Genomic DNA, 496,648 nt, shown 5'->3' with positions numbered 1-496,648 from the left:
ACTAATAATACTATCACTACTAAAACTACTATTACAACTAATGCCATGACTACTTAAAAAAAAAAAGTGAAAATAGCTGCTTATACCACTACTTTAAGTACTTGCTACATCAACTACTGTTCGCTGTGACGACTACTTTCATCTAATACATTCTACTATACCCTTGTCAACAGCAACTACTCGTGGCCCAACCACTATATGAGGTATTACTACTTTGAAAATAGCTTTTCTAAAGCAGTCAAACAACCAAAAAGTACTTCTCAATATGTCCAGCAGTAGTTGGTAAAAGCCCGTCATGATGTCGTACTTGTTGTACTTTAGCTGGAACGTTCTCTATTAAATCTGTCGTTATCTATATGTGCCTCTCGTCCAGGCTGTGAGTCGCACACGGTAATAACACGCCACTTACTTCAGCCGCCCACGTCCACTCTGCAGCATTATTGTAGCGCTTTTGAATCAAAAAATCCTTCTGCCAGAGGCTGACAGCAGGAGACACGAAGCGAGGCAGATAAACCTCAGAAGAATGATTTGTATTAACTAAACTTGATTTCTGTATCTGAGAGCTTTAGCTTGGTGGTGCTTTACTGTAAAGTTTAGAGTGTTTTTATGGCTCCTGTCTACAGAAACACTTCACTTACTTTCATGGTTCTATGAAGAAGATTAGACAAAGATTGTTATGATTCTTTTATTTTTTCTTCTTTTCGCTATTGTTTTTTTCTCTTTGTTGAGCATCTTGTTCTTCTTTTCCTTCCTCACCTCTTTCTTTTTCTTTTCTTGTTTTCTTTCTCATGCAAATCTAGTTATTTTAGTTTTAATTCAGTTCTTTTTTTTTACCTTCTTTATCCCCTCGTTCATTTTGTTCCTGTTATTCTTTTTCTTGTTCTTCAAGTTCTTCATGTTCTTCTTATCGTTCTTCTAATTTTAGCTCCTCCAGATCTACTCATTCTTTATCTTCTGATTATTGTTTTTATCTTTGTTGTTCTTTTTGAACACCTTATTATTCTTATTTTTCTTCACCATCTTTGTCTCCTTCTTTTGTTCTTTATGTTCTTCATGTTCTTCATGTTCTTCATGTTCTTCATGTTCTTCTTATCGTTCTTCTAATTTTAGCTCCTCCAGATCTACTCATTCTTTATCTTCTGGTTATTGTTTTTATCTTTGTTGTTCTTTTTTTACGCCTCATTTTTCTTATTTTTCTTCACCATCTTCATCTCTTTCTTTTGTTCTTGTTCTTGATTTTCTCTTTACCTCGGGCATCCTGTGACTCATTTGTAAATACACAACGAGCACCTCGGTTCAAGGACCTGTCTCAACCCACTCAATATCCAGCAGCCATCGGCTCACCTCCTTCAGTGTCTACGTCCCTGCAGCACACACTGCTTTCATTCCTAACATGAGCTTCACGTCAGGGGGGTCAAGGCTCTGTCAGAGCCTCTTGAGCTTCGTGAAATATATATTACTCATTTCAATTTCTTTTTCTAGTTTCCCAATTTGTTCCCACTTTCCGATTACAAGGAGTGAAACACTTGTGACAGGCCCACGGAGGGAGGTGAAGAAGAGAGTGTAGGCAGGGTGAAACTAGAGCAGCCTCAGAAGTGAAAAGTAAGCGTCATAATAAAGAGGGTCGGCGATGTCTGCACACTTCGTTGCCCCGTTTTTACATATTGAAATATTCCAAACTGCATCCATCCATCCTCTCTGCCTCCAACACTTTCACAAAAACACTTCATCTGAATATTTCACAGCAGCATAAACATTTAATGCTAAACTATCATGTGTGGGTGACTGTTTTCTCTCTCTTGCTTTTTGTTTTCCCTTCATTATACAAAACTTCTTCCCTCTTTTATTCCCCATAAATTATCCAGTTTTCGGTAACCAGGCCTCAGTGATTCCGGTTCATCCTTCCATCTGACGGCTGACTCATTACCACACCATCATCTCTCCATCACACATGGTCCTCCTGTCAGTTAAATTCTCCCGCCCAAGGCGTATTTCAATAACGCCCAAGTAACTTGATGTGTAAAAGCAGCGCTCGTAGATCCAACTCATGCGCTGGCTTCACGCTCCATTGTCCCTTTTAATCCAAGTCTTCTCCTGTCTGAGATTGACAGACGGCTCTTACCTTAAAAATCTCCTTATTAAAGTATCATTTGAGAGTCTCTAGATCTGGTGGTCTCTTAAAGCATCAATGTAGTTATTATTTTCACTGTGTTATAGTATAATATTACAATGTTGAACACCTTTGGACAGTAAAAGTAAATACAACAGAACTGACGACTATAAACATATGATAATTTTAAAACAGGCCTGCATCCAGTGTTTGGTTTATTAAAGACTTTCTTCCCTGGATCTGGGGGTTTGTAAACTTTTGAACTAGTCCTAGGCTTGTCAGACTTTATTTATGTTGCTCTGAGCTGACTGGATTTTTCATTCAGTCTTGATTTATTTCTATTTTATTAGTTTTCAAGTTTAAATATTTTCAGATTTATTGTGGACGTTTAAAGGTCAACTAATGTGAAAACTCTCCTGACTCACTCACATGTTTCAAATGTTGAAGTCTTTCTCTCCAAGATGCAGTAAGTCCCTCGTCATGACCATGTTTTGAATTCATTACTTTATGTTACTTAAGTTTTCCCCTGTCTGAAATCTTGGCGAACAAGAGGTTACGAGAGCGGAGTCCATTATGACGTAATAATGGCTTCGCACCTGCTACCTACTTAATTCTGGCGCTCTCTAGCATCATTTCCTGCCCGCATGCCCGCATGTTTTTTTTTTAGAGCAACACAGTAGTTGTATGATATGTTAAGGTTGACAACTATTGCGTTGTTCTGATAAAACCATGTGGGCATGCAGCCAGAGAGCACCGGAAGAAAGTAGGTAATAGGCACGGGGTAGGTGAGAGGGCAGTGACAACGGTGAACAAGATTTAATCTCCAGAAAAACAGTGGGCGGGGCTTAAGATAATTTTCTAATGTCAATATTTTAATGAAAAGAGAGTTTTGTACCGACAGACATTGATGAAACAATAGAGTCCAACATCTATTTAAGACACACTTAAATCAACACATTAGATTACATTAAAACTATTAAACTATTAAAATTTGAAAAAAGCATCTGGTAAGAAAAAGCTTTTTATTGTTCACACTGTTACGGACAAGTAATTTATATCAACAGCAGATAAACTTCAACACATCCAACTAACCTAACGGGAGGCACTGTCATTCCACCAATAGTGCCAAAAAAACTCCCATGATGCTCTACTACTTACTGCACTTACTAGTGATGGCTAATACGATTGATTAGACAGATTGGCTGCCTGGGCGGCAAAGCATCATTGTAGCCGTTTACATCACTGATACTGTTCAGATTACAAGTTTAAATAAATGTTGTTAAACAAATGTGTATCATTTAAACAAGTGAAACAGTTTAATGGACACTATTTCGGAGAAATGCGGATGAATGCGGGTGATGTTTCTTTATAGTTTAAAGACCCTTGAAGACTCAACCCAGCTGAGTTCAATGGACCATTTTAATTTGCACCTTCTACCCTTTTTACCAAAGCCCGCAAATTCTCTGTCGCCTGTTTAAGTCTCAGCCGTCGACGCAGCCAGACGCCTCTGAATAATGGATGGACGGCCCAGTCGTCGCTCACGGGAGAATCTGTGGGAAAACAGAGGCTTGCCGTGGATTTTCTCTGCAGCATCTTCCGTGAGTCGACTGGGGAGTGGACCAGGGTGACTGTGGTGACACAGTGACTTTGAATCTACTTACACATGCACGTTGAATTCCTAAACACACCCTGCATACATATATGCATGCTCGCTCTGCATTCTCATATTGATGGATGTGTCAGGGAAGTTTTCTTCAGGGAGCTGAAGAGGCAAACACACATCAGGAAAATACAACATTTCTATGGTGAATGTTTCATATGTTTATTCTCCAGAGCCTTGTGTGGTCCGATAATCATAGTATACACAAATATGTTTGGAATGATTTAGTTTAAGTGGAATACATGTGTAATTAAAAGAGTCTTAATGTTCCTTTTTTATTTTAGTCTGATGAATCTGGATGCAGAAAATTCAGAAAGAAGAGATGGAGCTATCCATGAAATAATGATAAACATACTTTTCAATTCTTGAACTCATGGATGCTAAAGGTCAAATCTTGTAGCGAACCGGCTGCGAGGATCTGGAACGCATGACTAGTGGATGAGATGAATCACCTTTTAATGTTTTGTTTTAAAGAAAGAATAATCAGAACTATAAAGCAAAACTAGATTTATTAATATAATATTGAGATCATTTAAAGTTCGACTGGATGGATGGATGCGTAGATGGATGGATGCATACTTAGATGGGTGGATGGATGTATACGTGGATGAATGGATGGATAGATAGATAGATAGATGGATGGATACGTGGATGGATGGATGGATACGTAGATGGATGGATGGATGGGATATGTAGATAGATGGATGGATGGATACGTAGATGGATGGATGGATACGTAGATAGATGGATTGATGGATACGTAGATGGATGGATGGATACGTGGATGGATGGATGGGATATGTAGATAGATGGATGGATGATACATAGATGGATGATGGATATGTGGATGGATGGGATAGTAGATGGATGAATGGATGGATGGATGGTACGTAGATAGATGGATGGATGGATATGTAGATGGATGGATGGATACGTGGATGGATCGATGGATGGATGGATGATACATAGATGGATGGATGGATATGTGGATGGATGGATGGATGGGATATGTAGATAGATGGATGGATGATACATAGATGGATGGATGGATATGTGGATGGATGGATGGATGGATGGGATATGTAGATAGATGGATGGATGATACATAGATGGATGGATGGATGGATGGATATGTGGATGGATGGGATATGTAGATAGATGGATGGATGATATGTAGATGGATGGATGGACATGTGGATGGATGGATGGGATATGTAGATAGATGGATGGATGATACGTAGATGGATGGATGGACATGTGGATGGATGGATGGGATATGTAGATAGATGGATGGATGCATACGTAGATGGATGGATGGATACGTATATAGATGGATGGATGCGTAGATAGATGGATGGATTGATACATAGATAGATGGATGGATGCATACATAGATAGGTAGATGGATGGATGGACTCTAATAACAAAAACAATACTTGTACTCGTACGTAGTGTTTAACGTTTTTCATATATTTACATTGGCTTCATTATTATTTAATTTCCACTGCAGTTTTCATCTTTCTCAACAAACTTACAAAAAGAATTGGGCTCTTACAGAATTATATTTCAATTTCTACCCTCCAGTGTCGGTGCAGTCGCTGTTTTGTTTCACACTGACTGATTACATTGTTGTCATTACGTCGTCGTAAACTTTATTAGTTTTCGGTCGAGCCACCGGCTTCCCTTAATTAGATCTGTGCGTTCTTCCAGCGAGTGAAGGCTGCGAAGTCTAAAATATTCCTCTTGTTATTCTGGCAAAAAGTGCTTCTCCATTTAGTTTCCGTCTAAAAATAGAGCAGCAGATGGATGACAAACAAGTTTCAATTCTCGGCACACAACAGACACCATCCATTCTTCTCCTCCTTCCACTCTCATCAGCAGCGTCGTTGTGCAGCCGTTACTGTCAGACGGCGACACAGAAGTCCACGTGCGAGCTTGTTGTGTCTTCATTAGGCTGGACTGGGCTCTGATGCGCCGCAATTTCCTCCCGCGAGTGTCTCATCATCCTCTTTTGTCTGCAGCAACAGGGAGAGCTTTGTTCACCAAATCCTCGCGATCATTAATCGCTCTTTAATAAAAGAGCCATCATTTCAGAGACGATCGCCGGACTCCAGACGAGCGGGTCATTCGGTCGCAACAAGTCATCAAACGAAAGGCATTTCCAAGTCGAATGTGTGCACAGAGAAGGCGACGCAAACATTTTCCCATTCTGTGAGTTGATGGCAGAAAGGATAAAAACCCCTTTTACTTTGTGGCCTCGTCTTTTGCTTATTGTTCTCATTTTGGCTGAGTTTGACAAACACTTTATCTTCTCTCGTATCGCCAGTAGTCGTGAAGGAAAACCTCGATGTATCCAGAGATAACAGCATTTGACACAACATTTCAAGGCAATTTTATTGCAGGCTTTAAAAGCAAATTGACAAGGAAGAACAAGTACATCTATGTTCCATTGAGAGTTGAAACTGTTAAATCAGAGTTATAACTACTACTTTATAGTGTACAGATCTCGACCTGTGAACCTATTATGCGAGTGAATCAACACTTTTGTTAGTCAAAGGGGAAATCAAACTTGTTGAAGGTATAGTTATCATGAAGGTTTTCATCCCATGTCAGTGCCAAACTGGTACTTTTAAAATAGTGCTTGGATACAAAACTTGTCCAAAAACTGAATTATAAGTGATTTAAAAAAATAACAAAATCACTTTGAAAACTTCCAAAGTAAAACACTTAATCTGAGTCTTGTTTTGTCAGTTTCATTATGGGGTTAAATTGTGTTTGTGTGAGGTGTTGGAAAATTAGTGTGCATACTAAGAATTAAGACGCACTTATGCACTAAAAATACTAAGTGTAGGCACGCAAGTATGCGATTTGAGACACATCTCAGGATACACCTGACAAGTGACAACACCTTTGTGTATCTGTATGTCAATCATTCTGACCCCCAGGCCCACCATCTCAAGACCCTCTCTTTGAGAAAAGTCCAAAGTGATTCCCATCTCCTGCGGTTCTGAACCTCATTAATCTACTTTCACTTTCACCAAAAAACGGCTGCAGCTGCTTCCTCAGATCAAAACATCTGCCGCTGTGGTTTTTGGTTCTGATCGCTGTAAAACCTCCCAGACTGCGGACCTGCAGCTTCTGGAAAGAACCCAAACCCTCCTCTCTCTCTGCGTGCGATTCCTCTGAATTATTTAGAGCAGTTTACTTCAATGGAGGAGTGATGCCGATGGACGCTTTGTAAACACAACTCTGTTCAAACGCTGCGCACAGAAGTTGTTATGGATTTTTTTTTGCTCCATAAAGAGTCTATTAATCCATTTAAATAACGGATTACCTTAATTACAGTAGTGTCTGGTGGAATTAGATTTTCAATTTAGTGGAATTACCAGTCTGGGTCCATAACAAACAACTGGACAAATAGAACAAACTCTGATTTCACTTTACTTCTTACTTCAAACTGTAGACAAAGATAAACATGACTGGAGCTTTAAAAACTAGCAAAATTATGGAAGTAAATGTGTGTAATTGGACTTTTAATATAATTTCCGGACTCTGACAACGTTTTTACAGCCTCAAAATATGAAGTCGAACTTGAAAAACACGTAAGTTTTAAACGCTTTCTTCTATTTTTGTTCAATGCATGAAATAATTCTGTGTAAAGAAAATAAAAATCAATGCTAACGAAATGAAACGTAAAAATTAAATGTTAACCCTTATGTTGTCTCTGGATCAAGGCGACTCAATGGCCCGAAAAACAAGTGTGTTTGAGGTCTCCGGGTCACCTTGACCCAATGGTTAACAATTCCAGACGAAGACATTTGACGTGCAATGGGTCAAGTAATATATAACACTTAATGTTGTCATGGTAGCAGTGTCTGGCGTGTTACCCTGGCTCGCTCTTTCTTCCCGTGACCTTTGTGTGATGTTGCAGTGTAATGTCAGGGATCGATTGCTTCTCCCTGGTGGTCAGGCTGTTGAAACTGAATGTTATTTACAGTTTCATACATTGAATGAATTTACATTTATTTTACATTGTATTTTTTATTTGTTGTGTTTTTTACAAATTCAATTGTTCACTGAACATATTCATACATTTACAAGTAAATAGACGACAATTTGATGGATTTTTTAAAGTTTGATACTGTTTAAATGTTACTCCTTCATATTCAAAATCTGATGGCAATCATTTACTTCTGTTCAAAATACCTTAACGATGATTTCAGTTTGATTTCAGATGAAGAAGCTGAGGCTCCGACCACGTCCAAGACATTGGCTGGTGCAGCCTCTGAGGAAACGTATTGATCATCTGATGCAGACGAGAGTTGAGCAAATGTCCCCTGGCAGCCGCTCCGATGACTTTCAGATGCTGCCAAAACCAAATTGGTCTTCGGGTGATCTGAGTCCACCACGTTTCTGTTCCCATCTCCGTTATGACGAACGGCCTGAACCACCATCACAGAGTTTAATCGCTCGGACCATTAAGTAAGTGTGCTGGTCCTGTGGTCGGATCCTGCTCCTGCGAACTCTGATGGAAGTAGATCCTCAAACAAATCAAATACATTGACATCATCTTCAGGGGAAAAACAAATGATTATGCATCAAATTTATTTAATCTGTTACTCAGTTGATCAGTTATATTATTTAAAACCGACAATATGTTTAAAGAAAGATGAAATAATTGATGAAACGTACGAATATCATACCAAATAAAATATAATTTGGTTAAAACATTTATATATATATTTTTTTACATAATCAAATGATCAAAATATTGGGAAAATAAAATCTTGCTTTAACAGGATGTGCAAATGTATACAGCAGAAATACTTTGTAATAGAATTATATTGATATAGAAGGTAGTAAAGTAAATGTTATTAAATAATAATCAAATTAAATAATTGAATATATATATAATGACATCGACTTATAAAATATTAAATATACTAAATTGTAAATTTTTGACAAAATAAAAAATAAATAAACAAAAATAAATCTTATTTTAAAAGGAAATTTCAATTTATATTGCAGAACTACATTTGTATTGTGATATATTGACATGGAAGGTAATAAAATAAAATAAAAATAAAAATGTAATACCAAATACTGTATTACATTTTTTGTAATTACTTTTTATTTTACTATATATTAAGTATTTGAATATGTATACATTTTCAGAATGACATTCTATGACATTCTATGTATATATATATATAGACATTTAAACATTAATCAAGTTGTGACTTGACATTGAGATGAAATATTCTACAAGACAAATGAAGTTCAATGTTTGCGATGTCTCGCCGTCCAACTAGTGGCTAGCCAGGTTCCTTGGCGTCACTAATGCTCCGTGTCGTTTAACGTCATTAGACCTGTAATTAAAAGCAGATTTAACCCACTTAGGCCACGGACTGAATGACAAACACTGGATTAAACCGTTCCAGATGAGATCTCCACCTTGTGGACAAATCTTTGGTGAATGATGATGTTTCGTCTCACGTCTAAATCCAGCTCGCCCTTGAGTCGACGCTTCCGTGGGTGTGCTTTGAGCTCGGACAAATCCCCTTCATCTACGAGCACTTAGACAGATTAGACTCGGCCCCGCTGGATCTTCACTGAAACAAACCACGGAGCCGCCGTTACAACTTCTGACCGTAGGCAGAGCGAAGCCCATTGATTTGCATGAGTGCGACTAAAAGATTCAAGTCGACCTAATATAATAAATAATACATTAGATTGAATTGTTCAAAACCATAGGAATGAGAAAGTGACGAAAAACACGTGTAGGAATACATTATCACTGCTGTAATTGCTGAAGCGTCTCACTTTTGTCGACCTTTAGTTTGTTTAGCTTAACCTTTTATCAGCCGCTCTTTTCTCTGAATCAAAAGACCAATACAAGAATCACCAGCAGCGTTCTTTAATGTCAACACAAGTCCTCTCCACTGGATCCCAACCTGAGAGCATAAGATGATGATGGACTTGGTTTGTGCTTTGTTTGAGCAACTCGGAAGAAAATCCAATCTGTTTTATTGAAACCCAATAAAGCAATAGTCCAAGATTTAACCTTCACTCATTTTCAACTCACCCTCATGTCGATTAAGCGTTTGCATTTTTTTCAGTAATCTGTTCCTTTTTAGAGTTATAGACAAAAATGTTTGCTCATTTTAATGTAGCAACTGGAGCAGTTGTCTTCGTCTTCATCTTCGTCCAAAAAGACAGTTAAGAACATCTAAATAGTAACAAGCGATACAGACAGGAAGTACTCCGTTTGCATATCGCGAGTGCTTCCAGAGCTCATACAATCTACTGCCTATACTGGAAGCGCTCGGGATATGTACATCGACTACTTCCTTTCTGTATCGCTTGTTATTCTTTAAACTTCTGCTACAAATGATCTTAAAATATGGACTTTTTTTTCCTCGTGGAGGCTTCAATACAGGATGGACGTCGCAGTCGAGCAGTTTGGAGGTATTTGGATGTTTATAAGATAGTCTTTTTGGACGAAGATAAAGACAAAGACAACTGAGCTCCAGTCGCTACATTAAAATGAACAAACATTTCTGTCTATAACTCTAAAAAGGACAGATTACACTGAAAATAACCCCAGACCTTACAATGAGGGTGAGTAGAAAATGAGTGAAGGGTGAACTAACCCTTGAGCTGGTCTGCAGTGGTCAGTGTACTTGTGGAGAATAGACTGGACCCATCACTCTCTGTCACTTATGCTAATGAAATACATAAGTTGATTATTCCTGTAGTATTTAATCAAACCCTGATGATTGATGGACGTGAGTCGGCTCAGCCCTCGCGAGAGGCGCGAGGGAAGACGAATGAGGAAACATAAGTAGAAGCATTTGCATCCTCCCTGTGATCTTTGCCTGGAGCTGCCGAAGATTCCATTTTTTATTTAAATGAATGACGTCAGCACGGCTATCTCGCTACTGGGAAGAACACATTTCACACCAGCCCATGAATTATGTAAGGCGAGGCTCACAGATGTTGAGAACGCGTCTTATTTTTGGAAACTAAATAATCGTGCCGGAACACGTCGTAGGTTGATGTTAGTTAATATCCATTTGCAGAGCAGATGCTGGAGAAGCGTGTGACGAGCTTTTATATTATGTTAATGCATTCAGTCTTTATTGTGACGACATGTAGGGTAGAAAAGCCTTTATTTGTCTCCGGTGTGAGATGGATACACATGGAAATTAAATGAATTCTAGATGCATTTGGCGATGAATGGAAACTTTTCATCTCTTAAGCTGTTTTTCTTCAAGACCAAGTCTTTCAACTCCTACATTCCTGGTCCGTCTTTCCTCTCCACGTGTCCAAACCATCGACTGGCTATAGATGTAATATCTGTGACCAGTCTGTTACTGAACCTCTGTTTCGAATCACATCCACGATGTTTGTCAAAATTCTTCCTGTTTTGTCAGACTCTGGTAAAGAGGCAGATATTTCAGCCGGGCTGAATCAGTCCGCCGAGTCAACCACGCCCCTTATTATGTATAATTCAAAAAAAGAGAAATTCACCCCCATTCAATGTGAAAACCAGGCATCAATTATGTTGTTAATGCGGTGTACATGGGTGTGTATGTAACTTCTGTTTTTTTTTACTGTATTCAGTATCAAGTGAACACTTGCTGAACTGCAGTTTTTCACACTTATTCAAAACATCTGTCCTCCCTAAAAAGTCTCCAAACCTCTGCACATGTGACTCATTTAGGATGTTGTCTTTATTAGTCACTCCCAATAACAACTAGAATATCTTCCCCTCTGACTCTTTTATAGATGGATTGATGGATGATGGATGGATGGATGATAGATAGAAGGATGGATGCACGGATGGATGGATGGATGATGGATAGATGGATGGATGCACGGATGGATGGATAGATGATGGATGGATGATAGATAGATGGATGGATGCACGGATGGATGGATAGATGATGGATGGATGATAGATAGATGGATGGATGGATGGATGGATGGATGGATGGATGGATGGATGATGGATGGATGATAGATAGATGGATGGATGCACGGATGGATGGATGGATGGATGATGGATAGATAGATGGATGGATGGATAGATGATAGATGGATGAATGATGGATGGATGGATGCACGGATGGATGGATGGATGATAGATAGATAGATGGATGGATGATGGATGGATGATAGATAGATGGATGGATGCACGGATGGATGATGGATGTATATATGGATAGATGCACGGATGGATGATAGATAGATGGATAGATGCACGGATGGATGGATGGATGGATGGAGGGTGGATACTTATTGATCCCCAAAATATAAATTATTTTGTCCATCAGAAAAAACATCCATCCAAACAAACATCCATAAATATTTTATCTCTGCTTTCCTTGTTCTGACCAAATATGTGTGTGTTGAATCCATTAAGTTAGTTCATGATGAAGTTTAAAAATATATAGTGATAAATCAATTAAATTCAGTACTTTTTCAAAACTGACATAGAATAGACATCTTGCAATGCATCTGTTATAGTGACTAATGCATTGAAAACCTGATCTGAATGCTTGATAAGAAAGTTGACGGAGGATAATTTAGATATTTTCATGATGATTTAATCCATAAAAACATTGTTTCCGGGTAACAGATATGGCTTTCTGCGTGTACTTGTGTTTACTGTAAAAGAAAGACCAGTAAATGTACTTTTTCTCAGGCTCATGACCTGGACTGTCTTTGAATGTTTGCCGTTGCTTGTTTGAGTTCAACAAACACTAAACCACACATGATGTCGGTGACCACCACTGTTGTTGCTACTCTTCACATCACAGGTCATCTGTTGGAATAAACGGTCACGCTCAAGAGCGGGTTTATCGTGAAGTGAAGTCACTGGAGATGTACTTGATGGATTTTTGCGAGCCAAATAAAGCTGTGCTAATTGACTCCGCGCTACTATATTAGCGAGAAGACCACATGCCAACTTCTCAGACTTGAACCCTGAGTGTGTGAATGTTTGCCAGCGGTCATGGCACTGCAAGACCGACATGAAGGAGGATGATGGGAAACTTTTGGCAAAGACGAAGGATAGTTTCTGACCAATGGACCAAGAGATAAATGCTTAAAGATGCATAAACATTTCATATGATTGAAACTGTGGGTTTCTGAAAGCAAAAAGAGTGCAGTCCAGTAATGTACAACATGTATATGATGTTGGGGAAAATATACTTAAAGGGCAACTAATGTGAAAACTCTCCTGACTCACTCACAAGTTTCAAATGTTGAAGTCTTTAAGATGCAGTAAGTCTCTCATCATGACCATGTTTTCAACTTATACTTTATAAAGTTGCTCTGAAATCTGGACAAACGAAAGGTTACGGGAGTCCATTATGAAGTAATAATGGCTTCACTCCTCCGCCAGCCAGCTGTAATCACACCCTGCTTTGTTTATACAACAAGTCACTTGGTGGTGGAGAACTCTAGGGTTGATGACTTGCGTTGACAAACGATGCTTGACCAATCACAAAAGAGTGGGCGTGGTTACGGGAAACAATATTTCATCTCAATTAAAATGATGCGGTGATTTTTTAGTGGGCGGGGCTTAAAATAACTTTCTAATGTAAATTTACAATGAAAAGTACAAAAGACACACACTGATGATGAGTCCAATCTATTTAAGAGACACATTAGTTGATCTTTAACACAAACAGTACTTCACCGAGAGATGGTCGGGTGTGTGTTGGCTTAGAAAGTGATTTTTAAAATAGTTTTATTTTTATTTTTAGTTGTGTAAAGAATGCTAAGGTAAAACGTATTACCCTGTAACACATAGAATCGTTTATACGTAGTATATTTTAAAGGTACTCTTTAAAATCATTGTATATTTTCAATGAAAAAACAACAAATACAACTGATTCACAATAATGCAAACTCGATGTATGCTTGAGGTGGGGATTTATTTTGATTTATTTTGATTTATTTTGATTTATTTTTGATTTATTTTAATTCAAAATATAAATTTCACAACCGTGGTTTCACTCTGCTGTCAATAACGACGCCGTAATTTACTTTTGGAAACATTCCGGGGGAAATTATGAAATCGATCGCGTGAGTTAATTCTTAAAACAACTAGTATCGACCACCTGTCGTGAATCATTGATGCTCATTTCTCTCCCACAGTCCGTGAACGCAGCGCTACTCCCCTTCCTTGTGAATGCAGCAGGAGTGTTGAGGTGATCCATGGCAACAGAGGACCGCTCGCGCACCTCCACTCTCGACTCTCCGCTCCATGCATGCGCCCGGAAAACCCTCTCTCTCAGCGGCGGCCGGTGACTAGACCCGGACTCAAGGTGACCGAGCCAGCGGTGGTTCGCCGCCCGGACGCCTGAGCAGCGGCAGGTGCCCGCGGACAGACGCCGCAACTCGGCAGCGCCACAGACGGCCATGGTCGAAGCTAGCACCGCTGGAGCTCAACACCCAGTTATCACCCGGACCATGAGCGCCGCGACTAGCGTTTGATTCTCGCCGCAGAAGAACCCGAAACACCTCCGTCCTTCTCCCGTCCCGCTCTTTTCTCCGAGCTCCAGCATCACCGTGAAGATGGCGACGGGGTCGGGCTGGCAGCCGTACTACTGCCCCGCCGGTCAGGGGAAATTCACCTCCTCCCCCTCCACCTTCCAGGCGGGCATCGCCATGGAATATACCCAGGACCTGCACCTGAAGATGAGCAAGAAGATCGCCCAGCTGACGAAGGTAAGAAGGCCCGTTTTATTCCAGGGAAGATCTCCAACCTCAGCTTCAACTCCCGCTGTCCGAGAGCAGCTGCCAGACTCTGTTGGGAAACTTGCCCGTTTAGCGTTCAACTCTCACCCCTCACTTCACTCCCGGTCACATTGGAAGGACATTTAAATATGCAGAGAAAACAGCGACGGGTCAGTAATTCGGCCGTCATTTTGAAACGTAAGGTTAAGTTTAAAATGTCATTTTGCTTCTGTTCTGTGGTTTCATCCAGAGACTGCAAACGCACGTCAGAGATGTAACAACAAAACACACAATGCCTTTAAAATTATTATATTATAAATTAATGTTAAAAAGGACATGATGTCATCAAATCCACGCTGTAATACAAGTCTGATATTGACATTAATTCTCATATTATAAACACCCCATTGAAAATTTGACAAATTCAGGTAATCCTGTTTATTTTTACATTGTTAATATACCTAAACCTTTCATTGCACAGTGCTTAAGATAACTATACAAGACATGTTTACCATGTCCAAATAAGACCCTTTCACTAAAGAAAAGTGATTGATAATGAAAGAAATAGAGTCAGAATATAAAGGATTTGAGTGATATTCAGCAATCGTGAAAGCAGTTTTGATGGTTTTGGCCTTTTATTCACCAATGTCGAGTATAAACGGGACTTAACTTTGCTGTCGTTACTTATCAGAATCACATGTAAATTGAAAATACCATTTTGTCATGTCAATTGTTTTTTGATCCTCCTGCATCAAATCCACATTATATTTTGCCTGAAAGAGCCAGAGATGGTAAATGACATCAGCGTCACCGGTGTTTGTACCAGACTCTGGCCCCTGAAGGGCACAGTGGTCTCACTCAGGCAGTGAATCCATCATCTTTCGAGTCATTAAGCACAACTTTTATCATTCCATTCATTAATCATCTCTAGTATCTGTCGCAGTGCTGACGGTGTTGCTTCTCGTGTTCAACCTGATGTGTTTTATTATTGTGCAAACTGTGATCCTTGAGGATTTCAAGAGCTTTTTTTTGCACACCATATTGATTTTATGTTCCGAGCATGTGGAGCCTACAGTCGCTCTGAAATGGTACATTTGCTCATAAATATACATTCATACATTATGTTCATTAATGGGTATTGCATGTATTCACCAGAGTGAGCATGTTGCTTTACTTTCCCTGTGTACTCTTAACGTTCTCAACCTTCGTGGGAATTTTTCAACTCATTCCACCCTGAGGTTTTGTGCTTTCATCTCCAGCCAGCTAAAATGACAATGTTCCAACCCTTTCAGAGCATATTTCTACTTTCACTTTGTCATTTTTCTTAAGCTCTAAGGCAGCGCCGCTTCCTTAGACACACTTCCTAGTGGCTTTTTTGAAGACATGGACTCTTTGCTACAGCGAGTTTATGACACCTGGAGTTGGTTCAAGAATTTGTTATCGTTCATTTAAAATGTGTCGCATTTAACATTTATAATTCAATATTAGGGCGCGCAGTGGTTAGCACCTCATAGGTATGAGAGTGTGTGTGAATGGTTGTCTTGTCTTTGTGTGCCCTGCAACAGACTGGCATCCTGTCCAGGGTGTCCCCTGCCTCCCGCCCCATGATACTGGGATAGGCGGTTGAAAATTAATTCAATATTATTTTTACTTCAAATCCAAAAAGATCCCAAAATTACGGCAAAATTAAACCAACATTGAATTGTAAAGAAGTATGTGTAAAGAAGTATGAATTAATCTGGAAAATGTAGCAATTATTTCCCGAAGAAAACCCACATTTAACTTTCAGATGATTGAATTCAATTATTCAAATTCTGCCTTTAAATAGAGAAATGATTGAATCCAATCTTAAAGTTTCGTCATTAAAAATGTTAAATTCAAGCATTCAAAATCCTGATGGCACTAATTTACCTCCATAGAACTGTTTCTCATGGTTCACAGTGACAGTTGCTCTTTCCGATGGCGTCGCCTTGTCACGACTGGTTGGTTCTTGAAACAGACGATTTGGTGGATCCCTAATAAGCAAAAAAGTGAAAATGTGTGTAGACCCTCTTATAACCCTTTCTATTGGCATCTCATCATTCTGGGAGAGCACACAACCTCACTGCTAAACCTCCTTGTAACACACATACATGTTCCCAACATTGACTCAGATCCAGTAATTGGAGAAAAGGAAGCATCTACACCGGCAGCATCCACTTGCCAGCTTCCATGCGTGTCATACATCTCCTCAGGCGACACGTCCTTGCCCTGTATCGCTCTTTGTCTTGTTGTGTTTAGCCCGAGACGATGCTAACAACGCCAGCAGCCTTTTTCCCTCCCACTGACCGCTGTCGAGTGAGTATGGGAATAAATAGCAACCACAGAACCACTCTCAGCAGTTTCCTGACACTTCTTGTTCCGCATGACTTCCAGCCTTGACCAGCCCGCCGAGGAGACATCAAGAAAGCGTCACCTGATACTAGATTTATACTTTGTTGCTGCTAAGAATCACTGAGGTTTATTTCCTGATGTGTGTAGGTGGCACCTGAGCTCTCGATCCGTGTCCTGGCGCCTGCTTGGATTAATGAGGCTGCTGACTCTGCCACCTTTCTCTCAACTTTATCCAATAGCTTGACTCCGTTCTGGTCGTTGTGTCATTTGTTTTTTATTTCTGTTGGCGTCAACCTTTGATTCAATGTTAAAATTGAACTGATCATCAACTCTTGAATTAATCCGACCGTCACAGAGCTAACGCGAACACGTTGTGCAATCAACATTCTTTTTATTCGGCATCTGGTCGGATCCTGGCGTAGCTGACGGCTCAATATGCATTTGCTAAGTCAGTGAGATGGTCATCGATTGCGATTCCCTCGTGGCTTTAAAAATTCATCATCTGTGATGCGGCACTTGTTTGATGCCGCCGTCGTTTAATTCCTCTGTCGGAAGTTTAAAATCCCGCACAGCTGCTCGGCAGTTGATTGTACACATCAGACCCGGCAAGAGGTTTTTTTTCTGGAGTGCAATTCCTCCGTCAATTATAATGTGAGGTTTTGCTGCTCAAGCACCTTTTTTCTGAGGAATTGGGATGCAGGGAGGTCAGACGTTTCTAGTAGGAACTGAAGTTTCAATACTTTCAAGGCATCGTAGAGAAATAATTATATATATATGTCACAGTGCAGATTGGAATCCAGTAGAATCTGGAATCCTACAAGTACAGATTGGAATTCCGATCTGTACTGGTACAGGTTCTACAACTGAACTGGGATCTGAATATTGGAATTCCAATCTGTCCGAGGACAAATGGGAATTCTAGCAGGACAATCTCCAATTCTAATAGGAGAAATTCGGATTACATCAAAATGTTTTGGACTGAATCTATACACTGTCATGAAACAATATCATTGCGATACATTGGAAACTGATACGTTGCCATACAAGTCACTCCTGTCACGATATGATTTTCTCACTATATGAATTCATTATGATGATTGGGTTTGATGTTTGATCGTTTGATGCAGTTGGTTGGTGTTTGGAGAATGTATTAGTATGAAGCCACAGCTTTCTTGTTGAATCCCCTTTGAGGGATATTTGTTCTGTTCCCCTCAATGGTTGTTTTCACTGGAGCGAAACCATGAAAATGTAAAAATAGTCAGTATTTTCAAACAAAGAGTCCCAATGGAATTATATCCTTGTTTCTTAAATTATGCAACATGTATTCGACTTAAGTTAATAACGGTAATAAAATGTTTAAAAGACCGGCGACACAAACTACTGTCTGCCAGACTGATGTGCCAGACAATACTTCAGTTGGTTGACTGACTGAATAGTGAACACAAATGGCTGATATTCCATCTTACAGAGAGTGAGAATCAAATTATTCCTCACAGACTGAATGTCAAAATAAAACTGTTAGCAAGTAGCAGCTGTTGTTAAAGATTTACCAAGGTAGTCAAATGGGTTTCAAAGTGCATGTCCATAATACTCCTGTGTACTGTGCTACCAACGTACTTGACCTCACCTGTAACTTGTGCATCTTTATAGGCATCCAGTATGTTCCCTCCAGTCTGTGTGCTTGCGCCGAGTGGCCTCGGAAACGCATAATAACATATTAACCATTGTATTTGTCGAGGCAAAAATGCTAAAGACGACGCATCGTGAATTCACAAGCAAATGAAATCGGATTCTGCTGCATCTTACATATTGTATCTCCACATCCCAACAGCAGACAAAATTGGTATCAATGTGGATTTGTACCTCTAAATCTGAGACCATAGTACTCAGTCGATGATGAGAAATTCCTCAAATGAAGGAGTTTGAGTATCTTGGGATGTGGTAAGAGATGGACAGACAGATCGATGTAGAGATTTCTCCTTTCACCTGTGGGAACCAGCTTTGTAGTGAATGAAAGAACACAATAACTTACAGAACAGTGTGGGTCTCTTGGATGCATCAAGATGGAAGCATCAAGGAGAGACTCAAAGGAGAACTTTAGATGTCAAACCTTCAACAGAAAGTCTGTCGAATAGAACATCTGAGATTTTAAGTTTTCATGACTAGATTATTCCCCTTTGTTTTTTCTCCAAATTTTCATTACCCATCAGTTTAAATGGATTTATTTTTGGCATAAATCAGGAAAAGTTGCTCCACCAACCCAAGCTATATTGTGGTAGTTAAAATGAGCTGATTTTCCATTTCAATCCAAATCAAAGGATCACAAAATGCTATTTATAAAAATAGAAATAGAATGGATTACGCCTACACACGGTCATCGCGGTCAATATAAGTCTTTGTTCTGGATTATGCGATACTGCGACCTCATCATACAGTTCATCCTTTCCGTCAGTGGATATTGATGTTTTCCTCCTGCGTTCATCGTTGCTAACATTTCCAATCTTCAATCTGCCGATTTAAAACTGGAAACGACCTGATTTTGATACAAAGCTGAACCAAACAAGCTATTGCTAGCTACGTTTGTGGCGCCACAAAGCACACACACTATCACTAAGAGTGTGTGGACATGTGTTGTCTTATCTCGGGGCTGGAAGTGAAGTGATCTGATCGTCACCAGTGCTAAAGAGCAGATGGTTGGATAATAAGCCTATTTGACAACGATCCGATGTAAAGCGCTCGCTGATCCTTCGTGATTTAATATTAATTAGTGAGTTATGTGTGAGAGAAATCTGATTGAAATATGCTCCACTAGCCTTAACTGGGATTAACTCTGCATAAAATGAATATCTTGCTTCATCTAGAATTCCATTAAAAGTGAACCCGCATTAATATTTAAAAGATTAAGACCTCCATTTATATTCAGTATTCCATCTATAGATTAGTCTTCAACAATCCATTCAGGACCTACCAGAAGTGTTGACCAGTGGCCAACAAGTCAATACTCATTATCCCATATAGATCCTTAACCTGTCCCAGGTCTGCCCTAAAACTTCCTCTACATTATGGAGGGGACCAGATGAGCCAGATCATCTGGCCCTCCCTGGACGAACAGTGGTACTGTTTTGGGTCGACCATCAATGACTGAGCTGATACCTTTAAGTCCAGACACCCTGCAGAGAGAACTCTTGTGTTGTGTTGCTCTTTCACTCTCTGGTCACAACATTTCTCTGAACAAGTGACGTCAAGGTAATGCAATGTTAGTGAACAATCAGAAGCAAATGGATGTACAGCTTTAAAAAGGATGTTGAGTTTGAGTTGGTGGTGAAGGACTTGCACGCCCACCTACGATGGTAAAATGTGCTTATAACACTTTTTTATTGACTATTTCCTGGGGTCAATTTAGAATCTTGTTCAAGGTTTTTGTATCAGGCATGATATTTGATTTGTTTTGGCATAGCTTGAGGTGAAATCAACGTCGTAAATTCAACCATTTTATCCATCCATCTATTTCTTGCTTGAGAAGTGAGTGCGGGTGTACCAGTAGGTTTTTGCCCGGAGCATTTCACTGCCTCCGTCGGCTTTCCCTGAACTGTGCCGCCATATGTTGCCCTGCCGAGCACCAGTCCATCCCGGTTATGTAAGAGATCATGTGACTCTGTAGTCCAGGCCTACTGTACCATCATTCTTCCAGTTTCCAGTTATGACGCTGAAATGTAATTCCTGTTTTAATGTGAGCGGATGACATTGAAACTTTGATTGAGGCATTGGTATTCATCATTGTGTAAATGCATAGAATACATTAAAAAAGAAATACTTAGTCTAAAAGGTGACTCATTTACATAACGTAAATCATGGACTTTTCAAAATTTTTTAAAAGGTAATTCATTTGTATCTATAACGTGAACTGCTGCTCAATAAACCAGTTGGTAACATTTAGAACATGAAAGTATCTGTTCTGACATACTGTGTGGTTTTAAATTTGTGAGTTATAGTCGGTTGTTTTGTTTTTGGTAGAGCTTGTTTGTAAAAGACAAATCATTTTTTTTAAACATGTCCACCTGATGCAGTTTGTATCAACCAAACAAGGCATATTTTAATTGTTCATATCACACAAGCTGTTTTGCAAATTGCAGGCAGAGTTTTGTAAATGTGTCAGAGGGAATTTGTGTTAGAATGGTTGTGAAGAAATAAGTACGCTGACACTATTGTGACCCAAATCAAAGCTTTTTGTAGGTGAATGTTGTTTAACCTCTGACCATGTACGTATCATTTCATAAAGCAATCCTTCAGGTAACTTAAAATGGCCAGGATTAAGTGCAGTGTACTAGTTTATGCTTATTTTCAACCTCTATTTGCATTAAAGTTGCATATGCTTCTGTGGTTTTCTTCATAGTTATGTTTTTTTTATAGGCTTCATTTGCTGATTCATTCAGTTGTATGCACTAGAAAAGCTTAAATAATTAAGATCGTCACAACATTTATTAAGTGGACGTTGCAATTCATGTGTTTTCCCTGTGTTTAATTTATATGAACTTAGTGACACAATTTATTACTAAATAACATATTTTTGTTGATCAGTAAAAAATTAACGTTGATAAGTGTCAACTCTCTTGGATTAGATTTACTCAAAATTATAAAAATAATTCTATTTTGAACACATACCTGCGACATTAAATGTTTATCAGCTAAGTCGACTTTTTTCTAAAGTTGAAATTACAAAAGATTAGTTGACGTATAAATCAGATCGGATCAAAACAAATACAAAAGACAATGTTTTTGGAAAAATGTTTACCTTAATAGTGTATCTGTGAAACGTTTGGTGGTTTGGTGGTTTGGTTGGATTAATAAAAAATGTCTTTGAACCCTAATAATGTACGATGGCGGCTTAAACAATTTTGGTTTGACCTTCTGACCTTTCCAAGCGTTCTAGTGACACTCGACCGCCGTCGTTCACTGAGATGACGAAGCAAACTGTTGCTCATCATCCTTGTGATCTCTAAATAGGAGAACATATCGGAGGCGATTAGCGTGGACTGCCAGGAGCGTTGCTTATTAACCTCTGTAGAACGCTCCCTCAATGATGGTCACAATTCTCTGCCAGGTTTCATTACGATATGCTTACACACCATATGTTCACACACCACGGCTGCGCCAAACACACACTGGAAGAGACGGGATGGAAGATAAGGGCAGGGAATATTGGCCTGAGGCGCTATCCAGGATACAAGCATCTTTGGACGAGGTGTGTATGGAGGTGGACATGATGAGTCACTCTTATTGTTTAATCTTGAACGTTTCCTCAGGACGTCCAGAAGGAGGACATTCAGATATGAGATGTTCGGGCAAACAGTGAGACATTTCCTGACTGGTCAACGACTGGTTTATTGTTGGGGAGTCTCCACTGTTTAAGTTTGTCCATAAACAGGTTGTTTATTTTGTGTCCAGAGAACTCGTTTCACTATGGTGTTTATATTCCGCAGTAGAGCAGAGTCGGAAGAACGGCAGATTTAACTGCACTAAAACTGTTCCTCTAACTCCAGCACTGTTGTTTATGTTAGAGCTGATAGATAAGAAGATGTTGTTAAGACGTGATCGGAACATCAGTTGTACCCTCTGTTCTCACCACATGAGGTACCTGCAGTGATGAATGTGAATCAATCAAAGGTTTGAGATAGTTGAGCTTCATTTGAACCAGATTTGATTTTTCCACCCTCCATGATTGTATTAAAAGTAAAAGTACTACTGCTTTAAATGTGTTCCCATTGGTAGGTTTAGTAGTTCTGTCATACATTGCAGACTTGGAGTAGACCTCCTACTGTTTTGCCCACGAAAGGAGTCAGGAATAAGGGGTTAGATCACAGGCACTTGTGAGGCCTCTCTTTTGATCACCTTCTCTTACGGACTCAACTTTGTGTTCCCCCGGACAGGTATTTGCCTCTGGCAGCAGAATAAATCGTGGGCTAGGCTTGTTGGCTTCCGGTGTTTAATTCAAGATTCAAGAGTCGTTAATGGCACGATTGCTCGGAGCGGTATGGGTAGGTTCGCCTTAAGTAGTTGGTGAAATCACCAACGTAGACCTTATTTTGGTATTGTTAATTATAAGTCATAAAGGGGGTAAATGGGGAACCTTTTTCACACCCACAGGCGTCGATAATAATATGATAGTGACCAAATGAAATCTGGGTGAAGTTGCTACGCTTCTGAAAACATCCACGAAGGATATGCAACCATAGATGAATAACAATGCGTGATTTTTATTTTGCACTCATTAGATCGTAGGCTGTCCAGTAGAGAAGCCTGAGAGTGTGGTGCAGAACAAGAAGGGATTACTAAGATGGGGCATCAAGTACCTTTAAATTAGCAGCACTGCCTAATTGTAGAAAATAAATGATACAGCACAAGGGCGTTATGCCAGCTCCTTACCCTACCCGGTATGAACCTAACAGAACTGCTCAGAGGAAACTTATATGAGCGTCTACAGAAGTGTTGATCAACTATGTGAGACCATCAGTTTCTATGTCTTTCCACAAATATAGATCTGTGTGTTTTTCACCATTCCCTTTATCCAATTTCTCTTGTTGTGAGAAGTCAACAATGTGTGCGATCATATGAATGACAAAAAAATCTGGGCGAGTAACGCCGACGAACTAGCATGGAGGACAGTTAATGACTAAGCATCCGGGTGATGCTAATTGTTTCTCCCCACGCTGCATTACTGTCAAACCTTCTGTTTGGCTAATGAGTTAGCGCCACACTGCTGCACACCCCGCTGGAAGTGTTGTTGTAGTGTGTACAATTTTCACCGGATAAATTGTGACGACTTGTCCACGGCTGTTATCTTTCTACCACCAACAAAAGGGTGTTTTGCAGATGAATAGCATATTAGCATTCAGCGCGATAACAAACCAGGACAGTGTCAATAGAACGTCACCATAAAATAAAAATGCTATTTAATTGTTTCTGAATTTGTGTTTGTGTTTGTCGTGCCACAGAACTCTGCCAGTTATATCAAAAAACAGACTGTTTTTCAAGAACGATTATGCCATTAGCATAAAATGGCTTACACAAATTGTTTCCTGCCAGGCGCGTTCGGCCTTCAAAGACGGGCTTTCGACAGAACACCACTACAAGGTAAAAACCTGCCTGTCTCACACAGCCCACACGCTTGAGAAGAGTGTTTTGGCAGATCCTGTCGGTGCTAGGAATGATTTTAGAGGCGCAAATTTGTTTTCTTGGCAGCAGCATGAAGACATGTGGCCAACGAGGACCCCACTATGCACTCAGTGGGGGGTTAGAGTTGTTTTATTCGAGATTGAAGCGCGTAACTTTTTTTTAAAGCCTAGTCTAATACTCTGGGGCTAACTTGCACATTAAGGGTCCAGCTAATGCATACATAATGCTTTCTCATCTTTGGAGATGACACTTCTATTCCGGGCAGTGTTGTTATTTGGTCTCGGAGATTAAACGGGTAAATTCATTTTGTGGGAAAGCGTATTACAAAAAAAAAAAAAAATCCTTGTGATTGTTGAAATTTTAGTGACTGGAATAAGAGCTGTACCACATTAAGCATGAATCAGGCCTGCACCTCCTGCTACCTAGTGTCTGACCTGAGCCATAAATCATGAGTGAATACACAACAACAGCATCCTTAAGGTTGAATATTAATCGTCCTCCCTTTGCAAACTGTAGTTAAGCCGTCTATAACCTCCAGGTGGTTGTAAACAAAGCTAAATTCCAAAACCTCATGTCTACTAAGAATTGGGATTATTTTCAGAGTAATCTGTTTCTTTTTAGACAAAAATAAATGTTAATTTTAATGTAGCGACTGGAGCTCACTTGTCTTCATCTTCGTCCAAAAAGACACTTAGAAACATCCAAATACCTCCATAGTTGTTTGTTGTTGTGAATGATAACAAGCAATACAACCCAGAAGTGTACGAGTAAATGGCTCATACAGTCTACTGTCTAAAATAGCGTTTAAAAGCGCTCACGATATTTACCCCATACCCATTTACTGTCTGTATCGCTTTTTATTCTTTAAACTCCTGCTACAAACCATCTTATAGTATAGACTTTTTTTTTTTTTTCCCAGAACAGTTCTTCATGTCAAGGCTTCAATACAAGAGGGACGTTACAGACAAACAGTACAGAGGTATTTGGATGTTTTTTAGTTTCTTTTTGGACGAAGATGAAGACAAAGACAACTGAGCTCCAGTCACTACATTTTTGTCTAGATCTCTAAAACAATCCCAAATCTTAGTCGACAGGAGAGCAAGTAAATAAAGTGAATAAGTGCTGTTTGAATTTTGGGTAAACTATCGCTTTAAATATCAAAATTTTATGATAGCTTTTAAGCTATTAAAGTGTTTCAGTTTAATGTTTTTCCAAACCATCTAGATTTTTAGCTGGATGGATGAACGGATAAGTAGATGGATGGATGGATGAAAGAATATATAAGTAGATAGATGGATGGATGGGTGGATGGATGGATAGATGGATGAATGGATAAGTAGATGGATGGAACAGTGGATGGAACTTGATCTCACTCTGAATAAAAGTCTATAGGACTTAAGGGAAAAGAACGTTTTATTTTTCAGCTATCTTAGCCTTTAGCTTAACTCCATTTTAAAGTCCTTTGTAGCACATAAGCAGTTTTTTTTTATAAGATATTTGTTTATTGATTTTTTACATAAAACAACCAGTACAGCTCAACCACATAAGCAGTTCTGATGGTATGTTGTGTCACTCTCCAGCCATTGCCATTATATAGGACAACATCCCATAAGTAAAGATGACCATGTTTAAACATATCCATTGTGTATTTGTAATGATCAGAACGTTATCTTCGATGCTGTGGAGCTACACTTGTATCCTTCAGCGGCTTTGATCTTTTTTTCCATCTCCCAGCTTCTTACAAGCCCGTCACACTTGTATAATAACTGATTTGTTTTTTGTTTACCAAAATTGTACATGTTGAAATTGTCTTGCCAGGCATGCATGACTGGGCCTGAGATGGGCGAGGAATCATTTTGTAGACACCACGTGTGAGAAGAGCTTGTGGCACAGAAGGCTTTGCATGGAAGGTCAAAAATAATGATCTGAAAAAGATCATGATCCGAACCTGGTGGTGGTGAATTCGTTTGTTAAAAACGGATCCTGTATCAGAATAATTGGACTTAGAGCGACCTAAACAAAGGGGACGATAGAGAGGGAAAACATCAGATTTATCATGTTTTACTAATTTATGAGTCCATTCTCTTTGATTTCTCCATCATGTCAGTATTGCCTTCAACCAAATAGTGGACAAGAGATTCTTAAGTGGATGGGGTCTTGTTCACGAGTGACGGACAGATGGAAATAAACAGAGTTATCAGCGTGATTTGTAATAGAGTGTTTAGTGTTGTTCATTCATTCATTCATTATCTACCGCTTTATTCCGGAGTTGGGGTCACAGGGAGACTGTAGCCTATCCCAGTGTCATAGTGCGAGAGGCAGGGGACACCCTGGACAGGACGCCAGTCTGTCGCACAAAGACAGACAACCATTCACACACACTCATACCTATGGACTATTTCCCAAAGTTCTCAATCAACCTCTGTATGTTTTTGGACTGTGGGAGGAAACCGTCGTACCCGGAGTAAATCCACGCAACACATGGCGAACATACAAACTCCACACAGAAAGGTTGTCCCTTGACATGTATTTAAACACTGGATATTTTTGTTTAATAATAAAAATATTAAAAATACATAAACTAGAAATCACTAGCAACTGAGCTGTGTCATACTTAATAATACTTATATATATGTTACCGTGACCCTGACTTCTGTACAGCGACGGCAAAAACACAAATATTCGCCTTTAAATTCTGCCCTCGTCTCCGTCTAAAATTGGACAGCCTGTTTACTTCTCTCCTCTTTCACGTCTCTTCTTGTCTCTGTTTATCAGTCTGTCCTTCCCTGCAGCTAAAGGACATCCAAACAGCAGAAGGATTGGCTCTCACAGCACTCGGTGTGTCTTCCCATTAAAGATAAGATAAAACCCATCCTGACGGGGATATTTGGGACCTTTTCAGAGCCAAAAAGCAGCGGGACCAAAACAGACCAGTCACTTTAAGGATGAAGCGAGAACTGTTTCCAGCCCCTCAGTAAATCGTTTTTTTTGCTCCACACTCCACATGTTGCCTCATGACTTCTGGCTGTACATTCTGGGGGTGATTCCATGGTGATATAGGCAAAGACAAGGCTAGCGACTTGTCGATTTAAAAAATACATTTCACGCTTTTTTTGGGCACTTTTCCCATCTGTAAACACGGCTTTTAGTCTGAAGTGCTGCAGAATTGTTTATGCTAAATCCAGATGCTTGCATGGAGCTAACAAAAAATTCTTCTTCAGACAAAAAAAATCTATTTTGATTATTGAAAATCTTTCATCTCAAGCTCTATATACTGTATGTCACCACTTTCCCAAAGCTCTCACTTTACTAGACAGCTGTCTACTGGATCATTGTCATGAGTCAGCATTTGAAAACTGATTAATCCCATGGTGGTTTATGTTGAATCAATAACGCTCATTCTCTGCAAATGCATAACTATCCTTCTCCTCGCCACGCTACCCTTTATGACGCCGCTAACTCCGTTTTCTCGCTGCCGTGGTGGCCCAGGTAGAAACTGTGACAGATGTTAGGTGGCAAGCTGAACAGCTGGAGGTCATACAGAGGAGACGCTAATAATTGTTTGTTATGTCATTGTTTGTTATATGTGAGTTAATGGCTTACTGTGGCTACAGAGCAAAAGGTTTTCTCTCAAAATGTATGAATGAAACCGTATGATTTGTTCAACATTAGTTACTCGCTGGTTAATATATAGTTACTGTATTTTCCGCACTATAAGTGCGCCAAATAATTCGGAGCGCCTTATATATGGACATTACCTGGTGAGTGACTTGTTTCCAAACACTTTCATGACTCTGCGCCGACTGAGCCGTCACGCCTTGGGTGGGATTACGTCATTGCGTCATCACGGTGTGGGATTAACGACGCACGTCTCATCATTACTGCCACTGGTTTGAGCGAGTGTGTCTTGGTTGTTGTACACTCAAAATCATTCTGCTGTGCGCTCAACCAGTCGTACACGTGCGTTCAACATGTCATAAGAGCGCGCTCTAGTTGTCATACACGCGCTCAACTTCACTGCTGCGCACTTAACATTTGTCTGCTCACAACATCAGTCTCGCGCGCTGCTGCTTGAAGCCTTTTAAACATCAATTGAACATCGTTACCATGAGAGTAAACAGAGTTGTCAGAACGCTGAATAAAGTTTGACTTTATCTGACTGTTTTGTTGACATTCCCTTTAGCACAGCTTTATCTAGTGGATGCATAACGCAACCCCAGTCAAACATTTGACTGTATCTTATATTCTATGCACCTTATAGTCCGGTGCGCCCTATTTAGAAAAACTGGCCATTTATTGAAGGTGTGCCTTACAATCCGGTGTGCCTAATAGTGTAGAAAATATGGTAATTTAATGTATTTAGGTGAACAATGCTGGCAAATTATAAAAATCCATTTGGCCACAAATAAAACGATGTGTGGTTATTGCTATCATAATGTTTGTGGGAATATTCCTGTTGCAAACATCCATAAAGCCACACTTGGGTACTTAGAGAGCTTAAATGAACAGACAGAAATAGACTATCCTGGCCAGGTTGGTCACTGTTTCTGTGTCTCAGTCATAATCATCCATACATCGGCAGCTAGAGGCAGGATTGTCCGATACAGGGTTGGCAGCTCGGACAGGAAGACAGTTGCCAACAATCAATATGTCAGATTTAACCTCAGCGTAAGGAGCTTCAGAGGAAGTGAGGGGGTATGAGGAGGTTGCAGAAGGAGACCAAAGCAATTCCACTAGAATGCTATGAAATTAGGTCAGATTGCTGTGAAAGAGATTAATGCGATCCGTCAGCTGATTCAGCCTCGCTTCAGATCCACCTTCACAGCTGATAAAGATTGCGATGAGGCTTACACGGCATTACAATATTTCATCTTTGAGGAGTATTTGCATAATCGTAAACTGCCGTGAGATCGTCCCGGAGGCGACGGCAGAGGAAAGAAAGCTGTGTTCTTAGGACGCATCTTAGGACGCATCTTAGGACACATCACCCGGAAGTGACGCTTCTTTGGATTTGAAATATGTCTTTGTTGATTGAGCTGCAGGATATAATAAACTTGTTTTAAGTTACAAACTTGATTCTTCTGATTTCTCAAAGTTACTAGCTTTCCTCCTAGCATTATGGCATCATCTGGCGTGGAGTTGTCTAGTTGTACCTGTGCTTGTGTGAGTTTCCTTCAGGCACTCTGGTTTACTTCAAAATCTAAAATCAAAATGAGGTTGATTGGTTACTCTAAATTGTTGGTAAAGTAAGTCAAAGATTGTATCTGTCCTACTGCTACTTCATCAGTATTAGAAGTAGTAAGGCATCTGACTTTTATGGTCCCAATACCGGGGGATTTAGCACAACCAATCTAATACAATTGTCGATATTTTAAATTATTTTGCTACCGATCTCCAGAGGGATTAATAAAGTCATTCTAATCTAATCTGCTGTTGGATAATGGATCATGCTTTGTTTAAAAGGCAACATTTATTACATATGGATCTACAAGGTCAATGTTAATTTAAACGGTGAAGTGCTTAACGGTTTACCAGTATTTTATGAACATTAAGGAAATGGAGTTAAACTTTGGTTTCCCTGTAACCTGCAAAAAACAAATACGGTCTGTACAACACGATACTATAAACAGAGTTGCAATTCTGTGAGGAACATAGTGCAAACAATCCTGAATACATGCGTATGAAAAATAAACATTCACCTATATTGAACAAAAATGTTAATATAATATAGCCCTCGAAATAATTTTGTGTTATACCACCGTTTATCAAGAGTAAGACCTAGGTCAGCACAGTGGGTGACAATCATGCTACCAATCAATATTGAACGTGTATAGAAATGCAGTATTTTGGTGGTATCAGCCTAAGATTAGCTAGTAGCACTAAGTGAAGTTGTCACCTTAAACACGGCACTAGCAGCTTGTACAAGTGGGGTGATTCCTTTTTACTTCACTCCTTCTTTTCCAGTAAACACAACACGTGTCCAATCATCTGTGGAACTGCTGTTAATTACCGCTTGTGCCGAGTGTTTATCCTTGTGCTTGATGTTTGATTTTTGAGTGTTTAATCAGCGGCCTCCTGTTGCTTTCATTTATTTCTTCTGTTATCAAACTCATGCATGTGATATTCCTGCAAACTAATGGCACGTTTTTGTTATGGTTGGTTTGCCGAAGCCATCATGAGAAGCGTGGTCTGAATTTAATCTGAGCTTTCCCTTGTTTTGGCTCAATATATTTTATGTCGTTCCCACCTAGACTGGAGTGCAACAACTTGTGAGATCACAGCGGGACACACATGCCTACACACACACAAAACATAGACTGCAGGCTAGAAGTGCATGAGACACTGATGCCACTGCTAATGGAATTCAGTTTGTGCGAGCGTAACAGAGAGCGAGCGACAAGGAGAGGATGCAACCAAGCTTTGGAGTTCTCAGTGGGACTTGTATTCTTGATACTTATTTCTATAGTGAGCTCATTCACAAGTCAATTGCCAAAGACACATTTTCATAACCACATTTTTTAAGTGAAAAGAACATGCAGGTCTCTTGTTTACATTTCCATTCATTACAAGCAACAAAAAATAATATAAAAAAGTAATTTCTGCTGATAAATGTTGATGCATCTTTCTCCACATCTGCTTGTGTGATTGTCTGTTTACCAGCCTTTTAAAATATTTCTCTTGCCGTCATTAAAGCCGTTCTTTGGATTACGGGAGGTCCGGGGGTTTAGATAAGGAAAACAAGTAGCACTCAGAACTTAGTCTTACTTCCGTGTATGCACTGAGCCGTGCTGTGCACCAGCAAGACGCGTCGCCATAGCAACCGAAACTAGCAAGCTGCTCCGCAAGGCTACAGACAAATGGAGACGTAAACGAAAACAAGACATAGAAGTACAAATTGACAACTTTACAGAACGTGACACTGATTGGTCGAAGTGCGCATTTAAGAAATGCTTGATTAATACCATGAAAAATTATAAATGATCGCACATGTTTTTGATATGCATATCCCACGTGCCAATACAAATGATCAAATATTTTTTGATATGCATACTGCATGTGCCAATATCGCGATATCAATCTTTTTTCGATATATCGGGCAGCCATGCTTGGAAAATGTTTCCATTATAAAACCTTTTTTCTTTGGCAACCTCCAAAAAACGGCTCTGAACTCATGAGTAAACACGAAGCTTTTAAGAAAGCAGAAGGCATTATGGGAAGGAGTGATTTCTTCTTTAGCACACTTCCTGAAGATGTACTTTTATTATGCTCTGGATGTGAAATAGTAGTTGATCGTCAATTTGCGTCTGTGGCGTATTTTGTCAACATAGTTTTAGTTCCAAGTTGCTCCTCTCCTTTGACCATGATGTGGTCATAATGTTAAGCGTGTTGAAAGGAAACGGCACCACGGGTTGGCCAAGGGTGTTGTTGGTTAGAAGTACCATAAAGGTTTGCAGTCATGGTTCTCTTAATGATCGTTTTGTGATGTGTGCTGATCGTTTCCCAGATTCACCCACTGTGCCTTTTTAATATGGGACTGCTCCATTTATTTAAATTCATCCAGATGGAGAATCCTCCCCTAGCAGTTATTTACAGCAGAACTAGACCCACATTAGACCCGAACACATCCTTATGCCTCCCAGATTTACCGTGCCCGGCGAAGGACCGTAAATCTCGCGAGCGTTATCAGGCGCCTTCTGCTGAGTCAGAGTGTTTCCTCCGCCGCTTTGTTTTACAGCGTCGTTCTTGGAACAATGTCGTCCTGCAACAATGGGAGTAAATCTCACCTGTATTCTTCACAGTCACAGGAAACTGGTTGATGAAGTTTTTGTAGCTGTGGACACGCAACAAACACCGCTGAGGTCAGATCAATTTGTCATCAGTATAAATAACGTGTACTTCTGCGTGGTATTTGAAACGTGCAGATGATTAATCCGATGTTTTATAATGCCCTGGTTGGACCAGAGGTTTTCCTGTTGAACTGAAAATGCAGAACCTGTTAAAAACACTCACAACCGTGTGAGCCACCGGTGAGAGGAACATTTTTAAAATTTAATTGAAGTGGCAAATCATAACAGAGTTATCTCGAGACACGTTACAAATTAAACTACACTTTATAAGAGAAGAGAAAAAAAGGGTCCCAGACAATTATAATGAGCAAGCCTGAAGCGACAGAGGAACAACTTCCTTTTAACAGGCAGAAACATTGAGCAGAACCAGGATTGCTATGAACGGCTGGGCAGTGAAGGAGAGAAAAAAAAATCTTGCTGTGTAATAAAGAATGGATTGATCCAGTTCTCAGATTAGTCTTAAACATAGAGAGGGTGTTTTAACTCTGGACCGAGGCCTGTCAATGGTTCCACAGCAGAGTTTAATAACTGAAGGCCCTGGCTCCATATCTTTACTTGAAGGTTTGTGGTATAACTAAAAGGTCTCATACTAAGAACCAGAAAATCCTGGAAGGTCTTTATGGTGAGATAAATTCTTTGAAGGTTAGCCGAGATTTAGAGATTTTAAAATGTACTCAATTAATCTTTATGCAGATGATGCAATAATAATATTACAAGACCAACATTCTTGGTATTAAAGGTGTTCTATTTGTATTACTTCCTCCTTTGTATGCATGTAAATACATCTTAAATATTAAAACAATTACTTTTTCTGTTAAACCGTCTTTATCTGGTAACAAAAGTTTGATGGCACTAAACCAAAAGTCAACAAATTGTGTGTAAAGGACAAATAGAAATATTACAGTATTAGTGGAGAGGAATGGTAACCAAAATGGCAGACCTAGCTCAACTAGCACCAACCCTTTATCTGGACAGATTTTTGCTGGAACAACATCATTCGATTTTTCTACCACTACCCCAGAAAGTCTGCCGATTGTTAACAAAGACCCACAACACCTCGACAACTAGCCATTGAATAGTACTTAGTGATAACGTACCTTACATTAAGGTAATTGGACATCATTACTGCATACATGAGCAGTTTTCAATTTTATTTTGATGTTGCCCTCTCTGGCCCTGTGAATACGAACTATGGTTTGGCGGTTTTCGCCGACTTATGGTTTGACAATAATGGTAGCTAAGTTTTCTGGCTGTACGAGACTGTCTAGCAGCTATACTACGTGGCTACACACCGGCTAAGGAGGCTAACTACAGTTAGTGGTTTGTGTTCAGTGGTGTGAAGCCGATGCTAATCGATTAGCTTCGCCTCAAACCTAGCCATTAGCCTACAATTTTTTACAGCTACTGTTATCACCACAGGAGGCAAAAGAGCAACTTCACGCGACACACGGAGCATGACGTAAGGAGACGAGGGAGAAGAAACCATATTGTAGTGAAGTGACAGAGTACGCTCAACTGAAAACGTTTTTCAAACTGTGTTATCTTCAGAGCCCAAGTTGACTTAAACGGATGATGCCTCCAACGTGGGTATGAACCAATGGAACTGAAACAATTTACTCTTCGGTGAGTGATGAGGCCGACCACGTGACATTTAAAGGACGAAACCACTGCATGGATCATTTGATTTAACTATCTTTATTATCGGAATTGTCAGCAGCAAAGAAGGATTTTTCACTCTTCACGCTAGTTTGTACCTTTTTTCAATTAAATATATGGTGCAGCTCTACGTTGTGAGAGACCGCTACATGCTGAAGGCTGGGAAACAGAGACACTTCTTGGCTGTCGGTGACTCATCTGACCTGATTCTGAACGAAAGCAGCGACAGAAACTCAACAACACACTTGCTGACAATATGTAGCGCTCTGTGACACGTCTGAGGTCGTCGGCACTAATTCACCAGTTTGTTCTTTGAAAGCATCGAAAAAAAAGGATTGCAGCGGTTTTCGTTTTATAGCAGTTCTGAGAAAAGAGAAGCAGCTGTCGCTCTTTGAGAAACGCTGTGACCATCAGACAATCATGGTGTGGATTCTTATCTTAACTTAAGCTTTTCAAATGTTTGTAATGTATAATAACCTTTACAGCTTCTTCATCTCAACATGTTTTACTGTAGTATCGAGGTTCTTTGGTACAACCATGAAGTTCTTACTAAGTTAATGATTCATATGTTTATTGACCGATGTTAGATTTAAGATTTAAGAGGTGATGGCTTTATATAGAGAAAGCTAAAAATAAAAAGGGATGTATTTAAAAAAAACGTCAATTTAACGAGAGAAAAAACCAAATGTTTATATTTGTATAGAAGAAAAATAACAGTTTAAAATATGATACACAAGTAGAGCTTTTCATTTAACTAATTTAACCAGACCAGAAGTACCAACTAAAATGGGGCAAACAGATACCATTAGGTACTAGGGGTGCACGATATTTAAAATATGAGCAATGTTCAAAATTGCGATGTTGATATTAATGCAATATTTTTTCCTTCACCTAAAAATTTTGCCACGCACAGCAGCGAGTACTATAGGGGAGGTCCAGGGGTTTAGAGAAAGAAAACGATACAATATTTCTCTTTAGTTTATTTCTGCGCTTCGGTGCCGACATGATATCAAAAATATCACTTACAACGCTCAGTTTCGTGGGACTTGCATCGGTTTCCCACGAAACTCAGCGACATCAGAGAGGAGCCGCCGGCGCGACAGAAGAGACGTAAACGACAAAGAGACATAGAAGTACAAATCAATAACTTTACAGAACTAACACTGATTGGTCAAAGTGTGCGTTTAAGAAATCCTTGATTTGACTGTATGATTGATCAATTATACATTTTCGCACATGTTTTCGATATGCATATCGCATGTGCCAATATCACGATATCGATATTTTTTCTATATATCCTGCGGCCTTAATAGGTACTCACACAAACTGAAGCATTTCCACATTTTATATGTACATAGTACTTTAGTAGTTACTCTGATATCCCTCATGTAGACACTGTTTTATACGGGTGACACGTAAAGTAAAGGTTATTCACAATCGTTTGATCGTGACCAATGTAGGTGGTTAAGTTATAACTATCATGTTATAAAATGACCATAAAGTTTAATTTCATCGTGACCTTTCTAGCCAGGTCTTAAGGTTGAGTCAAGACCACTGATGTGATGTTCCCGAGCAACTACTTAGTTTTGAATATTGTGTCTTTCCAACATGGTCTCCAGCAGATGTGGATCTATGAAGGGCAGGGATTGTTCTCAGACAGCTGTGAAACAGAGAGTGCAGACTGAGTTGAAAGCCGTCCTGCTCATCAGTGTCGGCTCACATGAAGCCTGAAGCAGGAAGTGAGACGGCGGAGGAGGCGGCGTGAGAGAGTGCAACACAGAAGGTGGCACGAGCGAGAGCAGGATGGACCTGGCAAGCTCCAGCGTCTGCACCCTGGCATGGATTTACTGTAGAACCGCATGAGGAATGAGATGGATATAAAAAGTGCTTGTTGTGCATTTTTCATGGACCCCTGGGTGGCTAGATCCTCTCAAAAGGAGTTTGAGCGAGAAACTGAAAAGAGATACAAATATTAACCTACTGAAAAATGTACATGTTATAACTAATGCAGATATGGTTCACTCTTTTTCATGGAACTATATTCATTATTGAAATTCGCTTTGGTTTATGGTTCTATAATGATAAAAATAGGATATTTACATCATTAAAATAGAAATATTCACGGCGTTTGTTGCGGCAGATAGATGGCAGCAGCTAATGGAACAATGAAATCCTGTGAGAACCCAACGACGACTGAGGACAAGAGGATACTGTGACTCCAGCAGCTTTTAAAAGCTGATGTTTGGACATATTTTTGTTTCAAAACAAATGAAAGCAGCTACGACTTCGTCAATTCGGTACTCGTACTTGGGTGATACTACAAATATATTTTTGTTCCTGAAGTATCTTAACATCATATCGCCAGATTCTTCAGTACACACCCCTAGTAAATAGTGTGTTTGAGGCTCTAATTCCGGAAATATGTAAGGTAAGGCAGTTCAAAATGGAACTGGTTGACAGCCACAGTGAAAGATGTTGTAGTAAGGATGGGTGATACGTTGTTATAAAAATAAAACACTGAACACCATTTTCAGGATCAAGACAATGAACAAGCTTGGCGCTAGGTCTGGGTATGGGACTTTGGTTCTCTTGTGGCGTGAACCTGAAAGTATGAAACGTGTATCAAAAATTGTTTAGTCTTTTATACTATATATATATATATATATATATATATATACTGCATATATACACTGGAAATGATTTGTTGTAGATGTTGATATTGATATAGAGATTTGTTTTGGTATCAGACTATCCTCTTTTATAGCTTGTAGACACGTCATTTAGCTCGAACATGAAATCTATCATATCGAAATAAAAACACTAAAATAATCCGGTTTTAATCAAATCTGATGAGTTTAAGCCTTAAACTAGGTCATATCAAACAGGAAAAGAAACAAAAAGTTTGTATATGGCCAGTAGATGGCAATAGACTATAGTTTTCACTGAAGAAGAAAATATCTTGTGCATTTAGCAATTTCTTTTAATTTCCCTTCAAAGCTCTATCCATACATCCACTTTAACACGTATGCAATGCTGTCATGGATGCATAAACATTCTGTTAAAGCCGAACTCCTGTTGATTATTTACATCTGAAGTATTTTCATTTTTGTCAAGCTGTCATTCCTGTAAAGAAAGGAGACGGATCTGTAAATATAGATGTGCTGTTTATCTCTACTTCTCCGGGACAGCCATTACACCAGGCAGTGCAATTATTAAAAGTGGATATAATTGGTCATAATCGCTCTCGACAGCACCATCATCATCATCATCATCATCATCATCATCATCATCATCATCATCATCTGGCCACGTCTCTTTGTGATGCTCGTCTCGTTCCGTTCGTCACCGCGTCCATCCGTGCGTCACCAGTAAATTACAGGTTTGCGAACGGGAAAAGAGTTGAGCCGCAGTCATTCCTCTGTCGTCTGTACTTTTCTGTCACCTTTTGTCAACTCTCGCTCTGTTCTTTGGTTGGTTACCATAGCAACCCCGACGTTACACCTCGCCAATCGGTTAACGTGAGTGTGTCGTGAAGGTTTCGTCGTGTCTCGTCTCACCTGTTAGGCTCGTAATTACCTTCTACCCACTCTTGTTTCTAAAAATAGTCTGTGGGCACCTATGAACAAATGTTTCTCTCGCGCTCAAACATTTCACCGTCTGTTTGCACCGTCTATGGGATGCACGGTCGGTTTACCCAGCGATGGCATCATCACCAGCCAAGTCGGACAACTTTGGAAAACTGGGTCCTCGGTGTTAACTTTTGACATGAAAGTGTGTTTCATGTCATGCACACACACACCCGACAGCAACAGAGGTTCACTCAGAACTGCCGTGATAAACGTTTGCTGGAGACGTTTAGGACCAGATTTGATCTCTTAAAGACTAAAGACAAGTAAAGTAAAAACAAAAGCAAAAGTAAAGTATATATAATTGACAGATTTATTCTCAAAGGGTTTATCATTTAAAAAATTCCATATTGAATATAAGATGAGATTCGAAAAAATACTTTATGAAGAACAAATCTTGTTTGAATAAAGAAAAAAAATTGAATTGAACAATTTTTTTACATTTGGCCGCGTCATTCTTCCGCACTTACCGAGCATGTCTTTTGTCACTGTCACTTGACTGATGACTCGAGTAACGGGCAGTCCATCACTTTGTGTTTCCACCACCAACACAAACTCTCTGACTCACTAAAGGGGACTCTTAAGGGAACATGATAAAAAGATGGTCTTTTTTTTTGGTTGACTTCGTAGATTACTTTTTCTCCGGCCTTGCCTTGCTGATGATTGACGACTGTATTCATCACCATAATCTTGACATCAAATGTTTAATTTGTCTGGACTGGGAGTGTAGAATGTTACTGTTCAGTAGTGTTCATAGAGGAATAACTAGGGGTGTAAAAAATTATACATTAATATTTATTCTAGGATTCTGTATCGTTATTCAAACGCACTGTATCAATTTTTATAATAATATTTATATAATGACTAACGTGAGAATATGATCTTTTGTTGATTTAGTTTCGAGTTAGTTTGCTTGTATTTATTTTTGTGAAGTATAAATATAGATCCCTCTTTATAGCTGGTGTTAAGCATGTAACAGAATTATGTATTTACTATGTTATGACAGTTTTAATGCAATTTAATTCTCAATAAACTCAACATGTTGTTGTTCCTGCGTTATCGCAACATATAACATCGCTATGTCTCGTATTGCCAGATTCTTGCCGATATTAATAGAATAAACTGTTGGTTGACCGACGTTAGGAACACCTACCCGGACACTCTAGACACTGGATGTCTTTATTCTTGCCAATAAGGGAAACATAAAGGATGGATGGATTACAAGAGCAAATGAAAACGGCTCTGCGTAGTGTTGTATCTGCTTGATATGTCATAGTTGTTTTGATTTTTTTTCTGTTCCCTTTCAACATGGAAAATGGGATTTAGCATTTGTCGCTACCCTCTTCTGTTGAAGAAAGATAAAGCTGTCTTATCGTTTTTATCTTGGCTGAGCCGCGACACTTGTCGTCTGTTTCCAGGAGCCTCTGTGTTTTTATCAGACTTTCTTCATCACAACTATGGAAGATTAGCTCCACCACTGACTGTGCAACTGTCATTACTATTGTCATTGGATTATACTGCGACAATACCAAATATTGTAGTACGGTTCCCATTTACAGAAGCTTCAGTACATTGTGTGGATAAGAATGTGTGCTTTACGTAGAAACATTTGTGTTTCACTCCATCTTAATTCAAACAATTAATTCAAAGCTGCTATGATGGTTTATGGTTTGCTATTTATTATTCAAATCCTTCTCTCTCAAGGGTTCAATACTACGAGGATCACATCTTTTCCTTGATTGCATTTTATTGCGTCATTTAAATGAACGTAAGTAAGTAAGTAAGTAATATTTATTTATATAACGTGTGATTTAAGAGTCTCTTTAGTGTGTTGATCTTGGACCTCTATTGCATTCAGCAGTATATGTGTCTGTCTTTTCATTGAAATATTTACATCAGAAAATGCCTGATGAAAAGACTTTTTCTACCCTAACCTCACGCACCATCAGGGGTTGTCACCACACGTCATCAATCCCGGAAGTCTCCACCTCCAGGTATTCAACATTTGAGTAAGTCAAGAGAGTTGGAGTTTGACATTATTTGACCTTTAAGCAACCGTAATATTTTGCCAACTCAAAGAAGCGAAGTTTACATATGGAATCGTTGGAAATGGAGTGTTGAAAAATGCTGTTGAGAACTGTACTTTATAGCATTTAAAGTTAGGGTTCATGATTATATTGGAGAACATTTTCACTAGATTGCTGAAATCCCCTTTCACAATGGATTAAAGTGTCCAACAGAACACCTGACTAGTTACATTCTTTGATATACATAATGACAAATCTCTAAATTCCTCCTGGATATTTGGAAGGTCTTCTTTTTCTTTATTTACCAGACAAAAGACAATAATGCAGACTTAAAAAGAAATGATTATTCTGTGCTGCTGGTTAAGCTTCAACTTATCAGTGCTCAAAATCATAGTTTAACTGAATAATAACAACATGTTTTTAATTAAAGTATTCTCTTCCAGCAGAAGTCCGATAAATAGGTTTCTCTTAAAATGAATAGATGAATAAATTAGTTTTTCAAAACCAATCATTTGTTCCTTTGTGCATCTAAATCATCCTTCAGCGATAAACAACAGTGTGGGTTCTGGAATCTCACAGTTTGCTTTGCTTCAGAATAGGAAAAGTTGCCTCAGGCTGTTTTCTATTTTCCATTTAAGCAGCTAATAAGGCCTTGAGTTCTAAGCGAGGGACACGTAGAGGTTAAACAAATATTTGGACTGCTGATGAATCCTGCTAATGGAAGGTATTCTATTAATATCTTCAAGGCTGCTTAGTTGTTGAATTGCTTCTGAGCTCGAGGGGCAGAAACATGTTCTAAAGAGAAAGCTGGACGAGTCTAGGCTGTTGTTTGCAGGCAGAGAAGCCAGTGAAACCTTCAGGGAGTCACTTAACCGTTTGGATCTTCGTTGGCAGGTGTGGTTGTTTGAAGATACCATTACATTTTCTGGTGTTATATCTCTCAATTTGGATTCAGGCAGGTTGCAAAGTTTTTATGATCCACTTCTTTAGTTAGAGAGATCTCAAGATGAGATAACAAATAAAGTAGAATAGAATAGCCCTGTAGTTCTCAGTACTATACATTTCGGAAATGTACTACCAAATAACATCTTCTGTTCTATCTTTTTTGCAGCCTTTTTTGGGTTATGACTTGTAAATTTAATAAAGTAAACGTTTCGTCGAATCGTACTGAGAGGAATGTGCCTTTTTTTTGCAGTGTATAATAATGAAAGATTCTTGTGTGGACTCAAACTATGTTAGTATAGCACCAGATGTGGTTATCTGTAGTCAACATCTGCATGTGTCGATGAGCATAAAGCTACTTTCTAAAAGTACTTTCTAGAAGCTTGAACCTTAAAACTGAAAGTACTAAATGGCTGTTTATTTTTTTGGTTGAGAAAATGGTGTTTTGAGTTGTTTTGTAGATTCAGGTCTTCAGGCATGTGTCATTAGGTTTTCTCAAGTGTGTCCTTAAGCATAAAGTCATGTCAGCACTCTCGTGACTCCTGGTGACAAAGTTCTGCATGATAAATACACTATTAAAGTTACATTTTGACCCTCTCGCCAAAGAAAATGGTAAAAGAATTTTATCGACGCCTTTAGTGAAACCTTGTGAAATCACAGTCCGGACTGAAAATTTAAAAATCAACGTTGTCCTTTTAAAAGCAGCGCGAACTGGTTTCTGATAAAGACAACGAACAAGCTGACGGAAACATGGTCTAATCCTCAGCGAGGCAGAAAGCGTCCCTTTGCAGCACGCACCGAAACAGAGGTGGAAACATAAAAGAGTGGCAAGTCGACCAGAGATTAGAGGCTAAATGTGCACGGTGTGTGCGTGGGAAGGCCCGCGGTGCAGAGAATCGGATGGAGAGAAGATGCAGAAACTGAGCTTGATAGCAGCGACTCAGCACAACTCTCCACCGGCTGTCTTTCCTCTCGTTCCTCCTCCAAACCCGGCGATAAACATCCCTGGAGCTTTAGATTTCTGCTCAAAAATGTAAAAAGAAAGTTGTCTTCTGTTCTGGTGTATGCTGAGGCAGGAGGAATGGTGGGAAGAAATTAGAGGAGAGAGATACGAATGGAAGCTGAGGAAAAAAAAAAGAAGTAGATATTGCTGTTTAGCAATTCTCTGTTGGTGTTATCTGAAACACAGGAGGGTAATGAGGCTTTGCTAAGTGTGTGTTGGTTGACAAAAATCCATTTGCAAGCTTTAATTTTTAAAGCCAGAGACTGATGTTGATGGTCGATCACCTGAAATGATCTCTGAGGTGTCTTTTAGACCAAGAACACGGCTGTTAAATACCCTAAATGTGATCCTTCCCTTGAAAGACTTCACTCACCTGATCACCCACAATATAGTTTATAGTCGGTGTCGCTGTCGAGACCAGGTTCAATTATGAAGCGAGAACATTTCCTTTAGCTTTACTGCCAATCTCTGATGCAACGGTTCAAACCACCTCCTCTCTCTGAAGCGGAACTCAAGTAGGAACTTATTTTGTATCACGGCCAAGCCACGGGCCTCTTCTGATGGCTCACTTTCTACTCGGTTCTACTTGGATCCTTACCTGGTTTGATTGAATTTTAGTTGGATTACATCCATGTTGGGTCCAGTCCATCACCCCTGTCAATCCCCATGGTATGCCCCATGTCTGGAATCAAATTCTTCCCCCGAGAGGGATCCTAACGTCGTGGAACGTCTCTGTGTACCTCGACTTGATAACAGATGGTAGCGACAAAAGTGTGTTGGATGAACATTTTCAGGATAGTCAGGCATTGGTAGAAATACTTTTCTTCTAGAACCTTTTCAACCTAATGTTGCTTACATGTACATTATATATAGCTTTGTCACAACCTTTATAATAATCACATTTTTATTAATTGCACCTATTGAGAATCATTGAATCTGGAGCCTGATTTTTTCATTCTGTAAAATTGGAGGTTGTTGTAATTTTTCTTCTGCAATCTTGAAAATTGATCCGCAAATTGCAGAGGGGTATTTCAAACACTGTCATGTTAGGAATTACACTTAAAAGTCACAACAATTGTACCTACAAGGAGAGTATTACAAAAGCGTCTTTCCGATTTCACTGAAGTAAGAACTGTTTGGTTGCATCTTTATACTCCTTCGCATTTTATTGATTGTCCGAGAGACGAGAACAAAGGTCACAAAACGGAAAACATAGAGGAGAATGAATAGATTAGATTAGATAAACTTTATTGATTCATCTGGGGGTCTCCTTCAGGAAATTGTTTACCGCTGGTCTTTAATGAGGCATAGAAAGGTTATTTGTTTTTTTTTCCTGATGGCTAATCTGAAGTAACCTTTTGAGAACATTTCATTCCCAACTCAGACCAAGCATTGCTTTAAAACACAACCAATGATTATTTACCATGCGAATTAAATAACTAGCTCTGTCATTTTTCAATGAAATGCTGTCAGTTAGCATCAATCAATGTGACTTAAAACCATACCATAGAGGATTTTATAATATAAACGTAGTACCTGTCGCAGCCATCTTGGAAATGCCGTCTTCCAGGTTAGCCAGATTCAAACGGAATTGACATTCCTTTTCTAACATACAAAGGTTTTTGTTTGACCAGTGCTTCAAGTGTAATGTGTTATTCACAGGTATTCATTTATTCGATTTATAAACGGATATAACATAAATAGATATTTAACAAAAGCTTCACCCCCTTATATATACTATGTGGTGACGAATACGGCGTAAACTGCACTAGATCGAGTCACTGTAACGTCGTCCACTTAAAGGAATCAATAGACCAGCTACTTGGATGCTCTCTATGCTTTTGAGCACACAACGATGTCCTTTATGGATTCCATGAACACAACATTATACCCATCATAAGGCACTTTAACAGGCTTGAAGACTCTTTTTCTATCCTTCAGTCACAGTGACTCTCTCCATACGAAGCCTGGCATATATGGACGGTGTCTCAGGTTTTCGAATGTTTCTTAACAAAGGTTTTTCACTTCTGTCGAAATCGGCACTGACCGAAGCTAAAGATTTCAATGCCGTTTGAATCTACACTCCCATTATTACACCTGACCTTTAAAGGTTTGTCACGTGTCACCAGTCAGCAGGCCTTATTGTTCCATTTACTGAAGAAGTTACACACAAAATGCTGACCTATGAAGGAAGTCGCAGAGGAATTAAAGTTGTATTTTTATATCCCCGTGAGCGAGCAGCTGCTTTTCCTCTCATGTGACGAAAAAGCCTCGCCGGGAAACGTGCTGAATATTTATGAGCACATTTTAATCGGGATAATAGTGGCAGTGGCCTTTTTTAAATGTGGAAATATTTGTCACTACCTGCTTGCTTAAGGATGCTTTACGAGTAGAGAGAGACGTCTCGGCTCCTGAGGAAGGAGCCGGAACCGTTCCAGGGCCAGATGAGTTGAGGAGCGCTGAGGTGCTTCTTCACCTGAGAGACGTGCCCGGAATATTCCACACCAGATGCATCTTAATCACATCTCTCAACCGCCTTGCTTTCAGCACAGCCTCTCTCGTCTTCCTCGGGCCGCGAACATCGTTCCTCCTGGGGCCACATCAAAGATCAGGACTATTGTGAGGAGTGAGCGAAGAACCAGCCTTGAATTCAAGTATCTGGACCTGCTGAATCATCGTATGTTGAGCTTCATGAACATATACTTGGCTCAGGTTTCATTTTAAAAATCGATATGAAGCAACACTTGATCACCTCAGATGCATGTCAATGTCTTGATCTTCATAGATCATAATTAAGGTTGATCTGAAAACTCAGTATTCTGACAAATAGAAGTGACCAGTATCACATTCTCATGCATGGTAGAGTTGATGTTCGTGACATGGTATATATCACCAGGGCCGAAGACAAAAAACATCGGTGACACTTTAGAACGGAACAGTCGCGATCGCTCGGAACAACTCTGATGTCATCGAACGTCATCGATGTTTGATCGACATTCCTCTCGCTGAAGAGAATGATGACACATCAGCGGTGCCGTCTGTCCAGACCTCAACAAAAGGTGGTAAGATTTTTTCATTTCCTCTCTTTAATTCGGCTTTTACTACCGAGTTGAACTTCAGTGACAGCTGGTACCCACGTGACCGCTGTTCGCTTCAAAAGATCCCGCTCTGCGCGCCTGTCAGTGACGCAGCGTCGTCAGTGACGTCATCGGTGCTGAATGTGGGACTTCTTAATGTTCGCTCCATTACTAATAAATCCTTTATTCTTAATGATCTTTTCACAAGAGTTCATTTGGATTTATTATGTCTTTCTGAGACTTGGCAGAGAGAGGAAGAGTTTATTCATCTGAACGAACTCTGTCCAGTAGGGAGCTCTGTACTGGGGAAGCCTCGCCTCTCTGGTCGTGGGGGAGGTCTTGCTACTGTTTTTAGGGAGAGTTGTTCTTGCAAAGTGATTCAGACACAGGAATTCACTTCTTTTGAATCTCAGATGATCTTGGTTGGTTCTACAAGACCTTTCTATTGTGTGTCAATCTACCGCCCGCCTGGTCCTGCGGCGGTGTTCTTGAAAGACTTTAGTGACTTCTTATCTTCCATTATTCAAATGGAATCTGTTCTTATTCTTGGAGACTTTAATCTTCATGTTGATGACGTCACATCTTGTTCTGCTAAAGAACTTTTAACTTTAACTGAAGCCTTTAATTTTAAGCAACATGTTTCTTAACCCACTCATCAAAAAGGCCACATTTTAGACTTAGTTTTTACTCTTGGCCTGGACATTTCTAATGTATCTGTACATGATGTCCATCTGAGTGATCATTCTCTTGTCTTGTTTAACCTGGACTTCATCCCTGAACCTAAGCCTTTGAAAGTTAGGTCTCAGAGGCGTGTCATCTCAGCCGATACTGCAGACAGTTTTTCTGCTATGTTTGACGCTCTTTCCTTTGATGACTGCACAGACGTGGACAGTTTGATTCACTGTTTCACTGGTCATTGTGTTGAAATACTGGATCAAGTGGCACCTGTTAAATCGAACTTGAAAATTCAGAAAAAACGGTTCCCTTGGACAAATGAAGATCTCCTGAGTCTGAAGAGACTTTGTCGAAAGACTGAGCGTCTCTGGAAGTCCACTAAACTTGAGGTGCACAGACTTCACCTCAGGGATCTGTTGACTTCTTACAATGAGATGGTAGAAACTGCTACATCTGATTACATCAGAAAACTGGTAGCAGCAAATAGGAAAAACCCCAAAGTTTTGTTTGACACGATTAATTCTCTTGCTGACAGCAATGCATTGTTGAGATTTTTCATTGACAAAATTAAATTGATCAAAGAGAAAATCTCTCCCCCTTTGTTTGGAACCCCTACTGTCTCTGAGCCCATCTCCTCCTCTTGGTCCTCCTTCACTGCTGTATCTTTGGGTGATATTTCAGCACTAGTGAACAAGATGAAACCATCCTCTTGCTCAGATGACGTCCTTCCTTGTAGGCTTTTTATCAAAGTATTTGATGTAATTGGCCCCTGGGTTACCAATATGGTGAACCTCTCCCTTTCCACAGGGGTTTTTCCCAATGCATTTAAACATGCCATTGTGGAGCCTCTGCTCAAAAAAACAGGCTTAGACCCAACTGACCTCAGTAATTTCAGGCCTATTTCTAAGCTCCCTTTCTTATCCAAGATCTTGGAGAAGGTGGTGTCTGAGCAGCTGTCTTTGTTCCTGGATCAGAGCGACATCCATGAGAAGTTTCAGTCTGGCTTCCGTAAACATCACTCTACGGAGACAGCTTTATTGAAAGTGTCCAGTGACATCATGATGTCGGCTGACTCGGGTAAATTCACTGTTCTGGTGCTCTTGGATCTGTCCTCAGCCTTTGACACAGTTGATCACCAGATCCTGCTGAGAAGACTAAGGGATGAAGTGGGACTGTCTGGCTCTGTGTTAGAATGGTTCTCATCTTACCTTTCTGGGCGCAGTTTTAGTGTATCTGCCAATCAAATGAGGTCTGAATCGGCAGATCTGTTGTGTGAGTCCCTCAAGGTTCTGTTCTGGGTCCTTTATTGTTTTTGCTGTACTTGATTCCCCTCGGTAAAATCATTCAGAGATTTCCAGATGTTTCTTATCACATTTTTGCTGATGACATCCAGCTCTACTGCTCTTTTGACCCAACTGAGCCCCAAAGGCTGAACAGCTTAGTCAATTGTTTGCTAGAAATCAAACAATGGCTGAGTGAAAACACTTTACAGCTAAATGTGGACAAAACTGAAACTCTGGTGATTGCTCCTGATGATAAGATTCCAGTGTTGAGTCAGTACTTGGGTGACTTAGGTCAGTCTGTCAAACTGAGCCTGAGAAACCTGGGTGTTGTATTTGATAAAGACATGTCTCTTTTTCGACACTGCAGAAAACTGACCAGAAACTGTTTCCTTCAACTGAGAAAAATCTCTAAACTTAGGAAAATGTTGTCGGAACATGATCTGGAGCTTGTAATCCATGCGTTTGTTTCTTCTCGTCTGGACTATTGTAACAGTTTGTTTTCATGTCTTAACAAGAAGGAGCTGTCTCGCCTGCAGTTGATTCAGAACTCTGCAGCGAGAATTCTGACCCGCTCTAGTAGAAGAACTCACATTTCTCCGATCCTTAAAACTCTTCACTGGCTTCCAGTTTCTTTCAGGATCAACTTTAAAATTCTGGTTCTTACTTTCAGATCTATTCATGGTCAGGCTCCTCCTTACATCACTGATATGATCCAGCCTTACACCCCAGCTCGGGCTCTGAGGTCTGTGGATCAGAATCTACTTACGGTTCCACGCACACGGCTCAGGACCAGAGGAGAGAAATCTTTTCAGGCTGTTGCTCCTAAGCTTTGGAACGATCTTCCTCTCTCTTTGCGCTTGATGGAGTCTACTGACTCCTTTAAGAAACACCTTAAGACGTTTCTATTTGTTCAGGCTTTTCCTTGAATTTCTCGAACTCCTGTGTTGTTCTCAGTATTATCTTGATCTTTAAAGTATGTACTTTTTTGAGTATTGTTTTGATTGTCTAAGCGCTTTGTGACCCTGGTCTCGAAAAGCGCTATATAAATAAATATTACTTACTTACTTACTTACTTACTTACAATGAACTATTAATAAACTACTTATTGATGTATGTATTAACAACAAATTCACCCCTTATTAACCATTATAAGGTACTAACTCACACTTAGTTCATTGTGAGGGTATTCTATACTCATTAATAGTGTGATACTTCACCTTAATAACTGTAAATTAACAGGAAATAAAGAACTAATAAAGTTTATCTTTGGTGAAAACTAACTTCTCTCTCACCCAAGTACAATGATTTATTAAGTTATTCACTATTAACAATACTTTCTTGTTCAAACAAAAAAAAATTAAAAATGTACTAGTATTAATAGCATCCTGATCACTCAAAGATAAGTATTTGAACGGTAATTATGACACTGTAAATACTTGTAGATTAGTGTTTGTCCCCCCAGTAAAAAAAACTGTTAAGGGTGAAACATTTTTGACGTTATAACTGTTACATATTTGTTAATAAAAATTATGAATATGCTTCCACTTTAGAATAGGGAACATATTCTCAATTACAAATACTTATTTTTGAGCAATTGGGATCATATTAATACTAGTATATTTCTGCTTGTTTTTCCTTTAAAATAAAAAAAAAGCATTACTATGAAGTTAGTTTTAATCAAAGATCATCTTTAACAACTTCTTTATTTCTTGTTTACTCATTAATAAATCAGTAATTGAGGTGTACATCAGAGTGAACTTATATATATATATATATATATATATATATAATACTAGGGCTGGATATCGTCACAATGAAGGCCTGAGTAAGAAAAATGGTTAATAAGTAGATAATTATCTGTTAATACTAATAGGAATAAGTAGCTTAATAATAGTGTAATATGTGTTTCTCAATCTTAAGTGTAACCAAAAATAATTAGAAGAAGAGTAAAACAATGCTTGTTGTACACACACAACCGTAACTGAGCTGGGATTGAACCCACAACTCCTTAAGCGCGAGCCAGCGACTCTTCCGTCTAAACCAGAAAGACAAGTGACGAGGCATCGAGGAATCGGTCAAGACAACGGGTGCCGTAGAGGCCCGGAATCTTTAGGGTATGCTAGTGGTTACAACAATGTGGGGCCCTTGTACAGAAAGACAAGAGAAAGACATTCAAATATTTCACTTTTCTCAATGTTTTATTTCTTATTTTGAATCTCTGGACACTCTTGGACTAATATTGTTGCTGTTGCATTTTATTTTATTTTTCATCATATTACTTTTGTTTTATAAGATTTTATTTTGAATTTAGTTTTATATTTATATTTATGTTTTTCTTTTCCACAAGTAAAGAGGGTAAAACAGAAAAAATAACATCATTTTCTGAGAAGTTTTGACCACTTCTGTTTTCAAAACATGTGCAGTGATGATTTCAAGAGTTTGTTCTAGAAGATAAAAACAGCAAGCAAACTTAACTTTACAAGAACGATGACTCCGAGCTGTGTTTGGTACCGGAGCCAGATTTATTCATGGCGGAGTGGCTGGAGCTGGCAGGTTACAGTTGGTCTACCGCCACAGCCCGCCGTCTCTAATCCAGCCAAATTCTAATTTAGCTTAACTAGACCGCGGTGACTAAAAGGATATTTGGGAGCTGGCTCCGGGCGGCCGCAGGGATTGAAACATTTCAAATGACCAGTTAACACAGACCTGAGTTGATAAAACCAATGACAACAAGCACACAAGACAGACGCTGAAATGAATTAAGCGAGACTTTGTAAAGCTTGTTGGCCTTTACCACGTAAGCTTTTAATCCTTTAATTTTGTCCTGCCGATGAAAGTATTGAACAGCAAATTAACATTACAGTATTAAGTCAAGGGTGGGAATTCTGCTGAGTCAGTAATTATTTATTCTTTGGCCCATGTTGTCATGTTAAATTTATCACAGTTGGATTTCTGCGTCTCCTAATATTAATGACCCAAACCAAAACTCTTGATTGTGACTCATCATTGTTGGCTTTTGAGATGAGAAACCAAATATGTTAAAGCATTAACGCATTAACATATGCGAGTTTAGATTAGATTCCAGTAGGATTCCAGATCCTACTAGTAGAGATTGTAATTTTGTTACTGAACTGGGATCTTAATATTGATATTTAAATCAGAGAAAAGTGACTCGGTATAAAAGAGCTAGTTTCCGAATTGTCCTATGACAAAGTTTGATTCCAATCTATCATGTGACAATCCGCAATGGTCCAAATGAATAAGGTCTATGACCTGGACCAGACGGCTGTCCGCATGGTCACAATGTGTATTGACCGAAGTATTATGAGATATCTACAATAGGATTTCATTCACCTAGAATAGTAATGGTGAATGTAGGCTTACCTATGCTGAAATTTTAGGTGTGAAATTATTCAGTCTATTTTTCAAAACATTTTAATGTAATCCGAATTTCTCCTATTAGAATTGAAGATTGTCATGGTAGAATTCCAGTTGTGTCCTAGGACAAATTGGAAGTCCAATATTCAGATCCCAATACAGTAGCAGGATTCCAATCTCTCCTAGTAGAGATTGGAATTCACTAGTAGAATCTGGAAGTCTACAGATTGGAATTCCAATCTCTACTAGTAGGATCTGAAATCCAGATTCCAATCTGTACTGTGCCACATACATCTACACTGAATGAAAACAATATCAAAGTCTCCAGAGACTCGTATCATAAGTGTATCATCGGCTCTGTGTGGGATTTGACATTCTCTCCCTCCGCCTGACTTCATCAGCCATTCAAACTCCCCCTCTCGCTTTATTCCTCCGAGCCGGAGGGTGGTAGAGAGTTTGGCGAGAGGGAAGCACTTGAATGGAGGCACGAATGACGGCGTCCTCAGTCAAACCTCCAGTCCCCGAATGTTCGTCATGAAGCCTTTCCAACAACAACCAGAGGTGGAGCGAGATAAGTGGCATTTATCTGGCTCTCATTACATTATTCATACCTGATAAAAGTTGTCAGCCGCCCACTGCGACGCTTCCAACTCCATGTATGTCGCTGTCTGCTCCTGTTTTAAGTAAGTAAGTAAGTAAGTAATATATATTTATAAAGCGCTTTTCGAGACCAGGGTCACAAAGCGCTTTAACAATCAAAACAATACTCAAAACAGTACATACTTCAAAGATCAAGACAACACCGAGAACAACACAGGAGTTAGAGAAATTCAAGGAAAAGCCTGCACAAATAGAAACGTCTTAAGATGTTTCTTAAAGGAGTCAGTAGACTCCATCAAGCGCAAAGAGAGAGGAAGATTGTTCCAAAGCTTAGGAGCAACAGCCTGAAAAGATTTCTCTCCTCTGGTCCTGAGCCGTGTGCGTGGAACCATAAGTAGATTCTGATCCACAGACCTCAGAGCCCGAGCTGGGGTGTAAGGCTGGATCAGATCAGTGATGTAAGGAGGAGCCTGACCATGAATAGCTCTGAAAGTAAGAACCAGAATTTTAAAGTTGATCCTGAAAGAAACTGGAAGCCAGTGAAGAGTTTTAAGGACCGGAGAAATGTGAGTTCTTCTACTAGAGCGGGTCAGAATTCTCGCTGCAGAGTTCTGAATCAACTGCAGACGAGACAGATCCTTCTTGTTAAGACATGAAAACAAACTGTTACAATAGTCCAGACGAGAAGAAACAAACGCATGGATTACAAGCTCCAGATCATGTTGTGACAGCATTTTCCTAAGTTTAGAGATTTTTCTCAGTTGAAGGAAACAGTTTCTGGTCAGTTTTCTACAGTGTTGAACAAGAGACATGTCTTTATCAAATACAACACCCAGGTTTCTCAGGCTCAGTTTGACAGACTGACCTAAGTCACCCAAGTACTGACTCAACCCTGGAATCGTATCATCAGGAGCAATCACCAGAGTTTCAGTTTTGTCCACATTAAGCTGTAAAGTGTTTTCACTCAGCCATTGTTTGATTTCTAGCAAACAATTGACTAAGCTGTTCAGCCTTTGGGGCTCAGTTGGGTCAAAAGAGCAGTAGAGCTGGATGTCATCAGCAAAAATGTGATAAGAAACATCTGGAAATCTCTGAATGATTTTACCAAGGGGAATCAAGTACAGCAAAAACAATAAAGGACCCAGAACAGAACCTTGAGGGACTCCACACAACAGATCTGCCGATTCAGACCTCATTTGATTGGCAGATACACTAAAACTGCGCCCAGAAAGGTAAGATGAGAACCATTTTAACACAGACCCAGACAGTCCCACTTCATCCCTTAGTCTTCTCAGCAGGATCTGGTGATCAACTGTGTCAAAGGCTGACGACAGATCCAAGAGAACCAGAACAGTGAATTTACCAGAGTCAGCCGACATCATGATGTCACTGGACACTTTCAGTAAAGCTGTCTCCGTAGAGTGATGTTTACGGAAGCCAGACTGAAACTTCTTTTTTGGCTCCTTCCTCCTGTGTTACTGTACTTGCTGGCTTTTTAATTCACTCAGATTGATGTTATTCTGCTTCTTCAGCCTGTTGGAATACAGAGAGAGTAGTTGGGATAAGTAGAGATGTAGATGACCGGGACAGTATTTGGAGCCAGTGGTGGCCAATGCCAGGGTTCAGTCAAAAGCTGTCAACTCAAACGGCTTCCATTTTCACAATCATTCTGTCAAACAACTTGTCAATTAAATTGACTTTTCCACTCACTTCCTGCCGAGAACCAGCAGTTGTATGGATGACAGTTCCTCCTGCTTTACACTTTGCTGCCAAACCAGGCGATAAATGTTGATGGTGATTGACATTTCTGTCATCAACACAGTGCATCGAGAGCGAAAGAAAACCAAGAACGAAGCAAGGGGCCGACAAAGGTGGCCCGAGAATGTAGGTTCTTTCCTGTACAAATGTTTTGCATGTTTTGCTTTGGTACACCATATGCATACGTTTTCATTAGCTTTGCTTTGATAGCAAATATCTTTCTTGAAATATAATGTAACTATCATCAATTCTTGCAACATTTGATGTGTACAACTGTTTGATGGTACAATATACCAACATATATTACACTTTAAAGATTAGCCATCACATCTTTCTCTCTACCAGACACTTTATATAGTAATTCATGAATTTGCTCAACAATGTAACGTTTATTTATAAATGTTGAACCTTTGAGCAATGTGCAGCTTTGTTGTATATTATGTAATAATTAATATTTTTGGAGTGAAGGTGACCTTAAGTGAGAGCTAAAAGCCCTGAGACAGCAAGATGGAGAGCTAAAAGGATGAACAGTTCCTTCACCCATAATGAAATCTTGCGAAGGTGCTGTTGTCGTCTCCGACTCAGCTGAGACCTGCCGAAGGATCACAGGGATGGAGGTAATCATTTTAAGGCCTCTGTCTGCACACAGCCAACAACAGCATCCGTCTGCATCCTAATTGAATCATCGAGTTATGAAAGCTCACGAAGAAAACCTCATTCTTGGTCATACCCTCGAAGACCAAGGTGCGGTCTGTCCGAGAAGCGTTCTCGTACAACGACACCGTCTCTTTGTCTACGTTAAAGAACTGAGGCTGGTTGTGCTTCAAGACGTAGAAGAATGCTACAAGCTATTGGATTGAACCGTCAACATTGCTAGATTTCTCAGATATGGATTACAAAAATGTCCTTATAAAAGGGTTAGCTCATAGTCCTATCTGAAGATTATGGGTTGGGAAGAATGACCAGCTAAGAAAAAAACAGATTCAGGAATAAAAGACCAGAATCCAGTTTTTAGGCACTTTCATTTAGGGGTGGAGGAAAATATCGATATAATGAATTTTATTTCCGATACTGTATCGATATCCAATAGGACTGCATTGATATTTAAATAAAATGAAAATATAATAATATTATATATTTTTTTGCCTTTGAAATTAACATTTATTCTGTGCAATCTATTTTGGCAACAGAGAATTTGTTCTCACTGTACCCATGACAATAAATGTTTTTAATTGAACCTTTTTACTCCAGGTTCTTTGAAACTGTTAATGCACTTTATTGTTTATTGTTAATATAAGTTTACATTTTCCGTTAATATTTTGAGAAGCACTTTCCTACAAGCACTTTCACATTTGATTAGAGAAGGTATTTGCTCATTTATTTTTTTAAAGGCCATAAAAAGTGTTGTTTCTTTAAATTAAACAACATATAGTTGTTTCTACATTATCACCATATATCGTATCTTCACACGTATATCGTGATACGTATTGTATCGCCAGAGTTTTGTCAAAACACAGCCCTACTCTCATTGATCTACTGCCTAAGTTTGAACTTTGTTCAATAGAAAAATGGTTTTCCAGATATCTGTCTCGAGCTTCTTGTACTTTATTCCTCTTTTAGTCATGAACTGTGATCTTCCATTCGCTTTCAGTATATTTCCCAGACTTTAATTACCCAAAGCAGCCTCCAACGGAACACTTAACCCGTTGAGTCCGTGCACGGTGAACCGTCTGCGAAGAGCTCAGGCATGTGAAGGCAAATTAGATCATCAAGGGTTAAAATATCGTCTGGTTTCACTGTCTGGCTTTTTGTGAGACCCTAAAGACATGCCCTAGTTTGATATTGTGCGAGCGTACACGCTGATTATGTATTTAATTACAGTCGATCCCTGCGTTTACTCTCGCAGTTTCATATCTTCGGCACCATCGGCCCTCGACAGACCTGCACATCCCATAATTAGCTGGCAGATTTAGGCGCCACTTACTGTTTTACAGAGCACAGTTGTGAATTCTAATGAAGCTCATTAGTCATTCAGTCTCGCACCAACAACCACCTCGGATTCAACTCAGATGAACCCACAGCACCAAGTGTTACGAGACGTTAGATTCCTGTTTAGTGAATCACCCATTCAAACAAATGGTAGTTTAAAAGCTTTATTTTACCTGTTCTGTTGCCTTCCTCTCGACCTAATTAAAAATGAAGGCCTTCTGTCTTCGAGAAATAAGAACTAATAGGAAGTACTTTTGATTTGTTGGTGAGGGAGTACAATGTATCCCCACAGTGTCCCAACAAACCTTTTATCAACTATTATTAAACATTTTTAAAACCCAAATGTATTTTATTTTCCTAATCCTTGTCTTGTATCTGGGTCAAGATGACCCTTTGTGTTGTTACTGGTTCAAGGAGAATGACCTCCCTGGCTTCCAGAAATCCATATGCAGAGGTGATGGTTGTTGTGATTGTTCTATCTCTAGTGTTGCTTTTGGGTCAAGATTAATTAGATTAATCTAATCTAAATTGATCTAATCTAATCTATTTATTCTTGACCCAAAAGCAACACAAGGGATGTGACGAACACATTCGTTTTCAGGTCCTCGGGTCACATTGACCCTGAGATAACACAAGGTTTAATATACATTTTCTTCATTCTTCCTCTTCCAGTGCAAAGTTTTGGTACCCAGAAGAAAAAAATAAAAGTGACAAAGACGATGAACACCACATTGATTTTTCACTTGTTAGCAACTGTTTATTTGCACTGGAAATGTGTTATTTATTTATTTTTACTGTAAGATAAAACAGCTTGGAGTAGACATGTCCCAAAGCTGAACAATCAACCTCCAGATTTGTAATATGTGTGATGGTATTTTTTTGGATTTAACCTTTAAAATTGGCATCAAAAAGTACCATTCAGGAACCGGTATCGAAAATAGTTGGATACCCAGCCCTAAATACAGTACGTGCATACACTATGATCCATATTTCACAAAATGTACGATATGGTGTCGATCAGGCAGCAAGTCAAGAAAACAGGCGAGACAATGATTTTTTTTTCCGCAGCTCCTAACCTTCCTCAAGCTCAAGGAACCAGCAGCAAAAGCGCCAGAACCGTAACTGGAGCTGTGATAGTCATATTGAAATATCTGCCACTACAGCTGGGGTGCACTCCAAATGAGAAATTACGTTTCCAATTATCCAGTGATTAAACGATGATTAGTGTCAGACGGTAACGATGGCAAACAGATCGAGGGCAGCAGCGTCAGCAGCTGATGCCACCAGTTCATAAAGATGTGCATTTTTGTACTGTAAACCAGAGTTTATGTCACTTAACCTACTTTCCAGTTAATGAGATGATGACGCGGGGTGAAAAACTTCAATGTTCGACCGATCACAGCAGAGTGGGCGTGGTTACTGGAAACGAGGCTTGACAAAAAAAACAAGTGTTTTCAGTGGGCGGGGCTTAAGATAATTTTCTAATTTAGATATTTCAGTAAAAAGAGAGTTTTGTACTTACAGACACTCATGATACAATAGAGTCCAACATCTATTTAAAGCCCGATTCGCACGGGATAATTATGTCCTCTGGACCAAAGGGGATTTGTAATAATTGCGGAGAATGTCGGAGATTTAATCCAGTGTGAATGCGGCATGTCTGTGTTTTGTAATGTAATAACTCCGCAAATTACCTACTGTATTTCTCCTAACACAGGCGTCGGGTGATAATAATAGTAGAGTGCGAATATCAGCATCCCGGTATTGTAATTACATGCTCTTCCATCTTGTCGCGTATATGCTACCTTTCTCTTTCAGTTATTGCACTCCTTTGTAGATCTGTTTCTGGAGGTAATGTCAGTAAGTAAGTAAGTAAGTAAATTATATTTATATAGCACTTTTCCAGACCAGGGTCACAATGTGCTTAAACAATCAAAACAATACTCAATAAAAGATATACTTAAAAGGTCAAGACAGCACAGAGACAAACAAAGGGAAACAGACTATTTTACAGACGTTGCTTATCCCGTGCAAATGTACTTAAAATAACACAGAAGTGGTGGTTAATTTCACCAAAGGTCCAAAGTTAATTAATCCTGTGTGAATAGGGCTTAAGACACACTTACACATTTGTTACCCTTAGATAGTGTCTTCTGATTGGGTCCCTTCTACCCCTAGTATGGCCTCAGACAAGTTTTACACCCAACTCAGAGTAAATCAGAGTAGATTGTTTGTGGATTTTCTTAAATCTGTACACACTCTGAAAACTTGTAGAGGAAGACCACCAGGGGCTGCCAAACCCATCTTGCAAATAATACACCTGTGTTTATCTTATCAGAAGTTACCCTCTGTCTGGTATTTAAACATCTTGACTGCCATGTGAAGGTGCTTTTGGCATTAGTCCACATTGTGATTGTTGTGGAATCCAGTAGGATCCGGAATCCTACTAGAAGAGATTGGAATTCCAATCTGTCCTAGGAGGATTCCAGATTCTACTAGTGAATTCCAATCTCTACTAGGAGAGACTGGAATCCTCCTACTGTATTGGGATCTGAATATTGGAATTCCAATCTGTTCTAGGACAAATGGGAATTCTACCAGGACAATTTCCTTTCTGCTGCTGCTCATCCGCTGCCATCTCTTGATCAAACTACTTCATGCTGTCACTTTGACATCCACTTTGGAACTGACTTGGAAGGGGGAAGTTAGCTCTTTTATACCTGTCACTAACTTACAGTTTTTCTCTGATTTAAATATCAATATTAAGATCCCAGTTGGAATTCCAACCTGTACTAATAGGATTCCAGATCTGTACTGTGACAAATATGTTTTAAATCCCTTCCTTATACCTAATGAAACATGTCTTTCATTACACGTGCATAAAATCCACTTCTGAAAACAAGATTTAATCAGACATTAACGGAACCGCGAAGCAAAAACGAAGCCAGAAAACCCATCAACCAAGAATGTCCCGTTTAGCTATAATGATGGAGAAAACGACTTTCATAACCACTTTTCCATTCAAACGACTCCCTAATGCGGCGTCCTCTGTCTAACAGGCTTCTGCCGGTGAAATGACACGTCGATAGTTGTGGAAGCAATTAAATGCTGCGTCTCTCAGTTGCCATCCTTCCACCAAGTTAACGATTTCATCCCCACATGGGCTGAAAAATCCATACGCTGCTCAGAAAATCCAGTCATGGTGCGCGAGAGGCGTCAGACCTGTAATAACTCTCTCCAGGACGACTCTGTGGCATTATTTAAAGTGAACTAAGATTAGTTCTCAAACCTTTAGAAAACGCATGACAGGGTTTGAATTTCACCATGGCAACCACGTTACTTGCTGTGACCGTCCTCCACACTTGCCGTAATACCCTGAAATATATATATATATATATATATATATATATATATATATATATATATATATATATATATATATATATATAGATTCACTAGCATGAGGCTTGAAATGTCACTGACATGACATTTTATGATAATTGTTTCACAAAATGAACATAGTTTATATTCAGTGATTAACCAAGACTCATTTTACTTTTACTTATAATCCAGTCATTTATTATCATGTTCTTGTAATTCTCATGACTTAAACATGTTTGTTTGCCAGGTGCTTATTTATTCAAAGCATTTTATTTAGGTTCGTGAATATTTGTTATAGTACATGTTTGTTATAAATTAATAATTACTAGCAGTAGAAGCACAAGATGTTAATGCATAGCTGATATTCCAAAATGACGTCATGATAAACCCGAGTGCGCTATTTAAAAATGTTATTGCTTTATTTGTTGTAAATCAAATAAATGACAAATAAATATAAAATATATATTGAAGTTGTCATTTTACTTTCTTGTTGTTTTCAATAGGTGTTAAAAAAGAGCAATATATATATATATATATATATATATCTATTAAGAAGAAGTTGTCTCGCCTGCGGTTGATACAAAACTCTTAAGTGAGAATTCTGACCTGCTCTCCAGTGATCTGATCCAGCCTTACACCCCAGCTCGGGCTTTAAGGTCTGTGGATCAGAATCTACTGATGGTTCCTGAAGCTTTAGAATGATCTTCCTCTCCCTCTGTGTTTGATGCTCTCGGTGTTATCTTGACCTTTTAAGTATATCTTTTATTGGGTATTGTTTTGATTGTTTAAGCGCTTTTCCAGACCAGGGTCACAAAGTTCTTAAACAATCAAAACAATACCCAATACTCTACAACTATAAATGACTTACTTACTTATATATACAAACACATTTGCTTTGGTGCCCCTACTTCTAAATGTATGCTCTTCTTTAAGGCAACACTTACCTTGACCTTAAAAAGTTTAAATTCAACTTCTGTGACTTGAGGTTCCAGAACTTTAAAATGTTTTCAGATGAGTGTGTGTTAAAGGTGTCATTGTGATTCACTTCCTGTGGATCTCAACGAATCATCAGGGATGACTAAGACATTTCTTTTAAAACAGCTGAGATATGAATATCAAGTTTTGATACTCGTATTTGAACAAGGAATGTTTTTCACAGCGACAAACGCAATTGGTTTTTTTTTCTGTGTCATCACGTCAGTTCGACTCCGGCTGTGGATGATCAATCGTCTCGTGCCGCCTTTTATGCAAACTCCTTCGAGAACATGAGGTGATCGATCCTGAGATGAAATAGTCGGGATTCTTCATTTTAAGTGAACACTGGGAGGCCATTAAAAAGCTTGGTAGTTGAAAGAAGAGAGAAATGGATATATTGGAGCGCTAGCCAACAAAGGATGTGCAGGTGCTTCCTCAGTGAACTCTTGGAGGGAAACTATGTAGGTTTCCGCCCACAGAACATACGTCAATTGATGATCTACATTTTCTGTAGGTGGGAGTGTTCGTGGTTTCTCCTTTGGTTCGGCCTAAAAGAGTAAGCAGGCCAGACAACACAGAATTTGGTGCCTTTTTTTGTTTCCTGATCCCAGTTTTGGTTTTATGTTCACTGATTAATTTTGTATTTAAAAAAAACAATAGAATTAAACATATATTTAAACATATTATCATGAGTTCACACAGTCTATCGCACACACAATTTAGCACCAAAGGTATTAGGGGTATAAGAAAATATCAATATAACGATATATTGCGATGCATTTATTCACGATACTGTATCGATATTCAATAGCACTGTATCGATGTTTTTCTTTTTGTTTGTTTTTTTTGCGCTGACGTCACGCGCCGAGGCACTAACTTTATTAAACATCTACGTAAAGACGCTTTACGACAAAGAATACAAGCAAGAAACAAGAAGGACGAAACAAAACGAAGCCGTTAACTTTGCTGTTCTGTAGAGACAGAGAAACATTCAGTCGACCCATAAAGGTCAACAATGACAAACGTTCTTGTTGGTGTTAATGTTGACTTTATCATTGGAATCTGTCTCATACAATAAATGGAGAGTTTAATAGTGGTTTAAATAAGGCTGACAGAATTTAACAAGTTTAGTTTAGTCATAACACTGTTAAACCCTTTACTAACTTACTTTTAAATCGTGTCAAATCAGATCAAATGATTATTTATTTATTTTCAAATTTATTTAACAGAAGCTTTTAAAGATGATGTTTGGACTAATTTTGGCTTTAAAACAGAGTTTAAAGTTCAATAAGATACTGGATATTACATGTTGCTTCAGGTTGCTTGAGACTGTTATGCACCTTGTTTATTGTTAATGTAAGTTAACATTCTTTGTTAATATTTTGAGAAGCACTTTCCTTGACAACGCTAATAACACTTTGACATTTGATTAGAGAAATATTTGCAAATGTATTTGTTGTAAAAGCCAGAAAAAGTGTTGTATCTTTAAAAGAAACAATGTGTTGTTACTACACTACACAGCCCTAAAGCCTGTAAAAGTTGTTTTATTAACACTTTTGAACAATAACTTCACGCTTTGGACCCGGTATCGGATAAAAACCTACGGTATACAATATCCACGCTTGGTCCTTTGATGGATTGTTCAGGGTCTCGCTCAATTCTCGCCCCAAAGTCCAGTCCTTTGTTACCATTTAACAAAAATAAAAAAAATCTTTATTAATGAATAAAAGCTCACATACTTCTTTCTTCATGTTTGATTCAGGATTTATTTTTAAATAAAGGTCTTGTTACGAGCTAAATAATGTGGGAGGCCAGATTGTGAGACCAGTTGTAGAAAAAATGGTAAAATGGATGTTTGTGAAAACCTTGTGGGTGTTTTCATGATCACAGTTTGACTCTCTTCTTTAAAATGACATCAGAGAGCAGATGTCATTGTCGGCCTCTGGTTTTTCTCTCTGGACTAAATTCTATCAGCGGACTTTAGTCTGAAACATCTGAGTCCACGGCACCGAATAATTTACCCACTTTTTCCAAGAGAAAACTTGTGGTTTTGTTTTCCCTCGGTGAGCTGGAGATGCATCTTGATGTGCGGTTGTATTTCTGTCCCCTCTTTCTGCGGGTGGCGGATCACTGCACTGTCGGATTAAGGATCAGCATGTATTTTCGAGACAGATTTAAAGGTCAACAATTTGCTTGTTATTTTTATCAGCAGCTGATATTTAATTGAGAACTCCAGGGAGCGCCGCTGATGCCGAGCTCATATCGGGAGAGTCGAGATCCGCCGCTTTTAAACAGAATCTGCACCGACAGCTGCTCACCAGCAGCTCGGCTATATGTTGTTTATCCCCGTTTGTGATGCAAAACTGTATTTTAGGAACGTAGATCGGTGGCACGTTTCTTTGCCAGCTGCCCACAGTTCAACTGAACGCTTTGTGGAATCGTTTACTGTCAAATTAAATTTATTTTTTTGTCTCTTTTATCCTGGTTTGTCCCTATTGTAGGCTTTGAATGGATTACATTTGTCTTCAGTTATCACAGGGTTCTTTGTTAAAACATACCATAGAAAAGTGAAGTCCTGGCTCTGCCCAGAGTACTCTACCTAGTTCAACATCTCATTGTGGTTTCTCTTATCGGATCAATGGTTACACTGTGTGCAGCCAGATTGTAAAACCAGTTGAAACTGTTTCCTTCAATTGATCTTCCTCTGTGTTTGATGATCTACTGACTCCTTCAAGAAACATCTTAAAACACTTTTATTCGTGCAGGCTTTTCCTTGATTTTCTGAGACTCCTGTGTTTGTCTCTGTGTTATCTTGACCTTTTAAGTATATATTTTATTGAGTAATGTTTTGATTGTTTTAGCGCTTTGTGACCCTGGTCCGCTATATAAATACAAATTACTTACTTACTTACTTACTGTTGGTCTTTCTCCTGGTAAAGAGTCCAGTACTGGATTCATGGTCTAAGACTTAAAGAAGCTGATCCTCATCTAATGTAACATATTACTGTTGAGATAGAACTTTTATTTCAACTCTTTAGATCTCCCAGCTTTATTATTCCTCTTTGCTCTCGCTGTGTTCAGCTGCAGTTCCAATGACGGAAACCAAAGAAAAAGTTGAAGAATTTGTGGTTGTGACCGAATGTGTCGTTGCTCTGTTGCAGGTTATCTATGCACTGAACACAAAAAACGACGAGCACGAGGCGGCGATCGCGACGCTGAAGGAGGCCCACGAGGAGGAGGTGCAGCAGATCCTGTCGGAGACCAGAGAGAAGATCATGCAGGTATTGTTGCTGTTCTCTCACTGCCGACATGATTTGACATTCAAACCACTCCGAGCACCTCCTTAAAGGTTTATCCTGTCTACAAATTTCAAGCAGCGTCTGAACAGCAGAGAACTATTGAGTCATATAACTCAATATGGTAACCTTCAGCGCTTCTGCAGTAGAACCAACTGAACAAAGACCACATTTATCTGCACATGTTTCAATGTTTACACAAGAATCTTCCGACTCCTGAACAATCTGAACAAGGATATATTTGTAGTATTGTCTGTGTACTTGACTTTCGACTCCACTTGGCTCTAGATGAAGTCGTAACTGCTTTCTTTTGATTTAAAATCAAAACATATATATAAATATAATAGGTTTGTAAAAAAAAATATCGATATAACGATATTTTTTAACCTAAAATAACATTTTATTTTAATTCAAAGTATTTCTATGGTTAACATTTCAATAGTCTTTGCATAAAAGAAAATCATTCGATATTTTATTTTACAATTAACACTAAAGTATTAAATGTGTTTATTCATTTTTGTGGTGCAGTAACACCTCTAGCCACTAGTTAGCAACAGTCATCATTTCCTCCATGCAATGAATACACCAGATTCCAGCAGCTTTTAAAGATGATGTTTGGACTCATTTTGGCTTTAAAACAAAGTTTAAAGTTAACATATTAAACACTGACAGATACTGGATATTACATGTTGCGCCAGGTTGTTTGTAAGTAAGTAAGTACATTTTTTGTTATTCTACTTCATTGTTAATATAAGTAAGTAAGTAATTTGTCTACATTTTTTGTTCATATTTTGAGAAGTACTTTCCTACAAACATTCCGCCTTTGATGGAAGAAAGTATTTTCTCTTTTTCTTTGTTGTAAAAGCCAGAAAAAAAAACCTTGTTTAGGGAGTATCGCAAAATATTGTAATATATCGTATCGTCAAACATGTATCTGGATACATATTGTACCAGATTCTTACCAATACACACTAAAATATAACATCAGATTAAAAAACTGCAGAAGTCCTCAGTCATCGCTGGGATCTTGATTTTATTGTTCCTTCAGCTGCAAGGCATGAAATGACTGCTGCTGTCTAGAATTTGAAAATCTAATTATTTTTATTTTATTTAAATATTGACCATAATGCAGTGTTGTTGAGTAATGACACAGTGTTTTGAAGTGTATCGATATTTTCTCGCCTCAGTGTTGGCAGCAGGTGCAGCTGATCATTCAACCAACTCATTCATTGAACTCATTGTTCTTTTTTCAAACGTAAAAATCTCTCACTCAGCAAAGTGCAATTGGCTGGAAACCCGTCACATGGGAAAAGGTGCCTCGGGGCTCACAACAAACCTCCTGCAGAATGTTTGTGTAGTTCAATTACCGCCGCAATTTAGCCGAATAATCACATGAGAACTGAGGCAACAATTATTCTATACCAGGTAAACACTGTGGCTTCAGGAACAGTTGGTCTCGCGTCGAAGTAAAATGAGTTTTCCATGCATTCTAGGAACTCGACAAGACTCTCAGCCGTTACCCTGACAACAGCTGATGTCGACGTGTGTTTCTGAGATAGAGCCTCAGCTGGAACATTTTATTTAGGTCAAAGACAATCAACAAGCGGAGCAGAGATAAATTACAAGATGCTCCGAGTTCTCTAGTACTTGACTTTGATGACCCTGAGACCTCGGATGAAAGGATGGATTGAAAAGACAAACGTATCATTAAGCAGTGGGTTCTTGTTCTGTCTTAAGACGTCAAGAAGGAACTGAACTGCTCTTAAAGTTGCCGATCAAAAAATTGAAGGGCATGTGATGAACAAACAACTAGAACTAAATCGAACTAAAGCTACTCTCTCAGACGGCGCGAGTTTCATAAAAGCTTCGCTCTCGTCGTACATTTAACATTTTATAAACCTTCACCAAACTGTCATTATCGTTTTCCACAGTTTATATACATTTTAAACAACCTAAATAATTTTAATAACATGTCATTGTTAATTATAAAGTCAAGTATAATGACAATGGATCATTTTAAAATGTACAAGATTTATTTATCGTTTATTTAACTTGCCAACTCAACGTTACAAATGAGGTTCCATCCCTCTCAACAACCCTCTCAGTAATGGTGACCTGAACCCTCCAATATTGCTTTGCCGCCCATCAAAATAAGCATGAAGTAATGAATGTAGAGTTTCCATCCATCCGTCCGTCCGTCCATCCCTCCATCCCTCCATCCCCCCATCCCTCCCTCCCTCCCTCCATCCATCCAAATACATTGTTATTGCAACCAATTATCCGGCACTAAATAGAGCAGCGTGTAGAAAGGCATCATGGGAGTTCACTTTTACGTTGGTGTCACAAATAAGGTGGTTCGCTAGTTTGTGTCTTCCACTAAGTTTGTTTGTAAAAGTGTGAAAAAAGGATTTGGATCTGCAGTACTGCGGAAGTTGAACCATGACATGGCGAGAGCTTACTTGCTAACTAGCTTTTAGGCGTACTCGGCCCCTCCAGAACTCAAAGTAGTGTTCAAAGTTATGTGGGGTTTGTGTCTTTGATCTGTTCTTTCTGCGACTCTTTCTCTAAATCTAATCGTGTTTGCAGTACAAGAGCAAGATCAGCGACGAAATGGACTTGAAGCGGCGGATCCAGAGCCTGGAGGAGTCCATGGAGCTCCACGACAGGATGAAGCGGCAGGCGCTGGCCGAGTTCGAGAGCTACCGTCAGCGCGTGGAAGACATGCAGCTGTGCACCGAGGCCCAGGTGAGTCTCACAGGTCCAGACATAGCTCGCTCGGCGGGAGGCTTGACAATCACAGCTGCTCGCCGTCTCTCCTGCCGTCGTCTGTTGCGCTCCCGTCGAGGTGATCCTGTCGACGCCGTCTGTTGCACTTGTAGATCCTTCACTATCCACCGCTAACAAGACTTCTTAAATGCATGTTCAATATTTATAGTTGGTTTTAGAGTGAAGATACTACTAGTTCTACCTGAAAGAAGATATTTTTATTAGTAAGGCTTCTTTCTGATTTATCCTTTTTACTTCAGGAGATCGTCTTGTAACCACTGTTTTATTTGATTTCATTGACGGTTTATTTATCATTTTTGCAATTAATAAACCCTCATTTATTAATTAATTGTTCTTTATTCTGACCATTGGTATTTCTTTTAAAACTTTTTCTTTTCTGAATCGTCTCCCATGTAAAGCAAACACACACTGACATCATGTCGTCAGGGTTTTTAAAGAAGATATACATTCATAGCTGTCTTGGCTGCAGTTGATACAAAACTCTGCAGCGAGAATTCTGAGCCGCTCTAGTAGAAGAACTCACATTTCTCCGATCCTTAAATCTCTTCACTGGCTGTCAGTTTCTTTCAGGATCAACTTTAAAATTCTGGTTCTTACTTTCAGATCTATTCATGGTCAGACCTTCCATCAGTGATCTGATCCAAATCAAATTGACATTTGAAGACCATGATGAAATAATGGAGCAGCTTTTGGTAGAGGATGAACATGAGAATTTGACTCAGTTTTAAAGTGGGAGTCTGAGATGAGTCGTGAAAACTTCCGTTCATTTATCCCTGAACAGAGATAAAGAGTTTTTTAATTGAACATTACATTTGTGGAGCTGCGACCCAGCTCGGCGAGGACTCGCTGATGAAAAGAGAAACAGACATAAAAAGAAGAATGAATAATTACTAAAACATTAGCAGAGATCTGAGGGTCGCAGCAAGTTTTATGAAGTGTTCGTCTGTGATGATGCCAGAAGAAACCAGACCTGTTGCAGTTTGTTGTTCCGTGAGTTGAAGTTAAGACTTTAGTCAAAACTGTGCAATCATGCTGCAACAGTCGGGGCGATGACGAGAAATATTCCCGTTATAATCCTAAAACTGCTCTGGAACCTTGAAGACGAACAAAGGGTGTGACAATAAAATCCGTCAGTTAATATAAAATAGATTTTTGCCTTTTTTTATTTAAAAAAAACCCTCAAGATTAGTTAAGTGATTATATTTGTTGACCATTAAATCATAATAATGACTGAATATTATTATTATCATAAATATTATTAATTAAGGTATTAAGTACTTATTTAAAAAAAATAAAAATTCATATTGTCAAATGAGTCAATAGAAAGCATACATTTATTTGAATGTATTTTTTATTCACGTCCCAAATTTTACTTTAAATTACTTTAATATCAGCCAATTGTTACATATTTATCCACAATTTAAAGCATTTAATGTTGGATTTATTTCCGGGAAGTACATCAGATTATCTTTAAGATTAGCTGACATTTTTTAATGTGTGTTTTCTCTGGGTCAAAGTGACCCGACGGCCCGAAAACCAATGTAAAAAACATATGCAGTGGTGGAGGTCGCTCATCCAAGAGACAACCCAAGGGATACCACAAACACATTTGTTTTATGGGCCTCCGGGTCACTTTGACCCAGAGACAACACTAGGTTTAAATGAACTGTCAATGTCAATTGAATCAATCAACCCTCCCTGTCGTTGCAGCACACGCAGCGGGTGGTGTCCATGTCCCGGGAGGTGGAGGAGATGCGACGCTCCTTCGAGGACAAACTGCGCACCTTCGGTCAGGCACAGACGCAGTTCGAGCAGGAGAAGAAGGTGGCGCTGGAGGAGCTGAAGGGGCAGCACCGACAGGAGATCCAGGAGCTCCTGCGCAGCCACCAGAGCCAGAACGCCAACTACAGCAAAGACCAGGAGAAACTGGGGCAGCTGCACAAAGCCGAGGTAAAGTGGAGCAGATTTAGAACTTGATGAGGAGGAAGAAAGTGGGGCAACGTCCACCCCAAACCTTAACGTGGTCCACCCACCCACACCAGTGTTGTATCTGCTGCAGGTGGACTCCCTGGCGGAGCGAGTGGAGGAGCTGAAACAGGACAAGAAGAGGCTGGTGGACGAGTACGAGGCCAAGCTCAGCAAGGTACGACTCATCGTTTCCTATCTCAAGGTCAACGCCCTCCCTGGCTTCTATAGATGCATATACATGTATCTATAGAAGCCAGGGAGGTCGTTGACATTGACCCCTGATAGACAAGGGATACCACAAACACGTTGGTGTTCGACCTTCGGGTCATTTTGACCCAGAGATTACACAAGGGTTAATTCAATAATTTGTATATGAAAGCTCGAATTTCTAGTTTTCTAAATACAATTTTAAAAATGTACACAAAGAGTTTTATATACCAAGTAAAAAAAAATATATATAAATATTTAAATTCAATATATTTTATTTGTAGACTATTATACTCACTGTTTGACTTTAAAAGTCTACGAATTAAAAACATGTTTAATTTAACAAAACTATTTTTAATTATTGGAAACTCTTTGTTTATTTATCAAATACTACTTATTTATTGGAAATATATTCATAGGCTTTTAAATTCAATACAAAACTTTTGGCACTATTATACCAATGTTTTCTAATTGAATGTTAAAAAAAAGTTATTGAATTCAATACAATTGATGAATGTTAAAGAAAACCTCAAAAAAAATTGAATAAAAAATAAATAAATCACAGTTTAAAATTAAATTGTTCAATATTCTAATAGCACTTTTATACTTCAATTAAAGTATTTCATTTAAGAGTACTTTTAAAAATAAACACGAAAATATAAATATGAAAAAAAAAATGTATTGATCCCCCAGAGTAGAAATTATTTTATAAACACATTCATTCAAATCCATACATACATGTGAAAACAATCAAATCAATAAACACATAAATACAAAAAAAAACATACAAAAAAGACTTCAAAAGTTGCCAACAAAAGTATGAGAGAGATCTGTTGTGGCACATTATGTCAGAAGGAACAAAGGATGAGTTAAAGCGTTCCGATCTGCAGTGCGTGGAGAGGAGCCTGTTGCCGCGGTTACTCTTCTGGTAGAAACTGGAAGATCAATGTTTTGAAACTGCTCCGTCTGCAGGCGCAGGCTTTCTACGAGCGCGAGCTGGAGGCCATGAAGAGAACCCAGCAGCTGACCGCCGACAACCTGCTGGCCTGGAAGCGCACGGAGGCCGAGCTGCGGCGCGAGTTCCAGACCCAGGAGGCGGCGCTGCAGAAGACGCTCGGGAAACTGCGGACCGAGCTGGCCCGGGTGTCCGAGGAGGCTCGGGAGAACCGCGACCGGTCGTACAAGCTCCAGTCGGCTCTCAGCAGCTCCGAGAGCAACGTGAAGGTCAGCCCTGGTCTTTACTGAACGTCAGTGTCTTTTGACTCAGCTCTTTCTTCACCACAACAGGCCAACCATTTTTCCGTGGGCGTAAAATCGTTGAAAGCAGCTCTCAAACAAACGACCGCGTCTTGTGGGAAATGTAGGCAAAAGCGTTTCCCTAAACACTTGAGCAGGACGTGATTAATGGCTGCCAGCTCGCGGCGCTCCTTTTAGGACGGTCTGTGCCAACCATCCATTCCCCGAGTGGAAACCTGGGGCTGTAAGATGGCTGCCGTCTCCAGCTTCCCCCTCGCAGGTAGAACGAGACGATAAAACCATAAATCATCCGGAACCTAAACCCGTTCAGCTGAACCCACAGAATTCAATCACACTAATTGTCAGCAAACGTGTCGGATTTTCTTTTTTTGGGGGGTTTTTGTGTGTGCGAAGTGTGTGTGTAGATCGTTGAATCAAGTATCTGTGACGGACCAGAAACAATATAACACACAAGATAATGAAGGAATTAACTTGAAATTAGAAAATGAATCTAGTCGTGATCAGGTGTCTTTCACTTTGTCACCTGGGAAATTAACACACACACACACTCACACACACACACCCCCACACACACACACACACAATATAATAGCTCCGTGGTTATCATCGTCCGTGTGTCTCAGTGGCAGCAGTTATTAAGTTGAAGTCTGTCATGGAGAATTGAAATTCATGACTTGAAAGCGTGTGGACCTCGGTCGTCGAGTCCTCTTCTTAATAACCCGGCTCATTAGAGTCCGACCGTTTCCGTCTTCAGTCACATCTGAGACGACGTCTTCTCTTTTGTCCTGTTGGAGTATTGACTCTGTGTTCGACTCTCCCGCTGGATCCCGACAGGAAAGACCTCATTACCGAGGATCACCAGCGTAATTGGTTCTGAATGGACTTCTAACCTTAAATGCAATTATACTCAGGTCGTCGCCTGGCTTTATTTAGATTTTATGGCTGTGAAATTGTCCTTTTGTGCAGTTTTATTAAAGTTGAAAATTGTTTAGCCTAAAAGTTTAACCTCATAACATGGTAAGAACTTGACAATGAAATTAATCTAATTCTGTCCAGGTTTCTATTTTAAGATGGTGCAGACGTAGATAATGTTGCTAAACATGAGTTGGACTCAAATGGGTCGCAACAGTGTCCAACTGGACCTTTTTAATATTAAATATAATCTTTTTTCAAACACAATAAACACACTTTATTGAAATACAAATATAATAAATATGATATAAAATAATTGAATGAACTTGCTCCCACATCAAACATATAATATTGAACCTTTTCTTATCAAAAATGATCACGATTAATTCAAAATATTGATTTTTTTCTTCACATTTAACCTTTTAAATAAATGTTTATCTTTTGTCTCTGAGGTGTTAAGCTTTTTGTTGTCCATTGAAAAGACATTTTCTTGCTTTTGTGCTACTATATTTGTCATAAACAACTTTTTCTAGTATTTTAATTTGGGCGTTTTATGTCGTGAAGGTGGAAATAAAAACATTGGATAGATTTCTGACCACAGACAGGTTTGCAGGTGAGCAGTTCCTGTGTCGAGCCTCTATCTTTCATCGAGCCGAGTCTCCATCTTGGAATGTTTGAAAGGAGGTCAAAGCTCTCCGTGGATCAGTGACGCGGAGATTGCCGCGTCAATCTTCAGTCCTGCTGATCTTCTCACCTGTTCTTAATTCCAGGATCTCTCCAAGCAGCTGGACGAGGTGACCCAGAACTCTGAGATCGTGGAGATCCGTCAGAAAGAAGCCGAGTGCGAGCTGGAGGCGGCTCGAGATCGGGTCCAGCAGCAGGCCACCGAGATCCTGCTCAAAGCCAGTAAGAACTCACCTTTGCCTGGTCGCGCTTCAGCGAGCGATGACGTCTTCCTCCCGACTCTACCCCCGCAGGTCAGATCAGCAGCCTGCAGGCCACGCAGATGACCCAGGAGGCCGCCATCCGGGACCTGGACAACGAGCGCAGCCGGCTGAAGGACAAGGTGCTGAGGATGGAGGAGGAGAGGGAGGGGCTGCAGATCCAGAGCCAGTCCATGGACGACAGACAGAAGCAACAGATCCAGTCGCTGGAGAAGGTCGGTCGCGTCTTATCGGAGTCGTCAATTAAACTAGTCTCAACCTGTCGGACACTAGGAAATCAACGTTTATCTAATGGTTGTAAAGTTACTCTCACTTGAGCCGTTAATAACATTTCATTTATTAATTTTCTACCACTTTATCCCTTATGGAGGTGGCAGGGAGACTGGAGACTATCCTAGTTTCATTGGGTGAGAGGCAGGGGACACCCTGGACAGGACGCCAGTCTGTCGCAGGGCACACAAAGACACAACAAACAATTCACACACCTATGAGACACATACCTATGGACAATTTCTCAATCAACCTCTGTATGTTTTTGGACTGTGGGAGGAAACCCACGCAACACGGAGAAAACATACAAACTCCACACAGAAACTTATAACATTTGATCACTTGAAATATTTCTGCCATAATTTACCAAAAATTGTCTGACTTATTTGACTTCAAAACTTACTGGTTCTTCTGCATTTATTTGTTCTAATTATTTAATTCTAACATTAGTTTGTTTTGTAGTTTGTTAATGTTGAACCCAGAAACTAAAAGGTAGTCAGTAAGGTCTGAGCTCCTCATCAGACGAGCGACCCAACATGTCAATAACCTTAAAGAGTGTGTGTTTAAAACCTGGGTGCGTGAAGGTCGCTGGGTTTAAAGAAGCGTCTGAGAGCCGCTAAATGTCAAGTGTTTCCTGTGCGCCGAGCTCTGACGTTTGTTTGTCGATGCTGGTGGACGTGCAGCAGCGTTGTCCTGCTGAGAGTCTTTGTCTGGAGATTATTAAAGATCCAGCAACAATGACTGTCCTGACAGCGGCAGACACTGATGCACGGGGGGGATTACACCAGGGCAGCCATGTCCAACACCAGGACACATACCATGAGCCCATTATAAACTGGATTATTCAAGCAGAGAGTTTATCATTTTTTTTAATTAGAAATTCTTATTAGTCATGTTGTGTTGAATGGTGTCAGGATTATATTTTGAATTTCTGACATAACTCTCTGTAAGATGTCAAGGTTCATAATTGTTAGATTTATCTTCATATAATGTTACCCTTTTTGAAAAAAAGTTTATTATATTATTATAATTGCTGTAATATGTCATCTAATGTGAAAATGTGTTTTGAAAATTTCTTCGAAAATCTTTTAAATTGCAATTAAATCACTTTTATGTTAATAAACATTTAATGCAAAAAATAAATTATATGTGGTTTTGAAAGTCATTTAAATTGTATTTTTACGTTGATTTATTTTTTGTTATAAACATTAAAAAATATATGTTTATAAAAAATAAGAAACAATAAGGAAACAAATACAATTTTGACACATTATTTGTTGTCAGTATTTAATTTACCGTCAACTTTATTGTTTGCAAGAGAGAAAAGAAAAATTTATAATTAAAAAAACACATACATTGAGTGGGAACATTTTGTACAGACAATTATTTGATTTTATAGACTCGCAGGAAAACAGTGTTCAATTATGGTTTAACTATTACAAATATACATGATATAATGCTATACTTATAATAAGGAATATAACACTATAAAGACCAAATGAGATATTTTTTTCTTTGAAGATAGAACTTGGAATAAAACCAAAAAAGGAAAAAAAACCTTGAAAGATGGAATCCCTAAAGTGTCAAAATACAAGTCTGACTAGAAACCTACTGCAGAGTTAGTACAAGTCCATTAAAACGTTAAGTGGTACAATCATCATCTGAGCAGAGGAAGGTAGTAAAACCTGGTTACACAGCTCTGGTTTTATTCCTAGCAGTTCCTCGTCTGATCCTCGCTCGTGTCCTTGAGCTCCGCGGGCATCAGACGGTCTGAAGTGCCGTCGAATCGTAAAAGCCCAAATAAGTCCTATAAACACAATAAAGTCCGTTTATGGCTCTTTAAACAGCCGACTGAAGACGAGGACGGAGGTGAGCGGTGCTGACCCGATGCTTGTTTATAACCGTAACATTATGACCATTGTTTCTTATTGCCACGGAGACCAGCCTCATTTGTGCAACCCCTCTCTGCCAACTCAGCAGTTCTTGGGCCGTGCAGACCAAGAGAACCACATCATCTTAGATATGCATGATATGAGATACTGTCCTCTAAGGCAGTGGTCCTTGGTCTGTGAGGCAATTGTTATCGGAACAAATGGACATAGAAAATATAATTTAGATAATTTCTGAAGTTGTGGTTTAAAGTCAAGTTTACTCAAAAATATAAACCTGTGAACTAGTGAAGATGAGTTAATGCTGACATTAATCTGGTCTATGGTGCAAAAAAAGGTTGGGAATCCTTGCTCAAAGGCCTTTAACCCCTCTAAGCAGGACCTGGTACCGGTTTGTGTGGCATCTGTTACCGGGCCATAAAAAAATGTTGAACAATTTATTTAATTTCTAATAAATTAATATTTACTTTTTGAAAGACCATTTATTTTTGTATTTCGAATACACTTGCTTTTTATTTTTTGTTGGACACTCTATTATTTTTTTAAAATCTTAATCTGTTTTTTTTTTGATTTTACACTAAAGAGTTTCTAGTTTAGCTAAACCCAATCTCAACTTGTACATTTTAAAGATGATCATTTTCCGTAATTCTTCACCAAAATACAAAACTTTAGAATCATTAAATTGAGTTTGTTTTTAGGACAATTCGACGTTTTAAAAGAAGTTCATGACTATAATGTCTTGACCCTAGTGTCACTCTGGGTCGAAGGTGACCCGGTGGCACTTGGGTTAAATAAGGAGCGACTTGACTTCTGTGTCACAATGAAGAGCGTCATTAAGGTTCATCTTCGTGGGTATGTGCAGGTGTTTGTTCCTCAGACTCTGCTGCAGGGCTCAAAGGCTCTGTCGCAGTCTGGTCTTCAGAAAAGCTCCCGCGTGGCTCGTTGACGCCAAAGTTGCACTAATTACTCGCTGTTGTCCAAACACTGCGTGGGAGCGACAGCTGCTCTCCTGATGAAGCAGCTATGAATCCCAATGACGGGGCTTGAACCCTTCTCACTCGTCACCTGTGGCTGAAGGTCTTAACTCCTCGCCTGCCTCTCTCTCCGCAGACCCTCCTGGAGGAGAAACTGTCCCACGAGAAGGAGATGAGCAACGTGCGAGCCCGGTGCGAGGAGGAAGGCGGCCAGATGAAGGAGAGCCAGGCGAGGGCTCTGGAGGAAGTGTCCAAGAAACACAGACTGACCCTGGAGAGCGCTCTGAGCAACGCCGAGAAGGACAAGAACCGCCTGCTGGCCGTGAGTCCTGCAACACACACGCATGTGCTGTTGTCACAACACGGACGAGTGTCGTCACACTGACCTTAAACAACACTCTTGTCAGGAAACTGTTTCTGAATCATTCGTATTTAACATCTCGGCTCAACTGAAGTACCACAGAAACCAGTATTTATGGAACAGTTGTAATGTAACGATCAGTCGCCGCGGCGATCACCGAGAGGACTTTTACCAATCGGTGAACACATTCAAAGTGTGAAAGCAACAGATGGAAATAGACACCGTGACCCGTGTAAGCCTTTTTAGTGCGAGGTCGCCGGCTTCATCCCTTCCCCGAGTTGTCGACGTGCCCCTGAGCAAGTCTCCTGATCCCTGGTGATTCCTGGTGCCACAGATGGCACTGCCTAGTAAGCATACGTTTGTGACATTTACCATTTTTTATATGTGGTAAATGATGTGACAGACGGATTTAAAAATGAAATTAAGAATAGGTTAGAAAATACTTTGACCCTTTTTTTAAAAATACAATATACAAATATTGTTTTTTATTAAATTACATGTTGATTGTTTTACAAAGTTAGAAATCCATCCCATTGAAGCTCATTTTCCAATTCCAACCGCTCAAGATGTCGTTGGTATTTCAGTAAACCGTGATGCAGACGAGCGTGAGATGAAAGTGGATTTGTGCTCATTTCTCGAGCAGAAACGGTTGTTTTCATCGCTGCGTCGTGAGTCGAGGAGGTTCACGGCTCCGACTGCTTCGGCGGCATTTACATTTATGATGCAGAAACGAGCGCTGGCGCTCTTGAGCGTTCTGTCACCAAATGTCAAGGAACTGAAGGAAAATGTCAGCAGCAATAATGTTTCTGTGCACGTACGCATGCACGAGTGGCTTATTCATAAATGTACTCGCTCGTCTTTGGGAACAGGACAGGAAGTAGACACCAGGAGCTGTAACATGTACGGTAAATTAACAGATAAAACAATATACATTACTACTCAAAATTGGGGAAACGGGCGGAACAACATACTAGTGGAGGTGAAGGACAACATAAGTTAACATGCACAGGGCAGTCGGGAAGATCGAAAATACAGCATGAACAAAGACGACGGAGAAAAGTCGGAAATCCACTAAACGTAAAGTGAACGTTCCTTCAGGTAAATACCGAGACAAAGGTCTTTAAAAAAAAAAAATAGGATCTGAATTATTTTGTTACAATTGACCATTGACCAAACAATCAAAATGTGCACCTTTTTTACTGATTAACCAATATTCCAAAAATTTCAAATACCCCAAAAAAGAATAAAGCTCGAGAGTGAACCCTCAATTCCTCCTTCAATATTTACCTCAATACCATCTGGATCCACACATATTTTGAAGACATTGTCACTCTCTCTAGTAGAGATTGGCTTATTTCTCCTGCTGGGCGTGTATTAGAAAGAATCTGGCAATATAGTTAAGTATCAAGATACAGGGGCAAAGATGCCATATATAGTGATACTGTAGTAACAAGGATATATTTTTTTAGTAATGTCCGGTACAGAATTTACAGACCATTTAAGGACTCTTGTTGAAGTGGTAACTGCTTTCATTTTTTTAAACCAAATTTACAAACATCAGCTTTAAAATCTGCTGGAGTCGACTGTATCCTCTCGTCCTCAGTCATTGCCAGGGTCTAGCAGGATTTTGTTGTTCCTTTAGCTGTGGAGGATGTATTGACTGCTTAAGTTTAATTGCAACTCAAAAATGAACGGAAAATGTTGAATTCACCTCTGTTTGTAACGCTAACACTTCTTTAAGTCGCTTCTATTCGCATCCGTAAAAGTATGGGATTGCTTGTTACCCTCCACTGTTCACATCATGTCACGAGCAACGAGACATTTCCACTCGCCGGGCGTCAGAGTAGCTCCCTGGATTAGAAATCGGTTGGGGAGCGGTTTAATAAGCCAGAGGTCGTGTCGTCTCGCGCCACGCTCCGCTACTAATTTGACTGCAGGCGAAGAGAGAGGCTCCACCAGCCGGCGTCGCCGTCTAATCTCCAGCGTGGAGAATTTATTTCGGTCACACTCCGCCGTGTGAACATCAAGAATATTCTCTCACATCAAAGTTTCACCACGAGGGCGTTTGAATGATGCCTTTAAGATGACACTTTTCATCAGCTATTAATACACAACGTTGTGTGTTTGTTTCGACACCAGTCAGCGGCGAGACACAAACGAGGATGTTTTCCTTTTAATTCACTAGATGACAATATAATGTGTTTTCATCCTTCCTTCTTGATCAGTGCAGCCTTTCATCTCATCTACCTTTCATCAGGCTCACCTAATCTCCTTTACTTCCATCACTTTAATTCATAATGACACATGTATGTGCGAGGATTTGAATATAAATTCTGTTTCCCCACCGAAGACTCAGATCTAGGCTGTGTTAGATTGTTTTCATCTTATAGTTTAAAGTGATTAACAACATTAACATGAAAATTCAGTTAAATAAGTCTAAAATATGCATTTTACTTAATATATATTTTTCAATTGTATTTGGTGTTTCTTATAATATTATATTATAATAAGAACAATTATGCACTTTATATGTTGCGTTCCCTGCTTTTTATTTTAATGTAATCCATTGTTTAGATGTATTATTAATATATTTAGAGATGTATAATTTTTCGTTTTGCTTTGTTTAATTTTTGTTTTCATTTTTTTTATGTAAAGAAAATAAACCTAGCACATATATTTAATTATTTTGTTTATTATTAATTATATTAAAATATATAATTAGGTGGATGGATGGATCAAAGAAAAAGGATACAAAGATTAACATAGAATAGAATCATCTTTTCACTCCACTCCTGCCTTCAAATTAAAATTAAACAGCCTAATAGCACAAGGAATGAATGAGTCCCTGAGTCTATTAGTCTTGCATCTAACTATTAAATAAAATATTAGCAAATATTAGCATATTTTAAAAATAATATGTGCTCTTGTTTTTATACTGACTTTTATTTCCCCTTATGGCCGACCAAACCTACACAAGAACCTATTCACACTAGAGAACGAGGGGCCCAGAGGAGGAGGTTTCTACAACAGGGTCCATGCAACAGCTGCCAGAACGCCGGTGAATCTCAGGAGAGATATTTGATGAAGCGAGCGAGTGGATCTGATCCCGACACCTCTTCCATAGTCTTGCATCAACATCTAAAGGCTGATGTAATCCGCCGGAGGGAGGGACGGCAGAAGTGGACCAGACCGGGGACAGAGTCATCTCATCACGTGTGACCCCTCGTCTTGGTTCACGAGTTTACGAGCGATTTGTTTGTGCGGCAATACAAGCCGTCTTTTTTCATCCGTGGTCGTTTTCATCACAACTCGACTGACAGTAATCGTCCTTGGTTCCGAAGACAGATTCTCTTCTCCATTCATCAGCGGCCGTAATGAGCTTTCTCGCCCATGCTGGCGTTCTTCTTCGCCTCGCTGTCAAGGGCGTTAGATATCAGGTATATTTCCTAGAGTGTCGGGCAGGAAGAGCTGATGAATGTCAATAAAGGCTTCACAGCTGGATGTTGTAGATGAAGGCACCAACACGACAGGGACTTTGTGAGCTTAAACCCTTAGAGAAAAACTCAACCATACGCAAGTATATATGTGTAGTATTGTCGTGTACTTGACTCTGGTGTTTCAGAATTTACAGACCTCATGACTTGACGAAGTCGTAACTGCATTAATTTGTTTTTAAAACCAAAATGTGTCCAAACATCAGCTTTAAAAGCTGCTGGAGTCACTGTATCCTCTCGTCCTCAGTCATCGCTGGGATTTTGTTGTTCCTTTAGCTGCAGAAGATGTAGTGAATTGTGCCACCTAGCGGCCAGAAGTTTAATTTCAATACAAAAACTATCAAACACTTTGAGTATTTTAAATAAATCAAATGTTAAATACAAATACAAATTATTTTATGTTAGAAACACTAAATTGAAATATAAACCATAAAACAACTATGATATAATACTATTTGAAAGTAAAATGATTATAGTAATAGTGTTGTGAATGACATGAGTCGACTGTATACTCTCGTCCTCAGTCATTGCTGGGATCCCATGAAACGATATCGAACTCAATGCACACGAAATACGGGATCTCGCAGGAATATTGCAGCAGACAGCTGCCATTTAGAGCGTGGAAGTTTAATTGCAACACAAAAATGAACAAATGCCTTTAATATTTGTATGTGTATTGTAAATAAAATATTTAATAAAAATATAATACATAATTATTTTGCACACAATTTAGTGAATATAAACCATAAAACAACTATGATAAAAATGTGATTTGAAAGCTAAAAATAATTATAATAAAATAGTTCACTGTATTGAATGCAGTGTCGTGGAATAATTATTTGCGATATAACGGTGTATTGATATTTTCTCACACATATAGTTTCCTGTTATTAGACAAGGGTTCAAAGATCAGGAGGTTCTGTGAACACCTGCTTTTAAATATGACTAAAAATCATGTCAGACACAAGGAACTGATTATTACAGTTTGGTGGCGTCCTTGATTACCATCTGGATCCACACATATTTTGAAGACACTTTCTGTGGTAAAGAGTTGCTTCTTTGCTCGTGTGAGTTCCATAAACTATAGCACCACATGCTGTTCCATTGATGAACTGTTACACAGATTATATGAATAAAACAAATGTAATGTTACCACTATAGGTCAAAGTGAGCTGCTTGGCAGAGGTCTGGAGTGTTAGTAGTGAACCCTGAGTGACAGTTTGATGTCTGGGCAGGAGCTGGAGCAGCAGTTCGAGAGGGAACGTCAGAGTCTGGAGGAGCAGAAGGTCCTCCTCAGGCAGCAGCTGGATGAGCTGGCAGACGAGCTCACCTGCAGACTGAAGGAAGCCGACGAGGAGGCATGGACTTGAAATCTACGCTTCCTCGTTCAACGTCTCATCCGGTTCTGCTGGTGTTTCCTCAGGTGACCCGTCTTCAGGAGGAGGTCCAGCAGGGCGAGAGCAACATCGGTTCTGCCGAGGGGCAGATCTCCACGCTAAAGGAGGCGCAGGACAAACTGTTGGAGGAGCTGGACGCCACCAGAGCTCGACTGAGAGAGACCAGCAACCTGCTCACGGCACTGCAGGTCATTCTGCACTCAAAGCTAGCTTTACTTCTTCTTCCTGATAACATGTTTCACTAACAAACCTCCTCGTCATGTTCTGTGATCGTTCCTGTTGGACAGTTTCATGTTTAAATGAAATATTATTTCCTTCTGTCAGCCGTGCACCAGAGGGTTCTCAATCCCAGCTCGCAAGGCTCTGAGGCAACATTTAACACCCTGTCACTCCATCTGTCCATCAGGGCGAGCTGGAATTCCAAAAACGACAACATGAAGCCAAAATCATCACGACCAAAGAAGATGAGAAGCATAAGATGGACAAGATGGCGCTGGAGCTGGAGCTCAAGTGGACCGAGACTCTCAGGTGACTTGTTGTTTTAGTGACGGCACTGCTTTGGTTAGAATCAAAGTTGTTGTTGCAACAACACAAACAACACAAACAACACAAACAACACAATCAACACAATCAACACAAGCCTATTTCTTCATGTTTTCTCACCTCTTTTAAAACAATTTTAAAATCCAAAGGTTACAAACACTCATGTCTCTGATCTGTTGTAGTTCTAGGTCTTTACAAATGTATTCAAACTACACAAGTTCAATGAAAAGAACACAATTCTCTGTGTCTGTGAAACTAAAACTGAACAACACCTGTATCGTTGAAATCAACACAAATACGGACACATCAACACAAATACTGACACATTAACACACATACTGACACTTCAACACAAATACTGCAAGATCAATACGAATACTGACATCTCAACACAAATACTGACACACAAATACTAACATCTTAACACAAATACTGACACATCAACACAAATACTGACACATCAACACAAATACTAACATCTTAACACAAATACTGACACTGCAACACAAATACTGACACACAAATACTAACATCTTAACACAAATACTGACACATCAACACAAATACTGACACATCAACACAAATACTAACATCTTAACACAAATACTGACACTGCAACACAAATACTGACACATCAACACAAATACTAACATCTTAACACAAATACTGACACATCAAAACAAATACTAACATCTTAACACAAATACTGACACCTCAACACAAATACTGACACCTCAACACAAATACTGATACATCAACACAAATACTGATACATAAACACAAATACTAACATCTTAACCCAAATACTGACACATCTTAACACAAATACTGACACATCAACACAAATACTGACACATCTTAACACAAATACTGATACATCAACACAAATACTGATACATAAACACAAATACTAACATCTTAACAGAAATACTGACACATCTTAACAGAAATACTGACACATCAACACAAATACTAACATCTTAACACGTCAACACAAATACTAACATCTTAACACAAATACTGATACCTCAAAAAAAATACCCACACCTCAATATAAATACTTACACCTAAATATAAATTCTGACACCTCAATACAAATACTGATACCTCAATTCAAGTATTCACACTTTAACCAAAATTCTAACACATGTATTCATGTACTTACACCTTAATCCAAATACTGACAAGTCACTCTTCAACACTTGTACTGACACGACACCTCAACGCTGACTAAAACACAAATATTGAAACCTCAAGACAAGTACTGGAGTAAAGTGACTGCTTGAAACAGATTGAAATGCTCACTTCAACACAAATGCAAACATTTCAAGACTTTTGGTTCATGACAACAAAAATGCAGATTCCATTACTTTAGTGCAACATCTGCAAATACTGACAGTCTCAGTCAGTGATTTAGTTTTTCTGGTCAGAGGTCAATGGAGGGCTTTTTAGCTCAGCATTTACATCATATGTGTGCATGTTTACTGTGCATCATCACGACACAAGCACACTCTACAGGGAGTGCAGAATTATTAGGCAAATGAGTATTTTGACCACATCATGCTCTTTATGCATGTTGTATTACTCCAAGTTGTATAGGCTCGAAAGCCTACTCCCAATTACGCATATCAGGTGATGTGCATCTCTGTAATGAGAAGGGGTGTGGTCTAATGACATCAACACCCTATATCAGGTGTGCATAATTATTAGGCAACTTCCTTTCCTTTGGCAAAATGGGTCAGAAGAGGGACTTGACAGGCTCTGAAAAGTCAAAAATAGTGAGATATCTTGCAGAGGGATGCAGCACTCTTAAAATTGCCAAGCTTCTGAAGCGTGATCATCGAACAATCAAGCGTTTCATTCAAAATAGTCAACAGGGTCGCAAAAAGCGTGTGGAAAAACCAAGGCGCAAAATAACTGCCCATGAACTGAGAAAAGTCAAGCATGCAGCTGCCAAGATGCCACTTGCCACCAGTTTTGCCATATTTCTGAGCTGCAACATCACTGGAGTGCCAAAAAGCACAAGGTGTGCAATACTCAGAGACATGGCCAAGGTAAGAAAGGCTGAAAAACGACCACCACACAAGCTGAAACGTCTAGACTGGGCCAAGAAATATCTCAAGACTGATTTTTCTAAGGTTTTATGGACTGATGAAATGAGAGTGAGTCTTGATGGGCCCGTGGCTGGATCGGTAAAGGGCAGAGAGCTCCAGTCCGACTCAGACGCCAGCAAGGTGGAGGTGGGGTACTGGTATGGGCTGGTATCATCAAAGATGAGCTTGTGGGGCCTTTTCGGGTTGAGGATGGAGTCAAGCTCAACTCCCAGTCCTACTGCCAGTTTCTGGAAGACACCTTCTTCAAGCAGTGGTACAGGAAGAAGTCGGCATCCTTCAAGAAAAACATGATTTTCATGCAGGACAATGCTCCATCATTGCTGGCAAGAAAGGGTCTAAAAGAAGAAAAACTAATGACATGGCCTCCTTGTTCACCTGATCTGAACCCCATAGAGAACCTGTGGTCCCTCATCAAATGTCAGATTTACAAGGAGGGAAAACAGTACACCTCTCTGAACCTTGTCTGGGAGGCTGTGGTTGCTGCTGCACGCAATGTTGATCGTGAACAGATCAAAACACTGACAGAATCCATGGATGGCAGGCTTTTGAGTGTCCTTGCAAAGAAAGGTGGCTATATTGGTCACTGATTTGTTTTTGTTTTGTTTTTGAATGTCAGAAATGTATATTTGTGATTGTTGAACTGTTATATTGGTTTCCCTGGTGAAAATAAATAATTATAATGGGTATATATTTGTTTTTTGTTAAGTTGCCTAATAATTATGCACAGTAATAGTCACCTGCACACACAGATATCTTCCTAAAATAGCTAAAACTAAAAAAGCCCTGCTCCAACTTCCAAAAATATTCAGCTTTGATATTAATGAGTGTTTTGGGTTAATTAAGAGCATGGTTGTTGTTCAATAATAAAATTAATCCTCAAAAATACATGTAGTTTCAGGAGCAGCGTAGAAAAAGGTTTGTTTTTTTTAATCGGAGAAATCCCAAATGTGATTCATCCATTTCTTTCATTTCCGTTCACGGCAGCAGCTGAAGAATGAATCACCTTTAATAAGTTCAACGTTGGAGAAGCTAAACAACGATAAGAAAACCATAGAGCAGACGTCAGGATCCGCGAGAGATATTGACGCAAACTATGTTAAATCACGCGAACCTCAATCTGTCAGCAGTATTTATAACCCAGAGTTACCCTGATCTGGATAAGTTGCTGAGTTCAGGAAAGAAGATGGCGTTGTTAGTTTATTTTTCAAAACGGCTTTGTTTAAAAGCTCCATCTGCTCGTCTGGAACGCTGGCGATACAGTTGAACCACGAATAGAGGAGTTTGTTAAAACAGATTTTCTTCTCATTCTTTTCTCTGTACTGTCGCCCAGGACTACTTTCAATCGCTAACTTTTCCTTTTCTCTCTGTTAAATAACAGATTGAGAGCTGTGGTTATTATTTTTTTAAATGTTTAAGTGACCATCTGAAAGCAAGAGCAGCTTTGTGTTCCTGTCATTACGGTGACCTGCGCTTCTCCAGAGAGCCTGCTGCCCTGTAGTGGCAGAAGTGTGGATTGATGACAACACCGTTGTTGGCTCAGCAGATATGATGGCGTCTATCTTATTATCTGCTTCACCAGATGACATGTCCCAGTAACAATCAAGTACAAGAAGCAACATAGTGTAAAGGTACAAATATAATGTCACGATGTAAAGACACTAATGTGATTCTTGGTACCAGTGGACACAACAACACACTAGAATAATTGATCTCATCACCATCGATGTTTGTGTCAGAATCCGAGCATTTAGCCTGAGACTGAAAACTCATTCACCCCTTTTTCCTGCTTTTCATCCCACTTTTCTGCCACAAAACAAGTCTTGTTAGGAGGACCAGCACTCCTTGAAGTGCCCAAGTAATTTTGCTGAGTGTGTGTGTGTGTGTAAGTAGTTGTGTAAGTGTGTGTGTGTGTTTGAGTCTGCTGCCTTTCGGTCTGACACATTCCAGCACTCTGAGTGACATAAAAAGCATGTTTTCTTGGCTGCTTCACTTAACAGCTGCCAGCTCAACTCCCACACAGCCATTTCACACAAACACACACACACACACACACACACTCACACACACACACCTTCAGATCTGCTCGAAGCAGTGCTAAAGATTGCTCGGTCCGTGTGGAGGTAAAGAAGAAAAAAAGAAAGCAGATTATTGTTCCCGGGGAGTGAATAATGAAGATAGTGAATCACTCCACTGTTCGATTGTCTCTCTGTTGTTCTTTTAAAGAACCGCATTCATCATTCTTGGACAACCTGCCTAAAAATAAACCAGTGGATCCATTAAACGTAGAGATATCATTCTGAAAAAAAAGATTCTGTCTGAACAACTGATGCTGTTAATTATCTGCTGCTTTTACCTCTTAAACCACTCGCGTAGAAACCAAGGATATCAGTGACATCAGAATTGAATTAATTGAATGGATTAATCTACATTATTTTCTTTATTCAGTCATTGATTTTGTACCGCTTTATCCCTTACTGGGGTCGCGGGGAGACTGGAGCCTATCCCAGTATCATAGGGCGAGAGGCAAGGGACACCCTGGACAGGATGCCAGTCTGTCGCAGGGCACACAAAGACAGACAGACATTCACACACACTCTTATAACTATGGACAATTTCCCAAAGTTCTCAATCAACCTCTGTATGTTTTTGGACTGTGGGAGGAAACTGGAGTGCCCGGAGTAAACCGGCGCGACACGGGGAGAACATACAAACTCCACACAGAAAGGTCACAGGTTGGCTCAGTTCTTGAATAATTGATTTATAGATTTTTTTTCTATTGAATGGTTAAAATTGTTTTTGTTTCTACTAATTTAATTTTAAAAATTGAGAATTTTCGCATTTTCATTTAGTTTTTTTGTCTTAAACCACAATAACCTTTAAAATTCAATATAAAAATGTGTTAATACAGGATGTTGGTGTAAGAGTGAAAACAGACAATATTAAACGAGAACAGAGACACTTCATTGAACTTTCAGCCAATCATGTTTTGCAGTGACTTGCGGTGAAGTTGATGGTTGGTGTCTGTAGTGTCAGACTGTAGTGTCAGATTTACACGTATTTAAAACCAAGAGGGAAACTTATTCAATTAGCTACTGGTTATTTCATATCACAACAGCATTCTTCACACACGCACACGCACACGCACACGCACACGCACACGCACACGCACACGCAAGCATGGTTTTGGGTAAACGTTTGAGGCCCAATTTTTTTTAATTTAAGACCCAACCTCCATGCAAGTTATAGCATAAATCAGTCACATTTGACAACATCATAAGACTAAGATAGTTTACAAATTATTATTGAATTAATTCAAGTCTTTATCGAATTGTTGTGATATTTTGTGGGATGTTAGTCCACGTCCTCTAGATCTATGGCAGTATTCGATCGTCGATGAATATTGATTTATATCTTCATCAGGATTATATGACCGCGATGATAAAAGGATTACAAGGAAGACGCAGCTGATTCAATGCTCTTAATTTGAAATATACAAAAACAAAGTTTGATATTCTAGCTCCAATAATAACCAAATACTTAAATTCAGTGTTTTTTAATTTGTATCCTTCGAAATTCAAATTTAAAAAAATGCTGTTAAAAATTGTTTTTTAATTAAAATATCAAAGTCTGTGTTAAAACAAATCATACATTTGGAAAATATTCCCTTTTTTTATTCAATTAATAAAACAAAAAAAAAATCCCACTTTTCAATTTACAAATTATTAAACAAATGTATTCAATACTCAACCCTTGTGTTACCTCTGGGTCAAGGTGACCCAAAGGCCTGAAAACAAAAAATGTGTTTGTGGTATCCCTTGTGTCACCTCTGGTTCAAGATGACTCGAAGGCCCAAAGACAAATGAGTTTGTGGTATCCCTTCTGTCACCTCTGGGTCAAAATGACCCGTAGGTTTGAAAACAAATGTGTTTGTGGTATCCCTTGTGTCACCTCTGGTTCAAGATGACTCGAAGGCCCAAAGACAAATGAGTTTGTGGTATCCCTTGTGTCACCTCTGGGTAAAGATGACCCAAAGGTTTGAAAACAAATGTGTTTGTGGTATCCCTTGTGTCACCTCTGGGTAAAGATGACCCAAAGGTTTGAAAACAAATGTGTTTGTGGTATCCATTGTGTGGTCTCTGGGTCAAAGTGGACAACCTCCAACACTGCATCTTCACCTCGACCCAGAGGCAACACAAGGGTTAAGAAAACAAAATTACGATCTAAAAAAAAGTTTCAACTTCCGGAATTGTATGTATCTGACCATTCAATATTAAGATGGCACCGAAATACTTGTAACAGAGTCACAAGGGTCTGTCCCAGCTACCTGGGGTCAGTGGCGGGTGGCAGACTGGACAGGTCTTCAGTCCATAGCCATGTGAGATGAAGGTTTCTCTGTGTGTTTCAGACAAGAGTGTAAGAAGCTGCGGGAGGAGCTGAGGGAGGTGCACGAGGAGGACAAAGCTGCAGCTCTGGCTCAGATGTCTCAGAGCAAAGAGCAGGAGCTGTGCAGCGCCCGGGAGAGCTGGCAGAGGAAGGTGGAGGACCTGCTGGAACAGGTGAGACCAGGACCACCCCAGGAACACCAGACCTCCTGTGTCTCCTCACGCCTGGTGAACCGTCGCAGCACGACTCCTGACACACTGATCTCACTCTGTGTGTCAGCGACGACTCGTCTGCCGCTCACATCACAGCGAGCATATTTATTTACTCCGCTGAAGCAGAGCAATCTGGTGATGGATGAGAAGCTGCTGATGAGATGCTGCTGAAGAGGGTTTTTTACGGCGCCGTCGCTCAGCAGATCGTCTCGTCTCATCCTCCTTCGCTGATGAGTCCTGGGTTCTGCTGTCAGACTCCGGGATGAATGCTGAGACCCTGATTAGTAACGTGGTAGTAAAATGGCGTCACCTGCTGCAGGTCAAGACGACGTCACGTCAGCGACTCTTGCATCTGTTCACAGAAGAGCGTTGGTGTGACTCACAACACTGGCCCACATTCCACATGTAGGACACGCTGCTGTGATCCGCCTGTGACTCAACCATGGATGGAGGAACTCCATATTTGAAGTATTAATACCTCCTGGTACCATCCCTGCTGTTACTACTTCAACCTGTACTACTACTGATATCAAACCATCTTCTGCCTCTTTTATCAATATTATGACTCTACTACGAATGTTACCACGACTACTACACCTCTAGTACTAATACTACTTATCCTATCACCAATATTTCCTAGCATTAATACCATAACTATTACTTCTACTTCTGTCACTTTTACCACTACTACCTAAACTTGTACTATAACTATTACTGCTATAACTTCTGATACAACTACTACTATTACCAGTGCTGCTACTACTACCACTTTTATTTTTACTATTTCTATACTATCACTGCTGCTTCTACTAAAACTACGACCCTTTTATCACTTCTACTGTTATAGGGTATGACTAATGCCTCTAATACAGCTATTTTTTCTACTACTACTACTACTACTACTACTACTTTGTCTGCGTTAATAAGTACTGCTACAACTTCCACTAATACCACTTATTCTACTAGTACTACAACCATATATTTAAGTATTACTACTACTACTGCAAATTACTACTATGTAACTAAAAAATAGTACTAGTACTTGTACTACTACTACTTGTACTACTAGTACTACTACTACAACAACATCTACAACCACTTCTAGTATTACTACAACTTATTCTACTATCACTATTACTGCTAATAGCAGTACTTTTACTACTATTACTACTAGTAGAATTACATATACCACAACCACTTCTTCTTCTACTACTAGTACTCGTACTAGTTGTACTTACTGCTGCGACTCACAGCTACCATCTTCTTCTCGTGACTGTAGCTCTTGTCACAACAATGGGTGATTCTCGCCTCCAGATCTCGTTGTTGAAGCAGAGTCTGGAGATGCAGCTGTCACAGTCGCAGTCGTCGCTGCAGCAGCTGCAGCACCAGTTCAGCCAGGAGAGGGAGCACCTGAGGATGCAGCTGGACGAGCTGCAGACGGAGCATCAGAGGAGGCAGCAGCGTCTGCAGGAGGCTCAGTGCTGCGCCCTGCAGGACATGGAGCACGCCAGGCAGAGGGACCTGAAGGTAGAACCTTGAGCACTTGTACTGTTTCCATACATTATAGAAGGTCTTGACGTCATGAGCAGGAAAGCTGCAGTGGAAGGTGAAACTTCAGGTTTTTTGACTCTCAATACTTGAGAACTATTTGAAATTTTATCGAAGTACTATGTATTCAGTGTCAGTACGTATAGAAGCCGACAACGAGTCATCTCCATCAGCACTTTTCTACTCTGACAGACGACAGATTTTAGCAGCACTGACAGCTCCGTTTTACATCCAGTGTACACACACACACACACACACACACACACACACGCTAACACACACACTGGAAGGAGGTGCCAGGAAAATGTTCTTCAAAGCTAATCCCACCGTTTCACAGTCAAGCTGGATTTGGAGCGGCTATACATCACAAACCTCCATCCCTTTTTCCTGAGTGTAATTGCATTAACGCTTCATCGCAGAATGGAGGTCAGGAAGTGACGGCCCTCGTGACGCGGGTTTTGGCAACTGCGGCGTCGGAGCCGAACCAAAACGAACTCTGAGCAATATCTTATTTTATATATATATTTAATGAGAGCGACTGGTGTGACGGAGTGTTGTCTCCGAAGACTTTTTTTATTAATATATTAAAAATTTAAAATAAAAACACAGCTAAAATGGTATTGGCGCGGCGCAGTTTTATTTTTGCCCTGGAATTAGAATTTATGCAAATCCATCAGAAACTTGAATTCATCTTCATAACCTTTATGCACTCGCGTCACTACTTTTCATTCGTTTAATCCACTGATCTTCGCCAAATCAGCGTTTTTAATTGACATTTGGCAGATCCAGAGAAATCCTTCAGCCTTAATGGCTTCATTAATCCTTTCGACTGGGTTTTCTCAGCGTCGCTTCCTTGCCCGTGTAATGTCAATAAAGTTGTAAATATTAAGGTAATAAAGTACTAAACTCAAAGCGCGGCGGACAAAAAAACCTATTCTATTTTACAACAACAATAAGACTTGACTGAGCTGAAGACGTGTGCGGACTCATCGCTCTCTCCGGATAGAAAACATCTTTTGGTGTGAGGTTCAAAACATCATCGTCCCTCTATCCCAGCAACCATTACTCAGCAAAAAAAATCCCAAATTGATAGGAAAGTTCAGCAAAAATCCTTCAACTTCTCTGGCAGTCGCGGAACAGACGACCGGCTCATGGCCTCGTTTCCAGTCCCATCCATCTTTGCTCAACGGCACTTTGTCACGGTCGTGAAAACATCAGCTGATCTGTTATCAGTGGCGGAGCCGCGCCGACGACTTCAGGGTTAATTAGTTTAACCGCTTCAATGAGAGGCTTCTTTAATTAAAAGGCAGGCAGAGGAGTCGCACGCCGGTGATGAGGCGTCGATCGATTCCAACAAAGAGATGGATTACAGCTTTTAAAAAACGCCTCTTCTCTCCAGCAGTTTCCTGGTGTCAGGACGAGGATGAATCTTTGAGGGAAACCGTTTTAACTGGGTCCCAAAAGATCCACGGCACCACTGCCTAGCAACCACCCGGTGGTCAGGTGAATCTCCGTCCTCGAGTCAGATCAGTCCTCGGTGTTGATTCCAAGGTTCAGTCTCACAGATCTTCTCCGAGAATCCTGTGTGAATATTCAGAGCCGCTGATTCGTACTCGTCTGCCCGCGGTCCAGCGCGTCAGGAAATTAAGATGCAACAGATGCGGCCGTCGGACGGCCATGAATATCAAGTGGGGCGACCTCGGGGTGCAGCTGAAATGAGCTTATAATGGAAGTCAGGAAACAGAGAAGTGCTTTTGTTTGTGTAGCATTTATGTTGGAAAGTGAGTCCAACAACCTCTAAACTCATGTCCCTTTTTAATATTTTGTGTGCGTCGAGTTGGATATGTTTAACGGGAGTGTGTACAGATGTTTGTCACTTTTGTGTTTGTTTGTGTGTCTACTTTTCGTGAGTTTTTGTCTATCTACGTATTTGGGTCTGTACGATATATGATTAAATGTGTCAGGATATTTGTGCACAATATTTTTTTGTTGATTTAAAATCATATTTTATTTTATGGTTTGTATTTCAATAAAGTTTGTTTTTTATTTACCAAAAACATGAAATTTGTTGTTGTAGTAGTAGTAGTAGTAGTAATAGTGGTAGAAGTACTGTTTTTAGTAACATAGTAGTAATTGCAGTAGTAGTAGTACGAAAATACATGGTTGTAGTAGTATTAGAATAAGTGGTATTAGTGGAAGTTGTAGCAGTACTTATTCACACAGACATAGTAGTAGTAGTGGTAGAAGTCGTAGTAGTAGTAGAAGTGGCTGTATTAGAGGTATTAAGTCGTTGTACTTATACCAGTAGAAGTGATAAAAGGGGTCGTAGTTTTGGTAGAACAAAAATGTATGTTCCAATTTAACTTCCAGTCGTTACGCAGCTAAATTAACAATAAAATATAAGATCCCAGCAATGACTGAGGACTAGAGGATACAGTCGGCTCATGTCATTCACAACACTACACTTTGTATTGCAATTAGACTTCTGGTCGCGAGGTGTCAGAATTCACTACATCTTCTGCAGCTAAAGGAACAATAAGATTCCTGGCGATAATTGAGGATGAAAGGATACAGTCGACTCCAGCAGCTTTTAAAGCTGATGTTTGGAAATATTTTGGTTTAAAAACAAATTAAGCAGTTACGACTTCGTCAAGAGTCATGTGGTCTGAAAATTCTGCAACACCAGATTCAAGTACTCGACAAAACTACAAATATATCCTTGTTACTACAGTATCACTTTATATTTTATCTTTTCCCCTGTATCGTGATGCATATCGTATTGTCAGATTCCGGCCAATACTCATCTCTATTGATTTGGGTTTGTTTGTTGCACTAGTGTGTCCGTGAATCCATGAGTGATTGTGATAAATTGTGTGTCTTCTTTGTGTTTCTACTTGATCTACAAGAATGTTTGTGTTTACTCATTATGTAGTCTAAGTGTATTGGATTGTGTGTAACTTAAAATACAGTTTCGTGTTTCTATTGTCCACAGAAGATTGTTCATTTAAGATAGTGTGTTTGTGTGTACATATATTTCCTTAAATATAAACGGTATAATAGCATTTCTTAACTAACTTTAGTCCGTGGTGTTGTAGTTCCTAACTCCTCATTCCCCGTCAGGACATGGAGGAGAGGCTGCGCCATCACCACCACGCTGAGCTGCAGTCTTTGAGGGAGGCTCACCGCCATAGCATCGAGACGCTGAAGCAACAGTCGGAACAAGAGCTGCAGACGCTGCGCTTCGAGCTGGAGGATGAAGGAAAAGCCATGTTAGGTGAGACTCATGGATGCGGCTCTGAAGTATCCAGGGTTGTGCTCAGAAACCACACTAGACTTGTTGAAAAAACTGCTGGATTTGTGTTTATTCACATTTATTTTTCAAGATTTGTTTATAGACTTAGTTGCGTCTGGAAATATTAAGGCCCCATTATAGAGCTTCGTCTGCTGCAGTGCATTATGGGACTTGAAGTATGGGTGACGATAAAAACAAGACAGACAGTTGAGTTTGCTCAAATATTTTGTCTACCTGTTAGTTGTTTTGGATCGTAAATAAAACATCGATAAACTTAAATATTTCAATTTCTTTTTTCAATATTCTTTTGGTTTTAAATTCCATTTTATCATAGTTCTTTGAACTTTTATACTTCAATTACCTGTTTCTAAAATCACGTTATTTTTATTTACAATTAACAATCAAATATTCCAAGTGCGTGTTCATTTTTATGTAATTAAACTTCCGGCCACTAGATGGCAGCAGTCGTTACCTCCTCTGATGTTAAAGGAACAAAGAAATCCTGCTGGATCCTGGCTATGACTGAGGATAAGAGGATACAGTCGACTCCAGCCACTTTTAAAGTTTGTTAAGAAACAAATAAAAATCAGTTACGACTTCGTCAAGAGTCATGTGGTCTGTAAATTATGCAGCACCAGAGTCAAGTACTCGACAATACTATAATATATTCTTGTTATTACAGTATCATAAGTATATCATATATTGCAATATATTGTTTTTTGCCAATACACCCCTAGTTGTGTATAGTGAGGGAAACAATTATTTAAATAAATGTAAATAATAAGAAATGAAATACATTGAAATATTTCCTTTATAATAAATTAAAAAGAATGATAATTTTATAATTGATATCATTATTATCAGTGATCAATTAAGTCAAAACGTTGTCATCTGTTAGTTGATAGCACTAAGGTAGTGATGAGATATTCTCTGAGAAACGGGAGGATATGAACACGTGTCTGTCAGCAACACGTGTCTTAAGTGTATGTATGTGTTGCAAAAGAAAAATCCCTGTTCACGATCAAACATTGATCGTCTCTATTCATCTTTCATGTCCGGTATCGAGGCGCTGCTCTGTGAACTCTCCCAGCATTAATGATGTAGACGGAACATACAACGGTGAACAAGGGGTGTTTTATCAGTTAAAAGTTATTTCCGTGTTGCTCCACGACTCAAGACTTCTTGAATATTATATTAATATATTCATATATACGAGGAAGCTTTTCCCAGCTCGACAGGGAAACAGACACGAGATGACTTGTGTACTGTAGGAAACCGCACAGGCGGGATTCAAACCTGCAACCTCTTCATTGATATGATCCCACTCTGGCATGGGAACATGTTGTTTGGAGAATACTTCATCTCTAGCAAGTCAAACGAGCTTGACTATCTTTTGACGTCCGTCACACCTGACTGCGTCTCTCCTCCCTCTGCTCCCTCGTCACCCACTTCCACGTCCTCCTCCTCACATCTTCTCCCTGCACGTGTCGGTGGAACCTCAGTTTCATATCGTCTGCAGCTTTAATGTCTAAATCCCGGAGAAGCAATCAGAGCTGCTCGTCCTGCCGAGGTTTAGATTCCACCTGGGGAAACTGTTTCAGTGTGCCGGCGAAATACTTTGTTCTTCTGTGGAGATTTATTGTCAGTTTCACACGAGCATACATCACCGAGTTTGTCCTGAATATATCTGGCAATAACCTTAACTCTTCAACAGGGACCACAATGTTAAAAAAAAAAGAAAGAAAAAGAAGCCGTAATATGATAAAAAAAAGATGAATAAAAAGATCCAATGAATAATGGCATTAAAAAGTGTGTAAATGTGATTCATAAATTGGTTATTTTATCCCAAATGCCTCATTTTATTTAAAGATAGTCAGTTAAGCTGTGATGATTTTCTATTTAAGTGGTGACTAAATTAGAATTGTGTCCAAACATTTATATCATTTTTTTCTCCGTCTGAACTTATGAGAGCCACATGAAGGTCTCCAGTTCTGGACTTTAATTTATTTTAATTTCAAGGCTGTAGAGTTGTTAAAAATGGGTCATGAGTTATGGCTTTTTTTGTGGCTTTTTTCCACGGTGGGTTACATTCTCAAAGCTCCAGATCTCTGCTTTGACGCAGTGTTTGAAGAGTGGTGAACCTCTGAGGAGTTACGGTCTTTTGAAATGTCAAATCCTGCCAGCGTGGATCAAGGTTGAACCATCTGAAGATGAGGAATGAGACACACTTACAAGCGGAATACACATATTTTTATGAACCACGTCACACATACACTTCAGATTAGAGTGTTGATCCTGTTTGGAAGGCAGGTGAGTTTGTGGTTCGTCTCTCACACTTGTTGTCTCTCCTCCTGCAGCGTCACTGCGGTCGGAGTTGAACCACATTCACGCGTCGGCCATCGAGCACCTGAGACAAACCCACCAACAGGAGTCTGCGACGGCGAGGAAGGAGCTCGAGAAGACCCTGGAGAACAGCCGGCTACAGGTGAGTCAACCCGGTGACCCCTGGAAGTCCAAGAATTACAAAGGCCTGACAGTCGATCTGTGGTACAAATGGATGGCGATTTCCATGCATTTGCCATGGGGATACTCTGCCTTTGTAAAGTTAGTCTTACATTTTAAAATGTACATTTATCAAACTTACTTTAATAGAATGTTTGAATCTGATAGTGACGTTTTTTAAACACTCAATGATCTCCATGTTTATCTTCATCCAAGTCTCGTGTACGTTTTCATATCTTTCATGAGAAAAATCAACTTGTATTTTTGTCCGTGGGCAGAATTTGTTTGCTTTAGTTTGTCAAATGTGCATCAAATCAATGATAACTAGAACATTTGCATTTCCCAAAGGAAAACAGTGTGAATGCTGAATCTGCTGAAGCTGTAAACTGTAATGCTTGAAAGTATTGAATTAGTAGTCAAAGTAGAAATGGATCAGTTGAAATGATGCATAACAGAAAAATACTGATGTAAAGATGTTGAAATAAACTGAAACAAGTTCTGAAGGACAAAAAAAAAAGAATCCAAAGAAGCAAAAGAAAAAAGAGAAGCAGGATAAGTAGTAGAATTTGTAGTAGAAGCAGAATAAGTAGTAGAATTTGTAGTAGAAGCAGAAGAAGTAGTACATTTTGTAGTAGAAGTAGAAGAAGTAGTCAAATTTGTATTAGAAGCAGAAGAAGTAGTACATTTTGAAGTAGAAGTAGAAGGAGTAGTAAAATATATAGTAGAAGTAGAATTGGTATTAGAAGAAGAAGTGGTAGTAGAAAATGTAGTAGAATTAGTAGTAAAAGTAGTACAATTAGTAAAACTAGCAGTAGAATAAGTAGTAGAAATAGAAGAAGTAATAGTAGAAGTAGAAGAAGTAGCCAAAGAATTGGTAATAAAGTAGAAGTAGTAAAGTATAGTAGTAAAAGTGTTTTTAAAGTTGAATGAAGTTTCTTGAAATTACCTGAAGGTCAAAGTGGAAGGAGTTGAAATGGGAGTCGAACATTTTTCCCCATTCAAGTGAATGGGGGAGAAAAAATGGTAGAAAAAGAGGGAAAAAAAGAAAGAGTTGAAGAGAAAAAAGGGCGCTAGAAAAATGGCCCGTATTTCGGGAAAGAGCCGAATTGATAAAAGTTTGAATGGTTCAAATCAGATAAAATTTGTAGGAGGAGATGCGGAACAAAATGTAGGTCAGGAGAGCAAAAGTGGATCTTAATGGTGTTTAGTCAATAGTGTGTAGTCAATAGTGTGTAATCAATAATGCCTTCAGCATTCACACAATAACCTCTTGTTGAAAGACACAGAATCAAAATGGAGATTCGAAATACAAATTTAGATCATAGACATGCTTCAGTCGTATTATTATTCACTCGGCTCATGTCCTCGCCTCTTCAATATTGCAGCAGCTCATTTATTTTTAACTAGGATGACGTCGCTCGTCCCAAAACGAGACTATAATTGGATCATGATATTTCGACGACGAGCCCGGATGTGGGTTAAAATGTTTTGAAGTTTGATTCCACACAAACATTTGTTTGCAGCTCGATAGCAGCGTGATGAAACAGCTGCACTCAGAGTCTACAGTGGTCGACTGAGCTCTCACTGGAACTAAAGACAAAATCTAAATGTTAAAATGACGGTAAAAAAGAGAGCAAGTGCTTTGTTTTGATATCTCTTGAGGGGCAAGAAATGTTCATAAAGAGTTAAATTGATTCAATGAAGTTATAAAATAATTGAATAAAAAATTCCTCTACATTAAATGATAAAGAACCTGACATTGCATGAGTCACTCACTCAGAGTTATTCACTTAAATCAATCCCACAAAACTGTCACGGCACTAAACCTTCTCCAATACAAACACTAAAAACCTGATTACCTGTGTGATCTCCTCCCAGGAGCGGGAGCTGCTGGGCCGGATCAGTGAGCTGCAGGAGGACGTGTCCAGGAGGAAGAACCACATCGCTCAGCTGGACCACCAGATCCACACGCTGAACGAGAACATCAGCACGCTGACCAAGGAGCTGGAGCTCAAGGGCAAGGAGGTCCTGAAGATCCGGAGCGAAGCCAATCAGCAGATCAGGTAGGACATGTAGACATCCCCGAGGTCTTCTGTTGCCGGAGCCTCCAGGTTTCTTCTGTCCTTGAGTCGGATTTAGTGAAGGAAAATGAATGAACCATCTTTCACTTGTGGACTGTGGTCTGAGCTGAAAGTTAGCATCTAGCCTTCCAGCTAAAATAAAATCACTTTCATAACTCGACAAACACCACAACTCGTGCTACTCTCTTTTCTCTCACTCCCTCTCAGTGAACTCGTCCCTGCAGCTGCGTGGATTTTTGTGTTGCTCATGGTATACATATTAAAAAGTTATTGATTTTCCACTGTAAATAAATTTGTTGTTTAGAATCAAGCACCAGAAAAACCCACGTCGCAGTTGAAGCTTGTGCTGGTGAATCCGGTCTGGGTTTGGACGGCTCTAGTGCAGAAGTCCCGGGTGATTATCTAGGTCAGCGACACCTCTGGGCGTTATGATTGTCTTAATGTCTTCATTTGATGAGTCAGCTGTTTTGTAAAGAATCCCTTGTGTCGAAGATCGTAAGAGAGTATCGGAATACTTCCTTCACTGTTCCAAATTGTAGAGGACCCAACACATATCCTTGAGGGACACCAGGGGAAAAACAATGTTTGTGGTTAAGATATTTGAGTGGTTGAGTCCTAGATCGACAGGGACGACCTCAGAGTTAGATCTCCTGATGGTCTGAAGCTCTACACCAGGAAGATAGTTGATTCTTTGGCACATCTCCCTCCAGTCCCCTTTAAAGTTTTCTTACCAGAAGAGAAAACATTGCAAAAAAACTCTGGTTTTCCTCCCATAAAGTGATTTATTTACGAGGATATGTAGCTGATCTAATGGTCGTCAGTAATGGCCCGTGTCCTCTCCTGCAGCATCTCCACAGCAGCGATAATAACTGATAATGGCTATTTAATGCGCCGACTGTCTGTGCGGAATCTTGCCCTCTGAATATATCAGACCACGGTCAGACACTTGTGTCAGACAAGATCTGGTACTGACTCTTCACAAGACTCTTCACAAGACTGACCTTCATTTATCCTGGACAGGCCATGAAGAAGGTGCATGGGAGAAGACGGGATGGAATTGAACCAGCAGCTCCTCAGGGTTCCTTGCATGATGTTCTGAATGAGCCCATTGACGTTTGTTCTTAGTGACGGAGTTCACTTTACGTATTTTGGACCTCAGAGATGCTCAAATAAACCTCGAAGGATTTAAACGGGAAAAGCCTACAGTATCAAAATATATCATGATACTGTTGTAACAAGAATATATTTGTAGTATTGTCGAGAACTTGACTCTTGTCTTGTAGAATTTACAGATCACATGACTCTCAACGAAGTCGTCACTGCTTTTATTTGTTTTCAAACCAAAATATTGTATGTCCAAACATCAGCTTTAACAGCTGCAGAAGTCACTGTATCCTCTCGTCCTCAGTCATCGCCGGGATTACTTAATTGTTCATTTAGCTGCAGAAGATGTAGTGAATGCTGCCACCTAGCGGCTAGAAGTTTCATTGCAACACAAAAACTAACAAACTCTTGGAATATTTGCGTTTTAAATAAATAAAAATTGAAATACAAATACAAATTATTTTAGGTTAGATACACTTAAATGAAATAATAATAATAATAATATTTCGCAAGACACTTTACAGTTGAAGTAAGACTATAGTTGATTAAGGAAAAATAGATTAGACCAGCATTTCAACAAAGAGCAAGAAGCGAAACACTGTACAGTGAGCTATGGCGAAGAAAAACTTCCTTTGAGAAGGCAGAAACCTCGAGCGGAACCAGACTCATTGTTGAAGGCCTCCGGCTTTGACCGGCTGGGAGGAAGGATGGGGGGGTAGACAGATGGATAAGGAGAGGAGTAAGGGAAATTATAGTGAGAAAAAAAGAGGAGAGTGTAGGAGAGTCCATGGAGGTGCTGGAGAGAACTCGGGATCTGATGACGTGGTGAAGATCCTGGATCAGCAGCAGCTCTGGAGGTGGAGCCCTGGGGCTCCGGGAGAGAAATAAAAAGGTGTGGGTTTAAACTGCACAGGTGATGAATGTAATGCAGAAAAAGAAGGATAAACGGAGCTCGGTGTTTAAAACTCATCAGCATTCTCAGCCTATAGCAGCTAAGATAAACAGTTAAGTTAGTTATAGCAGCTAAAGATAAACAGTTAAGTTAGTTATAGGCTTTATCGAAAAGTAAGGTTTTAAGATTGTTTTTAAACATAGAGAGGGTGTCTGCCCTCCGGACTGAAGCCGGTAGTTGGTTCCACAGCAGAGGGGCTTGAAAACTGAAGGCCCTGGCTCCAAATCTACATTTAGAGATTTGTGGTATAACTAGTAGATCAGAGTTTAGGGATCGTAAGGTCCTTGAGGGTTGGTAAGTTTGGATTAAATCTTTAATGTATGTTGGTGCTAGACCATGTAAGGCTTTATAGGTTAGGAGAAGGATTTTAAATTGTATTCTAAATTCTACAGGAAGCCAATGTAGGGAAGACAGTACAGGGGAAATGTGTTCGCGCCTCTTAGTCTTAGTCAGGACACGAGCTGCAGAGTTCTGAATGAGCTGAAGAGTTCTGAAAGACTTTTTAGAACAACATTCATAGAACAATAGAGTTACAATAGTCCAGCCTGGAGGTTACAAAAGCATGGATGAGCTTCTCAGCAGCATCTAAAGGAAGGAAGTGCCTGATTTTTGAAATGTTACGAAAGTGGAAGTGAGCAGTTCGTGAGATTTGTTTTATGTGTGAGTTAAATGACCTCGTCAAAGCGGACACCCAAAATCTTTACAGTGGTGCTAGTAGCAGGAGCAAGTCCATTTTGTAAAACTAGATCATTAGTTAATGATTGTCTGAGATGTTGCGGACCAACTAGTAAAACCTCAGTTATTTTCCGAGTTCAGTAAGAGGAAGTTTTTGGTCATCCAGGACTTGATATCTGTAATACAGGACTGTAGTTGTGTTAGCTGATTTCTTTCATCTGGCTTCATGGACAGGCTTCTGCTGGCAGATGTCGAGACACTCCGGCTGTGGAACATCTCAGTGTCCACATCAGAGCTGAGCTGTGAGGGACGACAAATGAATGCTTGATGAAATCATACAAGGGGTCAAAGGGCAGAGTCGTGGTCAGTGTCAGACCATGTCAGGGGTTCTCCTGCGGTCAGATGGTCCATCTACGCTCGTGTTCCCTCCGGCAGCTCGTGAATGTTTAACCCCACACGGCGACAGCATCTCATCGGAATCAATTACTGGATCCGACGTGTCGTTTCAGCGCCGCTCACGAGCCGGAGCCCTCGCTCGCCCGCCGCACCCTCACACGCTCTCTCTCCGTTACGTAACGCTCATCTGAATCCTGGTCATGGAGATAAAAATAGCATGATAAATAAATAAAGAGGGAGAGAGGAGGATGAGATGTAGCCCCCCCCCCGAGGGAGCATCAGTGAGAGACTCCTCGTGCCCACTCTCCTCTTTCTCCCCCTTTATTCACAAATAACTCTCATTCATCCCATATCTGCATGTGACCCTTTGTCTCCTGCACCACGCAGTATTCACGCTGTAATCTATCTCATCCAGATGCATTTTATGTTCCTTAATCTGTCCTGTGAGGAGCTCCTGCTGCTGCAGGCCCCTCAGCGTCAGATCCTGAATCTGAACAGATTGTTACCGGTTGAAGAAGCGTTCGCTGACGGTGTTTAAACCTGTGTCTCCTCAGGGCCCACGAGCAGGAGCTGACCAAGCGGCAGGAGAGGGAGATCACCGAGCTGAGCATGTCCCACAGCCGGGAGACGCAGAATATGCTGTCCGACTTCAACAAGGCCCAAGAGGTCCTGAAGGACAAGATCTCCGCCCTGCAGATCCTGTACGTACCTCCCACCTGTGCCAGGCATTATCAAACGATCCAATCCCGTCTCACTCCATTCAACTATCAAAGGCGCGTCGTCTCCACCTCGTGGGGTCGCTGTGATTGTCACAGATAACATGAGTGGATTCGACAGAAGGAAGTCAAGCGGGAGTATAAGTTGTCTCCCGGGAGAGTAGAAGGAGAGGATTTAACCTCTCGTGAGATCCCATGTCTTCATCCTCGTGACAGTCGATACTTTCTCCTCACGTAGGCGACGCCGCTCTCTGATGTGAGTGGAGGCGTCGAAGTGAAGCTCAAAGAAACAGCCCGTCATCGTAACAACACCTTCATCCCATCGTTCGTATCTGTACGAGATGTTTGTCACAAAAATAAATATAAGAAGAAACACTAAAACAGCTAAATTAAACTTTCTTAATGTAAGAAACACTAAAACAGCTAAATTAAACGTTCTTAATGTAAGAAACACTAAAACAGCTAAATTAAACTTTCTTAATGTAAGAAACACTAAAACAGCTAAATTAAACTTTGTTAATGCAAGAAACTCTGAAACAGCTAAATTAAACTTAATGAATATAAGAAGAAACACTAAAACAGCTAAATTAAACTTTCTTAATGTAAGAAACACTAAAACAGCTAAATTAAACTTTCTTAATGCAAGAAACTATGAAACAGCTAAATTAAACTTAATGAATATAAGAAGAAACACTAAAACAGCTAAATTAAACTTTCTTAATGTAAGAAACACTAAAACAGCTAAATTAAACTTTCTTAATGCAAGAAACTCTGAAACAGCTAAATTAAACTTAATGAATATAAGAAGAAACACTAAAACAGCTAAATTAAACTTTCTTAATGTAAGAAACTCTGAAACAGCTAAATTAAACTTAATGAATATAAGAAGAAACACTAAAACAGCTAAATTAAACTTTCTTAATGTAAGAAACACTGAAACAGCTAAATTATATTTAATGAATATCAGAAGAAACACTAGGACAGCAAAATTATACTTTCTTAATGTGAGAAACACTAAAACAGCTAAATTAAACTTTATGAATATAAGAAGAAAAACTAAAACGGCTAAATTAAACTTTCTTAATGTAAGAAACACTAAAACAGCTTAATTAAACTTTCTAAATATAAGAAGAAACACTAAAACAGCTTAATTAAACTTTCTAAATGTAAGAAGAAACACTATAACAGCTAAATTAAACTTTCTAAATATAAGAAGAAACGCTACAACAGCTAAATTAAAGTTTCTAAATATAAGAAGAAACACTAAAACAGCTAAATTAAACTTTCTAAATATAAGAAGAAACGCTACAACAGCTAAATTAAACTTTGTAAATGTAAGAAGAAACACTATAACTGCAAACGGAAACTCTTTTTTTTTAAACGGTAAATTAAAAATGTCAAGATAGAGTGAGAAACAACAGAATAAAACTCAGTTGTTGGCGTATAAAATCCATCATTGTTGGTGAAGATGTGAAGTCACAAAGGAATGTGACACATCAGTCAAAGGAGCTCAAACAGCTTCAAGATGTATCTACGATGTGTTGACAAACACTTTGGTCCTTCATCGTCATTTGTGTGAGGCGGTCATAATGTTACGGCACACACCTCTCACACAAACTGCAGCTGCATTCATCACAATCCTCCGGAAATAATTGTCCAGAGCTTGCTGGTCTATTTATACTGCGGCTCATTGTGATGCTGTTGACGCACTCGCTGGCTCCAGTGATTCAAGGAGCCACAATAAAAACACACAAATCTACGTCAGAGATTTTTTTGTCACTGAACCGAGCGTCGTGGTCTCAACCAGCGTGTCTCGGAGAGAAGGCAACAAGTGCTGGATTCGTAACTGTTCTGATGACACTGATGTACTTCCATATGTTGAGTCCGACCTCTTGATCTCAAGCGTCTCTCTGTCGCTGCATCAATGATTCAGCAGCCATAGTGTCGTCGACCGTCGTCCTCCATTATGTTCACGCATCAGACACGAGTCATGGTGTCATCAGGAGATCCCTCTGCTCGTCTGGTGTGTGATGTGATGGTGCAGCAGAGAAACTGACGCCACTTGAACGGTTTGTGCTGCCTCCAGAAAAACTGCTTTTTCATATAAACCGCTATAGAAATCATAAGCACCTCCTTAAATGACCTGGTATTCCTAAAAAGCAGGGCTCCACGATATCTGGAAAAAATATCGATAGCGATATTGGCACGTTATGCTTTATGCATATGGAAAACGTGCGATAATTTATATTTTTTTATTGTATAAATCAAGTATTTCTTAAATGCGCACGTTGACCAACCAGTGTCACGTTCTGTAAAGTTGTCAATTTGTACTTCTATGTCTCGTTGTCGTTTACTATGCTCGGTTGCTATGGCGCTGACATAGCTCAGCTCAGTATATACATGGAAGCAAGACTAACTTATGATCTACTCAAACACTAGTGATCCAGTCACTCATCTCGTTCAACCTCATTTGCTAAAGCAGCATATTGTTAGTACTTTTCATCTCGTCTCAGTTGTTTTCAGCGTTTTTATAACATTGCGGAAAATATCGCATTAATATCGATATCGCACTTCAAGACACCAATATCGAATATCGCACATATTTCCAATATCGTAACATGCTTCGCTCGCCTCGGCAAACTTCGAAAATACAACTTTAGATCCAGAAGTTAATAAAACCACAACGGCTCAAATATCACAATTTAATCCAAAACACAGTGAAATACCAAAAAAGGGGCCACAAGATGGCGACAAGACTGCACGAGTCAGTTTTCTCAGCACGACGCGAGATCCACTTGGGAACAGTAGAAACGAAAGTTGGATCGAAAACTCACCACAGTTGAACAAAAAGCGCTGACGCAAAAGGCAGTCAGGAATAAAGAATAGAGACACGAGTTCAAGGCAGATTTAAGAGGGTATCCAGAACAACCTGTTGAAGACGACTGACGGGAGAGTCCCGTTCCCTTGTCGTCGGCGGCTGTGGTTCTCGCGGAGCATCGCACTCGCTAACTGTCAAGGGAGAGAGAGAGAGAGAGAGAGAGAGCAGGGCAGGAAACGTAAACAGCACTACAAAATAAAAGCCCTCGGAAGGGGGAACGTGACATTTTTGTCCTTTAACGTCACCTTCAGACAACTTGCGCCAGCTCAAAACGTCTTCTTCTAGGGAAGAATCATCCAGAAAAGTAAACGTAAACAATACGTCGAGGGATCTGCAGCAATAAAAACCTACCTTCAGAAACTCAAGAAAATGAGAAACTTTGGATATACTTTGAGCATATATACTCAATGTGGAGGAGGAATCAGAGAAAGTCTCCTTCCTGTCGCCGGAGAAATACACGATCTTTTCACAAGTGACCTCCTTTTACCTTTGCAGGCGGCAACGCCCCCGGCGGACTGTCGACGAACTACACCTAAATAATCCAGATGCTGATGATTGAACATTTAGAATAATCTAGTTTAATGTAGATCTGTGATGACATTTAAATCTTTTCCTCTCTCGTGTCATATTTTCTGGGACGAATCTATTTTCTGTTTTTTTTTTATCTTTTGAGACTTTTCTGAAGCCTTTTTTGCTTCTTCTCCAGGGAGGTGAAGATGTTTCTCCTTAATTAAACTCAGGACTGTGATGACCCTCACACTCTCCTCCCCGACAACCCCCCGTACACATGCCCCACTTCCACTTCAAATCCCTGCGCCAACTCCAGGAATTAAAAACGCAGTGAAAACTTTTTTTGAAAATGGAACATGATTTTTTTTTTCAATTGAGTGTAACCATGGCAACAGTGGTTTTCTGATCCAATCTTCTCTTATGGGTGAAAACAAACAAAAAGAGGAACAAAGATATTTTATGAAAGCCTAATGAAAATAAAAAAAATCAGTCTAAATCCCGATCAAAATCGTGATGCACTGATCTACGCGCCGCCCTTACTTAAGGTGCCCACGAAATGGTAAACTCCCATGATGCCTTTTTTTACTCACTGCTCTATTCAGTGACTACTGATTGGTCGATACAATTCTTAGTTGAAATTCTACGCATATGATGTAATGTGTCTAAAAGGGATCGACAGCTGTGATTGGTCAGCTGGGCGGCAAAGCATCATGACAGTTGAGTTCAAACAAATGTTAAATCAAATCTGCTTGTTGTGAATATCAATAATTGCAAGTTATTAAACATAACATAGGTTGCTAAGAGTATTAACTGTGTGATACTGTGGAAAATGTTAATGACAGTTTGGGAAAAATGTATGAAGAGTTCAAGGAAAAAAATCAAACCACGACTGGGTTTTTAAATCACAACAATAAATGAGGGACGACTTTACTTTCTGATCTGATGTTTTTTTACTCGCAGCCTTGAGGGGACGGAGGACAAGTTCCGGAACAGGGAGAGCCGTCCTGAAGACCTGCAGGTCATCGCCGAGCTGAGGGACATGGTGTCAGAGAGGGAGTCGCTGGTGAAGAAGCTGGTGGTAGGTCAACCTAGAAGGAGGGTTGAGTCTCACAGAGACGTCCCGGGTTCAGCTAATGTTGCGTGTCCCCCCTGCCAGGACGACAAGAAGTTCTACCAGCTGGAGCTGGTCAACAGAGAGACCAACTTCAACAAGGTCTTCAACGCCAGCCCCAACGTAGGAGTCATCAACCCTCTCATCAAGGTAAGGAGCTCCCGCGTCCTCGTCCCGCCACACACACACAAGGGGCTCGTCCCGCGGTCGTTTAGCAACCACCACGTCCACTCCATCCCATCTCACGTTGCGTCCTCGGCGGGGAATCGATTCCTGGGCGACAGAATCGAGCGTCTCGGGAGGAAATGTGAGGTTATTTTCCCCGCGATGAAGGTCCCATGTTCTGCTTTTCTGAGGGTTACGGTGAAGGTTTTACTTCCTGTGATGACATCATCGAGGGAGATGGTTAGATCCTTCTTTATTTTACAAAACATCAACCTTAGAATCATCTCCAATTAACGTCTCTGTGACACGAGACAATTGACATTTTTTAAGATTCTCAAAGTTTCACTTCCTCTGATGACGTCATCGAGGGACAAACTTCCTTATATGGGCACATCCTTCACACCGAATCAAAGACATTCATTTTAAAATCCTTCTGAGCTTCACTTCTCATCTTGTGTTGTTCTTACTTGCTGTCCTTTTGGCTGGTTCGTCCAGTTCTTTTTAATTGACCCAACACTGTGACATGACATTTTTTAATTTGTAGGTGGAATGTAGGACGATTAGTAGAGCCCCTTCTTTTCTACAGCGAAAAGCTTTTAACCCTTTCCTCGCCTCTGTTCCGGCTGGCTCGTCCAGTTCCTCTTCATCTGTGTTTGTCATCAGTAATCATTAGCTCGACACCATGGCATTAGTTTCATTTTCTTCTGGATCTGGTTTGGCTAAAATATTCTGTTGTCACCGCTAGTAACAGGCAGGGGGAGATTTTTGGATGTGTGATGAGGGGTCACCGTCTCAACCTCTGGGCAGATGTAGACGAAACGTTGTCCCCGGCAACAGACCCGAGGTCGAGTTGGACTTCAAATGAAAGCAGAACGTGGGACCTTGAAGAAGTAGAATCATTGATGGTTTACACAATGCTTCCACCTGGCGTCCGTTTGGCGTTACTGCACGATCAAACCCAACAAGCGAATTCAAATTCAAGATGAGAAAACTTTGGTCCAGGGTTTAATCTGGAGACTTGTCTCGTGTCGTCAATGTTGTGTCGTAGGAAGATTCAAACGACGACCTCGAAGATAGAAACATGTCCACTCTCATCCTGACTCACTCACATGTCGTCTGTGTCTCTCCTCACCCTTCCTTCGTCCTCCATCTCTCCACGTCTCCGAGGGTAATGGAAGGTTCTCATCTTTTATTTCCCCCCCCCCACGCACTCTGTTGTTCCTTTGTGTTCTCAAGTCCCTCCTTTTTTGTTTTCTGTGTAGCAAAAGAGAAAGAATGAGAAAACAGCAGCGAGCAGATTCAGCAGCTCTCCTAATGTCAGGGGGCTGGAGGCCTCAGGTCTGGGCGTGGCCGGCTCGGGTCAGCCCCCGCTGCCGCCGCCGCTGCCGCCCCCGGCCCAGCCCGGCCGCCTAGAACCCATCCCCAACTCCCCCCTCCACCACCTTGAGCTCAACTCCAACAAACCTCTTCCCCCGCCGACCCCTCCCACCGAACCCAAGAAGTTCATGAGGTGAGACCTTCTCCGCCCCAAAGGGCAGCCAGCGGTCACGCACGCCGTCATGTGACTCGGGGCCTCGGTCAGCGTAGCGTCGCGTTGGTCGACACGTGTCTTTTCTCTCGCTCCCCGGTTGCTGCTCTCGCTTCGTCCGTCGCTCTCTCAAAACTTCAGTGTGCGGCGAGAAGGTCGCCGGTTCTAATCCAGCGACATCTGTTGAACCTCCTCACGGTGCTCCAGGCGCTCTGGTTTCCTCCCACACATAGATAAACATGTGGTGGTTACTAGAGACCTGTCACTTGTCTGCCACCCTGGGTAGCTGGGATAGACCCTTCTGTTTAAGGTTAAACACTGGAGTTCTGAGAGCGCCTGAATGCATCACAGGTGTGGAAGTGTCGTCAGAAGATTGAATTAAATTTACATTTCAAATGTTTTTTAAGCATCAATTTAAATTATTTTTTCACAAGGTGTCTTTAACACACATTTTTTTTCATTATTGTACAATTGTATAACATTTTTTTAAATGCTAGGAGTTTAAAAAAACAGAATTTGGAAAAAAAAAAAATTATCATTAATAATTATAAAAAGAAATTCGAAATACCACAAAAAAATAAAAAAACCTTTCAATAAACAAACTATTGAATTTAATAATAATAATTAAAACCGTTCAATATCCTGATGACACCGACGTGCTTCCCTGATCTCTGACTGACATGCTTCGACAGGCCGAGAGCAGGAACTGATGATTGACATGAAAGAAACAAGAAACGGATAGAAGTGAGAAGATAAAACGACACAATTGTTTGTTTGACACTGAGGGTGCAAATCTGAAAATTACATTTTAATCTTCAATAAATACATGTACATTAGAATTAATCAATTGTGTTTAGAGTTGAGTATATATTTATTTATTTATTTTTCATGTATTTTGTTGTGTTTTAAGTTTTCTAATTATACTTGTTTCAGGGAAACAAACTTTTTAATATAATTCAATTTGTCAAATTTGACAAAAGGATCATAACCTTAAATCAATTGTTTAAAAAAAAAGGTTCAACCGTCTCTAAAGGAAGTGTCACACCTTCACAATAAAAGCCTGAGACTGGCGAGTCCAGCGGCGTCTTGTTGGACTGAAGCTTCAGCGGAGCATGTGTTCTCCGTCAGGCCGGAGCATGCTGGAGCTGCTTCAGCGATGTGTCTTGTTCATCTCATCCTCACCTCCTCACGGGTCAGTCGTGCATGTTGAGCCGGAGCTTGATCTCTCTCTGTGTGTGTGGCGGGAGTTTACAACATGCTACTCACACGTGACCGCATGTCATCACACGTGTTGGACGCTTCTGTCTCTGCTGAGCTGCTGCATGTTGCTGAAGAACGCCTCGCAGTCGAGCGACTCCTCAGACGTGCTCGGACCACAGTTCTCGTCGTGACCTCGGTGTTACTGATCAGACGTGTCACGTGACGTCTTAAATTCTATGAGCTCTAAACTACATACGTGATCAAAATCATCAAACTAGGTAAATCACCTGATAAAGTTTAACATCATTTATTCCTCTGAGAAAAAAGTAGTAAAAACAGCAAAAACGATTCTGAAGCATTCACTTGTTTTGGAGAATTTTAAGGATGTAGTAGTTTTGTAAAAAAATTAATATTTGTAGTATTGTCGAGTACTTTACTTTGGTGTTATAGAATTTGCAGACCATGTGACTCTTGACGAAGTCGTAACTGATTTCATTTGTTTTTAAACCAAAATATGTCCAACATCAGCTTAAAAAGCTGCTGGAGTCACTGTATTCCACTAAATTGGGATTTCGCGGAACTAAATTGTTCCTTTTAGGTGCGGAGGATATAATGACTGCTGCCATCTAGCAGTCTGAAGTTTAATTGCAACACATAAATGAACAAACACTGTGGATATTTTTAAGTTTATTGTAAAGAAACACAATAAAATATAGTCTATTTTATACACACTTTATTAAAATGTTAACCATAGAAGAACAGTGATTCAGAAGAAAATTTGATTTTAAAGCCAAAAAATAATGATAATTAATTTAAAATAAAATGTAAAAAACATTTATACAGTATCATGAAAGGAAAAAAAGAACTGTAACTAGATTTTTAGACGTATTATTTGAGTTTACTGTCGGTATAAATATGAACAAAAGATTTAAAATGTTAAACTTTGATAAACATTTGTGTTCATTTACTTGAACTTGGAACTTCGTAAATATTTGCTCAACTATACTGTATATACAAAGGTACGATCTGGATGAAAATGTAATCTATTGCTATCTCGTATTCCATGACGTCACATAAGTGTAATCAGCGACCAAATGTGGTCGTGATCTCACGACAGTGTCGCAGTTTCTTTAAAAAAAAAAGTTCTTTGTGTGACGTCATCGCCCAGCAGTCTAATCTGCCAAAGCTATAATCAATGGTAAAAAAAAAAAAGTGACAAATACTAGGATTAATTGTTCTCAAATAATGTCTCAACTATGTGTTATTACGTCACAAATCATTTGAGGTGAAACTTTTTCTATTAAAGTTTAACGTAACGTAACATTAACGTGCGACATTAACAACGAAACTATGGGCCGAGCTGTGTCTCTGCTGCCCTCTGCTGGCACCTGTGACTCAACGTCTTCAATTAACTTCGTTTCACTGATTTGATTTTAAATCAGGTTTAAGATGCGAAACATCACGATTTAGTTAAATCCAAGTAGTAGAAACAACTGCGTTCAACACTGAATTTTATATCTTTTTAATTAAGTTGATATATAAAGACGTTTTAAGATGTACATTCAAAAGAAAGTGTTTTTTAATTTTCTTTCTCAATATTTAAATTCTTATTATATCCTAACATTTCTTAAATACAATATTTATATTTGGTCATTATAACTTAAGGTTCACTCTAGTAACTTACATTATTTTATATTTATATAAAGAATGGATTTCAACAAACTATGAACACATTAAATATTTATTAATGATTCTTAACGAACATAATATTTTCTTAATGAGATGGTTTATTTTCAATTAATGTTTGAATGTTTCTTTCTATTGAGACTTTTAGTCATTTGAGATGGTTTTTATTAAATGATTTACTACAAGAAGATAAAAAGAGATCGATTTAATAAATAAATATTTTAAAATATAATATAAATGATTATTAAACTGAATCTGATTGACATGAATGTGTTTCTATTATTGTTATTACGATGTAAAGATCACTGGTGTGAACTCACCCTCTCTCTCTCTCTCTCACCTTCTCGCTCTTTCTCTCTCTCTCTCTCTCACACCCTTTCTCTCTCTCACCCTTTCTCTCTTCCTCTCTCACCCCCTCTCTCTCCCTCACCCTCTCTCTCTGTCCCGTGCCTTTTCTCTCCTTTCCCCCCCCCTCTTTCTCTCCCTCACCCTCTCTCTCTTTCATTCACGCCTCTCTCTCTCCCTCACCCTCTCTCCCTGACCTTTTCTCTCTCTCTCACCCTCTCTCTCTCCCTGGCCTTCTCTCTCTCCCTCACCCTCTCTCCCTTACCCTCTCTCTCTCCCTGACCTTTTCTCTCTCTCACTCTCTCTCTCTCCCTGGCCTTCTCTCTCTCCCTCACCCTCTCTCCCTTACCCTCTCTCTCTCCCTGACCTTTTCTCTCTCTCACCCTCTCTCTCTCCCTGGCCTTCTCTCTCTCCCTCACCCTCTCTCCCTTACCCTCTCTCTCTCCCTGACCTTTTCTCTCTCTCACTCTCTCTCTCTCCCTGGCCTTCTCTCTCTCCCTCACCCTCTCTCCCTTACCCTCTCTCTCTCTCCCTGACCTTTTCTCTCTCTCACCCTCTCTCTCTCTCCCGTGCCTTTTCTCTCCTTTTCCCCCTCTTTCTCTCCCTCGCCCTCTCTCTCTTTCATTCACGCCTCTCTCTCTCCCCACCCTCTCTCCCTTACCCTCTCTCTCTCCCTGACATTTTCTCTCTTTCTCACCCTCTCTCTCTCTCACCCTCTCTCTCTCCCTGACCTTTTCTCTCTTTCTCACCCGCTCTCTCTCCCTGACCTTTTCTCTCTCTCTCACCCTCTCTCTCTCTCTCTTACGCTCTCTCTCCTTGGCCTTATCTCTCTTTCTCACCCTCACCCTCTCTCTCTCTCACCCCCTCTCTCTCTCTCTTTCTCTCTCTCCAGCCCTCCTGAAACGAAGGACTCCATGGACTCTGCCGAGCGTCAGGAGTGGTTCGCTCAGTACTTTTCCTTTTGATCGACCACAAACCTGCGAACACGACGCATGTCAAGCAGAACTTTCTAAATCTTTAACAAACAAAAAAAAAGAGGGAGAATAATGCAAACTCTTTGTTATTTATCGTCATCCATCAGTTCACTCTTGGTCCGTCGAGACGTTAGTTTCCTGGAGTCAAAGGCACGGAGCTGGATGTCATCTGATCTGGGACCAGTCTGATTGTTTTCTCTGATTGTTTCACCGTGGAAGAGTCTCCTCTGGTCGTGCAGTGACGATGACCGTCAGTATCTTCGATGTTTCCGTTTCCTCAGTTTTCTTCTCCACTTCTGTTGCGGTTTGTCGGACGTAGAAAACCAAGCGAGATGTTCGTGATCATGCTGCTAATACACCATCGTTGGACCACAGTAAGATCATACGTGTAAAGAATAAACGGTAGGTTATTGTTGCTCTCTCTGTACGTGGGCCCATCGAGCGTCATAGTCTAGGGGTCGGACCTCGGACCGGGTTCTGCTTTCAGGAGGTTTGTTCCGGCCGTGTAGACATTTCAGCAGATTTTGCTAGAATATTAAAAAAAAATGAAGAAAAAAAACCTGTTTGTATGGTCGTCTGTCTCAACACAGATATAATGATGTCTCACCAATTTTAAAGACGAAAATAGCATATTTTATATTTATATTATAACGTGTATGCTTAATAAATGATTATTGTGACATCGTCTCGCCTTCTTCTTCATAAATGTTTCGATTGTTTAGTCGAATTCTTTTGACCGTTATCTTGTGTAAAAATAGGGATTTTGCGTTGGATTACATTGTTACAGTGATTATCTTTGGAAAACTAATGGTGTATTTTTAAATTGTTCTTATAGTTTTTAAATAAAAATAAACAATGTTTTATAGAACAATAGGTACATAATTAGTTTTCCTTTTTTAATGAATATTTTTAAATTACAAAAATATATTTTTCTATTGAATTCAATTATATTCACAACAGTTTTCACGGTGGCTGCAATACCGCGGTCACCGCTTGGTGCCGCTGCTGCAGCGGAATATGAACTAGCTCTGATTCACTTCCGGTTAACATCCAGTATGGCCGCTCCTGGAGCTGGAACCTCGACTCGTCTGGTCCAGTATGTCGTTGTCCGCGCGGATCTCGTGCACAAGCTCTCGTGGCCCCTCGGGGCCGTGATAACGCAGGCGTGTCACGCGGCTACGGCCGCCGTCCACCTGCACTACTCGGACCCGGACACGCAGCAGTACCTGCAGGACCTGGACAACATGCACAAAGTGGTGCTCGGGGTGAGAGTCGCACCAACACCCAGGAAAATAACATTAAACTATAACTAAGCCACTGCTTTCATATGTACAATTGTGTCCGGAAATTCAATGTACAGTGTCGAGTTTTTCTATGAGTAATATTCATTCATTCGTTGTTTGGAAAATGTATACAAATAATGTTGTTATATTGTTATTAGACATGAATTGCAAAGATTCCAGTGATTTACGTTGAATTTTCCTGTGATAAATATTATTGGGATATTAATTAAATTATTAAGTCAATATGGTTCAATGTTTTATGTGTAACATTTCCGACTTTTACCATTCCTTAACTTGCTTAGTATTTCGGTATCAGAAAAATTTGAATAGCCAACATATAATTGGGGTGGGGTTTTGTGTGTGTTCACGTTACCGAATAAAATAATGAAACAATAAAACACAAGGCTGGTGTCAAAATATAATTGAATTAATTTTAAAAATGGCTTTCAAATATGTATAGAAACAAATCGATGGCCTCATAAGGTAAGGTAAGGTTGAACAAACATGGCCTGAAATAAGTGGCCGAAGAGTTCAGTAAACGTCTTTATAAAGTATTTGGCAGACTCGCAGATAAATGTATAACTATTTTATTCGAGTGAAAACTTGAATTCAATTTCAATATTTGATAACCAAGGACTTGTGTTCTTGTGTCATCGGTATTGGTGTGAAGTGGTGACAAAAAATAACATAAACAACTCAATGTGAACAATTTAAACATTCTTGAGAAATCTATATTCAAATGTGAAATTGTTTTAAAACCAAATTACTTGTTACTGCCTCTATGTCTTTGAACCTGCTGGAGTTGACTGTATCCTCTCATCCTCAGTCATCGCCTGGATGGCAAAGGATTAACATTTAGCTGCGGAGAACAGAATGACTGCTGCCATTTTAATTGCAACACAAAAATGAACAAACGCTGGGGATGTTTGCAGGTTCATTTAAATGTTAAAAAACATATATTTTTTATTTATAATTTGCTGAAAGTAAAAACTATGATAAAGAATAATGTTAGGATGTGATGTCAAATATTTTGGAACCCTACTTGGTATAGTATGCTTTTGAATATCAGTACGGTATAATGGAATAAATATAGATATTCTAGTATCAATATTTTCTCTTTAACTTTTGCTTAAACTCTGAAATCATACCTGAATCACACTGCCTGGAAGTACTCCAGATGTAAGTAAGTAATTTACTCCAAAAGTACTCTGGTTTATGATTTACATCTATTAAAAAACAACCTGTCAAGCTTTTATTCTGACATGAAGTAAGACCTGTGGTTTCCTGTAGGCTCCTGACGAGGCATCGCTCTCAAGCTTGTCTGAAAGTCTGACCCAGGCCGGAGTCGCTCACAAGCTCTGGATCGAGCAGCCGGAAAACATCCCGACGTGTTTGGCCCTCAAGCCGTGTCGTAAAGAGACCGTCCAGCCGCTGCTGCGCAAGTTCAAGCTCTTCAAATAGACTCGATCACCACAGAGACTTTCACGAGGAAAACCCTCGTCTTCAGAGAGTTGAGCAGATGCCACAACTCATTGAAAATGAAGTGAAAATACAATGTATTAAACAATTTTATCTGTATCTGTTCTTAGTCCTGTCTGTATTTAAATTAGACTGGTGATGTCTTAATATGATATAATAATAACATAACATAATATATATACACTTATAGGTTTATATGTTGCATTCCCGGTGATCATGAGCTAAGAATAGGTCAAGAGTTCAAATGTATCAAGGATTCAATGTGATTAGAAATGTGTGTCTCGCTGCCGCGCTTTGGCGGCTCCTGGTGGTCACATTGAGAAGTGCACGTTGGAGGTTGATAATCAACAGTGACATCCACGTGTCTGCAGCAAACACAAGTGTCCACAGACTTATATGTTACTCGTTCTCTCCAGTGATTATGACCACATGATGTGTTTACCATCTATTTGAATAGCTTTTTCACATGACCCAGAGAAAATGTGGAAGAATTATGGGCTTGTTTTTATAACATGATGAACAAAATGATCCGCGTCTGATCGTTTCAACCGCACTAGAGTCACATTTATTTCACAATAAACATGATCGATCCTGGTCTTGTGAGACGTAAGTGTGTATCCGTTGAATCAAACATTGCAGATCAACAGTGAAGCGCAATTTGCAGCGACATCCGGTTTTCCTCACGTGGTCACACAGGTCTCCTGAAACACTTGAATAAAAACCAAATTCTATCCCGTCAGCATCATCTTCGTGCCAATTTCTGAATCAGAGTTTTTTTTTTACTAGATTAAAAAAAAATCCAGGCAATTATTTATTTGTACATGAGGTTAAAATAAAAGTTCTCTCCTTTGACGAAGAAGGATCTTCCGGGATGAACAATTATTCTTTCAGCTTCTGAGAAAAACTCTTCCGATCAGATAAATTCTCTTTTTTTTTTCCAGCCACTAAAAATAAGAGTTTCTCAGAACTGACGCTGCGTCTCCCTGAGATGATGAACCTCGGTGTCCTAGTGCAGACTCTTCACTGCACATGTGTACGAAGACAAGGTCTGACACACACACAAAAACATATATAAAAACACAGCTCTCTTTACACACGTGAGGTTTGCTACAGTCCTGCTGTGGTTATGGTTTATGTGTGTGTGTGTGCGTGTGCGTGTGCGTGCGTGTGCGTGTGTGTGTGTGTTTGTGGGGGGGGGGGGGGTGCGTGTGTGTGTGTGCTGACGTATTACCACCAGCGGGTGGCGAAATCTCCTCCGTACATCCTGACAGAACAGAACATTTTGGCGATGAGCAGAAATTCTCAGTAAAACGCTTCAATAATACAACTTTATTGATACTTAAAGCTCAACTGATGTGACGAAGACTCTCCTGACTCACATGTTTCAAATGGCTTCCTCTCCGAGATGCAAAAGTCTCTCATCATGACCATGTTTTCTACGTATTACTTTATAAAGTTTGTCTGAAATCTAGGCGAACGAGGGGTTACGAGAGTCCATTATGACGTAATAATGGCTTCACTCCTCCTCCAGCCAGCTGTGATCACGCCCCGCTTTGTTTATGCAACGAGTCCCTTGGAGGTGGAGACTTCCTGGATTGATGACACGCAGTGACAAACCGTGACGCTTGCACAGCAGAGTGGGCGGGGTTAAGGAAATTTATTCTCAATTACACATTTGTAATTGAAGTTACGCTTTTGCAGATAACGGTACAGATACAATCACATATGTGTGAAATCTTTTTACGCATTCGTGAAGGTTTTGCAACTATAAAAGCTTCATGTTGAATGAACTAGGAAACGAGTTGCCAACATCAGAGCAGGCACGTATCTGCCGCCGCGATCTTTAGTGACACCTAGTGGTCAACACTCGATAAAAACCATTGGAACATGATTTGTACAACTTGTTTCGAACAAGAGTGTGTGTGTTGTGGAAACCTTCCCCAGTTATTATTTACATTTGAACGAAAAGTGAAATATACCAAATGAGTCATAATCGTGTCAATAATCAATTAAAAAGGCTTTTATAGCAGCAAAGGTATCATCATATATTAAATTGTATTTTTTATCAATACTTTGCACTGTGAATACTGGAACTCATTCATTTGAATTGTTAGCAGTTAGTTAAGTTGTTATCAAGACTCACAACACGTTTTATTAATTATGAATTAAGAAAATAAGATGTATTAATAACATAAATAATTTAACAAAATATTAAAATACATACGATAATATAGATATATCATATTGATAAATACATTAAAAGTACACATTAGTACACATTAACACACTACATACAGTAAGTAGAATAAGTTGCTCTTAAGTTTTGGAATGATCTTCCTCTTCCTCTGTGTTTGATGATCTACTGACTCCTTCAAGAAACATCTTAAGACACTTTTATTTGTGCTTTTCCCTGATTTTCTGGAACTCCTGTGTTGTTCTCGGTGTTGTCTTGATCTTTAAAGTATATACTTTATTGAATATTTTTTTCTTTATTTGTTTAAGCGCTTTGTGACCCTGGTCTGGAAAAGCGCTCTATAAATATAAATAACTTACTTACGTATTACTTCATCATGACACCACTTCTAAACAGTCGATCCATATGAAGGAGTTCAGGGTTCTACTCTGAGTCTCTCCTGGATGACCGAGCTCCTCCAGAGAGAGTTGTAGCTGTGACCTCTTTCTCTTTCAGTCACTGCGATACTAGTAAACACTGGTAGAGAGCTTTGTCTTCTGGCTCAGCTCATTAATCACCACGACAGATTAAACTTTTTTTTTTTATTTGGGTCAGAGTGTGTATATTGGTGGTGAGATCTTGTGTGTTTGTGTACACGTGTGAGAAGTCATGTGTAGTGTTGTCATGTGTAGTGTTGTGTAATGGGATTATTCACACTTCTGAGTTTGTTACGATTGAATGATTGATTTGTGTATCAGCATGTTCGCGTCTCTTAGTAGCACGTATAGTATTTATTTTGAATAATGTGATTTAACTTCATGTTTTTATCTATTATCTGTTATTATCTATTATCTATGTTTTTATCTTTTTCCTTGCACTTTATTTTTTTAAACTGCGCTGTTGTGAAAGCGTGTTTCCCCTCTGGGGATGAATAAAGCTTTTCTATTCTATTCTATTCTATTATTTATTAGTGGACGTGCGCGCTTCCGCTGCCCCGAGCCGGGGGCGCGCCTGGCTGCATGGCGCGCGCGCGAGCAGCCCTGTTTGTTTGTGTTGAGAGTGGAAATGGCGGAGAGCAGAGAGCGAAGCGACAACTCGGCTCCAACGACGCCAGTGGGCCGACACTGACGCACGGAAACCCCGCAGAAGTCACGCCACGAGTCCCCGCCGACCCGCTGGTTCTGCTGGGATCAAAGCCAGAGTCCAACCGAGCGGGTTTTTCGCAGCCCAGTTCGGGTTTAGCTGGTTAGCTAGCCATGCTAGCCGTGCTCCGCTAGCTTCCCCAGGAGTGAGTTCACCCACGCAGGCTTGTTTGTCAACACACGCTGACGCTGGACCGGCTGAGGGCAGAACTTTTGGACGGGTTCCCCCTTTTTTTTGGCGAGACCTGCTTGGATTTCTTACCTGGTCATCGTGTCACATGTGACGGCCAACATATCACAAGAGTAGCGCTGGATCAACAACGAAAGAAAAAAAGTCGCACATCCTTCGAGCAGAACCACTTGAGCAGCTCGTTCACATGGAATCGAACCAGCAAACTTGTCCCATCCAGCGCTCGTGCGGGTCCTGGTGAGCGGGGGGCGGACAACAACACAGGTAGGCGAGTCATGACAACATGTCAGCGAGGCCTGTGTTTTCATCTTGTTGTTGTTGTTGTTGACGAGGTGGATGTCGAAGCATCTCAGAGATCGACAACAACAACACGTCCGTGGCGTCTGTGGAGTCAGTTCAGCTCGTGCGTGGTTACATAAGAGCTCGCGAGTGGCCTCAAGGTGTCGCTGATCTTTGCTTTTACCTGAAACTACGAGCTCCCGCTACGCACTTTCTGTCCACTCTCTTTTGAACACTTTTGAGTCATCACTGGGACACTTTTCTTCAACGTGTCCGCGCGCTCGAACCTGCTCGTTCGGGTTGAAAAACATGAACCCAAAACACTCGGTTCTGATCCAAAGGATTTGTCAATAATGACAAATAGTTGAAAGGCTTAAAGCTGGTGCTTTGTTGTGGCGCGAGTACAAGAAGTGACTTGTGAGGACGAGTTACTGTGGTGTGACGTTGATGCTTTACTTGTCGTTACAACATAGAAATGCATTCGTTAACAGAAGTAATTCCACGTTTAATTGAATGCAGGGTAAAAAAAACAACAAATAGTGACAGGAAAGACACTTGGACGCTGCATACTTCTGCCAAGGTGTTCCTTTTACGACATGCAAACTTCCAAGATTCTACAATAATGTTGGCTCGTATATAAATGACAACCAAGGAAATAATAATGATCATACTTTTATTTATATAGCACTTTTACAAAGTGCTTTACATAAAAGCAAAGAACACCAGTTAGAAATGACGCATAACATTAAAAGTAAGTAAGTAATATTTATAAGAGCACTTTTATAGACCAGGTTCACAAAGCGCTTAAACAATTAAAACAATACCCGATAAAATATATGCTTAAAAGGTCAAGATAACACCGAGACAAACACAGGAGTCTCAGAGGGTCAAGGAGTAAAACATGATAAAACGACACATGTTCCTTTGAAGGAAAATAGTATTAAATAAAAATGATAAAACACCGCAAATAGAAACGTCTTAAGTATATCGCTTGAGAAAATAAGAGTTATTGTGTCTTGGTTTGTACTGATTTTCATCAATTAATTTTATTGCGAGTTAGAAGTTCAACAAGGATCATATTAATATCTAGCAGTTTTATACTTTGTGTAACACAAGTGTTTGTTTGATGCCAACATACATTTTAAGGGTCAAATTCTTCATCCGACTACTTGCCTGGACCTTTTTTTTTTAATATATATTTGAAAGTCCTTTAACCGTCATATCCGTTCAGTTAATTTCTTTGTTGGGTGTGAATATAGTTAGTTAGAATATAGTAGAGTCTTTGTTACTTTGTTTGTACTGTTTCTTGAGCAAATGTCAACCTATCCCTCCACGAGAGATCAGGATATAGATATATTTCTTGAAGGTAGATGGTGAAGATCCTACAGGTCATTGGAAGTCTATTTAAAATGCTAAATATCTAAAGTATCCAGAAGAGAGTCATGGTTTATAGCGTATCAGGCTGAACCCAACAAACACTAAAAGACACCATCCATCAATTATGGATAAAATTGTAAGTTTTTTCCCCGTCCGTATATTGTATATATATTTGTGTATATATTTATATATATATATATATATAATCTGTATTATCTATTAAAGGCCTTTACATCTTGTTAATTTCTTTGTCAAAATATTGTCGTAGCATAGATTTGCAAAAAGTAGAGCGATCACGTGTATTGTCGGGTATTTTAAAAATAGATACAATGGTTACCTTATTTCACCTCATGTTATATTCAGAGGGTTGCGGTCATATGTTGCCGGCGCTATTTTAAAGGCAGCCATAATCTTCTCGGTGGGAAAAGTCTTCGTATTTTGAGCGTAAATGCCGAAGGTTCTTTTTTTCAAGGCTGCAGATTCACAGCGTAACGTTATCGATCGTCAATGCATTTAAAATACATGAAAAGGTTAATGCAAGTGATTATAAATACAATTCATAGTATCATCTGTGCAAAAATAACCTTTATGACACATCCGCTTCCGCTTCCGGTGAGCCTTTGATCGGCTGCTTGAACGTAAGCTCCTGCAATAATTGCCAAAAACGGTCGTTTTAACGACTACTTGTCTGGATTTTATGCTCATATCACTTAAGATATGTAGCAAGCATCTATGATCTATGATCGTGATGCTCTTTTCAACATCAGAGAGTCGATGGAGGACTTCACTCGCGACAGTTACCAACGTCCGGTGAACGTGTTTCCGGCTCCGCTTCTCATCGACTCGGACTCTGTGGAATATCGCTTGATCTCTCGGGTACCGGGCGATTTCCACAAGGGATCGAGTCGGGCTGGAGTACAGGTCAGGATGAGACGCGCAGCCGCGATCGCTCGGAACAACTCTGACGTCATCGAACGTCATCGATGTTTGATCGACATTCCTCTCGCTGAAGAGAATGATGACACATCAGCGCTGCCGTCTGTCCAGACCTCAACGAAAGGTGGTAAGATTTTTTCATTTCCTCTCTTTAATTCGACTTTTACAACCGAGTTGAACTTCAGTGACAGCTGGTTCCCACGTGACCGCTGTTCGCTTCAAAAGATCCCGCTCTGCGCGCCTGTCAGTGACGCGGCGTCGTCAGTGACGTCATCGGTGCTGAATGTGGGACTTCTTAATGTTCGCTCCATTACTAATAAATCCTTTATTCTTAATGATCTTTTCACAAGAGTTAATTTGGATTTATTATGTCTTTCTGAGACTTGGCAGAGAGAGGAAGAGTTTATTCATCTGAACGAACTCTGTCCAGTAGGGAGCGCTGTTCTTGGGAAGCCTCGCCTCTCTGGTCGTGGAGGAGGTCTTGCTACTGTTTTTAGGGAGAGTTGTTCTTGCAAAGTGATTCAGACACAGGAATTCACTTCTTTTGAATCTCAGATGATCTTGGTTGGTTCTACAAGACCTTTGTATTGTGTGTCAATCTACCGTCCGCCTGGTCCTGCAGCGGTGTTCTTGAAAGACTTTAGTGACTTCTTATCTTCCATTATTCAAATGGAATCTGTTCTTATTCTTGGAGACTTTAATCTTCATGTTGATGACGTCACATCTTGTTCTGCTAAAGAACTTTTAACTTTAACTGAAGCCTTTAATTTTGAGCAACATGTTTCTGAACCCACTCATCAAAAAGGCCACATTTTAGACTTAGTTTTTACTCTTGGCCTGGACATTTCTAATGTATCTGTACATGATGTCCATCTGAGTGATCATTCTCTTGTCTTGTTTAACCTGGACTTCATCCCTGAACCTAAGCCTTTGAAAGTTAGGTCTGAGAGGCGTGTCATCTCAGCCGATACTGCAGACAGTTTTTCTGCTATGTTTGACGCTCTTTCCTTTGATGACTGCACAGACGTGGACAGTTTGATTCACTGTTTCACTGGTCATTGTGTTGAAATACTGGATCAAGTGGCACCTGTTAAATCGAACTTGAAAATTCTGACTGAGCGTCTCTGGAAGTCTACTAAACTTGAGGTGCACAGACTTCACCTCAGGGATCTGTTGACTTCTTACAATGAGATGGTAGAAACTGCTAGATCTGATTACATCAGAAAACTGGTAGCAGCAAATAGGAAAAACCCCAAAGTTTTGTTTGACACGATTAATTCTCTTGTGTCTCCTGCTCCTCAAATCACGCCTGTCTTCTGTGAAGCTGACAGCAATGCATTGTTGAGATTTTTCATTGACAAAATTAAATTGATCAAAGAGAAAATCTCTCCCCCTTTGTTTGGAACCCCTACTGTCTCTGAGCCTATCTCCTCCTCTTGGTCCTCCTTCACTGCTGTATCTTTGGGTGATATTTCAGCACTAGTGAACAAGATGAACCATCCTCTTGCTCAGATGACGTCCTTCCTTGTAGGCTTTTTATCAAAGTATTTGATGTAATTGGCCCCTGGGTTACCAATATGGTGAACCTCTCCTTTTCCACAGGGGTTTTTCCCAATGCATTTAAACATGCCATTGTGGAGCCTCTGCTCAAAAAACCAGGCTTAGACCCAACTGACCTCAGTAATTTCAGGCCTATTTCTAAGCTCCCTTTCATGTCCAAGATCTTGGAGAAGGTGGTGTCTGAGCAGCTGTCTTTGTTCCTGGATCAGAGCGACATCCATGAGAAGTTTCAGTTTGGCTTCCGTAAACATCACTCTACGGAGACAGCTTTATTGAAAGTGTCCAGTGACATCATGATGTCGGCTGACTCGGATAAATTCACTGTTCTGGTTCTCTTGGATCTGTCCTCAGCCTTTGACACATTTGATCACCAGATCCTGCTGAGAAGACTAAGGGATGAAGTGGGACTGTCTGGGTCTGTGTTAGAATGGTTCTCATCTTACCTTTCTGGGCGCAGTTTTAGTGTATCTGCCAATCAAATGAGGTCTGAATCGGCAGATCTGTTGTGTGGAGTCCCTCAAGGTTCTGTTCTGGGTCCTTTATTGTTTTTGCTGTACTTGATTCCCCTCGGTAAAATCATTCAGAGATTTCCAGATGTTTCTTATCACATTTTTGCTGATGACATCCAGCTCTACTGCTCTTTTGACCCAACTGAGCCCAAAGGCTGAACAGCTTAGTCAATTGTTTGCTAGAAATCAAACAATGGCTGAGTGAAAACACTTTACAGCTAAATGTGGACAAAACTGAAACTCTGGTGATTGCTCCTGATGATAAGATTCCAGGGTTGAGTCAGTACTTGGGTGACTTAGGTCAGTCTGTCAAACTGAGCCTGAGAAACCTGGGTGTTGTATTTGATAAAGACATGTCTCTTGTTCGACACTGCAGAAAACTGACCAGAAACTGTTTCCTTCAACTGAGAAAAATCTCTAAACTTAGGAAAATGTTGTCGGAACATGATCTGGAGCTTGTAATCCATGTGTTTGTTTCTTCTCGTCTGGACTATTGTAACAGTTTGTTTTCATGTCTTAATAAGAAGGAGCTGTCTCGTCTGCAGTTGATTCAGAACTCTGCAGCGAGAATTCTGACCCGCTCAAGTAGGAGAACTCACATTTCTCCGATCCTTAAAACTCTTCACTGGCTTCCAGTTTCTTTCAGGATCAACTTTAAAATTCTGGTTCTTACTTTCAGAGCTATTCATGGTCAGGCTCCTCCTTACATCACTGATCTGATCCAGCCTTACACCCCAGCTCGGGCTCTGAGGTCTGTGGATCAGAATCTACTTATGGTTCCTGAACACGGCTCAGGACCAGAGGAGAGAAATCTTTTCAGGCTGTTGCTCCTAAGCTTTGGAACGATCTTCCTCTCTCTTTGCGCTTGATGGAGTCTACTGACTCCTTTAAGAAACACCTTAAGACGTTTCTATTTGTTCAGGCTTTTCCTTGAATTTCTCGAACTCCTGTGTTGTTCTCAGTATTATCTTGACCTTTAAAGTATGTACTTTTTTGAGTATTGTTTTGATTGTCTAAGCGCTTTGTGACCCTGGTCTCGAAAAGCGCTATATAAATAAATATTACTTACTTACTTACTTACTATAGACTGGATTAACATTCAGCCTTTTTTACATCAGTTATTGTTTTACTTTGATAGCGATGCTGTAGGAAAGCTTGAAGCTCCTATTAAAATGTGAAGAAAACCCCTTTTTGACCCCAATGGCAGGAGGAAACCTTGTAGTCACATGGAAGAAAATGCGTTCATGGGTACGACGCCATCGACACGAGGGAAACCGCACGTACATGGAGACCATTGCATCATGACATATGATCAAAAGTAAATCCAAAAACTAATAATGTTTTCCTGTACACACAGCTATTATAATATGTATTTGTAGTAAGTCGAGAGGCATGCATACAAACATTTACTAATAAACACATTTCAGGATCCCAACTAGTACTGTTATAACTATTTTATCCAGGTTGTACATCACTTGTACACCTCTTGAATGTTGACTTGGATCCCTTTATTATTTATTTTTAGTATATAAGTATTTAGTTTTAGTTATTTGCTTTCCCTTACGTTTGCAACAATATCTTGGTTGGAAAAAACGTTGAAGTGAAAGCACCCCCACCTGTGATTACTCTATAAACCAGTGGTCACCAACCATTCTCAGATACTCAAAGGGCACCATGTAACCAAGTACTACTATCCGTTCGGTACATTATTCTGAAATGACAATGCACAGTATATTTCTATGGATGATAAATTCCATTCCACTATACACTCATCACATTATCAATAATTACCAATGGGCAGCAATAAGGAAACACAATCAAACCTCTCTAAACGCTCAGCATCACCAAACGTTGCCCTCTCAGACCCAACAATTGTAATTTTTGATTGTCAACAAGACAATATTTTACGATATGTTGTGATATTGAAGGAATACCATATCCAATCCATAAAAATGACTATAATAAAAAAGATTGTAATGAATTTACAAGACAGGAAGTTACTCCCTTTTGGTTGAAGCAAAAGAACTGAAAGCACAAAATATGCCTTATCATCAGTTTTTAAAAGCCGCTAGAGCCAGCTGTATAGTATCCTCTTGCCCTCAGTCATCACCAGGAACTCGTAGGATTTCATTGTCCCTTTAACTGCAGTGGATTTAATGACTGCTGCCATCTAGTGGCGAGAATGTTCAGTGCAACACCAAAATGAACACAATGACTATTTGAATAAATAAAAATGGAATTATTTTTATTTTACACACAACTTATTGAAATATAAACCGTAAAACAACTGTAAAAAATAAAATCTAAATATTGTGTGTATCGATTTCTTTATGGTTCTTCCTTGCTGTTTTGTTTTCCCTATGCATTAATTATTTCTAAACTAGGAGGATAACTACCTTTTATTATGCCAAGTGACACACTGTCAATCATGTTTGAAACACCAGAGAATAATCCACAGCTCGAGAAGAGACGTCTGCAGCGTTGAAGTCGACAGACCTGGTCAGCGATCTTGTTGCACAGAAGCAGATATATAGCCGATGGCGAGAGCAGAGCTGAGTCGCAAACTTTAAACTGAATAGCTGAGGCCTCACTGAAATCCTCCGTTTGCTCTTATCTCTGCTGCATCTTAACCTAAAGGGGCCCATGGAATTTCCACGTTGTGTCTTCAACACCAATGCTACACGCACACACGCACACACGCGCACACACACACACACACACACACAAATAATCTACCGTCAACAGACTCACTCAAACACAAATAGGAGGAACATAAACAAGCATTGGAGCAGTTATATACCTGAGCTTTATTGAGCTTTCCTTCCGTATGTGTGTACTTATAATAATACTGATGTTACTCCACACAATTGCTCTGTTTCAAGGTTCAATTTTCTTAGAAAAGTATGTGATTGACAAAGTACTTTATACGTATCTTTATTAAATAAATGGCTAGTTTATTAAATCAAGGCCAAGTCCCTTTGTAAAGCTTTTGGGCTTCGTCACACAAACAAACTTAATCTTAAATTTGACAAATCTCATTTGTAGTTATACTATTATTGAAGTTGTGTCACACTTTTATCATTCAAATCCTTCTTAATTATACTGAACGATTTATTGCATTTGCGATATAATCGCTTTTTTTTCAGAAATGTGATTTTTAAATCCGAAAGGTTTCTATTTCGTTTATCATGACCTTAAGTTGACCATCAGGTCTCCTTGTAGTCAGGTGACTTACGAGCGGCGCCGAGCAGAAGAAGCGTAGAGAGACGTAAACACTACGAAAAGCAGCAGTATATGAAATGCACTTTTGTTTACTCTGCACTGATTCATTATTGACCGGTAAATATAAACGTTAACAACATAATTATTTAAGAATGTTTGAAGGTTTACAAATCTTTTTGTTTTACATTATGTTTGTTTGCAACAGTATTTGAAGTAACTATGAAAAAAGTTGCATGCTTTATTATTTGCCTTTATATTAACAATCAAATACATACATTTAATTGTAACATACATTTATTGTGTTAGAGAAAAAACATGCATGAAAACAAGGATATTGAAAAAAATTATAAATAATAATAATAAACCATATTAAAATAATACAAGGATTTCTCACTTAAACGATTTACGGCTGTGCAGATCTGGTTCTATCAGGTCCTGTATTTAATGCACAACAACAACCACTAAGCTTAAACTTGCTATTGATGGAAAATGTCAGATGACCATAGGATGAACACAATACTAGTATACCATGTAATTGGCTCTTGTCACTGGGGAAAGTATGTTAAAAATAAAACATGATCAATATTTACATAATCGTCCAGGTCTATGTTTTATTGAATGGTTCATTAACAAAACAATGAAGCCTTCATTTGACATTTTTCTGGAGCTTTTTAGTCCATCACAAACAACTATTTAAAAAAAATCTTTGTCCATAACTCCAGGGACTAGACCTGCAAAGCTTAAGTAACACAGAAACTTCTTCAAATTTCATTGGTCGATGTTGTATGGTTCAATAACGTTTGTGCAACTCCATCATCGACCTTAAGTGCCAACACTCTGTCTTCAAATGTAACATATTGTTACGCTTATGAGTATCAACACTACAACTGTACTTTGTGCGTGTGCGTGTGTGTGTGTGTGTGTGTGTGTGTGTGTGTGTGTGTGTGTGTGTGTGTGTGTGTGTGTGTGTGTGTGTGTGTGTGTGTGTGTGTGTGTGTGTGTGTGTGTGTGTGTGTGTGTGTGTGTGTGTGTGTGTGTGTGTGTGTGTGTGTGTGTGTGTGTGTGTGTATCTGATCCTTTGTTACCCTTGAGTCTGTGTGTAGCTGTCTGGCCTCCAACAAGGGGATCCCACACTATTGTACAGATGTTTATAATACTACTATTGGCTGTACATGAGGTAGAAGTGGATCGTGTGAGGAGTATTTTTGACTGAGGGTTTGAGAGAGTCTTGGGTAGTGAGGGTGCTGTACCACTGTGACACAGAGGGTGTCGTCAATCAGAGCTTCATATATTTGTGAAGTGATTTTAATTATTTAATTGATTTAAAGATTTATGTGTGATTTTTGAAAACATACTCGTGATGAGTTAAGGATAAAATAGCTTTTATGCAAGTTGTGATTGGTCTAGATCTTCTCAAGCTAATTTCCTTATTTCAAATTAAGACTTAACTTCTTTTTAAATTAAAAATGATGCCAAAACGGCCTGTGTGGATGTACCGGTTCGTAGCATTAACCAGTTTTTGGATATGTATCTTGCCGGTCTAAACCGCATTAAGGGAACGTGTTTCAGCGGGGACCCATTTCACTGCTGCACCCAGACAGCAGATGCATATGGATTTTATGAGAACTTGTGAATTGTTTGCCACTGTTTAAGAAAATCCTGGTGTAAACCATGATAAGATGAGTTGTTTGTTGATGTTCCAACACGTCAGGATGTCAGTTCCTGGGCCTCGATTCCAGCCATTGTTTCGTTTGGTTTAAACACACCACAACAACATGCATCTACACTTGATCACATGTGTAAGTGTGTTGCATTCAATAACATAGGAGCGGCTATAATGTGTTTAAAGGAAGTCTAAATCATTAAATCAAGAACAACAAAGAGATTATTTCATTACTATTATAGTCAGAATGACAGAAAGTATCTTGAAACTTCCACTGCAAACCAACATCTAAGTCTATGGACGTGAGCACTGGCATTTGTGTAGGATAACTGAAAGGCTTTGGAAGAAATTACCTCTCTTGCCGCCAGGAATAGATGATAGGCTCAAAGTAAAAAGTGGTATTCTTAACAAGTCACTTGAGTTCACCCCTGAAAACTTCAAAAGTGCGTCTAGCCAATAAAAGCCTTCTTTGAAAAGGCAACTATTGACAAGCGTTTGTGAGCATAAGACAAACAAGTGACACAATTTTATGACAGCACGACTTGGTAAATGGTCAAAAATCGTAAAAAAAAAAGGTCGAGATGCCCTCAAACAGAAGCGACGGCCCCTCACTGACCTGAAGGACGTTCACATTAACCTGGAGCAGAGGGGTCTTCCTATAAACGGCATTAAGAGTGAAATAATGTTGTGATATATGCAGACGTACTGCAGCCGCGCTAAAATGGCTGCTCGTCCTCACTGCAGACGCACACTCCCCATAATGCCTCAACCGTGGTTCATCCTTCAGCGAGATAATCCTCCTGTCACCCCGACTCATCATGTAGGGGCCGTTATAAGGGATTACAGTGAATTAGATGCAAATGAATAATGCGTCACGTGTTGTTGCATCAATATTTACAAGATCACTCAGTGTAACAAAGCTCTGGAACGGATTCTGAAGTCAATATGCTCTTCATCACATTTGAGTTTCAGATGAAGTTTGACAATCGACCACAGATTTCGGTTTTTGCACATACCAAGGTGGTCACATTTATTCAAATTGAACCACTTATTGTTATATAGTTCTGACTTAACGTGACAGTCAAAGAAATATTACGTTGACTCATTAGTTTATACTTGGAGCAGCTTTTTTCATCATGTCGTTGCACTTTTTTATTCATTTTGCTAGAAGGGGTGTGTGTGTATTGGCAAAAATTTGGCGATACAATAGTATCAGGATACAGTGGGGATGACATGATATGTTGCGATATATTTGTAGTATTTTTCGAGACTCTGGTGTTGCAGAATTTGGTCTTGTATATTAATAACTGCTTTTGTTTGGTTTCAAACCAGATTACATGAGTCTACTGTATCCTCTCATACTCAGTCATACCCTGGAGCTGTGGAGAACGTAATGACTGAGGATGTTATTAACCGAGAAGTTTAATTGCAACATAAAAATCAACAGACCCCTTGAAGATTTGCATGTCAATTGGGAAACCCTTTTTTTTAAATTATTCAGAAAAAAAAAATGCATCATTGCATTGCTGTTGAATATAGTATAGTGTAATTACAGTGGTGGTTTTCTTTTATATCTCTTAAATGTATAAATACAAATTAATATCCAATTTAATATGTAACAGTTTGTTTGTTTTCAGAGAAAGTTAGAATTCTCCTTAATGGATCTTGACTCTTGAAACGAGATATTTAGATACAACGGCCAGTATCTTCCTTTTCAGTATGTTTTACTTAACCCTGTTACTTATAGTGTACAATGAATGTTTGCACTTCTCTTGTTCTGATGTCTGCCGAACACGAATTTCCGAGCAATGACTATCTGTAGTTTGAAGAGAAACATTAGCCCCGAGGGCGATTGATTCCTCGGCACTCAGCAGCTCGCCACATATGTCCTCCATTCACCATCACTGTGATCAAACTAAATCATCAAACTGTTGTAGCCATGACAACTATAGTCTAACCACTCTTTTGGCTGGCATTGTTTAGCAAAAACCCTGGTTTAAAACCCAACGAGGCATGACTCGCACTCTTGTCAAATCGTAAAGAAATAATTATTTTTTTCGCCGACGGAGAACTTGTTATACATATCGCAGATGGTTCTTATCAACGTATCTCCTCGCAAGATCTGTCATCTGTTTCCTATCTACTTAATCCACAAGAAAATATGTTTCTGTGGAAACTGAGAGCAGCAAAACCTTCTTTTGAAAGGGAAATAGAGTTTTTTTTTTAAATCACAGGGCTTATAACTTAAAAGCAGCTACAACAGCAACATGATCAAATACCACTGCATTTTTCAAAAAGTACAGTTGTTCTTACTATTACACGCCAAATGTCTTCTTAAGCTATGTTGTATCTAGCGTTGTATCTTGATGGTAAGTGTCGCTATCATTTATGACAATTCCAAAACTAGTAGTCAGACATTTCTGCTTCAGAATCAATCAGACCCTCGTCAACATTCTCATCAATAAAGCAAGATCAGAATCTCAAATTGTTATAATGTTTTGTTTCGTCAGCCTTAACTGACCTGAATTAAACAAAATGTCTCAGATTTTATTTCGCTGTGTTTTCAATTGTTATAATACCTTTATGAAATAAACATACATGGTCCCTCACTGGGACACTAATCCATGTATAAGGTCCTGAAATGAGCATAACATTTTTTATTTTAGTTGCAACTCATTTATAGCTAAACTCCAAAGTAGGTAAAGGTGACTGACTACGGTAATGGTTCACACAAAGTACAAACCCTAATTCATTTTAAGAATGATTAATAACCCTTTACATTTTTTTAATTGAAAATCACAATAGACCTAAACACGATGTTTCCGCAGACAAGTTTATTGTTATACAAGTACGATTTATTAATAGTAGTAGTTGTAGTAGTTATTGTGACTAAAAACTTCATTGGGCTCACACTGGCTACCTCACTCAGATTTGAACCAGATAACCAGTGTAACCAAGTGTCTTGAACAGCAAATGAATGAATAATAAAGTGTCATAACAATGTGAGTAAGAATGTGAGGGAGTTTCGGCTCCTCTTCATCTTTAATGCATGCAGTATAAGAACTTGAAACCAATCTCTGACCACTCTGTCCGAGCCCGAGGTACACTTCGGTTTGTCTGAGATTATAGCTGAAGTTGTTTGATTTCTGTGTGTGTCTAATGTCACTTCTCTCCTCCCGGTCAGAGGCCTCCAGGCTTCTCACCTGCGATGGTGCCATGTGACTCGGCGGCTGAGGAGCCATGACACCTCGGACTCCTGCTGCAGCGTCTCACCTCTGAGCTGAGAGCCTTGATACCGATCCACCCAGTCGCTGCCCTAAATCCCTGGCCAAGCCCACCACCAACCGCCACATGAGTCCCTCAAACAACTAGGTACGTCTTATTCTCTTCAGTCCTTTCCAGGGTGGCTTCATGTCAGACCGTGGCTTTTCAGTTACACAACTGTGATCTCAAAATATTTAATATTTAAGTTAAGTTGGAAGTTTGGAACTGTTCTATAATAGGGGTGTGTATTAGCAAGAATGTGGTGATACGATACGTATCATGGTCATGGGTTAGATATATTGTATTGTATATATTATGATATACTCTAGGAACAACTACATATGTGTAGTATTGCCCGAGTACTTGACTTTGCAGAATTTACAGACCACATGGCTTGGAAGTCCTAACTGCTTTCATTTTTTTTTAAGTGAAGTCACTGTATCCTCTCGTCCTCAGTCATTGCCAGAATCCTTTTTTCATTTTCTTTAGCTGTGGAGGATGTAATGACTGCTGCTGTCTAGCGGCTGTCAATATTTTTATATTCTGTTAAGTATCTATACATTATCGTGAAAAAAAACATATATTTAAGTGTATCAATGTTTTTCCATACCCCTAGATGTGATTGTGTTTATTCAGTTGGAAAGGTATTTTATTATAGGTCTGTACGTTAGTTGTTTCTACCTTTTTTCAGCATAATTCTCACTGAAAACCATGCATATGACGCTGCATTGCTTTGAGCTTCAATACAGAAATGATTGAAGCTCCACCACTGTAGCTTAAAAATACCTGCACATTGACTTTAAATTCAACTGGCAGAAAAGCTGACACATGGTTAAAATTCAACATGTCGGTTGACTTATTATTGTTATTTTATATTTTAAATGACACAAAGCAATTGTTTGAAAGACCTCAAGCTATGAAATCAAAATAAACCTGCATACACTGTAACAACAGCCCTAAAGGGGTTAAAATGTAATTCCAAGTCCTCCATTAATCATTTGAACTTGGGTTTCTATAATGTCCTCCCAGATCAAATTTATAAATCAAAATCAAAACTTAAGTATGTTGTCCACAGAATAATGAACCCTTCGTTCTCTCCCTTTGTGTGGCAAACAGAATTTTTTTAAAAAAAAGGTCATAAATGCAGATGAAAATAGTTTGAATGTCGACCTAAGAGAACATATCTTATGGTTAAACTATACCAGTTTACTTTGATACCCTCTTTCACTAAAATATTTAATATTTTTCATCTTTCTTATGGTCGATCTGAACACGCGCTTTACATACGCATCTCCACTCAAAAAGGTCTGGTATCCATAAAATAATAAGCGACCATTACGTAACGGTTGTCGGGAGTCTGATCCAACTTTTGTTTGATGATGTATTTTGGCAATTATCTGCAGCTCCTCGCCTCCTGATGGACGGCTCGTGAAAGGAACAGGGACGATCTTTCAGGTTTTTTTAGACGGAGATAGTCGCAATGATTCTACCAGCAGTCACGTTGAGCTCAGTACTTCCAGGCCTAATTAATTGTTGAGCGCGATAGAAGAAAGATAATCCCCTCCCACCCCCCCAAAAAAAAACCTTTTGCTCCCTCCTTTTCTGCCACTCGCCATCTTTCCTTTCTCCCTCTTTCTGAGGCATCTCTTAATGTGTCCTGTGTGGTGGATGTAGCGTGCTGCATAGCGCCAAACATCTCAGCATGTCTGATGAGGCGTCCTATAGGATTTCAGGAGTTGAAACGAGGACACGAGCCTACACGCGCCCCCCCTTCGAATTACTATTCATGTGGAATTATCAAGTTGGGCAGAGGAGCTGCAGGCGGAAAACATACACGGCGCTGACGTGCAGACACAATAGCCGTGATGCAATGTTAAGACGCAGAATGCACAGAATGTCTGGCTTTAATATAAAAACCCAAATACACACCGTTTTTATAGAACTGTAAAAGATTATTACTGTGTTGCATTGAAGGTTTGTGCGATCCAAGGGTATTCTCTAGTAAACATCCGGAACCAGTGTGTGTGTGAATGTGTGTGTGTGCAGATGGAGACAATAGAACGGGCGTTCAGACGAGGAGCTCGCACTACTCCTTCCTGTTGGAACACTTGTGAATGAAAAACCTCAGTCACATCTCCAAGACAACAACCAACAGATGCTTTGTTCAGGAAGTCATTCTCAATTAAATGTGTGGCTCGGTTATTTTAGGATTATTGTTGAGTCACACTAGTAAAGATGCAGCGCAAAAGGATGAGTCATTTATTCATTCTCAGGGCCATGTTGTCGGTGCATCTTCTGAAGGTCGGAGACGGACATTAAAGGCCAAATCCGAGTGGTTTAAAAATTGCTTATGGCTCCCCCTAGTGTAGGTTCAAAGTTGTGAATTCTGTGTTTGGCTATCACCGATTTTTCTGTGAATATATTTATATACGAAACGAGATAAAGGTTCTTGTGTAATTTCCTTGTTTAGTCTTTGTAGTGAACGTCATCAGTAAACGAATGGTTAGAACGAGTAATAGATAATGGGAGAATATAAATCATCGTTGCTTGAAATGTTTCTAGTCATTCCTAGCAATTACGATACAGGTTCCTCAATTATACTCTTCCAATTATTAATCAATTATTTCCAAAAATATTTTACATTTTACATAGTACAGTCACTAATTGAGTTACAACTTTTCAGGTTTGGTACATTTCTAAGCTATTATTACAGAAAAATAAATAACAAATTATTTCCGGTGCAAAAAAACAGAAAAAATACAACCATTATCTTGTTTTTGATCCTGCGTGGGTACCAAAACCGAAGTGCTTCGGTAGTACAAGTATCAAAACATGCTTCGACACTTGTACTACCGAAGTATTTCGGTCCATGCCACAGAAGAACCAAAGTTCGAAACCCAGCCCTAGTCATTCCCAATGACAACGTCGGTATCTTCTAACTTCAACCATCACTTACAGAAAAAAAGTCAACCATATACCAAAATATATACAAAAAAGTAAAATCAGGTCAATCTATGAACATTTACTTTTGTGTCCATTTCATGTACATGTCCGTACATTACATTTATTGTAAATGTATACATCAACATTGACCGGTTAATGTACCCCGTTCCTGACGATGTATGACATCGACACCACACCTACAGCTCAGCTTCTCACCCCGTACCACCTATACTGTCTTCAAGCAACGTGTTCATGTTTAAGTCATAGTAATTACTACAGACGCATTGTAGTGTGGAGCGGGGTGAGCTGGGGAGACGTTTACTTCCACCAAAATGCGTCTTTCCACATGTGAACCCTTTTTTCAATGAAAAATGTATGAGTATAATCCGGAGTCAGCGAGTACACGCTAGGCCGTGTGACTGGAGCTGTGTACATTCTCTGGCTATGTCCTATATTCTAGAGGGTGGGCCTTAGCAACAGTGACGGAGCAGCTTCGCATGGTTTGTACCAACCTGCTCACATAGAGAGGGGTGCTCATGCTATCTGCACACGCAGGAGAAAACAACAACAGATCTTTACCACTTTGTTGTGTAAGGCATGTAATGGCCGTCTTATATCAACTTTGATGAGTCTCTTAATCTAAAGGTAAAGCTCAGTTCAGTCCATTTGTGAACTAGATTTTTTGGTTTGCATGTTGTAAGTAAGTAAGTAAGTAATTTATATAACATATAATATACATGTATTAATCCCCACACCAGATCCGGGAAATGATCTTGTGATGCAAAGAAGTCTGATTCACGAACCAAGGATGGGTACTAATACTTTAATACCAGCAACCTTAGGGCCCGGGCCGGATGTAGCGAAAACATAATTTAACTAACTCCTGTTGTACTTATTACTACTGTCTGATTTTTTTCTTAAGATGACTCCATTATGGAACCAGCCAATGGCTCCCGCTAATTCAGCATTTTTGTCCGTTTAAGTTTTTGTGTTTTTTATTTGCCACACTTTAAATGCAATTTCTGTGAAAACATTGCCAATGTTAAAGTCGGCCCACAGTGCAACAAAGGTGGGGTATTCTGTTCTTTTTGACAATAACGATAGTAAGCACAACAAAGAAAAAAGTGGTTCTGACGTTCTTCGAAACACATTCTGTAGACTAAATGGTCACATTTATAAAAATAGGACAGTGATCCCTAAATCCCAGTGTGAGTACAACACACATTTTAAAAGTCACTGATGAAGGTTGTACAGGTTCAGACACCCTGGATAGCGTTTCATTTTTCAGATTTGAGCTTCCTTGATCACCCGGAGTGCTGGTTGGTGCTGCAGAATTTACATGCTCTTATATCACCGTCAATAATTCATCAACCCTGTTTCAGTTGAATATTGATAAGCGTAATGAGCTCGCCATCGCTTTAAAGACGTTCCTTCTCCCGCTCTCTTCACGCATCATGGTCTCCCTCGCTCTGCACCTGGTGGTCTCGTCCTCACTCGCGCTGCACGCGACACATTGCTGCTGTCTTTGTGTGTGTGCACGTGTGGAGGGATCAGCAGAGCTTCTGGAATGGGAAAACAAAGGAGGAGAGAGCTTTTAGTGAGCAAAGCTAAACAACGTTGTAGGGATGACAGGCAGTTGTCATGGAGGTGTCTGCTGGAATTATTGGCCTGTGTTTTTCTGTCACTTCTCTGCTCCACCACTGCTTTCGCTGCTTCCCACTTGGTGATTGAAGGCTTCTCCTTCCAGCATTCCTCGCTCACGCAGGGGTGAAGGGTCAGTGGGTGCAGAAGGGCCTTCCTGTTCAACAGGTGTGTAGAAAATACCCTTTTCCGGCTTGCACGCATTTCTTCACATATGCGTTCTGTTTCCTTTTAATCTCTGCTTTCGACATGTGTGCACAAATACAGTATGTTGTGCAGTGTTTTAGTCAAGATCAGCAAAGACTTCAGAGTGGAAGGCTATACTGTTTCTAGACCGTGTTTACTGCAAATAGAGGACGCTAACAGTAGGAACATGCAGGTGTTTTTTGTACTCTAAACTTTTTGGAACCTGGAAGTGTTAACTCAGCAAAGAACTCTTAAGAGTTGGCCGTTTCCTGTGAATATTGGGGGAAAAAAAGATTTCAAATGAATTTCTAAAGGAACAGTCGTTTAAATTTGGGTAGTTTTTGTTTGTTTTCATGTGGATTTTGGGAGGAAAATTTGAATTTGTCAGTTTCTTCTTTATGCCTTTTTAGTTTTTTTGCAAGTGAGTTTCCTATGTACATTGAGCCTAATGTCAATATTTTTATGAGAATAATAATAATAATAATAATCTCTATTTATATAGAATGATACATATGCTTAGATACTGGGAAGATATGGAAATAATTGGGTAAAATAATGTATGACATGAGTGTTAATGTGGGTTTTGGGAGAGTTTATTTTCAGGCTGTTAAGGATTTTGTTAATGTTCATGTAAAAAGGACACAGAAGCCTTAAAAAAAAGCCCGGTATATACATTAATTAAAATTATTAAAACAATTTCCCGAAGGAGACCTCCTGAGGGATCAATAAAGTTCTACCTAACCTATTATTGTTGGAACCAGAATAACATCAAATCAAGATAAAGGTATTTTTCAAACAATCTGTTTCAGGTTTTATATCTGGCTAGTATGGAGTAGAAAACTAGCTACAGCACAAAGCTGTAAACTAATGTCTACTTCGCTCACGTGTTTGACTGCCCTATGATCTCATGAGCCAAATGTGTTTCGTCACGTTCATCAACCATTCTGGGCTTTATCATCTTTGTTTTCAGAGTCTCACGTTGGCAGGCAGCACTTTCCCGTCCTAAACATTAACCAGGTGGGAAGAACCGCCGTGCAAAGCGAAACATACATCAAAATATTTCTGTTTGTTGACGGCTTGTTTTGCCGGATAACAAGGTCAAACATGAAACCGGCCACAGTATGAACTCCAAGAACCGCCGCGCTGGCTTGAATAAATAGAATATGATGAACAGAGGTGATGGAGTACAGGAGGAGGTCTAACATTCGACCAACACGTTCCTGAGGGAGATGTTCCCCAGTGTCCAACCAGGGGGAAGCCAGTTCGAAACACCCTTTCACTTGTTCCAGCAGAATTATCTTTAAGCTTTTTTATTGGTAGTGTAACAACCCCTAACCCTTCTTGCCTTTAATAAAACAAAAGCGTGTGCTCTATCACTCAGACAATTAAACTGCAGCCCGGGATGGTCTGGTTCACGGGGAAAAATAAACCAACAAGCCATTTTTCTCTGGCAGAGCGAGTGCATGTTTTTTCACCGGATGATTTGTGCCTGATCGGACTTCCATTCGACCGCTAATTAAAGTCTGCTGCGGCCGAGAATCTGGGCTAATTTGTGTTTTAACGATGTGCAGTGTTCATGTTTCACACTGTGAAGGAGGGATCTATTTAAGTGTTGCGTGTTGGTCTCGCAAGGAAGGCCGAGGAGCGACGGGGTGATTTGAGGTGAAATGTAAACAAGGCTAGTCGGGAAGGATTAGCGTCCCATCAGCAGCCCGGGCTTGTGGCAGCGTTCACGCTGCGCAAATGGCAGCCCTCTTTAGCCGTCGGCTGACATTTAAAGCATCCAGTCTTTCAGCCAGTAAAGCATTGTCCGGTCTTAACCGTCTCGGAATAAGAGTTTATTTATATATGTAGATTTGTGCCTTGATAACTTCCCTTTTACTTGGTGGAAGAAGTACTGTAAAAGGAGTCAAACTGAAGAAAGTTTACGATGGATACTGGGTTGGGTCCCTAAACAAGTCCAGAGATGCATTTTCATTTTTTTCAAATATAAAAATGACACTCCATGCTGCCCTACTCTATACTCTCATCTTTTCTCTCGCTGTATCCTCCCTCCCTCACTATTTTCTCCATCTATCTGTCCACCCCTCCCAGCCGGTCACAGCAGGAAGCCGTCAACACTAAGTCTGGTTCTGCTCGAGGTTTCTGCCTTCTAAAAGGACATTTTTTTCATCGCCACTGCCATGCTGTGATTCACTTTTTGTTGAGTTGCTGGGATCTGATTTTTTTAATCCAATATAGTCTTACCTAAACTGTCAAGTGTCTTAAGGATAACTTTGTTATGATACAGGCTTTTAATTATATATATATATACAGTATATATATTTTTTTCTTTCTGTGAAGGTCAGAGGGTGTTATTTGGTTATGCATGTCTTTCTTGAAGACAATTTTTTTTTTTTACGCTTGGGCGCCCCTGTGCTCGTCCCACTTTTGTCTGTTACAAACTGACCCCGGTCCCCAAAATCAGAAAAGCGAAAAGTTATGTGACCCTCACAGGAGAAAGTTAGAAAATCCCTGGTCAATACAAGATGAACCATCAGTTTAATAAAACAAACTTCCTGTGGTTTTTTTTTGTTGCTTTTGTGTTTAAATGTACTTTAAGTTTCTAAATAATATAAATAAGCTATATAATAATAATGGTACCTTTTTTCCTAATAAACACTTAGCATCTCAGTATAATAAGAAATCTTGTTCAGACTTGCCAACAAAGGTGTAAACCACAAGTCTTTGCCCTCTGACCTTGTTGTGATCTTTCTGTCGAGGTTTTTGGTATAGCTGCCGAAATGATATCAACTTTGCACAATGAAATGGCTGCTATCTACAAGTCTGACTTGCACCAAACGTTATCAGGCAACTTGAAGTCCATTAAAGAAGATCCGAAGTCAATGACGGCTCTTGTTCAACTGGTTCTGTTGTTCTTTGGAGAGACTGGTCTTGGAGGTTAGTTGGGGTTTTCTTGGTGTTTGAAATCTCAGATTCCATTAACTACTAACTATTTGAATTAATGCCCACAAATATGACGCTACTCTGCCGGCAATTTTCTCTGTAGATCAAACTGGCTTTTTTAAAGGCTAAATCTCTTCTATATTATTTGTAACCTGATAATTAATATTCCACACAAAACTCTAGAATAACTGATCTCTATTGATGCTTTGAAAACAAACAAACAATTGGAGTTATTTGTTTATAGTACGTACTTGGATAGTATTTACTCTAGATGTATTACAGATTATACTTTCACCTCTTGGATCCGCCTATTACAATAGTTATCCACAAGCTAGTGTCGTGACTAATTGTGGCTTATCTAGTTATTTCTTTCTTCAATCTTGGGGTACCATTTCTTTTTGCCTTGACACTGTCAATATGTCTCGGGTCGAATCCAAAATTCTTCGGCCATATCCATCTTTATTTGGAGTACGAGTTTTCCTTATGACATTATATGTTTTTCTTCTTTACTTCTCCAACCCAGGTCGTTCCATCCCAGTAATGCCTACTTTTTAGACAATTGTCTCTTTCCCTGGGCGTAGGTTCAATGTTGGCAAAAGTGTATTATTGTCAGTTAATAGTGTGTTGCAAATCAAACCTGACCTTCAAGTATTTCCGAGTTGAAATACTTGGTGATCAATGTAACAGTACTCTGCTAAATCTATTTTTAAAGAACCCTTTTTCACATTAATGGTCCAAAATTAGATTAAATATTGACGAATAGAATAAAATAGACTTTGTTGTTAATTGGGAAATAATTAAGGAACTTTGAATATTAAACTATCAAAAAAATGTTCTTTACACGTCTAATTATTAGAACAATGTATCTTTCTGCTCTCTCTGATATGTTTTCTCTTCCTGTGGAAATTACATTTTATTATTTTATATATTAACATATTTATTGCCATATCCAGGTTTCCTAAACATCTCAACAAATGTAACAATATTCTTTTTAACTTTTCCGTTTATTGTGTGTTGTGTATTAATTTTAACATGACCATAGATTTTATGTCTGTGATAATTTTATATTTATTTCTGTTTATATTCCCAAAATAAATCTCCTTCAATTGATTTTTCCTATTATAGCATTATGTAATATTGATTAAGTTTTAGGTTATGAGTAATGCATAAATATTAATAAAGGGGGAAACTATAGTTGAACACCAACTTGGGTTTGGCTTTGGCGCATTTTGGTTGAGGAGTTGAATTTAATCCCAGTATTTTAAATTTCATGGTTACATGTAGTGGTTAAAAGAAAGCAGACCCGAAGTCGAACAAAGAACATGACGTATTGAATTTTCTGATAATCAAGATGTTTACCTGGTAAATTGCCTGTTAAGTGTCTGCGGTTATCCGCACAGCTCAGAAAATGCGTGGACTACAAGGTTAATGGGAAATTTGCAAAAGGGAATTAAATTTACAAGGAATTATCAATATGCAATTACATTGAAGTGCTGTGTGGCGGTAAAGCGGGCATAAGGGCAGTTTATAATTTTAAATTAAATGAGTTCTTTTAAATTGACTTCTCACTCAAGAGCTCTGATTTTAATTTATTAATAATAATAATAAATGAACAAATGTCTTCTCTCTGTTCTCCGCAGGTCAGTTGCAAAGCTGAAGATGAGTGCAGTCGGGGAAAGCCCCCTTGACCCTGCAGCGCCAGAGTCGCGCAAGAGGAAGGGCTCTCCATGCGACACGTCGGGGCAAAGGTAAAGTCCTGCTGTTTTTCCTGTCTTATCAGAACCCTGACACTTGTGAAGGGGTCACATGTGGGTCACGCGCAGCTCTTTGAAGAAGGAGAGAGGGTTAATCCCGGAGAACTGTTTTTAAGGCTGTAAATATAGATTCCAATCGGCCTATACTTAGTTACTACTACAATGGGTGTCAAAATATATTTTATAAAAACACTTCATAACTGACTTTTAAAAAGTAGTTCTATACATAAAAAGTAATATTTTACCCATTTATCTTGGATAGGCTCCAGCCCCCCACAAACCCAGATAAGGGAATCGGCGACACAAATGAATGAACATATTTATTTAAATGTCATCTCGCTGCACAAATGAGTTGGAGGGCTGGATCTGGTCCGTGACACTCGTAACCTACCTACAGAGACGGTTGGGTCTGGAAGTTGGGTCTACTGTGTCAACACTTTTCAGCAGTGCTCCGTACTAACCTCCATTTAGATTTCTAGTGGCGTTGTTTTAGAAGAAAAGTTCTCTTTACAATTGAGTTCGACATTATGAGCAGCAAATTTCAGATTTAAAAAGGATCCATTTGTAGCTCCAGATATCAGGACTTGGGCAGCAAAGATTGTATATTTTTACATCCAAGCTTTTACCCTTGAGTCCTGCCATGGTATATAAGGCATTGCTTATCCATTTAAAAGGGGTCGGAACATCCAGTTTGTAAATGGGCGTCACAGTGTCTGGGTAATCTATCCCACCTTGGATAAACCTCAACTATGCACAGAAGCTCCCTCAGTTCCAAGCAGTGGCTTCCAGTGCGCAGCATCGTTCGCAGCATCTACTTAGGGACACTTGTGCATTCCCCCTCATGCTACTTACAGATCGGTCCAAGCATCTAGGATCAGGTAACACCCCCCGGTTTTCTTCACTCCATCTTCTTTACTTCGGTTACTGGTTTCGGTCAAAACAGTTTGAAAGTTTTTAAAAGTCTGATTTCTTTGTATTTGTCTTTGTGTGCTTGAGTTGTTTTGGGTAAACAATGGTCAGTCACACCCTTATGACAGCAGCTCAGCCAGCTCCTCGATGTATCTGCACTCCAGCTCTCGTCTCCAGGCTCTGATTATCATCTTTAAGCTCTTGTTTTCTGCTGAATTAAAATGGTAACAAAGTTGTGTTGGTGAGACTCAAAAAAAAAAAAAAAAAGCTGCAAACACTGCCCAACTTACCAGCTAAAATTAAATCACTTTCCCACTCAACAAACAGTCTCTCCAAACCTTTTTTTTCTCCCCAAAACCACTTGCTTTTTCCCCTCAAACTCATCTGCAGCTGTGTGTGTTCAGTGGATTTTCACCATCATCATGAATTCATATGTCAAACATTTGTAAGCCCTTGTTTTCTGCTCTCAGATGGTTATTTTTCTGAGGATAGGATTATCCTTTGTGGGGTTACTGTCATTTGAAATGTGCACGTCAAATCCTGCCTAAAGCGACAGCATTGTCAATACGTGCTTAATGGGATATGGTAAAACAAGAACAGTCAGATAGGTGGTCATAATAGTATGGCCCAAGGATGTTAAAATGGATTAAATAAATTAGGATTATTTGCAGTTGTAATCGTTAAAAAAAATGTTTGAGAATGAAGAATTTTTGCAGTGATATCCATTATCAATTATTAGTGTACTATTGGATTATTTTCAAATAAGTACTTGCTCCAAACTACTGCATAAACACAGTAGCTGTAGGCCGTAAGTGTGCGTTATCTACATTGTTAATTGGGTTATCGTGTGTTGTGATAGTGGATGTAAATATCTTAAGTGTTCGGGGTCAAGTGGCTGATGTAACATCCCAGTTAGCATTTTTACTGCAACTCTCAGCAGCTCCTCCTGACCTGTGCCTTCATTCAGCCTCACTCCTCCTTCTCCTCCTTCTCCTCTTCCTCCTCAACCCTCCCTCGCTCTGGTCACCACGCCTGTGTTTTCTGGCTGTCCTATGCACTGACCTACTTTTGCTGTTGTCGTCTCTCAAACACACACACACACACACACACACACGAACACATCTCGCACACATTTCTGTTTTTTCATGTGTACTGCATACCTTGCTGTTACTCATCACTGTGCGAGAGTATCGCCAGAGGAGTGGATCCCAGCAGGGCAAACAGAACCTGGATACAACTGTGCACAAGAATCATGCTTTTTTTTAATTGAGATTAAGGTTTTAAGATGCAATACTTTAGATGGAGCCCCCACAAAAACCTGTATCTTCTTCCTCACCATTAACTCTGTTGGTTTAATTCCTTCACCTTCCTCTGGGTCACATGCCCTCGTGGCCCCCAGGTTCTCCATCGGCAGGATCTTGTGTACGGCGTGAATTATTAAGGTTATTCTTGTCAAAGCACATCCTGTGGTCTTTCACTCGCTTCCCATTTTCTGCAGTGACTTTCCTTCAGGTTCCTGTTGCTCTTTGCCAACGCTGGATAGCTGAGTGTTTTGTTAAGGTAGTACGACGTGAACACGATATTTAAATGTCACACTTTACGGTGTTTCGCAAAACAATTGACTCTTGTCCAAAGCGATAATAAAATTATATTTGTTTAAAAGGTGCATTAAACCAACATGAACTTAATGTCCATACCATAGTGCTATAGCATAGCATAGCATAGCATTGATGAATCTTGATAATATAATATAATTAATATATATTCCTTAATATAGGCTCATTCTGATTGGTGTATATATATATATGTATATGTATATGTATATTATTTCACTATGCATAGCTTATTGACATTATGACCCAAAAACTGATCGTGTGACTCGAGTATAGAGGCCAAACAACATTCATTACTGGGTTTTACTGAGCTTTCCTGAATTGGTTCCCTTTCCTCCTGACTCTTCAATGACAAAGCCATAAGTCTTCATATTGAACATGTTAGTAATGTTAAACTAAGCATGGTTTATTCTTTTTCAACATTGTGCAGTGTCTCTTCTTTAATTTCCGCTGCAAATTGAATCCATGTTTTATAAATATGTATTGTTTGGGGGTGAAATGAACAGAACAGAAAAAAATGACACCAAAAATGTATCTTTAGGTCCAGATAATGGTGACTTTGAGTCCATGTCTGACAACATTCAGTGACATTAAAACCGCAATACTCGCTTGTTCAGCCTGTTATTGTCGTTCTTTTCACACCTTCTTTTACCGATGCAGTCATTTAGTGAGCGTCTTATTTAATGACGTTTCGTTTTGTTTTTCCCGCAGCTTACGGAGACGAGAGCTGGAGTGCCGATACATCGAGGAGCTGGCTGAGCTGCTGTCATCCAACATAGGTGACATAGCCAGTCTCAGTGTCAAGCCAGACAAGTGCCATATTCTAAAGAGCACCGTGGACCAAATCCAGCAGATCAAACGGCGAGAGCAGGGTAAGTGGATGCTTCGCCAACGCCATGTGATGATATTTTAGGAGCAATTCATGATCCTCCATTGTTTTTAAAGCCATATGAAAAGAAGAAATTTAATAATTCAGGTATATTCATGACAGTAGCCTGTTACTCTCGTGAAAAATAAATGATGCAAAGTTCAAATAAAAAGTTGTCTTGTTATTTACGGTTATACATGCTTTAACTCAACCTTTATGACATGAATACAATGTCAAGAGTTATCTAAAGCACTTTGAACAAAACTGTTGAATTAAGCCAAAAACATGTTCTCATCTGATATGCTTGGCAATTACTTCATGTAGCAGAACATATACATATGTTGTCAGAGCTTGTTACAGAGATGAGAAGAAATGATAGCGAGAGAAGAATCTGGGCGTACCTCCGTCAGGGGTGTTTTTTCACGTGACTTGATGAAACCCAGCATTCAATCATTTGAATGAAACAACTTCCATGATTAAGGAAGTGTGTTGACTCACACAAGCTCAATAAAATGAATGGGTTCCCACTGCAGGGATCAAGGTCATGACCTGGGTGGTGCAACCATAGATGATTTAAGCAGAAACCTTTCAAGAACCAGACTTGTTATAGTCTGGTCTGAGGGGTGACCGTTTGGTAGATCCAAATTTAAGATCTTTCACAGGTTTCAAACCTGTGGCCATGGTTAAGGAATAAAGATGGTCACTTCCGGTGTCAAATCATTGAGATACTTGTGATGTTGAGTTAGACCTAGTGTCACGTTTTCAGTTTGAGAGGAACCTTGACTTAAAAGTCATTGTTCTCAAAGTTTTAAAGAATTCTCATTGTCCCAACAGAGAAAGCAGCCCTTCTGTCTCCGGATGATGATGTGCAGAAGAGCGACATCTCCTCCAGTAGCCAAGGGCTGGTGGAGAAGGAGGCGCTGGGGCCCATGCTGCTCGAGGTCAACAATGCACAAATACACCCCCCCTAAAAGCTGCTGTGGAGATGCTTTATCTAAACATGTATTTTGCACCCGTGCAGGCCCTTGACGCCTTCTTCTTCGTCGTCAACCGGGAGGGTCGTATCGTCTTCGTTTCTGAGAATGTGAAGAGTTACCTCGGATACGCCCAAGAGGAGCTGATGACCTCCAGTGTCTACAGCATCCTGCATGTGGGAGACCACAACGATTTTGTGCGCAACCTGCTGCCCAAAAGCCTGGGTGAGTGTTAGGATCCTCAATCTCTGACAGGTTTGGCAGCTGAAAGAACAACTCGAGTGCTTCCGTGTCCCGCAGTCAACGGGGTGCCATGGCCTCAAGAACCTGGCAGAAGGAGCAGTCAAACGTTTAACTGTCGTATGCTGAAAAGGCCGCCCGACGAGGGTGACTCTGAGAACATCGAGGCTCGGCAGCAGTACGAGATCATGCAGTGTTTCACTGTGTCTCATACCCGGGCTGTGCAGGAGGAAGCAGACGGTGGGTGACACTCAAGAAACTGCTCTTATTCTAGTTTTAATCTAGAAATACCACATTTTCATAGCTCACTTGTAGAATTCTATAATGCAGTTTTGTTTCCCTTTTTAATTAAACAAAAAAAAAGGATTTTCAACAAGACGCTTAAAAGAAGAATCACTATTTGTATTCTGTCCACAACATAGTTTAAAAAATTGCTATTAAATACTGCCATAAACAACATTGCAATGCAGATGATCGTGGCGTTGTTTGTCATAAGTGGATCAAACTCTTGCACGATGGTATGAGGTAATTGGCATAACCACAGATGTAAACGAGCACGGACAAGAGGAGGAAGTTGTGATAGATGTCAGTTAAAGTTTGAATATCATTGAGAAGGAAAATGGAGTGAAGGATAAGTTTGGCCATATTTGTTTAGACTATAACTTTGAGGAAGTGGTGATGACTTGCACTTGTCAGTGGATGATGAGACGGACATCAGTCAACTCACACAAATCTAAAGGGAAAAAGCCAAAAATACGATTCCACTCATCATGTCATGAAGGCATCTTTGGAAATCTCGGTACACAGGAGTAAATTTATGAACTTACAAATAGTCTTTTAAGGACCAGATTTGTTGACCACAGTGGTTCCTATTTTTCTGCAGGGTTACGTTCTAAACAAACTGCATTAAACGAAATCTGCGAAAATGTGACATAGTCTTAACTACATGACTTTCTAAATAAGGCTACACTTATGTTAACTAAATTTATTTTACAAAATATAATATTACTTGCACGCTTAGCCTCTAAACAACCCTCTCAGTAATGGTGACCTGAAACACATCCATAATGCTTTGCCGCCCAGCCACTTGGAGTAAACGATGAGCTTGCAGTTCCTGACTGCAGCATTTAACAAGTGAAAAAAAAGTTATGTCCTAATTATGTTTGACCTTTTTCTTCCAGTAGATCTGCAGAGCTGCCTGATCTGTATCGCTTGTCGGATACCTCGCGCTCAGCCCATCAGCACCGAGTCATTCATCACCAAGCAGGATCCAACAGGTACCTCTCCTAAAAACTTGACTGTTTGACTCTTTACAAAAATGCTGAGCCGTGGTTTGGTTCCTTTAGGGAAGATCCTGTCGATAGAAACCAGTGCTTTACGGGCAACAGGCCGGCAAGGATGGGAGGACCTGGTCAGGAAGTGCATTTACGCCTTCTTTCAGCCACAGGGCAAAGACCCCTCCCACGCCAAGAAGCTGCTGCATGAAGGTGAGATGAAGAACAATGTGAAATGGAGATGTGCTCACTGGTCTTTCTGTTTCAATGAAGTGATGACTCATGGCACCGCGATCAGCCCCCTGTACCACTTCACATTAAGTGATGGGACCCCACTCAGTGCTCAGACCCGCTGCAAGTTCTGCTGCCCACCAAACCCTGATGTTCAGCCCTTCATCATGGGCATTCACACTATTGACAGGTACTGGGATTACGTTCACACGCACAATAACATCTTACACACGCACAAAAGGAAAGTTTGATTTTAAGTTTTGCTCAAAATTCATACTTTTATGCTTATTTATTTTTTTATGTTCAAGGTTTGTTAAAACAACTTTTTCCCTTCTAAATTTGTGAAATATCTAACGCAATGTTAATTTAAGTTAACTGTTTTCCTACCATGATGATGAACGTGTTGAAAGAAATAAACAGTCTAGAAGGTCAACAAATAACACAATGTGGGTGAAAGTTCACCAGTTGACCGCCTAAGTCGTCTTCTTGTTCCGCATGAAGAATGTCAGGTGATGTTTCTGAAGAAGTGACAATGGTTGAAATTCGACGCCACGACAGTAAATGTTTCTGCCCTCTTTCAGGGAACACAACACTGCTAGCTCTCAGGAAAATACTAACCCCAGCCTTCCACCAACCCTCAGCAGCCTTGCCCAGACACCCTCGCGCTCTCCAGGCCTGGCCCCGGGCAGCAACTCGACCCCTAGTTTGGGTCCCTCAACCCCACACGGACACAATCCTGCCTCACCAGCAGGCTACCTGACGCCCAATCGGACGTGTCCCCAGCAGGTGAACAGCCCGTCTCCTTTAAGCAGCCCACTCACAGCCACCCCTACCTCATTTATGTCCCCCAAGATGCCACAGGCCAGTCCTGGCTCAGGGGGAAGCCCTCGGGTACCAGCGAATCATTTCTCCCCCACCACACCGGGACTACATTCTCCGACCGGCTCCATGGGTGGTGGCGGCCTCCTGACCAGGCAGCAGTCTGCTGACGGCAGTAGTGGTGGAGGGGGGTCCCACTCTCTCTCCTCTCCTGGTCCTCAGAGACTTGCCAACACACCCACCGGTTCCTCCACACAGCCTTCATCAGTTAAACCTCCAGACGTAGGGGAAGGAAGGAGCGAGGACTATGTTAAAGTTCCCCTTTCTTCTACCTCCCAGTCGGGTAACCCCAGACTCGGTCAACTCCTGGACAGCAACGGCACAAGCGTTGAACCCGCACCTCATCCCAACCTTCACCCGGCCCCTCAGTGCCCGGCTTCACACAGTACACTAACGGAGCGACACAAGATCCTTCACCGGCTGCTCCAGGACAGCAGCCCCAATGATGCCTCCAGCGCCGGCGAGGACGCGGCGAGCAAATCTGAAGCCGAGATCAAGAAGGAGCCCCCGGCCAGCCCGGTCGTCGCAGCAGCATCTCACAAGTCGGGCTCCAGGGAGCCGCAGGACCACCAGTTACTCCGGTTCCTGCTCGACACGGACGAGAAGGTGAGAGAGAAGCAGGATTGTTTGGTTAGTGCTGTAAACTGCAGGGTTGATGTTCTGTGAGGAGCATTCATCATCAAGAAGAGTTTTCCAGACACGGTCTGTCCTAATGTGAGACAGGATTGTTTACACTGAGACTTTTAACTGAAATGTTTCCAAACTCACTCATTATACAGCAGATATAGAAGTTTTTATTCAAATGTAAGTGGCGTGTCCAGCACCTCGGCCTGTCTTGTATATTAGGGGTGAAAGAAAATATCAGTAAATATTTCCATTTCCATCTTTCACAATACCGTATCTATATTCAACAGCACTGTATTGATTTGAAAAACATGTTTTTTGTGGCTTTAAAAGCATACTTTATTTTTAGCATTATTATTTTGTGGTTAGGAATTATATAAAGTGTAGTTTAAAATTATTATTTTAAAATGTACAATTGACACGTTTGTTGTGTTTGTTTATTTTTTTGTTTTATTTAACTATGGGTCGCTAAATTGCACTTCAATAAATACTGAAATCCTGCGAGATCCCGGCGATGTCTAAGGACGAGAGGATACAGTCGACTCCATCATCTTTTAAAGCTGGTGTTTGGACACATTGGGTTCAAAACAAATTTAAAGTAGTTACGACTTTGTCAAGAGTCATGTGGTCTGTAAATTCTGCAACACATGTGGCCTGTAAAGTACTCAACAATACCAAAAGTATATATTTTACTTTTACTACAGTATCACTGTATATAATATTGTTGCCCCTATATCGTGACACGTATCGTATTGCCATATTCTTGCAAATACACTCCCCTATATTCCACATCCATCCCATAAATACATAAAAGTGTAAAAAATAGCGAAGTCTGTTTTGTATTACAAAGACCATCAACCTCCTAGTCTGTCAGTCCAGATCATGTAGTCGAGGTCGACTGAATCTTTTCTCAAGTTTCACTGAACCTCTAACATGATGTTTACCAAGGTTTTCTTTGTCTTGAAGGACTTGGGAGACCTGCCACCTCCGTCTGCTCTCACCCTTCAGACGGTCCGAGTGAAAGTGGAGAAAAGGGGCAGCACTGAAGGCCCAGTGTGTGCAGGGTCTGCTGTCGCATCAGGAGCTGCACCCAAACCCGGTGGCGTGTCCAGCACCTCGGCCGGCGGGAGCCCGAAACCCTCACCCGTCGGGGAAAACCGGCGAGACAGTCGGAGAGACAGCCGGGACTCGACGGTACGGGTTTTTGTGTTTTTAGGTGCTTCGTTGAGCTACAGATGTTGACTTGCTCTCACGACAAACAATCAAGTAATGTAGAGTTCGCACTCTGCCAGCCGCAGCTGTCATGTTTATTTCCTTGGACTTTGCCTCCAATGTCGGCGCTGATACCAGCTGCAGTCTTTGAAGCTGACTGGCCTTTGACTTTGTGCCTCCCCTCACCTCCGTGTCTAAATATATTCCACCCTATATTCTCTTCTTCTGTTGTTGTTAATGCATCTGTGTTTTTAACTTTCTGATCCTCACGCTCAGATGTCGGGTGGCCCCGACGTGGACCCTCTCACCCAGCTGCTGCCTGGCCTGAGAGGCCCGAGTGGGGCCAAGCAGGGCAGCGACGATACAGCCACCCCTGGAGGAGGCCCCCTGCTCCACTCTCCAGTACCCCAGACGCAGCTTCAGTCCCCGCTGACTCAGATCCAGTCCCCGCTGTCCCAGCCACAGTCGCTTCCGCCACTGCAGTCCCCGTCACCCCAGCTTCACTCGCCGTCACCACAACTCAAATTGCAATCCCCCACTCACACCCAGCCAGGAGAGGCCAGCGCTCCCCGGAGTCTAAATGTGAAGAGAGAGACTCCCGCCACTTCCAGCAGAGGTATGGGTTTAAAGGATGGGAGTCAGGCACTATTGACTCACACTTTAATGTTCACACAGACTGCATTTATCTTGGTTATTTGTTTTCCTAAACAGCTCAGTTTCCACACTTTGTGTTGTCAGCCATAGGGATTGGCCAAGACGCCCCCTTGTGGTCAACTGACACACAAACGTTTGTTTTTTTTAGTAAAATGATTAAATAAAACACTCATCTGAGCAACAACCAGATGTGTACAAGGCCACCCATTCATCATTTACCAAACTGTTGAGCCAAAGGAGGACGAGGTGTTCTATTTTAAATGATCAGTCATAAAAACCGATTCACAGCAGTGGGTTTTAATGGATAACACTCTATTTCGGATTGTCATCGTGACTGTTCCACATATTATTTGGACTTTCAGAAAACCAGGTTAAGGACCTCGCAAACCTGTTATAGTCTGCCTACTGAAATATATTGATATATTTATACAAAAATGTTGTGATATTTTTCAGTAGGTCGGGTTATCTATCTATATATTTGTTAATGTGCATTTTTAAATGATAATAATTGTTCAAATTAAAGAAAAATGTCAACAGAAGTGATGTTAGTCATATTATATATTTATTAATGTACCTTTAAAATTCTAAAATTCTTTACAAACCCTATTCATTTCAAAGTGACACACTAGTCTTGTCACCGGTTACGGTTAAGGGACAGAAACGTTCTGGTGGGTTCAGAATAGTTGAGATGTTCAGAGACAAGCATATGGTAAAACCTAAAGATTGATTAAGATGTAACATCTTCTTAAGTTGTCGCTGATTACATCTTAAGCTTGTACAATGATCTTGTTAATAAAGTTTCTATGTGTTTTCCAGGTCAAAGTGATGGTGCGCACGACTGCCTCAAGAGTCAGTCATGTTTTGACTTCTGCAGTCCCCCCACTCCAAGCCAGGCACAGGCCTTGCAGGGACCGGGAGACCCCTTCCAGTCCCCCAAGGACAGAAGCCCATTCCCGAAGTCCGACATCATCGACCCCTTCAGTTCAGGCTCTGGTATGTAGAAGGCACAACGCTTCAGTTACGGTCAGATCTGACACAAGATCGCTGCTCTTGACAGAGCCCAGAATCCAATGCAGATTGTGTACAATGCTTTTAAGAGAAATGTGACTCCTCAGTGTCACGTTGTGAGAAACACAAAGATACATAGACGGGTTCTCGGAATATCTCCAGAGCTTTCACTCTTTATGGCTTCTGGCTAAAACCTGGATGACTGTTGTCTTACTTATTTACAGTTCAACAAAAAGTCTGATCGTCTTTCATCTCAAAAAAGGTCTAACTAAGATGGACGTGACAGACAAGCAGTTCCAGCCTCTGGCTCTGTCGGACACGTTGTCCTTCGATGGTCTGGGGACACCTTTGCAGCCTCCTCTGGCGTCGCTGCAAGAGTACGTGGTGGAGTTCGATTCTGCATCATGGTGATGCAGCACAAATGAATGAACCTCTTGTTGCGTGTGAGCAGGCAGTGTGTCCCCGGCTCTCTGGATGAAGTTCTGGGCCCGCCGACCACTCCAGAGGCCCGCAACGATGAGAAAGCTCTCCTGGAGCAGCTGGTGTCTTTCCTCAGCGGGACAGACGAGAGCGAGCTGGCCGAGCTGGACAAAGCTCTGGGGATCGACAAGCTGGTGCAGGTAAGGTATAGTTTACAGTAGACTCTTAACTTTAATGTTAAAGATATATTCTTGTGTCTGGGTCCAGGGCGGCTGCTACGAGCCTTTGCCTCAGACTTTCCCAGCACAGCAGCCCACTGCCACCACAGTGACCCTGGACCCCAAACTCCCCTCCTACCCGGCCCAGTTCACGTCCACGAGTCCGTTTCCTCAGGAGGTGGCCACAGTAGGCCCTCAGGAGCTCGGGTTTGGATCCCCTCCATTCCCCGGGGGGACACCCGGCATCGGCCTGAGACCCGGCATGACCCGACCTCAGGGGGTGACCACACAACTCAGGCTGCCGCCCAACCAGCTCCGCCTGCAGCTGCAGCAGAGACTACAGTGTCCTCAACCGGTGAGAAACACTCACACTTGAGCCTTCATCGCCGTCATGAGCATGTTTTAAACGGTTTGAAGCTATTTCTATTGAGTTTTAAGGATAATAAACGTTGGTCCAGAACTCGCACATCGAGACAACAGCGCGTGGTCGAGTCATCTTAACTTAACTACAGCATCATTCTGCTGCTGATCTACCAGCTGTTCCGGTTTCTCCTCTCATGAGACAAACTTTAATTTGGAAAGTTATCACTAAAATTTACAGTAAATTCTCCAAACGCTGTTTAGAAGGCGGAAATGACCTTCTGGGCTTCAAATTAAGAGCATCAGTGCAACGTTCCGTCTCCCTTATAATCCTTTATTGTCACGGTCCTACTCGGCACTGTTTAAAATGCATGTTTTTTATCTTTTCTTTTTCTTTTTTATCAGATCATTTGCATATACAGTATATGGATCGTTATAGAAAATTTAGTTTTAGATTGTTAACCAAAAAATAAAATGGCTTAGGATTTGAAATAATAAAATGTTATAACATTTGAATGTGGAATTCTGGAGAAATTTAAAATAAATATTTTTAGCAAAGATGTAGACTATTAACCCCAAAATATCATAACATGCATCATGTAACATGCAGTTTTTTCACCTGGTTGTCAACCAACTGTCAACCTCACTTGCAATTTTCTTACAGTGTTTTAAAATTCCTCTAATTTAATTTTAGAAAATTGGCATAATGCTTTGCCGCCCAGCCAACGAACCGCAGATGTTAATCACTTCTGAAATAGCAACCTAGACGTATAATTTAAGTAAAATGTTGTTCAATCAATCAGCCGTCAGGAAGTGTACAAAGGCATCATGGGAGTTGAATGTTTTAATGAGTGCCACTAACTTCTGTGTTTGTGTAGAATTTTATCTGCTGTGCAAACAAAGCATCTGTTTGTAATAGAGTGAACAAACACAAGATTACTATGTTCCTACAATACATTTCTACATGTTGTCCTCGTTTTACAAAACACAAGTTAATTGACTCATGTTGAGCAGCAGCAGCTCCTGTGTTGGATTAACTGATCGACGGACACAAACACGGTTGTTTCCATAATCCTGTCGTCTTTTGTTGTGACTGATAAATCCTGTCCTCGCTTGACCCGACACACACACACACACACACACGCACACACGCACACACACAAGCTCATAATTGCCTGACCAGCGCTTATCACGTCTCTGCGTCTTTGTCTCAGCTACAGAACAGATTGGCCGGCATGAACTCGTTTCCAGGAGGGGGGCAGCCTTTGAACATGGGCGTCCGTCAGGGGGTCCCGCAGCCTCAGATCCCCTCACAAGTGAGTCACTGCAACCACACGCCAGCACCACCCGCTGCTGCTCTGCTCTCGACACGTGACCAAAGATGTGCATTCAGCTCATGTCGGTGATCCTTCTGTACGTTTTATTGCAGCCTCCCCTGAACGCCCAGATGCTGGCTCAGCGGCAGCGAGAACTCTACAGCATCCAGCACCGCCAGCGCCAGCTATTCCAGCAGAAAGTCATGTTGATGAGACAGAATATGGCAGGGCCCCTCCCTGGGACAGTGGGGGCCGTTGGAACTGCCAGGATCCCTAAAGCAGCCTCCACTACGCCTCAGCCGCAGCAGCAGCAGCAGTTCAACTTCCCGGCGGGCTACAGACCAGTGACGGGAAACTCTCCTACCTCACCGAGTCACTTCACCTGCCCCATCCCTGCGGGCCCCGTGGACAACAAGCTGGCCAACAGGCTTCCCCTGAACCACCAGACATTGATGGGGGGGGTTCAGGGTCAGTTGAACAGCTCCGTCAACTCCTCATTACAACAAAGTCTGTTTCAGTTTGGAGGCTCCGGTGAGTTGAGAGGGAATCTTCCTTTAAATAACACATATAAACCTGGTGCCGCTTCTACAATATAAATCGTCTTAAGATCGTCTTTGATGTCATGTAGGACACTATGGATGTTTATTGGCAAGATTCTGTCATTATGATACGCATCCTAATACAAGGGCAAAGATACGATATATTGTGATACTAGGAAATATTTGTAGTATTAGTAGTACTTGACTCTGGTGTCGCAGAATTTACAGACCACATGACTCTTGAAGAAGTAGTTACTACTTTCATTTGCTTTCAAACCAAAATATGTCCAAACATCAGCTTTAAAAGCTGCTGGAGTCAACTGTATCCTCTCGTCCTCAGTCATTTGCTGGATTTTATTGTTCCTTAAGCTGCGTAAGATTTAATGACTGCTGCCATCTAGCGGCCAGACGTTTAATTGCAACACAAAAATAGATTAAATGCTTTAATTATTTGCATGTAATTGTACATTGACAAAAATATAATTCATGAAAAATTAACCATAAAATAAAATCGGATTTAAAAACCAAAAGCCAAAACTTTATTAATCAATCCATTGCTTTTGAATATCGTTTCAGTATCTTGAAATAAAATGTTCCAATATTCAAGTGTATCAATATTCTCTTACACCCCTGTGCAAAAAAAATATGTACTGTACATGATTTTAACTTTTCATTGTGACCCTGACCCTCACCCAACTGCTGGTCATTTTTATATTTGTATTTATGATGCGTTACAGAGTAGTACATTATGCTTGTCCAACTGCCTTTAAGAGAAAATAAATCCTACAAAATTTGCTTGAGACCTTGACTCCTGCAAGGGTTGGATTGGGTTGTTCTGTTCATATGTGATGTAAATAAACAGTGTCTTTGTAAAAGCCAGGACATGTATGGCATGTAGTGGCAAGTTTAAAAATAAGAATTTTGATTGTTTATTTCTATATGTAGTATATGGAGAAATGAAAAGCTGTAAAAAGTGCAGCTTAAATGTACATATCAAGTAAAGACAACCTCTCACACTATCAACATGTTGTGTTGTCCAGGTCTGGTCCAGCAGGATCCATCTTTCCCATCTGAGATGAGTCCCACAACGGCGTTGTTGTCGCCTCAAAACTCCGCCTCACAAAGTCCTCTGCTCCAGCAAGCCCCTCCTCCGGGGTACCAGTCCCCGGACATGAAGAGCTGGCAGCAGACGGGCATCAGCAGCAACAGGTCAGGACCAGAAACACAGCTCTCAGGGTCTTCCTCACGGTCTCACGCTCGCCTCTCCTCCTTCAGTCTGTTCAGTCAGTCCGGACAAAGCGCGGGGCCGGCATTCGGCCAGCAGGGGGTTTACAACAACATGAGCATCACAGTGTCGATGGCCGGGGGCTCCGGTGGCGTCGGCCCCTTACCTTCAGTAGGTCAGCCAGTTGGCATGAGCAACAGCAACCTCAGTAACGTTGGATCCGTGTGTAGCGACCAGCAGGTGAGTGACACGCGTGACCCTCAAGTAGTTCTTTAAGATGAATTTTGTTCACACGCTTATTTGTTTTGATCCAACTTAAACTGGATTTTAAATGCACATTTCAAATGAGTGTAAGATGTATAGTTTATGAAAGTAGGGCACTGGGATTTTGCCCTCGTATTACTGTCATTACGGTAGCCACCAGCGCATCTGCAGTCGGACCCAGACAACACCCAGATTCAGAAAGCAGAACTTAAAATGATGTATGACAAGACGTTTTAAAAAATGATGCATAATAATTATTATACATTAAAATAAACACAATAATAAATTCATATTAATGTAAAAACTAAAATTAACATTAGTACAAAACCATGTTTTTAAAAATTACACACATTACAAAAGTGGGAAAACGTATGTAAAAATGAACAAAAACCAAATAATAATGAATATCCCCTACATGCATGCAGAGTTCACTACAAAAAGGGTGTAGTGTATTGGTTTAAATTAGTCTCATTTAAAACTACGTGTAAAGTCAGTTCTACCACAGCAGCTAACATTTCCTAGAGATTGACTTGACAACGTTTAGAATAAAAAAAAACATCCAGGAGGGAGAATTGTTCTTTTCTTTTTTATTTAACTTTGATTGTTCATCTCTGTTCAGGATTTTTCTTCTGAGTGTCTTTTACCTCATTTGATTTATATTTTGTTGTTAAATGTTTTATGTTTTTTTGGGTGGTTTCGCTGTGAATCTGTGTGTAATTGTGTGTGATATTTTATAAATCTTCTCCGTCTTAACCATGTGATCAAAGTTATATAAACGGTAATATTAATAATCTTTATTCCTGAGACTGAGTGCTTTTAGAATCGTACGTTTCTATCCAAACACTTGTTCCGCTCACTGTTACCGAACAGTAAAATGATCCTGATGATGTCCGACAGGTGCAGCAGGTCCAGGTGTTTGCCGACGTCCAGTGTACGGTGAACCTTGTCGGCAGCGACTCCTACCTGAACCAGAGCTCCATCGGGAACGGGGCCCCGCAGAAGAGCGGCGGACAGCCGGTCGCCCAGAACAACCAGGCCCAGCAGAAGAGCCTCCTCCAGCAGCTGCTTACCGAGTGACACCCCCCGCCCACATCAGATCTTCCTCTCCTCTTCACTTCTACGCCTCCACCACCGGGGGTCAGCGCACCATTGCTGTCTCTGTCTCACCTTTTCGGACGGACGGATGTTTTGGACGCGGTCGTCTCGGAGAGGTCTGTGCGTCGGCGCGGGCCTGACCACTTCTGCGCGGCGGGTTGGTCCCTTTACCGACCAGCTACTTCAAGACTGGAGTCAGAAGAAGCAGCAACGTATTTAAACCTGCCTGTCTAATCTGTCTGACAACCTGTCTGTCTGCCTCAGCCTATTAAAGGCAGTGTTGTCTTGCTGCTCATTCCTCGGTGACCTACTTCCTGCTTCCTGACCCAAGAAACGGCAACATTGCACATCATTGTGGGTTTGACGGCTTGTAGTCGAACCTGCGGCCCGGCCTCCTCGCCGGAGCCGCCGCAGAAGTGCATCTTGGGAGAATGGGTTGCAGCACACAGCTGAGCTCAAAGTTGTTATTTTGTGGGAGTACCTCATAGCTGCACCTCTGGCTTCTTATTTGAGTTTATATTTTTCCTTCTAGCTGTCTCTCAGCGATGCAGGAATGTTAATGTCTGACCTCTGTGGCATTGTGGGATAGAAGCTCAGTATCAGCTGGTTCTGTGACTGTCTCTCTCTATCAGCTGCAGTGCCTGGCGGGAGCGCGAGCTTCCTCCCTCGCTCCGCTTCTCCTCCCACATACAGTATATTCTATTCTCTCGACTATTTTTTATTTTTGGTTTTATTGTTTATGTGAAAAAAAAAAAATCTTCTCTTCTCACCTCAACAGCCAGAACGGACAGATGGATCTATGGATGGGAGACAGAGGGGATGCTGCTCAGTTTGGAACTTATGTGTCTTTATTTTATTTTTCAAAAGTATATAAAATAGACTGTTATTGATTATTTAACTGTCACATTTTGACCCCTCACATCAGCAGCTGTGAATACGGAGCCCGGTAGGGTTCGTTCTCTGTGTATCTTTCATGCGACCTCTCAGCCTATCAGTGTTGTTTGCCATGTGCACCATGCAGGCGGGTAGTCTTGTACAGTACAGAAGGACTAAGACTCGGGGGGTGGGGTGAGCTTCTCTTGTAACTGCTTTCTTACTGTTAAGAGGAAAAAAAGGAAGTGTAATTAATTCATGACTCATAACAGCAAAACGATGTATAATGTGATTTGATCAGGTTTTAATTTCTTTTCTAATCTTGTTAATAATGGTTCCGTTGGAGGAGGGAATTCCGTCTTCGAAAAAAAAAAAGAAAAGAAAATGTGAATGGAATTGGACAAGTCGAACTCTCAGCACTTAGAAGTAGCCTCGTTGTCTGAGGTCGAAGGTTAGATCGTCCGTGGTAACCAGGGAAACCAGTCAGCCATGTTGTTTGTTTTTTTTAATCTTGGGGTGTTTGTTAACCAGTGGTGACAGCAGCCACAGCGTCGTTCATTCGCTGTTCCCCCCGAACTTAGATTGGAATCAGTGTCTTTCTCTTCCACCAGGTGTCACTCCACTTCTCTGTTTTACCACTGTTGCTCAGTCTCACACTGTCTCAGTATTGTAACTCGATGTTCCGGCCATTCCGGGGGATGATCAGTCGTTGAGCTTGGATTTGAATCAAAAGTATTCCCTCCTGGAGGTCCCAGAGTCCCAGAGGTGCTTCTTGAATGTCAGACTCTCAGTCGACGGAGGTGATGAGTCTCAGTCCGGGGTCAGTCGGTCTTCCTTCAGTTTCTGACTGGATGCTTGTTAACCTCAGACAAAACTGTGTAAAAAATGAGGGTTTTTTTCACGGAGTTTTAATTTCTAATAGTCTTGACTGACACGAGCGACTTTACGTGTCAAGAGTCGCAGGCTTTTATTACCTCAGAGAGAGAAACAATGTAAGAACCAAAACACCTTTCAGACGGTAACAATTTATAATGAATTGTTTCTGTCTTGACCCGGTACCAAGTGCCTCACAGGTTGGTACCAGTATAATCTGTACTCTTGAGGCTCTCGTTTAAACTGGATCAATATTGGGAGAACGTTGGGAAGACGACAAAATGTGTTGCCTAATCTCCTGGAAAAAAAAGTTGATGTGTTCCACTCAAGATGTTTGTTGCAACACGGAGTCTAAAAGTCCGACCCCTTTGAAGCCCCGGGATGTCATTCAAGTTGAAGGAAAGTCGTTTCCGAAGCACCTCTGTAGACGATCAAATCCACGTCAACGGCTGAGCGAAGCCCAGATGTTCTGAACTAAAAAAAAAAGGTCAACATTCCACATACAAACGCATCCAGTGTTCTACGACCACGAGAGCAACAAGTCCTCAACCAACCGCCACAGTTCATTACCTCATCGCTTCCTTTTTTTCCTACCAGGGCTGTCTTGACAAAGCTTTCCTTCGAGAAGAGCGTTCTCCTGACGCACACTTCCTTTTTGATATCGTTTCTGAAAAATCTGGTACCTCGTTCAACTTGCTGAAGCTGGTTCTTGTCGTCAAGAACTTCTCATCTCGGCGTTCAATGTCTGCGGCTGGACGTGCCGGAGTCCATGTAGACCAGGGGTCACCAGCCTTCGGAGGGCGACGACCGTTCTGATGCTGCTTTACCATATAATTTGACTGCTAAACTATATGTGTCTAACGATCACGTGATTGGCTCTTCAATATTTCGTAACCAGATGATAAAACTGTGGTGAATTCAGAAAATAACATTTCATAAACAGCCCACTGGTGACCCCAGCTGTAGACTCTCTACAGTCATTCCTGCTGTTGAGAACATAGAAGTTACCAACAAACATGGCGACTGCTTCACGGTTTTGTTTTTTTCTACGAATGGAATGACGTTATGCCTCCGACGCGTCCAGCCGGTTTCCACGCTCAAAATGCTGCGTCCCGTTTCCCTTTTCTTTTACCTTGTTTTTTCGCCTCATCGAAACACTCTTGTCACTCGGTTTTCAAACTTCTCTCTACCTCAAGACTGAGACATCGACGCTTAACTCGTGAAACAGCAGCTCTGTGTTTGTTTTGGTAAAACTGGATTTAAAACTTCAACTCGTCATTCCACTTCTTCTGGTCGGGAACCAAGCGAAATGGGACGCAGCTCTTCGGGGGGCACTTTCCCAACGGACACAGCACTTACTTATGGCTCAGCACCGATCTGTGGGTTTGCTCGTTCATTCAAGAGAAGCTGCACAAAGTTGTAGAATGTATATCTTCGGGGTGGGCACCTTTTACTAATCTGCTCTTAGATTCTCGCACATTCAGTTAATCTGTGTGGGAAAAGGCATTCCTCTGGAGACGGTTTCCTCTCAGTATCTGTTTCTCAACACCACGACATGCCAAATACATTCAATGAGGTTTTTGTTTTTATGCAAGTGGAACATTTCCTCCATCCTCGCCACACTTTCAACAGGTACAAGGTTTTTTTTGTTGTTGTTTTTTTTTATATATATATATATATATATATATATATATATATATATAACCTCTTGTTTTTAAGATGTTAACATAATGTAAATAACAGAGAAATGTGAATATGTATTTGTTCAGAATCGACGACAAGGAAAAAAATGTAGTGCTCCGAGTTTGTGGTAAATAACTACTCGCCTCCGTCATGTTTTCACTTCTTTCTACTTTTTATTTTTCTGACGATGTATGTATGTTATGACTATCAACGGACGTGTAAGTGATTAATACTGTATATCTGGTGTTCTCCAAGATGGAAAAGTCGGAAGATGACCTAATTTTCTTTAGACTGTTTGACTTTCTTTCATATAACCATGCCAGAGAATGGTTTAGCGACTGCTGAATGTGATTTTTACTGAGAGAAGCAGTGTGGACTGGCTTTTTGTACGGGTTAATTTAAGATAAAACAAAGGCCATATTATTTAATTTCTCTGTTGTCAGGAAGGGTTAAGCAGATCCGGGAGAGTGGAGCTTTGGTTTCTCTGGAGAAGCATTGCCCAACTTTTCTTTTCTACCGTTTCTTTTCATAGTTAAGATGACCAAAGCTTCAACCACGTCTGATGGATTTTCATATGCAAAGTTCATCGTCTCCGGAAAACTCCTCCGATCTCGCACTCCCTCGTGTCCCTCGTGTCCCTCGTGTACCTTGTCCTCGGTGAGTCCATGTCCCAAAGTCCAGAGCCTCAAATGCTGTCACTTGTTTACAGTCAACAACAGTTAGCTATGCACCTTACTCGAAAGAAGTCGCCTCATTTGTAGAATCAACACTGGACGACACGGCGGGATGTTTGTTTCTCGAACAAGAAAAAAAACGTTAGTTGATCTCATTCCTTTTGAGAGAATCCCTCTGTTGCATCGATACTTTATACCAAACTTAAGGTGCCTCGTGTATATATGATTGACCTCGCTGATTTTTGTCATACCTTTCTATAAAAAAAAACCTTTTTTACACTTTTTTTTAATCAGATTAGTCCAGGAATTTGCAAATACAATCTAATTTTGCACTTTAGTGAAAAGGCCATTGAATCTGATATTCGGAGACATAACGAGTTCCTGAATGTAATTCTACGTTCTGATGGAACTTCCCCAAAACGTTGATCTTGTCTGCGTGTGCCGAGAGAGCCTCGGCGTGAAACTATGCCAGTCTTCTTCAGGTGACTTCCATCCTCCTCTTCATACCTCCGGCGGGTTCCACTCAGAACATTCCTGCTAAGCGACGCGCGAACACTACGTCCTCCACTCTCTACCCACTCGACAAGCTTCCTCGCTGTTTACGCTCACAAGCTTCCACCTGTTGGTCGTTGAGGTCTCAGCGGTGCGCAGATCACCGGGTCAGACGCCAGCCACACTTTTAATTGATGCTTTAAAGCTCCTGATCACATCCCTACTTTTGGCTTCGTAAGAACTCTATATGCAAGTCAATCCTCAATCACACAAGGAGCCAAAAGGCTTTTTTTGAGGCTCAATATATTTTAATTATCTGGTGTTTGTCTTCTATCAAACACTTACCCAGGAAATTCCTAAAACTGTTCAGTAATCGATGTTCCTTATTTTATATGAAACTCTTGCATCTTTATACTTTGTGACATCAACATTAAACAAACCACATAAACTGATAATTAACCTACTTTAGAACCTTCTCTAGAACGTAAGGACGACTTCAACGTTTCAGTCATTCCACTTAGAAACTTTTAAGAGCTGCTCAAATGGCTACGAAGGAACTTTTGAGCAGCTCTAGATGTTTGGCAACTTCACGACCACGTGCTTGTTTGATTCAAATTTGTAAGTGCGACTTAAACGTTTCACTTCAGTGAATCTCAACGGACAACAAAGGAACTTAACCCTGAAATCTGGTCACTTGGAAAAGAAACTCGAAACAAATGAGATGGTTTTAAAACGACTCGATGGACTTGAGAATCTAAAGCAAAGGCTCAGGTCAAAGGTTATCGTCTCTTCGATGTTACACTAATATGTCCAAGTCTGCCACCGCTGAGTCTCCCCCAGTGTCCTTCACTACCACTCATTCCCTGCGCAGGATCTTCACCTCCACTCTTGATCATGCTGCCTTATTTGTTCAAGAACTCTCTCAAAAATCTTCTGTCGACTCACTTTGTTTTCGGGGTGAGCGGGTAATGCTTCCTCTGGAGAGTTAGAAAGTCCAAGGTTCCACTGTCTCCCTTGTACAAATTAATATAAATAAATATATATATAAAAATACATAACATACATTTTACTCATTTTTGTCCAATTTTTGTATTTTACACTTGTGTAGAAATGGGTCGTCAGAGGCATCGGAGCAGCTATTATGGTCGTCATGTTCATCTGGGAGAATTTTATGCATGTTATATTTTCTCTATCTCTTTCGTCTCTTTTTAATATCCCTCTCACCCCCTTCAGGTGTGAATTAAAAGACCTTTTCTTTGGAATGATGTAGACAATCAGTCTCAGGCCGGGTCCAGCCGTGGCGGGGGAGCGAGAGCCCCCTGCTGGCTGGGCAAACAAACACCCCAGACCCTCCCTCGTTTCTGTTGTTTGATAATTAAGGAACTTTATTTGTATCTACTGGAAGTCTAAATTTTTGGAGGTTTGTTCATTCATATGTCCGTGGCTGCTCAAGTTTACACACACACATACACACACACACTTCTCTACGACACTCAGAAACACCTTGTGCAGTTGATCCCTCTGCTTTTGTTTCAAGGTGAGGATGCCAACCTTGAGGAAATTATGCTTTGACTAACAAATCTATAACATCTATGAATGTGAGAATGCAACACATTGCAATAAAAGCACCATTTGAAATGCACTGGCGTCTCGGCGTCTTTTTCCCGGCTGTGGTTTGTGTTCCAGGCTCGGGCGTCACCGCCTGTGAGAAGGTCACCAGACTTGAGTTTGTCAGCTGGTTTAAGAGCTTCATTATCCTCTGGTAAGTGAGACACTGGTGGAGGAACTTTGTCGCGCCTTATTTAAAAAGAAGGAACTGTACGTGTGTTTAAAATGTACATTCCTCGGTGAAGACAGTAATTTGAGGTGCAGCGATCAACCTGAAGAAAAGTTGTATGAGATGTTGAGGGTTGATCAGGTCAGAAAACTGAAACTCACTCAGAAGAGTCTCCAGTCAAGCGTGTGGAGTCCCTCAAGGTTCTGTTTTGGGTCCTCTATTAGTTTTACTGTACTTGATTCCTTTGGGTAAAGTCAGAGATTTCCTGATGTTTCTTACCACATTGTTGCTGATGTCATCCAGCTCTACTGCTCTTTTGACCCAACTGAGCCCCAGAGGCTGAACAGCTTAGTCAATTGTTTGCTAGAAATCAAACAATGAGTGAAAACACTTTGCAGCTAAATGTGGACAAAACTGAAACTCTGGTGATTGCTCCTGATGATAAGATTCCAGGGTTGAGTCAATACTTGGGTGACTTAGGTCAGTCTGTCAAACCGAGCCTGAGAAACCTGGGTGTCTCTATGTCTCTTGTTCAACACTGCAGAAAACTGACCAGAAACTGTTTCAACTGAGAAAAATCTCTTAATTTAGGAAAATGTTGTCACAACACGATCTGGAGCTTGTAATCCATGTGTTTGTGTTTTCTTGTTTAGACTATTGTAACAGTTTGTTTTTGTGTCTAAACAATAAGGAGCTGTCTCGCTTGCAGTTAATTCAAAACTCTGCAGCGAGAATTGTAACCTGCTCTAGTAGAAGAACATTTCTCTGATCCTTAAAACTCTTCACTGGCTTCCAGTTTCTTTCAAGATCAATTTTAAAATTCTGGTTCTTACTTTCAGATCTATTCATGGTCAGACCTTCCATCAGTGGATATGTCTGTACACTTATTAAAGCCTTAAAGGTAAACTAATGTGACTCCTGTGTTTTTAAATGTTCTTTCTCTCAGGTGCATCAAGTCCCGCATAATGTAAAATTTGCTCCATTATTTGAGGTAAATTCTTAAAAAATGACATCGTAATATTCATTATCATCAGGGTGCTGGTCGTTCCATAAGAATTAAACCATATTTTCACTCCGCACAACTTCATAATTGACAAATTGTGTCGTATCTTCCCATCATGAGAGGCCACTCCTCCATCATCCTCCAGTCTCATCTTGATGACCTCATTCATCCATCAATCTCGTAATCCTCTTCCACCGCCATCATCTCTGAATTCAAAACCTCCAACAAACAAGTGTTTCAGTGCATGCTGGGAGGCTCCATTTAATAAGACTAGATTTTCTAAGTGAGTCGATCCCATTTTTGAAGTTACTACAACTAAAAGTTCAAATCAATGGATGATAAAATGTTCAACCCAAAACAAATCAAGTCCACATAGTTGCACACATGAAGCCGCACATGCTTGTTTAAAGAGATGAAATGTATTTACAAATAAACATCTGGACTCGCATCACATTAACAGTTCTTAAAAAATAATTGAACTGTTGCTTCTTTCATATCCTGATGCAATATTTACATTTATAAGAGTTTAAACGATGAGTCGTCAAGCATAAAAAGTTGTAAAGATAGACAAAGATAACGTTTTCCGTCTGCGATAAAACATGATGACGTCAGCAGTTTATTGTCTCTTAAACGCCTCTGACCTTGAAAAGATCTTGCTGATTAAAATAAAAGTATAAACCGTAAATGATGCACGTGATCACCTTCAGGATCAGGATGAGTCCGATCCGCCAACATGGCCTGAAAAGTCTTACATTTCCGTCTCACAAACGACTCGTTTGGTCGTCGGTTCGATCCCACTGTGACCCTTGTAGGTCTGCTCCGAGGCGGGCGGCGCCGTGGGGTGCCTGTACTCGTGGTACTCCACGATGGGGAAGGTGACGGTGGTCAGCAGCAGGAAGAAGAGCAGGATGTAGAGTTTGTACTCCAGGCACAGGAAGGTGCTGTAGGCGAAGGCGATGACGAAGCCCAGGGACTCCCACATGCGGTAGTTTGCGAAGGCGGCCTCCTTCTCCTTCGGGAACAGGATCCCGTACAGAGCTGCAGGAGACACAGTGTGAGTGGAGGGTCCGGATCAGTACATAGTACTCTTTGGGTTCGACCCGTAATATGGCGCAAAAACTCAAAAGCTTAATCTTTTTTTTTTTAAACGGTTTCAATCGAAAAAAAAGTTGCTTCATTCAAAGAAAATATTTTATTTATTTTTTGTTTGTTTTCTTTGATTTGTGTCTAATCTCCAAAAAAGTTTCTTCAATGGAAAAGGTATTAAAGATTTAATTTTTTTAATTTAAGTTAAAGTTTTTAAGTCTTTAATTATGTAATAAAATCAAGAAACAAAACCTACTTTCATAAAATGGCCCAAACACAAAAAAAAGAAAACTTTTAATAAAAATAAAAAAATCTAAAAAGTTCCTTTAACGGAAGAAAAGTTCAATTGTAAAAGCGGCATTTTTACCATTACGGGATTTGTGTTTAGACTATTCTACCCTCAAAAGTTTATGCAAATGGTTGCAACAATGAAAAATAATTTATATTTTAAATGCCAAAAAAGTTGCTCTTATTATGGGAATTGCATTTTTCTGAAGCCTTTTTTATTTGAATAACAAAGAAACAAAACTACCTTCATACCAAAAAAAAATTAATTAATAATTATAATTATTAAATCATTGCTTCAGTGATTAAAGTACTTTTATAAATGATAAAAATAATAATAATAATGAGACAAAACTACCTCCATTCAAATGTCATTGCATTAAAACCGATCAAACACAAAAAAGAATAATCGAGTAGAGGAAAGGTTTTAAATGAAACTGAGGGGTACTCAACATTTCTAATAGCACGAGGAATGAATGAGTCCCTGAGTCTATTAGTGTTGCATCATGGGAGGAGCATTCGTGCTTCATATGCTTCTCTGCTCACTGATGACAGTGTTCAGAGGATGATGTCATCATCATGATGGACAGTAGTTTGTTCAGTGATCTCCTCTCTTGTCACCAGTGAGTCCAGCTTCAGGCCAACAAGTTGATCCCAGAGTGAACTACAATCATCAGGTGTTAGATTCATGGTGGGTCACAACAGAACCTACAGTTGGTCTGGGTCTGCCAGACGGCGTCGGCCGCCCCCCACAGAGCGGGGAAGACGAAGAACAGTCCCAGGCTGTCGGGGCGAGGCTTCCAGAACAACAGAGCCATGATGACGGAGAAGTTCAGCAGAGCCGCTGGAAACAAAATTTAGTGACTCAAGACTTTGGGTTTTGAAAGAATTGTGGCCTGGTCTCACCGAGCAGGAACAGCGCGGGTCTGCCGGTGTAGCGAGCCAGACGCCCCCAGAGGTAGGAGCAGACGGAGTTAGTCGCCCCGAAGCACATCATGACGAAGCCCACGAAGTGAATCCCCAACGCACACGTGACGTAGTTCTGCAGGAAAACCATCAAGTCAGTGCCGCTCACCTAGTGGCCACCTGCAGTATTACATCAAGGAGCACTCGGGCGTCTCACCTTGGTGTACTCCCCCGACAGGAAGCTCTGCTCGAAGCCGCTGTACATGGTGAGCGGGATCAGCGCCACCAACCTCCAGTCCCGCAGCTGCCGGAACGTCGCCAGGAAGGTCTTCCAGAACGGGTCCCGGTTCCCCCGGAACTGGCTGGTCTGTTCCTTGTCGATGTTGTCCAGGAACACGACCACGATCAGCATAGCCAGCAGACCCACGCCTGCAACACACCACACGTGTGACACTCTAACAGGGGGCAGAGGCCGCATGAACAGATGGGATTAAAACTGAGTGTTTTTTGATTATGATTTTTTATTTTGTCAGTATTTTTACTCAATGATCTCTTATTGATTCAGTGAAAACTGTTTATCCCTTGTGTTATCTCTGGGTCAAGGTGACCCGAGGGCCCGGTAACAAATGTGTTTGTGGTATCCCTTGTGTTATCTCTGGGTCAAGGTGACCCGAGGGCCCGGTAACAAATGTGTTTGTGGTATCCCTTGTGTTATCTCTGGGTCAAGGTGACCCGAGGGCCCGGTAACAAATGTGTTTGTGGTATCCCTTGTGTTATCTCTGGGTCAAGGTGATCCGAGGGCCCGGTAACAAATGTGTTTGTGGTATCCCTTGTGTTATCTCTGGGTCAAGGTGATCCGAGGGCCCGGTAACAAATGTGTTTGTGGTATCCCTTGTGTTATCTCTGGGTCAAGGTGACCCGAGGGCCCGGTAACAAATGTGTTTGTGGTATCCCTTGTGTTATCTCTGGGTCAAGGTGACCCGAGGGCCCGGTAACAAATGTGTTTGTGGTATCCCTTGTGTTAGCTCTGGGTCAAGGTGATCCGAGGGCCCGGTAACAAATGTGTTTGTGGTATCCCTTGTGTTATCTCTGGGTCAAGGTGACCCGAGGGCCCGGTAACAAATGTGTTTGTGGTATCCCTTGTGTTATCTCTGGGTCAAGGTGATCCGAGGGCCCGGTAACAAATGTGTTTGTGGTATCCCTTGTGTTATCTCTGGGTCAAGGTGACCCGAGGGCCCGGTAACAAATGTGTTTGTGGTATCCCTTGTGTTATCTCTGGGTCAAGGTGACCCGAGGGCCCGGTAACAAATGTGTTTGTGGTATCCCTTGTGTTATCTCTGGGTCAAGGTGACCCGAGGGCCCGGTAACAAATGTGTTTGTGGTATCCCTTGTGTTATCTCTGGGTCAAGGTGATCCGAGGGCCCGGTAACAAATGTGTTTGTGGTATCCCTTGTGTTATCTCTGGGTCAAGGTGATCCGAGGGCCCGGTAACAAATGTGTTTGTGGTATCCCTTGTGTTATCTCTGGGTCAAGGTGACCCGAGGGCCCGGTAACAAATGTGTTTGTGGTATCCCTTGTGTTATCTCTGGGTCAAGGTGACCCGAGGGCCCGGTAACAAATGTGTTTGTGGTATCCCTTGTGTTAGCTCTGGGTCAAGGTGATCCGAGGGCCCGGTAACAAATGTGTTTGTGGTATCCCTTGTGTTATCTCTGGGTCAAGGTGACCCGAGGGCCCGGTAACAAATGTGTTTGTGGTATCCCTTGTGTTATCTCTGGGTCAAGGTGATCCGAGGGCCCGGTAACAAATGTGTTTGTGGTATCCCTTGTGTTATCTCTGGGTCAAGGTGACCCGAGGGCCCGGTAACAAATGTGTTTGTTGTATCCCTTGTGTTATCTCTGGGTCAAGGTGACCCGAAGGCCCGGTAACAAATGTGTTTGTTGTATCCCTTGTGTTGTCTCTGGATCAAGGTGACCCGAAGGCCCGGTAACAAATGTGTTTGTTGTATCCCTTGTGTTATCTCTGGATCAAGGTGACCCGAAGGCCCGGTAACAAATGTGTTTGTTGTATCCCTTGTGTTATCTCTGGATAAAGGTGACCCGAAGGCCCGGTAACGAATGTGTTTGTTGTATCCCTTGTGTTATCTCTGGGTCAAGGTGACCCGAAGGCCCGGTAACAAATGTGTTTGTTGTATCCCTTGTGTTATCTCTGGATCAAGGTGACCCGAAGGCCCGGTAACAAATGTGTTTGTTGTATCCCTTGTGTTATCTCTGGATAAAGGTGACCCGAAGGCCCGGTAACGAATGTGTTTGTGGTATCCCTTGTGTTATCTCTGGGTCAAGGTGACCCGAGGGCCCGGTAACGAATGTGTTTGTGGTATCCCTTGTGTTATCTCTGGATAAAGGTGACCCGAAGGCCCGGTAACGAATGTGTTTGTGGTATCCCTTGTGTTATTTCTGGATCAAGGTGACCCGAAGGCCCGGTAACAAATGTGTTTTTTGTATCTCTTGTGTTATCTCTGGGTCAAGGTGACACGAAGGCCCTGTAACAAATGTGTTTGTGGTATCCCTTGTTTTTCGGGCCTTCGGGTCACCTTGATCCAGAGATAACACAAGGGATACCACAAACACATTTGTTACCGGGCCTTTGGGTCACCATACTATTTAAGTTTGTACTTTTATTTGACCTTTATTACTGTTATATCGAATACATTATAGTGATTTTATTATGACGTTCCTTTTTGAATATATTCAACTTTTACTTCGAGATTAATGTTTTCTATTTACTACTTTTATTTAATATCGATGATGATTGTTTACATGTTTTTTAACTTACCTTTAATTTTTACTGTTAACTTTATTTAATGTTTACATGTGTAATTATTTATTTATATTTATTTACTCAAAATATAAAATCATTTTAATAGCATGTTTATTTACTGTCTTTAATCGTTTATGTAATTTTCAAATGATTCAAATGTCTTGTCACGTGTCCAGTGCTCACCGATGTAGCAGCCGACCAGCGTCCACACCAGCTTCTGAGCAGGTCTGCTGGGCGTGTGGGTGACGTTCATGAAGAGTCCACAGTCTGCAGCTCCACACGTCTGCAGCTGCTCCTCCGTCACGTTCACTGGTGGACAGAAACTCTTTCAAACGACTGATGCGCCCGAGATCAAGGTTGAAACGTTAAAATGAATACAACTAAGATTAAATGTAGAGGAAGAGTTGGGACTTTGGCTCCACCTTAGTAATGAATTGAATGAATTGTTTCAAAGGTTTCTTTTTTCTTTAAATGTTGTTGTTTTTAAGCATTGATGTATTTGTATTAAAACGTGGAAATAAATCATTTTTATATTAAAAGGTTTTTAATTTAATTAATATATTTAAAAAATATTTGTATTACAGATATAATGGTCGAATAAATTAAAAAATGAAATTATTGTCAAAGGAATATCATTTTTTTGTGTCAAAATAATTCCTTCGTATTGAGACTATTCTTTTAAATTCAATATTAAAATATTATTGCATGAACATTGAATTAAAAAAGCTACAAATAATGTATTACATTTTGAAATAAAATCTCCTTTTTAAACATAGAAAGTGTTCAATATTTGTGAGAAAAAAAACATTTCAATAAAAACTTACTTCACTAAAATAAAAACTAAAGAAATTTTTTTTTTTTTTTTTTTTCACTGATATACTTATTATTCTTCTAATGTTATATTTTCTCATGAATTATTTGTAGCTTCTACATTATTTGCAAATGGAATGAGTTTGAAACTCGCCATTTTACAGCAATATTTTTGAGGTTTATGTCACAGACAGTTATAATAATATCGTCAGTTATAATCATATCATCAGTTATAATCTTACCATCAGTTATAATCTTACCATCAGTTATAATCATATCGTCAGTTATAATCATATCATCAGTTATAATCTTACCATCAGTTATAATCTTACCATCAGTTATAATCATATCGTCAGTTATAATCATATCATCAGTTATAATCATATCATCAGTTATAATCTTACCATCAGTTATAATCATATCGTCAGTTATAATCATATCGTCAGTTATGATCATATCGTCAGTTATAATCATATCATCAGTTATAATCATATCGTCAGTTATAATCATATCATCAGTTATAATCATATCATCAGTTATAATCATATCGTCAGTTATAATCATATCGTCAGTTATAATCATATCGTCAGTTATAATCATATCGTCAGTTATAATCATATCATCAGTTATAATCATATCATCAGTTATAATCATATCGTCAGTTATAATCATATCATCAGTTATAATCATATCATCAGTTATAATCATATCGTCAGTTATAATCATATCGTCAGTTATAATCATATCGTCAGTTATAATCATATCATCAGTTATAATCATATCATCAGTTATAATCATATCGTCAGTTATAATCATATCGTCAGTTATAATCATATCGTCAGTTATAATCATATCATCAGTTATAATCATATCATCAGTTATAATCATATCGTCAGTTATAATCATATCGTCAGTTATAATCATATCATCAGTTATAATCATATCATCAGTTATAATCATATCGTCAGTTATAATCATATCATCAGTTATAATCATATCATCAGTTATAATCATATCGTCAGTTATAATCATATCATCAGTTATAATCATATCGTCAGTTATAATCATATCATCAGTTATAATCATATCGTCAGTTATAATCATATCGTCAGTTATAATCATATCGTCAGTTATAATCATATCATCAGTTATAATCATATCATCAGTTATAATCATATCGTCAGTTATAATCATATCGTCAATTATAATCATATCATCAGTTATAATCATATCATCAGTTATAATCATATCGTCAGTTATAATCATATCGTCAGTTATAATCATATCGTCAGTTATAATCATATAGTCAGTTATAATCATATCGTCAGTTATAATCATATCGTCAGTTATAATCATATCGTCAGTTATAATCATATCGTCAGTTATAATCATATCATCAGTTATAATCATATCGTCAGTTATAATCATATCGTCAGTTATAATCATATCATCAGTTATAATCATATCATCAGTTATAATCATATCATCAGTTATAATCATATCATCAGTTATAATCATATCGTCAGTTATAATCATATCATCAGTTATAATCATATCATCAGTTATAATCATATCATCAGTTATAATCATATCGTCAGTTATAATCATATCATCAGTTATAATCATATCATCAGTTATAATCATATCATCAGTTATAATCATATCGTCAGTTATAATCATATCATCAGTTATAATCATATCGTCAGTTATAATCATATCGTCAGTTATAATCATATCATCAGTTATAATCATATCGTCAGTTATAATCATATCGTCAGTTATAATCATATCATCAGTTATAATCATATCGTCAGTTATAATCATATCGTCAGTTATAATCATATCATCAGTTATAATCATATCGTCAGTTATAATCATATCGTCAGTTATAATCATATCATCAGTTATAATCATATCATCAGTTATAATCATATCGTCAGTTATAATCATATCGTCAGTTATGATCATATCGTCAGTTATAATCATATCGTCAGTTATAATCATATCATCAGTTATAATCATATCGTCAGTTATAATCATATCGTCAGTTATAATCATATCGTCAGTTATGATCATATTGTCAGTTATAATCATATAGTCAGTTATAATCATATCATCAGTTATAATCATACCGTCAGTTATGATCATATCGTCAGTTATAATCATATCATCAGTTATAATCATATCGTCAGTTATAATCATATCGTCAGTTATAATCATATCGTCAGTTATAATCATATCGTCAGTTATGATCATATCGTCAGTTATAATCATATCATCAGTTATAATCATATCGTCAGTTATAATCATATCGTCAGTTATAATCATACCGTCAGTTATGATCATATCGTCAGTTATAATCATATCATCAGTTATAATCATATCATCAGTTATAATCATATCGTCAGTTATAATCATATCGTCAGTTATAATCATATCATCAGTTATAATCATATCGTCAGTTATAATCATATCGTCAGTTATAATCATATCATCAGTTATAATCATATCATCAGTTATAATCATATCGTCAGTTATAATCATATCGTCAGTTATGATCATATCGTCAGTTATAATCATATCGTCAGTTATGATCATATCGTCAGTTATAATCATATCGTCAGTTATAATCATATCGTCAGTTATAATCATATCGTCAGTTATGATCATATAGTCAGTTATAATCATATCGTCAGTTATAATCATATCGTCAGTTATGATCATATCGTCAGTTATAATCATATCATCAGTTATAATCATATCGTCAGTTATAATCATATCGTCAGTTATAATCATATCATCAGTTATAATCATATCATCAGTTATGATCATATCGTCAGTTATAATCATATCGTCAGTTATAATCATATCATCAGTTATGATCATATCGTCAGTTATGATCATATCGTCAGTTATAATCATATCATCAGTTATAATCATATCATCAGTTATAATCAAATCATCAGTTATGATCATATCGTCAGTTATAATCATATCGTCAGTTATAATCATATCATCAGTTATAATCATATCGTCAGTTATAATCATATCATCAGTTATAATCATATCATCAGTTATAATCATATTGTCAGTTATAATCATATCATCAGTTATAATCATATCATCAGTTATAATCATATTGTCAGTTATAATCATATCGTCAGTTATAATCATATCGTCAGTTATAATCATATCATCAGTTATAATCATATCATCAGTTATAATCATATTGTCAGTTATAATCATATCATCAGTTATAATCATATCGTCAGTTATAATCATATCGTCAGTTATAATCATATCATCAGTTATGATCATATCGTCAGTTATAATCATATCGTCAGTTATAATCATATCATCAGTTATAATCATATCATCAGTTATAATCATATCATCAGTTATAATCATATAGTCAGTTATAATCATATCGTCAGTTATGATCATATCGTCAGTTATAATCATATCGTCAGTTATAATCATATCGTCAGTTATAATCATATCGTCAGTTATGATCATATAGTCAGTTATAATCATATCATCAGTTATAATCATACCGTCAGTTATAATCATATCATCAGTTATGATCATATCGTCAGTTATAATCATATCGTCAGTTATAATCATATCATCAGTTATGATCATATCGTCAGTTATGATCATATCGTCAGTTATAATCATATCATCAGTTATAATCATATCATCAGTTATAATCAAATCATCAGTTATGATCATATCGTCAGTTATAATCATATCGTCAGTTATAATCATATCATCAGTTATAATCATATCGTCAGTTATAATCATATCATCAGTTATAATCATATCATCAGTTATAATCATATCATCAGTTATAATCATATTGTCAGTTATAATCATATCATCAGTTATAATCATATCATCAGTTATAATCATATCATCAGTTATAATCATATTGTCAGTTATAATCATATCATCAGTTATAATCATATCATCAGTTATAATCATATCGTCAGTTATAATCATATCATCAGTTATAATCATATCATCAGTTATAATCATATCATCAGTTATAATCATATCGTCAGTTATAATCATATCGTCAGTTATAATCATATCATCAGTTATAATCATATCATCAGTTATAATCATATCATCAGTTATGATCATATCGTCAGTTATAATCATATCGTCAGTTATAATCATATCATCAGTTATGATCATATCGTCAGTTATGATCATATCGTCAGTTATGATCATATCATCAGTTATAATCATATCATCAGTTATAATCATATCATCAGTTATGATCATATCGTCAGTTATAATCATATCATCAGTTATAATCATATCGTCAGTTATAATCATATCATCAGTTATAATCATATCATCAGTTATAATCATATCATCAGTTATAATCATATCATCAGTTATGATCATATCGTCAGTTATAATCATATCATCAGTTATAATCATATCATCAGTTATAATCATATCGTCAGTTATAATCATATCATCAGTTATAATCATATCATCAGTTATGATCATATCGTCAGTTATGATCATATCGTCAGTTATAATCATATCATCAGTTATAATCAAATCATCAGTTATGATCATATCGTCAGTTATGATCATATCGTCAGTTATAATCATATCGTCAGTTATAATCATATCGTCAGTTATAATCATATCATCAGTTATAATCATATCATCAGTTATAATCATATTGTCAGTTATAATCATATCATCAGTTATAATCATATCATCAGTTATAATCATATTGTCAGTTATAATCATATCATCAGTTATAATCATATCGTCAGTTATAATCATATCGTCAGTTATAATCATATCATCAGTTATAATCATATCATCAGTTATAATCATATTGTCAGTTATAATCATATCATCAGTTATAATCATATCGTCAGTTATAATCATATCGTCAGTTATAATCATATCATCAGTTATAATCATATCGTCAGTTATAATCATATCATCAGTTATAATCATATATTCATAACTAGTTGTGATGTTGTGAAGCAATGATTGTTTACAGCTGATGCTTGTCTGATCCAACCAGTGATAGACACTTTGTAAAAGTCCTTTTCTTTAATGTTATTCCAGGTGAAGTTTGAACTTTATTGACACGTGTGTGAGAGACGCTGTGATGCTCGGTCATGTGACTTTTTTTTAATGACACAACGAATGTCTTTGTTACCTTTGTTGGAGTCCTGTCCGAAGATGAGCGAGGACATGAGGTTCCCCCACACGGTGGACGACTGGAAGAGGAAGAAGAAGATCCCGAAGTAGCGGTTGATGACCTCAGAGCCCTTCCTGCCCTCCTCCTGCGCCTGAGCGTTCCCGGAGATCGTCAGGTAGGCACACTTGGCCGACCACAGCGTGGAGCCGCCCAGACCCAGGAGCACCGAGGTGGGCATGAGAGTGTACCTGGTGAAGGTCAGGAAGGTCAGGCGAGTTCTCGACTCGAGCTCCGTTCTCCTCACCAGCCGGGGTAGAGGTTCCCGAAGGAGTAGGAGACGTAGCAGCCCATGCTGATCACGATGGTCCACTTGCAGCCCAGGTTCTTGATCATGATGGGAGGCAGGAACATGGAGGAGAAGATGATGGTGGCGTAGATGATGCTCAGAGAGGCCACCCCCATCCCCTCCTCCGCGTTCAGGCTGCTCTGAGGATGAGACCAGGTGAGACGTCCATCAGAATCTCCAAACGGTTCAAGGTCGATCACGATAACAAGTCTAATCAGCTACTAATGTCATTTTTCACGGCAGTTTTTCATGTTTTTGACACTTTTATTAGCAGAAGACGGGACAAAGTCTGACTTTCAGTGACGACCAGAGAACCTTTGACTCTCAGTGTCCAACGTTGACCAGAAATCATGGACGTCTGATGTTTCAAAAACATGTTTTATTCGTTTGATTTATGTCTAAACACACAGTCCTTTCTGTTTGTCACATACTGTCACTATTATCACCTTTAATATGATTTTCTCAACAAATGTGTTTGTGTGTAGAAGGAAGAGAAACAAACCTATTTATAAATGTGACAAACTAAATTGTTTCTGATGACACATCTTTGTATCTTTCAGTTTAATCTCTTTTCTAAGTTTAAGTTAAATGATACATTGGTCGTTGCTGACGGTCGTGTCTCTCAGTCTATAAGTGATTTTGTGATGGATTCGACTTCATGTAGCGAGAGTTCAAGATTTATTCCCTCGTGTTTGGTGTGTGTGTGGTTTGTGACGACCAGGAACTGCTGTGTTTATTACTTACAATTAAAACTCACATTCTAGGAATTTTCCATAGAAATTACTTTAGGTTTAAAACGTTTTTAAAACTGATTAATCCACTCAGTTTGGATAAACAAAAGTATGTTAATAAAGCTTTAATTTTATTTTTAGAAACAGGTAGATGAGCTGTTATATATTACAGTATGATCACCTATTTATATATATATGTATATATATATATATATATATATATATATATATATATATATATATATATATATATATATATATATATGTATGTATATATATGTATTAGGGGTGTAAGAAAATATTGATATAACGATTTATCGTGATATTTTTGTTATAATATTCAATAGCACTGTTTCGATATTGAAATTATATTTAACATTTTATTTTACTTCAGAGTTATTTTATGGTTTTAGGTTCTAGTTGGCAACATTCGTCATTTCCTCCGTGACAAAGTAACAACAAAACCAGGGAAATTAGTAAAAAAGAGAAGGATACACCAGAGTCCAGCAGCTTTTAGAGATGTTTGGACTTATTTTGGCTTTTAATTAAACAGTTAAAGAATTAAACACTGGTCCAGGTTGTTTGTATTAATGCACTTCATTGTTGATATAAGTTTACATTTGTTGTTCATATTTTGAGAAGCACTTTCTTACAAACCCGTTCACATTTGATTAGAGAAAGTATTTGCTAATTGATTTGTTGTAAAAGCCATATATATATATATATATATATATATATTTGTTTTTTTCCCTCAAACACCGAGAAGTATAAATATATGACCAGATTAATTGCAGCTCATGGTCTTGGTTTTAACAATTAAAACATGTGCAGAACAAAACGTTTTTTTAAGGATTTGAAATAATAATTTTGAACTGACTATTACTACACAGATATTGTCAAATGATTATACATCATCTGTTTGTAGTTTTGCTAATGAAACGCCTGCTTCCAGCTCATCCTCGTAGCCAATTATTGAATTGAACCATTTCATGATCTGATCCTCTATAACGTGGTCACGACCATCTCCGCTCACCTGCAGACTCTGCAGACTTCCAAACGCGGTGAAGAGGAACAGGAACCCCACAGAGACCACCAGGACGTTCTTCAGGTTGCGGTTGATCATGGTTGCCTTCGCTTCACGACCCCAGACAGAGGTGAAGATAAGTTGAGAGAGTGTGTCTGGAAGCAGCTGCTGTGTAGAAGACAAACAAGTCCTCATAGAGTCCAATATATGAGGGCGGTCGAAGTTCAACACAAGCTCACGCTTCAGCAGATCTTTATCTCTGGACGTCCCAAACTTTCTCTGTTACTCACTCGTGTTTTTGGCTGTTTATACCAGTGAGAATCTCCAGATATAAGCTGGTCTTTGTTTGGACACACGGTATCTCTGGGACCTCCAGGAGCAGCTGGAGCAAAGTTTTACTGCTGATCTTAACTTTAAGAGCTCCACAGAAGCACAAGATAATCTCAGAGTATTCTCTGTGCAAAAAAAGTGGTAAAAAAAAGACATTGCATTAAAATGAAGTCACATATATGTTTTATTTAGAATGCCATATCCATTCGAATCTCCTGGTGAACGTCACCTCCACAGAAATGACAAACATAACTTTAAATTAAAGTTTTTAATTTATTTGAGGAAGACGATTTTCCCGGAACCTTTCAGAAAATTACAGCACAGTCAATGAATGATAAACTATACAATAAGTTGTAAAAGATAGATTGAGAGATGAAACTTTATTGCTCTGCCTTTGTAAACATGTGATGCTAATGTCAAATGCTAACAGTAACATGATGCTTCTAACGAATATTCAGTCGATAAATGAAGTTTTTTAATAAAACTTTTATATAGATTTAGTTAAAGAGCAATCACACAAGAAAATATGACGTTTATTTTCATAATGACACAAACTCTAAAAAACAAAATATATATTAAAGAAAACTTTCTCCAACTTAAATATATTTTATTCAAGTTGAAAACCAAAAGAAGAGAAAAAAAGTTCAACTTTATCTTTTATCAACAATGTTTCAGATTATTTTATCGTGGATTAATGGAACAACCATTCTTTACAACAGTCAAACACATTAATAAAACTAACAAGTGTAATTTCTTCCTACTTTGATCCGTTTTGCTCTTGAGCAGGTGTGTTTCTTCACACACTTTCAGACAAGAACCGATGACGTCAATCCTGGTTCTGGTCGACCCAACGTTTTATTTTCAAACTGCAGTGTGGACCGATAAGGGTCTGATAAGCGATCTAGACATCGTGTTTTTTACTCTTGGACACATTGACGCTTACCTTCGTTTCCTGGTTCCGGTTCGGCTCTAAACGCTAAACATGCTTTTTTCTATTTTTAATTTGGATCGTAAACGCGTGTTCTTGTAGTTAACATGCTGGCCACCAGAGGGAGGCAGGGCAGAAAGAAAGCGTTATACTGAGCGGATTCATCAGTTTGGAAATGTGAAGCAAAACAATAATCCTGTTGAAAGAATTATTACGATATCATAAAATATTAATAAATAAAATTTTATTTGAAGGTCACAGCAAATATACGTTAGAGTATTCGAGTATTATTAGAATTGCAGATGGAGGAAATCATATCAGCTCCAATTACAGGTTATTAAATAATAGGTTGTGTGCAGGGCCGGGTCTAGGCAGGGGCAAGAGGGGGCCTGGCCCCCTCAAATAAATGTTGTGCCCCCTCAAACTTACATGTAAGTAAGTAAGTAACAGCACAATGCCCCCTCAAGATTTGTGGCTGCCCCCTCATACATGCCTGTCTAGACCCGGCCCTGGTTGTGTGTACTGGAGTTGTTGACAACATGTTCTACTGTAGATACTAGTTTAGAAGGTAAATATTGTAATAAGTATTTCAAATACATCTGCTTTGTTTACCGGTGATAAATATTGAAGACAAACTTGTTGGTCAACATGTTGTGTTATCTGTCCAAAGCAGGCTGTCAATCACACAAGGGGCAAAAGAACACCGTACAAATAAACAAGATTGTAATAACATATTGGAATCAGAGTTAGAAATGTTTTACTGCCAGTAAAAGAAATAAATAAATATATCTATACTATTTTAAATATACATTTTAAATAACATTTAAGAAGTTTGACTAATAAAATACAATTCAAAAAGGGAAGAATTAAATTTAAGTGACATATACAAATACAAATAATAAAATAAATAAAATATAAACAATGACAGGTAGAACGAGTTCTTGAAGCGTGATGTTCTGGTGCGGATTGATCCTGCCCGAGAAGAACCGTTTGAACAATGGAACATAAATCTGATTTAAATATTATTTTTTATTTTCTATCTACAGTAGCACCTTCTTTGTCAAAAATGTTTCTCACAGCACATATGACTCGAGAGTTATGGAGCTTATCCTCAAACATGTCCGTATATCACTAATAGTTTTCAAATACACTTTATTTGAACCACAAAAATGTGATCTGCTGCCTCGTCTTCTGTGGCACTTGAGCTGCAGAATCACTGAGAGGTTTAATTTCCTTCAGTTCTGAGGCCTGTGAGAAGAATTCCACTTTTCTTCACACACTAATCCTGGTACCTGTCTCACTGCTCAAGAGGGGAACTCTCACGCACATTCACTCTCCTTCAATCTCTCTCTTGCTCGCCCCAAATCCCTGCAGGAATCTCAGACCCGTGTGTGAACCAGACGGTCCGATGACCAACGTAACCCCTGAGAGCTTCTGGACCGACATGTCAAACAGGTCCAGACCCACTGCAAGACTCCACATCTTCACGCGTGGAAAACATTATCACTGATAGAAATATCCTCAGAGTTCCAGTCAGACATGTGTCGACCAAGATGCAGCAGCTGCCACGGGCGTCGAACCCGCAGCTGTGTCTCCATGTTAGCAGCTGGACTCTGAGTTGACTGGAGCTGGTGTTTGAGCAGAGAGTCTTCCTCAGTAGTTTCATGGTTTAGAAACTTGAGTCCCGAGTTCTCAATCCAAGCTTGTCAGGGTTTTTTTTTTTTTTTTCCGACTGAATCATTAGTTTCTTAAAAATCTGTTTCTAGTCCAGTTGTTATTTAAGCACAAACTCTGAGCGTGTGTGGCTGATAAAGTACATTAAGTCAGAGTTTACCTCTGTTAGCATGTTGCTATCAACCAGCTTAACTTGTGTAGCTGGTTCTTGTACGAATGATGTGTTTAGTTAGCATCTTAATGCTGTTTGTTTTGTAGCATCATGCTAATGTAGAAGTTGATCATTTTGCAGCTTCATGCTACTATGTAGCTTTGCACTCTGTTAGCAGCATCTTGATTTTTTACCAGTTTCATGCTACTTAGCAACATCGTGCTTTTTTCCCCAGTTTTATGCTAGTTAGCAGAATCTTTCTCTTTTTTAACCATTTTCATGCTAGTTAGCAGAATCTTAATTTTTTTTTTAACCAGTTTCATACTTGTAAGCAGAATCTTTCCTTTTTTTTAACCAGTTTCATGCTAGTTAGCAGAATCTTTCTTTTTTTAACTAGTTTCATGCTAGTTAGCAGAATAATCTTTCTTTTTTTAACCAGTTTCATGCTAGTTAGCAGCATCTTGCTTTTTTACTAGTTCAGTGCTAGTTAGCAACATCTTGCTTGTTTGTATCCCAGTTTCATGCTAGTTAGCAGCATCTTGCCTTTTTACCAGTTCCATGCTAGTTAGCTGCATCTTGCCTTTTTCTAATTTCATGCTAGTTAGCAGCATCTTGCATTTTTTAACCAGTTTCATGCTAGTTAGCAGCATTAGCTACTTGCTAATTTAGATAATCTTGAAGCAGTAGCATTGTTCTTTATAAGCTTAATGCTATCCACTTCTTGCTAGTTTAACATCCCAAAGTAGCTTAGCAGTGTGGTAGTACTTCGGCGCGTCTTTCTTGCTAATAACATTAATAGTAGCATCATGCTTGTAAGTAGTCTCATGTTCATTTAGAAGCTTCACGCTAGTTAAGCATGATTGTTTATGAGCCTCATAATATTTAGCGTCATGCCTTTGTATCATTGTTAGAGAGCAGCTAGTGTGGCCATGTTTTTGTCTATGTTGTAGCAGCAACATGCTAGTTAGCAAAAATTGCTGGTTTATGAGCTTCGTGCTAGTTAACAGTGTGTTGCTAATGTGAGTGTAGTAGCGCTGTGCTTATTTGGTAGTGCCTTGCTACTTAGCAGCACCATGCTAGTTGAAGGAGCCATGCTTATATAGCAGCATTTACAGTGTTAAATGCTAATTGTTTCTTGTCTTGTCTTGTAGTCTTTTTTTGAGAGCGATTTTCGATGTTATTACACCATTATTATTTTTTTCTTAAAAGTAATTTTCTGACATTACAATCGTTTTTGTCATCATGGACACACAAAACGTTGTGTTGAAATACTTTTTGTCATGTTTTGCTTCATAACTCTTTGTTTCTCCTGATCCGTGTTTTCTGCTCTGACAGGAAATGGTGTGTTTGGTCCCATCCCACGTTCAATTCCAGGAAGAATGTCAGGTCTTTGCTATTTGTGCTGTGTGTGTGTGTATGCTGGTGTGCGGGAGTGTGAAGCAGACGAGCCATTGTTGTGTGTTTGCTGACGATGTGCATTATATGCTGCGTTTCTACTGTTGCTTTTACCAGCGACACAATGAAACCACAATCCAGAGGTGCTGACCCTCACACGGCTTTATGTCACTGTCAATAACACACACACACACACACGCACACAAACAACCTCACACACTTCAATCATTCTTGACTGCTTGTTGAGATGTTCAGGCCTCAGACTTGTATGAGAAAAGGTACATTTGTCATCCTCTGGAGAAGCATCACTCTGGACCGAGGCAGAACCAGACTTTGGAATCTGGTGGTTCTCGGGCTGAGAGGTTCAGACGCCCCCGAGAGAGACGATGAAGCTCCGTTAGAGAAACAACGTGCATGAATAATTCAGCTCGGCTTTTGTCTGCTCTCCATTTATCTCGTCCGTCGCTCTCCTCCGAGCTGCGACGCTCACTGACAGCTTTATTGTTGCTTGTGTGTGTGTCTGTGTGTGTCGACTACCCTTCACAAAAAGTGTCGCACACAGCGATGTATAGCAGCTGCAACAGTCTGTTAATTACAGTGTGCAGCCGAGGACTGTGGGAAAGTAGGCTCATCTCTTTTTATTGTGCCACACAAGAGCAGGAAAGTTTCTCCTCCTCAGGAGCTTGTCTCATCTCACGAGCTCGTATAGTCGTGACCCGAGGGTTGCTATGGCCTCCATTGTCCATATCTTTGCACTGAAATTGCTCAAAATGGCTTAGGAAAACAAATTGTTTTTAATTTCCTGACTAATTTTTTAAACCATCATGTGATTAATTTGTGGCGATATGATATTGAAGTCAAACTAACTAACTAATTATGAAAAAGTAATTGACCACAACAGATACAAGTCAATCATTGCCAACGAGGAAAGTAAACGGTTGAAGAGCGTCCCCTGAAACCAATGACATGAGTTGAAGTTTGAAAGTTCAAAAATTAAATTGACGACCAAAGAATGTCAAGTCAGTTAAGGTCAAAGGTCGTGGTGAGTTCAGGAGGAATTCCTTTAAAACTGTGGTCCTTACTTCGGAGAGGATGTGTAATAACGTCAATGTAATATTGAAGACACATTACTGAAGTCATAGGCAAATAAAAAGTCAATGCTTACAAAGCAAATCATCATCATAGTGTGATGTTGAGAGAAGCCTGATGAACACACACACATTCACACACACATGCACACACAGAGACAGGTTGAGTAGCATTCAGCTGAGGTGAATATCCAGAACCAGCTGAACGAGTCTCTCTGCTGATTCTCATCTCAGTGTGACTCATCAGGTACATCGACTCACCTGAGTGTGACGTCACGAGGAAGCTTCCTGACACTCCTTCTGCTGTCAAATACAGTTTACATCTGAGTTTATTCAAGCATCATTGCAGGAGCCATTGAAACAACACATAGATTTTCTATTAAACATTTATCTTGTATCATCTCTTTTAGTTCATTTGATCATTTCTACTTATGAAACATTTTTATTGTATTTCCATGGATTTTTCATGAACTCATTTTTACATCTGTTGTTGTGTGAGTTGTAAAATGTGACCATGATCGCAAGAACCTCTGTGTGCATGTGTGCGTAACGATTGTGTAACAGTTTCTCTGAGGATCTTTTGTATGTTTTGTTGTTGGTCTGATGTGACAATCGCGACTTCATGCAGCTGTGCTGGTTGTTGGGTGACACACGCACACAAGCACACACACACACACACGCACACACACACACACAATTTTCTTAATTTTGTTATTTTTTTACTATTCTATCTATTTTAGCACGTTCCTTATGATTTCACATTTATTATTTTCTTCTTGAAATTTGTGATTAATTTGACTTCCCTACCTTTCTTTTGTCTGATATCAGCTTTTATTTTGTATATGTACTTCCTGCGAGCTTTCCTAATGGCACCTTGAACTACAAGCAGTCAAGACACCTGGATATTCTTGGTCCGTTGTTCTCTCATTTTCAGTTGTCAGGTGCTGGAGCTTGATATTCTCGGTTCGGCAACACTTTTTTTTAAATGTTAAGATTCACTAGATTAACTTAACTAATATCATGTCAGTGCGAGGGGGGTCTGTTCAGGCATCAGTGATGTTAAAATGTGGAAGAGGACTTTGGTTTCATCAGACTTCTTCTACAGCTGCTCAACATTTGGGGCGTCGCCTCACAGCTGGAGGAGTCGACTGGTTCATGGACTCACGTCTGCTCTCTGGGCGTGAAGCTTTTCAGGGGAGAAAACACACAAATCAAGTCTGAGAAATGACTGCGTGTGTTTTGTTTTGTCCATTTTGTGGAGATATGATGTGAAGGTGCAGCTTCTGTGAATTCTTAATGCAATACACTTTAGGAAGTCGAGGTAAAAATGGAAGTAAACGGATCAACCTCAGGAACAATAATTCCTCTGGTTTCCTCCCAGAAATAACAAGCGGTTCTGTGGCTCACAGGAAACATCTGTTGCTGCTGTTGAGCTCAAACAGGAAGTAGAATGACATCATGAGACACTAACTCCAGGTCGACCAAACTCAACTCGTCATTGATATGAAACTTATTTCAGAAGAATATTTTTAAATTCAAGTAGGTCAAAGGTCGGAGCTTCAGCTTGTCTCCAGGAGAAAAGATAAACAGGAAGTAGAGCGAAGGTGTGATTCCACGTCTTTATCTGTCTCTTCTTCAAACTAATCTGTCTTGAACCAACCCGGACGATTGACTATCTCAGTGAGAGCAAGAATGAACTGCGGTGAAAGTGAGCGGCTGATAAGGTTTAAAATAGCGCAACAATAGAAACCAGGGAAGGAGGAAGTGGTGAGATGTTCGCGGTTGCGTCGTACGCTTTCTTTCCTGTTGCGGTTCACCACTTCTGCCACTGACCACTTCTGTGGTCAAATCAGAAGCTATGGAAAGTCAAGTCACTGCTTAACTCTGAGGGTCGTGAGGAGAGAGATGGAGTGATGAAGAGATGAGTGTGATGGAGGGATGAAGATGGCTTGATCAAAGACAGATGGAGGTTACAGGGAGGATCAACAGGGATGGATGGATGAAGATGGATAAGATTGGAACGAGATGAACACAGAATAAAGGCTTCAATGATGATGATGGAGGGATGAATGAAAAGATACAGTAGGAAGTGACAAAGATAGAAAAAGATGACAAGTAACAAAGATATATGATGATGGGTGGAGGAATAACAGTAGAGAAAAGACAATACTGTTAATGTGGATGGGTGAAGATGATAGAGGGATGGAAGATAAAGATGGATGGTTAAAAAGAAAGGAGGGATAAAATGGAAATATGGATGAATGAAGAGGATAATAACACAAATTGATGGATATAAATTAATAAAGGTGGATGTATGAGTAAATAGAAGGCAAAAATAATAACAGAACAAGATTAATGAATGATGAAATTAAAAAAACAGATAAAGATGAAGGGATGAGAAAATGTGATGGAGAGATAATAACAGATCCAGATGTATGGATGGGTAAAGAAGATGGATGACAGAACGAAAAAAGATGGCTAGATAGATTGATATGGAAAACTGATAAAGATGGAGGGATGATTACAAATAATGAAGATATAAAAACAGATGCAAATATATGGATATGAAAAATAAAATAGAGAGATTAAATCTGTTGAACGGAGGTTCCACCTGTGACGTCACTGGCTCTGGACAATATCGTCTCAGTCTGCTGCTGCATCAGCTGCTGTCACTCTCTCGTGACGTCACCCTCGTTCGGGAGCTCTCAGCCTCAGCTGTGGTGACTCATGGTTACAGGAAGTCCTGCTACATCGCGCCCGGAGCAGGAGCGTGTTCGCGTGCACGCGCCTGGTGTGGCGTTCCTCACCTACTCCGCAAAAATAACCGATGGACACTTCTCTCTCAAGAGAAACACATGATGAATAAACGTAATAATGCTCTTTATTTCTGGGAATTAATACCGGGTTTATTTTTTTAGGTTCTCAAATTTAACTTTCAAGGGTGCAGTTCACGTAACAACTTGAGTGTCCAAGATCATTTCACACGAAGAAGAACAAACAAAACAAAACAAAAAATCTGAAACCTTTATTTGAAGTGTTGTAAATACAACACAGGATTTGTTTTGGTATCATCAAAAAGTAAAACGATTACATGAACAGGAAGTAATAAAATACACAGAGACAGACTTATTGAAAGTGTCCATTCACATCATGATGTCGGCTGACTCGGGTCAACTCACTGTTCTGGTTCTTTTGAATCTGTCCTCAGCCTTTGACACAGTTGATCACCAGATCCTGCTGAGAAGACTGAGGGATGAAGTGGGACTGTCTGGGTCTGTGTTACAATGGTTCTCATCATACCTTTCTGGGCGCCGTTTTAGTGCCAATCAAATGAGGTCTGAATCAGCGGATCTGTTGTGTGGAGTCCCTCAAGGTTCTGTTTTGGGTCCTTTATTGTTTTTGCCGTACTTGATTCCCCTGGGTATAATCATTCAGAGAGTTCCTGTTGTTTCTTACCACATGTTTGCTGATGACATCCAGCTCTACTGCTCTTTTGATCCAACTGAGCCCCAGAGGCTGAACAGCTTAGTCAATTGTTTGCTAGAAATCAAACAATGGCTGAGTGAAAACACTTTGCAGCTAAATGTGGACAAAACCGAAACTCTGGTTATTTGCTTGAGGATAATGTTCCAGGGTTGAGTCAATACGTGGGTGACTTAGGTCAGTCTGTCAAACTGAGCCTGAGAAACCTGGGTGTTGTATTTGACAAAGACATGTCTCTAGTTACACTGTAGAAAACTGACCAGAAACTGTTTCAACTGAGAAAAATCTCTTAATTTAGGAAAATTATGTCACAACACGATCTGGAGCTTGTAATCCATGTGTTTGTGTTTTCTTGTTTAGACTATTGTAACAGTTGTTTTGTGTCTAAACAAGAAGGATCTGTCTCGCCTGCAGTTGATACAAAACTCTGCAGTGAGAATTGTGACTCGCACCAGTAGAAGAACTCACATTTTCCCGATCCTTAAAACTCTTCACTGGCTGCCTGTTTCTTTCCGGATCAGTTTTAAAATTCTGGTTCTTACTTACAGATCTATTCATGGTCAGACCTTCCATCAGTGATCTGATCCAGACTTACACCTCAGCTCGGGCTCTGAGGTCTGTGGATCAGAATCTACTGATGGTTCCTGAACACGCTTCCGGTCCAGAAGAGAGAAATCCTTCCAGGCTGTTGCTCCTAAGCTTTGGAACGATCTTCCTCTGTGTTTGATGATCTACTGACTCCTTCAAGAAACATCTTAAGACCTTCTTATTTGTGCTTTACCCTGATTTTATGGGACTCCTGTGTTTGTCTTATGTGTCTTGATCTTATAAAATATATATTTTAACTGTAAATTGTTTTTGATTGTTAAAGTGCTTTGTGACCCTGGTCTAGAAAGGGGCTCTAGAAATAACCATTACTTACTTACTTACACCATAATAGGAGAGATTAAAATTAAATTACATGTACATTATTAATAATGAATACAAATAAATAAAGAATACATAAAAATGATTGCACTTTTATGTTACATGTTACATTTATCTCAGTTAAATATATAGAAACAATGTTTTTATTTTTTTATTCGTGATTTTTTAAAGTTTAATGTGGAGTATTTGTTAGCCACAACATTAGCCAATTTGACATTTATACTTGTGTATCATACGTTTAAAGTCAAATAACTAAATCAATATTGTGTAAGAGTATTTATGAAAACAAATGTTATAATATTGGAGTTATAAAAGGTTACTTATGCACGTATAAACCTAAGAATAGACTAGAGTCTGCTATTGCAGGAGCCAAGGTCTCCAGCAGGCTAATTTATATGATTTAATTCTGGTTGTTGAATTTTCGACAAGGGTTCATTCTAAATCTTAAAAGATAATAAAACAACTGAAATGTATATATTTAAACTAAAATGTAAGTTACAGGAAATCGTCTTGTATGTGTATATTGTGTATGTTTTTTATATTGTATAAATATCAAGATATAATTTTGTAAATAAATCATAATCTTAATCTGTGTGAAGATGGCACAAATGAACAAAAACACAATGACGTCATAATCCTCTGAATTCAAGCAGCGTCATCAAATCGTTTCGGCGCGGAAATAGTTAAACCCGTACAGAAGCGCGTGCTCGTACGTGTATCGGCCGCGCGCGCGGGGGCACGGCTCGTCGAGACCGCGCCGCAGAAGGAAGATCAGACAGCAGGTCTGAACCGCACAAAGTACCGGACCGAGATCTCAACCCGCTCCAGTGGACTAACGTGACGGGACGTTTTTTTTTTTATTCTGCGAAGGCCGGCATTTTGTGTCCACCATGTCGGGGAGCAGGGAGGAGGAGAGGAGGAAGCTGGCCGACATCATCAACCACTGGAACGCCAACCGGCTCGACCTGTTCGAGATCAGCCGGCCCACAGAGGTAGGCGGCCAGCCTGGTGCTGCAGGAGACACCGCGGTCCACTGGGCCTTTGCTTTGGTTCTGTTCCTCACGATAAACGCTTGACTCGGTCGTTCTCGGGTCCAAACGGAGCTGGTTTTCCTAGAAGTCACGAAGAGCGTGAACTCCAGTTAGAGAAGCGACGTTTCCACTTCGACGCGGCGCTTCTTGTCATTCCTAAAAAAAAACCAAACACTGTAGCGACCTCACCCACCCTTGAAGACCTGAACCCACTTGTTTATCTCCACATTTCCACAATGGAACCGTGAGAGACGAAGATAGCTGCCGCCCACAGTTGGGGAATTTGTGAATGGCTGTTTCGTGCTATCAAATGTAACGTTAGCGGCGACTCTTTTGTCCTCGTGAATGTCGCAGAACTGAAGCTTATTTCTCTCAAACGTGGTGAGATTTGTGTTGAAAGAATTTAACGTCGACCTCGGAGAACGCGTGAGAAACGGCGTTTTTCTAAATGGAGTCCGGCGTGTGTAGTAGGACGGAGGCACCGGGGCTAGCTAGCCTGTTAGCGGCTAATTACCTGTAGCTCCAGCTGGAACACGCAATAAAGACTCTGTTGTTTTACGTCATATTTACTATTGTGACGCGTCAGTTCAGTGCGATTTTAGATGTGAATTGGAGCTCTGCGTGTAATGGCTGACAATTCAACACTGAGAGGTTTAAAAAAAAAAAAAAAAACGCAGGACAAACGGATAAAAGCTTAAAGTATTAGGTCCTGAGAGGTAAATATTTACAGCAGGTGAACTGGTCAGGTGAGGCGGGTCTACCTGTTCTGGGCGCTACTGTCTGAAGGGATGCTTCTTATGACCCCTAAACCCCTGCACAGCTGGGATGAAGTCATCTGTTAACCAATTACAGGATAAACAAGAAGACACGACCTGGTAGAAGTTCAGGCCCCAGACCAACCTCTCAACTGTTGCGTCTCATGGTTAAGTGGGTTTGATGTATTGCCAAGAGTGGGATTGTGTCAGCAGCAGTGAGCGGGCAACACAACCCCCCACATCTCCTTGAAGGGCCTAGGGGGGCGAGAGGGGGGTCGAAGGGTCCCCACTTCCACACTTGAGCCGATTAATTTATCGGGCAAACGGTCAGTCTGACCTCACGCACATCTTCACTTTGAAAACGTGTTGTTTCCACGCACTAGATGTTTCTTGTTTGTGCTGCTACAGTGTTGGATCCAAGTGTGAGCAGATGCACTGGCTTGTCGTGCCACACCTTTCCTTGTGTCCTCTGGAAAAAAGACCCAGAAGCAACAAAAATGCTCTTCACAGTCCAGGATGATTAACCGTGACGGTTTCATTTTCTCACCGGTGGAGATTTTTAAAATATCTTGTATGTTTCAAACCGCCACAAAGAGCTGTGGGATCATTCGTGTGATTAGATTAACCACGGCTGGCTGATTAGTCTGGAGCAAAGGTTCTCAAACTTTTTAATCTCACCACTCAAACTGAAGAAATCCCGCTGTGGGACTTATGGTGGGCTTCATTACAGGTGCTTGTGTCACATGGGCCGGGGCCCTTTGTGTTCTCGTGTGAGATGCAACAGAAGGTTGTCGTCTTTATTCGATGTTTTTACTTGCCTGGAGATTACGTGGGAACATTTTCTTTTGTTCCGAGTTTTGTTTCTGTTCACGCTATCAAAATGTGAGCACTAACTGAAAAGATTATCACAAACTCGTGGTTGAGATTATCTTGGTAGTGAAGTCGGCAAAATGGGTCTTTTTGCATCAATAAAAAGGTTTAAATCTTTCACCTTGTGTTGTTTATAGATTTATTGGACAATGTTGGCCTATATGTGAAGTAAATATGGTTGAATTTGTTATTTTGCGTTCTGACCAGTTTTCACACGCGATTCTCATTTTTAGTGTTTAATTTTTTCCTTCCCATTTACAGTTTTTCTGTAACTCATTCTACTTTTCATTGCAGCAGGATTCTTCTGTGCATGCTGTCTGTACTTGTGCTTCCTGTGCTCAAGCTCTTCTAAATGCTCATTTTTGTTATTGTAGTCCTCAATTAACTCGCAACCGAGGCAATTGGTGCTGCTACAAGCTTTGTAGCCGTTTTCCCTCGCTGTCTGCCGACGATTGAAAACTGCTATGTACTGGAGAACAGCGATTGTACAATCAGATCAGAGGAAGTAGATGATGTTCACGGGGCTGATTCCAGCACTGACTTACTCCCTATAAGCGTGTCGTGTTTAGCAATTGGCCATGAAGAAGTTGTTGCTGCATTGTTAACTCTCAGTGTCAGCCTTGTGACGGTGGAAGGATATTGATGACACAGACTCTTAAAAGAGTAGTGTGGTTTTATTTGTCTTTTTATCTTGTGACACTGGAACCTATGGTAGTCATAAGAAACCATTTTAAAATAATATCTGTACCTTCAACCATGACTTAAAGTCTGACTCTCACCTAATCAACATCACATCTTTTTTTGCCGGGGAACATCTTTCCAAAATAAAAGTCCTGAAAAAATACTGCAATCTCTTGCTTGATGGACAGTTTTGCTCGAGGGCTCCAAGAAAGTTTCCTTTCAGGTCTTTGCAACAGAAAAGAAATATAACGTCTTGAGAGTGTGTTCTTGGTAGAAGGATTAAGGAGTTGAATGTAGTGCAGCACAGTATTTGTTTGTTCCGTTGATTTTATGAAGTATTTATGTCCAGTAATCACATTTTTGGACTTGGAAAAAGTGTTGAACAACTGCTTTGCTCTTCTAAACTGACACGTCATCTCTGTTATTGTGAGACTCTGGGATGCCAGACATTTTTGCTGATTGTTGACACGGCAACAGCGACGGGAGGTATGCAACTGTAACCCACTTGCTACTGCTATTTGTTGTTCAAATATTTTCATAAATCTTCAGTTGAGACATTTCAGAATCCCTAGCCAGACCCATATTTGTATTTTATTTTCTCTGCTTAGTTAACATCTTTTTTTTTTTGAATCCTTAATTTCACAACAATATTTTAATAGTACAGATTTTTATTTTGCGGTTTCACATTTGAGCATTCCGGGTGGTTCCAGCTTCTCTGATGTGTTTCCGCGCGGGAAGTCTGTGTACACGGTTTCAAATTCGGCGTGGAAGTGGTGTCGCCGCAGGATCAGTCACGCCCTCTATTTCCCTGCAGCTCAGGAAGCAGGAAGTGAGTGTTGTGCAGAGATTGTGGCTTTTCCTGTGATCTAGGTGGGTGTCAGAGATGTGATTAGGTTGTGTGCCTGTCTATCAAAGACACGGCAGCAAATACAATTTTTGTCATGATTTATCGTGCCTTTTTTATAAGATGGTATTCCTCGACGACGTCTGGCAAGTTTTTTGCCTGTAATTTCGAGTGACCTGCGTTGTATCCAGTCATGAAATGTATTATATTTCATAATGAGAAGATTAATTATTTGACTGTACTTTGTAGGGTGCAACATATGACCTAATTTCTCGCTCACTTCATGCTGAACTGTGGCATTTTATTGGCGATCAAGTCCCAAAGGTCTGAAGAATGAAGGAAGAGTTTTGGAAAAGCACCTCATGCTTTCATTTTTTAAAGTCAATGCAAGAGTTAGTCCACCAGAGAACGGAGCTAACTGTGTTAAAAGCCTCAATTTGTTAAGTTGTTGGTCGTAAAGTTGCATGTCGGGAAGCAAGATTCTACTCTCTTAGGATACAGTGTACATTCATTGCATGTGACTGCAGTTCTCTCTGAGCAACGTGACAGCCCAACCACTGCCATTCTTCTTCTAATTTTCTCCAAAATGTGAATTCAAAGCAGCCGAAAACATTGATGCGATGTGTTGAATCTGGCGTTAAGTAGCATTGGCCGGGTCGAGGTCTGCCTGAAAGGTCAGCGTCTGCTCGATGTCTACCTGTCCACAGCTGCCCCTGGTGGAGGCACGCTTGACACTTTACAGATCTGCTGGCCTCAGCGACAACCACAATAGGTCGCACACACACACACACACACACACACACACACACACACACTCGCCTGGTGGCTCTGTGCGTTTATCTCACTCTCATTGTCCCCCTATGTGTTTACTGCCACGTCCTGACTCTCTTTATTGCACCCCCTCGCAGTGTCACGTGGATGCTGGCTCGCTGCACGTCGTCATGGCAATGTACAAGCTGCGATGAGTAGTGGCTATTTTGTGCATCATGTGCATTATCTGCTTGTTTTACTGTACGCGGAGTAGTGGGTTGGCTGGCTCGTGTATTAGTCTGCAACCTGCTGCTGATTCTATATTTAGTAACATAATCGCTGTGTAAGTCTAACCTTTTTTTTTTTTCTAAGAATGACTTTTGTTACTCTGCAGGCCGTAATGAAGCCGTCCAATGTGTTATCATTGTGATACAAATGTTTTTAGTCTAGATCCAAGATAAACCAGGATAATGCTCATTGACACCACAGTAATCACAGTAACTCGCAGCTCAAGTGTAGTTTTATGTCATAGTCTTGCTGCTTATGCATGTTGATTTGAGGACTAAGATATTTTGTGCGAGGAAGGTGTGTAAACATTGTCTTCTGTGTGATGTCATCAGCAGCTTCCGGACTGATCTGGCAAAGAAAAAAGGGAACGTCCAAAATTGTCTGAATTTTCTTTTTTCAATCAACACTAACCCATTTTTAAAACACTAACGGGTTGATTTGATTGTCCACGTGAAAGCGAGCGATCCGTGTAACCGCAAACGGGGTTAAGTAAGTAGTCAATACTGACCCAAATGTCCGTGTCCTCTTCAATCGTTCATGCTGTAGAACCTGTCCACCGAGCGACAACTGATCGCTCGCCGATCCATCGGCTGTATCACACTTTCGTCGCCGAATGTTGTGCATGCTTGTGTGCGACGTTGTAATCACTACACAGTGGTCATCCTGGAATTGGACCAAAGATCACGAACGTTTGTGGTGCGGCCTGTCAAGCAGAGTTATGACCCTGCTCTTTCTCTTGCTCTCTCCGTCACACACACACACACACACACACACACACACACACACACACACACACACACACACACAACTGGGTCCACAGTATCGACTTGATTGGATTTAGTAACTTTACAGCTCCCATGTGTACAGGCCTGTTCAAAGATACTACATACACTTACAGTATGAGCTTTTGTCATCTTGCTTTGCCTCTGGTCACATTTGTCCGTTACTGTCGGGTCTTATTTCTTTTCTAATGGTCTCTAAATATTTTATCTCGCTGGGATGACCCTCGGGGCCCAATCGGTACGATATTTTTATTTTCTAGTAATTATACTCTGATGTTTAATTTGGGAATTCCTGAATATAAAACATTATTGTAGTGTTACGTTTTCTTTTTAAAATGTACTCTTTTTTTCTTTCCCCACACATGTCAAATGGATAATTAAAACGGTGATACATTTGTCTTCAGACTTGGACTTCATAGTAGTGCGTTTAAAGTCTTCATTTCCCTGCATGTCCCATCCAGCACTAAAATAATAAATCATATTTATTCTGTGGTCAAACCCACAAAAGGGGTAAAGAAAAATTTAACTACATTTCCAAAGCCCGGGAAATGACGAAGAATTGCTGTACACATTAAATGTTGATACAAGTTTGTCTTAAGTTGAAGGCAGTTATTCCCAAGATCGTTTTTATTTAATGTTTTATGGAAACATGTCTTGCACAGCTCACATAATTGTGTAGCGTTTATCCCCAGTTTGTTGTTTAATGTTTTCTGTTATCCACTATTGCTGTGGTACATTCGGACGACGTGGCCCCGACGAGAATCTTTAGGGATGTTGACAAGAGGGTTGTGATTATTTATTTAATGAATTATCTGGTAGGGCTGCACCTATTATCCGGTATCATGTCTTCATTCATTATAATAAAATGGTATCTGTTAGCTTAAAGGGGCCCTGTCCTGCCCATAGCTGCGGCTTTTGTTTTCAATATAAAGATGGGGTCCCTGTCCTCCTCCCTTACTACACCTACTGTTTTGAGATTCAAACCATATTAACTACAACAATGGTCTTCTTTTGCAGTTATAAAGGCATAAATTCCCTTCTTTCACTTTGTTACGGCAGTCATTAAATAATCTGATGTACCTTGTAGTTAAGTAAGTTAACTAAGTACAAATGTTAACTGACAAGTCCAAACTATTTTTCTAAAAAACAGCAATTTCCAGACTTTGGGTTTCACTGGCTCTAAATCCAACTAGGTATGTCATAGTTTCAGGATTCCTGCTGGTCATGGAATCTCTGAAATGTTCTAGATAAGCAGTTGATGGAAATATTTGGGAGTTTTACAGAAAGATATTGACTCATTATTCCATATAATGGGAGTTTTTCTTGGCGATCAAGTTGAGAAGTGTCAGTTTGGAATCGGCTCTTGGTTTCCTCCCTCGCAATGGAGAGAGATGCCGGACAGTGGCGGGAGGGGGAGTCATGGAGTTTGTGTGGAGGTCCTGCCGGGGTTCTTCTGGTCTCATGGAGGGACGGTAGTGAGGAAGCACCTGTAGTTGATAATGTCTGCGCTCCCGGTTTCACACACACATTCCTTCTCTGTGATTTGGCCTCTCATCTATCTTTTCTCTCTTCCACTCTTGTTCTGAAACAAGCAAAGTATTGTGTGTGCTCAGCAGAGCAGCCCGCCCTCAATCTGTGTGTGTGTGTGTGTGTGTGTGTGTGAGAGTTGTGTGCATGTGTGTGTGTGTGTCCCAGCCATCCTGTCAGACCGTGTTAATCCCTTCAGAGGCCTCCTCCTCCACGCCGCTTTGCCCCTTATTTCTTTCGCGGCCTCCATTGGTTTGTTTGGCTTCTTGATCAGCTGATATGGTCTCCCACCTGCCACTCAAAGCTCACTCGCCTCCCCACGGACCAATCACAAGTGCCACAACCCTCTGTTGACCTCGCTGGGATCAGACGCCGAGCGTTACGAGGCTGTGTCCGAAATCATTCTCTCATCTTCTCGCTATCTAGGAATTCCTTTGTTAAGACGGAAGGAACGTATTTAAGCAAGTTGACGAAGAACATCTTTTTCTAATACCATTAGCTAATGCTTACCAAGGGTTTGTGCTGATACTTTGAAGAGCAGAGTTGAACTCACTGGACTGGAACTAGTTTCAGACATTTTTATACATCACGCATCAAAAAGAATTCCATCCATTTTTCCTTGAATAGTCCTCTGGGATGTTCTTTCCCAGTACCGTGCCTAATCTAATGAAGGTGCACCAATAAATGTCTGTCAAGCCTCCACAGTATCTTCCTCCTCAGTCCTAAAACAAACGTCCTCTTCTTCGGGATGATGATACACATGAGCAGTTTGGACACCTAAGAGGGAAGGTCATTGTTTGCAGAGGAACCTGTGACCGGAATTGCAGGCGTGGTTTAGAGGTCAATAGTGTGATGTAATGAAGATATTAATGGACCGTAGTTTGGTAATAGTCCTTATATTATTCAAATAAGAAGCTAGTTGTTATTTGTTTTAATCTCACTTTGTCATCAGTTCACATGTGTCTGTGGAAAACATAAAATAGTACACGATGTTCTGAAATCGTACTGCATTAAATCATTTGAGTAGCGGTTGTTTTGTCTGCCCCTTTTCCACACTATAAAATAAAATTTGCAGTAAAGTGCTTGTTGAGAAAGCGTTTATAAAAAAAAAAAACATTAGATAAAAGGTGGGATGCTGATGAGAATTTTAATTTCAGGGTGTGTATGGATCACTAGGGTAGCATCCTGTTGTACAAGGTGTCTACTATTGATGAAGCAATGTGACATTTTATGTCAACCAGATGTACTTGTCTGAACTGGACCTTCAGCTGTTTTTCTTTCCTCCTCTCCTCTCATCTGCTGGTTGTTTTTAATGGCCCCCAGTGGCGCTGCGCCCTCGCCTCACCCCGTCTTTGCTCTTCCCCACGAAGGCGGGTCTGACAACTTTCACAGAATCACAACAATTCCATCAGTGACCGAGTGCGATGGGAACTTTTCTCTCGGCGGCTCCACCCGCTCCCGTTTGTCCATCAATTGGCTTTTATAAGAACCCATGTGACGTCACCAGCTCAACAGCGTCATCTTTGCTAAAGTACCTCAGCTTTGTTGCAAACTGTTTATCATGATTGCTAGTTTGTCCTTCAGAGGTGAGGACATTTCCCTGGATGTTGTCATTATGTGGCTTAAATGCATGTTTGATGGGAGTGGCTGCAGATGCCAGACGGTTGTTTGTCCAAGGATTTCCCCACAAACGTTGCAGAGAAACTCACCAACTCTATCTGAAGAGTCTGAGTAGTCGATTGTCCCTGTGCAGCAAATCCCTCACATATGGAAATGAACTTCTTGGACCAGGGCTGCTCTGGCATCGGGCTCTTGGTGAAGGCTCGATGATGTCAAAGGATACTTTGAATGCTTGTGGCATTAGTTGGTTTGTGCCGCTTTGAGCATATCTGCAAATTGAATCAAACGCTTTAAACTTTGTAATGGAGGGAACTGAAACGACTTCAAGATACAGATGGTAATTGAAATAGACACATGGCTACACAACAGCTCAACGGTTCTAACTGTTGAACATATTCTGGCAACCCTGTAATCATTATTGTATTTACACATGTCATGGAGCTGTAAATGTGTGAGTCACTTAAACTTTGAGTTCTTGGAAAAACCTCAGTTTTTTCCCCTAAGTGATGAATTACCGTCATTTTTGCAACGACTACACTTTTTTTTTTTTTTAGATGTGTGCCACCTTAGCATGATGTTCTAAAGTATTCTAGAGCAGGAGTGTCCACACGTCTCTGGCCCGAAAGCTACCGTATAAATTAAAGTATTTCCTCTAACCCAAAATTGGACGAGGGACTTCTTGCAAGTATTTGAGTCGGCTCGAACCATGCCAGTTATAGAGTTAACCAATATTTGTTTCTAGACTTACTGGTTTTTATTACAAACGTTTGAATAAAGAACGTTTGAATAAATAGCCAGTCAATAGGATGCTTCCTAGGACATATGGGTTATAGGATCCATCTAGTGTGGACGTTCCTCAAGCCATCGTCCACCTGCACGTAGTGATAATCTGAGATGGAGCAAGACACGATCTTGAGATTGTGTATATTACGGGAATGTAGGTGAACTTGCCTATTATTATATTGTCCATGTGACACCTGAGACGTAGGAGTCACAAACCTTCCACTGCCGTGGCAACATGACACCCAGCACAGGTGGTTACCATGGTAGCGGTCAGTAGAGCCGGGGTGTTGGGTTCCAGTGCAGGTTCATGTCCACTGCACACTCAGCTGTTTTTCTTCCTCCTCTAAGGTTTCACTTGTTTGACTGCATTATTCTCAGATTTTTTTGTGAGACAAGTTTTTGTTCTCAAGTTCTGCTGCTCCTAAAAAAGGAAAGTAAAAACACTTAAGGCCACTTTCAAGTTAACCCCATTGCTTCCTCTGAAATTCCAATGAAATATGCATGAGGTGTACTGGATGGCCGCCGGAATATTTTTAACAACTCCTTCATATTGATAAAGTTTCTTTTTATAGAGCGGCTGTCAAAGGTGCTGCAGGGACAGGGTTTTAAGATGAATAACACAACAACAACTATTCAATTGGGGGATATATATATATATATATATATATATAGGTAATTAATTTAGAGATTATAGTTCAGGTCTTTGGTGAAAAGTTTTTAATGTTATCTTAATAGGAGAGGCTTTGTTTTACTAAATTCTAAACTTTAATTACAATGTTTCTCAAATGGTGCCATTTATAATAAATATAATTTGTACATTAGCAAACATGGGCTGTCCCGCTCAAAAGCTATGTTTATATCGGGTAACTACTAGAGTTGTATATATGTACCATGGTGTAATACAATGTATTGCGAAACTTTTAGAAAAAGTATGTATTTCTTGTGTTACTTGAATACTCAACTCTGGCATTGCAAAATTAGCAAATGCTTTATTTATTTTTTTTGAAACATAAGCTGATGAAGTAAATCATTGATTTTATTGTTCCTTCGGAGGAGACCAGCGGCAGGAAGTTTAATTGAAACACAGCAAGACACTTTATGGACGTTTAAAAAAACTTTGATGAAATAAAATATGATTTGAAAGCCCAAAAGAGTTATTTTAATAAAGATAAGTTCATAAAGTGATGCTGAAGATTGATACTGTATTGTTAAAAAAAAGATGGATTACAAAATGTAATTATATCAATATTTTCTTACACCTCTGCTAACAACTCTGGTTTAATTTGAGCTTTAAAACCAGCGCGTGGCCTATAAGAGGTGTGAGCAGTGATGTCTTAACCAATCACGTGACAGCCAGAACATTGGACTGTGTCATACACGAGTCATTGGTAAAGCGTGTTTTGAAGTACAAAGATGCATGCTTGACAAACATACTTAAAGCGACCGGAGCAGAAGCCTGAACGTATTGTGTGCTGAGGAGATTATGTAAGACTGCAGATGACGCTTTCACTATGGATCAAACTGGTGACATCCTGCAGTACAAAATCATCTCAGGTTCCATTGGGACTTGGGCTTCAATGGCCTTCTCTGATGTCCATTCAAGCTAAAGCCCGAAGCCAAGACGCTGATGAAAGTCACTTCCTTATATTCTACTCAGTCCAGAGGTCACCCAGCAGCTTGACCTGGTCCGTTTGATGGTTGTCACGCCGGCAATTGAGGTGTGGGCGGAACCGCATAACTTGCCATGTGCGCTATTCCACGCACGTTTGGACCTTCAGCTCAGCCCGCTTAAGGTCGCAGTTGTGCTCACTCTTGTTTGTGTGTTAACTCGGCCACGCTGAACCAGTCCTCATGTAACCACGACACACACTGTCATCGATCACTCTCTCTCCGTCACAAACACACTGAAGAGCATGTGTGATCTTTCTGCTCGTCTCTCAAGTCTCTATTCTCTCTCGCTTCTTTTCATCGTCGAGGAGAATGAGAGCGAAAATATTAGTAAATGGAGCAGAAGTCATCGCCCCCCCCATCACGCAGTTGGTTTTGGACTCTTTTTGTTGGACTGATTTATTTTTCACAGCTATTATGAGAGCAGAGGGAACGTTTCAGGACAATGTATAAAACTGAACCGGTGTGGGAAGCCAAGACGGTAAATGAATTGAGGGGCTTATTTCGAGACACTTTTTTTTTTTTAGAATTTATCTGTGTGTTGTGTTGTTGCATCACAGCTTTAGAGCAGCTATACATCACCCTGAGACCCTTTTCCTGAACGCTTTATATCTTCATTTGTTTTAGTGTCGGATGTGTTCAAGATTGTAGCCGAGCCTCATCGGCTGCGCTCGGCCTTGAAGCAGACACTTGCACCTTCCTCATAAACAGCTTCCTCCCAGTGGCTCGCTCTTATCTCCCAGCCTTGATCCCCGCCGGCCGCTCGTGAAGGCGGGCCAGCAGATCTGATTTGTGGCCCACGTCACTGCCTGGATCCAGACGATTTGCACTCCCACAATACCTCACTGTGTTAGAATTTAAAGGGGGAAGGCGGGTTCGGAGCTCGATACCGAAACAGAAACTCACCTGAGACAAAGACTCATTCTTTTCCACACACAGGAAAAACATCAGGTTATGAGCAAACCTCATCTTTGTTCCTCTACGGTTCTGGTCGTTCAACAGGAAATGTAATCCAGGACGGGGAAGTCACGAGTCCATTGATATTCATTGAGGAATGATGAAGCAAGGAAATGACGACCTACTGTCCATGAGACTATATATTCACCAGGGCTTGTTTTTCTTTATTGTGGTTTAAGAAAAAGAGAGCAGCCAAAACAAAAACTAAGGATGTACTTTTTTTCTTTCTACTGATGATTCACAACAGGCAGATACTATAGTATATCATTGTCATCGCAATATTGTTTTATTTTAATGATTTTTTTTAAGCATTTAATAATAAAAAATAAAAAAATAAATACATATTTTGAAAATAGATAGAATATCAAGTTATATGTTAAACGTATTGGTTTGACGTACTTACGTTGACATTTAAAAAAATTTTTTTTTTTAGAATCCCTTATTAGTCCCGCGAGGGGAAATTCGGTAGTGCTTTTGACAGCCATTCACACATACTGATGGGAGTAGGCTGCACACCTGCGCCAAGTCTACCATCAGGAGCAATCAGGGTAAAGTGTCTTGCTCAGGGACACAACGACACAAGCTTGTCTGGAGCTGGGATTGAACCTGCAACCTTTTGGACTGCATGTCCATATATTAAAAGGCTAAGAATTAAATGGAATATTGGCTTTAGAAAATGTATTTTTGAATTATTGAGATTGGAATACCAAACTGTGTGTAAAAATAATAATAAAATAATAATGGAAATTACTCTTTAATTTACAATACTTTAAATTATTTAAAAATCCATGGTTAAAGATTATTAAAATAAAGTTTTTAATTGAAAATGTTAAATTCAACTGTTAAAATAATCTAATGGCACAGAGAGACTTCCATTAAAAAAAAAAAAAAGATTTATATTGTTCTTTTATCTTAGGGTATATATACTGTATATATATATAAGTACAAAAGAAATACAAATGATTTGACTGCAAGATCCATCTACAAAGTATTAACATCTGTGAAAACCTCATGAAACTATTCTCCGCCTCTAAACCCACAGAACCAACTGTGGTGTGAGTGTTGTGCTGGAGTCTTCAACAATAACTTTCCAGAGGAACCGCAAACGCCAGACATGACATGGGATGTCAATAAGAAGTAATTCTCTGGCTTGCTTGGGATCAAGTCTCCTGGTCTGTCTGAGGTCTCTGCTGGTTCAATTGTGATGAGTGTCTCTGAGTCTGAGCTTATGGTGGAATCCCCCCGTTACTGCAGGTGGGGCTGCACAAATATTGAATCAAGAAGTGTGTGTGTTTGTGCATGTGAGCGATTTGGATGACGCACAGCAGCTGGAATCTATTCCTGTTCTTAGACATCTTCTCCTCCCTTCTTTTGAAATTAATCTTTTTATTGTCAGTCTTCTGTGTCTCCATGGTAACCAGGGTTTAACCTTTACTTGCGCTTTGCCAAATTTGGATTTTTATTAAACCCTGTTCTGTATAATGAGCGCTACAGACACTTTGGTTATTTCTTCTGATGGTTTTGACGGAGACGACTTTCAGCAATGAGCTCTGAAAATGTCAGTCTTTGCTGAGAAGAATCGGTTCTGCAAATCGAACTCTGATTGTGAACCTTACCTGCCGTCAACTTGGTATCGACGGAATCGATTCAACTAGACCGTATCCATTTAAGAAAGTTTATTTTTATTTCATGGCTTTCAAATCCTATATTATTTTTATTATAGTTTTTCATTTCATGTTTTACATTTCAATAAAGTGTGTATAAAATAAACAATTTTTAATTTACAATTTATGTGCCATTATTCACAGCATTTGTAAATTTTCGTGTATCGCTATTAAACTTCTGGCAGCTAGATTGGCAGCTAAAGCAACAGTGATATCCTGCAAGATCTTGGTGATGACTGAGGACGAGAGGATACAGTCGACTCCTGCAGCTTTTAAAGCTGACGTTTGGACATATTTTGGCTTCAAAACAAATGAAAGCAGTTGTCACTTCGTCAAGACTCATGTGTCTATAAATTCTGCAACACCAGAGTCAAGTACTCGACAATACTACAAATATATCCTTGTTACTACAGTATCACAATGGTATCGTGATGCGTATCGTATCACCAGATTCTTGCCAATACACACTTCTGAATGAACAGAAGACAGAAGTGAATACAGACTGATAATTACCTGAATGGACAAAGGCAAATGGATGTTGTTTACAAGAAGGACAATAAACTGAGTCCAGCAACAAGTAAATGGAGACAAATGGATCGATTAAAAGGCCCAGAGAGTAAAACAGACTTGCCGTCCAGAGTGGAGGGGTCTGGTCAGTGTCTTCAACACCTGATAACATCGTCTGCCTCACTCACTCAACTACATTAAGGTCTTTGTTCCGTCTGCCAAGTGTCTTGAGTCGCTGGAATTAGATCTTTATCCCATCATGCATAACTTTGAGGGAGTTCCAGATCCTTCAACGCTCTCCTCGAAGGTCTGATGGACTTGAGCTGAGCCTTAAACATCTATTCTTGTAAACATTAGTGTCCGTTCCTATTTTGTTGTTTTATGACAGTTTTTTATCTTTTCCCCTCATCGTCTCCTCGCACCACATATCTGTTGTGATAGACTCCACTAACTTAAGACTTTGCTCTGGTGTTGCTGTAGTGACTGGTGTCGATCGATACAATTTTGCTGATGCCGCTAATTCTGAATGGTTTGAGATGTAGACATTATATTCCAAGTAAATGATCCGACAGACCACAGATCTCCGACCTTTGACTCTGAGGTGCAAGTCAGGTTTCAGAAGATGACCTTCTAGCAGAATCACCGTTGAGCCGTTGGTACGAATCTGTGCTCGGAATTGGGTTTAGGTCTGACATTCCTGAGCTGAGTGGGACAGAAGAGTGTGAGAGAGAGTGAAGGGGGGAAAAGGGGATGAAAGAGGGACCATAAAAGGAGTGTGGGAAGCTGCAGATGAACCCACAAGGAATCACTTTAATTAGGTCCAGTTTTTCAGACTTAAGATGTCTATTATCTTTTTATATTGGCGGCTGGGTGGATCAGTGGTTGGACTGTTTACATGGAAGTCTTGTTTTTGTGGTCGTCCAATGATTCACGGACATCACATTTTTTTCTTTCATAGCCCGACAGTGTCGGGCCTTGATTTTGAAGTTTTCATGTTGTCATTTTTGTAATGATGCATGAAAATATGTTTTATACCTTAATTATTCATATTCAAATTTTGAAATACACTTGACTATATTAAGTTTTACTTTAATCAGTATATTAAGTACCTCAATATAGATTTATGGCATATAACTCTGGAATGATGCTGGGGAGCATCCAGACTTTGACCACCAGACTAAGCAATAGCTTCTTTTCTCAACTTTCGAATTGAAACACTGGACATACTCTGTAGGGAAATCATTACTATTGGTACTTCTGGTACTATTAGGAATAAATGATATACGTGTCAAACTCGAGGCCTGGGGATTATCATTTATGTTAATATAGTAACGTGTTAATATGCCAGTGTTTAAGATAAGAAACAGATATTGTGGATGTCAACAATTATACAGAGAATTCCAATAAGAGTAAAACTGATAAAAGATACAGTAGTTGAGTCTCCAAGAATGAAAAGATGAATCACACTCGTACTTCTAGTTATATATAGTTTGGTAAATATACATTTTTATTTGGCCTGCTCACTTGTTTGCTTAAAGGCCTGGTCTTTTCTAATCTTTTAAAAATAAATCTTATTGGCATGTTTTCTTAGGTCCCTTTTCCACCCTGGTTTGTTATTATCATTTGTATTCTTGAAGTTATATAATGTTGAAAAAAATAAAAATTTGCCTCATTGTAGGATTTCTGATTTTTCTGCCCCCTCCAAAAGAAAATGATATAAAAATGTAAATCTCAGTGGAAAAAAAATAAAATAATTCAATTATCAAGTGTCTATCCTGGCTTTGGATATTCTTAAATCTCAGACACTTTGGATCACAAATAAATTGCCAGTGGTCTTTTTCCTGTTTTTTATTGCACCTCTCTCACTCATCAAACAAAGTTACTCAGAAATCATCACATTTTTTTCACAATCATGTTGACATATTCTATCTTTAACCAGATGATAAGCCTTATCTATGATGTTGACCTAGTTGTGTGAGCTTGAATGAGGTGATGGTCCAGTTCTGCTGGTTTTATAGCAGGTGACGCATACACTTTGTTCTCACTGTTCCTGGTGTGTGTACGATGTAACTGTGTGTTCTTATTTCCCTTTAGGCTGATGCCTCCTGGCACAGTCAAACCTGAGGATTACACACTTGCACTGCTGGAATAAATACAAAATGTTTGACAAACACACATAAATGACTTCTCCAGCTGCTGTGCTTCATTTACAGGTGAATTTGTTTTGCTAACTTCGACACTTGTCGGCCTTTATCGGATGGAATTTCAGTCTGAAATAGCTGCATTAGCATTCCCAGAGTCTCTGTTTGCAAAACAAGGGAAATAAAAGCAGCTGTGGGATAAACTTGTTTTGCTATTTTGCTGTGGATCATAGCTGTGGCTGTTTATCTGTATATATTGACTGCAACATTTGGAATGACATCATCTTTTCTTACAATTGTAAATACAAGCTTGACAACTGCTTGACTAAAACAATAAACATGATGACACACTGTTGCTAGTTTTGGGAAAAAAATAATTTTTCCTTTCTATTTTTTTTTTACATGTACCCACCAGGGGTTTTAGAAAATATCGATACGGCTATATATTTATATATTCTTTTTCATGGTGCTGTATCGGAATTTACACAGCACAGATCTTCTTTTCTTTCCCTCAAAAAAAAATAGAAATTTTGTTTTACTTTATAGATTACAGTTCAAAAAAATGTGTTTAAATAAAAAAAAAGTTTAAATTAATTTGCAATCCACATGCAAAGATTTACAACGTTTCATTTTTGTATTGCATTAAACTTTCAGTGCAAAAATGAAATCCTCTGCAGCTAAAGGAAAAATAAAGTCGTGCAAGATCCTGGAAATGACTGAGGACGAGAGGATACAGTCCACTCCAACAGATTTTAAAGCTGATGTTTGGACTCCTCTTTGTTTCAGGACATATGAAAGCAGTCATTTGGTGTGTAAATTCTGCAAAGCCTGGGTCAAGTACACAGACAATACCTCAAACATATCCTTGTTCCTTTTTTATTAGAATATATTGCAATATATTGTATTGTTGTCCCTTTATTTTGATGCGTATCCTGGCCCCAGATTCTCGCCAATACACATCCCTAGTATCACTGATCACACTATCTACTAAAATGCATTGTCATGTATTGTTGGCTTCTAGTTATTTTCTGAGAAGTGATGATCGGATTGCCAGCGAGTCACGTGTCTTTTGTTTTGTTGACTCTGCACAACAGAGACCAAACGGTTCCTTTTTTTCTGTTGAGCTGGCAAGGTTTATAATTGCTACAAGTTTAAAGGTTCAGCACATGGATTGTAGATACAATATGAAAATGGAAGGACAACATTTCTGCTAGAGATCACCAATTCAATAATATAATAATAAAAATCTGTGTATATACTGAGCCAGTGCCAGTCAGCGCGCTGGCAAGATGCGTCGCCATTGTTACCGAGCCTAGCAAGCTGCACAGCTAACATACAGACAAGACGTAAATGACACGACGAGACACAAATTGACAACTTTTCAGAACGTGACACTGATTTGTCAAAGTGCGCATTTAAGAAATGCTTGATTTATACAATGAAAAATGATTAATGATCGCACATGTTTTTGATATGCATATCGCACGTGCCAATATCATGATGTCGATATTTTTCCGATATATCGCGCACCCCTACTAGTTGATGAATGTCAGCCACGGATATATCACTTTGGTTCTACTTCATTAGCTTCTTGTGTGTCACTGTAGCTCTTTTAAAAAAAAAAAAGAAAAAGTTTTTCATATGGATTGTGAATATATCTGCCATTTGCTGAGTCGGCTCTCTCAGCATGAATAAAGATGAGGTCAGGAAGATGTTGATGGTTGGGGCTGTAGATCCATTAGCAATCATTTGATCAACCAGTGTGTGACTGGTTTGTCTTCGTTCTGAGAAGTTCAAAAATGTTCGAAGGGGACATCATATATCGCAGGTCAGTAAAAGAGAATGACAGATGTATTTGGATTCACGGTCACTGGTTGATGTTGATGGCTCTAACCCAGACCTGCTGCTGCTCTCCCATGACTGTCAAAGCTGCCGAACCGGTCTCTTTCCTGAACATCCATACCTGTTTTTGAGGCTTTTTATATTGTCACTCATACGTTATAAGCGATTAATGAAGCAGGAGTGTAAACAGAACGCACTTGAGAATATTATTCAGATTTTAAGAACTATTAAATCTTGCAGATTAGCATTTGAATGTGAAGTGGAATTTAAAGGTGTGAAACGGTTAAATAAGTTTTTGTGCAACATGATTATTGCATTTACCTTTGGAATATTAAGTCAAATTTATGATGCTTCTGCTTCCTCCACTGTTCCTTTTCATTTACATTAGAATTTCTTTCCTTAAGATTTTTTCTAAATTAATGAAATGTTATATTCAAATTGCTGTGCAGTTTATTTCCTTTATTCGACTCCATGCTTGTACTAACGCATGATTATTAATTTGCCAATATGTTTATATGGAATAAAAAAAACCTAATCAGAAAAAAAATTAAGATTTAAATGTCCAGATATGTATAAAGTCTGATACAAAAAAGTTACGATTCTTGTTTTGGAAAGGAGCTAAATTATAAAACAAACATATGTTCAACAAAATTTCAATAAATTATGGATTAAATAAGGTTCTGTGTTATATTCTTACAGTACTGAGTTACCTTTGAAAACGGGAAACAAGTTGAAGCTACATATAATGTAGCAATTATATTTTCTAAACAAATATGTCCACGTCTAATCAATCCGACTCTAAATCTTGTACTAGATGGTTAAATATGTTTGTATCTTTTTAAACAGGACTTGGAGTTTCATGGCGTGATGAGGTTCTACTTCCAAGACCGGGTCGCCGGCAACTTTGCCACCAAGTGCATCAGAGTGTCGAGCACGGCGACGACGCAGGACGTCATCGAGACGTTAGCCGAGAAGTTCAGACCCGACATGAGGATGCTGTCTTCGCCCAAGTACTCGCTGTACGAGGTCCACGTCAGTGGCGGTGAGTGCTGATCCTGAAGAGAAGAGAGCGACAGATGTAGAACTTGTGTTAAATCGTAGCTGGCTGCGTGAGTGCTGCCGCTCGGATCAACGTGTGCATCTGTGTGTGTGTTAGAAGAGCGCCAGCTGGACCTGGACGAGAAGCCTTTGGTGGTGCAACTCAACTGGAACAAAGACGACAGAGAGGGACGCTTCGTCCTGAAGAACGAGAATGACATCCTGCTCAAGGTGACTGTGAACGTTGGGCGGGAACCAAAGGTGTGTTGTGTCGGCTGGCTAACGTTGATTTCTGTTTTCTAAAAGAAGAGTCAGACTAATGGGCCTGAGAAGGAGAAGGATGGAGTGATTCAGAACTTCAAGAGGACGTTATCCAAGAAGGAGAAAAAGAAGGAGAAGAAAAGGGAGAAGGAGTTCGCACGGATCTCAGACGGGGACGACCAGACGCTGAATCGTGAAGAAGGGTAAAAATCTAGTTTCGGTGTTGAGCTTTTCCTTAAACAAAGTGAGATGGTGACAGCTTGATAACACAATTTAGATTCAACAGATTTTTAAAAGTCCCTTCATAAGTAGATCGTATAAGGTACAGGTGATTGTTGGCCTTCATAAGTAGATCGTATAAGGTACAGGTGATTGTTGGCCTTCATAAGTAGATCGTATAAGGTACAGGTGATTGTTGGCCTTCATAAGTAGATCGTATAAGGTACAGGTGATTGTTGGCCTTCATAAGTAGATCGTATAAGGTACAGGTGATTGTTGGCCTTCATAAGTAGATCGTATAAGGTACAGGTGATTGTTGGCCTTCATAAGTAGATCATATAAGGTACAGGTGATTGTTGGCCTTCATAAGTAGATCATATAAGGTACAGGTGATTGTTGGCCTTCATAAGTAGATCGTATAAGGTACAGGTGATTGTTGGCCTTCATAAGTAGATCGTATAAGGTACAGGTGATTGTTGGCCTTCATAAGTAGATCATATAAGGTACAGGTGATTGTTGGCCTTCATAAGTAGATCATATAAGCTACAGGTGATTGTTGGCCTTCATAAGTAGATCGTATAAGGTACAGGTGATTGTTGGCCTTCATAAGTAGATCGTATAAGGTACAGGTGATTGTTGGCCTTCATAAGTAGATCATATAAGATACAGGTGATTGTTGGCCTTCATAAGTAGATCGTATAAGGTACAGGTGATTGTTGGCCTTCATAAGTAGATCGTATAAGGTACAGGTGATTGTTGGCCTTCATAAGTAGATCATATAAGGTACAGGTGATTGTTGGCCTTCATAAGTAGATCATTTAAGGTACAGGTGATTGTTGGCCTTCATAAGTAGATCATATAAGGTACAGGTGATTGTTGGCCTTCATAAGTAGATCATTTAAGGTACAGGTGATTGTTGGCCTTCATAAGTAGATCATATAAGGTACAGGTGATTGTTGGCCTTCATAAGTAGATCATATAAGATACAGGTGATTGTTGGCCTTCATAAGTAGATCGTATAAGGTACAGGTGATTGTTGGCCTTCATAAGTAGATCGTATAAGGTACAGGTGATTGTTGGCCTTCATAAGTAGATCATTTAAGGTACAGGTGATTGTTGGCCTTCATAAGTAGATCATATAAGGTACAGGTGATTGTTGGCCTTCATAAGTAGATCGTATAAGGTACAGGTGATTGTTGGCCTTCATAAGTAGATCGTATAAGGTACAGGTGATTGTTGGCCTTCATAAGTAGATCATATAAGGTACAGGTGATTGTTGGCCTTCATAAGTAGATCATTTAAGGTACAGGTGATTGTTGGCCTTCATAAGTAGATCATATAAGGTACAGGTGATTGTTGGCCTTCATAAGTAGATCATTTAAGGTACAGGTGATTGTTGGCCTTCATAAGTAGATCATACTCCCATCAGTATGTGTGAATGGCTGTCAAAGCGCTTTGTGACCCTGGTCTAGAAAGGCGCTATATAAATAGAGATTATTATTATTATTATTATTATTATATAAGGTACAGGTGATTGTTGGCCTTCATAAGTAGATCATTTAAGGTACAGGTGATTGTTGGCCTTCATAAGTAGATCATACTCCCATCAGTATGTGTGAATGGCTGTCAAAGCGCTTTGTGACCCTGGTCTAGAAAGGCGCTATATAAATAGAGATTATTATTATTATTATTATTATTATTATTATTATTATTATTATTATTATATAAGGTACAGGTGATTGTTGGCCTTCATAAGTAGATCATTTAAGGTACAGGTGATTGTTGGCCAACAGATCAAACGGGACGGCCCAATGATGGCTTGACCTGAAAGTGACCTTGTTCTGAGGAGGTTCTTATCCCAGACATGACACTTAATTTCTGAAGATTTGAAAAGCCTCACCCTGTTAAAAAAAATCCATATTACACTATGATATACTTCACTTCAAACGCTTGTTTTTGCCTTCCATGCATATTACTATTTTTCTGGACATGCGTAGTGGCTCATCACCACTGGGAAGAGACACAGGTTTTTTAAAGCCAGACCAGATAATAACCACCAGTTATGGATCAATCTGATCAATCTGCAGCGACACAATGAGGTGTCGATAACGGCGTGTGTCATCTCATCCGTCACGCATTGTCCTTCCTTCCAGGGAAAACAACCGCCTGGCAGCCGAGGTGTACAAGGACATGCCGGAGACCAGCTTCACCAGGACCATCTCCAATCCCGAGGTGGTGATGAAGAGGAGGCGGCAGCAGAAGCTGGAGAAGCGCATGCAGGAGTTCATCAGCAACGACGGAAGGCCTGACTCAGGTACTCTCACGACACCACCTGCCAAAAGCTATTTGATTACACGTCGACGAGGGAGAGAAGTGTTTACATCCCTGCTCAGTAGCCAGAACTCCGAGTTGGATTGAAGCCCATCTGAGCTTTATTATCTTGAAGTCGTCCGTCGTGTGCTTATTACAACTTCATGCCCTGACAAAGTTCTACTTTTGTAAACATGTCTCTGACTGAAACAAATAAAACAAAGGTCCAAACAAAGGTCAAGGGTGACCGCTATTTATATACACTGTTTGACTCTGTCTACATCATATCTAAACAAGAAGAAGTTGTCTCACTTGCAGTTAATACAAAACTCTGCAGCGAGAATTCTGACCCGCTCTAGTAGAAGAACTCGCATTTCTCTGATCCTAAAATCTCTCTGGCTGCCAGTTTCTCGGTGTTGTCTTGACCTTTGAGCATATATTTTACTGAGTATTGTTTTCATTGTTTAGGTGCTTTGTGACCCTGGTCTGGAAAAGCACTATACAAATATAAATTACTTACTTACTTGCATATTGCACATTGGCTACTGCTTAATTATATAATATCATTATTCTGTGATATTGCAATGAAAGGAAGGTCATAGTAAGGAGAACAAAACAAACTAGTATACCTTCTATCAGGCTATTTATTAAAAAATACTATTTTTAAATAAAAGTTTATAATCTCAGCTCCCTACCCCCTCACTTCTGTTTATATAGTGTACTAAGTAATTATCATTATTTTATTTATTATTTATTATTGTGTTATTTTTAGAACAAATAATTAACATAATTTAGTATTTATTGGTGTTATCTTTTCATTTGTACTGTATGTTTATTCTTTTTGTGAACTGACTTTATTACATTGAAATATAAAGCAAATAGTAGCTATGGTGAGTCTTTACAAGGGAAATGGAGTCAAGACACTGAGTCAAATGTAACAATAGGCCATTATCAGCTGCTGGAGTTGCAACAATGGGCCTAAATAGCTCATCGACCACTCGTTTCTGGACACAAGTGAATCAACCTGACATGAACTCATGGTGTTTACGAACCACCTAAACCTCATGGTTCACTTCTCTGCTGAACCAGTTGTTCGTAAAAGGAGCCGAGGGAAAGCACGTCCAGGTGTGAGCAGCTGCTGCTCCTGTACATGCCGCCATCACTGTTTATTTTCACTGGGCTCATCTCATTCTGCACGAGGTGGTCTCAGATCAGCTGCTCCGCAGATGCTCGAGTAGAAGCTTCACACAAACATGGGCACCAGCGAGGGTGACTGTTTCGCCGCACCACTCTGCCAGACGCACAGATGGAAAGAGCGCTAAAAAGAGATTTTAACAGCGTCCACAAACACACACACACACTTTGCTTGTGGTGAGACTGTGACGTTCTTGTTGTCGTAAGACTCCAAACCAACACTGAAGGACACGACCAACGTCAGGAACTTTAACTGGCTTTTCTGGAGTGTTGAGGAGAGAGAAAACGTTTTTTGTGCTGTGATTGCTCTTTAGTCGGTGACGTGCAAACTGTTTTTTATCATGAGGGGCAGGATTTTGGAAAAACACCTGAACAAACTGCAAATCGTATAAAAATAACTGATAATACACTTTTTGTTGCTTTTAACCTTGTACATTATACCAAAGCAACCTTACTTTTAAATAATCATAGCAGAGCATTGTTAAAATGATGAAGGATATTTAAAAAAGGACGTTCTTCCTCCATTTGTCTATTTCTCAGATGTTAGTTTTTCCTATTGTGACCCTCCATCTTTGTTTTTCCCCTGACAGGAGGGACTTTGCGGATCTATGCCGACAGTCTGAAGCCCAACATCCCCTACAAGACCATCCTGCTCTCCACCAGGGACACGGCCGACTCTGCTGTCGTCGAAGCTCTGGAGAAGTACGGACTGGAGAAGGAGAACCCCAGAGAGTACTGCATCGCTCGGGTAACCACACAAATACTAAGGACTGTTGTCGCCTATAGCTAAAAATAAGTTCAGTACTTCAGTGCTAACTCCAGCTAATGGGAGACCATTAACCTTGTCATGCTCTGACATTTGAAATATCTGAGTGATGGTGGCTGACGTGTGGAAAGGAGATTAATTCATTTATTGACTTCTTGTTTCAATCTGACCAAAATGTTGCAGAGTAAAACCCTTAACTCTTTAACTTAAATTCAATATTTTGGCAGATAAAAAAGAAAAGTGTCTTTTGAAGTCTTTTATTTTCAACAGATTTACAGTCTCCTGTATTTGAGGCTCCCCTCAAGTGTTGCAATCTTCAGTTTCTCGGCTGGATGTTGCTGTGCTTTTTTGGCTGAATAATGAATTAATTCTTTCATTTTCTACCGCTTCATCCCTTTTGGGGGTCGCAGTGAGCCTGGAGCCTATCCCAGTTTCATTGGGCACACAAAGACAGACAACCATTCGCACACACACACTTATAACTATGGACAATTTAAGTTCTCAATCAACCTCTGTATGTTTTTGGACTGTGGGAGGAAACCGGAGTGCCCGGAGTAAACCCACGCAACATGGGGAGAACATACAAAATCCACACAGCGATCCAGCAACCTTCTCGCTAAATTAAAATCTAATGGGACATCAGATCTCTATAAAGTGATGTTAGTCAACACATAAAAAAACAAATATTAGAAAAGTTTTTACCTCAAACAACTCAAGCACAAGAACAAAAAACACAAAAACGAAAAGGAAACTTCCAAACAAACGTTAAAGTTAAATCGTAAACTAAAAAAAAACGCTGGTTATGACTAATGAATTAATCGCAATTGCGTAATTCGACACCTCTAGATTAGACGCACCGTAATTTAAAGAATATGATGGTTATTAATACACATTTCAAAAGACAAAAAGGTCTTTTATTTTTTAATCAACTCGTGGCTCAAGTTTGTTTGTGTCGACAGCAGGACGACAAGTCTGGGAAGGAGGCGATCCTGGACGATGGCGAGTGTCCGCTGCAGATCTTCAGGGACTGGCCTGCGGACAGAGGTAATTTGAACCAGATCTACTGGAAATTTATTTACAGCTGTTGATGCTGCGCTTATTTTTAAAATAAAAGGTCTGCAGCGCCCCCTGTCGGCCGAAATCAGTCGTTGCATATTTACAGAAAACTTGGTCATAATCGCGTCTATTTTTCTGTACATGTAGGAGCGCTAGTGTTCCAGCTGAAGAAGAGGCCTCCGGACTACCAGGGCAGGAAGGGTAGGAAGGTTGACGACAAGGGTCTGCGAGGGAAGGACGGCAGCAACTCTCTGCCTCCTGAGAAACTGCCTTATTTAGTGGAGTTGAGCCCCGGTACGTCACGTAACACCACACTAGTACATTTTATTACCGTTCTACTGGACCCACACAATGCTTTTTATTTAAAAAAAAAGCTTTGATAATTTAAGTGTCAGTTTAAATCAGGCAATGGCAGTTATTTTCTCTATTAATATACATTTAATCAGAAATATATTGTTTAAAGCTTTTTAGAGCTGGATTTTTTTTTTAAATATTGAAAAAAACAAATTTGGAAGTACCTTATGTCTCTTATTATATAATAGAAACCATGTCTGAATTATCCTTTATTACAAAAATGCAGAAAGCAGCGTCCCTTTTATCTATTTTTCTCAAAACTACCAGTCACTTATTCGCAGGTTTATATTTGGGTTTTATTTTTTGTGCCCCAGAGCTGAAGTTACAATCTTCTATAGATGTCGGGAGAGTGTAAACGTATCTTAATGGTCACATTAGTAAAGCGTGGCACTGGTTAGTAAACTAAAGCCCCTGCAGGCACAGACACAACTGAGGAGGTAAGTTGTTATGTCATTCAGTCCTGGAATGCGGTCAATGACGAGGAGTCATCTGCAGAATGTGACACTGACCAGCACTAACTAACCGCTTGAACTTCTGCTACTGACCCCTCCTCAGTTTCTCCTGTCGCTCACCTCCCTGATGCTATTTTCCTCTCCCAACTGTCCCGGCAGAGTCGGGCTTCCGGGACAGTTGGGGTGTTTTTTTTTCTTTTTTTCTTCAACTCACTGATAAAGAATTGAAAAGTATGCTTGTGCAGCTGCTGGAAAGTTCTGGATTGGGTTTTAAATGTTGGAGGTTGACACGGTGATGCTGCATTTACTTCTTTCTGCTGCTGCATTTTCACCCTCTGCCGTGTGTCTGTTTCTTCCCAACTTTCTTATGGCATGGTGTGTGTGTGTGTGTGTGTGCGCGTGCGTGTTGGGCCTTGTGCATGTGTTCCTCTGCCTCTGTGCCTGCTGCCCGTCTGTCTGCGTAGGGAGAGGGAATCACTATGCCTACTACTCCTATCGGCACCATGAAGGTAAACACACTGATCCACTCTCTGCTCTCTTATTTACTGGAGTCTCGTCATTGATCACAATCTATCATTTTATTTAAAAAAACTCAACAGAAATGATCACACCTGTCATGGTTTTCTAGGTTGTTGCATCAGCAGGTTCAAAGAAGAACAGAAATAGAAAAATGTTGAACACATATGAGATAAAACGCAGTGCAATATGTAAACATGATAATATGAACATATTATATGATAACATATTATAACAATAAACAATTACATTACAATTAAATAATTTGTAAATTGATAGATTATGTTTATTTTAATTTAGTTGTTTGTGTTTTAATGTGTAGAACAAAAATGATTCATTTTGAAAATATTGCAATTGTTGAATTATATTCTTCATAAAAAACAAATTCAACCTTTCAATGTACAACATCTGAAAATATATTGTATACAAAAAATGAATGCTTAAAAAAGTACAAAACAATATTAACATCAATTAATTTCCATAGTAGTCGTGCAAAAAACCCAACAACACAAGTATAACAATAAACTTTAGTGAATGTAAACAAAATACTTAAGTGTGCTGTTCTCTTGTACATTGTTATAAATGTTGTCACTCACAGCATCACGTTGATTATAATTTATAATCAATCTTAAAGTTTATATCTTAGATTCTAAGTGGTAAATGATTCTGCTCTCGCTTATTTCACCTGTAGTTTATCTGCTTTTCTTTCATCTTTTTTAACAAATAGGCTTTCTTTACTAAATTTGTGTTTACTAATAATCCGCAGTCTGATATTCAGCGTCTGTCAGTCAAGTCTTCTCTCTACAGAATTGAAATGTGTTGATCAACTGTCCACCTTCTTATCTGCGTATTATTCTGAACGTCTCTGCCTCGCTCGCTCCAGTGTTGAGTTATGTCGTCTCTCGCTCAGATGGATCCGACTCTCGAGACAAACCAAAGCTCTACCGGCTTCAGCTCAGCATCACTGAGGTCGGCTCAGACTGCACGGACGACGGAGCCATTCAGGTGAGTTCACGGACTGTGCTGGTCACGCTTCGGCCGTCGACTTCATGAGTGGCTCTAGTTTCAGAGGAAAAGAGCAATGAGGCAGAAACATGTGGAAGTTCATCTAGTCTAATCATCAAGATACAACTCTCATGGACTCCCCACATATTTTCATATACTTTGTTTACTCAAAAAGATAGTTTTTGCAAAAACATTTTGTATTAGTGGAATTACATGATATATATAATATAATAACAGCATGATGAACATTTCTTCATTGTAGTGCTCCACATCTTGTTTCTTTAAATTATTCTTTTGAAATATTTAAGATACTTTTTTGGTGCAATATACAGTATATACGTAATGGATGTCTTCACCATTAAATCTTATTATTGTATTTGCATTTCTAGAATTACATTTGCACTGTTGTATTTGTCCCTTTTATACATCATTTTCCATCTCCTTTTAAGATACACATAATACTTTAATTTCAAGTGTTTTAAGTCAAATCTCAGAAATCAAAAATAAATTAACTATCATATATTTTTTGTTAAATATTTAAAGGAAATGTATTTTTTTTTAATGAATTGCATTCACAGTAATTTGGATTATTCTTTTATAATTGAATTGTTCATTTTCCATTGCAAAGCTCGTTTAAAGTGAACTTTTGTAAACTTCAGCTCTAAGTGAATTAAAGACACAATACTGTGATAATCTGATGTTTCAACAGCAAACATCAACCCACAGATTATAATTTTGTAAGATCCAACTTCCAGGCTTCCTTAAAAATTATTGAAAACCTGAATCTAAATCTATTGTGAATAGAAGTTTAACAAATGTGTTTCAAAACTGTGGTCATTAGCTGTTGTTCCCATCAGTCCTGACGTCTTATTCTCTGTCTTCAGCTGCTCGGTCCAGGAATCCTTCCTCACCACTGCAACCTGACGCACAGCGAGGGCATGGTGACGGTGACTCCCCATGGCCCGGACGCGGACACCTTCGTCGACGGGCAGCGCATCGCCGAGACGACCATGCTGCGTTCAGGCTCCACCCTACAGTTCGGCTCGGCACACGTCTTCAAGTTCGTGGACCCGATGTTCGACCAGGGCGGCAAACGGGAGCCGGCGGCGATGATGCGGAGCAGGCACAAGTCCGGGTGAGAGAGCGAGGCCAAGTTTTCTTGCGTCTGCTGCTATTTTTGTTTTTGGGAAAACAACATGTTGTTATTTTAGACGGAGGGAGGAGAGTGTGAGGTTTTTTAGTTGGCAGGCAGAGCTGTGGATGAAGGCAAGAGAGGGAGAAGGGACGGCTGAGAAAATGAGAGGAAGAGCAGAGGTCCAGGGTTATGGCTGACAGGCCGCCCTCTAATCTGATCAGCGTGCTCCGGGGTGTGGCCTCCTTTTCACACGCTGACACGAGCGCAGAGCACATCAGATAAGAGTCCGGGAATGATGAGATCCAGCAGAGAAGCAGCTTTTACTTGGATTAAATGACTCACAGGGTGACTGAAGCTGCTTGAAAGACGTAAGTCTCTTTGGAGAATTTGCTTGTTTTCCATTTGAAAAGATAAAAACGGTGACTTGATGTAAGCGGACGTTCATGATGAGAGCGAAACGGGAAGAGGTTTGGATCTCCACAACCACAGCATGCAACAATAATGAGGACACGTCACACAAGTGACATTTTGTTGCTCAAATGATCCTTTTTTTGGACTAACGCCAACGTTTGGAGGTTGAGCTTTCAAAATCAAGCAGTTGGAAAAATCCATTGCGGAAGTCGAAGACAGCGTTAACTTATTAAACAATTGAAGCGTGTGTGGGTTTCCTCCCCCATGACTCCAACTGTCCTCCAATCTCATTGCATGTGTGAGTGGGTCGAATATAGTTCCTGTCTTTTCCCCCCCAAGTAGCCGGCATGATCTCTGAAATGACTTGAATTTCAAGTGAGAAATCTGCTAGAATTATGGTTTATAATTGAGACTGAAGGACCTTTTATTAACCGGCTAGTTTTAATAGAACAGTAAAGAAACAATATAAATACAATAAACAAGTCCTCCCTCATCCCCTACTCTACCACATAACACACTTTTGTGTTTATTCTTCAAGCACAAGTTTATCTCCCATCAACTGGAATAGAAAGGAATCCCATTGATAATCTGTTCCATCAATAAAAGTCTCTAGAATCCTTGAAAAACAGTGTCTCGACAAGTAGAGGCGCTCTTTGTCCGCCTGTATTTGAGGCGCTATGTTTTTTTGCTGCATCTTGAACGAGTGTTGGAAGTTTTTAACAAAACAAAATGACTTGGTCGGAAGGATTTCGTCTAAATTACAATACTCCTGGACAGAGGTTATACTGAGAATTAACTTGAATCTTTCTGACTCGCTGTCGCTTTCTCTTCGTCGCCCCCTGTTTACACTCAAAACAAGCACTAAAGGTCAGGATTGCATTGCTTTTGTGTCTAAACAGAATGGTCTGAGCAGGGATTAAACACAGTATGTGCAAAACTTGTGGAAGTATTTGTGAGCGCCTGCTATGTTGTGATGAGTCATGTTGAGGACACGGACTAGCTGGACACTAACTCAATAATCTGACAACATGTGGGCGTTTGTAGTTTCCTGGCTTTAATCGGTAGCTGCTGACAGGAGACCGGTTTATCTGTCATTGTGGTTGAATTAACTTTTAATTCAGGGTGTTTGAGCATCTTTCAAGCAGCCTGTGCTTCCATAAACACCCCAGACGGCCACTGTTTATAAACCAGGACGGCCAGGTCTGACACAGGGCAGACACTTTAATTAGACTATATTTAAACTAAACTAATTGAATTAGTTCAAGTTCTGTAACATTGTGTGTCAGAGTTGGAGGGTTGGCAACTCGCGGCAAGTCAATAAAAGTGTGTAATAAAGCTGAGTCCTCATGGTCGTTGGTTGCTTCCATTGATGTTTCCAGCTTGTTGACCCGCCTCTCTGCTAATAACCATGTGAAGCAGAACGCTTTTAAAAGACTGTCAGTGAATCGGCTGCACTGAAACCAGAGCAACTCATCTCCGGCTGTCATTTGACTGCAAAGCTATTGAGTCTAAAGCAAATAATCAGTTTGCATGCGAGTCACTGTGAAACCGCGGCAGCACTCATGCCTCCTCGCCGACGTCCTCGTCGTTTGTTCAACCGCTTCTTCCTGTCTTCACTGCAGAAGCGTACCCGAGACCACTTTTGATCTTCACGGAGACGTCCACACCGGAGCTGCCCTGCCCACGAGCAAGGTAACCACTTCACTTGTCTGTCGCTCCAGAGTATCACTGCCTAACGTTTGTGTTCTTCTCTCTTGTCTTACTTTCTTGACAAACATTTCCTTGCACTTCAATTATATGCATTTCTTTTTTTTGGTAATTCATATTTTCTTAGTCACAATATTTTGTTATAAAAAGGAATTTTAGCCAAGTGAAAGATGACAATTTGTTTATAATTGTATTTATTGATTCCAATTTTTTGGTTTATCAAAACAATCTTTTTAAGTGACAGGAACACGTTCTTGAATTATCTGCTTCATTATTACTTCAATTTATTTCCTCTTTTTGTCAGTAAGTTAATTTTCATTATATTGAATGTATTGGTTTTAAATGTTGGATAATGGATTTATAAATTAATGTTTATCAAGTAGTTTTATGCCTTAAAAATCCCAGATTATTTTGTTAAATAAATGCATGTGTTATTGATTTGCCTTCCGCCTTTGATTGTCCTTTGTTCTTTGAAGTGTTAATGTTCAAAGGTGTTTTGTGCTTTGAGTCCTTGTTAGACGCATCTACATGAAAGACTCGAGTCATAAAGGTTTTTAGTCGCAGCAGAGTGTGACGCTTGTGTTGTCTCTCATGCGGACAGAGCTCTGGAAAGCTGGAGATGGAGCGAGGGATGGTCAAACCCATGATCCGGGGAGAGATGCAGGACAGCAGGTCACCTCTTTTTCCTCTTCGTCCTCCTCCAGATTATCCTCATCTTCTGAGTATTAATCGGTATCTGCTCTGTTCATAATTGCTTTCAGGTCTCAAGACAGTTTGTCAGAGCGGCCGGAGTCGACTCTGCCGGCCAGCATCGAGTTCAGAGAGAACTGTGAGTATCACGCGCTCGATAACTGGAAACTATTGAGTCACAGCTTCATTTTAGATCTGATGATTCCACTCTTTCACTGTGGGGAGGATTAACATGTTTGTCCCGTAGTCTTTTCATTTGCTGGTTTACTCAATTTTACTTGTAGTCCAAACAAGAATATGAACATTAAACTTAACATATTTAATATGGTTAATACTTTGGTTACTGGCCTAAATATAATATACAATAGTTTCTATTCTTCATCATTTTAACTTTCAGTAAAAAAATCTTTGACTGCGTCTGTTTTATTTATATTTCACATTTTCTTTTGACTTAAATATTCTTATAATTTCTCTTATTTTGTATTTTTTTGTTCTTGAGTGAATGAAAATATATCCCCATCTCATGTCTGATTTTACTTTTTATGGTTAACATTATTTTTGTTTATTTTCATCTGGTTGTGATTTAGATTTTTCTTGAACTCTTTTAATAATTGGATTGTCGTAGTTATTCAGGTCTTTTCATTTAACCACAATTCATTCTACCTTTTTTCCGTTTTGTTTTCAAAGTCTGTTTCTTTCATTTTTTATGTTTAAGTTTATTTTTCTTTCTTTAACATACTGATTTCTTCTCATTAGTATATCTGCTTTATATTGTTAATCACCTTAAACCAAAATGAAAAAGGTGAACTTTTGTGATGCCTTCAGTTTTGTCCGTCATCATGTTTAAAAAGTCACTATGTGAGTCTCTTACCCACGATGCATCTTTGTGGACTGACTGGAAGTGACTGTAGATTTGTGTTTATAAAGCCGTGAAGTAATACAGCTGTTCGACTTCCCTCTGAAGCCACTCACTCTCAATCCATGTAACATATGTGCAGCTGACCAGCATAACGTTTGAGCTCTATGAGATGAGAAATGTTCAGCTCATGTCTTAGATTCATTCAAACGAGTGTGTTTGCTCCTCCAGCTGAAGACACCTTCCTCTCCGCCATCATCAACTACACCAACAGCTCCACGGTTCACTTCAAGCTCTCGCCCACGTACGTCCTGTACATGGCCTGCCGCTACGTCCTGTCGCCGGTCTACCGGCCGGACATGTCGCCATCAGAGCGCACACACAAAGTCATCGCCATCGTCAACAAGATGGTGAGCATGATGGAGGGAGTCATCCAGGTCAGTACCACCATCTTATTTTTACCTGTTTTTAAACTATTTTATCGTAGTTTCTGTCTCGTCCGCTGTTGCACACGATCATGTCGGTTACATAGTCAGTTCTGGGGGATCTCTCTATCATCCAGTGTCAGGAACTTTGTATTTTTACCAAGTGCTTTTCTTAGCTCACAGAAGAAAAGGAAGATAATTATGGTTGGCTTGTCCAGTTCCTGAAATTTATCGTTTTAAAAACTAAGGGGATTTTTTATTTTTTATTTGGAATGGCCTTATTTACAGTTAAAATATACCATTAACTAGTGAGAAGTTTTATATGTTTCTGATCTAAAAAATAAATAAATAGAAAGTTGGATAAAAATTTGTATCGAAAAACTTTAATCTTAAAATTACTCAAAAGTATATTGAACCTGGGAAGCAGTTTATTGTTTTATATTTTATTAATTCAAATGTTGTTTCTGTGATTTAAATTTTTATTTTTTTATTCAGTGAATGCATTTTGGTTATTTATGTATCGAGTACCGACTGAGGGTAATGTTCATAATGAAAAGCTACATTTGTTAATAAAAGCTTTAAATCATTCATTTAATTATTTATACTATTAATGTTTCCACTGTACAAGATTTTACTGCTCGCCACACTTGCATTTTTAATCAAATGTCTGCCCGACCATTAACAAAGACACCACTCAGAATGTTCCTGTTCTCAGTTTGAGGATCAATGATTCATAATTAATGAGTGCTTTTTATTTGTTAAGCTCTCAGCCAGTGCTTCGCTTCACTGAGCTTTTAGCCAGTGTTCAACCACTCTTGTATTTAAGCAGACACAGAGCAGATCTTTTATTTCACTTCCATCAACTCCCCCTTCAGATGAATCACCTCAAACTGCAATGCTGTTACGAATTCATGAAGCGTTTCTGATTTGATCCCTAGCTCCCCCTAGCGGCCAGACCCCCCCAGATCTTGTAACGTCTTCATCAGTGACAGACTAATTCACTGCGGCTTTACATTGTCAATCATGACCATGTGTGTGTCGTAGTTCGTGTTATCCATGCTGTAGCCGTTGATGTGTTTTCTCTCTGTCCTGTGAACGTATTATCCTCTTCCTCCTCCTCCTCCTCCTATTCCTCCTTCTTCCATCCAGGAAAGTCCTGAAGGGGATCAGGTAGGATAGCACACCATGATATGGCTGCTACAGACTCGTGTACATCTCTTTTATTTTCTCTTCTTCTCTCTTTCTTACTCATGATGGGTGATATGAAGAGTAATTTTGCCTCCCTGAAAATGCCCTTTATTTTCCTGTAGTCGTCATATTAATTTAAGATGTTGTTTTGTTAATTATTACAAATAAAGAAAAGGGGCTACTGTTGAAATACCAAGAAGGCTAATAAAATACAATATAATATTAAATTGTTTTCTGAAAGATGGATGTAAAAATTAAGAAGATAACAATATTTAGTAATTGTTAGGAAGAATGAAAGATATTAGAAAAGGTTAGAAAAGTCATTGTCCCAAAAGAAAACAAAAAAACCCTAATTTCTTCCAGCACGCTTAAGTTGGCTTTTAAAACCTAATTAAGCATTTATTTTTATTTCAAGCGTTTTTAAAACTATCATGTAAAACACACATGACCCACTATTGACCCTTGAGGGACACCAGATCAGAAGCAGGTTTAATCATCAGGTTAGTGTCATAAGCAAAAGGCTCATATTGCTCATCCTTAGGTTTCTCATCTCTATCCTCCTTCCTCTCCTCTCCTCGGCTTCCATCTGACCAGCCTGTCATTGTTGCTGCTGCTTCATGTTCTCCACCCTAACGGATATATAAACTAAACCTCCTCCAACAGCCGGAAAACTAAGCAGCAACATCAACCCGACTAATTCCATTCAGCTTCCCGGACCTGCCTGGTACTAAAAACAAAAATAAACGCAGCGAAACCAAAGCAAACACTCTTGACCTCCCTCATCTGTCTTGTCTGAGGTCCGACTGTAGATGAGAATCCCTCGTGGTTCCTCCACCTCTTCTGCTTCACGTCTTCGACCATTCAGTTTTGTTATTTTGGATGTGTTTGGCTCCATTTTTTTCACTCTCTGGCTGTTACTGAATGATGGGTTTTGTCTTCATGTCTTGATTTGTTCATGCATTAACAAGTGCAGGGAAGCGAGCTTCGTTCCACCTGGCACGCCTGGTATATTAACCAATCGGCTCGTCAGACACTGACCTCATACATGTTTTGAAAAGCATCATAACTTCATGTTTAGTTTGACTGTGAGCATGTGTATGAGGTTAGATCAGTTTCTCACAGAAGGAAAGGAAGAGAAGGGATGAAGCAGATGATGAAGCTCAGTCAGACGTGCGAGCATGATGGTGGTCGTACTATTATGGGAAATAAGAGCTGAGAAATGTTGCTAATGTTGTGGTTAAACAGAGGATAAGTCTGTCTGTCTGAGGACCTGATGATCTCACCTAAGACTGGTCATTATCGTCCGTCGACAAACTCATTGATGTGATTTCATTCCGACTGACGGCAATGACCACTCTTCCACTTTTCCCTCTGAAGGAGGTTACCGGGCAACGCAGGGCATGAGTCTTTCTCTGATGTAACAACCGCTCCTTCTGGCTGCCGCTCAAACAGAAACACCTGCTGCCGTCGCCTCGTCTAACCCCTCGTTCTCTGGCTCTTAACCACTCGCTCTCTGTCTCTCTGGCGTCTCGCGTACAGAAGCAGAAGAACATCGCAGGAGCGCTAGCCTTCTGGATGGCCAACGCCTCCGAGTTGCTCAACTTCATCAAGCAGGACCGAGACCTGAGCCGGGTCACGCTGGACGCCCAGGACATCCTCGCCCACCTGGTCCAGATGGCTTTCAAGTCAGTTTAATTAAAGAGAAATTAAAAACTATGTTGTGTCTATTGAAGACCAACTACTATAATAGATGATGATAATAAGGAAAATATTATTTTATTTTGAAGCTATTCAAAGGAATAATGCAATATCGTATTGATGAGAAAATTGTTGTTTGCTTTGGCATAAAAAGAAAACCAAGGTTTTTAATTTGAGAATGTTCCGGATTCAATTTGTTCCTGCTCAAAAGAATCTCCTGCCATAGATGGAGGAACAAAATATACAAATATTGTTACTTTATTTTAAGGTTTGTGAATAAAAACGAATGTTTTTATTTGAATTTATGAAAAGATTCACAAGAACAATAAAAGGATCAGGATTTTGAAAATCAATTTTTCTCTACCTTGATTAAATAATGAATATGGAAGTTTAGCTATAACTTAAGGAATGAATAAATGTATAATGAAATCAGACTAAAACAGAAAAAGGATCTTTCGTATCAAATTATTAAACAACTGTCCCATGTAATAAGAATTGATTGATTAGTTGTGTAATTGAATATTAAAAGAGACATTACGTTGTTTCAGACACTTTTTTATATATACTATCAGCAACATTGACCACAAAAAGCGCAGTAGAGTTTTAGGCATGGATATGTTTCTCCAGCTAATGCGTTGTATTAACATCTGCAGGTTCCTGGTCCACTGCCTTCAGGCGGACCTGAACAACTACATGACGGCCTTCCTGGACGACCCGGAGGAACATAATCCACAAAGACCCAAGATCGGTAACCATGAAGGCATTAATCCATTTCAGTCGTATTTCAAGCTCCACCTGTTTTCCTGTCGTGACTGTATGAAATGTTTGTTGTTCCAGAGGATGTCCTGCACACTCTGACCGGCGCCATGTCGCTGCTGCGGCGCTGCAGAGTCAACGCCGCTCTGACCATCCAGCTGTTCTCGCAGCTCTTCCACTTCATCAACATGTGGCTCTTCAACAAACTGGTGACTGACACCGACTCTGGACTCTGCTGCCACTACTGGGGGGCCATCCTCCGCCAGCAGCTCAGTCACATCGAGGCCTGGGCGGAGAAGCAGGGTCTGGAGCTGGCGGCCGACTGCCACCTCAGCAGAATTGTCCAGGTGGGGACGTCGACAGGTTTTACGCGTCTTAATGCGGTGAAGGTGTGAGTCGTGTCTGCTCGACTTGAAACAGTTCTACTTGTATGATGGAGCTACAGCTTAGTAAACTGAGCAACTGAAGTCTATCTTGACTTAGTAAGTACATTTTGTCAAGGGCCACAGTATAAATACTGTGACTGTTCAAGGGGCCCTCAAACCAACAGAAAGAAGAAGCAAAATCTTCAACAAAAAAAAAGAAAAGTTGATGTTTTTACCATGACACTTTATAATCAAGCTGAAAATGCAATTGTTATTTTATTATATATGATAAAAAATATAAAATATGATAAAAGCCATGTTTTTTTCATTCCTTATATAGGAAGGAAAGAGGAAAATAATTCCTTGACCATCATCTTATGGAGTTGTTGTATGTTGAAATGAATAAGACATTTTTTTAAATTATTAGTTAGCAATAAGAGGCATTTCTACATGATCTTACTTTGACCTCATGACGGTCACATGATAACAGTCAAAGGGCTGCAAGTGGCCCCCGGGTCTGGTCTAGCCGGAGCCATACTGTGTTTTTCTGTAATTCTTATTTGTATTTAGTGATCCCTTATAGAGCCAAGTCCTCCGGTAACTCTCAAGAATAAGAACTTGTTGTCAAGTCATCTAAGTTCACTGAATCTCGGGGATATTTAAATCAATGACTGATCTTGGAACTGTTGCTCGGTCTTCAGTGAGGCTCAGTGGCGCTCTCAAGTGGACACATGACTACACGTCTGAAAGCCAAATAAGAAAACTCAATATTTTAACCGTCTTATTTCATAATGAATGATTAATTCAAGACGTATAAATGGATGTTAAGGTCCCTGAATCTTAAACATGTTCTGATCTATGTGTCCTGCAGGCCACCACGCTGCTGACCATGGACAAGTACTCCATGCAGGATGTGCAGAACATACACAACACCTGCTTCAAGCTCAACTCCCTGCAGCTGCATGCGCTCATGAACAACTACCACTGCGCTCCAGATGAACCGTACATCCCCCCTGTGAGTCCAGACATTCCACCGCTGCCATGTGTCCGAGTTGCGCTAACGTTGTGGGTCTCTGCAGGAGCTGATCGACCACGTGGTGGCGGTGGCTGAAAACACGGCCGATGAGCTGGCGAGAAGCGACGGAAGAGAAGTCCAGCTGGAGGAGGACCCGGATCTTCAGCTACCGTTCCTTCTGCCCGAGGATGGTTACTCCTGCGACGTGGTCCGCAGCCTCCCCAATGGTCTGCAGGACTTCCTGGACCCGCTGCTGCAGAGAGGTAATCGATGACGTCACCGTGTTAGGATCTCAGATCCTGTCTGGATGACATTTTGATATGTAGTACTAGTGGATGTGGGATTACCCTCTGCATTCATTTATTTTATTCTGCATAATTTAAAGTGTGCCTACATTTTTAATGTTAGTCGCTAAAACACTCAAAAAATGTTCAAAAAAGTGCTTCATCAATAGTTCTATTCTGTCCAAGTGTTTTATTTTTAGCCAATAGGAGGCGCCATCCTCCACATTGATATTTGAAACAATGCCCAGGCATAGTTATATAAGTTTGCTATGATGGATTTGATGACGTCTATTTTCTGTCTAAATTGTTTGAAAATGAAAATTGATTTTTCTTTCAATTCCAGGATTCTGCCGATTGACGCCACACCCGCGCGCACCAGGGACTTGGACCGTCCACTTTGAGGGAGCCGACTGTGAAAGCCACTTTTCTGCAGACAACACTGAGATGGTAGGACTGTGACACTACTATAGCTTTCTAACCTACATTATAGCGTGACCAAAATGAAAACTAATGACTAGCAATAGCTTTTTAATCCTTTTTCCTTCATAGATATTTAAATAGATAAACTATACTTGTGCTATAAGAGTGAATTCATTTTTTAATTGTAAGGGAAAATAAAGTCTAAAAAATAATAATTATCTTGCGCTAAGATCAACCGTTTGAAAGTTAATTAAAAAAAAATCAAAACAGAAAATAACACAAATACAATGCTGTTATCAGATGATTTTTAGTGATGTTAAAATTATATAGCTCATATTTACTAAACACAAACTTAATAATGTGTATATAAAAACAATATTGTACTGTAATTCTGTAAACCATAAAAAAAACGCTTTCATTAAGAAAACATTGTGTGATCCGATAAAATAATAAGAAAATCGAATTGATCTGAAATATAAGAAGAAACCAAAATAAATTGAATAAATGTATATTTTAAATTAATTAATACATCTTTCTATCATCATCTGGGCGATGAAAGAGGGACAATTGGTGCTTAAGCCTTAGATTGCAGAGATCTTTGGTAGAACATTAAGAATGTTTGAGGTTCTAGGAAATGTACTGCGAAATATGTCGTAACTTTGCTAGAAACTGTCAAGTAAAGAGTATCACGTCCTGAAAATGAAGTAAATCTGAGGCTATTGAGATTGTCACTGTTGCAACGCCGGAGAGAGACGTCGAAGCTCTATTTTTAGTAACTTTGATTCGACTTCAGAGACTGTTAGTATGAGATGTGTGTGGTCTTGCTGCTCCAAGGCGGCGATTACTGCGACTCAAGCGGGGGCAATTTTCTTCTCATAACAACCGTCATAAGCAAACGCACTGCATCCTCACACACCTGAAATGAATCGATGACAATCACACTGCTCAAGATGTGGATAGTGGAAGTGCTAAATGACAGAGTTACACACACGCACACTCGCACACACACTGCCACTTCCTCTGTAATTGGTCTGTTTATCTGCACTCTACTATTTCATGACTGCAGTCTCGACAGAGCGTCTGACACTCTAGTATACACTCGCACACTGATTAATGTTGTGTGTTGAAGCAGAGCGGGCGTGGCTCATTTGCAGCTTCCCAACTTCTGCTCTCTCTCTCTTTGAGCAGCCATTATCTCCCTGCTCTGTTGGATCCAGAGCAACCTTTTATTTTCTTAAATCCCTTGGATGTTTTTCTCTTTTTCAATATGTACTTGAGACGAAGAGGCTCCACAAAAACCTCCTCCAGCTCTTCTGCGCGACTTTTACCAAATGAGAGACTTATCTTGGAGGAGCAGTAGTTGTACTCTGAGTCTCTTCTGAATGACAGAGCTTGTATCTCTAAGGAGGAATCCATCTCTGTGAGGAATACATGTGAAAGCAGAAATGTGTCTTTTGGCTTAGCTCTTTCTTTAATCACCTTGTACTGATGTTTGTGGACATTCTCTGAATCCAGTTTTCTAGTGTGTTCGTATCGAGTCAAACCGCTTTACTTCACAATGTTATCAGGGCTCTGTATTAGGCCCTCTTTAGTTCTCCATTTGTAAACAATCGACATGTGTTCTGAGGAGTTTCTGGACGACAGCTCCGTGCAATAATGAGAAGTTGCTTCACATGACAGACAAAGAAGGTCATAAGCACGTTTGCTTTGGATGTTTCTTCTTTTCAAAACATTTTCATTTGATGTGAGAAACGTTTTTGTTTCTTTGTCTCTCCCCACCCTGTGTGTGTGTGTGTGTGTGTGTGTGTGTGTGTGTGTGTGTGTGTGTGTGTGTGTGTGTGTGTGTGTGTGTGTGTGTGTGTGTGTGTGTGTGTGTGTGTGTGTGTGTGTGTGTGTGTGTGTGTGTGTGTGTGTGTGTGTGTGTGTGTGTGTGTGTGTGTGTGTGTGTGTGTGTGTGTGTGTGTGTGTGTGTGTGTGTGTGTGTGTGTGTGTGTGTGTGTGTGTGTGTGTGTGTGTGTGTGTGTGTGTGTGTGTGTGTGTGTGTGTGTGTGTGTGTGTGTGTGTGTGTGTGTGTGTGTTTTACCATGATGTGGTTTTCATTCTTGAGTCGTTTCCAGCGACCACAGGTTCCTCTGTGGTCTTCCCCTTTCCCCCATTCCATCCCTCCCTTTTCTCATCCCTCCCACTTCTCTCTTCACATTCGGACTCTGGCGTGTTCCAGACAGAATTTGTATTTGAGCTCCAATGTCAAACCTGTCCGAGAGGTTTGTTCATCTGTTTCATCTGTGGCCTGTCTCTCTGTCCTTTCAGCCAATGAGGAAAGAGCCAGAGGTCGTCACGGTGACGCTCAAGAAGCACAATGGCATGGGCCTCAGCATTGTGGCCGCCAAGGTAAGTGAGACCCCCAGTGTGTGTCTGTGTCACTGTGTAAGTGTGTCAGTAGTATGTGTCATTTGTCTATGTCTTTGCGCATTTGATTTTGATTTACTTCATTGTCTAATAATCAAGGATGTAAACCCTTAGAATCAATGTTTCTTAGTTCATAATTTTGAATTAAATCTTAATGCTTGTATTGAGCAAAGTTTATATTTACATTTCTGCAAAAATCTATGAATTTTATGTTTTCAACAAAGAGCTTAATTCAAAATATATTTTTCTTATGAAATAAGATTTTAGTTTTTATACTATTAATTTATAATTGCTTGATTTTTTTTTTTTTAATTTTTGAATTACCAAAGAGGTTATAATATTAAAGTTGTCCAACTGCCTAAAGTGCTGAAATGTTTCTCGTTACTCATGAATTTATTTTAATATATTCCAGATGTAAACATTAGAACCGGAGAAACGTTTGTTGAGCTAAACACTGTCAAGACTTTGCAGCTAAAAATAACAAGAGTGTATTATACCCCGGCTGGTGTGTGTGGGTGGGCTCTGGTGGGTGTGGAGTTGGGGGTCCGGTGGTTGGGCGTGTGCGTCCGTCGACTCAACGCGCCGCTGTATCAAACCCACTTTCACTGTTGAGTCTCACAGATGTGCAGAGACTAAACAGTGACGCAGAGTTCTGGAGCAGAAAGTGCTTTTTCAATCACCGGACTTGAGAATCCTGTGTCTGAAGTGAACCAACAAAACACGTAGTTTTAAAGGCATCATATGATTTTGTCTTGTCAGCAACAAACTAGTTTTATTTACTACTAATTACTCATTCAATTTAATAATTCAACCATAACATTATGACCCCAGCAGAGACTTGTTGATGTTCACAAACATCTAATCGAGATTACAGAAGGTTCGTCCCCTGTGGAGAGTGTGTGCAGTGTAGCACTTGTGTTTCCATGTTGGAACTTGGGTTCCGGAGGAAATGATATCATATGTGGATGTCGCTCTTCCTGTAGTTCGGTCTGAGGAGGAAACCTGCAATTTTCCAGATGTCAATAGCCACATCTTCTCCACCAGTCTCTAGAGTGGAAAGCATTATTCAGATGTACGTTCATACAAACGCTAGCATTAGAATAACATACTGGCATTAGAGAGTGAACCTTTTTTTTCTGGTTTTCGTGCCATGAAGTCCAACCAATAGGATTCAGAAAAGTGCCCCGGATGGTTAAGATGGTTTTGCTTATGTCAGTTGATTTTATACTTACTTAAAAACATTGGTGCTATTCTGTGTTAGAGGAACAACTTTGTCTATTCAGTTGGTCTTTTTTATAAAGGTACATCCATTTTTTTCTAATATAATGAAGCTATCCTATTTGTCCAGGGAAATCAACATTAATTTATTAGACTTAGGACCCATACTGGCAAAAACTGTCTTTTTTGTGTAGATCCCCAGTATGAAGAGTTTTCATGGCGAGGTATATTTGGTCCCACATTGATTCCCAAACACAATGACATAAATGACCTTGTCCTTCTACACATTTAATCTGGGTGTCTTGGATGTAGGGGTGCTGAATAGTCGTGTGTATTGTCAAGAATCTGGCAGTACTATACATATCACAATACAGGGACAACGATAGGATATATCCTTGTTCCTACAGTATCTCAATATTTTGCATTATATTTGTAGTATTGTCCAAGAGCTTGACTCTGGTGTTACAGAATGTTGAGACCGCATGACTTTCATAACTGCTTTAATTTATTTAGAAACGAAATCGTGTCCAAAAATCAGCTTTAAAAGCCGCTTGAGTCGACTGTATCCTCTCGTTCTCAGTCATGGCTGGGGTCTCGCAGAATTTCATTGTTCCTTTAGCTGCAGAGCATGGAATGACTGCTGCCATCTAATGGCCGGAAAGTATTTGCTTTGTTAATTCACAGCTGTGAATTGTTATTATTGTGAATTAATAAACTTTAGTAAAACAAAAAATATGATTTGAAGCGAAGAAAATCAAACATGTTTTTTTTCGCGGTAATTTGCTAAGTTTATCATGAGTGACTTAAGCATGGAGTTTTCAGGAACCTTGACCACACTGGATACCTCACTGGGATTTGAACCGTCATCTGTAGCCTCCCATGGATGGAACATGTTAAAAGCACACCTGCAACAGGTGATGATCCACAGGTAGACATCAACTCTGTGGCTGAACCTGATTAAACATGGCAGGAGGTTAGTTGTTGGTCAGCATGTGCGAACACACAGAAAGATCATCTTCAGCGATTGTTCTGTTCTCTTCAGAGAGGAAATACTTTCCTGAGAGCGCTGTGATTGTTTGCGTGTGCGTGTGTGCGTGTGTGCGTGTGCGTGTGCGTGTGCGTGTGTGTGTGTGTGTGTGTGTGAGACAGCAACACTTGGAAGGAAGGATGTAGTGAGGAAACCTCCTTGTTCTGTTTATTTTCTAAAGCCGTTGTGGGAGGAGAGGAGACGGCGGTGTCTGCAGCCTGGGAACGTCAGGTAGAGTGTTAAGTCCAACAGCTGCTCGAGTGTCTCGTGAACTGGGCCGAGTTGTGTCCTCTTATGTAACGCTGTAGTAGGAGGACAGTGTAGCGGCAGCTTCACCTCATTCCGACCAGCTGTCGTCCCAACAAGACATCTCACCTCTCTGCTGGAATTTAAAGCTTTTTTTTTTCTTTTCCTCGAGTCGTGGTCGGAACACAAAAGTTCTGTTCTCGTAAACGGTCATTTTAAGCGCTCAGCCCGATGCGTCTGTAAACGCGCCGCGGTGGACGTGTCGCTGCACGTCATTGTGGTGGGATATAAAGCCCGGGTGTGCAGGTGCGGACGTCCCAGTGAGCCGGAGCAGCGGCAACATGTGGTTCTCAGTGGTGGGACGCAAAGACCAGGTAATGTGGACCCTATCTGGAATGTTTAAGAGACCTCTGTTCACATCTAGACCTCAATGTCTCCTCGCTCTTGTTTGCCGTCAGTTGGACCCATTTTTGTTTTTTGTCCCGGACTGATATGATTGTAGCCGAGTGGTGAGACAGACTCCGGCTCAGTTTACTGTTTGCTCTCCCGGCTGATCTGCTAATGGTTAAACTTGTGTACACACGGAAAAAACACTTTTGTTGGACCAGACCAGCAGGATGAAGCCTACAAATGACCTTTAGTGTTTTTTTGTTTTTCCACAAAACCATTCTTCATCAGGTTCGACAACAAATTTAGACTCTGTGAGGATGTTCATAGAGTTGGACAGGTTGAGTTGTAGTTTGAGCTTTATCAGCGGCACACATGTTTTCCACACTATTGTGTTGGACTCCACTGATGCTCTCCCTGTTGTCTGTTCGGAACACATTGTTTTTCTAGGTTGAAGTATTTTTAGTTTTTGTTAGTTTTGTTAATGCAAGGAATATTTTTTACTTCACCAAGAATTCATTAGTTTATCGTTAGTAAACTTAAAAGATCCTGACAATTATTTTCATTTTGGGAAAATTGTCCGTAGGTATGAGTGTGTGTGTGCATAGCTGTTTGTCTTTGGGTGCCCTGCGACTGACTGGCCAACTGTCCAGGGTGTACCTCGCCTCTCGCCTGGTGGACGACCGCCTTAAGCAAACAAATTAATTAATTTGTAAATTCTTTCTTGAGGCTATTGTTTCCTACAGAGCTAATGAACAAGCTAGAATGTGTTTGTGATTCAAACTGAGATGAAGTTGCTGATGTTCTTGTGAAGTTTAAATAGTGTTTGTTCGCCTCCCCGATTGAAACAATGGTCGGATAGAGCAACTGGGACAATGGGATTATGTACTCTCTCTCACACACACACACACACACACACACACACACACACACACACACACACACACACACACACACACACACACACACACACACACACAGCTGGTTTTCCTGAGAGTGTGAGGAGCAGCAGGACTTTGTATCATGTGGCTGAAAAAAAGCAGTGAGTGAAGTTGATGAGCGAGAATAGGTGGACAGAAGTTACAAAACACTGGACGAGTGCTTTGCTCTGTGGAACCCTAACCACTCCGAGTCACTCAGCTTCTTCAGCACTTCGCTCTGGACAGACGTGACTCAAGCGGTGGTTGTGGCTGGATGGAGACGTATCACCATGATCTTGTAAAAAGGGAAAAATATCTATTGCTGTTCACTGGGTATCAAATTACTGCTGATCTTTAGACCTATCCTGGTGATGTCCCTTTTAAAGTGTCTTTTTTTTACTGTACTTAAGTCTCAGCTTGTGATCAGGTTCCTGCGATAGAAGGCGGGGCTGATGACTTCTGACAAGCAAACACATCTGGTCCCACTTAAACTTCAGCTACCGCTTCTTTTTTATAGTTGAACAAACCTGCTGTGTCTCAGCACGCTCGCAGTTTGTGTTCCAGTCGGTGAATGTTTAAGTGAGTGTCCTCTGTGGCTGAAGCACTCAGACCAGATAAAGTGGCAGACATTAGCTTTACAATGTGTTTTGGGCCTTAAGTGTGTTTGATTAAATTATAATTAAAAAATAGATGGTTAAATTATTATGATCGACTGTTTCCTGTGATGATGGGGTTCACGGTGGAAGGTCTGTGTGGCAGTAAAGATGGAGTTTGAGGGCGACTCCTGTGGTTTGGCATCAACGTAGAGATCTTAACAAAACCCCTCGATATTTCATTGATAAATTAATCTTCCAAAGCTCCGCCTTGATATCAACAGATGCATTTTAAGCAATAAAAGCTCCAGATGTGCACCCCCGTTTTACAAGTTGGGCCAAGAAGCAGTTTCCACAGTGTGTCTGAACCAGCCCAGTAGTTCCTGCAGATGACACGTGAACAAACACACACATCGACAGATGTGGCTGAGAATAAAGCTGCGCTCCTTCTCTGATCGCCCTTCCAGTTTTTCAATTAAACCCCCTGATTCTTCCCCTTTTAACTTTTTAAAAGGAATTGGGGAATTCCCACAAAAGTCTTCGGGGTTCTGGTCTCGCACCCGGAACCTCAGCCCATTAAGAAGTTTTCCATTTGAAACAGACGCGCAGTGACGTCTCCTGTGATGTGCGACAGGCTTTGGAGTGATTTATGGACTCGTCTTAATGTCGCAGAGAAAATGATCCCACTGTCTTGTCTTGAACGCACTTGGATCATTGTGAGAGTTTGAGCTCTGTTGACGGATGTTGGAAATGATTCCTCTGAAGGATGGGTTGAAGAAAAGAAGCTCTGTGACAAACGAGTGCTGGAGAGACTTATGAGGGGGATTTTTTTAATTTTTTTACAGCATTGGGAAGTGAATCTAAAGATTGTGTTGCTAGATATTCGTGTAAGTAAGACTGCTGCCTTTTTACCAGGAATCACTGCTGAAATAACTGATAAGATAATGCTGAAAAAGTGGGGAAATTAAAATGGTTATCTTACCAGATTCCTGTTAAGAACACGTTATCTGAAAGCAAAGACAACTGGCAAATGGTGTATTACGGTTCATTGTGTTTTATTTACATGTCAAAAATTCCGTATTTGATATGTTTGATTGTGTTATCTGGCGATAGTAAATGTTGTTAATGCCTGTTATTGTGGCCATTAATCAAGTTTGTTTTGCCAATTAAAAAAAAACGTACAGAAATCAGGGTTAATGAAAATGCAAATATTTGAAAAGATTGGTCCTTTGAAAAAGGTATATATTATATTTTATATATAATTTACCAGTATCTTCGACAGTGGGGTCTGTCATGTGTTTTTTCTGCACTTTTATCCAAATTTGATTTATATTGTTTATGTTTTGCAGTTTCACAGTAAATGTTAAACACTGAAAGCATTTTCTTTTTACAATTTAATGTGTAATTGTTTTAATAAATCTGTCCCATCTTTACTTTAATCAAAGCAGATCTCTAGTCCTTACTTATCTAAGGTAAGGTAAGGTAAGGTAAAACTTTATTGATCCCTCAGGAGGTCTCCTTTGGGAAATTGTTTTTTACCAATAGCCAGCAATTTTTCATAAACAATAAAAAATAATACATAAAAAATAAAGTAAGAAGAACATAAAGAGGAAGAACAAGATGACACAATCTAAGTCTAAAGACAAAGACAAAGAACATAGGTCAAGGAAAAAAACAAAAAAAAAAACAAAAAAAAAAACAACAAAGACAAAGATACAAAGACTAACATGGAACAGAACATCCAGATACTTTCACTCCACTCCTGCCCCCGAACTCAGAATTGTACAATTTAATAGCCCGAGGGATGAATGAGTCCCTGAGTCTATTTGTTTTGCACCTGGGTAGGAGCATTCGTGCACTCATTCTGCTTCTCTGCTCACTGATGACAGTGTTCAGAGGATGACTGTCATCATCCATGATGGACAGCAGTTTGTTCAACGACATCCTCTCAGCAACTGTCACCAGTGAGTCCAGCTTCATTCCAACCACAGAACCAGCCCTCCCGATCAACCTGTCCAACCTGTTGACACTCCTCTTGGACACATTTCCACCCCAACACAACACAGCATAGAACAGGACACTGGCCACCACAGACTGGTAGAACATGCAGAGGAGCTTCTTGCAGATGTTAAATGATCGAAGCCTCCTCAGAAAGTACAGTCTACTCTGAACCTTCTTATACACATGGTCTGTGTTGCAGGACCAGTCCAGTTTACTGTCCATCCACACACCGAGGTACTTATAGTTGTCCACTATCTCCACCTCGTCGCCTCTGATGGACACTGGACGTGGCTTTGTCCTGGACCTCCCGAAATCCAAGACCAGCTCCTTGGTTTTTGAGGTGTTCAGCTGCAAGTGGTTCCTCTCACTCCAGTCCACAAAGTCACGTATCAGACTCCTGTACTCGTCTTCGCTGTTGTCCCTGATGCATCCAACAATGGCAGTGTCGTCAGCATACTTCTGGACGAGACTCAGCTCTGAGTTGTAGCAGAAGTCTGAAGTGTAGATGGTGAAGAGGAGAGGGGCCAGTACTGTCCCCTGAGGTGCTCCTGTACTGCACACCATAGTGTCAGACTTGATGTCCTTCAGCCTGACATACTGTGGTCGATCAGTAAGGTAGTCCGTCTGATCGACGAACAAGATATTTTGCTCGCCTTTGACTCATAAAAACGTAACGATCAAATGCAAGTTGGTCAGGCTGTTGATGGGTGTTAACTTTCTCATTTTTTATTCACTCATTCAAGTGGCTTTTGTTCTGGTTCTTCCTGAAGTTTGTTGTGGATCTGGTGTCACAGGTATGAACGGTCTGCTTTGAAAAGATCCTGCACGGTTTCTAGTTTTATTGTTTAGCAGAGAAGATGAAGACGGGTTGGAAAGGTTGACAAGAATCTGGAGCCAGTTTTTTCCATATTAAACCTGAAATGAAAGAAAAACAAGTTGAGCCCAGCACAGCCCATAATAGGTCACGTCTGAGCGGAATGTGAGCAGTCAGGTGATCATTGTTTCCCAAAAAGGTTCAAACCTCCTTCCACAGTTTTCTTGTCTCACTTTATTGATGATGGTATTGAGATGCAGGAACTGGCACTTGATTCAGGAAGAACTCGGATGGAAGAAAAGAGGGTTGTGGGGAAGTTGTTTGTAGCGGGATCAGACGGAAGTGTAACTTCAATACTTTCACACGTAGATGAAAACAAGTGCTCTTCTAACCTCTGACGTTATAAACTTTTGCAAGTCTACACAGAACTTCCCAGTTCTAATCTTCTGGTGCAGCTATTAGTCTTCGAATTTGTGTGTATACCTAATAATGTGACTTGAATAATCATCACCAGGAAATGTTTTGGATAAATAGAATCACCTTCTCTCGTCGGTAACTTGAAAGTAAGAAAACTCTCAGGAAAAAGAGAGGTTCGAGGGAAATATTGTGAAATCTGATGGAATTCAAGAAACCTTTATCCAGCTCACTCCGTTTCTCTGGAATCAACTGCAAATATTTGACTCTGGCAAGATGGTGAACGTTGGAACGATCCAGTGATAACTCTGCTCACACCTGCCAAATGTTTCAAGCTTATCGTTTTAGGTTTCAGTGATTGAGTGTTCTTGACCTCATCGTTTTCCTTCCTCCCTGCAGGGCGCCGGTCAGGAGAAGCTGGGCATCTACATCAAGTCCGTGGTCAAAGGAGGAGCTGCAGACATGGTCGGTATCAACAGCTCTAACAGTAACAAGTGAGTTCAGTAGGTTCATCGTCATTGACTCACTTTCTCTCTTCAGGACGGACGTCTGGCGGCTGGCGACCAGTTGTTGAGCGTAGACGGACGCAGCCTGGTGGGCCTGTCGCAGGAGAGGTACGAAAAAAACATGACAATGCTTGAGCTTCTTCTCATCTTTGTCTCCTTAGATTATTTCATCCTCTAAAAGATTCAAAAATAATTAATGATGATAATATTGCTTTCCTGACTTGTTTTTTGAAAATCTGATGCCTCACGCCTTCCTTCTCTGGTCTCAGGGCTGCGGAGCTGATGACAAGGACGGGCTCGGTGGTGACTCTGGAGGTCGCCAAGCAGGGCGCCATTTACCACGGCCTGGCAACGCTGCTCAACCAGCCCAGTCCCCTGATGCCCCGAGGTGACTGTACACTCACACACACACACACACACACCCCGAGCTGCTGTCCGTCAGCGTTGATTAATGTTAGTTTCTGTAAGTCCTTATGACCAAGACCTTTATCTAGACGTTAGACATCTTAACTAGGACTAGTTATTATATTTGTTTTATTAAACCAGTCCTTTTAAAGCTGTACCTGTGATAGTCAACACGGTTTTCGTTATAAATTGTGTTTGAAGGGCTTTTCCAGGTGAGTCGCGATGCAGATTGAGTTGAGATGAAAGTCTGTTTTGGCTCCAACTTTCTTTACGTTTTCCTGACCAACTTCTCCACATGCTCTGGATCATTTAAGTTCCTGCCAGACACGCACTAATATTGATGTCGCAGCGGAAAGAGAGCAGACCTTGCGAGGACAGCGGCTCTTTTGTCGTTTTGTTCAGCTGAAATCCAGCGTGCAGACTGAAGGACACAAATGAGGGTTTGTGGTTTGTGTGCGAGCACACGCTCGCATACGCGGCCCTGGCTTTTTTACGGGGTTGTCCTGCTGTGTGCTGCTCTTTGTCAGCTGGAATGTGACCCCGGATTCATTAAGGAAGTCCTTCTGCCCAGCTCCACAATGAGTGAAACTCCCCAAATCCCCGACCACAGCGCGCTGGAGTTCGCCCGCAGGCGGCGGCCGCTCTCGTCTGCTTGTTCAGAAAACTGAGACGGGGACAAGAATCTTTGTCAGTGGTTCATGGTGGATGTGATGCAAGTATCTAGAAACCATCTCATCCTGACGCGAGGTCAGACAAGTAAAGCTTGGAAATAAAAGGCTGTGACTGCAGTCGGTAGTTTGATTGTTTTTCTCGTGCTCGCAGTCTCTGTGTGCAGAACACAAGCCTCGCACATGTTTCTGGAGGTTTGACTACAGTGGACACAAAGATTATTACTGTACGAAACTGCACATTTTAATTATGACAACACAATGAATTAAAAACGTGTTATAAGTAAGTCAGAGTCTAATCTCATCAATATTGTTGGTTTACATTATTATTATTATTATTATTATTGTTATTGTATTTCCTTTTTTCTCTTTTTTTATTTGATTTAATTGTAATTTCATTTAATTGTTGTTTATGTACTTTTACTTTAATGATGGGCATGTAGGATAGACTCATAATTATAAAAAAGAAAACTTAAAAAAGTAAGTAAGACTTTCCCCCAAATAAATTGAGAATATAAAAACCATAATTTTCACAAGTTTTGTTGACACATCAGAGAAATTAATATGGAGAAATGTGTTGTTAATATATTACCAAAATAATTGTTAGAATGATCTTTATAAATTGTATAATTTATATTTTTGAAAAAATAATATTAAGTAGTTTTAATTGTACTAGCTTGTCACGATAAGTACTGCAATGCCTCTCTTGCCTACAGGCTAAATAAACTCATGTTTACGTATCTTTCTTGATGTTTCTGTTTTTTGGCCCCTTGAGTGATTAAGTTTGAGACCCTGATTTAAATCATCTGTAAAGTCGCGACACACTGATGAGTTTGTTTGGTGCGGTCAAGTTTCTCTTGTCTCTCATTCTCACGGTTTGTGAACATTGAACTTGAACGTTTGTGTGTCTCACAGCCGCTGACCGAGGCCGAGACAAGAACGGGAAGATGCGACCAAAGAGCGAGGGCTTCGAGCTCTACAGCAACTCTGTGCAGAACGGCTCGCCAGAGAGTCCGCAGGCCGGCTGGGACTCGTATCCGGAACCAAAGAAGATGAGCGGGGAAGAGCGGCTGCTGAAGAACCGGGCCGACCACCGCTCCAGTCCCAACGTGGCCAGTGAGTCCACCACCCTCGTGTGTGTGTCCATTTGAAGTCCAACTTGTTTCCAACGATCTTCCTGCATCTCTGAACAGATCAGGGTCAGAGTCCTGCAGGAAAGCCCGTCTACCCGGGCGGCCCCGGGACCAAGATCACCTCCGTCTCCACTGGAAACTTGTGTGCTGACGTAAGTAATGCTGTCGTCCACGTGTGGAATTCCAGTCCCGCTGTGACACCAGCGCACGATTCCAGGCAGACGGCAAAGACTGAGCAACTGTTTTGATTCCCCAGGAGGAGCCACCCTCCCCTCGCCCCGAGGCCTACCCCATCCCCACCCAGACCTACCCCAGAGAGTACTTCACAGTCCCGGCCTCCAAAAGCCAGGACCGGGTGGTGGGTCCTGGTCAAGTTCCCGCACAGCACTGGCAAGGCATGGATGATCGAGAGCGCCTCCCAGTGGTGGACAACGTGCACAACAGCATGCAGGTAAAATGACTTTGTTGTCCTTGAGAAGAGCATTCAATTGTGTGACGTCTCCATGGTAACTGTTGTGTCCTCACACTTTCTGGAGTTGTTTTGTCCAAATATGGCACTTGGCTCGGAGCAGCACAGATGTCAGACGCCGAGATGCCAAAGCGAGGCCACAAACCAACGCGAGACGTCATTGTGGCTCCGTCGGCTTATTTTATAGAGCGAGTGTTTTCTTCCCAGCAGCTCTCGAGAAAACATGGAGGTGTGAGAGAGTCTGTCTCACTGACGGTTTCCTTCTCTCCTCAGAGGATCAATCACTCGCAGGAGGACGTCTATCCACACCCGGCAGGTCTGAGGCCGGACGACAGGATGCAGCCACTCTACCAGCAGGACTACCAGCACAGAGAACTGGACTACCAACACAGAGACCTGGACTACCAGAGGGGGCCACCTGGAGGTGAAGAGGAGTTACTACACAGATAAATAATATGAGCCACTTTAAGAGACACTGTTTAGTCTCGTTACATCAAACACTGTCCAATAATGAAACGCATTAATTTAAGACTGCGACAGAATGAAAATAAATAATTGGTAAAATACCCAAATTTGACACAAAGGTAGTAGAATATGATATTAGGTTATTTTCTTCACAAAATGATATCAATGTTCAACTGTGCTGTATTTACAAAAAATATTATTTTTATTTTTGGTTTTAATTAAACTTAATTTTCAAACTCATCCTGGCGATGACTGAGGACAAGAGGATACAGTGGACTCCAGAAGCTTTTAAATCTGATTTAAAACAAATGAAAGTAGTTACGACTTCGCCAAGAGTCATTTGGTCTGTAAATTCTGCATCACCACAGTCAAGTACTCAACAATAGTACAAATATATACTTGTTACTACAGTATCATAATGCATCATAATATATTATAATTGTTGGCCCTGTATCATGAGCTGTATTGTATCTCCAGATTCCCCACAGACACACAAACCTAGTTATAATTGTACTTTAAACTTTCAAAAGAAAAGGTTAAATCATTGATACGATATTCTACGTACAGACGATAAAAAGTAAAACAATGTCATGTGAGATCTGACTCGATGTGTGTGTGTGTGTGTGTGTGTTGAAGGTCCGGACCACTGGGCGCCACAGCCACAAGTGTCCTCCTCCCTGGAGTCCTCCACGTCCAGTCAGGAGCACCTCAACTTCTCCGCCTCGTCCTCATCCTCCAACAAGGCCTCCACTCAAAAGACTGGACCGGGTCGGTGGAAGACTCCGAACGCACCTCACGCCGTGCAGCCACACCCGGCTCAGCAGCCGTCGAGATCCGACCTGCCTCCCCCGCCTCCACCTCCTCCCGCCCCATACCCGGATCCGTACGACCACTACGACCCGCAGACGGAGCTGCCTCTGCCGCCGCCTCCCGCCGCCATCAACCCCGTCGCTGCCCAGCAGGCCGCTGACCGCAAGAAGCGTGAGGAGCAGCAGCGCTGGTATGAGAAGGAGAAGGCTCGACTGGAGGAGGAGAGGTAACCTTTGACCTTGTGCACGTCTTTCTTAGCTGAACACTAATGATGTTGTGTCGCCAGAGAGAGGAAGAGGAGGGAGCAGGAGAGGAAGCTGGGCCAGATCCGGGCCAATCCTGTCATGCCTGTACAGCCTCACAACAACGGGGGAGCAATGCCGCCTCCTCACCACCAGCCCCCCATGGGGTCTATGGCACCTCCCCAGCCCTATCACCCCCCTCAGCCCCAGCCACCCCCCTCCAGACCAGAGAAACTGTCCAGTCTCCCGAGGACAGCAGTTCCTCCCCCAATCAACGTTGCCAACCCTGCAGGTAGCATCTCTTGAACTGAAACATGAGAAAAACATTAATGTTTATTTCAGACTATAGGTCGCAAAATCTCTTATGTTTCTTAAATGTCAACAGTGCGGCTTGAACCAGAATCAATACTCTGGTTCAACTCTCTGGCCTCAAACAGAGTTAATGTGGTACACATCGCTCTAAAATCTGTCAAAAATGTTTTAGTGCGGCTTTTGTTAGAAACAAAGCAGTAGCACAAGACACCATAGTATTAGTTCACGATGCTCTGTTGTATTACTTTGCACACTCTGTAGTACTCTGCAAGGCTGCAAAGTATTTCTCTGTGGGACTCCAGAGTATTACTCCTGGAGATTCCGTAATATTTATATTATACTCAGTGAGGCTTCATAGTATTTCTCTGTGAGGGTCTTTAGTATCTCTGTGAGGCTTTGTAGTATTTCTCAGAGGCTTTGTAGTATTTCTCAGAGGCTTTGTAGTCTTCCTCTGCGTGGCTCTGTTGTATTTCTCTGCAAGGCTTTGTAGTATTTCTCAGAGGCTTTGTAGTATTACGCAGAGGCTTTGGAGTATTCCTCTGCGAGGCTCTGTAGTATTTCTTTGCAAGGCTTTGTAGTATTTCTCTGCGAGGCTCTGTAGTATTTCTTTGCAAGGATCTGTAGTATTTCTTTGCAAGGCTTTGTAGTAGTTCTCTGCGAGGCTCTGTAGTTTTTCTTTGTGAGTGATGTAGTAGTTCTCTGTGAGGCTTTGTAGTATTTCTCTGTGAGGCTCTGTAGTATTTCTATGCAAGGCTTTGTAGTATTTCTCTGTGAGGCTCTGAAGTATTTCTATGCGAGGCTCAGTAGTATTTCTCTGTGAGGCTCTGTAGTATTTCTATGCGAGGCTCAGTAGTATTTCTCTGCGAGGCTGGGTAGTTTTCCTCCACTATTGAATCCACACTCCACAGCTTTGTCTTCAAGGGTGTTTTGTTGCAGGGATGGACACGGTGATCCGGGAGCTCCTCCCTCAGCAGCAGCCGCGGACCATCGAGAGAAGAGACCTGCAGTATTTCACCATCAGTAAAGAGGAGCTCTCGGCCAGTGACAGTCTCTCTCCAGACCCCTGGAAGAGAGACGCTCGTGAGAAGGCCGAGAAGCAGCAGCAGCTTCACATCGTGGATCTTCTGGACAAGGAGATCCAGGACCTGCAGGTGAGCAGGGCACACTTAGCCTGACTCTGGACTGAGGGAATGTGGTTGAGCGAGGGTTAAAGAGGATGTTGTCTCCAGGCCAAACCCGAGCGGACGGCGGAGGAGAGCGACCGGCTGAGGAAGCTGATGCTGGAGTGGCAGTTCCAGAAGCGCCTGCAGGAGTCCAAGCAGAGTGACGATGACGAAGAGGAGGAGGACGACGAGGACGTGGACACCATGATGATCATGCAGAGACTAGAGGCCGAGAAGAGAGCCCGGGTAAGAGTTGACTTGGGTGGAGGACTCACAGCTGTAGACCACCATGTAGAGAATAAGGATTCCATTTGAACTCGGAGGGAAGTGGACCTCTTCCTCTGAATGCGCCGCTCTGTGCATCTGCAACATGCTTCTGTCATCGCTTTGCCATGCTGAGCTGCTTAAAGCTGACTTGGCTGAGGGGCCGCCGCTCGCCGCTGTAGCCCGTTTGCATGATGTGGAGCGACTGATGAGACGTTCGCTTGCGCCTCAGCACTCGCTCGCCACACCATGCAAACGCAGCGTCGCGCTGTGCTGTGACGTCGTCGGACATGAGGGAAGTTGAAACGGCAACTCTCGATGGTTACGGCAGCGCCTGAAGACGAATCAATGAATTATGATTAGTGGTTGTCGCCAGAACATACGGGGACATCATCTTCAACGACACACGGCGTTAAAATAAAAGTATGAGTTGGACTTTAGCTTTGTTGTTTAAATGTTTGAGGTCATTTGTCGCAGCCAAACACAGAAGTTGTATGAAAGTACATCAGTGCCGTCACAATAATGAACGTATAAACGTATAATACATGTTTACTATTGCCAACATTTTTATATTGAATTTAAAAGGCCATGAATTCAAATATATTGAATTAAGAAAATTGATTTAGATTTATTGGAATTAGAATATAAAAATAATTAATTTAGAAAATATTCAACTTTTTAAAATTCAACAAATCAACCTTTTGATATAGAAATTATTATAGATATTATTGTATTTAATAAAAATGAATTCAATAAACGCATAACTGACATATTTAATTAAAGAACAAGTTAAATCTTTTAATATTTAAATGATTGGATTTCATTATTCCATAAAAACAACTTCAACCTTCAAATATATATTGAATTAAATTATTGAATACATTATTAAATAATAAGTAAAACCAATATCAATGAATAATTCAAAGTTTCAAATGATATGAAGTGTTTAACTGGTTAAATTCAAGTTTAAAATGTTAAATTAAACCCTTCAAAGTCATCCGTCAGGCTCAAACTAAAGCATAGTTAAGTGAAAGTAGTTCGGGGATCGACCAGCAGATGGCGTCTTTGAGCAGTGAGTCGTGCGAGTGATTCCCTGAGCATCAAGTCTTACTTCGATATAGGACAAACCTGACCACGAGTGGAAGACAGAGCAGGACGAAGGACAGTTCTGAGGCAGCAGCAAACTAATGTCTTCACTTGACTGAATGTCCCTCCTCCCTCCTTTCCTTCCCTGCTCATTTTGCTGATGGTTTCCTCGCACACTCCTCTTTTAGGGACGCTCCCTCCTCCCCCTCTCACACTCTTCTTCTCTTCTTCAGCAGCAGCAGACTGCTGTCCCAGCTATCTCTGTTCTAGACTTGGTATGTTCTTCCTGTAACTGACTGCTCCCCCTTCCTCCCCCACTACCTCACCTCACCCCTCTCTGGGTCCTGCCTGTCCTCACCCTTTGAGTCGACCGGGCGCCGCTCCGGGTGCTTGTCGTGAAGCCTGCATGAGTTCATGGTCCATGTGATCAGACGCTGCTCGTCATGTGACTCATCTATCCATCCATCTGTCAGCTCTTCTTCGAGGGTCCCGAACACCCGTCCTCTCTCTGTCAGACTTCTTGCCACGCCTCCTCTTGCATGATTATTGACGTCACGTCCAAGATGGACGCACAGAAACTTGCTGCAGGCCGTCCAGAACCGAAGCGTGAATCTGGACGAACCAGTGTCCAGATGTGTTTTTACCGCTGCAGGGTTGAGTTGAAGACTGAGCAGAACTGACCCAACATTCATGTCATCTCATGTCCCGTGTGGTGGACGTCCGGGCGCTCGCGGCCTGGACCCGTGTTGCATGTGGACTTTTGCATGCGTGTCGTGTGTTCGACGACGGTGTCGCTCGCTTGTGACGCCCTAACGTGACTCTCTCCCTCTCTCCTCCGGGTGGTGCCGACAGCTGCAGGACGAGGAGCGGCGGCGTAAGCAGCAGCTGGAGGAAATCCGGAAGCGTGAGGCGGAAGAACGAGTGAAGCAGGAGGAGGAGAGGAGGTGGAGGGAGGAGGAACGAGCCAAGAGGGAGGCCGAGGAGAAGGTCGGGGCCTTTCTCTTTTTTTTTAAAATGTTTTTATTTTAGATGCAAGTGAATAATTTATTCTTTGAAGTTATCAACATTGACTGGCAGTAGCTTTGTGTTCTAAATGATCATTTATTTATATTTAGAGGAATGTATTTTTCTTTAAATATCGGTGTCATCGGAATATTGAATATTTAACATTTCAAATTTGTTTTGAGCAATTTAAGGAAATTATTTCTGTTTAAAATGTTGCATTTTATTTTGTTAAATAATTGAATTCAATGAATAACATTTTTATTTAAATAAATTAATATTTTATTTGCTTGATGCATAAACATTTTTTGGGTATTATTATACCATAAAAATGTTGTATTACATTTTTAATTTTTAATTGGACTGTCATACTATATAGAAAAAACAACAACATTTAAAAGAATATTAGAAAAATGGAATTTATTAAAAATGAAAGAAATCCTACATTTATATACAGAAATTATTGAATCAAATTATTTAAAAAGAAATTCAAACATTCAATACTCAGATGAAACCGATTTACTTCCATATTCACCGTTTGTGCCTTTAAATACATTAAGAAAATGAAATTTAAATGACAATGAATGGTAAAAAAAAGATAAAACGTCAACTTTTATGTTTAATGTATATTTTATTATAAAGGAAAACTTTACAGATTTTATTGATAATGAAATGACTTGTTTATATTGTTTACTATACTTGCCTTATGTGTTTGTGTATTCATTTTATTTTAATTATCATTTAATGAATTATAGTTCATGTCAAAATCAGTTTGCTGGAACACGTGGACATTGAAACTGTTGAATGTTGTTTCTGATCATTTTCAAGATGTTTATTGAGATGATACAAGTCAGCATGTCTCCAACCCCTGTAATGTGCCGTGTCGTGTGACCTCCCCGCCCACCTGAAGCACGCCCCCCCTCCATGTTGTTGTTGTCGTGTCAGCAGGTTGTTTATTGTGGAAGCAGTTTGAGTTTATTCATCCATCAGTGGGTTCAGACACATACCCCCCCAACCACCTCATACCATCATCCATGACATGCTCAGTGGTCCCTGACGCCCACTAATCCAGTTCCCTCAGATCTGGCCACACACTGCGCCCTCTAGAGGTCGAACTGCTCGCGGCACCTCCACCACGCGGCTCAGAGCTGCAACGAGAAGACGACCGTACAGCTGCTCCGACTACACGACTCATTCCAGAAAGCAGGTTCTCTCACACGTGCCCCCCAAGGAGGACCAGCACACCAGGAGTGGTGGTCCGCTGGAGTCGCTTCAGCCGTAGTCGTCCTGTTAGCCAGTCTGTCCTCAGTCACACCAGCAAACGTTTGAGGCGTAGAAACACACCTGAAGCTCTGAACCGGCATGTTAGGAACCATGTTAGCTGCTCAGCTGTGACCTAGTCCTGGTGTAGATCAGGTCTGTTTCTGGAGGTGCTTGTGATCCTTCTCTGAGCACTTGATGAGGCTTGTTGTTTAGCTGCATGTGCTCTGAGAATACTTAGGCTAACAAAGTAGCTGTTCTAGACCTCAGCCATGAGTTTGACCGAGTCATTGCTCATCTGCCATGCTAGCACTGTTATTGTGTTTGTTATTGTGGTTTTGGTTCCCAAAATCTGCTTGCGCCGTTATTAGCCTTTTTTTTTTTTTGCTTTAGCAATGTTGACTCGCCTGCTATGTTGGCTCATGCTATGTTAGCTCCTCTGACACCTTTGCTTGTTTAGCTAGTCTCCTGTTGGCTCCTCTGAACTTTTAGCTTGTCTTCTGTTGGCGCCTCTGAAATTTTAGCTTGTCTTCTGTTAGCGCCTCTGAAATTCTAGCTTGTCTTCTGTTAGCTCCTCTGCAATGTTAGCTAGTCTTCTGTTGGCTCCTCTGAAATTTTAGCTTGTCTTCTGTTGGCGCCTCTGAAATTTTAGCTTGTCTTCTGTTAGCGCCTCTGAAATTCTAGCTTGTCTTCTGTTAGCGCCTTTTCAATGTTAGCTTGTCTTCTATTGGCTCCTTTGAAATGTTAGCTTGTCTTCTGTTAGCGCCTATGCAATGTTAACTTGTCTTCTGTTAGCTCCTCTAAAATAGTAACTCGTCTTCTGTTAGCGCCTATTCAATGTTAGCTTGTCTTCTGTTGGCTCCTCTGAAATGTTAGCTTGTCTTCTGTTAGCCCCTATTCAATGTTAGCTTGTCTTCTGTTAGCTCCTATACAATATTAGCTTGTCTTCTGTTAGCGCTTCTGAAATGTTAGCCTGTCTCTTGATAGCTCCTCTGCTAGGCTAGCAATATTCCCGAGTCGTGCAAGAATGCTTTCGGTCAGCTGATGTCCGCCTGATGACACGTGGCGGTGGTAGTTAGTGGGGTACCTAGAGTAGTGTACCCGGTGTTGTGGAGCGTACTAACCGGATGTCCCCCCTCCAGAGGAGACAGGAGCAGGAGTACTACACCCGCCTGGAGGCGGAGCGGCGCCGGCAGCACGACGAGGCGGAGCGAAAGCTGCTGTCGCCAGACGAGCCGGCCGGTGTGTATCGGCCCCCGCTCCCGCGGGACTACCAGCCCCCACACAACCCTACTAACACCCCCCCGCCACCCCCCCAGAGAAACACCTCCTACCTCAAAACCCAGGTCGCCTCCCCCGACACGCTCTACACCGCCAAGTTCGTCTCCTACGCGGGCGATGACGAAGACGAGGAGGACGCCACGAGAGCGGCGAGCGGCGGCGGCCAGTCAGGTCAGGTCAAGCTGTCGGCGACCCGGAAGTCGTACGGCGACCTCCCGGCCGTCTCGCCCAATCGCAGCAAGCCGCAGCCGCCGCCCACTGCTCGCAAACCCCGTCCTCTTTCCGACGGCATCTTCCTGTCGGCTTCCTTCCAGACGCCGGTCAACAACTCCAACAGTACAGGCCCCCCCCTTCCTGCCAAACCCAGCTCCGGCCCCCCCGGAGGCTTTAAAGGTAGAACCGGAGAGAGGAGTCAGGCAGCAGCGCCCTCTAGAGCTCAAACACTCATCTTCACTCTCTCCTCCATCTTGTTTCTGTCCTCCACCTTTTCTTCGTTTACACCTCAAATTGACCTTCAGCCAATCAGAGATGTAATTGTTGTAGCTCCGCCTCTTTGAGTTTCTGAGTGTCCTTCCTCCTCCAATCATCACCCTCCTCCAAATCCTCCTCTTCTCCATGAGTCGACAGAAAAAGCAATCGATAATCACCTTTTTCAGATTTGAGATCCAGCCAATCGTAGTACTGTTGGTGTTGTCGCTCGCCGCCTCCCGTGTGTCTGGTTGGTGTCTGCTCGGGACGGACGGGTGTGGGTTCAACGCCCGCCGTCCCCCATAATGCCCTTTGCTTAGCGGTGTTTGGCTGTCCGGGAAGAACCTCACGCTGCAGCGTCTGTGGATGTCAAAGAGTTTAGAAAGAAAAGTCCAACTAAATCTAAATAGATAAAAAATGTGAAAGAAGTAGATCTGATGAGCGAAGGAATTAGAAACTTTATGTCGAATAACGAGGTGAGAAAATTCAAGAAACAAAAACGTTTCTTGTCAAAAAATAACATATAATCAACACGAGGAGGTAAATGACAGTAAGACTTGATTCTTGTTCACATTTTGTTTTATTTGACTTAAATTATCAACATTTCAACCGCTGAAAAAATTAATTATGAAAAAGTAAAATACCTGAAAAGGTGAAAAATAAAGTCAGAAATCTTGAGAATTCCAGTAGAAATCACGAGATGTCGGGTAAAGATAAAAAAGACGATAAAGTCATGGTCAGGAAAGAGTAAAGGATCAAAATCACTACAAGATTTAAAGATAATAATCCAAATGAGCAGAAAGAAATGTGAGAAAAACAGAAGTATTTACCAGTGAAAGTATAGAAAGTAAATGATAGTTAAAACTAATATGAAAAGAGAAAGTCTAGTTTAAAAGTTCAACATCCACAGACGAAAACTTTAACATCCAAGCGACCAAACACAAACCCACTAATGCACTGCTGCGCCCCACAAACCCCCACAAACACCATCTAAACCGCATGTGGCTTCAAACCACTCGCTGCTCATAACACGACTCTTTTGCTTTTATCTGTCGCTTCCTGCTGCTCCCGCACCGACCTCTGACCTCTAACTCTCTCTTCTCCGCTGGCTTGTCGCCGACACTGCTCATCGTTTTCCCACAAGCCTTTGCAGCGACTCGTCGGCTGGAGCCGCTCGGTGTCGGGAAGTGATGACTCAACACTTTTCCAATCACTGCGTCGTTACGTTGTCTCTTTAGCTATGTTAGCATGTTAGCTTATTTAGTGTGTCGTCATCTTGAAGAGCGACTATTCAGTACAAAAGTATTAGATTATACTTGTATTGAACAGAATTTTAATTCAAAATAAAAGGTTTCAACATTGAGTTAAATAAAACCTTTAAATATTCTGCACATATAAACGTAGTAGTTTTAACCACAATAATGTTAATCAAAGTACCAATACTGGTATTTTTACCTAGCTTTCAAGCTAATATGCTGTATTTTCTAAAACAAATTTGCTGTGTTAGCTTACATGTGTTTTAGCGGCACTAGCATGCAAGCTACATTAGCACTTATTTTCTTTTTGTTTTAAGCATATCATCTACATTCTTTTTTACAAAAGTATTTCAATATAGTGTTGTTTACTCTGAATGTTATTGGTGAGTCATCAGTTGTTAGCTTCTTAGCCACATTACTTTTCATGTCGCTATTAGCATTACATATAATTTGACTATTAGCATTACTGATCATGTTGCTATTAGCATTATTGCTCATGTGGCTGTTAGCATTACTGCTCATGTGGCTAATGAAATACTAGAAAATAGGCATTAGTGACTATATGCTAACTTTTATTAGCAGGTCAGCAACAGTAACTATTATTGTTAACATTAGCGTTCATGTTAGCGCCACCATCTGACACGTTCCCGACATGTCGCGGCTCCACTCTGATGTCTCCTGCTCGACGAGGAACAAAGTCTCGGTAACATCTGATCGTCGGCAGCTCCGTCAAAACATCTAATCTTGATTAAAAACACACTTGGAATTATTCGTCCAAGAAAAGCTCAAATTCACACCGACCGTTCCGGACCTCAGTTTCGGGCCCGGACGGAGGAATTCTGTTGTTGTTCGTGAAAACAAACGTGACGGAGCTGACTGCGGAACTTGCCGTCGTCACTGTCGTGTCCACCAGACGTGTAATTGTACTTCAAATATGACCTTCCTGACTGTACAGGATACAAAGACAAAGAAAAGTATTTATTCTTAAAAATAGTTGTTATGATGCAAGTAACTTTCTCTTTAAGCTTTCAATGGCGTTACGTTTAGTAGTTAAAAAAAGACACGTTTGGTTGACACGATGCGACAATCCAGAGGGTCAAAGGTCAAGTTTACTTACCATGTTGATAAACTTGACCCGACCCGGCGTCCACAGACCATGTGACCTGCTTCTCCTTCACAGCCTTTTTAACTCCTCGCTGCTCGAGTTTCTTCTCTAGGTTTTCTCTTCTTCTTCTTCTTCTACTGCTGCCGCTGCTGCTGGTCTGTGAGACTAATGTGACCCGAACACAAGTCGTCCGGTTCCGTCGTCCCGGGTTCTCTCTTCAGAGACCTGGGAGCGGCGCCCGGCTGCTCGTAACGTGGCGACGATCTGTGACGGTTCTGACTCTGCTCTCACCGTGACAGGATTTAACTCGTACACTGGAAACTCTGCAGGACTTGTAGGATCAGGGGACGTCCTCAAGGACCCGCGGGACAAATGGAGCAAGAGGTGAGGGGGTCATGTTGGATAATGATTGATGTGAGAAGAAGAAATACAGTAAATATTCAAGGAGATATTTGATCAAATGTTGAGCGCCCCCTGCAGTCGAGTGACCTGCCGTGTCTTCCAGTCAGGAGCAGGAGAACTCCAACCCCGGCGCTCCGGAGAGTTTGACGTTCAAGGAGCGCCAGCGTCTCTTCTCTCAGGGGAAGGAAGTGTCCAACAAGGTGAAGGCGTCCAGGAAGCTGATGGAGCTGGAGAACGAGCTCAACACCAAGCAGTAGATCCCGGGAATCATTTTTCAATCTCTTATTAACTGACCAATAACTGGATGGTTGCCGTGGCGACCGGGCTTGGGCGGAAGTTCCCCCCGGGGTTTCGGAGTGGAGGAGCAGGGGACGTCGGAGTGGGCGGAGCTTATTTTAAAAACTTTTTACCTTTTTAAGTTGATTTCCACGTTCCAACGACGACTGGACGCCCGCGAGTAAAACACTGTCAAGAAACAAAGTTCCAGTTCGTAGACGATCAGTTGGTTTTAGAGGGAAAAAAAACCAAATCTTAAGAATATTTTTCCACGTTTTACTAATTTAATCAGAAATATTTGAACGGTTTGTTTCCTGCTTTTTAAATTAAAATAATCTTTGGCTTTTTTTTTTCTACATTTTAATGTTTTTTCAACTTTTTTAATTTGAATTTTAACCGGATTTCTTTTATTCTGATTTAAGCCGACACGAGCGCCGCTGGTAGGATGAGCGACATTACTGTAAATATGGGGTCCACGACTGTTGTACTACTGTAGAAAAAAAACCCACCACGCTCTTATTTTGGAAGTTCAAACCGGAACTTCGTCTTTCTTTTCTCTGCAGTCGTGTGAGCTTTTGTTTCGAGTGACTTTTTTCTGGACGGATATTTATTCCAGACGTTTGCACAATAACTGTTTCGGGGGCGGAAGCGTCCGTCGATCCGTTCGTTTCACCAGCGACTGTTCGAACCCGTGACGTTCACTTCTGCTGCTCTGACCGTGACGTTCCAGGTGTTTCCTCTGACGTGCGTGCATGTGTGTGTCGGGTTCTCTAACTAAAACTCTGTGACATCACTACAGCTGGCCCCGCCCCTCACTCGCCCCCTCCAGGAACTATTCAAGCCCATCTAGGTTTAAATGAACTGAATCATAAGTGGTTTCATCTTTTTTTTGTAAATCATTAATAAAGACAGATTTTTCAACAGTGGTCGAGTCGAAGCTTCTGTGAACATTGACGATTTATTCACAACCTGTTGAACTTTTCACACGCGTGTCTTTCATGATCTTCCTCCGTCCTTTTATTTTCACACTCTGGCTTCCTAAGAAGAATAAAGAGCTTGTCGTCCTCGACACGTCCTGCACCTGAAACACAAACATTTAAAGTAAAAGATTGTTCGTACATATTGAACTACTGAACTATACAAGTCATATTATAACTTATTTTACACACATTGATAAGAAAAACTAAAACGATATTTGATCAAGTATTTGATTTATTACATCTGCCAAGGAGATTTTGTGTCCCAGTGTCGGAGCAGAATAACCATCTGGATCCAAAACGCTGCTGTTGCACATGGAATGTTTTTGAAGATCTTGTCTGACAATAAAGCAGGATTTTTAAAAAAAAGTGATTAATCTTAGTGAAGTACTTTATTTAAAAAAATGTTTGAGAGATGCTAATTGGGAAACAGCTCCACCTTGTGGCTACACGAGTGAATTACATAGTAAACAACCTTGAAAAGTATAAGTGATTTTTCTTTAAACGTCTCTTACGTTCATGCTTCATCTACTCCGCCTGGCCTGTGGAGGTCGGGAAACAACCTGCAGGGGAACATAAGAGATCGTCTCATGATCCTGGAGGTGTTGGTGTGAGATGATAAGAACCTCCGCTGCAGCAGTGGGTCGACGTAACTAGCGTGCCCGACCAGCACCAGCTCCTGGTTGACCTGGACTCCATTGACGGCGACGTCCACCATCAGGCGTTCTGTGTTCGACGATTCTCTGAAGATGACTTGAAGGTCCGCGTCCCACACACGGTGCTGGAAGAAGGTGACTGCTTCCTCTGACCACTGCTGTCCTGACGGCCTGAGCCCCCTCAGCGTGCAGGGGTGCGTCAGTCTAGGGAGCCTCAGCAGCTGGTCGGGGGGCCTCTGCAACTTGAGGAAGTCCAGGTACGGCAGACGCTCGCTGCGACCGTAATCCACCAGGTCCAGCAGCAGCAGCTCGGTGCCGACATCTACGATCTCAGCCCGGCACCACGTGGAGTCCAACTCCATCAGGCAGGACTCCCCGGGGCGGACGAGAGCCTCAGGGAAAGGCGACAAGTCTCCAGGAAGTCCTTCCATCACCGACGACACACTGGTCAGTGTCGGGAGCGACGATTCTAGAACGACGCAGAAGTCTGAGGGCGACACGCAAGCAGAGACCAAACCAGAGTACGGTTTGTCCAGAACAACCGGAGCGAAGTGGAGACGCCGCTGTGGACCTTCATCTGTAGGAATGTCGGGGTCAAGCAGCTGCTCCAAGAACCAGAGCTTCTCAACGTGATTGACTAGTTCTGAGGTTTCTCTGCTAAGGTCATGAGAGTCTAGTTCTTCAACACACCTTGTCCTGCTCAGCACGTCCACCTCTGCCCTCTTAGATATTTCCACAGGAGCTGCCAGGTCGCTCGTCCTGCTTAGTCTCTGGTCCTGGACTGTCGCCACTGATGGCATCTCAGAGTCACCAGAACAAGAGTCTGAGCTTGAAGAAGGGGAAAGACTCGCCACCGAGTTACCCTCCGTCAACTTCTGCTCCACTGGATCCTCGACTTCCTCCGATGGTTCTTCTTCGTGGATCACCTCAATGTTTACTTTCCAAACAGTTTGAATTTGTTGGAGAAACTTGACCACGAGCAGCTTCCCCATCACAGCCTCACCGAAGGACACGTCGCTGGCGTAAGCGCCGGCGTCCATCAGGGAACACGTTACGCTCCATCTCGGCTGACACAGGTAGGAAGTTGGCGGAGTAAAGATCTTCTCCGTCGCCGACGAGTTTCCATAGTCCAGGAAATCGACTATGAACCTAGTCTTTGTAACTTTGGCTTTGACGACAGAACGGTAGATGGCGTCGTCCTCGTCGTACTTGGCGAGAACTATGTCGCCGACCTCCACAGACGAGGCCTCGACAAAGGAACTCCTGGAAACCTGGAGCTTCTCGTACATTTCCAATATGGCTGCTTCATCGTCTGCCAGCTGGACGAAGAAGTGGTTGACCGAGTTGATGTGGGAAACATAACACTTCTTCTTCCCCGCGTCAACGACCTTGTCTGGAATACTGCTGCGTTCACATGACACACCTTTTGTTTTTGGATTCTTCTTTCTCCTACTCTTCATTGTGGACTTCACACCTGTCGAGCTTGCGATGCTTTTCTTGGACTCCTTCTGAGGTTTTTCTGGAGGTTCTAGTGTTTTAGCCCGAGGTTCACTTTTCTGTGTTAAAGGAAGTCTTTGGCTTCCTTTAGGTTTGCGTGTTTTGAGGGTCTTCAGTTTAGGGGATAGACCGAGGATGAGCTTGCTGACTTCCTCGTTGACGCTCACGTCGCCATCGAACAGCTCCACGTCGAAAGCCCCCTGCGCCTCCCCCCTGCCCCTGATGACGGCCCTCACTTGCTTGTACAGGATCATTTCCTCCAGCCACCTCCTCACGTCAGGATAGAGCTGCTCCCTGGGCACGCTGGCGAGCGTGAACTTCACCGCCTGCATCGGCACGTCCAACAAACCGCGAGCGTCTCCTCGGATCAGCGCGATGTCACTTCTCTCACATATGCTGCTGTTTCCGTAATCCACGAAGAACACGGCCAGGTGCTGAGGCGACAGAACGGGCTTCGCCAAACCTCGGTACCACTGACCGTCCAGGTACTTGGCCAGACACAACCGCTCCACATCGTCGCAGGGACTTTCTTCCATAGTTTCCTCCAGAATATTCTTCTCAAGCTCTTCAATCAGGGAGATATTTCTGCTGAGCTGGCAGTACACCTCCCACTGACTGCTGAGGTGTGAGACGTAGACCTCCTCTTCTCTCTCAGGGCTCAGATCAAAGGAGGAGAAGACAAACTCTTTTGTCACTGATAGTCCCTGTGGGTCTCGACGGCCCGGGTACTGCTCCCGATTCCCTTGTGAGTCTGTGTCGGGGGCACGCCTCGGTGACAGAGTGGAATCCAAGTTCATGGAGACCATCAACTCCGACACTCTGCGCGTGCCATCATGAAGGTCGACCAGAAGACTGCTTTTCCGAATCTGGACGACGTGTATTCGTAATTCCTTGTTGGAGGTCAACTTGCTGAACTTGGTGGAGTCCAAGGCGGTCCACAGCTCCCCCGCAGGAAGCATGTCGTGCAGAGAACATCTGAAGGCAAACGGCGGGATCGTGAGGAACTTCTCCGGCATCTTCACGATCAGCTTGTGAGGCACTTTGCTCGTGTTTCCGAAATCAATGAACAGGACTTTGGTCTCGTGCTCCAGGACGTCCATCACGATGCCTCTGTAGAAGTGTCTGTCCTTCAGGTACAGCGCCCCGCATAGAGTGCCGATCTCAGGGTTGGACAGCGTGACCTCCTCCAGCCCGACTCGACCGTAGTGGTCGTACATCTCCTTCATCATCTCCTCAAACTCTGTGTTTCTTCTTCGGCTTCGACACCAGAAATGGTTTGGATTCTGAACATACTCCATGTAACCCACCAAGGAAGAGTTGGTGTGAACTCGCTCTTCTCTGAGGGTCACGTTCAACAGTTGTTCGGTGATCTTCTCCTGACGTGGCAGGCGACAGAATGTCGGGGGGGTGCAGGTCTGAACACGTGCCTCAGGGTTTATCCTCGGGGGCTCTGGTTCGAGGTCCGTCTTCCAACGGTCTTGAACCTTAACGGCCGTGACGATGTACAAGTGTTTGGCTTCATCGTAGTCTTCGATCCTGACGTCCAGCATGTCTCCGAGAAGGCCCACCTTGAGGAGGTCCAGTTGCCGGGAGTCGTTCTGCGAGGACAGGGAACATGGAGCCGCCATGAGCGGCGTGGAGTACAGGTCGCTGGGTAAGCTGCGGACGTTCTCCACTTTGACCGACTCGAAGAAGCCGTAGTCGATGAACCACACGCGCACCTGCGTGTTCAGAGCCACGAGCTGGACCAAGCCCCGGTACCACCTGCCGTCCTTGTGCTGGACCGCGCAGAGAGAGCCCAAGTTCTCCGTCGTCTCTCTGCGCTCCGGCTTGTTTTTGTCTTCGCAGACGGCAGTGAGTTTCTTGGACAGTTCCAGCAACTCGGCGTCTCCACTGGTCACCTGACAGTAGAAGAGTCCAGGGTGGAACGCGGCAGTGACTCGCACGTTCGCTCGGGCGCCACGGTCCAGCTTTGGCCCACGGAAGAACGGTGCTGCTCTGAATCCCTGAACCCCACATACTTGAGTGCCGTTTCTACCTCCATGTTTACTGAACAAATCAGAAACCGGGTCGTTTTTGTTGGCCAGCGGGATTTGGGTCAGTATCTCCACCAGCAGCAGGAAAGTGTGTGTGTCCACGTGTCGGCCCAAGCCGTTCAGAACGACGTCGCGGTTGATCTCCGGGACTTCCAGGAGGAGGACTTTGTGTGGCAGGAGGGCCTTGATGTGACCCCGAATGTTGGTCTTGGGGAGCGTCGAGAAGTAATCCTGCATCACGGAGCAGGAGCTGCCGGTGAACAGCAGGATGTTTGAAAGGAAGCCGCACATGATCTTCGGGGGCAGGTTCAAGAGGTGGTCCGGGCAGGAGGCAACACGGCTCGCATCCACGCTTAAGACGTTTCCGTGATCCATGAGAAAAATGTCCCAGAGGTCCTCCTTCTGGCCATGGATTCTCCCCCTGTGCCAGCGGCCTGAAGACAGATCTTCCACTAAGCAGTTGTCTCCGATGTCCAGGGTGCCTTTGGTCTTTGGGGTGTTGTGGAGCTCCCCCTGGAGGATGCTGTAGTCGAGCTCGCAGACGGACTGGTAGTGACCTTGGAAGTGGATCAGAGTTGCTTCTGGGCTCCAGTCCAGGTGAGTTAACTTGAGGTCCACTGACCAGGAGGCCTTGAGTGGAAATGATTGTGAATCTTGAGACCTGAGAGGGAAACATTGACCGTTAACTTTTTTATAATAAACATGATATTTGCTGCAATTTTTAAGCATAATTTCGCATTTTCTATGGCTGTTGAAAATGAGTATTTGTTGTATGAGCAGTTTTGTCAACAATGATGACTGAATTTTGCCATGATAAATATCTATGGTACAGATGTCCTTCAAAAACATTCTTTTTTCCAGAGAAAACATACGTTGGACATTTCTTCATGGAGCCCATGACCTCTTACTTCTCAGAACTTCCTTCACAGAACCTGCAACAGAGAAGAAACTACATCAGATATTCCAGTAGATCCAGGAGCAGAACCTGCCGCTCAAGGCTGAGGTCAAAGATCTGAACCATTTGTCTTCACATATGAGTTTGGACACATAGTGCGTCAATTTAAATCTGACAATGACAGTCACTGGGTCACGACACAGATTCACACATTAAGATCCACTAAAAACTTACAGCATATTAAAGTGTTAAGAGTTTTATAGAGAATGATGACCATATAAGGACGTGTAGATGAACATCGCTCGTATTATTGAGGCGTAATTACATATTTAATCCTGTAATTAGACTTTATTCTTGTATTGTAATATCCGTGCATCATGTAAAATAATGTAGAAACTTCTGTTTGGTCTCTGGTGTTTTAGAGGAACCTGATAAATAGTATGAACTATTATTATATAGTATTAAGTTTGTGTTTAAGTTCTGTTGATGTTTAGAATTAGTGTTTTGATGTATTAAAGTTGGTTTAATGTGTCTAAATTTGTGTTGTTTGTTTTAAAGTGTGTTTAATTAGTGTTGAGGTTTAGAATTAGTGTTTTGATTTATTAAAGTTGGTTTAATGTGTTCAAGTTGTGTTGATTTTTGTTTTAAAATGTGTTGAGGTTTGTTTTGAATTAGTGTTGTTGATTTATTAACGTTGGTTTAATGTGTTCAAGTTGTGTTGATGTTTAGAATTAGTGTTTTCATGTATTAAAGTTGGTTTGGAACGTTTTTAAATTTGTCTATGTTTTGAAGTGTGCTGAAGTTTGTGTTGAAGTTTGTTTTAAAGTGTGTTGAAGTTTGTGTTGATGTTTGTTTTAAAGTGTTTTGAGGTTTTTGTTGAATTTGTGTTGTTTCTCGTGGATGTTTTCATATGTTGTCTCTGTAAAATAAAGAGGAAAATAACTACATCACTTAGGAAAACGAGAAAACCTTTATATAGATTAATAAAAGGCATTTCCAATTAAAACATTGAAATAACTTCATGAAATTTTTTTTTAACACAGTTTCTTAGACACGTGTAACAACATACGTGTATAGTTGAGAGAAGCACTAGCAAGACGCAGCTAACGAGCTAGCATGCTAAGAGGCACGAGCCAGCTGGACCGACTTTTACACTAAACTTTTAAACTCTTTTAAAAAAAACGTATTTTCACGACAGTGACTTGTTGACTTGACTCTCTGTCCATTGTTGGGGACTGTCTTACCTTATCTCGGCTTCAGGTGCGACACCTGCCGCTAACTTGGAGGAGAAACAATTGTTTGACCTCTGACCTCATTTCCTGTCAAAACACAGATTGAAATGTTTATTCTTTGTGTCGCGAAACAAAAAACGTATTCATTAAAATAAACACCTTTTAATTTATTTTTTAATATGAAAACCGATTTTTTTTTTCAATCAAAAACTCATTTTATTTTTTTATTTATTACATTTTTTTTTTAACTAATCACGATAAAGGTCTTTGTAGGTCATAATATAGATAAATACACTTATTTAGAGTTTTATCAGCGTGTGAGTGAAAGAGAAGAATGTTGCGGTGAGGAGCAGCTGAGGAGCTGAAGGGACAGATGGATGAGGAGTTCTTCTGTTAATCATTGATCAACTCTGGTCTTCTGTAAATATGATGAATGCGTACACAGCTTCATTAACTCCAGCTCAGCTTCACCAGCTTCCAGAGAGACGACACTCTTACCTTCTCTGTCTCTGGATCTCTACCCCGAGGACTTATGTGGACGACCGACCATCCATACCTTCATCTCACCATCTTCTCCTGAAGTCCTTCAACAACGATGCCAATGAAACGCAGCAGCGAAAGTTCAACAGGAGTTTTTCTGATTCACTCTCTTTCCAAAGCTCTATGTGGCTCCCCTGAGGAACCCGGGTTCGACCCACACGCCTCGTTCCACCAGGAGGAGGATTCTGGGATCAAGTCAGGTACGACTTTGAAGCATGAGTTGAGCCTCAGTGGGAAGAAAGTCTAAAGATAAACTCTACAAATGAAGGCTTTTCTTAATGTGTACATTAAAATAAATGTAATTTAACAATGACATTTTCATGAGTAAAGTCATAACAGATGAGTTCAGTCAGTTGCAGCTTGAAAAGATAAAACAACAACTATTTATTTTCATCATTTAAGTAATTAAAGTTAAGTATTAAGTATTTAAGAAACATGTCAGAATACAACGAAAATACAATTTAAATGGAAGATAATGAACAATCAAATTTAGCTGTTAGTTATTATGTAATATTTTACATTTATTTACTGTTTATCACAAAAGACAGAGGTTTTTTATTGATTAACCACGTAAAAAACAAACGGTGCTGCACAAAAGTGAATAAAAACACAATAAAATACAACTAAGAACATGTAAAACCACAAGAAAAACATCATATTCATCAAGTTATCTGCTGTATTTTCTCAGGAATTTTAAAGGTATTTTATTTACATCAGATTCTTTATTTGTCGTATTTAAAAATGTCACGTTTTATTACTTTTAATATATTTGGTAGTTTGAATATTTATGTACAACGTTTTAAAAGACTAAATGCGTAATTCTTATTTTCCAGCCAGAGTTTAAGGCTTTGCTCCTCAACTCAGGGTCAGAAGCAGGAGGTGTTTATTCATTTATGTGTCGCACCTCAGAGGCCGAAGACAGCAACGAGACGCCGTCCTCGGAAGAGGAGCCGGACCTGGTGGACGACTACAACCCGGACCCGTCCGTCAAACAGAACCTCTCTCCCTCCAGGAAGACCATCAGTCAGCTCATCAAGGACAAGAAGAAGCAGACGCAGCTCACCCTGCACTGGTGAGACCTTCACCTGCTCAAACACCTCACCTTTACCTGGACCTTCTGGGAGTCACGGGACTTGTCTGCAGGCTCGAGGAGAACTACATAGTGTGTGAGGGAGTGTGTCTGCCGCGCTGCATCCTCTACGCTCACTACCTGGACTTCTGCAGGAAGGAGAAGCTGGAGCCGGCCTGTGCTGCCACCTTTGGAAAGGTGAGCGAGCTCTCGGGCGCCCTCTACCGCGCAAGAGAGATATTACTACAACTGCAAGACAATGAAACGTATAATGTCAATCAATTTTTTTTTTCTAATGACCCTTAACATAAGTCCCATCATGCAATACAAGTCTAAACACAACAATCCTCATTTCGACGATCCAGCTGAAAGTTTACTTGAAACTAAAACATGAGGATTAAACTGTTTTTTTCAAACTCCTCAGACCATAAGACAGAAGTTTCCTCTGCTGACGACGAGACGTCTGGGAACACGAGGACACTCCAAGTAAGTGGTTTTATTCTTCCACGTTTGGACTTCAAACTATTCAAACCCTGGACTGTGTTTCCCCTCAGATATCATTACTACGGCATCGGCATCAAAGAGAGCAGCGACTATTATCACTCAGTGTACTCCGGGAAAGGTTTGACCAGGTACTTTATATATATATATATATTTATTTATTTATATATTGATTATATATGTTTATTTCCACAGAATATAAATAGTCTAAAAGGGGATTTGATTTGTTAACCTGTAAAATAAATGATAAAGTCACTCATTAAATTAAGTTAAAATTATATAAAATACAACAAAGTATATATAAGGTTAAATAAAGTTCACTGATTTGAATATAAAACTTTGTATCTATTTAATTGAATGAACATATAAAATATAAACGTTTAATGTAGTGATGTGTTGATATTAAAAGGTATTCATTTAATGAAGCAAAAAGGATGTGAAAATAAAATGGTTTATCTTTGTTAATTGTATTTAACTGTATGAATTCCAGCAAAAAAAACAAAATAAACATTAATTAACTCATATGATATTTTTATTAACTTAAAAAATTAAAGTTACATTTCTAAATGTATGATCGACTCATATTATTGTTTTTAATGGATTTTTTCTTCCTCACTTTATATAAATATCTTTGCTCGACTAGATTGAGTGGAAGTTACTTTAGTTTTGTCTCTATTTAAGTTGTGAATTAACTCATCATGTTTATCTCTAATAGATTTTCAGGGAGCAAGTTGAAGAACGAGGTACGTTTTTCTCTTTTTTGTCTGTAAAATAACATTTAAAATGTTCAAATCACCTCGACCTCTGCAGGGAGGATTCACCAGGAAATATTCTCTGAGCTCTAAAACGGGAACTCTGCTCCCGGACTTCCCTAGTGCTCAACATCTCGTGCTGCAAGGAAACATCTCCAGAGAAAAGGTCGTAGATGATGATGATTTTTGATTGAATTCTGTGGATTTAAAACGTGATTCTTCCTCCACAGGTGGACACTCTCATCATGATGTACAAGACTCACTGCCAGTGCATCCTCGACAACGCCATCAACGTCAACTTCGAGGAGGTGAAGCCCCCGACCGCAGATCTCTTACTTTACTGCCTGAAATGTACAACGACATTCCTGATTCCAGATCCAGAACTTCCTGCTCCACTTCTGGCAGGGGATGCCGGACCACCTGCTGCCACTGATGGAGAATCCTGTCATCGTTGACATCTTCTGCTTCTGCGACTCCATTTTGTATAAGGTGAGTCAAAAAATCTAACCTTGAATTTGTACAATGAATAATTGGTGTAATAGCAAAACTGTATATGAGCTATCAAAATATTTATTAATAAAGGCTATACATATATTTTAATATTAGTGATATCAATAATAACATTTCTGTGTTAAAGAAAAAATACATATTAAAAATAAGGCTGTACAGTTGTATCTGTACTTAATGAGTGACTTGGATATAGAATCTTATATATATTTGAATTATATGTCATCGATGGACGAGGTTTAAAGGTAGTAAACACACGTTTAAAAAAACAACTTAAACAAAGCCATCATTTAAATGTAGCAAATGTTTCTACAGTAAATAATATTCTGCAGTCAAGGTTACAATATGTCATGACAAAATAATATTGAATGTATTTCTAAAATTTAAAACATCATAACACTAACTAAAACAAGGCAGTAAAAGACAAAGGTTGATTTAAAAAAAGAGAAAAGTTATGAAGTAAAATTAAGTGATAAATGCGTCTAAGATAATAATAAAATATATAATATTCATAATAAATTAATCTCAGTAAATATAAAAATAAAAGCATAATAAATAATACTCACCTTTCTAAATTGTACTTAATAACATTCTTTGTTCCTGCAATAACCAGGTTATTGTGTTTCCTTTTCTTGTTTCCATTGGTAATTATTAAAAAATCAATAACGTGATTAGTGTATTAGAGGAAAATCATTTATCAATTATAATAAATTATATTGAGTTACTTCATGCTTTTGGTGCATTTTTGGCCTCTGGCTGTCCCGGAAACTATAGTCTCCTGGAGGCCTTTCAACGGTAACGGTAAAATTCAGAGGATAAGCTCCAGCTGAAAAAGCTTCAGGGTTCAAAATGCTTCAAAAAAGTAGGTGTGAAGTCAGGATTTTAAGGTAATTATTGTTGATCATTTGTTTTGGGAAAATTGCTCTGGAAGGAGTTGAGTTGAAGGTCACCACGTTTTCTTCTTCAGGTTTTAACTGATGTGCTGATTCCTGCGACGATGCAAGAGATGCCGGAGAGGTTTGTTTTGAGACTTCATACACTTGACCCAGGGGTCCACCCTAACAGTCTCTTGTCAGTCTGTTAGCAGACATCCGCAACTTCGCCAAGCACTGGGAGAACTGGCTGGCCTCGTCTCTGGAGAACCTCCCGGAATGTCTCGCGGCCAAAAAACTACCGATCGCTCGTCGCTTCGTCTCGTCCTTGAAGAGACAGACCTCCTTCCTACACCTGGCGCAGGTACGACGCTGACACGCTGAGCAATGACCCGCCATGTCTGAACGTCTTCCCCGGCAGATCGCTCGCCCCGCACTGTTCGACCAGCCGGTGGTGACCAACATGGTCCTGGACATCGACAACGTGGACCTGAGCAGCATCAGTTCGCAGCCGCTGCTGAGCGTCACGGCGACCGGAGACCAAGACCCCGACATCTACACCGAGTGTGAGACCAGCATCGCGCCGAAGCGTTTACCATCAAAGCGACCTGACTTGGTGTTGAATCCTCCAGATGACGCCATCACCGTGTTCCAGGAGCTGAAGGAGCTGCTGAGGAAGAATGCAACCGTGGAATCCTTCATAGAGTGGCTGGACTCGGTCATGGAACAGAAAGTTATTAAGGTAACGATTACTTTGCACCAACAAACTCAAAGGTTCTTGAAACGGATGTTTGTCTTGGTTTCGCCTTCAGCCCGGGAAGCAAAGCGGTCGCTCTGTGAAGAAGCGAGCTCAAGACTTCCTGTTGAGGTGGAGCTTCTTCGGCGCCAGAGTGATGCACAACCTGACGCTCAACAACGCCTCCAGCTTCGGTAAGAAAGCTGCGGCAGATTGTTACAATCCAGCCATAAATAAAAACGGCCACGCGGGTCCAGATCAAACAGAACCTTATCGGCGGGTCTCGTGCTCCCTGTTCAAACACGCAAAGTACCAGAACAAACACTGACCAGTTGGTGGCCTCAGTCCAAACACAGGGACTCTGTGACCCTGCAGGTCAAACACAGACTCAGACCTTTGAGCATCTGATCCACAGGTTCCTTCCACCTGATCCGGATGCTGTTGGACGAGTACATTCTGTTGGCACTGGAGACCCAGTTCAACAATAACAAGGAGCAGGACCTGCAGAACCTTCTGGACAAATACATGAAAAACGCGGGTATAACTTTAGCATCTTGTCAAACCATACTTCCTCTTGTGTACCTTATCAAGTGTGAAGCGCACCATGATATGATACACAGTTTATTTTTCTGAATCCCTTTCAGACGCCAGTAAAGCAGCGTTTCAAGCATCTCCCACTTCCTGCTTCTTAGCCAATCGCAACAAAGTCCCTGCAGCCTGTGACCCATCAGTGAAGAACGAGTCTCTGGCTGGACACGCCTACATGTCTCTGTCCAACAACCTGCCAGAAGACCTGGACGTCAGCACCGTCATTTACCAGGAGTCTGCTGGCTTCACGAGTTCAGGTGAAGAATTGAGTCGGCGTCAGATGAAAAAAAAATCTTGACATCTTACATTTCTCCTGCTCAGGCGCTCAAATGGACTTCTCTCAAGTCTCCGTCCCTCTCATGACGCCCCCCATCTCCCCGGCAGCACTAGTTCACAGAGGCTCTGTCATCAACCAGGGGCCCATGGCAGGAAGACCCATCGGCTCCTCCTCCGCCACCTCGTCCTCTTCTTCGTGCCTGAACTCCTTCGGTACCATGAGCCAGTCTGGACCATGCTCGTCGTTTCCTGACAACATGTATCACTGTGGGCTCCAGACTAGCTTGGGTTACTTCACTCCTGCCGTCTCAACTTCCAGTGGGTTCCAGGCTGCACTCAGGTGAGGGCGAGACTCCGGTTGAAGCTGGACTGAAACTAGGGATGAAACAACACGTTGAAAAGTATCAAACATGCTCTGCAACATTTAGCTACAGTGACGTTAATAATACTGACATTAGCAAACTCTACCTATCACTTGAAAAACTTTAAACCATTAAGATTTTTAACACTCAGTTGCATGTTTCAACCTTATGGAGGTTTTCAAAGTTTTCACTGTGGCATGGAACGTTCCTGCTGGGGTATGAGAAGTTCTAGCTGTGACATTTAAGTTCTCGCTGTGGGATATGGTGTTCTAACTGTTGCATGTGGGAATTTTGCTGTGGCATGTTAAGTTCTCACCGTGGCATCTGGAGTTCTTGCTGTGGCATCTGTAGTTCTTGCTGTGGCATCTTGAGTTCTTGCTGTGGCATCTGTAGTTTTTGCTGTGGCATCTTGAGTTCTTGCTGTGGCATCTGTAGTTCTTGCTGTGGCATCTTGAGTTCTTGCTGTGGCATCTGTAGTTTTTGCTGTGGCATCTTGAGTTCTTGCTGTGGCATCTGGAGTTTTTGTTGTGGCATCTGTAGTTTTTGCTGTGGCATCTGTAGTTTTTGCTGTGGCATCTCGAGTTCTTGCTGTGGCATCTGTAGTTTTTGCTGTGGCATCTTGAGTTCTTGCTGTGGCATCTGTAGTTTTTGCTGTGGCATCTTGAGTTCTTGCTGTGGCATCTTGAGTTCTTGCTGTGGCATCTGTAGTTTTTGCTCTGTAGTTTTTGCTGTGGCATCTGTAGTTTTTGCTGTGGCATCTTGAGTTCTTGCTGTGGCATCTGGAGTTCTTGCTGTGGCATCTTGAGTTCTTGCTGTGGCATCTGGAGTTCTTGCTGTGGCATCTTGAGTTCTTGCTGTGGCATCTGTAGTTTTTGCTCTGTAGTTTTTGCTGTGGCATCTGTAGTTTTTGCTGTGGCATCTTGAGTTCTTGCTGTGGCATCTGGAGTTCTTGCTGTGGCATCTTGAGTTCTTGCTGTGGCATCTGTAGTTTTTGCTCTGTAGTTTTTACTGTGGCATCTGTAGTTTTTGCTGTGGCATCTTGAGTTCTTGCTGTGGCATCTGTAGTTTTTGCTCTGTAGTTTTTGCTGTGGCATCTCTTGTTTTTGCTGTGGCATCTGTAGTTTTTGCTGTGGCATCTCGAGTTCTTGCTGTGGCATCTGGAGTTTTTGATGTGGCATCTGTCGTTTTTGCTGTGGAATCTGTAATTTTTACTGTGGCGTCTTGAGTTCTTGCTGTGGCATCTGGAGTTTTGATGTGGCACAAGCAACATTTGGAACCATATAAAACCTATTTTAAAAAAGTGTAACAACTGTTAACCACACATTGGTTCAGAGAATCACAGAAGAACTTCAGAACTTTTTTTTCAAATCTTGTCCTGTAGTTCTCAGAGTCCATGCCTGGCCTCGGTCCAGACTTCATCCTTGTCCCTGCACGCGTCCCGCTACCCTTCCTACAACAACCAGGTCAACACCAAAGACTCCTTCTACAACAGAAGCTCTCAGCATCACTCCTCCACCTCCTCCCTCACGTCTTACGCAGTCAGAACCAACACCAGCTACTCCTCTGGTTCCGAAACGGTTCCGACGGAGCTGGACGCTTCCGCTCTGGAGCCGGCAGAGGTTTACAGATATGGTGTGGGCCCCACAACTGGTGGGTGTCAGACGTACTCGGCTCAAAGTGGTGAGACATTTTTATATATTATTTGAATCACCATGTAGTGAAACTACACTTTAACTCAAGTTTTTCTTTAGGTTACTACAACAACAACGGTTACCTGGATGGTCAGCGGATGGCATCACTGGTGGACCAGCATGTGTCCGTCATCAGCAGTGTTGGAAGTCTTCGCTCATTTCCTTCCACGTATTCCGACGTCCTCGATCCGCTCAATATTCTGGACGAACCCGGACGGAAACCAAGTTCCTACTACACTGATAGCACAGCAGGTAAACTGGAATATTGAGTTAACCTATCAGAGCATTAAACAGAAAATGACAAACACGCTTGTGTTCCAGATCTTTCCCTTCAGTCCTCAGGATCCTCTCACTGCATGTACGGGGTCTCCTCGTCCTACACTCCCCAGGACGAACTCCTCTCCCAGCAGAGGGCGCCGCCATCGGCAGACGTGCAGGACCTGGTGTCGTCGCTGCCGCCCATCAACACCGTCTTCATGGGGACGGGATGATGGACTGAGCTCAAGCGTGACTCACCAATAATATATATATAAAGAAAGCAATATAACCTCTGATTAATATATATATTATAATAAATTCATGTTGAAAGTACCGCTGACTCAGTGTCAACCCTGACCTTGACTGTCACTCAAGACTTGTTAAGAGGTGACTTGACTAGTGACTAGACCTACAGCTGAGCATCAGGATTGTTTTATTTTATTTTGTTTTATTTTTATTTACTGGCTAAATGACTTGAGACTTGAATTTTCTTGATGGCTTGACAAGTGACTTGACTTTAATACAGTGTGGATCCTGATTTGCTGTGACTCGGGATTTGACTCTTGACTCAAAACAATTGTCTCAACTCTCGACCCTCAGTTTTAAGATTCTTCTGGACCTCCCTTAACAGTAAATGGTATCCCAGAATGCCTTGCACATCAAGACTGAAATCAATGGTGGTGAAAACCAGCTACAAATGTAAGTATTTTCTTTCTTTAAAGATTTAAAAACTACCAATACCATACGGAGGTCTAATTTATAGATCAATACCTTTTTGTAGCTTAACTTTTATTGATGATCTTCAGCCGTGTGCGGACAATCAATGTCTGAGCTACAAAAATGTTATTTTTCTCTGTGGTTTAGTTGTTTTATCAAGATAAAGCTGCATCAATAAAATATATAATAATAATAATCTGTAATTTTGAGCGTTAACAATAGGTAAATGATAGGATTGGTCTCAAAGTAGTTTGCCAAACGAACAAAAAGCTCATATTTCCGAGGGAACTTAAAGCTGAAGTCTGACAGTCCAGGTGTTGTTTACCAAACACTGAACATGCAGATGTCACAAGAAACTCTTTTATTATATGATTTAGCCCCAAGATACTTAAAAACGCACCAAATTCAAGAGGAGATAACTAAGAGCAGAATCCACAAACATAAACACACACAGACACACAACAGATGGCGGCAGATGTGGAGATAACTGTATCTGGACCTTAAGATACTTAATTACTGAGTCAATAACGTGGCCGACAATCGTCTGACCTTTAGCGTGAACGCAACAGAAGGCTGAGAACAAACTTCAGGACAATGTTTAACCAGAACCTCACTGGAGCTGCTCCTCTCACTGACGGTCGCCTCAGTTCAGAACAATGATGTTCGATACTTAATTATTTAAGTGTAACTCACTATCATTTCAATAATAGTGTGTGTGTTAGCTCTAGGTTACTTTTTTTTTTTAATTAACTTTCAAATTAAATAAAAAATTTCAATTTTAACTAGTCAAACTACCATTGGCCTGGACTGACTAGTTGAAAAGATAAATGAATAAACGTATTTAAAATTCAATAAATATATTTTAAAATAATATATATATATATATATACATATATATATATATATATATATATATATATATATATTAAAATAAAATTCAGACCAAGATGTTCATGATAAGAAAAACATGAATCGTAAAGAGTTACAGCAATAAATCAACTCGGAAGTTTATCTATTGAAAATTACTATTTTACGAAGATGATTTATAAATATAAAAATACATTAATATAATAAAATATATAATGTAACAATAAGGGAATATAAATCAAATTCCCTTTTTTATGTTATGTTCCGAAATAAGACGAAAATATATTAGAAACTAAAAAATAAGTAAAAAATAAACAAGTAAGAAATAAGAAAAAAGGGAAAGATGAGAAAAATCGAAATATTAAATGTGAATCATTTAGTAAATCACGATAAAAGCATATACTATAAAACCAAAATGCTTGTCATTGCTTATATTTTAAATAAATACATAAACAGGCTAAATAAAGAACAATATTATACATAAAATACATTTTAAAAAAATAAATAAAATTGAGTCAGAGTTAGTAAATCCAAAACAAGAAAAATGTTTCGTAGACACATTATAAAATGAAAGTTGTATAGGAATGTGTTTTTATTGTGCTGAAACGAAACTAAAGATGACAAACAAAATTATTATTTTGCAATAAACACACACAAAGGGAACATTTCAAGACACTTCTCTTCAGTAACAAATTCCATTAAATACTTGAACGACCCAAATAAATCTCCAGTTCCAAAGGGAAATCTACATCATTAAGCGTATTTGAAGGTCTAATATCTGAGCAGCAGTTCTTCAAATCTTCACTAGAGGGAAGCACAAGCCGTGTTTTCAAAACTGAAAGGATTCAAAGAAAAAAGAGTTTGACATCAGCAGCCACATTGATGTATCCTTGACTAGGAAAACATCGATCGTTGCTGCGGATCTACAAGGCTTTACGTCCAAAAAGAAACTTCAACATTCATGCAGAATATTGATCGATTCTTTTCATGTTCAGGTCGCAGTGGAACCATCTAAGTGAGCGTTTCTAAAACGGACCAAAAAGAAAAATGAGATTAAGCGAAGAATGGAGTTATTTAAGAGTTCATTAGCTGAGTGATAACCCGGGAGAATCTTTTCATTTATTCTTTAAGATTCTGCAGAAAGAAATCTTGAAATCAATTAAGATCATTTAAAAAAAAAAAAAAAAATCTGTTCATCCGCGGTAGCTGATGACAAAACATGTGGATTTAATGTGTATAAATGCTTGTGTGTCTGCGACAGGCTAGTCCTGTCTCCGGCTCCCGCCCGGGGTAGCTGGGACAGGCTCCAGCACCACCCACAAGTGGAAGAAAATACCTTTTATTATGACATTATACTGTATATATTATATTTTAAAGTAAATGAACCATTTTAACTTTTTTTTATTTCTATTTTACTGCTTAAATTTACTATATTTAATGATATATTCAAATTAAGTAATTTAATCGAAAAATAATAAATCAGTATGATTTTTTAATAATTAACTAATATTGATACAAAATATTGATATAAAAAAAGCGTAAATAATCCTAAATTGATTAGTTTAGACATAATAAAAATAAATGTGACTATATTTAAATCTTTCATCAAATAAAACATTATTTATCAGTTTAAAGAAAGAAAATAACAAATATGTTTTGTAGAGTTAATGTACATTTATCATGAGCAAGAAAGCAACAATTAAATATCATGTTTGTTAAAAACAATCTGAAACTACTGGAGATGTTTCTGAGCCAAGTTTGTGTTTACTCCAATCATTCCGGCCGCCTTGACAACACGGAGCCGAGAGGCCGGAGTTCAATGCTGCAGTTTTGTGATTTCTTGAGCCGAGCGTTTTCCGTCTTCCGCACTCGAAATGGAGTGTCGATGAATTTGAGAGTTTGATGAAGAGCTTGTGCACGGGTCGGCGCGGTGAAGTGACGGAGGATCGTGTGGGAAACACTGAAGACGAGAGGAGGAATATTGTTGCGTGCTGGATGTCATGTTGAAGACCAGCTCTGGATCAAAAACATCTACAGTCGGGTTGTTAATCGAGGATAAAAGTTTTGTCCCAGCACTCCAGGGTGATAGGGATAACTCAGAGATGGTTACCTGGCTGTGCACAAGCATGTGTTTCAAACACCAACAAGTGACTTTTGCTAAAATCAAAATGAGGAGACTCTAAATCAACATGGATCCTACAATTTATTTAAAGGATTTGTCACCTTTGTTTCACTCCTGTGTTGTTCTCTGTGTTATCTTGACCTACTTACTTACTTACCTTTAAGTATATATTTTATTGAGTATTGTTTTGATTGTTTAAGTGCTTTGTGACCCTGGTCTGGAAAAGCGCTCTGTAAATATAAATGACTTACTTACTTACTTACCTTCTACCTTCAGAGATTATGTTTGAGTGCCCCCTGCAGTATCTTTAGGCTCATTTTAATTTGATTTTATTGCTTTAAATAGTATTTCAAATGCTAAAAAATTGATCTTTTTATTAATGTATATTGATCAGCATCAGTTCACACTAGTGACATAACTTGAAACTCGGAGTCGTCTTTATTTGCCCCTTTAAAGCAGCACTACGTTACATTTTCAAATGGTCATTCTTTTCTTATCTTTAATCATCGTTTTACTATTAATCATTCACGACTCATGTAATAAATAGTGACCCATTTCTTTCGACGCTCTTCCTGACTTTATGACCTGTCCGGAGAGTCAGTGACTGTCATGTGACCACCTATGTGCTTTTAAGCAGGACATTTTGAAGCATTTCATTATTATTTTTAACAACTGAATTCAATAATATATACAGTATATAAAAATATATATTCATAATTTATGTTAGTATTGAATAATTAACTGAATTCAATCATTTGTATGTTGAAAGGCTAACTTAGTTTTCAATATATATATATTTTTTTAACACAACGTTTCATATTGTGATTAGAATAATTGAAAAACACATTTTTTTTAATACAAAATGTTTTTATTTGTATTATTAAAACATACTATTATATATTATTATTTTAAAATGTGTATTATTATAACCAACTATTTTTTTATTTAATTAAAAAGGATAAGAATTAAAATATTTTTAATTTAGAATATTGCTTTTATTTATGCTTCAATTTGCTGAATAGTGCTTTCAATTGTCCACCCATTCAATCTTCTGGTGGCGCTGTTATACTTCCATAGTGTTCTAGAAGTAAGTAAGTAAGTAAAGGTTATTTGTAAAGATCTTTCTAGACCAGGGTCACAAAGCGCTTGAACAATCAAAAACAATACACTGTTAAAATGTATACTTTAAAAAGCAAAGACGCATAAGACAAACACATAAATCAAATCTAAAAATACATATAAATAAATAAATAAATAAAAATTCAAGATATGATCGAGATCCCAGATTTAACATCAGAATTCAACCATGAATCGTCTCATCCTCAAACATGCCAGTTCACCTGTGATGCCCCCCAGACCCGTTGCGTTTGAGACTCCACCAGCACCCGTCCGTCTGCCTCCACCTTCCACCCGATGGTTAATAATCACAGCCGTCCTTTAAACAGAGACAAGTTCATGAGAACCATTGATGCCTTGGATACACTGGAGTGTTCTGCTTCTGGATATGATTAACGTTAGCAAGAGAATATGCATTCCTAACGTATGTCTATTTAATTGCTTAACTCAATATTAACTTAAATAAATGAATGGAAACATCACTTGAGCATAATAGCGAGTCTTTGCACTAACACGGCGACATTCCTGTGGTTATGAAAGAAGCCCCGGATGCAAAAAAAAAGTACTCGTGCTTTTACAAAAACTCCTCTGACTCGACTCACCTTGGCAAGACCAGCCGACGTGAGCGCGACTGCTAATTAGAGACGCCATGAATGATCAGACGCCGCCACTTACTCCTTACCTGTTTATTCTCCCTTGTTTTTATCTTAGTTTGTAATTTTGCCTTTAGCGGCCTTGCAATTAATTTCCCCGCAAACCTCCTTTCAGCACATCGAGTGTGTGTTTAGCATATAAATTCTTTGGTGAAGAAATAAAACAAAAAAAAAAAAGTGTTGCTGAAAATGGCAGACAGTGCCAAAGCCCCGAATGAAAGAAGGCGATCAACCAAATACTTTTTCAATTTGCTTTTCTGAAATATTGTTGTTTGTCCTCATCTTTATTTACAGCAGCTCTTCACCGCAATGTGCCGCGGTAGATATGTGAAACATCCGCGTTTGGACGCTTGTGAAAAGCATTCTTGAGCGCACTTAAACACGCGTCTAAATTTCAAGTTCAAATACTTTTTTTCTTTTTTTTCAACCTTCAGTCACTGACTTTTATGAGCTCGGCAGCTAACAGCAAGATCTCTTCTTTACCCAGGGACTCTGAAACAAAAATCTCATCAATTCTTGGGTTTTTTTAAAAACAAAGAAATGAGCCGGACAGTTGCTTGAAGGTGATCCAAACACCGGCTGAAAGCACCAGGTTTCTACTCTCGATAACATTCTCTGATGCAGGTATTTTGATGCATTACTTTGGTCTTTGGTGTAATTTTTTACTGATGAAACCTTTTTTCTAAAGGACAAAACAAAACATGTATTTACATATACAGTATATTCTGACATAGATGTCATGTAGAGTGTATTACTATGAAGACGAACTGATTCATTTGGCAAGTACACTTTAAGCACCGGCACCTTTTCAAAAGAAGCACGTTTCTCTACCTTCAAAGTACACATTTTGCAGTGACGTGCGGTGAGGTTCATGGTTGGTGAGGCACTGACTCCTTTAGTGTCAGATTTACACGTATATGAACCCAAAAGAGAAACTTATTCAATTAGCTACTGGTTATTTCATATCTCAGCAGCATTCTTCAAACACATATGGAGTTTAAAAAAGATATGATTTAATTAATAATTTCTAAAAAGTCTATTTGAATTGTTGTAATATGTTGAGGGATATTAGTCTACGTCCTCTAGATCTATGGCAGTCATTGATTGTGGATAAATTAGATTTATAGCTTCATTAACCTTTCGTTTTTGACATTGACATAAGAGTCATACCTGAAATATCATGTTTTAATTATCGATTTATTTAAAATTCTATATTCAAAATCTTTACCCATGTTTAATGATCCGAGACCTTTGAATTGGCTGAAAATTTAAATTAGTTTTAAACAATCAATGGATATAGAAAAAGATGATTAACTAATAAATTATAAAAAATAAAAAAAAGGATTAGCAAACGTGGATTTAAACAGTATAGAGTATGACTGTAATATTAAAGGATTACAAGGAAGAATCAACTGATTTAATGCTCTTAATTTGAAAGACTTGAAGTCCCATAAAGAGATGGTGTTTTACTCATTTTTCTGTCATTTACAGGCCTTTATTTACATTTAAACTTCCCCAAAACTGGCATATTTAGATGTCAAGAGTAACAGGCTAATATGACTTTGGGTAAATTTGGTCTGTTTCTTGAAATGAAACATCTCTCAAGAGTAAACAATGCAAGATAATAATTAATAACTTTTTTCTTTCTAAGCAGCCCAGTAACAAGTGCCTTTTTCTACTGAAAATATATGTTCAAATGACAAACAACATGAATAAAAAAGGTTTATATACACAAAAAATACAGTCAGAAAAGTTAAACTAATACTGTCAAACTCAAGAAATATTGTCGCCGACCATTCCTCTCACTATCTCTTTCACAGGAACATATGCAAGTCTCTTAAGAGCCACATTGTTCACCCTCAGCATCTCTTTTGTTTCCTTATTAGCATTGGAATCAGATTTGAAAGTAGCTGTTCTGTACTTCAGACTTATCATATACTTGTTTTTTTTTGTCCTTGAACATGCAAGAGAGATGTTTTCCTTCAGACTCTTGAGAGAAGTGAGACCAGGAACTTTCCTTTTCAAATTTCACTGGTAAAAAAAAACCAACACAATCTTGTGAAAAGACGTAGTGCTTTCATACACTTATCTGAAAGTATCAAGGACTTGGGTTCAAACCTACCCGAGAGGTTTCTGACTCGATGTCAAGGTGTCGGAACCTCAGCCGGAGGTATTTTGAGTGCGATTGTTTGGCAAGGTTCTTTGTTAGCCAAGTGGATGCGGGATATACACCGCCTTCAGTGAGAAAATACCTGGTGCCACCATTTCTCTCGTCCAGCAGCACCAACGTGTCGAGCAAAATGAAAACTCCGACTAACGGTGTGGAACGCTGAGGTCGCTGAGCTGTTACACATGATTACAAATGGACAGTGTCCAGGTACAGTGTTGCTGATGTTTGTCGAGCTCTGCTGTTCAACATTGACACAAGCAAGACTTCCATCAAAATCCTGATCCTGATTTGAGAAGATAAGTTTCTTACAAAAATTAAATCATGTTTCTGATGCTCTGTAGACCTTCATCACTTTTCTATTCATGATGTAACCTACTTTGATGTCAACTACACCAGTACACCAAACAAAAACAATGGCCACAATCGTCAGAAATGCTTGACCAATAAATATTGAAAAGTGAATAAAAGTCTTATATGTATTTTTAAACCATAGGCTAATGGTGTTTTGGTGGCCTTGGCACGGTGACGTTTTGTAACCCCTGAGCTTTTCTTTTTGAAAAAGTTGTGATTAAAAAATACATTTGTAACAGCCACTGTTCGCCAAGTACTTTGACTTCATTGATGTCGACTCCAATTTGTGATTCAACCCTGGCTGTGTAATCGATTTCACTTTCTAGAGGAAAGTAGGATCAATGGCCTTAATTGTAGTTTTTCAGATGGCAACAAAACTGTTGATGTGGTAGTGGCATACACACACATTTGTACAATAAACATCACAACCTGATGTTCACCGGACTTGAGCAACATTTCGTTAAAAACAACAACATGGATCAGAAACACCAACATCAAAACCAACAGGTCCAGACAGTCCAACATCAGTCTCAAGACCACGGCGTGTCTCAAGGCCAACGACTCCGTGATACCTCAAAAAAGAAACACCAATTACAATTGTTGCACTGTGGCCCTTATCTCTGCTCTGTTTAATGCAAGGCCTGGTTCAAGTGTCAACTCTGTGTGTCGTGTGTGTACCAGTCTGTCTGTCTATCTGTCTGGCTAAATAAAGGCGTATTCTGTCATTTCTGTATTGTCATTTCCCTTCTTTCTTCCATCTGTGACCTTCTATTATGAGTTGCTTGGAGACTAACAGAAAAGAAGCGCTGTCCGACCCTTTATTCGTTTCCCTCACTATCCTCCTCCGTGAATCTGTCAGTCCATCATCAATACCCCTCCTCAACCCTTCACCCTCTTGTCTGTCTGTCTTTCGTTCCCTTTAGATGTTAAAGATGCTCCCGGTGTCTTGTAGATCAAGTAATCCATCCAAACAATGCACCTGGCTAATAGGGCCCACACACACACACACACACACACACACACACACACACACACACACACACACACTCCCACACACAGGCCATTATTCACAGCCTTTCATCGCTCTCATTCACACGACACAAGACTTTGGCCTTGAGTTAGATGCTTTTCTGCCTGTAATTCATTTGTTTCTCAATACAAACACAATCACGGCACATGAAATTTGATCAATCTGAGGCCGCAGCGGCTTTTTCGCCAATACCCGCACCAGTCACGACACAGTTTCATTGATTCCTTCTTGTTTTGCACCATTGTTGACGCACTTGAATGGAAGGGAATATGTCACATCCCTCGTCTTAACAAGCCGATTCATCTGGTGGCTGTGCCGTTCTTTTTGGCCTTTTCATAACATGGCCTCTAGCTCTCTTTTTCAATTCACAGAGAACCTTCGTGTTGAAAACAAAACTAACCTTTCTCTGCAGGGCAGAAAACACGGATGCTTGATTTCTATACAACTCGCACAACAAGGAGAACATGACGAGGATTCTTATTAATTAAGACGCCGGGATATATTGAGAAACAGCTAATTAACAGCCTCCTCATAAGACAGACGGGCCCAAGGAAGGATATGGAACAAAAATGTTTCCAGTTAAGAATCCCAGCCGGACTGAAATGTGAGAAATGTTCATCAAACGCTTCGTTTTGCCTTGTATAATTACCACTTTTGTGCTCGTTGAATGGTCTGGATGACTTTTTGGTGTCGACTGCCGGAGTCCTGCTCCCTGGAGATGGAATACATTTCGGGCAACAAGTGCTGAGCTCTTTATTGTCAGGCGTGTGTCTGGAGCCTGTGAAGCAGCACCTGGAAACGAGAATGTGGATGATGCCCCTTTTTTCCCTTTATCCTTGAGACCCATTCAGCTAATCAATGGCAGGTTAGTCCGGGAGGTATGAAAGGCGGGAAGACCAAGGCGGGGCATGGAGATAGTTAAAATGATACATAATGCACCAGAACACCATGAGGCAGACAATTAGTCCACTAAATAAGACGCTGTTTTTGCTATAATTGGCCTTCGTGAAACGTCAATAATATCTAGGTACAACACGCTGATGTATTATAACACAGCTTTTCTTTATTATTACATTTTTCTTTTACAGCTGACTGTACGCTATAAAATACTATATGCTGAGTAAATGTGTGACGAGATATCGAGAAAATTGTCCATATCCAAACATCTAGTTGTGACCTGTACGCCTATGTCTAAAGAAGAAACCTAACCTAAGGCCAGAGATGTCGAGGTTCGTGAACACCAAAATGGAAGATGTCCCAGGCACTTCACTTCAATTATTTGCCTGGCTGCATTTTGGATACGGATTGGACATTTTAAAGGACAATACATCTTACCATACATGGGGCTAGTACAGACCCATCCAGACCCAACACAGCCAATAATAATTTTCCAAATAACCCCCCCACCTAATGTGCTTTTATCTAAAGCTACCAAGACATATGGCTAAGGAAAGGTAACAGGGTGGCAGCCCCAGTAGATGTCCAACCCACCCAGAAAAATGCCATTACATGTAATAAAGCATACGTGTAAGTCTGAAATGTTTATAGGCATAAAGGATCCTTAATTTGTTCAGCCTGAAACCTTCCCCATCATGACCCCCATGAGTCAATTGACTCAGTGAAGACTCTTTATCAGACACTTAACTCAATTCTCTGACTCCTTGCTAAATCGTCAATCAAAGATCTTGTTTTAAAATAGTCAGCTGTTGCCAAGTCACGGGGCTACCAGTGTAAATGGAGAATTTCAAGGTCTGACAGAAGAATTTGAAAGAGGTTTCCAAGTAGCCAGAGTCAAGACAGAACTCATCTGACCCTTTATATGCGCGATCGTCTTCCACAAGATTGTATAGCCTGGCAAACCTTCAAGCAAGAACAACTAACAGAACCACTGTGACGGCCCCTAGTGGAAGACAGGGGGGTTCTCACTCCATGGTGGTGAGAGACCTTAAGATACTCACTAACACTATGGTGACAATTGAGCACATTTGAGCACATGTTCTCTGGAACGTTCTTGTTGGTGTATTGGAGACATTTCCATATAAATGGTCATAATAAAGTGTATGAAGTCTCTCTGAATCTGGACATGACCTCTGCTTCATCCTTGAGTTCCCGGGTCGTCCCGTGTTGTTCTGGTGGCCTACTAATGTTTCAGTGCTGTGTCTAACTGTGCCAAACATACACACACACATCCAGGGCCAGACTTCATGGCCCTTTTCTAACTTGGGTAGAGGAGATGAGGGGAGCCACATGACTCGTGATTCATGAGGACATTCATAGAGCTGTCACACTGGAGGCAGGTGCACACACACATCCAAAGACAAATGGGGGTCTGACCTCATCCTAAAGGACCGCAAGACGGTGGTTGGGCGGCCGGTGGGTAACGGTATCGTCTGCACTTGGCAAGAAACACACACACACACAGACATGGTTTCTAAATAGTGGGTTGAAACCCGACCAAGTTGTGAAAGCTTGAATATCAATTTAAAAGTGATGTCCGAGAAATACTCCTTCAGGCGCCTCCTGTGCCTAAAACAACCCTTGAATGAATGAAATCGAACAGGTTTTCGTGCAAGCGAGCATCGTAAGGATCCCGTCATTCTGTTTGGTTAGAGGGATTATGTGGTTGTGGGGGATTATTTATAAACTGTTGCACTTGATGAGCTGTAGATGGGGTTACGTAAACGAATCAGGCTGCCGGTAATAATAGAAGGCTCCGCAGCTCAAGTTTACAGCGACGATAGTTTGGTTCTGTGCTAATCTTAGGGTGGTTGTTTGGTTTTCAGAAGTCTTTCTTCTTCCAAAAAACGCTTGTGAAACTGACAAACAGGATCAGAGGCATAGACTGGAAACAGTGTGACAGAAAATGAATGATGATACAATGGCGAACAAATGAAAAAGATGCAGGTTTTTCTAAAAATGGTAGCGTTTATTTTGCTGATTTAGTGCGCAACTTATATATGATAAATAGATAAAACTGAGTTAGCTATCAGCATCTTTCATGTGCACAACAGTGCAGGCGATAAGTATGTTTTAGTTATATCTGAGTGGAATATCTGCCTATGTCTCTCCATTCACTCACATTGAAATAGAACAAATGTAGCTTCCAGGATTTATTGTCTTATATTCTCGTCGGGTGTTGGATTTCAACTGATCAAGGTCAGGTTCCTTTTTTTATAGACTGCTCTGTAATTTTTCTTTACTAATTTTATGTAGACAATGTGGCTTAGTTTTATTGTGAGTAAACTGAGCAGGCAGCAGAGACAGCTGTCGAATGTTCCGTTGCTGCCGCTTCGAAGTCGCTATGGTGTCGCTCACACTTGTCTGTGACGGGGGAACGACATCTAATGATGGACGATGAGCTGGAATTCATCCACGGTATTTGTTTAATGCCACACATAGCTTGTTACAAAACATTCTTTTAAAATTGCACACTATTGTCTTTTACTTACATTATACTTAAGCTTTTAATGAATTTACAGCAGAGATCATTTATGTCAACAATTATTATAGACAGCCCTGGATTAGACGGTTCAATAAACTGCATTTACAGAGCGAGTACGTTTTTGCCTCTTGAAACCTCTAGTCTAAATTAACAGCAATGGCACAAAGAATAATACAATGACGGCAGCTTTAAGAGATGAGTGCGGTACATATCATCGATATTATTGTTTCCATTCCTTGAAATCCTCAAGTGCAGAAACTCTCGCATGACAATTTGACCAATGTGTGTCAATTACCGGAGCGACATCTCCTCAAGGCTGATAAAAAAGGTAAATCTAGCTAATATCGGGAGCTGCTAAAAAGCACGGCTCACTAACCCGTGATCAGTCAGATTGCTTGTTGGACTACGTGGAAGGATTCTCAGGATTCCCGGCAGCATAGCAGCCGTTCCTCGCAGTGTTCCTGCAGCTTGTTAAGAGAGCATGCCAGGCGAGGATCTGCTTATGTATATTTTCATTGAGTCTGGATGCCTGGCACAGTGGGCTGGTAAACGGAGACGCAAGGTGGACATAGATGGCATAGTTTCTGTGCACTTGTATGTGACGAAAGAAAGCATTCATTAGCCGATCTCATTTACATTGCAGAGCGAGGGGTGTGGGGGGAGGTTTCAGGGGGGAGGGGGGCGTGATTAACACCAGCACACACATTCTCATCACTTAAGAGGACTCACATTCATTTCCTGGAGGTGCATTGGTGCGATGACTCGACGCAATAATCTATGTTACAGACTCGTGCCGTGATGAAAACAAATCCCCACAACCTAACCATTTGAAGAGGGCGGTCGCAGTCGAGACTCGTGGGACCAGTAAGAAGCAGGAATTACTTTGAAATTTTAAGAATCTTTCATCTGTAATTTGCAAGAAAAAACAAATCATTGGCCTAAAGAAAAAAACTTGGATGCATGGATAAAATGCTATTGAGGAATATGATCTGATCTCTGAAATGTAAAGGCTATTAACATATTTAAGATAATATTTCTAACCCAAATATTATTATTTCTGTATGTCTGTCAAACAAAGAGTTTGACTATGTCATGATAATTGCATGTATATTTGTTTAAAATTACAATTATACCTCTGAAATAAAGTGTATTTATTTATTATATTTAGATTTTATAAAACATTTTAGGTTTGTTTTTTAACATTCATGTAAATAACTAAAGAAGTATTAGCAAAAAAAAAAGAATTGGCTGTTAAAGTGCTAATAGTAGTCAGAACAATAGTATAACTTTATTTACATTTACTTTAAGAGGCGTTTAATGCGTGAGGCGTATGTTGTAAGTTGTCGTAGTAGTTAAACACAGGGGCAGTGAGAGTATGAAGATTTTTTTTTTCAATCCAAAAATATATATACATATTTCTTTTTATGGGTACAGATGCAGAAAAATCAAAGTTATGGCAACAGTGGACCATGTGAAAATAAATGTTACTGAAACTATTTTTCATTAAGAAAATTGGAAAATATCGCTGAAAATTAACGTTTATAAAAACAGATAAGAATAATAATAGAAAGAAAGAAAACAGTAAAAAAAAAATGGAAAACCAAAAGTTCATATCTTGGTAGATCATGTGAACACAAAGAAACATTACAGACATATGTAATTTTCTGAAGTCTCAAAAATGTACTCTGAAAGTTTTGGAAGAAATGCCAAAAAATATAAGTTAATAAAAATTGATAAAATTCTGCAAAAGTTCAGGTCCCAGTTGACTATATCAATACAAATAAATGTTCATATATATTATTTTTTTTGTTCATAGTAATAGAAGTAGCAGAAGTGTAGTGCTGTAAAGCAGAAAGCCGGTGAATCAGTAGCAGTAGTCGGTCAAACATGGGGCAATAGTGGTTTTAATTGTTGGATCATTCCATAAAGTAGCAACAGGTGTAGTAGTTACACTAAATACTTATGCTGCATTAAAAATAACAGATTACACTCAAATCCAGTTCACAGCTACACAACACTGTCGTCCACTTGTTCATTTCTCTTCCTAGTATGGTCACTATGGCGCGGAGCTGTTGCTTAGAGGCCTTTGCCTGAAATTAATGAGCGAGAGCCAAGGGCAAGAAGAAGTGGACAGCTGGGCCTGTCAGCACCTGGAACAGGAGCAGCAGCAGGCCCGTGAGGCGGCGCGGGGGCATGTTGAAACAATAGATCTGCAGATTTGTGCAGGAGGTGCGAGCTTTGACACGAGATACCGAGCCGTGGATATGCTATTTATAATATCGTAAATGTACGTTATAAGATCCAAAACTATCACGAGACACATGTTTGATACTCGCTTAGAGTTAATACTATTTGTATTTATTCAGGCGGTCTTAATGTGAAGGCGCATGACACTGAAACCAAAAGTACTTCCCGAACAATAGAGCTCAACTTAATATAGGCTGCAACGACTACATAAAGAAAAGCACATTTATAGGCCAAACATGTTCATAAGCCACAAGTGTTCAAGTTGTAACATGAGATATTTACACAGAAAGATGGAGGAGAGCGAATCAGTTTTACACTGCAGTCTTCACCATCGATTTACCGATGCAGCATCTTTATTTCCATTGAATTGATTTTATTTATTTATTTAATTGTCAGGAACGATGAAGTCAACACAGTTACAATATACGTTTGCAGTTGATGTGATGCATAAAGAATTTATAGCTTGTGCTAATTTTCAACTCCTGTCCCTGGTTACCTTTGATTTAAAACCAGCATCAACGGAAATATGGTTTCCATCTCCCTAGTGTGCATCTGTGGTGTATCTCACTCTTGCACTTCTTACTAGAGCGCCTCTTGGAGGCCCCAAAAATATCTAAATTAGCCACAACATTGTATCATTTAATTCTTATATTCTAACACCACCAAAACAACTTCCTGTGTTGTGTTTTCAACTTCCTGTGTTGCGTTTTCAACTTCATGTGTTGTATTTACAACACTGGCAATTAAATGTTTTCTGATTTCTGTAAGGTTATAAGGTGTAAATTCAAATCAACATTCCTTTCTTCTGGTAAACAAGAAACAATCAAGGTGTTATGATAAAGTCTCTAAAGAAAGTAAGTAAGTAAGTTTTAGTTGAACTATGAAACAAATCCATCTTCATCCAAAAGACCAGACCTTCAGTAGAAAAATAGATGGTGAAAATAAACCCATCTAAATTCTAACTGTACTAGAAACCTTACACCAGTCTGTCTTTTTTGAAACAGCAATATTTACAGGAATTATTTTTGACAGAGGTGGCTAGCCAAAATATGTGATTTACCCAGTGCCAGGTTTTGGACAGCACAAAATAGAACAGCCTTCGTGCTGTGAACATTGACTTGTACAGTGTCAATGACTTTCAATAATGGAAACTGTTTTCTGTCTGATCACCTCTCACTAAACAAGGTGATTAACTTTGTCCACTCTTTCTACATGTACATGTCTGTCATCATCGAGCTCAGCCATGTGTACATCAGGCCTTTTCATCCCCATCTGACAAACTTGCAAAAATATTTGATCCCATCAACACACGGTCCGTGAACCTTTCAAGGTTGTATTCTCCACCGGAAAGACGCCACAGATGTTATTCTTCAAAAACCATCACAAAATAAATGAATAAAGGAACAAAATAAATGGGTATTCAGACGTGCTTTCAGAACCTGCTCATGCTTTACCAGGTGTAATAATACATTTCAAGAAAAAAAAATCACTTGCTTTTAAAAAAACCCATATGGCAGCCATCTTGAATGCTGCCTTTATCTTCAGAAAGATACAAAAATGTAAATGTAATTATCATACGACTAATGGCACATTTAGTCTCTAAAGATAAGCATTGAGGTTAATTGAAAATATGACGTTGTCAAAAAGTCCTTTTGAAATCAGTAATTACATTTTTGACCTTGTTCCTTGTCATTATATTGCTCTATTAATTATTAATGCTCCTTTTCTGTCCCTTCGCTATTTCTATGTCAGTCCTTGTGTTACTGTTCCTAATAATGTGATTCATTCAGTGTGGTTTAGTGTAAAGCCTTAAGTTTAGGAAGTCTATGCAAAGATGAGAAACTTTGATCTTTGTCAGACAACACAGATTTAGAGAGTAAGAAACACTACGACGCCACACGAGGAGTATGCTACCACACCGGAGCCGGGCACTGCCTAAAAAAGGAATGTGGACCTAGACCATATGGGTTAAGCTCAAGGGCTAGGAGTCAAATGATGTGGCCATGAGCACTTAAAATACTCGTTGGTGGCCAAACACTAATTCAATGACAATTCAATGCATAAGTGTGTATATCCAAGGACCCAAAAACAATGTTTAAGTTTCTCTATTCTGTAGGATTAAAGACACAGGTTGTAAATGCTAATCCGGAAGTTATACAAATGCATAAAATACCAATTTATGCGGATTTGATAAAGAAAAGACTATTGCTGTGTCCTAAATCGCACGCATTTTCGACAGTATTGTCTTAAATCAAACACTGCAGCTACGCGCTGACTCGATGGCTTCTTCTTCTACTACTTTATTTTAAACTTTATTTTACTTTATTTTAAACAATTTCAATAAAGTTCTACCTAACCTAACTTTTTAACGCTGATTGCCACCGGAAGTTAGAGCACTATCACCGACACTTGACAGTGCTTTTCACCAATTGAAACAAGTTATTAAGTTGGGTTTCATTGTGTTATTATTGTTGTTGTGTGGGTTTGTGGTAAAATTAGTGTTTTTCCTTGAGACATTTACGCCGGTATCTGCTCTGAAGACGCATCGTCAGAGACGTAGCTTGTGTTCATTGCGCACTACATTTTTGCACACTGCTAATTGGGATCCGCTTGTGCACTCAAAATACTAAGTGTAAGTACAGAAGTACGCGATTTGGGACACAGCCTATGTCTTCGTTCCTCAAACTCTAGGGGCTGTTGTTCAGTGCGTCAAGATAAAGACAAAGACCTTTGAGCATCGTTCGCTTCATTAAAATGAACATACATTCTTGTAATTCTAACAAGTGACAGGCTTGACTGACCACTGAGCATGTATTAGCCACTGTAGCCTGAACTAAATGTCTTTGCCCGCTCATAATTCAGTCCTTCTGAACCCTGTCTCTTCACTAAATTATTTTCCAGGATGGCTGTCACAGCAAATTTGGGAATTGTCAGAGATACTACATCCTTGTTATACGTCCATATTACAGTCAATGGTTATAGCTAGAATAGAATCAGTGGTCCAAAATATTCTCCACTATACTACACTATATAGTGTCCATGCTGTGGGAGGATAGACACCAGTCAAAGACAGAGGCCTTGGCAGTCTAATGGATTCATGCAGCATCCCGAGGGGGATTAAAAAAAAAAGCTGAGGCAAAAGACCCGGGTCTCCATTTACTAGTGGATTCCTGCAGTTGCTTGGAGGCCATTTGGTTGATATGCAACTGGTTCTAGGAACCCAAAACACTCGAGATCGTGTCTCTCATTTCAACCGAAAACACCCATGTACTTCCCCAGGACAGACAGAGGTTTATGGAGAGAGGAAAGTCGGGCTCTTTGCTTTGGCTGTTGGCCCTAAAACGATGAAAAGAGATGGATGAAATATTAAACATAAAACTGAAATTTGGAAGGAGTAGCATCTATGACTGCAGTAGGTAGAGTTGTGTGATCTCTGATATCGCTGATAAATGAAACTCTCTGTCAAACTTTTGTAGACAAATTCATGTAAACACCCTTTAACTGTCAAAGGCAAAAAGAGGATACAACTGAGATACCATGTGTACTCGTGAGCAATTTGGTCCCGAGTGTTACCAGCCGGACAGGACTCAATTTAAGTCTTCAAATCTGTTTCAGAATTGACGCACGGAAACACACAAATGCATAAAAGCAGACACACACATTGTCCTTGGTCAGTCACTGGTAGACTTGTGCTTAATGGAGGGTCACGGTCAGGTCTTTCTCATCACGCAGCCGAACAAAAACCAGTGCACTCCTCCAGCACGTAGAAAAAAGCCGTCGAAGGATGAAAAAGGACGGACAACTTGCTTTCTCTAACGACGCACACCTGCTCAGCTGCCATCAAAAGAGCACAAGATTACAGCAACACAAAAAAACATGGACCCATATTCATGTTAGAAAAGCAGAGGACTATTTTCCTGTTTTCTGCTTTTTTATAAATCAATATCCACACACGGATAGTGCTTTGGACAAATGAGTCACTACCGTTGTTAGAGGCACAGATAAACACTCGCCACCAGCTGATGTCTTCAAACACCGTCATACATTATACAACCCACATTTTCTCAAAGACCCCAAACAGTATTTCACTTCCTGTTGACTTATTTTGTAGATTACATAAAGAAATTATGTTGCTCTTTGTCAGCCTTTATATTGAAGCGCTTTCCATACCAAGAGGCCTCTAACACTAGAGTCAGATTATCGTATGATGCCGCTTCATCATGGGTCGGGTCGCTCGAGCAGGGAGGCCCAGACTTTCCTCTCCCGGGGGACAGATTATCTTGTCGTATTAAACACCACAATAGGATGTGTCCCTGTGTTCAACTCAAGTGTGGCCCCTACTGATACCACACGCACAGAGATATGAACGCACGGTCCCTCTGCTGACCTTCCCTCGATCCACCTGACACCCAAGCGAATTCCAAACATTCCCATTTTTTAGGAGCTACTCGACACCATATCCAAGTGTGGGTGCATTTTGCTGCCCCCTGTGGCAGGAACCGGTAGAGGGCTGTGTTTGGAAATACAACAACACAAACTAAAAGTTGGGAAAATGGTTTGATTATTGCAGAGGAACTCAAGAAATCAACTTAAGACTGTACAAAGTACAAAGAGTTGAGCCCAGTTCCACTTGAATGGCAGATATTCTGGGATTTAACTGCTTCTGTGAAACAGTTGTGGGAGAAAACAGGTGTTGCAGTTGTTGGACGCGTCAGCCAAAATAGACAGTTAACAAAAAAGTGGTATTGTAGTGAAAAGTGAAAAATCCAACCTTTTTTTTTTTACATAAATTACCGCTTAATAAGATGCTTCTTTTTCATACAAGTGGGCAGGATGCTTTGGTATGTGTAGTTGATACCATTAACAATAAATGAAAATGCAGTTCTTGAGACTAAGAGTTTAACTTTAGCATAAAGCATCTTTATGTCAACCTTTCTGTTTTTGGAAGTTTTAAAATGAACTATTTTCATTTTTTAGATGAAAAAACTTGTTCAAAGACTTGTGGGCCACATAAAAAGTAATACACATTCATAACATAGAATAGTGGCTCAAAGTCGAGCTAATGGCCACATTCAAATCATAGTTATAATTTGAAGGATTATAACTTAACAACATATGGGCTTTTTTCCTCCCTCTTATTTTAAATTATGATTAACACAATGTCAACTCCCTCGAAGATGACAACAGATGATCCTCAATATTTCAAATCAAAGACGAACAATGCTGTGAATTAGGAAACAAATGAAACTTAATTTCCAAGAATATAAATGCAACAAAGCCGGATGACAGATGGAAAAACAAAAAAGAAACATGCATTTAAAGCACGCGTCGGAGAAGTCGGGATGGTGAGTGGAGGGAGGTGGCCTGGGTGGAGCGGGAAGAGGGCGGGAAAGGGAGGAGGAGGAGGGCTGGGCTTCAGATCTGGTGCGTCTGGACTCAGTCCAGTGCGTCAACAGTTCGGAGCAGCAGCGTCTTTTTAGGATTTCTGCCTCCGGAGCTGCACTCTCAATGAAGCTTAGTGTTCGGCTGTGATCGGTTCGCCATGAGCTGCCTGGATGTGATGTACCAAGTGTTCGCCCCTCAGCCATACTTCAGCTCCTACAGCCCATACCACCACCAGGTACGAGCAGCTTCCTCGGCAAACTTTAGCCAACAAACTTCAGGCTGAAGACGCTTATGTCCACCAGCCTTGACACCAAACTTTAACAACTTTTCTGCTTATTTCTACTCAATAAGTTCACATTACTGACAGAACATTTGCACGGATGATTGTCGGAAAGAAGAAGCCGCTTCAAATTTATGAATAAGTTCAATATGAGTTAACTTTGCTTTGTTTTATCAGTAGTTACAAAGAGATTATTATTATTATTATTATTATTATTAAGTACCGTCAGTGTATTGCCAATGTATAGATGATTATTATTACATTTGTACAAGAGTGGGTTAAATCAAGGTGAACTTGCTAGCCAGGGCTGCAGCGAGCTCGAGTTGCTATACTAAATAAAAAGTGTAGGTGTTGTGATGTTATGACTTATAATAATAATAATAGCACAGTTATCAATATTTAAGCATCAAGTTCGACTTGTTTAATGGCGAGTTGTTGTTATTAGAAATCATTTTGAAAATAGGCATTAGTAAAGTTAAACACTATTCTGAATAAAATAATCTTGTTTTAATCTTTATTATCGGTAGTCATATTCAAAACAATAGAATAAGCTATAAACTATTTCATACAAAAGGATTTGAGGAAAATGTTCGGATGAAATCTACATAAGAATGAAAAAGTAACGTTTTAAAGAGTTTAAACTGATGATAAAAAGTACTATAAAATAAGATGGGAACACACAGGTATTTCCTGGTTAACATTACTGCAGTAATATTAAAACTAACTAGCAAAGAAAATTCAAAGTTATACATTTAAAAGACAAAAAAAATGTTTTTTTTTCATTTTACAATTTTGTGTTTAATGACGATATAAAAGTGATGGTACTCTGTGAAATCAAAATGTTATTATTGACAACAACAATTTGTTTGTCGTTTCCATTCTCGTGGACTCAGATGATTATATTCATAAAGTGTATTCCCGTTATATTATTCTGTCTGAATACATATCTCTGGGTTGTCACTCAAAGTGTTGCGAGCGTGTGGCCGATCGGCTGCTTGGGCACAACCAAGCATCCCAAACATCCTGATGTACTTTTTTTTCCAGCCGCATTAGCGCGTGTGAGAGCGAGGTTTTCGTGCCTGAGGATTCCGTTTCTCACTCACTTAAAAAACTCTCGGTCAACATCCAGGAATATTTCACATAGTGTCAGAACTCACGTAAAAACCCCCGAGGATTAGCAGATCCTGCAGACACGCAGCAGCCGTCCCACTGTACGTGCGCTCGCCCTGCAATAACAATCAGTCACTAGTCACTCACTTTTAATACAATTACAAATGAAATGTTAAGAACAATTAGCTCCTCATGTTGTTCATCAATAATCAATGTTTTAAATTATATGTTATAAATAAAAGAAGTAAAAACAAATATTCTAAATTAAATTCAAATTTAAATTTTGAAAATGTGAAAGAAAAAACAGAAATACATTTAACAAAGATACACTTCCTTGAATATTTGACCATTGAAAATTAAAGTTTAATCACGATTCCTGCTGTAACAGTAAATATGGAAGACAAGTAGAACATTTAAATATTGTGCACATGTGGAGATTAAATTATTAAATGTGTAAATATAATTTACCATATTTTCAAAGAAATTTATGTTAAATAAAAAACTAAATATATAAAATTAAAATATTGTTTTAAGTCAGTATATTTGACCCTTAAGTATTGTATCATTAAACATAAAATGTTGCTCTCAGAATAAAAAATAGTTATATATTGACTATAAAGAAAGAACTTTTTAATTATTTCAGATTTTTTTCTATATTCTATAAATTATATTAATGTATATACACTTTCTGCTTGTAATTTAAGGTTTAATAATAATACAACCTACAACTTAGGTCAAACATTTTTTCAGAGAAGTTTCAGAGAATAACAAAGTTAATTGTTAATGACTAGTAAGGCTATTATACGTCTGCTCGTAGCTTCAATCATTTTTAAAGACACTTGTGACGGTCCTAAATAGCCTCGGAAGTCAAAGGTCATTGTGAGTGTGTTAAACCTTCCGCACAAAAATAGTCACCACGTCTGCCTCCCTCCTGTCCAGAAATTGGCCTTGTATGCTAAAATGCAAGACCCCCAGGACAGCAGCAGCAGCAGCCGGCTGGGTCCCCAGGGTCCTCCGGGGCCTCCCGCCATAAAGGAGGAGGACAAGGAGCTGCCGCCCGGGGCCGAGTACCTGAGCTCGCGCTGCGTCCTCTTCACGTATTTCCAGGGCGACATCAGCGCGGTGGTGGACGAGCACTTCAGCCGAGCGCTCAGCCAGGCGACGGCGTACCCCCCCTCGACCAGCCACAAGGCCGTAAGAGGTGTGTGTGCGAGTGAGAGTGTGAAAGTATCTCTGTTGTCGCCATGGACTAAATCATTCCACATCCACCATCAAGGTTTTGTTTTAATTAGCAAAGTCTGAATAAAAGGATGAAATCATCCGAGATAAATACGCACTAGGAATTCTGTCTTGGCATTTTCATTCTCTGATGCATTTGTAGAAAACCTCATAAATAAAATCTAATAATCACTGATACACCAGGAGGGAGGAAATTCAAAATTGAATCTACAGTAAACATTATATACCACAACCTTTAGCCTTTATTTTATGAAATATTCTCATTATTTCAGATTTTTCTATTTATTTACGTAGAATAAAAAATTAAATACTTAAATAAAAAAGACTAAACTACCCAACAAATAACTCTTACAATTTTGATGTTGCTTCTGTCATTTCTTTAAAAAAAAAACCTCTGCTGTACTGTTGTACATTTGTGCTATTTAAGGAAACATGAAATTGCTTTTCAAAGGTAACGAGTTACTAAAGGGTTGTCCCAACTTTCTCGCTTGTATGTTACTTTCAAAATTCAAAAGTCTAATAACTAGTTTTATTTATGTTTTGATCGGCAATCTTTCTCGTGTGATTCATAAAACCACCTCGCTATCTACCAGAGCTAACCTCAAGCCAGTGTGTAAACGATATATACTGTTCACGTTTGCTCTAAAATGTTCGGCTCATCAAATGGTCAATTAGACAAAGTGAGCTCAAGTACAAGGATATAGCGCAGCCATCAAATCACAAGACCTCTGTTAGACATCTTACTTTTGGTAATCTATAGACAAAGCAGACATGTTTTTTGTGCTCTAAGAGTAGGTCAAGGCTTCAACCCCTCTGCTGCTCTTAACTGAAATCTACTCTGTGCTTAAACGCCGCTTAAAGAATGAAAGTAACATTTCTCCGATACACTTTGATGTACTTGTGTCCCTTCATTATCATTTTTGCGGCTACATTTTGGGAAAATGCCTGACGAGCTTTGCCAAATTAAATAATTTAGGTTATATTATTTATATATCTTTTAGATATATTTGTATTAAAAAAAGCATGAATATGAATAGTGTAATGTGTAAGTTCAAATAATAACAAGTCGTGAAGAATGATCAGCAGCTAAAAAGAACATAAATAATGAATAATTACAAATACACTTTGAGCTTTACCTACAAAACCAGACTTATAACCATATGGTTTCAATTATACTGTATTTGTAAAGCTAAATAGAGTTTGATTTGAAATAAAACTTACATTTTCTTTGGCATGCTTGGTTTTGGATCAGTGTGTTGTTTACTCTTTAGCCTCTCTATCGCCAAACAAAAAGATTCCCACATTGGAATTCCTTTTTTTCAACAACCACTGAAGACTTTTATGAAAATAAGAAAAAAATGAAATAAAATTGTCTGTCCTTGAGTGACAAACTTCCATCAGCGGTCACTTCACAATAGGCAGAGGCTTCTCTCTGTACCGCCAAACTTTCCCGGCAAAGACATTTTTACAGAATGTATTTGGAGAACATGAAACATGTAAGCTTGTCTTCACTGTTCAACAACTGACAATATCAGGAAAATGTCCATTGATCGTCTCTGTGTGATACAAAAGTGTTATTTCTTAGCTTTCCTGAGATGTGACTCTGTGTGAATGGTTCGACGTGAAAGCTGATCCATGTAGTTTGCTAACCAGGCGGGAATATCTGGACGGCACAGCCAGCACAAAGAATGTCAAGCAAATATCAACATGCACAGGGCGACTCTGTGACATCTGTCATGAAACATTCAACTATACGTTCAGGCTCATGTTGTTTCTTTATCAAGTTAGTTATGTTGCCATGAAATAACCATCGAGTCACCAACATATCTGGAGTCGCCCGTCCATCACGGACGGACCGACAACCGCTCACACCCACCAGAGAAATGTAGTGCACGGGTGTCAAACTCAAGCCCCGGGTGCCACATCTGACTTGCTAACTCATCCTTTGTACCCTGCAAGAGGATTTTAATAAATATGGTTGGGTAAAGAAACATATCAAAGTAAATGTAGAAACCATTAAACTTGAATAAATGTTTTCAGGCAGCGAGAATCCTAATTTTCTCCATTTAATCTGGAAAACATCTTGATGTCTCTTGTGATTTAAAATCATAAAAATGTTTCAAGCTGGGACTTCATTTTGATGAATATCTCAAAACCACCCGTTTCAACGTCTGTGTTTGCAGAAGGATCATTCCCAATGAGCCAAAGAAGTTTCCCAGCATCCTTCTGGAACAGCTCGTACCAGCCGTCCTCCTCCCTCAGCAGCGCCCTCTCATCGCCCCACTCGGACATCTCGTTTCCCGGGGACCCGTACTCTCACAGTCACCTGCACCAGCCCAGCCCGGACTCCTGGCACCCGTCCCACCACCACCATCACCATCACCACCCTTACTCGCTCGGGGGCCCCATAGGAAGCCAGGCCTCGACCTACTCTCGCCCGGGGATGCACGAGATGTACGGCGCCGCGTACGACCCGCGTTACGGCTCACTGTTGATGCCGTCGGTACGGTCGCATCACCGCCTCACCTCCAGCAGTTCAGTGCCGAGCACCAGCACTTCGCCGTGTGACATTGGGGGGAAAGGGGAGACGGGGACGGGGTCAGCCTGGAGCGGGACATTTACCGGCGCAGGATCCGAGTTAGGACTGAATATGGACTCAGGTAAGAATCTTAACTGTATTGATGACGCTCGAGTAGAGGCGGAGAGACTGATCTTCTATCACAGTTAAGATTACTAAGATGAGTGTTGTGCTTTAAACTTTGTGATTAAACTTGAGTGGATGTAAATCTTTTCATTGAAATTGGGATGATTGACGCTCAGATTGGCTAAATCCTGTCTGTCACTGCGACGACCATCATTATAGATCTGTTAACTCTAGAGATCAGCTGAGCCGTCGACCAAACCTAATTGTTATCGTCGACCGCGGGGAATAGAAAACATTCATTCCTGATTAAAAGGCAGCATGTGTGAAACCCAGAATTAATTGAAGATCCATTTACCCCAGATCAACTTACCACCAGTAGTTTTTCGACCACTTGTCAATCTGCACTTTCAACACCAGCTGTCATCTTCCTTTTCTGCCGCTCGCTTCAGCCTGCAGCGATTCCTCCTCAAGATGTTTTGCACCTCCTAATCTCTCGTTTCCTGCTTCTTTTCTTTCCCTTTCTTCGCTGTCCTCTTAGGTCTGCAAGCACAAGACAAAACCAAGGATTTGTATTGGTTTTAGAGACTTCTGAGAGTCAGCACTACCCCCCCACCCTCCCTCTCTCGCACCTTTCCTCTCCTCCTTGAAGCCACTTTTCTTCTCTTCTGGTGACTGAGACCAACATCAATAGATATTTGTAACATCTTCTGGTCTACTTGCAGCTCTGTGTTACGCTGGATTGCGCAGCGGCCCCGGCAGCAGCAGCGCGGCCCTGCTGAGTTGAAAACAAAAAAAAAGAAAAGCATCGCAGGGACAAGGAGATATTTTGACGGCTGCGGACAAAAGAGTCTTAGAGGCAGGGAAGACATTCCTGATGTAAAACAGACTGCGAGATAGACGGACAGAGACACGTGTTGTCGAACTCCGAAGACAAGCTCTTGGCAGGACTTTGCAACACTCAGACAACTGGACTACAGACCCCAGGAGTGTTATGGCTAGAGGAGAGGTCGTATTCAAGGAAGCCACACAGCAAGAATCAATGTCGGTGGACGCTCACCAACACTCTAGTCCGGGGCTCAGGCCCGACCTCTGTACGTATGTAAATACATGTGAACAGATATAAGTGTGTTTCTGATGTTCCAATGACAGGCCTCGCGCAAACTAAATGTGTAACAAAATGTTTTAAAAAAGGTATCGTTTCGGTGCTGCAGAGAGTTGACTACCATGTGCTTTGACTTGTAAGAAAAAAAGATTTGTTGATTTACTTTAAATTCTGGGTACTATTTATGATTTTTACATGTTAGATTCTTGGTCCTTTTAAGATTAAATTAAAGAATTTAAGGGAAGTGAAACAACTTGTTTTAATTAGCCAACCTTCAGCAAGTAACCTTTAAACTGAAAATACTACTTCTCTGCTGGGAGGAAACGGATCTGTGTTTGTACAATTTAATCCGCAGTATGGGTCGTAAGGATTTTAGCACATTCTTTCTAATTTTAAAACACAACTTTTCTGACAGTGAACCACCAGAGTCGGTTCTTTCCTTTGCATTCCTGCAGTGCGCGACACAACCTTGTTAAGACCGTTGCATTTGGCGTGGCCTGAACGCTCAGGTTATGACCGATTTTGAAGGAAGTCTTTTTTTAAGTCAGCATGACTTTGTTAACAAAACAAATGTGGGCTTAACACCGATAGAAGGGCAGACGCGGAGAAGGGTTCTCTGATGAATGAGGAGAACGACGGCTATTTGAAGCCACTTGACTCTTTTCTCTCCCTGCTCCTATGCAGCTGTCAACGACAACTGCTCTTCAACCCTGAGCACACACACACGCACACGCACACACACACACACAGACACACACACACACACACACACACACCCACACACACACACACACTGTGCAGTGTGTGGAGCAGGCCTAAGAACTTCATAAAGGGGGCATTTAGAGGGGTTGAGTCCTGCCCTGCTGGGACAACTGGCATGAAATAAGGGAAGGCAACAGAGGACACACACATTCAACAATGTCAACAACTGCCAAAAACTAATTTGAGTGTATGTGAGGGTGCACATTTGTTGAGTCCTTGTAAAAAAAACTATTCATTAGGATTAAAAAGAAACAATGAAAGCCTGAGTATTAATGAGTTGTTTGAATAAAGAATGACAAATAATATATCATTTCTAAATTAATATTTATGATGTGTTGCAGTTTTCCATACTTGTGCTTAAACATACAATATGATACTATCAGTGAAGACGACACAGTTATTGGTGATTTAAGAGATAAGAGTGACATAAAGTGGAACTTCAGCTTAAATGCAAGATCACACTGTGTTGCACTTTCTGACTGAATAATAGAGAGAATAATATTTTCTGATGTAAACAATGTCATTTTTTCTCCCAAAATTATTCATTTTACAACTATTTTTTAGATCCTTATTCTTTTACAGTCCTTCATTAAGCTGAACCAACATGTTTTTCCAAAACTGAACAACTCACGCATTAGTTGAATGTCGACCGAACCGGAGACAGCCATTGATGCTATTCACATTTTTTCAATAAATGTTCATTCACTGTTGCAGGAAATTGTTATCATCACGCCAAGATGTCTCGGAGCTAATGGACGCACAGATATTCTACAACTCATCTAAGAATATGAGAGTGAAGTGAAATCCAGTTGGAATCGTGTTGAATGGCACAAAGTTACTAGGGAGGCAATGAACTCTAATACAATCAATGTTTATTGAAGCAAAATCTTACCATCATCACCAAGTCACTGGTAGAGCTATATTTATGGGTATTATATTTATTTAATAGTCAGGGAATAAAAGTATAAACAAATGTGTTTCACTTAAATTGCGGGGATTCTCCTAATAACACTGGAAACACTAAATCCATTTACCCAACAATTTTGAGCGACATAGAATCCCTTTGCAGGCCAAACTTGGCCCACCAGGCATGAGTTTGACAATTGAGGATTTTTTTTTTTAAGGTTTAAGTCTAAACTTCTCACTCACATATGTGTTAAATAACGAAGTGTCTCAAATTCATGAGACTGCTAGGGTAATATTTTTCAAAATGTATATCATTAACTTGCTTTCATTTTGCTTTTCTTAGCAAATCAACCGTTCAAAAGATCTAAAAGGTTCTTGTTAATAAAAAGTTTTGTTGCATTTTTAGAGACTTCTTGACATTTATCACAAATTATACAAAAAGAAAACCAAAAAGGCCCTGAAATCACATCTCGTAGCGACACCTATTCCAAAGACCTTTCAGGCTATTGTTCGTTTGAGCAGCGACGGCTATACTGTAGCGCCAGCATTTTTTCAAATCAATAAATGCATCTACAACAGAAAAAGAAAAACCCATTCATGGTTCTCAATTGCTCTCATATTGGGAAATGTACACACAAGGCTGTTCTTTGAACAAAACTGTTGGTTTCTTTTCAAAATGTTTTATATGAAATTATTAAAGTTGAAAGTTAGGCCGACAGGGTTTAGCTAGTCAAGGTCCTTCCTGTGTGTGCACATGTTGGTGTGTGTGTGTGTGTCTTCTTATTATTCAAGTGAAACTGTGATCTAAAACAGAATCCATACTGTTTTTAAACACTTCCAGCATGCAACACTCCATCTCTATAGTACATAGAACATGTTGTGCAACGCTCTCTATTCCACTGTACATTTTGGCTGTTAAATAATAAAAAATACTTCAGCAAAATGCTGCTGTAATTGTAAATAAAGGTTGGAGTCGTAAAAAGTCTGAGAGATTTCTTTATGGTGATGACGAGCAAAGTGTTATGAGCATCTTTTGAAAAAGGTAAAGTTTTGTTGTGATCAAAGCACTTTCATTTAAGGCACAAAACACTACCGTCAAGTCATCTTGTGTGGCCTGCTGGATCGTATCAAAGCAGGTCATTATCATCTTGATATAGTGACCAATGAAGATGCCGGTGTTTGAGATAAGGAACTGAGATTTAAATGTTTAACATTTAAACAGAGGCTGAGAAAAAGAGTAAAAGTCATGTTGAAGATAACCATGAAAGACGCAAGACCGTTTTAGCAAATCTACATCTTGTTCGTCCAAAAGCCACTTGCAAACTTTTGCAAATAATAGAAACTCAATGGGAACCAGAACCCAGAACATCCGGGGAGTTGTCGTGACACAACCCTCACCTACAACAGCAGAGATGAGGAGGGGGACATGAAGGAGTACGTCAATTGAGAGCGCCTTGAATAAAGAGAACGGAAGGAGAGATTTTCGAAAAAAGGAAGACAGGCTGATGAAAGGCGGTCTGGACTTAAGGACGACTCAGGTCCCTTCAATGGAATCTGCCAATGTTGTGTTCTTTGAATATTCATCTGAAAGACGAGGAAAATATCAGGGCGAAGTTGACAAAATATTGACCTGAGGTGCTCTGGAATAAGAAATTATACTCAGTGACGTGATAAATAAATCTTTATTATGCGTGTTTAACACATGTATAATGATTCAGCTGTAGATTCATATAAATATCCGACTGCGGTGATGACAGACGAACGGCCGTGATTCTCCCATTTCTGCTTGACACCTATTTCTTTTTCTAAAAACAAAAACCAGGACGAGAAAAAAAAAAAACAAGAGGTTGTTTTCACAAAGCCTTACTTGAGGACCCGGCGCCGCGGCAGACGAGCCAGCGCCGCTAATTGCGTGGAGGAGCAGCGATAGGTGAAGGACGAGAGTGGCTCTTTAATCGTGCCACAAAAGACCAGAAGCACATTCAACTTAACACAGTGGATTATCCTGTCGATATTTTGTCTTTTTTCCTTTTGCGTCTTTTAATAAGGAATTCTGCTGATCACACCAAGTGTAGTGATTAGAGCATCACTTTTAAAGTCTCACTTCTCTTTACCGGAACTAAAACTTTTGACGGCAGCTACGAGCTAACAATCTCATTGAATGCAGTTTACATTGATCAATCTTGGACAACAAGTTACAGAATTTACTTGTGTGACACCGACAACAGCACCACCCCAAGTGCAAAGAGCCACTTTACCACTTCACTCATCAGACCACCAGAGGTCTTTGGGAGTCCGCTGAGGAATTCGAAGCCTGTTAATTCCTCTGAGCTGCGGTGCAACTTGCCACCACATTCGTGTGCACACACTTCACATGTACCGCACATTAACAGCACACATGCTTCAGACACTTAAATGAAACGAGTGGCTGTCGGCGCCCCGTGTCGATCGTTTGGACCGAAGCATCTTGGCAGGAGATCATGATTTAAAAGGGATTCTTCAATAACTTTGCTGACTTCGATCAAATGTCTGACTCTAGATATGACCTCTAAATAAAGTAAGTAAGTAATTAAGTAATATTTATTTATATAGCGCTTTTAAAGAACACAATTCAACATTTCCTCTTGAGATGGCCAAGTGGTAATGAACCACCTGAAGATTTAAGATCTATCCAGGGTTTTGGTCTACCATTTGTGTGGAGTTTAACATTCTCTGAATTTTATTTTGTCTTCTTTTAAATAGATACAGTAACTATTGGACCGTCGTGATATTGGAATGTTTGGACCTTAAAGTCATACTTCACGCATAATTAAAATTTCTCTCATTTTCTACTCACCCTCGTGACGACTAAGGGTTGGAATTATTTCCACAGTAATATGTTCTTTTTTAGAGTTAAAGACAAAAATATTTATTCATTTTAATGTAGCGACTGGAGCTTTTTTTTTAGCAGAAGCTTCAAGTCTCTCAGCTCATGCTTCAAGTGTTTCCTCATTGAAACACATTGAGAGTGTCAGTGAGCAAGATTTACACTGAGAGACTGGAGACTTTATTTGTTTATTTTTTTAAGGAACAATTCATCATGTGGCTTCAAACCAAGAGGGATGTTACAGGCGAGCAGTATGGAGTTATTTGGAAGAAGATCAAGACAACTGAGCTGCAGTCGCTACATTAAAATGAACAAACATTTTTGTCTATAACTCTAAAAAGGAACAGATTACTCTGAAAATAATCCCAACCCTTAGTCGACATGAGGGTGAGTAGAAAATGAGTAAAAGTTGAATTTTGGGTAAATTATCACTGGTGGATCAGAACATTCTGATTCAGATACAGGGGTCAAGCAGATCAACCCTCAACTTTTCACATTATTTTTTAAACTCATAGGATCATGGAAACTGATATGTTTAGGTTTATCTTTGGCGAATAAACACTGAGTAAAATATCAATATAAAGAATGATAATACAAATCTAGAGACGTTAGGAAGAAAGAAACAAGATCTCAGGTAGAGATTTTCAGCTTTGTTTTGGTTTCAGTCACTGGCTGACTTCTCAACACTCCTCAGGGACGTTGACATATGACAAGTTAAGACTTGAGTAACGTTGACCACCGGAGAAATAAGAGGATGTCACCTGGTTGCTTAGGTTTTTCCGGCCTCAAGAGATATCTACTTAGACTCCATCATCTTAGTGATACCAAGTATCAATCAGGTTATTTTAATTTGATTTTAATTGAAATGTGCTTCTTTAATTAATCATTTAAACAAAATCCTAAATCTGAATTCCTATGTTAGCTTTTTTTGTTCCTACTTTGACTCAAGATTCAAGATGTGACACTAACACCATCAATCTTTGTGTCTTACATGTTCCATGAAGTGTTGTGCAGACCCAAAGAAGAAAATTCTCTGCTTGTACCTGCGTCCTCTTGACCTCCATCGTCGCGCGCCTGTGTGATCTCTGCTGTCGTAGCAGCTAAGTGAGCCGATCAGGTTTCTTATACCTTCATGTCTGTTTACAGGAGAGACGGAGCGGATCGGCCTTTTAACAATGGAGAGTGAATCTTTTCTCCAGAAATTCCCAACATTTCCTGTGAGAACAAAGACAGAATGATAGACAGAATGCGGTAAACAACTTGTTGAAAGTGGAGAAAGAAGCACTAGAAATATCCATTAAAAATCTTTATAAAATGGTGCAATATCCTTTAGAAATGAGTGAATATAATATTGTTAAACATTATAATACGTATCATGCATTATTTAAAAATAGTACTGTGTGGAGAGGAACTCGAGTCAAGAGCCTTTATAATAAAACGTAGTAAAGTTATTTCATATTGGAATGTACATTCTTTATTATTACGTAAGGGAGACAGTAATATTTTATAAACGAATACCACTTGTTGTTTTAAAAATAAATCACACGCTAAATAGGTTCCTTATTTGTAAGCTTTTTTTCTTTAAAAAAAGAAAATAAGTATTTAACATGTATTTGAATAATCTAAAGTGAAGCTGATTGATTTATAACAATATATAAATACTGTGAAAATAAAATTATACGAGTAATAATATGAATAAAACAGAAGAAGGAATATTTAAGATAAAATATTGATACATTTTAATGTCGGTAAAGTAAAGAGTATCGTATTAATAATTCAAGTGGACTTACAGAAGTGCCGAAACTGTCTTCAGGCGTGATGTTGTATCTCATTTTAAATAACTTGCAAAAATAATTCGCTAAGAAGCACATCACGAATGAAATGCTATTTCCTGGAACAAAGCATCATGGGTAATGAGTCGTTTACGTGTAAATAATTTTTATAAACATGAATATAAATTATTAAAAATAAAGTATTTAATCAGCATAATAAAAAATACATTTACGGTTAAAGATCACTTTAACGTAATTTGCTTATATATATATGTAATATATATATATATATAATATATATATATATATATATATATTATATTATATATATATATATATTATATAATATACATTTTATATATTCTATATAAATTCCATTCTATCATACTAACTTTAACTGTGTTAAATGAGAACTAAGAAAGCAAAGCTAGTGACAAGGTGTGTAGAAAATCATTTAAATGACCCAACAACTTGTCAGAACCTAGACTTGAGGTCTGAAATGGATGGAAAGACACAGCTGCGGTTCTTGTTAGTTAAGGTTTGGCTGCCAGAAACTTCAGCTGGGTTGGGTGGTGGGGGGGTAAAATAAATACTGGTGGTCAGTTCCAGCAGATCCCCCGGAGAGGTGCATGTTGGGAAATACTAGTCTGGACGCAGAAAGAATTTATTGATCAAAATGTGTAATCATGGATGTTGTTCAATGCACCAAGACACACCTGAACAACTCTGGACCGGTGGGAGGTAGTACTAAACAAACAGACCTACCTGGACAGGTAACATGAGACGAACCCTACCTTGAGAGCATCGCCCCCAACTTCCTGCCCGAGTGTCACAAGCATTAGCCACCAACGAGCCTCGGGGTGTGTGTGTGTCCATGTGTGTGTTCCTAATGGAACACTAAGCGAGCGGAGGAGAAGAAGGAGGAGATGAGGAGTGATTGGTGAGGTGTGAAGACAAGCAAATCTGGATGGACAGGTGATCTATGGGTGCAGCTGGAGGGGAGGAAACAGGTAGTTTAGGAGGATTTGGGATCTTTTTTAAAACTGTGCTCGCAGGTTAAAGATCAGAAGATCTCTTCTTTCATGTCCTGTGAAAAGCAAATTACGGTAAAGTGATCTTTGAACACAGCACACACAAAAAAGGCGTTGTTGCAACAACAAAAAAGGGAGATTTTTAAACATTTGTGATACATTTTTCAACAAGGAACTGAAAAGTTGTTTTTGTATGAAAAAAGAGTTGTTATTAATGTTTCTGATTAATGTTCAGATGATTTAACAGGTTTTTATAGTATTAATAAGTAATAATTAAAGGTTTTTTCACATTTCAATATTCCACAGCAGGGTCTTCTTTGCACCATGGACAAGTTTAACGTTGTCCCTAATTTTCATGGACCGTCCTTCAGATGAAAACAGAAAAAAAAAGTAGCACGAGCAAAAATAAGTGTAAAGTGCATGAAAAATACATCTCACCATAATTAATCAGCAAAATCCTTGGACTGGATAGTAATCTTGACCGAAACAAGCGTCTACTTCACAGTCACAGTCATGTTAAAGACATTATTTTTAGATGGAATAATCAATACAACATAAATTAAATCAATCAATTAATGTGGGTGTTTATTGGCAATAATCTGGCTGGATAATCAGTCCACGATACACGGGCAATAATACAATATATTGCGATACTGAACAAGGTATATTTGGAGGTTTTTAAGTATAATTAGCAAAGATATATGTGTAGTATTGTCTAGTACTTGACTCTGGTGTTGCAGAATTTACAGACCACATGACTCTCGACGAAGTCGTAACTGCTTTCATTGGTTTTGAAACCAAAATATATCCAAACATCAGCTTTAAAAGCTGCTGGAGTCACTGTATCCTCTCGTCCTCAGTCATTGTCGCGGTATCGTTGGACTGAATCGTTGCTTTTGTTGCTGATGATGAATCGACTGCTGTGACCTAGTGGGCGTAAGTTTAATTGCAACACAAAAATGAGCAAAACGTGGTGAAAATGTTCATTTTATGGTGTAAAAAGATTTTTATTTTTTATTTTACACACACCTTAGTCAAATATAAACTATTAAATAATCAATATAAAAATAATATGTGACTTTAGAGCCATAAAAACAACATTTGAAGATAAATAAATATATCATCTCATCGCTACAGTTAAATATTGATACAGTATGTTGAAGAACAAAATACAGATACTTGATATTTGTTCACACCTCTAGTATTTAGTGTCTCACCAACGCTACCCTAGACTTGATAAGATCTGGTCTTTCACCTTCCTCTTCAAGAACTCATAACCAGTGAGGTCGTTGACCCCGACAGGTCACATGATGACCGGAGTTATTTGGCACAGCAAGAAAATAAATCATTTCAGATTCCGCGAATGAATCGAATTCCTCTCTGTCAGGACGATTCCGGCATCGTCCGTGGACCCCGACAAGCTCCGCGTCTCCTCTCTGCGGCGTCAAATCTGTTGTTTCAGGACACAGAAAGTAACACAATGCATCTCCATATAGACGCACACAAGTATGCACACATGCACACAAGAGTCCAGTGTAGCGGCTCCAGCTGTCTCTGTGGGCTGTAAGAGAACACCGCGGCCCGCTCGCTGCCCCGCTCCATCAATCTCCCTCCGCCTGACAGGAACTATGTCCACCTGTTCTCCCACAGTCCTCACGCAGCTCCACCCGGCCAGCCGGGGCCGCGGCGCTGGAGAGGACTCGGTTATATGTGAGCGGCGACGTCACGAAAGCTCGATCTGAACCCCGTCATTATGAAGTCGTCATCAAAGCAACTTCACCCGCAGAAGTGAATATGGACTCTCCTCATGATCTGGTCGTCCCTTCATCTCACCCTACTTTCCAGCAACTCTTCTTCGCCCAACTTCCTCTTCTTACTCCCTCACTTTTAAGTATCCTTCCCACTATATCTTCCAACCCTTATCTTACTTTACCGTATCTATCTCCTGTTGTAAATGTATCCATTGATAAGTTATTAGTTATTTTAATCAACATTAGATTTTTTTTTTCTTTTTTAAATAAAATAAAGCTTCAACTCAAAATTCTATTGAATTATTCATTCATTTTCTACTGCTTGATCCCTTATATGGGGGTCGCGAGGAGACTGGAGTCTATCCCAGTATCATAGGGTGAGAGCAGGGGACACCCTGGACAGGACGCCAGTCTGTCGCAGGGCACACAAAGACAGACAACCATTCACACAAACACTCATACCTACGGACAATTTCCCCAAGTTCTCAATCAACCTCTGTATGATTTTGGACTGTGGGAGGAAACTAGAGTGCCCGGAGTAAACCCACACAACACGGGAGAACATACAAACTCCACACAAAAAGGTCACAAGTTGGATCGGCCTGGAAGCGAACCAGCAACCTTCAACCGCGCTAACCACTGTGCCACCGTGTGCCCTTTCTATTGAATTACATATTTTTTCATTCCTTATATTACAAAAGAAAAATGTGTATATATTTTTTACCTTCCCACTCTTTTAAACAGAGATACTTCTACTCCTTACTTTATCACTTCTTGTTCTACACATGTTCCTATGATACAGAGTTTATTGTGGGGGTTACATTTTAAAACCAACCCTGCATAAACAAACTTTTTTTTTTTTCACATGTTTATATGAACATCACCTATTTGAAACTCCTGTATTGCTTTGCCGCCCAGCCAACCAACCACAGCCATCAAACACTTTGGCCACAGCAACCTACAAGTAGACTTTAAATACAATATTGTAGCAATCGATAGAGCTGTTTGTAGAAAGGCTTCATGGGATTTCACAGTTTTGTTGGCAACATAAGTGAGGTGGCTGCGATAATTAGTCAGTCTCACAACTAGTTAAAAAACCTCAATCATTTTTTATTTTACTTAATTTTTTGTAATCTAAAAATCACAAAAGCGTTAATGAGAGTGAACGACATCCACGGTGGACCAGGACCAGATAAAAGAAAACTCTAGAAGAGGCACTCATCTGGAGAGCGCATATTTTCACTCCCACTTCCCACATTGTCACTCCCGTCTGATAAAAAGTGTGCTCGCGTGAAACATTTATCCTTTTCCTCGCGTCGTTTAATTGCACTTCTCTCCCGCAGGAGTCAGCGCCGCAGTCTTCCCAACAAAGTTAAGTGTGTCAGTCGTCAACTCGCTTCAGCATCGAGCTGCGTGACATTTTGGAGGTTTAATCACACATTCTTCCAGAGAGCCGGCGACACAATGGTCCGGTCAAGGGCGGGACACTCACAGCGGTGCTTTAATCCAAGAAAAAATGTGTTCAATTAAAAGAACAATGTCTTTGCTTTTGTGAGTGATTTCTGACGGGAGCAACCACGGCGGCCTTGCGAAGAAATAGGTAACACACACACACACACACACACACAGGTAACAAGGTGATCAACGGATCCTGCTACACCCGGGACCTTGTCGTCGCCTCAAAGGTTTCCCCCCTTTTCCTTCTTCAAACCCCTCTCAGCGTTCGTCTTTTGCTGCCAACTGTCTTGGACTCACGTCAACCGGGGGCGACGTCAGATGGTTCCCAACGAACCTCACAGAATCTATCCAACTCTCGTGGAGATGATTCTTTTCATCCTTCGTCGATGTCTCCAGTCGCTAATACTGTGTCTGAATTTTTCATTGAAATTGTTTTTTGTTTTCATTTTATTCTACAGGCAATTTTTTTAAATTAGAATTTGTTCCATCTTTATAATAAAAAAAAGATTTAAATATATATTCATTTCACCTTTTTTTTTTTCCTGAAAGTGTCTTTTTTATTTTAATTAATATTCTCTCTGTTTCGATTCAGAACCATTTTTAATTGAATGTTTTTTGAATACCTTTATGCATTTACATCATCGTCTTTACTCTCATTTATTACTTCGGTCTGATTGTGTTCATGTCAAGTTTTTTAATTCTCTTTTTTTTACACTTTTATCATATTGTTGTGTTTCTTTAATAGCAACTTGATTTATTCTTTTTATACATTTTCATGCTATTTAACTTAACTTTCTTAATATTTTCAACCTTTTTTATATTTTTTACCTATTTTTTTCGGACGATTTGAAATACTCAATTGATCAGATAATAACTTTTTATTTCTTTTTGTCTATTTCCCAGTTATCTTTAACAATATATATATGTGTGTGTACACATACACACCAGACGATGACGTCTGATACTGTCGATTGATTTCTTCTGGTCTAAAGAGAGAACATTTGGCGCTTCTATTGCAGAGGTTGATAAAGGCAGGATCTGTCGTGGTCGTACTTGGAGGATGAAACTGAAGTGATATTGTCGTCTCTTCCTCGAGAAAAGATTCATAACTTGAGTGAAAAATATCGACCGACGCTGAACCTTGGACGGCAGAGAGCCCCTGTTGCTGTGCCCATTGTCCCGGCTCCACTTTACAGACACGCCTGACCTTCATCCTGGAGATTTCAGAGCTCGACACCACCGGAGGCGTGCGCTAGGGTTAGGGTTGTCTTCCCTAATGCGTGTCTACTATTGTCTCCGGAGGGAAATTGTTCAATTAAACAATTACATGGATGGAACCGAGCATCCATTCAGTCTCCAAGGTTTCTGCTGAGGTTTGAGAGCAAAGATGTTCGTCCATTAATCCTGGACAAAATGACGACTCCTGAAGAGGCACTTACGGGTGTCCAATAATGTCAGTGTGATACCACAGAAGCTTTTAGAAGTTTGGAGTAAATCATGAAGAGAAACACACCTCTGGAACGACACATGTAACTTCATGGTGTCCTTGTACACATTTATGTTACGATAATTATTGACATTAAATTAAAACGGCATCTCTGTCAAGATCTGTTCAATCTACATCCATCCCAGTTCTACTCTTGTCAGGCGGCAGCTGAAGTGAAGAGGATCAGACTCCACGACCACCAACTGTCTTCTCTAGGAGGAGCCGTGGTTCTAGTCCGGACACCCGTCATCCAGCATTAAAATCTCGTCAATCTTACCACACAAAGCTTACACAAACAACATTATACCATCAACACGTAGCTTCTGTAAAAAGTGAACATAAATTTACTTTGACTGACAACCACACCTTTGCTTTTCAAACAAAATAAAGAGCTGAAGAATACGTCGACACAAAAGCAAGAAGAAAGAAGAAACGGTGACAAAACTCAACCGCAAATGTCTGTCTATGTTCTTGTGTCTAGTTAAAGTGTGGGTTGTGTAAACTTCCGGTCACTAGATGGCAGCAGTCATTACGTCCTCTGTGCAGCTAAAAGTACAATGAAATAGAGCAAGATCCATGCAATGATTGAGGACGAGAGGATACAGTCGAATCCAGGAGATTTTAAAGCTGATGTTTGTACATATTTTGGTTCAAAACAAATTAAATCAGTTACGACTTGGTCAAGAGTCATGTGGTCTGTAAATTCTGCAACACCAGAGTCAAGTACTTGACAATACTACCAATATATCCTTGTTACTACAGTTTCAAGATATATTGTGCTGTTGTCCCGGTGCTACGTATTGTATCTCGCCAATACACACCGCTAGAACACATGAGATATAAGAAACTAGTTTTGCTCCAAACAAGAAATTAAATTATTGAAACATATTTTCAGAATTTCATGTCATTGGTATTTATTCTCCAACTTTCAACACAAATATGTTGAGCTATTGCTTAAGAGAGCGGAGTGTATTGGTTCAAATAATTAATGCTGCCGTTATTGTCAACTTCTCTATCACTGTTTTTTTTTCTTCTCAAACATCATCCACAAACCAGAGCCAATAGAACGTAAACATCTTTGTAATGTCAAATCATGACATTAATGAGGAGCAACACTTGGTTAGTGTTTTCCTCAGAAAAATCATCAAGAAAGAAAAACCTTTATATTTAGTAGCCTTTACATTTTGCGTTTGAGTTCAATGTGGATTCAGGATGTGTCACTCAGCCGATAGACACCTAACACGTGGGGTGTGCGACTTTGAAACAACACTGCCTCCTGCTGTTAGACTTAGTTCTTCAGCAATGATACATTTTAAAGCTGAAAATGGTTTCAAGGATCAAATAAATGTTGGGCAAAAATAAAACTCTGGCTCATCTACTCACCTTATTGTGGGTTTTTTTTCTCCCCAAAAAAATCTATTCAAATCACACTTTCTCCACAATATGATTTTTAAACTGCTACAAGTAAAGTTTGAAATGATTATTCTGTGATAAAAAATACTATTTTAAGAAACGAACATTTCCAAAACACATTCTGTCTATTTATTATTACGCAAGTCACGTCTAAAATAAATCATTTACATGAAGGAATTGCATGATATATATATATATATATATATATATATATATATATATATATATATATAGGAGGTTTTTAACATTGAGACATATAGATTGTAAAGAATTTACTTAATTATTATAAAAAATTGTATTCTCCTAGTCATACAAAAATTACGGCAAAGATCTATAGCTCCCTCTGCTGGTCTGTATCAGAAATATGCTTTCAATATACTGTATATTTCGGTTATATAGTATTCATTTCTAATAGAAAATCGTACATTTCTTTGAATTTTAGTTCTTAATTATTGTATGCAATGATTATCAAACTATCAAACTAAATCTAATATTTTCATGCATGATTTAATAATAGAAATAGAATATAAAAGCTTTATTAAACGATCCATGCTGTATAGATAACTGTGGAAATACCTCTGGTATTATATGCTGAATCCTTGAGATCTTTAAAATAGGTATAACAAGGGATTTCCACTCAAAACAGGGCCTTTTCATTCTTTCTTTTAGAGTTTGAAGGGTCTGGACTGAACAGTCTGCTGGGCTTTTGCAAGACACACAACCTTCCATGCACACACTTAGCTCTGTCAATATCTTTAGTAAACGAGGGAGAAGCAATCGGAGCGAGAACAAACCTAGTGCCTTGTTTCTTGAGGCTGCAGCACCAACGACAAACATAACGAGACTCATAACTACAGCAACCTCGGCAGAATAACGCACAATACACAATAATTTGCTCCTCTGTAAGTCACCGTTGTGCGACCATTTTGGCACCGATCCAGAAAGAAATTGAATGCACGTGACAGAGAAGCTCTTTTGGGTTAAAATCATGAACTTTATTTACATTTAAGACATTTGAATTGAATTCAACATTTTTATTTTTTGTATTTCATATTCGTTTAAAAAGTTATTGGGTTTTCTTGATTTTTATTCAAAACTTTTCTTTGTATTCAAAACATTTTTTAATCCAAATCCTTTTCAAAATATATATTTTCTTTCAACATTTTTACCCAGATTCATCATTTATGTTGTTGAATAAATACTAAGATCTATGTAAAATCATCAAAGGAGTCCAACACATTGTGTATTACTTCAAAATCTCTCAGAACCGAGAGCCGTCTAAAACTAACTAAAACAAACTACACAAACTAACTAAAACTACTAAACATGATTCAGATTTTGTGTCCGTCTTAAAGGTTAAGAGATGTTTGATGATCATGGGTATGTGAATGACTTAAAATGATAGAATAATGATTTAATAAAAAAGTAAGATTGTGTCTTTTGTTTTTATCAGCCAATTCTCAAGTGTGTTTCTGGTGATCCCGTCGCTGGATCTTAACTTGACTTGGTTAAGTTGGAAGGTTTTTCCGAAGCAGATGTTCCGCCTGAAAGTAGGAAAATGATCGTCTGTTTTAGTGAGTCATTTTTGCACACTGTGTGTGTGTGTGTGTGTGTGTGTGTGTGTGTGTGTGAATGTACCACATAGTCCACAGGGTCCTCAGGCTTGATCTTGCTGCACTCCACTAAAGCCTCGGACAGTGAAGGCATCACATACTTCATCAGGTAGTTCCTCAGAGGAATAGCCTGGGTCTTCAGCCGCTCGTTGTCCTGCTTGCTCACTTCTGCCAGATTCCTTTGCTGTTGTAACAGTTTATATTTGAGACCAACAACATGCTGACTGTTCTTCACATGCACGTACCCACTCCTTGAAGTCAGTGGCGGTCTGAGACAGCGACTCCTCCTTGTTCCGTTTCCGTGCGGCGGCCTCTTCGATGAGTCTCAGCCTCAACTCTTCGGCCATTTTTTTCTCCTTCTCCAGCTGCTCCTCGGTGCTCAGGCCGTAGTTCTTCGGAGGTCCGACCATCTCGATGATGTGCAGCAGGATTTCTTTGTACTCTGCGTCTGTGCCAACGTCTGCGCGGAACAACACGTCAGCAATTATCCACATTATCCAAGCAGGGAGCTCCACTTCAACACGTTCTCTTCTTTATTTCACGTGCTATTTTCAGATTTAATACGTTTTTTTCCAAAATTCACTCTCTAACTTTTTCAAACTTCTCTCAACTTTATTTTTTTGGGATTGTTTTTATTCAATGATTGTTTTAATAATAATAATAATCTCTATTTATATAGCGCCTTTCTAGACCAAGGTCACAAAGGGCTTTGATAGCCATTCACACGTACTGATGGGAGTAGGCTGCACCACATGGCGCCGAATCTGCCATCAGGAGCAATTAGGGTAAAATGTCTTGCTCAGGGACACAATGACACAAGCTTTTCTGGAGCTGAGATTGAACCTGCAACCTTTTGGACTGCAGGCAACCACTCTACCATCTGAGCTATGACACCCCCTTTTTTCTTTTTCAAAACATTTGAATCTTTTTTTCCTGCTTTCAAAAACGTTTTTTTCTGATTCAATACTTTATATATTTTACTGAGACAACACTTATATAGTGTATACTGAGGTACCCTGGTACCAAAAATGCATGTTAAAATCTAATAACCAAAACAAGAGGGCAGTGAGACAGGGAGGAGAGAAGAGATTACATTCAGGTGGATTGTGGGCCTTACAGTTGTAGAAAGGAGCTGAAATGATGAAAACCATCCTTATTTAAAACGTATTCAATATTGTTTTAATTAAATTCAACTTAACCCATTTTAAATTTCAGAGACCTGCCCTACTTTGTCCATCAATACAAATATCTCTTCTAATGTGAGTAAGTAAGTAAGTAATATTTGTAGAGTGCTTTTCTAGATCAGGGTCACAAAGTGCTTAAACAATCAAAACAATACTCAATAGAATATATGGTTAAAAGGTAAAGACAACACGAGAGCAACACAGGAGTCTCAGAGAATCAGGGAAAAGCACAAATAAAAGTGTCTTAAGATGTTTCTTGAAGGAGTCAGTAGATCATCAAACACAGAGGGAGATCGTTCCAAAGCTTGAGGAGCAACAGTCTGGAAGGATTTCTCTCATCTGGTCCTGAAGCGTGTTCAGGAACCATCAGTAGATTCTGATCCACAGACCTCAGAGCCCGAGCTGGGGTGTAAGGCTGGTTCAGATCACTGATGGAAGGTCTGAACATGAATGATTTGAAAGTAAGAACCAGAATTTTAAAGTTGATCCTGAAAGAAACTGGCAGCCAGTGAAGAGTTTTAAGGATCGGGGAAATGTGAGTTCTTCTACTAGAGCGGGTCGGGTTGATATATGGTTAATTGAAATCAAAACTAAATTGTAATTGAATTGTGACTTGAATTTTTATGGCTATCTTCTGCCCCTCTTGTCTTGTTGAAGTTGCCCTGCCCCGTAAAACTTTCACTAAGTTTGTGGCTCTCTAAGACATTACAATCAGGCTAAATATATATATATATATATATACTGTATATATATTCAAAACGTAATTGAGACTCAATCCAAACGGTACCGTAATACTCTGGATGTATCTCAAGCTCATCAAAGTAGTCCAGCACGTTCTCAATGACTGCAGCACGTTTCCTGTAGCGGTCCAGACGAGGCAGGAACAGCTCTTGGGTGTAGCCCTGCTCTTCTACCAAGTCCTCCGGGAGCTCCTGGACTCGTCTTATCAGCAGCTCGTCCGACGCGCTCAGCGCAATGACATGTTCTGTGACATAAACAACTCAAGCAAGAGGTAAGACACACGCTCAAGGAACGGACTCACCGGGAGTGATGTTGTTGTACGTGGGTGCGTTGGACTGCTCGTCGGCGTCTTGCTGCTCGGGGTCTTCGTCCGACTCTGACTCAGAACATCAGTGTTACGGTCGTGATCCAACGAGGCCTGAACTTTTGTCGACTCACCATTAAAAATGAGTTTGGCTTGTTCGTACGTTTTGGGGAAGCCGTCCAGCACGAACCCCTGATTGGTGCACGGCTTTGAATTGAGCTTTTCTTGCAGCATTTCAGCAATGATCCGGTTGTTTAGGACGCCTGAAGAAGGAAGAGTGAAGCCATATCATAAAAATTCAACTCACAATTGCATTTACTTTCAATTGTAAATATCAAAATAATTAAACATTATTTTGTGAATTGTAAACAGAACACCTTTATTTAAATTTATATTTTAAATCAAACCATTTAAAAACCATGGTAGCAAAAATTAGTTATCTTTGGCATGACCATATATAATATATTGTCTAAAGCAGGAATCACCAAATGAATAGCTTTTTGGCTTCCTTTGTGTTGTCTCTGGGTCAAGGTTAATGACCTTGACCACTGCATATGCATTTCTGAAAGCCCTTGACACAGAGACAACACAAGGGATACACACAAACACATTTGTTTTCTGGTCCTTTTGTTTCACCTTGACCCCGAGATAACACAAGAGTTAAAAAACACATTTTTAATAGATCTTCTATACTCTCCTCTTTTCTCTCACTGTATCCTCCCTCACTTTTTTCTCCATCCATCCGTCTTCCTTCCCAGCCGGTCACAGCAGGAGGCCGTCAACACTGAGTCAGGTTCTGCTCAAGGTTTCTGCCTTCTAAAATACTTTTCACTGTCCATCTGTGATTCACTCATTGTTGAGTTGCTGGATCTGTTTTTCCATTTCTCCACTATAGTCTTAACTAAAAGTGTCTTGAGATAACTTTGTTATGATGAGACACTTATAAATAGAATTGAATTGAAATATTATTATTGATGTTTATTTTATGAGTGATAATACCCATAAATAAAAGGACCATGTACATGTGAGTCATTCATCCGATTTAATTGTGTGTGTTTTACTAATCAAGGCCTGACTACTTGAGAACACGTCTTTAAAAAGGTTTTCAGTTACCATCAGTCGTCATGCACTCGTCAATGTCCTCCAACATCTTCTGTGCAGTGGCTACTTCCTGCGCGTTGGCATATTCAGAGTCAGCCTCGCTCATGACTTCATTCTGTGAGAGACAAGCAGACACAAACCCTCAGTGTTGCCGCTAACAACACACAGGTCAAGAACAGAGCTGAGCTGACCAGGTACGCCATCCTCTCCTCCATCACGTCTTTGATTGTAATGTGGTGGACTTTGTAATAATGGCAGAGTTTCTTGGCCAGGGTGGTTTTCCCAGATGCAGGAGGTCCAGTGATGAAGATCCTGATCGGCTGCAGGAAGATAAAAGTTAATAGAAAATGTTTTAGGAAAGCTGTGGGTTTGAAATCTTTCTGCCAGAGTGTGTGGCATCATGTGAAGAACGTGTACCAGCAACCGCCTGGCGTGTTTGAATTCGTCAATGATGCCTTCGATGTTCTCCACCAAGCCGCTCTCAGAGACCCAGGACAGCGAGAAGGAGTCTTTGATGATGAACGCCTGCAGTCGAAGGTTGACGGCCAGATACTCCAGATCCTCAGGCTGATCCAAAGATTGAAACTTATTATTATTGTCATCACCACAGTGAATTTGTTTGTGAAAAAAAAGTCTTGAATGAAGACAAAAATCAATATGTCTGTTTTGAGTTTCATGTTCAAAGATGTTTTGTGAAGATAAATTATAGATTCAATTTTACTTAAATGTAGAGCAGGAGGAGAGTAGAGACAGAAACAAGTTCAGGTTAGTAACTAAATTTCAAACATACTTAATGAAACAATCTGAAACAGAACAGGGGGTATTCAATAGATTAAAAAAATGTAACTTCATATTGATTTATTCAGCTAATACAATCGTTTCCCTACATCAGTGCTTTACTGTAATGAGATAGAGAACAGATGTCTGGATCAATAACATTATTTATTTAAATGTAATGTATTTTATTTTATTTATATATATATATATATATTTATATTAATGATTCTTTATTTATATGCCATTTTGTGGTCTGTTATTTCTATTATATCTATTATATATATATATATATATATATATATATTTTCAGTTTGATTCGTATTTTTTTTATTGTGTTATGCCACCAAATAAAATTCCCGTGTTGTGTTCACAATAAAAGTTTCCAATTCTATAATAAAGGCAGGTGTTTTCTTTCAAAGTGCAATATGGTACTACAACACTAGATGCCGCTGTTACAGCTTGAATGGCTACAGTCCGTTCATTAAAAACAACTAAAAGCTCATGAACATGTAGACGATATATAAGTGCAAAAATATTTATTTTGTCGGTTTTCCAAAAAGCTTTTTATTCCATCCAGCTTAAATAACAAAAACGAGAGCCAAATGGTCACCATGACAACAGTGGACTCTACCTGAGCTCCCATGGCTGCAGCGTCTTCCTCTGGTACTTTGTTAATCTTTCCAGACCCCATTGCGTCACTTATTGTCTGAGGAAGATATGATTACTTACATGACAGATGTACTGACTCATCTTAAGAGGCTACGAACCATCACTAGATCGTCCAGAGTGTGTTTGGAGTCGTCGATGGCGAGGATGTACTTGGAGTTGGGCCTGACCTCCACGGTGTTCTGTACGGCTCTGAGGAGACAACCTGTCAGAAGCAGGGTTTAGATGATCACCTGCCTCTTGTGCAAGCAAGTCACCCCGCCAGGTCGCAGACGTGAATCATGGGAATGTAATTGCCGCCTTGTCCGAAGAATGGGACTTTGGGATACTCCATGGTCCAAGCCATCTTTTGGAAACAGGAAGCAAAAAAAAAGGGGTGAATTTTTTGAGTCATAAAAATACTTTTATTTATTCCAATATATTTCCAAATGCAACAAAAAGTTACCCTGAAGAAATAGTGAAACAGATTCTCTCCCCTCCCGTATTGAAGTCCAGCTGCCAAGACATAACCTCTGAGTTTGGAGGATTTCTGTGACGTTGAATAAATACAAGTAAGCCAAGACGACACATTATGGAGCAGTGATGATACTTCTACGTACGCCTCCTCCGAGCTTCATCACCAGCTTTTCCAAAACATGGTGATTTTTGAAATTGGAACTCGGACGCCTTCTCTTGTACTCCATCTCCGTGAGACGATACTCAGTTTCCCCCTGTGGGCGAAGACGTTTCTTTTAAATCAAGCTAAAACTTTTCGGTCGGTGAACTCACCGGGTTCTGTGGTTTGGTCTGAGCCCACGTCATGACCGTGGAGATGAGGATGAACAGCTTCTGGTTCTCGAAGTTCTCGCTCTCAGAGTGGAGCGCTGTTGAACAGATGTTTTTTTTTTCGATAAGAACATGATGGCGACGATGACGATTGTGTCTGGTGAAGTACTTGTGATGGCCCAGGTGGCCTCTTCGATCTTCTCCTGGGTGGCATGCTCAGAGATGTTGTACACGATGATGTCACACTTCAGCAGCCGCCTCAGAAGCCTCTCCTTCGACGGCGACTGTCAACAAAAAACGCTCGCTCTGATGATTGGGATTCAAAACATTTACAATATTTGGGAAACGCTATCAGTCAAATAAGTAATGTGTTTGTTAGTAATTTAAGTAAGTAATTTATATTTGTTGAGTGCTTTTCAAGACCAGGGTCACAAAGCGCTTAAACAATCAAAACAATACTCAATAAAATGTATACTTTAAAAAGATCAAGAAAACACAGAGACAAACACAGGAGTCTCAGAGAATCAAGGAAAAGCCTGCACGAATAAAAGTGTCTTAAGGTGTTTCGTGAAGGAGTCAGTAGATCATCAAACACAGAGGGAGAAGAAGATCGTTCCAAAGCTTAGAAGCAACAGCCTGGAAGGATTTCTCTCCTCTGGTCCGTAAGCGTGTTCAGGAACCATCAGTAGATTCTGATCCACAGACCTCAGAGCCCGAGCTGGGGTGTAAGGCTGGATCAGATCACTGATGGAAGGTCTGACCATGAATAGATCTGAAGGTAAGAACCAGAATTTTAAAGTTGATCCTGAAAGAAACTGCCAGCCAGTGAAGAGTAAGGATCAGGGAAATGTGAGTTCTTCTACTAGAGCTGGTCAGAATTCTTGCTGCAGAGTTTTATATTAACTGCAGGCGAGACAGATCCTTCTTGTTAAGACAAACTGTTAAACAACATTCTAAACGTGAAGACACAAATGTATGTATTATAAGCTCCAGATTATGCTGTGACATCATTTCCCTAAATTTTGAGATTTTTCTCAGTTGAAGGAAACAGTTATGGTCAGTTTTCTGCACCAAAACACTAATTTTTTTTTTTACTTTTATAAATGTCATACTGAACTGAGAAGGTTTCGGTGAAATAAAGTTTGAATATTAAATCGTAATTTAATTACAGAGATCAAGATTTCTTCTTTTATCAACTAAAATCCGAGTTGAGATGAGATTATTAAGAAATAATGCAAAACAAATCGTAGTCAAGGGTGTTACAGTGATCGACTTCAATACTACACAACGTTACAAATACATGGCTTTTAATAAGAAATAACAATATATATATATATTTTCTTTTTAAAGCAACACTTTTCGGTTCTCACTTTGAGTTCTTTAGAAATACACTCACAATTGGATTATGTTTTGGAATAAAACGTTTGTTTTTATCGTTTATTATTCATTAGCTGAACTAGTTACCTTGAGATGGTCAACCAGGAGACTTGCGTCATCTTTCCGGAAGGAGGACGAGACGGTTCCGATGACCCGGAAGGCAGGATCCTCCCGCGTATTGTCGAGTGAATCTGAAGCGTCGCTGTTTATGAAGGTCGCTAAATACTGTCGAAACACAATAAATACGTCAAACTAAACGCGTGGAAAAAGCGATCGTTTGAAGTGTTTATATGTCACCTGCGCGATGTGCTTCGAAGAATACTGGTCCACGTCGTTGATAAAAAGAGTTTCTTGCATTTTGAGCGGTTGACAAGATATTAATAAACAAGTTTACTATTTCTTAAATGTTAAATCTTTTATATTTACACTGAAATTGACTCAGATCAACCGGATCCAAAGTCACAACATTGTTGTCAAAACGATTCTTCCATTTTGAAACATTTAGAACATTTAGTCGAGCAATAAGCCATTTCGTCCGAGTCGTTTTACCTCGTCGTTGCTATGAACTCACTGCGGTTGCTAAGGGCGTCATAAAGTGCCGACGTCACCTTCGATTTAATATGTTCAGAAAATAAAAGCTTCTTTTTTTTTAACCGCTTACATTTTAATAAACGAGTTTAATATATTACAACAAACAGAAGCACAGATTATTTATTTTATTATTTAGAAACGTGCCAAACATTGTTTTTCTTTCCTTATAAGTTTATTTTAGAGAGTCAACACTTGACTGTGGACTGTGACTCAAGGATGATCTTATAAACGAAATAATAAATGACATTTCACGTCAATATAGCTACAAGACATTGTATTCTATTCTTCTTCCACTTGGACATTACCCAGATTCGCTCATCCAAGAGAAAAAGCTTCTCGAACAGTGACATACAAGGTATTGAATAATCTATTTAAGGAGCCACGCTACCTACCTACTAACCTACCCTCCCTTCCTACTTCCCTACTAACCTTGTTGGATCTTTCATCCAAACATTAAAGCTTCTATGACCTAATTGGAAGCGCAGAGGTTTGATAATGCGTCAAATTCTCCTCCTGCCACTCACTAAACACCTCTCTCATCCCGTCGCCCACAAACAACAGCTGTCCAGTCCACAGATTAAGATTAAGTAAATAAAACTCATGAATGATGTGTGCATCATTACACCGGGAATTGCGCCTGTCACTACGAACATGATGTAATAGACTGGTTTGAAACACGCGCACACACACACCAGTGCAGGACAATAGAGTCCTGACATGGAAACTCTGGAGGCAGTTTGTATATTTATAGAGTCCACTGTATCTCAGGACCTGCTGGCAGAGCTGGACGGTGTCTACGTCTCACTCCGTTAAATCACACAGACATGCACGACACATATTTACCTTGTATAGTAAACTATGTGAAATGTATGTCCACATGTTTTACCCACGAGCCAGGCCTGGTGTTTATACTTGTAGAATTATTAGTAGCTTGTATTGACCTCTGTGCAACATGTGAGCAGAAATCTATAATGATAATAATAGTAATAATAATAATAATAATAATAATAATAATAATAATAATAATAATAATAATAATAATAAAACCTGATTTCAGCTGATACAAGAAAAATCACACAGATGCCCGGTCCACTGAAAACACTTTGTTTTTCTGGAGATTAAATCTTGTTTATCATAACCACACCCACTTTGCTGTAATTGGTCAAGCATCGAGGTTTGTCACAGCGCGTCATCAATTCTGGATGTCTCCACCTGCAAGGGACTCGTTGTATAAACAAAGCAGGGTGTGATAAAAGCTGGCTGGAGAAGGAGTGAAGGCATTATTAAATCATAATGGACTCTCGTAACCTCTCGTTCGCCCAGATTTTAGACGAACTTTATAAAGTAATAAGTTCAAAACATGGTCATGATGAGGGACTTACTGCATCTTGGAGAGAAAGACTTTTGAAACATGTGAGTCAGGAGAGTTGGAGTTTCACATTAGCTGGTGATAACTAAGAAGTGCAGCGTTCAGATGAAAACAGAGAGTGAGTTTTCATTGTCCTCTCACAGTAAAAATAGTTAATTCTTTATCTGTCTCCAGACAGCACATTAAAATACGAAGCGGCTGCTGATGTGATTGTGGAGATTATTGTGTCGCCTAGTTCATAAATCACAGATGAGCCATCAGCTGTTTACGGCCGGCATGTGGCCCCTGCAGCCGCGGCTGTTCGGGACAGAGGTGCCGAGTGTCAAGACGCCGTCCTGCTCCGAGAGTCAATTGTTTGATCTGCTGTCGCACTATCAGAGAGAGAGAGAAGGAGCTGCCTTCTAAATCTGTCCTCACCTGTCTCTTCACAGTAAACCGGTTCATCACATTTGTTTGTCCTAATAGCTCTTTACACGCATGTCCACAGTGGCCCTAACAGAACGCGACCCTGGGCCTCCATTGTATTTCTTAACAAAGTGAAATAAACATGTTTTCTAAATAAAAATTGATTGTGACTCAAATGAAAACACCACCAAGGATGGATGGATGTAGACAGAACCACAGACAGGTAGTTCGGGCCACATAAAATGTTTAGGCAGGACTTTCTTAGGGCCTTGAGTTTGAAATGTACAATCTACAGGCTCAATATTGAACGATCCTTACTCGCCATTTAATCCGGAATCGTCTTTTAATCCGATGACATTGTGATCGTGTGAGTTTTGAAAGTTGAAATGAAAGACCCGTCAGTGAGTACCTGCCGACGCGTCTCAGCAGCATCTGCAACAACATGTCAGCAGTAAACAAGCCGCTGTCTAAATACAAGCGAGTGATTGAAGCAATTGTTGCTAACAGCTGGTGAGGTTTGTGTGTGATGAGAGAGGACAGTGTGTGTGTGCTTGGGGGGTAACAGGAGTGACGCTGTGTGTGTGCAGGGAGTGGGTTCGGGGGGGGGAGTGGGGGGGGGCAGCTGTCAAGACTGACAAAATGTGAGCTTCCTACCTTCCCTTATAAGGACGAATCTGTGGAAATCATCTGCTCCATCCTGATAAACCCACGGCTGCCAAAAAGAGTGACCATCACTCTGTGGACACAACACAGCCGCGGTCATGTGATCTCTCCATTCTACTGCAGTATTTAAAAAAACACACAAAAAACAGTAGTTGGTTCACTCAAGGATATTATTTACAATAATGGCTGTTGTTTTTATATTTAATTGTCGTGTTGCTAACGATGCTAACTGAAAAGTGTATTTGAAGCCTTTGAAATATTTGAAATCGTAAGATTGTGGTTTTCTTATATATTGCTCACCAGCTCTACTAACATCCCATAATCACGTCCCAGATGAAGCCACGCAAATAAATAAATAGCACAACTGCAAGAGGCTCTTCTTCAGGTGCTAGAGTGAAATAATTCTTGGAGACAATGTTCTTCTCCTTTAAATTTATTTTAGTCATACAATTTATGTCCTAGTCCGGATAATACAAATGAAATAATGAAATGAGTCCTACCAAGCTAAGGACTGGTTTGGTACAAATGTCTTCTTGTAACTACAAATATTTCTTCTTCTCTCATTCAAAGTAAATAATCAAATCATTAGTATTAACTTCCTGTTGTTCAAGGTTCCATGCTGATTTATTTATTCAAGGAACAGGTGTCCACAAAGAAAGCTTTTGTGTCGTCGTCCAACACGAAACCTTTGCAACAACAAAGCGAAAGAAAGTCGAGAAAATCTCTGCAATGCTAAGTTGTTTGCGGGTCCTGCTCCTGTGTTGACCATAAGAAGCATCAGAGATGCGTTCAAGAGCAGAGATAAAAGTGGGTTAATGGAGTCTGCTGCTGGGTTTTTACTCCAGCTCATGGCTCCAAATGGAATATGTCTCCTGCTGAATGGATGTTATTTACATTCTTCAAGCTCCGCAGGCCTGATAGGAGCCCCCCGGCGCGCCAACGAAGACCCTGCAAGGATGACGAATATGGAGCCGAGGTCTCTGTGCGGAGACATGCAGCCACCGTCACCTGTTACACTCCATCTCCCTAAAAGGAGAGGCGGCAGCCAATCAGAGACGAGCTCCTGCTGTCTGGTGGAGGTCTGACACCTTCACCCCCCCCCCCCACACTCCGGCCATATTCTTACACTATCACTCCTCAGCTGTCTGACCAGGTTCAAGCCCCCTCCTCCTGACAAGCCCTTAGACGGCTCCTCTGAGACGCTCAAGTTACCAGGACTGTCACCCACTTCCTTCGTGGCCCGACATGGCTTAGTCGTATTAGCACATCTTTAGGGGGGGGGCATTTTATTAATACAAGATTGCTAATCTTTTTATCGCTTGAATACTTTCCTATGACTCTTCCAAGCAGAACTGAAGTCAATTTATTATAAATAAAACCCATAATAATGAAGGAAAATCCAAAAATGGCACTAGAATAATTCATATATGTAAGATAAGATAATATTTACCTTTGTTCTTCCACCATAGGGAACATTTAAATTGTTACAGCAGTTATATGACAAACATACACATTAAATTAAACCATGCATTACACATGTTAAAAAAAAATTTACAAAAGTAATAATTAAAACAATAATACGTCAATAAAATTATATTATCTCTATCTATCATTTAAATAAACACCATAATAAATAAAACAACGATAGAGATATAACCAACAATAAACACTAAGTAACACACTTATAAATATATGGGGGGAGGGAGTCAAAAACACAAATTAAAACATGATATTTTTATTTAAAAATACCCCATAGAGGTCAATCTTTAAAATTGTGTTATTGTGATATTTTTACATTATCACCTTTTGTGTCTATATTTAAAATAACTATTTTAATATTGATCTTTTTTACTTTTCTTCTACCTTTTCATACTATTATATCTTATTAAATACATTATTTATTACCTGTTATGTAGCATTATTGACTTAATTTTCTTTTGTATTAAAATGATTATTATTACTCATGTAGTAAAACCATTGATGAATATTTAAATGAAACATTACACATTTCTTTTTGGTCATTAAATGTAACAATATTGACAGTGAAAGTACATTCTTGCGCTTTTGTTACCACCAAACTTGTTCATTTTGTTTTCAGCATTATAAAGTATACTTCATTAAATGAATGATATCATTTCTCTCTCTGTTGTTTTTCAAAGTCTCTAAATGCCACAAACTACATGTCACTGGTGAGCTCATCATAAACTCCTCCTGCGTAACACCTCTCCACTTTGGTGGCACCCATGACACAGGATCCACGTTGACCGGCCCGTATTACTAAGCAGAACTTATTTGGGCTTTTTTTTTGCGAACTCCCGGCTCCTCCCCCCCGGCCCGTCCTCCGGTGCCTGGCCTCTGGATGCTGGGGAATATTTAAGGAAGCCCTCGAGCTGTACGCACTTTGTCCCAGAGGAAACCTCCAGCCTTGTGGTGAACAAACTTTAAGGTGAGTGAAGAAACTTAACTTTACTTCAACAACCTTAGTGACTCAATTTAGTTCTTCCTTGTGTTTGGGTTCATGTGACTTTCAGCAGAAGATTGTCTGATACATTTAATTGTATAAGGGATTCGAGAAAAGTTAGGAAAAACCTTCAATGTTAATTTAATGTATCTCACTTGTTGTTTATTCCTCCTTCATCTGTTTCTTTATATATCATTTTATGTGATGAGTTCTCTTTGTGCGAATGCGTTCTTCAGCTTTACCATTGATAGTTGTGTTGGCGGTCTGCGTCGCAGCCTCCGGCCATCATTAGGCGAAGGTGCTAGAACAGTGTTGCATAAGTTGAAGAAATGATGAGTAGATCGGCCAAAGAAGAAAAAAGTTTGGCAGGAGCAACATTTGATTCAAAAACATTGCTGCTATAAGAAGAATCAAAGATCTATAGATTAAACCAACATATTGTGACCAGAGTCGGGACAGGAGGAAGGATGCTGCTGGGATGCAGGTCAGGATCGGAGCTCGAGAACAGAAGTGCTCAGCATGTGTCAACAGCTGAGGTGCGACCCGACACACCGCCTCAGCTGTTAAGTGGCTCTGGCTTTACGCGGAGATACAGCTGTAAATAGAACCTTAAGTGTTTGGGGACGAGGGGGGGTGGTGGTGGTTAAACCGGGCCCTGTTTGGGCCAGCAGCTGTGGAACCGAGGGAGATTAGAGAAGTCCTCCACACATGTCTTTAAATGGAAGAGAGCCCGAAAGTCTGTCTTATCTCCCAACAGCCGGCCGACAAGACCAAAGATGTGTGACGACGAAGAGACCACCGCCCTTGTGTGCGACAACGGCTCCGGCCTGGTCAAGGCTGGGTTTGCCGGTGATGATGCCCCCCGTGCCGTGTTCCCCTCCATCGTCGGACGCCCTCGTCACCAGGTAAGACCGGACCGGACCAGAGCATCAGTGAGAGGAACTTTGTCTAAGTCTCAAATTTTCCTCCTCAGGGCGTGATGGTGGGTATGGGTCAGAAGGACAGCTATGTGGGAGACGAGGCCCAGAGCAAGAGGGGTATCCTGACCCTGAAGTACCCCATCGAGCACGGCATCATCACCAACTGGGACGACATGGAGAAGGTGAGAGAGAACCACACCAGATTGTCCTTAATCTTCTTTCTGACATTAACTAATCGGTTTTTGAGACAGATCTGGCACCACACCTTCTACAACGAGCTCCGTGTGGCCCCAGAGGAACACCCCACCCTGCTGACTGAAGCCCCCCTCAACCCCAAGGCCAACAGAGAGAAGATGACCCAGATCATGTTTGAGACCTTCAACGTCCCCGCCATGTACGTCGCCATCCAGGCCGTCCTGTCCCTGTACGCCTCCGGCCGTACCACCGGTGAGTCGCCTCAGCCCAGTGTTCCCCTCGACCCGGTGTGTCCCTGTCACGGGCTGGTTCTGAAACCCCGCCACTCTCCGCAGGTATCGTGCTGGACTCCGGCGACGGTGTCACCCACAACGTGCCCATCTATGAGGGTTACGCTCTCCCCCACGCCATCATGCGTCTGGATCTGGCCGGTCGCGACTTGACCGACTACCTGATGAAGATCCTGACTGAGCGTGGATACTCTTTTGTGACCACTGGTGAGTTCACGGCATACATTCAGGATGGATAGCGTGTTTTTATTGGCAGAAATAAGTGGTTAAACCAGAATGAATGTTGAAATAGGACACTGTCAGGAAGAACACTGTCATAAATCATAAACCATAAAACATAAATATGCATTTTCTTAACACATTTTCTAGCCCTGAAATACAGTTTTCTAGCTCTTAAGTCACGATGCTAAGGTCAAACGCTCACTTACCTTTACTCCAAACAAAAAAGTTATTTTAATAAAAAAAATGTTTTGTATTGACATTAACGTTATTGTCTATCATGGATCTAAAAGCAAAATGAACTATCATGATGCTAAAAAGGAATATAAAACATCACGAAAAGTATCTTAAACAATAACGGCTGTCTGTTAGTGGCTACAGCTAATGTTGCTAACTCAAGGATATTTTAAAATGACCTTACTTAGCTTCAGGCTAGAAAACTAAACGTTAGGCAAATGTTGTTGTCCATCTTTTATCATACATAACCAAATAAAAGCTTTATTTAAAATAAAATATTTCCCAATTGTGAAGAAGATATGTTTACTATTAAAGCTATCCGTTAGCATTAGCTGTGTCTATTTGTAATCATCACTGAAGAGAAACTATGTTGTATTTGTAGAAAAAGTATTGATTTAAATTTCCCCGTTTCCAGCCGAGCGTGAGATCGTGCGCGACATCAAGGAGAAGCTGTGCTACGTCGCCCTGGACTTTGAGAACGAGATGGCCACCGCCGCCTCCTCCTCCTCCCTGGAGAAGAGCTACGAGCTGCCCGACGGTCAGGTCATCACCATCGGCAACGAGCGTTTCCGCTGCCCGGAGACCCTCTTCCAGCCCTCTTTCATCGGTGAGCGCTCCGGTCCCGCGTGCTACCCCTGAATACTCTTGCTAACCTTTCGTCTCACCTGCTCAGGTATGGAGTCCGCCGGCATCCATGAGACGGCGTACAACAGCATCATGAAGTGCGACATCGACATCCGCAAGGATCTGTACGCCAACAACGTACTGTCCGGTGGAACCACCATGTACCCCGGTATTGCTGACCGTATGCAGAAGGAGATCACCGCCCTGGCCCCCAGCACCATGAAGATCAAGGTGAGACTTAGAAACCAGGAAGTCTGAGACTTCGTCAGATGATACTTCTAGAAGAGGTAGAGCTTCCTAGTGTCTGACTAGCAACGCTGACGCCCCCTCTCGTCCTCCTCCAGATCATCGCCCCCCCAGAGAGGAAGTACTCAGTCTGGATCGGTGGCTCCATCCTGGCTTCTCTGTCCACCTTCCAGCAGATGTGGATCAGCAAGCAGGAGTACGATGAGGCAGGCCCCTCCATCGTCCACAGGAAGTGCTTCTAAATCTTCGCCCCAGCACCAAAACAGAGCCCACACCACCCGCCCCCATTTCTACTGTGCCTATTGCTGTATATACATGTTCTATTTTAATAAAGACTAGTTGCTTTGACAGTACCACAGTGTGCCGTGGACGATTCCTCGAGTCCAATGTTCTTGAATATTTGAAGATTATATTAATCTGACTGATCCTGATAGTGCTCAAAGATACCATGGAATACTGAATACAACACATGACGACAGTCTAAATGGCTCTTCTTCAGGTGCAATAATGCTCACAAACAATGTATAACTTGAGACTGTACACCAAAAAAAGCTGTCGAAAATAGTAAAATTAATGATAATATGTCGACGTGAATTAAAAGCATTTTGATTTCCTAGAGAATCAAAGAGATTCCCAAGACAGAGAGAAAACAAAAGCTGTTTATATTTGGCCTAAAATTTCTTAGTGGGCTGGGATTGAAATATACAAATAAATTGTAGCACGTTTTTTCACGTGTGAAAGTGTCACAAGATGCTTAACATAAAAACACAACTAATTTAAGAATGGTAGTAAATAATACAAAACACAATGTACAAACAAAATACATTGTATTTACATAATATAAATATGAAGGTAAAAACACAGAAATTGATTAAAATAAAATAAAAATCAATTGATGAATCCAGTTGAGAGTCGACATCCCATTTTAGCAGAAATCTATAAAAGTGCGTTTTTAAGAGATTCAAAAGACACATAAATAGAGTACAGGATTATATTTACACACACGGGGAAGCAACATCTTGTTTTAACTGTTTTTATAATATAATAATATTGCTAATTTTATCTCGTTCATTTATTTTAATTATAGAAAATAATGTTTTTTTTTATAATATTTTGACTGTGACTCAGTAATTCTGTGGGAAACTGAATATTAAACCCTTTTACAAAAAACAGTTATTCAATCTTTTATAAATCAGGTCAAATATGGGTTTAACTTCTTTTGCTGAAATTAATAATCACAAAGGTTGTGATGTGATTTTGTTTAAAATGTTGAATTCATTTATAATTCAATGACTCATGAACCTCAGACTTTTACCTGTCGGGGGGGGGGGGTCACCTCCTGGCTCCACAGGTGATATGAATGAGCATAATAAGCTCCACCCCCTTCCCTTGTCACCCATGAGCTCTTGACCTCGAGGTTGAAGCTGCATCGCTGTCAAATGTGATTGAATCATGAAAGGCCTTGACTGTAACGTGGTCCGCTTCCACCTGCAAGTCAGTTTCGGGATCACGGTGAAGAAACTGGAGAAGAAGAAGACGGGGAAACTCCTGCCCAGCGGCGCTCAGGTCTTCAACGTTCCTCTGGAGGGTTTGCCGAGAAGCTTCGTCCCCGGGTTCGGCCTGGTGCCCTGGTGAGGGAACAGATTGTGTAGCGAGGAGGTCGACGTGAGCTGATGCTTGGTGTCTGTGTGGCAGCTTTCTGGTGGACGCCTGCTCCTGTCTGCTGGAGCGAGCCGGGATGGTCGGCCTGTTCAGGAAACCAGGCTCGGTTTCACGCATCAGAGACCTCAGGGTGAGAACTGGTCACATATGATGTAAAATACTGAGTTTTTCAAACTATTCTGCTGGTTTAAGTTTCAAAATTACTTTATTATCTGGTTATAATGGGGTCAAAGGGAAAAAAGGAAAAATATTGTACTCCTTTTAAGGTGACGAAGAACTTTTTTCTTTTTCTGAAACCACAGGTGGTATCACTCTAACCCAAGGGTTTCAAACTTGCGGCAGGGGGCCATTTTTGGCCCGTTGTATTATATTCTATGGCCCTCTGTTTGTTAGCTAAGTTTGCTTTTTAGACGTCAGATACTTGAGGAATACATTAAATCACATCAACATCTTAAGACGTTTTTATTTGTTCACGCTTTTCCTTGATTTTCTGGAACTCCTGTTGTGTTATCAGTGTTATCTTGACCTTTAAAGTATATATTTTATTGAATATTGTTTTGATTTGAGCGCTTTGTGACCCTGGTCTGGAAAAGCACTATACAAATAAAAATTACTTACTGACTTGTATCTAAAGCTAAGATGGGAAATAAAAGTACAAAAAAAACTCAAATGTAATCCTTTGAAGCATTTTTAAGTTATTTCACAATTGGATTTCTTCCCAGGCCAAGTTGAACGATGGACAAAGCTGCCTGCAGGCGGCGCTCCCGTACGACGTGGCCTCGCTCGTCAAGCAGTTCTGCCGAGAACTGCCCGAGCCTCTGTTTCCTCCGGCGTTCCACGCCGCGCTCCTAAAAGCCCAGGCGCTGCCCACCGAGAGGGAGCGGACCACCGCCCTGCAACTGCTGTGCTGTCTGGTACCAGCCAGGAACTCCTCCTGCCTCCACTTCCTCTTTGACTTCCTTTCCAGCGTGTCCAAAAGGTATCGCGGTCAAGTGTTTCCCACCTTGTCTGTCTGGAAGAGCAGCCGTTCTACTCCGAGTCTCTGCTGGACGACTGAGCTTCTCTCATAGTCCAGACACCTTCTGTTCTTCTGTTCCCAGGTGCCACGAGAACCTGATGACCAGCTCCAACCTGGCCATGGTCTTCGCCCCGTGTCTGCTGCCCCCCCCAACCCCAGCCGAGATGACGGAGGCCCGCCTGAGACTAAGGGTCCTGCTGCTGCAGTCCTTCATCGAAGCCCCTCACTTGTTTGGTGAGAGTCTTCATTGAAACTGTTTTTAAAGGCTGGATCTAAACCAGGTCGTTTTTTTTGGCAGGAGTCGAACCCAAAACTGTGATGGACAGTGTTCAGTTCCTGGCCGGTCTGAACCGGTCGGAGGGAGGACAACGGAAGAGACACAGTTTCAAAGGTGAGTCGTGAACTTCCCTTTTTCTCCAAGATATTCCAGGATAGGTTCTGGATCACTGTAGACTGATGATGCAGCATTTAGAGAAGCAGTGGCTCTACTAAGTCTTTGTCAGGTCACTGAGCTCTTTCGCAGATCCTCAATAGTTTTTTATTTTAACAACAAACTAAATGTTATATAGAATCAAACATTAAAATTACGAGGAAGTTGATCCTCAAGCGAAAACCCTTTACATGTCGATTTATTTAGTTTTGTCTCCCCAGATTGGGAAATTCAAGTGGTTCATCACTACATACACATATTAGGATGTGCAGTACACATATTAAATAAATAAAGATGAAAATGGAACAAAATTAAATAATGATTATAATTTTAAAAAGTAATGACAAACATTCTAATTTTGCAACGTGGTTTTCTCGTCATTGCAGTTGCATTTTTGTGACTCTAAGGAGAGCCAAAAACAGTTTTTAATTGTATTCAGATGTAAAATAAAATGTACTTTGTGCTAATGGCTACATTAAAAAAAACTAAATGTTACTGATAACTTTATTATTTTCATCAAACGTATCATTAATGAATTCAAGATGTAAATTTTGGACAATGAAATTTCACAATAATTCTAGTGATGCGGCCCGGTCTCTGGACTCAACCGAGGTCAAAGGTCGGAGCGACAGAATCCACCCCGGCCCGCAGGCTCCCCCTCAGGAGGAGCCTCGGGATGGTCGACATCCAACAGTTCAGGGCTTGCAGGCTCAGCGAAGGAACCAGTGGGTGTATATATAGGAAAAAACCCCGAGGACGGATGAGGACTTGATGCTCTCTGATGTGGTTCTGTGTCGACAGATACGTCGCTGGACGAAGGATCCATCAGAGACGCCGTCAAGGCTCAGTACGAGAAGTTAAGAAGGTGCATGTTTCCAAATAATATGATTGTTCAATTTAATGTAAAGTTTGAGAAATTATACAAATTTTAGTCCTGTATATGAAAAAAAACTCGTATTTCAAGTTGTAGCTTCTTTTTTAACTTGTGATCTCGCTCAACAATCATTTTCTACACTTGTGACATATAACATCTCTTCTCCTTCAGGATCACCAGAGGAACAGCAGAAGACTCTTCTCCTCTTCTCACTGCTGTCGGGAAACTCTCTCTCACTCCCAGGAGACGGATTTCACTTTAGTGTTTTTAAAAATCCTCATTAAGAAACCGTTTTAATGTACTTATTCTGTGGTGGGTCTTTGTATGATGGAAAACAGGTCTGTACTTCATGGGAATAAATGTTAAACTTTTAATTTGGTGGATTCTTTGGAAAGAAACACGTTTTTTTTTTTAAGATAAAATGAAAGTGTGGGTTTGTGTTCTTCGTCGCTAAGTGCTTCTAGCTGTGGTTGTTGTTAAGAGGCCTGTGGTTCTCTCCTCCTCCCCGGATGGATGTTCCGTTTCCTAGCAACGCAGTCGTGAACCGTAAAGTGTGGCGAAGCGTGGATTGACATGGATGCCCTTCAAAGCAAAACACGTGTGACTACAATTAAATAAGCGGGTCATTGATAATGTATCGATTAAATGGAGGTATATAATAATTATTAGGCCTTAATAGTAATAAAGTTGAATCAAGATAATCCACAGTCCCAGTTTTGAATCTAAATGTGCATGTTTTATTTTGAAAAGCGGAAGTATAGGGTTTATTCTGGTGGGCTTGACGGGGCTCTCGCTGAAGCTGTCTTTCATCAGTGAGACAAGGTGAGCAAAATAACCTTTTATGAGCGAAAATATACTTTTAAATATCGCAGTCATTGACATGAGCTTAATTCTCAGATGATATTGGTCTCAATCCGTGTTTAATTTCCATAAACATCACGTCCTGATTGTAGGACATGTCGCAGGTAAAATGGCTTCCTGTTTACATGTCTTCTTGTAGATGGGAGACTCTGTGGCCCGGATCTCCCTGCTCGGGGTCCTGCTGTGTGTGTGCGGGGTGCACTCTCGCAGTCCACGCACGGCGGACCAGGTGTCCGAGGCCGACATCCAGCGGCTGCTGCACGGCGTCATGGAGCAGCTCGGCATCGCTCGGCCCCGCGTGGAGTATCCAGCCCACCAGGCCACCAACATCGAGGGGCCACAGAGCATCCAGGGTACACCTAATAATAATACAAATGATGGAGGCGGGTGGAGAGGAAATCAATGTATATTTGATTTATTTTTAAGAGTAATTACTTATTTAAAATCATCTATGAAGAGCAAATCAAATACTCTTAAATAAGCAAATCTAATGTTGGCAAAAATACGGTCTTAAATAATGAAATAATTTGTTGGAATAAATGATGTAAACAAAATCAAAGTATTCATTTCAAGTCCGACGAAAATGATTACATATATTACATATATTTAAAACAATAATACTGATAAAAATGAAACGCTTTTACTTAATAAATTACAATAAATATTTTTAAATTATAGTAATGAATAGAACAAAACTAATAAAATAAAAATAATGGATCATAATAATCGATCAGACACGCATGTTCTTTAACGTTGCAGTTACACTGTTCTGACACTGGGGGAGCCAGAAACGATGGTTTTAATGTTGCGTTCTGCTGCTTAAATATGTGAAATTAAATAATAAGATGAAAAGAATGACAATATTTATTTTCGTGGAAAGAATTCATGTAAAATAGAACAAAAGTATGAAAACTGGGGGGAGACAGAAAGAAGCGTTTCAATGTTGCGCACTGCTACTTTAAGAGGTATAATAGAATCAATTAAACAAAAAAAAGATTGTTTTTTGTGGGAAGAAATTCTGTAAAAAAAATCACGAAATTAATTATTAGGACATACAACTCACCTTTTAATAACAATAACTAATAAAAGTGCTTAACAAATATAAATGACGTAATTACTAATACTGATAAAAAATATAACACTAAAATAATGATCATAATGAATAAAACAAAAACAAGAAAGTAAAAATAATAGATAATATTATAAACAATATTAATGCGAAAACGTATGTTTCTCAACATTGCAGTTACACTGTTCTGACACTGGGGGAGCCATAAACGATAGTTTTCAATGCTTTAAGATGTAAAATAAAATAAATAAAAATAATTATTTTTGTGAGAGGAACTGATGTAAAAGAAATCATCACAATTAAAGTTCAGTTCGACAAAAGAAAAGTATCAAATTGTTATCAGTATTTATTCGAGGGACAAAAAGCAAAATAGTCCAGTGTCTTTCCTTATTGTTAATGTAATGCTCTACGATCGTCCACTAGGTGGTGCTCACGAGGGACTGCAGCATCTCGGTCCATACGGGAACATCCCAAACATCATTGCCGAACTGGCCGGAGACAACGTTCCCAAAGACCTGAGCGACGACCACAGCTACCCAGACCCCCCGAACCCCTGCCCGAGGGGCAAGACCGGTACCTGCTCCCGTCAAAGGATGTTTCTCATTGGTCGCTCTGAACGTCTGTCTCGCCGCAGCAGGTGACGGATGCTTGGAAAACGCTCCCGACACGGCGGAGTTCAGCCGCGAGTTCCAGAAACACCAACATCTGTTCGATCCAGAGCACGACTACGCCGCCCGGGCCAAGTGGGTGAGTCTCGGTTTCAGACCTCCTCGCTCCGGGTGAAAACATTATGACCAGCCTGGAGTGACGTGGAAGATCTCACGTCTTCTCTGCCTGCAGAACAAGGAGCGACTGTACCAGAAGCTGAAGGGCGGAGCTCAGAGGAGAAAACGGGTGAACGTCAACACACGTTTATTCCCGACTGTTTCCTCACTCATGACCACAAACTTCTCCCTCAGAGCCTGAATCCGTACCTGATGGGTCAACGTCTGGACACCGTGGTGGCCAAGAAGTCGGCGCCTCACTTTTCCGAAGAGGACCCGACGACCGCGTCCAACTAATCCTTAGACAGTTTAAAGAAATGCTTTTACGCACACTCGTATGTTTGACACTGTATCATAAAGAGTTTATTTATCTGCAGGGGTTTGTGTTTCTGTGACTGGATTTCTATGGAGTCGAAATATCTTCTTGTAAACATGTTGTTTGGTGATGTCGTCAATAACGTAAATAAAGTTTGATCTGCAACCAGAACACAGTTTGTTTGACTCTAACTACTGAAATAAATCTCCCTAATCTGTTATAAAAGAAAATGAAAATCTTAAATGTATCAATTGGATTTTTAAATTGGATTTTTATTCCATGTGATTTAGTTTAGATCCTTTTTCAAAAATGTTATTTGGAGTTTTAAAAATGCAAATATGTATTTAATATTGATTTATTTTCAAACGCACTTTAAGTAATTATAACGATTACCTGTTTTGACAATGATATAAAAAAAAATGTTTTGCCTTAAATATAAACATTAAAATGGTCTATGACATTAAAGAAAATTAAATATGAATGAAATAAAAATAGATGAATTAAACTAAATACAATAAATGAACATAAAATGGCAAATAAATAATTAAAAACTAATAAAAAAAAGATATAAATCAAACATAATGCATTTTATTAATAATTGTTTAATTATATACCATTTTATGTTAATGTATCTATTATTTATTGTATTTTGTAATTAAATTTGTAATTAACACACTTTTATTAATTATTATATTTTCGAAGGTGAAGGGAAATACATTATACTATGGTGTATAACTTTATACTTAGAATATAATGATGTATTGGAATTAATACGCTTTTTTATATCTAGAATATGACGATCACAATTTCAATAAATCGAAGGTTGATCTATTGTGTATTCTTTAGTGTGTAAATGTATCTGCAAATATACTTTTTTTTGTTTTACATGATGTCATTTTTAACCTTTAAAATTCTTTAATTCCTTGTTTGTTTGTTTTATTCAAAGTATTTAAATGTATTATTTGGATTTAATTGAAATAATTAATTTGAAAATAGTTCAGAAACTGAAGTCAAATGTGAAATATTTTGTCCATTTATTTCGATTTACTGATTTATTTCTGTTTATTTTTGTTATACTTTATTCCAGCGGTTCTTTCATACCATCGTTTCATCGACTGAACACGTTTGTGTTTGTGATCTGTTTGGAATGTTTCTCCATGTTTGGGGAGGAGCTGAATCCTGCTCAGATTCAGGGGTGGGTCCAGAACCAGATAAAACCTCAAGAGCATCTCAACTTGATCTCAGGAGGCTCCATATGACACAGGAGAACTTTCTCTTTTATGATATTGGTTAGAAAAAGGTAATTTCTACATTTTTTGATATTCATAATAAATAGCTGATAATTCTAATCCAGTGTTTCCTGCAGGTGCATCATGGGAAAACTCTCTCTCCTGGCCCTCCTGCTGCTCTTCAGAACCTCCAGAGCTGGGACTCTCCAGTTCCCGAACCTGAAGTTCCACCCAAACCACCTGGATGAGTGTCAGCAGCCGTCCATCGCTGGACTGCTCTCCTGCAGGACTGGACCCGCCTCAGCAGGAACCGAAGAGGTTCTCGAGTCCAGCCAGGAGGCTCTGCACGTCACAGAGGGCCGGTACCTGAGACTGGACTGGTGCAAGACCCAGCCGCTGAAGCAGACGCTCCGGGAGGACGGCTGCCTGAGCCGGACCATCGTCAACCGCTTCTGCTACGGTCAGTGCAACTCCTTCTACATCCCCAGACAGGACCAGCAGGACGGCGGCGCCTTCCAGTCCTGCTCCGCCTGCAAACCCAGAACCTTCAGCACCGTCACCTACACGCTCTTCTGCCCGGGCCTGACGCCCAGCACACGGAGGAAGAAGGTCCAGCAGGTGAAGCAGTGTCGCTGCACGGACATTGACATGGACTAGAGACGTATTGAGATGAGAAGGAAATGATGTTTCTACTCTGGACCCACGACCCAAACATCAAAGTCAGGAACACTTTGGGGCCCAGGAAGGAGATCCGAGTGACTCAAACCTTTATTTTAAGCTGGAGAAACACAGAGAAGCTTCTCAACAAACAACTTCTCCACAACTTCTTCTGCTCAAAAGAACATTGTTCAGTTGTTTAGAAAATGGACTTTGATTATTAATTTAATTAATGTATTTTTGTTTTGTTTTTAAATCCTTAAATTTCTTCTAAATTAATTGCAATACTGTTTTTTTTAATGTTGTTTTTAGATTAAACAAAGGAAAGTACAGTTATTTATTTTCAATGTTTTTATATTTTATCTAATGTTATATTGACTTGTTTGACCTTATTTAAATAAAACATATATTTTTTAATATCTTATATGCATATATACTATATATATATATATATATATATATATTGTTTACTTTGGTAGGTGTAAACCTTGCAGATTTAAACATTTAAATGTATATATAATTTGTGCTAAAACTTGTAAATAAATTCTGTGCAAAGGGTTTCAGATTCATCCTCTTGTGTGAAGGTTCAAATGACGTGTTTTTGTGTGTCGTGAGTACAACAATAAATAACTTAATTTTACACTTTTATTTGTGGAGGAAATCAATGTACAGGTGCAGTAGCATAGGATACACAGAAGGGGCGCTAGAGTCTTCATTTCAAAAGCGACTTAAGCGAAAAGTACAATCGACGTTAATAAAAGTTCCTACACAAGAGTGTTAAATAATGACACAATAAAAAAAAAGATGGTTCTGGTCCATGAATCTGTTCACTCGGACTTTACCTCGGCTACGAGGAGACGCCGGCCTGTTTCTGTCTCAGTCGCTCCTTCTGTAGACAAACAATGTTGACAATCAATAGATCAACATCAAGAATGTGATGAAATACATGACTATGTTTATCAAAGAAAACTAATCTTGTACTGTATGTATTATTGATCTTCTATTATTTGTTCGTACCTAACTTACCAAAAATTAAAGATTACAAACACACACAATGATCAATTACAGATAATAATCATTTTGTCTTCTGTAATAAGAAGACTTTACACACAAATGAAGAGTAAAACACAAACTATTAACTCTTCAACGTACCAGACTGTTAGGGTTGACCCTCCTCGTCTCCACTCTCTTCTCCGACGTCATTCTCTTCACCAACATCTGAGCTTCCTTTAACCTGCAGAGACAAGTAAGTAAGTTAGTAAGTAATATTTGTAGAGCGCTTTTCTAGACCAGGGTCACAAAGCACTTAAACAATCAAAACATTACCCAATAAAATATATGCTTAAAAGGTCAAGACACATAAGACAAACACAGGAGTCTCAGAGAATCAAGGAATAGCCTGCATGAATAAAAGTGTCTTCAGATTCCCGTCAACATCTCACATCTTCTCCTCTGTGTTCACGCTCACCTCTCCTTCGACACGTTCTTGTTCTCTCTCTTCCACCGGACCTTAAAGTCGGCACAGAACTCGAACCAGAGCGTGAAGAACTGAGCCGGCGTCACATCCTTCTCTCCCGCCTTCGGCTTCAGCCCGAAATACTGAACCAGATCCAGGAAGCTGAAGCGAGAAGACGACAGGATCCATCAGGATTTACTCCAAGTATTCAAATATAAACATCATCAAACCTTTTCTGTGTGGTCGTCAGCTGGTGAGAAGCTTCCACGTGATCTTCTCGTGCTGAAATGTCATTAAAGAAACTTTGACTTGTTGTCGATGTGATTGACTGATGGATAGTTGAATTAAGGAGAAAGACTCACCTGTGAGAAGAAACGCCTCCATCTTGTCCTGGAACGGCTGCAGATGTTTCTCAGGCGAGTTGGAACAAACTCTCTGAACATCGTTTTCGCTGCCTGAAAGAGATTCCAACAAAGAAAAGGAAAAAAAGTTAGAAAAAGACGGTCGAATAAAATAATGAAAGATAGATTTTCCTACACAGATTTGAGATCAAAATAATAAAAAAAACAACTATTCAGAACCATATCCAGGAACATTTTTAAACATGGAAAAAAATCGACACTTTTACTTTGTTAACTTCCTTTTTTGAGCCATTCTGTTAGAAACACACTTTCTGCAGCTGCTCAACGAGTTGCACGAGGACACAGTTCCATGATTGTTCACAGATTGAGAAGTTAAATAATCAACATTCCTGTAAGAATTAGCTCCAGCTTTCAAGGCTCAAGACGCTGCTGTTGCTGCAGCCTTGAAATATTATGTCACTTCCTGCTTTCTTTATATCTTTTTTAAACATAAATGATTCACCTTTGACCCTTGTAACCTCTCTTATCATTCATTCCACTTCCATAACATGATAAACGTCAAGAAAGCATAGAGACAGAACATGCTTCTGGCAAGGAGTCATTTCACATGACTTTATAAAACACACAAAATTTAAATGAACAAAAAAACTTCAACAAAGAATTGTGTTGATTCACAGAAAATAAAATCTATATCGTACGCATCAGTTATTATCAGTTGCTCTTCAAAAGCTTACTGGATCCAGACGGTAATCCCGAATCTGCCATTATTGTTTCCATCATTTGGTTTCAGTTGACACTGGAGCATCACTGTGTCGTAATTCATGGATGTTGCTCGCATAGATCGCTTGTCAGATGGCGGCTCTGCTGCTGCAGTCGGAGCCAGACTGCGCCCGGAGACAAAATAGAGCCGACTCCAGCGCTCGCTCCATCGACATCTCCAGATTAGATTACAGAAGAAACTGTTTTCATCCGTGATTTGTGTAAACTGTGGCGGTTTGTTGAGTCACAGACCACGGCCAGTCAAACGATTATTTTCTCAAAGTGCTCATTTAAACATCAGTCAAAAACCACTTTCACCTTCTTAAGGAAGTCAAATCACATCAGACCTGCTGCTACAGGCCCCAGACTCACTTGAGTGGTCTCGAATCATTCATCAATAAACTGAACTTCTCTCAGGTTATTTCTGGAGCGATGACAGAGTGAGGAGCGGCAGTCATGCGGGCGTTCAGACAAAAGACTGTGGAGACGAGCTGATAAGAGCGAGCGGCGTTGAAAGGAGAAGAAAACCATCTCTGAGACGGATCTAAGAGCCACGCAGGGGCTGGTTTTACAGAGTTAAGGGTCCTTGCATGTAAACACGGGTCCTGTGCCGCGATGAGGCAGATACAGAGAGTCTGGGGAGGAAAGCGACGCTGGCTGTGCGCTGTCGTCGTGGTAACAGGAGAACAAACGGCGGGACATCTGATGAGCAGGAGGATTAGAATTTGGATCTGAAGGGCGCCAGGACAGTATCAGCAGCTCGACTCCTGCCGGTCTCCAAATACACACTTGATGAACACAGATTAACACATGCACAGATGCCGCTCGCTCTCAGTCCGTCTCTTGAATCATCGTTTGAGATGAGACTGAATCGAAAAACACATGGAGGATGAGACACCATGACGTCACTCACCGGTCAGATCACGACCCAGCTGTCTCAGGTCTTGGTTCAGGTCCTCGAACTTGACCTGTGCCGCCGTGAAGACGTCTTGAGGTTCAGGAAGTGGGAACAAACTCTTGTCAGAGCCGGCATTCTGAGGAAGTTGAGAAAGAGCCTTAGTTGAATATCGTGACATTATGTTATAAATATGAGCTGAAAATGTAATTTAAAATGTCATGTTTCATAGATTGTATCTCAATATTATCAATATGAACGAGAATATTTTCTAAAAGCACAATGAACAGAAATGTTAATGTGATAAAATGCATTTTGAAGGACACAAAGAGGAAATAAGGAAAAGAAAGATTATATTATATATATATATACTGTATATATATATATATACAGTATATATATATATATATATATAGAAAATTATAAAAAACATTCATACATTTGCAGTTTATTTAGTTTGACTGTGACCTCATGTTGGCTGCATAAATACAGGACAATGACATAAATAATAATCAGTAGTTATGAATTATCTAAATAAAGTTAACAAACCTTGTCGAGGTTGTGTAAGTAGTACGACACCACATAGTCCACCAGGTTGATACGGTTGTCCTGTACAGTTTGGAATACATCAGATGTAACAACAGTATTTGTACTTGGGTTTTATCACTTTGAAAAAAACTGCTGAGTTGAATGTACCTGGCTTTTGACATCTTTTAATTTGGGAAGGATCTCCAGGCAGAAGCCGTCTGCTTGACCTCTGACCTGGCTCCCTCCGTTCATGCGATTCCCAAAAGCTAACACCAGTCCCATGACGTCTCGTACGCTGGTGCTCGCCAACAGAGCCTAAACTCCACAGTGAGGGCTCATTAGAAACACGAGTGGCAGATTTAAAGAGAGGTCAGAACTCACCTGACACACTGAGGAAACCATGTGTAGCTTTCTCTGGATCGTCGTGATTCCATCCGTGAACGACGACCGAAAGATGATGCATCGAGCTCGGCCGGCGAAGTCAGGGATCTGAGCAAGCTCGTACAAGAACCTGAAACGTCACAGTGTCAGTGGGAGTCGAGAGGTCAAGGTTCAGGGCTGCTGGTGTGAAACTGACTGTTCGGGTTTGTCCAACAGTTTGATGTCGTCCTCCTGGCAGGTCTGGTAGTGTTTCTTGATCCGCTCCAGCTCGTCCGGCTGAGCTCTCTGTCAGGTTAGCACAGACGTCATTGACTGGGATGTTCCTCACAAGATGGTCAAATGTTCGATACCTACATTTTCATAGAGCGCTTCGATCGTCTCCAGGTCCACCACTGACTGATCTACACTCAGGATGGCTGGATGAAGAGAAAAATAACATTTACTTAAATGTCATGAGAGAGGAATAAATGAACCCAAATGATAAATATATGTTGGAATTTAATGTTTTAACCTGACATTTTTTAGTCTCTGTGACTCACATGACACACTTACCTTGTTGTATATCTTTCATCTCCAGATGGAGGCTGGATATAAGAATACCAACGGCCTGAGAGCGTTTGCCATCAAGAAGCTTGATCTATGACACACATGGAACACACGAAAATGTATTATACTATTTTATTCATTATTGTTACCCATAACCTTATCTTATTTTGATCTAAATAAACAAAAGTATGTTTGTCCCTATCAGCTTAACTGCACAATGTATTTAATATTGCTTGATAGTGAATACATGTTGACTTTATATTTCTTCCCTGTACTCAATTTTAATGTGTTTTATTCACCTGTTTATTCTTGTCCATCATTATCTGACCAGACTTAAAAGGTTGGAAATGACTTCATCTAGTGGCCAAACTATAAACTACACTGTGATTGTAAACCTCATCTCTACCTTTCTAGCTTTGGATTTCTTCTCGTACGTCTCTGCCAGCGGCTTCCTCTTGCTTTGTGTGCTGGTTTTCGCAAAGAGACTCTCAAACTCAGCGGCGTTGACAATATTGGGCTCCTCCAGAGTGTTCCACAGTGTTCCAGAACTGTGAAGAGGGAATATTTAAACCATGAATCATTAAAATGTAGAATTAAAAAACATGTTAAAAAGGACCTGCAAAGATTGGCCTTTATATTAAAAAAATATATATAACCTGTATAATAGAATAATAGAAGACTGGCCACGGCAGGTAATGATTGTGATTGTGATTGTGTGTGAGAGGTGGACCTACTTGTTGTCCTCAATCTGGATTCTGGTCCAGTAAAGAGGCTTCATTGGTCTTGAAGGGTCCACTGCAGGTTTTCTGGGCTTTTTCTCAAGCGAGGTCATCCCAAAGGTCAGCGGAGGAGGAGGAGGTGGTGCTAAACTTGGACGGAAAGGAGGAGGTGGAAGCGGAGGAGGAGGTGGAGGAAGGTTGATTGTTTGTTCTGATGTGGTCTGAGTCACAGGAGAAGGCTTATCCACAGGAGGAGGTGGACAATCGTGTGACAAAGTCTCCTGGCGCTGCCCGGCCTGATTCAGACAGAGGTCGAGCTTGTTAGGGCAGATCTTCTGCTGCACGGGGGTGACACCGTCCTGAGGAGTCTTTACAAATGCCTCCCTGTCCGTCTGGATGCAAACTGTGCGGAAACTTTTGTGCAAATGCTCGTCCCCCGTCAACACGGCGACGTCACGCAGCTCTTCACGCCTGAGGCTGCCGACGTGAGACAGCTCGGCCCGCATCTCAGCGAGAGTCAGCTGCAGTAGAGACACGTTCTTCTGATGTTCCGCGTTCAGTCTGTAAATTTGCTCGCTGAATTCTCCCTGAAAGACAAACCTAGCGTGTTTAAAACTCACTCATCTTTTTTTTTATAGATAGTTTTACAAAAGCTGTTACATTAATTGATCGTCATTATATACATCTACAATTTATCATTTAATTAATCAAATTTCATCAATGATACATTTGAAGGGAAAAGTTGATATTTTTCATGGGATATTCAGACTTTTTTGGAATTTTCAAAATTCAGTAACAAGTAATAAGAGTTTTCACCCACTTGTAACTTATCCTGCTCGTCCTTACATTCTCTCTTCAAATGCAGAAGAGCAGCCTGGTGTTCTGGAACAAATTAAAAAACACATTTGGTAAATCTTTTATAACACAGAAACTTGTGATAACAATATGACAAGTGTATGAGAAATTACATTTTAAGAAAAACTTTTAAATCAAGGAGGTGAAGAGGACTAGGTGGAGCAGGTGGTGACGACAGTGACAATGGAGAATGACCAGAAAAAAATACAAAATAAAACTTTGTCATAAATGAGAGAGAGACAAAATACTCTATATTGAAAATAAACCTTCAACCAGTATGAATTTCATTCTGAAAATAAAAGGTGATTTAAGTTTACATTGAACAACTCCACCTCTTACACCACCATTGGTAAATTTAAACTGTATTCAGTCGTCACGGTGTGATTTCTGAAGAAGAGGGTGGAGTTATTTTCTACCGGATCATAAGTGTGTGCCTGATCTGAACAAACAGATTAAAATTCAATAACAGGATCAGTCATCATTTAGTGCACATGTTTGCACTGGATATGAAACTATTAGGACACACTGTACTGTGTTTTGATTTAGTTTATGTGAAAGAAGAATAAGTTGATTCTGAAAACCATGCATACCTGCTTCTGTGTACTTCAGTCCAACTCTCTCCTCCTTCAGTGGAGGCCACACAGCTTGAAGACGCCCCGGAGTTCTCTCTTCTTCCACTGGAGTTGAGGATTCCACCTGAAGAATAAAGATAAATAAATAAATAAATAAATAATACAGTATATAATATGATGTCAGTACTTTCAAATGTTTATTATTTGTAATTGTATCTTTTGTCTAGAGCACATTTTACCCTTTAATTGTTAATTTGTTAAAAAATGACAACAGTTTGTCAGATAGTCGATCAAATAAATGTTGTTGTTAAACATTTAAAATAAACCTGCTTTTAACATATATCGCACACTGACATCTTTCTTTGCCTTGTTATGCTATAAAAATCTTTCTTGCTGTAGTTTTGCTACTAGCACTCCGAAGCAAGTTTAATATATATATATATTTCCTTGTTCAATTTTGCTAAAAGCATCTTACACAAGTTTTCTTCGGGGGCTTTGCGCCCCCCTGTGGCGGCGAGGCGTAATGTCTGAGGGGGCACGACAGGTTTAGGGGGTAAAGTAAAGAAAAACAAGGAAAAAGATTCACAACATTTGCCACTGCCAGCCAAATATGGTAAAATATTCCTTGAAAAATGGAATTCCTCTCATATTTCATGCAAAAAAAGCGATTTGAACCATACTTTGTTACTGATCTACCAGGTGTCTTTGAACGCAGCATGATCGGTTGATACTTGTCTAAGATGTAGTCCTGACCCTCCTTTCAACAAGCACTGGACCATTGGTTAAAAAATGTTGTTGCTAATGTAATTTTGTCTTTTCTAAGATGTGTTGACCCAGTGGCACATACTTTGTCGTCTGATGTGTCTTCTGTCACAGTTGTTGTTGCTGTTGTTTTACACGGCATCCTCTCAAAAAGAGCTTTGAGAACATCTCTGTCTGCTTTTATCTTCCTCATCATCGCGTCCAGCTTCTCGCCCGGCTCTTTCTTCAGAGGTTTGGGAGTGAAAAAGGCTTTAAAGGCATCGAACGCTGCTTCTGCACTGGACGAGTTAGGTTTGGTCTTCACATCAACTACACCACGAACTTCTAACTCACTTCCTTGACTTTGCTCATCTAGCTTTTCTTCAAAACTCCCCTCAAACAAATCTCTTTCTTCTCCGTTCTTTTCCCAGTTCAGTATCTGAGATATCTGGTCTAAGAAGCTTCCTTGAGCTTTTCCATCCTCCAGAGTCTCACCTGGGACGGTGGACGGAGGTCTGATGCTGGCCAAAGTCTCACGTTCAGGACCAGCTATACCTTTACGGAGAACCCGCAGCCCACTTAAGACAGGGGGGAGCTGGGTGGACCTATTCGTGGACAGTCCAGGGGAGAAGGTTGCTCTGGTGATGGTGCAGTCATCTGGAGGGTTTTTATGGTTTGAAATAACACACATACTGTCCTTCTTAAGTTCCTTTGTGTTCTCTTGTCGGGATTGCTTCCTTTGGTCCACTGTCTGATCTTCAACCAAACATCCTTGATCTGTGTAGTCCTCCAGAGTAGCATGTGGTTCCTCTAAAAAGCGTTGAAGGTCTTTGGAGACAGCTGAGCATGGATGGTTTTCATTGCTATTGTCAAAAGAGTTTCCTTGTTGTTCTGTGAAGCAACCATCTTTGTGTGGATCAATGACACCATCCTGAACCACCACTGAGACGTTTTTCTCATTTTTAAGCAGAGTGTTTGGAACATTCTGTGCCACAAAGTGTGTCTCGTGTTCATCTTCCAATGATTGTTCCTCCAGTTGTTCTTCTAGAACTTCATTGATGGAGCTCTGTTGGGAGATAACCCCTTGTTTCTCCTTGGAAGCATGTTGGTTCTGCTGAGAGCTTTTTTGGTTCTGCAAGTGGAAATCATTTGTTTCTAAAAGCAACTTTGGGTGATTAAAGGGCTCATTCGGTTCCTCTGATGCAACAATTTGCTTTCCGAATGAGACATACAGTTCTTTTAAGGATACATTTTGATCCTTTAAAGAGATAAAAGATTCCTCTGAATACATTTGTTTCAATTCTGAGGAGATACTTTCTTTCTCCAAGAAGTCCTCCGAAGTTACTTTATCTTCATCTATAGAGACTTGGTCCTCCTTTAATAAAACTTCTTCTGAAAAGTCTTTTTTGCCAACTATGCTATCACATTCAACCTGGACATGTTGTAAAGTCAGGTTTTCTTTCTCCATTGAGACATCTCTGTCATGTTCTCCCGTCACTGCCTTAATGGTGCCACTTAATGTCTGCTCTTTATGTTCCTCAGTGGAAACCAATCTTCCTGTGACAGGAGATAAATCATATGCTAATGTTTCTCCTCTGGTAGGTTCCTCTGAGGTCAGACTTTTCTTGTAAATTGATTTTATCTTGATGTCCTCCTGCAATTTTTCCTGAACTTGCTCCTCATTAATCGTTCTGAAGAACGTCAGGACGGCGGCTCGCTGATCCATTTCCCAAGAGTCTCTGTTATTCACAAGGAAAGAAGGCGAGTCGCTGAGCTCAGATTTGCTGTTCATGTCTACATTGCGGTGACCAAACAAGCTGCTCATGTCTGCGACGATGGTAGTTCCTCAGAAAAGAAATGGCATGCAAAGTTCTGTAGGTTCCACTTACTGTGAGGGCAGGAAAAGATCTACTTTGTGAGGACATATCCCATCAGAGACAGAGTAGAACTGCTAACCTTCCCTTCCAACAAGAGAGAGACATGTCCAGACATAAAAGTAACTGCAGAGCTTCGACACTCAGAGGAACTGATGACTGGATAGAAATCCACTGAAAGGCGGAGAAAAAGTTTCCAGCTGCCAGTTGTCCTAACCACACCAGATGCAAAATCCTGCCGTGTACTTCTACTCCCTTTGGTGTGACTCACAGATGGCACCCAGCTTCGTCTTGGACCTCATCCTGCAGATAGTTGCCACAGTGTAATTGGAAGCAGATGGCAGGTTTTTCTCCAGTGGCATTCACTGTTTCAGACACCTCCCGGTCAGATCCGTGAGCCGCCCACAGCAGATGGACCAGCACCACACCCAACAGGACGCCACAGGAGGGTAAACACACCAGTGCCAGGGAACACAGAAACAATTGGCCTACAAATCAGCAGTGACGGGAAGGTCGCTCAGCTCCAGTGCGTGTACTGAGCAGCTCCTGGATAATCTGCAGGTTTTAGTGGTCTAAGCCCACCTACACAAACCCCTGATCAGCTCACACTGAGTCAGAAACCTTGAAGAGGCCGACAGCTGTTCAATATTTAAGATACTTTTATACAGACTCCTCAATAAGAACACACCAAGATAAATATTTAACTGCACCTTTCTTGTTATTTTTGTAAATATGATTGTGAATATATAATATAGTGCAGATTTATTTCATATTCTATTTAGATTTTATTTCTTTTTCTTTTTATTATTTTTTATTTCTGGGTGTTTTATTTTCTTGGTACATTGCTCTGGCTGTTTTTTTTTTTTTTCGAATTTCCCCTCGCGGGACAAATAAAGGATTCTGATTCTGATTCTGATTGAGATGAAATACTGGACAATAATAGTGAATTAAGTTTGATTAAAAATAATCAAGGCACAAATGACAAGAAAACACGTTGTTATTTGTTTTAATATAAAATATTTTCACTTATTTTTAAAAATGTTGTCTTCATTATTAGATTTATTTATTTACACTTTTTGATCTCTTAAAAAAAACAATCACAAATACAAACAGATCATTTAAAAAAATAAAACAATATTAAAAAAAAAAAAAAGGAATATAAACTACTATATTTAGGGAAACTAATGCGTCGATTTAAGTGTCTCTTAAATTGAAATATTGACATTAGAAAATGTTCTTAAGCCCCGCCCACTGAAAACACTTTTCTGGAAATGAAATCTTGTTTACCATAACCACACCAACTCTGCTTTGATTGGTCAAGCACTGGGGTTTGTCACTGTCCATCATCAACTGAACTGAACTGAAGTCTCCACCCCTAAAGGGCTCGTTGTATAAACAAAGCGTGGCACGATTACAGCTGGCTGTAGGAGGAGGGAAGCCATTATTATGTCATAATGAACTCTTGTAACCACTTGTTCGTCCAGATTTCAGAGCAACTTTATAAAGTAATAAGTTCAAAACATGGACATGATGAGGGAATTACTGCATCTTGAGAGGAAGACGAGTCAGGAGTTTTGACATTAGTTGCCCAATCATGGTAACTCATTATACTGTAAAAACCTTTTTTTCTTATATTCTTTTAGTTCAGATTCTAAGCAAACCATCCCTAAAAGGAAATAACACAAATAAAGAAATACAAGGATGTTCCTGTTTGATTCACGTTGACTAAACATATGTTCGTTACTTCATCATTCAGCTGGCGAGACAATCCACAATAACATTTTTACTGCAACTCATTACTTCACTCAACTTTTACTTAAGTAGATCCACTTAATCCTGTGCAAACTTATAAAGTGTATTTACATTCCACCAGCAGGACACTGTGGCCTTTATGTAAACTGAGTTTATGTAAGAAAAGCAGCCGCGCGTAAGCCTTTGAAGCGGAGCTGGCCAGAACAAGAAGGTGAATATCATTAGAACATTCTGATCACAAGTTAGACTTTTGTTTACAGAGTTAGGTTTTTCAACACATGTAGTTTGGACTTCACCTTCTGAATCTATCAGATTAGTCTTTCCTGTACCCTCCAATCACGTTTTATTACCTCCTTCTAGGAGGTTATAATGACAAAGTATTCATCCGTCAAAAGTAAATAAAAAAAACAGATGAATGTGAATAAAGATGTTCAGTAAATGTTGATAGTGTTATACAGAACACGTTATTCATTTGGTGTTGATGTTCCCGAGTTTCATCTCCGTTTAAGATGATTTTGAAATGCTAAAAAGGTATTGTGTGGATAATAAATAAAGTAAATAATGAGTATTGGTCAAAGATAAGTACAATATGGATGTACATTAGCATGTAATTTATTCTTTTTAAAAACTTTTCTTTCAGAGTATAAAGTAATTGCAGACCAAATCATGTTGTTTTTGTGAAGGAGAGATAACTCAGACACTGTAGTTAAACTTTGTTTATCAAGTCAAGATCAAGTCTTGTACATACTTAACTGTCTGCTCTATACAGTTTCTTTAAATCTATTCTATTCCACACATGTCATCACTCTTAAATAATAAAATGATTACCATACAGCAAATAATACAAATGCTAATCAAATAGCATTTGTTCATTTATCCTCATATTCCTGCTAATCCACAGTTCTGACCCAAGTGGCCTAAAAATGTTGCAAAACACCAAAAGAGCTGCAAGAAATCCCTTCACTTATGTAAGCAGCTGGAACACAACATCTATTGTCACAAGAGGTCCTGAACCGGCTGTACTGAACCCTTAAACCCAAACTAGTCTCTGCTGGAGAGAATGTAGGTCAATCTAATGCTCAACGAAACCCAGAGTTACATAAGGAGTTAATAATGATAATGATAATCCTAAACAAAAAAAATCAAAAATGGGAACCTTGTCCATGTAAAAAAAACAATTTTAAAGAGGGTTTATCTGAATTCTGCGAGGTTCTGAAGTCACTGACTTATTTTGATTCAGTAGAATTTCTAAAAAAAGAGGAAGCACTAAAACGTTGTACAGTCACACAACTGTCATTGTTTTAGGGCTCAGATGGAGGACGACTGGTGATTTACTGTTGTTTTTACTTTTGTTTTGAGCCAAAAAAACTGTGTTCACACAATAACAAAACAATTCTTAAACGTTCATTTGGTTAAAGGCTGTGTTTTATGAAGTTGTGTGAAATTTGCTTCTTGTGTGGGGTCTGCAGCAAAATATTGACAGTCAAAAAGACAAGTGATTATTTATAAGATACTGCCAAGGTTGTTGTGTGTCAATAACACCCCCTTCGACTTTACATTTTATGTCTTGAATGATGGTCACAAAAACATGTTTTTACTTTCTACAACATTAACAGCCACACTGGGACACCAAATGAATCAGTAAATGTTTTCCACTTAAAACTAAACTGCACATTGGTTTGCTAATACTATCCAATCTACGTCGCCACAAAGTAGCGCCAGGGGTCAATGTTTTCAAAAATACATTTTAAGTCAGCTGAGGTTCAGATACTTTGCGACTCACGTGTGAAAGACGGATAAATACCATAAATACATGGAAGACCATCTCATTGACTGGGTAAAGGGATAATCCAGACACTTACCGGGAACTCCTCTGGCCCGGGAGAAGGCGTTCCGATGATGTCATATTCAGGGGGTGTGATGCGCAGGAAGTCAACATGTTGGGGTCGAGAGGGATGAGAGAGAGAGCTGCAGAAGGAAAGAGTCTCCTCCATTTCCTGCTGCCAAATCTCCTCCTGTCTGTCCAAATCTTCCTCTGAAATGAGATAAAACAGCGTTTTGTTACAGCTGGACCATCCAAAATTCAAACAGAACTGACTAATGTAAAGTTAAAATTACTTAATATATTAAAGCTTATCATTTATTCAAGTTAACCCTTGTGTTATCTCTGGGTCAAAGTGACCCCAAGGCCCAGAGATAACACAGGGGTTAAGAATAATGTGAATTTTTTTTTTTTTAAATAAACAATTGAGACATGCTAAAATTGTGCTTGTTTATGATATAATAGAAATAAAGTTCTTACAATGAGATTTAAACTTTTTTTTTCTGGTCGAATGAGCTGCATTTTACAACTCAACAGCACACCCATGCGGTAATAAATATGTAAAACATTTCTTAAGAAATATTTGTTTTAAACACAAAAATAAAACGTTTTGACCAACTAACTAAGTAATCATATTTTCGTCTAGTCTGAGACTTTAAAATGATAAAAACAAAGAAGAGGTAAAATAAAATTAAAACACAATAATAAAATATACACTTTTCAACAATAAAAACGGATGCAAAGCGTTTCAGTGTCATTAACCAATTAAAGTGAAAATACTCTGTTTGTCAACTCTTGAGATGATCTCTTTTAGTTACTTACCTGAATCAAAGTATTGATCATTAATATTATTTTTAGTAATTTAGTATATGCATTTATTTAACATGTTTTCACTGTATTTTCATTTGCTGGTATTATTTAAATAACAACTTTTATTTACTTGTGTTATTTTTTATTTACAATATTCTAAATTGACAACATGTTTTTTACATATACATAATTTCCCCCTTTATTACTTGCCAAAATAATTGTATTAAATGACGGTCGATCTCTGGCAGCAAGTTAAGTGATTTCAGTTACATTTTCTAACATTTGGTTAACTTCAATAAAAATGAATACACCTGTTAGTCCAATAGCAGCAGGGTATTGTTAAGTACCAACCATCAGGTGACTCTGAAAACACTGAATGAATCACAAGACTAATCACATTATCTCCAAGTGGTCATGTGAGCATCTTAACAAACACATTTCCAGACAGGCAAAAGACAACTGTGCGGGTTCAGAATGATCATCGTGTCAACATCACTCCTTCATGGATGAATGGATGCACACACACAACCACGAGACACGTGCACAGACACACACACACAGAGGTGTGTGTAACCAGCCGGGGTCCATTATTAACGGACTGCCACACATCCTTCAAGTCTGCTCTTTATTTTAAAACACAGGTCCACCTCCATTCTCAAATCTCATTTTCTTATGTTCTCTAAAACTTCTGACAGCTAATAACTTTTGAAAACCAAATTTCAGCAAAATAAAAGCCAGCTGTGATCAAAACATTGATTTATTTTCATTCTTTTCACAAAGTCTGACGACCTCTCTCATTGACACTATAGGATTTGTTTTCAACAGAACAAAATTTTGATTTTGCAAGGTTTTTCTTCTTAGGCCAATAAAACAGAAATAAAGAAGAACCTTCTGTTACCAGGACAAACAGGTTTATCGCTCCATCTAACTAGTGATTACCTGAAAACATCGGAACAAGTCGTACGTCATCCTGGTCCTCATCACTTTCTGAGTGCAGACTATCTTCTTCACACCTTCTCCCATCAAAGTGATGATGATCATTGTGTTGGTCTGTTTGTTTGGCCCCGAGGGGATTGGACAGGATTGGGGACACAAAGGGAGGAAGAGCAGCCTCTGTGATCGGTGTGTGAGGCGTTAACCACACAGGACTTCCTCCATGGTTTGGCACTTGAGTCGTGTGAAGCTGCTCAGGTGAGGTTGGACTTGTCGATTCCTGCTCTTTCGTGTTGCAGTCTGTGAGGGGTTTGCTCAACAAGTGCCTCCAGTCTCTGCTCTCCATCTTCAGCGCCTGGTGAAGACTCTGGGTCAGAGCTTCACCGAGACCTTGCAGCTCCTCCACCAGTCGAAGCTCTTCAGCCGAGTCTTGCTGCTCGACCTTTAAACGTCCTTCACTGTCTTCTTGAAGCCAGTCTGAACTGGCCAGACTGACGCGGCGTACGATGCCCTCCACCTCCTCTATCTTCTCCATCACCTTTCCTGCTGCCTCATCCTTATCTTTACTTCCTTCTTGTGAGTTTGCAATGTAGTTTGCCTTGTCGTGAGATGCTTTCCTCAGGTCTGTGTAGAAGTAGATTTCATTGTCATACTGAGAATCACAGTCCCAATCGTCCCTTTGATCTTTATCATTGTCCGGAACTCTCCTTCTTCTGGCCGCGGGAGTGTAAAGGCAAACCTTCTCTTCCTCAAACTCATCCGGCATGAGCTTTGTCCTTGCATGTCTTTTATGTTCTCTTCTTTTCTTGCATGCGATCTGGGTCGTGGGGGATTTGTGGACAGGGTTCCAGTTCTCTACGTGTCCGCTGATCCTTGCACTCTGTTGGCTGCCCATGATCGCAACAAGCTGACGCTCCAAATGCAGCAGCTCGGAGACCTTCGATGAAGCAGGGGTTTGGTTGAGGGTTTCCGGCCGATCTCCCTTCTCGTTATCTGTCTCCATTCTTGTGTGAAATGTGAGGGCGTCTGGAATGAGGGGAGACGGACTCCCGCCAGGTGAGAGGGTCTTAGAACACCACTCTGTGAGGGTCGAGACACAAGTGTGTGTCGGTCACGCATGTATCAGAAACTGAAACAAAAACAACAATATTATGTAGCTTGTTAAAAACCTACTGCTTAACTACTCACACGACAAAGCAATTTAGCAGCACTTACCTCCGAGCAGCAGCAGGTTTCACCTCCTGTCATTTGGAGTTCATCCTTCTGTTCACTTGAGAAACACGGCAGCTTCATCCAATCGCTCCGCTCTCGTGTCGCAGGACACTACTATTGGCTGTTTGGAAAGACTTTCCACTAATCTCCTCAGGTATTGACGGGAGCACAAAAACTGACAGACGGCACGAGAGGGGATTTGCACCAATTATTTTAATCCTGATGCCTCACTGTCTGTTGTTGAGTTTTAAAGTTATATATATCTCACGGAATTAAGCAGACTTAAAGGTTATTTCAGCCAAAATAATAAAATACGATAAAGATATTGAGATACAACAATGGCCATGGCGATAATATATTTCTAAAATGTTAACTATTGTGTTGAGAAAAGTAACATCCGACTGTAAAAACCACCACCTGTGGAGCATTTGGGTCAGCAGCACCACACCGACCGGTGTTCTAATGTGGCTTCCCACCCTGCTGTCAGGGATCGGATTAGAGAGGTTGAAGAAAACAGACAGCTGTTACCTTCATTCACAAAAAGTGACTGTGAAGGGAGAGTTTTCTATTCGCTGCTGAGATGGAACAGTCTTTTACGCTCTTTAGAGAACAGGCACTAATAAGCCATTTAAAGTTATTTTAAGAAGTAAATTAAAATTGCAAGTAAGTAAGTAAGTAAGTAGGTAATTTATATTTATATAGCGCTTTTCCAGACAAGGGTCACAAAGCGCTTAAACAATCAAAACAATACTAAATAAAATATATACTTAAAAGGTCAAGATAACGAAGGTCGAACTCAAACTAAATTAAAATGAATCTTTTCTGTTTTAGAAACATCCACTTTCTTTTTATTAATCCCGATTGTTAAGACAGGAGGATATAGCCTTCCCCAGCTTCTAGGGGTGAGAGGGGAAGACATCCTGAACACATACAGTATAGATAATTAGATTAACCAATTGAGATTAGTAGATTTTGGACTGTGAGAGGAGCCCGGGGGGAAACCCACACAAACATTTGGGGAAACACACAAACTCTCCACAGAATGTCAGGAGTTGCCTCACACTGGAATCTAACCTGCTAAGGAACCAGTAAACAGAATCTTGTTCTGAGAAACCAGTCAGAATATCTTTGATACATCGAGAACCAGATAACTGTTCTGCTCATGATGAGGTCACAGTGAAAAAAGCTTTTATTTTATTAACTGTATTTTTTCAGGTAACCGCTAGATGTCAGCAAAGCACAGACACACAGGCTGGAATTAACGTCACCTGTTCAACAAACTTTATTTCAGGTTTATCATCATATGATGAATCTGGTAAAGTTGTGTCACGTTTTATATCCTGAAAGGACATTTCCTGTAATAGATAGGTATCTACAAATTTATTGAAACTAATATCAGACAAATATTCGATATTTGAAAGAAAAATAAATAAATTACACAGCAAGATTTGGTGTCATCACTATGATCTTCGCATTGGATTGAAAAACATGGAAAGACTTTGTATAAAAGGTAAGTAAACTTTAAACATCTAAACTACTATTTTGCTGTGTTATTTGGATATTTACAGCATTAGAATGTGTCAAACCCAAGGACAAAATCTGGCCCCGCCAGTCATTTTACGTGTCCCTCTGGATGCTTAACAAGAGATCAAAAGGATGTCGATGTCGGGATAGTCATTTACAGATGATCAACTTTCAATCCTATCTCTTGTTACAGAAATGTTGCTGATAACCTTGACTGTCAACAGATTTTGTGTGATTGAGTTTCCCGCCCATGAATTAAACGTTAAAAAACAACAGTTTCTTTTTCCTTACTTTCCTTACACACCTAACTTGTGACTTTCATGAGACAGTAAAGTAATAAAACACTGTTCTGAATAACAAAATTTGTATTTTTGCAAATATTGCATTTTTATTAATCTGTAAGAAGGACTTGATTTATTAGGGCGGTTAGAAAATATATATAGTGTGATATATTGTGGTATTGTTTTTTAAATATATGTATAGATTTGACAGCAGTGTATCGATTTTCTTTTTTTTTTAGCTTTATATCATATTTAATTTCTTACAATGGTTTTTTTTTGTTTACAATTCAAAAAAGTATTTTTTTTATATAATAATTCTGTTTTTTTTAATTTTACAATTACATGTAAACATTCACTGTGTTTCTTCATTTTTGGGTTGCAATTAAACTTCCGGCTGTCTTTTATGTTCTTCGCAACTAGGAATAATGAAATCCTAAGAGATCTTGGCGACAACTGAGGACGAGAGGATACAGTCCACTTAAGCCACTCTTAAAGTTAATGCTTGGAGATGTTTTGGTTTTGAAACAAATGAAAGCAGTTACGACATCGTCAAGAGGTCTGTAAATACTGCAACAATCTGAGTCAAGTTCTCCAAAGTACGAATATTTTCTTGTTCCTACAATATTGCAATAGATCGTATGGTTGACCCAGTATCGTGATACGGTATCATATTGCCAGATTCTTGGCAATACACACCCCTATGATTGATCCTTTAAATAAATTTTGTTTAGCCAAAATAAAAAACTATGGACAAGAGCCTACTGTGGTAGTGGCACAAAGAAAACAAAACAAGCTGACCTTATTACTACATTTATATTTAGAAAGTACAATAAAAAATATTGGAAAGACTGTGTAGTCAGAAGAGATTGAAACAAAAAAACAAAACAGTGAACCATGACAAATAATTTTTCTAAATAATTTTGGGATACTTGTGCTTCCTTGAAATGAGCTCCACTTCCGCTGATCTTATTGTTAGATAGTCAACAAACTGGTAAGAAGTAAAACACCATAAATTGTGAATGATTGTATGAAGTATATTGATAGTTAATATATATCGTTTTTGAGTGTAAATATATTGTTTGTGGTCGCTAATAAAAATATGTCGTGCTAAAATCACGACACCTGTTTTTAGCATAAGCTAGCCTTAGCAGTGAAACAAGTTACAAACAGTAAACCTTAACACGCTATTTTCTTTGTTTGTACGCTTTATAAACGGTATTTGTTCTACTTAGTTCTTGTCCACTAAATCTAATATTACCAACGCTGCTCTATTTTAAAAATTGTTACCGTCATTTTAACTTAAAGTAAATGTCATGTTAGCTAGCTAGTAAAAGTTTAGCTTCTCTAAAGATGATGGTTCGTTAGTCACAAACACAACTTAACTTAACTTAAAGATGGACGTTAGAGTTTATATTTCCGTTGCAATATACAAAATATAAAGTAATTTACCTTTTATTTTCAGGTTGAAAAGAGCGAATAACAGTAAGTTTCACGTGAAAAAAATGCTGACTCATGTAGAAAGTGACTCATCTGGACGAGTGAACTTTACCAGCATCAGTCAAACGAGGAGGAGGATGAGGAGCACCGGGGGGATGAAGAGGAGGAGGGCTGAGCTCCCCTGGATGAGGGGGTGAGGAAAGAGGGGGTGTGTTGGGGGGTCGCCCGAGCTGCCCTATATGGCTGTGGATGAGCTCCATGCTAATATCGGCTTGAGGGGCGCAGCATCGCGTTTCTGCCGGGAGTCAGCGGCAGCTTCACCGAGTCTAAGCAGGCTGCTTCAGCCATGGCTGACGGCGGAGAAGGGGAAGATGAGATCCAGTTCTTGAGAACTGTAAGTACCTTTTTTTTCCCTTCACTACCTGCCACCTGAAGTCACGGAATCATAGCGGAAGTTTTTATTTTTCTTCCATGGCCGTGACATGTTGCTTGTGCGTGGTTTACACCTGCCTGAACTGCAGGTTAACCATTGAAAATACACCTTGAATGTATATTTCTCTGAGCTCTTTAATCATTCTACACAAACACATGATGCTTCTGAGGGACTTTGAATAAGTTGTTCTGATACCAGCAGATACTATTTTAGTGGTTTGACGCAGCAGCAGGGGCTGGTAAATGATATGACAGCTTGTGAAGAAGTGTGTTGGGAATATTTGTCATAGTCTTTGTGACTCAGTCAGACAGCAGAGACAAACACTTGTCACAATGATACACGACTGAGTCTGATCTGAAGCTCTTCACTTCTTGTGCTATGAGATGTTGCATTCACTCAATTATTATCTAAAATAGATTCACAATTCTAGTTAATATGTTTATCATATTTTCATTAGATGAAAAACAAGTCGGCTAGTTATTTTCTTGTGTTGCCAAAGACATCATTGTTGATCTATTTATTTCAGTAATTGTTCATGAATATACAGTTGAAAACAATGTAAGGTGGGAATTGTATGCTTTCACATGTTATTTGAATATTTCTTAAATTTAAATTTCATTTTATTTCATTTCAACACCGATTGCAGGCGGGGTTGTTTTTATTTATTTTTAACATAACAGTACTGGTTTATTTTTTGCATCTTCCCTTTACTTATTATTTTTTATTATAATTTTTAATACACATCCATGAAAAATATACATATAAAACATATAAATATACATAAGGAAAAAATTGCTGAACTTATTAAAGATGTATTGTTGATTTCATAAATGACATTAATACATGCATTTGCAAGATTTGAGTGGTTAAGTTCTTTAGATACTGAATCACCTGATGCTTTTTTAACAATCTTGTTGATTAAAATGTCTATAGTATTTCTATATTTAGTTATATGTCTCCAAGCTCATTGTATTTATCCATATTTTAACTTTACGCACATTTAAATTTGAAATGTCAGTCCAGCAATACTTGATTTCCTTTTCCACCGTTGATGTAAAGAAGTGATTCAACATCCAAGACTTTACGAGAAATAACTCAATCATTGTTGGGGGAAAGCTTCATGGTCAAACCATAACGGGTTCAATTCTGCTCAATGTGTCCCCAAAACATTGCTCCAAATGATAGATTGGAATCCCAAAGCACATCCTGTCTTCTTTCCTCTCACTTTCACTTCTTTATGTCTTTATTTAAGCCCCTTCAGGCTCGGCTGCTTGTTTTTTTGGTTGGACGGGCTTAGCGGCTCCTACTATTTGTGATGCCAGCGATATGCTGACCCATGCCTCTCTCAGATTCTACTGTCACACTGGCATGCCCGGGAACTGATGACAACAGCAAAACAACGGGGTCTTTCCCTTCGAACTCTCGTTATCGAATCTCTGTGGTGAGAGAAACGCGCCCTCGTGGGAAGCCCAAGAATATAAGTGCTAATAGGAACACTACATTATGAACCAGTTAACATAGTGGACTATGATTATCGGCCACCAGTGTTTACTACTAGTTGATGTTAAGCAATTCGTGTGTAGCATTGAGGAGGATCAGCACCTCCAAGTCTAATGTAGTTGTTGTTATTCATTGGAGTGCAGCGGGGGAGTACTGAGTGAGACTTTTCGCTTACCGGGAATCATTTAGAGACGTAGTGTGATGAGACATTTCAAAACATGAAGTGATAAAAATGCTTGATGGTTACATGAAAAATGGGTTTATTCTGGAGATTGGTTTTTGATGGGCGCGACACGGTTTTTCATCTATTAAAGACATGGAGTAAAGCTTCCTCATCTTCACATGTTGCCTCCCTGTTGAGTTTGTTTAAAAATGTTTGGATGTGAGGAGAAAACAAGGCATACCACTTGCCACGACAAAAAGTAAAAAAACTTCTTTCATTGACTCGAATTCAGTTGAATGCATGAATCACTTGTATTTCCTTGTATGATTTGTCCATTTCAATTTGCAATGAAAGAACAAAAAAGTGGATTAAGCTAACATAGTCTACGTAATAGTACAATTTAGCCTTCAGTAAAATATTGCTTTATTTAAATTAAAATTGAGATTATTTTGAGAATAATTGTCCATTTCATAATTTCACGTAGTGAACATATAAGACCTTGTTTATATTTACAACATTATACAAGTCAAGAGTGTTTTGATGTCCTTCAATGATCGTGCTAAGACTAAACCCAGTAGATCCATCACCGGTAGCGTGTCTGGGCTTATTTGGAGTTTATGTTGTTCTGGAAGCCTTCTACATGCCAGCAAGGACTCTTGTGGGGGGTTAAATTTAGCTTTTTTTAAACTGATGCTTCCACAGTAAACGCAGCTGCAATCCCCCTGGCACCCTGTTTCACCAGAGCCAGAGCTTTAGTCTGGGCCGCACAAGATCTGAGACTCTTCACACCTTACTTTACAAGGATAAAGTAGAATTTATACATCAAATCCAGAGGACCACATATTGTGGCTATTTGTAAGACTTGGCGGGATACATCTTTGTATTGGTAATCACTTTTGATACGAAATAGCCTGCGCTTATTCAAAGCTTGTATTTATTTAAAGCTGTATAAATGAATTTGTAGCATGGTCATTCATGATCATGGTAAAGTATTATTTTAAGAATTTACTGCTTATTTCAAGGCTCGACAGGCCAATTATTGCAGATTTCTCACTAGCAAATAAAAATACACAAAGTACCTTTTAAGAAAGGCCAATCCAATAAATTACCATATATAATACCAAAGCACATCGGGGATGTACCTAGGGGTGTGGGTTGACAACCAGGCTTATTCTGCCCTCTTAGTGCATCACAACTGAGTGAAATATCTTGGGTTTGGTCTCACTATTCTTCCAGACGTCGTACTGACTTGGAATCTTTAAGCTACGCAGGGACATTTACGGTTAGCCCGGGTTGCCACTGCTTGAGAAGAGGTCACTGTAGTAGGAGAAGATAATCGCTGGTCCACTAGCTTGATGTGGCGTCGGTTTCTCCTCATAGTGTCGCCACACGCAACGTGAAGGAGCGCGGTGTCGTAGCCGGGTTCAGCACCGTTGCCGTAGTTTCAGTCCAGGTTTTTGCTCCGTCGACCTTCCGTCTCACTTCATCACCGATATTAAGAGGTGGCAGAGGTCTGGATGAGTGTTTTTGGTTGTAGAATTTTTCATATTTTTGTTTAGCTCTAGCATCATATCATTTTAACCGTTTTAAAGTCGGGTAACTTGGTAAACAGGCTTTCTTTTAAGATGGGGAGTGTCGTGCGGATTCGGTTATTTTTTTCAATAACTCCCATTGACTCCATTTATTGCAGCTCTGCTTCTACTTAAGGAAGAAGGGGAATTGGTACATGGCATGGTGTTGCTATGTTATATGGCTGTGTTCCTTCTTTTAATGTGATCTTCACAGGTTCACTTTTTAGCGTGTTAACTGTGTTGACTTCGTCAATACGCTTGATCAGACCCAGTTTGGTCGACACTGTTCTGCCCCTTCCTCCTGTGTTCTGAGATTTCCATAATTCACTGTGTTTTGCCATTTCGATTGCGGTGCGAAGGTTGGTCACTTTTCATTTGCAGTTTTTGTGACACTTGTTTGTTTTATATGACAATTTGGTCCCGCATCTGCTCATCCTTGCATTCTCAAAATAACAATTCTCAACTAACTCATAAAGTTTCCGGACAAATGCTTCCACAGTGTCTCCGGGAAGTTGGTCTCTCGTGTGAAACCCTCTCATAAATCACGTTACATCTCGTCTGCAGCGTCTTGAATATGTGCTCGGCCTCTGCTCCCTATGTTTGATTTGGACATTTGAGGGCTTATGAAATATAGTATAGTATCGAGCAGCCTTATTTTATTGTTAAATCTATACCATCTGTGTCATCATTCCCAGTGCCTTCTGTGCCACACTTGTCACTGCCCTTGAAAAGTTTCTCCTCCCTAATGAGAGATGTGCAGTCTGGTTCTGCAGCCTCAGGTGAACCTTGATCTAAATTCAATGGGATGAATTTCTGTGTTGAGTGAGCAGGCTTGTGATCGCGAAGCGACAGCGTGTTTCTCTGGAAGCTTCTACGCCAACACAAAAGGACAGCGAGTCCGCGGTCGTACTTTTCCACTCATTAAACCAACCTTGTGGGCGACAGCACCTTGTCACCGGCTGTGCTTTTCATCCCTAATGTGAGGTGATTCTGTGGACCCTGATAAGTGATGTTAAAGGCATTATTTACTAATAATAGCTTGATAACCATCACCTATTGCAACAGTACTTAATGTTTTTAATTAGTATTATTTTCTGGTTATTTTTTAAATTAGCAATCCAATTTGATCCTTGATGTTTGAAAGTCTTTAAAACTTTAACATTTAAAGGTCTAATTGTTATTACTCTGGTATTACCCATCCACGGTGGCATGTGTGAATATTGGGATTGATAGATAATTGGTGTGTGTATTGGCCAGATTCTTGCTATAAGATACTATATATTGATACTGTTGGAACAACAATATATTGTTGGAATTATCAAGTACTTGACTCTAGTGACAACATGATTCTTGACGTAGTCGAAACTGCTTTTATATTTTTAATATATATACTGTATGTCCAAACACCCCACAGCGAAGAAAGAAATAACTGCTTAAATTCCATTTGTTGTTGGTTTAACTCACTTTATCCATTGTCTACTATGTAACTTCAGCCAGTGGCAACGTTAAATTTTGTCTCTCAGAAAAATAATTAAAAATGGGAGAACATATTTTAAGGATCATGAAATGGAACAGGTTAACAGATGGTTCTGATTTAGTTGGTATTTGTCTGCATCCAGAGCGGTTTTGAAGGATGAAGCTCTTATATTATATGTAATCATCTGTTTAACTCTGCTGCTGATCGGCTCAACCTGTTCAGTAAAAAACGGTGAAATAAGGAACCGTTAATCTTGTAGTCTTATGTGTCTTCTTGTGACAATGAGATGGTCCATCCCCTTCATCCAACAGTATCAGATTATAGGATTATCATGCGTAGTTTATAAATCCATATACTATGACTATAGCCCATAATCATCTCAAAGTGAAACAAAGATCAAACTTTCGGAGAACAGAATGTAGGATCACTTGTCGCTGCAAAATGAAACAGCGTGACTTGGCTCTCAAACCAAGTTAATAGCTCATTAATCAATTAGAGTCTAACAGGTCTGCATGTCTTTTTAGTCAAAGCCATGAAAGAGGAGCTTTGTGAAAAAGAAAATGAGCTGCCTTACAACGTTTTATGCAGTTCTTGGTATTGGAGTGAAGCTTTTTCTCTTACCCATCTTTTAATCACAGGCATAATGGAGTTGTCAGAATTGTGCGAAACGAAAGCATTATCAATCTTATTACCTTGAAAGATTTGGGTGTGTTTGAAATACTGTTAAACATTGCACTGAAATGGTCATGTGGTACTACTAGTTGTTCCAAGGACTGTATATGCTGAAGCTTCAACTTAAACTTAGTAACTTTTAAGATTTGCATTGGGGAAAAATAGGTCGAAACATTTCGATTTCAAAGCCTTCTCTTCCAAACCTGCTTACTCCCTTGCGATTAGAGACAAACCGTGAAGTTGTTACAGCTGAACATTAATCTAATCAAATTTATACTGCTTGACATGTCACTTTCACATCATTTGTTACAAGGAACAACATTTAAAAAAAAAGTTGTAAATTCTATACTTTCTAGAGGACATCCAGCATAGTTAGTGTTAGCAAATAAAACTTGTTAAGATGTTTCTTTATTCAATTTCCCTTAATGTAAAGGTTAATCACTCATTACATCCTCACGTCGTCTTCCAAGTGCATGTTACGGTAACTAGAAACCACAGACTTACTGGATAGAGCGCTGACTGTTTTGTGTTACCATGCATTTTTGTAATTATTATCGATATCCCTCTATTTCAGCTTTAAACCTTACTAAGTACCGTAGAAATGTCCAATCATTTGAACATAGAGAATTACTTCTCAACAATAATGAAGGATTCAAAGATGTTTTATTTCACAAAGCCTTTTGAGCATCTTGTCATATGTCTAATAATTCTTCCGATAACCTGTAAAAGCTTTGACAGCTGTTCAATCATCCATGGATACTAAGTCCCAGAATTGACATCTTGGAGCATGATGGATCTATAAACCACCTCCTGCCCGGGGAAGAGAGAGGTTTACGTTGTCATGGACCGTTACTAATGTTTTTGAGAAACGCTTAAATGCTTGCAGGATTTGTCCTGTGTCACGTCCTCTATTGAACCTAATTCACGCTGTGACGTCTGTGGGATGAAAGTTTGACCTCTGAGATCTGTTAAAATGAAAAGAATAATAAAGAGCTTGTCAAGTCACAGAGAACATCTTCATGGTTCTCTGTTGTAGTTCTTGCAGATGCAACAAGTTGCCATGTGAGAGTATTCAAAAAAAATGCATTGAGTTTAAATTGAATATAATATGTTACATTTTTCAATATAATTGTATTAGGTTAATTGAGTTTAAAATATATATTTTTAAATAATATAATTTAATATTCTTCTTTGCAGCATCACAAAGTTATCTTTAAACTAGTGTCACCTAGTGGTGAAGGAGTGTTTCATCTGTATTTGAGTCAACATGAATGCTTTATGTTAGCAGCATTCATTCATAATATGTTTTGACAACAAGTAAAAAAAATAATTTTTAGCAAAAAATAAGCAATTTAATGTGACACATTAGTGTATTAAAAAAAACATAATATAATGTACAGTTAACTCATTGATAAGCTGAGTGAAGCCAATAGGATGATCAAGCCAGAGCATGTGTTAGCAGAAAATGTACTCGGGCCAGGACTCTTGCTGAATTGAAAGGGAAGGAGTCAGGCGGTCCAGCCATTGCCAAGGGAATTTAGTGAGCACTTTCTTAGATGGTTTGCTAAAACGCAAAGAGTCCAGTGGGCAAGTACATGCATAGTGGTCCGTTCCTGCATGAAAGGTTGATGGGATACCTTTGTCAGTTTGGATCTGCCAGAATCTATCTTTTTCCGCTCTTTATTCCCTTATGTGGTGTCAGGTTAAGGCTGTAGCGATAATGAATTTAACGATACTATTCAATTCGATATATTCAGCTCCGGATATGATTCAATATAATATATTCAGCTTGGTATACCATTCAATACAATATATTACACTCATGATCTTAAGAGAAACGATATATATTGAGCTCAAGATATGACTCAATACTATCAGGAAGGTGAATGGAGAAACCCAGGCGCAGAGGTAGATTGCAAAAACTTGATTTTATTCCGTGGGGAAGGCAAAGGCGTAGTCCAACAGTCCAGTAGTCGGCAACAAAAAGGCAATATCAAGGGTAAGGCAAACTCGGCGTCAAGGGGCAGAAACAGGTTGATTAACACACAAGGCAGGAATGAGTCTTGGTTGGGAAAAGGGTAAGAGACAGGGTACGAATACTTAGCGGCAGGATACAGGCACTAGACAATGGTGATGACAAGACAAGGACGTGACAGAGAGTGGGGGCTTAAGAGGACAGGGGAGCAATCAGCAGCAGCTGGGGGCGGGACTAACAATACACTGCTGGGAACAATTACTACTCAGACAGGGGGGAAGTAAGACTAGCACAGACACAGAAGGGAGCGGATTTCACAATAAAACCGGAAACACAAGGAGGAACATGTAGACTCATGACAAATTCAAAATTTATATTAAGTGATTGTTCCTTTCTCTTTTCAATTAATGAACTGAAAGCCAAACATCAGCCTTCAAAGCATGTGGAGTCGTCCGTATGCTATCCTCTTGTCCTCAGTTAATGCTAGGATTTCTATCGTTTCTTCAGCTGCGTAATGACTGCTGCTATCTAGCTGCAAGAAGTCCAATAGAGAAAACAAAATGAACATCGTGAATAATCGCATGTCAACTGTATATTTAAAAAATAATAATTTACTTAAATTTTAATCACACCGTATAGAAATAAAAATCCTCAAACAACTATGATTAAAAAAAATATGATTTGAAAGCCCCCAAAAATAATAAACAAATTAATAGATTTCTTTTATATAACAAAATTGCAAGGTAAAAAATACCAATATATGTCTGTGTTTTCCTCACAGACCTATGTCAGGTGTTTGTATTATACCCCCCGTCCTAAGGACAAGACTAACTTGTACATGAAGTTTCAGTAAGGTTTTCAGATGGTGGATTAATGCGTCTACATACCAGGATAATGAGTCTTGTGCCCATTAATCACTGGGGAGTAGTACCTGTGGAGATAAGTTGATCAAAATCTGCCTGTCTTCTGCTGAGGTGGACATTGGCCTTGCATGCTTGGTCGCTCTAGCAATATGCACACAGTCTAATCCAGGAAAAATCCAATTTGTTTGGGGATATCATATAAATCTTGGAGCTGGTGATCCGTAGCAACTTACCGCAGGAAGGTTTTCATGAATGTTATTACTGTTTTTTCTGCTTTACTTTGAGCAACGATGTGGCACAGTTGTTGGTGCACCACAATGAAAGACTGAATATAATAGAAACACAATTCATTAGTGTAGACAATGCTTAAGATACGCCGCTGTTTACATAAATTACTGATTCGGTTTTGAAGATTGATGCTGACTGCACTCATAATTCAGTGTTGTTTTAAATTGTGCCGAATATCACAGGCTTGCTTCAAGATTTTGTGCAATCATACAAATCCATGGAGCAATAGAACCCTGAATAATTCTATGATACATCCATTCAAGTAGATATTATTATTTCCTGCTAACCCTTGTCATTTATGTTTGGGAGTATCTCATCTTAACCTGCTGTGCAGTCACTTCAAACTCAAGAAAATAGTGATCAGAGATGGAAAACTCTCACTATAAGATTAAACCATGAAAAACCCTTTTTTGAAATTTGACAATGAATTTCGATCTATAGGCTGGGTTATAAAAGTTGCAGATGCTCCATGTGCTGCTTTTATACAAACTTACCTGAAGTTCTGACCAATCAAATGCTTAAATAGAGAACATGACAAATGATGTTGGTCTATAGTTCAAAAATCTTGTGTGTTTTGTCGGACAATTTTACATTATTCTATTTAATACATTTAAAATCTTTATTCAGAGATGAAATATCGGTGCCATATGATAATTCAAAGTATCGCGATACATTGCCATAACAGTTTTCTTTTACACATCTGTTTTTTAGAGTGTAGAAAATGTATTAAATAAGTTTAAGAATAAGATAACCGTATCCAAGATGGTTGTGAAGTCTCCCGGGTGTTTTAACTAGAACAAAAAGAACATCAGCATATTTAAAACCGTTATATATATTTTTTTTTTTTTAAGTTTATATTCCGTACAAAGACCAACATTTATTTTATGATTCCTATTTGGTCATAGCTAAAATGCCAAACGAATCATTATAGAAGGTGGATTTCATTTCCCTTTTTCTCGGCTTCTGAAGCAATAAATGCCTGCAATGGCAAAGCATTTTTTTCATCTGAATAATCGGCACCTTTTGACAGCCTCCATACATTAGCTCACATTTCCAAGTTTAGATTGTGTTTTCTAACTCCCCCAGGGTTACTTTGTTCTTTGAAAATAAACTCAGTCATTTTCTCACATTGACACACTGTTTTGTGTTACCATTGTTTGGTCTACCATGCCAGATTTAGAAAAGATATGCATTTCTCAGACTGGCTTCAATATGGCTGCATGATATAATTTGGTTAATCAAAAAGTACAAAGCTTTTGAAACACTACTTTTCTTACCATGTGGTGGTTGTTTTTGTTTTGGACAGATCTGCAGAGTGAAGTCATTCTGTTGATGTAAAGGCCAACTTATTATTTGGCACTATGGAAACTGCTAGACTGTGCCAAATAGTTGTTCATGTAATGGAAAAGTTCCATTACCCCTCGATGAGGTTATGAAAATATTGATGCGGCTGCAGTTGTTGTTTGCTTGTTGTCGAGGCACTAATTCGCTAACAGGCAACACAACTGGGCCAAAGTTATAAATCATTTTTAAAATACCAAAATCCTATTTAGGAAGAGGAAGTTGCTAGTAACAGCCAATGACAACAACAACAGTTTTTTTTTAATTTTACTCCAAGTGACTGATATCTATAAATATACATCTAATAAATATACAATATGTGTTTGGCCCCTTGCACTATTTAATTGTTGCACCACAACTTTCATTACTCTTTGCTGTATGTATAAAGGTGATGAACAGAACCTGTATGACAACACTCTTGGATTTAAAAATCTACTCTTATAGATACCATCTGCCTTAATTTGACGTATAAGCTTCTAGCTCTCGCACATCTACACTGTATCTTCTTCTGTGCTCAGTGCTGTTAGCTAATCTTCAATAAAAACATGTAGCTCAACCTTTACTTAGCACCCTGCTTGGCATTTATGAGAAACACAATCCCAGAGGGGTCCAAGCAACTTGGGTACACGGAGATAGTGCGAACAAGCGCTCGAATGTGCCAGAATTTCAGAAGTCTTATGAGATTTTGACTTGCCTGCTTTGCTTTTGTTCGTCAAGGAGGTCATCGGGCTGTTGATGGCCACTGAGCATGTGCAAAGTATGCAAGTTAAAATAGCAGTGCTCAGGGATTCAACATATTCACCTTTTCTCAATTTCACATTGGTGGCAGAGCGGGGTGGGTTGTGGGAGTTTATTTGGCTCACCGGAGCATCAGGACTTCTCAGGTTTCAGTGGGTGGATGCATCAGACTTCTCTCAAACACCTGCCACCGTCTATTAAAGCTGGGCGGACATAACAGAGTGACGACTCACAAAGCAAAAGTGTGAAAATGTGGAGGCTAAGGTTCACGCCTTGAGTTGGTCTACTCAAGGAAAACCCTAACTCTGACAAACATCCTGGTGGTTTGAGTGGATAAGTGTGAAACCAGTGTGTACGACTTTGAGGATTGCCGGTTGGGTCTGTGAGGATAGGGTCAAGTTGCTGCTCTACACTTGGAAGTTGGTTGAAGCTGCCACGCAAGCCTGACTTAGCTCCTCCTGCTGTAGCCCTAAACTTAGTCCTGATGCTTCTCTTTAGCTGTCTAGCAGATGGTCACACTCCTGCTGCAAGGATCACTTTGCTTCAGATTCTTTGGATCAGGACCAAGTCAAGAGTGCAGCGACAGAGTGTCCTGTTTATGGCACAGGATTCACATACTTGGATTGATACAGATTAGCTTTTATTTGATATGGACATGATCTGAAATGGGCATGATAGCCTGCTGCTCATAAAAGACACAGGTCCTTTTCAATCTCTGGTAAACATGTAGTTATGTCCGAGCTTTCCTTAAAAATCCTTTGTTCCCTCAGCACATACTAAGAAAGACTTGACACTTCCCTTGAACCCTGGAAAAAGTAAATCAAAATATCAGAGGGTCCAGTACAAAGAATACAATTTAGGAATGAAATGTATAGACCGCGTTACACTTAATTCCAATATATGTAAAGAAACAATATTTGAATAAATGTTAGTCTAGAAAACAAATTAAGTTTAGCAAGTATAAACATTTTAAGTTTTAAGTTCAAATGTAAATTGAGGTGAATTGATCGTAAGATTAGTTGTTAACATAAATTGGCTATAAGCTTGGACAAATAATTTCACTAACACTGAGACATTTTTTGCAAGACATAAGTGCTTATATCTTAGATTATGGCTTACAAAGCTTTGTAGAGTGAAAGAAATGAGTGAGAACTGTATTGTTGTTAATTATAGATTAAAATTATTAATACTAATTTCATACTTTTACACTCATCCCACATATATATGACATTACTGTTTCCTAAAAAAGATGAAAAACAATGGTTGGCTAAGCACGTAATAAATGTTGCATTAGGTGTGTCTGCAAGCTCTGAGTCCTGAACCACTGCTTCATGTAATATTTAATCCTTCCTAAGTATCCACCGAACATGCTGAACTTTGAAGACTTTCTTTAGTTAAAAAAAAAAATGCTTTTCTCGATTAACATTTGAGAGGTTTTTTCAACCCGAGCAAAAAGCGAGCGGGTGGTGGTTGTTTTTCCCATAAGGCTGCGAGTTTTCCATTTTTATTGAGTTTGTATGTTGGTTTGCATGGCGATGTTTTCTGCTGGCCCTCGACTCAAGAAGGTTTTTATTGGAACAGTAGTTTTTAGGGCTGTTGCGATACACTTATCTATATATTCAGTTCATAATATGATTCTATACGATATATTTCAATATGATTTCGGAACTGGCATTAAAAGGAGCTGGAGTCGGCTGTATACTATCCTCTTGTCCTCAGTCATCGGCGGGATCTTGAGGGATTTCATTGTTCCTTGTTCATTCTATTGCAAAATCTAAAGTTAACAACCACCTGACTATTTGCATGTCAATTGAAAAATTGGATAGTTTTATTTTACACAGACTATTGAAATATAAACCACAAAATAACTCTAATTAAAAAATAAAGATAATTTGAAACCCATATACAGGTATATATATAGAGAGAAGAAAAAACATCTACATATATAACAGCGTTTTTTCAAAACCCTAGTCATTTTGTTATACAAAGAGGAACTAGATGGAGGTTTTTGTTTGGAAATCATGCTAAAATAAGCTCTCCTAAACCTAGACTAGTCTAGCTTTTGAGGCTTTTTATAGATTTTTAAGATTCAGTGGACATAGTTATTTTAAAACCAGTGGATAACTTCTGAAGATGATAGCTAGGGGTTTTGAAATAATTCATATTATATAATGAGCGATGTAGGAAATTGTAAAACTGCTAGTCTTTCCTCTTGAAATTCACTGTAGTTGTTTTATTCAGAGATTGTCAGGAAGCAGGAAGAACTGCCAGCCTGTTTAACAATTCAATCTGACCTGCCAGGTGTTGTCTGTCTCTTCAATACTAGAAGCAGCTTGCAGTGAGTTATTTTCTTGGATGGCAACTGGATTGATGATTCATCCGACTTTTCATTTTAGGGTCAACAGCCAAAGAAAAGAAGCCCAAACTTCTGTCTGTTTTTTTTAGGATCCTTCCTAGACTACAAGTGTCAATATTGACACACACCTAAACTGGGAGGAAGGTGGTGAAGTTATAATTATTAAAATAAAAAACAACTGAACAGCAGCACTTTTCTTTTAAATTAAATTGTGTTTAAAATCATACAGGTGTTTCTCAAGCCACGTACCAGTGTATGCGAGAAGACAAGTCAAAAAAGTTATTTTTGTGGTCACCTTACTTAAAATTACGTCTTTCAAATTTGACCTTTTTTTTGGAATGTTTTTTCTTAATCCAAATCTGTTGAAGAAACAATGCTTTAAAAAGGAGTGGGAGAACCCTCCCATCAGCTGTGATCAGACGTGGGACGTGACTTGGCAGTAGACGTGCACACTAACTGAACGTGCAGCACACAAACAAATCGATAAGGCTGTTTCTTGCCAAGTGGAGGCTCAGCTTCTCCTCCCTAACAGATACAGATGTTCATTTATCGGGTCAATTGATTCAATTGTTGTCTTCCGTTCTCCTCCACAAAAGGTTGACAGCAAAGTCAAATCTCAAAATGAAGTAAATTTTTAATCCATATATAATCTGAATACTTAGAAAACAGCAAACACTGCAGTTTTAACAAAAGTGTCTGATACATTTTTGTAGCCTTGTGTAATACCTTTTTCCTCAACACCCAAGCTTTCACAGGCAGTTATGCAAACCTACATCCTCCAGCATGTTTCCAATATTTTAGTGCTAAAAAATACTATGAATAATGCATTTCCACTTTCTCTTGTTGGTCTGTTGTGGAGTAACTGAAATCATGCTGCTCTCTCTTCTGACAGGACGATGCAGTGGTTCTTCAAAGTGTGGCCACCATCCAAAAGGAACATTGCAAGTTCTGTCTGGCCGCTGAGGGACTGGGAAATCGCTTGTGTTACCTGGAATCCACATCCGAGGCCAAGGTGAGGACAACATTAGCTATTCCAAGAGTTCCCCCGTAGCCGTTTGGGAGTTGACAAGCTGCTGGTGTGTGAATTGAGACCCTAAAGGCAGCAGTTAAGTTTGTGATACTTTTGCTGAAGAGGATCTTATAAGTTCCTCAGTACAACTTTCTTTATCTAATAAAGACTAAGGAGAGATGCATTTAGAATGAAACCGACTAATTCAGTAACTAATTTGTAAACTAGATAGCCTAAGATGAAACTATTTGACTCACTTATGCATCTTCATTAAAAAAAAGGCTATATTCATCTGTTTTCACCTGAACTATAATAACATTAGAGTGCATCAATCTTGTTTTACCAAAGAAATCCAACATCTAAAATTAAGACTAAGCGTGAAATTGTACTCTCAAAAAAAACAAGCCACAAATTAGATGAGTGATATTAGGAAGTGTTGAAAAACACCAGGGATTTGAAAGATAAATGGGTAACGTGCTTAAACATGTAAATTAAAGCACTGTAAAAAACCTGCATAGATTATATACATCTAAATCCACTGGGTTTATATTGAAAGCTTTTAATTGTCAGATGTTTACTAGACCTGTTGCAAAGAGACAGAAGAGCCCTGTCAACCAAATCTTAAAACTCATGCCTACTCAAGTTGGGTTCCTGGTGTCCCTCATGTACCGCTAATTATGGGAGGAAACTATTCCTCCTATAGCTATTCCCAAATATCCCAAAGCTATTCCTCAGTTTTGTAGTTAGACGCTTCATGATCTTTGCTGTGTGTGGTTGGAGCACAGTAGACACACATCTTTGTGTACTACATGCTATTGTGGTGTTACATCAACTTGGATATAAAAGTCAAATGAACGATAACCAGTCACATAAATGTTGATATACTTAATTTGATTTATGGCTATGTTTTGTTAAATTAATCTTTTCCCTTCTCATCATTGAATTTGACTTTCTAAGTGTCCTAAATCCTGCTGAAACTGCTGACTATTACTTAATTGAATTGTATCTGAGCTAGTTTCATGCACTGAGTAATCGTTACCTTTCATGGCAATCCACTTGCATGATTTTTTAATGAACCGGTTTCCAAACAGTCAAACGAATGCTCATAAAAATCTAACATCTGGCATGGAACCATTGAGCAAGTCTTTGAGGACGTGTTAAGCCACCTGCCGACATCGTGGAGCGAGCGAGAGAGCAGAGGAGCTGTCAGACTTACCAACATCTCACCTGATGTCTCAGGATTCCTCGGCAATGGCTCTGGCTGTTCTGTGGTGTAACAAGGGAATCTGTCATCTAGTCCCTAATATTCTGGTGTTGATATCTCTTTTATTGCTGTCACTGCTGAAAGTGGATATCAACAGTTTGGTCGTAGTCGGGGGTAGGATTTAGGGTATAAGTTGGCCCAACCTTCCAACCGTTTCCCTACTTTGCAGTTCCCATCAAAGTGAGTGGTGCTTCCATTGTTTTAATAAGCCATATTCCACAAAATAAATAGTCACAAACCACAGAGTCAATCTAAAAAGTATTTGCTGCTTTAAACTTAAAGGTTTAAGACATGAAGTTAAAGTTTTGAAAATAAATGGACAAACTTTTTAATTGTATAAGAAGCCTGCTGAAATACATTTGATGAAAGGATCAGTTAAAGTCTTTTAAAACTCTGATCATTGATAGAATGTTTTTTCTGGAACCACTGAGCTGATCTGTTCCCAAATAACCAGACAAGTGTGTCTAAGAGGCCCTGAAATAAATATGATAATTGGAAAATGTGTGGTGAATTATTTATAAGAATTGTAATGTCTGCGGACTGCTATGAATTCTAAAACTTTGACACTCGAGTTAATGGGATCCCGATTGCCCGGAAGTAAAGTAAAGTTGGTTTTGGATCTACAATTTCAAAGTCAGTTTAGGTAGGTTACAATGATTTTGTTTGCTTGTTGTTGTTTCCTTACCAACTGCTCATCAAACAAGGGATCAGTGCTTATGTATTTATTTTAAGTTTGACTCAAGCCAACACCTTTGCTATCAGCAACCATATGCATTATAGACTTAAACCACTAGATGGTGGCATAGGCTTCTAATCTAATCCTTCGGATTGTACTTTACTGTACTCTAACAACTATTCACTTGACATTGGGCCACCTAGTTCAAATTACGAACTGGGGAGGTTAACTACTATTTTATTCACCAACGTCTAAACAAGAAGTGGGAGGGAACCAGCGTTGGTGGTCTGCTTGAATGTTTGTGCCCAGTTAAAGAGCAACATCATCCCCATTATCACCCCTACCAAACTCATCCTCGCATGTTTTGCCTTACAGCAGGGGTCAGGGTTCGGGTGTTTGTGTTACCATTCATGGCAGGTGCCCAAAGTTGTAAATCAGTCCGGCTCATGTCGGTGTTGGGAAGCGATAAATTATGCCGCACATATTTGAGTTTGTTACTGTAACTACACTGAGACGCTGTCACTGACATGGGGCCATACTGTTTGTTTGTGTACGTCATGTATCATTAGTGTGGGGCTTCTGTCCTTATCCTTGCCACAAGATGTTAAAAAATATTTCTCAGGATGTTACAATCTTATATACTGTTGGAAAAGTACAAACAAATCAAATGATTTGTGTAAACAAATCAAACGGGCAAGAATTCTAAGTAATTTGCTTATGCATGACCAAGTTTATATGTCTAGAAAAGCAAATTATATTCATACATATTAATAATCCTCTTATTTGAACACACATCTTAAAACTCGTCAAAGTATTATTTTTGCGGAACTTTTAATTGTAGTAGAAAACATTTTTATTAGCTTCCCTTTATTGAAAACACTTGCTTACCACTTTAAATTATGTTATGGATACAGAAGCAAATTCTTGTATTAATATGCTTTTCTTGCTTTTGCTCCCCTCCTTGCTGCAGTATGTTCCTCCAGACCTGTGCATCTGCAACTTTGTGTTGGAGCAGTCGCTGTCGGTGCGAGCCCTGCAGGAGATGCTGGCTAAGACAGGGCCAAACAGCGAAGGGGTGAGTCTTTCCTTCATACCCTGTCCTTCCCTAGCCATGCACAGTTAGTAATTTATTTTAGGTTTAAATAAATTCCAATTGGCACCAGAACGCTTGAGTCAAATTGTACTATTATTTCTAAATGATTATTTACTTTAAGATATTGTGTGTACACATGATCTCAGAATAACTGTAGATAAACTAGCACATCATTCCGCTTAAATATTTCCCATTTAAGACATCATTTAGTCCTAATAGTTGGTTAAATAATTGTTCGGAGAGCTCATGAAATGAAATGGACTAATCACAAAATCTACTGGTTTTATAGAATGACCTATACGACATACAGGAGAACCAAAACATAATCCTATTGTTACTTTATCACTCACCTTACTTTTGATTGATTAAATCACTTTCAAGGTCATAACATAGTTGAATCACGATTGCAAATTCCAGCAGAGCCTCGAGCGTCTATAAAATCAGTTGTCCGATTTTATTCTCTGGGATCTACCTCATGTCCCGAGGACATGAATGAGAAGTGTGATAATGACGGACCACCGTCAGGGACAGCAGAGTGAATTTCCTTCTCTCTGTGCGGTGCGCTATGCTGATTTATATTTAAACAGAGAGGCCCTCGCTCCTGGCTCCTCTCCAGCTCGCTTGGCATGAGCATGAAATCAGGTAAGTAATCCCTGACCTGTCCGGTGCTCACTGAGTTGTCGGTGACAGCTGTGAAGCGCCTCCGGACACCTGCGCCGGTGGTCCATAAAGTCCCCGCCGGATGCCAATATTCACTCCATCATCTACTCTCTTGGCGGCTTCATTTCACGTGTCATTTGATTTCAATGTCAATCAAACAAACTCAGAGGTGCAAAGATTTCTTGTGGCGATCCAAACATGTTTCAGCATCAGAAAGTTCAAGTATTTTTGTGAAAACTTCTAAGCAAGGAGGTTCCTCTCACCTTGAAACCTCTCGACGATATGATCCATGAGCATATAGTTTGTTGCATCCTCAGTTTTCACATCTACAGATACATAATAATAACATCTCAGCAACGTGAGTTACTTATTACTTGTTATCTTGAACCTGCAAATGCAGGACTGCAAATCACGGAAAAGGTCAAATGTGGCTTTTGATTAAATATTCCAGAGTTGAAAAAATAAAAATTATATTTTACCTTCCTAAAAAGAAAATGTGTCTTGTGTGTTCCCAGTGTGGGGGCAGAAATGTGTCTGACTTGAAAAGAACTTAAAATTAATAAAGAACAATTTCATACACATTTCAACACGTTCATATCTAGAAAAAAAATACTTTGTGTTTGTGAAATTGCATCAGCCGCAGTGGAAATAATGCGTTAACTAAAAAAAAACTTAACTTAACTTAAAAAAAAAAACAATATTTAGGTATTTCCTGTTAAGGTGACATTTGACTACTTGGGTGACATAATACTACCGACATTTTATTACTTCTACTACAACTATTTCCTGTCTTTTTATTGATATCATTGTTTTTAATTCCTTTTAGAAGTGAATCTAATAATCAGGAAGTTTAAAAAAAGGCTTTAACTTTGAGTCGAGCAGATTATTCAAAGCAGACATATTGCAAAACTATTCAACTGTCACGGGTTATAAATGGTCTGAAATAATTTCAAGTTGTTTCATTTTATTACTATTAGACAGAGGAAAGTTTAACTGTCCTGAGAATGACTGTACTGTCATGCTCTACATGACTTCCTGGCAGAGGCTTTAGTATTTACTGTATCTGCTTGGACTGACCTGCATTCATTTGATGGCCTGGCTAGCTGACTGGTATTCTGTTCAGAATTAGTTGGCAGGCCTTTTTTGGCAAGAACCACACAAAAAATGAAAACTCTTCTAGCCAGACCAATAAGTCTTGCAAGTGCCAATCTCTGTCTATTTCTCTGTGTCTCTCCCTATTGTTGCATTTAGATAATTTAGTGCCATTAACTGCTCTAGTTCCCAATAACATTTTTTTAAACTTTGATTTGTGTGTTACTAGAGTGCTGACCATGAAAAATGGGTAGGTCCATCAATGTGTCCGTCCGTCCAGCATGAATGAATGGTTGCCAAACTGCCAAAGAAAAAGTCAAACGTTTGGTACTTTCAATTGAAGAGTTCGGTACTATCATCACAAAAGTGTTTCCGGCAATGACTATGCATTTTTGCATCCTCATTGTATACAACTACATGGAGGATTTAACTTCCCGGTAGTCATGGTGACAATAAATTATCTTGTAAAGGATACACTGTGCCAGTTGTGTGCAACTCGGTCCGCTCTCAAGTGAAAGTATGTGATCGCCTTTACTAAAAGCATCATTCTGTCTAACTTAAACAAACACTTAATTGAAAGTGCAGTGATACATATAATTACCAGAGTCTGACTGATGAACTGACGTCCTCTTAGCTAAATGGAAAACCTACATTACGCACAATTTAGACCCTTCTTGGATTCATTTAGCCTTTGAATCCTCACTTCTCAAAGATTCTAATCGTGTATTTCGTGAAATATTTTAGACCCTCAGTCTTCTTAAGCCATAAAACTCAAGTAGCAACTTATAATTCGCTCAAATTTCAATTTAGACTGTTGTTATTGTTTCTGTAGCTCTGCCAAGTTCTTCAAATATCATGACCCTAGATACAAAACAATTCTGTTGGTTTGTACATTACTCGATGTGCTTTCTCCAAATTCCTTTAAACCAACCAAAGATGTGCTCATTAATAGATTTTGGCCTTACCTCAGTTATGTGTGGTAGAGGTTTGGATACCATTCTTTTTTAGAACAACAAGCGTTGGAGAGTCCTCGAAAGAACAAAGGCAAAAACAGTTATAGCCTTTCTCAAAGCGCTATTTATATTACAGTTGCAAAAACAATTCTTGGTCTTGGCACATCCTAACTAAAGAAGGAAATGATAAAAACTACCAAGGGGTTTAAAGAGCAGAACTTGAGCCTGCGATGAGCAAAGAATCTGATACAGTATTTGATGAAGTCTAAACATTGAAGTTAAATTCTAAAATTGCACAAGTGAGCTCAAATCAAACGCCTGTTCGGTTTTAATGGAGTTCATCAGTCAGGCGTTAATAGTTATCTCACTTTCATTTCTGTTTTCGAGAATATCACACTTTTCCTGAAAACTAACTTGAGAATGCGTCACTCTCACTTTTCTCTCTAATATGAATCACAATGATGCATCAACTTGAGGAAAAATCCTGCAATTTTGTTCAGCAAAAGTGTTGGAACACTGAAAGTTTATATTTTCCATGTGATGTCCAGCCACGTTCTCTGATCTGACATGAATTACTCATCAAAGCTTTAACGGATAAACAAAAGCTGGTTGAATCTCTTTCATCCTGATGGTTTGACGGACAAAGCCTTGCACAGGCAAACAGGAATCAATCAGAAAGTACTTAGCAAATGATCCTGCCGTGGAGTTCTGTCTGCAGGTCTTTGAAAAGTGTAGAGGGGGCAAATTCTTGTGAAAGCTATCCGTTGAAAGTTCCTGTTAAGTTAAACAATTTTGTCGTTGCCAAGAAAGAAGGACAATTAATTGACTTAAATATGTGTTCTTTGATACTTTAAGTAATACATTTAATCATTGATCATTAATCAATTTAGGTGATGAGTTCTTCTTCTTGCAATGGTTACCTGTTTCTTTATGGTTTTCTAATCACAAAACATACTTCTTTTTTCACCTCTTCAATTCCTCAATTAATATTAAAGGCATATGTACAGTCAAAGTTTTGCTACATATTTTTTTTTGCAAATACAGGCTCTTTCATCAGGTGGGGCTCCGACGCAAAGGTCGCAACACCCAGCAGTGATGTGTCAGCACGAGCTGTCCTGAAACACAGGCCCAGCTGTTGCAGGATACTCGTCCCATTTTTCTTTTCAATCAAACTCCTCCTTTTCTACTTTAAACAGACTCATACAAGTTAACTATGTAAGACTTTGGAGCCATGGGAGAGTTTTGTGGGAAGTTATGCAGTAAAAATGGGGGTTTTGTCCTAATTTGACCCCAACAGGCAAACTAACGTCAAGAAACATGCAGGAAAGAAGAGACACCTTTGTGTTGTGCAGTGGTTATTCTCTATCCTAGGAGCAGCCCTAACTTTCTCTTACTGGCAAAAGTGGAACGACAAGCCATGCACATCAAAATACTTTCACTTCTCGATATGAGACTTACATCCACAATCAACGGAACATAAGCTTTATTCTGACAACCACTTGGGTTTGCACTTACATGGGCTGTAGAGAAACCATTTTCAGTGCCGTTGTACACAAACGGATAAATGGTAAAAGTGAGGAGTGTAAGCTTTTGTTTTTACGAAAAATGAAATGAACTCAAAGGGATAATTCACCTAAGATTCAAACTTCACTCATTTTATATTCACTCTCATGTCACAAAGATTTGGGATTATGTTCAGAGTAATTCATACATTTATATGCATCCATACAATTTGCCTATAACTCTAAAAAACTTTGTTGAATAATCCCAAACCTTTGTTGACATAAAGGTAAGTAAGTAAATAATATTTGTAGAGTGCTTTTCTAGACCCGGGTCACAAAGCACTTAAACTATCAAAACAATACCCAATAAAATATATGTTTAAAAGGCTAAGACAACAAGGAGACGAACACAGGAGTCTCAGAAAATCAAGGAAAAGCCTTTGTGAATAAAAGTGTCTTAAGATGTTTCTTGAAGGAGTCAGTAGACTCCATCAAGCGCAGAGAGAGAGGAAGATTGTTTCCAAGCCGAGCTGGGCTGTAAGGCTGGATCAGATCACTGATGTAAGGAGGAGCCTGACCATGAATAGCTCTGAATGTAAGAACCAGAATTTTAAAGATTTAAGGATCGGAGAAATGTGAGTTCTTCTACTGGTGCGGGTCAGAATTCTCACTGCAGAGTTCTGTATCAACTGCAGGCGAGACAGATCCTTCTTGTTAAGACACAAAAATAAACTGTTACAATAGTCTAAACGAGAAGAAAGAAACGCATGATTTACAAGCTCCAGATCATGTTGTGACATCATCTAAGTTTAGAGATTTTTCTCAGTTGAAACAGTTTCTGGTCAGTTTTCTACAGTGTTGAACTAGAGACATGTCTTTATCAAATACAACACCCAGGTTTCTCAGGCTCAGTTTGACAGACTGACCTAAGTCACCCAAGTACTGACTCAACCTTGAAACATTATCATTACGAGCAATAACCAAGGCTTCAGTTTTGTCCACATTTAGCTGCAAAGTGTATTCACTCAGCCATTGTTTGATTTCTACCAAACTATTGACTAATCTGTTCAGCCTCTGGGGCTCAGTTGGATCAAATGAGCAGTAGAGCTGGATGACATCAGCAAAGACGTGCCACACAACAGATCCGCCGATTCAGACCGCAGATCAGTAATTAAGTCAATAAGTAAATTAGTCAGATTCAGTAAGTAGAAAATGAGTGAAGTATCCCTTTAAAATCGTATTTATTTTTTGTCTTTGATGTCTGTTTACATTGTAAAAGTGTATTTTGTGTTCTTGAAAATACAGTGACAATAATAAAGTGAATGTATAATAATGTTTTTAGGGCAGCTGAGCCTACTATTGATAATACAAGTTGTTGGACTGCCAGAAGAGCAGCTGAACAGGTTCTCAAGCAAAACATTCTGTCATTACTATCCTTTTCTACATAAATGAAAGAGACTATTTCCTAAAACTCAAGACCTCAGGGAAGACAAATTACTTTGGCTGGCAGTTCGAGTTTCGTTTTTAATGTAGAATCAAGGGCTCATGTTATCATCTTATCTTCCATCTCTTGCAACTAGAGGTTGATTAAAAGGGTAAGTAGAGCTTTCTTTTTTCTATTCAGTAGCACAGACCGTCTTCAGTTGAATCTTCTCTGGATCTTTTCTCTTCCATCATGCAAGCGTCACATACTTGTATGTGATAAGAATGTTTTTGCTCTCTAATGTGCGTGTGATCGTTTATGCCTGATGCACCTGGAATGAAAGATTAAAGCGTTAAAGGCCATTTATTCTCAACCCTCTTTATCTTGACTAATGCAGACCAGTTTCTTCTGAGGAGTCCAGAATAGTCCTAATAATGATGTGCTTGTTTCTCTGGACAGGCGGGTCAGGGGGGTGGACACCGGACCCTGCTCTACGGTCACGCCATCCTCCTACGCCACTCCTTCAGTGGCATGGTGAGTGCAAGCTATGAATGTCAACTTTAAGTAAAACAAACACAAAACAGAAAATATGGTCACAGAGATGCCACCTCACTTTGGCATTGTCTTCCTCAGCTTTGTTTTTGTGTAAAATAGTTAATTACCTTCCAGCAATTTGTTATAAGTTAACTTTGCTAATTGTAATTCCTCTTGCAAAGACTGAGGTTAAAGACAACCACAGGTCATTTGTGACTTGGGTTACATTTATATTGTTAAACTGCTGTCAAATATTGTATTATATTATAATGTTTTGACATATTTAGCCACTGTTGGAGATGAAAAGAACCATTTGAGATAGGTCCAGAGAGCAGGGGGGCTTTCTCATGAAGGACTCAGTCAACGTTGGTTTACCTGGACTTGAGTCTGTTGGTCCAAGTGGAGTTTGTCCTGGACTACATTGGCATACGTCCATCTCGAGATGTTACATTTTCCCTAAAGATATTCGGTACAAGCTGAGTGAAGCTATGGAGATAAACTGACCAAAGCAGTGAACATCAAATTGACGTGTTCTTGTACACTTAAAATAATTTGTTAATTATTTTTTCTGTAAGGAAACGGCTTAGAGTGTGAGTTTACCAAAGCAAAAAAAATGTTGCTACAGATGTGTTGTATATATCTCTTTTAATGTCATTTTCTTTTTGTTAGAATTGATAATTGAGTATCAATGGGAAGGTATCGGTATCAGTATCCGTATCAAAGAATTTCAATGGAAACCCAGCCCGAGCTTTTACTTTTTAAATGCAGCTGCCATTCTTAATCTGCACGATATATATATATATTTTTATTCCTAAATTACATTGTTTTACACTGAGTTTGCTTCTGTACACTTCAATCAATGATTCCTTTCAACTGGTCAGGTCACAACCTCATAGAAGCTTAGCTCCTCATCTTACAGTTCTAATGTCTTTCTTTTTTGTCCTTTCAGTATTTGACCTGTTTGAAGACGTCCAGGTCTCTCACTGACAAGTTGTCGTTTGATGTCGGACTGCAAGAGGATTCAGTCGGTACAGTTTAAAGTGGCTTTGAAAATCCTCCTCACAGCTTCATTTGACTCATAGCTCTTTTATTTTGTTAAGATGGCTCAGTTCACAGGCTTTGCTTTAATATTTTTAATTGCCCATCAATTAACTCTGAGCCGTGATTACCTACCTAAATTGCACATGCGGCGTCTGTGATTGATCCGATTTAGAGGATTTGAGGCACTCGTGGAGACAAAATGTTTAAGTGAGTTTTGCTCAGCATACTTATCAAGCAGATGCTGAAGAGTAATTTGATTATATTGAAATAAAACTGATTATAGGATTAGAGTGAATCTCTGTCTCTGAAGAGTATGTCCATCTTATGCTCTTCTTGAAGACACTCTGGTTTCCTCCCATAGTCCAAAAATGTATAATGGTCATAATTCTAAACACAAACCAAGTTGCATGTTAAACTAAATGTTTTATTTATTGATTGAATTATGACAAGAAATTGAGATGCTATTAAAGTATGTTTTGTATTCTTGTATGCTATTCTTAGCATAAATCTCAAGACGTGCATCTTCAGGCATACATACTATTTAACTTCCCTATCTTTGAATTAAGTTTAGTCTGTCCGAATTAATATTTCAAACCGTTTCAGAATGTTTTTCATTATTTCTTGTTAGCGTTTCTTAAACAGCATTAGAAACTTGACTTTGTGGGTCAAAATATTACATCGCTTTAGAACTGAGCTACTTATCTTTTTAAATTATAATTGTAACTTAACTTTCATCTTCTGTGCTTCGAACAGGCGAGTCATGCTGGTGGACCATCCATCCTGCATCAAAGCAGAGGTCAGAGGGAGAGAAGGTCCGCATCGGGGACGACCTGATTCTGGTCAGCGTGTCCACGGAGAGATACTTGGTCAGTTCTCCTGAGTGAATACAACAATGATTTGTTTTATTTACTTAATGATATAATTAAGTATTAATTAATGACTTTACAGTCAATGTGTAAAAAGATGCATTGGTTAACCAATATTAAATTAATTACTCATGTGTTATAAGACCATTAGAGCCAGTAAGTAATCATTATGAAGTACTTATTGGCTTGAATATATAATAAAAATATACTACCTGAGGATACTTACTAATAACTAACAGTTAACATGGATTTTTTATTTTTTATTAGTAATACGTTTTTACTATTCAACAGTTTTACAATGAGGTCTCCTCTATAAAAAAGCATTATACTTTTTTTTTTTTAATTCTTTCTAAACTCCCAGACTCAGTTTCTTCCCGACTGATATATAACTCAAGTTATCCAAAAGAGAATCAGAGTCTCAGTAAATGTCCATTTAAATATGATTCTGCACTTCTAGTCTCTTTATCGCAGAAACGTATCATTCCAGATAAGCTGTGCTTTTTTTGCCCTCATGAATACTCCCAACTCCATCTGACGTTCTGAGCAAATCAGATAGATAGGAGGATGTTCAATGATCGTCTTCTCCAGCTTGGGCCGACCCAAGGTCATTCAATAATAGTCGTATACATGAAAGTTTTCCTGAAGTTGCATCGTCACTCTGAGAGGCACGTTAAATCAACAGTGTATATATATATATATATATAAGTCGGGATAGTTGATTTAACGTTTCTTGTAAAGAAGCTTTTAAAAAATTATTTCCATTTAATTACTAAGCGCTTATCGTCGGTATTCCCTCATGCAGAATGATACACCTGACCTCAATTAGCTGACTTTGCTTGGAGGGAGAGGAGGTGCTAGGAGAAAAAGGGAACATGCAGAGAATAGAAAGAGAGGATTTGGGGATTTATGGGAGGGAATAGATGAAATTAAAGCAAAACTGAAACTAATGGCTAAAATGTCTTCGTCTCTGATGAGGAATTTTTCACCTCAGATGACCTGACACGGTGGTGCAGGACAAGCGAGGCTCTAAATCACTCATCAAGAGGAACAGGGAGGAGCAAACAGATTCTTCTAGAGGGACAAATAATGAATATCTACCTTTTGAATGGATTATCAGTTATAATTATGATGTCATTTGAAGACATTAAACATGTTAGAGGTTGCATTATTCAACTAATTTATATATAACGTGGTTCAAAAGTTATTAAAGTACAGATACGACATACTGGAAGGAGTGGTTTGAAGAAATGGCAGTTGTTTTCACTTTAAATAAAATAATTGCATTAATAATAACTGTTCATAATTCTATAACAAAACTTTAAGCCTTTTGTTGCCTCTGGATCAAGATAAACTTTCCAGCTGGCTTCCAAACATATTTGTTTTCAGCCTGAGGACCTAAAATCTTTCAAAACCTTGTAAATCATTTAGGTACGTCCCATCAACCAGTGTAGTTTCTAAACTGTCATTGTAGAAGTAGATTTTTCATCATCCACAAACTTTTTTGAGGAGCCACAAAAGTTTCCTTGCCTCTGATCATCATGTTAAACTCTCCAAGGATGTAGTTAAAGGCTGGCGTCAGCTGAGCTTCCACTTACTGCAGAGTATCGCCTGAAGGCAACTGGGAGCAGCTCCAAGTGTGTGTGCATCTACAGAAATGAATGTTGTGTATTATCTCAACACTCATAGAAACACTGATGCAGCTCAGCGTTATAGCCTTTAGCGTTCAAACACGGATCAACAAAGACGTTTTAATCTCTGTTTTCAAATCCCAAGTCGGACAGTTCTTTGGTTTTGCTGAAGCCGAGTTTCTCCTGTTACTCCTGCAGCCTAATCCTTGTGTTGCTGTTTCCTTCAGCATCTCTCCATCTCTAACGGCAACATCCAAGTGGACGCGTCGTTCATGCAGACACTGTGGAACGTGCAGCCAACCTGTTCCTCCAGCAACATGGCCGTCGGCAAGTACACGTCAAATGTTCAAACATAAGTCTTGACGGTAACGCTCTGTTCTGTTTGATCCAGGCTATTTGATTGGTGGTCATGTGATGCGCCTTTGCCACGGACATGACGAGAGCTTGACCATCCCTGGAGCCGACAAGAGTGAAGAGGAACAGAGGTCAGTGATGTAATCGTATCAACTTGCTTTGTTTTTGGAAAGTTTTTAAGAAAATGATCTACTAGGTAGAGTGCAAATTAAATTGATAATATGCAACTATAAAGAAAGTGGAGGAGAACACTTTTGCATCTTGTGTCTTCACAAATATTATCCAAAATTATTTTCATTCCTGCATACCCTGAGATGTGACCATCATCTGATTGGTCAATGTCTGTCACTCTTACTGGTTCATCCATATTGTAAATCAACATAGAAATATACAATAAATAAACAAGTACGTTTTTTAATAATGATCGTGGCTGATTGTGTTCGTTTGTGCGACAAGGAACAAAAATGTTTTTTTTGTAAACAACTCTGAGAAAATGGTGCAGCTGGTGGAGGCTAAAAGGCAGAACTATATATCTGGAAGAGCTTAAGAAGGTGAAAGTCTGGGTCTCTTTACTGCAGATGCTGCCCCCTCGACCCAACCATAGATAAGTGAAAATCCGTTGATGGAGGAATAAAATTGGAAGATTTTGATCTGAGACTTTAAGTAACAGCTTGCTCTTCTAAAATATTAAAGTATAATAAAATATTATTTAAAAATATGTTTGTTAGAACTATTTCGTCCTAAACGATCCAGAAAAACAAGTTAGTTTCTCATGTGTGTACATCTATGAATAGAATTTACAGAAGAATATTCACAAGTTCCTTCTAAATTATATAGACATAAACCAAGTCAATCTTTGTTTCCATGGAAATAAAATAGATTTTTTCATAAAAATCCTCCTGGTCTGTGTTTCCTGTTTAGACTGTTATAAATGGTGTCAATGCTCTGGAGAATTGTCCAAAAATAGCATCAAAGATCATCTTGTGTGTTTATGCAGGATTGTCAACTACGAGGCCGGGAAGGGAGCATCAAGAGCCCGCTCGCTGTGGAGACTGGAGCCTTTGAGGATCAGGTGAGATCAGCTAAAGGATGCAACACTGAGATTCTCAACAGCTCCCCAAAACATTTAAGAATATAATTTTCTAGTGGTTTTGCCTCCAGTCATGATTGTAGAATGATGTGTCGGAGTTTTGACTGAATCATTAATTGTCTACAGCTGGAGCAGCAGTCACATCCGCTGGGGTCAAGCCTTCAGACTCCGTCACCTGTCCACCGGTCACTATCTGGCCCTGACTAAAGACCGTGGCCTGGTCCTGCAGGATAGAGAGAAGTCTGACACCAAGGCCACCTCCTTCTGCTTCAGGCCCTCCAAGGTTGGTTAAGTTTCAGGATGAAAACTTGAAGTTCTCTTGATTGAACAATTTCATTAAAACCTACACTGAACTAGACCTGGTTGTTTTTTGGTAGTACTATTTTTCATTTTCCCTCCCAGAGTTCTGACACTTTTATATTGCAACCAACATATTCAAATCATCACCGCAGTAAAGAACGCCTTAAATCGAAAATAAGATGACCAAACTAAATACATACTGTATGTATGAAAGACAAAAGGCTATTACCATAAAAGTGACCTTGGACCTCACATCCTTAGCAGGAATTATTTTCCAATTCTTCCGCACATATTTACAGTTCCTGAATCCCTGGTGCAGATGAACTAATCCTGCAGAGCTACCCCCCACTGACCCAGCAGGAGCAAACGTAAAAGTCACCTTCACAACTCATTGTTATCCATTTGTCTATAAGAGACCACATTCTCTAGTTTCCCATTTGGTTTCTGTTCCGCTCCATTCTTGATAGTTCCACTGTGAATCTGTTACTGTACACAAGGATAGATGGTACAGTTTTGGTTTATATTTTATTGTATTTCAATGATCAAATCCCATCAGGGAGTCCACCTTCTGTGATCATCCTTCATGAACCTCGCACACTTCCTCTTCCAACATTCTTGGTGCTACTGATTTGCTCTTAAAATAGACTTGAGGGTCTTGAGACTGACTTTCCTCCACCATCAAACAGCTATGTGTACTATTTCTCCCCAGGAAAAGGGTGACACTGGACCGAAAAGGGACATCGAAGGCATGGGGACGCCAGAGATCAAGTACGGCGACTCTGTCTGCTTCATCATGCACTTGGACACGGGACTGTGGCTGTCCTACCTGGCCCCTGATGCCAAATCATCCCGCCTTGGACCCCTGAAAAGAAGAGTAAGTCTAACAACAAGTGTTCACATTCGACAAGAGGAAACCCATAGAGTTTATAGCAGACCTTTCTAATCCAAAAACATGTTACAACAAGTTTAGAGTATTTATTGAGTTAGAAAGTCAGCCAGAGGTGATTATACTTGAGTTAGAGGGCCAGTTAAAAGGTGTTTTGGATATGCAAAGTTAAGATTTAGATAAGTTTGATTAGTTGATGATGAATTGAATTGCCGCAGATATTAAACAGATTTTACATCTTGAAAAAGGGACTAAAGCATATTTACATTGCACAACTCCAAGGCCATAAAAAACACATTTGGAGTCATAAAATTGGAGTCTCAGTAATTTCAGGCCTATTTCTAAGCTCCCTTTCTTGTCCAAGATCTTGGAGAAGGTGGTGTCTGAGCAGCTGTCTTTGTTCCTGGATCAGAGCGACATTCATGAGAAGTTTCAGTCTGGCTTCCGTAAACATCACTCTACGGAGACAGCTTTATTGAAAGTGTCCAGTGACATCATGATGTCGGCTGACTCGGGTAAATTCACTGTTCTGGTTCTCTTGGATCTGTCCTCAGCCTTTGACACAGTTGATCACCAGATCCTGCTGAGAAGACTGAGGGATGAAGTGGGACTGTCTGGGTCTGTGTTAGAATGGTTCTCATATTACCTTTCTGGGCGCAGTTTTAGTGTATCTGCCAATCAAATGAGGTCTGAATCGGCAGATCTGTTGTGTGGAGTCCCTCAAGGTTCTGTTCTGGGTCCTTTATTGTTTTTGCTGTACTTGATTCCCCTCGGTAAAATCATTCAGAGATTTCCAGATGTTTCTTATCACATTTTTGCTGATGACATCCAGCTCTACTGCTCTTTTGACCCAACTGAGCCCCAAAGGCTGAACAGCTTAGTCAATTGTTTGCTAGAAATCAAACAATGGCTGAGTGAAAACACTTTACAGCTAAATGTGGACAAAACTGAAACTCTGGTGATTGCTCCTGATGATAAGATTCCAGGGTTGAGTCAGTACTTGGGTGACTTAGGTCAGTCTGTCAAACTGAGCCTGAGAAACCTGGGTGTTGTATTTGATAAAGACATGTCTCTTGTTCGACACTGCAGAAAACTTACCAGAAACTGTTTCCTTCAACTGAGAAAAATCTCTAAACTTAGGAAAATGTTGTCGGAACATGATCTGGAGCTTGTAATCCATGCGTTTGTTTCTTCTCGTCTGGACTATTGTAACAGTTTGTTTTCATGTCTTAACAAGAAGGAGCTGTCTCGCCTGCAGTTGATTCAGAACTCTGCAGCGAGAATTCTGACCCGCTCAAGTAGGAGAACTCACATTTCTCCGATCCTTAAAACTCTTCACTGGCTTCCAGTTTCTTTCAGGATTAACTTAAAAATTATGGTTCTTACTTTCAGATCTATTCATGGTCAGACTCCTCCTTACATCACTGATCTGATCTAGCCTTACACCCCAGCTCGGGCTCTGAGGTCTGTGGATCAGAATCTACTTATGGTTCCACGCACACGGCTCAGGACCAGAGGAGAGAAATCTTTTCAGGCTGTTGCTCCTAAGCTTTGGAACAATCTTCCTCTCTCTTTGCGCTTGATGAAGTCTACTGACTCCTTTAAGAAACACCTTAAGACGTTTCTATTTGTTCAGGCTTTTCCTTGAATTTCTCGAACTCCTGTGTTGTTCTCAGTATTATCTTGATCTTTAAAGTATGTACTTTTTTGAGTATTGTTTTGATTGTCTAAGCGCTTTGTGACCCTGGTCTCGAAAAGCGCTATATAAATAAATATTACTTACTTACTTACTTACTTAAAATCTACCTTTTCATAAAAAGCAACATCAAATCACCCTTATTTAAATGTTACACTCTGAATGGCTGTTGTTGTTCGCATGTCTCTCTTCACATCACACCTAATCAAACCACACATATGTTGAAGCTGTAACACACATGTGGTGTTAAGTGATGGTGAGACAGGTTTGAAGAGAATCTTGGAACGCTCGCCAAGAAACCGCCGCCGGCAAGTCTCCTCAGACTTGGCCGAACCCCATTTCACCTGATATGCTGGGGGGGTGCGGGGGGGTGACGGTCAGTTTACACTTCACACCTGCTGCACCTTTTCTAGATCAGAGGGTCGATTAGAAGGCGTGCGAGCTGCCGCCCGAAGCATGACACGTATCAGTGTCTGTGTGGGTTACACCCCAGAGAGTTTGATGTTTGAGGTTCTCAAAAACCTTGCAGGTATAATGTTGTCTGTTCCCCCCGGAGTTGTTATTGATGCGTGGTGTTGAGTGTTTTCGAGTTCATTTGTATCATTATTCTCTTCAAATATTTATTGTATAATCAAACATTTGATAAGGGGTGTCAACCTAACAGGAAGTCTGAACAGACACCTCTTTAAAATCTATCCTAATATTTAAAAAACAGTTTTTACCCGACAGCAATAAAAATAACTCTTTTTTTATACAGTGGGATCGTGCAATATAATAATAGGACAGAATTAAGGGTGATATGCGTGTTTTACTGCAGCACTGGGATTGCGTTTAAGAAAAAAAAAACTATTTATTGTTTATTTTATCTCTTTTCATTTGGAGTATGAAAATAACCGTTGTAACAACAGTTGTGTTTTCCTCTATTGAATGTCAAACTGTTTGAGAAATTTAGAAACAAATTTAATTAACAATCTCTCATAACAAATGATAGAAAAAGATGAAAATCTAAAACTTATCCTCAACGGGACAAAGACAAAAAGAGCGGTTACTCAGGAGGTAGGGACACAGCTGGAGATTGTACCAGCAACTTTTAAAAAAATAACTCGAATACAAAAAAAAAAGTTAGAAAACAGTCCAGACTAATAAATCTAAGGAAGAAAACAGTATGGAACTGGTAATGGCCGAACATGGTAAGAAAAATCAATTCTCTGGAGGGGCTCCTTGTGCAGGGGAGAAATGCTGCCACTCAATCATCCAAATCTTGTGAACCTGCCTGCATCAAGGAGGAAAAAACATCCGGATGGTGACCAACCAAATAATAACAGATCAACAGGAAATATGACATAATAAAATGCAAGATTTAATCATTTTAGTTTTTTTTAGATCTTAGGTTAATTTTAACTGTTTAATAACGCTCTTTGCAGCCCATTCTTGAATGAACTTGAGGATTTTAATACCTTTCTTTTCTCCTTTCACCTTTCTCCCACCACAGTATTTATTTTCTCTGACATGATGAAATTCCGATAAACAAGCCTGACTCCTCTGTTCTCTACAGGCCTGCCTGCACTCTGAAGGTCACATGGACGACGGTTTGATCCTCCAGCGATGCCAACATGAAGAGTCTCGGGCAGCTCGCATCATCCGAAACACCACCTTCCTTTTTGTCAACTTCATCAAGTAGCAACCAAATCATTTTCTCATTCACTTTTGGGTCATTCTGAAAGACCGGTGGCATTTCCACTTTTTATTCTCTTCTTAAATGTATCATGTTTTCCCATCGAGGCATACATTTCCTATGTGTCTTTCAAAGAGAAGAGGATTATATCAAGATGACAAGATGAGAACATGAATTCAATTGAAGTGATGCTTGGATTTATTTCAAAACCTGAAATGTTTTCATGCCACAAATAGTCTAAATTTGATATTAAGATTCATAAGTTTGTATTTGAAATGGAAATGTGCAGAATCTAGATCCTAATCTTTAAAATAAAAATAAATATAAAGAATGTCAGCTAGCATTGTTAGCAGAATGGGATGTGAAACATCATTGTGATTTTCACAAATTTTACTTTCATTAAGGACTTCATTTTCATAAAGATGAAAATAAAAAATTGGTAAACAAAAATGTTGTAAGAACTTCAGGTTTTTATATAAAATGTATTATTGAATAATTGCGATGTTTTGATAAACTGTAACTTAAATTCTTTTTTTCAAATCTGCAAAAGCTTGAGACTTCCTCTGCCTCCCTGACAGGGCTCTGGACAACATGGCGGCGGGAGAGACGAATGGGGTCGCCGGGTACGTCGAGGAGATTCTGCAGACACTCAACGACCTGATCGAGTACTTCAAGCAGCCCAACTCAGAGCTGGAGCACGAAGAGAAACAGTGTCTCCTGCGCTCTCTCATCAAACGTCAGGATCTCTTTAAAGAAGAGGTGATGATGAACAAAACATGATCATAAAACTGACTTATTTATTGATTTTTCCTCTTTCCTTCTCTAAACACCACATGCCTATTTAGCGCACACTTTCCAAGTCTAAATAATGAGTTTGGCTTTGAGAACCGACTGGGGTGTTGTTAAATAACTGTAATTAACTCTGTTTGATCATGTTGGATATTTCAGGGCATGCTGTCTCTCCTGTCAAAATGCATCGACCGCATGAACGTGTACAACAGCGCGGCTCACTTCGGAGAGTTGGCCGGGGAAGAAGCAGGCGCCGCATGGAAGGACATTCTTAACCTCCTCTACGAACTCTTGGGTAGGACTCGAAGACCTTTTCCCCCTCTCCTCTTCCCCCCAACCTTCCTTCTACAAGTCATTACATTTGCTGCACATTCTTCTCCGATCACTACGATCATCACCAACAATTGCGACATTTATTTCAGGAAATTATAGCGCCTCTGACAAAATGCCAGCCGTCGCAGGTGCTGCCATTACCCTGCTCTCTGAGGGTGGGCCGGTGGTGAGGCGGGCTGCGTTGAGTCATGAATGCTAATGAAGTGACCCTGAAAAGTTTCCACTCCAAAAACTTGGTAGTTTGTTTTCCCGTCAGATGATCCTCCCAGAGCAGCTCACCTTGACGGCCCCTTTTCTCCTTATCACCTCCACAGCATGTTGCTTCACACATTAAACACACACACACACACACACTTGAATAATCCTCAAATACACTGCAGCCGTTTATTCTGCCGGGTCACCACCAAGGAGGAACAGTCTGGTTTCCCATGATGGATTATGCTGCGCAGATGTTTGTCCTCTGTTCTGCAATAGAAGACAGTGTTGTTCTCATGTGTGTGTTTGTTGACCTAGTTAAGAATTTGTATGTCTATAACGCTGCATTTGTGGTCAGGCAAAGTAATTAACATGAACCTGATAAACCAGTTATTCTCATAAATGTGAATACTGTATATGTTTCATGTTAAGTTTTATAAATTTATTTTTAGATCAGGTGTATTTGCTAGTGGTTAGTACAGAATACTCAGTATTTTTGGTGTTTTTCTGTGTTTGTGAGTTTCGTCAATACACTCTAGTTTCCTTCCAAAAAACACACTCATCATCACCATATCAACTTTCTTCTGTTTAAGTTGAAAGGGATGATCTACTTGTCTACTTACTTACTACTATTATCTCTATATATATAGATATATATATATATATCTATATATATTATCTATATCTATATATAGATATATATATAGATATAGATATATACAGAAGCTACAGCTTTCACAAAGTATAGAGTAGAAAAAATGAAATGGTTTTTGATAGATTTGATAGAAGAATGGGGACTGTTTTGAAAGTTGATTTAAAGTTTGTGAAAGATTAGCATAAAATATAAACACGTTAAAGTGTAAACTTGTAAATTCAGTCCCCTCCTCGACAATTATACTTCCTATAATTCATTATAATATTCAGCTGACACAAATCCGATTAAACTACTTTTCTGGAAGTCCGTCTCATTCTCCAGCCGACATCATCATTCTTGAGGCGTCCAGACGAATGAGTCAGTGGCAGTGAGGTGGGGCCACTTCTCTGCTCATGCATTTTACATCAGAAGGTTTATTGACAGTAGGCACGTGTTGCAAAAATGAATATTATTATTCGTTAATGTCAGTCTGTGATCTGTGTGTTTTCAGCATCATTGATTCGAGGAAACAGGAACAACTGTACCCAGTTTTCACGCAACTTAGACTGGCTGGTCAGCAAACTGGAGAGACTGGAGTCGTCATCAGGTAGGATCATAAAAGGTCAGTGAGAACTTTTATTAAGAGGCTTTATTTCCTCGTAGGAATATTAGAAGTTCTGCACTGCATCTTGGTCGAGAGCCCAGAGGCTCTCAACATCATCCAGAGGGGTCACATTAAATCCATCATCTCTCTGCTCTACAAGAACGGACGCAATCACAAGGTGGGACTATAAATAGGAGCTAAGTGCTGGCAAAGTGAATTCTGGAGTAACTGCTAATTGCTTTTTGGCTCTCAGGTGTTTTAGGCACCAAACCATAACGGCATGTCGTCAGAACACAATACAGTTGGAAACACAGTTGACAGTTACTAGGGCTGTTTTAAAATAAATAAAATAAAGGATTTTTGGGGGTGCTTGTGTGTAACTTTGTGACAATTAGATAAGGAAATAAGCAGTAGAAAATGACTAACATTTAATACAGTATATAATATATTATAACATAAAAAATATAGTATGAGTCCCTACGTTGTTTTAAACAATTTGCTTTATAATTATAATCAAGTAATTGTAACGATAAATATGTTTTCTAGGATTTTTTTCTAAACTACATTTGCATGCTCTGATTCAGTCAAGTCTAACATTTTAAATCTGAAAAAAAGGATATTTCTCATTACTGTCAATGTCATTTAAAGATATTATAATATATAGGTTTTTCAGAAAAATCTAATGATTTCCTTTACCTGCGTGTAAAAAAACCTTTTCTCAATGGAGGCCATTTTCTAGGCAGTGTTTATTGGATAGGGACATAGTGTACTTTAAAGCCGCCAATATCAACGCTTATCCTTCTAATCTGCCCACTGTCTCCCTTCACAGGCTGACGACAACAAAACTAAACCCTCGGTGAAGACAATCAATTGTAGAAATGATGACATTTCTAAAACTTTAATCCTGTTTAAATGAGGGACTCAAGAAGGCTTTCTTTTTTAACGGGCCAGCACAATTTCTCTGTGCTCTAATGCGGATTTCAAACATTTCTTGTCACCTCAGGTTCACTGTTAAAAGGGACAACATTTACTCTGTAAACTCTCTGGGTCATGTAGGCCAGGCTTGTAAACGCCAGCTGCTGTCTGTGAATGAAGTGAGAAAGTCATTGGTTTGTCCTTTTGACCTGCTGTGTACACCGTTTTACACCAAGCCCCATGAATGCTTCCTGGTAAACAATGACTCCTCCTTACATGATTCAGAGCAAAGTAATTTTACATGTATTCTCTTCTGTCAGATTCTGGACGTCCTGTGTTCACTGTGTGTCTGTAATGGAGTGGCAGTGAGAGCAAATCAGAACCTGATCTGTGACAACTTGCTTCCAAAGAGGGATCTGCTTCTCCAGACTCGATTGGTCAACGACGTCCAGAGGTGAACCTTCAACCCTTTATTCTTAAAGGGTCTGCGACATCAGAAAGAATAATTACTGTTTTTATTTTTGTTGACAAAAACTTTCAATACAATGTAGTTTCCATATCTCCTAAAAAGGCAGAGCCAATAGCCCTAACTAATGTTCTCTGATTTCAAATAATACAGATCTTTTGGGAATGACTACAGGCTTATATGCTCACAATACTAATTTAAAAAAAAAATTCTGTTGGTATTGAAGCTAAAATACTGCATTGACGCTGCATGACTCAGAAAAAAGGAAAAAATAAATAAATAAAATGAGACTTTTATTAAGAAAAATTAAGAAAACAAAGTGAGTGATGAAAGATCGACTGAGAGATACAAGGAAAGAGGAAATTCAATTTAAAATGTGAAATCATAAATGAGCTGCAGACAGTTCAAATGAAACCTTGTTAGACAAGAAAAAAACTGTTGCCAGCTAATCAGAATCAAAATCAGAACCAGGCTCAGTTGTGGAGGAACTTTTGCTGTCAGTAGCTGATGGGTAGAAGGAGAGATAAAGAAAAGAGGGGAGAGGAGAACAGTGTAGAGCAGGGTCAGCAAGGTCTAGACAGGGCCATAGAGAGGATCTAGGATCTGGTGGCTCTATTAAAGCAAGATCCGTATCCAGCAGCATGTTCCGGAGGTGCTGAGAAAAAAGGCTCTGAGGGACATAGCAGAATAAAAAGTGTACAGGCAAGCAAGAAGACGTTTTTTGAAAGTAAGAAGACATATTTTTCTGCCGCATTTAGTCAACAGATGAAGAGAGGAATGAGCCTCTGTGCTCACTGACTTGGGCCCTAAAATATTATTAAATGTCAACTCGTCATTTTTTGTTGTTATTTTTGTCTCCAGCATGCGTCCAAACATCTTCCTGGGCATGGCCGAGGGTTCCGCTCAGTACAAGAAGTGGTACTTTGAGCTGGTGATCGACCAGGTGGACCACTTCGTGACGGGGGAGCCCACCCACCTGAGGGTCGGCTGGGCCAACACTAAAGGCTATGCCCCGTATCCCGGCGGTGGCGAGGGATGGGGGGGCAACGGTGTCGGCGATGACCTGTACTCCTACAGCTTCGACGGGCTGCACCTGTGGTCAGGTAAGACCCTTGAATCCCGATGCTACAATTGATAGATTCAATCGACTCGCATGCGGGCAGCTGTCTGCTTCAAAGGTCCCTGTTTGGATTTCCAATTAACTGAAGGTCAAAGTCACTATCGAGCCTCCGATCTCGTCCTGACACTTTACTTAAACACCTTTTCACTTTCCTGATCTCGTTCAGTTTCAACTAACAGAACCAAAGTTGCAGCATATTCTTGAAAAGTCCTTCAAATTCAACAGTCTATATTTCAAAATCCTCCCTGGGAGCCATCACTTCCTCTCAACACTTTCATCTTTCAAAGCCTCATCCATCTTCCCCCCCCATCACCCACACATTGGCAGTGACTCTGCAACTTTTATACCACGTCTCCCCTCCCTCCCCCACCACCCAGGCCGAATCCCCCGAGCTGTGGCCTCCATTAACCAGCACCTGCTGAACTCAGACGATGTGGTCAGCTGCTGTCTGGACCTGGGCGCTCCCAGCATGTCTTTCAGGATCAACGGGCAGCCGGTCCAGGGCATGTTCGAGGACTTCAACACAGATGGATTCTTCTTCCCTGTCGTCAGCTTCTCCGCAGGAGTCAAGTAAGAAGCTGCACAGATACATGGCCTTTTGATTTTCTGCCTCACTCGTCTTTTTACCGAAAAAACACTGATGTCAGTGAGCCGAGCATCTCCAGAGGTTGTTTATGATCTCTAGACACACACATGCACACACACAGGTAGACACATTAACTTTGAAAAAACACACACCCAACAGAAACAAACACACACAAGCAACACAAAAACTGCAACAAACAAGCACACACATACAGCTATGTTCAAAATAATAGCAGTGTTTTTAAAAAAGTGAATAAAGCTCAAAATCCTTTTATTTTCTTTCATTAGGAACGCTGCACATGGTATTTCACAACAAATCATAAAGAAAAAAGTTTATTTATTATTTATTAAATATTTAATTACTTTACAGAATATGAAGGAAAAGGTGATATTTCTGTGTCCAAAAAAATAGCAGTGTCGGCATTTCTCATTACAAACTCAAATTTCATTTACTAAATAAACTGAAAAAATATTAACATTTAGCAATCCTGACAATGAGTTAACTAATATTTGGTTGAATAACCCCTGTTTTTGATAACTGCTGCACATCTGTGCTGCATGGCGTAAACCAACCTCTGGCACCTCTGAACAGGTATGCCAGCCCAGGAAGATTGGACAACCTTCCACAATTCCTCTGCATTTTTGGGTTTTGCCTCAGAAACAGCTAATGATATGTCACACCAAAAGTGCTCAATTGAATTAAGGTCTGGGGATTGGGCTGGCCACTCCATAACCTCAATTTTGTTGGTCTTGAACCAAGATTTGGCTCGCTTACTGGTATGTTTGGGGTCATTGTCCTGTTGAAACACCCATTTCAGGGGCATTTCCCATTCGGCATAAGGCAGCATGACCTCCTCAAGTATTGTGATGTATCCAAATTGATCCATGATCCCTGGTATGCGATATAAAGGCCCGACACCATGGTAAGAGAAACAGCCCCATATCATGATGCTTGCACCACCATGCTTCACGGTCTTCAGAGTGTGCTCTGGCATGTATTCAGTGTTTGGGGGTCGTCTGACAAACTGTCTGCGGCCCTTGGATCCAAACAGAACCATCTTACTTTCATCAGTCCACAAAATGTTTCTCCATTTTTCCAGAGGCCAGTCGACATGATGTTTGGCAAATGCAATCCTCTTCAGCACATGTCTTTTTTGCAACAGTGGGACTTTGCGGGGGCTTCTTGCTGGTAGATTAGCCTCACATAAGCGTATTCTAGTGTCACAGCACTCACAGGTACCTTCAGACCGTCTCTGATCTTCCTGAAGCAGACCCTTGGCTTAGTCTTTGCCATTCTGACTATCCTTCCGTCCATTCGAATGGTAGTCTTACGTTTTCTTCCACGTCTCTCTGGTTTGTCTTTCCATTTTAAAGCATTGGAGATCATTTTAGCTGAGCAGCCGATCATATGACGTTTTCCCCTCTCCAATCAACTTTTTAATAAAAGCACGACCCATCTTTCATCAGTTTTCACAGAGAATTGCATGCACAACATGTACTGGCTTCATCCTTCAATAAGGGCCACCTGATTTAAACCTTTCTTTCACATAATGAATGATCTCACTGATGGAACTCCACACTGCTATTTTTTTGAACACACCCCTTTTACTTAATTAGTCAATTACACAGACCCAGGAGTATTCATATCATTAAATTTGGGTCTGTTGGTTCCTCTGACTTTACTACACCTGCTGGTAAATTATTTTCCATTTATTATTATGTTTTATACCAAAAACAGTGATTTATCTGGTTAGTCATGTTGGACTGCTATTATTCTGAACATAGCTGTATACTCAATGACAGTCCACACAAGATATACACAAACTATTTTTACACAAGCACACCAAAAACACAGTAACTCAGATAGACACATACATACATACATACATAAAGACAGACAGATAAATATTGCAAAAACGAAAACACAAGAGCAAACACAGACTCTAACACAGATAAATCTACATACATACTAAAGACAGAAACAAGCATACTCACACACACAAACATGACTGACACACATGCACTCAACTAAACAGATTAATACACAAACACACACATGAACCAAATCAAAGCATGAAAGATCCACAAAGACAAAAATACACACAAAGACAACAATTGCAAATGCAAATATATGTATACACACATACCCAGACACAAACGGAAGCACACTCAAAACAAAATGACACATTAACTCGATACAAACAAAAACAAACAAAACACGAATATTGACAAACAAGAAACACACACACAACCCAACATATTCACAAACCCACACATATACACAAAATCATTTTGGTTCAGAGAAAATGGTATTAAATAATCTGCAGCACAACATCAACATTCAATTTCAGATCTTTAACACGTTCCATAAGATTAACAACTCGTTCAATCAGTTGACAAAGTTCTCTTCTCTCTGTTCCCCGTCACTCGCCGCCGTTAGCTCAATTACTGTGACTAGAATCTGATGTGAAGTGCAGATGTGCCGTGCCAGAAGCTATTGGATCAGCCGCACCCTTACACACACACACCACGACACAAAGCACCGAAATAAAACACACATCCTCTCTCTCTCGCTCTATTTGATCTAAATCTCACTTTTTACTTTATTGTATTTTACTTAAAACTATATCCCTGCTAATCTAAAGACCAATAATCAGGCAAGATGGGAAAGTGTACGTCATGTTTTGGGTAAGTGGTGATTTCAGGACAAAAGTGATCCCAGGGTGGACGTCAGGTCTTAATGAATATTGCAGCTTCTCCATCATTTAAGTAGTTTCAGCTCAAAGATGTCACATTGAATCACAAATCCTCCCATCTAAAGCCTTATCGTACGATTGCCAAAAACGGTACTTTCAGGCAATTCATGTTTTCTTTCCTCTCTTTAAGTAACATGATATACAAGAGTTACAAGTCACTTTGATATGGCTGTGTGTTGACGTCGACTCACCATCTTAATCACAAGGTTGTGGCTTTAAACCCTGCATCTGCCATGTTCAAGACCTTAGTGTAATGTTTGTTTGATCTTGCTTTCATTATTTGTTATTGTTGTTTATTATTTGTATGTACACAGTCTTTATTATACACCATAATGCTTTTAAATTTTAACTGACATCACACTACGTCTGGCCCCTGATATTTTTCCCAAACCATTATTATTCGATTTCTAATCTGTAACACACCGTCTTTGTTTAATATTCATTTTATTTGTGTTTGTTTATTTCATTTATTGTTCTTGCCTTCTCTCTCTCCCTTACAAAAAAGAGTGAGAAACGTTTATTGCCAGTTTGGTAAACACTGAATTTGTTGTGGTGGCAGTACAGATATAACAATATAATAAAAGAGATTAGTACAATAAAACACAATACATTTAAATAAAATGGGATACATTACAATAAATGGCATAAAAATAAAAAATGAAAAACATTTCCATCGTTGTTAATTTGAAAGAAACTGAGTAACTTGGAAGTAACTGTAACTTGGTAACTTATTGAAAGTAACTTTGTCTTCTAACATACATATGTTCATGATTTTCACTGTAACCCCTTGTGCATCTCTCTTTTGTCAACATTTCAATTGCTTTAAAAACAACCTTTGATGGGAAAAAAAACCAACAAACTGCATTCTGCCAGACAAGTAGTAAATGGAGAGACCTCTGGCTAAGAGAGAGAGACCCATTGTACATTTTTTCCGATGTTTTGGCTCCAATTACTGAACAGTTTCAGTCACCACGGCAACCTACAAGATGTCGACGTCAACTTCCATCATTTATCTCTGTTGAAATCCATCAATCTTTGTCCCTTCAGGGTCCGTTTCTTGTTGGGTGGGCGTCATGGAGATTTTAAGTTCCTGCCCCCTGCTGGTTACTCCCCGTGTTACGAGGCTCTGCTGCCCAAAGAGAAGATGCACATGGAGCCTGTGAAGGAGTATAAGAGAGACCACTCCGGGGTCCGAGACCTGCTGGGCACCACTAAGTTCCTCTCTCAGGCCTCCTTCATCCCCACTCCTGTTGACACCAGCCAGGTCGGCAAATAAAAATATTTATAAGTCATTTGTGAATTTAATTGTGTTGTGACGTAATTACGTGGCAGGGTTCCTGAAGTGCAGGTTTTGTTTCGCCCTCACAATGGGAGATGGCGTTTTGACTCATTTGACTTATTAATAGCAGCGTCTGCTCAGCAGATATGAAAAGAGTTTTGTTGTTTCTGGCGCATGGGTGTAACTCGTCAGCCAAACTCACCATCTGTTCGTGTCCGCTGCTTTCAGATTGTTCTCCCGCCTCACATGGACAACGTCCGGGACAAACTGGCCGAGAACATCCACGAGCTGTGGGGGATGAACAAGATCGAGCTGGGCTGGACCTACGGCAAGGTACGAGTGCTTCAACACACCGGAGCACGCCGATGAAGGTCGGCTTTATCTCCCGACAGGAAGTGAATTTTAATGACTCATTAACTCCTCAGGTCCTCCTCGACTACATGAACGCTTCTGCCGTTTTATCACGGCTATACAATGAAAATTGAAAGTTTGTTTTACGCACCGTTTTATGATTTAATTATTTATAGGTGGCCATGTTACGTTTTCATTAACTAGAAATCCTAACAGTGTAGAGTGGTTCCGCTTCATGGTTTACCTTCTAGTCATTTTTTTGCACACAGTACCTTATATTGAAATATTTTGTCTGGAGCTGTAATCAGTTTGTAAACTCTACTTCCACTATTTTTCCTGCATTTTTTACAGCATCAGATTTCAAGGAATGTTGTTTTTTATATATATTTATGTTCAATTCATGAATATATGAATGTGTAAAAAAGAAGTTAAAAAAATTAATTTTAAAAACGATAATAAATGCAAAAAATGTATTTCAAAATTAATAAATTCAGTTTAAATAATTCAGTCTAAAAACCTGAACAAGTATTAATCCCTCATGTATTAACACTGAATCTTTCTAAATTAAATCGTTTACACTGAATATTATATATATTATGTTATTTTTTCACATGTTGAATTTTACACTGAATTTATAAAGGAATGAAAAATTCAAAGTCAAGTTTTATCAAAATCTTTTTGATGCTATAAAATTCCGTGTCAGAATTTAATATTCATAGTCTAATGGCACATATTTTTTTCCATATTTATACTTCAAATCAACCTCAGAACTTATTAACGCACTCACATTATGGTGCCAACAAACAGTGAACTCCTATGGTGCCTTTCTGCACTGTGCTCTCATTACAGCAAATTGGTCGCTACAATATTGTATTTTAATTCTTAATCTATGTTGCTATGTCGAAAGTAATCGACGGCTGTCACTGGTTGACTGGGCCGCAATGCACTATGGGATATTCAAGGTTACCTTTCCGGAGAAGGTTGTTGAGAGCTATGACACCTCTAATACAATGTGAGTTTTCAAGTTCAAATAAAAGTTTTTAATTGAAACAAGTGAAAAACTAAACAGTCACTACTTTTTATTTAGATTTTGTTAAATGCGCAATTAACTAGGAGCCGCTGTAATTACAGTTTTAATGAACAAAATAATTTTATAACACAGAACTGAAATGGCAAAACTAACTTAGATAGAAGCTGCTGTGGTAGGACTTGAAACGCTACTGATATTTGATGGTGTGAATGAGAAAATACTGTTCAACTCATCTTTTTACTACAATTACATTTGGAAATCGAGCGGATAGCATGTCCTGATTAATGTTATCTTAGTGTTGTATCTCAGAGAGGAGAGACTTAATTCTGTTTCAGATTGAATCCTTTTGTCTTGTCACTCTGTTCAACTCTGTGAATCTCGCCCCTTTGTTCCAGTCGTCTCACTGCAGCGGTGACTGTTAGAAGTCTGATCACACACATATCTACTTTGCTACAGGAGTTATCATTCTGGATCTTTCTCCTCTGAAGCTGAAACCTCGGGGGCCGTTTGGCCAACCTAATGATCCTCTCACCTTCCAAGAGTGTGACTTTAATTATGACTGGGAGGGAGAAAAGCAGCAATCGGGGGAATCTTTGAGCAAATATCTGGACCTAAATGTTGTCCTGTGTTTAATTTTACCTCAACATGCGACCATTTGATGAAAAATACCTTTAATTTCATCTTAGATTAAGATCAGTCCTGCAGTCAGGTTGGCAGGGATTGGAACAGACACCGCCTCGGGCCACATGACTTTGTATGCAGGAGCTGACGTGTCCCACTAAACTATTTAAGCCTGTATTCCAAAGTGCTCAGTCCTTTTTTTTTCTTCCTTCATCACAGATGTGGCCTTTGAGTTCTGCTTCTCTGGTCGATTGTCTGGAGAGACTTGTTAATGAGGCTCAATTAGAGGGCAACACTAACAATTACATAACTGCCAGAGCAGACAAACGCACTCGCCCATAGATGTTTCGGAAACGTATTGAAAATATATTCAAGGCTAGTGTCCAGATTATTTATCAGAGTGTATTTAAATGTTTTTTATTTAAAGTCCTTTAATATGTTTGTTGAAGTTATTCTTCTTTTTTTTTAAATATAAATACAAAAATGCAGTGCACCTTACATTTGTCATAATGTTTCATTTCTCTTAATTAATTAAATGTTTTCACAGGTTGTTTTTTTCTATTTCAATTGTTCTCTTTATCATCCTGTTAAATTGTTTTTTTTAAATATTTTTATATTTGAATTGTTAACTTGAAATTTCTATAAATGTTTTTGTTATACGTATATATATAAAGTATTCCCAAGTATTTGAGCATTTTTACATATGCATTCACTTAAATACATTTTGAGTTTAATATTACTTTTTTTTACACCATTTGTGTGTGTAATATATATATATATATTTGATATAAATAAAATAAATAATATTTTACATGATATAAAAATGGTCTCGTAAGTCGCTTTACAAATAACCTTAACTTACTTACTTGCTTACTTTTAGCTTTCTATTAATTTGACATTCATTTCCAGTTGAATTATACTGATTTATATTTTTTGTTACGTCAGGTTCGTGATGATAACAAGAGGCAGCACCCTTGCCTCGTAGATTTCACCAAGCTGCCAGAAACTGAGAGAAACTACAACTTGCAAATGTCGAGTGAAACGCTGAGGTAAGACCGTCCGTTCAATGATTTGAAAAGGTATTTATGGAAATGCTCCTGTGAATTAGTTCAACGTTTACTCATATTATTGGACACATGCCAACAATCATCTGATGGTCCGTCAGGTCACAACAAGCTTCAATTTTATATTCAGCTCATCTGTTACATTGTGGTCTCTGAAGACTGGAAGTGGTTTGCTGCGTGCCGGTATTGATCCTCCGAGCCTCCAACATTTATCTTTATCTAATGAGCTTTGTTGCAACGTAGCAACCATTCGCTGAACTCTGCTGCTGTTCTCAGAGAAAGTTAAGCCAGGACTTTGACAACAAATCACTGGTTTGCTTTCTCAGAACCCTCATTGCTCTCGGATGTCACGTGGCTCAGGTCAACGTCCACGCTGAGGACGACCTGAAGAAAATCAAACTGCCCAAAGAGTAAGAGTCAAGTTTTGTTATAATTTGAAATTTTTCAGTGTGAAAAAATAATGTTTAGAACAGAATAAAAAAGTAGTATTGTTTTTACATTTTTCTGCATGCAATAACGGATTATCACCCTCACTAACGAATTGAGATGGACAATGTGCATGTGATCAATACTCCCTCCTTCATTTCTCCAGGTACATGATGTCCAACGGATACAAGCCTGCGCCGCTGGAACTCTCCGACGTGAAGCTGAACGCTGGTCAAGAGGTTCTGGTTGATAAATTGGCTGAAAACGCACACAACGTTTGGGCTAAAGATAGAATCAAGCAAGGATGGACCTACGGCATCCAGCAGGTAAATATATTTGATAGCTGCGGATCACTTACGTGTTCAACACCGAGTGTGATATTATTCATTACAGCTCATTATTCTGTAGAGGTAACTGTCTTTTCAACTTGTTACTATGATTGATTTGATTCTGTGGAGCGAAAAAAAGTCTGAATTCGTTTTTCTCTTTCCATGCACAACTTCTTTAATTAGGGAAAACAGCTTCAAGATAATCGTTTATACAGTATATCAGTCTTTTTTTGATGGTTGGTTGGTTCAAATTACTGTTTTAACATTTAAAGAAGTTCCTTGATTTATCGTGTGTTGTGGTGTTTTTGGTAGAAAGATTAAGCATAACGTGCACGTTTATGCAGTGGTTAGCCTTAACGCTCAGGGACTTATTGCATCTTAGAGAGGAAGACTTCAAATTTGAAACATGGAGGGTTGGGTTTTCACATTAGTTTCCCTTTTAACAAAATAATAAAGTTAAAAAAAGCGAAAAATATACACAAATATTTTACATGCTAATTCCACTTTGGCCTTTTTTTTAGACACGGTGAAATTGTCCATGTTATCTTTTTGAAAATTGCATTTATAATGTACAATGACATGGAAAGGACATGTACATTTTTCATTATTATTCTTTAACTTTATGTCTTTATGCATTTGTTATGAGAGGACAAGAGCTGAGTCATTCTCTGTTTCCTTGTCAGGATTTGAAGAGCAGACGTAATCCTCGTCTGGTGCCTTACGCTTTACTGGATGAACGCACAAAGAAGTCCAACAGAGATAGTCTGAGAGAAGCCATCAGGACCATGGTCGGTTATGGGTATGACATAGACCCACCAGACCAGGAAGGTACACTGTTTTTCATAGATCTAAAGCTCTACTGACCTTGCTGTTCCTTGCTTATGGAGTATTTCTCTTGTGGCAGTGGTCCACGCCCTGGACTACGAGAGCATCGAGACGATCCGTTTTTTCCGTGTGGAGCAGACGTATGCTGTTAAAACAGGAAAGTGGTACTTTGAGTTTGAGGCTATGACAGGAGGAGATATGAGAGTCGGCTGGGCAAGACCTGCCTGCAGACCAGACGTGGAGCTGGGAGCAGACGACCAGGCCTTCGTCTTTGATGGCTACAGGGTGAGTGACTTTTGTAAAGTCCGTCCCAAAATCATCTTTATGGAGCAGTTCTTCTTCCACAGGGTCGGCGCATGCACGCAGGAGGGCGCTATTTCGGACATCCCTGGAAAAAAGGTGACGTTGTCGGCTGCATGATCAACATGGAGGACAAGTCCATGATCTTCACTCTGAACGGAGAGCTGCTGATCACCAACAAGGGCTCAGAACTTTGCTTTGCTGACTTTGAGACTGAAGAAGGTAAAAAAACAGAAAATCGATTCTATTGCTCTGATTGTGTTTCTTTGGTTGTGTCTCGAGAGGTTCAGGAAGGCAGTTAGCATGTGCACAAAATGAATAGCTGTGCAAAATGCTAATGATATTGCAGTATAATGAGGTGCTCCGTGACACCAACCCATTAGCCACGAAATGAACCGCTGCTCAGGACAGGGCAGGGGACCTAGAATTAAATTAGGTTTTTCATTGTGGTGTGATTTTTGCAGTTACAAACTATTTTAATGCATGTTTATAAATCAGTATACTTTTAGGTCCAATATCTTGGCACATAATGGAACATTTCTGTGTAAATGTCAACGTAAATGTCATTCTTCTCTTGGGTTTTCCATTGCTGCGACGTGTCCGTAATAAGGCTCCCTGCACGTTATGTGAAAATAAACAAGTTGGCTTTGACAAAATGGTGAGACATTCTGGCTGTAGTCATGTTTTTCTTCCATTTTCTACAACAAAAATATTAACTAAATATCTAATTTAATAATTACAAACAAAGTACAAATTAAAAAAAACAACAAGAGTTCAATATCACCAGTTATATCTAACATAATAAAAGTCTTTACATGAAATGTCCAAAAACCAAAACGTCAAAAACAAAAAGTACGGAGATCGAAAAGCAGGGCAAAAATATGCAAACCAAATAGAAGCGAAGAACCATGAGAGAAAAATTCACAGCAAAATACCAACGTATCGAAACTTTTTGGTCCATCAAACAGCACTAGTCTCGAGGTACGTGGTAGAAGTACTTCAGGTGATTACTTGATCAGCTTCAGCCGTGTCTTATCAGTTAAGCCGCCAAGGGAGAGAGAGAAAACAGGAAGTGACCAACCAAAATAAAACTATAAAAAGGAAACCCGACTGTTATCACAAAATAATAATAATAATAATTATAAATGTTATTTAAGAGCACCTTTCATGACTCTCACGGACAATTTACAGATAAAAGTAGGAACAATAACATCACAAAAGACAATAAAATCACAATGGAATCAGAACAAATAGAGGTTATGGATATCTGGTTCCAACACACACTATCAACAACAACACAAGAGCATCTCTGGCAATCATTTTACCTGCCATTTAATAAAGCAGTTATCTCTCCTACTACATCCCTTGTCTGCCCCATGAGCACCTCCAATGTTGATTGATTGATTCACACTCCCTGTTCCAGGTTTCATTCCTGTCTGCAGTCTGGGCATGTCTCAGATTGGCCAGATGAACCTCGGCAAGGACGCCAGCACTTTCAAATACTACACCATGTGTGGACTCCAGGAGGGTTTCGAGCCATTTGCTGTCAACATGAACCGAGAGATCACCATGTGGTTCAGCAAACGCCTGCCCACCTTCGTCAACGTGCCCCGGGACCACATGCATATTGAGGTTTACTTAACTCGCTTAGTTCTGTGTTTACTGGTGATTGCTGTTTTGTATACATGCTCTCCTTTGTTTCCTCAGGTGACCAGGATTGATGGGACAGTGGACAGTCCTCCCTGTCTCAAGGTCACCCACAAGACCTTCGGTACCCAGAACAGCAACAACGACATGGTCTACTGTCGACTGAGTATGCCCGTGGAGTGCTACTCTGCCGACATGATACTAGATGAATCGATGAAGCTCAGGTGAGTCATGTGACGCCACAGACGTGTTAAGCAGGTAAATCTGGCCAAACAACATTTTCCCCGCAGCAAACCACCAAAAGAAGATGGAACCGTTGACTACGGAAGCATCACGACTGTAAGTCCTCCTAACATCGTCGATGCTTATGATCATCTGCCTCTTATCACCGCCCCTGCTAACAACCCTACAGTACTACCACTCGGTGAGGATTTTCGCTGGACAGGACCCTGCGTCCGTGTGGGTAGGCTGGGTCACACCCGATTACCATTACCACTGCAAGAACTTCAGCCTGAGCAAAACCCAGACGGTCACCGTCACACTGGGGGACGAGAGGGGCCGCGTCCATGAGAGGTGGGCTCCCATTTTCTATTTAAGTTTGGGAAGGTCAGGTAACCTCATGGAATGATCCCAATATGATCTGGATAGGTAAAAACCCAAAGGAGTATTTTACTTGCAATGAGACTTGTAAAAAGTGTGGCTGAGGGCAAAATACAGCCATTTGGCTTTATATAAGTGGCCCTTGTCAGAGTAAAGCCTGAAGACTGATCATGTAGAATATAAAAATAAAATACAAAGTGTTAATTTTTAGAATATCATAGAATTACATATCTTTTGCATTTGATCATATTTGTCTGTCTTTTCCTTGTTGCTCATGTTTTTGTCCCCCAATTCTTAAAGTTTTTTCTTTAATCTCTTTATTTCTCTTTTGGCTTGATGTTCCCTCACAACAGTCACAGTTTATTAAGTGACCCCTTTTGAAATTGAGTCTCCCACTCCTCCATTAAATCGATCCTGGATAATCTAGATCATTAATACACAGAGCATGTGTTGCTTCTTTGTCGCAGCGTCCAGAGAAGCAACTGCTACATGGTTTGTGGCGCTGACGCAGTCGGAGCGTCCTCCTCCGGTCGATCTAACGCTGATGTGGAAATCGGCTGCATGATCGATCTGGCTACCGGCATCGTTTCCTTCACCGCAGATGGAAAAGAGCTTCCCACGACTTACCAGGTTGAGAGGACAGAACATTCTTTGTAGAGAGAATATGTCTTACAATACAAATACATGATCTTGCTCCTTCTCTCAAGGTGGAGCCAAATTCCAAGTTGTTTCCTGCCGTGTTTGCTCGACCCACCTGTGCCAACCTTTTCCAATTTGAGTTTGTCAAGATTGAGGTTTGTATTATAACAGTAGTTTTGGTACTAACAACTAGGTGTTTGTATTTGCAATAATCTGGTGATACGATAATTTTGGTGTGCAATATATCGCGGTATATTGCGATACTTTGGTAACAAGAATATATTTGTAGTATTGTTGTGTTCTTGACTCTGGTGTTGCAGAATTTACAGACCACATGACTCTTGATGAAGTCTTAACTTCTTTCATTTGTTTTGAAACCAAAATATGTCCAATATTAGCTTTAAAAGCAGCTGGAATCGACTGTATCCTCTGTCCATTAGATTTTACATAAAAATATGAATTTATTATTATGTTTTCAATCAATAAAATGCTGTCGAATATTGCTACAGTATATATAAGATTTTCCCTATATATATCCCCATATGGATATTTAAAACCCTACTAATAACCCTTTTATCTCCAGGCCACTGGTTTATTTTTATTTTTTAAACAGCCTTACTGGTTTCCCAAGACAGTTCAAATCTCAATATCTGTCTTTTTTCAACCAAAACTGAAAACTTACAAAGACTTAACTACATGTTTCAACTGTATAACTTTAAAATGACATGAACAATGAATCTGAGATGTTGCATTTTGACTATTTGTCTTATCGACAATAACAAAACTTCCCCCCAGGACTTTAGTTATTCAGGTTTTCTGCCACTTGACAAGTCAAGGTTCATGAAGGATTAAGCCGTCAAGTGTGCTGATATTGTATCTCTGTGTGTCATCAGAATGCCATGCCTCTGTCCTCGGCCATATTCAAGAGCGAGCACAGGAACCCTGTCCCTCAGTGCCCACCCCGCTTTGATGTGCAGACCATTGTGGCCGTGCTCTGGAGCCGCATGCCCAACACCTTCCTGACTGTAGAGACGGCTCGGGTCAGCGAGCGGCACGGCTGGGTGGTCCAGTGCTTGGAGCCATTGCAGATGATGGCTGTGCATATTCCTGAGGAGAACAGGTCCGCGCAAAATAATCTACCTCATGAAGATAAGTCACAAGTCTTTTTCTGAGGTTACATCTGTGTGTAGGTGTCTGGACATCCTTGAGTTGTCTGAGGATGAAGACCTGAGGAAGTTCCACTACCACACCCTGAAGCTCTACTGTGCTCTGTGCGCTCTGGGAAACACTCGGGTGGCTCACACTCTGTGCAGCCACCTGGACCAGTCCCAGCTCCTCTACACCATCGACAACCAATACCTCTCTGGCATGTTGAGGGAGGGATTCTACGATGTACTCATCAGGTTTGTCAGTTGGTTAAGGTCAAACAGTAAGACTAAAAGCACATGTATCAAACGTTATCAGCAAATCATTATGGGAGTTGTCTACTTGTCGAAATAATTAATCATTTAATGTCATTAAAATAATGTAGGTTATAAAAGATAATTAGATAATAAAAGTGGAAAATGTTCATGACAGTTTGGTAAAGATTTAAAAAATAATCCGGAGGGATTATGAGGCATCAACATGTATTTGAAAATTTAAAAGTTAAACAATCCCTCCTTTTCGGATTTCTTTAAAACGTGGGGTTTCAGAACGTAAACCTTAAATATTTGTCCCGCCTCATCTTGTATCCAGGCTTCCTGATTGTTGTCCATACTTAAAACACTTTGCTGCGTTGCTCCCTTTGTAGATTGACTTCTTTTCTATCGACTTCTCAGCATCCATCTTGAAACTGCAAAGGAGGCTCGGCTGATGATGAACAACGAGTTCATCATCCCTGTGACAGATGAGACTCGCTCCATCAAGCTGTTCCCAGACGAGTCCAAGAGGCATTCCTTGCCCGGCGTCAGTCTGAGCACTTCGCTCACCCCTCGGGTCAACTTCTCCCCCGTTTGCATCATCAGCCACAAGCGTCAGCAGTTCCTCCACAGCCCTGAGATCCCTCTTGACATCCTGAAAGAGAAGGCCATCAGCATGCTCTCGGAGGCGGTGCAGGGCGGCGGGATCTACATCAGAGATCCTGTTGGCGGGAGTGTGGAGTACCAATTTGTCCCTATCCTCAAGCTGATCGGAACTCTATTAATCATGGGGGTCCTGACCAGCGAGGAGGTGAGGCTTATCCTCCTCCTGATCGATCCCAACGTGTTCGGGGAGGCAAAAGATTCTGAGGAGGCAACAGAGGAGGAGGCGGCCGGAGAGAAGGAGACTAACCGAAATGAGGAGAAAGCTGTTGAAGCTGGAGAAGAAGAGACCAAAGAGAGTAAACCACAAGTTAAAGGTCTGCTGGAGAAGTCTTTACCAGAGTCAGTCAAACGCCAGGTACATAACATCATCATCTAATGCCAAATATACCCATAAAACCTCAGGTTTAGATCTAAATTTAAACTTGAATATAACCTCATACGACAGGATTTATTTCTGGTATAAAACTGGCTAGAAAGTGTCTTCATCTCTGCAAATGTGCAGAGCTTGAATATTTCAATGGAAAATATGCCAAGGCTCCGACATAAAAAGTTAATAAATGAGGCTTTCAGCCACCAAGACGGAGACGGTGGAGCAGCCTCCTTCACAATTCAAAGATTACACTGCGACACCACATCAATCAAAGTCGGAGAGAAATCTCCTCATTATTACTCCCACAATCCCAGCCCGACGTCTGGAATTACTTTGTTTCCTATTCTCTTCAGATGTGCGAGCTGCTTCACTACTTCTGTGACTGCGAGCTGAAGCACCGCATCGAGTCCATCGTCTCCTTCTCGGACAGTTTTGTGTCTAAGCTGCAGTTCAACCAAAAGTTCCGCTACAACGAGCTCATGCAGGCGCTCAACATGTCGGCTGCCGTCACTGCCAAGAAGACCAAAGAATTCCGATCCCCTCCTCAAGAACAGGTAGGACGAATGAGGAAGTAAAGAGTAGAACTTTGTTATTTATAAAGTTCTTCCCGTCGGAAATCTGGACGTACGAGAGGTTATGAGAGCGGAGTCCATTATGACGTAGTAATGGCTTCACTCCGCCAGTCGGCTGTAATCAAACCTCGCTTTTTTTTTTACAATGAGTCCATTAAAGGTGGAGACTTCCAGGATTGATGACAAGCGATGACAAACGTTGATGCTTGACCAATCACAGCACAGTGTGTGTGGTTATTGTGAACACGTTTTCAGTGGGCGGGGCTAAAGATGATTTTCTAATGTCAATATTTCAATGAAAAGAGAGTTTTGTACAAACTGGCACATACTGGTGATACAATAGAGTCCAAGATTAATTTAAGACAAACTTAAATCTACACATTAGTTGAACTTTAAATGTATTTATTGAGCTTCATTCAAATGTATTTTTCTGCCATATTCTTCAGCATGGTAACCTCCATCTTGTTTTTCTTTACCCGTAGATCAATATCTTGCTGAATTTCAGCGCCGGGGAGGATTGTCCATGTCCAGAAGAAATCCAGGAGCAACTCAACGGCTTCCACGAGGAGTTGCGACTGCATTGTGGTACAGTTTAGGAGGCAAAGAAGACAAGTGTAGTTTTTGACGCTTGAAGAATCTTTCTTTCACAGGAATACCAGTAGAGGAGGAGGAAGAGGAGCAGGACACGTCCATTAAAGGACGCCTGTTAGCGCTACTGTACAAAATCAAAGGTCCACCTCAGAAGACAGAAGAGGAGCCCACAGAGACGGAGCAGGCTGCACCCAGTGAGTACCTATGATGCACTGAAATTTCCTTAAAATGACACTTAAAGTTAATTGGATTATAAAGTTCACTCAACAACCAGTAATCTATTCAAACCATCCATCTCACATAACCTTGACTCAAAGTTAGAGGAGTTAGTCAGAAAATCACTGAAAGTCCTTTCAGCTCCAAGCATTTCCGGGCCCCTTTCATGAGTGAGGGAAGTATCTCATAGAGATATAGAAGTTGAAGCGAGTGTCAAGTCATGACAAGTCTGTATTTTCTGTGCTACTACTTTACTTCGTGGTCATGATCTTTAGGTCTTGACTGAGGAGACATAATGGCAGGTAAGAGGAGATAAAACACAAGTTTAAGATGTGTTGGTATTTTTTTTTGGGTGATCTGCTTTTAAGTTCTGATTGACACTAAAACATAATCTCACTCATTGAAAAAAACAAAGTATTATGATAAGAGAAAGTTTGTATCCCTTTTAATACAGAGCAAAACAATTTTCTTCTCATATATTACAAGACAAATGGACTGTCTATGTGAGGCCGAGCTATAAATTTGAATGTCTGAAGCCCGATTCCCTCTCTCACCTTGCATTATTGAAGCTTTTCTTAATGGACAGATGGTGTTAGCCTGGAGGACTGTGCACGGACCTGTGTTTACGCTCCCTTGGCTTATAAATAGCTGCTTCTAGTTTTATGTAAAATGAATGTCCCTCAATAAACGTCGATATCCAGCATCTGTTTGATCGTCCCGCATGCTCTGGAATAATAATACTGTTTATCAGCAGGTGGAGGAATGGGATTCTTTGGAGACTTATTTTGTTATTTTCTAAAGCAATTGAAAACAAAAGGTTGCTTCAATGTTGCTACTGTTGTCAAGCAAAGTGTTTTGGTGTTTCTTTATAACCTTTTAAACACCAGGGCTTTTCGCTCACTTCAGTTCAACTGAAATGTCACACAGCTTTATTAGTAAAGCTTTCCAAATGCTCTTGAAGAGGAAACACAATTTTTGTTGATGAAGTTGGGGCGAATCAATGATCTAAACACCATTAGGAAGGACATAACTTTACTTAGAGAGTGTGTTTTCCTAAAACCTACTGATGCTTACATGATTACTTTTTAATATATATACGTATCCTCTGGTGCAACAAAGAATCCTGTGAGATGATTTTTTCTTTCATTTTTTAGCCAACCTGAAGGAGCTGATCTCCCAGACTATAACCAGCTGGGCCCAAGAGTCCCACATCCAAGACCCAGAGCTGGTCCGTGTGATGTTTAGCCTTTTGAGGAGACAGTACGATGGCATCGGAGAGCTGCTCCGGGCCATGAAGAAGTCCTACACTGTCAGCGCTGCTTCAGTACAAGACGCCATCAACCTGCTGGCATCCCTGGGACAGATCCGCTCCCTGCTGTCGGTCCGGATGGGGAAGGAGGAAGAGAAGCTGATGATTGACGGCCTCGGGTGAGTAATGATTTTTAAAATGTGGATGTGTTGCATTCAAAAGAATTTTTTTTTTCAGTGACATCATGAACAACAAAGTTTTCTACCAGCACCCAAACTTGATGAGGGTCTTAGGCATGCATGAGACTGTCATGGAGGTCATGGTTAATGTGCTTGGAGGAGACAAGTCACAGGTATGAGTTGAAAAAGTACACTTTTGTAGTCTGTATAATGTTAAGAATTTAAGTCAATGTCCAGGTGTTTTAGCTATATTTTCTATATTTTAAGACCAATGTGGGGAACCTCATTTTCATTCTGAATCTCAAATCAGTTTTTTGGTTCCTGACACCACCTTCTACCTCGTGGTATTATTAAGTAACGATAACCATTGTCTCCCTCTCTTTTTACTCTTTAATGTAATGCAAATTGTCTCCCTGACTCACTGATCTCCAGAAAATAGGTTGCCATAAACCTGAGCCAAAAGCAACAAGCTATTGCAGAGAAACAGCAAAAGGGTAATGGAGTGTGCAGCAGGGTAGACCAGCTAGAGGACGGGCCGTCAGGCTTTTTACGAGGTACTGACAGGAAGGTGGAAGAGCTTGAGGTGACATCAGGACCACCTGTGGTGATTCTGCCACATCAGGCACCGGCCCATGTGACCCGTTTCATGTCAGTGTCCGGAAGTGAATAATCAAAGTTAAGAGTCAGTGTTTGTGAACCTTCTATTGAAACAATGTCTTTTCAACACAGAAATTAAAAATGTTATAATATTCTGTACCTTTTTTTAAACAACGTAAGGATTTTTATTATAAATATGCAAAGAACATTGTTAAAACAATCTCAGAAATAAAACTGTATACAAAATAAATAATAAAATGAAAAAGTATATGTTTAGCTATCTAAACAATAAATGATAATAATTTAGGATCATCTTTTTTTGTGGGATAAAAACAGAGCTCCAGAGCAGACATACAATCAGGTTTTCTATGTTAGCAAATGTGTCACGTTTTAGGAAGGAAGTGAGAAAGTTCCAATGAGAAAAATATTTCTGAGATCATCTTCTTCCTGCTTTTTCTGCAGGAGATTGCCTTTCCCAAGATGGTGGCGAGCTGCTGTCGTTTCTTGTGCTACTTCTGTCGCATCAGCCGACAGAACCAGAAAGCCATGTTCGACCACCTGAGCTACCTGCTGGAGAACAGCAGCGTCGGTCTTGGTAAGAAATTATAAACACAAAAAGGGACAAATTACTGCCTCTGACTAATTTTTTCTGTCGAACGTGTTAGAAGATGAAACGGCACCACATTTTTTTATATTTTATAATGAAACTAAATTAACCAGTCGAGCCAGACTGAGAAAGAAAAATGGCTCATAGAGTTGGAACACGAAAGGATGAGTCTTTAAATTAATGTGTCTACCTGTGAAACTGAGGCTGCATAAATTGGAGACATTTTCTGATTCACTGCAAGAGCAGTAATGATTTTAATTTTTAAATGGTATTCTTGGCAATCAATAGCATACATAATTACTTGAAACATTAGATTTTTAAAGCCGCATAATTAATTTGCTCCTTCTCTGCATACCCATTTAACATCACTGCTCACATACTGTGTAATGGAAATAAACAACTTTGAATATATACATAGAGCTATTGGTCTGTCAACCAAGTCCGTCAATTCAATTGTATTAATGGTGTCTTATCATAACTAATTTATCTCAAGACACTTTACAGTTTAATTAAGACTATATTGGAGAAAAGAAAAACGGATCCCAGAAACAATGAGTGAATCACAGCGTGGCAGTACACTATAGAATGCGTATAACTATATATAATGAGACATTTCTACTCACAATGACCTCTTTGAACTGGTCTGTGTCTGGACTAAGAAGATCTCTTTCTTTTGCGCTAACTTCTCCCTTATTATAATTTATTATTATAAGGTAATATTTTTTCTTTGTCTTGTTCCAATGAAGGCTTTAAACTAAACTAGAGCTCTTTAGCTAAAATATTAAGCAAGTTACAGACTTTTTAAAGACTCAAGTCCTCCAACGTTTTTGGCCTTCTTTTATCCATCAGCAGCTTTTGCTTAATTTTTTACGGAATCTGTCATGTGCAAGCATGTTAATCGAACAATACAATATTAAAAGTCATTTAGTTTTTTGTCATTTTCATTTCACAAGTACTTTTTGCATTTTTTCTGTCTATAAAATCCCTAGGTAACCCAGGGTACTTTGGGTAGAAAAGTATAACTGTTGATTTGTGCAGGTTCAGTAGTTAAAAGTTAAATCTCAGGTTTTTCTTGTTAAATCTTGAATTAACTCGCGTTTGTGTATATAGCCTCAGAGGCCATGCGTGGCTCAACTCCACTAGACGTCGCTGCATCTTCTGTGATGGACAACAACGGTTTGGCTTTGGCCCTTGAGGAACCAGATCTGGAGAAGGTTTCATTTATCTCATTTATAGCAACTTTTTATTATTAAGTAACTTAACTGATGATTTATTTTTTATAACTTGAGATTATTTAAACTTTGTTCTTATCTTGTGTTCAGGTAGTAACTTACCTGGCAGGATGTGGTCTTCAGAGCTGTGCCATGCTGGTTGCCAAGGGTTACCCGGACCTGGGATGGAATCCAATAGAGGGAGAGCGTTATCTGTCCTTCTTGAGATTTGTTGTGTTCTGCAATGGTATGTTTGATTCTACTTATTTGATACTTTGTAAGCTGCAGTCACTAATTTAATCCCCTTTGTACAAAAGTTGAAACGTCTAACCTGGTCCAAACGTACATTGGTTGTTTATGAGATCCACGTCGTCTCATTCTGGAAGTGTTTCCGCAGGTGAGAGTGTGGAGGAAAATGCCAACGTGGTGGTGAAGCTGTTGATCCGACGCCCAGAGTGTTTCGGCCCGGCTCTGCGAGGAGAAGGAGGGCAGGGGCTGCTGGCGGCCATGAAGGAGGCCATCAAGATCTCTGAGGACCCAGCTCTGGACCTGCCCGAGACCACCGCTGGAGTCAATTCAGGGTCTTTATCTTCTTTCATCTTGAAATTGAAACTCATCACATAATCGTAGGGTCCTTGATAGACGCTATCAAGACGTATCGGAACCAGAAACGTTTCTTGCCAGTGTTGTAAACACGACATATGATTTATCTGTGGTGTCAGTACAGAATAAAAGAATAAAACAAAACAAGCAATAGAAAAATAGAACCAAGCACCCAGACAGTCATTCTGCAGCGCCAAGTGATCTTTGATAACACATGATCAGGATGTTTGTAGAAACTTCCTGGCCTGCAGTGAACATTTTTGTCCTGTTATTGTGTTTAAATGGCCCTAATCTGTTCATTACTTTTGCGTTTCATTAGTCTGTTGTGATATTTTAAGTAATAGTTGCTTATTTAGATTTGTACTACATTGATTTATAGTTAAAAGTCTTAGAGTTAAAGACTTATTTTTGTATTTCTACCTTTTCTTGTCTTTTTTAGGCAAAAAAAAAAACAACCATTTCATACAACCCTTTACCTAATATGATGATTATTATGATACACATATTAATATCTTTCTCTCTTAACATGCCTTGAAAGTAATTTACCAGCTACTAAAACAAATGACCAAAGTGTTTACATGGTTTGTAAATTTGTTCCAAGACTTTGTTAATCAGTTTTGCACTTCAAAGCTACTGTATTAGTAGATATTTAGTTTTTTTTTCATTCATGCTTGATATTATTTTTTACATCTTCCTATTATTTTTGCACATTTTTTAATTTCTTTTTAATAACCATATTTAGCTTATGTGGGTTTTTGAAATTATACCATACAAATTAGACTTTTTTCAACATTTTTAATTAAAATTAGCAGCAGATAATGAAAGGGAAAATAACGCTTTGGATGGTTCCCAGCAGCGCCAGTACATAATGTTGAATTGCACACCCCTGGTTAAGACGACGACAGGAACAGATATAAAAACATCTGAAATTGAAAACCTTTTTCATTAAAAATCTGAACGTAAAGGAATGTGTAAGAGATAAATTAAAGTGGTCGGCTTGGACGTTGTTTATCGCTCATTCTAGGATTGAATGCAGTCCACGGCCATTTTACATGACAGTAAAACCTCTAAATGTCACGTACAAGCTTATCAGAGTAACCACTGCAACAATCGATCCAAGCACTCCATTTTAAAATGTCTCCCTGTTTGCATCAATATGCAGAAGCTGTTTACACTCACTGCATTTTAATGGTCAGGCTTCTCATTGTCTGCAGCTTGTGGGAATAATAAAGGAATTCATTATGTTGGGTGTAGTGCAGTGTTAGGAGTTGTTATAGATGTTCCCAGAACCGTCTGTTCATCGCTCCTCTGTCGCTCGTAGACCTGTCTTATTAATCCAAAATATGGCTTCAAAGTATTGTAAGGTGACTCTTGTGTGTTCCAGGTCTGGTGATGATGAGGGAGAGATCATCCACATGGGAAACGCCATCATGTCCTTCTACTCGGCTCTTATTGACCTTTTAGGACGCTGCGCTCCCGAGATGCATGTGAGGATTCAGACTACTGAGATAATGGTTGCTTTAGCTAAATAAACCCAAAGACTTTAATATTGTCTATGAGGCCTCAAGTAGCACTAAAGATTATTTCCAAGAGTTCAGAAAAAGTATGGCTGAGGATCATGGTGCTTAATATTTAAGTAGTAAAGTTAATGCAGTGTGAGAAATGTGCTGATTTAAAATTTGAGCAGATAAAACATTAAAGAGAAGAATAAATGATGTGTTTCTCTACATATCTTACAATTAGTTTTTCAAAATAGTAGGAAGTTTTTGGAGTAGGGGGGAAATGCCTCAAATAAATACACTGAAACAAGAAATTACAAGAAGTTCTAAGAAAGAAAAATGTATGTAAATTAAATAATTAATAGGTAATAAAAAATATAAAAGTTAAACTACTTCAAACTACTCAATCTTTTGTATCCATACTTACTATTTTGAGCTGCTTTCATTAGTTTTAAAGCCAAATATCTCAAAACATCAGCTTTAAAAGCTGCTGGAGTCGACTGTATCCTCTCGTCGTCAATTCCGATATCTTGCCAGATTTTTATGTACATTTAGCTTCAGAGGACAGAATAACTGCTGTCTTCTAGCGGCCGGAAGATTCATTACAACAAAAAGAAATGAACAAATGGCGTAAATTCTTGTTAACAATGTTAATTGTAGAAATATATATATATATATATATTCACACAAATGAGTGAACTATAAACCATAAAAGCTAGGTAGTACATAAAATATTATGTGCAAGCCAAAAATTAAAATGTATGAATTCCATTTTTTTAAATAATCGATCCAGTTCTGACAAATCTCAACACATAGAAATGTTGCAATATATTGATATTTTCTAACACACCTACTCTTTAGGCTTCTTAGCTCCTCAATATTGAATACTTTTTAACACTACAGTTGGAGAATCTGTACAGGAAGTCTAACTAGACTCATGTCTATCAGCTCATCAACGCAGGTAAAGGAGAGGCCTTGCGTATACGAGCCATCCTGAGGTCTCTGGTTCCAACTACAGACCTGGTTGGCATCATCAGCATCCCCCTCAACATGCCCGTCGTCAACAAAGGTAGGCAATGTGGCTAAAAGAAAGATTTACATCTGCTACACCAACAGATTTGTGTTGCGATCACAATCCTGCCGTGTCCTGCTGAACTAACTGTTTATTTACGACCAAGACTAACATAACTGCTGCGCAAGTACCGCTGCCAAATGCACTGAATCATCTTGTATGAAGCCGGTAGAACGTCAGCAGTTTGTGCTCTGTGTTCAATATTTTGTTCATCGATCCTCCTGCTGACAAAAGGTGACGGCAGTTGATGACAAATGAAAACACTTCACAGGTCGGATCATGTCTTAAAAGCTCAAGCTTCTTATTTGTTCCACATCAGACGGCAGCGTGACCGAACCAGACATGTCGGCCTGTTTCTGTCCGGATCACAAGGCCCCCATGGTGCTCTTCTTAGACAGGGTGTATGGCATCGAGGACCAGAGCTTCCTTCTGCATCTGCTGGATGTTGGTTTCCTTCCTGATCTCAAATCCTCAGCCTCATTGGATACTGTGAGTGAATGTGAAGATGTGAACACATACATCCATGTGCCATGTGATCATTTTATTTGACATTTATTTCTTAAAATAAGTTACCTGCAGTCCAGGAGTGAGATCTGTGGATGGCATCAATCAACTCAAAACTGGAGTAGAATTTAAAAAGCAGACAGGAAAAAAAAGCTTTTTATGAAAAGAGTTATGAGAGAAATCTTCTGGGAAATATTTTCAAGTAATTAAAAAACAAACAAAAAATGTATTCTTTGTTTTAAGAACATCTTTGTTCTTAAAACAAGAAAATAAGTGTACATTTTGTTATTTCCCTTCCAAATAGGGTTTAATAGCAAATACTCAACTAACTCAAATATTTGAATGCTATGAGAGGAATCAACCAAGTGGATAAAAAGCTAACAAAAAAAACAATTCTTATTCTTATCATTTTTGTTTTAATTACTTCTCAGTTATTAAATGAAGAACACAAGTATACATTCCCTATTTTAATTCACTTAGAATAAATCACTTTTTAACTCTAATAATCAACTAAAAACTGGAGAAGTAGTAAATAGCAGACAAAAGATGCATAAAAGCTCAAACAAGATTTTGTTAGAGAAATTGTTGAGAGAAATTTGTCTTTAAACAAATGTGTTTGTGGAATTATTATTATAAGAACATCTTTGTTCATAAAAAAAGAGAATATTTATACATTTATTTTTTAATTAACTAAAAATAGGTTTTTAATTGTAAAAGATTTGAAATTTTCTTTGATCCTCGCAGGAAGTTCTGAGCACCACAGAGACGGCTCTAGCCATGAACAGGTACATCGGTTCCGCCCTGCTGCCTCTGCTGACCCGCTGTGCCGCCCTGTTCGCCAACACGGAACATTACACTCAGCTGGTGGACTCCACGCTTCACACCATCTATCGCCTCTCCAAAGGCCGTTCGCTCACCAAAGCCCAGAGAGACTCCATCGAGGAGTGTCTGCTGGCCATCTGCAAGTAAGACCTTCACTTCCTTTAGTTTGATCCTAACTTCAATGGATCTACTGGGTTCCACAGACACCTGAGACCCTCCATGATGCAGCAACTGCTGAGAAGGCTGGTGTTTGACGTCCCCATGCTCACAGAGTACTGCAAGATTCCTCTGACGGTAAGACTAGTGCATCCTGTCAACACCTTCTTTATTCTTCCTATCTCGCTGCGTCGAGCATTAGGAAAATACCGTTTGAACCCCTTCTATTTGTCATGTGACCCACCAGCTCCTGACAAACCACTATGAGCAGAATTGGAAGTACTACTGCCTGCCATCAGGGATGGGCACCTTTGGCATCGCCTCCGAGGAAGAGCTCATCCTCACCAAGAAACTCTTTTGGGGGATCCTGGATTCACTCTCTCAGAAGGTACTGGCATCACACTAGGATAATAATTGTGGCATCGTTCAAGTTTTTGCGATCAGGTTAATTTGATTAAAATAGTAATGACTGCAAAAACTGAAATGTAAACAGGTGTTCAAGTGTGTGCCGTTTAAAAACGTATATTGTGCTTTTTATTATCTTGAAATTCTGTTTATTGGTGTTTATATATATCCATCGTTATTTTTATTTTATGGTGATTTTATTATTAATTGTTTTTGTTATTATTTTGATTATTATTTTAAACACAAGTAAATCATGAAACTTTCTCTCCTCCTTGTGTGTTTGTGCTTGTTTTTGTGATATAAAAGTTCAAGATCTTCCGCTTTATATAATCATTCTCTAGCACAGATCTTAAATAAGACATTCTCGTAACTCTAGTCTCATCATTGAGATTATATTTTAAATATCAGTTAGGTCCTGATGATGCTGTCATGTGATTAAGTTCTAAATCAAAAAAGCAATTATTCAATTCTGCTTCGTGACTTCATCGGAAGCCTCTGTAGTCAGTGAAGTGAAAGCTCTATGACGTGCTTCATGTAGGAGTGTAGCCGAGGCAAAGCAAAAAAGATAAATCATTTATCAGCCTGTGACAGGCCACCGTTCTGTGCACTCTCTCCTAACTCCCAACAAGGATACAAAGTCTGTTCTTTGCTTTCTTCAGAAGTACGACCCGGAACTTTTCAAAATGGCCAACTCGTGCCTTTGTGCCATCGCCGGAGCCATCCCTCCCGACTTTGTGGACGCCAGTTTAGGAGCAACTCTGGAGAAGCAGGAGTCGGTTGATGCAAAAGGCGACTTTGAACCCAAACCAGTTAACACTGTCAAGTGAGTTGACCAGATCATCTAAACACACCTCAACTCTAATGCCTTTATCTCTGCAGTATATCACTACCTGAAAAACTTGATTACATTGCCAACAAATATGCAGAGCATTCCCATGACAAGTGGTGCTCGGAGAAGGTTGGTCTATGTGTCCTTTGAGCACAAACGACTCTGATTTGATCTGTCGTCAAGTAACACTCCAGTGTGTTTGTCGCAGGTTTCATCTGGCTGGAAACACGGAGACACTTTGAACGAACAGGTCAAGAGTCATCCTCTGCTCAAGCCTTACTCTGCCCTCAGTGAGAAGGTGTGTGTAAATCAAATCTTCTCTCATGGTTATTCACAATACATGAATCTCGTCAATTATGAACATTTGTTGTGTTCATTAACATATTTAACACCCCACAAACCTTATTTTAATTAGAATATATATTTGTATATATATATAAAATGGGTATATATTTATTTGCTACAATGTGCTCTTGCATAAAAATAGAGGGATTTATATGTTTTATAGCGAAATAAAGAGTATGTATACTTTGGTAATTAAGACGGATAATTACATTTTGGTTGTGTTTTTAAGGATTCTTATTTTCCAATAATCAGGATTTACAACACATACTTGCACTTGGTGCACTCCTTCTGTGTTGTGTAAGCAATTGCTGTAACCTTACTGCCATCTAATGTCCGAAAGAGCTCATTGCTTTTCCATTCAATATTTTTCTGCCCCTTTATCCAAGGTCTGTTTGGGGGAAATTGTTTATTTGCCCAGAGTCAAGCATGCAAGCTCCTTTTCTGTAACGGTCCAGACATCCTGAGAAGAAACCTATTTGGGCAACTTATTTCGAAGATCTTGTTTTCATCGTCACTACCATAAGTTGGTTGTTGGTGGTTGATTCATCGAGAGCTTTGATTTTTGCTCAGCTCCAAACAACAGATGATACAGTGATGTCATGTCTGAGGAAGCTGCAACGATCGTCTCGTGGAACTCGCATTGATTTCCATCAATGATTGTTAAAATGCTTGAAAATATAATTCATTTACATACTGGAAATACATGAAGGGAATGATGTTTTAGCCAGAGGTCAGTGGAGAGTTTAATGTACGGTTGATTTCAGGAGAGGGAAACGTACCGTTGGCCTGTGAAGGAGTCCTTGAAGAGCATGCTGGCCATGGGATGGAACATTGAGAGGACCAAAGAGGGAGAAGCTGTGTTCCAGCAGAGCGAGAAACAACGGAAGACTTCAGAGTCTCAGGTAAATTCTCTGGATTTCCCGGTTTGTTTCCTTTTCTGAGCCATTTTGTCCTTATTCCGCAGGTTAATGGATTCAGTCCTGCACCGATGGACCTGCGCAATGTGATACTGTCCCGAGAATTACAGGTAGACCATGTGACGGGTGTTTCTAAAGCTCTCGAGGCTTTGTTGTAAAACGTCATCAGATATCTATCTTTGACTCATGTCTGTCTCCAGAGCATGGTGGAAGTTGTTGCAGAAAACTACCACAACATCTGGGCCAAAAAGAAAAAAACAGAACTTGTCAGCAAAGGTTTGTGAACGCATGAGTGTACAGACTACTCTGATTCTGTCTTCTATGATGATAAACATGATGGATCGCACTCTCCAGGAGGAGGGACACACCCGCTGCTGGTTCCCTATGATACCCTGACTGCAAAGGAGAAGCACAGAGACAGAGAGAAAGCCCAGGAACTCTTTAAGTTCTTGCAGCTGAGTGGCTTCATCATCACAAGGTACTGAAACTAATGTCAGGATACCACGACAAATACCATTCTCTTGTCAACTGGAGAGACAGCTAACTCAGTTCACTGATCGGGGGTGAGACCAAGAGGGAGTGGTAGAGAAAGAAAGAAATTGTGTTAGAAAATGTCAGTTTTTGGACCTGTAAATCCAGGAGGTATAGTGTTCTGGACTTTAATGTATCCTTGAATGTTGTGACAGAGGCTTGAAGGATCTGGAACAGGAATCTTCATCCATGGAAAAACGTTTCGCTTTCAAGTTTGTTAAAAGGATGCTTAAATACGTCGACTCGGCGCAAGAGTTTATCGCACATCTCGGTATGTTTGTTTTTAAATGACATTCTCATTTTCAAGGCTAAGTAAAATCTAATTTCTCTTGGTTCAGAGGCGATGGCCACCAGTGGAAAGACAGACAAATCTCCTCATGACCAGGAAATCAAATTTTTTGCGAAGGTTGGTTTGTTATTTTGTAAGATACGGTTAATTTTTATAATAATTAAATCCAACTATCTGTTTATGTTTATTTCTCCAGGTGCTGCTACCACTGGTTGATCAGACCCTCAAGAACCACTGCCTCTACTTCCTGTCCACGCCCAGTAAGAACCTGAGCAGCTGCGGCTGCGCCTCCAACAAAGAGAAGGAGATGGTCACCAGGTATCACTGAACACTTGATTCTTTTCCTGCTCTTTCACTCCTCACCGTCTGTGTTTCCCTCTGCTCTGTCGTCTTTATTCTCAGTCTGTTCTGTAAGCTGGCAGCTCTTGTCAGACACAGGATCTCCCTCTTTGGTAAGCTCACCTGTCACTGGAAGATTTTTTATCTCTAAAATATCAATATTTGTGTGTAAGGGAGCGACTCTGCAATGATGGTGAGCTGTTTGCACATCCTCTCCAACACACTGGACACCAGGTAAGCACACATTAACTTCCATCAAATCTCTCTTCAGAGCAGTTTTAGAATCATCCACCGTTCTTACAGAACAGTGATGAAGTCGGGCGCGGAGCTGGTCAAAGCCGGGTTCAGAACTTTCTTTGAGAACGCTTCCGAGGACCTGGAGAAGCTGCTGGAGATGCTGAAACTGGGGAAGTTCATGCAGTCGCGAGCGCAGATGAAGAGCGTCAGTCAGAGCATCACCTATGTGACGGTGGCGCTGCTTCCCATCCTCACCGCCTTGTTCGAGCACATCAAAACCTACGAGTTCGGAGTCGACCTGCTCGGTGAGTGCAGAGGACGTGTATCTGTGATTGTTGAGAGGAACTTCTGCACCTTAGAAAATAAGAATGGCTGAGAATGACTGGCATGCAACTATTACTCCCCCTGTATACTGGCAATTTTATACTTATTTTTGGTTAATGTTGTTAAGAAATAATATGTATTATTTAAATTAACTAATTATTCGAATTCTTGATTTTCCCATATCAGATGATTATTCTGCTGTATTTGAGATTCAAGTTTTGCTGCAACCTTTAGTTTCAGGGCTGAATTTTACTTTTGTCTAAATAAAATTACGTTTAAATTCAGAAAATCTGTTAATGGTTGAATTAAGAAACCTAACGGAGGATTCTGTCTTCCAGTGGATGACGTGCAGCTCTCCTGCTACAGAATTCTCACCTGTTTCTATTCCCTGGGTACAGGAAAGAACATTTTTGTGGAGAGGTAACATGTGTTTGCTGCATGTAATACTAGAAAAATTCTTGTAATTTCATGTAAGTTTTACTTGTGTTTTGCCTAAAAGCAGTATTCCTGCGCAGCTAATGTGTACCTTGAATTAATGTTGTAAAAGGTTTGTTTTTATATTCTGTATCAAGTAATTATTATTACAGTCGGAGTCAAACTGCAAGTTGGAGTTTGATAAACAAAGAAAACGTGTTGATTTGTGTGAATTTAAGCGTGAAACGTATATGTATGTTTATTTCAGACATCTTCCAGCTTTCGGAGAAAGTCTGGCCACTCTGGTGGGAGCCATGCCAGTGGCCTTCCTGGAGCCCCATCTCAATGCCCACAATCCTCTGTCAGTCTTCAACACCAAGACTCCCAGAGAAAGAGCCAGTTAGTGTCTCCCTGTCTTATCAAACATCTTTCATTTGTTTATCTTTTTTGTAAAAGTGACAACGTCTGGTTCTTCGCTTCAGTCTTGAGCATGCCCGACACGGTGGAGGAGATGTGTCTAGAGATGCCTCGGCTGGACCGGCTGCTGAAAGATGTCAACGATGTTTCAGAGTCTGGAGCTCGATACAGTGACATGCCGCAAGTAAGGTTTTCTCCCCTGAGTGCAAATAATCCATACGTTTTGGTACGTGCGCCCCCAAGAGGTGGCGCGTTGCAATCACAAGGTGGGCGATTGGTGGGGAGAAAAAAAACACAATACATGGCCCTTTAAATACAAAACCTTCCTCATGTTTTTCATTTAAATAAATCATGATGAACCATAATTTGTTTCCTATTTGCCAGGTGTCTTTGAACGCAGCATTGTTGTTTCTTTCACATAAAATATTGTTACTTGCGACTTGTCTTTAAATATTTTTTCTCAAATGAAAGTGTAATTTTTCAGCCTATGCCATCCATGTTATTAACTGAGGCACAAAGTAACTTTTATGTTCGAAGTGGGGAAAAAAAAGGGGAAACCTTACGAGACCACTTGACAAGCTGTCATGCTTTTTTATTTTGGGCTCTATCTGTTTTCTATATCCGTATCTACATGTATCTATTTCTCTTTGTCTTGTCATGTTTTTTGCTGTCACATCACTGTGCAAAGTTGAGTAGAAATCTCTCTCACAGGTGATTGAAGTGATCCTGCCTATGTTGTGCAACTATCTGTCCTACTGGTGGGAAAAAGGTCCAGAAAACTCTCCCCCCAACACCGACTGCTGCACCATGGTGACCTCGGAACACCTCAGCATCATCCTGGGAAACATTCTCAAGATCCTCAACAACAACCTGGGAATAGACGATGCTCCCTGGATGAAGAGGATAGCAGGTAGGTGACTCTCGAGCAAGATTTAGAATTAATGTTTAGGACATTTTTTTTACGACGGAAACAAACTTCCAAGGTATAGTCGGTTAGTTTAACCACACAGGATAATTTCTGTTATGGATCATCTTTCTCTCTTCCTCCAGTCTACTCGCAGCCAATCATCTGCAAGGCCGGGGCAGATTTGCTGAGAACGCACTTTCTGCCGACGTTGGATAAACTCAAGAAGAAGACCGAGAAGGTACGTACTGAGAGGGAAAAGTGAATCCTACAGAGACCTTTTAAAAAAAACAAGCTGTCGCCGTAGGTTGTGTCTGAAGAGGAGCTGCTGAAGGCTGACAGCAAAGGAGACACCCAGGAAGCAGAGCTCATCATCCTGGACGAGTTTGCCGTCCTTTGCCGCGACCTCTACGCCTTCTACCCCATGCTCATCCGCTATGTGGACAACAACAGGTAATGAATGAACGCTGTCGTATCTCTTCAGGCAGTCAAGTGTCAGGTGCGTCCTCCAGGTCGAGGTGGTTGAAGGCTCCGGATGCAGACTCCACTGAGCTCTTCAGGATGGTGGCGGAGATCTTTATCCTCTGGTGCAAGTCTCATGTAGGTCTTAATACACGAACCACATCCATCAGAGTCACCGATCGTTCTTCTTTCTCTTCTCAGAACTTTAAGCGTGAAGAGCAAAACTTCGTGGTCCAGAATGAGATCAACAATTTGGGATTTTTGACAGGAGAAGGAAACACCAACATGTCCAAGGTATCGCCAAACAATGTTTTTTCCATAGGAAACACCTTCGTTTTAAATACTCCATCGACATCAACTTTAGATGAGGCAAAAAAGGTCAAAGCAATAAATGGAAAATTCATTTTCTTATTGAAATGTTGTTTGTTTAAGAACTAAAATATTTTTTAATAATGCAATTTAATGATTATATTTGAAAATAATTAATTTGGTTTTATAAATAATTTAATACAAAACTGTTAATATTTTTAAAATTAATTAATATCTTGCACATAGAGTTTTGTTATCACATACAAATAAATCCTTTAAATCTAAATCTAAATAGTTTTTATAATACTTTTTTTAAATTAATTCAAAATATATTGAATTAAGATCATTTAATCTGAATTATTGGAATCAACATTTCAAAACTCCATGTGTATAAAAAATTAATCTTTTTTAAAAAAAAAATTCAAAAAGAAAAACTAAAATTAAAAATATATATTAATGCTTTGAAAAAAAAAAAATTCTAAATGTTTAATTCATAAATACAATATTACCGTCTGTTCTATCTGCACTAATGGTCGAATAAGAGAAATTCAACATAATATGACGGTAAGGTTAATCAAACAGACATGAAAAGTCAAACCAATTTAATGAATTTAAACTATTTGACATATTATCATTAACAAACTTTCGTTATTCATTTTATCATTTATCATTATTGTCAATATGATTTAATAGCTTGAAGGGCAAACATGCACTTCTGCTCTTGCAGTCGATGCAGATTGGATACAAACCTGGCTGTTGACCTGTGAACGGATTAATATCGATGCCTGACGCTGTGATCGTTTCTGAAATGCAGTCAGGTGGGGACCAGGAGCGGAAGCACAAGCGTCGCCGTGGAGAGTATTACTCTATCCAGACCAGCTTGATCGTGGCGGCCCTGAAGAAGATGCTTCCCATCGGCCTAAACATGTGCACGCCGGGAGATCAGGAGCTCATCTCATTGGCTAAGATCCGCTACGGCCTGGTGAGCATGTGGGAAAAATGTTCAAAGAAAAATAATGTCTCTGAATGTTTGACCCCCCATGTTAGAAAGACACTGATGAAGAGGTGATGGAGCACCTGCGTCAGAACCTTCACCTGCAGGACAAAGTAATTGCGAAGTTGAAAGGTGTGTTCTGCAGAGTTTAACGATGACATGGTTTGCTGCAGTCTGATGACCCGGCGGTCAAGTGGCAGCTCAACCTCTACAGCGATGTGGTGGTGAAGAACGAAGAGCCGGTCAACACTGTTGTCCGGGTTCAGAGCATCTCCGCTGCCGTTTTCAATCTGGAGCAGGTACAGTGTTTAGGAATGGTTGAGCTTTCACACCTTCAGGTGGTCTATTTTGCTGCATCTCAGATGAAGTCGAGCAGCTCAGATGCCTCTCACGCTCTGTAGAAACCTTTTTATCTTGTAACTGAAAAAGGGGTTCCAAAAGATCAATGGGTCCAAATACCAGAGGTTTCAAACCTGCATCATGTTTGATCACGGACAGAGGAGGAACTCCATCTTTGATCAAGATCATCACATCAAATGTTCTCACTTAAATCAGGGGTCCCCAAAATGTATTGAACTGCTCTGGTTCTTTCTCAAACGTTTGTGTTTCAATAATTTGTACTAATTTCAGGTTTATTTTGTGAGTAAACTTGACTGAGACAAGTGTCTCGATGCCAAGAGTCACAGGATAATCTTTCTTCAGGGAAAAAGAAAACATATTTTTAAAAAAAATAGATTTTCATACCGTTATAATTCATTATAATTTATTTTTTTGAGTTTCCTCCTGTGCAGCTCAGGGGTTGGGGACCACTGATGTATATAATAATAACCAACATTATGTAAATTATATCTATAGTTAAGATAGTACACAAATCCACTGTGATCCACAAAATATTAAGCAACAAAATGAATTAATTAATAGAACTTGTCACTTACAGACTTTCAGAAAAAAAGGCTTTAGAGTTAAGTTTGAGACACATGATACAGAATTATGGCACTATAATAACATAATATACATACATAATAACTATAATAGCAAACAATAGATGTATATCTATATAAAAGGAAAATGTTTTTATGGATGGTGATAAAGTTAAACTCAAAATACACAAGTTTAGTGTAGAAACTGTACATATAAGGTACAAGTGGTGCTCTTATTTTTCTACATTTTGTATTGGGATTAATCACAGGTTCACTGTTGATTCAATTTGATGAATCAGCTTTAAGTAATGTTAATATTTTAATCCATATGATGACTATACTCTTCAAGTAGGCATCAAGTTTTGATTTTATTAAAAAGTTATTACAGTGCAAGCGATTCAAAAGAAGATCAACGCTGGTCACGAAGGACAGGAGAGGTTGTGTATGATTGCTAATTCAGGACCGGTGCTGAGAAATGTTGGCTAGAACTCATCACCAGATAATGGCTCTCATCTGAAGGAGAAATCCTGGGCTCTGATTAAAGCGAGTCTCCTTCTGCACAGGTGGAGCAGCCCCTGAGGAACAAGAAGTGTGTGTGGCAGAAGCTCCTGTCGAAGCAGCGTAAACGTGCGGTGGTGGCCTGCTTCCGCATGGCTCCTCTCTACAACCTGCCCAGGTGAGTCTCCCTCATGTCCAGAGCTCCGATGCTGGAAGAGTCAAGTGAAAATAAGCAAGTGGATTGTGTGCCCATGTTAACCCTTCATCCTCTCCCTAATGACATTCTCTCCTCTGTGTTTTTCTTTAATTTCTTGCGTAACACGCCCTCATCCCTCCCTCAGATACAAAAATAATAATTACTTCCTTAATGGCTATCGGGAGGTTTGGCTGGAGAGGGCGTTCAAAGCCTCCAGTTTTGACCGCCTGTTCTCCCTGCTGACGGTAAAGACACCACGGTGCTTCATTTCCCTCCATGCTCCGGGCCACGGACCAATCTCTGCCTGGCAACAGCTGCACTGATGATTCTGATTGGTCAGAAAGGACCGTTCATATTTCCATAAAAGAGCTTCTCAATTGATATAGACTGTCGTTGTTATATGTTTTCCTTTCAAATATGAGTCTCGTTGATGTGCCGATGAATTATGACCAGTCAGAAGAGCCAGTGGGCCGCACATTGATCAACTTCCTGCCTGATTGTCACACCTGCCCCCCCAACATCGCTCCTTCCTGTCTTCTCGACAAATCACCAGAATCCACCTTAATGTCATTCTACCTTTCACTCCACCCCCCCCTCCCATCCATTCACCCGCACCCCCCCAGGCATCGTGCCATCAACTTCTTCATCCCGTCCTATCAGAGACTTTGGATAGAGGCAGAGGAGTACTCCTTTGAGGAGAAGCTAGTACAGGATCTGGCAGTAAGTACCGGGAACACCTTGGTCTCAGACCTGCTTTGGCAATGCTTGACATGTAATGTCCTTCGGCTCCCGGCCTGCTGGGACATGGGAATGTGGGACCTCGATCGAAGCGCAGAGTTCCGTTTAGAGGTTGCATGATGGAGACAGTGGGGTAGATCAGCAAGAAGACTTTGTGTTGCTTCGTGTTGTCTTATGGGGCCAGTGGCATGCTTCAGTACTTCGGTCTTTAACGTTCACAGATCAAATTTAGTTTTGAACTGAAAGTCTTCTTTTCTATTAGCAAGTGGATTTGGTTTGGATTTTTTTTTTAACTTGGTGACTCTTCCAAACAAAAGTATTTGGGATCACTCACCTGGAGTGATGCACAAGATCAAGAGAGGTGAAGAAGAGAGTGCAGGCGGGGAGAAACTGTGTAGACGACAAGTATGTCCGAGTATGAATAGTTTGGTCGACCTGGTGAAGTGCGGCTCAGTTCTTCATGCCTTGTGCTTGAAATGAATTGCAGTCGTAGAATTTTTATTGTTATTGCAACATGTACAACAACAAAAGCGTCAGAGTGCATTATTAAATTTAGCATTTCAATCTTGAAAATGCCAGAGCATAATTTTTTAAATGTATACTTACATGTCAAAAACTACATAAAAAAATCATTCTACACATAACGCCTGTACCACAGAAATTAGAAATTATTTCAGATAATTTCGTCTTTCTCTCATGATATGAAACATGAAAATGATTCAGATTTTCATTTTAATACTAAGTGTCAAAATATTTCATAGCCATTTCAATGTTTTAGATTTCCTTAAATACTTTTAGTTGTAGTCTTTCATTTCTATCTTGTGAATATAATAATAATTTAGACGTGCCTCATTAAAATTTATTTTTTTTCTATTTTGTCATGTGTTATTTCACTGTATTTAAATTTGAGTGATTCTGATTTATTGATTGATTTATAGTCACAATCCTTAATTTATATTTGAAAAATAATCATTCAGATTATTATTTGTAGTATTTTTTATTTTTTTCATTAAAGTCCTTTACATGTTTTTTTTTACAAATCTATAATAACGGCAAATAAATGTCTAGATATAATTCATTGTTCAATCATTGTTTGATCACCCCTCATGATACTCCCGGTACTTGATATGATGACCAAGAATGTTGGAGATGGAAAGAAGCTAGAAAACTGTTGAGGTTTGTTGATGTAAAAAAAAGTACAGTTGTGACTAGAGGGTGATTTAGGTTGAAGGTGGAGAACTTGTTGAAAGGTGAGGGAAGAATGAACTGTTTATTTAGTGTAGATGTTTTTCTACCAGTTAAAATAATCTAATAAGAATAAATTCATTTAACTCATGGTATAATCGTTGATCTAGTTATACTTATGTTATCATTCAGGATTTGTATTTGATTTTGAAGTCTCTTGACAAACTCATTTCTCATCTTCCACCTCATCTCACCAAACACTTGCACCTGTTTGCTGTGGCATGCATGTGTCCGATGACCTCCCGTGGATCACCAGCAGGATCTCATCTGCATGAAGGCGTTAGATGAATGAGGTTTCTCTGGAGGGGGTTAAAGGGAACGTTCTAGCCCAGCAAGGACTTTTTCTACTGGTTTGTCACAAGATGTAGAAAAGCTAACAGGCTTGTGGACTCTGTAGAAAACACCCATGAAGATCGTGGACGAGGAAGAAGAAGAGGTGGCTGAGATTCAGCCCGACCCTCTGCACCAGCTCATCCTCCACTTCAGCCACAACGCCCTGACAGAGAGAAGGTCTGCCTCTCAAATCCTCTCGAGTCGTTCACTCAAACTCACTGTCATTGTTGGACTCTTGCAGTCACTTGGAAGAAGATCCTTTGTATATAGCGTACGCAGACATGATGGCAAAGGTAGCTTGAGCTCAGCTCAGAGTTGAGACAAATATGATGGAGTAACTTCTCATCGTGTCACAGAGCTGTGCAGAGGATGAAGAGGAAGAAGAGGAGGAAGGGAAAGAGAAGACGTTCGAGGTTAGCAATTGTTGGCTGAGGATCCATGCTTTGAGAGACTTGGTGACACCTTCTGCACTCATCAGGAAAAGGAGATGGAAAAGCAGAAGATCTTGTACCAGCAGGCTCGGCTACACGCTCGTGGAGCTGCTGAGATGGTTCTGCAGATGATCAGTGCCAGTAAAGGTAACGACGATACCATCTTGAGAAATATAAACTGATACTTATTGTCTGGCTTTATTTGGATTTTAAGGCTTTGGATACATTTCCGACAAAAGTCAAACAAATACTGTTTTATGAATGATTTTGAGCGAGACTCGCACTGCTGACTGGCCCTCTACCAAAATAAAATCCATTCCAGACTCATTTTCTCAACAACTTTCTCCTCGCTCCAAACCCGTTTTTCACCATCTGCTCTCTTTTCTTATACCCTCTCAGTGAACTCATCCTTGCAGCTGTGTGTAATCAGCAGTTTGTCAAGCATTTTTATGCCATATATCTTTAGATTTAGGAGCTTTTAGTTTAAAATTCAAAACGGTTCAACACAAAATTGTAAACGTAAATTATCGTATTTTAACACATTTGACTCATTGAATCTCCCATATGAAGCCTTTGAGTTTTTTTTAAAGTTGTTTTTTTACATTTGTAAATATGTTTACTTTCACTAGTTCAACAATTAAGTTAACTTATATATGTATAACAAAGTCAATGGGCTGCAATAAATCTGCTAAAAGGGGGACAAATGTAACCCTGGTAGCACTTTGTACAAGAGGTTTTTGGGTTTTCTTTTTTTTTTTTTAACCTGCCTCCAGCCACAGTACAGTTTATACAGAGATAAACATTAACTAAAACAGAAACGTATTCCATGTATCAAATTGGTGCTTTAGAGTCTCACACATGCAGAATTTTTTAATGTCTTCCCTTCTTTCTTTCGTCCTGCTCAGGACGTCTCGGTCCGATGGTGACCTGCACCCTTAAACTGGGCATCTCAATCCTAAATGGAGGCAATGTGCAAGTTCAGCAGGTGAGGACGACAAATCCAACCACGCCAGACGTCACATGCTTCACTGTTTTCTCCTGCTGTCCCCAGAAAATGCTTGATTATCTGAAGGAGAAGAGAGATGCAGGCTTTTTCAAGAGTCTGTCCGGACTGATGCAGTCTTGCAGGTAAGTTCCTCCATGATATCTTCCACTTAAAATGTCTACTTTTATGCATCAACATGTGTAGCCATGTTACACAATTAAAGCTATATTAAAGCAACACTATATAACATTTTCGAAATGTTTTTTATTTTTATATTGTCTTTAAAGATTGGTTTAGTTTAAACAGACTGAGTTCATAGCTGTTGTTTCAATGATGTTCTTCACTACATTATTTTTTCTGGACGACCACCAAAGAGTCTGTGAGTGTTACGTGGCCACTACTTTGCAGCAGTGGGTCAGAGACGGTGTTTTCATATGAAGTTTTGAGAAAGTTACCTCTGACATAAAAAAAGAAACTTGTAGCTTTCATCTTTTTTGTTTTTGTGAAATAGCAACATCGAAACCAGAATTTATAATGTTGCACTTGCACTTTTCCAACACCAGGGGTAGCCAGAAAAATATTTAAAACAAAATCTACGTATTGTGCCTTTAATGCACCTCACCACATATAAAAGTGAATTCATATGATTTCATTTCATTTGTAAAATAATTTGGAGTTAGATTCTTGCAGGTGTCATGATTCGGTGTGACCATGCTTCCCTCTAGTGTCCTGGACTTGAATGCGTTTGAGAGGCAAAACAAAGCAGAAGGACTTGGGATGGTGACAGAGGAAGGTTCAAGTAAGCAGACAATAATATCTTTTCTTTGATTCTCCTTCAGCTCCAGAGTTCCACAAAGAGATATGCTGAATCAATATGTTGAAAACTAATGCTGAACCATGCACTCAGATAGTTCCTGTGTAGGCTCTAGGCTCCTGATCTGTAGTCTGCCTTGGTAGATTGTATAATCAAAATTGAAAGCCATGAGAATTTTGATTATTGCTCTTAGTTTGCTGTGTTTTTAAAACATAGTTTAGAGTGTGTACCCTACAGCGTGGGAGTCCAATTGCGTACATGACATGGTCCAGCATTAAAAAAGCCAAACCTTTAACACTTTTTATGCATTCTGTCTTTTCATCCTCTAGTCTCCAACTGAACATCTCCATCAAGTTCTGTGTTTAACAAAATCACTGTGACTACTTTCGTCTCCGTAATAATTCAATCATGAGCGTAGAATGACTTTAACTGCACGGTCACTTTCAGTCCATTTCTCCTCTTATTGTAACTCTGTGTTTTTGTCTATCGTTTGTCTCCTTCCTCTCATATTCAAAAATAAATCCCATCGATGGCAGTCTACACTAAGCGGGGTAAATAACAACCTTAGCTCGTGCTGATACGGCTGTGCTTACATCCTGAATGTTACATCCCCCACTTCACTGCCTCACTCCTCTCCCTCTGTAGGAACACACAGCGCATGTTCGCTGATAGACTGGAATCCATTTCTGCTCGTACTTTGTGTCTCCATGTCCTCCATCGTAACATCTACTAATGCCAATCCTCTACCTACCGATGTGTTGCTTTGAGGCTCATCAGTGATGGTCTGTGGATCCTCCACAGTGTAAGCAAAGCTTTGTTTTGCTTTGGATGTGTGGCCCATTTCAAAAAGCTGGTCACCGTAGAGACGTCTAACTTTCACATGGTGTTCAATCGGTCCCTCCAGGATTGTGTTGCCCATTCTTAGTTGTTGACAAGATTGTCTGACTTTACAGAGAATTCCTAGATTCATTTCATATGATACTTTCAGCAGAAGAAGTGCAATGTTACAGAATAATGGGCTCAATTTAACTGTTTATTTTAAAATGAAACTCTGATTAGATGTTTTAAAGTTTATTTTTAATGATTTAAGTGTGTCTTAAATAGATGTTTGATTCTAATGTATCATCAGTGTCTGTTTGTACAAAACTATCTTTTCATTGAAATATTTACATTAGAAAATGATTCGCCCACTGAAAACTCCGATAAAATCTTGTTAACCATACCCACACTCACTCTGCTGTGATTGGCCAAACATCAAGGTTTGTCACCACGCGTCATCAATCCCAGAAGTCTCCACCTCAAAGGGACTCATTGTATAAACAAAACGGGCGTTTATTACAGCTAGCTGGAGAAGAAGTGAAGCCATTATTACGTCATAATGGACTCTGCTCTTGTAACCTCTCGTTCGCCCAGATTTCAGACGGGGTAAACATGGTCATGATGATAGACTTACTGCATCTTGTAGAGGAACAGCTACTTCTTGTAATATCTGTTTACTTCATAAAGTTGCTTTTTACACAGCTACTTCCTGTGTAGGCAACACACGTCTTCTTGCATGAATGACAAGTGGCTACCTCCTGTTGGTCGACACACACATGTTTGATGGTTGACATATAGCTACATCCTGCCCAAGGGTCACAACAATACTTTTTTTACGGTTGACATACGACTACTTCCTGTTTGGGTTACTTCCCACTGTGTGGCTCAGTACTTCCTTTCAGGTACCACGGGGCTACTTCCTGATCGGGGCAACATATAGCTACTTCGAATATATCTTTTTACGTGACATTCAGATTATTTCTGAGCCAGGTGTGTAATGTTGAGCTGTGTAGTGTTTCTCTGACACGGCATGTGTGGGCGTAAGTTAAGCTACATGTAACTTCAGCATGTAAAGTTTAGGACCGCTAACCTTGGTAAGTTGTTAAAGCAGCCATGAAGTGATCCTGGAGGGACTCCTCAGTACCGGCTTAATGAAGGATATTTGTCTGCTCCTCATGACATACTGTTCAGGCTGACTTCTGGCCTGCATGTGAAAGTTCTCAAACTTCGTCCAGCTTACCGAAATGTCCTAGTGTTTCATCGTCGTTGATTTAAGAGCATTTTCTTCCTTCAAGAAACTCTTTGGATTCAGTCAGAACTAAGGCTGGGCGATAAAACGACAACATATGAGACATGGACAGTATATACTTCGATAGCTTGCATTCATCCATGTTCCGACACACGCTATGAATATCTAGGGGGCGCCGCAGGGCTCCAGATCGTCACCAAATCTTCGCATTTTTAGTGAAAATCTGGTGACAGCGCTTGTAAAAATCTCACACGTAATTATTCTCGAATGATCCACACGTTTAAGAATCAGACGATGAATCTGAAACACTCGACAATAATCTTTCTAAAATGTTTGTTTACCATATTCTGTCCACGATGAGCTGAATAAACACTTTATGTTTTTTTATTTTGAGCTGATTGGAAGGTTTAGGAATTCTATGTTTAATAAAAAAAAATCACCGTTCACTTTTAGAAGTGACAAAAATAGTATTTATATAAAAAATTAATATAAAACTAAATGGTGATCAAGTTTTTTTCTCATATCACCCAGCCCTAGTCTGAACCTGCAATCTAAAGTCCACTGGATTTAAGATATGTTTGGAACACATGATGTGCTTGCTTCATATTAATGACCTCTGGAGGGAGTCTGTCACCGCTGGAGGCAACACTGACCCAGACTTGTTGTCTCAAAAGGCTCAAAGGTGCTACAGAATGACGAGTTTACAAAAGATCTTTTCCGCTTTTTGCAACTTCTGTGTGAGGGGCACAACGGAGGTGAGCTCAGTGGGATCTGGTTGGATTTTCCAATGACACTTTTGAACAAATCTGAAAGTTGTGCGTGTCTGTCAGATTTCCAGAACTTCTTGAGAACCCAGACTGGAAACACGACCACAGTCAACATCATCATCAGCACCGTTGACTATCTGCTCCGCCTGCAGGTTCGTCAAAGAACGCCAGCATCATCCGAATGATTGACCAGACGGATCATGTCTTTTCTTCTTCTGCCTCAGGAGTCCATCAGTGACTTCTACTGGTACTACTCGGGCAAAGACGTTATTGATGAGACCGGTAAAGTAAATTTCTCCAAAGCTCTGGATGTAGCAAAGCAGATATTCAACTCCCTGACTGAGTATATACAGGTAGGTTTGCAGGTCTGGCATGTCGGCGATCAAGGATTTCAAATATTATTTAAAGGAACTGTTAAGAGAAGCAACGCAGATTTCGGGGCGTTTCAGTTTTACATGATACATTTTTTTGTTAAAGTACAATGATGGACATGTTTAAAAAAAAAAAAAAAATAGGCATATCAGTTACTCACTGCACATCTATCTATCTATACATCTATACATTTATCTATACATCTATACATCTATCTATCTATCTATACATCTATCTATCAATCTATACTTTAGTCTATCGCTCTATACATCTATCAATCTATACTTTAGTCTATCGCTCTATCCATCCATTTATACATCTATCTATATATCTATCTATACATTATACATCTATACATTTATATTATTCTGTGTTTTTAACTTAATAATTAAAATATTATTGCTTTACATTTGTTGTATCAACAGGATAATGTTTTATTAGTATTTGAAAAATGTTAGCAATGAGCTCAATGGGACAGTAGGTGGCAGTGGTTTCATGCTCTACTACACACTGGTTTACATAAAAACAAAATGAGAATGTACAAGTCTATATAATTAGTGAATTTAAGCATTTAAAATATATTTGACATCACTGGCTTCAACTTGTAACTCACTTGCACAACACACACAGTAAAAACTGTGGTGCTCTCAACACAGAGTGAGAAACCTTTATAAGGATCCAGATGGTGGTCCAGAACCGACAGTTTATCATTGTTTCCTGACAGTTTGTTCTTCTGACAAATGGAAAACAACTGAATTTGAGAAGCTTTTTTTCCTTGATTCTCTCAGGGTCCGTGTATCGGGAACCAGCAGAGTCTGGCTCACAGCAGACTGTGGGACGCAGTCGTCGGCTTCCTACATGTGTTCGCCAACATGCAGATGAAACTGTCTCAGGTAGGAACGAAGTCACCCCAAGATCCTTGGACCTGTTCTTGTCTGGTTGAATGTACCACTCTGTTTGCAGGACGCCAGTCAGATCGAGCTGCTGAAGGAGCTGATGGACTTACAAAAGGACATGGTCGTCATGTTGCTGTCTCTGCTAGAAGGTTTCTGGATATTCCCTCAAAGATTTGCTAAATATGAAAAGAGATCCTAAAGAAGGTTTTTTGTTTTCAAGGAAATGTCGTGAATGGAACAATCGGGAAGCAGATGGTGGACACGCTAATGGAGTCGTCCAGCAATGTCGAGATGATTCTCAAGTTCTTCGACATGTTCCTCAAGCTGAAGGACCTGACCACGTCGGACAACTTCAGGGAGTACGACCCTGAGTGTAAGGGCATCATTTCCAAGAAAGATTTCCAGAAGTCCATGGAGAACCAGAAGCAGTACAACCAGTCCGAGATCGAGTTCCTGCTCTCCTGCGCCGAGGCCGACGAGAACGACATGTTCAACTACAAAGAGTTTGTGGAGCGTTTCCACGAGCCGGCCAAGGACATCGGCTTCAACGTGGCCGTGCTGCTGACCAACCTGTCGGAGCACATGCCCCACGACTCCCGCCTCTCCACCTTCCTGGACCTGGCGGAGAGCGTCCTCAGCTACTTTGAGCCGTACCTGGGTCGCATCGAGATAATGGGCAGCGCCAAGCGCATCGAGAGGGTTTACTTCGAGATCAGCGAGTCCAGCCGAGAGCAGTGGGAGAAGCCGCAGGTGAAGGAGTCCAAACGGCAGTTCATCTTCGACGTGGTGAATGAGGGAACCGAGAGCGAGAAGATGGAGATGTTTGTCAACTTCTGCGAGGACACCATCTTTGAGATGCAGCTGGCCTCGCAGATCTCAGAGCCGGACGCTATAGAGCAGCCGGAGGAGGAAGAGGAGGAAGATGGACACGCGTCGGAGGACGAGGAGGACGCAGCTCTGGAGTCTGCCTCAGCGTTCACCAGCGCCTGTCGCTCAGTCAAGAAGAAGATGGGAGACATGAGACGCATGGTGTCCATCAAAAACGTCCGCAAGCAGCTGAAGAAGATCAAGAATCTGGGCATCAAGGAAATCATCACAGGCTTCTTCTCCTTCTTCTGGATGCTCTTCTCTGGCTTCTTCAAAGGAATCTACGGCATCATCTTTGGCTTCTTCCACCTCATCTGGTCCTCCATGTTTGGAGGCGGGCTGGTCGAAGGCGCCAAGAACATCAAAGTGACCGACATCCTCGGAAACATGCCTGACCCGACTCAGTTTGGGATCCACGGAGACGTGATGGAGGGCGAGAAGGTGGAGGCCATCGAGGCCTCGCGAAGTTCAGACGCGGCCATGTCTCCGACAGCTGACGCAGAGGTGGACATGATGATGGAGATGTTGACGATGCCGAAGAAGGAAGGAGGGAAGCATGTGGAGCCTGGACTGGGAGACTTTTCTGAGCTCAGCGCTGAGACCTCCGCCGCAGAACAGAAGAAGGTTGTCATTGGTGCCAGCTGGTGTCCCACGTTTGTCTCATGAACCCTGTTGACTTTCAGAAAGCTGCTGCCAAACCTTTTGATGTACCCCAGAGCGAGCCGGAGAAAGGAGAGTGAGTCAATTTTCTGTTTTTATGGTTGCTCCGAGTCTCTGCTGAGTCACATGACTTCTTGTTGATGCAGCACGGAGCACCAGGAGAAGGACGACAAACCCAAGGAGGAGGAAGTGAAGGAGCCGACTGGTGAGGAGAAACCAAAATCCAGATCCAGTCAGCCCAAAGATCCGTCGCCGGCTTTCATGTCCAAAATCTTCGCTGGGCTGGAAGTTTTCTTCACAAAGATGCTGGTAAAGATTGACCACATCGAGGGAAGCGTTCTGGAGTCTGACCTCTGACCTGACTGTCAAACTTCCTCTCAGAACTATCTGGCTCGGAACTTCTACAACCTGCGTTTCCTGGCTCTGTTCGTGTGTTTCGCCATCAACTTCATCCTGCTCTTCTACAAGGTATTTAAAAGAACGCTTAGATATATGGATGTATAACCATTTTAGGAAACACCAAAATTAAGTGATGTATTGTGATTGTGTCACTTTCTTTTGGTTGAATTATTAGAACTGAGGAGGAGGATGTAATGACTGTTGCCATCTAGCGGCCAGAGGTTTAATTTCAACACAAAAATGAACAAAAGCTTTGAATATTTGCATGTTGATTTTTAATTTCAATTAATGAAAGTCTAAACTATAAAAATGAAAAATGATTTTTAAGCAAAAACAAACAGAAAAAGTACATAAGTTTTAAGAAAAATCTGTTGAATATCAATACGGTATTGTGAAAAACATTGCGATATTTAAGTCGATGGATATTTTATTTTGTTATTTGCATGTCAAGTGCATATAAAATAGAATCATTTTATTTTACACACAATTAATTAATTGAATATAAATAAAACAATAAACGATTAAAATGATTTTATTTTTTACTGTCAGCTGATCCGAACCCAAATTATCTAACACAACCCAGTTTCTACTTCATGCTGCAACGTCCTCTAACCAAGCTTCGCATGACCCCAATAGCGAAGCTCGGTTAGAGGACGTTGCAGCATGAAGTAGAAGGTGTTGTTTGACAGGGTTTTGTGAAATGTTGTGTAGGTGACTGGTGAGAGTGAGGGAGAGGAGGACGGGGACAGTTGGGGCGAGGACGACAACGAGGACACGCTCTTCGACATGGACGAGTTTGTGCTGCAGGAAAGCACCGGCTACATGGCGCCCACACTGCGCTTCCTGTCAGTTTTCCACACCGTCATCTCTCTGCTGTGCCTGGTGGGATACTACTACCTGAAGGTGAGTCACATGACCCGTCTAGAACCAGTGTGACGTCAGTGTTCACAAGTGTCCATCTGCTAGTAAACATTCTTGAGTTTAATTTTGAGAAAGAAAACTGTCCAACAAACTTCTAGCCAAAGCAAAATCCCTGTCAGACTCACTTTCTAACTCTATAAACACTTTGAAAAAGTTGTAAAAGCTCATTTAAAAGTGTTCTCTGGACCACAGGTTCCTCTGGTGATCTTCAAGAGAGAGAAGGAAATCGCTCGTAAGCTGGAGTTCGACGGCCTCTACATCACGGAGCAGCCGTCCGACGAGGACATCAAGGGTCAGTGGGATCGTCTGGTCATCAACACCCCGTGAGTTTTCCTACGACAGCATCAGGAGCGAAGAACAGTCGAGTGACGGAGATTCTCTCTGTCGCAGATCTTTTCCCAACAACTACTGGGACAAGTTCATCAAGAGAAAGGTGAAGTTCTACCTTTACTAAAGTGCTTCACAGTCACCTCAGCATGAAGCTCCTCTGACCTCATGGAGTCAAACTCACAACCTCCAGTCGAGGCCTGTGTCATCGTCGCTTCGTAAACGTGATTTGTGATCAGAAAGTGTCGTCTCGCTCGTGTGCACGCAGGTGATCAACAAGTACGAAGACATGTACGGAGCGGAACGCATCGCCGAGCTTTTGGGCCTGGACCAGAGCGCCCTGGACTTTGACCCCACCGTGGAGACGGTGGAGAGAGAGGCGTCGCTGCTCTCCTGGTGAGATATGAAATGGTTCCCTGTGCTCCTCATTATACAATGACAGAAATATATACTAGTGCACAACACAACTTTTTTTTCTTAACTTAAACTCAGATGATCCTAATACACAGCGCTTTACCTTTTCTAACAGTAGGTGGCGCCAAAAACAAATGAGGCATCATTCATGGAGGGCTTTATTACGCATGAGGCTCTGTTCTGTTCTTTTGTGGCAGCGACTTAAAAACATGCTTCGTCTTTCAGTTTCATTTCCAAAGCGTGAAGAGAAAAATAAGTGACATCAGTGAACATCAGATGCATTTGTCACTTGCTAGCAACTGGTCCGTTTTACTGGAATATTTTTTTCTATAAGAAAACAGCCCAGAGCTACCAAAGCTGAACAATTAATGTCAATATTTTTCATGTGTAATGCCATATATTTTTCTTTGAAATTATCTTATAAATGAGCCAAAGTACTAGTTAAGAATGAGTATTGAAGTTGAAGGTATCAGTATCAATGTCGGTAAATGGTCTATTGCTACCCAGCTCTAACTACACATTGACGTTGGTTTAAAAAAAGCAAACATTAGTTAAAACAAAAAATTATCATAATTTGCTTCAATTTAATTTATTAATACAATTTTCTATCATGTATTTTGCTCACAGGCTCAGCTCCATCGACACTAAGTACCACATCTGGAAAATGGGAGTCGTTTTGACCGACAACGTGAGTCCATCTATATTTGTTTGTATTCATAAGGAAGCAATAAATCAAGAGGCTTTATATAATCATTCTTCACTTTATATATTAAACACCTGACTGTGTCTCTGCATCCCAGTACTACCTGTATCTCATCTGGTACACCGTCATGTCCGTCTTCGGTCACTTCAACAACTTCTTCTTCGCCGCTCACCTGCTGGATATCGCCATGGGCTTCAAGACGCTGCGCACCATCCTGTCCTCCGTCACCCACAACGGCAAACAGGTGAGGAGAGCGACGTCCGTGTCCTTTTAAAACCACTCAAGGTCACGTCTTCACAAACTCTTTCACCTCGTCACAGTGACTGAAGCTAGTTCCACCAGCAGGGGGAACCAGAGTCTTCCTTTCTCAAGTCAAATCTTTGATCTCCTGATTTAAACTTGTTCATCTTTTGGATCAGAATCCTTTTTACTAACCATCTCCAGCCAGTTAAGTTAACGGTCACATGGTGACGTGTGTCTCACAGCTGGTGTTGACGGTGGGCCTGCTGGCGGTGGTGGTCTACCTCTACACCGTGGTCGCCTTCAACTTCTTCAGAAAGTTCTACAACAAGAGCGAGGACGAGGACGAGCCTGACATGAAGTGCGACGACATGATGACGGTGCGTTTTTCTCGTTAGTTTATTTTTCAAGCGAAGGAAGAGTGAAGGTGCATAAAAACAACTCGGGAGTGAAAATGAAAAATGTCTGAAATAAAAGACGAGGTTGAATGGAAGGTCCCGCAAAAGCTTTCAGTTTGAATTAATCAATTCCGGCGCCGGCCTTGATGCCGCAGCAAACACAAAAAGTTGTTGAATAGCTTCACTTGTGTTTACACTTGTTGCTTTTGTATAGAACAATCACATTTCCATGACTTCAAACTTCTCACTTCAAAGATTAAAAGGAGCAACAAGAAATTTGTTCTCAACAGAAAATGGATGTTTTTGAAAATATGAGAAATCGCTGCAGCTCAAGGTCTGGGCAGAATGTTCGGTGCCTCGTGACTGTCAGCAGGTAGAAGCACTTGGACCAGGTGTGTTTATGTCTCCAGAGAATCACCAGGTGCACCCATGTCTTCAGGGATGGTTCTCTCATTAAAAGAGGATTATTTTCAAGGTTGTTGCTGATGGTTTGTGTCCACGATAATAGTTTCAAACTTTCCTCTCACTTTTCATTCATATATATATATATATATATTTATATATATATATATGAATGAAAGTTTATGAGCATAAAATATGTGTTTTATTATTTCCGGAAGATTATATCGAGGCTTCAATACAAGCTGGTGATTACAAATTACAGATTATGATACAGTTGCTACATTAAAATGTCTATAACTCTCAAAAAGAACATATTACTCTGAAAATAATCCCAACCCTTAGTCGACATGAGGGTGAGTAGAAAACAATCAATGAAGCAACATTAGCTTAAAGTGATAGTTTCAAAATTTAAACTAGAAATAATGAACTATCCAGCCACACAACTCTTTCCTTCAACATTATATAAACAGTTTATATAAAGTTTTCTGCTCTCAGAAACTTTTTTTTTTTTTATCATTTTATTTACTTATTTTGTTTATGCTTAAATAAAATAAAGAAGCACTACTCTGAAGGTCACAGTTGTTGGAAAAACAGTAAAAAGAAATTGTATTTAAAAAAAACTTGTCTCGTTCATAAATGCTTCTTAAATTATAGCAAAAGTGAGAAAGTGAGTTTGTCGGTCTACGTGTAAATCATATCTTCTTCATCTCCTGGTTCCTCCGCCCTCTTTACGCATGTGTCGGATTAGCGCCCCCCTAAAGACGGCAGGCGACATTAGGTATTGACCAAACACCATTGAAGAGCACTTTAAAAACGCTTTAAAAACGTTCCTTTAGTTTCCTCTCGCAGTTGAAAGGGAATTACTTGTTAAATCCAAGTTGCTGTTGACTTGAATCCACTCAAAAACAAAACCCTAAACTTGAATGAATTCATCTTGATTCTACAAACCAAGTGAGCTCCTGGTGGTTCCTGTCCACAGTGCTACCTCTTCCACATGTACGTGGGCGTGAGAGCCGGCGGTGGCATCGGTGACGAGCTGGAGGACCCGGCAGGAGACGTTTACGAGCTCTACCGCATCCTGTTTGACATCACCTTCTTCTTCTTCGTCATCGTCATCCTGCTGGCCATCATCCAGGGTTCGCACTCGCACCTTCTCACCCTCGCGCCCGGAGCCGCCGTCAACACGTCTTTTCTCGCCCTCCAGGTCTGATCATCGACGCCTTCGGGGAGCTGAGAGACCAGCAGGAGCAGGTGAAGGAGGACATGGAGGTACGTGGTCACTGCGGGAGTTCACCGGGGGGTTAGAGGAGTCCCTTGACATTTGACCTTTTACAACTTGAACTTTGATTTCCAGACTAAATGTTTCATCTGCGGGATCGGCAACGACTACTTTGATCGCACACCTCATGGATTTGAGACTCACACGCTACAAGAACACAACCTGGCCAACTACCTGTGAGTCTGCTACGCTAACAGACGCACAACAGCAGAATACACACACACACACACACACACACACACACACACACACACACACACACACACACACACACACACACACACACACACACACACACACACACACACACAAGACTGATGAAACCAGGACTTGATACAGGTAAAACTATACGAGTATATATTTGTAGTATTGTCGAGTACTTGACTCTGGTGTTACAGTATTTACAGACCACATGACTCTTGATTAAGTCATAACTGATTTCATTTGTTTTCAAACCAAAGTATGTCCAAACATCAGCTTTAAAAGCTGCTGGAGCCACTGTATCCTCTCGTCCTCAGTCATCGCTGAGATCTCGCAGGATTTCATTGTTCGTTTAACTGCGTAGGACGTAATGACTGCTGCCATCTAGTGGCTGGAAGTTTAATTGCAACATTAAAATGAACAAACACTGCAGATTTTTCATGTTAATTGTAATTAGATTTATTTTACACATTCTTTGTTGAAATATAAACCTTAATAATATTGTCTTGACCACGTGCTCACAACTCAATCATGACAAACGCACACGTGATTGTCCGAGAGGTGACCCCTGACCTCTGGTGTCTCTGCAGGTTCTTCCTGATGTACCTGATCAACAAGGACGAGACGGAGCACACCGGGCAGGTACGTGACGCCTTCGTCTCCTCAGAACATTCTCTGCCCACTGGGATGTTGCGTAAGAGCAGCCGCAGGAAGAAACAACGTGTGGGTTCAACCTTATTTTGGTGTGTGATGCTCCACACTCAAACTTCACCAACAAAACTAAGATCAGTTTAACGCCAAGTCTTTTTCATTTTAACGGAAGGAAAAACTTCTGAAATGTTTGTAAAGAACATGTTGAAATTTGAAAAAAAGCACTTAGACCTCTGCCAAGCTGCTCATTCCCACCCATATTGCGGTAAATACATTTTATTACCTCTGCCAAGGAGGTTATTTTAGTTAGCAAATGAAACAAGCAGGTTTCAATACATACACAGAACATTTACATAACATTTTTAAGCATTTGAAATGTCATCCATGAGCTCAGTGGGACAGCAGGGGGCGCCTGACGGTGTAGAGAGTGAAGGAAATCTTCAAAAGTCTTGTGGATCCAGATGGTTATCCAGAAAACAAAAACAAAATGTCACTTAAAACAAGGTTAAGGTTGTGAACGTTAATCGTTGCGATTTATCAAATAACTTGAAAAGGCGTTTGTAAATGTTTTATTACATTTATTGCCGTGAAAAACAAAATGGCGTCCAGTAATGTTTCTTCTTCTGCCCGCAGGAGTCGTACGTTTGGAAGATGTACCAGGAGAGATGCTGGGACTTCTTCCCCACCGGAGACTGCTTCAGAAAACAATATGAGGACCAGCTGGGATAAACCTGCGCCGGTTCAAAGACCTTCTCTGGCCACGTTTGAGAAAAAAAAAAAGACACTTTAAGAAAAAAACCTAAAAAAGATAGAAAATATCTGTGGTTTGTACGTCTGAACTAACTTTATGCAACAGATCGAGCTTCATTCATGCACAACTTCCTAACAAAAGATCTCCAGGAGCTTCTCCGACGTGCCTTAACTCTCCCGTCTATGCAAACGTTTCCCCGTCACCAGTTACTTCTGTGGCTTTTCAAGAAAAAAAACAATTGTATAAAATATAGATGATCTTTGATGTTCGCTTCCTCAGTCCCGCTCGCCCGTCCTCGCGCCGACGCCCTTTGTATTTGTTTAGGCTCTTCGGTCCGCGACGCTTATTTTCACACGGGGAGGAATTGAATAAAGTAACTGAGGCAATAAACTGAACACGAGTCTGTGATGTTTCACTTTCAGGGCAGGAGTTCGTAAAAGTTGCTGCGAACGTCTTGTTGTAGGGAAAATGGTTTCGGAGCAAACAGGAAGTTGGGAACGATGACAGTTATGGTAAATATTAAAACACATTCTCACTGTTATTCGTTCACGAGGAAACTCCAGTCGTTTGATTCAAAGTGGACGAATTATTAACGTGTGTCTTGTGAAAAATGTTCAAACACCGACGTAGATTTATGAGAAACATTCCGACAAGACTTGTTTCCTCATGTCGACTCCTCAATAAATTCAGATTCACTTCACTCTGGGATGTAGTGCGCCCCCTGCTGGCGTCAGTCAAATCCATATTTAACAACACTATAGTAGTTAAAGAGATGATCAGAATGTGTCACGACGGTGGTGCGTTCAAGGACCTTATCGGCTGCCATATAATGTTGCTCACTGAGAAGAGTTCAGGAGATCATGCTGTCCAGCCAGTCCTCCAGGTCCTCCTCCGTCACCTTCTTCTTCTTCTTCGCCTCCTCTGGTTCTTCAAGCGTCTCCAGGTGTTCATCCTCCGTCCTCGCCGACTCTTGCGACTCTTCTGTGGATCGATAACGAAGCGTTAATGACGCGTGTGTCACGGGTTGTTAGCGCGACGCTCGTCCGACCTGTGCTAACGAGCAAACAAAGCTAACGGATCAATCCTGATCGTGTGGGAATGTGACCCGGGCACGGGTTTGAGTGGGCTGACCTGTCTCCGCGGCAACGGTCGTCGGAGGAGGAGGCGCCAGTTTGTCCAGGCAGAGCAGCAGTTCCAGCTCCTCGTCTATGTCGTCGCCCCCTTCTGGGTCAGCGGCCCTGAGCGAGGGCGTCGGGTCGACGGTTCTCAGGGCGGGGATTGGAGGTGCGAACGTGGCTATTTTTGGCACTTCCTGTTTGACCGCCGACATGGAGGGGAGTTCGGCTGGCGTCGTCGACACCTGAAGTGACAACCGGGATCAATTAATCATGTCTGACCCAGCTGTGAGCCCCGCCCCCCCCGTGGGATTAAGCCCCGCCCATCTTCTGCTCTCCACCAGGACACACCTGCAGCAGCTCCGCCTCCAGGTCCAGCCTCTGATGCTGAGGAACCTGCTGAAGGATCCGAGCCAGACCCGGCAGGTCCAGCGATGACACCTGGACAAGAGCAGTCGAGGTATTAAAACACGGGACCAGAACCAGCAGCGATCGATCCAACACCGTGTCGATCCGAAGCGTTTAAAACATGATCCGACGCTGATCCATGACCTTATAGATTTACCTGACTGGCCGCTAATGAGTCCATCTCCCAGCTCTTCTCCTCGGAAAACCGGAATTGAGAGAAGGAATCCCCTGAGGAGAGAGAGTTTAACCGTTAATTTGTCTTTAAAACGTCTGCGTGAACAGCGCCCTCTAGCTAGAGGTGTGTATTGACGGAGCAATACGCATCACAATACAATATCACAATACGACAATTCGACTTCCAGTAGTCGTGTTATTAATCAGAGGTTCATCATGGGGTCATAATCTTTTGGCAGCTTTTTTAATATCGATGTTGATCCTGTTGTAGAGACAATGACACCATAACTCGATTGTGACAATTATTCATGATTAGAGGCGTGTATTGATATGAATCCGACTATGCGTATCACGATACAGGGTCAATTATACGATATATTGTGATACTGTTGTAACAAGAATATATGTGTAGTATTTTCGAGTACTTGACTCTGGTGTTGCAGAATTTACAGACCACATGACGAAGTCGTAACTGCTTTCATTTGTTTTCAAAGCAAAATATGTCCAAACATCAGCTTCAAAAGCTGCTGGAGTCACTGTATCCTCTCGTCCTCAGTCATCATCGGGATATGGCACGATTTCGTAGATTAATGTCAAAATAAAACACTTGATTGAAATATAAACTATAAAATAACAATGATACACATATACATTTGTTTCTACCTGATATAAATGATCCTACTATGATCAGTTCCGTGACAGTGATTGACAGCTGCAGACGAACGGCTCATCTCTCGCTCAGAACTCGTCTAAACCGCCCGCAGAGGCACAAAGCCGAGCGGCATCTGCATCTGACGAGGTCAAGGCGGCGGCTTTTATCAAGGCCGACCCGGAGAGAAGGAGCGAGAGTCGGAGAAAAGACGAGCAGCAGCTTTCAGTGACGGCGAGACAAGCTGCTGCTGCTGCTGCTGCGACTACACAATCAAGTACACAAAACGTCGACAAAATCTTCCCTGGGACACACACTCTCGGCACCTCCGAGTCCAGCTCTCAATCATGCAGGAGAGACTCGGAGTAGAACCTCGGCTCCTCCGAGAGAACATCCGGAGGCCCCGGGGCAGAGCCAGGTGATACTTAGTGACATAGTGGCTCTGACGTTGCCACGGCAACAGTGGGATGAGAGACAGGTGAGCCGGGACGAGGAGGTCTGGAAGCGTGGAGCGGCTCACAGGTCCGTGAACACTCGTGTTGTGTAACGGCTCCTTCACTGACGGCCAATGTTTTCCAGCGACTGCTCTTCTGTGGAGCAGGAACAGGCTCTCAGCGCCGCTCTCCAGGCTCTCCAGCGCCACCTCGCCGCTCTCGTCCTCCGCCTGCCGAGTCAGGACGGCGAGAAGCTGCACCATTATCAGGAGACTCATCGGTTTGTTCTCCGTCAGTGGGAGAGTAAGAAAATCCTTCTATTCTCATATTTTTCATGCAACAACACAATCACATTGAGTTAGTTTAGTTATCATCGTTATCCAGGGTTGACGTGTCAATAAAGTTCATAAACAAAAAAAACATTAATTTGATCGTTTCTTAACAATTGACAAATACTTATGTTTCTTCCTTTGTGTTGCAAGGCATTATGTCCTCTACAGCTTAAGGAACAATAAAATCCTGCGATGACTGAGGACAAGAGGATACATAGACATATTTAGGTTTCAAAACAAACCAGACAATTAGCTTTTCCAGAAGAAAATGTAGATTGAATGATGAATCTGCTGAATCTATAAACTGAAATGCTAGAGAAGAAGAATACAATATATTTTTGTAGTAGAAGTAGTAGTAGAGGTAGAAGTTAAAGTATTAGAAGTAGTAGAATATTTAGTAGTGTAAGCGGAAGTAGTCGTATCATTTGTAGAATAAGTAGTATAAGTAAAAGCAATGGTAGGATCAGTAGTAAAATTAGTAGTAAAGGTAAAAGTGGAATTTGTGGTAAAAGCAGAAGTAGAAGTAACGTAGTAGTAAGTAGACAAAAGTGTTTTTAAAGTGGAATGAAGTTTCTAGGTGTGAGTCAATGAAAGTACCTGAAGTCATAGAGGTCAAAGTGGAAGGAGTTGAAACATGAGTAGAAGATTCAAGTGAATGAGGAAAAAAAGGTAGAAAAAGAGGAATAGAAGAAAGAGTTAAAGATAGAACATAGCCAGAATTCCAGGGAACGAGCTGAATTGACAAAAGTTTGAAAAGTTCAAATCTGATAAAAAAAATTTAGGCCAGGAGAGCAAAAGTGGATCTTAATGGTGCCTTCAGCATTCACACAATGAAATCAGTTACAACTTCGTCATGTGTTGTGTAACAACACTACACATATATCGTGTGATGGGCGGGGCCTCGGCACCTTAGAGACCGTGGACTGCCCATCGAATACTGCTGGCCCCCCAAACTTCCCTCATGGGGAGGTGGGCTGCGGCTGTTGGGGACGGTCTACAGTTCAAAGACTGGGGGCCGTTCCCGGACGGCTGCGGCCGCATTGCCCCCGCCCTGCCCGCACAACCGTGGCCCCCCTGTGACCCGGGGGACCTGGGCCGGTGCCTGGCCATTGCTCCCCCGGGCTCATGCGGTGGCACTCAACCCGGCTACTGGCCGTGTCCGCAGGGTATTGGTGGGGGTTCCGCCGCCGCTGCTGTGGTGGGTCCCCATCTCCTTGACTCGGTCCCCTGCTATGGACTTGTTGGCGGCCTGACGGTCTGGGGGTCCTCCGTCGCCAGGCCTGGCCCCGGGGCCCTATCCCCTGACTGGTTCTTCTGGCTGCCCCTCTGCCCCGGTGCCTGCGCCTGGTGCCTCCCCCTCTCTGCTTCCTCGGTCGTCCTCGCCTGTGCTCGCCCTCTCGCGCCCCCGGTGGTGGTCCGCCTTCTCGCTGGTGTTTGGGGTCGGCTCTGGTGGTTATCTCGCCTGCCGGGTCCTGGTCTCCCGCGGGTTCCTGCCGCGGCTTGGGCCCCTGTGTCTGGATCTGCTGTGCTAGGTATGTGCGCTCTGGCCTGGCTATTTCAACCTCCCCCCTCCCCTCTCCCCTCTATATATCTTCACCCGTCACCGGAGTCTGTATACCTGTGTATTGTCTACATTTGTCCCAAACCCACACCTTTTTATTTCTCTCCCGGAGCCCCAGGGATCCACCTCCAGAGCTGCTGCTAATCCAGGGATCCACCTCCAGAGCTGTTGCTGATCCAGGGATCCACCTCCAGAGCTGCTGCTGATCCAGGATCTTCACCACGTCATCAGATCCCGAGTTCTCTCCAGCACCTCCATGGACCCTCCTACACTCTCCTCTTTTCTCTCACTATATCCTCCCTCACTCCTCTCCTTATCCATCTGTCTACCCCCCCATCCTTCCTCCCAGCCGGTCAAAGCGGCAGGCCGTCAACAATGAGTCGGGTTCCGCTCGAGGTTTCTGCCTTCTAAAAGGAAGTTTTTCCTCGCCATTGCTCACTGTACAGTGTTTTGTTTCTTGCTCTTTGTTGAATTGCTGGGATCTATTTTTCCTTAATCAACTGTAGTCTTATTTCAACTGTATAGTGTCTTGAGATAACTTTGTTATGATAAGACACTTTAAATAAAATTGAATTGAATTGAATTGAATATCCTCCAGTTCACTACATATTGTATCGTGACACGTATCAATATCAATACACACCTGGTCATCATGATTCGAGTCACTGAGAAAGAACCAGACACGAGTCGTACATTTGTCGAGATGTTGTCGTCTTGAACGCACAATAAAATCAGGTGAAGAGTCGCCCCCCCCCTCAACCCCTCTCTCTCTCCTCCCGTCACGCCTTTTTAACCAAACCAATTAACCCGACACGACGCGGCGCCGAACTCACAACGCATCGATAAATCACTGTCTGTACTAATTGCAATTAAAGTTGCGAGACAAACAAGGCGAGACAATAAACGCAGACTATTTACTGCAACTTTTAATGGTGCGGACGCTTTTGTCAAAGTCATGTCAGAGCCGCCGGAACTCTCTGGGGTCTCGGGGGGTCTCGGGGGGTCTCGGCGCTCATTAGATCTTCAGGAGAGGATCGGGACTTCATGTGAAGGGAAATCCAACTTCCTGTCAGGTGACCCCAGTGTGCGTTTGTGCCGTTTCTGTCGATACTGTGTGTGTCATTTCACATGTGTGTTTCCATGTGTTAGTATTTGTGTGTTGTTGTGTACCTCATTAGTGTCCGTCAATAGTTTGTACTGGAGGTTACTTGTGTGTGTGTGTCATACGTTTCATTTGTTTGTGTATCATTTGTAGATTTGAGTCAGTAGTTCTGGCACATGTGTTACATTTGTGTGTACTTGCGTGTTCTCATGAATAGGGGTGTGACATAAACTTAAGTATTGCGAAACAAATCGAAATACTGTATCCAAAAACAGTGCATCATGTTTTCATATCATGATTCTTTCAGGTTTGTATTTCAAGTATTAGATCAAATATAGACCGGTTCTTAAACATGACAATTAAGATGAAAATAATCAAGGCGTTCTTATTATTTTTGTGCTTTTTGTGTGTGCTACTAGAAGGCAGCAGTCATTACTTTAAATCCTTCATCATCCTGAAGATGCTGAGGACGAGAGGATACAGCGGCTGTTAAAGCTGTGAGAACACTAGAGTCAAGTACTGGACAATACTACACATATATACTTGTTACTACAGTATCACGATATACCATATTGTTGCTTCGGTATCGTGATATTCTTATCAATACACACCTCTTATCATGAATAATTGTCACCATCAAGTTACCGTGTTGTCGTCTCTACAACAGGAAGTGATGTCATCGATATTAAAAAAAAGGTGCCATAAGATTATGACCACATGATTCCCCTCTGGTGAATATCAACACTTTAAGAAGTGTGTGTAACGGTGAGCGAGAAGACGGTATTGTCGATGATCGCGTGACAACGACACAATCTCGGTTGTGTTGTTGAAGAGCTTGTGACTTTCTGACAAATTCTCTGAGCCGGTCATTGTCAAACATGGAGGTGAGAAGTGCCAGCGCTCGCCCTCTTTACCAGCTGTGTACTCCACCTGATAAACACACAAGTGTGTGTGTGTGTGTGTGTGTGTTATGGTTTGTTCATTGTGTTCATTGTGGTGTGTTCATTGTGGTGTGTTCATTGTGGTGTGTTCATTGTGGTGTTTTCTTTGTGTGTTAGCCTTGTGTGTGTGGCGTCATTGTTTTGGTGAGTATTGTAAATATTACTTTTGTGAGTGTATTTGTAGGTATAGATTACGGGCTTGTGTTATTTTCTTGTGCATTATGTTGTGTCTCGTTTGTACTTCAAGGCACTTTGTATATGTGTGTTTTAGGCACGAGTTTCTGTGTCTCCGCTTGCAAGGTGTGTGTTTGTGTGTGTGCGTTTGATAGGCATTTGTGTGCGTCTGTGTGCAAGGTGTGTGTGTGTGTGTGATAGGCTTTTGTGTGCTTGGTGTGTGCAAGGTGTGCACTTGTGTGTGTGCGTGTGATAGGCTTTTGTGTGCGTCTGCTTGCAAGGTGTGTGTTTGTGTGTGTGTGATAGGCTTTTGTGTGCTTGGTGTGTGTAAGGTGTGCACTTGTGTGTGTGCATGTGATAGGCTTTTGTGTGCGTCTGTGTGCAAGTGTGTGTGTGATAGGCTTTTGTGTGCTTGGTGTGTGCAAGGTGTGCACTTGTGTGTGTGCGTGTGACAGGCTTTTGTGTGCAAGGTGTGCAAGGTGTGCATTTGTGTGTGTGAGATAGGATTTTGTGTGTCTGTGTGCAAGGTTTGCATTTGTGTGTGTGTCTGTGTGCAAGGTGTGCGTTTGTGTTTGTGTGCAAGGTGTGTGTTTGTGTGTCTGTGTGCAACGTGTGCGTTTGTGTGTGTCTGTGTGCAAGGTGTGTGTTTGTGTGCGGGGTGAGTTTGTGTGTGAATGTATGCTGGGTTTGTGTGTACTGTGTGTGTCTGTGTGCAAGGTGTGCATTTGTGTGTGTATGTGTGCAAGGTGTGTGTTCTGTGCGTGTCTGTGTGCTGGTCGTGTTTGTGAGCGTCTGTGTTCTTGGTTTGCGTTTGTTTGCAAGGTGTGCGTCTGTGTTCTTGTGCGCGTGTGTTATTAGTATGTGATTATGTTCATGTTTAGGTGTGTGTGTGTGTGTGTGTGTGTGTGTGTGTGTGTGTTAGGCATGCGTGTGTGTATGGTTGACATATGTTGCCTAATGTGTTGGACTTGTGTGTACAGTGTGTGCTGGAAGTGCGTGTGCGTGTCTGAACAGTATATAATCCGTCATGAACGCGTTTTGAAAATATTTCAAGTCATTCTTCATCATGAACTTTCCACGACTTCATATTTGACTTCAACTGATCTGCCTTTAGTTCATCGTTTGTGTTTTAATTCTGCTGCACACCAACACTCGTCTACACAACCCGTACTTAATTAACCTCCGTGAGGAAAACAAAGAGCAGCGACAGCTGTTCTTCTCTCGGAGACATCACAACGCTGCTCCTACTGGCGGCGACATGAAACGCAGCAGCAGGAAGTCTTTGAAGGAGGCGGCGGACGAGATGTGACGACCAGCAGCAGCACTTCAATCCAAACACACGAGCTCCTCCGCGCCGAGCATCGCTCATGTGCGTCCGCACTGGTGAGCACCATTCATGGAGGTTCACGTCAGACCGCAGCAGATCTCCACGCTGGCATGATGCGCTTCCAGAAAACCATCCGGAAGAATTCTGCTCCAACTCATCTTCCGCTGCCGACGTCTTCTGTTCTATGAGGTCACGATGAAGGTCCACGGACCGGGTTGTGATCATTAACGCCGTCAAAGAAACACGACAGGCTCAAAATCACCTCCTAACGTCGCAGCTAAACCAACAATGAAACCCTGCAAAATCCTGGCGATGACTGAGGACGAGAGGATACAATCTACCTGAGCAGCTTTTAAAAAGCTGATGTTTGGACATATTTCGGTTTCAAAACCAATTTAATCTGCAGCATTTGTTCATTTTGATGTTGCAATTAAACTTTCGGCCACCAGATGGCAGCAGTCATAAAGTCCTGCACAGTTAAAGTAACAGTTAAATCCCGTGAGATACCCGCGATGACTGAGGACGAGAGGATACAGTGACTCCAGCAGCTTTTAAAGCCGATGTATGGACATATTTTGGTTTGAAAACGAATGAAATCAGTTACGACTTCGTCAAGAGTCATGTGGTCTGTAAATTCTGAAACACCAGAGTCAAATACTTGACAATACTACACATATATCCTTGTTACTACAGTATCACCACACCAAAGTCAAGTGCTCGACAATACTACACATATATCCTTGTTACTACAGTATCACCACACCAAAGTCAAGTACTCGACAATACTACACATATATCCTTGTAAGGTAAGGTAAGGTAAAACTTTATTGATTTGTTTAAAATTGTTTACTACACTATCACGATACATCATTGTCTCTGTATCGTGAAACGTGTCGTATCCAAATATTCTTTAAGAACATTGGACTCGTAAGACATTCCGATTAAAAGTTCTATATAAATTTAGCCTTAAAACAAACAACATACGTATATCTCAATTTAATGCTGATTCAGCAACAAGATGGTTTGTGTTTTACTCATTTCGGCTTGTTTAGCAACTTTTTGGGGGGTAAATTTGACTTAAACATGCAACTTCGTATGAAGAGTCACATGTTATATCAGGGAAATTTGGTGTTTTTTTAAGGATCAAACTTCTTTCAGGCAGTAATAACCTACACAACAGATACAAGATAGAGCCTGGAGGTTTAGTCAGTGTCGTTATAACATCATGAAACCAAAAGAAACTTGTTTCTCTTGGATTAAAACAAACACAATATAAACGCTGAAGAAAGTGCAAAAATCAATGATCTTCGTCAATGACTACCACGAGACATGATTGTCAGGATCCAATTACTCCACCTCAGCGGAGGGACCTGGTAGAACCTGCCGGACACATGGAGGCATCAAAGTGATCAGGGTGACGGGCGGAGATCCGGGTCAACTCTGAAGCAAGGGCTGGAGTTTTGCCAGATGACACGGATCGATTTTAAAACGCTGACAAAGAAAAAACAAACTCGGACAAACTGGGTCGTGTCCATGAATGACTCAGCCTCTGATTGACAGCTGCCCAAACAACGTAAGTTCTCCTAAGCCAGAGTTGAGACGTCACCTCCTCTACCCGGATGCACTTTCAGATACGGATTACACAATCCGACTCCCTACGTGGGAACACAGGAGCTCTGGTCCAAATCATCGGTCCGTCCTCAATCCATGGTTAACCCTTTCATCGTCTTTGGTTTCATGTCTGTAGAATTTTTTTAATGAGACTCAAACCAACCTTTATTACTTCTAACTTAATTTCAAACACTCCCTCCCAGTGAACTCAGCACAGCAGCTGCATCCATTCTGGATGATTTTAACTGTCATCTTGGTCGATTTTTTTATTTTTTTATTTGTCCCTCTGCAACCATGGAAACCGGCATGTCTTTGGTTTTTGGTAAAACTGGCTTGAACAGCAGCGGCTGCAACGACATCAACCACTGAAGTGGAGGAACGTGAGCCTGATATGCCAACAACCTTCACGTCTCGCACTGAAAACAAAGGCAACGGAGTCGTATTCAAAAGGAATCTTCATGCCTTGTGAAAAGTACTGACGGCCCAAGGTCGGTCGGAGACTGGAATGTTGCTGCTTGAACACGTTTCTCTGGTGAAACAACAGTGAAGGACAAAGACAGAACAGACGAGCACCTGAAGTCGACACGTTTGTGCATCAAAAAATAATTTAATTAAGCTCTCGAAGATAGAGAGGGTTTGTCAGTAGTTGCCTCAAGACTAACCTTTCGGAAAAAAACTAAAGTCTGGTTCTGATCAAGGTTTCTGCCCGTTAAAAGTTCCTCGATCTGAGAGACGGGAAACTTTGAGAAAATTAAAAAAGTTTTCTCAAAGACACTAAAGATTGACATTAATGATATGAATCATGAACTAATGACATGAGCACTTAGAATGTATTGTGATATATAGTGATACTGTAGTAACAAGGATATATGTGTAGTATTGTTGAGTACTTGACTCTGGTGTTGTAGAATTTACCGACCACATGACTCTTGACGAAGTCGTAACTGATTTAATTTGATTTTAAACCAAAATATGTCCAAACGTTTCAGTGTCAATTTAACTGAAGAGGTCAGAATGACAATTTAAGGTTGAATTGCAACAGAAAAATGAACAAAGGACATGAATATTTGCCTGTTAATGGTAAATAATTGAATGATTTTATTTTGCACACTGTTGAACTATAAACCAAAAATATATTAACACATTAAATATGATTTCCAATATGAAAAAAAAGAAAATTTGCTTTTCTAATAATCAATAATAATGACCCGGTGGCCCAAAAACAAATGTGTTAGTGGGATCCCTTGTGTTGTTTCTGGGTCAAAGATGAACAACCTACACAATTGCAAATGGATTTCTTGAAGCCAGGGAGGTTGTTCATCTTTGACGCAGAAACAACACAAGGGATCCCACAAACACACTTGTTTTCGGGCCTTTTGGTCACCTTGACCCGGAGCTAACACAAGGGTTAATTTGCAATTAATTTAATTTAATCTAGTAGTTTCTTATCTACAAGGATTAATTGTCTGCATCCCTTATACAAATGGTTAAATACATGAAAACCAATTAGTAATTAAGTAAGTAATTTATATTTGTAGAGCGCTTTTCAAAACCAGACAAGAAGGAGCTGTCTTGCCTGCAATTAATACAAAACTCTGCAGTGAGAATTCTGACTCGCTCTAGTAGAAGAACTCACATTTCTCTGATCCTTAAAACTCTTCACTGGCTGCCAGTTTCTTTCAGGATCAACTTTAAAATTCTGGTTCTTACTTTCAGATCTATTTGTGGTCAGACCTTCCATCAGTGATCTGCCAGCCTTACACCCCAGCTCGGGCTCTGAGGTCTGTGGATCAGAATCTACTGATGGTTCCTGAACACACTTCCGGACCAGAGGAGAGAAAATCCTTCCAGACTGTTGCTCCTAAGCTTTGGAACGATTTTCCTCTGTGTTTGATGATCTACTGACTCCTTCAAGAAACATCTTAAGACACTTTTATTCTTCCCTGATTTTCCGTGACTCCTGTGTTTGTCTTATGCGTCTTGGCCTTTTAGCATTTATTTGATCAAGTATGATTTTTATTGTTTAAACTCTTAGTGAAACAACCGAACCGTCACAGATATGAAGTTGTATTTGGGTCCAAGTGTTGAAATCTTTTACGATGTCAACAAGCCTGTTTACCGCAAACATGTCACACCGTGTGGGCGACTGAAGCGCACGAAGCAATTAGCGATATCGATGCGGCCCATCATACCATTAAATGGCCAATTTAGGCTTTGTTTTGTGCACCGTGTCCTTTTAAAATAACCGGGTCTGCTTTTTGAAATTCCAAAAGGCTGTTTGAAACACAAAAACACATCACTGTGTTTCATGAAGTAACCCGAATCACTGCTCGATGGATCAGTAACCATTTTTTTCCATTTGTTTATAGAGAGTATTTAGGCTTTTTTTTCCAGCTTTCCCTTATTGTTAAGGTTAGAAAACAAGCAAGAAAAAACTCTCTGCGGTGCAGATTTAAAAAGAAGCTCTTCGAACGTTAGCATGCGCACATGTTCCACTACCTGGCCAGTTGTGTTCCACAACGTTCCATAGAAATAAAAAATTAAATATTTAGGGATCTTCTAGTTTGTATTCTGCAACTTTTTCAAAAAGCAAAAACCATTTTCGCACACTTTACAAAAATAAACGTGATGAAAAAGCTTTACGAATACTAACATTATACTTTGTGAAAACTCTCAATCAATATAACCATGATTTAAGTTGTCTTGACACGTTTCTTTTTTAATAATAACCCAATTAATTTGCCTTTTATTCATTATCAACATCTGTACATTCCGAATTCACTCTAAACGTTCGTAACTCAGGCTACGGCGGTGTAACGGTATTCATGAACACATTTCAATATGACTCGTTTCGATATTAAAATGCGTTTCCACACTTATTTTTTGCTACATACATTCAAATGGATTTTTTTTTTTCTTTTACCCTTCTTTGCCTCCCTCTATTGGAAAACGATGGAGAAAAACATATAGTTGATATATAATTTAGTAATAGTTTATATAAATGTATATTATATAATCATGGGTTGAACTGAACGAACTGAATCTTTCGAGGTAAACATTATTCCAACTAGTGGCAGAAGCAGAGTCCATCTTCAACAACGTACCCCTGGGCGATGTGCAGTTTCTAATCGCCTCTCCCTCCTCATGATCAATAAGCAAACGCTAATTGGCTTATTGTCTGTAGAGACATCATCGGAAGAATTCCCAGGTGAAGAAAAAAAGCGCTTCAGATAAATATCAGCTGCTAATGGTTCGATCGGTGAAGAGACGGCAGCTAACGCTCCGACGGGAGATTTTCAATAAATTGAGGAGAATCATCTCGTGGCTTCACTCAAGAAGAACACAGTCATCATGGCTCACATCATTCTTTGTAAGAAGGAGCCTGAACATGAATAGATCTGGAAGTAAGAACCAGAATTTTAAAGTTGATCCTGAAAGAAACTGGCAGCCAGTGAAGAGTTGTAAGGGTCGGAGAAATGTGAGTTCTTCTACTAGAGCGGGTCAGAATTCTTGCTGCAGAGTTTTGTATCAACTGCAAACGAGACAGTCTTGTTTAGACACCAAAATAAACTGTTAAAATAGTCTAAACGAGAAGAAACAAACGCATAGATTATAAATTCCAGATCATTTTTTGACACCATTTTCCTGGGTCAAGTCCTGATTGAATTACCTAGGCTACCGTTTGGATCCGATTTGTCCAACCCACTTCCCAACATGTGATCGTGTACGTCAGAGGTTTGATCTTGTGACGCCGACCGTCATCGTCTGATCCCTCCATATCCGCCGGTTCCTTTTACGCGTTTGTTCAGGACACGGACAGTCCAGGAACAACGAGGTGATGTCAAGACTCACGCCGGCACAGAAACACAAGCAGGAAAAGTCAACAGAGCGTTGTTGACTCAAGATTACCCCCTTTTGAAACACAGTTGCTTGTTATGACTGTACGCGACGAGTAACCAGGCGAGAGCGGCACAAACACGCCGACCTCATCAGGATGTGCTTCAGAAGAGGTGACAGAAGAACCCGACACTGGTCTCATTGCATTAAACCGTTTGGTGGTCTTCCAGTGGAGTGGAGGCGACACGAGGAGCAATCTGCGATCCGGAGAAAACCTTTAAACAACCTTTTAACATGCAGCCTGCAGACTTCACTAATGAGAGTCTCCAAGGTTGTCGGGGCGACCCCCGCACATCTCCAGTCAATGGTTATGGAATGTGTGTAATCGATGGGCGGTCAATAGCCTAGCGTTTATGTTTGTGATCGCTCTAATGACGAATCCAATCGTAGCACTTCGCGCACGAGGGGCAGGCTCGGGCAATCAAAGCTCAGCGAGAAGACAAGTAGCTCCGACCCTAGAAAATGAACCCCCAATTGAGGCACCAGATTAACACCAAACTGCTATACAAGGGTCGGAGACAAAGGGCGTCATTTGTGTAACATTAGAATGTGTCTGAAAACGTGAGAAGCCAGAAGTTTTACTGGACTATGGCATTCGTCAAAATTCAAGTGGCTCCGATCTTTTCATAGCAAAGCATTTTCTTGTCCAGTACTTTTATAGAAAGTGATGAAAGGCTTTTTTCCATTTTACCAGATGACAAAACGAACCAAGAGCCTTCATGTCTTTTGGGAAACAAATACATGTGCAGTATGTGGCAACGGTGGTTACATGACAACAGTTGCACCGTTCTGACACCGGGGGAGCCAGAAACAATATTTTTAATCTTATGTATTGTCGCTTTAAAATGCTCTTGATGAAATGAGGAAAAACAACCAGTCACTGACCTACACCCATAAGACAAGACGAAGAAAGAGAGAACAAAGGATGAGACTGAGTTTACCGTATTTTCCGCACTATAAGGCGCACTTAAAAGCCTTCAAATTCCTCAATAAACGACAGTGCGCCTTATAATCTGGAGCGCCTTATACAGTATATGGACATTACCTTGTGGGTGACTCGTTTACAAACACTTTCATGACTGCGCCGACTTAGCCGACACGGGGTGGGATTAACGACGCACGTCACGTCATGGCGGATGGCTATGGAGTAAGATTACTGCCACCGTTTTGAGCGAGTGTGTCTTGGTTGTTGTACACTCAAAACATTATTTTTTTTGTGCAAAATCACTCTGCTGTGCGCTCAACCAGTCATACAAGCTCGCTCTAGTTGTCATACATGCGCTCAACTTCTCTGCTGCACACTCAACATTTGTCTGCTCACAACATCAGTCTCTCACGCTGCTGCTTGAAGCCTTTTAAATATCATTTGAACATCGTTACCATGGGAGTGAACAGAGTTGTCAGAACACTTAATAAAGTTTGACTTTATCTGAATGTTTTTACGACATTCCCTTTAGCACAGCTTTATCTAGTGGATGCATAACGCAACCCCCTGTCAAACGTTTGACTATCTTTTATTCTATGCGCCTTATAATCCGGTGTGCCCAATAGTGCGAGTAATAGATTTCTCAGTCCAGTGGTGTCTACGTTATCGAACCATCAATTTTCATTCACACCATAGACTTCACCTTCATGACTTTGAGGCGACTTCTCCCCCGATCTGTGCGTCCACATTTCCCTCCAGCGCCAGCCGGACAAACACTTGGCCTTCTTCTCAGCAACTTTTCCTCCCGAGTCGCACTGACTCCCACATCCAGGGCCGGCGCTGGCTCCTCCCCCTTCTGCCCCATCCCACTCCTCCACCTTCTCACCTCTTCCACGTTGCTCAGTGCCCTGATACAGGACCAGGCTCTGGGTTCACGAGAGAACATCTCCCGGCAGATTATAGCGGATTAAAAATGAACTTTTTAGATTTTCTTTTTTTCCACTCCGTGATTTTTGGGATGCTTTCCTCTGGACTGATGGCTCGATTAGACCTGTGATATTTTCCACTGTTTGACCCCCGAATCGGTCTGACCCCAGAACAGCTGTCACCGAGGCATATCTGGGAATGAAACGCTTCGCGTCGGAGCGGCTTTCACTTAGCAACTGAGGAGGATGAGCGGCGGAGGGGTGACGGACCTGTGTTTGACAAGTGTGTTTTTCACCTCGCTGGAGAGACGAGCGCAGAGGAAAACAGGCGGCGGGAGGAAACAGGGAGGGGAAGAGTGAGCCGGCGAGAGGAGGTGTGAAGCAACAACTGAGACGCTGCAAAGAGCCACGACGCGCCGAGGGAGGCAGAGGCGACCCGCAGACCTCGGGAGGGGAGGCAGCTCGAACCAGCCCGGTCAGAAGGTAGGCTTTTCTTTCAAGAGGCTTCTTTTTGTTAGTCGCCACTTTGAATCACCCTCAAACACTGGAGCCGCGTGAAGCCTTAAATCTAACAATAATGATGGAGACGAGCTTCGGCACCTTTCAGTTCCAGTGAAGTCCTCCATCGTAAATCTTGAAAATATGTTTAAACACGAGAGCATGTGAGAGCGAGTGTGTGTGTGTGTGTGTGTGTCTGTGTGTGTGTGTGTGTGTGTGTGTGTGTGTGTGTGTGTGTGTGTGTGTGTGTGTGTGTGTGTGTGTGTGCGTGTGTTCAACTCCAGGAGTAGGTGGGCGGCGAGAGAAGATGATTTGATTTAAAGCATCATTACGAACAATCAGGTTGACCACCATCCGCAGGACACTAAAAATAAGCAAGTTACGATCAATGCTTTCATGTTCCAAGGAAGCATTTTTTTGTGCCAATATTACCAGCAGAATAAAAGAGGAAACATTGATGTTTGAAAATGTTTAAAAGTGCAATGATAACATAAAACAATGTGTCTTTATTTTACAATGTATAAATATTTAATATTCCCCATTCATTTTGATTGACAAGAAACACTGACAAATGCCTTTAAAAAACTTGAAAAATGAGTAAATAATTTGCTGGCAGTGAGAAACATTTCTACACGATGATGAAAAAATACAGACGAGAGCCGCACAGTTTTGACTTTCAGCAAGAATAAATGAGTTAGTAATTGCCGAATACATGAAAAGTCCTCTTTCTTGATGGGAAGATAATAATGTGCGCTTGGAAATCTACGTGCACGACATGCGCAAAGTGGTGAATATTAATTTTCAAACATCAGTTCTGGAGGCTTGTAATCAAAGTTGCAGCAGGTTCAGGAGTCGGCGAAGCGACTGTACAAACACAAGAGTCGTAGTGCGTCGTACATTGGGAGGATGAAAACGTGTGCATCATCCACCTGCTGCTCTATTTACCCTCCCGCCGCCATCCTCTTCCCACTTAATCATAATCAAGGAAACAAACAGAGCGCCTTTCCTTCCACATCGCCGCCCTCATTCCTCTGCGTTTGACACCATCCCCGTCCCGGAGTCTGGCTCGTTCGAGGGTCGCGAGCGGAACATGTAAGTTAATGGCGATGATTCGGACTATTCATCCGGGTTTGAAGAACGTCCTCGTGTTTGTCAATCTCATTAGCTTGATTGCCGAAGCGCTAACGCGATTTCCGTGGGTCTCATTACGATGGAGGCCTGATAGGTGCCCATTAGAGGCCGCGGCAAACTACGGCTGCGGGGGAGGAGGATTGATCCTCGCGCTAATGTGTACGGATAGATGACCAGCGCCGGGATGCGAGAGTCAGTAAGACACAAAGATGTGTGTGTGTGTGTGTGTGTGTGTGTGTGTGTGTGTGTGTGGAAAACCTGTGGCAACCGCACAATCAACCCCCAACAGTGCCAAGGCGGCAACAACAAAACACAAGTCACAACCCCTCCTGGGTTACACAGCGATGACAGCAATTAATTTCTCGAGACTTGTGGGTTCCGATTCGACACACCTGCGTTCAAAAGGAGTTCTTAAAAGGCCGCTCTGCAAATTATCCGAGCTTCACGAGCATCAAGGCTGCATCCTTGAGAGGGAAACAGCATCCTTTTGTTTTGCCATTGATGTTTCTGTGCAACACAGTGATTCCATTATCTTGCAGTCGCTTCATCTCTCAAGTAACGCAAACTAGAGAAACGCTGATTTCACAAATTTCCTTTCAAAAGCATAGTTTTCTCGACAAGTGATTTAACCCGCAACACAGCGCCACCTGTGAAGTTGACTCTGCAACAGTCCAGAGTTCTGACACCTCATCTCCTCCTGGTGTCAACATCACAAGTAGGGGTGTCAACATTCTTCTACACATGTCACCAAAGCTTCAAACCCATTTGTTATTTCCGATATTCCGTCATTCTATCGCAGTTGCGCTACATCCAGCAGTTTGATAACACATTCATTTTGTAGAGCGACTTCAAACAGGAAATATACATTTCTAATACAAATCATAAGCCCCATGTATTGTTCTGGTTATATTACCCACATTGAACAGATTTTTTTCAAGGTACACAGTGCTCAGAAATCTCTCATAAGCTTGTGAGTCGTCACAGTCGAAGTCTCAAAACTTTAACACCACTCACTCGTCTACTACATCACATGACCAGAAAAGACACACCTCATTGGTCAACAAACGTGGAGTAGGAAAGGCGGGTGAAAAAAATCAAAAACGTGTAGACTTTAATTGATTTTTCCAAACAGTTGAGATTTTATATCCGCGTAACCATTTGTAGTGTAAACGTCGACAGCCCTAGTCACAAGGATGTCGATGTCATCTCTGTGATACGATCAAGTTTCCCCCCTTTTTCTTGATGGAGCAGCGGCAGCAGTGAGAAGCCATACAAGTGAACAACGAACCTTTCTTGAACCAACATGACACCACAAAACAAAGTGCAATCTTAAGTTTAGAAAGAGAGTTTAGTTTAAAAAGCAAGCAAAACAACCAACTCGCCTCTTTTAAAAAAAAAAATCAAAAGCTTATGTAAAAGTGCCAACAGGTGCAGTGTTCTCCCTGAAGGATGGTGCAGTGGCGCGGCGCCATCTTGTCCTTATCCCGTCACCCTCCTGTTCATTTTCAGAAATAGGGTCTTAACACCCCTTTTTCCAGGGTTCTTCGGTCAAATGTATCCCCGGTTACCTAAGGCGACACGGGAGAGTGCCGAGAGCACACGATCTACTTCCTTTTCTGGAACTCTTGTTGTGTTATCAGTTTTATCTTGATCTTTAAAATATATACTTTATTGAATATTGTTTTGATTGTTTAAGCGCTTTGTGACCCTGGTCTGGAAAAGCGCTATACAAATAAAAATTACTTACTTACTTACTTTTCAACCTCTTCAAAATAAAACAGCGGAAGTAAATATTAACACAATGGCGTTTGTCTAGAAGTGCGTTACAGTGGCGTATATGCGCCATTCAGAATTACAAACACGGACATTCAGATCCACACCCGACATCTGTGTTTGCTGAATTAAAGAAGGTAGTTTGTGGCGGAATTATTACGTTACAAATAACAGACAAGGCGCATTCACACGGGATTAAAAGTCAGACATTCCGGAATTATTACAAATTCTTATAATTAATAATTATCCCGTGTGAATTGGACATTAGACTGTACTTTTAAAGCTAACTTCCAGGAAATGGCCTCCATTTGTCATTCAAACGGGCAAAAAGAAATAGCTTCAACCCCAGGAGTGCCATCCTGTTCCATTTTTCCGGGGAGAACACTGAGGTGGCAACATGTAAAACATTACACTTTGGTTTGTTTTTTAAATCATAATGACAGGAAATCAGTCGAAATGAATTCATTCTTAGTCTTAATTATCTTAATCTCCAATCTTGTCTGGGTGTGGGAAAGGAAGTGTACACAATTTTTTCTCCATCTCACACTGAATTGAACTTGCATGGGAGATCGAAGACCAACCTGTTCCCTGAACATGTGGTTGAATTGATCCCATGGTCTGGTGACAGCTGTGGAGTGAAACCCTTTGGGAAAAGTCCGGTTACAAAACCTCCATCCAACGCCGCAGTAACCTGGCTGACCACTCGCCCGTCTCATTCCGACCATCGCCGCTTCCCTCCATCTGCTCTTTCTGGCCGAGTAATTCCGAACGTTCGCAACCGTCAATCAGAGCCTATAACGGAGTCACCTCCAAAGTCACGCACATCTTTCATCTAAAAAAACGTAATTAACCCTCGCGGACTTTGATTTTGTTGCATCAAACCAATTACTCGGTTTTAATTTGAGCCCCGGTCGCACTTTTTTAATCTGTTTCATTCGAATATTTGGTTTCATTCGCTGATGGAAAACAAGTTAATTGGAGGAGGAGAAGTATAATCATGGAAATGATGGTGGAGAAAAATGTTTGACATTCATGACACTCGTCTGCGTTTGTAATTTTCTCACAATCCAGCCTCTCGGACTGAGCTTTGGAGGAGGTTCAAGGGCCCATTACAAACAGCACCCGCTGCAAAAATGATTCAGGACATTTTTATCATCATAAAAATACAACTTACCAACACAAACTAAATAAATATTGTTTAATTATTTACAAAATATTGTACTTGTAAAATACACGATTAACTTAAAACCCTGGACAACATGCTTGTGATAAATGTAAAAACATATATATATATATATATAAATATATATATATATAACATTGACGTCAAACTCCTACTCTTAAAGCAGCCAAGGTCGTGGGTGAATAACAATTTTAATCCAACAAAACCGTCTTTAACAGTAAGTTGTTTAAGGCTTAATCCATCTTGTTTTCTCCGTTTGTCCTCCTTCTCCAAACACTCCCAGTAAACCATCGCTTTTCCTCTTATTGGATTTCTTTGTATAATTGTTTGCATCCTGATCCCTCTTTCTTCTCAATCCTTAAACACTGGCATATTCAAAGGTTAGATATGAACATGAATAACTACTTCGAGCCAATGTTCAAATAACCTCCAAGGCTATGTGTTTGACACATGTGTGCTATGAAATACTACTACATTGGAGGCGTGGCTCTGTACTGACATGAAGGATTCGTCAAAGTGGCTACTTTAACAGAGAGGTCTGGTTGCAGGGCGGGGTCAAATTGAAAAATTAAACAAATAATGGAGTTCACAAGTGCGTTCACACTGAGGAGTTTGCGAAAATGGACAAGAAAATCGAGTGTGGATCGATCGACACTTTCCACCCTTAAAGGCCGCCATCTTGGTGACGTAAATGATGTAAAAGAACAAAATGAAAGACAACTTAATAACTTGTTTTAATTGGTGAAAACCACTGTCAAGTGTCGGTGACAGTGTTTCAACGACTGGTTGCAATCAGTGTTAAAAAGTAGTAGAAGAAGAAGCTGTCGAGTCATTTCCTGTTAGTGTGTAGCGACAGTGTTTGATTCGAGACTACCCTGTCCAAATTTGAGCACTGCGCAAGTGCACTGTCTTACATTGTACTGTAAAGCAGTGCACTTAGAGAAGTGCGCATGTTGAGACACAGCACATGCCTTCTTAGCAACATCTTAAGTACTAAATTTAAAAGTTGTGTATAGGGTTGTCACGATAGCAACATCTTATACTCTTAACCGATACTCAGGAAAATATGCGATACTTGAAACAATAAGGTTAAAAAAAGACCTTGAATAAAAAAAGATTGTGACTAACAAGAAAAAACTAACAAATAATAATCTTTGTTACAACATGTATAATTGTATAAATACAATTACAGAACCAGATGTCAATTATTAATAATAAACAAAAAGTTTAAACGGCTTTCAGGTCTGAGAAAAAAATGAAAATGAACAACTTAAATAAGATGGTATTGAGTATTTTTGAAACCGAGTATCGTATCTCGACAACATTTTAGTTGGGTTGAGTTTTGCTACTTTTCACGACCCGACTGGTGTAGCCGAAACACCAAATATATCCTGATTAGCTTTATAGTATTTAGTAAATGTAAACCTTCTTCCTCGATTATTTATCTGTTTCCTTTTCCCTGGTTAAGAATGGTTAACGGTGTTTGTGTCCAAAGACACTCTCCTGCCTCAAACAAAACACGGATTTAGAATAGTACATTTTTTACTGCAGTAATGGGCGTTGATACCTCAGCTTGTTGACAGTTCTCGGAAAAACAGAACGTGGCCCTTTATGTAGAAATGTTGACAGACAAAACAGCATAGATGCTTCATTTCAACATAGTTGTGGGTTCAAATAAGGGGGAAACAAATGCACTGGTTCAAAGTCACAGCCAGATCTTTACGTACTAAGCAATGTATGGGATTCAACCCATTTCTCACATGTAAAGGAAGCGTCGAGTCATGAAGTTTAACAGAACATGATTTGCTCCTGATGTTCGTCTGCCTCCCTGGAGTCACACAAGTCTACCATTAGCTGGAACTGAACCAGTGAATCCAACAGTTGAGAATATGAGAATATAATGTTCTCTTCTCATGTCGTCATTGACAAATTAGCATTTATTTTTTAAATCAAATTCAGTGTTGCTTGACACCTTTGCTCCTATAGGAGTTCCGGTGATGTCATCTGGTGTCTGTGATGTCAAAAATAAACTGTGTAATACTCGGGAGTGCAAGTGTTAGATGACAAGTAACACTGTATGACGAGCATGAATCCTAATATCTATGTAATATATAATTCGATTTTGATTCTTAAACAGCATTCAGTTTCGTATTAAGATAATCAGTTCATGAATTAAATTAATACCAATTATTTATTTATTTTAAACTATGAATGAAAATATGTCTTTGTAGATGTGGGAAAACTGCACATGTTCTTGTTATAAATAACTAAGTATATATAACTAAAATTAAAGCTTAATATTTCCAATGACAATAGAAGAACGATCCCACTTATTTATTAGAGAAACAGTGGTTTCCGTCCGTGACACTTCAGGTACGACCGTTCTGCTGACCTTCTCTGTTCCGAGATTTCACATTTGCTGAACAATTGAAAGACGCATTGTTGCAGAAGGTAAAAAAAACAAAAAACAACAACCTTTAGGGCTTTTTCATGAAGTTGCACAACGATCCGTCCAAACAAACCTTCTATTCTACCCAGACTGGTTTATAAAAAACTCAGCACAGCACTTGGAAGCACATCGTAGGAGGCAGTTCAACGAGAGGAAGTATGTTTCAATGAAAAAAAAATGCTTGAATGCTGGAATTCTTCATTTCATAGCTACCGTAATTGGCCAGGAAAACATTGCCGCCTACGTACAATTAAACATTCTCCGGAGAGAGCCAGAGCCTCGCACTGTGTGGCATGACTAATCGAATAGTGCAGGCAAAAAAAAACCAGCTGAACAGCGATAGAAGTCAAATAACACACAAGTGCACGTTTGGCGTTTACGCTGGAGAACACGACAGCATCAGCCTCTAATTGTGAGAATGCTTCACAACATCTTGAAACTAAGGAAATTACTCAATGATGGGTTATGTTTACGACAAGCCTCTTCATTACCGGCAAGGTTCATCCATTTCCCACACTTTATTACATTTTACGACGTCAATTTTGGGGTTTGAGAAAGTTACAGATGAATTGTGACTTATGCTCAACTACTATTTTCTACCCAAATGTTTTTTATTTATAGTCAACGGGCCTGTAAAATGGCTGATGTAGGTACAGAAATTATCCAACATGGTAAATTGAAGTCAACTTCCTGCAGTTGCAATATCTTAGTTTTTTTAAGAGTTAGCGTTACTTCAAATGTACAATTACAACCGTCATTCATTTGAATGAAGGAAATATTTAATTTTCATCTTTCAACTTAGAACATTTGATTTGCAATAATCTTCAATATTTCACTTGTTCCAAGCCTCTCAGGCTAAACTTGATCTGGACCACCATCAGAAGTTACAGGAACGGCAAGAAGACATTCAAGCATAGCTGTTACGCACTCATTTTCAAGCAGATGTTATGGATCATATACTGCTTTAAAAAACCCTCATTTTCCACAAATTGCCTCGTAGTTGTGTGGCGGCGTACCTTTGCAACATTAACGGGCGATTCAAAAAAATAAAGATGACACAATGAATTCAGACGACTCTCATGAGCTCACACTGCTGGCACCGACATCCGATTAATGTAATGACGATTATGAAATATTCACCGATACAAAAGATGTCAAAAGAAAGTTTTATTCGTTGGTAAAGATCATTCAAACTAGGGGAGTTAAAAAATATTGCAATCATTTTATTCCCGATGATCGATATCTAATGGCACTGTATCGATTTTTTTAAATATATTTTTAACATTTAAAATAACATTTTATTTTAAGTTATTTTATGGCTTATATTTCTTATATGCATGTATAAAAGACCATCATTGGATGTTTTATTTTACAATTAACACTAAAATATTCACAGCATTTATTTATTTATGAGGTGCAATTAAACCCCAGGCCACTAGTTGGTCATTTCCTCTGTGCCAAAGGAAAAACAAAACATGTGAAATAGCAGCAATGAGTAAGTAAGTAAGTAAGTAATATTTATTTATATAGCGCTTTTCGAGACCAGGGTCACAAAGCGCTTAGACAATCAAAACAATACTCAAAAAAGTATATACTTTAAAGATCAAGAGTGAAAAGAAAAAAGATACACCAGTGTCCAGCAGCTTTTAAAGGGGATGTTTGGACTCATTTTGGCTTAAAAAACAAAGTTTAGAATAAAAAATTTAAAAAAACACAGACAGATACTGGGTATTGCTCCAGGTTGTTTGAGAAACTTGTTAATATAGGTTTACATTTTTTGTTAGTCGTTGAGAATCACTTTCCTACAAACATTTCATATTTGATAAGAGTAAGAAAATCCTCTTTTTCTTGCGAGAAAAAAAACCCAACAATATAACCAACAATATGATACGAGTATTGCAATATATATCGTATCATCACACATGTATCGTGATACGCATCATATCGACAGATTCTTGCCAATAAACGCCTCTAATTCAAACCCTCACCAGAAGAAGCTATAGCATGAAGGGGACTATTCATCTGTTAATCTATTTAATCTCCACCAGAAACTGAGGAGCTGGTTAATTATTTCTTACTTTACTGAATAACACAAGAATATGAACGTCTTTAAAGAGACTTAAGACGCATGAAAGATTTTGAGAAGGTCTCTCGTCTCAGGGATGCAGCGATTGACTGCAAACTGTCTGTTCACAGACGTTTAATTTATATATCACATGTTCAAATCTCATCAGCTGTCAATGTCGTCTAGATGACAGGTCTGGGAACTCAGTTCCATTAATGATCTCGACTATAAACTCCAAAAAGTAGGTCAAAGAAAAATAAATTAAGTAAAGGGTTTTGTGTGTTTGAGTTAAATTATAAACATCCAGAAATAATTAACCTCCTATTATCTTCCTCCAACATGGAGCTCCAGAAGAGACGATTAAACCGTTGCTCTTATTGTGAAACATATTTCAACTGCTGCAGCGTCGACTCTCGACACCCCTGGAAGCCCCTTTGCTGCCATTTCACGGGCCACTCGATGACTTCCATTTCGGCGTGTTTAGTGTTACTGCCTGAAAAATTTAGAACCTTCGGTGAGCGATCTCGTTTGGAGGCCCTTTGGATGTGGAACAGTTGCAGTTTTATGGCGGCTCCGAGACGCAGGCGGCGTCCATTGAGAGAGGAGTGGGAGCTCTTGAAGACATCCATCACGCCGCTGAGGAGGCAACTGGTGCACTCGTGACAAAAACTAATTTCCAAACCAGAACAGCACCAGTGAAGAACAAGAGTGCGCTGTTGCCCAGCAGCAATCATTTCAGGAGGCACAAACAAAAAGAGTCTCGTATCCGGCAGCAGCAGAAACATTAGATGGAGAACATTTAATGTCTTAGCATCACAGCAGTAATGTGTTGAAACCCTCTGCAGGGGGCAGCACTTACACTTCCTGTGGCAGTACAGTCTGAGAATAAGAGTCTCCAGTTGGTGTAGAAAGTAGATGTTGCATCAGAACTAGCAGTAGTAGAAGGATCTGCTGCCACAGTAGATGTAGTTATATTTCAGAAAACTATTGTATTATTATATCAGTATTAGCAGCAATAATCTTATCAAGGAAATGTCAGTAATCAGTAGTGGTTGTATGACAAGTAGTAGAAACTATAATAGTAGAATTAGTAGTTCCAGTAGCAGTAGTTATACTAGTAGTTGTAGACGCCGCGGTATTAGTGTAGTTGGTAGCATAAGTACTGGAAGTAGTAATAATAGTATTAGTAGTAATTGCAGTAGAAGTACTGGTAGTCGCAGCAGTAGAAGTACTGGTAGTCACAGCAGTACAAGTACTGGTAGTCGCAGCCGTACAAGTACTGGCAGTCGCAGCAGTATAAGTACTGGCAGTCGCAGCAGTACAAGTACTGGTAGTCGCAGCAGTACAAATACTGGTAGTCGCAGCAGTACAAATACTGGTAGTCGCAGCAGTAGAAGTACTGGCAGACGCAGCAGTATAAGTACTAGTAATCACAGCAGTAGAAGTACTAGTTATCACAGCAGTATAAGTACTAGTAATCACAGCAGTAGAAGTACTGGTAGTCCCAGCAGTAGAAGTACTGGTAATCCCAGCAGTAGAAGTACTGGTAGTCGCAGCAGTTGAAGTACTGGTAGTCGCAGCAGTACATGTACAAGTAGTCACAGCAGTACATGTACAAGTTGTCACAGCATTAGATGTACTTGTAGTCACAGCAGTACATGTACTAGTAGTCGCAGCAGTAGAAGTACTGTAGTTGCAGCAGTACAGTTACTAGTAGTCGCAGCAGTTGAAGTACTAGTAATCACAGCAGTAGAAGTACTAGTAATCACAGCAGTAGAAGTACTGGTAGTCCCAGCAGTAGAAGTACTGTTAGTAGCAGCAGTTGAAGTACTAGTAGTTGCAGCAGTTGAAGTACTGGTAGTTGCAGCAGTACATGTACAAGTAGTCACAGCAGTACAAGTACTAGTATTCGCAGCAGTACAAGTACTAGTAGTCGCAGCAGTACAAATACTAGTAGTCGCAGCAGTAAAAATACTAGCAGTCGCAGCAGTAGGAGTACTAGTAGTTGCAGCAGTACAAATACTAGTAGTCGCAGCAGTACAAATACTAGTAGTCGCAGCAGTACAAGTACTAGTAGTCGCAGCAGTACAAGTACTAGTAGTCGCAGAGGTAGAAGTACTACTAGTCACAGCAGTAGAGAAATGGTAGTCACAGCAGTAGATGTACTTGTAGTCGCAGCAGTAGAAGTACTAGTATTTGCAGCAGTACAAGTATTAGTAGTCGCATTCTAGGTAGTAGTAGAAGTAGCCTAAGTGACAGTAGAAGCACTAGTAAAAGTAATAGTTAAACGAGTAGCAGAAATAGTACATATTGTAAAGGTACTAGAAGTAGTAGTGATACAACTAATAGTTGAAGTAGAGATAGTAGTAGCAAAAGCTATAGTGGTAATAGTAGTTGTAGAAGCAGTAGTAGTAGTAGTAGAAATAGCAATAATTATAGCAACAGTAGTAACAGTAGAAATAATACTAGTAGTAGTCTGTGAAACAGTGTTAGCAGTCGTGGCAGTAACACTATAAACAGCAGTAATGCTAACCGGTTAAAGTTAGTTATTAAACTAGTATTGGTGAGACAGCTGTGAAAATCACTCTAGCTCATCTAGTGTTTTTAACAATGACTCATGATGACTGTGGCAGCCGTGAATCAGATGAGCTGTTGACACTCATGACTCCAGTGAGTCATCTGGATAAATAAAGGAGGTCCTCGACGGACGACTGGCTCAATTTGAATAACCACTCCAGGCCGGAGTGAAGTCCAGGCCTCCAGAGAAAACAACCGCACAAGGACCAGCGAGTTAGAAACAAACAAACAAACGTCTTCTGACAGCTGCGTCCACGCCAGGCAATTACTGTCCCTTCTTCAGACAACATTTGCTTCTAATTGGAGAGAAGTTTATTTCTTTTGTAAACACGAGAGCAACGTCGAGATTCACCTAAACTTTGAGAGCCTCTTTATTTTTTTTATTCACCGTCACGACGCCGTGACGAGGACCCGGGTCTCACCTGCAGACTCCAGCAGGACATGGAAGTTGGCTCCCCTCTGTGTCGGGGCCTCGTCGGACGAGTCCTGCCGCTCCGACTCTTCGTAGCGATCCCAGTTGGACTCCAGGGTCCTCCTGGAGTGAACCTTCGTGATCTCATCCTCGTGGACGTCTGCTTCCTCGTCATCGTTCTGTCGGGGGGGGGGGGGGGGAGTCCGTTAGCAACCGCAGAGGAAGAGGTCACCAGATCAATCCTGCATGTTTAGCTTTAGTAGTCTTACCTTACCTTAGTGAGGTCAAGGTCAAATTAAAAAATATAAGCAGGCATCCATTTACAACTTGATTTTGTTGCGTCACAAACCATATTTATTTGTATTAACATTGTTCAATGTTTTGAGTATGTGTACTAGGGCTGTGTACTGTCAGGGATCAATACAATACTGCAATACTGTAGTAACAAAGAAACAAAACTTTTTCTGGCTTTTACAGCAAGGAAATGAGCAAATACTTTCTCTAATCAAATGTAAAAGTGTAAGAAAATGCTTCTCAAAATATGAACAACAAATATAAACTTATTACTTATTTTGACAATGAAGCGCATTAACACAAAGAACCTGGAGCAACATGCAATATCCAGTATCTAACAGTGTTTAATTTATTAACTTTAAACTTTGTTTTAAATCCAAAATGAGTCCAAACGTCATCTTTAAAAGCTGGCCCGGAGGAAATGACGAATGTTGCCAACTAGTGGCCAGAGGTGTAATTGCTCCTCATAAATAAATAACCGCCATGATTATTTGAGTGTTAATTGTAAAAGAAAATAATTGAGTGATTGTTTTTTATACATACATATAAGAAATATAAACCGTAAAATTAATTTTATTAAAATAAAATGTTATTTCAAAAAGTTAAACAAATATATATCGATTCGGGAATAAAGAAATGGACATTTCTTCTTTTGATTGGAACAATTTTACCCTCAGAAATAAAAAAATCTAAAAAATGTCTAAACTTTTCTTTGAGCCATATTAAATGATGACATGAGTGAATGTTGGCGAGTGTTATTACACTTTTTTTTTTATTTACTAAGGAAATCAGAGACATCCTACAAGTTTTCAAAATGATATATTGTTTTCTTAAATATATATTAGTTTATGATATAGTTTATTTGACTTCAAGGATCCTTGATATCGATCATCCTGTTATGAAGCTGAAAGAACACCAAACAATGGCCGTGACGAAGCACTCGTTTCCATGACAACAAACGAGAACAGAATACTCATAAATTTGAGTCGATACTCACCGGCAGACAGATTATAATGAGAGCGAGCACACGAGAGCGTTTTTATGATTGCAATCATAAAGACGTCCCATTGTTTCAACCTGCGCTCGCGAGTTTACAGCCACAAGGAAGCAGATGGCGCGACCTGCCGTCGAGCTGATCAATCCACTCACCAAGAGTCGCTTAAATCATCAATAAATGAACGTGTGGGGCAGCGATCGAAGTCATGATCGTGTTTTAGGGTTTCATCTTCAGAACTGGTGACAGATGTTGTGAGGTCAGAGATACATTATTGGAGTTAGAAAATATCAATACAGCAATATATCATGTTATTTCCCCCGATACTGCATCTTTTTTCCTAATAGAAAATAATAATTTAAAATATTTTTTGGGGGATCAAATCATATTGTATTGTTTATCATAGTTCTTTAAGTTAAGTTTGTTACAGTTTTTTAATATTTACAATCAACATGCGAATATTCACAGCGTCTGTGCATTTTTGTGTTGCAATTCCGGCCACTAGATGGCAGTTATAACATCGTTTTAAAAGAAAGAATGAAATCTGACTGAGGACGAGAGGATAAATAAGACTCCAGCAGCTTTAGGACATTTCTAAAAAATCTCACAGCAGTTACGACTTCGACTTGTTGAGTGCCACTAGATGGCAGCAGTAATTACTCTAAATCCGTCATGATCCTGGTGATGCTGAGGACGAGAGGATACAGCGGCTGTTAAAGCTGATGTTTGGACATATTTTGGTTTAAAAAAAAAAATTAAAGCAGTTACGACTTTGACAAGAGTCCTGTGTAGGGTTGCAAAGGGATGGAAAATTTCCGGTAAATTTCCGGAAACTTTCCGGAAACTTTCCATGGGAAGTTAAGCTGGGGAATTTTGGAAATATTCCAAATTGGAAACTTTCCATGGGAATTATGGGAATTATGGGAATTATGGGAATTATGGGAATTTATGGGAATTATTGGGAATTTATGGGAATTAACTGGAAATTGGGGGTAATTTAAACAAACTGTATCATATCCAAACATAAATGTAAATATTTATTTTGTCATAAGCAGATATCCATGCAAGATAATACAAAAACATGACATTTCAACAGATTTATTTGAGTAGAACTTTAGTTTTTATTCTTGTATGAACAATTATTTTAATGAACAACAAAAACATGAATGTTGAGTATATACTAACTCACCCCACTCCCCCACCCAATCAAAAAGTAAAATGACCCCAACCACCCCCCCCACCCCCAAAAAATACTTCACAACTTGCTTAGCTCTCTTTTGTAGTGTGTCCATTGTCTTCAGTGCAATGATGTCTTTCAGGAGAAGATTAAGAGTATGGGCAGCACAGCCAATGGCTGTTATATGAGGGTAGGTCTCCTCCACGTGTGCCCAGGCAACCTTCATATTTGGTGCATTGTCAGTGACAAGTGCAAAAACCTTCTCTGGTCCAATGTCATTGATGACCGCTTTCAGCTCATCAGCAATGTAGGGGCCTGTGTGTCTGTTGTCCTTTGTGTCTGTGCTCTTGTAGAATACAGGTTGAGGGGTGGCAACAATGTAGTTGATAATTCCTTGTCCCCGAACATTTGACCACCCATCAGAGATGACTGAAATACAGTCTGCTTTTGTTTGCACTCTGTTGAACTCCTCATCCAGCAAATGAGTAGATAGCGCATGCCTGGTTGGGGGGGTGTATGCTGGCCGGAGAACATTCAAAAATCTCTTCCAGTACACACTGGATGGCAGCATCAGTGGTGAGCCAGTTGCGTAGACTGCACGAGCAAAACACTCATCTGCATTTCTCTGGCTAAGTTCATCCATTAAATCAAAGAATGCTCTGATACCAGAGGGACCAGGAGCTGATGAGAGGGTATCTGACTCTGATACAGCAGATTCATTTTCCCCTGGAGTGGAACTCTTGTCTGCTGAATGTTTTGAGCCTTGAGGAACTTTTTGGCACTTGGCAATATGTTGCTGCATTTTTGTAGCATTCTTCACGTATGTCTTTGCACAGTATTTACATACATACAAAGACTTTCCTTCAACAATCGCTTGTGTGAAATGCTTCCACACATCAGATGGCAAACGTGGCATTTTTCTGCAGAATAACATAAAAAAAAAGCTTGTAAAAAACTCTAAAGCAATGGCATGAACAGAAATATAGTTGGCTAAACAACTGGAATGGTCTTCAAAATATTTGACAATTGATGTATAAATTCTTGAATGGTTACAGAAAACCGTCTTGCTGGAGTCAGAAAAAACAGCATCAAATTTGAGGTAGCTACCACCATAATAAGATAGCCTCTTAAATGGTCAATGAAATGAAAAATAGCTTTCATTTAGCACCTAACTTACCAGCTAGCTAGCTACTGTGTTAATACATTTTTATTTAATATTTGCAAGTTAAACATTAATACCATTATAGATCAAATATATTTACCCCATAATATTATCAAAACTTACTTGACTTTATATAGTCCGTGGGCTCAAATGTGTGGCTTCAATAGTCTTGTGCTTTGAGCTCAAATGTTTGGCCTCCAGGCTTCAAGAAATCACCTCTGCATGTGATGGAGGAATGCACAGTGCCTGTAGGGGGCGTGGCCTCTATAGCCCTGCGGTAAGCAATGTGCTGTGTGCATGTGATTGAGGAGTGTACTTGCATTAAATCTGGTTGTTTTAGCCAAGACTATGCTACAATATATTTCCCCCAACTATATTTAAGTTCCCTGTTAAGGGCCAACCTTCAATTCTGTAAATTTCTTATTTATTCCCGTTAATTCCCGTTAATTCCCATATATTCCCGTTAATTCCCATGGAAAGTTTCCAACTTTGAAAATTCCCGGAATTTTGCAACCCTAGTCCTGTGGTCTGTAAAATTCTGCAACACCAGTCTCAAGTACTCGACAGTACTACATATACTGGATATTGCCTGAGTATTGTGACACATATCGTATCACAAAATGCTTGCCAGTACACAACCTTGATTTAAAGTTGTATTTTTTGCATGGGTTGACTCCTCTCTGCAGTGATACATTTACAGGTTAAAAAATTGTCTGAAAGAATATTCCAAATAAATGACATATTAGCAACTTAAATGTACATAAACTATACACTACTAAAACATATTGCGGGGGCAGCAGTTATAATAAAGAGGTCCAGACTCCAGAAGGAGGGTTGGGTTCGGCTCCAATTTAGAACCAGTTCTAGTGGTGGGATGAGGGTGAAGCTACAGGTGAAGCACACGTTTTTCGTCCAACTATTCCAGTTTAGGGAATATATCAGGAATATGTCGAATTAAGCGGGAAAAGGTGGACAAGAAGCAGAACGTATATAATAATAATAAAATACATTTAAATTTAACGTGACCAACAAGTCGACGAATAAACTTGTTTTTTTTCTATTATAAAAAAAAAACGTGTTAAAAAAAAGTAAATATAGAAGAGTTACCCGCTGATGACTTCCTCCTGCACGTCCACGACCCCGATAGTGATCCCTTCTTCCCCGGCCTCGGTGGTGAGAACCTCTGGCTCTACCACGGTGCTCTCCACCGACACTGTCGCCATCGCCGCTGCCACGAGCGCCTCTTTTCCCGCCTGCTACTCTCCCTCTGCTCGCTCTGGCTTCCATGACAGTTCCACACGCCGGACACTTGAGCACGTTACGCAAAAGTGGTGCGACGGTAGAAACGCTCCTACCACTGAAGTAAATAGTTCCGCGTTTGACTCTCTTCGAATATTGAAGGGAAAACAGGCAATATTTCAGTGAAACTATATCACCAAGTATTACATTAAATTAATATATATCATTATTGAAACATTATTTCGCTTTTGTATCAATATATTATTAAAAAACAGGATTAAAAGACAACCTGCATAAATACGCCCCCAATTTAGACAAAAAATCATCTTCTTATTATTATTTTTTGTTTCTTTCCTAACCTAAAAAATGCTGAATTAAATATTAAAAATTATTGTTGTTTTATTATTTGGGGATTTCCAATTTAACTTTCTACATAATCTTCAAAACAATCAAATATACAAAGTGTCTTGTCAAGTACAACACTCGGTTTGAAAAAAAATCCTTTATGTAATATTACCACTTTAACAATACTTTTTAACAGTTCCTATTTCTTTCCAGTGCGTGTATTGTTAAGTTTTAAACCTAAAAAAGATAATCATTCTGATTATTGGTGCGTTAAATAACATTTGATCTTTTTCTGTTTCTTTACAGATCTCAAGAAGAAAGTTTCTCTTTAACGTGTGAACTCAAGCTCAGAATAATGGACCTTCCAAACAACACGCTTGGGAATGTGTCGCACATCCCGGTGTCACCTCACAGCCTCTGGGAAGTCATCACTATCGCTACAGTGTCGGCTATCGTCAGCTTGATAACCATCGTGGGCAACGTTCTGGTCATGCTGTCCTTCAAAGTCAACAGCCAACTAAAGACTGTAAATAACTACTACCTGCTCAGTTTGGCATTCGCTGACCTCATTATCGGAGTGCTGTCCATGAACCTGTACACCACCTACATTCTCATGGGCTACTGGTCTTTGGGGAGTCTTGCGTGCGATCTGTGGCTCGCCGTGGATTACGTGGCTAGCAATGCTTCGGTTATGAACTTACTTGTGATCAGCTTTGATCGGTACTTCTCCATCACAAGGCCGCTGACGTACAGAGCCAAAAGAACTCCCAAGAGAGCCGCCATAATGATAGGGCTTGCATGGTTGGTGTCGTTTGTTCTGTGGGCGCCACCCATCCTCTGCTGGCAGTACTTTGTCGGAGAGAAAAAGGCGTCCTTACACGAGTGTGAGATCCAGTTTCTGACAGAACCCGTGATCACGTTTGGGACGGCCATCGCCGCCTTCTACATCCCCGTCTCTGTCATGACCATCCTCTACTGCAGGATCTACAAGGAGACGCAGAAACGGACTAAAGATTTGGCAGAGCTGCAAGGACTCTCGTCAGGTCACATCCCAGAAGGGAAGAAACCACAAAACACTGTTCTACACTCTTGCTTTCATTTCACCAGAGAGCGACGGGACCGGAGTCAGGCCTCCTGGTCTTCATCCAACCAAAGTAACGTCACAAAAACAACCACAAGGTCAGACGAGGCTTGGGCAAAGTCCGACCACATCACCTCTTTCAACAGCTACACCTCCTCCGACGAGGACGAGCACCACGTTTCCGTAGAAACGCCACAGGGATCGTTCAAAGATAAAGGGCAGACCGACAAGAACGGCCAGGCGACTGACTTGGAAGATCAGTATTTTTCCACTCCTCCGAAAGGTAAAAAGTGCATCGCCTACAAGTTCAAACCAGAGTCCAAGGGTAAGACCACTGACTCTCTTCCTGGCCCTCCCGAGACAGAACCCAAGAATGCCTCGCCGTCCTCCTCCACCACCTCCAAACCCATGGACCACGTCCTGAAGAACCAAATCACCAAGAGGAAGCGGATGGTGCTGGTGAAGGAGAAGAAGGCAGCCCAGACGCTGAGTGCCATCCTTCTTGCCTTCATCCTCACCTGGACGCCGTACAACATCATGGTGCTGATCTCCACCTTCTGTGACACGTGCATCCCCAAGTCGCTGTGGCACCTGGGCTATTGGCTGTGCTACGTCAACAGCACCGTCAACCCCATGTGCTACGCACTGTGCAACAAGACCTTCCAGAAGACCTTCCGCATGCTGCTGCTCTGCCAGTGGAGGAGGAGGAGGAGAGGCGAGGACAAGCTGTACTGGTGTGGACAGAACGCCAACAACAAAATGACCTGAAGGGCCAATATCCTGAAGGTGTGGATTCCACGAGTGTGTTGAGCATGAGCATGTTGTAGGTGTGATACGATACCTGTCCGTTGAAAACGTCTGGTGGTTAAAAATGTCTCTTAATTTGGGCAACACTTCAGCCTTGACTGACAGGTGCTGAGACATCCAAGGACCAGAGAAGATGTAACTTCACGATCCTGTCCCTGAGCCAACTGGACCGAGGCAGGGGCCAAACACTGACTCCTCTAGTGCAAAAATGTCCAAACTTGCCAAACCGTTGATCTAAAAAGGATTTCCAAAAGAAAACCTTGACTGAACAATTGAACTTATGTTGCTACTCATTTACAACGAAGTGCAACTATTCTTTTAATGGGCAACCTGAACAACAAATCCATAGAAGACTCCCCCACTGTTCAAGAGGCTGACGTCACGTGACTTTATAAAACGCAGCATACAATCATATCAATAAAACCACTTTCATGGGTCAAGAATTGTTGCTCTAAGAATGTGTCCAGTTGTCAAGGCTCGATCATCTGACCATGAAACGATCGCTCGAACACACCAGAAAAAACGGTGATCGTTGCATGAAAGTTGATTTATTTGAGTGATTTCATTGTATCCTGTGTTTTATGAAAGTAAGTAAGTAAAAATCGTTTTTATTTTTATTGTTGGTGGTATTGCTGCTGCTCAATACAAGGCAGTGACAAAACCCTCCTGGATACAGATGGAACTACAGAACACGCCAACATTTCTTACAGGTTTCATTGAAGTCGACAGGTTTTTACCATCACAAGTCTTCAGGGGGATGAATACTTTTTTTGTAAAATCCTATAATGATGACTTTAAATACAACTACATAAAATGACATCATACTATGATGAACAAACTTGATAGCGTGCAGCTGTGACCCACTGGATGAAATATCAAATTTAAAACAAGAAAGTTTAAGTTGCCTGGAATCAATGTTTAGCCAGACTGATTCCAGATTGACTGACATGTGAAGGGTGGCCCACATTTATAGATCAGTGCCATCAGAAGATTCAATGGTTGGATTTAAAATCTCAATTTTTGGAAAATGTTTTATTCCTTATTAGCGTTGAATCTGTGAAAAAGGGGGATCTTTTATAAAGACGGGGCATTGGCAAACACTTCATAAAACGGGTCATCTGACCATCAGATTATGATATTCTGGCTGAAATCTTTCGACACATTTGAGCTTTCTGAGAACCAACAAAGTTGACAAATTGTCTGGACGATAGCTTAATTGAGGCACCAATGCTTCTGTGTCATCGCGTGATCCTCTGTGAGTCACATGGACGATGAATTGAGGTTTCTCTGTACTTGTTTGTTATTGTCTTGAGGCGCTGTTGTACCAACATTTTTAATTGACTTAAAAGGGCTTTAGATCAAAAATAATATAGAATTTAAAAGGCTACGAATTTATATATATTTAATTTAAAAGACAACACATTTAAAAAGATTGAATGTAAAAGGCTACACATTTTTTAAACATTGAATTTAAAAGGCTACAAATTTAAAAACATTAAATTTAAAAGGCTACGAATTAAAAAAAGAAACTAATTAAAAGGCTACAAATGTGATGTAAAATGAAAATAATCGAATCATTAAATTCAATTGTTCAATAAAAAAAAGTCTCCTTTAAATATAAATATAAATTAAATGAAAAAATAATAAAATGATTGAAATAATAAACATCAATCAATTAAAAAAAAATTGAAAAAACATTTGAAATGTTAAATTCAACCATTCCATATTATGATAGCACTGATACAGATTTTTGGTCAAAAATATTCTCAGTGACTAATAATTTGTTTGCTGTTTATGCTCAAAAAACTGTTACTCATTATGATTTCATGAAACGGTTAAAATTGGACACAAACCCAGAAATATGTGAGTGCAATATATAACACTAGAATTTTTTTTTTTAAATCAATGTTTTATTTAAAAGTTTGTAGAATAAGATCATAATAATTTTACGACATGTTTTTCAGAAAGAAACCTCAATCCTCCTAATCCAAAATTTCAAAAATACCTTTAGGCACGTTCCAGCTTGAAGAACTTGTCTATTGACTTGTAGTCTTGAAACTTCTTCTGCTTCTGTTGTGTTGAGAAAACAGCATATGTTGTAGGATTTTTCGCCTTTTTGCTCGTTTGTGTGTTTAAGCAACTCTACTCTTGATCTAGTTCTTTCAAGCATGACCACTTTCTTTGACTTTTCACTTCATTCATACATTTTAAAAAAGTACCGATCACCTTGTTAAAAACTGCCAGAAGATGCAGAGAGGAAAAAATCTAAATCCCAGTTAGAACGCCATCTTGGTCCAGTCGGAAGGCTGTTCTTGTGTGCTTGTAGAAGGAAGTCGTAAAGGGATGAAGGTAGAGTAGTAATACCACGGACCGGTTAATGTAGGCATCATTTTCACAGATCAGTGTTTAGATAAAAAACAGTAAAACAATAATAAAAAAAAGACATACTGGCCTAAAGACAAACTTAAGTGCATTGAAAACACATCTCAACATAATGCTGAATCAGCAGAGGTTGTTTTTTTTCCCCGCAACAATATGGTGTTTTATTAAATTTCTTTCCAGCAAATTTAGCTGAAAACAAGCAAATCAATGTCTTGTTTTTTTTTTCCAAAGTAAAAAACTTTCTTGACAGTAATAATCAATAAAAAATCAATGATATATTTGTTCTCTCTAACAAAGGGCCAAGGCCAGATGGGACAAATAAAAAGTGAGAACTAAAGTAGGAAGAAGAAAATGTTCCACTGCCGTGTAAATAAAGAAAACATAAAAAGAATCAACAGGAGTTCATGAGATGCGACCACACAAGTTACTGATCTGCCTCAACTCCTGTTCTCTCCGATCGTCAGACACCAGGCCTTTGTTTCTGCTTCTTTGTTTTGTCAGTGCAAGTCTTACTGCCTTAAGTGAACGTGTGGCAAATAGTGAGCTCGCATTGTTTTGTACAAACTTCTGTTGTTGATCAATGATGTATAAAATTATTCAAAACCTGCAAATGCATTGTTGTTTTTGCTGCATGGTGATCATCCACTTGAGTTTAAGCCTCAATTTTAGTCTTTAATCTTATCACATCACTGCTTGTTTTTGGTAACACAACGTTTAGCATGGATGCTAACAATGACCTCTAAATGCCAGAATTAATACATAGATATGTTGTGGATGAGTTGACACAAAGACGTTGATCCTAAAACGTTTTGTCAAATGTCTTAAAAATGTAACAGAAACTTAAATCCAGGAGTAGATCCTCAAAGGTTTGTCTTTAAAATGTGTGAATTGGGTTTTGGGTTTAATGTTACATGGGTTTAATCCTCAAACTTGATATACTAATGCTAACCATGCCATCATTAAAGCTGTAAATCATTTCAACAAATTCACCTAAAATCATAAATTAGATCATTCATTTCTTTCAGTATGTGTGAATGGCTGTCAAAGCGCTTTGTGACCCTGGTCTAGAAAGGCGCTATATAAAGAGATTATTATTATTATTATTTAGGTTCTTATGGTGGTGGCGACGTGCCTGTCAAAAAAAAAAATTGAAATTTAATAAGGACGGTATCAATGTTGATTTACACATTTGTATTTTGATAACGTTAAGCTTTAATACTTTCCTTTACAATCCTTCCTTTGATGTGGATCGTAGCAGCGAATTCTTGAGGCAGGAACATCACAAAGGAAATGTAGCACCACCTACCGGCCATATGGAATACTACACAATCCGTGGACAACTCGTTTCAGTTCAGTTGATTTTAAAAGGACAATGTAAGGCGCTTTAAGTGAAAAAGAATAGTAGACAAGTGTATTATTAGCCATTTAATTCTTTACTCCATCTGGTCTTTTAAATAAAAATTTCAGGTTAAAATTCCATTCACAGTCATCAAAAGCGAACAAGTCTCTGAGTATAGAAGTTCTGTCAGGTAGTGGGTGTAGCAGCAGAGGAGGCGGGTGAGCTCACACACTGATGACACGAGCGCAGATGCAGGAAAAACAGATTCTTTCAGTGCAATATGAAGAAGAGATATTAGAAAGGATATTAAATTTAGCTCCAAATAGTTACAACATACTCAAAACATCTGTTCATAAACTGTACAAGAGACCCAGCGTGAGGAAAAGGACAAAAAAAAAAAAAAAGACTTAAAAAAAAAAAACATCTCGCCGTTACAGCAGGACTCGTGCTTCTTCAAGTCTGGAGGTCCGGTGGAGCCTACTACCTCCGCTTGACGGCCGGTCTGGTTCCCTTACTGCTGCTGCCGCCGGTGACGGCTTTGCTGGACGAGCCCTTGGAGCCCGAGAAGAGTTTGGTCATCAGCTCGGACACGTCAGGAAGCTCGGGGTTGGGGTTCAGCATGTTCATGGACTGCTCCATCTCCTGCACGGGGGAACAATCCAAACGAGTTAGAATCAGGTTGGTTTGTTCTCCTTTGAAGTTTTAGTTTCCTCTATCAGATCATTATACATTTATTAAATCGATTATTACACAATTATTACGATAGTTCCGAATATGGCTTTCAAAATATAAATAAAACATGGTGTCATTTTAAATCATGGATTTACCTTTCTCATCTCTGGGTCATTGGTGTTGACCACTTTGGGCAGCAAGACGATGATCAACAGAGGCAACACCATCATCATAACCTGCAGATCGAGAGCGTTTCATTTAGTATAGGTCATAGAAAAAGCAGAGGTTACAGTCGGCGCAAATCTCACCATGGGGTTCATGAGAAAGTCGGTCCAGCCCCACGTTTCCCTCTTCATGAAGTAGCTGTGATGTCCGCTGGCTCGGAGCTGGAGTGGGTACGGCTGCCGGATCACCTCGGAGGGCTTGATGTAGTTCACCAGACGTGCCCTGAGAAAAGAAGATGGGTAAGACGGGCTTTCTCGCCATCAGAATCACACTACGAGTCTCACCTCATTTTACCCTTGGACGTGATGTCTACGCGCACTGCTTCAAATCTGAAGTTGGGTGTAACGATTTCCACCACGTACGAACCCGGAGGAACATCATTGACGGTGAAACTGCCGTCAGTCCTGCAGGCCAGAACGACACACTTTATACAAAGAACGGCATTTTTTAAAACATTTTTTTTACAGACTCAGCATGTTGTTTAGAACTCAAGAAGGAAGAACATCATCGCTAAACAGACTTTTGACAATATTCATGGGGCCCTCATGAGATCAACAATCATGTTTTATTTTGCTTGGTGACCCCTTATGACTTGTAAAATGTGGCCCCTGAGGAAATTTAATTCCCAACCACTGGATTATAACTTCCTTTCTTAACTTAGATCAAATTGAATTTTTAGACAGCAGCAAAGACTCAACAGCGACAATAAAATTGCTTCGATATTAATGTCACATTACTGATTCAATTATCTTTTAACATACAGTGTGGGAGCTCCGACAGGAACATGTTAGGTTATTAGAGATTAGGAGGCTACACGGGTTCATGTAGCACAAGCTAACAACGCTAACTTAGTGATGTAGCCATTCCTATGTCCAAGGTCCTTATAATCAGTTTGTCGTAGCTAGTGCCATGTTCATTCGGGTTGTGTGTTGCATGACCTCGAGAGACAGTGACCGGCTGGACAGGCTGATCGGGAAATGTTTGTCTGTAATGGGGGAAAAGTGTGGACTCTTGTGGGAGCAGTGCTGGAGAAAAGGATGAAGGCTATTTTGCATACCAAGTAACCCTTGAAGAGGGTGTCACTATGGCAGCTCAGAAGAGTAACTGCAACAACAGGCTCCTCTCCACGCACTGTAGAATGGAACGTTTTAAGAAATCTATTGTTTGTTCTGCCATTATATGTTACAACAGATCTCTCCTTCATGCTTACCATGGACTTTTAACTTTTTGTTAGCAATTTTTGAATTATTAATTCATGTCTTTTTATGTTTTGCATGTATTTATTTGATTGGTTTTACATGCATGGATGGTTGGATGCATTATTGCTGCAGGATCATTTCTCCTTCGGGGATCAATAAAGTACCTATCTATCTATATATGTTGGATACAACTGTATCACCTGAGGATAAAACCTTATCTAGCATCTACTGTATAAAGTGGTCTGAAGCCAGATCAACAAACATAGTGAGGAAAATACATGAAGATGTTCATTTAAGGCTCACAGTATACAATTTCACACGCAGTCATTTTAAAAAGAACCTTGTGTTACTTGGCACAATAGAAATATATACATCCCGAATTTAGATTTCGAACAGAACCAATGGTGTCACCTAGTTAACTCAAAGGTGTAACTGTGCTGTATCACATCTTAAATACCAACTTCCGTTCAAAAACATACTTTATATACCGGTCTGATGCTAAAGTTAGCTTAGCAATACATGCTAATGCTACACGGCGCAGCTAAGTGTGTCGCGTACCAACATGTCAACGTCTCTTACCTCATAAAACCAACATATTCTTCTCCCTCGACCATGACCCGCGCCGTCGACACCCAGTCCTGAGTTTTAACTCCGGAAACTATTGCTCTGCCCTCGATTTTAAAGCGATCGCCGTTGCTCTGTGTGCTGACACCTGCGCCGGGCCCGCTCTCCAGGTCGGTGAAGCTCAGCGCGGCGGCGACGAGCGAGGCCTGCATGACAGCCCATAATAACGCGACTCTCTCGGTTAATAACATCGTCTGTTGTCGCGTGGTCGAATGAAAGTAAGCTTGAGGTGCCCGGACATTAAACTGAGTGCGGATATGGAGGCGACGATCAGCTGGCACTGCGGAAAATGACGTCACAAACAAAACTTTATTGGTCTGTCAACGGTTAACAATCTGGATCGCCTGTAATGGTTAACGTTCCTTTTGTCATACGAATTTAATTTGGAATTTATTATAATTCGCTTGAGAGCGATCGCCGATGCTGTGAGGGTTATAAATCAATTAATATATAGTAAAATGTTTTTTTTTTAAAGAAAAACAAGTAACCAATCACATCAACGAGCCGTCGGGCCCGAGCAACTGCGGAAAATGCCGAGCGTCACATGACGTATATCCAGGAACGACAGAAGAAAAAAATACATTAAGAATATTGATAAATTGAAGTCAGTTTTAAACATGTTTTTGTGCTTCCCTTATAGAACGTACACTTTTACGCTGCACTCGGAAGTTATTAATCTTTGACAGTATTAAACCATGTATAATTCGACTGTTTGTTCTATGAGTCATATAGAATAAACAAAATAAAGTTATTTGACGCTCTTCAAATTAACTGCATCGTTTGACTTGGAAAAAAAACTGCATTGACGTCACACTGCTCAAAGGCCTCTCCCAAACTAAGGCTCCTATGTAAACCTCGTTAAGTCTTTTAATGCATGATAAACCATCTTAAGGTTGTTCCTTAGAGGTTGTTTCTCTAGGGCGCGCTACAGACAACAGCATTGAATCCAACGTAACAAAAAGCACAAACGAAAACCTGAAAAGCCAGTTGGGACACTTTCTCCTCCCATGTGCTGTGTAGCACGATGCTCAAAGGCAGAATAAACAATTATATAACCGTTATCGCTCATTTATAACAAAAACCCACAACAATGCAGAATGTCAGAGGAAGACCTCTTGATTTTTTATTTTATTTACAGACTAAAATAATCACATTCTTACATCATTGAGTCGGACGTGACAACGAGATGAAAACAAGAACTCTAATAACTTAAGACTGTTGATTCAAGTTCCCGATTCCAAAAAGTACTCAGGCTAAAAACAATAAAACACAGGAGCGTTTATGACACATAAGATCTTGGCACTTGATGGGAGCGTCCGCCTCAGCTCCCGCACAACCGCCCACTTCAATGTGAAGCTGTCGCCTGCCGAGTACGTTTCCATGCAGAGATTCCTGTCCTGCTGAAGTGTCTCCAGCGCAGGCTGCGGCGAGGAGTTTGAGTCTGGAGAACTTTCAGAGAGAATGAGACCGTTTTTCCTCTCCAGGTGCTGCCATTGGTTAAAACAGCAATAATCTGGCAGTAGTGGTCACATCCTCAAAGTGCTACAGTGTCAGGGCAGCTGCGAGAGGGAATCCTGCACCGTCTGAACAGGAAGCAAAGACAAACGACAGAAATCATCGACCGTTTCATTATTGTTTGTTTTTTTTGCTCCTCTTCACATAAGTACTTCATCTTTTGTTTGTCCCTCGCCCACGTGCCCCATTAGTGCCGTTCAGTGAATACAAGAGGATTAACACAAACACAAGGTTGACCCCTAAACAGCTACAGGCTTGAAATCTTTTTTAACTCACAGATCGAGCATGAAGTACTAAGTTTCTCACCTTAGCCAGTTCCCCTGTTGATCCAGGAACCGAACACAACCGCGCTCCATCTTTCCACAAATCCTTGAGTTGCTGCCTCATGACTCCGACATTCCTGAAACGATCATAAGAAGGCTGGTGTTGGTGCATGTGCAGGTGACTTAGCGCTTTCAAAACATGAAGATAGTTTAGAAGTAGAAATCTATTCAAAGACTCATGAGGCTCAGTGAGACATCACCAAGAACAATCTCACCTCTCCTCTGAGCAACTGTCCTGCAGTTGTTTCTCATTCTTTGAAAGCTCTGTCCACCACTTCCTGATGATTGACTGAACCCAGTGTAGACCCACCAAGAGGTGTCTGCGAGGCACAACATGCAGGAGGTCATGAAAAGGTAAAACCAATTCACCTCAAATAAACACATTTGTTACTCACTGTTCATATTTACTAGCGAGGATTAATCTCAGTTGAGGCATGAGGTCGACACAACATCCCAATGATAGACAGGACTCTTCAGTCTGAAGGCTGTGGAGGTGAAACACGGAAGACTATTAGACAAACATTTTATTAAGAAATGAAAGAGAACAATACAAAACTATTCAAGCACTCACTTCTTTGTTAAGACGGGCAAGCAGTCGAGCAGCACTCCTGTATCTTGAATTCTGGGAACACAAACATGCTTGAGAGGAAGAACACAAAGATAAAATTACCTTTATGCATTACCTTGTTACGTATGCCACTAATTCACTGGCATTCTTCTGCCACAGCGTGAGGGCGACTTTTAGTCGGAGGTTCCTTTCAAATAGGATGTGACTCATCGCTTCGTGGTCCTTTGATAGCTAGACATGGAGCCAAGGGTCATTAATTGTAACGTTATTTTTCAATTATTTATACAGAAACCCCAAATATAATTTGTTTATGCAGCCATCTTACATCTGGTTTCAGAATCAGAAAACCTTTATTAGTCCCGCGAGGGGAAATTCGGTTTAACAACAGCAAGAGAAATAAAAACACCCAGAAATAAAAACGAGAAAGAAAATCTAAATAGAGTTTTTGACTCCTACCCTTTTCTGTAAGCAGTTACTCAATATTCTCGTCAGGTCACCAATAACAAAAAGATGTAAACTTATAGAAAAACACCTCAGGACAACAAAAAAAAAAAAACGATATGGTTCACAAATTTGGTTCTGTCAAATTTCTGTAAACAAGTGGAAACACTATCAATGAGATGCCTTTACGACGCAAGGAGTGGACTTTCCAGTCGGATGACAACAAGCGTCAACGTAAACAACAGTTCAGCTTCATACCAGTGAAGACATGCAGACACATTGGTGGTCGCTGGGTGTTCCAATTGGTTGTGTATAAGCCTGGTCAGTTTAGAAATGCTAACTATTGTCTGCTCAAAACTGTCGGTAGTGACATGGTAGCTTCAGAGAACAGTCGTCCGCTATACAAGAATATTGTGGCTTGAAAGTTCAGTGCAAATGGTTTGTGAAACCAAAAGCACTACCCGCACTTTCAAAATGAAAGCTTGTGAAGAAGCAACAACAAAACAGTTGAAAATTGTTTATGAATGTTTGATGTTTCTACACGTGTGTGGCTCAGCTGGAAAGAGAAAAATGCAGAAAGGGGGCGGCTCAATTTATCTTGTCATAAGCCTACGGCTGGGTGACTTACCAGCAACATTCCAGTCACTTTGTTTATGTTTAATGCTCTAGTGAAAGAGTAAACGTCAGATAGAAGAAACAATAGTAGGTGTTTACAAGAATGAAGTGTGTGCGTGCACGCACACGCCAAACGTTTGGACACATCTTGTTCAATGCTCAATTTTTCTTTCTTTTCATAGTTATTTACATATTAGATTATCACTGAATGCATCAAAACTATGAATGAACACATGCAGAATTATGTACTGAGGTGTAAAATAACTGAAAAATTATATTATACGGTCTTATATTCTTTTTTTCTTCAATGTACCTTTCTTTGATGGGCTTCAAAATAAAGTTACCCAAAATGTTTTTTACTTCACAGTTGCCTTTTCAGGGTTCTCAGAGATTGTTTTTTTTTTTTTCCTTATTATTGGGGTTAAAAAACACGAACAGATGTCTCATGCAGAAATCAGGTTGATGCAACCATATTGGACAAAGAACCAATCAGCCAAGTAAAGAGAAGTGAGTGACCATCATCACTTCCAAGAAATTGGAGGACCCTCCTGAACATTCAAGTATCAACTTGCCGTTCTTAATTACTCAAATATGTCCACAAGTTACTCATGTATTTGCCGACCTCCCTTCAACTTCCTCCTCTTCACTCTACTCAGTCATGCTTGACAATACCTGTGGTGGCACTCATTACAAAATGAAACAATGCCAGCCCACTTACTTTCCAATTATTTGACCAACAGAGAATAAAAAACGTCCTTCTTCCTAATGATTTCTTGTTGAAAATAACTTCACTTCACAGACTACATTTTTCCAGGACCTTGAAAGCACTTTCATAATCCTACAATCTATCCAGGTTTGACAAAGCGATCTTGTGCATGAGAATTATCAACAATACCACGCATCCCTTTACCTCCGTTATGTCACTGTATTTGGAGCTGGCCCCTTCCATCTTGGAGGCCTCTGCAGAGGTCACCGGGATTAGGCGGCGGTCATGGCAGTGATAGGCCTGCACTTCTGCAGAGGACATCAGTTCATTTTCCTTGTTGGCCATGCCAGGGTCATGGACACGGCCTACATCGGTGCCTTTGCAGCGCAGCTTCGAGCCCACGTCTGCCACTGGGCAACTCCTCCTCTTGCAAGAAGACAACCGCTTTATATTGCCGGGAACTTGAGCTTTGCCTCGTCTTTGAAACCTGCAGGAAGCAATACAAAGTCATATTAATGTGGTATGAATAAAAACCCTTTCAACACCCACATTTCAGATGATGGATCACAGACAAATTATCCTAGATGGTCCAGTGAGTGGATTACACTGTAGGGATATGGTTGGTGATTATGGTCAAAATGACTTCCACAGATCAGGAACTCACCTTCCCTTACCTGTATTTTCCTTATTAATTCCCACCTAAAACAAGAGATAGGGGATCAGGCCAGCGCTAGTCTATACACAACCACAACACCATGATAATATAGAGTCACAGGTCCTATTTACAATTGCTAATGGGAGTTAAAAAAATAGACAAAACAACGGTAAAAAAAACCCTTTAAATCGAAAAATAGCTACACTACAATAATCTAATCATTTTAATTAATAAAGCTGCAAGTACAATTTCATCTGATCTGACTGATGATAGACCAATATTTTGATCTACAGGATGCATTTTTAGGTCCACGGACAAGGACTTCCATTATGTAACGATAAAACAAACAAAAAAAGGGCAGCGCTCTCTGAGATCAATTTTTCAAAATTAGAAATATTCTTTTATTGACACAGTTATTTTAATTTCTGTTTAATATACCCCTTCAAGAATAAATCATTAAATGGGGTTAAAGTAAGGAAGGCATCCATGTAGGAGCTGCAGAATGTCTGTCTTGGATCTGTTTTTCTACTAATTAGTGTGTTTTCTAGTATTATTCTGTACTGACACAACAACAAATTCTTACGTTGTGTAAAAATGTCATGCTCTAGCTCAAACTGACTTAGATGGTTATGTAACATAAAGCAATTATTGTACTGTATCCATCATGCCAAATTTAAGCCATTTTACAGTATTTTCAGATGGAATATAGCAATGACACAACAATCTTGAGTTTCAGAGGCGGGAAAATGTGATTAAAATGGGGCAAATCAGCTGGTCAATTTCTGTCATGACAGAAATGGAAGAATTGTTGCCTATGCACCATAAAGCAGGACTTAAATAAACGCATTATCTCCATATTTTGGCCTCCAAATCTTCTTATCAGTAACTCTATCCAACCTGATATGATGGATGATCGCTATTTTTGTTAAATAATCAATATACGTGGTTTTAGTACATTAAAAAAGTTATATAAATAAAAATGACATTGCCAGGTGTGTTGTTATACTTCGACACTACGATAAAAATATGTTGACAATAAATGAAGACCTGGGACGACAAAGTCACTTGGAAAACACAGCAGTCACAACATTCACAAGACAAGTGGGCAGTAGTTGACACAACAAACCATGATATTTTCTTTCCCTACCGGCTTCATGTTCTTTGGAGCAAAATGAAACAGGAAGGATTGCCGGCCATGGGTGGTCTCATCTCGAGAAATAAAAGACCCTGAGAAATAAGTTGGATTAGAAGTCAATTTATTCAGAAATCATGCATTTCATAAAACACTACAAAGTGAGGCTGAGACAGATTCACACGAAATATTGTTGGGTTTCATTACAATTTATTAGTTTGTTGTCGAGTTTACAAGCTAAATAACAACATTAACACCTAACGTCCTGAGGTTAGCACCGTTTCAAACCACAACACGGTTCTACTAAACTAGTTCACTTTAAAACGAGCACGACACAAACAAATGCTGAACCCACATCCGCAGTCTTAGTGGATGTTGGCATAAAGTGAAATAAAGGCACAAGATACACTGGGCCGCTAACTAGCGCTCGCATGCTAACTAGCATCGGAATGCTAACTAGCATGTTAGCAACACAAACAGCATATGGCGCTACTTTGAAGGCAGCAATACCAGTACAAACCGAGTCATTCTCCCGACGACAGCCCCCGGTGTGTTGGCGGTGTGTTTGGTAATCCCAAAGAAAAGAGAAAATGATTTGCTGACAACTAAAAATTCAAACGGGTGTGCAGAGTTTCGAAGCCGTTGGTGAGTTTGACGTTTTAAATGATTCAGCGCCGGCCAGCGAGGATTGTGGGATTGAACCTGGAGCCTGAGGTGTTTTTAGCGACACCTGCTGTCGACAACGAAAGGTACAACAATGCATCTAAATTAGAACCCAACATATTGATTCTAAACATCGACTCAAAATTGGTACTTGCTATTTGAAATACCAAAATAATATTATAACTGATCATTTCATTTGTACTTCCTCTCCATTAAAATAGTTTTGTGAAGGCTTATATGGGCTTTCTGCCCGTTGTCCTTCTATAAATGTTGCAAACGGTAACGTTGTAAACAACTAAATTACTACTTAACACTACACTTTGTAAACGGTGTTGTCTGAGAAAAGGACTTCGTGAAAATGTGAAGCCACAGTGGACTAAACAATAGGAAGGTCACTCACATGATCCACACCATTCAGAGAAGTTGAATTTGTGCTTATGAAATAAAAAAAACATTTTTTTTTCTTTAGTACATTCGGTATGTCGGCCTCAAGTGGTGGCTTAACACATTACAACATCTAAATTGACCAAAACTAGAGAGAGGTTTTTTTTATCAAAGATGATGGACCTCTATGCCTATATGTAAATAAGTAAGTAAAGTAAAGGTTATATGTAAAGTTCCTTTCTAGACCAGGGTCACAAAGCGCTTTAACAATCAAAAACAATACACATTTAAAATATATACTTTCAAATATCAAGACACATAAGACAAACAGGGAAAAGCAAGAATAAAAATGTCTTAAGATATTTCTTGAAGGAGTCAGTAGATCATCAAACACAGAGATCGTTCCAAAGCTTAGGAGCAACAGTCTGGAAGGATTTCTCTCCTCTGGTCCGGAAGCGTGTTCAGGAACCATCAGTAGATTCTGATCCACAGACCTCAGAGCCCGAGCTGGGGTGTAAGTCTGGATCAGATCACTGATGGAAGGTCTGACCATGAATAGATCTGAAAGTAAGAACCAGAATTTGAAAATGGATCCTGAAAGAAACTGTTTTAAGGATCGGGGAAATGAATTTGAATGAAGTGGTTCTCCACTGGTGCCATGCGTCCAAGTGGTCCTGTCACCCAGGACAGCAACGGTGTCTCCGCGCTCCCACCACCTGGGTCAAGGCTCTTGCGTGGGTCCAGTACGCACACAACTCGCTCACGTGCTCCTCCACGGGAATGAGTCCGTTCGAGTCTACCTACGGATATCAACGATCTCGAGGAGGAGGTCCAAGTCCCGTCGAAATCGGCTCTAGTACAGCGGTGCAAGTCAACCTGGATTAAGGCAAGAAAGAAACTTTTGAGTTCGGCGGCCTCCGCCAAGTCTGCCACTGTCCAGCAGCGTTCAGACGCTCCCGCCTACAAGGTGGGGGACCGAGTGTGGCTCAGCACCAAAGACATTAGTCTACACTTACCTTCACGTAAGCTCACTCCCCGTTTCATGGGACCCTATGCCATCACCAAGGTGGTGAACCCTGTTGCGGTCCGCCTACGCCTTCCTAAGGCGATGCGCATCCACCCCACTTGCCATTTTTCAAAGGTTAAACCCGCTATAGTGTCCCCGCTGGTTCCGGCCTCTAAACCTCCTCCCCCTCCTAGGGTGGTTGAGGGTGAGAAGGCGTTTACTGTACGTAAAATTCTCGACTCTCGGCGGGTTGGTCGGGGCTACTAGTACCTGGTGGATTGGCAGGGTTACGGGCCTGAGGAGCGTTCCTGGGAGCCCACTCGGAACATTCTCGACCCCCGCCTGATTGAGGATTACAATGCTCGGACTAAAAGAGACAATCCAGAACCCAAGACCCAGAGCTAAGACTTTGCACGTTGTATTTTTGTTGTCTTATTGCCTCATTCTGTGTTTTGTTTTTTGTTCTGTGTTGTTACTCTCTCCTGCCTGTTCGTTCCGTGTTCTCTATGTCCTCCTCTCGTCGGCTACCTGGTGGGCTTAGGTCCCTTGAGGGGGGGGCACTGTTTTGGCTCGTGTGTCCTTCTTGGTGTTTCCTGTTTTTATTTTGAAACCTGCTCCCTTCTTTGTCTGTAAGTTTCCTTTCCGGTCCCTCCCCCTGCTGATTGTTATTGTCTCCACCTGTCTTGTGTTCGGCAGCTGCCAGTGATTGCTGACAGCCTTCATAGTCTGCTCAGTCGTCACACTTGTTGTCCCATGTGCGTCTAGTTCGTGTTTCACGTTTTAGACTCCCTATTCGAGATTGTTTCGCCCCGGTTTTGACCCCTGGTATGTCTTCTCGTTTTTCTGCCTGCCTGTGCCCTTGACCTGTTTTCTGGATATCGTACCTGTCAGATGTATATTTCCTGGACTACCTGTGACGATCCCTCTGCCTGCTAATAAATCTGTCAAGTTTGACAATCAGACACTTTCTGCGCCTGGGTTTCCTTCCGCACACTGACAGAGTGAGATGACCCTAAACTGCTCAATGGTACTTGAGCTCTCCTCCTTTGGAACCCAGACCCCCTCTGCATGTCTCCACTGATGTGCTACTATCCTTCTTCTCCAGATGACTTTGAGGGTTGTCCACAGTCGCTTCAAGAGTCGTGGGCATCCTTTGTATACAACATATGGCACTCCACTTGGACCTGGGGATGAACTAGTTCTAGCAGCTTTGGCAATTTCCCCAACTTCTTTCAAAGTTGGCTCCTTGATGTTAAATGCCGAGATTGGTTCTGGCGGAGTTATCAAAGTCTTGCATGGTCCAAGAGGTTCATCTCTTGCACTGTCACTGTAGGTGGCACTGTGGTATTTTTTAACCTCAGAACATGCAAGGCAGCTTCTTTTTTCTGCCCGAGGATCTTTTTGGTGAAGCCAAAGGGATTTACATTGAAGGCCGCACGTTTCCTGGCTCTTTCCCTACCCCTCCTCCTATGCCACTCAGCTCGACGGAGGGTGTTGAGTTTTTTCTTCAGGATGCTGCAGACCTCTGCCAGCCCGGCCTCTCCTTGTCCCTCGCCCGCTTAAACTGCCGTCCAAGCAGTCTAAGCTCCTGCCGAAGCTGGCTAATCTTCAACTCCCTTCTGTTTGGCTCCCCTCGACCTCTGGTTGGCTGTTGTTCCTTTTTGCCAAACCTTTCCACCATGGGTTGCTGACCCTCACTGCCACAGTTACTGACTTTCCAGTTGTCGGCTGTCTCTCCAGCAGTCGCCATACTATTCATGGTCGTCATCCGGCCTATACCCGGAGGTCACTGATTTAGCCAGATGAACTTGTTACGGCAAACACTCTTGGTGCAATGTGTTTTTTATGTGTAGACACATCATCAGTGTTGTTGCCTGGGTTCATAGGGTGTTTCGGGTCTCGCAACAGACACCCTTGTCCAAGTGACCCATCCAGGGTTGATCAGGCCTCGGCTTGTGTCTAAATAGCTTGTTTAGCCAACGGATCTCCTGGTGGCTTTCCTTATCTGCAGTCCCTTCACTCCCAACATTTTGAGTGCCCTGATGAGAGACTAGCCGACGAACCCTCTGCGATTAGTGTTGACAAACGTCCCGTAGATGGCTCATAATTGCAGCCAAATAAAAAGAAAACATATCTCCATAAACGCAATCTCAATGAAAGGGTCTATTTCATACAAAAGCACAGAAGGAGAAGAAAAGAGGATCAAGCGAACTAGCACATCCAGACTTTATTTTACTCATTCATTAAACAATCTCAACATTGTTGAGTTGTAACACCTAAAACTTTACAATAGAGTCACTTTTACATGACCTTTTAAGCATGTATTACTCCGAGAGAGCCACTTGACTTCCGTGATGCGTGAACAATCCAAGCTTAGAAAAATACAAATGAAGCATTTTTACCTATTTATGGGCGCGTACAATCGCACTTTCCACAGACTATTAACATTTCAAGTGCACTTCATAGTTTTAGAATTACTGTAGCCAAATGACAACACCGACACGTCACGTCACGTCACCATGGCAACAAAGACTCAAATGTTACCCGGGCCGTCTGACTTCAGTATGTTCCGTTTGTGTATTTTTCCTAGAAAAATGGCCTTGTTGCTTGATGTAGGACCATGGAGGAAGAAAACTGACTGTGACTTTGATGTAAGCAAATAATTGACATGGTCCACTGAGTTAATGTCAGCAATTTTAAATGTTTACATATCGTGTTGTTTTTTAGAGCTTTCCTCAACGGACCTCATCAAACTGTAACATACCAGATGTCACAAGGGATATATATACATAATAGCAAATATGAGCATGTTTTGGTTATTGTTGATGCTCTGTAAATTATGTAATTATATATTCTGTTTGTGTTTGGGGTTTTGAATGGCGGGTAAATCGGGGGGAAGTGTTTTTAAGGGGTTGAGGGGAGGGGAGAGGGAAGTGAGAGGTGATTGGAGACGCCTGTGGAACCGGAGGAACCAGCGACAGAAGCACGATGCAGGTGGACAAACTGTCTGTGTCCTTCAACCGGGGAATTCTTTCATCATCACGCCGGCACCACAGATGAGTAGTTTACTTTTTTCCATCGATTGTAACACAGTGATTGCGTGCTGATAACTCGACTTCACGGCGGGCCGTCCAGCGTCTCTGCACCTCGCCGGGGGGGAGTTCACCTTGGATTCACTTATCGCAGCCTTTTTTTGGACATTAAGTTGGAGTTCAACATTGGACACTGATCGCGGGGGATTTGACTGTGGGGTTGTCGCGGGTGTTCATTGTTTTGTTTCTTGTTTGTTTGATCCCTCCGTTAACGAGCGCTTTTTGTTAAATCTCTGATTAAGTTATGAAGTAAATATATTTTGATTAATTTCTATATCGGCTTCATGTGTGGTTAGTTTTGTTTGAATTAATGCTGTCACTCTGGAGAGTCACCAAGTCCGCACCAGAGCTCCGCCCCATGAAAAATGTGTGTGTGACGATCTCTCGAGGAGTTATTTGAGAAGGTCCGTTACAAAACCACTGTGGAGTAAGTAAGTAAGTAAAATATATTTATATAGCGCTGCACAAATAAGAAAGTCTTAAGATGTTTCTTGAAAAAGTCAGTAGACTCCATCAAGCGCAAAGAGAGAGGAAGATCATTCCAAAGCTTAGAACAACAGCCTGGAAGGATTTCTCTCCTCTGGTCCTGAACCGTGTGTGAGGAACCATTAGTAGATTCTGATCCACAGACCTCAGAGCCCGAGCTGGGGTGTAAGGCTGGATCAGATCAGTTAGTGTAAGGAGGAGCTTGACCATGAATAGCTCTGAAAGTAAGAACCAGAATTTTTGTTAATTCAGGAGTCATTAAACTATGGTAAAAATTGAAGGGTAAGAGGACTTTTCAATCAGAAAACCTATTTTTATAGTTCAATTTATTACTTTACAATGTATTATATTAAAGGCATGGTCAGTGATTTGCATACTGGAACCAGGGGGCTAAAGAAATGCTCCATAAGCCTCTTCTTTGGCTGCCACCGTAGAAGGACCAGGAACGATCACTTCTGGTATTTATTTTTATTAATATATGATATATACATTTTGGGTGATCATTAGATTGTGTTTACTGTGCTGTAGGATCACTCAGAAACTGTATAATGGATTGATGATAATCCAGGTGTTTTCCGCAGGTAGGTGAGGATTCCTTGGTGCCGTGGCTTAATGAGAGCAGGAAGACGCTGTGACAGGTCTGTTGAACGAGGAATTTGAAGACGACAACTTGGTGGCCAGGGATCCTTTCATGTTTGTCTTTGACAACAAGGAGGATATGCAAATGTTTATGAGAGTGTCTTGATCGGATAGATCCGAGAGATTGTGCTGAATGTATTTTAGATGCTTGTGAGTCGGTGAGTTGTCTTTGTGTTCAACTGTTGCATTTGTAAATAAAGTGGGTTTGTACTTGTTTTGTTATGAAATTGAATTGTTTCCTCATGAAAGTTGTTTTGTCATAAACCAAGTTAACCACTGACACCTTGTATGAAATATGTATTAACAGGTCTATCTTGAAAAAATAAATAAAGGTTAATGATGCAAAATAGAAAATAAAACTGCACAAACAAACAATTTACACATCTTGATTTTAGAGCATCTATGATTTTTATGGCAATCAAAATTATATTAAAGATTTTGAGTTACAAAAAAGTTTGATACCTGAATAAAAACATTTAAATTCCAAACTAGCAAGAATGACAGTAAATATATAAAGGCTTAATAAAAGATACATTCTCGAAATGTATACTCAAAACAAAATAAGGTTAAAAGCCTAATAAACATGTTTCCTGATGACAGTGTTTCATATTTAAAAAAATAATCGTAATATAATCCACTCCTAATTACTGGATATTTTCTCCTAACTCGTTCATTTAAGTACGAACAAATATTTTGTAGTGATCGTAGTCAAAGTTTATATTTAGATTCAATTATTCTCTGTCCAAACATTGATCTAACTGTGTTTTACAAACAAGTATTTGTTTAGAAATAACTGGAAATAATTGATCCAATAATTAGCTTCACTAGTATTCAAAGTAGCATTTGATGATGTACAAAATAGTTTTATCAACGCTCGTAGTTAATTCATTTTCATTTAAGTTCAATTTTATTATACACATTACTCCCATCTAGTGACCATTTAGTATAACTACATCGATTATTCTAAATAAATTAGTTGGAATATTCTGTATTTTTAAATCTACAACAATTTGGAGTACAATTACTGTATGCAGACATATAAATATGAAATGTGACTGTGTTCTTGTACACACTGAATGTTTTTTATTAACACACCATAATAAATAAAACCACTTCTGTAAAAAAAAAAACTGTTCTATGTTTTGTAACATTGGATCCTCCAATTTTTAATAAAGAAGACGAGGGTGAGAGGCTTTGATGCCCTGTGTCGATGCTTAACAGAAGAGTGGCTAATATGCATTTAATATTTATATTTTAATGTTTAAGTTTTGAAGAGGTAAAAACATTTTTTTTTAAAGTTTAATGTTGGAGATTTGAAGAGGAAAAAACAAACAAAATTGTTTTTAATGTTGGAGTTTTGAAGAGGTAAAAAAAAAAGAAACATTTTTTTTTTTAATGTTGTTTTTGCTCCATGCTCAGTTTTGTGGGCGTTCTTGTTTGGAACCAGTGCTAACGCTAACCTAAAGGGCACCTATTGTGAACAGATCTATACGGATGGTCTAAGCTTGGTTTCTTAATTTGTGCTTTAGAAAATGCATTATTTCGAAAGTGAAAGTCCATTGGCCTAGCGCAAATCACCGTGCGGTTGGATCCTGAGGGCGGAGAAAGTTGGCTTGTCCCAAGGAGAAGTACCAAGTGTACAAAAGTGAGATGTGATGATGTTGCGGTCACATCAGTACTGGAGCCCAGAGTCGGTGTGATCGGCCGTCTCTGGAATCCATTGGTCTATGGTCTTTTATTTTATTTTATTTTTTATTTTATTCTGTTAATAGTGTTAATTTTCTAATACTGTAAATAATTTGTATATTTTTAAGATTGTTTTATTTTATTATCTCTTTTATTATTATTATTATTTTTTACTTTTTTCCTTGCACTTTATTTTCATTGTGCTGCTGTTGTAAAAGTGTGTTTCCCCTCTGGGGATGAATAAATGTATTCTATTTTAGCGCACTACTTCAAACCTGTACTTTTTGTCTCTTCCAGGACTCCAGAGCTGCTGCTGGATCCAGGCTCTCCACCATGTCAACGGATCCAAATTTCTCACCAGCACCCATCATGGACTCTTCTGCCTTACTCTATACTCTCCTCTTTTCTCTCACTGTATCCTCCCTCACTTTTTTCTCCATCCATCTGTCTACCTCCACCCCATTTTCCTCCCAGCCGGTCACAGCAGGAGGCCGATAACACTGGGTGAGGTTCCTCTCGAGGTTTCGGCCTTCTAAAGAAGTTTTTCCTCGCCATAGTGATTGCCCATTGTTGAGTTGGATCCTGAGGCCGGAGAAAGTTGGCTTGTCCCAAGGAGTAGTACCAAGTGTACAAAAGTGAGATGTGATGATGTTGCGGTCACATCAGTACTGGAGCCCAGAGTCGGTGTGATCGGCCGTCTCTGGACTCCATTGGCCTAGTGCAAATCGCGGTGCGGTTTCATGCTCCAGAAAAGACATGTCGGGTAAAAGTTGGATCCTGAAGCCGGAGAAAGTTGGCTTGTCCCAAGGAGAAGTACCAAGTGTACAAAAGTGAGATGTGATAATGTTGCGGTCACATCAGTACTGGAGCCCAGAGTCGGTGTGATCGGCCTCTCTGGACTCCTTTGGCTCAGTGTAAAATGGAGTGAGGCTCCAGCGAAGGTCAGTCGAGGGGGCTTCCAGGCCATGGCTGACCTTCAGGCAAACGGGTTGGACCCTTAGGCTGGAGAAAGATGGTGAGCGACAAGTGCCAAGTGTACAAAAAATGAGATACTGGACTCCTTTGGCTCAGTGTAAAATGGAGTGAGGCTCCAGCGAAGGTCAGTCGAGGGGGCTTCCATGCCATGGCTGACCTTCAGGCAAACAGGTTGGGCCCTAAGGCTGGAGAAAGATGGCGAGCGACAAGTGCCAAGTGTACACAAAATGAGATGCTGGACTTCTTTGGCTCAGTGTAAAATGGAGTGAGGCTCCAGCGAAGGTCAGTCGAGGGGGCTTCCATGCCATGGCTGACCTTCAGGCAAACAGGTTGGGCCCTAAGGCTGGAGAAAGATGGCGAGCGACAAGTGCCAAGTGTACAAAAAATGAGATACTGGACTTCTTTGGCTCAGTGTAAAATGGAGTGAGGCTCCAGCGAAGGTCAGTCGAGGTGGCTTCCAGACCATGGCTGACCTTAAGGCAAACAGGTTGGACCCTGAGGCTGGAGAAGGATGGTGAGCGACTAGTACCAAGTGTACATAAAATGAGATGTAGTCACTTCAGTATTCTGAGTCTATTGGACCACAGAGTTGGTGCGATTGCCCTTTGGCTCAGCGTAAAATGGGGTGAGACTTCAGGCTCCAGAGAAGTTGAGTGGGGGGGCCCTTCAGGCACACATGTTGGTTTTTGTCTCTTCCAGGACTACAGAGCTGCTGCTGGATCCAGGATCTTGACCATGTCAACGGATCAAATTTCTCTCCAGCACCCTTCATGGACTCTTCTGCCTCACTGTATCCTCCCTACCTTTTTCTCCATCCATCTTTCTACAGGTAATGCAGCCTTAAGAGGTCACAAGACGGTGTCTTCTTAAGCCGGTCCCATTGTAGGCCATATACATAGTTTTTTTTTTTTTGTATATGTTCTTATGTTCATCTAATAAACCATAAGAACTCGCATTATATCACGTTGTGTGATGTTTATAGTGTGACTTAAATTCTAGTGGGGATGTATCGTTTCTCTTGCATTCATTTTGATCCATACCGGTTATTCCCACATGTTTAAAAAGAGGAGATAGTAACTTCTACTGCACAAATTTGGGGAAGAATTGATAAATGATAAAATACTGGAAGATTATGCCTGTGCAGAAGCATTAGCTATCAGGTGAGTTTCTCTAATTAAAAGCTTTGGTACTTTTGGTTGATGGTGTGAGTCCCTCGTTATCTGTGCAAAACATGTGTACTCGCTCACAACAGTGACATTCTGTGTTGCAACATTCACCAGAGGTTTGCCAACGGGAAGAGGAACAGAACTCACATGGATCAGTTTGAGGAAAGTTGTGGAGTGACCCCCTGACAAAAGATCAGCTGTGGTGATGTCTTGACCAAATGTGTCCTAGATTTATTTATTTTTGTTTAATCTGCATCACTCTTAATTTTTTTCCGACACTTTAATCAAATTGTACATTTACTGTCACACGCAACTTTATAGTCGGCTGCTTCTCGTAGACGCTCTTTCTATCGCTTGCTCATTCATTCACTCGCACTCGGCGCCTCTCTCTCGTGGTTCTGACCGCTTCAAGACTCAAGGGACACACTTGGATGTTGTTGACTCATTAATTCCCCGACAAGCTGATTTGTGTTTCGTAGTTGTAGTTTACCATCTGTTCGGATAGTGATGGACCAGCAACTTAGTGATTCAAAAGATAAACGACTCAATGTAGAGCCAGAGTCAACAGAGATTGTGTGATGCAGGGATATGAATCAAATGTTTACTTGGGACTTATTGGGTCTGTGTAGGTAGGGGTTCATGGTTTATTAAAACATGGTTTCTGTATAACACTCACACATAACATGTTACATAAATAATTATAAACACTTGTGTGGTTTAAAAAAGTGCAACTTTATTCTAAATATTTGACACCAGTTAACACGCATATCTCAATCATACACTTTATCCCAGAGCACAACAACATTGTCCAGATCAAACTCGAGTGAAAACACTGAAAACATACTTTTTGCAACCAGTTGTCTGAAAATTATTCTTGAAGCGTGAGAACCGTCTACAAACACTGACTCACAAATCTGCTCTCAACTCCTCCAGTCCCTCGACACACTATTGTATCCGAACATTAGTCTGAAGCAGTGATTGGTTACAGTGATTTCATTGGATCAACTACTGCTGCCTTGACGAGCATCATACGTTCATCATAGCTTCACCACCTACTTTGGATCATGGCGTAAAGCGCTGATGGTCTTCTTGGTTCCGGTCCTGGTTCTGTGTTGCAGGCTGTCGTTGACCGTGTTGGCGTAACCAACCAGAGACGTGTCTTTACTTGGTGCAAGGGTCACAAGTCTTTTCTGGGAGAGCAGCTGGGTTGCTTGTAGGAGCCAGAGGTTCAGGCTTGCTTGGCTGGCTGCTGGGTTGCGTGCAGCTTGCTTGCGTCTTGAGAAAGTACTACGACTGGGGAGACGTGCCACGCCTTGTTGCAGAAAGGGAGGGGGGCGGGAGTCAGGAACGGGGGTGAAGCGGGAAGGGGATGAGACCCCAAGAGTCCAGCGTGAAGTGTCGAGGGACAAGAGGAAGAGTCAAGAGCTCAAGAGACTGAGCCATTTCGTGCTGCTCTTTTTAAAGCCATCCACTTGTGTTCCTGATTGGTGGGTGACATCTGATTCCTCACCCCCTCATATGCTGGAGATGTTCCGAACCCTCTGTCCTTATGTCTCTCTCCTCCTTCGAATTGACTTTGAAAACTTCTTTTATTTGATGTTATTGAAAGATATCAGGCTCACATACATTGCTAACTTATCATAACTTTCCAAGCTCTTTCTAAGGATCAGTATGATATCAAACATTACATGTTAGGAAACCACAGTATTGATATGAATGTTCAAACAGCATATAAACATCAAAACACTTTTATATTTGGATATACAGTATATTTCATGTGACTTCCTTCTTTGGCGTCTCTTTAACTGAATATATTTTATTGAACAAGAAAAACACATTTAGTATTCTGAAAAGCCATGCTGGTCTTCTGACCATGTGTAAAATGGCCGGCCTTTGGATGTCAGAGAGAGATGGGGGAGGAAGGTCGGCATTCCAAAGACGTCGTAAACAAGAACTTTGGTCTTTTAGTTAACAGCAAAAACAACATGAAGGATTTCACTATAATGTGTTTGGTTTCATTTATGTTTGTGTCCTGTTTAATGCGAGTTCATGAGTTATTCATTTCCTGCCCAGCAGGGTGAGCAAATTGCAATATAATGTCAAGTCGCTTCAAGGCAAATCAAGAGTATAAAAAGTATCAATACTCATTTGTCAGAATAAACTCTCTGGTGTCAATTATGTGAGATTACAAACAATGTTTAAACAAAAACAAAAAATAGAGTTGGCCTATTATTCAATGTTAAAAGAGTTAGTCTGTTATTTAATGTTAAGTTATTACTCATAAAAATGTCTCCAATTGTTGCTGGTGTCAAAATGTTTAAATAGCTTCATCACAGTAAGATTTATTTATTTGTAATTGCGTACAATTGATGATGGGTAACAGGGTTTCGGACCACATAATTTTTTGTCA

The 496,648-nt window shown here is 40.2% G+C and overlaps 19 protein-coding genes and 1 long non-coding RNA gene across 53 annotated transcripts; 12 read left to right on the top strand and 8 right to left on the bottom strand.

Moving 5' to 3' along the window:
* The first annotated feature begins 14,026 nt into the window (after nucleotides 1–14,026).
* fam184ab (family with sequence similarity 184 member Ab) lies at nucleotides 14,027–109,638 on the top strand. Of its 2 annotated transcripts, XM_087805284.1 has the most exons (22): nucleotides 14,027–14,513; nucleotides 61,447–61,566; nucleotides 64,168–64,326; nucleotides 66,079–66,318; nucleotides 66,428–66,511; nucleotides 67,516–67,767; nucleotides 69,483–69,618; nucleotides 69,690–69,871; nucleotides 72,926–73,111; nucleotides 77,880–78,002; nucleotides 78,068–78,229; nucleotides 78,448–78,569; nucleotides 85,104–85,254; nucleotides 86,608–86,820; nucleotides 89,962–90,115; nucleotides 92,491–92,618; nucleotides 94,514–94,698; nucleotides 98,398–98,544; nucleotides 102,908–103,025; nucleotides 103,104–103,208; nucleotides 104,486–104,733; nucleotides 108,875–109,638. In XM_087805284.1, exons 1-22 carry the CDS (start codon nucleotides 14,361–14,363, stop codon nucleotides 108,945–108,947), a joined length of 3,441 nt encoding a protein of 1,146 aa, XP_087661410.1. In that variant the 5' UTR covers nucleotides 14,027–14,360; the 3' UTR covers nucleotides 108,948–109,638. The 2 variants fall into 2 exon arrangements, with proteins under 2 accessions (XP_087661410.1, XP_087661411.1); XM_087805285.1 differs by lacking the exon at nucleotides 104,486–104,733 and having other exon boundaries at nucleotides 14,029–14,513; nucleotides 108,875–108,971.
* Nucleotides 109,639–110,011: 373 nt separating this feature from the next.
* On the top strand, nucleotides 110,012–111,817 carry ptrhd1 (peptidyl-tRNA hydrolase domain containing 1). Its single transcript, XM_087805828.1, has 2 exons — nucleotides 110,012–110,221; nucleotides 111,530–111,817. The coding sequence occupies exons 1-2, from the start codon at nucleotides 110,012–110,014 to the stop codon at nucleotides 111,698–111,700; spliced, it is 381 nt and encodes a 126-aa protein (XP_087661954.1). The 3' UTR covers nucleotides 111,701–111,817.
* Nucleotides 111,818–114,917: 3,100 nt separating this feature from the next.
* Nucleotides 114,918–159,663, top strand: ncoa1 (nuclear receptor coactivator 1). 3 transcript variants are annotated; one of them, XM_087805282.1, is made up of 22 exons: nucleotides 114,918–115,487; nucleotides 127,954–128,141; nucleotides 137,390–137,497; nucleotides 140,737–140,897; nucleotides 141,728–141,834; nucleotides 141,915–142,092; nucleotides 142,168–142,347; nucleotides 143,289–143,384; nucleotides 143,454–143,594; nucleotides 143,655–143,802; nucleotides 144,194–145,097; nucleotides 146,082–146,309; nucleotides 146,604–146,943; nucleotides 147,798–147,974; nucleotides 148,252–148,366; nucleotides 148,441–148,609; nucleotides 148,677–148,982; nucleotides 150,202–150,303; nucleotides 150,417–150,828; nucleotides 151,883–152,051; nucleotides 152,118–152,307; nucleotides 153,229–159,663. In XM_087805282.1, exons 3-22 carry the CDS (start codon nucleotides 137,409–137,411, stop codon nucleotides 153,406–153,408), a joined length of 4,392 nt encoding a protein of 1,463 aa, XP_087661408.1. In that variant the 5' UTR covers nucleotides 114,918–115,487; nucleotides 127,954–128,141; nucleotides 137,390–137,408; the 3' UTR covers nucleotides 153,409–159,663. The 3 variants fall into 3 exon arrangements, with proteins under 3 accessions (XP_087661408.1, XP_087661406.1, XP_087661407.1); XM_087805280.1 differs by having other exon boundaries at nucleotides 150,417–150,834; XM_087805281.1 differs by having other exon boundaries at nucleotides 114,919–115,487; nucleotides 143,292–143,384; nucleotides 150,417–150,834.
* A 1,886-nt stretch (nucleotides 159,664–161,549) lies between these two features.
* On the bottom strand, nucleotides 161,550–174,087 carry unc93a (unc-93 homolog A). Its single transcript, XM_087806427.1, has 8 exons — nucleotides 173,998–174,087; nucleotides 172,192–172,373; nucleotides 171,906–172,135; nucleotides 166,079–166,204; nucleotides 163,296–163,507; nucleotides 163,079–163,214; nucleotides 162,885–163,016; nucleotides 161,550–161,839 (listed from the first exon to the last, which is right to left on the bottom strand). The coding sequence occupies exons 1-8, from the start codon at nucleotides 174,085–174,087 to the stop codon at nucleotides 161,550–161,552; spliced, it is 1,398 nt and encodes a 465-aa protein (XP_087662553.1).
* Nucleotides 174,088–184,733: 10,646 nt separating this feature from the next.
* On the top strand, nucleotides 184,734–248,320 carry afdna (afadin, adherens junction formation factor a). 22 transcript variants are annotated; one of them, XR_015713216.1, is made up of 39 exons: nucleotides 184,734–184,956; nucleotides 203,521–203,716; nucleotides 203,831–203,943; nucleotides 204,019–204,176; nucleotides 206,346–206,506; nucleotides 208,287–208,444; nucleotides 209,422–209,506; nucleotides 209,666–209,812; nucleotides 210,789–210,833; nucleotides 211,751–211,845; nucleotides 212,730–212,980; nucleotides 215,014–215,083; nucleotides 215,700–215,770; nucleotides 215,860–215,927; nucleotides 216,876–217,081; nucleotides 218,219–218,239; nucleotides 219,797–219,942; nucleotides 220,609–220,703; nucleotides 220,793–221,058; nucleotides 221,948–222,091; nucleotides 222,156–222,354; nucleotides 222,719–222,822; nucleotides 225,106–225,186; nucleotides 233,224–233,289; nucleotides 233,365–233,438; nucleotides 233,600–233,718; nucleotides 235,319–235,519; nucleotides 235,597–235,688; nucleotides 235,793–235,987; nucleotides 236,279–236,429; nucleotides 237,107–237,506; nucleotides 237,567–237,814; nucleotides 238,771–238,985; nucleotides 239,064–239,243; nucleotides 240,581–240,622; nucleotides 241,200–241,334; nucleotides 243,752–243,851; nucleotides 243,929–244,061; nucleotides 247,019–247,103. XR_015713216.1 is itself a non-coding variant. In XM_087805246.1 (39 exons), the coding sequence occupies exons 1-39, from the start codon at nucleotides 184,855–184,857 to the stop codon at nucleotides 247,376–247,378; spliced, it is 5,868 nt and encodes a 1,955-aa protein (XP_087661372.1). In that variant the 5' UTR covers nucleotides 184,734–184,854; the 3' UTR covers nucleotides 247,379–248,320. The 22 variants fall into 22 exon arrangements, 21 of the variants coding, with proteins under 21 accessions (XP_087661372.1, XP_087661373.1, XP_087661374.1 ...); XM_087805246.1 differs by adding an exon at nucleotides 247,225–248,320 and having other exon boundaries at nucleotides 203,834–203,943; nucleotides 243,752–244,283; XM_087805247.1 differs by adding an exon at nucleotides 247,225–248,320 and having other exon boundaries at nucleotides 204,022–204,176; nucleotides 243,752–244,283.
* Nucleotides 248,321–248,372: 52 nt separating this feature from the next.
* tdrd15 (tudor domain containing 15) lies at nucleotides 248,373–254,738 on the bottom strand. 2 transcript variants are annotated; one of them, XM_087805267.1, is made up of 5 exons: nucleotides 254,703–254,738; nucleotides 253,436–253,495; nucleotides 249,001–253,224; nucleotides 248,890–248,937; nucleotides 248,373–248,478 (listed from the first exon to the last, which is right to left on the bottom strand). In XM_087805267.1, the coding sequence occupies exons 2-4, from the start codon at nucleotides 253,459–253,461 to the stop codon at nucleotides 248,892–248,894; spliced, it is 4,296 nt and encodes a 1,431-aa protein (XP_087661393.1). In that variant the 5' UTR covers nucleotides 253,462–253,495; nucleotides 254,703–254,738; the 3' UTR covers nucleotides 248,373–248,478; nucleotides 248,890–248,891. The 2 variants fall into 2 exon arrangements, with proteins under 2 accessions (XP_087661393.1, XP_087661392.1); XM_087805266.1 differs by having other exon boundaries at nucleotides 248,890–253,224.
* A 547-nt stretch (nucleotides 254,739–255,285) lies between these two features.
* rfx6 (regulatory factor X, 6) lies at nucleotides 255,286–263,075 on the top strand. The gene is given in 19 exon segments (XM_087806311.1): nucleotides 255,286–255,430; nucleotides 256,140–256,302; nucleotides 256,374–256,497; nucleotides 256,724–256,785; nucleotides 256,854–256,931; nucleotides 257,516–257,554; nucleotides 257,556–257,718; nucleotides 257,783–257,860; nucleotides 257,928–258,041; nucleotides 259,027–259,076; nucleotides 259,136–259,497; nucleotides 259,564–259,673; nucleotides 259,744–259,861; nucleotides 260,083–260,205; nucleotides 260,312–260,512; nucleotides 260,577–260,871; nucleotides 262,275–262,573; nucleotides 262,645–262,836; nucleotides 262,906–263,075. Coding segments are annotated over 19 exon segments (2,886 nt in total).
* Nucleotides 263,076–282,998: 19,923 nt separating this feature from the next.
* On the top strand, nucleotides 282,999–289,017 carry vgll2a (vestigial-like family member 2a). Of its 2 annotated transcripts, none has more exons than XM_087805869.1 (4): nucleotides 282,999–283,177; nucleotides 285,272–285,533; nucleotides 287,755–288,231; nucleotides 288,938–289,017. In XM_087805869.1, the coding sequence occupies exons 1-4, from the start codon at nucleotides 283,100–283,102 to the stop codon at nucleotides 288,997–288,999; spliced, it is 879 nt and encodes a 292-aa protein (XP_087661995.1). In that variant the 5' UTR covers nucleotides 282,999–283,099; the 3' UTR covers nucleotides 289,000–289,017. The 2 variants fall into 2 exon arrangements, with proteins under 2 accessions (XP_087661995.1, XP_087661996.1); XM_087805870.1 differs by lacking the exon at nucleotides 288,938–289,017 and adding an exon at nucleotides 288,754–288,805.
* On the bottom strand, nucleotides 288,697–295,714 carry LOC148067799 (uncharacterized). The gene is made up of 3 exons (XR_015713225.1): nucleotides 295,642–295,714; nucleotides 294,895–295,066; nucleotides 288,697–288,755 (listed from the first exon to the last, which is right to left on the bottom strand). It is a non-coding gene; the product is annotated as an uncharacterized LOC148067799 (long non-coding RNA).
* Nucleotides 295,715–303,765: 8,051 nt separating this feature from the next.
* LOC148067798 (adenylate kinase 7-like) lies at nucleotides 303,766–311,820 on the bottom strand. Its single transcript, XM_087805550.1, has 18 exons — nucleotides 311,588–311,820; nucleotides 311,378–311,515; nucleotides 310,083–310,197; nucleotides 309,917–310,011; nucleotides 309,748–309,858; nucleotides 309,594–309,677; nucleotides 309,406–309,494; nucleotides 309,250–309,340; nucleotides 309,114–309,188; nucleotides 308,123–308,272; nucleotides 307,897–308,025; nucleotides 307,718–307,820; nucleotides 306,739–306,867; nucleotides 306,602–306,676; nucleotides 306,347–306,544; nucleotides 304,621–304,835; nucleotides 304,401–304,559; nucleotides 303,766–304,306 (listed from the first exon to the last, which is right to left on the bottom strand). Exons 1-18 carry the CDS (start codon nucleotides 311,645–311,647, stop codon nucleotides 304,271–304,273), a joined length of 2,052 nt encoding a protein of 683 aa, XP_087661676.1. The 5' UTR covers nucleotides 311,648–311,820; the 3' UTR covers nucleotides 303,766–304,270.
* Nucleotides 311,821–317,540: 5,720 nt separating this feature from the next.
* actc1a (actin alpha cardiac muscle 1a) lies at nucleotides 317,541–319,863 on the top strand. The gene is made up of 7 exons (XM_087805272.1): nucleotides 317,541–317,684; nucleotides 317,753–317,881; nucleotides 317,951–318,146; nucleotides 318,230–318,391; nucleotides 319,056–319,247; nucleotides 319,314–319,495; nucleotides 319,609–319,863. The coding sequence occupies exons 1-7, from the start codon at nucleotides 317,556–317,558 to the stop codon at nucleotides 319,750–319,752; spliced, it is 1,134 nt and encodes a 377-aa protein (XP_087661398.1). The 5' UTR covers nucleotides 317,541–317,555; the 3' UTR covers nucleotides 319,753–319,863.
* A 1,099-nt stretch (nucleotides 319,864–320,962) lies between these two features.
* Nucleotides 320,963–323,756, top strand: LOC148067796 (inactive Rho GTPase-activating protein 11B-like). Its single transcript, XM_087806310.1, has 8 exons — nucleotides 320,963–321,141; nucleotides 321,206–321,302; nucleotides 321,895–322,151; nucleotides 322,273–322,424; nucleotides 322,489–322,581; nucleotides 323,202–323,345; nucleotides 323,422–323,485; nucleotides 323,666–323,756. The coding sequence occupies exons 1-8, from the start codon at nucleotides 320,963–320,965 to the stop codon at nucleotides 323,754–323,756; spliced, it is 1,077 nt and encodes a 358-aa protein (XP_087662436.1).
* A 488-nt stretch (nucleotides 323,757–324,244) lies between these two features.
* On the top strand, nucleotides 324,245–326,675 carry scg5 (secretogranin V). Of its 2 annotated transcripts, none has more exons than XM_087805659.1 (6): nucleotides 324,245–324,316; nucleotides 324,495–324,708; nucleotides 325,848–325,997; nucleotides 326,062–326,171; nucleotides 326,265–326,318; nucleotides 326,384–326,675. In XM_087805659.1, the coding sequence occupies exons 2-6, from the start codon at nucleotides 324,495–324,497 to the stop codon at nucleotides 326,483–326,485; spliced, it is 630 nt and encodes a 209-aa protein (XP_087661785.1). In that variant the 5' UTR covers nucleotides 324,245–324,316; the 3' UTR covers nucleotides 326,486–326,675. The 2 variants fall into 2 exon arrangements, with proteins under 2 accessions (XP_087661785.1, XP_087661784.1); XM_087805658.1 differs by having other exon boundaries at nucleotides 326,059–326,171.
* Nucleotides 326,676–327,752: 1,077 nt separating this feature from the next.
* grem1a (gremlin 1a, DAN family BMP antagonist) lies at nucleotides 327,753–328,775 on the top strand. 2 transcript variants are annotated; one of them, XM_087805276.1, is made up of 2 exons: nucleotides 327,753–327,804; nucleotides 327,871–328,775. In XM_087805276.1, the coding sequence occupies exons 1-2, from the start codon at nucleotides 327,785–327,787 to the stop codon at nucleotides 328,388–328,390; spliced, it is 540 nt and encodes a 179-aa protein (XP_087661402.1). In that variant the 5' UTR covers nucleotides 327,753–327,784; the 3' UTR covers nucleotides 328,391–328,775. The 2 variants fall into 2 exon arrangements, with proteins under 2 accessions (XP_087661402.1, XP_087661401.1); XM_087805275.1 differs by having other exon boundaries at nucleotides 327,755–327,804; nucleotides 327,859–328,775.
* Nucleotides 328,776–329,023: 248 nt separating this feature from the next.
* Nucleotides 329,024–344,413, bottom strand: fmn1 (formin 1). Of its 2 annotated transcripts, XM_087805269.1 has the most exons (18): nucleotides 343,402–344,413; nucleotides 341,693–341,865; nucleotides 335,482–335,587; nucleotides 334,857–334,918; nucleotides 334,052–334,623; nucleotides 333,724–333,865; nucleotides 333,324–333,408; nucleotides 333,126–333,187; nucleotides 332,968–333,056; nucleotides 332,772–332,901; nucleotides 332,559–332,705; nucleotides 332,412–332,471; nucleotides 331,881–332,001; nucleotides 330,209–330,301; nucleotides 330,077–330,128; nucleotides 329,859–330,008; nucleotides 329,543–329,624; nucleotides 329,024–329,279 (listed from the first exon to the last, which is right to left on the bottom strand). In XM_087805269.1, exons 1-18 carry the CDS (start codon nucleotides 344,396–344,398, stop codon nucleotides 329,238–329,240), a joined length of 3,165 nt encoding a protein of 1,054 aa, XP_087661395.1. In that variant the 5' UTR covers nucleotides 344,399–344,413; the 3' UTR covers nucleotides 329,024–329,237. The 2 variants fall into 2 exon arrangements, with proteins under 2 accessions (XP_087661395.1, XP_087661394.1); XM_087805268.1 differs by lacking the exons at nucleotides 341,693–341,865; nucleotides 343,402–344,413 and adding an exon at nucleotides 336,311–338,391 and having other exon boundaries at nucleotides 329,029–329,279.
* Nucleotides 344,414–348,072: 3,659 nt separating this feature from the next.
* On the top strand, nucleotides 348,073–437,370 carry ryr3 (ryanodine receptor 3). 3 transcript variants are annotated; one of them, XM_087805278.1, is made up of 106 exons: nucleotides 348,073–348,243; nucleotides 362,119–362,238; nucleotides 365,146–365,250; nucleotides 371,358–371,432; nucleotides 372,382–372,460; nucleotides 373,227–373,339; nucleotides 375,195–375,294; nucleotides 375,359–375,452; nucleotides 376,319–376,393; nucleotides 376,538–376,694; nucleotides 377,421–377,585; nucleotides 380,849–380,970; nucleotides 381,547–381,727; nucleotides 381,917–382,052; nucleotides 383,431–383,526; nucleotides 383,583–383,701; nucleotides 384,759–384,892; nucleotides 385,766–386,007; nucleotides 386,402–386,594; nucleotides 390,413–390,629; nucleotides 390,873–390,977; nucleotides 393,592–393,695; nucleotides 394,037–394,120; nucleotides 394,303–394,462; nucleotides 395,149–395,293; nucleotides 395,370–395,575; nucleotides 395,638–395,812; nucleotides 397,014–397,222; nucleotides 397,298–397,461; nucleotides 397,528–397,576; nucleotides 397,650–397,810; nucleotides 398,305–398,467; nucleotides 398,545–398,631; nucleotides 399,370–399,596; nucleotides 399,667–399,879; nucleotides 400,297–400,897; nucleotides 401,266–401,466; nucleotides 401,967–402,069; nucleotides 402,135–402,269; nucleotides 403,446–403,719; nucleotides 403,778–403,892; nucleotides 404,779–404,911; nucleotides 406,034–406,137; nucleotides 406,246–406,381; nucleotides 406,532–406,715; nucleotides 408,122–408,224; nucleotides 409,185–409,305; nucleotides 409,628–409,797; nucleotides 410,557–410,777; nucleotides 410,838–410,928; nucleotides 411,038–411,178; nucleotides 411,855–412,018; nucleotides 412,075–412,153; nucleotides 412,233–412,322; nucleotides 413,134–413,271; nucleotides 413,334–413,396; nucleotides 413,487–413,562; nucleotides 413,641–413,764; nucleotides 413,973–414,088; nucleotides 414,156–414,223; nucleotides 414,303–414,424; nucleotides 414,509–414,558; nucleotides 414,619–414,679; nucleotides 414,749–414,987; nucleotides 415,345–415,426; nucleotides 415,689–415,819; nucleotides 415,903–416,021; nucleotides 416,549–416,747; nucleotides 416,888–416,982; nucleotides 417,049–417,194; nucleotides 417,254–417,341; nucleotides 417,405–417,497; nucleotides 418,327–418,494; nucleotides 418,560–418,619; nucleotides 418,680–418,805; nucleotides 419,990–420,102; nucleotides 420,744–420,840; nucleotides 422,501–422,613; nucleotides 422,678–422,729; nucleotides 422,793–422,849; nucleotides 422,915–423,014; nucleotides 423,773–423,852; nucleotides 423,919–423,995; nucleotides 424,578–424,651; nucleotides 425,203–425,217; nucleotides 427,409–427,489; nucleotides 427,565–427,653; nucleotides 427,726–427,854; nucleotides 428,662–428,766; nucleotides 428,837–428,918; nucleotides 428,990–430,260; nucleotides 430,320–430,372; nucleotides 430,443–430,605; nucleotides 430,678–430,764; nucleotides 431,407–431,598; nucleotides 431,809–431,939; nucleotides 432,007–432,049; nucleotides 432,212–432,339; nucleotides 432,985–433,045; nucleotides 433,158–433,304; nucleotides 433,546–433,680; nucleotides 435,080–435,236; nucleotides 435,305–435,369; nucleotides 435,455–435,555; nucleotides 436,171–436,222; nucleotides 436,865–437,370. In XM_087805278.1, the coding sequence occupies exons 1-106, from the start codon at nucleotides 348,196–348,198 to the stop codon at nucleotides 436,958–436,960; spliced, it is 14,499 nt and encodes a 4,832-aa protein (XP_087661404.1). In that variant the 5' UTR covers nucleotides 348,073–348,195; the 3' UTR covers nucleotides 436,961–437,370. The 3 variants fall into 3 exon arrangements, with proteins under 3 accessions (XP_087661404.1, XP_087661403.1, XP_087661405.1); XM_087805277.1 differs by lacking the exons at nucleotides 348,073–348,243; nucleotides 362,119–362,238; nucleotides 365,146–365,250; ... (2 more) ...; nucleotides 373,227–373,339; nucleotides 375,195–375,294; XM_087805279.1 differs by lacking the exons at nucleotides 348,073–348,243; nucleotides 362,119–362,238; nucleotides 365,146–365,250; ... (25 more) ...; nucleotides 397,298–397,461; nucleotides 420,744–420,840 and adding an exon at nucleotides 420,266–420,365 and having other exon boundaries at nucleotides 397,508–397,576.
* On the bottom strand, nucleotides 435,289–469,576 carry aven (apoptosis and caspase activation inhibitor). Of its 2 annotated transcripts, XM_087805273.1 has the most exons (7): nucleotides 469,381–469,576; nucleotides 464,657–464,825; nucleotides 438,663–438,733; nucleotides 438,449–438,538; nucleotides 438,114–438,342; nucleotides 437,832–437,963; nucleotides 435,289–435,388 (listed from the first exon to the last, which is right to left on the bottom strand). In XM_087805273.1, the coding sequence occupies exons 1-6, from the start codon at nucleotides 469,558–469,560 to the stop codon at nucleotides 437,833–437,835; spliced, it is 870 nt and encodes a 289-aa protein (XP_087661399.1). In that variant the 5' UTR covers nucleotides 469,561–469,576; the 3' UTR covers nucleotides 435,289–435,388; nucleotide 437,832. The 2 variants fall into 2 exon arrangements, with proteins under 2 accessions (XP_087661399.1, XP_087661400.1); XM_087805274.1 differs by lacking the exon at nucleotides 435,289–435,388 and having other exon boundaries at nucleotides 437,513–437,963.
* A 622-nt stretch (nucleotides 469,577–470,198) lies between these two features.
* Nucleotides 470,199–472,402, top strand: chrm5b (cholinergic receptor, muscarinic 5b). The gene has a single exon (XM_087805271.1). The coding sequence runs from the start codon at nucleotides 470,213–470,215 to the stop codon at nucleotides 471,704–471,706; it is 1,494 nt and encodes a 497-aa protein (XP_087661397.1). The 5' UTR covers nucleotides 470,199–470,212; the 3' UTR covers nucleotides 471,707–472,402.
* A 3,137-nt stretch (nucleotides 472,403–475,539) lies between these two features.
* Nucleotides 475,540–478,475, bottom strand: emc7b (ER membrane protein complex subunit 7b). The gene is made up of 5 exons (XM_087806365.1): nucleotides 478,142–478,475; nucleotides 476,648–476,767; nucleotides 476,447–476,585; nucleotides 476,294–476,374; nucleotides 475,540–476,108 (listed from the first exon to the last, which is right to left on the bottom strand). Exons 1-5 carry the CDS (start codon nucleotides 478,375–478,377, stop codon nucleotides 475,947–475,949), a joined length of 738 nt encoding a protein of 245 aa, XP_087662491.1. The 5' UTR covers nucleotides 478,378–478,475; the 3' UTR covers nucleotides 475,540–475,946.
* Nucleotides 478,476–479,284: 809 nt separating this feature from the next.
* On the bottom strand, nucleotides 479,285–484,807 carry katnbl1 (katanin p80 subunit B-like 1). 2 transcript variants are annotated; one of them, XM_087806142.1, is made up of 10 exons: nucleotides 484,662–484,807; nucleotides 484,157–484,236; nucleotides 482,904–483,053; nucleotides 482,559–482,841; nucleotides 480,708–480,823; nucleotides 480,596–480,646; nucleotides 480,420–480,509; nucleotides 480,240–480,344; nucleotides 480,008–480,101; nucleotides 479,285–479,769 (listed from the first exon to the last, which is right to left on the bottom strand). In XM_087806142.1, coding segments are annotated over exons 3-10 (774 nt in total). In that variant the 5' UTR covers nucleotides 482,906–483,053; nucleotides 484,157–484,236; nucleotides 484,662–484,807; the 3' UTR covers nucleotides 479,285–479,736. The 2 variants fall into 2 exon arrangements, with proteins under 2 accessions (XP_087662268.1, XP_087662267.1); XM_087806141.1 differs by having other exon boundaries at nucleotides 483,019–483,053.
* Between the last annotated feature and the right edge of the window lie 11,841 nt (nucleotides 484,808–496,648).

Source organism: Callionymus lyra, chromosome 13, assembly GCF_982586985.1.
Source record: "Callionymus lyra chromosome 13, fCalLyr1.hap1.1, whole genome shotgun sequence".
Lineage (NCBI taxonomy): Eukaryota > Metazoa > Chordata > Actinopteri > Syngnathiformes > Callionymidae > Callionymus > Callionymus lyra.
Note: the sequence above shows the minus strand (reverse complement) of the source record. Positions and strands in the feature narration are given on the sequence as shown.

Bases quoted from the DNA above. Each gene is read 5' to 3' on its own strand.
- fam184ab (XM_087805284.1), top strand. From the start codon at position 14,361: ATGGCGACGGGGTCGGGCTGGCAGCCGTACTACTGCCCCGCCGGTCAG. The intron at 66,512-67,515 runs GTACGACTCATC...CTCCGTCTGCAG, and splicing joins ACGAGGCCAAGCTCAGCAAG to GCGCAGGCTTTCTACGAGCG. The intron at 103,026-103,103 runs GTAGGTCAACCT...CCCCCCTGCCAG, and splicing joins CGCTGGTGAAGAAGCTGGTG to GACGACAAGAAGTTCTACCA.
- ptrhd1 (XM_087805828.1), top strand. From the start codon at position 110,012: ATGGCCGCTCCTGGAGCTGGAACCTCGACTCGTCTGGTCCAGTATGTC. The intron at 110,222-111,529 runs GTGAGAGTCGCA...GGTTTCCTGTAG, and splicing joins TGCACAAAGTGGTGCTCGGG to GCTCCTGACGAGGCATCGCT.
- ncoa1 (XM_087805280.1), top strand. From the start codon at position 137,409: ATGAGTGCAGTCGGGGAAAGCCCCCTTGACCCTGCAGCGCCAGAGTCG. The intron at 148,983-150,201 runs GTGAGAAACACT...TCTTTGTCTCAG, and splicing joins GACTACAGTGTCCTCAACCG to CTACAGAACAGATTGGCCGG. The intron at 150,835-151,882 runs GTGAGTTGAGAG...TGTGTTGTCCAG, and splicing joins GTTTCAGTTTGGAGGCTCCG to GTCTGGTCCAGCAGGATCCA.
- unc93a (XM_087806427.1), bottom strand. From the start codon at position 174,087: ATGATCAACCGCAACCTGAAGAACGTCCTGGTGGTCTCTGTGGGGTTC. The intron at 172,374-173,997 runs GTGAGCGGAGAT...TCTCATCCTCAG, and splicing joins GAAGTCTGCAGAGTCTGCAG to AGCAGCCTGAACGCGGAGGA. The intron at 163,508-166,078 runs GTGAGCACTGGA...GGTGTGTTGCAG, and splicing joins GCTGGTCGGCTGCTACATCG to GCGTGGGTCTGCTGGCTATG.
- afdna (XM_087805244.1), top strand. From the start codon at position 184,855: ATGTCGGGGAGCAGGGAGGAGGAGAGGAGGAAGCTGGCCGACATCATC. The intron at 203,717-203,830 runs GTGAGTGCTGAT...TGTGTGTGTTAG, and splicing joins CGAGGTCCACGTCAGTGGCG to AAGAGCGCCAGCTGGACCTG. The intron at 239,244-240,580 runs GTAAGAGTTGAC...TCTCTTCTTCAG, and splicing joins AGGCCGAGAAGAGAGCCCGG to CAGCAGCAGACTGCTGTCCC.
- tdrd15 (XM_087805266.1), bottom strand. From the start codon at position 253,461: ATGGGCTCCATGAAGAAATGTCCAAC. The intron at 253,225-253,435 runs GTATGTTTTCTC...TTTCCCTCTCAG, and splicing joins TCCATGAAGAAATGTCCAAC to GTCTCAAGATTCACAATCAT.
- vgll2a (XM_087805869.1), top strand. From the start codon at position 283,100: ATGAGCTGCCTGGATGTGATGTACCAAGTGTTCGCCCCTCAGCCATAC. The intron at 283,178-285,271 runs GTACGAGCAGCT...CCTCCTGTCCAG, and splicing joins ACAGCCCATACCACCACCAG to AAATTGGCCTTGTATGCTAA. The intron at 288,232-288,937 runs GTAAGAATCTTA...GTCTACTTGCAG, and splicing joins AGGACTGAATATGGACTCAG to CTCTGTGTTACGCTGGATTG.
- LOC148067798 (XM_087805550.1), bottom strand. From the start codon at position 311,647: ATGCAAGAAACTCTTTTTATCAACGACGTGGACCAGTATTCTTCGAAG. The intron at 309,341-309,405 runs GTGACTTGCTTG...TTGTCTCCTCAG, and splicing joins CACGTCTGCGACCTGGCGGG to AGCCGTACAGAACACCGTGG. The intron at 306,868-307,717 runs GTAACTGAAAAC...TTCCTTCTTCAG, and splicing joins CGAGTGCATGACGACTGATG to GCGTCCTAAACAACCGGATC.
- actc1a (XM_087805272.1), top strand. From the start codon at position 317,556: ATGTGTGACGACGAAGAGACCACCGCCCTTGTGTGCGACAACGGCTCC. The intron at 317,882-317,950 runs GTGAGAGAGAAC...TTTTTGAGACAG, and splicing joins ACTGGGACGACATGGAGAAG to ATCTGGCACCACACCTTCTA. The intron at 319,496-319,608 runs GTGAGACTTAGA...GTCCTCCTCCAG, and splicing joins CCAGCACCATGAAGATCAAG to ATCATCGCCCCCCCAGAGAG.
- LOC148067796 (XM_087806310.1), top strand. From the start codon at position 320,963: ATGAAAGGCCTTGACTGTAACGTGGTCCGCTTCCACCTGCAAGTCAGT. The intron at 321,303-321,894 runs GTGAGAACTGGT...ATTTCTTCCCAG, and splicing joins CACGCATCAGAGACCTCAGG to GCCAAGTTGAACGATGGACA. The intron at 322,425-322,488 runs GTGAGAGTCTTC...TTTTTTTGGCAG, and splicing joins CGAAGCCCCTCACTTGTTTG to GAGTCGAACCCAAAACTGTG.
- scg5 (XM_087805658.1), top strand. From the start codon at position 324,495: ATGGGAGACTCTGTGGCCCGGATCTCCCTGCTCGGGGTCCTGCTGTGT. The intron at 324,709-325,847 runs GTACACCTAATA...ATCGTCCACTAG, and splicing joins GGGGCCACAGAGCATCCAGG to GTGGTGCTCACGAGGGACTG. The intron at 326,319-326,383 runs GTGAACGTCAAC...CTTCTCCCTCAG, and splicing joins GAGCTCAGAGGAGAAAACGG to AGCCTGAATCCGTACCTGAT.
- grem1a (XM_087805275.1), top strand. From the start codon at position 327,785: ATGATATTGGTTAGAAAAAG. The intron at 327,805-327,858 runs GTAATTTCTACA...ATTCTAATCCAG, and splicing joins ATGATATTGGTTAGAAAAAG to TGTTTCCTGCAGGTGCATCA.
- fmn1 (XM_087805268.1), bottom strand. From the start codon at position 338,029: ATGAGCAGCTTGTTTGGTCACCGCAATGTAGACATGAACAGCAAATCT. The intron at 332,472-332,558 runs GTACATTCAACT...CAAACTGTACAG, and splicing joins TAAAAGATGTCAAAAGCCAG to GACAACCGTATCAACCTGGT. The intron at 330,129-330,208 runs GTGAGTCTTTCT...ATGACATTTCAG, and splicing joins GGAGGCGTTTCTTCTCACAG to CACGAGAAGATCACGTGGAA.
- ryr3 (XM_087805278.1), top strand. From the start codon at position 348,196: ATGGCTGACGGCGGAGAAGGGGAAGATGAGATCCAGTTCTTGAGAACT. The intron at 386,595-390,412 runs GTAAGAAGCTGC...TTGTCCCTTCAG, and splicing joins AGCTTCTCCGCAGGAGTCAA to GGTCCGTTTCTTGTTGGGTG. The intron at 402,070-402,134 runs GTACAGTTTAGG...TTTCTTTCACAG, and splicing joins GGAGTTGCGACTGCATTGTG to GAATACCAGTAGAGGAGGAG.
- aven (XM_087805273.1), bottom strand. From the start codon at position 469,560: ATGGAAGCCAGAGCGAGCAGAGGGAGAGTAGCAGGCGGGAAAAGAGGC. The intron at 464,826-469,380 runs GTAACTCTTCTA...CCCCCCCGACAG, and splicing joins CAGGAGGAAGTCATCAGCGG to AACGATGACGAGGAAGCAGA. The intron at 438,539-438,662 runs GTAAATCTATAA...GCTCTTGTCCAG, and splicing joins ACTCATTAGCGGCCAGTCAG to GTGTCATCGCTGGACCTGCC.
- chrm5b (XM_087805271.1), top strand. From the start codon at position 470,213: ATGGACCTTCCAAACAACACGCTTGGGAATGTGTCGCACATCCCGGTG.
- emc7b (XM_087806365.1), bottom strand. From the start codon at position 478,377: ATGTTATTAACCGAGAGAGTCGCGTTATTATGGGCTGTCATGCAGGCC. The intron at 476,586-476,647 runs GTGAGACTCGTA...TTCTTTTCTCAG, and splicing joins ACGTCCAAGGGTAAAATGAG to GGCACGTCTGGTGAACTACA. The intron at 476,375-476,446 runs GTGAGATTTGCG...CTCGATCTGCAG, and splicing joins ACTTTCTCATGAACCCCATG to GTTATGATGATGGTGTTGCC.
- katnbl1 (XM_087806141.1), bottom strand. The intron at 482,842-483,018 runs GTGAGTTCCTGA...TGCTTCCTGCAG, and splicing joins GAAAATACAGGTAAGGGAAG to GTTTCAAAGACGAGGCAAAG. The intron at 479,770-480,007 runs GTGAGAAACTTA...CTTCCTGTTCAG, and splicing joins CAACAGGGGAACTGGCTAAG to ACGGTGCAGGATTCCCTCTC.